Genomic DNA, 442,270 nt, shown 5'->3' with positions numbered 1-442,270 from the left:
CCCTGCCCACTACGGGTGATGGATGGGGAAGGGCTCATCGCTGCAGCCCTGCTGCCTCCTTCTCCTTGATTTCCCTGGGGGGTTCGCCCCCAACATCAATAACCCCCCGTGCACCCCCTTCCCTACCAGCTGCTCCTCCGTGTGGGACCGAGGGATCGCGATGTGGGGCTGCCCGTGGTTACCTCAGCCCCAAAATACCTCGGCGGGATGGGCAGGGGGTGCAGCAGGTGGGTGAGGGGGATTAGGGCTGGGGAGGTGGGCGCTGCCGGAAGGGGGTTAGCGGGATGCCCAGATTAGCAGCCCCGACAGGCCCGCAGCCTAAAGCGGCAGGAAAAAGAGAGTCTGCTAAATAGACTTTCCGTAATCCTGTTTGGTGCTGTCCCAATCCTCCCGGCCCCGGCTCTCCCGGGCTGTGGCACCGGGGTGCCCCCCTCCAACACCTGGGGAGCCCCAGTGCAGGGCACAAAGGGGCCAGGCCGCTGCAGGGCTCGGAGTGTCCCCCGCACGGTGGCCCCTGTCAGGATGGCTTGGGGACAGGCCAGCACCCCGGCGCTGCACAGCGGGAGCATCGGGCTGCTGCGGCCGCACCCGCAGGTGGGACAGGCTGTCCTGGGGGCCCCACTCCGAGCCCCCGGGGTGCCTTCCCTGCTGGGGTTACCCCTTCCCGGCACTGCCACGAGCCCGGGGGTCCCTGGGGCTAATTACCCAAATGGCCACAGGCTGGCGCGAGGCGGCCGCTATTCCCTAATACAATTTGCCCTCAAGTGCAATTTAATTTTCCGCGAGGTCGGTGGCCAGCCCCCCGCACACCCAGCCACCTTCCCACCCCTTCAGTGCTCTCTCCTTCCAGCCTTGCACCTCTTCCCTTTCCCTCCTCGGCACAGGGAAGAGCCTTTCTCCGCCGGCATTCCCTCTCCACCCACGGTCCGGCCATAAAATCACCGGGGGTTCTCTGAGCGCCGATTAATTTTCAATTACAATTAGCAACGCCCCTGCCCGCGAGGGGAGAGGCTTTCCCTGGCTGCTGGTGAGTACCCGGGTCTCGATGTGCTTGTGCTCGCTGCAGGCCAGTCCTGGCGATAGGGATGTGTGTGGGAGGGGGTAACTATTGGGATAATTCAGAGGTGGGGAGCAGTGGGGGCTCGGGGCGCTACAGCCGATGCTGCCCAGAGGGGAGGTGGCCTCATGCCAGAAGGTGGCTGTGGCAGCTTTGGACCTGCAAGGATGTTCCCCCCTTGGTCTGGGGGGCTGGTTTTGTCACACGAGGGGACTCCGGGAGCTGGGCTAGCACCTGGCAAACTCGCTGCGTGGGCAGCACAAAGCCTCAGTTCCCTGGCACCCCCAAACCTGCCTGGGGTTTGCTGACTGGGACAGAGCTGCACTCGCATCCCACAGGCATGAGCCAGGAGTGTTTTTTCCCTATATTTCCTCATATTCCTTTATATTTTCCCCAATTCCGCCTTGAAACCCCCTTGTTGCACCAGGGAGCTGATGTCCCCCTCGGTGACACGGTGTCCAAGCCCTAATTCCGATGTGCCCAGGGCTGGGGCACACAAGGGGAGGCTGGGTCTGTGTCCTGTTGGGATTTACCTGCATTTTATTAACGCTCAGTCCCAGCAGGGAAGGTGTGGGAACACCATCCCTGCTCGTCTGTGGGTTTTGCATCATCGCCTCGTGCTGCTCGTGTCTTCATCTGGCTGCAGGGCTTCAGGCAATGCCGAGGAGGGAGCAGGGCATCTGTGTGGGGCCAGAGCTCCCCAAAACTGCCCCAGAAACGCAACCTGATTAAAATCGTGACATTCACCCTTCTGCGGGCTGCTCTGGGAGGAGGAGAAAGCCTGGAGGGGGGCATTTCACACCCACCACATATAACCCCCCTCCCTGGGCGCCACCAGGACCCAGCAGCATTTCGGGTGGCACAGAGGGGGTTTGCTGGGCAAGCAGCTCATGCCCATCTCAGCCACCCTCTCCTTCCTGTGAGATGGGAAAAACAAACTCAGAAGAGACCAAAAAACCCGAAGTGATCTAAAAAAGCCCCTAAAGAGACCAAAAAAAACCACCCCACCAACATAAGGAACAGATGGACAGCAGGAAGGATGGAGGAGAACAAAGCAATGCTACCAGGAGAGGAAGGGATGAAGGCTCCACTGGGAAGATGTGAGAGCGAGCACGGGGAAGATGCTGGTGGGGTGTTTTTTTTGGTAGTGGCAGCCGCCCCCCGGCAGCACGATGCTTCCCCAAGGTGAAGGCTCGGTGCTGCGTGGCTCCCCTTGCCCGCTCACCACTTCCATGAGTGATCCAGAGCAGGGCAGAGGGGGCTGGATCAATCTGGCAAAGCAGAGAAATGAATGAAAATTGAATTCCCCGAGGAGAAGGGGGTGGGGGGGAGCTGTTATCCCGGCTGAGAGATAAATCAGAGCGTGCCAGAGAGCTGGGAGACCGCGATGACTCCCAGCAGCGGTGGAATAATTAGGGAAATAGGTTGGAAATGCAAAGCAGCGGGACAGGGAGGCGATGGGGCAGCGTCCGTCTGTCCGTCTGTCCGCGCGGCCGGCTAAACTTCTCCCGTAAATCTGCCTTAGGGACCTGCCTTTCTGCGTGTTGGGAGCCACACTCCGGCTGGCTGGGGACCGGGGGGGACGGTGGCCCCTGCCCCGAGGGGCTGCGGAGCGCAGGTGGCCGGGGCCGGCGGGGCTGTGGCTGTGCTTAATGCACTTAAGGGCTGGAGCGTGATTTAGGGGAGAAGGGGATGGGGTGGGATGGGATTCACCTCCCTGTGGTGGGAGGCAGATTTTGGTGTTCGCTGAACTGCAGGGTGAGCTCACTCGTGCAATGAGCACACACCGGTCCCTGCTCAAAGGTGAGAGATGAGCTGGACGGGGTTTTGCTCCTAAAAATGAAACTTTGGGGGTCAAACCCCAGCATCTCAAAGAAAAACTTCAATTTTTTCGTAAGGAACCATCAGGCTTAATACATTTATTCGCTTTTACTACTTTTATTTTTAGCTTTTTTTCCCAGCTGCTGGCTTGCCCCACCTGTACATTTCCTGGCAGGGGAGGGTTTCAGGTTTTTTCAGGTGGGAAAAGCCTCTTCCTAACTTGCATTTCAGTGTGGAAACGAAGGCTTGGCATGAGCACACGTGAGCTGAGGGTGGCTGTGCTCTTGGCTGGGTGAGCATCCTCCCGCCCCTGCCAGAAACTGCCATGTGCCGCCCCGGGGGTCTCACCCTGCTTGGTGCTCTGGGCAGAGCGGGACGGCCCAGCACATCGGGGCTGTTTGGCACCATTGTCCCCGAGCTGGTGACACGGTGAGCATCAGGAAGGGTGATGCTCGAAGCGCCCACTCTAACTGCAGCTCCATTTCAGTGAGTTTCCTTGCTCAGCCCTTGGCTGCCAGGTACCACCACACCGGTTTCCCTCTGGCGCTGTGGGCTGGGATGCTCCAGGGTTTTCCCTCAGCAGAGCGCCATGGAGATCCTCACGGAAGCCGTAGCCACGCCGAGCCCTTTGCCCTGTGTCTTTGGCATTGCCACCCTTGTGCCACCACGGCCAGCGGGCTGTCGGGCTGGGCACACTGCAGCACCGCGGAGTTGGGCTGGCTCTTTCCATGCCCAGATGTGTCCCTGGAGAGGCACCATTGGGACAGGCCCCGGAGATGTGTTACAGCGACCTGTGGAAGCAGAGCTTGCCATGGCGGGGTGCCAGCCGCTGGGCAGTAGCTCATGCTGGCGCGGGATGGTGATGCGCCGGTGTCCGCCGGAGCCAGACAAATGCCCCTTGGCTAAGCCTCCATTCCCAGCGGCAGGAGGGGCAGGGCTGGGGCTGTGCGCCCGAACCGGGGACTCGCCAACGCCTTCCATGGAGCGGGAGAAGGTCCTTGAGCACCGAGAGCGGAGCGCGACCGCGGCCTTGGGCTCTCCCCTCGCTGTCCCCGGCGGCACCGCCGGACACGGCCCGGCCCGGGCCCCGCCCCTTCCCCGCAGGCCCCGCCCCCCGCACGAGCCCCGCCCCGGGCCAGGCCCCGCCCCCGGCGGCGCGGAGCGGGCGGTGATTGGCTGCGGGGGGCCCGGCCCGCCCCCGCCCCCCTGCGGGCGGTGACGTCAGGCGCGCTCCCCGCAGGGGAATGAATGGGAGGCGGGCGGCACCGGCGGGCACCGGCACCGGCGGGCACCGGCACCGGGACACGGCACCGGGACACGGCACCGGGACACGGCACCGGCACGCGCCACCTCCCGCCGCCGGGCTCCGCCGGCGAGGCCCGCGGCTCTCCCGCCCCTCTTCTCTCCCCTCCGCCGCCCCCCGGGCCAATAAAATGATGCAAAGCTCCGCGCTCGCTGCCGAAGGGGCTGTCAAGGGGCTTCCCGAGATCCTCGGTGTGCCGGTGCAACGTAAGGACGCTTTTCTCTTCTCCCTCCTTCGCTCCCTGCCGCAAAGGCGGCCCCGGGCCGGCGGGGCAGCGCCCTGCGGGTGGGCAGGTGCCTCCGGTCCCGGTCGCTCCCGGTTCTGCACTTTCCGTTTATTTTTCCCAGCGTGTAGCACCGTTCATGGACGTGAAAATGCGGAGCGGTGCTCCGGGGCGGGCGGGCAGCGGCGCGGGCGGCGTGCGGAGCGATGCGGGCCCGGCCCCGACGGGGAGGACGGCGCGGCTCCGGCTGTGCGTGTGCAAGCGCGTGTGTGGATGTGAGCGTCTGGGTGTGTGTGTGTGAGTGTGTGTGAGTGTGTGTGAGTGTGTGTGAGTGTGTGTGAGTGTGTGTGTGAGTGTGTGAGTGTGTGTGAGTGTGTGTGAGTACGGCCACGGCCCCCGCCCGCCCCGCGCATCCTCGGCCCGCAGCGCACGACACCGCGCTTCTATCGTTTATCGCGACAGGCGGCGAGCGGCGGCGGTGGGAAGGGAGCCAGGGCCGTGCGTGTTAGCGGGATGGCGAGCCCGGCTGGGCGCCGCGCGGCCCCTGGAGCGATGCCGCCGCATCCGTGTCTATCCAAACATCACCTGTGTGTCTGTACGGCCGCGTGTCTGCCCTGCAGCTCCAGGTAGCGCGTCCGTGGGGGTGCCACAGGCGCGGCTTGGGGTGTGCGCACACGGGTGGATGGACCCCACGGGGGGTGATGGACCCGAGCTGTGTGGGAGCCATAGGGGCCGTCAGCCCCGCCGTTCCTATAGGGCCGAGCCCCACGCGGGGGCATCCCGTGGGCACGCGCACCACTCTGGATGCCCCCCGTGGATAATAGGGACGGCCGTGCCCCGGTGAGCCCCCGGCCCGGTGCGCCCTGGGGCTGCGCGGGCGGGCGGGGGGGCCTCCGCCGGCGGCCTTCTGCGAGAGCATTGCTGTTGTTGTTGTTGTTGTTATTGCTATTATTATTATTATTATTATTATTTATTTCCCCCCGTTTGCAAACGGTTCCCGAGACCCGGGGCGTCCCTACGGGCCCGGAGCGGGGGGACCCCGCCGGGGGCAACAGGGCGATGCTCGCCCCCCCCCAGCAGCACCGAGAAAGTTGAGGGGAGGGATCCCGGGCGGAGGAGGGGCGAGGCGGGCCCGAGCCGCGGGACAGCCCGGCCGGGGTCCGGCCGCACTTCGGGGGACACAGGGGGGCACGGGGGTGTCCGCTCCGGGACAGGTTTCTCCCTCACCCCTGGCCGCTGCCCCGCGGAGCCCCCGCGCCGCTCCGTGCCCCGCACGGTCCCCGCCCCCCCGAGCGGCTGGAATTCGTTTTCCGTGTGTTTTTCGGTGGTGTCTGTGCCCGCGGCTCTTTGTGGGGCCTGTCCCCGTTATCCCCCGTTTCGGTCCCGTTGCCGAGCCCCGGGAGGGGGGCAGGCGGGCCCGTTTAACCTCTTTCACCGCAGCAGAGGGAAAGAAAAATCCCAGTCAGGGGCACAGAGCCGGCGCCGGTGCAGGGACAGGGACGGCGACAGCCAGAGTCTGTCCCACGGCCGTATCCCGCGTCATGGCGCCGGTTCCGGGCCTCTGGGTCACTTCTATGGCCTCGAAATCCCTTGATTTGGGAAAAAAAATGAGGTGCCTAAACCACCCTGGAGCAGCATCGCCCCAGCATAGCTCCCTGGTCTGGCCCTTCTCCCTTGCCCATGACATTGTCATTCCTCTACTGACTGATGGATGTCAGGAATTAGCAGGAGAGAATCCAAAGAGATATTGTTGTTGTTGTTGTTATTATTATTATTATCATCACTACTACTGTTATTATTACTACTATTGCTATTTGTATCTCTAATATTGCTATTATTGTTGTTATTATTATTAATAATAATTTATGCGCAAAAAAATCGGCAGAAAGAAAATAGATGAGGCTGGGCTGCTGTAAACCAGTGGTTTTCCCGCTGCCCCAGCCCGAGCCTTGTGGCCGCTGCCAGCTCCCAGCCACCTGCTTTCATGTCGTGACAGATGTGGGGCCTGATCCTGCCTCACTGACACAGTACACAGCCCCCTCCGAGCCGAAGGAAATTGCCCCATGGCAGGGGACTCCTTCCCAAGAAGGAGCCAGGGTGTCCCCCCAGCCCCCAGCAGCACCTCGATATTTCATCGTGTGTGCGAAGAAAATCCGTGACGTTTTAATTTTTTATCACTATTAAATCACAGTTTTTCCTCTCTATTTAGCCACCAGCCTCCTTATTTTAGCAGAGGCTGTGTCCTACAGCATCTTCTTCTGCAGGATTCTGGGGAGCCGAGCTGCCTCCCCCGCCCCCGACAGACCTTGCTTAGCCTTGCAGACGGGATTGTTAAAAATAAAAAAACGAATATTATTTATGAATATTGTTTTGCAAATCTCACCGAAGTCAAAACTTGTGCCAAAGCCTGTGGGAACAGTGCCCGGGTGCCGGCAGGCTCTGGCCAAGGGGCTGGAGCTGGGGGAGTGATTAATTGCCGCCGAGAAAGTCGTTTGCCCGCAGCAGAGAATTGAATTGGAAGGGTTTTGCATGTGAAGGAATGAGGTTTCCTCCCCGCAGAAAGACTTTTTGAGGAATCCCCGGACTAGTGCCTTCCTTGGGGTCGGTGCCGGCTGCGGTACCGGCGGACCGGGCCGCCTTTGTGCTCCGGTTTTCCGCCCGCATTCCCCGGCACCCATTCCGCAGCCCCAGAGCGGGCGGTGTTGGGGCCCCGCGGTGCCCGGCGGGGCTGGGCTGGGGGCGCGCATCCCCCCGGCGCTGCCCCCGCGTCTCTGCCCGCTCGGTTTCAGAGGGGGTTTTGCGGTCTGAGGGATTACCGGGGCCACCGGCGAGTTTGTTTCGTTTCCATCGTTATTTCTCTAATTTTTCCCGTCGGGGGGGGGCTGCGAAGACGAACCCGCCGCTAATAAATCACGGTGGCGGCGGGGCCGTGCGGCCCTGCCCGGCCATCGCTCGGGTCCCTGTGCGGGGGAGGGTCCGTGGGGAGGCGGGGGATTGCGGATCTGCCCACGGGCATTAGTGGGGCACGGCCCAATCCCGCCCGGCGGGCGGCAGGGATGCCCAGGTGCGGTCCCCTCCCGGACACATCGCCCCGGGCCGGGGGTGACCCCCGCAGGTCCCGCGGGCAAGGTTTCCGCTGAGGCTGCTGCATCGTCCGGGTGGTCCCCGGGTGGAGAGGGGGGACCCCGCGGCTGTGCCTCCCGCGGAGCAGGGGAGCGGAGCATCCTGTGCGCACAGCCGGGGATGCCGGTGGGCAAAGCCAGCGAGGGAGCGCCTCGTTCCTGATGTACCAATTGTATCCATTAACTTTGTTCCTGCTCTATAAAATAATTCAGTTAAAACGAGTGTGATAAATGCGAGGCAGGGAGGCAGCTGCCTCTGGCAAAGCACAAAGCAGGGTGCAGGGCTTGAATTTTAGATATTTTCCCTCTGCAAACCAGAGGGACATCTCCTGGTTCCCCTGGCAGCTCACCTTTTCGTTATTGTTGTTGTTATTATTATTTTTATTGTTATTATTGTTATCATCCCTGCGTGTGCACACGGGCGTCACTGCACACACAGACACCTGTCCGTGAGGTTGATGCCGTACATCTACAGCGAAATTGGAAGGAAAATCGGTCTCCTCTTAAAAAAAACAACAGGTTTTTTTTGAAATTGGAAGGGAGATATTGTATTCCCGGCTGCAGTTGTTCTCTTGCTGAAATTGAGCAGTGTTGCTGCTTTTAGGAATGGGAAAGCTGTTCGCTGGCTCGTCAGAGTGCAGGATGGGTGCATATAAACACACACGTGTTTACATCAATAATCATGTGGAGATAAAACCTCCTTCCTGAAGGTGCCCACGCGTTCGTGAAGTAACCGAGGAGGATTTCCTGGGGCTGGTGCTGTGCTGGTGCCACCGCCGGTGCCAGCGGCGTTCGCGTTGCTCTCAAACGGGTTTAACAAATCCAGCGTGGAAAACGTAGCTGGTGCTGACCTGCAGCCGCGGTGGTGGAGGGACGGGAGAGAAGCAGCCAGGTGGTCCCAAACAAGGAGGGAAAGAGGGACCTATAGAAGCTGTAGAATTATTTTTAAAAATTTCATTTATAAAATAATAATGTCTTAATGCGACAGAGGCTTGAATGCCAGCAGTAACTGCGGTCTGAAGGGCACTGGGATTGTAGCTGTCTGACCTGGGCAATGGTGGAATAAGGTGCCTTCACGTGAGGTACGTGGCAGGACCCCAAAGGATTTTGAAATAATGTTGTTTGAGGCTGTAACAATATGAGATTTTCCTGTGGTCTTTTCCTCCTTCCCCGCCCCCCCTTTATTTCCTCCTTTGCCCGTTCGTTCCTCTTCCCCCTGCCCTTCTTTCCTGTTTCCCCTCTTTCTCTCCCTTTCCCTTTCCCCTTTTCCTCCCTTCCCCCCTTTTCTTTTTTCCTCCTCTTTTCCTCCCTTGTACCATTCCATTCTTTTCCTATCTTCTCTCACGTTTTTTGTTTCTCTTTTATTTTTTCTTTTTTGTTGTTGTTTCTGCTTTATTTTTTCCTTTTTCCTTTTTCCTTTTTGAATCTTTCCTCCTTTCCCTTTTTTTTAATATGTTTTCCTTCTTGTGAATTTTTTCTTTCTTAAATGTTTTTTCCTTTAAAAATATTTTTCCTTTTTATTGTATTCATTTTTTATCTATTTCTTACCTTTATAATTTTTGAAAACATTTTCTCTTCTATATCTGTTTTCTTTCTTAAAAATATTTTTCCTTTTTCTTAATATTTTTCCTTTTTCGTATTTTTCTTTTTTTTTATAATTTTCCTTTTTAAAAATCTTTTTCTTTTTAAAAATTTTCTTTCCCTTTTCTTTTTATTTTTCTTGATTTTTTTTTTCAATATTTTCTCTTTTTAACGCTTTTTCCTTTTTCCCCCCCCAAATCCATCTGCTTCCATGTGTGTGGGTCAGTGTTACATGCCTGGCTTTCACCGGGCAGTCTGCTCCTGCAGACTCTTACCGTGCCTCCCATATATTCCAAGCTCTGGGCAGAGAGAGAAAGGAATACCCAGCTCTCCAGATCCATGGAAGGATCTGGACATCTCCAGGCAGACGTCGTGTGGGGATCTGGATGGCCAGGGATACCCCTTGCTGCAGGAAAAGCCCTTTCCAAGTTTCCTCCCGCAGTGTGAGAGGTGGATGCAGGGCGGGCTGGATGGGGCTAGTAGCCCCGATATTCCCGGTTCCTGCTGCTCTGCTCCAGCGTGGCCTTGCTTCAGACCACGTTTTCCAGCCGTGTCCAGTGACAGGAGTCTGAAGCACCCCGGCTGGATGGGAGAGAAAGCAAGGAGCATCCTGCTGGCCCTGCCGCAGCAAAAGCGGGGTCCGAAGGGGTGTTGGACCGCGGGACCAGGCAGCCTGGCACTGCAGGGAGGGGGGCACTGGGCACCTGCTGGAGGGGCCGGTGTGGCCGGCACGCGTGGCTCGTGGCCCTGGGGATGCGGAGGGGAAGGGATGTTTGCCCGTGTTGGAAAAGCCTCTGCTGGTGCGGTGGAGGGGGGGGTGCCCTGCACCGCTGGGCCACAGCTGGGACCCCACAGACCCCCCTGGGTCACCTCGGCAGCCTGGCCCTTGGGGGACAGGGGTGCCCGTGGGGGGCGACGAGCTGTGCCCCTGGCTGGGGGCTGTGCCGTTCCAGAGGGAGCCAGAGGCAGGCAGGGAAAGCGTGGCAGCGAGCAGGACACGGCCTGAAAAACGGGGTGCAGAGAGGAAAAGCATCGCGTGTGTGTGTCTGGGGCCGGGGGAGCCGGCGGGGCCGGGGGCTCGGCTGTCCCAGCGGCCTCTGGCAAAGGCTTGCCAAGGGAGATGCGCCGGGACACCGGAGAGCTGAGGGGTGGCAGCTCCTCACCCCACACAGCCCCGGGACGGGCCCGCGCAGGGCTGGGAGCCCCGAGGGGGCTGCGGAGGCTGACGCTGCTCTTCTCTCCCCCCTGGCCAGAGATCCCCCAGTGCGCCGGCTGCAACCAGCACATCCTGGACAAGTTCATCCTCAAGGTCCTGGACCGGCACTGGCACAGCTCGTGCCTCAAGTGTGCCGACTGCCAGATGCAGCTGGCCGACCGCTGCTTCTCCCGGGCCGGCAGCGTCTACTGCAAGGAGGATTTCTTCAAGTGAGTACCCCTCGGGGCACAGCCCCCCAAAAGCAGCATCTCCCTGCCTGCGGAGCAAATTTTAAGCATAATTTCTCCAAAATCTTCCTACAGCTTGTTGTTGTTGTTGTGGAAATGAAGGGAATGTCGGTGCTTTGCAGCGGCTGCAAGCTGAATGCTGCTTGTTGGGATTTAACCATCGGAAAACCCCAAATCTCCCTGATGCTCCTGCTCCTCCCCTGTGCTGGCGTTCAGGCCCCCGGGGTGACATCCTGCGGCGGCCCCGGTGGCCGCGGCTCCGTTCGGAGCTAGAGGGCAGGAGAAACCTGCACAAGGCAGCGATAACGCTGCCTGTTCCTCCCGAGTGCCTCGCTCTCCTCCTCGGGATTTGCTGATGCTGTTTCTCTCTCCCTTCACCTTTTACCTCTTTTTTTTTTAAATCCATTTTTTTTGCTCCCATTAGTGTGAAAACCTCATTTGCCTGCGTTGGCAGCTGCCTCTGAGCTATGAGATGCCCCAGCCTTGGCATTTCCCTGCTCCCATGAGACAGGACAACCTGTTCCCCATTAAAAATGGGCTTTGCTGTGAGGATGCTCTGGTCCCTGGCTGCCGGTGGAATCTGGGAGTTTTCCCAAGGGATGGAGAAGGTTTTTGCTGGGTCTGGTGCTGGCTGTGGATCGCCATGGAGCAGAGGGGTTGGATCCTGGCCGGTGGGTGCCTTTCACTGCTTGGATGCAGGAGATGGGGCTCAGCTAAACGGCAGCCGCTGCCCCTCGGGGTCTAAATCCACCTCCCACTCCGGGCCAGCCACACCGGCTGTCCCCACCTCCCCTCAAGCCACCGCGATTAGTCCCTAGGCGGGACTTCCCCTGCCTTCCCATCCCCAGGCCCTCCTAGATCCTCATCAGGCATCAGCACCAAAGATGCAGCTTGGATTTCTCCTTCTCAGAGACGGTCGAAGCGGCCACTCCAGCCTGGGTAATAACACTTTGCTTCTGATATTTTCCAGCCTATTAATCTCCAAGTCATTTAAATAGTCGCCCAAAAGGTGCGGGTAATCAATGTTAATTGGAGTTGAAAGATCAGCGACTTTCTCAGATGAGGTCCTGCCTGGATTATTTGGTGCCAATCAATAGCAGCTGGGCGCTCGCACCTCACCTTTCCTTAACCGCTCATTGATCTCGGGGTGGGGAACCTGCAGGGAACGTGAGGATTTCAGCCCAGCTTCAGAGGCACTCGGCAATGCAGGCGCTGCTGTGGAAAGGATCAGATCATTTTTGATTTCTGTCTTTTTTTTCCTTCCCCCACATTGCAGCTCTTGATCCACGGCTGTGGGTGGCTCTGTCCTGGGTCCTCTGTCCCCGGATGGTGTGGAAACCCCCCGGGATGCTGGGACAGTTGTTAAAGTGACTTTTATAGTGTTCTGTGAGAGGGAGGGGGTGGGTGGGCAGTGGATGGGTGCTGCAGAGTGGGCACCAGCTCAGCCTTGGGAGCAGAAGAGCATCTTCTGTCCATCCTACCCCTCTCTCACGCCTGCCTTCGTCCTTCCCTCCATTCCCACCCTCCCTCCATCCCTCCCTTTATCCTCCATTCTGTCATTCCTTCATCCCTCCTTCCCTCTCTCCTGTCCATCTCCTATCCACTCCTCTCCCACTTCCTCCTTTCCTTTCCCACCTTCCCTCCCAGATGACTCCAGGAGAGCTGAGGTCTCCCCAGCAGGTATCCAGGGCCTCTCCCTTTAGGATATAAGCCCAGAAAATGAGAAAAACCAGGTTTTTCCTTCTCACCTTCTGCTTCCAACACTCCAAAATTGTGCTGGCACCACTCATACCCAGTGCCTGCCACCCATCCCTGGGTGACACCTGCATGACTCAGGGACAGTCTCAGAGACCCAGCTTTGCTGGCTGTGCCCTGGATTTCTTGAGGGGATGGGTAGCCGGGGGGCTTGAGGGTGATTTTGCACGACTGGGGGATGTTCAGGCTTCTGGGGACCGTGAGAGGTACCTGGAGTGGCTGCACTCCCCGGGCACTCCCAAATGCCGCTGCCAGCCCCTGCAGCTTTGGGGCGGGGGGCCAAAGGGGTTGGGTGTTGCTGTGCTGCCTCCTTCAAAGCAGATGGGGACAGGTTTATTCTGATAGCTTTGTCACCTGGGCTGCTGCAACACCAGGATGGCTCCGTGGTGCCCTGGGGTGTTTAGGGCTGCTATGGGGAGCAGGGGAGACCTTGCAGAGCCCCCGTGGTGCCAGTGGGAAGAGGGGATGGACCCCAGATCGATCCCACAGCATCCATTGCTGAAAACACCAGTGGAATGTCCACCCACTTTCGACTTCCTTCTCATGGCACGTGTCACCCTCGTGCCATTAATTCACCGAATTCTCTTCTTGCACTCTTTCTGCACCATTCTTGCATGTTCCTTGCATGCTTCTTCCACATTCCTTGCACGCTCCTTGCACGCTCATCGCGTGCATCCTCCACACTCCTTGCACCGTTCTTGTACCATCCTCGCACGTTCCTTTCACGCTGCTTCCACACTCCCAGCAAACTCCTTGCACCATTCTTGCATGCTCCTTCCACACTTCCCGTTCTTACCTCCCCTTGTGTGGGGCTGCCACACTTCTCTCACGTACCTTTCACACTCCCTGCAGCTGTGCTGGCGGGTTTGCTCGTGCCCCACACCAGCCCACCCCACGCCCCTGTCAGGCCGCCGTTACGGTGTAAGAGCCCCATCATTCTGCATTAATCTGGGATTCATCATGCCAGCGGGATGGCGTAATTAATTTATTTGGTATTAATGTGGATGAAATATGTACTGTCTTTGCAGGGGAAAATCAGGCAGCCTATAAGCATTAGTTAAAAGAATCATTAAAATCAAACCCTCCTCGGCTCCATTAGGCCGGTCTCTCACTCTGAGGAAGATAAACCCCTGCCGTGTGAAGTGTCATGCATAATAGGGTTGATTGCTGGTCTAAACTCTGCCCTGTCTCCTGGTCCCCGTCCTGGCAAACCCCACCTTGCCAGGGGGCTCAGGGTCGCCCGCTTCTCCTCGCAGGCGTTTCGGGACCAAATGCACGGCGTGCCAGCAGGGCATCCCCCCGACCCAGGTGGTCCGCAAAGCCCAGGACTTCGTGTACCACCTCCACTGCTTCGCCTGCATCATCTGCAGCCGGCAGCTGGCCACGGGCGACGAGTTCTACCTGATGGAGGACGGGCGGCTGGTCTGCAAGGAGGACTACGAGACTGCCAAGCAGAACGGTAGGCACCCCGAAGAGGCTGCGAGGGGCACGGCGCACAGAGGGGTGGCCGTGTCCCGTGTCCCTGGGTGCCCGTGGGAAGGTGTCGCTGCGTGCTCGGGGGCAGCTGGTTTTGGGAAGACATTCCCCAGTGGCTTGTGCTGCTGCTCGGGGCTGGTACCGCCTCCTTCGCTTCCAGATGACTCCGAGGCGGGAGCGAAGCGGCCCCGGACCACGATCACGGCCAAGCAGCTGGAAACGCTGAAGAATGCCTACAAAAACTCCCCCAAGCCCGCCCGGCACGTGCGGGAGCAGCTCTCCTCCGAGACGGGGCTTGACATGAGGGTGGTGCAGGTGAGGCCGCGGGTGCCCCTCTCCACCCTGCCCCTAGGGGAGGCGGCACAGGGGTCCCCTCTGGGGTGCCTGGGCACTGGGTTTTAGGGGATGCAGGGGTGCCAGGGGTATCGGCGTGACCTGGGTGCCTGGAAGCCGGGCTGCAGGGATGATGGGTTGTTGGATTGCATGGGGGTGTGGGAGCTGGGGGGCAGGAGTGCTGGCATGCAGGTTTGCAGGGGTTTGGGGATGCTGGGTTGTGTGGGTGTTGGCATACCAGGATGTTGGTGTGCCAGTGTTGGCATGCTGTGTTGCGGGGATGCTGGGATCTGGGATGTAAGGGTGCCGGGATGTAGGGGTGCCGGGATGCTGGAGCACTGGGTTTCATGGGTGCAGGGTTGTAGAGGCGCTGGACTGCGGCGCTGCTGCCATGCAGGACTGCCAGGGTGGCGCGGTGCCGCGGTGCTAGCGATGTCCCCACTGCCTGCTCCAGGTGTGGTTCCAGAACCGGCGGGCCAAGGAGAAGCGGCTGAAGAAGGACGCGGGGCGGCATCGCTGGGGGCAGTTCTACAAGAGCGTGAAGCGGAGCCGCGGGGGAGGGAAGCTGGAGAAGGAGAGCTCGGCCGAGGACTGCGGCGTCAGCGACAGCGAGCTCAGCTTCCGCGGTGAGCACGGCGCCGCAGCGGGGCCGGGGGGCCGCGGGGCTGCCCCCCGCGCTGACCCCCCACCTCCGCTCTCCCTCCTCTCCCCGGCAGAAGACCAGATCCTCTCCGAGCTCGGCCACAACAACAGGGTGTACGGCTCCGTGGGGGACGTGGCGGGCGGACAGTTGCTGAACGGCGGCTTCTCCATGGAGGGCACGGGACAGACGTACCAGGACTTGCGGGACGGCAGCCCCTACGGCCTCCCGCAGTCGCCGTCCTCCATCTCGTCGCTGCCGGCCCACCCGCCCTTGCTCAACGGGCTGGACTACGCCATGGACGGCAGTCTGGGGCTGGTGGCCCACGGGGCGCAGGGGGTGAGTCAGACGCTGCGGGCCATGGCCGGGGGGGGCCCCACCTCCGACATCTCCACGGGGAGCAGCGTCGGGTACCCAGACTTTCCCACCAGCCCGGGCTCCTGGCTGGACGACATGGATCACCCCCCTTTCTAAGCGCTGCTCGCCCCCCGCCCCGGCCCCCCGCGCTCCCCCCGGCCCGCAAGCGCACCACCGAGGGCACCCGCCGGCGGTTGACCTTTCCAGGATTTCCCATGGGAATTGGCCCTGGAGGGCTGGAGGGAGGGGGGACAGCATCGGCGATGGCTGAGGGCGGCTGTGCTCGGGCGGGGCGCACGGATGCCTTTGGGTGTAAGCACAAGAGAGGTGGCGGCGCACGGGACGCGCGGCGAGGACCGCGGCGCTGGGGACGGGGGGGACCCGGCCATGGCCTGGCCGGCGGGAGGGAGAGAAGGACAATCAGGGGTGGCAGAGTCCGTCCCGGCACCCGCGCCAGCCCCGCACCCCTCTGCCGAGCACCGCTGCTATTTTCAAGAGTTATTTTTCGATATGGAGTTGAAACGCAACTCGGCGCTGCCCGGAGCCTCAGCAGAAAGAGAAGTCTATATTGTAGAAGGGTTTATTTTGCCGGGGACACGTCCGAGCAAGGCCATTGCCCCGCTGCCCGGGGGCGATGCTGCCGCGGGCGATCCTGCCTGCTCCTGGCCCTTATAAGTGGCCACGATTCCTCCCCGGGCACGCAGGAGCATCACTGCTTTGTACCACGGTCACGCGAGGGGGAGGAATTTAAAGACATTGCCTCCAGCCCGAGATGCCCACTGGCCAAGCCGTGCCAGGGCGGGGCCAGCCGGGGTGCTTGGGGCTGGCACCTGCGGAGCGGCCACTGGAGGGGTCCGCGGGAGAGGTGGGCAACGTTTGCTCTGAGGGTATTGCAAAAAATTCCTCCGCAATAGGGGAAAGGGTATTTCGCCAGCTGCAGAAACACCTGCGCGGTGGGAAAGGGAGGGATTGGGGTGTGAGATGCTCCCGGTACAGGTCACCCTCCTCCTTTGGTGCTGTGGGGCTGATGGCACTAAAGCGTGGGTGCAGGCAGCCAGGAAGGATCCAGGTGGCTTTGGCACATGCCGCAAGCCCCATGGGGTCTGCTCCTGGCCAGGCCCACTCAGCACTAGCCCTTGCTCAAAACCCACATGCCCATCTCCCCCAGCACAGCCACACCCCCTACCCTCAGACATTCAGCCCCAGGGATAAGATCCAGCTCCACACTCTCTGCCCACGGTGCCCAGCTCTGCCCCAGCCGTACAGGGATGCTCTGGCCGTGGGGTCCTTGCCATCCTGTCTGTCTCTGGGATGATGCTGATGATCCCAGGCTGCCCCTCAGAGAGGGCTGGGGGTGGATCCAGTTAGTCGGCTCCTTCCAGAGGTGTGGAGGCTCTGGAAGCAAAGGGAAAAAAAAGAATAAAAATGAAAAAAAAAAAAAAAAGCCACACAAGAAAGCACATCACTGGTCTCTCCTTGTCCTTCCTTGCCCCCCCCAGCTGGGTGAGTTGGCGCTGCAGGAGCTGCCCCAGCTGCATCCATGTGCCTCTCCCCTCCCCAGCCTTGGGTGCTGCTTTGTGCCAAGCTTCCGGCCTTGCCGGCACTGGTGGGGAGGGGGACGGGGGAGAGCCGTGCCTGCTGCTCTCCATCCCCCTTCGACAAGGCCAAATGCCCCCTCCCCTCGCTGTGTAAATTTTGTACAGTTCCAGAAAGTGAGAGTCTTGTTTCCTGGGGGAATAAAAAGGAAAAAAATAAAACCCAACAAAATAAATAATAATAACAATAATAAAATTTAAAGAATAAAACCTTATTTATTGCCGTGTCTTGGGGAGAAATTATCCCCCCAAATTGCCCCCAAATTTGGGCCCAGGGCGTTGCTTTTGTACCCCGCCTCTGGTGTGTTGGCATGTGTACAGTCACCCCCTCTGCTGCGAGGGAAAGCGATGGCAAATAAACTCGGGATGCTCTTTAGCAGCTGCTGTCTTTGGGATTTTCTTCCTCAGTGGGAGGGCAGTGGTCACCACTGGCATCGCCTGCTCTGGCACTGTTTGGGGTCAGGATTCCTGGGGTCGTGTCTGGGTGCTGGAACTGACATCCCTGGATGATGGAACAAGTGACACTGGTCATCGTGCCCTGGCTTTTTGCTGCCACAGCAAGGTTTGGGGTGGGAATCTCCATCACTGCCACACGGCACCCCACGGTGGCACCACGCAGCAGGGACGGTGGGTGCCTGGCTGTGCACCTCACAGGTGAGATGGAAGGGCCATGCCAAGCAGGTGGTGCGGGGGGGTCCAAGCCCCTCCATGGGCACCGGTGTGTTGGCTTTCTATATTTTAATCATTTTAACATTTAATGCTTCTCAATTAAAGTGATTTCCTGGAGTAGATGCCAAGCTTAGGGCGAATGCACATTAACCACTTTCTGTATCGGTAGTTAAAGGCACCAAGGGATTTAACAGCAATCCGCAAGGCTGCTGGGGAAAGGTTTGGCTGAATAAAGCAGATTATAAACAATAATATATGTCTTTCTCTCCTCCCCCCCCACCCCCACTTTCTTTTTTTTGGAAAGGCTCCAACCTCACAAACAGACCTAAAGTGCTATAAACATCTCCAGGGCTGAGCGCTCGGGCCCCAAATGTGCTCTCTGAAAGCACCGGCACCATGGCTGCTGCTTTTCATCCTGGCTTTCACAGAGATTTTTTATTGCCCAGCATGTCCATCAAGCCAGGCAGTGGCTTTGCATTATGGCCCTGCACAGGGGTGGCCTTGCTTGTCCCCAACCTTGGTGCCACCACGTCTCCCTCACGAAGTCAGCGTGACCCCAGCATTGGGGTTGGCGTCTTTGCTCCATCTGCATCCAGATGCAAAAGCGCCAGGCTGTGATGAGCCCGGCCACTGCCAGCCTGCAGCTCCCCTGGGCAGGGGCAAGGGGAGCACAAGACATTGGGGGGCCCTTGCTTAATATTAAGCTAATGGAAAATAACCTGCCCAAGCCGCTGTGTCCCCATCATGGAGCCCGGCCTGGCCCGTGGGTGGAGCTGGAGCCAGCGCAGCAACTTTGTCAGCATCAGCCAACGCTGGCAGGAGCCACAGACACTGTGAGGGGCCAAAACCCACGTGAGCCTGCTGCCCAGCCAGGCCTCAGCCACGGGAACGTTCCCATTTATTTTCCTGAGGCTGGATGTGCTGCAGAACCTGATGGCAAGTGGCTTCCTGTCACAGCGCTGGAGATTCCCCCTGCTCCCCCCGGGCTGTAAATCTTGTCTGGGAAAAGCAAACTCATGGCGATATCCCGCAGGGAAGCCACAGTCTCCTGTGGCCATGCACCCACCCACTGCAGCAGCCTCCCTCCCAGCTGGGAGCTGCCCCACAGCACAAACCCATCCCTGGCAGCTCTCATGGGCCAAGTCGGGATGCTCATGAGGAAGCATTAACCCCCATGATCACCCCACATCACTCCAGCACTCAGGCATGGCCATGAGGAACATTTTTCCCACTTTCTGGGTACTTGGCCAGCTGAGAAGATCATGAAGTGTCTGAGACAGGCCCAGAGGGGTGACAGGGTGGGTGCAGGTTCATCTGTGCGCAGCTCTTGCCAAACCTCAGCCCCGAAGGAGCCATTCCAGGGATGGACGTGCAGCAGGAGGCCCTGGAGCCGTAACAGAGGTGGGGTTTAAAGGCATTCAATTCAGCAAAGTGGTAAGAGTCCTGTCAACTTGGAGAGGCTGACTAGCAACATATGTTGTGTGAGAACTAGAGGGACAGACAGACACCTGTGTGACCCTGCTGTCTTTGCTGGCCTCTCTCCCCAGGACAAGAGCTCGAGCAGGCCTTCCCAAGGGCTATGGCTGCACTGAGCTGCCTCCCATTCTTACGGCTTCCAAGTCAGCCCTGTGAAAACAAACAAACACACTGAAGCTCGATCCCAACACTGTGCTTTTATTTATATGATTTTGTTTGGACCCAGGGAAACAAACAAACAAACAAACAAACCAACCAAAATTCAACCTGAACAGGAGAGATGAGCATCTCACCTGGCCCCACATCCCCACGGAGGAGCCGGCGGTCAGCCCGCGCTGCTCTGGTGAGACAGCCAACACAGTGCTCATGTTTGATACATTAAAATAATACCTGGGGCCTCCTCCAGGCCCTCTTCCCCCTCCCTCCCCCCTCAAATACTGATAAGCGTCAGAGCATGCCAAACTCTGATCCCATCCTGCTCACGGCCTGCGCTTGGCCCTCTTGCCGGAGAGCCCAGCCAGACCCGGTGCTTTAAAAGGTCCCCTCGAACCCCCGAGGTGTTTGGGGAGGGCAGCGGGGAAGGGGGAAGGGAGGTGTTATTGCAGAGCATCTCTGTGGCCCCGGGGTCAGGGCTCGCCGGTGCCGTGCTGCTGCAGCGCCCAGGTGATGGCTTTGGAGTCCGTCACCTCCGCGGGCAGGCAGCCCTCCTGGTCCCGCAGCCCGGGGTCGGCTCCCGCCTGCAGCAGCAGCTCCACGATGTCCAAAAACTCGCAGGTGGCAGCTGGAGGGAGAAAGGGAAGGGTCAGTCCGGGCTGCTGGCCCGAGGCGGCGGTGAGGGGCGTTTTTGGAGCGGTGGCTGAAGCTGGCGTGTGCCGGAGGCAGGAAACGCCGGCTCAGCACCTGGCCCGGCAGCAGAGCATTGCCCGGGGCAGCGTTCAGCACGCAATGCATTCCTTTGGATTTAAGAGTGCAAAGGAAGGAGAAAGGACAGAGTGAGAGCAACGCAAAGCCAGAAGTCCTGAGGGGGTGCTGCTGGTGCACCCAGCACCCAGAGCCTGCGGTCCCGTCAGAGGTGCAGAGAGCCGAAGGAGCTGCAGGGCATCCCCTGGGACACAGGGGGAGCCTGGGCACACCTTGGCCACGGCTCCTTCACATCCAGGAATGGAGACCGACCCTGGCAAGGGCCCCAGAGTGCTACTGCAGCACTGCAGAGACCCCCAAAGGGAAAGCATTCCCTGCCTGCTTTTGTACCCAGAATTTATAACGCAGTCACCGTCTGTAATGGATCGGTAAGCCCCTGCCCCTCACCTGCCTCCTGAATCTCCCAGGGAGTAGGCAGCACATCCCAGGCAGGACATCATCAGTGCTGCCTCGCTCCTGGCTCTTCTCCATCCCTTCCCTTTGCACAAAATTCAGACGGTTTACAGCTGCCGGCCACCACTTCCCCAAGCACCAGCTCCGGGCGACTGTGCCCACGGCCTGGGACAGCTGTTCATGGCACACCTTTTATTCCTCACACCTCTACTCATCCCTGATTTTCTCTGCCAAGATAAAGTTTGACCTGGGCTCTTCCCTATCCTAGGATGTAACAGTGTTACCCTCAGGATGCTAAAAAAAAAGAACCAGGAAAATCAGGAAAACTCTTTTAACACTGAAGAGCTGGACTTGGCTGACATTAGCAGAAGTCCCAGACCCTGGATTTTCCCTTAAGCCTGTGCAACTCAGATCCCAGTGAAGCCAAAACCTGCCTTACAAGTCCATGAAGCTGGCAGCTTCCTCTGGCATCAGTAGCAACTGGTTTTAATCACATTTTGGGTGTTTTTATAAAGCATCCGACTGACTCCTTTAGTAATTAGAGTGTCTTTTGCATTACTCTGCAGTCTTCTGCTAATCCAAAAGGACAAGCAGTAATGTCTCATTAAAATAAATTCAGTGTGTGATTGGAGTTTATACTGAAAAGATAAAAAAGGGGCCAAAAGGAGGAAACAGGTTGGTGAGGAAGCAGGTGGGGCTGTGGGCGAGGCTGAGCTGAAGGGGAGCACATCCCTCTGCAGAAAACAGACTTCCAGAGGTGCCAAGGAAGCTGTGGGGGCAGCTTCTGGGGACGGGCAGCCAGTCCCTACAGGGAGAGGTGGCTTACTCGTCTGGTGCTGCTGCTGGTGGGCCCAGCCCGTGTCCTTGAGCAGGCTGGGGACATCTCTGGGGACGAGCACAGCTGCTGGATTTATCACAGCCTGGGACCCTCGATTTGTCAAGGGCTGGAGCGGCAGCCCTGACACTGGCACGGGTGAAGATGAATTTCCATTCAGCGCAGTTCGCCTCCCAACTCCATTAATCCTCAGGGTTCAGATGATGAATTTTTTTTTATTATTTATTTTCCCTCCAGCGTCCCCTCCCACTGCCCTGCCACAGCGCAGAGCCGAACAGATGGTGCTTTGCAGGGAAGCCGGAGCGCCCAGGAGGATACAGAGCCTGCCCACTCCGCAGCCACGTGGCCACCACTGCTCCGAGAAGCCTTGATTTCCTCTGGGAGAGGCAGCAGCAATGATTTCAGTATTCCCAGTGGGTGGGTGGGTGGATGGATGGATGGAGAGGAGCCGAGGGGAAGGGGCTGCTCAGCAGGGACACCGTGCGCACCCAGGGCAGGGGTCCGGCCGTGGGTCCGGCCGTGGGTCCGGCCGTGGGTCCCGCCGGGGCTGGTGCCGCCGGAGCGCGCTGCCGCTGGCCTCCACTTAACCCCCGATTAAAGCCGGGGTCAGCGCCGAGCGGAAGGAGGCAGGATTTATAACCCACAGCAGGACGCGGTGCGACACCGGCTGTAATCAGGAGAGCTGTCACCCCAAGGACAGCTGTCAGGCCACGCCAGCTCATAAAAAGGGATGCAGACACCCTAAAAGCAGGGGCTGCCTTGCTGATGGGATTTAACCCTTCCCTGAATTCCCTGAACAGCCTCCAGCAAAAGGGAAGGCCTTGGGAAGGCACTGCTCTGCTCAGAGCTGGTGTCCACAGGAGCTCTCCTGCCTCTCCGCTGCAATTAACGGCTCGGTTGTGAAGGCTGACCCAAATGTGACTGGGAGGTGACAGTGAGCTCCAGTTTCAGGCCAACAGCCAATTGAATCAAACACAGTCACTCATCTGAGACGCTGTTTCCAAGCTCGGGGAGATTTATGGCCAGACCAGCAGGTAAGGGAATGAGGACGTCCTGGGGGCAGTGATGGCCACCAGGAACAGCCGGGCATCCACAGGAACACCAGACCTGTGTGCCAGCGACCCAGAGAGGCTTCCCTAAGATGATGCACAGGGAGGAGAGAGGGGATAATACCCAAGGAGAAGAAAAAGCGTTAACACTTAGCAAACACTTAGCATTTGGGAAGAAAACCCTGGAAAACTGTCATTATTGAAACACCTGAGCTGGAAGGGTGGATGAGAGAAACCATTTCTGAAACAATGTTCATTATACCAGTTATGCTTGCTTGTGTTAAACAACCTGCCTCAGTCCCCAGCCAGAAGGATCCACCTGCACGGAATTTAAACTCAGGTGATGCACCCACCTTTTCCTTTCACATACTGGGCTCGCTTGAAGCAGGTGCTCTTGGATAACTTACACATGTGCTACGCTTTTGCATAACCTATTGTAATCTACGGCGCATCCCTCAGCCCTGGAGCTGGGAAAGCATCTTCCCAGGAGAGAGAAAGCCCAGAATGGGGAATGAATTAGGCAGAGAAAGAGGCAATGTGGCATTTGAAGTGCCGTCCATCTGCGGACAACGCTGCGCTAAGCAACAGATTCACCATTCCAGTCACAGTGACAGGAATTTGAAAAATAGACTATCCTACAGGCAAGATCCCACAGGGACAAATCACACATTATTGTGACTACAGCCTCAGCTCAGGGGCCCGGGAATCTGGGAGCTTAGCTCCAGATCCAAATGCTTTGCTTTGGACTGATGTCTGCAAAGCAATTTTGCCATCCTGCTAATGTCCTTGTGGAGTGATCAAGAAGAGAGAGACAGACACAAGCACTTCAGAATGACAAGTATGCTCTTAATTACAGTGACAGGCATCAAGAGAGAGTACAAAATAATAACTGGCTATGTCTTAATTTTGGGAAAAAAATTATGATCCAGATTAAATTGATACTTTTTTCCTATTCCCTGCACATCAGCACCACATGCGTCACTTCAGTCTCTACTTTTCTCATTTGGAGATAGAACAATCTTTCAATTAAATCACGTATCTAATTAGCCTGTAATTGTAGGAGGGACACCAACTGTGACTTGCCTCTGCTGATTTTGGTAGCAGAGAAGCTGCTGCTCTCTCAGCTGTGATCGAACAGGTTTGTCACCAGGACACACAAAGGTGGAGGCCACCTTGTTGTCCCCTTCCCCTGACCTGTGTAACCTGTTAAAACTGGCACAGACCCTCCCTGAAGGCCGAGGGATTTGGCATTCCCTAACCAGAGCCACTCCTGGGTCTGCAGGTGGCACAACCACATCCTGGAGACACAGAGGTGTACAGGGAAACTCTGCATCATTAACTGGGGGAAAAGGAAGGCTTTGTGACATTTGCAGAGGAGAACGAAGGAAGGGCAGCAATCTTCCCCGCTGCCTCTCCCAAGGCTCTTATTCCTACCATGCTGCGATTTACTAGTGGAGGGAGCCACTGGTTAATCAAATCCAGATTCCTTGCTCATTTTTCTCCTGAAATTTGCTTCCTGTGTATAGAGCATTTACTCCAGCTGCAAATCCATGCTGCTAAGAAGGAACAGCCAAGCTTAGAGGCAGCTTACCATAATGGAGTGCAGTCTGGCCTTCCCCATCCTGAAAGAGAGAGAGACTTGATTTTAGAGGTATAGGTAACATTGTGGTAATACAAATAAATCCCAGTTTTAAAGAAATAAGCTGAATCACAGCAATGTTTTAATTGACTAGACAAACAGCCAGGACACCCAGCTACCTGACAGCTAGGATTTGAATCATTATCCACCATCACTCCCTATTGATGGATAATCAATATCTATCCACCCGTAAGAGTGCGTGGATCACGTCATGACGTGAGTATAATTCAGTTCATACCGTTATCACTTCCAGCCCATAAAAATGAAGGATTTCAGTCCTGTGGCCTCACTCTGGGATTCTCACTACTCCTGATGCTTTAGTGCAAGATGCTTCAGTGCAAACCCAGCTTTGGCCAACTACTTGAGAGAAGGGTAAAGAAGCGGACGCTCACACAGCTCAGTGCGCTGCACTCTTCAGCACAAGGGAGCACACAGGGGAAAACATCCCCGTTCCTTCCACCTGAATAAATCTTAGGTTCCTGCTTCCAGAATTTAGGTCTACCCCAATGCCCAGGTTAAGTTCTGTTGAGTCAGGAAAGGGCACAGTGCTCAGGGATGAGAGCAAGTTGCCAAACTCATCCTTGTGAAACCCCTGCAGCGCAAGGGCAAAGCAAACGGCTTTGCCATTTTTGATCTGTAGGTGTTGGCACACAGCTCCCTGTTCCAGGTAACACTTCAGCCACTGCATCAGCTGCAACGCTCTGGGATGTGTGTCCCCTTCCCAGACTCCTGTGTCCCCTCCCCAGGGCTCTGCCGGAGTTGGTGCTTCACATCCAGCACTGCAAACCCGAGCACCTCACCCCGACACAGCCTCGTCCTGCCACCAGAACAGGTGAAAAACAGAAGGAAAGAATTACCGGTCCCTTTGCTTTCGCTACGCCAACCAGGATTAGCCTCTAATTCAGTTCTCTGCCTCCCCAATTTATTTGCATGTCTATGGAGACTTAAGTTTTTAATTACCATCATCTTTGGGATTAAGGTGCAAATTCTACAGTCTGCTGTGGATTCTGGAGCAGGGGAAAGGGAAAACAAGGGGAGAACAGGTAGAAATTCCACTCATAGCTGGAAGCCTTCTGCTTTCCCAGTCTGTTACTCTGTTTGATATTAAGCCTGTTGAGCTGAGGAATTAGGAATGGCCTGTGTTTTGGGGTGGGAGGTGCCATGCTTTGCTCTGGGGACACTGCACCAACATGTCAACCATGGCAGCAACAGGGACAAAAAGCCAGATGTAACAGGCATTTGCTGCCTGAAAATCCATTTCATGTCTTTCCAAGCAATGGGGTGGGAGGGTCAGATTCTTCCTTCCATGTGCCACTACGTGCCACTCATGTCTCTCACAGCAATGTTTGAAGACACCTCATTTCAGGAGCCTATGGCTGCCCCAGCCGTGGGAGCGCAACGCAAATGGGTGTCATTAGATGGTACCACAAACCAAAGAACTGAGGGGATCACAGACAGCATCCATTGATTATTCCACACTAATAAGGTAACCAGTGTGAGCCAGTGCCCCTGAGCGCTCCTTAAGCACACACCTGCTCAGAGGAGTGACCGGGCCAGCACGGACTTCAGCAAAATACAGAGCAGGGCTGGAGAAGGAGGGGTGGGAGTGCTCCGAATGAGTTATTGGGAAGGCAGGATGTCAAATATGTGGGCTGGGGGATGGGAATCCAGCTCCCCTCTGCATCACCACCTCCAAGACTGCAGCCAACAAAACTCACAGGTGAATGGGACTGGAGCTGTGCAGCAGAAACCCCTTCCCACAGGAACACTTCGCTGCAGAACTCCCTATAAAACACACAGGACTGCTCCAGGAATCCTACAGACATTTGCTCCTCTTCCAAAGACCTGCAGCAGCTGGCTGGGGCTAACAAGGTTTTTTATTTCTCTTAGATGTACTTCCTGGCATCTGCTGGGCTAAGGAGAGAGCGCTGGTCCCGGCACAGGAAATGCGTCTTTTTAATCCCAGTGTGGTTTTTAAAAGAGCCACTAATCCAGTGTTATGCAAACATGGTTTGCACTTCATTCACGCTGTGGATTTTCCCCCAGCTTTGAGCCTGCCCAATGGCCAAATGCTATTTGTTACACTTCTCAGATGCCATGCTGTTTGCTTCTATTTCCTCTGTGACCAATTTTAATCCAGGTAAATGGAAAAAGTTCTAGTGTGGTCACTCGCTAACGGCCTTGAAAGCCCTTGGGAAGCTGCTGATCTCAATCCCTCTTTGATTTGGCTTTTTGGAGCACCGTGGCTAATTGCAGCCTGATGCACCCAGCTGCTCCAGGTATGGCAGCGCTGAGCCTTCAGAGCAAAATGGTCACACCTGGAGACTAATCAACGATGGGCTGTGACAGTCAGGATTACAGCTCCCATTGTGGGAATTAGGTGAGACAAATATTGCCTGCCAGGCACTGGAAATGTCTGTTTTGCAATCAAACACCATGTGCAGAAGACGAGTGAAGATGACTTCCAGCTGGCCTTGATGCAAGGGATATTTCCTGATGTGCAACAGAAAGCAGCAGCCCCTTGAGCGTTTTTAGGGTCCTTCTCCCAGGATGTGCCTCTGTTGGGATGAATGATCCCAAACAGTGAGCAGGCAGGTACAAACCTCTGTCCTCACCCCACTGGCACCAATCAGGAGCAGGGCATCTGCAGCGCATCCTCTGCAGCTGGGAGGAGCACGGAGATGCTGGCGGTGATCAGATGGATCCCTTCAGCAGATGGACCAAAGAGAAGCCGCTGAGTAGGGAAGCTGATGTTGGAGAGTGCAGAAGAGGAGATGGGCAGCTCTGGGCCAACACTGAGCCAGGATGCCTCTGAGAAATGCCCTTTCATGCCTCTGTATCAGCTGGAAAAATGTCACTGTCACAGGCTGAAAAGGAGGAAACCTGCTCTGACTCAGTGAACTTCAACGCAAAAGAGGGGAAAAGCCAGGCTCAAAGCAGCAGCACACCTTCTGTAAAGGCTTGCAAGGCACTGCTTGGCCCTTGTCCCAGAGCCCTTTTAGCAATTCTCCATCTGGAACAAGGAGGAGCTTGTGGAAATGGCAGAACCCACACAGGCAGACAGATAATGACCAGAAAGAAAAGAAAGGCCATGGCACACTCAAATGTAAGAGTGCTCAGTTCCAGACACGTTACTGACCAGCAAAAGATCCGATTCCAAGCTTTCCTCTTGCCTCCTAATGCCATGTTCCATCTCTGGTGGCTTCTACAGCCTCCTGGCACATCTGGCTGTGTCAGGGCGGCAGCTGAACTGCATGGCCTTTCTGGGAGATGTAAACCCACATGCCCACATCTACCAAACCCATCAAAACAAAGACACTACAAAACCACTGGTACCTCCTACATCCATGGCCTGCGACAGATGTCACTCAATGAAAATCCAACTACCAGTGGATAACTTATTGGATAACAGGATTTTGTTCTGCTCCTGAGAAATCTAAGCAAGAGAAATGAGAGAAGATGGACCGAGCGCAGATGGACCAACTGTCTTATCTGCTAAGTGGCACTGTGGCTGCTGCACGTCAATTCCGTCTCGTAAGTGATAGGATTATATCGGTGTTGCCATCCCATGTTCATTCCCTGGGAATTTCTGTTCCTTGCTTAACCCAACACAAGTTCTGGACTGAAGGGCAGAGACAAGGAAACGGCTTGGCTAAACCTGCTGAGATGCTGTGCACTCTGTAAGACACGATTGCTGCTGCCTTGCCATTGCAAACAGACCATGACTGGCCAGTGTGTGGCTGTGGTTTCACGGGGCAGGTTTAAAAGCAGTGCTGTATAAACACTGATGGGTCAGAGCTGCTTCATTTGCCCTCCAGGCTGTGTGCAGAAACCTGTCAGCGGGAGGGTGGCCCGAAGGGACACCGCCTCCTCCTCCATCTCACGTGTTTCGTTTAGCACCAGTGGAGAAAGAGGAAGAACAAATCCATGCCGGTTACCTGGGTGAGCTTTGGTCCAGCCCGACCCTGTATCGGTGATGAAGCTGGGGCTGGGCCCTGCACACCAGCACAAGGGTCTGTAGGGGACCCCACAGCTCCTTGAGTGCTGCTCCACACCGAGACCTCACCTCGAGGCCTTCAGTCACCTCCCTAAGCACAGACACCGAGAGTGTGCAAAGCACAGCAGCAAACATCCACATGAACCCTGCCCTTTCCAGGGGCACCACATGTGCGCTTTATTTGAAGGTATTTTTCCCCCCACATCACCTCTTCTTTCTGCTCATTTGTGGCACCTTTTAAGGGGCACGATCGTTCCCACTGACAGACTCTGAATGTTGGCAGGGATCGCAGGAGATAAGAACGATGAGGTGATAAGAGGGTTTAACAGCACTGGGTCCTGGGCAGCACCATGGGCCAGAAGGAAGATAAATATTTACACTACATCTTTAAAAGGTGAGTGAATAAAAAGGGGCAGAATAATACAGCCTCTGAACAAGCACCGGTGCTTAGGAGCTGTAATATAAATCTCTGCAGCCTCACGACACACACTCACTCAAGCCAGGGAAATGAAAAATAGCAAGAAAATACTTCCCTCCACTTTTAAAAAGAGTTTTATTTCTCATTTGTTTCTACTTTAGACTTCAACTTCCCAACAATTTACTTTAACCTCATCATCATCTTATTCTCTCTCTGAAATTTTCTCTCCAAGAAGACTGAGGGTAAGGCTACAGCTCAACACACCAGAATTTACCCCACCAATACTAAAACCAGGCAATGGGGGCTGATAGAACCATTCTAAACTCCACCAGAGGATTCAGCAGGAGATATCACCATGTGCATCCTTGGTCCCAGATCCAAGGCAGCTCAGGCACTCCCCAAGGACCAACACCACGGGACAAAGGATACAGAGCAACCTCGGCTAGAAGCAAAACCAAAAACCATGCACTGGTCACGAACAGCTGTTATTTAGGGATTGCCAATAACCCAGGCTGACAAGGGCAGGGCTTGGGCATCCTCTTAAGCTTGGTTCCTCAATTAACTCTCCCACCTCCTCTGCATGCGTGCAGGTTTGGCAGGCACCCCTCTCTTATTGAGCTGTCCCTCTCCAAGAGCTCTCAGCTCTCTCCTCTGCTCACCTCCTCCCATTCTGACCCTTTCCTGCACTGTGCCAGGCAGATATCCCCGAGGATGGAAGGTGCTAGACAGATTTTTATCATCACCTCTTGGGCCCTTCTCCAGAGCCTGCTGCCAGGCTATCATTTGGCCTATCTTCTAAGTGCCTCACAGATAAATTAGATCTGCATAGAGAAGCAATTATTACATTTCTAATGGCATGAACCCTTACAGCACAATCTGCTACTGAAAGGCAAAGAAAATTGCATTAGCTTTTGTTTGATTCAAAATTATGATCAAGGGAAGAGGGATGTTGAAGCCCTTTAAAGCCAAGCCTCTGAGCTGGGGATTTTTCTGTCTGGGGACCTCCCTACTTGTATTCACTGCTGGAGCTCATACTCGTGGTTCATTTAGGAGCACTAATTTGGAGGAGCCTCTGCTCACAAAGCTGCTGATAAAAGCAGATCTAAGAAAGCTCAGAGAGAAGAGGGTGCCCAGGAACCACCACTGGCTCCCTCCCGAAGCCTGCATCTGCTAATGCTCCCAAACGCCCCCGGCCCGAGGAGTTCAGTGTGCCAGCCTTATGATAATCCCTCATCGCCCTAGTTTCTAACTGGTGCTGCACCTAAATTTCCAAGTGCAATTTCAATGGGATTTGTCACATCTACTGTGATCAGCATGTAGTGCTGCTGGCACAGATGCAGGCTCTCAATATCTCACCGCAGACATGGCTGTCATTAATTGCAGAACAAACTGATTTCTGAACCTACGCAGCAGCTCGTGCAGCAACACTGAAATTCTCAGGGCTGCTTTGCTGTTGAGCATTTTCATCCCATTTTGCAGCCAGCAGTCTGTGCCCAGCTGTGTATTTGGACATATTTATGGGTTATCCAAATAGTATTTGCTACTGCCTGTTACTTTCAGCACCAGGCATCTTGCTGGCCATCAAACAAGGGTGCTGGTGCAATAGCAAAGCTGCCAGGAAGCTGCGGGGACCAAAAGTGTGTTTGGCAAAGTCAGTGCCTAAAGCTGTAACAAGTGTCACGGGGCTGTGGCTGGGCCAGCCCCTGACAAACCATGCAAATGCCATCCCAAGCCATGGACAGGATGGTATTCCAAGGGGCAGGATGCTAAATTCTCTCTTCTCAGGGTGCTTCCCCGCCCCCTCCCTGCATAAAAGTTAGTGCTCCTGTACTGCTTTATCACTTTAGCATGGCTGAGGCAGATACCTGCTTATTTAAGGGGCAGGATAAATGGGCTGAGACAGCTTTCCCATCCCCAATTCACTAGGGAACGCTTGGAAATTCCACCTGACACCGGGACCGCTCTGTGCTCTTAAACAATCTCCCGTCTGATCCGATTGTTCCCCAGTGGGGAGGCAGGCTGCAGCTAGCTCAAGAGTCATTGATTGGATTAACAGCCTAATTCCCAACAGATGAATAGAATACTGATGTCTTGTCAGCCCACATCATAGAAGGAAAACACAATCTGCTTCTACAGCCCCGAAATTTAACCCTTTGCTTCCCTGCTCCCCCCTCCCTGGGGCAGGATGCCGGGGTCCAGTACTTTCAGCTGTAGATCCTACCTATTTGAATGAAAAAAGATGTATTAACCTCTGGGACACTTTGCCTAATCACTGACATGCCATGGGATCACACGGTGTTTTCTGTAAGAAACCCTCTTCTCACCCTTTCCACACAGAAGAGATTTATACCAGGGACTTCTGCTATTTTTTCTCCTCTCTTTTCCCACCTGCCAATACAGGGAATACTGTATGCTTCACAGTAAGCTGCTGAAAATTCATTAGCTTAGTGATACTTATCCTGAAATACACAGATATTGAACGTTTTCCGAGTCTATCATTTGATCAGGAGGATGGATCTGCCTGGAGAGGAACACCCAGCCATCCTGCAGGAGAAACATCCCTGCAATGCCCTCTCCCTCCAGCAGCTCTTGGCAAGCCTTGGGGCAGGGAAATGAAGCCGGGCACATCATTTGCTCTTGGAGAGCTTCTCTTCTCCACCTCCTAATGGAGACACTAATGTTTTCTTACCTCATAGAAAGACTGTGATAAGAAATTAATTGCTACTGGTCAAATGTTCACTACCACAGAAGCGGGACTGTGTGCATATTAAAGAGATTCTCCAAGAACAAAATTTATTTATGGACTCCTTGGCACTGTCTGCATTTATTTCCTTGTTCAGGAGACAAGAATAAATAAATATCATCTGGTTTTAAGGAATTAATTCAAAATGACCCTATTTTTTTTCTCAGATCACTGGGGTCCATAATGCCGTGGGGTGTTTTTGCTTCCAATGCTCACCTTTTATGCTCTAATTTACAAGACAGGCAGGTATGTGAGGGTGTTACTGTGAGGGTGGGCAGGCCCTGGCACAGGGTGCCCAGAGAAGCTGTGGCTGCCCCTGGATCAAGGCTGGGTTGGACGGGGCTCTGAGCAGCCTGGGGTAGTGGAAGGTGTCCCTGCCCATAGCAGGGGGTTGGATCTGTGTGGTCTTTAAGATCCCTTCCAACCCAAACCATTCTAGGGACAGGGGGTGCTCCGTGCTCACAACATGGGCAGTAGGGAGGCACTAATGACAGAGCTGCCCTAACCAAAATAATTAGCCAGAGATGCCTCATTGACTCAAACAATTCAATGAATGCCCTATTAGTATTTTAAAGTGATTCAAATTATTAGCTCTTTTTACAATTTGAAACCATAATGTTTAATTCTCGTCCCAGATGTGAATTGTTCCACAATGGCAATAAATAAATAAATCCAACGAGCCCTGTCCAGCCCAGCCCCTGTCCTGCAATATGGGTGCATTGTACATCCATGAATCCAGGTTAAAGATGGGGACTGGGGCAGTTGTGCCCTGGAACCAGCAGACTGCAGGCTTTATAAATACATACAGAAATAATTAAAATCTAAGGGGTTTAGAAGGGTTAATCTCCTTTAAATAATCTCTGCCACAAAGCCTGTAAAGTCACTGCTGGCATGGTGCCCGCGTGGGACCGGCTGTTGGGTATCAGGACAGCACGTGTGGATGGGAGCAGGGAGATGAGGAGGCAGCGGTGCCCCTGGGCGCTGCTCCCCCGCCGGCACTGCCCAGGGGCTGCGGGCGCCGAAGCAGCGCCGGGGCCAGCGCCAACCAGCAAGTCAGCATGCCACTTGCTCCACCTGATTAAAGAGAGAGAAGGAAGCTTGATTAGGCTGCTAAATTTAGCAGGCTGGACGGGAGACAGCGGACACAGCGGGAGCCGAGAGCCACTGCTCGGTTCACCTCAGCCCTTGCTGACTGCAAGGCAAATGCTGCCACTCTGCCTTTCCAGGCATCCTCTTTGTATAAACAAGTTGTTAAAGCCAACTGAGTGACCATGAGAGAGAAAGAAATCCAAAAGAAAGCAGGGAAATCACCCCTGTGTGGGCTAACTGAACTCACGAGTTTGATTCCCTCGATCTGGGCAAAGGCAGGCTCAACTGGAATGCCCGGGAATGCCACGGCAGAGCTGGAGCACTGTCAGGGAGGTTGTGGTGTCATCGTGATAACAGGCACGGCTGCAATAAAAACCAAGTCACAATGTGCTGCAGGAGGAGCAGAGGTGCTGCTAACGGACCAGGGGAGCTTTTTCTCCTTCAGGTTAGTGAGGATAAAGACTTTGGAGACTCTGTTTTGGTCCCATAAACCTTCCTTGGCTTGGTGTGCAAGATCAGCACTTTCCATGTTGAGACATTCTGAAGCATCCTCTGAACTCATTAGATGAGATCTGGATTTTATTAAGCCAAGCTTGAGAAAGCCTGGGCTAGCAGGCAAGCTGAGCTCCAGTGGCCAATAGCCCTAGCATGAAAGGCACTTTTTTTCTCTTCTCCTTTAGAAACACCCAGTGCCAGGAGCCTTGCTCAGACACTTCCAAGCACCTGAGGATAGTGCTGTGCCCTGCAGCCTCCAGACAGCCTTTCCTTCCCAAGCATGCCTGTTTCTTAAGGATGATGACTCCTCTTTGTGGCTAATCTGGAATTAGAGAGGAGGTTCACACACTCACAGCCGTCTGCCAGAGGGGGAAGGCATCAGAGCCTGGATCCTGCCCCGAAGTGGACCACTGCCAGGGAGAAGCCAACTGCATGTGTTGACTTAAGAAGCTGCCACCTCATCACCACAAAGGGTTGCTGTTTTTATGACATCCAGCAGCCTTTTAGCAGCCTCCGTGAATTCTATTAGTAGCTGATTTACCATTTGTTATTTTATAAAAGGCATGAAGCTGCTCTTTCATTTGCTCATGCACCACCAAGTACAACTACGCGTCAGACTCTGAAAACTCAGTCTGTGATCACTGGGGCTGTTTCCCGATGGAAGAAAGGAGAAATAAATAGTGAGGGAAGAGGTTTATTGGTACTGCTTATTCACAGACGGCCAGGTTTCCAAACAGCTATTAATGAAGTGCCACTACTAAAGAAAAAAAAAGGAAAAATGTCTGGAGAAAACTGCCTCAGGACATCCAACTGTATCAGTAACTGGAATTTCTCGACGGAGCCACAGTGCTATTAAAATACAGCTGAACTAAGTACTTGCAGTTTGGTCTGTCATTAGGTATTTAGTGAGATGCAAAATTGATCTTCCCTTTAAAGGGCTCTTTCAAAGCCAAGAGGCAGCACTTGCTCCCTCCTTGTGCTGTATAATAGCGGTGTCCCTAATGAAATTCAGCAGGAACTGGAGGCAACCAGGGAAAACCGCAGCCAACTTTTAACAGACAGATTTATGTTCAGCGGTGTCCTGCTCTTCGAATGAGTTATTCCGCACAGGGCAGCAATAACAGGTTCTCCATTCATGGGTTGTACAAGCGTGGCAGAAGGTCAAGTTCCCTGGTGGTGCTCGCTCTGAGCCGAGGGCTGGGCTGAGCAGGTCCATCCCATTTCCTACTAAAGCAGCCCGGGGAGCCCGCTGGGACCAGCTGGGCCTAGAACTGGGCCCAGCCCACTGGAGCAGATGGCAGGTGCTGGTGTGGCAGCCGATGTGGGGCAGCACTGAACCAGTGACCTCAAGGTGAAAGGCTCCGCATCTCCCATTATCAATCCCCAGAGCCCCCTCCGGAGTAAGTGTTGATACATTAATCTTTCTGACTGATGGAAACAAACCGTAAAGATAACATTCCACAGGGGAATCTTCATTTATATTGAGCCAAAACTCTGCTTAAAAATGTGAAGTTAAGGGCAGGTTTAGGTTTCAGCCTCCCATCAGAAACGTTCCTAGTTAGTGCCACCCTTTTTCCCTTCCAAGTAGCAAATTTAAAGAGCACGTCATCACCCATTAGTCTGAGCACAGCCCCAGCGTGGAAGGCTGCAGTAAATAATAAACTGGTGTTTGTGTTTCCTCCTGTGCATGCTGTCCTCCTAAACAGTTTAATAACAAAGGAGTAGATTTCCAGGCACTGCTGGAGTGCCTCGATGAAGCATGTGGTGTAGGATAAATACCTCCACATCAGGACACTTTTCAAAGCCATCAGGCAGAGGGGTCAGTCTGTTGCGGGTTTTTTTAAAACTGCGCAAGCTAATGCTTTAAGAGTGCCTTGATGGAATCAGGGAAATTGGATTGTCCCCCCATTTGCTGGCCTAAAACAAGCCTTTTTTTATTTATCCCATTAGAGGAACACAAGAGAAACCTTTTAAATGTCACTAAAATTTTCCCTGCATTGCAAAACCCGGTCAAAAGGGTTTTAATTTTCCCTGAGACCTCTTAAGTAATGCAGTATGTCAAGATTTAATACCTTGTGTGTAGGGGATTGTCTGTATCCTGTGCTGTTTCACCAGGGTGACTCCATAGGGTCGGTCCTGGTCACTGGATTTGGTCCCTGTCAGCACTGAGCTGCCCAAACAGCCCACACCAGATCAGGTCTGCTGAACAAACAGGCAAGTGAAAACAAGGTGAGATGCAGCTTCCCCTGGCCCAATCCAGGACTACCAACAGTTCAGCAGTGCTGCTCACTCTCCAGTGGTTTCATTTTGTGAGCTGGGGCTCTCTGGTTTTGGGAAAGCTTGTAATTTTTAGGCTTTATTTACTTATTCATAGGAGAACTAGGGAGAATTGGCAAGAGGAGCTTTTGTACGTAAGGCTCCACATTCCCCTGGGATATTTAACACGACAAACAGAGCAATATCACAAGCAGAGCCCAGGACTGCAAACTGGCAGCACACAACACGCTAAAGCACACTGGCTAAAGATGGCAACAGGGCCACGGAGCCTTTGAAGGCTGGGCTGGTGCCCACTCCAACCTTGCTGTCCCAAGGGCTGGGGGCTTTAATGCCCAAACAGCCTCCCATGGCCTCCTGGAGCTCACCCCACTTGTCAGCCAGCCTGGGAGCTATGGGTGACCTGACCTCCCAAAGCAATCCCAACCAGTAACGTTTGCTGCTAAAAGACACCATTACTCTGCTCCAATGGGATATGGGAGTTCTCTATCCATGCTGTCCATGTTTCTTTTTGCAGACAGAGAATGTGGCATACCCCAGTGGAAGAGGACTTGGGATGCCAAATCATTTTGGGCTGAGATTGTAATTCTCCCCAGGCCTGGTTTTGCAGAGAAAAGAGGAATTGGAGGGCAACGAGCATCCGAGCTGGGGTATGTGAGCCTCCAGTCTCTTGTCCCTGAACTCACACAGGTGCACGGAGAGCTGGGAAAGGTGCAGAGCCCAGCAGATTGAGCAAGACGAGGCACATCCCAGCCTCTCAACCAGTCACAATAAAACACAGTCCTGAGACCAAGACATTGCCTCCTGATCTTCCCTGTAGGACTGCATAATTTATTTTACAAAATGTCAAAATCCTGCATGAAAATTGAAAAAAGGGGGTAGGGAAAAAAGGAAAAAACCTCAGACTGGCTGGTTATTGGACCAAGGGCTGTGTTAAAAGGATCAGGAGGTGGTGGGCCAAGCGGTGGGGGAGGGAATGGGATAAAGCAGTGGGTCTAATCAAATCAGTTGCAAAAGCTGCAGCCTCTCGGAGTTAACCTTGCCAATCAGGGAGCGAGCGGGAGCATGCCTGCGCACATTAAAGCGGGAGCGCGTCCTTGAACCCGCCCGTCCTCCCCGCAGCCCTCGGCACACAGCAGAAGCAAAGCCCAGCATTGGGCTCCCTCCTCAGCCTCGCTCAGGTGGAAGTCAGCACGGCAAAGGCAGCTCGGAGGCTTCCCTGTGATTAGAGGTGAGCCCATGGGATTAGGCCGGCAAGAGTTGGAGAAATGTTAAAAAACAAACAAACCAAAACGAGGGAACAAAGGGAGAAGCCCTCCCATTGACAAATGCTGCTGCATGGAGGCTGGCAGCTGTGAGAGGCATTACTAACCTTCGCTAATGACTAAGGGCACTGAAGTCACTTTAAAATAAATATTCACTAGGAATTACACGGGTAATCTAAAGGGATTATCCTGCTGCCTTAACAGGTCCATAAACTAAACATTAAATGGTCTACACAAGTGTTTGCATCAATTTTGACCCAAATCAACCCTTCTGCTAAAAGCCTTGGAAAGCCAGATTCAATTTTGGAAACCACGTGTCTGCTCAGAGTTAGCATTCTTATAGGTTCCCCCAGATCCTCTGTTTTCTGAAGGAAAAGCAGGGCTGAGCTCTCGGAAGCCAGGAGCCTGCCAGCAGCCAGGGAAAGGCTTTAGCAGAAACAAACAGAAACTCGGAACACAAAGCAGGCAAGCACAAATCCAGTCTGCCACATAACCCAGACCCTGTGGCAAAAGTATCCGTGTTCAGAGTCTTGGCTCCAGCCTGTCTTCCCTAGGGAGACAGGGAATGCCCAGCATGGGGAGAAGGAGCTCTGCCACAGAGAACGGGACAAACCCTGTGCCTCAGCTTCCTCCGCTACAAAATGGGGAACATGTCATGTGCTTTCCAGCTGAGGCACTTGTCCCTGTGCCTCAAACTCCTGGAGGGGAATTCCAGCTGGCTCAGGGCTGTGCGTTTGAGTGAGGCTCAGCAGCTCATTCTCAGGCGGGTCAGGAGAGCAGGAGCTGAGGCCAGAGGGGCTGGATGATGAGCTGAGAGCAGCTCCTGTGCACCAGGTGCAGCTCCTGAGAATAACTTCATCATCTGTACCTGAAAAAGTACAGTGTAAAAACAGAGATGCCTCAAAGCGTTTGAATACTTGAACTTGAAATTTGAATTGCATTTGAATCTGAAGAGCCTATCAGACAGAGAGAATAAATAAAAGTACAGCAATGCTTCCTTCCAGCAGGCATTTCAGACCCAGACCTGGATAAAGGACTCAGGGTCTTCCTCATTTCCCAGCCTGCAGTCTTGTAGAAAATTAGGAAAGTGACAGACATGGTCAGGATGCTTGAAGCACAAAAATATGCTACACCAATGGACCTGAAGTCCCTGGAGTCCTTCTGTGTCCTCTGTACAGCTCAGGGAAAAGAAGAGTCAAACACAATGGGAAGGCGTCAGGGAAAGCAGTCCAGAAAAAGCTCAGTATTTAAAAAGCTCATTATTACTGACGGAGGGAAGAAAAACATGTGCAACCGTTATATTTTCTGAAGACTTTTTCAGAAGTTCCTGCCTTTCTTTTTTTAGGTTAGAAGAAGCTGTGGAAGTCTAACCTGGTAAAACCTAATTTCACAGAAAATCTTCTTTGAAAGCCTTGGCAATAGGAGTGGAAGTGCTGTCTGAAGGCAGCGTGGAGGAGTGCTCCAACAGCAGCATTTTAAACTCAAATGCCAGGAAAACAGTAAGAGCAGGTGAAGCCAGTTTTACACACCCTCAAATGAAAAATCATCCCACTAAATGAGATTTCTTCCCTCTGAAATACATATTTTTATGAACTTCTGGATATATGCTAGAAAAAAATTAACAGATAGAAGCAACTTCTGTCTTCAAAGAAGATGAATTCTCCCCCTCACTTTTTAAATAAACAAATAGCCTCAAAGTTTTCTTTATGTACCACCAGGAAGTGATAAAGGGGAATAGATCAACATCCTCCTCACAGAGGAGACCTGAAGCCTTAAACAGGGATCCAGAGTACCTGCAGAGCACTGCAGGCTTGAAGTGGGCAGGAATTGCTCTGAGGTGGCTGTGAGCAGGGAACACCTGTGGGACTGACTAATATTTGCTGCTTTGTGCTGCAGCCACCAAGGATGGGAGTGGAAGAGGAGATGTTTCAGCAGCCAGTCACTTCTGCTGCAGCCTTGCTCCAAGCACCAGGAAGGCTCCTGGCCACGTTAAATACGGATATTCAGCTGTCAGCTGATTCCGGAAAAGCTCCACCAGAAAGCCATCAATCAGCCCAGGAAAACTCACCCTACTGCACATCCTGGTCACACCATAAAGCCTCCCAGCACCTAAGGCAGACTGGAAATGATGGCTCAAGAGCTACAGTTTGTACTGAACACAGCAGCCCTGAACACCTAATTCCATCTACCAAGAGTTTATGCCAGTAAAGCCCTTCTGTGGGCTGCATCAATGTCTGGTGCCTCATGAATACTGAACTTGGATCTACCAATGCCCTGATCACTGTATTTCTCTGGGCTGATACAGGCAGCAAGGTCAGGAAAAGTTGGGCACTATCTGGAAACAAAGTTTTGTTTGATTGTCTTCCCAAGGTTTCCTACGGAGAATGGGTGATTATTGACTTTGACTATGCTCCCTCAGGAAACCTTTTCTACAGAACTTCAAGTCCTGTAACCAGGACTTCTAGCTCCCACACTCCTTTTGCTATTCTATTAATTGTTCTGCTAGACTTCCCCCATGTCTCATGACCATGTGAAGGAAGAAGTCCCCAAGTCCCTGTGATTTTTATGCAGTTGTAGCTCTCATCAGAGCAACTGTGCAGCAGCATAAAATTCAAAGATAGACAGCTTCCCTGGGTGGCTTTTCACACCTTGAGTGCTCAGGAGACAATACCCTTCTCCGAGAGGAGGCACAGTACTGGGGAGAGATGGTACATATTAATTTCTAAAAGAGGATTTTAATCATGCAACGTCCTCTGCAGTCGCACAGAATTTAATCTCATTGCTGACAGTGGGTGATGGGGGAGCATGTTAAGTGGAAAAGTTGTATTCAAGACCTTCTTGCAGATATGTGCTACAGGCAGTCCCTTGGGAGGAAGAAAATGACCCAAACCTGTCTCTGTGGCTGCTGACCACCCTGGCCCAGGGCCCCCACAGGCCCCATCCCCTCACAGAGCAGAAATGCAGGCGCATTCCCAAAGTTCTGCACAAGGTTCAAGTACACGTGGTAATACAGTTAGCATTTATCAAGCCTTCCTTTACAAATATTGATTTATTAATCTAGGCAAGACCCAGGGATATAGACACATAGTATTCCCATGCTGGTTACAGAGACTGAGACACACGAAAAACCCCACTGTCTGACTTACTCAAGGTCAAACGAGGAAAACAGCCCACAGCCAGGATTAGTTTCGGGATGCCGAGCTCCAAGTGCTCTGCTGTGACTGCCAGGACACACTGTCCTTCTCCACACTAAGTCTTCCCTTTCTAAGATGTCTTCACCCAAGTCTGCGTTTAAGGCCACTCTTACCTTCACTTTGTGACAGGGGAAGGAAACACTGAAGTTGGAAACCATAAGCTGAGAACTCAGACTCTCCCAGCTGCTACGGAGCCCCGCCATGACTGGGCTGGCACCTGCTTTTGCACAGTTATCCTCAGTCTTCTTCCACTTCTACTTGCAAGCAGCTTAACCACTCTTGGTCAACGAAACAATTAAGTGTTAAAAACAAAAATCCAAAAGGAATTAATACAATTTGTTTCACCAGTTTTTAAATGGGACCTTAAAGTTTATATAATAAGTTGTACTTGGACTCATGAAACAATTCTTTTTTAGAAGCTTCCATGAGAGCAAAGAATGTTGGTGACAATCAATGCCCAGGATGGGTGAAATCCAGTGCTTTTTTGCCCCTCTAAAATAAAGAATACTTCCCTAATATATTCAAAGTTACGACACCCCAAGTGATGACCTGACAGAATACAATTCCATAAAAACCCCACAGTTCAGTGAAAAAGGATTTGTCTGGCATGTCTGACAGCTGCTTTCTAAAGCAAGCCAAACTACTGAACAGGTAACTCACCCTGAGCATCCTTCTGAGGTATTAGACCAGCTTTGGATTCCTAATGGGTAAAAATTAAGTATGAGACAACAGCTCTACCAGCTTTAAACTCCTGAGGAACTGGAAAGAATGACCATAAGCTTTTGTACACAACAGCCTCGCCTGCAGCACGGGAGAAGTGTAAAAAGTTAAAGCATCTGAGCAATGAATACAGACTAAATCTGAAGGAACAGCTTTTAGAAGACAAGAAATTAGGAGAACCCTGCAGAACTCTACAGGAAAATCATGGCAAGGCTCTGGGCACACTTCTCTGTGATTTATGCTGCTGAATGCACAGGATGTTCTGTCCACTCTCCGCTGGCCTGGAACATGGGAAGTGTTGCTGCTCAGGCAGCCAGAGCTGAGCCCAGAGTCTCAGGGCAGACAACAGACAGCATGAAAAAAGAGGATAAATCGTTATCCAACACTGAATGCCTAATGACAGAATGAAGGCCTGTGTCTGGTCCTCATCTTTCTCCAGTTGCTCCTTACTTTTCTTCCCGAAATCCTTGATTTTTGTTAACAAAACCTGAGGAGGAAAGTTGACTACGTGAATGTGCCAGACATACTCTCCTTTACGTAGTATGTAATTAATAAATACAAAGAAAATTCTATTTCGTTTTTCCTTTCAGTCATATTTATGATGTGATTTTAATTTATTTTTAAGAAGCATTTGAAAATTTCCTCGTAAAGGCTTTTTAAAAATTAAATTCTAATTCCATTCAGATGTACTTGGGCACAAGACAAAACAAAAAACTGAACAGTCTAACAGAGACGTTTCATTTGCTGTTTTCTATCCTGATTCAAATGTAAAAATTAAGAATGTTAACAGACTAGGTTAAACTACATAATTAAGCAAACACAGGCAGACACTGTGTAGCTGATCAGCAAATGAAGAACTAAATTTACTATAAAGGCTGTATCTAGCTGCAAACGAATGTATTTTAATGACTACTAACCAATGAAAATCAACCTTTCCTTAGAAAAACAAGCAAGAACTAGATTTAAATTGATTATTAAATCAATTATATCAATCTAACCTGTCAGAACCCCCCTCATCAGAGTCACTGCTGGATGCAGAGCTGCTGCTCTACGGTATGGCCACCCAGGCAAAACACAAAATGATACAGTGCCAAAGGTACAGTGACACACAGCACCTTCCCAGAACATCCACCCAAAGTTACACCACAGGCTCCCAAACAAAGCATATCCACTAATGCATGGGGCCCATCAATATGTCCTATTTTCCTCTATTAAACAAACATTAAAAAAAGTGGGTCCCTGTAAGAGCCTGAACCATTTTGAGAGTCTGGTGAAGCCTGACTGACTTTCATTTCTCACAAAAAAAAAAAAAAAAAATTGTGTTTAAATGTAAAGCAACTGGTTGCAGCATTGTGGGATTAGTTGGATGGATCCTTCTGTGGATATAATCAGCTTAATGGCAACAAAGGTCACAGTGCAGTTAGTGCAGCTGTGACACTCACAGCATTTCACCGAAGGGGAAGGTTTGCACCACGCTGGAACAGTCCCTTTTTATTTCCAGCCTCTTTTATTTCCAGCCTCTTTCCATCTCTCTCTCTCTCTCTCTCCCTGCAGTCAACATCCCCATCAGCTCCATTAGCATGAAAGAATTAAGGAGGGAAATGGGTAGGGTGGAGCAATTTACGTCTGCGGGTCAGGATACTTACACAGCGTCATATAATTCAATTAAATGGACAAATAAAGTGGTGCTAGTTGTTTTCCAAACTCACGTTAATTTTAACTTAATTCCCACATTGCTGTGGGCCAAAGGGCTGTCTGAGGCTGCCTTACACGTGGCTAAATGGCCAGCTGTCTGTCATGGAACAGAATGCTGTAGGAGTCCTCCTGCTCTTCTCTTAGGATGCTCTTAAGAGCATCCTTACTCTGAGGATATTCTTAGCATCCTCATCTTCACACAACAAAACTGAACTGCAGACTAAAACTGAAGACTTGATTCCCCTAATTACAGCTCTATTTGCACAGGCAAATTAATTGCTTCATATTATACCATTTCTCACTGTTGTATTGCAAAAACACCCCAAACAGTAGAACATAATAGATGGGAGATTTCAGCTTGTCCTGTAAGAAATTAAGAAATGCTATTTTCTAGACTTCTTAAATTAAGACTTCCATCATTAAATCCACTGGTCTTCCTAGCACAGACAGTATTAACATTTACAGAAAATAAGCAACTAAATCCTAATTTATTTACCACTAATTATTCTCTTCCTGGGTTTTGCTTCCTCCAGGAAAGTCCCCTGAGATGCAGGTGAGTGCACTAATGACTGAAAACAGCTGAGGATAAAGACCAAAGACGCACAAATCTATTATGTGGAGGGAACTGATGGATATGGCAAAAGTAGGAACACCTTAGGAACAAGCTGATCACTGTAGAGCTTGCTCAGGTCTTCCCTCTCAGCTGGTACCACTCAGGCCCGTGCAGCTGCTCTGTGGAACAAGACCTGTGAAGGAGAACTAATTTCCATTTGCAGAACAAAGATCTTTTTTCAGTACCACAATGTTTTGTAGCCCTTAAAATAAATCAGTGTTTGAAGATCCACTGCACTCTCCATAAATAATGCGAGCGTTCCTCCTCTGCCTCAGCCAAAATTTCCTGCCTCCAAACGTCAGCGCAACGCCCTGCTGTCAACCTCCCCACCAGGAATACTTGCACTTCAGCACTTCTGCATGGATATAATTTGTAAAGTGCTAGGCAAATAAGCACACTCTGGACTGGGAAATGTTATTGACAGACTACCTGGCACGAAGCTTTCAAGCCCACCAGGAACGTCGGGAGGCCAGATCCGCACGTGTCAAGTCCATCACCTCAGGAGGCTTTCAAAGTTTTGCTTTTTGTGACGCTACAAAATGCATCTCCAGAGCCATTATATGAATTAGTTGGAAAGGGGTAGGGGGGAAGGAGGAGTAGCTAAGAACAGCAATACACCCTATGAGGACATTTAGAAGCATCTGGCTCTGAGATATTAAGAAAGGAAGGAAAAATTAATCATGCTGGCTGGGAAAAAAAGCCTGGCATCAGCACAGCCACCTTGTCATAAGGCAGATATGAATAATGTGAACCCCCAGGGAACACTCAGACATCTGAGAGATCCACTTGTTGGCTCTTACTGAGTAGGCAGGTTTAACTGATGCCTCTTTGAAACCTTCTGAATCTTATGCTAAAACACTGCTTAGGATTTTTAATTTTTTTTTTTTTAGCAGAACAGAACCCTCGGTGCTGAAGATCAGCTATTTCCTGCATTTCTCTCTTTTTCCTAAATGGTAGCAAAGAGAGGACACCTAACATTCTGCAGACCTGTAGGTCAGCTGCCCAGTAGCTACATGGGAGAGAAACGGAGGTGAAAATGGGTTGACTGTTTTGAAAAGAGAAGAAGCAAAAAGGCTCTTGCTGGAATGGGGAAAACCTCACCTGGCCAGGACACCACAACTTAAATATTAGCTTAGATTAGGATGTAAATCTGTGGCAGCAACAGTAACTAGAACTCACATTTTCAAGAGAATTTATTAAGCCAACAAAAGTTGGTGAAGCCCTCTTTTTTTTGTGCCTGGTTACTTCTCCAGAGCTGCCGCAGTCTTTCCTGCCTGACACACTGAAAGCCAACACCATAAAGGAACCACGACCTGCCTGGATTTGGGAAATGAGGAACATTGCTAAAAGCACACCAGGCACACCCAATATTCTATTTCTGATCTCTCGGACCATCTGTGACTTGCTACCACTCCAGATTCCCAGGACACACAGCTGACCCACTGGAGTGCAGCACCAGCTACAAACCAAGTGTCTCAAAGACCAAATGGTGATGGAAAAGAAGTTTCTGTGCTATTTGATGATGCAGGAGATGCTACCATTGAAGCCAACAAGCAGCCACGTCACACAAGATGGGTTGTGGCTGGCAACTCGAGATGGACAATTCCCCAGTTTGGGAATTCTGCTCAGAAGTTCTTTGTTCAGAAACAGTAAACTCCTATGTTTAATTGGCAGATGATGTCCTGGAGGCCAGAACTCTACCAGGTGTTTCCAGTAGCTGGGCACAAGATCAAAAGCATCACCCATCCAGAAATGAGTGCCATTGTCTGCTTGAATCAGAACCAATTTTGCAGCTGGGTGACCATGTTTTTAAACCACCCTATCCCAGAAGGAAACATTTTCTGCATGGGGTACAGCTGTGATACATTCCTATGCAAATAAAGCAATTTTCTCTTTTTTCTCTATGAAAAGTCTCCCATTTCTTCTCCATCGCTGATTCTTCCCAAAGGACTTGGTAAAATGCAGCACTTGCAGGGGTTTTTAAACTGATCCCAGCAAGGGACACATTCAGCCGTGGGATACATGCCAGTAAAAGTCCCATTGACTTAAGTGAGGAATTCACGTGTTTATCCTTTGCCAGAAGTCCTCAGTACTGACACCTCACCATCCTTTAAATCCTCAGTAAAACTCCTCCTGCCATGACCCTCCGTGTCACCCCTGTCTGGCATCGCCTGGGGAAGCCGTGAGCCAAGAACACCATTTTTCTGCTGATCTCTGTTTTGTTCTCTGACTTCCATTCAGTCAGCCTTCCCATTTGCACTACCTGTGGCACTGCATCTGATGCCAAGATGCCTCTTTGGGATAGGGATGGTCTTTGCTCTTGCTTAATGCTTTGACTTAAAATTTAAATGGGCACAAGAGGAACACTTGAACTGATAGACAAAAAAAAGCTGATGTAAACTATGCCTAAATGACTAGTTTATACAATCTTCTCTTTTTGACTCAATACACATTTATAACCTTTACACTGTGGTTTAGCCCAGCTGACTGGGCTTAGCAAGTTGTTTCTTTCCAGCTGATGACAGTGAACTGACTACATCCACGCTCAACTTTTCCATCTGAGAAGTAAAATGAATGATTTAAGGTCACCACAGCTCTGAGTTTTCCTGCTGCTGTGAAAGACCCAGATCAAAACTGCCTCCACAGTTTAAATTAACCTCTTTTACTCTGCAATTAGCACTGGAGGTAAGGGTGCATGTGATCACTTCCCATCACTCCAAAAACAAGCCCTTGGTCATTAAGCTGTGAAAAATGGATCACTTGCAATTGCTGAGCTGTAACTTTACAAATCTCTTCTGAGTCTGACCACTGGAATTCAAAGTGTAATGCTCAATTTCATACCACTTCAGAGCCAAATTACCATGTAATCTGTGAGCATCGCTTGAAAATATCCCCACAACAGCAGCAGGAATAGGACGCCACAGAAGGGAACCAGGCAGCTTTGGCAGACCTGGCTTCTCACTCAGATTTCATCTGCACAGTCCAAACATGATTAAAACTTGAGTTTAAAAAAAAAAGAAAAAAAAAGAGTAAATTGGGATTTCCTGAAAACAGGTAACCTGGCCTCTGGCTGAGTCCCAGCACATGTCAAAGTTTCTTTGTAGCAGGTTCCATCCAGCCTATTGCTTTCTGAAACACTTCGCTTGTCTTCCTTCTGTGTTAGATAAAGTCAACCAGTCCAAACTCCTTCCTTCCTGTTTTGTTCATTAATCCCTACCTGGATTTGAGAGCTGTGCTGAAAGAGAGACTTTCTCATCCAGTCACCAAGCCTGGGAAGGAAAATGCCCACAGACTGAGCTGAGGCTCAATCTTTCCTCCTCTTCCAGCACCTTGCACACACACAAAGCTCATCACTAACCGTGCTCAGCAGCAGGGACTTGTGGGGTTTGCTCCACCAGACCTCCAAACCAGTCCTGGATAAGAATAATCTTCGACTTTATTCCCATGCCTTTCCCCTGCCTCACAAAAATACTGCTGGATATACAGTAAAGGCAGGAAATATCACAGGGAGGGGGGGAAAAAAATCAATTAAAAGAAATTTGCAAACGATTGTGTTAGAGCATCTCATTTAAAGCAGCCACTTTTTATCTGCAGGGCAAGTTAATTGCAGTACTATCGTGGCAGTAACATCGTGCATCACAGAAGGCGACAACATCTTTAAGGGTATTTATTGTGGGCATACTAAATTCAGGACTGTACCCCACAAATTAATTTACAAGGGCGGCAGAAGTCAGCTGGCTAGAGCTGCTATTGCTAATAGCTAGAAAAGACCCACTTAATCACTTTGCATTTTTATTTGCAGAAGATAAAGAAACATTTCTTTCACTAATAGTTTCATGCTTGTTTCATCTCATTTTATCTGGACTGCAGGATCTGTTTAATTTCATTTCATCAGTTTTCTAAGGTTCTTAAAAGTACCATATTTTTATAATCTTGTTATATCCATGAGATAAAAAACGATTATTTGCCCCACCATTTCCCAGATGGGAAACCACGGCAGAAAGAAATCAAGTGACTTGTTCAAGGTCACGCAGGGATTCTGTAGCAAAACTGGAGAATTAGAAACCTGAACCTGACTCCGAAAAGAGCCATAAAGAGAATTTCTTTACTGAATCCACAGATATTCTACTGCTATGTTTTTTAATAACATATATACCTGTGGAAACCCAGCTCTGAATGGACAGATCCTGTTATTTCTCTCAGATGAAAAAAAACCCAAATTCTCTCACCTGCATCACAGGTGTGGCTCTATGAAGAGGAAAAAATGGTAATGTTCATACTTTAATTTATTTTTCTCCTAAACCTTAGCAGAGCCATAACTAGAGTGCAATATCAAAGTTCTGTACATTCAAGATGTGTTGCTCACGGGATCTTGCTGTTAAGTCATGAATTGTTCAGTACTTGGATTTTTCTGTTGGTTTTTAATTACAGCAAAATAAATCACTCAAGCCCCTCTCCCCTCGATGACGGCTGCCAATGCAGTTTTGTTTGCAGTGTTTAACAGCCTTGGGAACTTTTTGCTCTTGTACAGGCTGGGCAGGAATGAAGCAGGAGCACGCAAAGAATCTAAAAGGAATCTGGAAAGCACCAGCTTAGAAGGAGGAGGTTGTGCCATGGATGGGACATGAATGAGGAAAGTAGTACATAGCAGAATAGCAACCAGTAGACAATAACAGCAGTATATAGTAAAAGCAAGTGTATGTGCACATATATATCTCATATACATACATATATACATATGTATATGTGTGTACTGAACAGCTGCCTTGTTCACTGCCTTCTGTCCACACAAAGCAAATGTCCTGCAGGGGAAAACAAGAGGTGTTTTCCAGAGACAGTTTCCAAAGGTTGTGAGGGTACAGAAGTACCATTTATACACCCAGAAACACCAACAGTTGCTCATCATAATAAAACCTGACACCTGGCCAGCCAAGGCTTTTGCCCTGCACCTCAAAACCTGACCTGTGGAGCCAAAGAGATCTTCTGAACATTTCTGGCAAGGTGGACACGAACAGATGCTTTAGACTCAGGCAATGTTAAGGGGAGGAGCAGGTGTGTCAAACCAAGTCCCTGGCTGCGTCCAAGCTGCGGTTTCCATCTCTCTTCCAAGCTGTGTTGAAGCGCATTGGCAGAACAACATCCATCTGGGATGTACCGAGTGCTGAGCACAGCAGTATTTGTCCTCTGCAAAGAGGATACGAGCAGAGCAGTCCAATCTGCATAAACATCGCATTAATAACAGCCTAGGTGAAGATTGCATTTTAATTCTGAACTCCAGCTGAAGGACCTGCTTCTTTCGAAGTTCAGAGAAGCTTCTTCAGTTGCTGGTATTGACGAATATTTCAGTGTCCACTTCCAGGGAAGGCTGTGTGCATGGTGCAAAGCCACAGATCCCAGGCTGGGACCTCAGGCTTCCTCTCTGGTTTAGGAGTTCAGGCAACACCCAAACACTGTGCTTGGGCAAGGGCTTGGGCAACCAGCCATCCTTAGCACATGCAAACCCCTGGAACAGAACATTTTGTAGGTCACAGCAGACACTGGATTTCTGAGGAACAGGCAACACCACATCTGCCTCTGCTGGTTTCTCTCACACAACAAACCCACCTTAATGATTATTTACACTTCCCTCTTCCAACCTTCCTCTCTCCTCCTATGCAAACGTGCTATAAATACAGACTTGGCATAAGGCCCACCTATCCATGGCTCAGCTTCTCCTGATCCTAAAGGTCTTTTTCTGGACAAGCTGTGATTTAGCTCCAAGTTCCTGTAAGCCTGAGCAACTTCTTCCAGCCCCCATCAGCACTAATGTGACACTTGCCTTTGTGTCACCGAGCTGACACCTGTACCTTGAGAAACCAAATTTCAGCAGGACTCATGTGGACTTCTATATGGACATCCTCCTCCTGAGGGTCCCAAGAGTCCTCTAAGAGTTGTTTGGGGTTTCGGAGGGAACCCTAGCAAAAGTCACCCTCCACTGTACATGCCATAGGACTTTGCCCTGAACAAGACCAAGACCTCTGGCCAGTGTCAGATAATCCGTCACTATAAGCTACTTGCATCCAAGCCAGATATTTATTGCTATTGATCTGCCTGGTCCCAGCGAAAGACTTTTGTTCTCCCAACCCAGGACTTTGACCTCAATTAAGTTATGAATTTCAATCCGATAGACTGCTCCACTTACCCTGCTGCTCTCCCTGACTGGATTAATTAGAATTAGCTAGGCTGGGAGTCACCCCGAGCGCCTCATGGATCATGTTATTTTAATAATAAATAAAGAGACAGCAGCGGCATACAAGGAAGGATTTTGAAAGATTGTTCATCCCAGAGCATCATTCAAGAACTGCCAATACTAATTTCTCTGAGTTTGATTACCTCATTTACTTCTTTTTATTTCTATTCATTAATTGAGTTTTATCCCCCATTACTTCAGCTCCCCAAATGTGCCCTTCCTATAAAGGAACCAGACACACGCTTCGCTGTTACAAAGTTTTATTACTGCAGCTCATCAAAAGTATAGTTAGCAGGAATGGAATAGTCATTAAGCATTTAATAATCTAATAGTGCTGGAAAAAAAAAAAATATATATATATATATAATAGGGGAGGGGGAAGGGAGGCAGAGGGATAAGACAGGCCTGTCTGTTGCCATAAAGTGTGCACTGAGGGCTGGCTATACAGAGGGTTTATTAGCTCTATTTAAGCCAAGCATCGTCCAGAAGGTAACATCCAACACTGGAGACAATGCACATATCCATCAGGATATTTTCTGACAGTACAATAATGCCTTTGGAACATGCCTAAAACGGGCTGAATACCAAAGGAATTTGATTGGCAAGGGGAAGTTTCCGAACTAGCGAGTCGGGGCCTGATAGCTGCATTATCCTTATTACTTGCCCTTGCCTGTAAAAGCAATTACACACCCGAGGATGTCGGGCTGCCCAGGCCTGCACTGAAATGGATTGTCTCGGTCAGCCACGGCACAGCCACGCTGTGGAGTTATTGACCCATAAACGAACACTTATTTGTCATGCTCATTTGAATGTTTAATTGGCTGGAACAGCAGAAACGGATTTGGGTGATGGAAGTCCACCAATTCTTCCAGTGCTGGTACCCAGCCTGCAGACAGGCACCTCCCAACCCGGGAACGAACGCCACAGCCAGCCTCAACTCACCTTCAACACATGGAAGTTCAGGCCTGCCTTTTATAACAAACTTTTATTCCAGCCAAGCCTAGCACTGTTAAAAGAGGAGGGAAGACTCATTCCAACATGGAATGTCCAAGGTGGGACAATCCATTGGTGTGCTAGATAAACTAGAAGATTACTCCAAGATAGGATTTACTTGTTATGTTACAAAAGGGAGCAGCTGAGTGGTTTTTCTGTGACAGGCGGAGGGAGGATGGCACCAGCCTTCGCTTCCCTGTGCAGGCCAGCACCACCAAGACTTCTGCTATCCCACACGAGTGGGGATGCCTGTTCACATGGGTTTCCAAAACACACCCTCTCACCAAAGACTATTAAATGATGTCACAGAGCAAGAGGGAAGGTCTTTGCTTGAGAACTGATAACAAAATCAGAGACTGAATAGGAGTAAACAACCAGCTTGCACAATTGCTGGTGAGAGCTGGAGCCTCTGAGGGGTCTGTGCAAGGGCCTGGCTTGTTCAGCCCACACAAGTGAACAGGGGAAGTAGGCTGGGAGTGAAGCATCCAAGTCCTTTAAACCAAAAGCTGCCTGTAAAATGCTACAAAAGCATCTCAAGGTAATGGGGTGAAAAGCCTGCAGATGAAATTCAGCTCTAATAAACACCAAGTAATGCACACGTGGAAAAACGATCTTCAGTCTAAATCCAGTGCAACGGGCTCTGAACTAGCTATTACCTCTGTGGAGACAGATCATGAGTTATTACAGACAGCTCTGTAACACCAGCTCTGTATTCAATGGTAGTTTATAAAAGACAAACAACAAGGAGGTATTATGAGGGGCGGGGGGTGGGGGGAAAGGAAGTAAGAAAACATCACTATATTGCTTCATTATATCTCATATGGCACTTACAGCTTGGGCACTGGGACAAGTGCTGCTCCCTTCATCTGAAAGGAGTAAGGAAGAACTAGAAATGAACCAAAGGATGACAAGTGGCAAAGTTACTGAGCAGCTTCCAAATGGGGTGGGATTAAATAGATAAAACTCCTCAGTCTGAGAAAGAAGTGATCAAAGGAAAGCAAGGAGGCTAATAAAATCAAAATCAGGACAGAGAAGGTAACTGGGGGAACAATTCCTGTTTCTCATTACACAAGAACGATGGGCTCTCACATGAAATGGTCATGTCAAGTGCATAGCAAATGCACAGTTTAATTACAGGACTCCCACTAGCATAAAGTTTGGGAATCCAAAGAGGGATGAAAGTGCAAAGATAGTAACAGTGGTTCAGGATGCCTCCAAGCCACAGATTCTGGGAAAATATATGAAATGATCACTGTACACTTACCCTACTCTGTCCCCCAAGCATTCACTCTTCCCTGCCACCAGAGACATGACTCTGAGCTAGAAAGTCTCCTGCACTGACACTGTTCTCATGGATGCAAAAGTAACATGTACAAGTTGAGAAACAGGAACCTACTAAATTAGCTTTGCCATTTTCAGTGCTGTTTCGCCACTTACAATCCGTGGAGCTATAATCAGGAAACATCTTACTTAAAATATAACCAAAATAAGCTTAAAGAGTTACTGCCCCAACAACGTCTAAAGCAATCTTACTTGGCAAAACTTAACTAAAGCACTCTGTACTGAAGACTGCAAATTTGAGATGCTCCAATTATTTACCTAGAACTGGGGTGGGTTTTAGTTGTTGTTGTTGTTTTTCGTTGTGTGTGGGTTTGTTTGGTTTTGGTTTTTAGAGCGAACTGGAAGAAACAACTGCTGACAACGGATGAATACAAAATTCCATGTGGAAAGTAAAGCCAGGCTTTCTCAAATGGAGAAGTCTGCAAGAAGAAGGTGAGCGGTAGAACTTCTCCAAAACAGGGAAAGCTTTTCCAAGGGGCTGATGGTAAAAGAAGATGTTCTGGGAACCATCTCTGAGCAAAGAGTAGCTGATGGCCTGGTGGTTCCTCTGGCAGGGATGGGTGATGCCAAAGCCTTAGGGAATGAAGCATGGCTGGAGACCATTCCCAGGGTGATTAGAGACCATTCCCAGGGTGATTAGAGACCACTCCCAGGGTGATTAGAGACCATTCCTAGGGTGATGCGTTCACCTGAAGAACCAGCTTGGCTGCCAGTGGTATCCTGTTTGCGCAATTAACCAAACACCTTAATGAGGGGCTAAAGGAGTTCCAACAATGACCTCAGAATTACAGATGTTCTAACACATGCTTATTTCAGAGATGACCCTGAGACCAAGGGCCATGGGGCCATCCCACCTCCTCGCAGGGAGGCATTCAAGGTAAGGCTCTTTCCTGTCTCTGCAGGGACACATGAAGGCAGTGGGGAGTAAGATACCTGCTCCTCCTCCATGGTGCCACCTGCACTGACCTCAAAGCTCACTGCTACTGCTGCTGCTGGCTCCTGTCTGCTGTGAGCACTGACACAGAACGTACCACAAAAGAGTTGTGCTGTCAGGCACGGCATCAGGCACAAGGCTCCCTGAGCTAAAACTATGTGCCTTCTGCCAGACTGCATTCCTGCCCCAGCACTGGCCATGGAAAGTGCCTCCCTCTGCACAGCACAGCCCTCAGTACGAGGTGATGCCCACAAGCCAATAAAATGTGCCGCTGTCCTCGGTCCCGGCTTTTTAAACCCTGTGCTTTGATTACCCTGAAAGCATCTCTAGGCCTTGAGTGTAAAGCAGCAGAGACCACTGCGAGTTTCTTCAGGACCAGCTCTTGGATTTCACTTTTCAAACGCTGGTTTTGCAAGACACGGGAGCCTGCAGCAGTTCCTGGCTGGTGAGCTGCTTTGCAGGCACATGGGCTGCCTGAGCAAGGGTGCCAACTGCTCTGCTGCACCAGCCCTGAAGCAATGATCCATCTGTCTACAGGGAGCAGAAGAAACAGACTGGACACGTCAGGCTGGAAGATGGGAAGAAACAATGCTAAAAAGCCCAGCCTGGACAAGCAGAAGGAAACATCTCATCATCTGTACAACCTATGGTTACTGTTGATGAAGCCTGAGGTGTCTTCAGAAGCCAAGGCGCAAAACAGGGATCAATCTCTGCATTTCCCAGCATATACTGAGAGTGCCAATATTTTACAAATGTTTCTGCTGAAAGGGACTTTTCTCCCAGTAGGTAAAAACAGCATCTGCTGAGTGGTGACCATTTAACATTCAACCTGCTGCCAATCTACATTCCACAGAGAGACCCGCAGGAGAGACATGGAGCTGTGCCACTTGTAATAACTGTGTGACTGGCACCATGTCAATGCTTTAATGTAGAATGCTACCCTCTGTCACTAAGCAGAGTTCTCCTTTCTTTTGGCTAATGGCTTTCACACCCACTGGCAACGGTGTCAAGGCTGAAGGGGTACGAGGCTGCAGAGTCTTTGGAGATCTGCTTGACAAAACTGACCATGGAAATACTGACACAGGGATCGGGGTGGGGGGTGGTTAAGGGAAGAAGGACACTACTGTGGTTAATGAATCTGCTCTCATTGCTTTGCTTTTCAGCTCTGTTTAGTGCCCCCATGCACTTCCCACTGTAGCTCCCTCCCACAGCAATGGCCAATTCAGCAGTACCTGTGACACCCTTTGCTTGCTGTGAGCAATGCCAAAGCCTCTGCTGCAGTATCAGGTCCAGGACAGGGCCCCTTGTGGCTTTATGAGCCAGGCTTTTAGTGTATGTAGGGAGAAATTGATCCTAGGGACATTAACTGCAAGGGCACGAGGCTGTCGTGTTCCTATTTAATCTCAGCCAGGTTTAGAGAATGGTCATAACAGCAGAGGACTTTGGCAGCTGGCACCCTACCCACAAGTGTGTTTGCATCCCCATCTCACTGGGGAGGGGGAAAGACGTGTGGTCCTTGGTCACAACAGTCAAAACATCCACATCAATTTCTCCATCTCCCTACAGGCACAGAATCATGAGGGCATGACAGATGTTCGGTGCAGGAGGCAGGGACAGGATGCACGTTTGCTGAGACCAGCTTAATTTTTAAATATCTGCACGCCTCCAACACAAGACCCTTGCTGTGAAATCCAAACGAACAAGGCTGAAAAGAAAAAAAAAACGAGCATGCAAGCAGGCCTGACTATTCCTTGCTGCTTTTTGTCCTATACAGACACAATCCTTTTAAGAGTCAGGCAGGAAAACAGAAAACCTATACAAACACACAAAACCAACAGACCACCAATCTTAGCCATCTTCGACATATCCATAATTTCTGCTTCATTTTTAGCTAATGGTGGAAATTAGTCTTTGGATAGTTGATAAAAATCAACCTGTCTCTGCTGGGTTAGTACTGTGATCTGTGGCCCAGCAACTACTTCTAGTACAATTGATTTTCCTTTTTGGCAACCAATAGGCCAGTCAATAATAATGTTGTTTGAGAAGGATTGAGTCATGAGGGAGATGAACCCTCCCTGCCATTTATTATGTTTGTATTGTCTCAATTTGAAAAGGTTTTTTCTTTTTTTTATCCCCAGTCAGTGAAGGCATTACAAGGGGATGGCTGCTCCATGTTCCACATCTCCAGGAGCCCTCTAACTCACCAGTGCTAGGATGCAAACAGAGGAGGGAAGTCAGGAACTGGGAGAAAGACAACCTGGAGAAGCAACCATGCTCCTCCTGTAACTCTAAATACCTTTTAAAAAAATAAAAAAGAAAAAAAACCCGATTCAACTCAAAATATGCTGACAAGCATCACCTCAGTGCATAAATATGACTGAGCAGCCTTGCATGAATTGGTACAAGATACAAATCCAGCACTGGTACCAAAAATCAACCAATGCTCTCTGCAGACAGCACTGACACCAGAAATTACAACTATATAGGAATGAATAAAAGAAACCCCACATATACTAACAACAGATTTCTTAACCTGATGATTTTCAGCTTTCGTCTCAAGTTTCCTTCTCAAACACCTGAAGGGTCCATGAGTGACCACTGAGAACTTGCTGACCAGTGTGTTTAGTGCCTCAGTGCACTGATCTGCACTTTATTGGGAAAGTGAAAAGTCAGCAAATAAAAACTGAAGATCAGTTACAGCTTTTTTCATCCTTTTAGTTATAATTACAGAAAAATTTCAGCACAGAAAATTATTACCATAACATTGATAATTGCACAATGATGCAGTTTAAAAATCATAAAATACTTAAGATACAGTTTAAACTCAGCAGCTCTACCACATGGATATGTATGTACACAGCCCTTAATGATCCTGTGTGTCAAGTGATACCATTCCCTTTACAGCTCACAGTATTTATGTTAAAAGTTGCTCACGTGGCCAGATAGGCTTGAAAAGCTCTACCACAGTAAGCTGAGTTGCTTAGCACCACTCCAGGATAGTTCCCCATACACTCCCAAGGGCATGCATGAACACGTGGATTATTATTTTGGAGAAAGGAGCACCCACAAATGGAACAAAATGCAGCCACAAAGTCCAGGAGCAAAGCCTGTGGTCTACATCCCCCAAAAACACTGAAGGAGCTCCTCTGAAAGCTGCTTGAGCAGCACCTCACATTCAGGAGGTGCTCTCCCCATAGAGGAAAGCGGTTTTCCTTTGTTGCTCATCCTCTGCAAGGAAAACTTGTGTCTTCATATGTTTTAAAGCTAGAAATGGGTATTATAGTCGTGTTGCTGCACTCCTTTGTAACTGTTATGTTACCACTGTGTTATGCTTTTACCATAACATGATTATCTTTTACCATAACTTTATGTTACCAACTGTTACCTTGCTGTTTTAGGCAAACAGTTCCAGTGAAAGAGGCTGTTCTCAGACTGAGCCCCAAGCTCTGGGTATTCCCAGCAGAGCTCCAAAACACCATCCCACCACCCACTGCGACATGGCCTCTGGCACTGAAGACTTAGGTAATTCAATTACACAAATGCCCCTTCTCAACAAAGCAAAGCAGCCTGTTGCCTTTCTGTATCCCCTCGCCCATGGCAATTGCTTTACCACCTCTTTTCAAATGTGCTATTAGAGCTAATTATGAACAACCAGAGCATTCAGTGGCTGCAGCTGTTCAGTGACATTAGTGAAGCACCCTTTGGAAACTGCAGCATCACTGTTAAAAAACAGAGCACAGGCACTGGATCACTGCAGTCCACAGGCATGGGTTATTCCCAGAATTAAAGTGGTTTTGAGCATGCTACAAGAATGAGCAGAGCCAGGAGACCACTCTTCCTACTCCTAAAGCTGCCTGTTTATCAACAAAGAGCAGTAAGTTGACTCTTACAGACCCTCTTGATCCAGAGACTTTGACAATCGATAGTACAAAGGTAACTAAAATAAGGCAGCAAAAAGGGATTAAGGCACATCTGCAGGCACAGTGAACAGGTAAGACTTGCTCCAGGTCACCCAGCAAAGCATCACTGTCACTGCCTGCTTAGGGCAGCTAAATCCTTTAGTGCACTGCAGAAGAGCCAAGATGGAAGAACATTTATTAAGAAGGTAATGGAAGAGAGTGTAAATCTGTCATGCTGTTTGACTAACTTTTTAGAAGCATGCTAAAACATAGGCATTAAAGAAAAATTGGTCTGTAACATTCCTCTCCTTCACTACCTGCTCATAACCCTCCTAATCCCTAATTTATTCTTTATGTCTCACGCTGCCTGCACGAAGGTGCTGCTGCAAAACTGAACAAGACAGAAGAACCCCTGAAGACCTGGAGAGGCAGGTGGGAATCGTGGAGGCTGCTTGGACACAGGTGTGAAGGGAACCTCTGCTGGGAGCACATCACTCTGGAAAAACAGCATCACCCACTCAGCAGGTATTCCCTCACACCAAACCCACTGCTCTTTGCAGCCCATGCATTCACTGACAGTGCCTTCGGTAATGTCTTATAGCAGGTGCTGCGGTGTTATGGCCTGTTAGGAAGGCAGTTTCTTCCTCTCACTTTTTCTTCTGGTTGCTCTTTAAATTTCTCCTGCTTTTGCTTTGGATGTGAATTCTTCCAGGGCAAAGGTCAAAAAAAAAAAAAATTTAAAAAAGGAGAAATAAACATTGTCACAAAGTCTTGAAATGTTATTGCAATTTATATATGGTTGAGAATAAAAATGTGTCTGCCTTCTCTGGGAACACACCTACGTGCAAACAGAGACCTTTATAAAAAATTCTCCTTTATTACCTTGGTGGGGAAAAACATATCAAAGATTGATTTTTCTTTTTATGGCTATTATTAACCTTTTGTTACTGGCCAAAAATAATCTGGTTAGAAAATGTGCAATGCATCAAAAAGTAAAGAGAAGAATTTAACAGAAAATTAATGCTCAAAGGAAAAAAAAATACGATGATTCTCCCTTTGCTTTTTCTTCTAAGAGTCAGACTTTACCTCCAAAGGAATGAGACAAGTGTCAAAGAGAAGAGATGTTTCTGAGAGAACCCAGAACCATCTCCCAGGCTGCCAGGGCGAAGGGAGTGGGCAGCTGCCTGATTCCACTCCTTCCCAATTTCAATGCAAAGCTGTTCCTGCCTGTGTCCAACACACCACTCACTAGCTCTGTCTGAAAGGAGATGGACAGGGCGTGCAAAGCCCCTCATTTGCACTGGCTTCACTCTATCCCTCTTCTCTGTAGGGAAAAACCCCGATAAAATCCATTACTACAACTGAAACCCTGGAGACCTAAGCATGAACATACACATCAGCCACAGCAGAGGTGTGCTTTCTCATTCCCGTCCCACCAGCAATGCTGCCCAGGAAAGGGCAAGACAGACTTTTTTACAACAATTTTATGTGTGTGTAAATACCAACACAACTGTCTGTAGCCTGTGAATGCTACAGCTCTGCTGACAAGCCTTCAGACTGCAACTCTGCTTCAGATCCACCTCATACAAATTCCCAAAGCATCTACTGAAGGCTGCTCAGATCTCACCAGTGAGAGCTCCAAGGTTCATCAGCAGAGGTGTATCTATGTCCAAGCTGGGAAGGGGAGCAGAGCCAGTAAGCGCCATGATGGTAAAGTGCAGTCAGTCGTGATCTGACAGAAGTATGTTGGACAATTATTTCTGAACACAATCACATTTACACAGGCCAGCCCTTAACTACAACAAGCTGACAGAACGGAGGGGGTTGACTCAGGAGCACTGGCAGACCCAGGATGACTGGCTGAAGAAACCATTTGCAAAGTGGTTGCTGAACCAGTTTAGGTCAAAACCCGCTCAATTCAGATACCCTGAAACTGGTGTCAGCTAAGCTCAGACACGTGGGCTGCAAACCTCAGTGGCTCAAAATTCTGTTATTTTTCTCAGGTTACCTTTTTTGGATGTTCTTACAAGAGAATCCCAGAATGGTTTGGGTTGGAAAGGACATTAGAGATCATCTAGTTTCCAAACCCCTGCTATGGGCAGCAACACCTTCCACTAGACCAGGCTGCTCCAAGCTCCATCCAGCCTGGCCTTTGAACACTTCCAGGCATGGGGCAGCTACAGCTTCTCTGGGCATCCTGTGCCAGTGCCTCGCCACTGTCACAGGGAAGAATTTTTTTTTCCGAATATCTAATCTAAACCTACTCTCTTTCAGTTTAAGTCATTCCCCCTTGTCCTGTCACTACATGATCTTGTAAACAGTCTCTCTCCATCTTTCTTGTAGGTATTGGAAGGCTGCAATTAGGTCACCCTGAAGCCTTCTCTTTTCCAAGATGAACAACCCCAATTCTCTCAGCCTCAGAGGAAACGTGCTCCATCCCTCTAATCAACTTTGTGGCCTCCTCTGGACTCGCTCCAACAGATCCATGTCCTTCCTGTGCTGGGGCCCCAGAGCTGGATGCAGCTCTGCAGGTGGGGTCTCACCAGAATGGAGCAGCTTTTCTGTGATAAATACCCTGAGAGAACTTGCTGTGGAGTTGGGGAAGACTTCAGTTTCATGGAAACATTTGGTCAGGAGGCTGCATAAAACATCAACCCAGTTTACCTCTGTGTTCCTTCTTACCTGGATGTTCACGTCAGCAGCGTTCTGTAGCAGTACTGAAACCAGCTCCTTGTGTCCTCTGTCACATGCCCAGTGGAGCAGAGCCCGGCCCTGAAACAGCCAGGAAAAAATTAACAAACCCAAGCAAAAAATCCCCATGGAAAATCAGTCTTGCTATTAAGTAATAAGCACCAATACCAAAATTAACACAGACTTAAAAAAAATACAAAATAATATTAGTATGCTACTTACTACTGCTGGTGATTTGGGCTTGCACAATAATGCTGGGAGCGTCAAAGTGACACACGGTTTAATTTTTCATTAATTTAGCACCAAACCCACAAGCCAGCAAAAAATTCAGAGGGGAAAAGCAGCAAAGTATGAAACGCAGGAGCCAGGATATTATTTGTTTTCCCATATAGATTTAGGATTTTGGCACCTCTGACTTTTCTGAGAGCAGTGGCTTACACAGCAAGGGTCGGATATTCAACGCTGCCTAAGTCACCCGGATGCCAAGTCCCCAAACAGCTCATTCCTCTGGCAGGTCTGAAACACTCAACCCACGGGTCCTGCCTCTGCTGCAAGAGAAGACTGAAACTGGGTGTCTGGGCAGGCACTCCCGACGGTCCTCTCTTGGGCAGGCTGCTGCATCCACGCCTCCAGCCCCTCCCAAAACTCCAGTTTTCTTCCCATCCCCTTTCTATAGGTGTCTGCCACCATGAGATGGGATGCAATGGAAGTTCAGATCTTCCTGCATGCCCAAGGACGTGGGAGGTAGCTTAGGATCCCTGAGAAATGTAACTCAAAGTAGTTTGAGATAGCAAACAAAGAAGAAAAGCTTCTATGTACACTTAGTAAATTAGCCTTAATGTTCTATCAGTCTGTCCTGATTTAGGACAGCACACGTGCAGGGGATTCCTTGGAAATCACAGATGACCAGATATCACCCCCCTCAAGCTGTGATACCATCAGACTGACCTGTGTTTTCCAATATGCCATGGAAAACAGTCACAGACCCTCACAGAAGAAATCGTTTAAATTAGCCCATGCCTGGTCATAAATCTCTTGACAAAGCAGTGGGGAGCAAGGTGAGCAACTCATTTATCTGCTAATGGGAACTGTGAGCCAAATTTCCTGGCCATGGTGCCAGAAAGCAGGAGGAGCAGAAGACACCTGTGACCAAAGCTCACACTGCTTCTGCTGGATATTCCTGGGCAGGGCAGCAGAGGTAGAGCATGATTTTAAGTCAGGAAATGCACACTTTTTGACCCAGCAACTAATTAATTTTTGTAACATGTAATTTTAATGTTACACTAATTAACCTTGCATTAGAATGAATTTTCTGACAGTGACTTTCCATGGAAGCACTGATGACATCCACAGGCCATTTAATGATTCATGTTCTTGCCCTCAACACCACTATCAAAGTCTACAAGGGGGAAAGAGTACAACTTAAAATAATTGGTAAATATGGAGAGATCTTTAATTCACATTTAGCAGCCTTAACTCATCTCTGGACGGGTAATTACTTAAGACTTAGCATTTTGGTCGGACAAATACCAACTTTTTTCATAGCACAGATGTTTATGTCAAAAGAAAGAGGCACATGTGCAATATGCACAATAGCAATAAATACTTCAACAGATGATTTCGATGTTTTGATGTATGTGTAGAGGAATAATATTGCAATTATTCAAATGCATTGACTGTACAATTACATGATAAAGGCACTTCTACCCTTTGTATCAAAATTCATGCTACAGATTAGTGGCTAAAATATGTTGGTTTGCAATTGTCTCTGGACAAGGAGAATCTCATTTTATTGGTGCTGAACTTGGCTGAGAGCAATAAGGGAAAGCCAACAGTTAATTGTGACAGCTCAGGGTACCAGAGCACTGTGCAACTTGTCCTGCCCATGATACTGGAAGGCTGGTTCTGCTACACATGGTGCCTTTTGAACAGGACAAAACCCTGAAGCCTCATCATCTATAGCCATTAAAAATCTCCTTGTGCTATTCGCAGGAGTATGGATTTCAAGTCTTGGGCCAATTCCACTCTGGGTAATTCCACTCTGCTTACCTATATATTTTCTCTGCAACTCTAAATGGATACAATATTTTCTAATTAGTGCCTTAAATGGCTCTGCATTGTAATTGTGCACTATTAAACAGCTGACACGTTCCACCCAAGAAATGTCTGCAGCATGCTACGCCCTCGACACGGGGTGCAAGGGGCTTTGGAGACCTTCTGTGCAAGAGCACACTATGGATGTGGAAGGAAAAACACCTGCAGAAGAATCTCAACCCACTTACAGCATAACAAAAAGCACTACTAAAAAATTGGTATTTAAAATGGTTGGACTCGATGATCTTAGAGGTCTTTTTCAACCTTAACGGCTCTATGGAAACTAGATAATATTCACTACTATTTGCAGGGCATCAGAAAAGTCAACAACAGTCAACAGCTCTAGCTAACATACTTAGGCAGATACACAGCTACAAAACCCACTTGTTTCCCACGTCTTTCTTAAAATAAACCTTAGCGATAAGACAAGCTTAAACTGAACATACAGTCCCAGTCTTTGTAGAGCATGGATATCACCTCTGCACAGCTGCTGCTTTATATCAGCACATAGCATGTGTTTGTGTGCTTAAATAACGTGGCAGAAATCTTAAGGGCCACAGATTGAGCTTTCCCAAAACAATTCTCACATGACTATGTCATTAAGCAGTGAGAGACTCAAAGCAACATGAATAATTTCACGTAGGAAAGCGCTGCAGCAGTGAGGTCTTGACTAGACACCATCAAACATCAAGGTACTCCCTCCCTGCAATTCAAACACAGCAGTTGGTGCAGAAGTTACTTGAGAGGATGCATTTCCCCCTGCCTTTGAAGTATTTAATAAAAAAAAAGCATAAAAATAGCCCCAGTGCACTAACCCTGCCTCTTAAATCTTCTGTGCTTTGCTTGGCTAACCGCTGCCAGCTTGGCCAGCTCCTGCAGCAGTTTCTCAAGCCAACAGCACATCAATTCTGCTCAGCTCCAAGTCACAGGGTGTTCACAAACAAAGCACAGGACAGGGATTTGTCTCCCATACACCGAGTCGGCAGACAAATGGATGGGAATGATTTTCACATCAATTAGCCCGAGCAGAGAAAGGGGAGAACAAAGCCAAACTGAATGGATGTGCTACAGCCTACAGCCACACCTCTGGGCACGATGTTTGCAGCTGTAATGGCTGGATAGCAATGAGCCACTCTAACTTGTGGCAAGTGTTCTATTAGCAGTAATTAAGAAAAGACAGATACCCACAGAATGGCTGCATCCCCCTGTGACAGCAGGAACAGCGAATGGAAGGGTTGTTGCAATTATACAGGTAAACTCAACTTGGAAGTCAATCACTTTCAGAGCTCTGAAACGTTTGCTGAAGTTTTTCTAACGGGAGAAAGCCTATAAATCCAGAAGTATGTGACCCTTCTTCAAATCCATTTTCCCCTCTGTCCTTTCCTTGGCAAGCTGGCACCAGTTTGGCACTTGCTGTCTCAAAAGCATGAGGATCGGGGACTAAGCCTTTCATTAAAGCTTTGGCAAGGGCTTAAACACTGCACACAGGTAACATACTTGTTTACTGGGATTTATCCAACAATTAAATAAAAATTATCTAGCTACAACTCCCACAGCTCTTGGCACAAATTACAAAAGCAACTCATCTCTGCCTTTGAGCAACTCCTGGTTTGTTAGAAGTTGAAGAAGTACCATTTTCAAATAGGCAGCAAGTGAGCCACACTCTCAGGATGTGCCTGGGGTGACTTCACAGCCACAGTTCATTTCTTATTCCATTAGTCCTGCTGACATACAGAAGGAAAACAGGTTGCTTTAGCCTGTGCTACTTCTTATAAGTGAATGCAAGTGATTCTGTTGAACTCTGGGCAATTTAGACACGGTAAATGGAAGCTTGTACATGATTACTGTCATTAGATTCTTTGTTTAATTCTAAATTGAAGTTTATCATATCCAAACTGTTAGCAGGTATGCTGGCTTTAATGCTGCACATGAAGAGCTTTACTCTCGTGGGGAGAAGGCCACTTATGCTTTGGAAGTTTCCCAGTGCACCTATGTAAACCCCAGAATCTTCTGCTGCCCTTGCTGAAATCTTTTTGCTTTGCCTAAGTTGGCTCATCCCCACTTTACATTTTTATTCTTGATTTCTCTTCTCCTTTCTCTGACCTATTCCAGGTTTGCACAAAATGGGAGGATACAATTAGATCTAACAACTAGTACTAACATATCACATAAAAGTAAAATCTAAACACCCTACAACCCCAGCCAAGTCTTTATTGTCCAAGGAAAGGCTGAGCCGAGCGTCTCTGCAGCTTAGCACGAGACTATTTGGTGCTTCAGTAGATTTTGTTTCATAAAAAGTTAACTCTTTGCATGTACCCTGCTGGTATTTTAAATTTATAGGCATTTAAATCAAAGGATTGGCAGCGTGAATTATGTCCAGAGGCCAGGTGAGGCAGCTTTCGGATTTGGCAGGAGGTATTTACACAGTAACACCAAAATCCTTAATAAAAATGACAAGATTATGCTTAAGAACACTTCACGAAAGGCTCAGTCTGGGTTACCTCTAGTCTAAAATGGGTCCTAAAACTTCAATCAAGCTGCATGATATTGGAAAATAAGCTACCTCCCAGACTGGGAAGAACATGTTTGGATACCAAACAACACTGGTGATGGTTTCAGATCCTTAACATATAATGAAATAACTATTTCTTTCTGATTTTTCCTTTTGGTACGCTAGTTTTTTGCTTTTTGGACCAGTCAGACTCAGCATAAGGAAGCAAGCAAGCAGTTTCTAAAAAAAATAAAACTTACTTCCCCTATTTGCCCATTTGTTGGGGTAAACCAAAATTGTTGAAGCTGTGAGAATTTAATCTCTGGGAGAGTTTTGCCCCAGTGGGAATCCTCCCACAAGTCCTTCACAGGTAGGAAGATGTTTTTGGCTCCTGCCTGTGCTGAAGCAATCCCATACTCTGCAACAGCCATGCGCTAATACCCATTAGTTAGAAATAGGACTTCTTTTACATCTGGGACTCATGGATAATTCCCAAAGAGGAAGTCATCTGGTAGTTTTTACATAGTTTAGATATTTCAGCTTCCACAAAATTTTTTTTTTTTTTTTTTTTAAACAGTATTTCTTTGGCTGAAAACAAGCTCAGCTGTTACTTGAACGGAAAGGAAGATACAAGCTTCTGAATGCTGCTACCTACAAAAAGCACCTTGCCAGTGGAAACAAAGCAATGCTAACATGCACTTATTGCAAGCATGTGATCCTAAAAATGAGCTTCTATTAATTAACAGACTCACGCTGTATTTTCTGTGGGACTGCCCTGGACATCTCCTTCTGTAAGCTGTGCTCAGCAGGAGGATGGAGCTCAGGAACAGCACTGTTGCAGTGACTGTGTGGCACATGACAGTTTCAGTTCATTGAATTTATGATGTGAAATTCCAGCTCTGATTGTGAACACCCTCCCTCCTCTCTTCTGAAAATTAATTCACATGAATTCCTGATTAATAATAAAAGGCCCTGCCATCAGCATTCAGAGCCCCAGCCGGGGCTGTCATGGCTCAGAGGGCAGAAATCTGCTTAGAGCTACAGCAGAACCCAACTGAATTTGTGGCGTCTCAGTCTATGAATGTCTAAGCACTTCATCTGTTCACCAAAACACAGCGTGCTGGAAGGAGCTGTGCTCAGGCTGGACCAGGGGCAGGGCTAGGTGGCAGAGTGCAAGCAGGGAAACCACGGTGACAAACCTGGTAAGGCCACAACTCCTGAAGGATGAACAGGAAACTGCCCCCACCAGCTGTTTACTGTTACCAAGAAAAGGATGAAGCCAATTCACAGTTTTAGACACAGTTTTTACTTGCCTGTATTACCTCCCTGTGGGGAAATGGCGTTTTGAGTTTGGTGAGCAGAGAAAGACTGGACATTGTCAGTGTTTTTGTGAAGCTGGAAAGCCAGTGTCACTCACTTGCCCTCCATCTGAGAAGGATGAAAAGCTGGCGGCATGTCAGAAATCCTCCTTCAACCTGAACAGACTTCATGGGCCAAAAGAGCTGCTTTCCTCACTTTCTACTTCTGTTTGACCACATTTAGTGTACAAAGCGAGGAAAGGGAGGTACCCAGAAGATCTTACCCTGCAAGTGGCAGATGGTATTGCTGAAAATAACATAGAAACTAAGTTTCTGATCTGACATGCTACAGCCCCACAGTCAGACACACACACTACCAGAAATCCAGGGGAAAGCTGTTTTCAAACAGATTACCCTGTCTCAATGACCAAGTGTTTGTCCAACTGCTGTAATAACAATCCTAACCCGGGAATTTTAAAAAGGAGTAGCACTGAATTAATACACAAAACAGATAAAAGATTGATAGTCCTTATCTCTTCTCCATACCTCCTCATCTGTGACGTTCACATCCACTTTTTTTGATTGAATGGCTTTGGTTACATAGTCAATGTTGTTCTCTCTGCAGTAATCAAAAATGTTCTTGTCCTCTTCCCTATTCAGGAAACAAAAGCAAAACAAGCACGATGTTACTGTGCAACACAAAGGCCACATGCACACTATATGCTCTAACTTTGTTACAGATATACAGTGCTGTCACTGGACTGAAACAGGTATCTAGTACTGCACATGCAGAATAATGTGCTTTCCCCCCACCCCCAGGTTAAGAAACAGAAGATCCTGCTTCCCAGAAAAACCAAGGTTGTTTTTAACAGTATTATGTCCAGACAAATGTCAGTTTATTCCCGTGAAATGACACAAGAAATGTATGAAGTTAGCCAGAAAAACCCACGTTCAAGTTCTGGTATAAATCACTGCAATCCCACAGAAGAGCAAAGGCTAAAGCCGCTCTTCTTGTAAGAGCCGCTCTGGGTCACACCAAAGCCCCTTCCAATGCCATCCATCCAGGACAGAGGCCACTAACGTGGCTTGGAGAAAACAGCAGGACCAACAGGACACCTGCAAGGCAGTCTGTCCCTGGCTGAACACACATTGGATCCTGGATATTACACCAGCACGTGCTCACTCAGGACAGCTTGCAGGCAGAAAGATCAAATGATGGCGTCACATGCGCTTGAGTCACACCTACAGCTTCTCTTACAGCAAAAAGCAATACTCTGGCTTCAGACACAGTAAAACTTCCATCCTTACCTGCCAAACAAACAGAACCTCTAATGAAGTTAAGATCTTTCACAGATTATTGTAAGAATAACATCTCTAGGCATAAATACAGTGATACCACTGTGTTGCTAGCAGGGAATAAAGAAAATAGGTCATAGGTTTCCCAGAAGTAAGCCAAAAGTCCACATAATCCTCTCTCTTTCTAGTTTCCAGATGAAAACCATGGTTCAAATGAGCCCATCAGCATTGCTATGGGACTTGGCAGCTTCACAGGAGTTAAACACAGAGTCGTTGCCTCACACAGACACCCCCAGTTTTCAATCACCTTAACTAGAGACCTTCTGGATGTTCAGCAGAACTCAGACTGACAGCCCCAGTTACTCAGAAAGGAGCTTGCTGGAGCTGGCCAGACCCACTAAGGAGGTCAGTGTGCTGTGGGCCTTCTGAGCAGGATAAACAGGGCAATTTGAGAACTGAACCCTGGTGCTAAAAGGCAACAATACTTCTGTTCATCTGCGTTGCTTTGAATTCGAAGGCTGAGGAATGCCAGGAAGGAAAAGTAAAATCTAGACAACACTTGCATTTCTGAGCAATGGGTTACAAACAAAAAGTGATGCTCTTTGAGCTGCAGTCCCCCAAAAATGAAATGCCAGCAAGGCCATGTCCTCTGCTCCCATCAGGGCAGGCAGAGCGCCATGACCCAACTTTGGCTTTGCCTTTTATTGTTCTTTATCTAGCTTACTGACTTACACTCTGATTCTTCAGACCTCAAGCATCTGTGTCTTGCCTTGGTGCCATAAAAGGGTGGGAAAAAGCATGAATACTTGCTCCAGTGGCAGATCACTGCTTTCTCCAAAGAAGTCACTTCCTCTGGCCTCCCTCTCACCTTGCTCCCTCAGCAGCACCGTTCCCCAGCACACCACTCCCACTCTTTGTACGCCAGCAGTCCCTGCAGAGACACCTGAGCTGCACCTTTCTAGTGAAGAGCTGGGAGCCACACAGGATTTCGCATCTGTGTTTAGGCCTAAGGACACTACAGGAGCCCCTCAGTTTCTTAACCAGTCTGTCATGAACTCATTCGTTGGAGGTCTCACCCGCTCGTTACACACAAGCTCCTGGGAATCAGATCACTGCATGCTTTAAATGCAATTACCTCGAATTCCAGGAAAAAAAGAATCTCACAGTGGGATTAGAAAAGGCAAAAGCTTATACTGCTCGAGATGGAGCTTGACAGACTCATGATGGAGGTCACAAGACATGCCTGCCCCTGCTAACAAGGGCTGATGTGATATGCTGGGAAGTCCCTCCAGTCCCACCTTGTTAGTCCAACCTCTCCAACACAACCCTGGCTGCCGACAGCAGCCTTTTGGGAGAAGCTGCTTTTCAGACAATGCAGCACAGGAACTCGGTTCCCCACAGCCAGCCACACCCCCCTCATTTACTACAGATCGCTCTTTTTTCCGTAACACCGAAGCAAACCCCAGTCCCTTCTCGCTGGAGAAGCCCACAACCATCCTCAGCTGCTCCCGGGTGATTTTCCATGTCACATCCAGGAGCTCAAGCTGTGCCCTTCCCTCCCTGGCAGCGATGCCACCTGGTCATTCCACATGCTGCAGAGCCCCAACAGACCTCACAGGGCAGCACCAGAGGTACCAGGAGGGACATGGCAGCCATAAAGCACCTGACTGTGCTCCACAGGGAGCATCTGCAGGGTCTGTGCCAGCAGGGAGGGCACAGCAACCCTGACCTACCACGACCAGCCCATCTTCCCACCACAGCCTCCAGACAGGACTTTTAAAGTCATTTCCCAAGGACATTACTGTCTGTAAGGGGAAAATGACCTGACACAGCTATTTGGACATGATTTAGTCTTCTGGAATAACCAACTCTGCAAATGCTCTATATATCCCCATTCCAAAAAACCACTTTTCTTTCAGAAGTCTCCACAGTGGAATTAATCCAGAATACCAATTTCCCCACCTGAAGATAAGGTTTCGGGAAATTTCATTCTTCTACTCTGCATTTATTTCTCAATCTTTACACCACTCCTCTGCTCCTGATGCCCTCCTTAAAAAAATTAAGCATATATTATATCCAACTTTCCTATAAATATTAACAAAGAGAAACAAGCCCTTTCCAGTCACAATGAGAACATTTTGCCTACAAATAAAATAGTCACAGGAAGCTGCACTCCAGACATTTAAAACAATCTGATCCAGCTAAAACCAGGAAGGGAAACCGAAGAAAGACCTCAGAGGAGTTAAATCCAGATTTTTGGAGGGACCAATACTAGGGAAGACATTCTTCTTTAACGGTGTGAATGGAATAAAGACAAATTACTGTTATTTGCTGACTCTGCATTGAAAACCACACAGGACAAATGAGAAATGGAGCTTGAAAACTAGGCAACTCGTTTTTTTCCCCTTCCTTTATTTTGCATGTGTGTATGTGTACATAATAATACCTCCACTGGAGTAGCTACAGGAAAAGAAAAAGGATGCAATGATTTTATCAGACCTGTTCCTAGCAGGAACTTGCACTCCTCATAAAAATGGTAAGAGCCAGCAGCAAGGCCCAGAAACTGGTAGAAAGAGGCAAAAACCAGACAGAAACACGTGAGAAATACAGAAGTGACAGTGCAAAGACATGCTCAGATAATGTCATGGTGGAGAGAACCCATAGCATTTCCATCAGTATTTTCTGGAAACACCTCAATTTACATAAAAAATACAGTATTCAGGACATCTTCAGATGGGAAACACCATGAAACTCAACCTAATGGAAATGTGCACCATAATGTAAAACCTGTAGCTAAAAGGAAGACTTGGATGCAATTTTCTTTCCATGTCAGATTATTGAGGCAAAAAGGAGTCTTCAAGTCAGCAAGCACTTGACTGTCAGTAAAGGCAGGTAGAGTTTTTACATCTATTTCCTGAGGACAGCCAGAAGGTTTCTCTTCTCCCTTGCTGATGGCCCCCAAAGCTATTTCCTTGTGCTCTCCCCCATCTCCAGTAAGAGATGGTAATTCTGATTAAAGGATGAGTTGAAGCATACCTGTTGCCTGCAAGTAACACATGGGCAGCTTTTTCCATCCTTGAATAAAAGGATTTGGAAGAACCTAAACCAAGACATCTCACCCCAAGCTTGGAAGGCTTTGCAAACCTTCTCCAAAAGCTGTCCAAAACACACGCGCTGAGCCAACAGGTTTTAAACAGCTCATGGAAGAGATCTGCTGCCAGTTGATAATTTCCTTCTTATCTGGAGTGCTGTAAAGCTCCTTGCTTTCTAAACAGCACCAAGGCTGCCACTGAAAAGGGCAAAGAAGAGATTTGAAATTCACATTATTTTACCCTTGCGCACAGAATACCCCCCCAGGTTTGTCCCGTCCCCATCCTCCCCCTCCGCAGGTTACCTCAGCGCAAAGCTCAGGGCAGAGGGCTGAGACCAGGTTCTACTTTGGGCATCGTCTCCCCTTTTCCTGGGGCTGGTCCAAGGCACGTCCCAGTGGGTTTGCTGTGGAGTGGCCCCGGGTGCCGCTAACAGGTGGCTTCGCCCATGAGCTTGGCACGGCGCTGCCGAGCGAGCGGCACCGCGGCGGAACGGGACGTGTGCGGGGAGCCGAGAGGCACTCGCAACACTCACTGTTTATGTCGAGGCCCCCGGCCCCCAAGGGACCCATTTTCACATAATCTATAATTATCTCTTCGCTTTAATCGCCTCGTCACTTCGGAGGCTCTCCTGGGCACAGGAAGAGGAAAAGCTCATTAACTGAACCTTTTCTCCTCTCTCCAGCCACCCATAGCTTTTAATTGCTTGGTGTTGTTATTATCTATCAGTGCAACTGGGATCATTTTCATAAGAAAGGGTGGTGGGAGGGAGGGAGGCAGGAGCGGCTCCCTGAGGTATGCTTCACAGACAAACCTTTGCTTTCTCAATTATTTATGCCAGCTGAGGTTTTACAAGCTGAATAAATCCATAACTCAAGTTTATTTTGAGCCGGCAGGCCGTCCCGAGGGAAGTGTTGCCCACTTGCCGGCACACTCGTGCGCTGTCCTCCGAGAGCCGCCGGGACAGAGCGGGACATGTGTCATCCAATTCCCCTCGCACCGCACGCGCCTCGCTGCACCCGCGGCAGCGCCGGAGAGGAGGCGGCCGGGAAGCGCCGAGTGGGAGCCGCCACCCAAGGATGTGCTCTCCCAAAGGGAAGGCAGGCCCGAGCCAAGCCGCCCCTTTGCACAACAAAGCAAAGCCCCAAGGGTCACTGCTCCGGGGACGGTAAAAAGGGGGGAAGCAATAAACTTGGCAATCATCTTGAAGTCAAAAGATTGGCCTGCTGAACATCACCATGAGAGCAGCCCTTTCTAAGCAACACTGACCTGAAAAGCCCCCAGCCCCAGCTGTCAGGGCCTGCAGGTGTTGTGCTTGAGAGGCACCACGGCTGAGCACACTGTGGGCTGCCTGGGCTCCACAGAAGCAGGAGAGCTCTTCCACAGGGACTGCACAGCCCAGCATCTACGCGAGTGACAGGCATCTGTGGCACAGCCTCCCACACGCACAACACAGGCATCTGTGGCACAGCCTCCCACATGCACACCAGCCCATAATTTCCAGCACGGATGCTGGCTCCCACATCTCTGCAGCCTTACACTCATTTCCAGTGCTGGTGTTCCCAAAAGTAGAGCTGGAAGGAGACAACAAAACCCCAACCGTGCTCTGGAGCACTGGGCTTGTCTCAAAAGCCGTCGCTGCTCTGAAGCAGCATCCTTGCAATGGATGCTGGAAGCAGCTCTTTAAAATTCAGCAGCCTTTGTGCCTGACCACATGCAGCGACCTCTGGTATTTTCTGCCAAAACAGTTCATTTGTCTCGCACAACAACTAATCAATTCCCAGGGCCATCCATCACGGGGGCTCGCGTGAGCCGGCCCGGCAGCGGGACCAGATGGCGGCTGTGTTAGTGGGATTAATACAATTCTGATGGATTGCACAGCATCAGGCAGGTCCCGCACACCGGGGGGCCCGCGCCGCACCCACATCCCAAATGCTGCCCCGCTCATGACTGGGGTTGCTCCCAAATGTCCTGGGGAAGGGTGGCTGTTTCTACCAGAACAGGGCTTCTCCAGCGTCCCTCTGGACGGCAGAAGTGTAAAACACAGCTCAGGAAGGCCTCTGTGCTGACTGGTGGATGTCATTCCCAAACTGGTATGCCAAGGCCCTGAGGAAGCAGCTCATGGCAGAGTGCAGGAGGGCTCCTCCAGCGGAAGTGGAAAGGGACATGGATATTTGGCAATGTTATTTCTCACTCTCCACCCGCCAAATCAATGTATTTGTTTCCTGAAAACACTTACAAATTGCCTACCCCTTGCCTTGGCTTTAAAAAATACTGAAGAATAAAGCTGAATTTCCGAGGCTACGGTATTTTTGGCATATATCTCAGATTGTGTCCTGAATGAGATTTATACTGGTAACACATGAGTCAACCTCAGATCACCGCTCATTTCCCAGGTTTGTGAAACTCTAATTATAGTGCTTTGATCATGAAAGAGCTCTACTACTACTTCTTTGTTCTGGTAATAAGACCAGAAAAGGGACATAAAGCTTTATGAAGCAGCAAAAAAACCCACCAAATCATCCCACCACTATACCCAGCTGAAATCACAGATAATTTCTAAATTCTTCCTTCCAAGGGAACCTCCGAGTCCCACCATCAGTCAGCAGCACGCAGGAGTTCTATGCAGTGCCCAACGGGAGATAAGTGATTTGCAGAGAAACCCAGAGGCAGAGCACTATGCTAATACATCCTGCAACTGCTCCCCATTACTCACTGGGGGTGCTCGAGCTCTTTATTGCCAGGCTTTATTAATGACTCCTAATTGATGACCGGTGCCCAGTACCCCAAAGTAAATAACTGCTATGCCTCATTAGCTCGAGAGACCTTCTCCTGATTTGAGGGCTGATCTACGAACACACAAATTGCACTGATTTAACCGAATCTCTTTCTAAATTGATTTAATTAGATCGGTATAACCTGTTTCTATGGATGCTCTTGAATTTATTTGGAATCAGTGCAATGTACTGTGAGCCAGACTGACCATTTTTCTATCTTGTTCTCAATTAGAAACATTTGAGATAATTAGTGATAAGGGAAAAAATCGGCCCTGGCACCATCTGAGTTCCTCCTGCTGCTGATCCATGCTAGGGCAGGGTATGGTAACTTCACTTTGTCCATCATTTCCAGATCTGCACCCTAAACCCCGAGCATTTCATTCCACAAAAGGAATGTAAGCATTATTTAGGCATAATTTTAGACACTCAGTTTGAAATCAATGACACTGCTGCTTTGTTGCTAACTACTGCTGATGGCAAACTAGGGGTATACTCTATTTAAAACAAAACCTCTCTTCTTCATACAACACAGCAACAGCTTGGAGGGCTTTAATCATTTGATAAACTGTTCAAAAGGTTCTGACAAGAATAAAACAAGTGAACCTGCTCAGGTGACCCTTCAAAACCCTGCACCTGCATTCTTGTCTATCTCCTGGTGCAAGGTGAGTTTGTGACGATGCTGGGCTCCAGATAAATTAGCAGCCTTTTCCTGCCTTTGGATCAGCAGAATCCTAAAGGGCACGTGGTGGGCTGTGTTTGGCAGAGTAATACCTGCTGAGAAATTGCTTTCAGCAATCTGTCAGGATGCAGGGCTGATGAGGACTCGAGTTTTAGTTTTTAGTACACAAAATAAGGGGCTTTTCTTACTTATTCTGGGCTTCTTTAGTGATCCTGTAACAAGAAAATACTTATCCTTTCAACAGGCCTGGGAAACAAACTAAAGTGGTTTGATTTCTATTCAAATTTTTGCAAGCTTGCTGTAAAGCTTCAGACGACCCACCATGGACAACTGAGGCAATAAAAGAGCCTGTGTCCAAGTTTCTTTTCTCAGATAGCAGGTTTTGAGGCAGCACACACGTACACACCGAACGGACAGCACAGGACTTACCCAGAACTACCAATGTGTTATCAACCTTGCCTCAAGCTAATCAGTTTTCTTTCCCCTTAAAACTTTTCAGGTTCTCCCTCTACAGAAAATGCCTTATTTTTTAATGATAACATTCTCTTTTATGAAGTATTACTCAATGCTAAGCTTACGTTTTTTTAAGTAACCACTCGCAGCCTCACAAAAGTCACCCTTCTCAGGTACGACTATGGAACCAATTCTTGCTCTAGACGAACTTGGACACCAAACCCAATGTTTAGAGCCACTCCTCTTTGGTTTGTCTGCTTGCAGGTTTGGTACCAGAGCAATTTTGCTGTTTAAGGCTATGCTTTTATTAGCGGAATTATCATACTGGAGATGTGCCTATACTTGCATGTTTATTCCTGTTCCAGGAAGAGAATGAACGGCAGACAAAAGAACCAGGAAATCTGAAGCTGTACAACTCTGTGTGGGTAGATGATGGTGACACTTGCTCGCTCCTGTCTTGCAAGAAAGACACTGATACCTGTGAGTCAAATGGTGCTAAGGGACTACGTGAGTTTCCACTCTGCCAGCAGAGTCAGGACACTTCATTCAACGACCTTCAGCAGAATCACCCTATTCCAGCTGTGCAGGAGACTGCACCTGCCCACAGCCTCATTTGTAAGGACAGCTGGGCTGTGCTAAACCAACAGCACCTATGTTCCTCAAGGTATGTTTGGAAGAAAAGTATTTGCAGCTGTACTCTTGGAAATAAAAACAAACACATGAAAAGATTTAGGCTGGTCAAGCCAACCAGAGCAAACTCTGTTTTTCTGTACATTATGCTGCATTTCAAACCCAAGAAAGGGCACAGGCAGTACTTGGGATAACCAAGACTCTGACAGCACTGTAGGGATATGCTCCACCCCCAAAAGGAGAGCTTGAGCAGGATTTAAACCACAAGGTCACACCGTGAGATCACGGATGTTGGCTGAGACCTGCACTGACGGAGCAGGGACAAAAAAGGAGCTGGTGGCCAGCAGAAGTGCCATTCCTCAAACAGTGTGTTAAACCAAGGTCACACCTGACCACCTCTGCTCAAGGTCCAGGGCAAGTCAAAGATGTGCTGGCTCTCCAGGCGAGGGAAGGAAGCTATTCCTGGCCAAGTACTCCACTGCATGCTAAAGTGGATTGCAATCCCGAGGGAAGTGCCTGCACTACTGCCAAGCACACAAGTGCCACCCTGGCTGCTCACAGCTGCTGCCTCCGCTCCTACCTGAGCTCCTTGCAAAGGGTTTGGAGCCACCTGGACAAGATTTCTTTTCCTTAGTTTGTGGCAACACGTCAAAGAAACACTGTGCTAGAGTTTTAACCCTTTAGCTAAGTGCTCAGCTGGAGACTGCATGTCCAGAAATCAGTGTTTAAATTTCCTGGATCTAAAAAGATGCAAGACATTCATTAAAAAATGGGATCATACACACATAAATGGGTGACTGCAACATGACAGCAAACACTGTCAAAAATTTAGTCTTCTCTGACTGCTCATTTTAACTAAAAATACAATGCAGTATTCTGAAAGTTCCTCCAGAAAATGATTTAGTTATTGGAGTTAATACTATACCCATGACTAGTTGTCTGGAACAGTAAAAGAATAAACCAAACAAAACCCATCCAGGTGTCCTTATTCAGTAGCTAATGTCACTTTCTACTTGCACCTTGACAGTTTTAAGTAGCAGCCACTCTAGTTCAGTAAATGCAGAGCTAGCTTTTCTTGCTGCAGAGCCTGGAAAGAAAATTAATTTGATATAAGGCACAAACTCTCCCTGAAGGCAAACATTGTCCAACACTAAAACCTTCACTGAACAGTCCCTAATGAATGTATTGGTAAAGAAATTACTGTTTGAAAAAGGCAGTGCCTGAATAGCTTCCTATTAAAAATATCCAATATTACCTTTTTTTAGCCATATAACTGAAAAATGGGAAGCCTTGCCCTTCCCCCACATCTCGCGCTAGGGAAAGGTTACTACCTGGCAATGATACAGGCAGATATTGATTTAAATGATTATGGACCTGAAAAGTTCTTTCCTGTCATTTATTATCCTGTTGTAGTTGCCACCACACTTGTGCAATATTAAAAAAAGAAGCTTAACAAAATGACATTAGAAAAACACTTTTTTAAACCGAATTCCAGCACAGATAATCACCTGATTGTTTCTTCTTGATATAATGAGCTGATGACTGGGCCTCCAAATACAGTTTTGCTTTCCTTTCCCCTCTTCTCTGTTGTCTGAAAGAAAAAGAAAAATTGGTCCAGCATCCTGACTCCCACTGTGTTCCCAACTCTCATTCCCAGCCCTGGCCTCTCAGGACCCAAAAGCTGAGCCTCTGTGAGGCAGCATAATATTCTGTTACTAGATTGCAAAGCTTGCCTTTATAAATCTATTTAATATAGATTTAAAATTAAATTTTATAATGGGCAGCATTTCCAAATGATTTACTCCCAGGAACTCTAGGATTCTGAGTGATTCCCACCATAATAGAAATGAACAATTAGAATAATGATTGATCGATGCGGAGCCCCAGGCCTACCTTTTCAAAAAGCCATCCTGCAGCTTGGGATCTTCAATTGCCTGTTTTTACACTGATGCCAGACCTTCAGCAGGGGTAAGTGCCTGCTGTCTGAAAGCCTGGCCCAATTAGGGGGTGCAGGGAACCAGAAACCCCAACTCTTCCACGGCATTAAGTATTCTGGTGTTCAGGTAAGCAGTCAAAATTAGTTTGCAATTTGCAGCAGCAATTCCTTGCAAAACCTGCCCATTAATTGCAGCTTGCCATTGCCAGTGGACAGGTCTGGGGCTTTCTGTGATGGCAGAGTGTCACACCCAGGGTGAAAAACATCAGGAGCAAAGTCCCAGCCTCTCTGTAGCTGCCATACATAGAATCACAGAATCCTGGAATTATTCGGGCTGGAAGGAACCTTAAAAATCATCTAGTTCCACTCCCCTGCCATGAGCAGAGACACTTTCTACTAGACAGGGTGCTCCAAGCCCTGTCCAACCCGGCCTGGAACACTCCCAGGGATGGGGCAGCCGGAGCTGCTCCAGGCAACCTGTGCTGGGCCCTGCCCACCCTCACAGGGGAGAATGTTCTTCTGATATCTAATCTAAGCCTGCTCTTTCAATCTGAAGCCCTTCTCCTTTGTCCTGTTACTCCAGCTCTTGTAAACAGTCTTGTCCCATCTTCCTTGTAGATTCCCTGCAGGTACTGGAAGGCCACAATCAGATCAGCCCGAAGCCTTCTTTTGTCCAGGCTGAACAATCCCAGTTGTCTCAGCCTTCCCGCTCAGGAAAGATGTTCCAACCCTCTGATCAACTTCGTTACACCAACAAGCATTGCTGTCCCATCAGGATTCTACCTAGCAAGATGTTGATTTTTTTCTTTTTTTAAATAAAACATACTTACATTCGTCTTTCTTCCTGCTCCTTAGGTTGCTTTCGTTTTAAATCCAAGTACTGGTTCCCTCTAATGCATTTACTCTCACATTCTGCCCAGTTTCAGCCAACCAGTTCCACCTTTCAGCTCTTCTGTACCAGCCCAAAGCCATAACATTAGGTTTGCAGATATCACAGACATACTTCTGTGTAAGAGCACATGGAAAGGAAATTGGCTTTGAAGACTATTCTGTGGCAAGTCGGCTCTCTCTAATTTAGAGTAGAAGGTGACATGAAGTTCTCCTTTCTTGAAGGCAAAGGGCTTAAGAGTCTTTACAGTGCAGTGCCCCTCTTAAAAAATTATTTAGCAGGGAACCTTACTGTCCATCAATTATTTTGTTTGCACTAATGAAATAAAATAAAATTAATTTGAGATCACCTGGAAGTGCACAGAAGAGTTATTCCTATACAGTGAAGCTATACTCACTACAAGTCTACCCTGTTTGATACTGAGGGATGATGGGCATTCAATCAGTGTCAGAAACGGCAAAAAAATCTTAATCTATATTTTTTTATCTCTTCCCACTCTAGTTTTTGGTTGTTGCTTTTTTTCCGAGTCTGAAAAAACATTTGAAAAAATACTTTTAATCTTTCTAGAGGCAGAAATTGTTAAAAAAGAAGGTTTCTAGGATTAAGTCCACCTTCTTTGCACAACAAATGCATTTCTACCAAAGATTAATCATGTTGATTGAGTACACATAAGGTCATCAGGAAACTTGGTGATAAAGGCTTTCCCAAAAACACTCAGGCAAAAACTTCTCTGGCTTTTAATCCATATACGAGTTACTTTGTCCAAGCAGCTTTTATCTCATCTCTTTCACGCAGAAATAGGTAATTCAATATTCAATTTATGAATGTTGAAGCAAGCTTATTCCATCACAGTCCTTGATATGTAGAAGTTTATGAAGAAGGTCCAGGAAAAGATTCAGCTGTTTTCTCAGTATTTAACGTGTGCCCCTACTCTGCAAAGCCATGAAAACAGAGATGTGGCTCCACCATTCGCGGCTTCCCATGGAGAACCTGTCCAGGCTACAAGGAATGCTCCTTCCCAAAAAGGTTAACTCTGCTGCAGCACAGATACAAACTGGTTCCTTTCCAGCTGCTCTTGACAGCCTGCCTGTCCATGAGCTCATCTGCCCACTTCCAAAATCCATGCTGCCCAGCCTGCCAGAACTTCCACGCAATATCCGAGCACAATGTACTGAACTCAGTGACACAAAAAGTGTGGCAGAAGCAGCAGCGCCTTCCAAACCACGTCACAGCTACTGTCAGCACTGACAGCAACCAGTGTTTTTACTTGTTGTTCATCCTGGCTGAAGGGATCAGTAACACACAGGTGCCCCTTTCCTTCTTAAATCTCTTGACATTTTTACAGCAGAAGAGGGCTTTTAGGGCTACCTATATGCAGATAATGACTCATGAGTTTAAAGTCACATTACCCCGCAAACCACAATGAAATTAAAAACTGACACTGCAAATTTCCTGTCTCCTCTGTTAGAAAGGCACTAATAATTAACTATGTGGCTCTCAATTAAGCCAGCTCCATCTCTTTCACTGCTGGCAGTGCTGTCCAGAAGCACTGCAGATGCACATGTAGCTAATGATAGTTAAGGAATAGCATGATCCAGGGCTTCCATAATTTGGAACCTGAATCCAAGGGAGATGACAGCAGTAGCACCCGCAGTTGGACCATGCAAGAGAGGTGCTGTAGGAAAGGCAAAATTGCGGTGGGCTCCATAAGCACAAGACATTTCTCTTAAAATACCAGTATAAAACTGTGGGAATAAAGAGGAATTTGTGACAGTACGTGAAGACACCTTGGAGGATTGCACTTGCGTGCCAAAGCACAGGCAGTGGCATGTAAGAAATAGGGGAAAAGACAAGAGAGAAGTGTAAGACATGCCTTAAACAGCAAAATTTCCCATGTTTTCCCTTTGCCCACTGATTCTTGGTGGCTGGTGTACAATTAAGGCTGATGTCGAAGTCACTGTTCCTGTGACAGTTAACTTTGGTGGGCGGATCTGGCTGACCAAAGCCAGCATCAATCACGGGCAAGTCTGGGCTTCAGTATGCAGCAAACGTACTCCTGAAGAGACATCTTCAACTCCCCTGACTCCAGAAGGGCTCAGGGACTGGCGCAGGGAACTCCACTAAGCCCAGAACCATCCCTCTCAAATGTCACCAGGAATGCCAGGAGAAAAGCCGCACTCCTCCCGGAACAGACAGTAGAGCATCCTCGTCTCTGCCTCGGTGTGCTGGATTTGTCAATAAAAGCCCAGCTCGATCCGAGGGACAATTGCATCCCGGCTGGCTGTCACTGGCAATGCTGCTCCAGGCAGCCTCAAAGCCTGACAACCACTTTTGGAACAAAATGGAAATACAGGGACTAATATTTGCTAACATCATTAATTCTTTTTTCCTTCCCCACTCCCCCTTCTTCCTTTATCCACCATGTCAAGATGTATACTTTTAAATTGTTGTCAGCCATAAAACAGACGTCGTGTCACAGTTCAGAGGTTAACATATAATGACAGACACATTAAAAACCCTGTCCAATGCCTCACTGAAAATTTCAGCTCCATCTTCTCTTCAACAAGACAGTGGCTCAAACTCACTTATAAGCTTTAACAACATTAAAGCCTAATCATGATTGAAAAATAAAGGAGAAAGAGAAGATGGTTTTATCATACTAAGCATTATGGAAATGCAAAACAATTAGAAACAAACATTTTCTTTGTGAGGGTTTTGTCATAAAACTCTCCCATAATCACAACATGATCCATTTCTCCTTTGGCATTTTTGGGGAGCAGGATGAAAATTATCATCTAAGAGGAGGAGCAGTAGCTTCCTAAAGGGGGTTGGTTTGGTGAATCACTCTCTTGCTATATCCCTGAAGACAGGACAGGGATGGTTTATTTTTCATTTCCACACCCAAGCTTTGTTCTGATCTACACAAAACAGGCTACAACAGATTTAACAAGATGGCAAATTCATGGGTCCTTCCAATGACCCACTTCAAGCTCAAGAGCCAGAAGTAGCTACAGAGATGCAAATGAACTCACTCTCAGTAATTAGCTGGGATGGAATGGGACACAGCTATTTACATGCAGGGCAAGGGACACCCAAGTCTGATGGAAGGAAGAGAAGTCCTACAGAAATACTACAAAACAGGAGGAACAGCACAAGTTTCAGAAAAACTTTTAAAAAAATGGAATACCATAACTTCGAGTTAACAGAAGAATGCGATCCCAGGCATGGGTTGAATGTAGGGCATCCCAGTTTTATCCAGAGCAATATGGGAACTCTGCCTGGCTGGTTTTGCATGCCTAGACACCCAGCAAATGCAACAACAGCTGGTGGCAAGGCACGTGGCTGCGTTGCACTGCACATCTATCATCCCCCCAATTCCCTCACATCTCACTCTGGCTTTTCTCCACGCCCAAAACCTTAAATAACTTCTCATAAATGCATATTAAGAGAAAGCCATCAGCAAAAAAAGGGCCATCTCATCAAAATACTTATCTTCAAAGTTACCCGGGCTAATGCCTTAAAATGGTCAAGACTGAGGTTTTTCATCATCATGCACCTTGGAAACAGAAAAGTGAGACAACTTAAATGAGAGCAATGCATCAGGATCTCACACCTGAGCCACCACACCACATGGAAGAAGTTTGCACTGCTGATTGTATTATTTTCCTCTTCCTCCGAGCCTGATGCAGCTCAAGTCAGAGTAGCAGCTGTATCCAGCTTCGTGGGATAGACAAGGAACATTCCTAACAAAATGACTCCAGTCAAAGCTTCTCAAGCGTTTCCGCAGCAGCAAACACACAGTGCAGGTTCCAGTCTGCATTTGTGCCGCACCATTCACCTTCCTCCAGCTCACCTGTTCCTCCAGTGCAGGTGTCAGCCTGGCACATTCCCCGGCTTTCCTGCACGGCCAGGCACAGAACCCAGCCCTGGGCACAGGGACAGCAAGGGGCACACACAGCAGCACACCAGTGGAACACCCTCCTTGGCAGGAACATGGCAGCCTTCAGCAGCCACCCAAATCTGTCATGGCCTTTCAAGGTGCTGCAGGGCTTTGAAGTGCAACCAAGGGTCCTGAGCCACCAGGCCTGGAGGAGCTGCAGTTGCTGGATGCTCACAGAAATCTGCTTGGCAGGGGTAGGAGAAACCCTGGCCCATGTCCCAGCTCCCCGAACCACACCTGGGAGGTGTAGCAACTCCAGTCTGTTGTTATGGCAGGACAGGTGATGTGCTGGAACCCTGGCAGGCTCACAGGAAGGTACCAGCAAATCCCTGACATGTGCTGATTGAATTGTAATTAAGCTGGTACAGTCTCAGGTGAGAAATTTTACAGAAGACACTTCAGGCACAAGAGCAGACCTGCTCTGCTGGCCACCATGTTCCCCTAATGCTCTGGATTAACATTTCTCTATTTGAGGAGTGAGGATTATTAGGGAGACAACAAGAAAATGTAAACTCTCCTAAAGTTTCCGACACTCACCCCCCTCCTCTCCCTGTGTGCCACGGCCTGGCCATCCCCCTGGGAGGGGAACTTGGGCAGACACTAATTGTATTTGACAGCAGCAATTACACACAAGGCTGGAGATTAGAAGCTCGTTAATTGTGTGTGCCATAATTGCTGTCGTCTTTTCCTTTGCTAGTTAAGGCCCGTGCCAGGAGAGCCAAGGGGAGGAGGGTGCTCTCCGCCCCAAACGCAGGTGGTCCAAAGACGAGAGCCCTCGGACAGGGAGGAGATGTCCCCTGTCCCCCCACGCCGCGGGAGGCTCTGACCCCGCAACAATGCGGGAGGGTCCTCCGGCAGTGCGGCTAATGAAGCGTGAAATGAGGACAAACAATGCTCTCTTCCAAAGGTATTTTCCACCTGTATCCTTCTGACTTTACAGCTCGGCTGAACTTCACACTACCTGCAGTGGGAGGGAAGGCAAATATTAACCCTTTGGAGGTGATGCTACTACAGGAAATACATCTTTACCCACTTATAAAATTAGGCATTGTTTTACACTGTTTAAATTCATCAAATCCTTCCTTCCCGACTAAGATACGAGCTCGGCATTTCTCAGCACTCTTTCCTGACCGCTGTAAGGCAGTAACACCCAAAGAAGATACAAATCCCTCCTGGCTGAGGGCAGCCTCCCCTTACACTGCTGCAAAGCCACCTTTCACAGAAGGCTGCCGTACCCTCCACACCAGCCCTATTAACGACTGCCATAAACAGACTATTTTAATATTCCTCTCCCAACGATCCTTCTTGGCTGCCAGCACATGACTCAGCACCCGGAGCCTTTTCAAGAGCCCACTGAAGCTCTGTACAATCCGAGCAAACTGCCCATGAGAAATGGCAGCACACTGCAGGATAACCCGGGGTTGAGGTGGGTGTTTTGTTTTGCACATTGAAGGGTCAGTTTAGTTAATATTCCAATAATGGCTATGCTAAAAAAAAAAAAAAAAAAAAATCTGGTTCTTTTAAGTCTCCTCACAGAATTTCCTTTTTAAAAACACAGTCTAAGACAGGGAAAACATTTTCCAGATTACAGTCAAAAAATAAAAACAAACATACTATAAGTAATGACATAGTTAAACAGTGCTGTGATCTAAAGCAAAGCCTTGCAGATGACTCATTTAACTATAATGACTTAATTAATAACTGCACCATAATCACAGTTGGAAATTAGTAGTAAAGACAGTCAGGGGAAGGGAAATAAATGTAAAATGCAAAACATAATTTTGAGCAAGTTTTATGCTTACTAGGAGCTGTGATTCCACAACTCACTGTACACATTCTAGCATATGCATGGAAGGAAATACTGTGCTCAATAAAAAACCCTAATGCAGTGGCTTCCCACAGTTTTTGGTTTGTGGAGCACCTTTTTAAAAGGAAAAGCAGGCATGGAGGTGGCAAACGTAAGACCACTGGCAGGCTCCTTTCCTCACACTCTTTTCATGGACTCTGCCAAAACTTGCAGAATCCCAGTGTCTGCAGACCAAAGGGTGAAGTGGGTGGCATTGTTTGGACCCTTCCAGTGTGATGGAAACCAGGCTTCCTGGTTAGTCCTGGAGCAATCAATCCCTTCAGTCACATCTCCTGTATGAAACTCCATCAGTGCCCAAGCAGAGGGAACCAAGCTACGGACACAAACACAGCCTGTACTGTTGTGGGGGTTTTGTCAACCGAATACAAGATATTTATTTAGATTTACACAGACATTCGTAGGAGGAAGAAATATATTCTGAGCCAGGCTGGAAATACCGAACAACTCCGTGGCTTGGGATGAAACAGGTGCTCTGAAGCCTGAAAGCTGAAGGCAACCCTCACTTTTGGTAAATAAAGGATGTCAGCAGCCATCCTCTGCTTTCTGGAGTGACACTGGGCCAGACCGTGCTGCAGTGGCCAATGTCCCCACTGGCAAAAGGAACAGCTCCGAGGCTGCTTGAGCAGTGCCATGGACATTTGTTTCCCCCAGCAGATCTCAGCTGCGAAGGCAGAGGGTGGATTTATGAGGTCTGCGGGCACAGAAATGGCAGAATGAAGAGATCTTTGCTGGTCCCCATCCCCACAGACTCGGGCATGGGAAGGATCAGAGCATCCAAGCAGGAACAAGAAGGTTTCCAATAATCCTTGGCAGGCTCAGCCAGAGGGATGCAGGATCTGGATGCGGCTGCCTGGAGCAGCCTTTAGTGCTGAGCACTGACGCTGTGCCTGAGCCTTTCCCTGCCTTTGTGCTGGTTAGTTCAGCTCAAAGTACCTACAGGATGCTCCGGAGACATTTGAGGAGTGCCACCTTTCCTTACAATAGGAGTGATTTGGTACAACAGTGTCCAAGGATCCAAGTAGGAAACAATCCCTGCTCTTTTAAAGGAAAGCTTTTTCCAATCTAAGAGACAAACAGCATTGACACGACTTTAACCAATGTGTTAGTTAACATCCAAACAAAATCTTAATCTCCAGTAATTACACTCAATACTTCCTTGACACTTCCTGTAAAGAGCAAGCTAAACATAACCACTTAACCTTTTTCTAACTCAAAAAGCAGTATTTTCACTAAAGAACCAGCTTAATTATGCTATAGCTTATGTTATACACAAAACACTTACAGCTATTTTCTGCTAACCAAAAGCATACTCTATTTTTAATTAACACACTCTCTCTTTTACGCCAGCCTTTGCACTGCCATGTGAAGCAGCAGGGTACACAGCCCCTTCCTGCATCTGAATACTTTAAGTAAATGTCTACAGCTACACACCTAAACATTAATGTATTACATATTATTCCACAGTAAGATAAACCTGCAATTTCCACCCAAGTTCCTGATTTTTTAAGAGCCTCTGACACAGCAAGTTGAGAGTCCTGCAACAGCTTCAATTACCTGGAAAAATCTGTTTGGTTTTTTTTTTTAATTAGAGGTTGAGCCCTTCCCCACTTAAAGCAGTCAAGCTGCCAGCCCAGCCTGGTGGGTTGCTGGCCAAAACAGGGGAGAGGCTGACACAGCTCCCGAGTGAGCAGCAGAGCAAGGCAAAGCCCCCCTCCTGGAATGTGCACCAAGTGCCACAAGCAGAGGAGTCAGTCCCTGCTCCTCCCACCCTCACCCACCACCTCACTCGACTGTCCTGGGAGACCTGACTTGGGTGCACTCAAGGCTTTTCCATGTTTCTGGGCACTCTGGGAAAATATTGGGATCCATGGATGTCAGGAAGGCTCTCTCCTGCCCGGGAAGTGACCTGGGCAGCAGGAATCATCATAGGATGGTTTGAGTTGGAAAGGATCTTAAAGGTTACCTAGTTCCAACCTCAGCTAAAACTGAGCAGAGAAAGCAGCTCTTGCCCTCCTGGTCCTCCCCACCTCACCTTGCAATTTCCTATTTATTTTTCCTCTCCTTCCAAACCTCCTGTTACACCAGAGGCCCTACTCTCTGCCTCAGGCTCCTGAGGACTCACCTGCCCTGTCCCTACAGCCCACGGCAGCATCCTGCTTGGCTCAACACCTCTCTCCTCTGCCAGCCCATCCTGCAGCTTTCTCAGCCCCCAGTTTGGTCATGTCAGCGCTACCAATTTGTACCAATTTTGGACCAATCTGTTTTAGCCAGAGGAGTTTCAGGACAGGAATGAACCTCACAGGAAAGTTTTGATTGCTGGTGGAGTCACTTCTCATGTAACAACACTGCTCTTTCCCGCTTCCAGCCTCACAAAGCTACTTCACAAAAACAAGCTTTTCAACGCTTTTGTCATTCACATTTTTGTTGCTGAGGAGCAGCAGCATTGCTGCTAAAATCTGCAACAAATGGAAACTGCACTTGGCATTTAAACCCCTTCCTTGCCTTGCCAGAAACTACCACCTCAAGGCAGAAATGACAGAGAGCACCTCTGGTTGCATCTCAGTCATTTCAGCCTGTGGTCTGAAGTTTTAACAAATTCAGTTAAGTTATCTCAGTTTAAGCCAAGATCTCGGGCCCTCCCTGGAAATATCAGCATTTAACCATTTTCTGTCAACTCAGCCACAGAAGCAACAACCTTTTGCAGAGGATCTGCAGCAACTTACACCTGATCTGGTGATCAGGTCCTTCCCTGATCCTGAGATCCTTTCTCAGCTAGGAGAGCAATCGCCCAAGTGAAGTTTTAAGATCCCAGAGCTCAGCTGCATCCCGTGCTTCCAATCCCACAGCCGTGGGATCACAGAAGAACCAGGTGCTGTGGGACTGCAGCCAGACAGCAGAACCTGTTACTTCTAGACAAGGATTACAGGGAAAAGAAAAAAGCAACAAATTCCCTGCTGCACAGAAAGTTACACAGTAAAGTGCTTTGTCTCACTCTGTTACATCTTGTCATCACTGTATGCCAGTAGTTTGAGATTATATATATATATATATAAATTTACTTGCTCTTTTTCCAATTGCCTCTGGTGTATCTGGCTAGCATGCAGCGTCTCCATCCACCTGCAGGCCAGGAATCATGATGCTGGGATGCCACACACATCACTTTGCTGCAGCAGCACGCTCAGCAAGGCAGAGCAATGCCTCTAATTATTCCTTTTTTCTGAATACATTCCAAACAGTATCTATTTCTGTAATCAGCGTAAGATGATGAAAATTAATTCAGTGGTGTATTCAAAAGGAAAAATATTTAAATATTAAATATTTAACCCAAATCACTGCATTGGTAACCAAAAAATGGTGATGCCCCCAATTCCTTGGTTGGAATTCTCAAAACCCACTACTGTTACATTCATGTAGCTGCACACTAACAGCACACTTACAGCAGCGCATTGAAACTGCTGGATCTGAGCTGGAAAAATAAGGACTAGCATCTCTACAAGCCAAAGTCAGCCCATTGGAGGGCTAGTGAGATTGCCTATTTAACATACAGTATGTTTTCAGCAAGAACAGGCAGCTTAAAAGGAGGGAGAGAGAAGGCATAACCCTTGTCATAATAATTCTCTACTTTGATAAAGCTTAGGGGCATAGAAATGTGGGCAACCTCTGCACAGGATTCCAGTGCAGCCTTCAATCCATGACTGCATTGCTGGTTTGCTTCCTAGACTTCAGTCTCTCTGAAATACAGACTTGCAGCTTGGCACTGTTGTATTTCAATCAATCGCTTGGTCGAGGATCAGAATGTCATAAATAAAAGAAGCTGAGACCATAAATTTCTGCAGAGATGTAAAATCAAAGAGAACAATCCAACAGACTCCCAGGGGGTGGGAGGCTGACACATATTCCAGCTGTTTATATTTCTACTGTGAGTTGCTTGTTCATTTTAACTTCTTCACTTCTGCACAGCTTGCCAGAGCCACAATTCCAAACGACTGAAAATCTCACTGGGGGTCTGGCATTTTGTTTTGTGCTCTACAATAAAAGACTGCAGGAAAGAAAAAGCCCTGTGATTTATCAAACTTGTCCACAGACAAAATGCCAGCCCCACCAGCACAGCAGCCCAGTGGCTGGCAGGTGAGTTACTTGCTAGAACATGTTACTTGCTAGATTACACGTGCAAAGGCAGGGACAGAAAGGCAGCAAATCACCTCTGGACAGCTTTGTTTGTGAGTAGGATCTATATCAAGGACTTAAAGCATCAGCACATACTCCTCACGAGAAGATACAGCAAAGCAACACTACCCACCTTTACTGCAGAAGAATGGGGAAATTTAGTTCATGTTTGTAGTGCGGCATTTTAGTTTCTGACACAACAGGAGCTCCAAAACATCCCCTTGCTAATAAGAAAAATTGGTTCTGAAAGCATGCTCCAGAAGCAAAGCACTTAAGGTCTAACTTGTGCAGACAATAAAGTGCCATTTTTCCACCTTGGATAAAACAAGGTGGGCCGCTCCACCTGTAGTTTCACAAGTAGGAGTGAAGAGTCCACCAACTGCAAGGTTTTGTGAGCCATGCACAGTAAAGAACTGCCTCCCATGGGAAGGCTGCATCCCCCACTAACTCCACTTGCATGCCAGAGATTGTCCATCATACGGCTGGCAAAAGGCAGCAGGGCAGGGCAGAAGAATCCCTCTGTGTGCTAAGATCTAACCCATCTCAGGATATAAAACCCCTCAAAACTATTACATACCCCAGTGTGGTTCACAAAAAACCAACTCAGCAGTTTGTCTAAAACAGGAGGACATTGTAGTCTTACACGCCCCAAAGCCAGAAGCCTGGAGTGTAGCAATTTTCTGGTTTTAATCTTAATTTCTAGTGCTTCATTTTCTGCTAGAAGAATAATAATTAAAAAAAAAAATAATACAGGCTTGATAGTTTGGCTTTGTTCCATTTTGTTTTCAAAGGGGAAGAGTTTGATTAGAGTTTACACATTGTTTCAGTGATAGGCTTCTTCCAACGTGGTCACCACTGAAATAAGAGCTTCCAAAAACGTAGAGCAAACAGTGATGTTTGTTTCCTACATTTTGTAAGAATTATTATTATTATTATTGTAAAAAAAAACCAAGCAAAAAGTCAGATATGAAATTGCCTAAGGATGAAGTGCCACAGCAGGATCTACACAAAGAAATGTGCAGAGCAAAGCCCCTGCAGCACTGTTGCACAGCTCCTCTTCGCAGTGTGCTGCACTAGCACAGCCCAGGACAGCAAGCTTTAGGGAGCACAGCCATAATTTGATTAGTGCCCATTTTACACGATGCAATTAAATTGCTTTTATACTACAAAAGAAATAAAGTCGTTATTTTCAAAGTTTTTGACCTCTCAGCACAGCAAGCCATAAATTGAGGTATTTCCCCAAACGAAGCAGGTATGTGAGCTCACTGCTGCTGGTGATGGGCAGAGAGAGACCCAAACAGGTCTCTTCCCATCCCCCTTGTAATCCTGCCCACACCACTCTGCTGCTCTTTCCCAACCACAAACAGTGGCTGCTGGGCCAGATTATCGAGGGAGACATCTGTTTGACTGATAGACAAAACAAGAAAACACCATGGGTGCACTCATTTTATTTACAGACAACAGTTTTTCTAATGCATTTCTTAATTTCCAGAAGAAGTTCCACTGGCCTGCAGAACTAACCAAGAAATCCACAGATTTCAGCCTGAAACTGCATCTACCAGCCACTAACCTAATTCTTAGAAGTTGACCAGACATAAAACCTGTAAGCTGCAAAAGATCAAAGCTTCTTTTTCCAGATATCAACAGGACAGACTTGAGCAATGAGTCCAAATTTAAGAAAAATTCCGAGTTTTGATTTCCAAATTTTTTTTTTAATGCCATTGGAAACACAGTTTGTATTTGAGTCATTACAGAAATGTTGGAGTTCCCTTGAAGGTCCTACGTTACAGAGGTTCTAAGTTGCCTGGGAGATCTTACTTAAATACAAGAGGCTCATCAATTTAAATGAATTCTTAAAACAATTCAGTTAACACCTACTGCAACCTGCCAAAAGCACACACACAAACTCAGCACCGCTGCAAATCTGGGAATTGTTTCTTCCTGCTTTTCACTGTATCCCTGAATTGAAAATTCTCTTTTCCACATTTTAGTTTCAACTTGCTGATTGCATATGAATGTGACAGAGAAAGGTTATTTCACCAGAAGGCACAAGGGATGGAGCCCAGCCCTGGGCACAGGGTACCTGACCACCCACCTTATCAAATATTGCCCCCTGCAGTACTTCCTGCAAAAACACCCAATGGACAAATCCATTTGTTTTATTCCCGCAGGTTTTCCAGCCTACTGGACTGCTCCAAGCCTGCAGCAATTGTGCATTTGCTATTTTATTCACTCTGACGTTTTTCTCTGTTTCATGAGACTTTCTGTTCCCCAAGGGTCCTCTGCTGGCATGACCTGGTGCTCCCACACCAACCCAACAAAGGAGGGATTTTAGTCCCATTCACACTTGGGCCAGAACACAGAGAAATAAATCCTCCCCTACTCAAACAAGGCACAGAATAGTATTAAAAAAAAACCACAGGCAGCTTTCTCCCTTGTAAACATCAGAACTGGGACTTCACACCTTTAAGAGCCTAAGAAGATGTTTGGTGAATGCCTATTTTCTTTGAGGTGGAGCTCTCTTTCCCACTTTGCGTTAGAGAGAAGCCTCTGCTCTTTAGATTCCTGATCTCCAACTTTGCTCACTGCACAGCAGGAACCTTACTAACTGCATTAGTGGTGAAGTTGAGTCAAACAAGTTAAAACGCCAACTTTTTAAACTTTGATATATAAATAGAAAATAATTAAGTCCTCCTGTGTGTTTCAGCACTCAAAGCAAATAGGAAGAGGCCTCTAAGTGTTTGGGAAAGGATGCCACTGAAGTTAGTAGTGACAAGCTGTTCAGACTGGAACTGGTAAATGCGCAATATAAGAAATAGGAAAAGGAAATATTTAGAACCGAGTGATGCCAAAATTGCAATCAGCAAATGGAAGGCTAAATGTGCTGAGCAAATCTGGATGCTTTTTTTATTATTTATTTTTATTGTTTGAGCTGTGCCATATAACCATCTCGTTACAAGAAGGGATCAATAACAGCTCCCGGCCACCCCGCTGCGGCGTCGTGTCACACCTCCACCCACGGCCCCTGCGACACAATTTCGCTGGAAGGGACATGTTTGACGCTGCTGAGAAGAGAAGTGCTGGCCTGCTTCTGCCTCTTTGGGTTTGAAAAATCTGGGTGCCTGAAGCCAGTGGGGATTTGTGCCATCCAATTCACAGGAGAGATGAGAATTTCGGTGTGTGGGGAAATGGAATGGAAACACAGCCACTATGACTCTCAAAACCCGCAAGCACTGAAGTGCCCAATTACGCAGCTATGTACCTGAGAACAAAGTTACTGCATGAAGATGCCAGACACCCAGCTCGTGAAGGTGATACTCCCCAGCCCCCTGGGCCCACCACTGAAGCTGCAGGACAGCACCACGGCAGGTGGCTGGCAGGGAGGGCAGGTGAGTGTCAGCACCACGCTCACACCAGCCAAAGCCACCAAAAGCATCTGTCATTTGCTGCCAGTAAAGCAGGAAGAGCACAGGTGAACATGGGAGAAGAGAAGCAGCCGGGACATATCTTCCTTTGTAAAGGACCTGAAGCAGTGGGAGGTGTTGACAGCATGAAATGTTTCTGTTTAAGGCTGGAGAATGCAAAAGAATGGCTTCATAAATTATTCTCTGTTCTGGAGGAAGAGTGAATAGACTTGAAGGACAGGTGATGTCTCTGAAATATGCAAATAGAGCTGAGCTGGTCCAAGCAATTACCTTTCCACTGCCTGGAACTTCAGACTGAAAGGAATGACTCACAAGAAACAAAAGATGTGCTAAAAAGTAGAAGATGACAAAGGAAGACTGCATCAAGAGGAGAATGGAGAGAGCATGGAAAAGAATATTCCTGACCTCCTACTAACAGCTGTTCTTGGGAAAAGGAACAAAACAACCCACAACACACAGTAAGATCAGGCCAACACAGGGGCTGAATTGCAAAACATCCTGAAAGGCAACTGTGATTATTGGTTCTAGACAAACACAGCCATGAGATTCCCGTGGCTTCATGGATGTAAAGACAACGGACCTCACCTCAAATATCCTCCAGGTTACCTGTTATTTTTAAAGATTTTCCAGCAAATAAAATGGCTGAAAATAAGTGCAGTGTGATCATTTCTTTCCAGATTTTAGACAAAGCTCTGAGAGAGAAGATTAGGCAGGACTGTGAGACAACCTGCGAGCAGCAAGGGTGAAAAAGAAATTAAACTACACTGGAAACAGCCAAGCAGATACTGTCAAAAACGTCACACAAACTTCAGAGGGCACAGAACAGCTGCTGCCTCTCCACATTCAGCTGTCTCCTAATGAAGTGTGGGTAGTCCAAACTCAGTGCAGAACAGGAAGCAGCAGGTGAGATTTTGGCTGCTATTAGAGTCCTCATTGCTTCTGGACACAAAGTCAGGGCAGTCCTACTGCATCAGAACTCTCTTACGTTGGTCTTTTTTTTCTCCATCCAGAACAAAGATACTAAATTAAAGCAAGTACAGTCTAATGCTGAAAATGTACTAATAAAGAAACTGCAATACGAAAGAATGAACCAATGGAGAAACAAGAAAAAGGAATGAAGAAGTGGATCTATTTGGACTGCACAAGAAATACTGCATTTAGTTCCATTCTATTTACTAACAAAAGTACTGATAGCCTGAAGACTGCAGAACAGCAGCAAATCTGCTAAGGGAAAAATGAACCTATGAAAAAAATAAGCAGTTTTTAAACTTAAAATTTTGCATATTTAATACTAAAGGATCAGGACATTAGAGCCCTTTTGGAAATATATGAAACAGGAGACTGAGGAGGATGTTAAATAACACAAAAGAACAACTTTAATGGATGAGATGAACTGTTGAAGAAAAAGAAATTTGGGAACACTGAGAAAACTTTAAAATAGCAAAATTCATGAGGACGCACTATAAGAAATTGTACACCTTTGTACTGTAATTACTGTTTATGATTCATAATGATGTGAAAGCCAAACTTTTTGAATTTGTAACATGCACTTTATACTGCTTTTAACCAGACACTTGGAGTACTTCATTCACGATCTACGGAACATAAGAAAAATCTGAAGGAGCCCAGCAGATGAGCATGTAAAGGAGACACAATGACAGTGATGAAGCACCTTGTAATGTAGCCACAGCTCTTTTCTATAAATCCAATTTGAAACCTGAAGACTAAAGTAGCTATTTTATCTCCATCCCCTGACACATGCATCTCCATCATTTTAAAGAACAGAGCTCCCTCTCGTGGCTCCAGAACGTGGATTTGGTGGGGAGAAGGAAAAACTGGAGAGCAGCATGAGATGCAAAACAGAGAGGACTCCTGACAGCATTTTGGTCCTATAAAAGTGGAATTACAAGGATGCCATAGTAAGAAGGACAGGTGAATTCTTGTGAAGAAAGCAATGCCACCTTCAATGCTAACTTTTAAATCACATTTTCTGCTAAGGTGACCTCCTCGATTTAGGGGAAGAGGGGAGGAACAGTGCTGCCAACCTTTCTTTGTTTGCTATTTGGGTTCTTTGAAATATTTGTTTTGTAAAAACGGACAGATTACTCCTCTTTCCTGAGTGTCAGCTGTGTAACCTGAAGCTCCCTACTGTGACAGTAAGTATTTCTCTGAGGCAAGAAATGGAAGAGAATACCCAAAAAGCTAAGCCTGTCACCATGCTGAGAAGTTTCTTCAGGAAAGCACTGGGTATTTTTTTTGAATATTTTTTTCCATTTTTAAATTACTATTCATGTGTTTCACTTGACACTTTCTTCATTCAGGGTTATACATGGATTTTTACAAATTACTTTATTTCTGTATGAGAATTTTAGATTTGACCAGAATTTACCCAGCAAGCAGCCAGCTTTGGCTAAATGCACAGCACATTAAAATATATTCTCCAAGGGCATTAAAAAGGGCTTTTTCTAAGTGACAATGTTTCTTTGCTGCAAGAACACTATCAGTGGCATGAAATATGTAAAAAAAATTAACCTTAAGTCTCAAGAACAGCATCAGAAGACAACTCAGAATCAAATTCTTGATTCATAAGATTGTGCCCACACAATTTTCCTTCCAAAGCACAGGAGCATAGAAGAACAAATTTCCTACCTTGAGAAGAAATTACCATGCCTTCAGCATTTTACTATTAGTGAAATAACTCTACTCTATTTCCAAAGGCTATACTTTTTCTAAAGACCAATCCTTTTTAAAAATTGTATAAAAATCAGTCTACAAACAGGAGATATCCTTAAGGATTCAATCAAGTAATAAACCTGGTAGATGAAAGACAGATTAATTGACAGTACAGTCTCCCTATAACACACAGATACAGACTTGTTATGTTGGAGTACCTAATCATAATCAGATTTGGTAATTTCCTGCATCGAAACAAAAAGGAAACATTTTTAGAATTGATCATTCAGTTCATGTCACTTTCATGGAGATTGCTTTCTATTGATCAACACTTAAATAGTAGTTGAAAAGAGAAGGACGAGAAAAGGATAAAAAGTATCTTTACATGCTAAATACAGCATGAACCAATAAGAGCAAAATAAATTAGATCACTACAGCCAAACCAACCCTGTGCATGCGCTCACTGTAATGAAGATCATTATGAATGAAAGAGATGGTTCTTCATGCTTCAGTCACAACAAAAGGAGAGTTTTAAAAATTAATTTAGACTTTAATCTGCTCAAAATGAAGTTCATCATGCAGCAATTAAAGCCTGTGAGAAGCTGAACCATTGTCAGCTTTACAAAGACAACCTCTGGTTTGTTTTCCGAACAATATTTCCACGTTTCCTACCTGCGGATTCCAGCTGGGGTCGAGTTTTTTCACTGCAGCAACGTACTCCTGCATAGCCTGGTGAGGGCTGGTATCTCCCAGGGCTTTCCAAGCCTCCCTAGGAGCAACAGCAAAACATCAGTGAGCCCCTTGGAGACAGCTCAAGGTGTTTTTATAGAGACATCAGTGGAACACACTGAACAGATTCATCAAAAGCCTTTCAGGGCATGCAAAGCCATCTCTCATTCGGCTTGAAACAGTCAGCTTTTCTCTGAGGCCATGAATGGCCACTGTCAGTGCAGCTCTGTTGTAAAAGGATCTTTCAGGGGATCCTGATCCAGGCTGGGACACAGTTTGTGTTCACAGAGCTCCACCTTTTTTGTTGTGTGCAGGCCAGTTCTGGATGAAGACAGTAAATACAGGAGTCTGGTATTTCGCATCTGTATCAGGCACAGCAGCAAACGTTTCCCTGTTAAACAAAGGATTTTAAAGCCACTTCAGTGGCAGACTCTCCAAGCTGACATCCCCTAGGTCCATAATCTGTCAACAGATAAAACAAGATGCAACAAAAAGTAGAGCCAGAAATTGCTAGAAATGACAAGGATTTCCACTCACCATTTCTGCTTTCCCTCAAAATCAAAGAAGCTTGGCTTGGGGGTATTACAGGTTCCAAGTTTCACCTAAAGGAAAGAAATTTCCTTCTGTCAGAACAAAACAAAGGGGACTTGCACAAGGAAAATTCTGTGTTCTGATGGTTTCAGGGTAACCATGTCATGAGGCCAGAAGAAAGGTTTTTTTGGGAAACAACTTCGTCAACCCCATCCTACCCCTACTTTAGCACCTCTGCATCCCTGGGTGCTCTTTGCATGATGCAAGGGAAGCAATTTTGTTATGCAGCTCATTTCTTTTGCATGCATTACCCACAGGGACAACCAGCAAGTGATTTCTCACTGATGTTATGTTTATTACCCAGCCAAATGCCTCATCTCCCACCAGTATAAAGAAAAATTCTGTTGATTAGGGTTTCTACAGAGATGATTATTCATTAAGGCTGAAATTCACCTGCTTCCACACAAAGCTCGAGCAAACAGACTTTGCTTAATTATTTTCAAGGTCCTCTGGAAGGCAAGGGGACAAACCCAGAGCAAAGGAATGCCAGGCAGCTCCTGGATCTGCTCCGAGGCACCCGGCTGCACGGGAGCCCTGCGTGAGAGACAAGTCAAGGCCCGAGGGCCAGAGATGAACCAATCTGTCAGAAACAAGGCAGAAATTAAAATGTGGGGGGTGAAAATAAAAAACACAAGGAAGAAAGGGAACGAGCCAGAACCCAGGGATAGATATATGGAAAAAGTGTCATAGCCAGTGAAAAATGGACTTGGTGCCAGTGGGATCCAGGCAGTTTCCCACGTATAAAATTTTTTTAACACAAGGATGATGGGGGGAAGACTAGAAGCCAGAGCTGAACCACGGCTCCAAATGCAGCAGCCGCTGGGAAGCAGTTACCACACCCAGTCCCCACAGGAGAGGGCACAGCACAGAGGGGACCCCAGGGAGGGAACACAGGCACATCCTGGAGGTGGGCAAAGGCTGCTGGATGTTTTGTTAGTCAAGCAAAACCAAACTGCATTCAGCAATGTTTTATGAAATATGCTCAAGTGTTCAGGCAGGTGAAGTGCTTAAATCAACTAACAATTCTTCACCTTAACAGGGTGGGGATTTTATGCTGAGGATGGAATCATTAATCAGGCTTTAAGGAGAGCATGCCCATGCTGAGAGATATTTATTAGTTACACTATGTTTTCATTTAAAGTGTTAGAGGATATGAGTGACTGTAACTGAAATTAATTTTCTCTATATCTGACTGTCTCCCAGTGAGCAATTCATCCAAATTAGAACATCTTAGCTGGCCTTTAAAACAACATATTGCATTTCATGGAGAAATAGAATAGGCTAGCAACAGTTAAGTTCTATAAATCAATCACAACCCATGTAGTCTAAATGTTCTACTATGCTCTGAGGTGGATCGGACCACTTGTTTCAAAAAGCAAAACAAACAGGGGAATAAAATGCAAATTCATTATCTCTATGGAAAACGCCTGCTTGGCAATTCTTTAGTTCAACAGCCAAGCTGCAAAAATTGGCCAAGATAGATAAAAAAAAAAAAATCTGCTTTAATATTAATTTTCCACTACCATCATCAAAACACGACAGCAGTTTCCTCTCTGGAGATTTGGCACTCAAAGGCTGTTCTAGCATTGGGGAAGACTGTTAGTAACATCGATAGTAATACAAATCAAGGAACAGTAGTTAAATTTCATCCATCAAGAGGGGGAAAAAGTGCACTTGTGCCCTGCTTGCTATTTTAAGATATATTAAAAAGGCTTGCAGAGGTTTTGTTGGAAAGAATAAAAGACAGGATTTTGGCTCCTCTCTTTTTGCCGCAAGACTCCATAATGCAGGAGAAACCAACCAGGAATTTAACATAAGAGGGGACCTGAGCCCGACAGCTGAGGCAGGGCAGTTAAACATGCCAATACTGACAAAAAAAGGCAAAATTTTGTGCAGGACTCTGTCCTCCTGCTACTTCCCTAGAGGACCTCAAAAGCTGCTTTACTCCATAGCCAGCACAAAGACAAGGGCCTGTATTAGTATTTTAAATTAAGACTTTCTCATTCCGTGTCCAGAAAATAATTATTGAAGGTCTCTAGGGTGCTGACTGGTCACTTGATGCTCAGCTCTCCTCATTTACAGTTCACCAGCTGCATTAAAAGAACATGACAGCCAGAATGCATTAAAAACTTCCTGGTATTGCTTCTGCATGCAGAACTACCTGCAGGCGCTATCCTCATGAGTTGCACAAACACGACCCAGGCAGCCCCAACCAGGCAGTGTCTGCAGCCATCTCCATTTGTGACCAAAATAAATCTGGAAACCTTGGATGAGGCCTTCACCTGAGAGCTGAAGGTCAATGACATTCAGAAGAGGGAGAGATACTCAGAAATGTGTTCATGCTGTACACCGTCCCCATACAACTTTAGCTGCTGCTCCACACCGTGAGAAACCTTGAGATTCTCCTCACACATTACTCCATGACTGGTTTCCCCTCCCTGGTGGTGGTTAAATGGCTCTTTGCTAATTTTTCTGCCAATATATTTATACAGCAGGATGTTCCAGCCAAACATTCCTACCTGACTGTAAATCTGGTAAGGTGAATTGTATTTGCAGCCTCCCTGTGGAGCAGTAACAGGAACAGAACCTCCCTGGACAGCAGGACTAAGCTCTCACTGTACACAAGCCAAGTAAGCTAAATTTCTTTTTCAAGATGGCAATTCCCGCCTGCTCCTGCCCACAGCTCTGCCCCAACCCATGGGAAAGCCCTGACTGAAAATGGGGTGTAAGGAAGAACAAGCAAACACCAGCCACAGAAGGGGTCATGATGACCAATGGACTGCATGTCCCGGAGACAGAGAGTGACACTGGTAACAACCAAGTCAGTGCCATCACACGGTTCCACACTGCAGGAAGCTGCAGGCAGAAATTCCTGTGTTCAGGGCAGGCTTGTGGCATCACAGTCCACAATATTTGAAAGACATCATGCAAAACTGAAACTGGTATTATATTCTTGAGCCCACACTCGGGGACAGTACAAGGCCCATTTTGCCGTCAGCACTGGATTTCCAGCTTGCCAGCACCCCCCAGCATTTACACAGACACATCCTCCTCCTGGCAGGGCAGTTTTCCCAGTCCAATAACTTCCAGCAAGTTCTGGATTCCCACCCCTATCTAAATCACCACTACTACACTGGTCTCCACTACTGCACCTTCTGAACCTCAGATTTCTACATCCTCAACACGATGGGCAAGCGCTCCCTTCACTTGACCACTACAGACACAAGGCCCAGACCAGTGATTTGCCCAAAACCACACAGAAAGTAGTGGAAGGAAAGAAAAATCGGTCGCAGTCCAGAGCCTTATGGACTGGTCTGTTCTTCCTCCTGTTGTGGGGCAGAGTCATAAACTCAGCAACATCTTCTAAAAACCTCACTGGAGATGACAACTAAGCAATTCCCTTATTTTCAAGTCTCTGACACATAAACAAAATCAGAGAGAAAAGTAATAAAATCCTGAAATGGCCTCCAATAAAAGGTAATAAAATTCCAGGAAAATGTCTATATACCCAAACAGTTTGAAATAAATAATGTACAGTATTTTAACAGAGAGCTCAGCTGTTACTGTCACCTCTTTTATGACGGTGCTGTATCTTAAATCAAAGCCTTTAGTGACACAAAACACTAAACTGGGAAAAGACAAGGATGCCAAATCAAGGACAGTGGACAGATCTGAGTCAGCACCTTTTGTGTGCCAGCAATTCCACCGTCCACCGGGGTGATATATTAGCAGCTCATTATGCATCCTGATACCGCTGCTGTAATTAAATACAGAAAACTTGCATTAAGCGCCCTCGGTTTGATTTAAAGCACAAAATGCTGCAAAACTTAAAGTTAGCAGGGCATAATCCCAGCAGTAGCTGTGCTAACAAACCTCTCCCCTCTCCAGTGCCAGCACTACACTCCCAGGCACTCTGTAAGAGGGATGGCACCTTTCCGAACTGGGAAGGCACAGAAATCCAGGAGCCAAGCACAGCCTGAAACCGAGGAGCACAAAGGCACTTGCTGTCACATCCTGCTTGGTCAGGGACACAGGAGAAGGACACAGAAGTGCCCTGTTCTCCTTAGTGGAAGGCAGCTGGAAATCTGTGCTGACAAAGTGTTAATTGTCAGCTTTTCCTGACTTGTATCAAAACTCTAGTGAAACAGCTTCTGATTTTAGCAATTTTTACCATTAAACTCCTTATTGGTTTTACAGAGCTAACACCAGGAAACCCTCTGGAGTCTGTGGACAATCATGAGCTGAAAAGCAAGCAATCCCTTCCCATTTCCACCCAGGACAGTCACAAAGCATTTGAAACAGAGCAAAAACCACAGATAATACATGCAACAAGCATCCTGAGAATACAGGCAAAAAATGATAGAAAAGACGCCTTTTTCATCTCATCCTGGGCACTGTAAAATTCTCCTAGTACTTTTTTTCCCCATGCTCCTTTTTCTTACAAGGGAAGGAGAAACCTGGAGACCTGTTTAAGCGCTAAGCACAATCTGAAAACAAAACCTCACGTGACTGGCCTGCTTTTAACATAATTACTGGTCCACAAACCACAGCCTGGGAGCTGCCAGCTTAGAGGATAATTAAATATTGCACTAAAAAATTGAGAGCACTTACACACAGCAGTAGCAGGACACAGGTAATCCATGTGGGAGGAACATACATGGAAGATGTGCACACCCAGCTTTGTCTATTTGCCCAAATGAGTGGGATTCAGTTCTCAAGCTGAGGCAGCATCTCTTGCCACACACTTGAGCCACAGAACCACAGAATGGTTTGGCTTGGAAGGGACCCTAAAGATCAACTAGTTCCAAGCCCCTGGCATGGACAGGGACACCTTCCACTACCCCAGGTTGCTCAGAGCTCCATCCAGCCTTTATTTGTACTTTCACTCTTTCACCTTCCGGGTCTAACAATACTTACAGTTTTCTCTTTCTCCAGTTTAAGTGATTGTTACAGCCCTTTGCAACTGGTGCTGTTTTTGGTTTGTTTTATGTAACTTCTCCCCTGGCAGCGGAAGAAGTTACACTGTCTATTTCGGCAGGATGCATCCTACAGCTTGCTCAGGTCACAGGGCCTGAACGGGAAAAGGGGGCTGTGTTCAAGGTTACAACCAGCCCCAACCAGCTCCGTTTCCCAGCCCACTCGCGAGTCCTCCACGGACAGGTCTGCACAGGCGCGTCCTTTGTGACGCCCCCAAAGAGGCAGTGCCCACCCCTGGGACACTGGTGCACATCCCGCTGTCTCCAACAGGGAGATGGGCACTGCGCACCACCTCTCCATCCCGTCCCACAGCCTCATCCCCCAGCAGGCACACGGAGCTGGGAAAACACAGCCATGGCAGTGGGATTTACCAGTCAAGTTACTCTGCAAAGCCTCAGGGACGCTGACAGGCGACCAGCCTGCCTGAGAGCTGCGCTGCCAGTGGCAAGGGACAGATCCTCCACACCAATTTCAGCCACCGTGGACTCTGCCAAAGCCAAACCAATGCCATAGAATCGTTAAGGTTGGAAAAGACCCCCACGATCATTCAGTCCAACCTTTGGCCAAACGCCACCATTCCCACTAAACCATATGGCAAAGTGCCACAGCTACGCGGTTTTTGAACACTTCCAGCGATGGTGATCCCACCACTTCCCTGGGTGGCCCATTCCAGTGTTTTCCCACTCCTTCAGGCAAGAAAATTTTCCCACTATCCAACCTGGACTTCCCCTGGCACAACTTGAGTCTGTTTCCTGTCATTCCATGGATGCAGGGTCAAGGCCACCCACACTGAGCAAGGGTGAGAGGTGAGGAACAACAACCAGGGTGCTGGATTTACAAAATCATCTGGTTTGGAAAAAACCTCTGAGATCACCAAGTCCAGCCTCAGACCAATCACCACTGTAACAACCAGACCATGGCACTAAGGGCCACATCCAGCTGTTTCTTACACACTTCCAAGAACAGTGCCTCCACCGGCTCCCTGAGCAGCCCCTTCCAATGCCTGACCACCTTTTCAGTGAGGAATTCTTCCTGATGTCCAACCTGAACTGCACCCGGCTCAGCCTAAGGCCATTTCCTTTTGTCCTGTCACTTGTTACTCGGGAGCAGAGCCCGACCCCCACCTGGCCACAGCGTCCTCTCAGGTGGTTGTAGAAAGCAACAAGGTTCCCCTGAGCCTGCTTTACTCAACGCAGAGCCCCCCCAGCTGCTCTTCACCAGACTTGTGCTCCAGACCCTTCCCCAGCTCCGTTACCTTCTCCAGACACACTCCACCACCTCAATGTCCTTCTGGAACTGAGAAGCCCAAAACAGAACCCAGAATTTGAGATGCGGCCTCACCCATGCCCAGCACAGGGGGTCGCTCAGTGCCCTGGTCCTGCTGGAACTGAACATTTCTATTCTCTATGTTATTTATCAGCGGTCACACTACGGCTGATACAGGCTAGGATGCCCTGGGCCTTCCTGGGCTCACGTTCAGCTGCTGTCGAGCAGCATCCTCAGGTCCTTCCCCGCTGGGGCACTTCCCAACCACTCTTCCCCCGAGTTTCGCGGGGCTCTGTCCCACCAGGCTCCCTCCACCTGCCCCGCAGGAGCGGCCGGCGCTGTCCCGGAGGGAGATACCCCCGCTCCACCCCCGCCCGGGACGCAACTTTCCTCCTCGGCACCGGCGCCACATTCTGGGCCGCAGTCCCGCAGGCACGTGGCGCGGAGGAGCCCCGGGCCCGGCCCCTCGGGGCACCGCAGCGGCCTCGCCCTCCAGCGCGGCCCGCCCGCCCCGGGGCCCCGCTCAGCCCGCGGGCCGGTCCCGCCTCACCTGCTTGTAGCGGGCGTACAGGTACAGCAGCTGCTCCTTGCTGGCGGCGGGCAGCAGCGAGGGGAGCCGCTCGGCCGCCTGCTCGAAGAGCGCGGGCAGGTCCCGGCCCGGCGACGCCGCGCCCGTGGCCGCCGCCTCGGAGCCCGAGCTGAGCTCGCCGCCGCTCCCGCCCGCCGCCGACAGCGGGGGCGACGCCATGGCGGCCCGCGCCCGCCCCGGTCCGCCCGACAACACGCTCCCCCGACGCGCCTCGGTACGCGCGCCCGCGCCGCCCGCGGGAAACGCGCGCGGCGCACGAGGGTTCCGGGCGGCCGCGGATCCGCATGTCGGCGAGCGGCGACATGACGTAGAATCACAGATTGGTTCGGGTTGGGAAAGACCTCCGAGATCACCGAGTGCAAACGTTCCCCCAGCGGCACCAACATGTTCACCACTAAACCATGTCCCCAGGTGCCACATCCACGCGTTTTGTGAGCGCTTACAGGGATGTGCCTGCCCTGGGCAGCCTGTCCCAAAGACTGACAACCCTCTCCGTACAAAAACTTTCCTCATATCAAATCTAAACCTCCCCTGCCGCACGTTGAGGCCGTTTACTCTCATCCTGTCGCTTGTTGCCTGGGAGAAGGGGCTGACACTGAGCTCATTCCACCCTCCTGTCAGGGGGTTGTGGAGAGCGAGATCTCCCCTGAGCCTCCTCAGCTCCCTCAGCCGCTCCTCACCAGACTCCTGTGCTCCAGACCCTTCTCCAGCTCTGCTGCCCTTCTCTGGACTTGCTCCAGCATCTCAATGTCCTTCCTGTATTGAGCGGCCCAGAACTGGACACAGGATTCAAGGTGTGACCTCACCAGTGTCCAGCACAGGGGGACAGGTTAAGGGGGTGGATCTTAAAGCTCATCCAGTCCCACCCCCGCCATGGGCTGGGACACCTCCCACTGTCCCAGGGTGCTCCAAGCTCCATCCAACCTGGCCTCGGACACTTCCAGGGATGGGGCAGCAACAGCTTCTCTGGGCAACCCCTTCCGCGCCCCCAAACCCCCTTTGGGCCCGGCTGCCACCCGCGTCCCCCGCGGTCCCGGCCCGGGGCTGCCGCTGCCGTCTCCTCGTCATCCTCCTCCTCCTCTTTCTCCTTCTCCTCCTCCTCCTTCTCTTCTCCCTCCCGGGACCACTGGAGGGCACTCGCGGCCCGCTCCGGGCCGGTCCCGGCGGGATCGGTGTCAGCCGGGATCCTCCCCTGCACCCCTGTCCCGGGAGCAGAGCCCTCCTCCTCTCCGCGGGGCCCGGTATCAGCAGGGATCCTCCCGGGACACGATGTGCGGTGTGAGCCAGGATGAACCCCGGGACACGATGTGCGGTGTCAGCGGGCGCCTCCCGGGTTCCCAGGGGTGACCCTGCCCTACCCTCCCCTGGCCGGGGATCCCGGCCAAGAGCCATCCCAGAGGTGGTTTATATTTATCCCGGTATCTGCTTCGGGTGGAAAATTTCCCTGTCCCGCGCACAGCTGTCGAGTTCCATCTCCTTCCTTCCTCCACCCGCGGCCGCGGCGAACGGCAGCCCCGAGCCCGCCGGGGAGCCCTCGGCCACCTCCGTGCTGGGGGGGCTGCGAGCTGGGGGTCTCGGTTTAGGGGTCGCCGTGTCACCCCGAGGCACTGGGTGATGGACGAGGATGAAGGTGCTTCCCGCACATGCCCTGGTCCCTCCCAGCTGCATCCCACATCCCTGACAGAATATAAATTTTATTCCCTGAGTTGGAAGGGACCCACAAGGATCATCAAGCCCAACTCCTTGCCCCGAACAGGACACCCCCAAAAGTCCCACCATGTGCCTGAGAGTCTTGTCCAAATGTTTCTTGAGCTCTGCCAGCCTTGATGATGCGACCACCTTCCTGGGGAGCCTGTTGAGTGCCCAGCCACCCTCTAGGTAAGGAACCTTGCTCTGGCATCCAGCCTAACCCTCCCCTGACACAGCTCCATGCCATTCCCTCAGGGCCTGTCACTGGGATGCTCCAGCTTGCTGCCTTGGCTGTGTTGGGGCTTTTTCTGCCGCTAAGAAAAGCCTCTGGCACCCAGTGAGGCTGTGAAGAGATTAAGAGGATAAAAGCCAACTTTTTCTGCTCAGCAGCCTGTGAGCAATGCGTGCACCCACTTTTCCATCCAGGGGCTTGCAGAGGAAAATGCAGGAGCTGTGGAAGAAAAAAGAGCTTCCATGAGGGGCGGGAACAAGCTGGATTTTATTCCTCTTAATTTCTTCACAGCCTCACTGGGTGCCAGAGGCTTTACTTAGGGGTGAAAAAGCCCCAAAATAGCCCAGGCAGCAAGCTGGAGCACCTCAGTGACAGGCCCTGAGGGAATGGCATGGAGCTGTGTCAGGGGAGGGTTAGGCTGGATGTCAGAGCAAGGTTCCTCACCCAGAGGGTGTTTGGGCACTGGAACAGGCTCCCCAGGGAAGTGGTCACAGCACCAAGCCTCACAGAATTCAAGAAACATTTGGACAACACTCTCAGGCACATGGTGGGATTGTTGGGGCTGTCCTGTGCAAGGCCATGAGTTGGACTCAATCCTTATGTGTCCCTTCCACCTCAGAATATTCTATGTTTGTATGGTCACTGAGGCACCTGGACATAGCCATGCAGGGCCACCTACACGGTCCCACTGGGCCACCAAGCCATGGCACTATCCCTGTCCCTGAAGTGGGATGAGTGTAGTTACACCACAGCCCTGCAGGAAAAGGGAGGGTGATGGATGAGGGCTTCCCACACATGCCCTGGTCCCTCCCAGCCACATCCCACATCCCTGACAGAATATAAAATACCCTGAGCTGGAAGGGATCCCTGCACCCCAGCTTGGCCGAGTGGGGTGGTGGGGCCCCAGTCTCGGCTCAGTATCAGACTGGGGACAGATTCAGCTGTGCCAGAGCCAGGAATGTGCTTGCAAGCACCCACTCTTCCCCCAGTCGCTTTCTGTGGGGACAAAGGGCACCCTGCTGGTCTATGGCCCCACAGCTGCCTTGCCTGTGTGGGGTGGAGGAAGCCCTGGTTTGAAATGGGAAAGGGGAAAAAGGCTGAACCAACGCGGCTCTGCCACTTGCAAATTAAGGAATACACCTCTCTATATATACATGGCTGACTAACACGCAGCCTCGTAGACAAACGGCGGTATTTACAGCGACTCGTCCCCCCACGGCCCCGCAGCAGCCCTGTCCGCCTCCATCCATCCATCCATCCATCCATCCGTCCGTCCGTCCATCCAGCCGGCCATGCCCGCCCGGCCAGCCCCGCCCGGCCCGGGCCGAGCCTGCCGGCGCTCCGCAGGCAGCCAGGCGGGCTGGCAGCGGGAATCCGCTTGGAATAGCTTGGGAGAAGTACTCGCAGCGAATGAACTGGAGCGCACAGCCTCCGCACGCTCCCGGCGCGTCTCCATGGTGAGAGAGGCCTCCCTGCCTCGCCGGGTCCCTTCTCCAGAGCGCTCGCAGCTCCTACCAGCTCTCCTTCACTTTTTCCTTGCCTTTTTTTTTAAAAGGGGGCCTGATCCTTCCTCCCACCCCCTCGCTCTGGCAGGCGTGGGAGCAGGTTTGATGCAAGGCGCCCGCGGAGGTCTCAGGATGGAAACACTGAGGATGGGGCTGCTGGGCTCAGACTCGCTGCACCTGCTCCACAGGATGATGTGGATGTAGTTGCTGGCTCCCCGCAGCCTGGGAGAGAGCAGAATGGGAGCTCAGGGGATGCCAGTGCCAGCGCCCTTGTGCCGGGTGCACCAACCACCCCCTGCAAACATGAGGTGGTGCAGGGCTGGGAGAGCCCCCAGTCACCCCAGTACGAGCCAGGTCAAATTCGGCCCATTCCCCCAGCCCTGGGCCACAGAGCACACAAAATCAGAAGCATTTCAAGCACCAAGTGGTAAAAAAAATCATGCAGGGCCCTTGCATGTGCTGCATGTGTGGGTCTGCCCCAGGTCCCACGCTGGGACAGCAAAGACACAATAACAGGCTGTGACCAGCAGTGCCAAGCAGGGAAAAAATATCCCAGCATAATTATCATATCCATCCTGCTGGTCAGCCTGCAGACCTGTCATTGTCCCTGGGCACAGGGCAGAGGCCACTGCACACACCAAGTCCCGGCCAGCCTGAAAGCGACGTCTGAAGGGATCCCTGCAAGCTAAGCTGTGATTACATTTCTTTTTTCCACGACAAAAGGAGAAAGAGGCAGCTAAGAGCTGGTTCCCTTTTGCCGTGGGAGACACCTGCCTCTGGAGGAGGAGCAGGCTGGGGATGTGTGTGGCTCCCGAGTGGCACAGGGAGCCAGGGGAAGCCCAGGCACGCTCCCTGCCTGTGGCACAGCCCCCAGCACACCTCAGCCTGGCACGTGTCACCCCACTGTGGGCAGAGCTGCTCCTCTGGTTAATCAATGTCCCCTCCTGCTCCCCGAGCTCCTCCAGGCTACCAGTTGCAAATGTCCTCATCCTGCTACTCCTTTTCTTCGTCTCCCTCATCACTTTTTGGGAGATTTGCTCCCTGCACCCGTGTGTCAGGGGGAGAACCCTCCTCCCCATCGTGCCTCCCACCATCCCCATGCCAGGGCACAGGAGACACCAGGAGAGATTCACTTCTGACTGAGCCTTTGCCTTTGCCAAACATCCCTGTAGGGCACCACCAAGCCCAGTCAAAGCCGAGGAACCCCCTGCCTTGCCTGCATGTGGAGCCTGCAGCTGCGTGGGTGGCAGCTGCCTGCCAAAGCCATTTCTTGGCAGAACACGAGGGGAACGGCTGAGAACTTTTTCTCTGGCCCCCAAGATCACAAAGTCCTCACTGTGAAAACCCAGGCTGTGCTGCCAGTTTTGGGCAGGCAGCACTCTGGCGCCATGCTTCGGGCTCCATGCTTTACCCCACCTTCTCTTCCGTGCTGCTCCCACCTCCTGTACCCACTCTGTGTCCTGCACCCAGAAGGTCCTTGCCCTGCTCTGGTGGCTCCCAAATCCCACACACCCCATGCAGAAAGCAGAACCCAGAGCACAGACCCTCCCTGCACTGAGCAGAGCCACCCTCCCTCCCTGCCTGGAGCACAGGAGGAGCGCTTGCACGGGGCTCAGGCTCATCAGGCAGGGATGGGGCAGCGTGTGCCTGTCTCAGCTTCTGATTTCCATCTGCAATATCGATTTTTCACATGTGTTGCTACACAAATCACAGCACCTGCCTGGCCTTCACCCCTGCAGTGGGAGAGGGAGGAGTGGACACAACGACTGACCTCTGCCCTGTCCTCTGCACAGTTATTGCTTTAGCAGAGAGACAAAAAAACCCTGCTTGTTGTTCGCCCTGTGTGTTCCCTCTGAGCAAGGCACACCAAATGCACACTCTGCGCAGTGTTTTTGGGAACCAACACCTGCTGTAGCAGCCAGGACCCCGCAGTGTGGCTGCAAGAGCTGTGCCCCCCCGTCCCTGACAAGGGATATGATTTCCAAGAAATAGAAATGGAGTCACAGGCAACAGGAAACCAAAATTCAATACTGGCTAGGGAAGAAGTTAAACAAAGGACTGAGGTCTCTGCCCTGGCATTAGCAAGGCCTCCCTCACATGCATCACCTCCAAGGAGTTTGGCTCCGTTGCACATTTTCCCTACATTTGTTACAGCAGCAGGGCCATTTGTTTGTGTATAATAAAGGGAGTCTGGGAGAAAAATGTGTAATTAGCACATCCATCATACAGGTTTTTTTAGGTATCAATAAAACATCGATCCCCTCCTTCCATAAATTCCTGCACTGTGCTGAATACAAATCAGTAGGAATGCATAACCCCCTCAGAAGTGCATAAATCTCCTTTCTCCTGGCATATCATTAAACCTCTTAAACACTGATGGAAAAACTCCTCTGGCAGGTGCTGAGCACGGATCCCCAAGCGCGCCCGAAGCCCTGCTGGGCTGACATCAGCATCAGTGTGGTTGCAGCACAGACTGGCCAGAGGTTCAAAGGTGGCAGCTGGAGCTGTGCAAATAGTGGACCTTTCTGTGGAGAGAGACATCTCAGCACTAAGTCTTTTGGGTTTGGGGCAGCCGGAACAAACGTCGTGTGTATTCTGTTTTCTAAACGGAAATGAAAAACATGAGGAGAAATTTCAGTTTGGTTGACCTAGAGTGTTTGGCTTTGTGTCAAGCAAACACAAAAACCTTCATTTTTGTTTCGCTTTATTCAGCCTCCTGTTTCTTCTATCCTATTTCTCATCTTTTTTTTTTCAGCAGGAAGGTCTGGCTGTTTGACCCGGAGAAAACGAGGCTCAGGGGAGACCTTACTGGTCCTCTACAACCCCCTGAGAGGAGGCTGTGGCCGGGTGGGGGTCAGTCTCTTCCAGGCTGCAAGTGACAGGATGAGAGGAAACAGCCTCGAGCTGCACTAGGAGAGGTTTGGGTTAGATATTGGGAAAAAATGTCGTCAGGAAAAGGGTTGTCAAGCACTGGAACAGGCTGCCCAGGCAAGTGGTGGAGTCACCACGCAACAACCACAGCGGAGCCCTTAGCTCTGAAACAAACCCCATGGTGCTGTTCACTGAAAAGAGCAAAAGAAAAAGTCACTTCTTACGAGTGGGGTTTTTCACCAGGACGATGATGGAATTTAGCTCACTTTGGGTGTTTCAGTTCCCCTGAAACTGCCTGGAGAAGACAGAGCTGAGGTGCTCAGCAGGAAAGCCCAGCTGAGTCTAGGCTGCCTCAGGGCTGCCTCCTCCACACTCCCCTGCCTCTTGTCAGCTCCCCCTCAGCTCACATCGAGTGAGTAGTGGCTTTGTCTGTCACTGCCCTGTCACTGCGAGACCATGGATGTCCCTCATGCTCCTCTCCATCTCCCCCAGGCAGGGTTCTCTGCATCCCTCCAGTACCCAGCTCCCAGATTCCCTGGCAGCTCCCCGGCCCTGTGGCTGCTGGCACCGCAGCGCTGACCCGCCTGGAACACACCAAACACCTCACAGGCAGGAGGTCCGGCCCGTGGCACTGGAAACAAGTGCCCAGCAGTGATCCTCCTGGGGTGCTGCCCTCACCTGCACCCCACTTTGGGCTTCTCTGGGGCCACCAGGAGGGTTTCTCCGCAGTGCTGTTTGTCCCTGTGGAGTCCCTGGCCTGCCCACGGAGATGAGGAGCAGCTGGTGAGCTTTCCTTACACCCTGCATCCCTCCCCAGACCCTCCTGACTGGGGCGTCACGCCCCATCCTACATTCTTCCCTGAGCACTGCCTGTGGGTGACGAGGTGCGCTGGAGTAGGGATGCAGCTCTGGAAAAGCTGCTTCTGGTGCCGGCTCCGCTCTCCCCCAGCGCGGAGCGATGGAAGGGAGTGCCCGTAATTGCAGCTGTCAGGAGCAACAATCGCAGTGCTGCTGTTATAAATGGCTCCAGCCCGACTTTTACTTACAGATTTCCCTCACGTGATGCCACGAGTCGCACGAGATAAAACCTGCACCACAGATAAGCAATCGCACCTTCCCGCTCTGCGGAGGTGGATTTACGGCTTGTTTTGGCTGTACAATGGAGCAGGCAGGCTCGGGCTGCAGGTCAGCGTGGCCTGGTGGGGCAGGCTGGGCTGGTTCAGAGGAAGGGGACACCCAGGGTCCCCTCCACATGGTCCCGCAGGGTCTGAGCTCCTGCCCGTTCAGTGGCTCCTGTTAGCAAGGGAAGGGGTTTGGGCTAATTCCTGCCGGTCCTTTAAACTCGTGATGATGTCTGGAGCCAGAGAGGGTCTGCAGGGCACGGGGGTCTCAGGCTGTGAGGATGACCCCCGCCAAAGCTGCTGGTATTGCTCAGAGGCACTGAGGGGGGTTCCACACACGTGTGGTTTGCACCAGGGCTGATTTCCACGGTGGGGACAAAGCCAAGCTGTGTCCTGTCCACGGCTGCCATCGGAGATCAGAGGTGTTGTGCTCCCAGCAGAGCACAGAGTTCCCAGCATGGACTCAGTCCATACCTGGGATGGGAATCCACCTGACCTGCTGCCCCTCGCTCTCTGCCCTGGGGGCACAAGGACCTCTGGGAAATGTCCCCACTTGCTTCAGATGATTCTTTCTGAACTGACGTCTGTTCTGAGGCTGCAGGACCTGGAGCTGTGTGGATGGCACCTGTGGATGGTTCACACCCAGCCCTGGTGCATGAGGGAATGACCCGGAGATATGTGATTCCTTCTCCAGGCCAAATTAGACCCTCCACGGAGGAACAGCCAACCTCGTGCTGTCCCAGGAGATGTCCCAGCAGACTGGAGCACAACGCCTGGCACCTGCGACCCACTGAGGCCATCAGCAGCAGCTGACACCCTAAGGGTGCTCATGACACAGGGCTCAAGCCAGGCAGGGTCAAGCCAGGTTTGGCAGGAGCAGCTGTTCTTTTCCTAAAACCACGGGATCATAAAGGTTGGAAAAACCTCTGAGATCACTGAGTCCGACCATTAACTCTGGACTGCCTTGTTCACCACTAAACATGTCCCTGAGCATCACATCCACCCGTTTTTTGAACACTTCTAGGGACCTTGATTCCACCACTGCCCTGGGAGGCCTGTTCCAGTGCTTGACCACCGTTTTGGTGAAGAACTTTTTCGTAATATCCAGCCCAAACCTCCTCTGGAGCAACTTGAGGCCATTTCCTCTCGTCCTGTCACATGGGAGAAGAGGTTTACTCGTACCTGGCTATAACCTCTGACCACAGCCCAGGCAAATAGGAGGCCTGTGGCCTTTTGTGCACTTTGATAAGGTGCAGAGGTTTTGGAAAACCCACAGAGGTATGTCAGGATTTCCAAAAATTCCTAGGAAGTCCAGCCAGCTTTAGAAGTCTTTGCCATAGCTGTTACCACACACCTTGAGCTCACTGGTGCTCAACTTTTTACTGCCATTGCTGACGTGCTGGATAATTGACACAGGTTTAGTGTAGAGAATGGCAGTGACACAGCCTCCAGCACGGAGTTACACCAGCTCACGGTGTCACACGTGGGCATGAGCTGCTCCTCCCAGCAGGACCCCAGCCATCATCTGTCTGCGCCACGGGGGTGGCACAGGAAAGAGGGGTTCCCCCAGCCCTTTAATGGTGCTTGTGGCAGCTTGGTGCCTGCAACATCGATGCACCAAGAGGTGCCAAAATCTTGTGTTTGCAACACAGCCTGCTGTGGCTCTGGTGTGATGGTGGCATTGGCCATGTGGCCCAGCAGCAGCAGCTCCATGGATGCTGTTTCTTGTCCCAGGTCGCCTCCCTTCCTGCTGTTTGGTGGGTGCTGCCCTGTTTCCTTCACTCCCCTCATGTGGTGTATTCCCCTGGCAGGGGGCCGGCGGTCAGGATGGCGATGGGGAGGCAGGAGTGTGTTTAACAGGGCAAGTGAGGTTGGGGTAAACAGGACAGGAACGGTCGCAAGGCCACCTGGCACTTTACCAGCCCCTTTGTCCTGGAAAACATCCCAAAGGGATAAGGGTCCACGCTGCCCCAGAGCTCGGTGGGGCAATCCTACGGACATGGTGAGGTGCAGCGGGGACAGGCTCCCTTCAGCTTCAGGAGGGGGATTTAGCAGTGGGGCAGGCCCAGAGCTGGATCAGGGAGGTTGGAGGCACTTCCCAGGCTCTCCTGGAAGCAGCCCAGGCAGCTCGGGGGCTTGGAGGAAGCAGCTCTTATTTCTTCTCTAATTTTAGACCTTTTCGGGGTGTTCAGTTTTCTCAACCACTGGTCAGCTGCTGTCTTCTCACACAAAGCGAGCGTGCATAAATTAAGCCAGGCACACATATATGGATTGGAAACCATCCAGGAGCAATCACTTACACACCAGGGAAGGGCGTGAAACCCCCCATCTGCTCCCGGATTGAGGCAGCACAGCGAGTCCCCAGCCAGCCAGCACTGGCACAGCTCCCAGGGGCTCATCCCTCCGTGTCACTGGGGCACGCTGCACTCCTGGAAGCCACATGGCAGGGGCACTGAACCGCCTGGGCAGATGGGCGATTTCGGATTCCCTGGCTGGACTTCCAGGCAGGATGCTGCTGTGACCTCCGCAGAGCGGAGGGGACACGTGTGAGCCGCGAGGAGCTGCCGCCTGCTCACCGCCATGAGTCAGCCCGGGAAAGGTCACCCAGCGCAGAGGCAGCTCTGCTCCCACCACAGGGCACAGTTCTGGAGAAAGGGAGCTGCTTCCTTCTCTGTGTGTCTGCATCCCTAAGTGTTTTAGTAGCAACCAAACCTACAGAGGGGCTTCCAGTCAGGGCAGTGTTGTTGCCTGATGTTGGGACTTCTAACATCAGGCGTCCATGTGGACGTGGGATGAGTGATGTGTGGGGAAAATCCTGCCCCAGGGAGTGCAGGGCAGGTGACACACAAGCCCAGCATGGCAGAGGTACTGCCCACAGACCCTCAACTGCATGAGCTGCTCCATCCCTGGGGCTGGCTGTTGGGAATTTCGAGTCCTAAATCCACCTCTGTGATGGACTCAAGTCCCAATGGAGCAAATTCAGCCAGTGGGTAAATTGACCCTGCTGCATCCCAGGCGGGGGGAGGCATGGCCCCGCCTGGCAGGTCTCATCCTGAGACAAAAGCACCATCTTACCCTTCTTGGAAAGTCTGCAGGAGATGCCAGGGCAGTGCTTGGGAGAGGATGGATGGATACCAGCATCCCTGCCACTGGAATCAGATCAGTCCATGGCATTACTATTTCCTGGAAACCACTGCTCCTCCTGGCTTAAAAGACCTTTCTGCAGGCAGCTCCCTGGGTGTATAGACACCCTGACACCTCCCCGTGGACTGGGCTGCTCCCAGTCTGACCTTGTGCACTGCCTCTTCCCACTGGGACCCGGGACCCCCCAGCTCCTCATCATCACACCCTCATCCTCTGCCAGTAGGGAGGGGAAATACAAGAAAAATCAATAGCTCCAGCCCTGGCTGCCGGAGGATTTGCGCATTTTTGCACTGAGAAATCTGATATATTGACCCCTTTCCTCAAGACCGCCATGGATGGAGCTGGTAATGGGAGCGCTTGGGGCTGGCCGGGGGTGCTGGGGGTGTTCAAGCCCAGGGGCTGGAGCTCTATTGATCCTGGCAGCATCTCTTTGTGTGATTTACTCAATTCTCTCCTTGTTCCACATCAAGCTCACTCCCGACTTGCTTTTATTTCTGCATTTATTTATTCCCTGTCCTCCTTTCCAAGCAGCAGCAGTGAAGCCCCTGGTGGTCCCTCTGGAGAAGGAATCACTGCATGGGCATGGGCAGCGCAGGGCAGGGCAGGACCGTGGAGGATGCAAAGAGCAGCCTTTGCCCCTCCTGATGCCTCCGCTGCCTCTGCACCAAGGTTGGGACGTGCTGCTGCTCCCCGGACCCTGGGATTGGGCATTATTTCTTCTGTTTTTAATGAGAGATGACTTCATCTTCCCAGATCCCCCTGATGCTGAACGACAAGGGAATTTAGTAAATCACACCGGTCCCCCTGACCCCATGGTCCAGGCTCAGCTCTGCTCATGGGGCCGGGGCAGTCCATGCTCCTAAAGCGTTTCCTCCCATGCCAAACCGAGCCCCTAAATATCCAGGTGTCTTAAAATCCTTTTGCCTGAGGAGGAGGTGGGAGGAGGTCTGTAGCTCTCCTATATTGTCTCCTGCGATGGAAAACCCTCCTCTTTGTGATTTTATGAGCGCCAGTAAAGCAAATTTTCCCTCTGCAAGACTCTTTTTTCTAAAGCCTTTTTTGAAGACTCCTTTTCCCCAGCCATGCAGGAGCTTTAAAAGTATAATTATATATTTTTAAAAAAATCCCACCATGCTATTTATAAATTATTCTATACACTCCCAACAAAGCAAGTGCCAGACTGCACTGGCGGAAAGCCCATTCCGGCTTCTCCTTGCTGGGTTTAAAAATGCAAATAACATTGCTTCTATGATTTTTTCCTAACTACAACAGCACGGGGGAAAACACAATGCAAACTCTTTCCTGGAAAAGAGAGAGAGAGATGAGGAAAACGTGGCAGCCTGATGCCAGTGAGGTACGGGGAGTGAGATCCAGACCTAAGCCACAGCGACGGGGATCCAAACCTGAGCTCTGGGGACTGAGATCCAGACCCAAGACCAGGATCGTTTGGGACCAGCATCCCACTTCAGTGTCACCTGGATTGCCCGTGCCTGCCCTCCACCCAGCCGTGGGCAGAAGGCAGCAGAGGCAGGCGGTGCTGGCCTTTTCTCCTGTGCTTAAGGCTTCTCCTTGCCCTTTCTCCTTTCCTGCATCCCTCCCCCAAGCCTGGATATGCAGAGCTGGGAGTTTTGAATCCTTTAGAGGAGTTGGGAAGCCCCGAGCAGCGAAACACCAGGATGCGTGGTCCCAAAGGGTGTCCGATAACGGGAAGCAGGGATTTGCCAATCAGATACTTGAATGGAGCTGTTTCTGCAGGGCAACGGTGAGCAAAGAACCCAGCCTCTGCTCTGTCTCCCCTGCTATCATCTGTCTCGGTTTAACGCCAAAAAAGAGCATTTATTGATACAAAATAAATCAATGAAAGGAGGGATCACTGGTTACTTTCCATCACGAAATTTGCCCGCCGTCGCATCCGGAGACGTTAATTTATTGTACACCCCAGCATGTATTCCAGGCAATGCCTCCAGCAAACAACAAAGACAATATTTATTTCCTAATCCCCTTTCCTGCTCCCCGCTGCAAGCTATCTCCGGGAGCCCGACAGCACTCAAAGGGTCGGGGGCTGTACAACCCCAGCTCCCGTCGGATCGCGGCGGGAGCGGGCTCAGCCCCGGGCGGTGTTACCGGGCACACCAGCGCCTGCCAAGGTGAGGCACTGAGAAGCCGGCAACCTGCGAAATGTTAAGCCAAGCCGCGACACGGTGGCGGGCTGGTGCCGGGGTCAGCGCCGGGCAGGCTGCTGAGTGCGGAGCTGCGCAGGAAGGGCACTAAAGCTCCGCTCATCGAAGGGTTTGCTGCAAACATAATTAAGAGATGGTATCAGCGAGCGCCGCTGTCGCTGCCAGGCGAATCTCAGCCCTCGCAAATCACAGATCCCCGGGCCTGCGACAGGACCCCCATAAATCTCCGCAGCAAACGAGCTCTGCGGGTGTCGGGGGAGCAATGCTCGGGCAGCTGCCGCCGGGGAGGGAGGTTGTGCTGCCGAGGGCCGGCAGCGGCAATGGGATCGGCCCTGCGAGGGTGGGAAAAAGCTGAAAGCTGTCACCTGAAGTTATGCCAAAGGTTGGGAGGCTTGAAGGAAACCAAAATTAATCCCAAACGCGTCAAATCCCCAAAATCTAGGAACGGGGGAGGGGCAGGGTTAGGGCCACTGAGAATCCTTGCGATAACCAAGGGTTGCAGCCCCACTCCAACCGGCTCCAGTTTGGTCTCTCAGGCAGTGACCCAGCGGGTACCGACCCCGGCAGCCCCGGGGGTGTCTGTGTTCCAGGGCAGCCTGGCCCCGTGCGGGTGGGTTTGCTCCAAGAGCTGCCCTGGAGCCCCTGCTCCCCCTGTGCCAGCCCGGATGTGCACGGCATTGATGGGCAGCGCGCGGGCAAAGGCTGTGGAGATCACGCAACTTTTGGAGACTTTTCCCTTTCCCCTCCCCCTTTCTTTTCCCCTGTTCTCATTTTTTTCCCCTTTTCTCCCGGTCTTTTGTGGCCTGTTAGCCCAGCTTCCCTCCTCCCTCAATTCTTACTCTTGTTCTTTCCTGTATTTTCTCCTACTCTTTCCCCATCTCTGTCCCTGTCCTCTGTCTTTCCCCTCCCTGATCCCTCCCCATCCTGTCACTTATTTCCCCCCATACACACACATCTCCCTGCCACAATTCTCCCCTTCCCACCCCATTCCCGCTTCACCTCATCCTCATCCCAGTCCCTTCCCATCACATCTCCATATACATCCCATCATACACTGATCTCATCCCATCCTACTGCTTTCCCGATCCCATCCCCTTCCCCATCCATCCCCATTCCATGCCCATCCCACTCCCATCCCATCCCCGTCTCATCACCTTCCCCGCTCTCATCCTATCGCACCCCATCCCCTCCCACCCCTATTCCGACCCCATCCCCCTCCCATCTCATTCCCATCCCCACTCTCATCCTATCCCATCCTGTTCTCACCCCCTTCCCATCTCATCCTCCTCCCGTTCCCGTCCCGTCCCTCCCCGCAGAGCCCCGCACTGCCCCAGGGCTGTCCCGGCCGTCCCGGGGGCCGCGGGTGCCGCGCCCGCGCCCCGAGCCCGACCCCAAACCCGGCCCGAGCCCGCGCGGGCCGCGGCGCCCCCCGGCGGCGAGCGCGGGAACGGCGCCTCCTGCCGGGGCGGGCCCGGGGCGGTGCCGGGGCGGTGCCGGGGCGGGCCCGGGGCGGTGCCGGGGCGGTGCCGGGGCGGTGCCGGGGCGGGCCCGGGGCGGTGCCGGGGCGGTGCCGGGCGCAGGCCCCGCCCGGGGCGGCGGAGCGGCGGTGCCGGCGGGCGGGCGGGCCCGGGGCGGTGCCGGGCGCAGGCCCCGCCCCGCGGCGGTGGGCGGGCGGCGGTGCCGGGGACGCGCGGTGCCGGTGCCGGTTGGCTGCGGGCGGTGACGGCGGGAGGCGGTGGCGAATATGGCGGCGGCGGCGGCCGAGGAGGCGGTGGCAGCGGCGGGGCGGCGCTGAGGAGGCCCGAGGCGGGCTGAAGAGTGGCGGGGCGGGCGGGCGGGGGCCCATGTGCGGTGGCGGCGGACCCCCCCCGCCCCCCACTACCGACGCCCGTTCGCAGCCAGGCGCCGCCGAGGCGGCTCTGCGGACGCGGAGCGAGCGCGGCCCCGGCCCGCCGGCGGCGGCAGGATGAAGTTCGCCGAGCACCTCGCGGCGCACATCACCCCCGAGTGGCGGAAGCAGTACATCCAGTATGAGGTACGGCCCCGGGCAGAGTGCGGGCACCGGCCCCGGCCCCCCGCGCCTCCCGGTGCCCGCCGTGCCGCGGGGCGGTGCTGATGGAGCGGCAGCGCGTGTGTGTCCGCCGCGGCGGGGAGGCTGCGGCTGCGGCGCTGGGCACCCGCTCCTCGGGTGTCCGGTTCGTTAATTAATGAATTAATTGCCGCCTGTAACCTCTTGCCGGGGGACGGAGGTCGGGGCACACGCAGCCCCGGCGGGGGTTCAGCAGCAGCGCCGGTTCCCGGCCCCGGCGGCGGAGGAGCGGTGACTTTGAGAGGCTCCCGGCCTCCCAAGGGCGATCCCGCCGGGCTGGGCAGCTCCCGGCGCCCTCCCTGCCCTGCCGGGGGCCACCGGTACCGCTGTCGGCTCCGCTGAGCCCCCCAAAACAGGGCACCAGACCCCCAACAACTGCCCTGAGCCCCCCAAAACAAGGCACCAAAGCCCCATCAACTCCCATTTTACGAGCATTTTTAAGTAAGGCTCTGCATCTCTCTGTTTCACACCCGAGTCGGGGCGTTTATGAGCACTGTTTACACCAAGTTCTGCTGCATTAATCGTGAATTATCTGCAGAATACAGCTTTCCAGGCTTTATCGCGCCAGCCTGCTAAAGGTCACGCTGATTGCTTCGTTTCAGATTTATCACACCGGTGCTGGGCTTGGGTTTAACTGGACGGAGCTGGGGGTGGTTATTTGTAGTAAAAACATTTCCTATTTCAGCGTCAGCAGTAAAAAGTGGCAGGTGCCAGCGATGTCTTTTCCACAAGTAATAATTAAATCTAGACAACGGAAAGCTTGATTGTAGGGCAGCCGTGATCAGCAAAACTTCTTGACTGATTGACTCAGTTAAAGCCATGCAACCTTTGCTGTTGTTCGAAGGCCTGTATTTTCTCCCTGGGACTATAATCGCGATTCATTTATACTGTCCCTATTAATCTGTCTCCATTTGCACGGAAAACCACATTAATCTTAGCCTGCTTTGTTGTGATGTCGAGCTCGAAAAGTTTATATTTGCCCTTTTCACTCTTCCTTTGTTTTCCTTTACCTGACTGCAGAGGAATGGACGTTTAAATAGAAAACTGCAGTTGGATTTGGCTTTACAACAATATTGTGATCTCCTTGAATTATGTGGCGAGCTAGATGGCCGAATAATGCCATCGGTCTTTGAGGAGGAGGAAAACCATTGTCTTGATAAAATAAAGGACCGGTTTTGCTCTGCATCATGTCTCTGATGGGTTATCCCTGTGAGAGTTGTCTTCTGTTCCTGGAAACAGAAAACTTGGACACCTTCCTAAGAGCAGGGTTGGAGGGGACGGCAAGGGGGAAATAACAAGGGTGAAAGATCTGGCTGCATGCTGAGCAAACAGCTGTGCAGAGAGGGTAGGGAGACCCAGTGAACCACGACACCTTGATTTACGTGTGAAGAGCTCTGCTGCTCATCGGCCACTGTTGTCATTCTTGGAGGTTAATTTTCAGCTGTTTTAACTAAGGCAGTGTTATTGTGTCATTCTCCATTCCCCCATCCCAGTCTAAAATGTAGATTTCAGTAAAAACTTCCTTCAAGTTCTTACTCCTTCTAATCACAAGTAATCTCCTCCTTGGGTAGACAGCTTAATGTAGAGTGAAGGAAAACACAAACCTCACCCTCTCTTTCAGTAATAACTTTCCAACTCTTTGTTTGCCTTGTTGCAGCTGGCTGGATGTGAGTCAGCCGCCTGCTCATGCATATTGCAGCGATGGAATAGCCCGGCATTTATTATTCAGTAACTGGTGGTCGTGTGGGTGCAGTGCATAAAAGCCCAGCACTACCTCAGTTTACTTGTTGATTATACCTGAGGCAAAAAGCACCCAGCCCTCCTTTATCCAGAGAAATTCCCAGGCGTTGATTAGCGAATGTGAGGTTAAACGCTGCCTGTGTTACTTGTGTGCAATAGTGCCTGCCGAAGGTGTCACAGTAACATTTTAAGACGTTGTTGGTGTATTTAATAGCGTTACAATGTTTCTTCACCTCGCAGTTTACATCGTTTCCTTCTTAATTACAGCAGTAACCACCCTTTCAGAGTGAGAGATGATCTTGGGTAGAGAGCTCTGAAAAGATTCTTCCTGTTTCCAGGACGTCACATTCCAGATCACAGAATCCTGGAATGGGCTGGGTGGGAAGAGATCTTAAAGCTCATCCAGTGCCACCCCTGCCATGGGCAGGGACACCTTCCACTGTCCCAGGCTGCTCCAAGCCCCAGTGTCCAGCCTGGCCTTGGGCACTGCCAGGGATCCAGGGGCAGCCACAGCTGCTCTGGGCACCCTGTGCCAGGGCCTGCCCACCCTCAGGGAAGATTTTTTGCCTAATATCTGATTGAACCCTGCTCTCTTTCAGTTTGAAGCCATTCTCCATGAAAGGATTAAAAGATGGTGTGGAAATTTCTTTAAGTCATTCTGTATCATAAAGCTTCCATGCTCTCATCTCAGTTTTCTGCTCTGGCATTTGTAGTTATTTCCACTGGAGAGCAGGTGCAGTCATTCAGCCCTGGAGAGTGGCAGGACCCAGGTAACCTGTGAGATCCTTGGGTGAGATTTGGAGCGAGCGTGCCTGGGGGAGCTTTGCCAGCCAGACCAGGTGTAATCTGTTGGAGATAATGCCAGAAAAAACAATGAGATTGTTGTGTTTTCAATACCTAAAAATGTAATTTCACTTTCAGGTGGTCTTTAACAATTGACAGTCCTCAAAACTTCTTACCGTTGATGTGATCTTTTACTCCAAAAATAATCAGTTCAAGTATTTTAAGTGTGCTTATAGGAAGTATGGAAGTTACCCAGGCTTAGGGCTGGCAGTCAGTGTGAGAGCTTTAGGGAGAGAAAAATCCATTAATTTCCTTTAAACAGGCAAAAGTAAGATACATTTTGGTAGGTGTGACTTGGATTCTTGTTCTCTTTCAGCAGAAGCGCTGCAGTGACCATTGCTGTGCATCTGCTTTTTGAGAAGGACCACTTGGCTTACAGAAAAGAGGAAAAATGGCAATGAATGCTATTCTGTTTCGTTCAGCTTTTCCCAAAGACATTTACCGTGACTGAGTCAACGTTAGTGTGGAGCTTTACACAAACCTTGATTGGCTTGGTTTGGCTTTCCATGCCAAATTTCCATTCTGAAGATTGCATTAAATAATGCGGATTGGATGTGTCACATTTACTAAGGAAAATCCATCCCCAACTGATGGTTCTGGAAATCTAAGCTAGTGCAAATGACCAGGAAGGCTTTATGAGAGGACTGGTGGCAGCAGCAGAATACCCAGTCCCAACATAAAGGGATGACTTTTCCTGTTGGAATACTGAGTGTCATTATCAGGCTGCTCCCCGGACGCAGTTGAGTTTAGAACGATGTGTTGACAAATGCTTAAATTGTGGAAATGCTTCTTGATGACGTTAAATATGACAAAGTTTTAAACAACTTTGGTTACAATTTCAGGAGCTGGCATCCCAAAACTTCCTGGTTGTTAAAAGTAATGCTTCAATCTTCTGTACTTGCTGCTTTCTCTGTGCGAAGCCCACAGCAGAGGAGAGGCATCTGGCAGTGTGGAGCAGGCGGGGCAGTGACCTGTGGACGTGCCTCACCCTGGCAGCAGCAGTGAAAGGGTTTGCTCACCTTGTTTTAGGGGATCTGGTAGTGTATTTTCTTCTGTAAAGTGGGTCACATTTTCCTAGCCTGTTAAACTGTTGCTGTGATGTGCACTGCTTCAGTGCACTTTTTGCCTTAAAAGTTTTGGACCATCCATTTACCCTTCACTTCCTTTGGAAAAATATGAAAACAAACAGAATCCCAATGTTTTGTGCCAGACAACTGAATCCTCATTTCCACATAGTCAGTACTGAACAAATTCAGGTAACGCTTGCATGAATTTCAGCCGATGCTTCTTTTTTTTTGCTGAGAGTTTGCTCTGCTGCATATAATGTTCATTTTTGATGCAGTGAAATTGTGGGGTTGTTAGTCCTCTGTTGATCCACAAACTCTCCTGGTTTCCTTTGCTCTCGTGTCCCTCTCTGGATTGCTTTCAGGAGGAGAGCGTTGCTCTGCTTGCTCAGACTTCTAAATGCAAGTGTGTGTCTGTGTGTCCAGCTGATGGAACTGTACAACTCAGTTGCCCAGTTGCCAGAGGGCTGTTTGGTTGCAGTTAATCTGGCCTGAATTTGTTTATCTGCAGAAGTCTGATGGTATTTTTATAGGAAATGTGCATAATACCTTTGAAATCACAGCAGCTGGGGCAGGAGGAGGAGCAGAACAGTTATTACAGGTGCAAAGTTCATGGGAGAGATGGGTAAAGGTGTGAGCAGGTGACCTCCCTTCCCTCCGAGGGAGACCCCAGGTTTTAAGTCCATTTTTGAGAAGAGAAACAGGTTGCTAAGTTTTAAGCATCATTTCTCCCAGACACCACCTGCAGCAGGAAGTAGGTGTGGGGAGAGGAAACTGATAGCTGAGGTTGCCTGCTTGCCTTCAGAGTCTCTCTTGCAGAAACCGTCTTTCAGTTTTTGGGAGGTGGCCAATTCTGCTCGTCAAACCCAGCTTCATGATAGGCAGTTCACACCCAGGCTTGCCACCTCCTGACACAAATCTGTTGTGCTATTTCGCTGTTTGTCCTTCGGGCTGTTAGCGGACGAGCTTAGAGGAGCATAAGTGGTTTGAAAGACTCCTTTAAGACAGCAGGTTTTTTTGAGTTTTAAGGTTTTTGTCCTTGATTTTGTTCACTGTTAAGGTTTGATGGTTGTATTTTCAAGTGTTTTCTTTTTGCCTTTTTTTTCTTCTCTCGTATGTATTTACACAAGTTTGCTGTGGGTGCAAGGTGTAGCGCTGGCACAGTCTAAAGCAAGGCAATAACCCGTTTTGTCTAGTTTGAGGGCAGAACGAGTAATTCTTGAGTGTTTCACATTGACAGTGACGGATAACTTTTGTAAACGATCAGTTCTACAATTCTGTAATCTAGAGGACTAAATAGTTTAGCTGTGAAGGAGCACTGAGTCTTTCAGGTTATTGGTTTACTTATATGGGTCAGGAAAGCAGTAACAAAATCTGCTGCCCTGCAGCTGCCAGATTGTACTATGTCAGCCTGCGCGGGGAGAGGTCTGTGGGACGACTGACACCTTCAGCTTTCAAGATTGTTTAGTGCAGGACTGTCAATGTTGTCCTTTTAAATTTGTTTCTGAAAAAATGACTGATAAAACCAGAGGTAGGACTTACACCCGGTTTACCTCTGGGTGGGTTGAGAGATGAGTTGTTACTACAGTGACTTGCGATGTCCTGTCTCTTCTGGTTTGTGTATCCTGTGTCATGTGGTTGTGGTTCATGGAAAAAGTTACAGGTAGGTGAGGATGACGAGTGGGATGGAAAAGGAGGGAGACTTTGTGACCACTTGGTGTGCAGAGGCAGATCATGTGCTGCTGACCAGTGAGTCACGGGGGGAAGGAGTGAAGTGGCCAGTGTTCCTGAGGAATTTTAGGAAAGCACCAAGGGTAGGGGAGAGCTGTGCCGCTGGAATGAGGATCATTCAGCAGTGGCTCAGCTGGGAAAACAATTATGCAAGTGACCTTTGTTGAGACCTCTGTGGACTCAGGAGCCAGACCTTTGAGAGATGCCAGAGCTGCCGGTGTAAGCAGCCACCTTGGCTATTGTGTGATAAACAGACTTGTCCTTTAGACCTCGTATTTACCTAACAGGACTGTAACCACCGGGTTACAACAGCGCTCAGGTCCCAGCTGCTGAGCTGGTGGTTTTTACCTCGAGGGTGTTGGGGGATTTGCCATTTAGGCTGGGAGGTTTTGTCCTGGACACTATGACACACACCTCTGCTGCTGCTATTTTTCAAGATGGTAGAAGTATGGGATATGTTGGGAATCAGGCAGAATAGATAGGAACTAAGAAGACCTGAATGACTTTTTTGTGTTAGATTTCTGTGGGCTCAAAAGTGAGGGAATGGTTTTTTTTTTCAGTGGTAGAGGGTGCTCATGTTCAGTATGGACATTAAGATGTGAGGTGTGTGTAAGCAAATCACTTTGCAGTAGGAATGGGTCCTTCCTGGTGGCTTCTAGTTCCAAACTTATGGTTCAGGTTATTCATAGAATCCTGGAATGTTTTGGGTTGGAAGGGACCTTAAAAGACCATCTTGTTCCAACTCCCAGCCATGGGCAGGGACACCTTCCACTATCCCAGGTTGCTCCAAGCCCCATCCGACCTGGCCTTGGACACTTCCAGGGATGGGGCAACCACAGCTTCACTGGACAACCTGTGCCAGGGCCTCACCACCCTCCCAGTAAAGATTTTTTTCCTAATATCTACTCTAAAACTGCCCTCTGTCAGTCTGAATCCATTCTCCTTGTCCTGCCACTCCATCCCTTGTCCCAAGTCCCTCTCCAGCTCTCCTGGAGCCCCTTTAGGCCCTGGAAGAGGCTCTGAGGTCTCTCTGGAACCTTCTCTCCTCCAGGCTGAACACCCCCAGCTCTCTCAGGCTGTCTCTAAGCAGAAGTGCTCCGAGCCTCTGATCATCATTGTGACTCTCCCCTGACCTCACCTCATTCCTTCGGTCACTGATCTGAATTCAGTTTATGTGATGTGAGCGAGCAAATCTTTAATCTATGCCTGGAGTAACACCAGCACCTTAACAACTGCCTGGAAAGAGGCCTTCCAGAGAGGAACTGCGAGTGATGAGGCTCGTGATGTGGTGCCTCCCTCGTGGCTCTGGTGAAGGAGGGGTGACTGCCAGGGGTGCTCTGTGTGTATCTGTAGGAGCCCCTCGCCTCCTGGACCTGCTGCTGCTGTGCTCCTCTCTTGTGGGTGAGTGGCTGCTCTGTGCTCTCCGGGAGAGAGAGGCTCATGGTGCCTCCAGGACCTGAAACCTGGTTAATGACTCTGGCTGGTGTTAATGTTGCTCTTCAGTTCCCATCTCTAGAGCAGGTTGTCACCCTTGGTTCCCTAATCTCCTTCATCGTGTTGTCTTCATCTTTTAGGATGTATGTGTATTTTTGTACTCCTATATAACAGTGATGAGAAATCCCTGAGGCTGCTTTTCCTCTGTTTGCCTTGACAAACTCCTTTGTGTCACGCAACACTTCAGGTTTTGTTGTTATTTCTTTATTTTTTTTAATGTAAAGCCTTTAGCATCCTACCAACTGGGAAACATTTTTCCAAAGGAAGATGTTGAAATGTACAGTTGGAATAAATTTTATAGATTAGTAAGATAACAGGCTTTAGACAAAGCAGTCAGTAAACATGAACCTGTTTTACTTGTGAGCAGAAATACGTGTGATAGTCTTGACATCACGTACCATAGCTTTCTGTGCCCGTCTGCAGGATAAAAGGGCTTTAATTGCTTTTGTTTTCAAACAGGCATATCAAAACAGTGTAATTTTTTTTCCTCTCTTTTAATACTAACGGTGTTCCTTGTTCTCTGCCTCTCCCTTGCAGGCTTTGAAAGAGATGCTATATGCGGCTGTGGACCAGGCCCCTTCTATAGAAGGTAAGCAAATTGTAACCCACACTTGTGTTTTTCTTGGCTCTGGGCGCTGGACACGTAGTCCCGCTACTTTTCTGTCCTCAGTCCTCCTAAACTGGTAAACTTAATATCCTGATGGGCAAATGCCTGTCCTTTCACAGCCTGCATGCTATTTTTGATTGTTAGGACTCTTTGTCCTCTTTCATTGGGACAATAAATGTCTTTGTATAGTTTGAGACAGCAACAGCTGGATTCCTCTTGCTTATAAGGTCATTCAGTGGTGGAAGTGCTTTCTTCATTGTTTGAGAATAGACCTTTGTTTTCCTGTGAGAGCCAGCCACTCTGGGAGACAGCTGTGCTGGAGAGACACTGGTTCCCGGTTTGTTACTGGTGATGTGAGCTGGAAGAGTCTCATCCTTTTGTTCTGTGTCCTCCTTGAATGCTGTGCTGCCTCTTCTATGCAGACATGAGTATATCTTCTTGTTTGCACGTGTATATCTTCTTGTTTGCACTGTTTATTGCCTCTGACTGCTCTAGAGTATTCTAGTAAGGTGTTTGGTTTTAAGCTCACTGCGTTTTGAATAGTTTGTTTAATTAAGTGATGATCTGTGCAACATTTCATAAAGGAGCATTTTACTTTCTGTATCTTTCTTCCTTTTGCTGTCTTTGAAGTACTGAAGAGTTTTTGCCTCTGTGTTGCTTCACTCCTTACTTTCTTGTCCTTCATGTGGATTTCCAACTGATTTATAACCTCCTTACCTTTATTATTTTCACTTTGATTGCAGAGCTAATTTTACTAATTTCTGGACATGGCTCCAGGCTTCTTTCATATTTATAGAGCAGGAGAACAAGTGCTGCTCCTGGTGCAGTCAGTTGTCTAACATCAGTAAGGCTGGTCACTCTTTGTGTTAGGTCATTGATTACTTTCCTTTTGTTGATTAGAAATGGGAAACGAGGTGTGATGTAGTTAATATAATGTGGTCTTTTTTTAAAATTTAACTCCACCTGCTCTTTGATTGAGGTTTTAAAACCAGAGCTGCAATAATTAATAGGTTAAGAGAGTGTGTGTGGGATGGGGCAGTCTGTCCTTAAACTCTTCAGAGGTGCATTCCAAGCTGAAAACTTTGTGGAAGCAATGCTCAGGTAGGTGTAATTTTTAGGTTTAACCTGACACTTCATAGCTCATTCTACTCATCCTGCTAATTTTGTTAAATGAATCACACTTTTCTCTGAAGTGCAGGTCCTAGAACTAGGTTTCTAAAGGTTATGGTCCCAGAATCCAAAATCTGTGGGTTATCTTTGGAAAACTCAACGTGCACTGGCAAAGAGGAAAGTCTTGCTTTTATTATTTTGAGTAGCAAAATTGCGTGAAACCCACCCACAAACCTTTCTCCCCAACAGCATAAGACTAAGAGCAACTGAAGTTTTCTGTGCAGGCCAAACTGATTATATTAACTTTTGAAGACAACCTACCAATTTTATTGAAAACCCAGCCTCATTTTTATGGGAGACTGGAGCAATTATAAGACTTTCCCCCCCCCCCCCCCCTTCTGTCCATTGGTTTATTATTGACAATGTGAGCAAATGGTGTCTGTGCTAATGAAACTTTGTAGGCTGATGTCGGAATGTGAGTTACTGGGCTTGGCCAGGGATATCTAGGATTTCAAGGTGTGCTTGAGTTCCTAGTTGTAAAGTGTTATAGTTCAGCATTTTGATTTCTTTATTTTCAATGCCTGTGTTACAGTGGTGTTCTGTAATGTGCTGTAGTGTTTGTGTGTAAACGTATTTGGCAAAGCAAGAAGAGGTGAAGAATAAAATAGTATTATATTTATGTTCTTTTAAGCACTGTAAGGATTTTAACTTGTGCTTCTGCCTCCTTTGATGCTTTAAAAACCTCAACAAAAGGAAAGCAATGACTTAAGACAGTTTCCATCAGTAGAACAATGTTCCGTTCATTTTTGGAGAGGTTGGGTCTTTGTACTGTAGAGAATATAATCCAAACTGTTTTGAACCACTCCTATTTAAGTCTGTCTGCCTGACCCGCCCTTAAGTGGAGAGCAGTTACACTAATTCCTTCACCTTTTGTGCTGGAAATGGATCAAGACCATTTCTCTGTCCCTGTTGCTTACATCCTCCTCTTTTTTGAGCCCTTCTGCCTTTGTTCATAGAAGCTTTAGGCCAGGTTTAGTGCATGACTGCACACAAACTGTGCCCAAAACACTGCTCTAGTCCCTATCAGAGGAGATGGAGTAAGCTCCTTGCATTTTGGGAGGGAATGTAGCCGCTGTTGTCAGGGGCTGGCTGTTGGCCTGCATGTTTCCAGTTTAATATGGATTTTGCAATGGATACTTCTGTGTTATTTTGAGTTTAGCACAGAAACTCCAGGGCTGTGCTACTGAAACCCAGCCTCCCAGTACGAGCCTAATGTAATCTCATTTTAGACTGGTCTAACTAAAATCCATTTGCTAATTGATCTAGTTGATCACAGACATGCTGCAAAGCTGCAGAGTTGGCTTTGATTTACCTTGCATGAATTGTAAGCTAATCTTTGGATAATATATTGGATTGTGAAGACAAGGGAGTTTTGTACAGCAAAGCTGCGACTGTTCTGGTTCTTATTCTGCTCAGCTGGATGTGTAATCTGGCATTTGTGAATGAATTTCTTAGATTTCTGCTGCAGGCTGCTTACCATGTCAGTCAATAAAATTTATGTATCGATAGAAATGCTTCCTACTGCTTAGTAGAATGCTGAAAGCACTTTGGAAAGTCTTTAAAACAATGAAAAAAACCTGCTACCCAACCAAGGCTTGCTGTAAATAGTAGGCAAGGCAGGTAATAGGTGAACCATCCATCATGAGTAACTTCCTTTGGGTTTGTATTTAGGCATTTTCTGTTTGTGGATGGGTAAACAAACCTAACTTCAGAATGACTCTTAGGTTCTGCAAGAGATAGTTCCTTGTGCTACTTGAGTGGACAAAGTGCTGCTCGGAAGAGGATCTTGGCTCTAAATTGTGCAATATATTCTGTGGTTATGTGGTGACCCTTCTCACTGTGCTGCATTGAATCACACCTGTGTCTATCTGCTTTTTCCTATTTTCGGGTAATAAACAGACTGTGATTTTAACAAAAACCTTGTCGATGTGGATAAGCAAAACCTATCAAGGCTGTATGGTAGGAGGAGGTTGTTTATAGCTGTCCCCTCACGCAGTTGCAGGGTGCTGTGGCTCCCTGTGTTTCATGAGAGTTATTCCAGACCATAGCATGTCTTTTTTGGCAGTTCCTAGCTGTACACATGGATTTCTTTAATCTGTTCAAAGACACTTTTTTTTTTTTTTTCATCCATCTGTCTCCTTTGTAATGATAGTTTTTATATGCCAGTGTTATTCCTCCAGATACTTCTCATCTTTTTACAAGGCACTCCCCTGATGACACCTGCACCATCCTTCCGCCTGAGCAACATCTGGACTAAATTAGTGTTCAGTCTGTTAATTCAATCCCGTGCACATCACTGGAAAAGGTATCAAGTGGTGCTGGATTCCCAGCTGTACGATGAGACTTGCTTGGCTTTCTGGAGAGTTCCTTGGAGCACGTTTGCTTTGTTAGCTGTTTGTTGCGTTCTGCTCACTGTTACCGGAGCAGTCGGGGTGAGTGGATGCTGCTCCCATGATATCACTCACAGCTCCTGGGTCCCCGTGGCACAGCAGGAAGGCCTGAATGCAGTGTGCCAGGTCAGGCACCCTTTCCTGACCCTAAAATACCTTTGGCAAGAATCTGTGATGATTTAGAGGTGAAACCCGAGTGTAGCTCTGTTTTCCTCTGAGGCAGAATGTGCAGTCCTGCAAAAGCATGAAATTCTGACCTCACTCGCTGGGTCCGTGCTGGTTTTGGGTTGTTGTTGTGTTTTTGGTTTTTTTGGGGTTTTTTTGATTCCTTGTCCTCCCACTCCTTTCTGTCCTATTTGTCACCTAAGTGAAACAGGTTACTGGACCACTCTTGCTCGGAGTGCTCCCGATTATTCCGCTTGGTGAGCAGCTGTGTCGGCATCTCCCCGAGCTCCTCATGGTGCCTCTCTTCTCGGCTGCAGCGGGCACGGAAGTGCAGCTGTAAATTATTCATCCTGATTATCTGCTCGAATGGACAGGGGCCACTCTAAATATTATTTCCTAGAATACCTGCCTTCCAGATATTTAAATTTAACCTCCCTTTAATACTCGTGTAAGCAGATATCGTTGTTGTAATATCAGATGGTACAAGAGCGTCCCGTTGTATCCTCTTATTATGGAGATTACTTAACCCCAATCCTGAATTCCAGTAGCACCTTTCAAACAAGGATCACACTGGTTCTGTGGGGTGGAATGGTGTAACGGGGTAGGAGTGGGGAATATGGGTGCTCTAGGGTAGAATTCAAACCCAAAAGTAAGAGGTGGCGTTAAAGTAACATTGATTGGTAGGGGAAAAGCTTTAGTGGTGATGGAGATCCTCTGCTGGTGCCTGTAATCCTTGTGGCCACCTGTTTACTCATGATGGATTAGGAAAGCAAGAGGTGCAAGTTTGGGACATTCTGAGAGTGCCAGCACTGGCAATGTGTCCCATGTTATTCCACCCTTGTTTCTGCTTTCATTAGTAAAGCACTTGCCCTGTTAACTGACAGCTACAAATCTTTAGTTTGCATTTATTTGTGTTACTGAATAAACAAAACAATATTCTTTAGGGGGATAAATAATCTTGGTGAATAAGTAGGATGTGGGACATCACATTCTGTTTCTTTCCAAAGGAAGTTACGAGCCTGACAGTTTTTGTTAAATGCAGACATGCTTTGAAGGGTTGATCAAAGGCTTTTGATTTGTCTGTGTATATGCAGATGTCTTCTTTTTATTTCAAAATAAACATTTATTTCCAATTGCACAAGATTACTTTGTAGCAGGTTGAGGTTTTGTTTACATGGGAATGCTTAAGGCTTAAAAGAGCCTTCAACAGAAGTGCTGCACATCAGAAGCAGCCACGAAGAGATTAATGCTTTGTCTTTATTTCACTGTGTTGTCACACACCCATGAGGACACCCCAGATGCAGGTCCTTGATTCTGTGTAGGCTGTAATTCAGTCTGGAGGCCTCTGTATTTATAATTAGTATGTAAACTAACAAAAAAATGAATATAATCCCGTGACAGTCCTCTTCTCAGTTGGAGACCTGATGCCAGGTATTGGATTAGCTGTAGAAAAATAGGTTATTGGGCTTGTGGAAAACGTTAGCTCCCAGAGTGTGCAAACGGTGGACAGGAGGAGAACTTGGCTGCGTACCAGCATTTAGAGGAGGAGATGATGTCTGGTTCCTCTTCCCTGGAGCAATAAAATTTGAAAGGTAAACAGTGCATATGGTTGGAGTAGGGTCCAGAGAGAACAGCTGGATGCTCACTAAAATATTTGGAGCACAGATGCCTGTGTGAAAATGTGGAGTACCGTGTGTTCATGTAAAAGTCACTTTGCTGTCAGAAGCGGTTCAGTGCTCACAGCAAGTCCACACAGAGACTGCTTTGTACCAAGCCCTGCCGCTGTCTGTGCCTTCAGAGCACACCCACCCACACTGCTGGTGCAGTGGCTTCCTCTGAGGTGTTGAGCACAAACAGACTGGATTGTGCTTAACCAGTAATGAGTGTAACATGGATGTGGAATAAAGGTCAGGTTTTGCACAGAGCTGGAGTCATAGAATGGAATCAGGGAGCGGTTTGGGTTGGAAGGCACCTGTAAAGGTCATCTAGTCCAGCCCTCCTGCCATGGGCAGGGACACCTCCCGCTAGACCAGGGTGTTCCAAGCCCCTTCCAGCCTGGCCTTGGACACTTCCAGGGATGGGGCAGCCACAGCTTCTCTGGGCACCCTGTGCCAGGGCCTGCCCACCCTCACTGTGAAAAAACCGTATTCCTTGTATCTAATCTCGACTGACCCTCTTTCAGATTAAAACCGTTGTCCCCTGTCCTGACACAACAGCCCTGCTAGAAAGTCTGTCCCCAGGCTGATGAGTAGTGACCGAGTGATTGTTGATTGTGGAGACAAGCAGCCAGTACAAGGTTTGATGTCCCTACTGTCCCGTAGACCACAGGCTCTCACGTTGTGGTCTGAGAGTAGGTTCAGGGCCTGCTGGTGTGCTCGGGGTCCTGGCCTGCCTGCAGCTGCTGTGAACTCTTCCAGTTCTTAGAAACCACTTGTTTCAGAAAGTCTCCTGGAGCCAGTGGGAGCCTCCCTGGGGCTCTCAGGGTGGTGTGGGACCACACAGGGTAACCAAGAAGGTCGTGGGGGGTAGGTGGTTTAGCAGGCTCATCACCATTCCTTTATGAAGGAAGTTCGTGATTGTGGTCAGTGGAAATGCTGGACTTCCTCACCCTTTTCGTTTGCCCCATGGCCAGCTCGTGGCTGATACTCTGCTTCATCTGTGTGCACAAGCCTGGAAACTTGTGTTGCTGCTGAGGAAGCCTTCTGCCTTTTCCTCTGCTTTGTGGTGTGCTCTGTGTAACTTCAGCAGCAGCTCAGACTGCTCTGACGCATTCGTGTTGTGCGAAGAACTCGAGTCCTAAGTGTACCAAAGAACAGGCTCAAGGCTTAGGAACAGGCAGTTAGTTGAATCATAGGATATTCTGAGTTGGAAGGGATCCACAAGGATCATAGAGTCCCAGCTCTTATCACTGCACAGCAGCATCCCCAAGAGTCACACCATGTGCCTGAGAGCACTGTCCAAAAGCTCCTTGAGCTCTGACAGGCTTAGTGCTGTGACCACTTCTCTGGGGAGCCTTTTCCAGTGCCCAGCCACCCTCTGGGTGAGGAACCTTTTCCTAATACCCAACCTAAACCTGCCCGAGCACCGCTTCAGGCCATTCCCTCCCTGTCACTGGGCACCAGAGGGCAGAGATCAGTGCCTGCCCCTCTCCTTCCCCTCACGGGGAAGTTGCAGACTGTGATGAGTTTCCTTTTCTCCAGGCTGAACAAACCCAGTGATCTCAGCCTCTCCTCATATGGTTCCCCTCTAGACCCTTCACCATTGCTCTGTAATTTTGTCCATGCCCTTTTCTTCTTTACTTCAGCCTCCATGGTATTGACTGCTGAGAGGTGTTAAACCCAGCATGATCCAAGAGCTGGGTGTAGCACAGGAGGTAACGGTGGAAGCTGGACCTGGCAGTCCAGGCTGGCCCACAGGAAAGGGCTGGACCTAGAGGCAGGTTTCTCTGGCAGGTCTGCAAACCTTCTGCTGCAGAACGGGTGTAGATGGTTCCTTAATGACGTGTGTAGGGTAAGAGCAGCACTGGAAATGCTCAGCTGTGCCTTGATGTTTTTCTTCTTCCTTCCTGCATTTGCTTTCCCATATATTAAGATGCCAGTCTGTGGTTAGAGGAATTAACAGTGCTCATAATTTAGCTGGAATGTGCCAGGTTTCATGCTAATGGTCAGAACTCAAGGGCTGAAAAGCAGATTTGCAAAGCTGGAAGATTGACAGCCTGCACTCCTGGGACAGCAGTGAGACATCAGACAGCACAGTGGCTGTACACATGAAGAGCACTGCACATGTTTATGCAAGAGGCCAGTATTTATTGCTTTGTTTCAAAAAAAGGCTTCACTAGACGTCTTAACAGCAAGATTTAGTGTGTACGTGTCTGAGGCAGCCTCTGGCTTTCTGGTCATTCCTTTGGCGCTGCGTTTGAAATAGGTGACTTGAGTTATTAGACAATTAAGATTTTTGGATGAGACTGTAGCTACTTAGTGAATAATGCAACATGAATTAAGTTTGATCGGTTTCTCTCTCTTTAAAAATGCATGCTGTGGGCAAGGGAGTGAGCAGAGTGTCCTGGAAGGACATCTCATTCTTCTACATCATAGCTGCTTGTAAAATGCCTTAGAAAAATGGCCAGCCTGCCAATGCCTATGGAGTGGTGACATCTCTGTGTGACGTGGTGGAGGACCAAAGGCTGTCCCTCCTCCTAAAGCGGTCCTTTGGGTTCTCCTAATCTGCTGTAAGGCCACACCACGCAGAGCCTATTGCATAATTGGCCCCTCAGCGTGAGGAGGTCTGTGTCTTTGATTAAGTAATGTTACAATTAGCAACAGTGTGGTGAAAAGTCAGCCCAGTCGTGGTGACGTGTCTTTCCTGATTTTGAAGTAAAAATGAAAGCTAGATGCATATTTCATCTGTGTTGGGTTTTTTTTAACGTGGTATCTGTAGCCTTACAGGCTGACATCCTTTTTGTAAAAGATAATGAATTAGTTTTAAAATGTAATTGTGCTTTTTGTAAATACATAATCTTTAACTTTAGTTACAGCTTAAAACGACAAAACTACAGCATCTTGGTTTTACAAAGCCACTGTTTAAAAAATCACTTCAAAAATTTCTATATTATTCTATTTATTACATGGCCATGGAGTTAAGATATTTTAGATTGTTTTATGCTGCCTTTGTTGAGTGTGGTAACCTTTTTTCCCTGAATTAGTACAGCCTAAGTGTGAAAGTCTGATCCTAGAATTCAGTTCTCTTGGAAACTGAGAAAGGGAAACTGTGGAGAGGTATAATGCATCTTTTACTAATGTGTGGTACGACAAGAGTATGTAAAACCCCTTAGTTGTAAGGCAGCAGCACCATGAGTCAGAGTTGTCTAACTAAAAATCACAAAGAAAACTGCATGAAAATACATAAATTTACTTTTCAAAGTGTTTTTTCTCTGTCCGGGGTGGCGACTGGGACCACAGAGGGCACAGACGTCACTGGCATGGTGCAAAGCCTTTTTGGGCACTGCCTCTCCTCAAATTGTGCACTCAGCAGCTCGACTTCCCCTCTGCAAGGGGGAAGCCTTGTTTATCTCCTAGGAGATGGAAAACCAATTTCTGCTTCTTGATGAGAAGCTGGCAGGCTATTTGACTAAACAAGAGAGGCAAGGCAGTGTGTTCGAGGAGAGGGGAATTGCATCCCATAACATACCAATATAAATGCAATTTATTTTGCATGTGCTATAAAGCCCCAGGCACACGTTTTAGAGGGGGAGTGAGAATTTTTTGCATGCTGAAATGCCAGCTCTAAATAGAAAAAGAGGCAAATTTGGCGTCCAGACTGTGTTTATAACCTTGGTTTTATTTTTACCATAATTGCTTTGCATGCTTTTATAAATGCTCCCAATGTCTTTGTGGGGCAAAGTGTAGAGGAGCTGCAAAGATCAGCGCGGGTGAGCTGATAACTTGGGATCTGTCTTGTCCCACAGTTGCAGACTTGTTCTGACACGTGGCCAAGGCTGCTATTCTGGAGCCTCCTTGCTGGGATCCCATCCCTGCACGGCTCTGCCGAGGCAGAGGGTTCAGTGCCAACCTCTCTGCTTGTCACTCCTGTCATGGGTCAGCTGTAGGGGAAAAATGGGCACTGCTGCTCTAAACCCCCATTTTTTGTTGTCATTCTCTCCTGCTCCAGCTGATTGATCGTTTATATGAGTTTGTTATGAATTTCTTTGTTTCTGGTGCTGTGTGTCAGAGCATCAGCAGCATGTATGGCGTGGTTGCTAACAGTGAACTCAGGCCCTTTATGGGCTCAGCTGTAGGAGTGAGTCACAGGCGAGGCAGTAAAATGGGGTAATAATGAGCAGAATTGGCTGATGGACCTATAAAGTGAATTCTATAAATAGCTTAATGGAATTTGGCTTGTACTTCAGTGTTTTGGTGTGACTTTGTCTTCCTTAATCAGAAGTAGCAATTAGAAAGCAAGGAGAGAAATAATCTGAGAGCCTGATATGGCACTGCACATTGTTTTGTGGTCCTTGAGCTCTGCAGCAGTCCAAGGCAAAGGTTCACTTTCTCCCCTGCCCAGCCACAGGAGAACACACTTCTCCATTAGAAGCCTGGGTCAAGGCTTGGTTCTGCCTGCACCTTGGTGAACACAGGTGCAGGAGAACGACTTTCGGAAGTTTCATGTGCTGTTGAAGCCTTTAGGAGATTGCAGTTCACTGTCATCTAGAGACAAGAAAGCTTCCCAGGAAGGACGAAGGAAAGGGAAAAATCAAAATACCTTTTGCTTGTCTGTGATCAAACTGGATTAAATGGTGCTCACAGGTGATAATTGTGTATATAGCGATTACATTTTGGATGCTGTAGGTGATCTTGACACGACAGTCATTTATGGTGTGGATTTAATTACTACAACATCAATAAGACTTGTTTATTAAAGCTTCACATTTCAAAGGATAAGCCAATAAAATATAGATTGTGAATGAAATTTTGAGCAGTTGGAGGCAGAGAAGATAGAGACAGGATGCTGAGCCTAAAGGGCTCGCCACACCTGATCAGCCCCATCTGCTGTCCTGATCCTGCTGAAAAGTGACTGCTGGTTCTGGTCAGCACTTCAGATCCTGCAAAAATACCCCATGCATCAGGCGTGAGGTTTGGCAATATATCAGCAACAGGGAGCCTGCCACAGCTTTATTGCTGTTCTCTTCAGCAGATGTCCTTTTTGTGGTCAGACCTCAGGAGGGGAAGGACCGAGGAGGGCAGTGAGGGGAGAAGAGGAGTGTTCATCTGTGTGCAGCAGCCTCCCAGGAGGAGCTGGTCAGGGCTTGAATCCTGCTGCCTGGCTCACACTTCCATGGGCATGAGGGCGCTGTTCTCCCCCAGCTCTGCCTTTGGCTCTGCTGTTGTCTGCACCCGTGTCTTCTTGGAGGGGAAGATTTGTTTGCTACCAGTGGTGTTAAATAGAACTTTGAACTCAAGCCTCAAAGGCTCCAAAAGTCCTGACGAAAGAGCTTTCAAATCTTCCGCTCCCGTTTTAGAGTTCCAAATGCAGCTCAGCTAGAACTGATCTGTTCCAGTTTCCCGTTCAGTTTCTTCTGCTTTCAGGCAGCTCCTCCAGGTTCAGTTACAGGTGTTGTTCTCAGCGGGCTGAGCAGGGTTGATGTGGTGGTAGCAGTCGAGATGGAGCAGATCCAGCTCAGGAGGAATCCAGTGTTGCAAGGTGCCTGATCTGGGCTTGGACTTGCCTAAGCACAAATCCGAGTAATGAGTTAGTCATCAGACAGAGAATTCATTTCCCTGGGGACATGGAGAGGGAGGCTGCTACAGCCCAGCTGTCAGTCAGGGGTTGCTGATGCAGGAACTCTTCACCAGCTGAGAAGGTTCCCCCTGCTCTTGGTAATATAATATGTTAAGGCTCAGTTGCCAAATCCTTTAGTTTGGTATTTCAGTAGTAACACGAGACCTTCATAGCAAGTGCTTAAAGGCTTTGGTCTCTTTACCTAACCTACAGGGATCTGTTAACTGGCTGGTTTGAAACCAAAGGCAGCAAACCTTAATTGTAGCAACTCTGCTGTCTTCTACATGTGAGGCAATCTTATTGAATCCTTTTTGTGTGGTCAGCAGGGCATGCCAGAGGGTTTTGCCATCTCCATCTGTTTTGGGAGTGATTTCATGGTTACTGAGGTATATGGGTCACAATGGGGTGAGTTTGGGAAGAGATCTTTCTGCTCTGTCACCCTCTTTCAACCTTGGCTGCAATTCTCATTCTGTTTTGTTTTGGTTTATTTTCCCTCTCTTGTTTTGCATTCAGCAGTGGCATGTGGCTCATGGTGGCTGGTCTCGTGTATGATAATTATTTTCGGAGATGTTTGGAAGCTTTATCAAGTTAGGAAGAGGAATTACAGCGCTGTCTGCTGTTCTGTACATGATTAGTTCAACGTCTATTTGAGAGTTTCACTTACATGCACCGTTTCAGTCCTCAGAGTGGTTAAAAAAGCTTGTGTCATTATTCTTTTCCTGCCTTTCCCCAGCATAACTCCCAGCTATGCTGATCCTCTGGGGAGTTGCTGTTATGGCTCTTGGCCAAACTCTCAATTTTTCTGTTACCTTTGCTGGACAAGCACCATGTGCAGTAGCAGATAAATGAATGATTCTCTGCTGTAGCAAGGGGAAGTGGCACAAGAACTTCAAGATAATTGTTGTTACTGTGGGCTTTCAATTTTTTATTTATTTTTTTAATACTGGATAGTACCTTCCAACCTTTATCTTCAAGTTTGCATTAACTTTCTGGTACCCAGAGGGCTTTATTTTTGTTAACTCCTATACTGAATTGTGTTGGAAGTGCAAAATTAAAATATTGCACGGGGATTTATTCTGTGCATTGCAAGAAGGTGGGATTTCTGTGCAACTTTTTGCTTGCACTCTTTTCTCTGAGTATTTTGCAGTTACTTCAGCCAAGATCATGTTGGAGTTTGAAAATGGTCTTCTTGTGAGAACATAAGTCTGGAGAATGAAGTGTTCAGTTTCTGGTGCTGTAATGTTGCTGTATCATCACTTTATGCTAATTGCAGGAGATCCACTTGAAACAATCTAAATTAAAAAAAAAAAAGAAGGGGAAGAAGTTTGGATGTAGTGCTACCTTCACAACTTCCTTAAGTTCTTTTGCAAATGTCTTCCAGACCATGTGATTCTGCTGATTTTTTAAATAGAGGAAGTAAACCCAAATATCTCAGCATAATATATGAGGTTTTCATCTTTTAGGAGTTCCTTGTAACTGTAACCCAAAGAGGTGGTATTATTTTAATTAATTGTATTTTGTCAGATGAAAATAGTTAGCTGTAACAGAATGGAGAAAACTGCCACTGTGAGTTCTCTTCCCGTTCTCGTCTTCACTTTTTCCAGTCCATTGGCTAGGCTAAGGCAATACATCTTGGACTGCTTGGGAGCTGGTGTTTTGTCAGTCTCTGTTTTTCGATTTTAAGTCTATTTACGGAAATTAGCAAAAATAAGGAAGTGCTTCATGTGCAATACCTAGTTGCTTAAGCGTTATGTATGGTCTGTTTAAGGCAGAGATACAGATTTGGGTTGGGTCCTCATTCAGTTTTTAATCTTTCAAGACTGACATTGTTGATATTTTTTAATACTGAGTCCTGCTTCTGGATTTTAGTTCGACTCAGCTCTGCTGTGTTGGAAGCGAGTGCAGCTGCTTTGCGCTTGGATTTCGCTGCACTAATTCTCTCTGTTTTGCATAACGTTGCCGTGAGCTTCCTTGGAAAGTTGATTTATCTTGATCTTCGGTTTCCCGTGTTGGAGGGTGACAAGAGGTTATTTGAACTGAAAACAAAGGCTCGAATAGCTATTTGAAATCTAAACAAAGCAGGGAGTGTGCCATCTGAGAGCCAGTTCGCTCTGTTTTATCCGGTGCTGCTCTTGCACACCACGCTTGGGGGAATTTTTTGTTGGTGGGGAGGAAAGTTCCCGGTTGGGTTGCAAAGCCTGTGGCTGTTTCTGAAGAGAGGCAGAGAGGAGGCAGAATCCACCCACCTCTGCCCAACGACCTTAAATTCATTTCCTGGGCTTTCCTTCAGTGCGTGGGAGAAAAGCTATCTGCTGAGATCCTAATAAGAAATGGGAAATTTAATAAGCATGCTGTACATCTATTTATTTACAAATATTCTTGGTCTGTAATTAAGGAAGGCAGCTCTGTTCCGTGCTGCCTGGTGCTCACTTCCAGGCTGGGAGCTGCACGGGATGAGTGACTGCAGGCGCTGACGGCTCCGCGCATCCGTCTGTTCCAAACAAGCAGTTTTGCAGTTGATCAAAGCGGGAGGATTAGGCTGCTCCTGTGGAATTAAACTGGTGAGGAGGCGATAAATAACAGCTCTCAAGCAGGCCTACCTGGACTGACAGGCTTTGTTGTCAACAGGATAATGGGAATAATTTGGTTTGGGGTTTTGTTTTGTTGTTTGGGTTTTTTTGACAGAGGTGTTGTTCTTTCTAGTGGAGTATTTGCTCTTCAAAGCCCAAACAACTGGGTCACTTCAGATGGAAAGCTGCATTGCACATAGTTCCACACACAGTGCAAAGTCTATCTTTGCCAAGCTGCAAGAATTGCAGGGCATCCTGTGTGGGTGTGGGTTTTCCAAACACTTTTCTTATAAAGAGGGTTTTTTGGTTCTCACACACATGTTAGTAGTCTGAATTAAGAACTGCATGGATGCTCTTACAACTGTCTTATAAAGGAGGATATTTATCCCAGACATGGGGAAGAATAGGAAACTAGCAGTATGTCATGGATTACACTTGCCCTTTGGGCTCTAGGTGAGAAGTCAGGTTGTCTTTTCCCCCCATACATTTCTGCATTTTAAATTCACCAGATATTCTCACCTAAATGGCATTTATTTAGGTAACTCTATTCAAAAGCAGCTTTTTTTGTTTTCTCTTTAATACTGCATTTTATTCATCCAAAGTGCACCTCTATGCATAGTAAGTACTCGATATGAACCCATATAATCATCTGTATGTAAAAAGAAATGGCTTTTAGAACAAATAAATTTTTTCATGTTCTGCACTTAAGCATTTAAAATTATTTTCAAAAACCTAATTTTCTTAGGCTGAATTGAAGTTTATGCAAGTCTTAAAGTTTTGGTGACCCATTAAGTAATAATATAAATAAATGAACAGCACAGACTTTGATCTAGTGGTCTCAGAATTCTGTCTGTGGAAATGCCACTCTCCCTGTCCAGGAAGAGCCAGTGGAAGAACTAAACCAGCTGCTATGAGCTGTGGCCTCCTCTTTGTGCACAGTGAGGTTCTCTTCTCTTTCATTGTTGTTTTATTTCAGGTTAGAAACCAGTAAGAAGTCAGAGTTCCCTGTTAAATCAAGAGTAGAAATATGTCAACGTGTCTATTGCTGTCTGTTTCCAGTTACTGCTCCTGTCAAATTGGTTACATTCACAAAGAACGAGTAGCATTTGTGATATAGGGTCATTTTAAAAGGCAGATTTTGTGTAATAGCTTTTTCTTGTCATTTTATTTTTATTACAGCTTTCTTCTTAGTGCATAGCGAGGAATTTTACGTCTGGAATAGGATTTGGTGTCTGATTCCTTGACAAGCTGATTTTGAGTCTGGCTGCATCCTATTTTTATCGATTACAATATTTCTTTTCTATTGTTCGGGTACCTAATTTAGTATCTGGTGGCTGAAGACACTTGTGTGTTCTGTAAAATTTCAGTGCGAGCGTTTGAACTTGGATTGTGTGCTACTGTTGGGGAGTGGAGGAGGAAGAAGAAGCAGCAGAAAACTGTGGTTTGCTTTCTGGGCAAGGAGTGAATTCCTGCAGAAGGCATGGTGCTGGGCAAGGGGGAAACCCAAGATTGATGGTCCTGAGCTGTTTCACTCCTAGTGTGTGCTAAGTCTTGTAAAACTGTTGGAACTGTGACTCACTTTCTTACAGAGGAGAGTAAGATAACGTGAGTAAGCTCAGAGCCTTTACTGCTCTCCACTACGTTGTTGATATATGACATTTTTTCCTTGGTATTATTAAAACAGGCCTGCCAGGCTATCGTAAAGGTAGGTATCTTGACTTGCTTATCTCCTATGGAAGTCTCTCAGTTCTGGGGATAAGGTCTGTCCTGCCTTGCCTCTGAAGTTAAATTAGCTGGTTTGGTGTATGGGCTGTTTCTTGTATCATTTTTTGTGGAATTTTATGGAAGTGTTGTTGCAAGTGTGGGTATGACTCTGTAGGGTTATCAAGGCAGGCTTTGATGTGTGCCTCGTTAGACACCATCATCCTTATCCCATTGCCTGTAAATGAAGGCCACTGAAAGAGTACATGAGCATTCTCCTAGAAACCATGAGCAGTGCAGACCAAGGCTGCAGAAAATGGCTTGTGACGTTTGTCACGACTGAGAAGCACAAAGAGATTTGGTGGTGGGTCCTGAGCAACTTGGAGCTTGTTCTCGAATTTTTTTTTGCTTCAAAATCACCTTCTGTGGCACTTGTTCAGTTAAGCCACTGGGTGTTTTCTGTTTTCCACAAGCTGCACTCTCCTGAGCGTTCCCCTTTGTGTTTTTTCCCTTGAAATTACCCTTTCAGTGTAGTGATTGGACTAATTTGGTTTTGTGAGCACCTTATGCCAGTCATTCCTGTTCCAGCTGTGAACAGAACCTCCTCAGTAACAGCCAGATTGCACCTCATCCCATGATCCACGGCTGTGGCTGGTTCTGGTGTCAAAATTTACTTACAATGAACTTCATTTTAATTTTCCCTAGCAGTTGGTGCTGGCAGAGAGCGAGGATCTGGTGTTCTGATTAGAGAGAGCAGGAGGGAGTTTGTCCTCTGCTGCTTCATGCTCTGCATCTTCCACTGTCACCAGTGGTGTGAGACCTGCAGGTTTTGCATCTCCTGCTCTCCCTTGGGTCTGATGGAATTTCAGACCTTCCATTGTGCATTAGCATTTTAATTTTTTACATTTAACCTGTTTAACGTTCCACTTTACATCTTTCAAGCGTTTCCTGTTGGGGGAGAGGTGGTGTTCATCTGATTTGGACTCGGTGCTTAGCTTTAATCAGCAGTGTGGCATTAGGACCTTTATCAGAGTAGAAGCTGGAGGATTTAAAAAAAAAAAATCTGTGACTTCTGTCTGTTCTTGCTGTTTGTGTATGAAAGTGTGTTGGAGCGTTCCCTGGCGATGCTGGTACTTCATTTGAATAACTTGGAAGTGTGGTTTCTTATAATGAGTATATTTATCCTGTGGAAGAAACGTTAATCATCTAGATTTTTTTTTTTCATTACTTCCTCATACCTAGTTGGAAATTCATGAAACTTGGTTGAGTTTCCAGGACCCTTAAGGACTTGCAATGTTGAAATAATTCATTAACTTCTAATTATGTGGCTTCTAAGGCATGCCTGTGTGCTTCAGGGCAAGTAGATATAATGACAAATACATGATACCTGGCCTAAATTGCAGAAACACGGAATCATTAAGGTTGGAAAAGACCTCTGAGATCACTGAATCCAACTGTGAATCATGTTCACCACTAAGCCATGTCCCCAGGTGCCACATCCACGCCTTTTTTTAACACTTCCAGTGATGGTGATTCCAGCACTTCCCTGGGCAGTCTGTTCCAAAGCCTGACCACCCTTTCAGTGAAGAAGTTTTTTGTGATATCCGATCTAAACCTCCTCTGGTTCAGCCTTTTCCTCCTGTGCTGTCACTTGTTAGCTGGGAGAAGAGACTAAGAAGAGAGATGAAGGCTTCTCCTTAAATGCATCTGGGCCGATGATGTGGCTGTTAAAAACGTTAGGACAAAAAAAAAAAGAACAAAATATACTGATAGGTCAGATGGTGATACGTGGGCAGTGTGCATGGATATTTTTATTTGCCACATACTTATTCAAAGGGCTAAAAGAGAATCCTTGGCACAGGATTTTCTCCCAAGTGTTAATGGGGGATTTGGTCTGTTGGTGTTCTGTTGTTAAAATCAATAGAGACAGTTTTTAAGAAATTTTTTTTACACCTACAAAGGCAAAAGTCTTTTCCCAGTCAAGCAAACAGATCTATATTTTCCTGTGATTGATGTAGGCTAATATGGCATTTGAAATCCAAACTGCAGGCAGCTTCTGACATCTCTGTTGCAGGTGGCTTCTCTGAGGTGGATGTGGAGATAAGGCTGACACATAGGCCTCTTCCAACATTTCATGTCAGAAAGGTGAGCTAAAATGAGTTAATTTTATTAATTAATGTAGGTAAGTTGGAGGAATGATAATAGGAGGCGGTAATTTGTTGAAGTGTATTTTAAAGAGCAGTCAACCTGAGTCTTTGCATTCAGGAGGGGTAAAACATCAGAACCTGGAAACAAGAATAACGAAAGCTTAAGTTTTTGAAGGTAGAAGAGAAGCAGTTCATCTAACAAAAGCCATAATGTCAGGAGCAGAGAAACTTCTGGGGAGAAGTTGCATCTGCTGGTTTGTCTTGGTAATCCAGCCAGAGTGTGGCTGCTCCTGGATTTCCACAGAGCAGTGGAGTAAATTCTTTTAGACTGGGCTGGTAAGTGGCTTCACCTGTGCTTTGCCACCGAGTGCTGAAAGAAAGGCACGCTGGCACCACAGAGTTTGTTTAGATTTGCCCAAGTGGAGTTTTAGTGTCTGATATAAATTAATTGTAGTATCAAGCATGTCTCTTGAAAGTGCTTGTTGGAAGGTTGCCTTTAGTGTCTGGGTGAGGAGGGAGAAATTATCTCATTGATACAGCTGTAAACGGAAAATAAACCTAAAATTGAACCTAAAAGTAATTTTCTGTTACTGCGTCTGGAAGTGATCATTTGGAGCCTGGAATGCTCCACAGGGAGTAACAGAACTGGTCCCATTGGAATTAGTAGGAAGTTGGAGCTTTACAAGCAGATCAGATCCGAGAACTCAACACTGCACCACCACCACTCGTGGCTTGTATTTCTCCTGCTTTCTTTCCCCTTGCCACCCTGGGGTAGGGAAGTCCCCAGTGACATTTCTCACAAAGACAGAGTGTTCCTAGGAAAAATGCCGCTGTTGGGGGCTGTAGGATTCTGGAGCCATGTGTTGTGGTGGCTCAGTAACCACGGGATACGGGAACAATACAGAGGGGTATGTGGAAGACAGCACACATTCTCCGGCTGTAGGCATGAACTGGTTTTCTTGCATTTCCTTTAGAGAAACAATCAGGCTTGTTAAGATGATTAATTAATGCAGTTTTCAGCCATTAATCTTTCCAAAGACCAATATATGTAGCCTGCAGTAAAATCCATTAACATGCCGTGACCCCGTGCTAATTGTTAAACTCTTGCTCTGTGAACAGCTCAGTACTGAGGTAGATGCACGTGGATGGCGTGGGGTGAGAATGGCTCTCTCACGGATGAAAATATTTAATTATTGATAAAACTCATAATAATGCTGGCTCTCTTGCTCTTTGGTTGTTGACTGACTTAAGTAGAGCATGTCATTAACGCTATTGAAGTTATTAAGTAGGAGGGAGGAAGACATGATATGGAAAGGGGAAAATCAGTGCTGCATCATCATCAGGTATAACCTTGGCCTCGTGTGAGGTTGATCCATATGACAACTCATTTAAAACTTGTTTATTTAAGCTCTTTGTTATACAGTTCGCTGGGTTTGGAAAATAAAGATGAGGGAAAAACGAGCACAGTCAATGTTTCAGATGAACCACAGGCTTCATGTGACTGTGATTTGAGTGACTCCAGTACAGTGGAAATAAGTGCCCAGCTGGACTTGCTAACTGAAGGCAGACTTTCAAAACCTAGGCAAAATATTAGTGAGAGCTACAGACACAGAAGTTTTGCAAAACCTCTTTTCCACCACTCTGTTACAGGCGTAATGTGAATACTTACTTAAAGTAAAAATATAATGTGCCTAAAAGGATAGACAGTGCTTGAAGTTCATGAAGAATAATACTGAAGGTTAAGATACTGAAGGTTTGGTCACTGCAGTGACCAAAATACTGATGGAAGGCAGTGCTGATCTCCAGAACAATGAATAAGAACCCATGCAGTTATGGTTAGAGAAGTATGTGATTATCTTCATGTTCCTAATTGTATCAAAAGTGGTTGTTTACATCTTGTAAATTGATGTTTCTTGTTTAAATCTGCAGGGTATTTTGATGCTGTTCAGTTGATTGTAAAAACTAATCAGGGGAAAAAGACTTCTAGCAACATTTACTCACAGTCTCAGTATATTTTCATTTGAGTCAATTGAGAGCAAGACATTGACCTTCTCTTATAAAAAATCCATGTGAGCTCAAGATTTAGCTAAAAAATAAAACAACCAACAAACCAAACACAAACCCTTGCTGTTATAATGCGTCAGGTTTAGACAAAAGAATATGATTTGTAGATTAACTTTTTAAAATCCTTTACTGTGGGAAGACTTTGTTTTACAGCAGATGCTATTTAGGGTGTGTAGTAGTGGTGAATTCCTGTTAGAGTAATGGCAAAGCTCTGAGTTATTTCAAGACAATAAATCTCTCCTCGAAGTGCTGCTGGTGCCGTCGGTACTGCAAGTGCTTGGACATCCATGAGGACAGAGATCTGCTCTTGCCATGGCAGCAGGCACCATGATGCTGCTTTACAATACTCTGTTTGAAACTCTCTGATGTTTCTGGGATGCTTTTGGTCTCTGCAACTTCCAGGAAACTTTTTAAAACTTCCTTATACAGCTCCAGCTTCAATGGATGTTAAATATCATTTGTCCAATGCAAGCCATCCGTTATCTGTTTTGGCAGCCTTCAGATAGCAGCATTCAAAGAAAGAAAAATGCTTCCCTCAGTCCTGTGCTTTTTTTGCTTTTCTGTCTTCAAACAAGTTAATTTTATGATGTTCATCCATTTGCCCAAGTTTCTTATCTCTGCAATCCAGGCTTGAGCATTCACTCGCAGACCTGGTGTTTTGGGATGTGGAGGGGATAGGTTTGAGGGTTAGAAGTAGTGTTATCTCAATTATTGGCTACTTTTGCATTTCTGCCATTAATCTTTGTTACTATTATAAAACTGCTTAAAACTATGCATTTTAACAGACTGAATTGTAGAAATTGAGTTTTGTGCTGTCACAAATGCTGGCATTCCTATGCCACTTGAATCTAGCTGAAGAGTGGGGTTTTGGTGCTGTGACATAGGCTATAAGCAAATCTAATGGTTCAGTTCTTTGGACCTCTGCAACTGTGGCTTGGCTTATTCAGTCCCAGTTTCCCCCTGTGCTGCTATTTCTCCACCCCTAGTATGTGTGCACACAGAGGAGGGTACTCCTAGGAGAATAAATTCCTGGTGAGACCCCCCAGAACACGCTACTCAGTTGTAGGAGGGAACTGCATGTTCATTGTATATATTTAATAATATAAATACTGCTAATTCCAGGGTTCCCTTTCCTCAAATCACTGGTTTCCCATGGGTTTTAGGCAAGCTGAATATAAATTGGGTCTGGTGGAAAGGAAGCTGATCTGTCCAGGGTTCCACCAGCTTCGCTCTGGCCTCAGAGTGTGGGGCAGCAAATGGTGAGGTTTTTGTCTTACAATCACTCTTGCATCCAAAGTGAGTTTTTCAGAACTCATGTTACTGCTGAGAAGAGGATGTCAGGTCTTTTAAGGTGCTTTCAGATTGACATGAAACAATTGAGGTTTCTATTAGTGTTGTGGGCGGTTTTTTGCCAAAAGCTCTCCAAGGTACTTGGCTGGTGCTAAGCTTCTGTTGTACATTTGCAAACAACTTGAACTCCTTGCTTGTCACGTAATTTGAGAGGAAGGAGAAAAGCAAGTGGAGTGGATGGCAGCCTGAAAGGTTTTGTGTGGCATTAAAAAAAGTTGTTTGGCTTCCATGAAAATGTTATTTGAGGAATGAATAGACTCTTTCCCAGCCCAGAAAAATGTGGGATTTTTTTTGTACTCTGCACAATTACAACTGAAGGGACTTTGTTCATGCTTCAAAAACATGACTTGTATTGGCAACAGAGCCCAGGAATCTCTAACTACAAGAAAGTTTGGACCATGTGAGAATTCTCTGTGATAAAACAGTAAAACTGTTAATTTTCTACTAGCAATTGGGTCATCTTTCACTGAAAGATGGGTTTAAAATAACCAAAAACCTTGCTCAAAGAGGAATATTTGGTCATAGGCCCGGTGCAGGCAGATCCACAGGCTTTTCATCACATGGGAGTTTGGGACTTATTATTTAGAGCTGTTTCAAGCACAAGGAACTTTAAATTTGATTCCTACATAGAAATTAGACATCTTTAGAAGCTGGAATGTATTCTCACAACAACTTTCATCTTATTTTAGATGAACATCTCCTGAGGTCACTCCTCTTTCTGTTTTGAAGCTCACACTGCCACAACATCTAATTAAATGGGATGCCTTTTCTAACTTTAACATGTATTGTTTGATGGGTTTTTTTGAGACATCAGAAGCTGGAATAGCTTAAATTAGAATGGTGAGAGAAAACCAGATTGCTATTCATTGAAAAATAGGAGGAATCAAAGCAGTATTTATTTCACTTTTATAGCTGGTGATTTGTTTCAGGACTGTGTCTGTGAGCAATCAGCTGTTGTATCTATCTGTAGTCAAGGAAGGCTGCTGACATGATCTCCAGTTAATCTTTGTGCTCATTTGAGACTTAAGAGCTGCTGAAATAATGAGAACATATCCTCTCTTATAACATTTGCAGTGATGGGTTTTCAGCACACATCCAATATTGCACAAGGTACTGAAATCTTGTAACTCTTTCTAAACAAAACCTCTACTTGGTTGATCGTTTGGCTTGGGGGAGTAATGCAAGATAGCTTGAAATGTATTTCACATAGATGTCAAAAAGGATTATTTGAAATTTGTTCTTTTCTAGCCTACAGTGTCCGAATAATTCTGGTGCTTGAGGTGTCTTCTCTGGTGATCAGCAAAGCACCTTCTTCAGTAACTCCTAGAAAACCAATGAACAATTGTGCCAAATACTGTTGAAGTACAAGAAGCGTCTTTGCCTTAGCTCTCCTGCCTGGGGAGAAAATGGCTACTCTAGCTAGGAAACACTGGTGTTAGCTGGAGTGAAAGAAGAGGGGAAAACCTGTGCTGTAGTGAGAAGATCGCCCCTACACTTCAATTCTCTTGCCATTTTTGAGATTATTTGATAGCAGTAAGACCCCATGTGTCTGAAAAGAAATAGACAAGAATTTCTCTCAACTCTTGGCAGTCCTTTGTTCAGACATTGTAAAAAGCTTTGGGTTGTCCTGCTGGAGGTTCAGCACTTCATATTTCTCAGGTGCGAAGAGGTAAGGAGCTGAAATCTGTTTTGGAGCCTTGGTGTCTTATTTTAGTGTACTGGCTTGGTCAGCACCCCTGCTATCTGATAGCCTCAATCCATCATGGAAACCTACCTGACTCACGGCTTTCAGCTATGCTGTCTTGTCATGAAGGATTATTTCCACTTGCCTGTGCCTTTGGATGTGGTGCCTTATGCTGCCTTTCCTGAACTCGAGTCACCCTGGATGTCTTATTAGCAAGACCTAGGAACTGGCTAGGCTGATGATACTGAATTCTTGATGCACTTGAGCTTCAGCTCTTGCTGTCTCAGTGGGTTGTGGGTGGCCTTTCCTGTGCTGTCACACGATGGATTGTGTGTGTTTGAATCTGGCCATAAACCCATTATTCTCCAGCTTCCAAATATTGATGGCTTACTACACAACTCCTAAAAAACCCCAAAATCCCTGTTTTGGGAGTGAGCTCTTTCCTGAGCTGTGGAACTGAGATTATTTTTTTTTTTCCCCTCTCCCATGTTTCTCAAGTGGTGATTTTGGAGTCAGAGACCAGTACAAGCTCAGACCCAAGTTTTTTCTTTACGAGTGCCTTTAAGGCAGAAACTTGCCTAAACGGGCTTCCAGGGAGTTTCATTCTACCTACTTCCTTGTCTTATTTGAGGAAGGTGCTGATAAAACTTTGGGGCAAGAGAGGTATCACTGGAAGGCAGATGTGCAGAAACTGGGCTGAAATGGTCACACATCCTGGGCTGTAAACCCTGTCTCATTTAGACCCTTGAACAGCTGATGTGTTCAGTATCCACACACTGTCTTGTCTTCAGATGTGTCTGCCTTTGTGTTACCTACACCTGACTTGCTAATTGCTGCAGTGATTGATTTCCAGCAGCACAGATAGCTGAAGCAGCTTCATTAGCAAGGAAATGGGTTGTTGAAATTGAGACTTGCTGGAGGGTTAAGCATTGGTACATGGTCACCACCCGTAGATTCCTGTTTCCCTAAGGAGATGTCGCAGGTGATACCAAGTGCGTTGTGCCTTAGTGACAATAGCTCAATTCGGTTTGGCTTTGTCAAAAGGAGACCTTGTTTGGAGAAATCTGCCCAATGAGGATTTTTTTCCAAAAGATCCTGGTTTTATATTTTTATGTAGCAGATGATTCTGTAATGTATTTTTGCAAACATTTCTTTTTCAGGTCTAACACAAATAACATAGTAAACAACCTTAAATTTCATGAAGTGGAACTTGGATTATTCTGCAAAGTTGATTTTCTTGTAGCAGTTAAGAGGAGGTCTCTGAAACAGAGAATCAAGACGTTTTGTGGGAGGCCTATTAGAGTCAGCTGAAGCTTTCCATCTCCCCCATTTATTTCCTCTTCAGGATTTTCTTTATCCTTTGCTTTCCTTGTTCCAACCTTACAAATGCTTTCACAGAATAAGAGTACCTGTGTTTTACAAGGGGAATTCTTTCTTTAAAGAGCTGACACAGATGAGTGAGCATCACCCAGATTTGTCTCCTGCTTTCATGTACTTTCCTGATGGGTCACTGGAGCCTGACCTCACTTATGCTGGCCACTCGTGCTTTTAAAAACACTAAACAGAGGGATCTGAGGCACCAGTGCATTCTCCAGGGAGCTGGTGTGACTTGGAGGATGAAATAGGATTTGGGTACGAGGCTGTGGCTTTCTTTAAACACAACATCTAGGCATAAAATAGTGCTAGCAGTCAGGATTTAGAAACAATTCCCTCAGGAGAAGAGTAAAGAGCAAATAACTTGTAGAGACTTTGCTTAAGCAGATTAGTCAAACATTTTGTAGACATTTTCCTCCTTTTCAAGCACTGGCTGTTAATTCTGGCATGACTCCTTTATGCAGTAACCCCCCAAGCCAGACCTGTATCTGATGGAAGTTGTGAATCTGCCTCAGATGGTGGTGAGAAAACACTCCAACTTACTCAGATGTGGATTTTCAAGGTAATGGCCCTGACCCACACGAACAAAGATCAGTGAATGCAACGTGCACTAAAGCAACAAAAAGTGATGTTCATATGATGGGCATCTGTGATGGAAACTCAGAACTGTTTTACTAAATTGGGGTTTTGTGTATAGTACAGCACAACGTAGGATTAGTAGTGTGGCAGTGCAGCATATTAAGAGAACTTACAGCTTTTTCCCCCAATTTTGCCGAGGTTTCTGACACAGCATTTCTGAACTGATGCCGTGAGACCAGATGCTGTCAGAAAGCTGCTGATGTGGAGCAGCCTCTCCTGGCTTAGTGAAGTTTTTGTTCTTACTGCCTGAGGACATCTGGCTGGTGCTGCAAAACTCTATATGGTGTTTTGTAATTGCTACCCCTTAGAAGCTGCTGACCGTCTGTCAAGATACACAGACTTCTGGTTTTTTCTTAAGATCCTCTAGGAACCGGGTTACCATGAGTGATAATGAACACAGTATTCCAACCAAGAGCTGTTTGTTGGTCAGTATTTAACTCTCTTGTCTTGATATTCTCCGTATAATGTTGGAGGATTTTTCTTGAATACTTGTGAAATAAAAGTGGAAAATAAGGTAATTTTCCTTTTGCTTACGATGATGTTGCTTGAGCTGAGCTACTTTAGAAAGTTTGTGTGCATCTTTCTGAGAAGCAGCTAGTAAAATTCCAGGCTGAGTGAGTGAATGGAGAGCAGAGATCACTGCTGGTGTATTTATTGTGAAGTCGTTTCCCTGCACTGATGTGGTCTTTAACTTCTGAACATCTCTGGCCCTGTAATGTTGTCGTCTTGTCTCTGGTGCCAGCTTCAAAGCTGTAACTGCCCAGTTTGTCCACCTAAGCCTCCCACCTAGTAATTTGGCTTCTCTTAATTGATAGAACAGAGTAAAAGTTCTCTATATTTGACTCCTATTTACTTTAATTATAGTAAATTTTGTCAGAAATAAAATCCTGCTGTGCTTTGCATGTTACGAATCTCATCACAGGGAGCTTTGTGTTCTCCACTGGATGGAAGTTGTTGTTCTCCCCATCAGCTGTGAAGCTGAATGGAGACTGCACCTGTGTTAGTGCTGGAACCAGGGTGTTGCCTTGAGAGTTGGCAGCACAATGTTGTTTCCAGCCACAAAACCCTGCATACAGCAAGTGTGGAAGCTGTTGGTGAGAGTTGGTTATGAACCATGCTCACCTGGAGCCCAGATCTATGTACTTTAACCAAGCAGTGCTGTTCTTCGAGTTTACCTGCTCTATGTTTATCTTCCTTGTGTCTTGAGCCCTTGGTGTTTATGACACAGGAATTTCCTTAGGGCATCCTTAACCAACCATCAAGTGTTGTAGAGGCACTGTGGGCGTGGGTAGAAACATTTGTAGGAATGTAAAAAATACATTGGTAGAGGATGGGAGTTGCTGCCTTAATTTCTGTTGTTTAAGGCTTCTTTGCTCACAGCTACAGTGAGTTAGTTGCTCTGCTTGTACTTTTCATGGTAGAGTCAGTAATGAATGCCATTTGCAGCCTTGTTTTGGGGTGGTTTTTATCGTCTTTGTGCCTTTGGTCTCCAGAAGTGCTGGCACAGCCAGCCAGGGAGGCACTGCTGCTCCAGGATACCATTACCTTGAGTTACTCTTCCATGTAGTAACTGGAGGGATAATATTCCCAAGTTCCACCTGCAAAAACAGGAACGTGTAGCAGGTATGAGCATGCCTTTTATGATCCACTAGATGTGAAGAGCTCCAGGCAGGCTCTTTGTCTTGTAGCCCTCAGCTTTGACACAGCTATTACTGAGACTGGCTTTGGCTGGTTTTGTAATTTTGTAATGCTGTTGTGGCTGCCTGGCTCACCTCCATAACCAAAATGAAGGTAAATTACAGCATTCAGCACAGAAATGGATCAGAAGTTAACAATGCTTGTGTTTATAATGCAGTTGGAAATTGATATTTGAGATGTCCTGGTAATGATGTGTCTTATTGTTCTAGCTTGTTGGTGCCTATCCTGTGATCCAGGGATTCAGGAATACCTGAGTTAGTCTTTGGTACTGTGCTAGAAGAAAAGTGAGGCAGGAGGCTTTGAAAATGGAAAATATTTAGTCATTGGGTCTTAGGAAGAAATTCTTCCCTGTGAGGGTGGGGAGGCCCTGGCACAGGGTGCCCAGAGCAGCTGTGGCTGCCCCATCTCTCAAAGTGTCCAAGGCCAGGTTGGACGGGGCTTGGAGCAACCTGGGATAGAGGAAGGTGTCCCTGCCTGTGGAACAAGATGATCTTTAAGGTGCCTTCCAATCCAAACCATTCTTGGATTCTGTGATTAACTACTGGAGTGGAGATGGGTTGTGGCTGTAGTGGGAATGCTGTTGGTTCTTTTGCACATCGTTACAGTGGCCATGGGTGCAGCTCCTTGGGGAGACAGCAGTGTTTCCAAATTTTTGTAATTTTTGTCCTCTGTGGTAAGCTAGGAATAGCTGTGTCCTTGAAGCACATCTTGACTCTTTCTGGCTGAGGAAAAGATTTCCCTAAGAGTTTTTAGATCTTTAGTTTAGCAAACAAGAGCATATAGCTGCTAAAATGAACTCCCTAAGTTTGAGTTTATTAAATCTGTGAGACTGGAGGGATGGAGATGGAATGTCCAAGGGAGATGGAATGTCCAAGGCATGTGGCTGTAATGAGGCCCTGGCAGCAGATTTTGCTGTCCTTCAGCTGTCCTTTGCAGACAGATGAGGGACATGGCTTTTAGGTATGGATGGAAAAGCGATGTCTCACTTCTTGTTCTGTTTCCCCATGACTATTGAATCAAGTGCTGCTCAGCCTCGAGTCTCTGAGCCTTATTCATGGTGGAACTGAGTGGGGCCAGCAGCGCTGTTATTTGCATCATCTTGGTGTCTGGGGGCTGCCTGAAGCCGTGTGGCGCTGTGAGGACTGGAAGGATGTAGGTGTAGGGAGACCCTGCAGAATTTCAAAACTTTGTGTTTATTGTTCCAGCGTAACAGCAGGCACAGTTCCCTCTGCAGATTGTGCCTGATGCCCAGGTTTGATGGGCAGGCAGTGAGGAGGTGACTTTGAGGATCTTTAAGTAATTTTGTCAAGGTTGATGCACCAATATCTTGATGTAAAAAGACTTTTTACTCTCAAAACTGGGGAAGAAAGGCTAAGGGGATATCCAGAAACAGCATTAGACTGTGACCTTTGGAAGCAGACCTTCACCAGGCATTTCTTCACAAATATCTTTTAGTAAAGTGTAAGGTGAAGGGGCTCAGATCCAGCTCACAGTACCAAGGGCTTCCACAGGGCATGGAAGAGGGTCCTCAAAATTTCCTAGTCTTTTTTCCTTTGAAATCACCTTTGGGAGTATCATGATGGACTTCCATTGTTAAATATGTCCCCAGAAACCCAGGATGGAATGATGTTGGAGATGGGATCTAACACAGGTACTGTCTGATTTATCCTGAGAAAAACTGTGTGGAGTTTTCCCACTTGCTTTAGGACTTCCTTAATTTAGATAAGAGCTTCGTTCTGGCTTCTCCTACCTCTGCTCTGGCTGACGTAATTCAAGCCAGAAATGAGTATCCACACTTCTGTCCAGAACTTCAGGCTTTGTTTGTTCAAGATGCATCAGATCTTCTGTGTATCATCAGTGCACGTGGGCAGTAAAACACGTGGTGAGTTCAGTGTTTGTGGGAAGCATCCTACACGTTGGCTGCAGCTCCTGGACAAATGAATCTTCATTCTACTTGGACAGGTTTTCTGGGGTGGAGGGGAGAACGCTCTGGGAAACATGGCATGTTTCTGTGTCTGTTGTGGAGAGAGTTCCTGAAACTTCCCACTGGTGATTGCCTTTGGAACTGCTTCTTTTTGGCCAACCTGAGCTTTACACGAGGGGTCTTTAGTTAAAACTGTCAGCTCTCCTCTTGACCTGGAAAAGTGAAGTTCTCAGAAAAATGTGTTACATGTAATTGTGAATGTGTGCATGGCCAGGGTATCCCATCACTGTTGATACAGCTGTCACCCAAACCTCATGGAAAAGCAGATGTGAAATCGATCCCTACGTGATGCCTCCGAGTCATGTGCAAACAGAGCTTATTTCTGGATTGCAGTCTTCTGGCTCCAGAGTACCGGAAGGGGCTGGGAATGGGGAATTCCCCACGGAGTGAGTAACTTCCACTGGGAAAAGAAACAGAGGAAATACCTTAAGAAACCAGTCTGGCCAATGCTAGCAAGCTTCACGATTAATTGTTATTTCAGGGTGATTGTGTTTTCCAAATATTCATCAAAAAACCCCCAGTCAGAATGGGAGAGATTTTGTGGAAGCCACCTTCAGGAACGGGGAAATGCCTTTCAAAGAACTATTGGAAAGCAGTGAAAGAACATATCCTTCTGTTTGGCTGTGTTCCTAGAAAATGCAGGCTTTGTTGGTGAAGACATAGCAGGGATGACCTTAGCAGTGGGTTTAAATATGTTTAAAGATTTAACCCATTGCATTCTTTGGAAGAACTGTGTGTGTGTTCATGTCTGTACTGATGTGATCTATGTCCTTGGTGTATAAACCCTCTGGTAATGTCAGAGGGCAGAAGGGTAGTTGAGGATAAACTCAAATAACAGGAAAACTTGGATTTGTCAGAAAACAGTCCTCTTTCTTTCAGTAAAACTGTAAGATACCTGGCATGGGAATTCAAGACCCTTAGACTGTGCTTTGTGGGTGTGCTTGCTGGGAGCTGGCTGAAAGGTTCAGAATAGCTGGAGTAGGAGGTGTTTAAAAGAAATAAAATGGATCTAATATTATTGTTGCTTTCCTGTCACTTCATAATTTTAATGTTTTTCAGTTTGCAAGATAGGAACTCTGAATGCCTTTTTCTGAATCTTTCTCCCAGCTGGGAGGTAGGAAGCCAGATCACGTTCAATGACTGCTCAGGGCCACAGAGATTCCTATTTATTTTATTAGTGGTTGTAGAAGAGGGTGACTACATCTGACTGCTCCAGCAACCAAGAGCAATTAATGCTGTAAAGTGAAGAGACTTCAACTCTGACTTCAGACGTTGTAAAATTTTGCAGCTGATAACCCAAGAGAGGGAATGAGGGAAATAGGTTCTGCTGTGTTACAGACTGGCCTGCGAACCCCATGTCACTGAGAGGGAAAGGACGTCTCAGGCCAGGAGCACCTCTGCTCTGGGGACAGGCTGGGAGAGCTGGGGGTGTTCAGCCTGGAGAAAAGAAGGCCCTGGGGAGAGCTCAGAGCCCCTTCCAGTGCCTGAAGGGGCTCAAAGAGAGCTGGAGAGGGACTTGGGACAAGGGCCTGCAGTGACAGTACAGGGGGAATGGCTTCCCACAGATAGTGGACAGGGTTAGATGGGGTATTGGGAAGAAATTGTTCCGTGTGAGGGTGGGGAGGCCCTGGTAGAGGTGTCCCTGCCCATGGCAGGAGGTTGAAACCTGATGGTCTTTAAGGTCCCTTCCAACCCAAACCATTCTAGGATTCTTTGGTTCTGTGATTCTAATAATTCCAAGAACTGGTCATGATACTGGAGACAGTTTTACGAAAGGAACTTGGCAGAGGTGTGAGTAGTCTTGTCCTTTGCAGCCACAAATGTCTTTCAGAGAGTCTTTCCACACGAATGCTTGCAGGAAAACGATCTGCTAGGACAGCGGTCTTGTAAGAATTGACATAGGAGCAAAAAATCTCTGTACCATTAAGAAGTGTGCCAAGTGTTTAGATTTCCCGTTTTGCAGCAAAGAATTGAGTGTCTTGGCTTTCTCCCCTCAGTTTTGTTTTTGCAAGCAAAATGTGAGAGCATTCACTGCACTCTTCTTGTTATCAATCCTTAAGAAAGAGGAGGTAGGGAATCTTTTAATGGCAGCTGGATTCCAGGCACAGGTAGATTGTGAGGATGACGTTTGTGTGGGCTGAAATTGGAGTTTATTTTTCTTTTTGATCTGTCTTTTGTTATAAATCTGCTCTCATCTCCCTGGAAACTGAGGAATTGGAACAGCAGTCACAGAAGTAACAGAGGAGCAGGTTTTAAGAAAAGGCAAAGCTTATTAGGGACTGGGAGAGTTAACTGACTGTGTAGCTAGTAAACACCTGAAAAGGAATATATTTTCTTTCTACTAACCATGCATTAAATGTAGTACTTGCTGCTGCTGTGTTTTTTCATCTTTGAGATTATTGTGGTTATATATATATATATATATATATTCTATTCCTTGAGCTTTACAGTGAGCTGACTGCAGACTTCTGCATTGCCTCCCACCCCTGAGCCTGCCTCTGTCTGCCATCTCCTTGAATTCTCCTTGCTTTCTGAGTGCACCAGCAAGAGCTTATGGAAAGATCCAGGCTTATTGCACCTGAGACATGGAGATGTGTTTGGTGGAGTCGCTTAATGTTGTACTGTGCCGGTTACTTGAATACATATTTTCTTTAATACTTCCGAATGTTGTTCATTTTATATGCCAGACTAAACTCTTTCAGGAAAGACAAGAACTCCTCTTGGAAGTGTAATGGTAGACTTGGGAGGGTGCTACATCTTTGTAAGGCCTAAGTGCTTTGTATTGATGCCTAAGTGCTTTGTGCTGAATGTTCAAGGTGTGTGTATGGGGAGTCTGTGAATAATTAACAAAATCTGTGTGCTTCATTTTCTTTTGATTGACTGAACAGGAGGACTCAAAGTGGGTTCAGCATTCTGTCTTCTTGCTCTGTGTTGATTTATCACTTTGATTATAAATCTTACTGAGCTGAATTTTATGCAAGTCGTCTCTCGCTTCCCCGTGAAGGAACAAAATGTTGCTATAATAGTTACCCAACTGTGGAAATTAAGATCAGGAAACTATAGCAACTTTCTTGCATATTATTTTCACAGTTTTGGCTGATGTTTTATCAAGGACAGCACACTCAAATGAGTGATTGAGACCCCTAGAAACTCATCACAGGACAAGAATGGGTACCAAATAAGTCCTTCCTGGTTTTGTCTACAGCTGGTCTTATTTTTTTCTTTGTCTGTCAGCATTTTGTATTGAACATCTGTGTGTTTCTTCTTGGGCATCGTGTTGCATGTAGGGTTGTAGTGAGGTGCGTAAATGCACCGTGGTGGGTGAACGTGTGTGTAAATGCGCCTGAGCTCTGAGTAGGAGCTGGTCTTGATGCACGATCCTTTACTTTGTACCTGAGAGGGACACAGCTGGCTGAGGGGTTGGCAAAGGGAAAATGTGAAAGCAAGGCTGCTGGAAAAAAATGGTATTTTTTTTATCAGACCAGTTGTGTGTAGTTCTGGTGTTGCTCTTTTTCCCCACCTGCATACCCTGCTTCGAGAGGCTTGGACTCAGCTGGGGAAGGTGCAAAGGAGGACAGTAAGGATGAATGAAGGTGCAGAATGGCTTTGGTGTGATTGTGTTCATTAGCACTATTCAGCCTTGAATAAGAGAACTGAGAGAAGTCTGTGATTAAAAAGATGAGAGGTTTACTCTTTCTTCTGAAACAAGAACTAGGGGACATCAAATGGAAGCAGCTGATGCCTGATGCAGAGCAAAAGGAGTAACGAATTCTGTTACAGGTGTAGAGCATGTTAGGAAGAGTCTGTGAAATCAAAAAGGGATTCAGCAAATTCCATTGCACACAAATATATTTAAGCTCTGAAAGCAAACTCTGGAAGGCCTTTGACCATAAATAGCTCCTTCTGGAGAGGTTATTTGCAGGAAGCTTCATTTACACAGTTTCTTTGTCATCGCATCTTTCTCAAGTCAAAGCATAATGGTTGTGAGAAGTCTTTATTAATTATTGTGAGATGGCTTGCAGCAGTCTTTGAGCATTTAGTCTGATGTTTTGGTTACTTCATTAGTGCTCCTGTTGCTGTATGAGAGCATGTAGGAACTGTAAAATTTGCTTGTTACTGCAGTGTCCTGGCAATGCGAACCTCTGAAGGCGTTCCTTTTTCACATTTTAATTTATGTGCAGTGTTCCTTTCACATCTCAAAAAGGGGTTTAACTGCATCTGTTTGTATAAAACAGGAAAAATAACAGTGTAGACAGATGTCTGTTAGAGCTGCTGGAAGTCATTAATGAAAAGGGTGGGACTGTCACACCCCCTCTGCTTGCTTTAAATTAAAGAGGGATATGGTGGGGCAGATGTCAGTCCCTGTGTCTGGGAATGGTGAATTAATTTTACTCTGTCTCTTGGCAAAGCAGCCAAGTGCTATAAAGGCATGGGATCTATCTGCAGGCATGGTGAGGTTTCCTCTGAGGTGGTTTGTGGCTTGCATTTATTTGGTCCTCTGCAATCAGAAACAAGAAATGACATCTTTAAAAAGGTGTGTTAAATACTGTAAAAATTCTCTGTCTTTTGACATGGCAAGCTTTCCTGCCTGTGGACATAGGAAATTTGGCAGGCATTGTGAGCTGTTTCCTCAAATAAATCCCAGTATTTTAGGAGTTGTTTAATAAGTGCTGTTGGAAGGTCTTTCCCTCTGGAGAATGGTGAATTATTGTATTATTAGATGACATCTGGTAATGAAACACTGTCCATCACTTGATGTAGCACTGTTATCCCCATGGTCTCTGGTTCCTTTCTATCCCCAAAGCAGGTCTCAGTAGCCAGTTGTTCCTCTTGACGAGATGATGAACATCCAAGGGCTGCTGATACTCTTTGCTCTGATTACGGACATCTGATGATACAAAAGCTCTCTCTTAACGTGTTGGGCATAATGTAGGTGAGATTGGATGCCTGGCTTTAAATATTCAAGTTTGTCCTGAACAGCCTGATGACTGTTTTAATGCTGCAAGCCTGGATGCTGCTGGCTTGTCTAATCAGCCACTTGTTCAGAGGCTGACTGCAATCAGGGGAGTGGTGCTGGCTTTGGGGAGAGCCTGTTTTGATGCTGACTGATAGAAACGAGGTAGCTCTAATTCAGCAGTGCTGGCACAGGGAGATTAATGCGTGCTCACGTCCCGGGCCCTTGGCAGCTGTTTGTCAGGTGGGGAGCTGAGCTCCGTGGGGACGGTGCCCAGGGCTGCAGCGCACCTGCGCGTCCCTGGCGATCGGGATGTTGCCTTACTGCTTAAAAGCTCATTAAAGTTGCATCTCCCATTCCTAGTCGCCTGCTTGCCCCCTCTGGCTAGCTGTCCAGGCTTTTGTGAGCAAACCAGAATTGATCATAGCAATTAGCTAAGCCCAGGGGACATTTTGAAATGCTAATGCATATATTTTTTTCCTTGCTATCAGATAGCTCTTTACTACTGCCAATGATTTGTGCTTTCTCCCTTTGATGCATTTGCTCCTCTTCCTTTTAAGAGTTCTCAGTAGACTGGTGTGTAGGTAATATGGTACTCTCAAGATGTTTGTTTAGCCTTAAATTTCCAACTCAGTATTAAACTGGTGATATTTCCAGCAGCTGTTAAAATTCTGCTTGTGTTTTTCCCCCTGAATTGGATGCTCTTACACAAAAGATGCAGAGTAAGTGATATTTACTTCATCTAAAGGTGAATGGCACAAGTAAAGACTTTGTATACTCAGAAATAACCCAAGCTCCAAGCTGCTATAGGCTTTTAGAGGAGTTGGGTTTTTGGAGCTGTTTCTTGGTTGTAACTTCCTTACCTTGAAAGAAATCCAGTAAAAAGGAAAAAAATGTGTAAATATTTGGTTAAGAGGTGATGCGAAACCCCTGTCTGAACCTTAAAGCTATGACTGTTATGTATGTCCTAACAGGCATGTAGCTTACCTCTTCTTGGAAAATATTTGTCTTTTTCCTACAGAAGCAGCATTCAGTGTCCTTTTCTGACTGATTTCCTCCTTTTTTGGCCCAAGTTCAGCATTAGCTTTGGTTCTGAAGAAGTGGAAACTCAACAGAAAGTTGTGGCTTGCCAACTGAGAATCTCAACTGATGTGGTGGTTTTGTAGTATTGACTCCATGTGGCAGTTCTAATCAAAATAAACACAGCTCACCCTGGGAACTGGATGCTTGCCTTGGAAAATAGGATTGAAGAAATCAAAGCTTTAGTATTTTACTCTTTAGGATGTAACTGTAAACACTTAAACAGCAATGTTGTTATGTATTCAAACAGTTTCCTCTCCTTCTTATCACAAGTAAGCCCATCTTCTTTTAGGCTAATCTGAATTTTTCCTATAAGATTATTAGTTATTAAAGCTCTTATCCATTTCTGGGGCTGCTGGAAGTCCCCACATGCTGCATATTTAAGGATGTGGGAGCAACTTGTACCAATACCTTCCTTAAACTATTTTCACTTGTTTTAGAAAAATGCCAGACTAGCTTGGTATATTTCCAGTTCACACCATTGTGGTGCTCTGTGAGTTTGCTGAATTATTATATGGGTTTGTAATGTGAGGTTGTGGACATTCAGGGTTTAATTGTTTCTACCTCGATAACTAGACCTGGTTTTATATTCTATACTTTTATAACTAAATGTGAAGTAAGGTGTTTCTGCTCATTCTCAGTATAGAACTAATTCTGGAACATCCTCTGTGCCTAGTCATTTGATGCCCTTTTTTTGGGTTGCATCTTTTTGATGTGAGAGCATGTATTTTAACTGGTGAACTTGTCCCATCACTTAGGTGATGGCTTAGGTAGGTGGCTTGTATAAATTAAATTTTCAAAGCCTTCCCAGTCTTGTACTCTCTTCTCAGTATTATTAGGGAGAATTCTTGGGTGCCAGCACTAATTTGGAGATTAGCCAAACACACCCTGGGCTGCATCAAAAGGAGTGTGGCCAGCAGGTCAAGAAGGGGATTCTTCCCCTCTGCTCTGCCCTGGTGAGATCCCACCTGCAGAGCTGCATCCATATGTGGGGCCACAGCACAAGAAGGACATGGAGCTGCTGGAGCGAGTCCAGGGGGGGCCACGAAGATGCTCAGAGCACCTCTGCTATGGGGAGAGGCTGAGAGAGCTGGGGGTGTTCAGCCTGGAGAAGAAGGGAGACCTAGGAGCGCCTTCCAGTGCCTAAAGGGGCTCCAGGAGAGCTGGAGAGGGATGGAGTGATAGAACAAGAGGGAATGACTTCAGACTGACAGCAGGTAGATTTCGATATTAGGAAGAAATTCCTCTCTGTGAGGGTGGGCAGGCCCTGGCACAGGGTGCCCAGAGAAGCTGTGGCTGCCCCTGGATCCCTGGAAGTGTCCAAGACCAGGTTGGATGGGGCTTGGAGCACCCTGGACTAGTGGCAGGTGTCCCTGCCCATGGCAGGGGGGTGGAATGAGATGATCTTTCAGGTCCCTCCCAACCCAAACAGTTTCATGACTCTGTGATTAGAAGAGCAGCAATGTTTAGTAAAACGATTGCAGGTTTGAGTCAAAGGCCAAACCAATGGCAGGTGAGGAGGTGGTGGTGACCTTTACATTCCTAGGAGGACCTAGCCCTTATCTTGCTTCTTGTATCTCAGTGGGGATTTTTTTTTTCTCTTTTTGCCCTTCCTCTTCACTTCATATGAATTCCAATTCTTTCTTCTATTTTGACTCCTAACCAGAGTCATCCTGTGGTTCAAATATACACACTGAGCCTGGTGTTTGTATTTAGGGTGCAGTCGTTGATGTGAATATCACTTCCTGTCTTGTCAACAGCATTAGGACTATAAAAAGTACTCTGGAAACCTCAGAAGCATCCTTCATAAATATATTTAATTAAACCCATAGTTTCCAGTATGCCTCAAACACATATATTGTTCCAGCTCATGACATAGTGATAATAAGATGACAGCTTTAAAATGTACTGCTTTGGCTAAGCCCTCTCCTTCCCATCTTCCTTTGTGGTTTTTAGGGGCTATTGATGTTACAGCCTTCATATGGCACATGAATTCTTTGGCAGAGTTTCCTCTGCTTGCAGTCCAGACCTTTACTGCTGCTCTTCTCACACATTAAAATGTTGGGGGGTTTATATTCCATCTTTGTAGCCTTGTTGTGCCTTGTTAACCACAAGGGATAAAAAGTTCTTGCTTTAGGAATCCGCAATAAATGCATTTCTTGCATTTCTACTTGCCTGATCATGGGGTTTTTTCTCCTTCATCTCCTCTGGAGATGTCTTTACCATGAGGGAGGCCCTCAACTCAACTCTGCTTCTTTCTTTCTAGCTCACCTTTCTGTAAAGGGGGGCAATTTTTTTTCCCTAAAAAGTAAAGACCTCATGGGTTGAAGGTGCAAAAATTAACTCCAGAAATACCTTGGTTTTCCCGAGTAGAAATGTGGAGCGTTTTTTCTGTGCTAGGGTGCAGATGGAGGTCACATGGTGGCCAGGAGTTGAAAGTGCCTGTCTTGTGGTACAAATTTAATTGTCAGCCTGCTCTTTGGCTGTGATTTTGTAGGCACTGGATGATTTGGGTGGACTTCCTTCTGCTCCCAGAAGCCTCCAGCCCTCAGGATTGGTGCCTTCTTGGTGTCCTCAGTCTGGAAATGCCACCAGCAGAGCAGCTCGTCATGAGGGGGTAACAAATCCCAACATAGGCATTGCTTTGGGAATGGGAGATGTCGAGGAGCTTGCAGAAGACTAATCAGGTTTGGGACCAACAAGCGTGAAGTTGATTTATAGGTTTTTAATCAAACATGTTGCTACTCAGAGTTGCTTTTTCCACAAGTAAAAGCGAGATCAGAGACTAGATTCCCTGCTTTTCCTGGCTTTCGCCAGTGACTCTGTAGCTTGGAAAAAACAGTCTTCATTGCCCTCAGTGGTAGTGGGTGGCCCCAGGGCTATTGCTTGTGCCACTCATACTGCTGGAACAGTGCTGACAGCCAGCTTCAAAGCACAGCTTTGGAATCCTGTCAGGAAGGTGGCTCTGCCCACTTCAAAAATGTGGATTCATCTGCTGCTCTCAACTGCAGATGGAAGTTGAGCAGTTTTTTGGAGACACCCCTCACCTTTGGGTAGCCCCAAGCTAAAGGGACAGAGATACTCCTTGTACTCTCCTCTCTCCATGGGACTTGATCCAGGATTTCAATTAATAAAACAGGTTATTCCTAGTCACCCTCATTTTCTGATGGAGAAATAACTCAGAAGGAGGTTTTGGATAGAGATGGGTGCAATGTGCTGAGCTGGATCACAGCTCTCTGCAGCAGTGGGTTCATATTTATCCAAGCATTCACTCTGAAGTGTGTGCTGCAGCCCAGGGCAGAGACAGGGCTCTAATTTTAGGGTTTGAGAGATGGACTTAGCCAGGACTGCCACACGTGCTGTCTTAAGAAGTACTATAAATGCTGGCCTAAGGATAAGAATGTATTTCATAATCATTTCTCTAGGTAATTATTTCAAAATATGTGGAGGCAGTTTATTTCTGTGAATTAAAGCAATTAGATGGTGAGACTCTGCACAGCCTTGCAAGGAGCCTGGTGAAGCCTGTCCAGTTCCACACACACTCATCTCTGCACCTCGTGTGTTATTTCAGTGTCATGGCAAAGCTCTTCTGTCCTGGAGATCCAAGGGCAGTGGGAATTCAGCCTCGCCAGGAGCAGGGTCAAGTTCTCTGCCTTCAGTTCTGGCTAGCTCTGGCTGACTCTGGCTTTTTTCTTTATGAAGTTGATAAAAGTTCCTCATCATTAGACGGATTGTCACTTAAAACCTTCAGCTTGTATTTCTGAGCTACAAATTTTGATCGTAAATGAACCAGTTTTTCATGCCCTGCAGTATTCCTGTATTTGGGTAAAGCACTTTTGAAGTCAAGGAAAGGCAATTTAACTTTGAAAAGAACAACAGATTGTTCATGGCTACAGCAGTGCTCCAGATCCTTTTCTCAATAAGCAGAATGGCATTTGGAAGGTGGTTTCCTGCTTTTCTTCCTGCAGGTTCTACAGGATGTAGAGAATCTACCGTGGAGGGGAGTTTGGGGAAAAAGAAAAGTATAAGGTTTTCCTTTTTGCTTTAAGTATCTTTGAGACCTCTCCAATGATACCTTTTCTTCTTACTCTAGAGGTCTTTGGTCCAAGATCATGCTCAAAGCAGGTCAAGCTAGATCAGGTAGGTGAGGGCCTCATCTAACAGAGCCTTGATTATCTCCAAGGATGGAGATGCCACCTCTTTGGGCTCTCACTCAGTGCTGGACTGTCATCATGGCGAAAACGTCTTCTCTGGCTGGGTTTCCTGAGTCGCACTGTCCATTGCCTCATGTCCTTTGGCTGTGCACCTCCAGGAAGAGCCTGGTTCCATCTTCTCTGTACCCTCTGATGACAAAGCTGCAGACAGGTGTAAGGCTTTGTCATTCATCATCCCAATACTGAATAAGCCTGGTCTTCTTAGCTTGTCTCAGCTTGGCTATATTGGATGTTTTCATAAGAAATGCAGGTGATCTAGAGGTCTCCTGGCCTTTCAGCTGCTTCCTTGCTTTTTGAGGTGAAAGGAAACATTCACTGGAAAAGTATCAATTTGTGAAAGACTGCTGGGACTTCCCTTGCTTGTTCCGCCTTACAAATCTCAACAGCTTTCCTTTGCAGACATTAGTTACCTTGTCTTGTTTCATTTGTAAATAAGTCCAACTCAAGAGGAACTCACTGACCTCCCAGACAGCTGGTTTGTATCCAAAATAGTTGAGTATTGCCACTGGATTCAGTCTGTACAGTTAGAAATAAAGCTCTGCTCTAAGAGGAGGATCTTCTTTGTACATTCAGACAGATTTTTAAAGACTTATTCATTTTCTTCTAGACTTGTGTGGTTTTGGCTGTATATTAATGTGTCTTTCAGAAGTAGAGTCACAGTAAGTAAAGGTGCTGGGCACCCAAAATATCTTCTCTCTTTTCTCCTGGCAGACGCAGCAAGCTTATTTATTTACTATGGAAGTGGGTAGCAGAATTCTCAGTCAGAGCTCAGCCCTGCAAATTGTGGGGCTGAGGTAACATGGGCAGATGCTGGACTGGAAGGGGTAGAGCTGGGGCATAGAGGCAGGAAGGTCAAAAAGGTGTTTTGAACATCTTCTTTGTAGTGGTTGTGTTCTCAGAACTAACCCAGAGCTCCTTGCTAGTTCTGTTAATTATATTTGCCTTGACTTTTCGTAACACAAGTTTATTTGCAAACAAAGTGTGAAATTCTAGTATTTGCTCATGGCATATTTAAGAGCTGAGAGCATTTATTTATTTTTTTCTTTTTAATTTTTGATCTAGATCTTAATTTCTTTGAGCACCTCACCTTAAATAATATTGTTTTAAGAAAACAAAAACAACCCACCAGGGCAAATCTCATTAAACTTCATAACTGAATCAATTGGATGCCAGTTCTTAATAATTTTTCCATTTGTAGCACTGCCGTGCAAAAGAGCTGCTCTAGCATATATTCCTTCCTAAACAAGCTTTTCTGTCCCTGTGTCCATTTTTCTCCATTGCTTAATATTCAAGAAACTGCTGTTGCTTCCTAGGGGGTCCTGGTTTTACTTCAGACTGCCTTGCAGCATGCTTTGTTCTTGTTGCAAAAGCATCATAATTGGTTAATCCTGCCCTTATACTCCTGTAGTCTAATGTCTTGGTTTTTTACTGTTTAATGTGCTTAGTAATGTCAACTTAGCCTTGAACCTATTAAAAGCTTGTGTTGCTTTGTTTTTATCCTTTTCTCCCCTCGCTGTGATGTCGGTATATGCTCAGTATCCACGGGGCTGTTTCGCAGCCCTGTTACCTCTCATCTCTTCTCTTCCTTTGAGGATTGGTCTAAAGCATTTTCAGAGTTTTTAATTTTAAAAAAATGTTTCATGTCTGTATGTGTATCTGTCTGTCTTTAGGGATTTATTCTAAGTGGTCTCTTACTCCTCGTAAGTTTTCTTGGTAGGGATACCAAATGGATATTGAAGGGTATTGTGAAGATTATTTGGCTTATTTTGAAATAAAACCTGAAGAAATGCCTATTTCCTGTGAGACCCTTGCTCTTGCATCTGTAATTTAGGAGTACAGGTGTCAAAGATGGCTGGCTTAAGTACTTATCTAGGAACATGGATAACAAGACTGTTGTAGGGTTTGTCCCTATGTTTTCAGGCTGGAAAAATTCTGCATGTCCTTGCTGTAGATAAACCAGGCTTTTTAGTCATATCTGTAGACTTGGTTTGTCAATTTGGATGGCTGAACTAAATTACAGTATCATCAGTCTGCTTTCTTCCCAGGTTTGAGAAGGCAAGGGATAAATGCTCCTGATAGCAGAGGAGGCTGTCACTTCCATTTTCGAGGTGGTCTGGTATCCTGTGATATGCAGCAAAACATGATCAGGATGTCACAGGGGATTTTCACCTTTCCAGCCCTTTTCCAATCCCCATTTTTTCTCCTGTTGCTGCTTTGTTTCCAGCTCGTGGTGGAAGCGAACAGCTTCTCTTCCAGCTTTCTGCAGGCAGCTTGAAATCTGAAATTCAAAGTGAAAAGGGGTCTCTAGAGTTAGTACAGAATGTTGCTTCTTTTCTCATCCCGGTAGGTTTAAATTTCTGCCATGAAGTGTTTTGCAGAGTAAACAAGTAGTACTGGTCTCATCTGCTGTCGTTGGTTTTGTAAAGCTTTATTGGAATGACTCTTTGAAGAAAGAACAATTCTGCAATTAGTAGGATTTTGCTCGGTGTTAAAGGTTGAAAATCTTGCTGGCAAGGAAACTGGGCCTGTGCCAGAACATGCTTTTAAATATCTGTGTTCTGATCCCGTTTCCAAAGGCAATACTAAGAAAGCCCAACCCCTTTACTTGGCTGCTGGGGAGAAAGCGCCGTGCTGGAAGGAATCCATCTTATCAGCTTGTGCCCTTTTCCTTTGAAGAGGAGCTCTTTGTCCTTTGCCTTTCTGAGAGCCTCCTACGAGCAGATCAGGGTTTCTTGGCTATTGTGCTCCTCCCTGAGCTGCCTCGTTAGTGCCGGGCTGAGGAGGCCTTCCCGCAGGGGTGAGACACCACCAATAGCTCCCTCCTGGCACAAAGGGAGCATTCCCTGCTCCTGCCTGCTCTCCATCCCCCACTGGTCAGTCTCCAGGGCCTCCTCATCTGCAGGGATGGGTCATCTTTGCCAGCATCACCAGCATCCTGAATTTCATCCCTGAATTTCTTTTGTCAGCCCTGACTGTCACCAGTGATCTTACGTGTGATCACCAGGTCGGGATCCTTGTGACAAGAAGGACATGGAGGGGCTGGAGTGTGTCCAGAAAAGGGAATGGAGCTGGGGAAGGGTCTGGAGCACAAGACTGATGAGAAGCAGCTGGAGGGGCTCAGCCTGGAGAAAATGAGGCTCAGGGGAGATCTTTTTGCCCTCTACAACCACCTGAAGGTTGTAGACAGGTGGGAGAAGGCCTCTTCTCTCAGGTGGCAAGTGACAGGATGAGAGGAAACTACTTCAAGTTGATGTTTTGTTTGGATATTGGGAAAAAACCCACTGAATGAGTTGTCAAGTATTGGGAGAGGCTGCCCACAGAAGTGATAGAACCACCAGCCCTGGAGGTATTTAAAAGATACTTAGATGTGGCATTTGGGACATGGTTTAGTGGTGGGCTTGGCACTGCTGGGTTAAAGACTGGACTCGGTGATCTTGCAGGGCTTGTCCAACCTAAACAATTCTATGATGCCACAGTAAAGAGCTGTGTGAATTCACAGCTTCCCCCAGTAGATGCTGATGGTGCATGTGAGCGTGTCCAGCCATCTCTAGTTCCTCAGGAACAGATGGGCATAAAACGGCATCATGGGACTGGAATTTTATTAGTTATCATTGTTCTTGTGCTTTGGAAAATTAATTTAATTTGCGATAACTAATGAGGAAGGGGAGCCTTTCCTGTGGCAGCTTTGCTGCAACTGTGCCTCTGCCATTTGCTGGGCAGGTTGGTCTTAATACATCCATTAATGTGACTCCTCGTGGATGGAGTGAGCTGCTGGCTGCCTGTCTGCTCTCTCTGCTGCTGTCACTTCCCGATGTAGAGCATCAACCTGTGAGCCATTATGCCACTAATAACCCAAGGCCTCTTTGAGTGCTTCTCCTGGTGTGCAGCCACTGTTTCTTCCACCCTCTGCTCGGAGGGTGGAAGGGAGGGATGAGCCAAGTGGATCGTGCTTGCAGGAGGTATTTTTCCCTGCTCTGTAGGACAGATGTGGGCATGTGTAGTCTGTACATGTTTATTTTCAGGCACCAGCAGCAATCCTTGCCATGTTTTAAAAACTGACTCCTGAGTTACCATGTATTACAGTATTTATGTCTTTCAAAGAAAGCTGCCAGAGAAAACTGATCAAAGCAGAGCAAAGACAAAACACAAGCTCAGAGCATTTGAGTTTACTGACCTCATTACCTTGTCTCCAGCACTTTAAATTAAGCTGTTTAGATGACAAAATTCCATCTTCCTGAAACTGAGAATCGGCTTTGACAGCACACTGAAATTGTAGTGTCTGCTACCTCTGGCCCTTACTGCATAATTCATAACATCTTCTTTACCTAAGCCTTAATTAAACCTCCAGATAAGTTGGGGTTTAGTGCTATTTACACATTCTGACCAGAAGAGCCTTACTTTTGTGCCAATGTCACTGTTTCCCACAGATTTTTGAGCAGGGAGCAAACGGATCAGCTTGTGTCCTTTCACGTCTCTATTTGCCATATGATTTGTTCATTGTTACCAAGGCAACCCTTCTACCCACCCCCCCAACAGGCGAGCTCCCAATACAATGTAAGTTATTGTCTGGAGCTATTATTAGGCTATTATTAAAGCCCTACTGAGATATGTCAGTATCCCGTAGGAATTTTAAACAAGTGGGAGCAGAGACAATAGCGAGCGCTGGAGGATTGCGAATGCGTCGTGCTGCTGGTAGCGTGGGGAGGATGCCTGTAGCCCTCCTCACAATGTCTCATAAAAACTATGAGCAGTCTTCCCAAACTGACAGAAGTCAGGATGTGCCAGTGTGGATTAAGATGGAAAGGGGAAAGAGGGGAAGTGCTCCACCAGGGCTCTTGGGCTGTGTGCTGCTCCTCACGTGGCTGCCGTGCACGCCAAACATCTTCGCATGAGTTCAGCACAGCCCTCCGGGATGTACTGTAGCACTGACTGCATTGTTTTGATGGAGATGATAGTAAAACATCCCCATCCCACATGGATGGGAGAGTGTTCTTCGTTAGAAAGTCTTCTGCATTCATGATCCCTGTTTGTGTGCCCTGATTTTAAAAGGGAATTATTCATCGTCAGTGGCAGGATGTGTGGGAGCTGGGCAGAGAGTGGGTAAAATAAGAGAGGAAAGTGACTCTTGACATGATATGTTTATTTATTTATAGATTACTGCATGGTGTTTCTTTTCCAAAGGAAGGCTTTTCCAGCTTCCCAGCAGTGGGAATTCAGGAGATCCAGGAGCAGAACTTGCCTTGCAGTCTCCTCTTGCCGTGCATTCCCTGCTGGTGCCACTGGGGTTGTATTCATGAAGCCACCACTGCTCACGCAGCCATGGCAGCCCAGCCTTTTCCATCCTACCCCGTATCCTGGGACTGCATTTTCTGTCGCCTTTGTCTTGCTGATGCAGTCCTTCTGTTGAGCAGTAGCAGAACTGATAGGGTTTTATAGCACTGTATCGATTTCTTCCAGGAATTTCCTTCCAAGAAGCTGCAGTGTTGTCATGGGTCAGAGATGTCACCAGACTGATTTGGCGTTTCGTTTGTGACAGTTGTCAGAAGAGGCTGTGGCTTGCCCAGAACATCTTTGTCTTGGGCTGTGCAAATGTTAAGAGCAATTGTGAGTGCAGATGGAGAAACCATTAATGAGCTGCATATGCAAAGGAAGGAAAAAAAAAAAAAAGCAAGAGGGTTTGCAAGAACCTTTTTTCTGGCTGTTGGAAAGTGAGACTCTTTCTGGTTATTTAAAAGCTCGTTTCTCTGGGTAGATTATTTTTAACTCCTGTAAATAAAAGATCCACCTCCACAATTTCTTTCCCACTGCTTGGGAAAGATCTCCCAAGGTCTCTCCATCTTCCACTTAGCACAGAAGTGGAGGGGGTTCGCCTTATCCCTCTGCACAGTGTGTGTCGTGATAAATATTTGGGGATGCGTTTGTATGTCTCTTGTTTGGTGTTTCTCTCAGACCAGGACACAGTATTGTAAGGCTGTAGTGCTCAGTCTGGTGTATAACACGTTTCTTGGTTCTTATTTATGGCTTTTCTGCTGTTTAGCTCTCACACAGATTTTGTGTCCACGGATAGCAGCAGTGAGGGGTTCCCAGCTAGCAGAGAGATCCAAGTGCGTCTGAATCCATCTGCTGCCGGCATCTGGCAGCTGTCTGTCAGGTAAAGCCTGCAGTGGGTTCAGTTCTCCAGTTCCTCCATCATTTCTGTGCCTGCTCTGCTCCGCTGGCTGTTCTCCTGACCGCTGGTGAAATGAGGGCTGGGGGTTGTGTGAGCTCTGTGGTCACCCATAGGTTTGTGGGCAGCAGCGCAAATGGACGCAAACACTCCCACCACAGCTGCTCAGAGCTTTCTGTGTTTCGGCAGCGTTGGGGGCGGCTCACCCCGGCCCATTAATGAACACTGCAGTGAGGCACAACTTGGTTCATTGAGACTTTGTTAAAGACTTGTTAAAGGAAGTCAGGTTTCATAGCTAATGGCACTGGAATATCTATCAGCATATGTCTTTTGACAGCATTACCGTTTCAGGCTCTGAAAATGATGTAACTATTTTAGTATAATAAAATAATTACAATTTTCAGAGAGGAATCTAGGGCAGTAGGCTACGGTTCATAAAAACACTTGCTTTGGCAAACACTTTACCACTCAAAATAAAAAGCAATTATTTAAAATTATAAAATCTCTTTTGCACAAAGTTGCAAACCTTATTTTAAGTACTGGCAGCGTTCCTGAATGTGTCTGAGTACACCATCACCTCTATGCAACATAGTTTAACTCTTGTCAGATTTGCCTACTCGAAACTTGGTTGTGAATATTTTAAACATGGGCTGTTGCTGTTAAGTCTTTACTGCTAGTTGTAGAGGTGGCATGTATTTATACTACATTTGCGGGGAAAGAGTTTATTTTTCATCTTTCAATGCTAATGGAGCTGCTAATGAGGAGAGATACAAAGTTTGTGGGTATCCAAAGAACAATTCACAGGTCACTCCTTAAGTAGTATTACACAACATGCTAATAAGGCATGCTAGGTGGATGTGCTGGTGGCTCTTTAATTGCAAATAGCAGAAACAAACCCAAAATGATAAAATCTTTGCTGTTAGCTGCAAAAATGCTTTCGCATAAAATGTCACTTGCTATAAATTCCTGAAATTTGCTCTTTTACAATAAGCACGAATGATGCCCATCAGTTCAGCAGCAGCCGCTCACTCAGCTTGGTCTTTTCAAGCTTGCTCTTAAGGAGCGAGTCTGACTGAACGTTCAGTGCCTTTGGTGCGGAGGCTGCCCGTGTGCCGCTGGGTTCCGTGCCTTGTGGGTGTCCCCGTGTCCTGCAAAGAGCCCCCTGACGCCCACAGCGCCGGCTGAGCCCGCTGCTCCGTGTGCCGGGGCTGCTCCCGTGGCACAGGTATCCGTACATCCCTGAGAAAGGGAAACCTGCAGCTTTTCCAATCAATCATTGCAGTTCCCTTTAAATGTGGTTGCGTTTTATTCTGCACCGCTGTTCCTCGCGGCCTTTGGCGCCTTGCGCTGATGTCTTCTCTCGTGCTCGTGCTATACAAACCTCGTAGGCTGGGTATATCAACACCATACTGACCTTTTGGATGTCAGGGTGATTACAGCGAATGCTCAGCTCGGTCCTGGTTACAAATTTCAGATGTTGTTTAGAGTCCCTGTCTGTATGAAGAATGTATTTCATCCCAGAGAGAGGTTCTTCTCAGACTTGCTTCTGTCCCGTGTTTCATGTGTGTGACAGCCTGCAAGTGCTTGTCAGGTGAGCTCCAAAATTGAAAACTCTTTCCCCAGAATGAACTGTGTTCATTCTGCCCGAGTCTGTCCCTTACGGAAAACACTCTGTCTTGGCCTGTGGTGCAGGCTGTTTCCTTTGTGCCAGCTGTTCCTCTTGGAGTAGTCTCTAAATTCAGGATGACTTCTTTCTGTGTCTCGGAGGTTAAGGCAGACACATCAACAGATGCTTGGTTAAGTTTACATCCCATTCCCAGGACGCTCCTTTGGTGTGAAATGCAGTTATCCTTCATCCAGCTGAATTTGAGATGACAACAATAGTGGAAGTTCTCACCTCTGGAGAGCAAAGATCCGACAAAGCTTTTGGTGGAGCACCTATCAGTACCGTTTGGGGCTGGTTTTTTTTTTCCACAAAGAGTTGTTGGAATCCTTCTGGCAACCCCATGTTGTATTTCTGCTGAATCCTGACTGTTTTGTCATCTGCATGCTACCTGCCATGTGGCACATTTCATATACTTGTTTGGCAAAGGAGAGGAAAATACATCCATGTTCTGCTTTAAAAATAGTGCCGCCGTCTGTAAGACCACTTGTGTTGTGTGGGGGGATTGCCGTGCTAACACTGTCTCTGGAGGCAGATTGATAGCTACAGAATTGCAGTTTCGGGCTGTGTGTGTGTGAATCAAGTGATAAAACAGCCAAGAAACCTGAAAATTAATTCATATGTTCTGTGTAAGTTTGCAGGGTGGGGGAGCTTTAATCTTTTGGACTACTTTTTGGTTAAAAATTACCATTATTTCAGAGGAAGGGCAAGAAGCTTCATGAGAAGCTAAGGTGACTCCAGTGGGCCAAAAGAGGTGGCTGAGAGCTCGTTTAGCAGGAATAGAGGCTGTGTTTCTAATGTAGGGTAACGGAGACCGAACCAGAAACGAGTAACTCTTGTTGGCAGCAGGACCAAGCGCAGCATCAGCAGCTTCCCTCCCCAGAGCCACAGAGGGCAGGCACACGAGTAGTATTGCTGTCACATGTACATTTGTCTGTATATTGGAAACCAGGCTGGTTCAGTGTTGGCAAACATGAAGGGTTTTCAGTTTGAGACTTATCTTTGAGGTTAGTTGTGAGCTTTGTCCTCCAGGAAGCTCTGTGTGCATGGATATGGACATTTTCTTGTCTCTGGCTTATATTTCCACTTCATTCATTCCATCCTGTCCCTCCTAAACCACCCCTGTGTTCTTTAATGACTGTAATGAATTAATGATTTTATGTAAATGTGGTGTTTGATGGACTGAGGAGGTGTGCCTTGGGACTTGTTTAAGCTGTCACTTAGGAAATGCATCATCTGCTTCATGTTTTCTGCAATTGCACTCGGTTTGATTTTTCCTTTATTCCTTTCCCTCTTCTCTAATTCTTTTCCCCCTCAAAACAGTTCTTTAAGCATGTTTAGACCTTTTGCCTGGATTTAGAGGATTTAATTCTATTTTTCCGCCTCTGTGTCCTACCCCCCTTATTTTCCACCCTAAATGTAGAGGGAAAAAAGCAACCATCCCTACATTACATACCTGATTGCTATTCAGTTCCCAGGGGAGAGGCACTGAGAGCTAAATGCAAGGGCTGGAGGTCTGGGCTCTCTGGTTAGATTCACTGAATGTCACTAATTAGAGCAGAGTAGCCACTTACATATTTATTCATGTTTCAGAACAGTTGGTGAATCAATTGAGTGAATGAACTGGGGCAGCTTCTGTTCTTCTTGTGTTGAGTTTGCTGAAGGACCGACCCCCAAACCGTATATGCTTAACCCCCAACTCTGCTGAGGTTGGTTCTTTGTGCCTTGCTGGTATAGACCGGCATGGATGTAACAAAACTTCATTTCTGTGTGACTTTTAGATGATGCTTTCTCCACTCCCCCATCTTCTGCTGCTGAAAAGGAGCTGATTCCAGCCTCTGAAATACTTGCCAAAAATAAAAAAAATTATTCTGGTGAGACGAAAGTGATGCTACCTTTAAGGCCATCCTCACCGTTCTTGATGGATTAATTTGCCTAAAGCTTAAATTAAAATCCTTGCAGGACTTGAAATGAGGACAGCAGCCACTTGTGCTGCTGCACGAACAAACCGGCACAGAAGAACCTTGCAGTGCACGGTGGATTTTTTTAGACGGTGCAGATGGATTTCCCCCGTAAACACCTTGAAGTGTTGCCTTTCACCAAAATCCTGTCTGAATTTAGCTCCTAATTGATAATAGCTCATTTACGTGGTGGGAGCAGGCTGGTGACAGCCTCCTGGTCCCCCCTCGCTGGGAGATTTGCATTCCATCTGCTCTGGCTGTTGATTAGCAGCATGCCGGCTACATGAGCAGTGCTTCTGGATGCTGCGGTCATCTGTTGCGATAAAATTCTTCTGTGAGGGCACAGCCACAGAGCTCGGAGCATGGTTAGGACAGCGAGGAGAACCATTCTGGGGGTTGCTGCTCCGGGTGGCTTGGCTGGAACGTGCATGGCTGGCTCCAGGTTTCCTGGAGCACGGCAAAAGCTTTCCAAGCCCTGGTGGACAGGACTCCGAGCTCCTCCCTGCCTCCTGCAGCTGCAGTTTGGAGTGCCCGTCTCTCCCATTCCAGCTGTACCACCCACACTTCAAATAAGGATCAGCCTTTAATTTTACAGGTTTGCAAAGAAAAAGGTTTCAAGTCAACCACAGCTTCAAAGTGGGCAGTGTCTTGTCAGCTGGTGCCTGGCAAAGTTGCTGCGTACACAGCACGCAGGTTTCTGTGGGAAGATATCCATAGATGATTTATTCAAGTTTATTGAAAGTACTGTTGCTCTGTCCGTTTGCACAACTGATACTGCAACTGGGACTTAAATTAAGGCTTTTTGCCACTGTCACGAATAGGGGCAAAATAGAATTAAATGTGGTGGCTCTGTGACACGTCCTTTGAAATGTAAATAAGAAGTGACTTAGGAAGTTGGGCTATTGGGTTTTTTACCCTCAGCATACTTCGGGTTTGTGTTTGGATGCAAAACCTTTCCGTTGGCAGTTACTTCTGCAGTTTGTGTATTCCCTTCCCACCAGGTTTTGTTCGGGAAGTGATAGAAATTACTGAATGGTTCCTTTTGCCTTTTTATTTACCAAGTGCCAGCAGTGCTGTGCATTGAGCCTGGGGGAAATGCGGGGGGGAAGTCACATGCCTCTCAATCTTTCTGCTCATTTGGGGTGTAAAAATCCTTTTCAGTTCCAGTCTGGCAGGGATAGTCCAAGTGGAGATACCCAGCCCATGTGGTTTCTGGCTAGGGACTTGTGCTGTGCAAAATGAAAGAGATTTACTTGGAAAACAGACAAACAAACAAGTGCAGTCGTGGTCTCTGCTGCATTTCAGTCTTTAACTAAAATTACCCCTGGAACACAGTACCTCTGTTGAGGAGTTGAAGTGGGCATAGACTTCCAAATCAATCCCTTTGAAAGACTATCTTCTCTCCCCTTGAAGGAAGGACATTTGAACTGGAGCTTATTCCTTCCATGTACTTAAATCATAGCAAAGTGGCATCTGAGGAATGCTGCCTTTGCTTGAATTGGATTTAAACAAGCCCTTCAAGTGCAGGGTTGAGAAGAAGGGAAGGCAAGGGGTGCTACCTGAGCGTGTGTTTAGAAGAAAACAGCTCCAAACTTGTGGAGACCTGCAATGGAGAGCTTCTGCTTATCTAGAATTTACCACAGTGTCTCCGGGCGTGCTTCAATCCATGTGTTTTAATTAATCCAGCAGGGTAGGGCTCAGCTGGGTGGCTGTGCACTGTGTGAGCAAGGAGGAATATAACCTTGGGTAGGCTTTGTAGTGTTGTGGAGAGGATCCTACAACATCTGTTGCTGTAATAGTGTAAGAACTAAAGCAGAAGAATTACTGCCCTGAGTGGAGAAGCACCTACCTTAATGTTAGTTTGCTGGAATTATATCATTGAAAAAGAAAAATATTGTTTTAAATTGTGCTAAATGTTTAGGAAGATGCTGTTGTAAACATTTATGAGAACTAACAATCTGTTCTGTTCCTGAACATGGTCTGACTGTAAGGCCCTCTGGTAAAATCTTGCACAGAGCCACTCTCGAGCCCTGTGTCATTTTTCTGAGTTACCTCTGAAATGTATTTTTCTTCATCTGATAACTGCTTGCTTATTATCTTCTTGCTAACTGTTTGCCTTTACTAGCTAGTAAAATAAAAAAGGAAAAATGAATTTGAGTAATGTTGGCTCCCTGGGGGGAAATTAAGCCATTGAGAGCATGTTTGAAGTAGGTTTGTCTTCGTACCATGTGCTCGCTGTACTCCATATAGGGAGCCTGTTGTTGGTTCTGCATCATTTGTTTTGTCTTTCTAGTTGCTCTTGATATTAATTGAAGTCTTTCCCAAGACACAGTTCTGTTAATCTTCCTTTTGTCATTTCCCTCCTCCTCCTGCCCCCAAGATCTCCAGTGAACATGCTCTCCTGTGTCTGAAAAGAGCTCTAAAAGTACCATTGTTGTTCCTTTTTTAATGATGATGGTCCATTTATTCACCTGTTTAGGTTTTTTTCCACCAGTGCTAGTGTTTCTAATTGTTTGCTTAGCATCTGAATTTTATATGTGCTGTAATTGTTTTAAGGATGCAAATAGTTTCCTGGAGTGATGGGTATATGTCTCTTCACAGCTCCAATTATGCAAAATGTTTTCAATTAGCTGTAATTCCCTTCCCTGCCTCCCCCCAGACACACGGAGCTGAGCAGGGTCTCTCCAGGGACGCCGGTGTGCTTTGCTGGAGCAGCCTTTCCCCTTCCACATTGCATCCTGTCCCGGCAGCCTGAGGATCAGGAAGCACACTCTGCTACTCCTTTTGTTTTTCAGAAGTTAAAATGCTATTAACCACACCACTTCCCTGAAAGTTTTCAGTGTCTCGAAGGAGGAGATATTCACTCCATCTTTTGAATCCCACAATTTTGCCATCAGCGATGGAAACAAACGACCATCCTGAACTGCAGAGCTTTTCCTTGAGCTTCTCCCTTGCTGTGCAGAGCCACAGCAAGTAGTAAAGTGCTTTCTACAGTTCTGGTGCCACCCAAAGGGGGATGCTTTAGATGGTCTGATGGCTAAACGTGAAAGGGCAGTTTCTGGCGTGTCTTTGCACAGAACAGTTGCCAAGAGTTGACCAAAATGTTCCTGTAAGCTTTGAGGTGGTTCTGGCTGAGGTCACCACCTCCATGTCTGGTGGAAGGTGCCCATGACAGAGGGGTTGGAACGAGATGGTCTTTCAGGTCCTTTCCAACCCAAACCATTCCATGATGATGATGTACAGTGACAGAGGACAAGGAGAAAGCAGAGGAGTTTCCTGACAGAAAGAGTTGTTGGATGGAGGCTTTATTGAAAAACGATTGTGGGTGTGGGTTGTGTTTGCTTAGGTAATGCAGAGGAGAGGTCCATGCCTTCTGCCTCATACGAAAAAGATTCCTGCCTTCAAAACAAAGCTAACTCTGGCTTGCTGATGAATCACAGAATTATCTGCAGCAGGATGAAGTAACTGAGTTTAAATGCCTTCATCCCTCAAAAGAAATACTTTGAAGCCCTCTAAACACTTTGTCTGTAGTTGGAGTATACTTTTCTTCCTATTCTGCCTCAAAGTGACCTCACTGCTTGTTGTAGGCCTTATCTTGGCCCCTAATTCTTACTCCCTGCCTGACAGAATCCATCAGGGAACTGAGGAGGTCGAGACTCACCTTTTCCAGCCAATCCTCATGTGTTTGCTGGGTGCAAGGACTCAGAGAAGTGCTTGAGTCCAAAGCAAGATTTTGTAAAAACTGATTTGATGCCTTCTGTGTTACTCATCAATCAGGAAGGGTGGGTCCAGTGTACAGGTCCAGTTCGTGCAGCTATTGAAGCCCTCCCCAAGAAAAGCGAGCTGGGCTTGGTCCTACAGCATGCATGCAGAGCTTGGACAGGGCATGGCTTTAATGCTGAAATACAGCATTTCTTAAAGCTCTCAGAGTGTATATCCTGCTGCTGGCCACCTGCAAGTCTTGATGAAGAGCAGAGCTGCTTAGATTTCCCAGTCTCAGTTGGACGAGTGTGGCCAGGGCGCAGTGGCTGGTGGTGCAGGTGATCAGGCTGGTGGTGATCTGCTTGTCAGGCTGCCCTTGCAGGGATGGCTTTATCACTGGGAGAATGCTGATAGGATCTGAGCCTCTTGTTACAGCATAAATTAGCACTTCTCTTGCTGCATTTGCTCATGCACAACCTGATATTGCCAGCAATTTAAAAAGAAAAATCAAATGTACGTATACTCTGTAGAGTATATTGGGTGGAGGGAGAGAGGGAAAGAAAGTGGGGGAGAAAGCACTGAAAGAACAAGACTTAAACTCTATTTCAAGATGGTTCTGCCCTGCATTTGTCTTGTTCATCAGATGTGTGGGTGACAGTTCAAGTCTGTCATCAGACCCAGCAGAAGATGCCCCTGAAGGATGTCTGTGGAGGGGACAGTGGCCATTCTGTCCAAGAGTACCTTGATCAAGGCATTGCCCATTTCAAAGGTCCAGCTTGCATAACAAAATGTTGCTGCAATCACTTGTGTAACTCCACGTCACAGTGAATTCTCAGTTTACTTTGTTTTCCAACTTTTGTTTTCTTCTTTTAAGCATTTTACATTTTTACACCAAAACAAAGTATTTGAGGGGACTCTGAGCAACCTGGTCTAGTTGAAGGTGTCCCTGTTCTTTGCAGGGGAGTTGGCCTAGGTGGCCTTTAAAGGTCCCTTCCAACCCAAACCATTCTGCAATTCTGTGATTTTTATTTCTATGCAAAATTGCTTAAAGCAGACTGAAATATCCCAAAAACGTTTGAACATCAGCTGTGCTGGAGTACACGGAATTAGCCAGTTTGCATCCAAGCTAGGGATGGCTTTTCCCCACGAGGGTGTGGTGAGAGAGTTGGAGAAGGCAGGACTGGAGGCACACGTGGTGCTGGAGCCTTGGCAGGAGGGGAGGTGCTGCTGAGAGACCAAAGCCTGGATGCGTTCAATCTGCTTTAATTTAATAATCCAGACTTTTCCTGTCTTCATATCAAGGGTATGGGCACGTGAATCCAACTCCAGTGAGCTTCTCCAATGTCACCTTGTCAGCTGAGCTGTGGGGTAATGCCTTGAGTCATCTCCTGCCACAGGAGAGATGCAGGGCCAAGCAGGTGATGTGATATTCCAGTTAAATCAGTCTAACAGGCCGCTGCTGCCAGAGGGGGAATCTCCCTCTCACTGCCTCCTCCCTGCATGCAAGGAGCTCTTTCAGAGGGCTAAACCACAGGAAACGACTTTATTGATCAGCTAGGTTTGTAATGCCTTTTAGTTTCAATGCTGGGTAGTTCTTTAAGTACCAGATTAACTTCCCAAACTGGTTCACTGTGGTCTTGGATGGGCAGCAGCACCAGAGCAAGGAAAAGGGCATCGTGTGTGTGTCTAGCAGAGGGCATAAAGGACAGCCATAACTACTGCTAAAATTCCCCAGAACTCCTTCTCCATGTGGTGTTCCTAGGGAAAACTTAGTACACACAAGGCTTAAAAGTGCAGTGTATCAAATTCCTTGAACTGGCTGTAATCTCAGTTTTGTTTTAATTCTTCTCCTCTTGGTGGTTATGTCAGATGTTCTGACAGTTTCTGTGCACTTTTAATGAGAAGGTAATTGTTGCTGCTCAGTGAAATTTTGGAAGTAAAACTATGCAAGCTGGAGGCTCAATAAAAGGAGCATAAACAGTCATTTTATTATGAAGCTTTATTTCCTGACAGAAACCTTTTTTGCTTGATTAAAATATTCACGATATCGAATTTACATCTTTCTTGATAAATAAGAATGCACATTAAAGAAGATTATAAATTTTCCTCCTATTTCTCTTTCTATGCCACCTTCCACCTTCATTCAGGAGATGGGGCAGAGAAAGAATATTTGTGGGTCTGAGGGTGAGGGATCTCTGCTGTATTCAGCACTATTTGAGTTTCCTTTGAGTGCCTCTTGCTGCTGCATTTCCGGTCCCCATTGTCTCCATGGGCTTCCAAGGTCTTCTCCCTGTGGATGTCCCCAGTGTTTTAGCACTGCTTTGGGAGCTGGCCTGGACCTCTACAGCTTGGGGTGATCTTGCCCTGCCTTTCCTGGAGCAATATTTGTTCAAGTGTTGCTTGGCTAAGAGGTCAGGAGCACTTGTCCAGTTAATCAGCAGAGGGTTTGCTAAATCCACGGAGCTCTGCCAGGCTGAAGGGAGAGGTGGGGAAGGTGACTGTATAGAAAAACTGAAGTTTGAACTCTGAGCACCTGAATTTATATCAATAATTCTGTTATTGGTTTTCCATGCTGCTGTGTGCTCTTCTTTTATATTTTTCTTCTTGGTTTAAGGACCAAATTGGGCGTCCTTATTTCCATCCATGTGTTTTAGCAGAAGGAAGATATTTTTCAGGCAGGTTTGTAGCTGCATAAAACACAGCCATGCTTATTTACTTGAGGTCCATTCAGGTACTGCTAAGCTTTTTATTTGGTGGCCCTGTCGCTGATGAAAAGGGAAGAAAGATCATCTTGGCTGCAGCATTGCTCAGACCGAAGGCTGATGAAGAGGGAATGGATGGCAGCACTGAACTGCTGTCTCACGTAGCATCAGCCAGAGGTGCAGGGGCCAGTTTGGATCTTGCCTGTGAGAGGCTGGAATATCTCTGCTTTCCTTAACCTCTGGTGCATTATCTGCGGTATGGCTGTTTGTGCAACCGTAATTGCTGCTGTCTTGTCTTGTTTTGGTGAAAAGCAGCACTGGAGGCAGCAGGTGAGCAGCTGGAGGAGGGTGCAGGTGCGTTGTGTAAGCCAGGAATGTCCCGCTGTGGTCCTGGCAATCCCACAAAGCTGTTGGATCTCCGTTTGCATCGCTGGCTCTTCGTCACAACCCAGCATACATGGCCTGGACAGGTTCTGGTATGTACCAGCTGAGTAACTCAACCCTGGTGTTCTCCATTCTTTGTCTGGGAGTAAAGGTCAACATGAAATTTGACCCTCAGTTCCTGCTGACTGTCTTTCCTTCGCCCCGGGGTGTGTGGCAGTATTTCTGGTCTGGCTTATTGGGAGACTTCTGCAAAAACACACATAGATCTTTACTTTCTTTCTTGAAAAGAGAGGAATTTCAAGACGGTTGTTAACCAGGGAAAGCAGGTATTGAGTGCAGGTATTGATGTCTCCTGGCATCCAGGTCTGTCATCCTGTACTATCATCAATATTTTTATGGTAGGTTTTGAAATATTACTGGGCATTTGTACTGCTTTTCTTTAAATTTTTGATTTTTGTTTTTTCTGTGGCAAGTTTCTGCCTAGCTGTCCTTCAAATCTGAGGTACCACATAAGCCTCAGTTTTATAATTCTGCTGGGAGTAGTGAATCTCCTAATGGTACAGACATGAAGCATTAGTGACTCCCCTGGAACAGCTGACAAAGACTAGCACTGCCTTCCTTGCTTGCAGAAGGACGGATTATGAGTGCTGGATGCTTGTTTAAGGAAGAGCACCTGTAGGGCAGCTGTGCAGCCGCCCTGCAGACTGCAAAACCTGACACTTGAGCTGTCTTCTCACATCTGGCTACTGCACTGCCTGGTTTTTCTGCACCTGAAGACACAGTTCATACCAGGACGCTGTCATTGCTTTAGAATCTGTGTTTACAGAGTCACAAATATAAATAATTTATAATAGACGCTTGGTTGGATGTCTAGCTTGTAGGCATGTTGTGGAGGCTGCTTTTCCTTTCCAGCTAAACAAACCATCTGTAAGAATCTGGCTGGTTTCCTTGTAAGATTTCAGTGATGCAGTCTAAAAAATAAGGATTTTTACCAATCTGAAAATCGTCATTTCTAAAGGTATTTTGAAATAGATTTTGTTCTTTCTGGGTTAATCGGTAAAAACAATGAAATGGTGAACCAAAACCTGAGAGAACTTGTGCTGGTGACCTGCAGCAGTTCTTGCCCCCTCCTTCCCCAGCCCACACATAAAATCTGCATGTGCAGGCAATGCCGGCCTCATTTGCTACCTGAGTGGTCATTTTTCATTGCTAGGTTTAAGGCAATAATTTAATAACCAGATCTAATTTGGGCTGAAGGATTCATTAAATGGAGAGCTGACCAGCTCATCTGTGATGGTTCAGAAAACCAGGTATATCCTGCTTTGAATTTTCTTGACCTTTTTTTTTTTTTCTTAATATCAACTACCTCATGAAGCTTCTTCCCTGATGGTTTTACAATGTTTTAATTCGAGGTCCACTTTCAGTCGATGGAATAAATTCCATAAGAGATGCACACCATTACATGGGCAGTTTGCAGCTCAGGTGTTAGGGTGGAATAACATGAATGCAAATGTTCCTTTATTTGCAAGCAGGGTTGGCTTCCTCCCTCTTCCTACAGCAAGAATAAGTCCTAGGAAGAAATTTCTATAGCTGTACTTACAGCACCTAAATTTGGTACAAGCAAACTTTTATTTGCTACAAGATGGGACATAAAAGTGCATGGTGAATAATTAATTTACTGAAAGTTTCAGTGAATGATCCAATTTCCAGCTGACCCAAGTGTGGCTTTCTGTTGTGAGAAAGGGAGTTGCCTCGTGGAAAAAGCTTTCCTTTGGAAAAATACCCCAATAAACAGGAGTTTAGAAGTACAAAGGTAATCTTTGTCCTTGCATTTATGGGCTCCACAGTTTGATTTTTTTACCTGCAGATTTCACTGTACTGTGTAAAAAGGTTGGGGAAACTAGGATCTTGGTGCTGCAGATCTGTCAAGGGTGTGAGAGAATTGTGATGGTTGAGCAGACAGACAAAGCTGATGGGATTTTGGAGACAGATAGATGTTTTCATTGTAGTGACCCACTTCCTAGCGTTTTGAGTAGCAATAGAAGTGGCTTTTTCTTCTTTTTTTCCCTAGTGTGCCACTGGGCCTAGAAGCATAAGCAGTTACTGTCTTTATAGAAACAAGAAAGCTATCATTTAAATCTTGTTAATTTTTCATACCACAGTTCTGCTGTAGTCCTAGTTGAGCACTGGGTACAGGGTGTGGGAAAATGTAAAAATGTAGTGTATTCAAAGTGGTGCTGATGTTACACTTGTGATCTCCTGTTCAGTATTATTTGATGTGTTTAATGCCAATGTTGAGCATGATTTTTATTTCACTGACTAGATTTCAGATCCCTCCTCATAAATCAAATTGCCTCCTCTCTAGCTGGAGTGTTGAAATAACATTACTCAGATAAAGCTGTTTTGTGGCAAACAGAAGGTGATTCAGAGAACTACACCTGTGTTGATCACATAACAAAGCTAATCAATCTTCTTTAATTAAATGTCCTTTAAAATTCAGCATGATGAAGAGTAGAGGAGTTATTAAAAATGATTACTTTTAGAAGGCACTGCTCTAACAAAGAAAACTTTTACTGGTGTGTTCTTGCAAGGGAGGGAGTGAGCAGAGGTGCCTGGGATGCTGATCATTTGTTTATATGCTACAGCTGCAGAAAATGAGAAATTAAATCAACAGTTGAGAGGAGAAGTGAGAAATGAGTGCTTGGGGCAACTTAGGAATGCAGTTTGGATATTAATTTTTCAACTTCCAAGTTCTACTGTAGGTGTGCCAACATCTGAGCTCTCTGTAAACCTGAAGATGTGGCATGGGGGGGGAGTACCTCCAGATTGCTGCTGGGTTGGGCTTTGCAAGTACAAGCAAGAGACTTGCAGGCTTCCTGTGGGTTTTTTTGTTCAGGCCAGGGAATCTGGAGGAAGATGAGGTCGGGAAGCTGCAGTATTGATCAGACTGTCTTCTTGGCAGCCTCGTTCATGGCAGCTCCGCAGAGCTGAGGGTGAATGGAGTGTTAAGGCTATAGGAGAAGAACAAAAGGAAGGTTAGGCCGGCCCTCGTTGGCAGCAGGAGCTGGATGCCTTTTAGAAGCAGCCCCTGTTGTCATGGAGCTCCCGAACCCAAGGCCGGGTTCTGGCGCCGTGATTTTCCCACGGCAAAGCGCGTGGTCCTGTCCCAGCCTTGGGGGGAATAAATAAAGGCAGCAGCCTTGGCAGCACTTCTCTGTTATTGCAGCTCAGGGGCTGGAGTGCAGCGGGACCGGGACCAAAGGGAAACCTTTTCTTCACAGACATTCCTGATTTTTATTTTTATTTTTAAGGCTGGCATCTACCCTGGTCTGCAAAATACCTTATATAAGGTGGTGTTTGACATTTGGAGAAGGATTTTGAATAGTTTATATAGAACTTGCTCTCCTCTGAGTCAGCAACGTTTTGAGGTTGAGCTAGAGACCTGAATTCCTAATCTCAAGGATTTTGGAAGGGCTTCCAGTAGTAGTTGGTTTGTGTTCAAAGCCCATTTTCCTCTTCTAAACTTTAGATTATGGTCAAACTGTTCAACACACTTATTTGTAATTTCTTGAACTAGTCAGTAATTTACAAAACAAGATCTTTACTGCGATATTTGGCATAGATTGTTAGTGTAATGCTATGTTGCTTTACTGAGCTTTTTGCTATCTTAGAAGGTGCTATTTTGCTTGTATAGAAATATTCATACTTGACTTTATGGACAAAAAGTATTTTCCATGCTTGAAGAGATTTTTTTTTTTTTCCTTCATCCTTTGTTAGTTCCAGTGTCTGTAGTATAAAAGCTTGTTTGGTCTTACTGTTATTCTGTGAATGTACTGAAACATAGCAACAGGCAATGGCAAAAAGCTTTGGTGTTTCCAAAGCAGGGAAGCAGTGACCCTCTGTGCTTTTATTTCTTTATGACTTATTTTTAAGTGCAGGAAATGATGGTTTTCCCATGTCAGAAAGCATCTCTAGGTAAACTTTTCTCCTAGACATGGGTAAACTCTTTGGGCTGGGCAATTCTCCTTTCAGGCCCATCCTTAGGAGTCAGCTCTGGTTTGGTACCTCCTGATTACTATTATTTGAAAAGTTTCAGGCAGCTAGTGAGTAATAAAATCTCTGCATTTTAAGTATTGCATAGTAATTTCTGCCGCTTCACCCCCTGTTTGTGCTTTGCTGTTGGGTGAAGGATTTAGAAGTCTTGGAGGCAAGTTCAGATCAGCCTTACTGGGAGGGCCCCGGGGTGGGATGTTGTGACTGCAGTTGGGAGTCAGCAGCCCTGGAGCAGAGTTATTTTCTGTCCCTGTGGCGTTCCAGCTGCCCGCAAGGAGGGATCCGTGTGGGAGCTCTCTGTGGAGTGGGAATGCTCATTCTTGGTCCAGAGCCCTCGAGCAGGGTTGGAGTGACACCTCGGGGCTGCTGCGGTTCTCCGTCAGCAAAGAGGAGCCCAAGCCCTGTCATTCCAGGGTTTGTTTGCTCCAGGGAGGGAGCCTCATCCTCGGGAGTAGCTGCAGAGCTGCAAGTATAATGATTGGCTAAGAAAGGAACCCTGGGAGCCAAAACTTGGGAGTTTGGAACAAGCTTTGGAGCCCTTGAGAATTCTTCTCTACAAGCCCTTGGGTGGTGGAGTTGTAAACACCAGGCATCTGTGCAGAACTGGTTATTTTCTCTCTGTTTACTCCTTAAAGTATCATCAAACTCCAAAAGAAGACAGACTTCTTCTAGGGTTGCCCCTGCACTGCAGTTTTCGGTTGTGTTCTTTACTCTTTCCGTAGCATCTCTTAAAAATGGTGCTGAAGGTGTGCGTAGGTTTGTGGTGCTTAATATCAGAGCACAAACAAAAAACATCAGAAAAACCTATATGTTGAAATTTTTTATTTAAATATTCTCTTGAGGTTGGTTTTACCTAGAAATTAATCCCAAAAGAAAAAGATTCCTTGGTTGTGACAGTCCAATATGTGAACAAAACTTCTGTGCAGTCATTTGTCTTCTCAATTTGACAGCGTGTATTTCAACGTCTGTTTGAATCTGGTAGAATCAGCACCCCTGGAAGTGTTCAAAAAACATGTGGATGTGTCACCTGGGGACATGGTTTAGTGGTGGGCTTGGCAGTGCTGGGTTAGTGATTGGCTTCAGTCATCTTAATCCAACAGTAAGCAACTCCGTGGTTCTGTGGTCTATTTCTGAACGTTATTGAGACCATAATAAAGTCTTAATTTTCCTGTTTGTTTTAACACTAACCCTTGCAATCCGTGAGAGTGTGTGAAGATTCAGGGGCTGTAACTATGGGAGGGTATGAAGAGTCTGCTTTGCTTCAGCATTAGGAACATTTGGTTTTTGACAGGACTGAAATTGGTAATTATAGCCTGTCTTGATTTTTTTTTTTTTTTTTTACTCATTAAACGAATTTCTTAATTACTAGAAAATGCATTCTGTCTTTGAGATTCTGCACAGTATTTTTTATAACAACAAGGTGACCAAATTGCTGCTTTAATTTCAGGTTTTGACTTTAATTATGGAATTGTATGTAGTTCTTGCAAAAGAATTAAAACTGTCCCAGAGCAGTGGGGTGAAGGAGAGTTGTGGATCTGATCACAATCAATATAATTAGGCCTTTTCCTTTCAGCTTTGCTTATGAGAGAAAGTTTTTCTTTTCCAGCAGGGAAGCTCCCACACAGTTTTCTGTATGGATTTCTGTATGGATTTTAGTTTGCTGTAATGCTGGGTTTGTTTTTGAAGGATTACCCTGACGAGAAGGTGGGAATGGTGCCTGAAGTCAGTGAGTCCCCTGGAAGATAAAAATCTGGTGCTTTCCTTCTGAATACAAATGTTTGCTAAGCTGGAGTGAGCGCTTCTGGTCAGCTTTGGTCTTCAAACACAAGCTGGGTTAGGAAGCGAAAATGAAGCTCGTGAGACCTGGAATGGCACTTGAAGGATCAAAAAAGGTGATGGGAACTTTGGTCAGGGTGCTGTTACTGCTGATACGAGTGTGTCCCTCTCTGTCTTGGTGCAATGCCTTGTACAAGCAAAGATGTGCCCCTCGAGCCCTTTGGGCTTGGTTGTTCTCCTTTCTGTGCATGACAAAGATGGTGGATTTATGCTGAAGAACTATTTCCATGGCAGCCACTTGTAAAGGTGTTCCTGTGTCCTTCTGTTACAACTTCTTTGGTTTTCTATTTTGTTTCATAGACACAGATGAGGACACGGTGAAAAGATGTTTTGCCACGTTTGAAGAGAAATTCTTCCAAACCTGTGAGAAAGAACTTGCCAAAATCAACATTTTCTATTCAGGTAAGGTGCTTATTTGTGTGTATTTGTGGAAAATTCAACAACAGAAAAAGGGCCTGAAGGTCCCAAACTTTCAGGATAATCACAGTGGTGGTGCAGGTCTACCATCAGGTAATTAGAGGGCGGGTTTGTTTGGAAAACTGCTCTGGTTTAGTCACAGATGTGGAGCTAAACCCTGGTATTTGGGTGGAGGGAGAATGAGTGGCAGGTGATTTCATTTCTTTGAACTTTCAAAGTATCCTGCTGAACTTTATGGAGATGCTCTTAAAACTAAAGGGCACAAGTCTTTCAGCTTATCCGTGCTGACAACCTCCTGGGCACGTTTTAGGTGTGCTGAGCTTCCCAGCTGGTGTTTCCTGAGCTTCTGCAGGAATAGCTCTCATGGCTGTGTATGGTAGCTTGGTCATCTTGAGGGGTCCAACAAGTTTTTAAACACTGAACTCTTCCGGAAACTCCTGTATCTTTCTGGAGTACACCCGCCAGCAGCAACTGCTGTGGGCTCTGTATTTCGAGTAAAAACGTGGTGATGGTAGGAGTGGGGATTTCTTGGTGTCATATATCAAGTGCTGTTGTTTGTTGTTTTCTCTGAGGAAGTTGCCTTCCCATCCTGTGTTTTGAAAACAACTTTAGAACAGGTTAGTTGGAAATTGACCCTGTAAAATTGCTACAAAAGGCTCGGTGTGCTCTGGCTCCTCCTGCCATTACTCTTCAGATGATTTTCAGCCTCTTTTGGTGAGGTTTGAAGTGGGGTTTCACCTAGAAAAGCATTTAAATGTAGATACAGCAATGCATTGGCTTCTATACTTCCTCTTAACATGTTGATTTATTAACTTAGGGCTATAAACAGGATTTGCAGCACAATATGGGAGCCTTTTCTAGTTCTGATTTTAATCTGGTAACAAAGACATGGCTGAATTGTGCAAAATATTTTCATAACCATTGGGTGATGACTTTATTGCTGGCTGTTTTACTGCCAGCCAGGATCTGGGTTGTGAACTTGAGGATAGCTGAAAGCATGATTGATGCAGTGGCTGAGCATGGCAGCTTCCCTCAGTTCAGCTTCCATCTAGGGAAGTAAATCTCCTTTGGGCTGGCTGTGCCTGCACTCCCAGCTCCCTGGAGCAGTGTGAGTGTCAGGACAAGAGGCAGTTTTTAGGTAGAATTGATACTTTTTTATTAGATCAGCTGGGTTTTACACTTCCTTGGCATTTTTCTGCACGCAGTCCATATGTACCTAACTCAGAGCAGTGCTCTGTGTTGTTTCCCAGGGTGATCTTGTGTTTCTACCCCAGACCTGAGGTTTTTATGCTCAGAAACTTCCTTTCTGAGCCGCACCAGATCCTGTGCACTGCAAGCTAGACTCTGTGCAGGAAGTCCTGTCAATTTAGATGCACAATACAGATTATAATTTTGCCTAATGAGGACCTGCTGCCACACGTGCACCCGCATATACACACCCATTCCAGCATTGTTTAAATGGCATTAATAATGTAGGGTAGGGTTGTTTTTTTTCCCAGCTAGCTGTCATTTCAAAAAGTTCCAGGAGAGAACACATGCAATTTGAAAATCTCCTGCGATAAGATTAAAATAAGTCTTTTATTTGTGGAGGAGTGACGTGACTTCCATAGAATGGAAACCTGTTATTAGGGTTATTAGCATTGAGCTACAGCTAGAAATGTTCCATCAGCGGTTCCTATCCGTGCTCGTGTCAGAAATTTGTGGTGTCGGACCCTATTGTAACTCCAGGCATGTGTTGGCTTGGATTATGACCTGGCACATCCTATTTATTATAGGCTTATTATACAGCTTATTACACCCCTGTCTTTACTACAGTGAATACTGCTCATTTTCAAGAAAGTCAAGTTTTCTGTTGATCTCTGCTTCGTTTCCTCGATGTCTTTCCCTGGGCTGAGGGATCCTCAGTGAGCATCACCCAGGATTGCCACAGCACAAGCACCCTCATCCGCTTGGGATGGGCTGCTCCCGCACCCCAGTTCCTCCACAGAGCACTCGGAGCTGGAGTGACTGCTGCAAAATGCCTTTCTTTGCCCTTCCCTGTGTGCTGCCAGCAAACACTGCCTTAATTCCCCAGACCATTATCCCAGCTCAGTGGAAAGGAAAACTGCCATTAACTAAATCAGATTTGATAAACAATTCGCAATTTTTTTGACTATGCTCAAGAAGATCTGTCCTCAAGTGAAAGAAAAAAGAATTGCAGTAAAATTTTCAGATGGCTCCAGCAGGGGAACGGCTGTTGAAGTGCTGGAGTTTTATCTGTGGTCAATTTTGGTTTGTGTTTCTAGATGGCAGGTTTGTTATATTTTAAATTACCGTCATCAGGATTTGGCTAAACAGTAGCCAGCAAGACTTTCGTGGTTAATTTAGGAATGGTTTTGTTATTTGTAGGAAACCCTGGCTTTAAACTGGGAAGCAAAATATTGAACATAATGTGTACAAGTAGGGAAGGGAAGGAATGCTGAAAGGGCCTACCTAAAATGCCCTGAGCTGGGTAGCTGGCAGGAGGTGCAGGCTGTTGGATTACCTCCTGTCTGGTGAAACAGGCTCTGACCACGGCCATGCCCATCTAAGCTGGAACCTGGAGGGAAGTTTTACTGGCTCCTCAGTGTAAGTCATTTTTCCATCATCCTTATGTGTGAACTTCTGTATAAACTTAGAAAACCAAGTAAAAAACCAACTTGGAATTGCACAGTTGAGGTGATGACTCTTTAGATGCTTTTAGCCAGGATCTAGCAGCATTTTTTGGGCAAAGCTGCTGCTTTATGGCGAGCACTTTTGTTGAAGTCTGCCTCTATTGGATTTCTTGTTAGTCTTTGCCATGAAACTACGCTTGAGCTGAGGGCTCAGCGGGCGTCAGATCATGCAAAGTGCTGCAACACAACAAGAGAGGTTCCAGTTTCTAAGGTTTTTTCCTAACTCTCTTGAGTGACATATTTTTAAAGTCACTTTTCAGAGTGTTAAATTAGTGTGGATAGTGCTAAATTAGTGATAGTCGTATATGAATTTTCAATTATTTTGGAGTATGCTGCAAACTGAGAAATTAATTTCTATTCTGCTTTCCTGTTTCCCTGGGCAATTCCCTAGAGGGGTTTTAGAACAGCAGCACACGTTTTGTTTTGTTTTGTTTTGCTTCTGCGTTGAGTCTGGATGGTAAAAAAATCATACTTTATTAAGATGAAATGATTTGTGGACAGAATAACTGGAGTCAGAGCAGGAGGGAGAAGGTGGTGACAGGATGGCTGTTTCTCAGGAGTGGCATTTGTTATGGATAGCTGCAGTCATAAATATTTTAAGACATTGTATTTTCTTTAAATATTGTATTAGGCTGATGGATTTTAAGATTTTTCTGGACACAGGGACAATGGAACAGTGCTTTCAATTGAAAATAAAAGTTTAAACTCTTCCATATCTACTGATTTGATCTAAAAGAAATCTCAGTGTATCACGGATGGTTCAATAGATGTTTTCAGCATAGAGAGTGTGAGCTTTATTTATATGAAGGCTTTTGATTCGAACAGATATCTGTTACTTCTTCCCGAGGGAGTTCCCGTAGTGGGGAGGGATTATTGTTTTTGCAGCCTGATCTTGTTGTGATAAATATCATGTGGTTGTAGGCTGGGGGCAGACAATTCTCACTGTGGGCTGCATTGCCTCTGCTTGGTGGAGTCCTTGCAGCTCTGGAAGCTGTCAGAGAGGAGTTGTCCTTTCCTGCATTTTAAATCTTCATCCTTTATTAAAGTTTATAAGCAAGAAAGTCAGAGTTTCAGGCTCCTCTGTACTCTATTTCCTATATTGATCCCCATTTTCTGTTTGGAAAGGCATTCTGCTTCTGGCAAATACGATATGCAGAGCACTATAAAATTATTTATGGAGTAGTTTTGCTCTTAAAATTAAGCAGAATTGAGTAAGACAAAGGAAGAGTAAATCTTACATCTGAGCGGGGAGCAGTTGAGAATTATCAGTGAGTCGTTATGTAAGATACTAATGAAGATAATTAAATTGGTATCCAGGAGGCTGCTGGGCAGAGCTTTGTGTAGCAGAGGGACCTTGTGGCTCTGTGGTTTCTGGTGCAGTGCTGGGTGGCCTGCTGGGTGGAGGTGGCTCCAGCTCCAACGCTGTGAGCCTGGTCAGCATCTTCCTGGCCAACACCAACACCCGTGGTCTGTGACCCTGCTTATCACCAGAGATGCCAAAGCTGTGACTGAAGCTTAGCAGGGAAAAAAAAGCCTGGAAGGAACCAGTTGTACAGAACAAAGAGAATGATAACATTCTTAACTATGCTGATTTTAGCTTTAAAAGATTGTTATTTAGCCAAAAATATTATTTTCTGAGAGTACATAAAGCAGCGTGTTTAAAGGAACACCTTCTTCATACTTGAGGTGTGAGGAGGAGAGACAGACTTGTTCTAAAAACACATCAAAATGACATTTAAGTGCAGGCTGACGGCCTCTTTAACCAGTAAATAACGAGGCAATGCTGCTAAAGTGAGGAAAAGAGGGATAAATTATTACAGTGGATCATGTACAGCAGCCAGCAGTGTTGTAACTCCTGATCAAAGCAGAGCTGTGTTTGTCTGTCACCAGGAGCTTGGCAGAGGGGCCATGCTGCTCTCCAAGCAACAAAATTCAGTGTTGCGTTTGAAGTGTGGGGTTTGTCTTCTTTGATTTCTCTAGTGTCACATGAAAAGGCAGTAAACATGTAGTCACTAGCGGGTGCACAGATCTGAAAAACGCTTTGCTTACTCACTGTCATGTCTCATAATATTGTCTAACAGGGTTTTCCCCTAATGCCTCTTGTGCACTTGATTTATTTGGGAAGGAGGAGCAGCCCTTCGTTGGCACTCCGAGTAGCCGTGTGGTCAGTGCTTTGGCATTTGGATGAGCCCCTGTCTGCCTGCTGCCTGCAGCCAGTGTGGGGACGCCTGCCCCGCTGTCCTTGTGCTGGTTTGCAGTCCCCAGGCGCAGGCTGGGCCTCTTCCATCCCTAACAGGTGTTTGCGTGGTGCTGGACTGAGCATCCTCTAGGAATCAAAGCTGGGATGGAAGCTGAGAGGTCTCAGTTCCCAGCTAATGCTGATTTAGGCTCTGCTGAAGGGACAGCCCCTTGATTTTGACCATATTCGTTTATTTTTTTTACTTGAGAACTTGTGTGTTTTACGTAGGTTTAATGAGAAGAGCTTCCTCCTCTACTCTGCCCTTGTGAGACCACATCTGGAGTTCTGCATCCAGGTCCAGGGCTCACAGCACGAGAAGGACATGGGCCCATTAGAGTGGGTCCAGAGGGCTGGAGCACCTCTGCTTAGAGACAGGCTGAGAGAGCTGGGGGTGTTCTCCTGGAGAAGAGAAGGCTCCAGGGAGAGCTCAGACCCCCTTCAGGTGCCTGAAGGGGCTCCAAGAGAGCTGGAGAGGGACTTGGGACAAGGGATGGAGGGACAAGACCAAGGGAGAATGGATTCAAACTGACAGAGGGCAGGTTTGAATTAAATATTAGTGAAAAAAATCTTTATTTTGAGGGTGGGGAGGCCCTGGCACAGGGTGCCCAGAGAAGCTGTGGCTGCCCCATCCCTGGAAGTGCCCAAGGCTAGGTTGGACAGGGAGGTGTCCCTGCCCATGTCAGGGGCTGGAACTCGATGATCATTAAGGTCCCTTCCGACCCAAACCAGTCTGAGATTCTATTCTGTGAAAAGAAAAATGCGCAGAGCTGTTGAGTGTAACGCGGGATGGGGGAAGGCCATTCGCTGGCACGTTATTTGAGGAATAGGTGCAGTGCTTTTAGGGCTTGGTGGGCCGTCTGCGACCCTCCCCCGTGACTGTCCCCTCTCCCTGCCCACAGAGAAGCTGGCGGAGGCGCAGCGCAGGTTCACGACGCTCCGGACCGAGCTGCAGTCCACCTTGGACGCGCAGAAGGAGGCCAGCGGGGCCTCCACGCTGCAGCGGCGCAGAAAGCCCGTCTTCCACCTGTCCCACGAGGAGCGAGTCCAGCACAGGAACATCAGAGACCTGAAACTGGCCTTCAGCGAGCTCTACCTCAGCCTCATCCTGCTGCAGAACTATCAGGTACCTGCGAGGAGCGGTGCTTTCGCACAGCCCTGTCCTTGTGTGCCCTTGAGTTGCCTCACTCCGCTTTTCATTTATTTCTTCCTTTTTTGGGGGGGCCCCTAAACACTTCTAAAGAAAAGGCAGGCACCAGGCAGCTAGCAGTGTACATCTGGTTGCTTTTTATTGAGCTAGAAGTGCTAAGCTGCCCTGCAGAAGGACTTTCCTTCTTCCTTTCCTGGGCTGGCTGACCCCAGCACCTTTGTCCAGGCAGGACCTCTTCCTTCTGTAGAGTGTTGTTCTATGCAGGGCTGGAGTGGGCAGGCTGGGGAAGAAGCTCTTTTATCTAATAGTTGTCATGAAACTTGAAATCCTAAAGTACTGTTTCCTCTTGGCGTTACCATGGTAGTGGCTGTGACCTTGCTGTATCAGAATTTCTTGCTAAAACATCAATTTAAAAAAAATATTTTGATTTCTGCAGGATACAGGCTCATTTGCCTTGAGGTATGAAAACAAATGAATCTTTAGTTGTACTTGGATTTTTGGCCTGGTAAATATTGCGGATGCTGATCTTGTTCCAAAAATTTTGAAATAAAAATCTGGAACTGGTAATATCATTTTGGCTGGGCTACCTCTTCTGGAGTTAAATGCTCTGAAATGCTTTTGAATGTTTTACTCTGAGGGTTTTTAGCTTGTTAAATAAGAATGTTGGAGCTTATATTGACTACGTCTGTATTCAGATCTTTGCCAAATCTTTACTGGTGAATTTTACTAAACAAAATCCACAGTAAGAATAAATTAAATACCACTCTGCTGTATGGACAAAACTTATTCTCCCAAATCTCTGAGTATTTGTACCTCTCCTCAGTGATGTTATCTTTGAGCATATGTCTGGAAACGAGGGGTTTCTTAATAAACCTCTTTAACCATTAGTGATAGTTCCTAGTTCAAATTCTTGGGAAAGGTGGAGTATCTGTATCTTTTTAGGAATGGAGTGAAGCAGCATCACCTGCTGTGATTTCTTCACTTGCATTTGTTTTCTTTTTAAAAAGAAGACAGCTATACTTTTAGTTACAAAAAATCAATTCTGAGGCTTGATGAAGAATTTAAATAGGGGATGACGTTGGCCATTCCTTTGGGAAATCTTTTCCTGCTGTTCCTCAGTGAAAAAAGGCGTGTTGCACACTGATATTTTTGCTTTTTGCTACCATGAGTCCAGACCCCCACTGTAAGTCTACTAAATATTGATCTAAACCCCATCTGGTTTTGATGGCTTTCACAGTTCATAGAGGCAGCAGAGCTGCTTTCTGCAACATAACTCCAGGGAGAGAATGGGAAAAATTCCTTCAAATTGGTCCCGAAGTTGAGGACAAGGAACACAAGCGTGAAAACAGATGTAAAACTAAATCCCAGAGTGCTACTGTTGTTAATCACTCTTGAGCTTGAAATATAACAACAAGGAATAGTCAAGCTCTTGTAGTTTTGGAGAGAAGAAAAAACAATAACCTGGTGGGAGGATGATGCAGCCGAGCCCTTCATGTAGGAGATAAAGTGAAGTCAATAGCAGCAATATAAATATCAAACTGGCTTTGATGAAATGCTGACGCCTTGAGTTGGGTTACTGAGGGAGGAAAATCCACCTGAAGCAGATTCCTCAGCCTCTTAGGGCTGAACAAGAGCACAGGTTTCATGCATTCACTCCTGAGGTGCACAAACCAAACGTCAAGTGAAACTATAAGCAGCCTCCAGGGCAGCTCTTACACGTTTAACTTATCAATGATCAAACTTCTGATAGAATTAATTTGTTGATAACAGCAATGTATTATTCTAGAGTGTGTACATACATAAAAAATCAATTTATCTGAAATACTGTGTTTTAGGACAAACAAATGCTGAGAAATTAAGCATGTAATATTTAGTTACTTATTCTGTATATATAAATGCAGTGCATTTATTGGGTGAATAATAGAGGCTGAACCAGTTTTATTAAATTGCCTTGCTGGTGCATTTCCCGATATATATGAGCAAAGATTTTTGAGTCCACTGTTTGATTCTGCTTGATGTTGCATTATATTATTGCCTAAGTTGCACTGTTTGTTGTTTGTGAGGGGGGTTTTTTCCACAAAATGCAGCAGAAATGGAGGTCAGGCTTGGAGAAGGCCCCTTGCCAAACAAAAGCAGCAAGGATAGCAAAATATCAGACTGCATAAATGCTGTTTGTTGTGTTCCCCAGTCCCATCACTGCCTGTTCCTTGTGAGAAGCACCACAGTGACCAACAGTGCTTTTATCGTGCACTTTGGGGCTGCAGAATTTTTGCAGCCAGAGGGTGAAATGCCGCTGGAGAGGTTTTAGGGTGCCTGGTACAAACGTATCCCATCCAGCCAAGGCACCCCAGAGCTAGGCTGGGATTGCACCCATGGCAGATGAAGGGATGTTAGTTCAAGCCACAGAATGATCTCTGACCAAAATCATCCTTTTGTTGCAGTTTCTCATGTGAAATCGCTGCTCTCTGGGGTGGAATGCTGTCTTTTCCAACAGAAAGTAATTAAAGTCTCTTGTCTCCAATAAGGCAGGTCATTAATGCTTTGGCTTCCTGCTCCTGTCTCCCCAGCCTCATTTCCCACCTATATGGGAGAGGTTTGGCATTAAATCACTCTAAGCATAATTACATTGAAAATAATTTTGGTGAGTAGTTGGTGCCTCTCCCCAGGGCATTGGATTTTGCTGTTTTCTCTGGATTTCTTTCCAAGTTGCTCTCTAAGCTTTTTTCAGAAGTGAGTCTTGCCATGGTCACTCTGTGTTTCTGCTGTTGCTTGAATGAGTTATTGAGTTTTTTAAGTGGCACTCCCTGCACAGTGAAATGCAGGATTGCAAATACATCGCGCCACAGCAGTTGCTGCCCTGTGACGAGCTTCGCCTGTCTCAGGTGCTGTGCATGGGTGTTGAATCAGGGGTCATTACAGCTTGGAAATCAGCAGCTGATTCTTGTTTTAAGCACTGTGTGCTAGTCTCTGCAGACTGGAGAGTTACATCTCCCACATCTGCAGGCCTAAGCTGGTTTGGCAGTCATTGTGCAACCTACTTCGTGAAAAAAAAATGCTGCTGTGGGGATGCACTTGTCTGGACTTAATCTGCAGCACTGACAACTTTCATACAAAGATTTCCTTTCTATAATGAGTGTAACTGGAGAACTTATTTTGAAACCAGTGTTAAGTTTAAAGAAGTCAGGAGCTCTGATTTTTCAGAAGGGAAACCCCCTTAAGGGTTACTTGTCTTCAAGGTAGTGTCAGGTCACTTCTTGCATAGAGGAGGAAGGTGGAAGAGGTCTGGCTCCTCAGGGAATAAAAAGGTTTAGGTAGCTTCCTTTTTATGCCCTTGAGTCCCATGTTTTTCATTTTATTTGCAAGGATTATGTATTACTTAGGATAAAGTAATAACTCAGAAACTTCCTGACAATAGGTGCAATCATTTTGGTCCTTGTGAATGATTCCTTTCCCGCTAGCACTGGCAAGAGGACCATTTCTCTTTCCTGGGAAATGGCTGGGGTTAAATACCTTTTCCCTTGCATGTCTTTTCCCTTGTCTGCAGAACCTGAACTTCACCGGCTTCCGCAAGATCCTGAAGAAGCATGACAAGAACCTGGAGACAGCGCGGGGGGCGGAGTGGAGGGTGGCCGAGGTGGAGGTGGCTCCCTTCTACACCTGCAAGAAGATCAACCAGCTTATCTCCGAAACAGAGGTGAAGAGGCTGGCCTGGGCACTGCTCCTCTTCTAGCTAGCAAAAAGTGGGATTTCGGTCACTGCTGGTTTCTGGAAGTGTTCAAGCCCAGGCTGGGTGGAGTTCTCAGCAAATCTGTTCTAGTGGAAGGTGCCCTTACCCGTGGCGGGGGGTTGGAACAAGATCTTTAGGTCCCTTCCAGCCCAAACTATTCTATGACACTGTAATCTCTATAGTGTTTTGCCCTCTCTTTATCTTGTATTTACCACCAAGATGGCTACTAATTGACTGTGAAGTGCCACTGATTTCTGGCACTGCTTACATAATTTGGGTATGTTCTCTTCAGCTGGTAACTGTTCCCTTGGAAAAGCCTCATGCAGCCTTAACCTCTGCTGTGTAGGAACTTGGTGCAGAATGGTGAGCTTTTCATGTCTTTGTATTAAAAGAATACTGGGCCAGGGCTCACCTGTAACATGGAAACCAACCTTTATTTTTGGTTTTAGTGCATTACCACATGCTTATCATTCAGATGGACTTCAGAGGTGTGTGTCTTTGTCTCCTTAGGAAGTGGTGACCAACGAGTTGGAAGATGGAGACAGACAGAAGGCAATGAAACGTTTGCGTGTTCCACCCTTAGGAGCAGCTCAGGTAAGAGACAAGGGTTGTGGAGTGTAGCTGCTTCTCCAACTTGTCAAGCTGCCAAATCAGATTCAACATCTGAACAAAACAGTGGAAATAATTGGTGTGAGCGTGCGTGGGGCATGGCCACATAATCTGCTTTAGTTCTGGAAGGTTTGGAAATAGGTTACTACTCCTAATGCATGCAGACAAGGTAATGAAGGGAGGAGATAAATGGTGAAAGGAAATTTATGCTAAGAAAAGCATATGCTTAGTGTTTGTGTGGTCTGGAATATTTTTCAGGGGGCACTGAGATGCCCAAGCTCTGTTTCAACGTGGCAATTTTCAGTTTAAAAAACCACACTTCAAGAGCACGAATACAATCAGGGATCAAGACCTTGTATTTCTGATTTTAAATTTGCTCTGCAAACTAATCTGACTTTGCTGATAACCTGTTTACCTCACCTTAGTTCTGCCATGACTCTGTTCACAGCCTGTACCAGCCTGGACTACGTTCAGGGTTGGATTGTTCTGCGGGTTGTTCATTGCACTGAACGTCACTGTCATACTTTCAGGTGGGTATCCTGCCATGCCTCGCTTTGGGTGTATTCTCATCTCTTAGGGAGGGCCTGGACCTGGATGGTCTGGCTTAAATCAGTCGTATCACATTGGTGTGAATTACTCGTTCTGCTCAGCTGTAGGTTGTGGCTTTTCTCGTGTTATATATATATATATATGTGAATTTTGAACACAAAAATCCTTTTCTCCTGGTTTCCTCCTTATTTTTGGAGGGATATTCTGAGGGTGCAATATCTATGTGTAAAAAGAGATTTTTGTTATCATTCTGTGAACACACAGCCCATGCCCACCTTGAGACAGGTGCTTATAGGACTTGAGCTTTGCATGGCATTGACTCCCCAAAGAGAAGACTACCAGATGCAGAGCCATGTGACCACATGCCACTCGGGGTGGAAATCGGGAATTCATGTGGAAATTCCTAGGATTTCAATGCCTGGAGTCTGTTACTTGAATTAATTGAATTAATTGACTTTTTCTTATTGGCAGAGGTTGGCAAGATTGTTTAAAAGCTACAATAAACGATTGCATCTCTCAGGCCCTGGCTTTATTCTGCTTTGTGCCCTCTGAGTTTGGCCCCTGATTAGAGCTGGAGCCACGTTAGTGCTGCAGATCCAGACACAGAGCTTAATCACAAGCAGCTTTACTAATTGTGTGTGTGATTTCTGCAGTGTTGTAACTTGCTTAAGCAGTACAAAGGAAAAGGCTTAACAAATCAACTTAGGAGCTCTTGCATTAGGGAAAGCCCATGCCTGTGTTTTTATGACTTAAAAGAATTTTTAATCGGATGTTTCTGTAATTGGATCCAGCCATCTCTTGGGATAAAATGCCTCTGTTTGAGGAGCTCTTTGCAGAGCTTCCCATTTGGTCTTCCCATGGTAGAGGCATGAAGTTGACCCATCTGCATGAAGGGGCTGTTTAATGTGTAGAAACTGCTCTTTATTCATCGTTTCTGCTACTTAAATGTTTGATCTCTGTGTGAGATGCAAATATGATTGAAGTTGTGTTTGCTTTCCCTCTCGGTGCTAAGAATGAAAAAGTGACGCAGTTGTGAGAAGGAATTCATAAAAATGATTATATCTCCAAAGCAGGAGTGGTAATAACGCAGTGTGGGTAATAGGTGTGTTGTATCAGCAGGCATGATCTGATGGCTGAACACTACTGCAGATATTGGGCAAAAAACCTGGATTCCAGGTGCAAAGTGTTTGTTTTTAATTGGGTCATACTCTGCTACCCTCTCGGCTGCTTTTCCCAAATTGTTTCTGTGATTTGATCAGCTGAGAGAGGATTTTAGTGTTTAGTGTGGAGAATTTGTGGAACAGCATCAGAGCATGGCTTCTGTCAGTAACACAGTTCTCTACTGCCTGATTTGAAAACTAGAGCAGCAGCATTTTACAGAGGTGAGTTCATCATCACTTGGGGTCTGTTCAAGGCTGCAAAGCTGCAGGTGGGTCCCAGGAGGGTGTCACCCTCAAGAGGGCAAATTTTGAGGCTTCACTGTTTCTGCATGGTCCTCCCTAGGTGCCAAGCTAGTGTGTGAGGTTGGAATTTCACAGAAATGTGCATTTGCTTTATTAACCAGGAACCTGCAAGGCCCTTGCTGCGGACCTGCTCTTGTTTGAGAGTTAGGCTACTACTGAACTTGTCACCAGGGATATTTTCACTTCTCAGTCAGTGTTTTTGGGGCTACTCTGCCCTGTTTGGAGTTTTGACCAGATGGCCCACTGTGGTTCCTTCCAGCTGTACCCATTTTGTGATTTCCCTTAGTTTTCAGGTAAAAATTTGAAAATCTGCTTTTACAATTCCACACTTGAGACTCATTTCTTTCAGCTTCTTTGGGGGTGTGTCATTTCTGTCCAAAAGCTGACTCTGTTTTGCCTAAATCCAAGAGTCTAAGCTTTAAATTCAAAGCAACAGTTCTGGAGCCATTGTTCCTTGCACAGCTTTTTCTCCATACGTTATGTGGTATAAAGTATAGATGCTGAATCCATGAAATTCCCTATGGATTTGCTTTCTCTGAAAAAAAAAGTTTGAAAAACTGGAGTCTGTAATTTAGGCAGGTCTGTGGGAATAAATTCTCAGCTTCAGTTCTGTAAAGTGCACGTTCTTTCTTTTATCCCTCTTAAAAAGCATGCGGGTGAGAAACTCTCAATGAACCTAAAATTGAGGGTTGAATAACTGTATTTTCTCATAAAGCCTGTGTCTAGTGACCAGGAGAGACAGCCCTTTGCAAAGAGGTTTATGCTGGAGAAAGCTGGTGCTGTACGAGGCTGTTCATCATTTGAAATGAAGCACTTTTGTTTCCAAAGCCCCGAAGCCTGAACAAAGGAAGCAACAGGCTTTCCAGCGCTGCTGCCCTGTGCTGGAGTTTCTCCTTGGGTGGGGCTGGGTGTTGTATGGCTGGCTATGAATATGTATTGCATTGCAATTGTACTGAGTTGGGTGATTAGGTGGGTTTAGCGTTGTTTTAAACGCTGTAAATGGTTCCTTTTGGTTTTGTGGGGAAGCTGAAGTGTTTGTGTATCTGTCTGTTGGGATTTCATCTCTATTAAACCAGAATATTTAAGTGTCTCTAGTCAGATTTATGCTGGCGCTGTCCCTTGTGCCTGTAGTGTGAGGCAGGGACGCTGCTAATGACTCGATTACAGCAGCTGGAAAGGGAATTTTCCCCAGAATACTCCTAAATCCTCTGACAGGCTAGGCAAAAAGTCCTCCACTCGCTGGAATAGGCAGTTGTGTACATGTGTACCCCATTTTCTCAGGGTACATCCAACCATCCGAGAACCAGGATAAAGCCTAGCTCTGTGACACGGCCTCTGCTATCCCTAAAGTCCTTCCTGTTTCTGTCCTTGCCAGGTGTGGCTTTTATAGATGGACCAAATGTGTGGCCACTGGTGAGAATCTATCGAGGTGGCTTTCTCCTGATAGAATTCCTCTTTCTCCTGGGTATCAACACGTACGGCTGGAGACAGGCTGGAGTCAACCACGTCCTCATCTTCGAACTCAATCCCCGCAGCAACTTGTCCCATCAACATCTCTTTGAGGTGAGCAGGAGGGATCGGAGGAGTGGCTGAGCCGTGCTGCAGATCAGCAGGAGAAATCCTGCGCTGTTTCCTGGCGAGGACTCCTAATACAATTAGAAGAGGAAGTTGCTGAAGTCTGATTAGATTACAGGATTGAGCACTGCTCTCCCTTTTCTTCTAATGAGAATACATTGTAGGTTTTGGGGCTGTGTTTTCATTAGGTGTCTGTGTGGTTTTTTTCCTGCAGATTGCTGGTTTCCTGGGCGTTTTGTGGTGCCTGAGCCTGCTGGCATGTATATATGGTAAATTCACCTACATCCCTATGCAGGTGAACCCACTCATCTTGTACGGCTTCATGTTGCTTTTTCTCATCAACCCTACCAAAACCTTATATTACAAGTCCCGTTTCTGGCTGCTCAAACTATTGGTAAGCGTCAAACCTGCTTTAAATAAATAACTTTTTTTTAATGCTGTGGCTGAGCAGTAGCTGTGAAGTGTATACAAGTGTCACTAACCCACAGGAAGGGGATGCTGGGGGATGCTTATACCACTGTGATTTTTAGAGCAGACCTGATCAGGTGTTGACTGGAGATAGTTTTTGAGGATGGGTTTGCAGAAGCATATTCTGCTTCCTGTACCAGTTGACTTGTTAACCTTCCTACAGACAGCTGCTTACAAACTTTTGCATGTCGGGAAACCCTTGAGTATCCTTGCTTGTTTATTCCTTAACCCAATGGAACAGTTTGATTAGAGGTGCAGTGCTCTAAGGTGAGGCTGCATGGGTGCTCCGCAGCCCAGACTGGGGTAGTGTCAACGCTGAGAGGGTTCACTGACAGAGGGAGAACCTTTGAAAAAGTTACTGCTTATAAAATTATGTTCATGGGTGGGGCTTTTTTCCCAACAAATCTGTTTGTGCTCTTAAACAAACTCATTATTTGAGACCGAGCTCTTTATTTTCCTGTAAGATAAGTCTGGTAAATTCAATGTAAATATGTGTGCTGCTCCAGTGTCCCAGTTATAGGTGGGAGCTCTGAAAGAACACTTTTCAGACTTGCTGGGTGACTCATGAGTTTCTTCCCAAATGGCTGTTTCACATGTTCATCCCCACCCTGTGCACCCTTTTAAATTGGCTTTAATCAAGTCGGTTCCCCTGGTACCTTATCCTTGCTGGCACTGCTCTGAGAGCTTTGGGCAAAAGAGGGTTTGGCTGGCTGGTTTCCTTCATAGAATCATTTTAATGCCAATTTAAAGAACTAACTTCATCTGGAACACGGCAAAGATGAGACACAGCATCATGCTTTGAGGAGGTGAGTGCAGGTATACACACAGTGCATTAACCTCTGTGTGCTCACCTCAGTTATTTGATTTGCTGGCTTGCTGCTATTCCAGCTTCTTCCTTTGTGCCTTCCAGCACTCAGCCATCCCTCACAGAGGTACCTTTAGTCCCAAGCCTCATTAGCCTGACTGCTGTCCCCTGGTGTGAGGGGAAGCACTGGATGTGCTTTAACCACATAAGCAATATCTGCGCTAATTTACCTTAATATCTTGCCTGGGTGAGATTCTCCATCTCCATAGAGCTGTTAGGCTGTTTGCAGTTCCTGCCCTGTCCCAGTGATCTCCAGACTACCCTGCAGTCTGAGACAGAGTTGTAGGATCACGGAATGGCCTGAGTTGGAAGGGATCTTAAAGATCATTGAGTTCCAACCCCGCTGCCACAGGCAGGGGCACCTTCCACAATCCCAGGTTGCTTTGAGCCCCATCCAGCCTGGCCTTGGACACTGCCAGGGATGGGGCAGCCACAGCTTCTCTGGGCACCCTGTGCCAGGACCTCACCACCCTCACAGGGAAGAATTTCTTCCCAGTATCTAATCTACACCTACTCTCCATCAGTTTTAAGCTGTTCCCCCTTGTCACTAAGTGCCCTTGTAAACAGTCTCTCTCCATCAAACCAGAATCATGGAATACCTGGAGGTGGAAGGGACCCGTAAGGTTCACTGAGTACCTTGAGTGTGAAGAGGCCAATTTGTGCCAAGGTCTCCTAGGGGAAAAAAGCTTCATCAAAATGCAAGATCTCCTTAATGGTGGGAAATGACATGGTACTCGTGTGCATTATGTGGAAGGAGGAAGGGGAAAGAAGAGGCCAGACCACATAAAAGAGCACCTTTTACTGTGTGTACTTGACCAGCTGGGTGTATTTTATTCCTCCATGCAGCAGCCAGCAGCTCTCTGGGTGAAAGGAGGTTTAAATAGTACAAGTCTTAGAACTGTGCTGCTCACACAAAATTATGTTTGGTGAGCATTTTTCTTCACATGCTTCGTATGTTTCATTTCCAGCCAAAACAAAATCTGACATATCAGGTGTAGCAGAGCATTACTGGTACCTCCAGGTTTTCTGGAACCAAATCAGTGGCCTACTTGAGTGTGCTGCAGCATTTCCTCATGGGTCTGGGAGGCTTCCTGCCTGCACCTGTGATCAAGATCAACTGCTTGTTGAGGGTGGGATCTCTTGTGCTAATCCCTGAGGGATGGCGATTTACATCAGAATTGATCTTCCTCTGAGTGAAAAAAGTTATTTAGCCTGTAGTAAAGTCTAATTCCCCTGAGAGGCTCTTCTTTCTTGCCTGTGTGCTTAGGTGAGCATTCTTTGTGCCTTTGCTGCCAGATGAGAAGCCCCTGAGTGCCCTTGTGAGGGCTGGGGAGAGCAGCTCGCCAGGAGGAATCAGATCTGAGCACAGGGAATGGCCCAGTGTCGCCGTGCCCATGCTCTCTGCAGGAGCTGGGTGGCCACAAGTGCAGGGAGCCTGTCTGTGAGAGGTGAAAAGCTAGCGAGTGTTCAGCTCAGCTCAGATATCTGGCATCTCAGCACCTATTAAAAGTGCAGGGATCAGCACCAGGAAGTCTGTGCTCAGGTTGTGGAATTGTTGAGAGAGAATTGCAACTGGTTGTCGAAACTGAGGTGCAACTCCAGCTTTGGTATTCTCTGCCTTTGTCCTTGCCTGGGGGATGTTGCAGATGCTTCTCGGCCGGGAAGTGAGGAGGTGGCTGTGGTACCTCCACCACCAGCACATCCTGGGATCTGGGCTGCAGCCCCAGCTGTGCCTGAGCAGCAGCCAGAAGCCACAGTGCCTGGCGCATGGCACTGGGAGGGGTCAGATGGCAGCTCGGGTTCTGGAGGACAGGTGACTCGGATGCCAGTGCCAGATACGTCCTGGATCTATCTGTTCACTCCTCCTCAGCTGTAACCTTTAGGTGGAAAACTTTTACTCTCTTATTAGTTTTATGCTGTCACCTGGCAGTGCTGAAGTACCTCTCCCTAAACTAAGTAACAACAAGAATATTATTATTTCTTCTTTTCTTTTTTTTTTTTTTTTGGGGGGGAGATCTGTCTGTAAAGCTATTTTCACATTGCAGTTGCTTAGCTGGTTTTGTTCGGGGACAAAACAATGGTCTGTGATGAACCAGATAAAGATAGTATCAGGGAGTGTTGGGAAAAGGGAGGAAAGATAAGGGAAGGCTGGCATGGTCTTTGACCTCTGCAGAAGCTGTTGTGCAGCTGGGCACCCTTGAAGACAGTCCTCCCTAAAGGCTGGCCCTGTTTGACCCTTGGGAATAGGTGCCATCCAGCATGAGCACGGAGCCTTCTGGGTCAAGATCCATATCTGCTTTATCCCACTAGCTCTCAGTCCCCTATTTGAAAGTTTAGGAGCAGAGCCTTAAGTCTGCATTACAGGCTGATGGGAACGTGTCAGTCCTTTCCTGGGTGTCTGGAGCTGTGCACCCTTCAGGGTAGTAAGGAGAGCAGTATAAAAGATCAGTGTTAGCCTGTGCTTTCATTAATTTAAAGGCTCATAAATTCCAGAATGACCGGATGGCGCTGGTGCCGTCTCTGTGAGAAATTGGCCATTAGTAACTATAACTAACCGGGTAGGGAGAGGGGTAATCAAAGGTAATGGAGCAGAAAACTGTCTGCTTTGGAAGCAGCAAAACTGCTGTTCAGGCTTAGAGGGAAAGTGGACTGGGATTGAGGTGGAGTCCAATTGACAGGCAATAGGATTTTCTCTGCCCTTTCTTTAACCCTTTTCCTGCTTGGAGGCATTGGCAGACCCAGTAACAATCCTCGCTTTCTCAACTTCTAACACCAAAAAACAACTCGTGAGTTAAGGAAACCAAAGCATGACCAGACTAATGGCTGTGCTGAAGGTCTAAATCCAGCTGACATTAAGTGTGAGGGGGAAGGTAAGTGTGGAAGATGTCAATAGACACGATGTAAGTGCCTGAAGGAAAGTGCTGATCAAAGTGAGGGCAAGGAGAGAAATGGAGCTGTGTAGACCTCTTAAATGGAGCCTGGGAGTTTCTGGGAAAAGAGCTTGGTTTGAGGAAACTGGGCTGTTCTGCCAATAAAAAACAAAAGGCTGGGGGGGCCCAGGAATAGATGCATGCAGGAGGAGGAAAGCAGGCGTGTCCTTTGTACTAATAGTGAGGAGACAGTTATCCTTTTTTGTCAGCAGGAGCAAAGGGTCAGCAATAAGTCTTCAAGCGTTTCTGTTATTTCCATATTTGTTCAGTTCTGTGATGTCCGTCCACTGCATTTGGATGCCTTTTACACAGCCATGAATTATTCCTGCTCTGTTTTTCCTGACAGTTTCGAGTGTTCACTGCTCCCTTCCACAAGGTAGGCTTCGCAGATTTCTGGCTGGCTGATCAGCTCAACAGCCTGGTCGTGATACTTATGGATTTGGAATACATGATCTGCTTCTACAGCTTTGAGGTCCAGTGGGAGGACAATGCTGGACTTCTGGCAGATACAGGTAGAGTAACGCCAGTGACCCCTGTGATGTGGTCAAAATGACCTGAAAAGCACTGAGCCAGGCTACTTCCTATTTGTCTGTTTTAAGAGGGTTATTAATGGTACAGGAAACTAAAATAATTGGCGTTTCTTGTAAACATGGCATTAGGGAGATTCTCCCCTTTCTTCCTTCCATCCAGAGAAATGGAATTTCACATCAGTGTTCATTTCCTAATCCAGTCATTCGGCCCGACGTGTATATCCATCAAAGAATTTAGACACAGCGCTCCTGATTGGAAAGAGAAATCCATTTTCCTGGCATTGTTGCTTTATTTCACAGTAGCTTAACCATGTATTTGCCTTTAGCCTCTTCCTGTTGCTCATCATGAGAGTCCTGAGCTTGTTAAGCACAGTTTTCTGTGCGGTAGCCTGGTTCTTACGGGCTCCATCGCAGTACCCTGAAGCAAGAGAGGATGGAGAAGCTCCTTAGTGCCACCTCTTATTCACTTTGAGTTGATGCTGTGCTGCCAGGGTTGTCCATGCTCTGTCTTCTCCTCTTTTCTAGCCAGAAGGGGCACAGGGCTGGAATGTGAATTTTGACTTTGGCCTTCCTGGTGGCAAAACATTACCTGTCTCCTCACGGGTGGGGCTGTTGACTTTCTGTTTTAAGCAGTGACTGCTGGCAAATCGTATTGTCTGATGGCTTTGACACTTGCTGAGAGAATTTGCTGTATGCTTCAATAAGCATCAGTGTTCACTTTGTTCTTCCAATCTGTCTGATATTTCCCTTCATTTTAAAAGACAGTGTTGCGAGTAGCTAAATATTTACTTATTAAAAATAAAATTAAAATACATAAAGCAACTGTGTGCATAACAGTTTGTCCTCTTCCAATCTGAGCAGTGGAATGATCACACAGTGTTTTGGGATAAATATCAGCTAATAACGTGTCTCCCTTAGCGTGAATAAGAAACAAATGAATGTTAGGCAGGGGGGTGTTTGGTTTAGATGTGCTGAGTCAGACAGCAGAAGAATATGGAGATCTTGGGGGGTTCTAGGAAAAGCTGAGGGATTCCTGGCTATTACCTCAATGAAAAGAAGGCTTTCAAACATGGAGGGGGGGGACACAATGGCATGGTGGTGCAGTTGCTTCTCATCCCAGTTTTTGACACCAGACTGTGCCTTGGCTTCGTTTTTTAAAAAACAAAGCGAGAAATGCCAAGCCCAGTCCCATACTGAAATACGTTTTTTCCTATTACAATGCACAAGAAAACCAGGTCAAGGACATCTTGGGCAAAGTAGCCTTTTAGAGCTGTCCTGCAGAGTTTCTAAGTGCTCTCCCATTTATGCACAAAAATCCAATGTTGAAGGCCTTTTGTGATTCCATCCTTAATTTGATTATTCACAGTACTGCCAGCAGCACTGAGCACGTTTAAAAATAGATGATTTCTAATCCTGCGTGTTAGTTATACTGGCAGGACTGAGGGAGTTAGAGGGTGATCTGTCTGGATGTTTTATTGATGTGGTGTCACCTGAATACCTCCAAGACGGAATATTGTGCTTCAGGGTACTTTGAGTTTCTTGCTGTTTGTGTGCCTCCGTACCCGGTGTTGATGGGGAATTGCTGCCATAAAGCGATATTGCAGACAAGAAGACACTAGAAGTTCTTAAACTTACTAACTCTCTGTCTGAACAGCTTTAACTCCTGTTTTTCTTGCAGATAATCAGATTTGTAACAGCTACTCCTACGGAGTGAGAGCGGTTGTCCAGTGCATCCCTGCTTGGTTGCGATTCATCCAGTGCCTGCGCCGTTACCGTGATAACAAACGGGCCTTTCATCTGGTTAACGCTGGAAAATATTCCACCACCTTCTTCGTGGTGACATTTGCAGCCCTCTACAGCACTCACAAAGGTATTGGCGATTTTGGAGAATCCTTTGCAGCTCCTGGGATTTGCTTTTTGCGTGAGAGAAAGCTCAGAATCTGGCATCCCACTGAAGCGTGAGCTGCTCGTGTTTTGGCACCTGTGAAACATCTCTGGGGAAGGGCAGGGGCCTTCCCAGCTTGTAAAGAGTGCCTTAAGATCTTATTTTAGGTGTTTTTCACATCCCTGGTCTGCTTAGAATTGCACTTAGGGAGCGTGGGAGGGAATTTTTAGGTTTCTCTTTTGAAAGGAGCAAACTGAAATACCTGTCAGGTTTTGCTGTGAAGGGAGGTGAATAGGAGGGAGATGTATGAGGAAAGGGATAGCACAGGAAATACTTCGTTAGCATTCATGAATATTTAACCTGGATCATCTAAATAATCAGTCCATCATTCCTAAATGTGGAGGCATGTGCACAGTGCCAGGAAAAAAATACTCTCTTTGATTTTCCTGTGTGATTCTATCCATGTTTTTTCTGCAGCTGGTAAGGAGTTGTTTCCAATCCATTTAACTGCAGATTGAGCTCTGATCCCTGAAGTTCCTCATCTCCCTGGAAACGACAATTACTCGATTCTACTCTTGTTCTGAAGGAAAAAGCTTTTAGTTTCTGCACTTCAGGCAGTCACCCTGCCTTTCATTGTTCTGAAGCCCTAAAAGCTGTATTCTTTCATTTGAGAATATCTCCCTTCTATATATCCAGAAATTAGCAACCGCACACAGTCGTGAGCAATTACTTACCCTGGAATATTCCTGTGGTGAGGCAGGAGAAGTGTTGAAGGCATGATTCTAGTTAACATGCTGGGTTTTTCGGAGGGGTGGCAGGGTTGTTAGAAGCCTTCCCGTGACCAAGAAATGTCTGTGTTGACGTAGCTGGGCCTGGAGTCACACTGATGATGTTCATCAGGCCTCGCGTTTTAATGTTAGGGAGGGGCAGTGGCCCGAGCTGGCTGAAGGCTGGGAACTGGGCTCTGTCTCCAGGGGTACACAGAGAGCTGGTGTGGGAGCATCCTCCAGGAGCATCCCCTCGCATCTCCCCCTCGCTGCCGTGTCCCCAGAGCCCGTTCCCTTTTAACTGCCTCACTCAGTGGCATTCTGCAGCCCTGCAGTCCAGTTAGTCACCCCTGCCAGAGCTGGGATGAGACACGGATGGATTGCCTGGCTTCCTAGTCACTGCTTGTATCTTCTGTAGCCAGAGCTGCTCTGGGGAGGCTGACTAATGCTTCTGCCTCCCTCGGGGGACACACTGCCAGAGCCTTCAGTTGGGGTAGGGCTGGAACCAAGAGGAAAACCAGCCTCTGTCAAAATGCCCTGTTGAAGAGTTTGACTTCTTTCCACTGCCCTTGAAGTTTCTCATCTGTGCCAGCGTTGCTACTACCCCTGTTCTGGTCGCTGCCACACATAACTGGTGTCCCCTTTCCCAGCCTGGCAGGGAGTGGGCTGTAATGAGGTGTTTATGAGCCTTGTCCCAAGTGCTGTGAGATGTTCCTGACTCCCAGCTTTTGTCTGTCCGGTTTTGTCAGTGGGAGTCAATGGCATGTAGCTGTCGGTGTCGTACAAAAAAAATTTGGAAGCTTTGTGGCCTTTGGAAATTACATGTTAGCACAGATTTGTAAATGTCACTGTGCTGGGCTTTTCAGAGGGCTGCCTAAAGCCCTTGGCATGTCCCCTCAGCCCTGTAAGCCTGTTCTCATCCTGCCATAAATGCACTTTCTAGTGTGCTGTACCTGTTAAGGAGCCAATTTTATTGAAGTGCTTTACATAGATCCCCAGTTTGTCTGGAACTTGGAATCAGATGGTTTATCATGCAAGTTGTTATAATGCTACTGTTGAAAATGGATGTGCTGCTTGCCCACACCTCTGTGTCTGCCCAAGGATAGCAAACACCCATCTCTTACCTACTGAACATCTGTTGGGGGAGCTGTGGGCTCTTCAGAAAGCGCTGCCCAAAACAGGTGTCAAATTGGTGAGGATCCTTGCTCCTCAGACCTGCTCTAAATTTCAGTAACAGACCTATTAATTGCTGTGGTATCAGGAGTTTTATTTAAACAGTCCCCCATGCCTGTGCTTGCAAGCCTATGACTTACACCTCTGGAATGACAGCTTTTGGCTGCCAGGAGAAGAGGGTAATCCATGGCCTTTCCTTGGGAGGTCAGGTAATGGACACCAGTGCCTGTTCTCCACTTGGGAGACCTGGGGACGTCACAGCCCTCTGAGGAGTCTCATCTTCCTCCCTTCATTTGAACACTGGACAATTTGTAGCTGCTCTGCAGGTTTTAGCTTGTGCCTGCCAGCAGTGTGAAGACTGACTGTGTGGCTGGGAGGGTTTGCTGGTGTGGAAAGCAGCTAATTCATACACAGTGCACTGACAGCTCCCTGTGTTTTCCTGTGCTTGCTGCTGGAAAACAACTTGAACTAAACAAATATACAAATGCCACCTTATTATGTTTAAGTGATGTTTCTGTTCTAGTCTTGCATGGTATTCCCTACTCCAAACCTCCAGCAGTGAAGGTTCCCCCCAGGCAGCACCATGTATACTGTGGGGTCTTGACAAATGTCTGTTTCCCCAAAATATCCCTGTCTAATAATTCATACTGCTCAGGCAGTGCGTAATTCCGATTCTTTCTTCCCTCAAAGCAGCCATTTCTTTACTTTCCTTCCCTTGGATTTAGATGCAGGGTGCAATTTTCTCTGCTAATTGCAGTTTGAATGTCAGACTGCTAAGATAGCAAAGTGAATTCTGTTCGATTTTTGCTCTGAAACTTGCAATCCTGTTGCTCTGGGACCAGACCAGTTTTACAGGGGTGGCTCCAAGGTGTCATCTTGATATTCAGGTATCACTGGGATTAGTGAAGCAGAAGGGAGAGGAGCTATCCCAGAACATAAGACTGGAGCAAGCAGTGGTGGTGTAGACAAGTGCTGACTCCAGCACGGCTCACAAACACAGCCACGTTTCAGGGGCGACAGCAACAACACGAGGACAACTGTTGCTGAGCTCCCCGAGGAGGAATTCTCAGTATTTTGATATCTCCCAAAGGAATGGGAAGCAAAGGCTGTGTTCTGTAAATATGGTGCTGCGGGGTGTGTTTGCTCAGGCAAATAAGGCATGGCTGTAACTCGAAGCTACCTGGCAACCGGGGTGCCACCGGTCCCTGCCTGCTCTGTCCCCTCTTTCCCACCCTTGCTTTGCACTAAGGAGCTTGGTGCTGGCATTAAGCTCCCTGCCAGTGCTGAGTAGCTTCCCCCAGAGCCAGCCAACAGAGTAATACATTGCCTTATTTAATCCCTACGGAAACCTGCGTGCTGCTGGGGAAGCAGATGATTAAGCCCGAGCCTGCGGCGGAATATTCACCCCGAGAGCGGCGTTGTTTCGACACGCAGCTGCTTTCTGCTGTGCTTTCACTCTGCCAAAAGCAGATGTGCTTTGCTTGACAAATGCACCAGTAAAGCAGCTCCCACTTCAGCCCAGCTTATCACAGCATTTGTACAATCACAGAGTGGTTTGGGTTGGAAGGGACCTTAAAGATCATGGAGTTCCAACCCCCTGCCATGGCCAGAGATACTTTACACTGTCCCAGGTCGCTCCAAGCCCCATCCAGCCTGGCACTGGACACTTCCAGGGATGTGTTCCACAACTTCTCTGGGCCTCACCAACCTCACAGGGAAGAATTTCTTCATAACATCTAATCTAACCCTGTCCTCTGTCAGTTTGTAGCCATTCCCCCTTGTCCTGTCACTGCAGGCCCTTGTCCAAAGTCCCTCTCCAGCTCTCTTGGAGCCCCTTTAGGCACTGGGAGGGGCTCTAAGGCTTCACGAGAGCCATCTGGTCACCTCTCCAGGCTGAGCACTGCCAGCTCTCTCAGTCTGTCTCCATAGCAGAGGTGCTTCATCCCTCTGAGCATCTTCATGTCCTCCTCTGGATCCACTCCCAGCAGGTCCATGTCCTACTTTCACTGAGGGGATCCCAGAGAGGGAAATCCACGGGCATCCTCCCTGTGTAAATTGTACTTGCATTAAGGAGAGCACACTGACATATCTGGAATAGCCAGCTTTGGTTTCACTCCTCACTCAGGCTGTGTAAGATAGGGTTGTTATATTCAGGTGTTCAGTTCTTCTAAGAAACAGTTGTGTTGTGCCACTCAAGGAGTGCTGGTCACTCACTAAGCTTTAGTCATGATTTATGCTCCAGCTTTATTCCTTGTAAAATGAGACATCATGGTTTTGCTGCTGACGGTTTTTCCTCACCTTGGTGCCTCTTGCTCACATGGTGTCATTGGAAATACCTGGCTCACACAAAATACAGATTTGGCTTCTGTGCCTGAAGAACTGAGCTTCTTGAGTTCCTCTCTTTCATAATTCTCTTGTTTTGTGGGATTTGCTGGTTCAGCGTGACCATTTTTTGTTTGCCTTGCTATTGGGTTAAAATCAGCTGTGTGGGATTGTATCCTTTAACTGAAAGGCTGGATGGTTTATGGACATGGTCAGTTTGGTTCCCACACCTTGTTCAATGAAATCCTTGTGGTCTGAGTAGTATCCTGCTATTCATTAACCTCTGAAGTATTCCAAAGTTAATCCGTGTGGCCCGGAAACTGGAGTAAGCATCTCCTCTTCCATCCTGCTCCCACAGTTTTTCCAGGTGCTCCAAATGAGCCTGCTGAACACCAATTGTCATTGGCTTGGGGTGCCCTGGAGGGCCCTAGCTCGGTCTAAGATAGTGGAACTGCCATGCACTTTCTCATTAAACAGCCCAGGAAATTGGCAGTAATTAAAAATACAGAAGTTAACTAAACAGGACTGTCTCTGAAGAGCAGCGCTTCTGTCCGTGCTCTCACCATCACCTCAGAAACAGCCTTCTCTGCAGTGATGTCTAGTTTATGATTTTTAAAGGCAGCCCTAAGAGAAAAGGGCCAAGGAATAGAGATGTGGAGTGCCGAGGCGGGAGCCATCCTGCGATTAGTGGCTTTTGCAGGAAGGTGTTGGACCGTCCCTCATTAATAGAGAGGTTCAGCCAGGTCTGACCAAGGAAGATGAATGGGAAATGTGTGCTGCTTTTGGGAAATGCCACGGAAGATTCCCAGCTCTCGTACCTGCTGCCCACTCCTCATTAATCTCGACGTCTTGAGCCGCTCCCAGCGGTGACCGCGCGTCACGCTGGAACAGATCACTGCTGCTGCCACGCTCCGTCCCCATGCAGGGCCCTGAGGAGGGCTCTGACTTCCAGGGGAAGGATGGTGATGCACAGCAGGATGGGGGACAGGCTGGGTGACATCCAGCTGTGCCACTGGGGGCCACAGGAGGCACCTGACTGCACCTGAGCTCTGCGGGTGGTGGGTTGTGTCACTTAGCCCTTGTCATTCCTGTGTTAGAAGCTGCAGGTTGCAGCCCCCGTGGTGTGAGACTGCTGGTAGGTGGGACAATAAAGCACTGTGATCCTACATGCCTACAGCAGGAGACAGTGAGGTGATGTGAGAACTGGGACTAAAATGACATCAGCACAACGGTGTGTAGTCCCCCAGCTGAGGTAGATAATTTCATTTTTAGGGGGTGGGACAGGGCAAAGTAAGTGAACATGTAGAATTTTTGTAAGCGTGAAACTTTAAAAAAAAAAATCACAGAAGAATGAAGCAAGTAGCATTTGTGAGATCCTGTTCCCTCACTTCTGTGTTGGTACGAGACCTCCCCTGTCTCACCCTCTTCCTCAGCACTGAAAGAGCTGTCAGCATTTGATTTAGGTGTCACAAGAGCCTTACAGAGTGCTTGGATTGACCTCTTGAAGTAAAACAAACTTTGTAATGGGATTAACTGGCTTCTTTCTTAATACTTGCCGTTTTCACACGGCTTCCCCTAGCACAGCACGCTGGCAACTCCACCAGGATGATTATTCGGAGCCAAAACATGCACCGTCTGTCACATTGCTGTGAGCTAGGATGAATTTTTGTCTGAAACCCTGTCATCCCATGCCCAGGAGGCCTCCAGTAATGAGTTGTGTTCATTAGGCAGTCTTTCTGATCCTTTCCATCAGAGCAGCGGCAGTGTCATTAGTGAGCAACTGGGAGGCATTGCCGTGGGCAAACATTTCCATCCTGGCCTCTGACCTCCTCCCGGCTTTGACGTGGGGCTCTGTGGCACCCTGGTTTCTCCTGGTTTCCTGTTAGCTCATCTGGTTGCTCAGACACCCATCCTGGGGATGGTGCTTCGGGGTGGAGCCGGGCAGAGTGAGGAGTATCCCGGGAATGCTGCGGCAGGACCGGCCTGGCCGGGGTGGAGGTGCCGGTGAGCCTGCGGTAAGTGAGCGGAGAAGGAGTGCGGGGACAGCAACCCCTGCTCCGTGGGGAGCCTGGGAATGGAAATTCAGAGCGACTTGGACAACTGCCACCTCCCCCCGCGCACAAACGAGGCATAAAATCCCACTGGGAAGCCTTGCCGAGCTTTGTAGGTCCGCAAATGTCGAGCGGGACATCGGTGGTGACCTCAGCACCCCACGGCTCCGTGATCCCGGCGTTTGCTTCCTCAGCTCAGAGGAGATGGGCATTAATAGTTGGGATTTGGGAAGTGGACCAAGAGTACCGTTGTGTCACTTATTATGCCTTTGTGTTAAAGGTGGCTGGGGAAATGGGAATGCTAATGAATGAGGTGTAAGTGAAAAGGGTGACCTACGATCCTTCATTTCACAGGCACTGAAGGGGGAAAGCCTGACCTGTTTTTTGATGGAACATTTTAAGAAAAGCAAGTGACTGCATTACAAGCAATCTTCCTGTCAGATACACACAAGTCTGGACTCTGGTGGTGCAGAAATATAGGAGATGTAATCATCTTTTTTTTTTTTTTTTTGGTTGCTTTTAAAAGAAGTAAATTTTGAAAGAATCTGCTGTTGGATGTCAAAGCACTATAGAGGTAGCAGATGACATTATATCCCCATCCCTAAATTGTCCATCAAAGGCCCTGATTACCATGCTATTCATTTCTAATTGTGAATCCAGATACTCTTATTAGTGAGACTCCTGGCAAATACTTGGATTGGAAATCCCATCCGTCTCAAGGTAGCAATTAAACTGTCCCTAAGAACACTTCTCAAAAGCTACAGAAGGCACCAGAAGAACCAGCTCAAATCTCAGCCATGACTGATGCGCTCCCTCCTGTTGGCAGCTAAATCACACTTGTCTGTTTGTGAGGTACAAGCCATGGGTTTGCTGCCCTGTCTTGAAATCAGACACAGCCATTTTGTCCTACAAACCCAATGCAAACCTGCAGAGGGTTTTTAATCCAAACATGATTTTGGGATTTCCCTGCTCTACTAACATAGACTCTTAGCTAGAAGAAGATATGAGATGTTGCCTCTTGACAGTTCTTTGCTGCTGCTTTGCTTAAATTGTGCCCGGAGGTGATGGCAGGGGTTTGCATCGTGCAAGGAAAGGTTCTTACGGAAGAGTCGGTGTTTGGCAGAGCCCATCAGCGCACGGCGGTGAGTCCTGCGTGTGCTCCTGTGGGTTATTTTTGCCTTTTAACTGCGTTAAGTCCCCTGTCATGTCCTGGCTCTGCCATTGATCAGTGCTAAACAGCGGGACATGCTGGCTGGGCAGAAAGGCAGCACTACCCGCTCATTAAGATATCTAATTACCAAGGGGAGAGGTAATGCTGCACTTCGAGCACTGAGGTGTCGGGCAAATGCTTGGGGATGTCACTCTGATGGCAGTTCTTATGTAGATAAGTCACTTCTGGCTGTCACCCTGCTCTGTGGTGTGCGGGGATGGAGTTAATGGGCACGCACCATCGCTAGGCCAGCTCAGAGCTGCACTTGCCTTGCGCACTAAATATATTTGTGCTCTGCTGCTGCTTAAATCTGTGACTGAGGCTGGGTTTGGCGAGCCTGGACCGAGAGCTGTTCAGCTGGAAGAGTCGCTGTGGCTGGGTCGGTGTTGCCTGATGTAGCAGGCTTACCTGACTGTGTTCCCTGATAACCTCCTGCTTCCTCCAGCTTTTATCAGAGCACTCCCCAGCAGCACAACCCGTGGCCAGCTGCGCTGGGTGACACGCCAGGAATGCTTATCGAGGCCCATTGTGTTCTTATCCAGCCCTTCAATAATACATGGCATTGATTTTTGCTGTGTTGAATACTATATGGTGTTTACATTCCCCGGAATAATTCAGTAGGGTAAACAGATAGAATTCTTTGGAGGTAAAGTCAATATTAACAGCACTGGGAGAGCACTCGCTGTCTCTCTTTGATGGAAAGCAACCTTTCCTCTTGCCTGTGTTTTGAAGGGGCTGGAATTTCTGCAGAGCAGTGTTCCCTCAGAATGCCAGTCAGATACTGTGGCCTCTGGGGCTGGTTTGGGGATCCACGATATTGTCTATCAGCAGTTTTTGCAGGCAGTAAATTCTGCTGCTGCAAGTGCCTTTGGCTGTTTCTGGGACTGCGGCCATTCACAGCTTCAGTTCAAAGGTGGAAGCCATCCATTATTTATCTAGTTGACCTTCTGGAGCAATTTGAGGTGTATTTGTGTAGACTGTCTGCTGGAATTGCATGTTACAGGGTAAACTGAGGATGCTAATGGAAATTCTGTGGTGAAGGCTGCAAACAGCTCCCGTGGCACGCTGCTTCCCACAGGCTTCGTGGCCAGCAGAGGCAGCCGGGCATTGTGGACTCAGATAGCCTCTGACATAACTGCACACCTCCAAGCTGCAGACACGGCAGTGTGAACCCTGAAATCAGCCCATCCTCAGGGTTAGAGCTGCAGCTTCAGAGGTTTTGTGCTGGTGCTGTTCTGTCCTGCTCGTGCTGCTTTGAATACCAGAGTAGCTCAGGAAGTTGCTCCGTGGTGCCCTTTGGAGCATGGAGTAGGAAGGTGCTTTGTGCCTCTCTTGGGTGGATGTCACTGGTGCCAGGGCTATTGGAAACTTCCTCTTCTTTCCTTCCTGGAGAGGTTGAGATCTGCCAGGTGTCCAGAGTGCTTCTCTCATCCAGAGACTCTCTCCCTCTCTCATGGTTTTTTGAGCACATCATTAAACAAAGGAAAAACACACAGGATGAAACAGTTCCTGCTTAAATAGACCCTGACATCATCATAAATATGCAGAGCTCTGTGTTGCTCCTGGAAAACCGGCAGGCCAGGAGTTGATGGAGCCTCTGGGCAGAATATGAATGCCTTGATTTTCTCTCCCCCTGAGCAGCAGTGAAGAGGGCTGCTAGGACCAGCCAGCAGAGACCCAGCTATAATTGCTTGCCTGGAGCAGTAACATATTTCTGTACACCAGCTGAATACCAATGAGGACAGAAGGAAGGAAGGTATCAAGCAGAACTGCAGGCAGGAGGAAAAGGAGGAGAAGTGATTAAAGGAAGGACTTGGAGGCCAAGACTAAAGAAAATAGGCTAGTTCTGATTAGGGCATTTTACCAGGGAGTGATTTGGGTTTTTAATGAGTTTTTTCAGGAGCTGAATGCATTGCAGAGCTGGTTGGTGAGAAAGGGAGCAGGAGCAAGGAGCCAGCAGCGTGACCCCAGGTGCCACTGAAAAGGCTGCTGCAAAGATAGAGGCAGGGAGAGGGAACTGAGCCCAGGATAACTTAACCAAAAGCAAGCACATCCTTTTGAGATTGGTGAGATTAGATTTCTCACTTGGGCCTTTTTCTTCCCAGTTCTTCTTTCTGTAATTGCACATGAGAGCCTGTGCCACGCACTCTGGGATGACCCTGCTCGGGCAGAGAGGTTGGACCAGGTGACCCACTCTCCCTTCCAACCTGAGCCATTCTGCAATTTAGGTTTAAGCAGCGAGAACCTTTAAAATCCCCTTGCTATGTATTTGCCAGCTTAGGGCAGAGTTTTGTTCGCCCCTTATGTGTTTGGAGATGATAATCAGGGGGCACACCATCCCCTCCATAGGCATAGAACTCTAAAGGAGCTGGCCAGCAATGCTTCCCTGCTCTTCTGCCTGCACCTGCAGGGCACAGCGGCTCAGGCCAGGGATGGTGCTGGCTGCCCTGCCTTCTCCATGGCTGCTCCATGAAGGTGTGGAGTAAGACTCAGTTTATTGGAATTCTGTCCTTAAGGGAAGAAAAAAACCAACCAAACCCAAAGCAGCGTGATGTAACTTTCAAGCCTAAGATGAGAGGAAGCACCGCAGCCTCACAGGGTGTTTTGGAGCATTTTAGGTGTTTTGAAAGCACATACAACCCATGAACTGCCTCTGAATTATCCTTTAGGATCTGGTAGTGGGAACTAAACATGGAGATCTAATGAGCTAAAAATAATGCTGGAAAGAACAGGCTTAGTGTCTCATGAGTCACCGAATGTCAGCATCTGCCTTTTCTTCCTGAAATGATGTCGTGGAGGCTTTGGAGGAGCTGAGGGGGGGAATGAAACCTGGCAGTGCCACCCTCATTGCTAAGCTCCAAAATCCTCACCTGTGTCCCCTTCTGTGGGCAGCTGCACTGTTATAAATAGCCTGGCAGAGGCTGTTTGCAGCAGCAGCAGCAGCAGTGTGTGAGGTACCTGGGCACCCGAGCCCGCGTTCCGCAGGACATGTGCGCTGCTCCCAGGTGACGTCACGGCTCTGCAGGGACCAGGAACGTGATGCTGGACCCGTGTCTTGGCCAAGATGACGATGGGGGTGTGCTCAAAGGCTTCCAGCCTTGCCCCAAAGCAGACCTGGGAGCTGCAGCGGCGCCGTGCCCTTCTCCTCCACCACCGGTGCAAAGCAGGCTTTGCTGCATCAGCGGCGTTCAGAGGTTTGCCTTGAGGGGGGTGTTCAGAGAGGGGAAGGAGCATGTGGATTTGACCTATATCCTGCACATCATGCCCAGGAAGCCTGAAAGGCATAATGGGAGGAATGTACTCTCATTTTCACCTCCATTAATTTTATCGAATTGCTGCATTACGTTTAGACCATAATTGCTGGAAATAGAGAGGGAAGGAGAGGGCAAATTGCCCTGTTGCTCCCTGGCTGATCAGCTGCAGGGATTCTGTTGTTTTAAACCACTAATATGGGAAAGGTGCTGTCACGTAGTGTGGCGTTGGGTTTGGGCTGAAAACACTTTTTTGTACTGGAAATGTTATTTGCTTTGTTAGAGAGAATCGGTGAATGAGCAGTTGCTGAGGCTGCACAGAAAGGAGAGATTCTTGCCAGCAGCAGCCAGGTGCAAAATGTCTCAGCCTTCCAAAGCATCATAATGTGTTTTATTTGTATGAATTTTTTGAGCCAGCTTTTCAAAAGCAAACAGAATTACCAGATCTGTTTGGTTTTCCCCAGCCAGCTGATGTAGGGAATTGTAGCCGAATTGAGAGCAGTATAACCTTTTCAGGGGGGAGTGGGAAACAACTTAGTTGGAAAAACATATCCCCGGGTGGGCAGATGGTGGGCCCACAGTCTTCTGTTTCCGAAGAGGAGCTCTGTGTGGGTGTTTAAAACTCCCTACAGAGCCTGCTTTAGGATCTGTACATATTAATGTACATATTAATGTACAAATGGCTGCCTTTTCCCTTGCCACCATGACCTCTGAAATGGCTGGTGGTGATTCCTGTACTGCCCATGCTCTTCAGGCTTTTAGCGCACTCATTCACAGTTGTTTATGTTAAGACAAACGAAAATATTTTCTTACCAAACCCTCCTGACTGAGCACTGCCTCACGGCTCTATCCTTTGTACGAGCCCGTGTCCTTTGCGAAAAGTGGCCCTCAGCTTCCACCTGCTGTTGGGAGCCAGAACGGCAGCTCTGCCATGAGCCCAGGAAAATAAAAATCACGGAATATCCTGAGTGAAAACCCACAAGGATCATCAAGTCCAGCTCCTGGCCCTGCACAGAACCATCCCCAAGAATCCCACCATGTGCCTCAGGGTGGTCCCCAAATGCTTCCTGAACTCTGTCAGGCTTGGGACTGTGACCACTGCCCCAGGAGCCTGTTCCAAATACTAGTGTAAATTTCAACCCCAAGTGCTAAAAGCTGAATGAGGTAAAAGTGGAGTTTAAATAACGATATAAAGCAGGTTCTGCTAAGGCTTTTGGTTTGTTTCATATTGGTATTAGTTGTATTTTCCCAGAACCTGGGTTATAGAAGTGATTTCTACTGCTCAAATCAGGCAGTTTGTAGCTGTTCTAAGAAGGGATGTGCTCTCGGTTCTACAGAAGTGTGTTCTTCTCTTTTCCAGCTAAAAACCACAGTGACACCCAAGTGTTCTTCTACCTGTGGATTATCTTCTGTTTCATCAGCTCTTGCTATACCCTCATTTGGGACCTGAAGATGGACTGGGGTCTCTTTGACAAAAATGCTGGTGAAAATACCTTTCTCCGAGAAGGAATTGTCTACCCACAGAAAGTGCGTATGCAGCCTGCTCTTACCTTAGGAGAGGCTTGTAACGTTTGAACTAAACTTGCTGAGTTTAGAGCATGTTGCAGTTGACCACTGGAGCACTTGAATGTTACAGGCTGGGATTGTCCAGCAGTAGAGCTGATTTGTTTCCAAGAGATCATTTCTGTTCATTTTGCTTGAGATGGCGCAGCAGATTCTGTAGCTTCCTGAAGACCCGATGAGGTCTTTTCGGTGCAGAAGGTGTTTGTTGAGCTGTTTTGTCCTTGTTGTTCCTCAGGCATACTACTACTGTGCCATTGTAGAAGATGTCATCCTGCGTTTCGCGTGGACCATCCAGATCTCCCTCACTTCCATGCAGATCTTCCCCTACGCTGCGGACATCATTTCCACTGTGTTTGCCCCTCTCGAGGTGTTCCGGTAAGGCTGCTGGGCTGAGCAGCTCTCTTCTCTTCGGTTTATTTTCACATTTGCACTCTGTAACATCAGCACCAGGGGAAGCGCCGCGATCCCTGGACATGGAATATACTGGTTTTTATTCCAAGGAGACTAGGATTAACGGGAATATTTAATCCAAACAGGGTGCTGAGTGAAGAAAGGGGTAGGGGGCTCTGCCACAGTGTGGAGCTGAGTCCTTCACACAGCTTGCAGTTCCTTCTGAACTGTGATAATCTCGAAGGGTTAGTTTTTACCAAATTTCTCCTTGAAATTTCCCATTGAAACTTCACTTGATTCTCAAATTTCCAATTTTCAGACCTCCGCTTCTTTTCCAAATGCTAATTTGTATTCTGCGTCATTGATTTGGATCCTGCAAGGTTCCAGGGCTCTTTAAACACCTGTACTGCAGCTGGAAACCTGCCCCCACAGCTTCCTGGGAAGAACTTGAAGCTGACCCTCACTTGTGTAGGTGCTGGAGGTGGCCTTTGGCTTGTAATGCCTGGTGCCTCCATGCTGTCCCTATTAGGGCTGTCATCAGTAGGATAAGGAATAAGCCCGACAGCTTCTGTTGCTCTCCAGAGGAAATATGTTGCAGCAGGTGCTGCTGTTAGTCACTGGATGTTTCTCTGTGCTCCCAGCCCACTCCCAGAGGCACTCTGATCTGTGAGAATTCACCGGTACCCAGGTGCACGTCCCAGTGCTTTGCCAAACACGGGTCGTGCCTGTAAAAGGGGAAGTCAGCCAGTAATTCTCCCTTTTCCCCTCCGTCCATCCATCCATCCAGGCGGTTTGTGTGGAACTTCTTCCGTCTGGAGAACGAGCACCTGAACAACTGCGGCGAGTTCCGCGCCGTGAGGGACATCTCGGTGGCGCCGCTCAACGCCGACGACCTGACGCTCCTGGACCAGATGATGGACCAGGAGGACGGCGTCCGGAACCGCCGCAAGAACAAGCAGTGGAAGCGCAGCCTGAGCGTGTCCCTGCGCAGGCCCCGCCTCGCCTCTCAGTACGTTCTGCTGCAGCACAGTCCTGCCCTGGGGCTGGTGTCAGTGCCTGGGGGGCACTCACGGGCTGGGAATCATGGGCTGGGAATCACGCACAGATCCCAGCCCAAACGGTCTGCAAAGGGAGGACAGGTCCAGTGAGCAAACAAGCGTGCCTCTCTCTGCCAGGGAATTTACCTGTCCTTTACACACACTGGGGTCCTGGTAAACCGTCAGAAAACGGAGCTGCCTTTTTACAAGGCTCCCCTCCCGCAGAAATAGTCTGCCAGGGGTTATAAATGCACACTGGAGGAGAGGTTCTCCTTGGCCAGACATTTTGGGGGCTTATGAAAAAGAGGGAGAGGGACTCTTTATACCTCATAGTGGCAGAAGGGGCAATGGTTTTAAACTGACAGAGGGCAGGGTTAGATTAGATATGAAGAAGAAATTGTTTCCTGTGTGGGTGGAGAGGCCCTGGCACAGGGTGCCCAGAGAAGCTGTGGCTGCCCCATCCCAGGAAGTTTCCAAGGCCAGGCTGGATGTGGCCCTGAGCAACCTGGGATAGTGAGTGGCATCCCTGCCTCTGGCAGGAGGGTTGGAACCAGACGGTCTTTAAAGTCCCTTAAAACCCAAACCTTTCTATGATTCCGCATGATTCCAGTTATTCCTTGGTTAAGGTTCATATGTAAGATCTCAGACTCCTTCCCCTCTCAAATCTAAACCCATACATTTTTTGATTCCCACCCATCATTCGTGCACCCCATACGTTTCCCCAGCCTGCACCCCCGCCCCTGCACCTGTCTGCTGCGTGTTTCCCTGCAGTGCCTGTGTTGCTCCGAGCCTGACAGGGCGCTGCAGTGTCCTGGTGTCCCTCCTGCCCTGGCAGCGCAGCTGTGGAGCCCTGCCCTTTGGCCAGGGAACAAGCCCAGGCTCCTTGGGGATGCTGAGGCACTGCGGGTCAGGAGTGTTGTGGAATCCCTGTAGCACTGCACGGGAGGGGTGGAAGGAGGAGGAGGAGGAGGAGGAGGGTGTGCTCTGGCCTCAGGGCTGTGCTTGGCTCTTGTCCCTGCTGGCTCAGAGTGCACAGATGGAACCAATACCAACAGCCTTTGTGTGGCCGCTGGAGACTGAAAATGTTCTGCAAAGGGAATGTGGGCCAAAGCCTGGCGGAATTCCCTCCAACCATGCCCGTTTACCCCTCGGACATGTAATGAGGGGAGATGTGCCAGGCATATCCCTGAAGAACTTCCTGTTCCTTCCTGCAGCCCAGGGCGAGATGGAGCAGGAGCTCTCCTGGATCCTGTGAGGGTTTGGTGGAGTTCTGTGGGGAGGGCTGGGCGAGTGCCCCACGCCCAGCGGTGCTGTGTCCTCAGCCGTGTCACAGCCTGGCAGGTGACACTGGCCATGGCCACAGGGTGCCCAGCGTGGTGTGGAGTGGGCAGTGCCGTAGGAGGAGGATGCTGAGGGACGGCTGGGGCATCTTTACAAGGCTCTGCTATTCCCAGGGAGAGTGGGAGGATGTGAAACAGTTCCAGGCGATTGTTTATTCCCCCTCTGCGTAAGAGACATTTTTTTCCCTTTTTTATTCCCCCAAGTGCACCGTGGGTTTGCTGTCTGCGTGTCATTCCAGGAATTCCTTCTCCCCAGTGAGTGTTTTGTGTTTTGTTTTTTCCAGGTCCAAGGCTTCTGACACCAAGGTATTGATAGAGGACCTAGCGAACGAAGCAAACACATGAGATGGCCGCGTTCTCTGATCCCACATCCTTTGTTTTCTCGTTCTGTCTCCCTCTTCCCCAAGTAACCTGATCTCTGGTGCAGATCCAGCTGAAAACAGGAGAAAACACTGAACACGTTTTCCGAGCTCTTCTAGACCAGTTCCTATGGACTCCAACAAGCTCACTGTGTTTTGTTTCTTTTCTTCTGGGTTAATTTTAATGTTCTATTTTAAACAAACAAACAAACAAAATAAAATATTTTACTTTGTTTTGCCAATAAAGAGGACAGTTCAGGAAAGAAGGATTGTTTACAGTCTCAACAAGGACATACAAACCTTATCTGGATAACGAAGCATCATAGGGACTCCCTCATGGGACAGTGCCGAGAGCACACTCGGTTTCTGCTTGGCCCGGTTTTGACTGGTTGAAACCGGACTTTTTAAATCTAATTTTTGTTTGGTTTGTTTTTTTTTGGTTGGTTTTTGTTTTTTTCCTTCATATCCAGCGCTGAGGCACTGGCTGCACTTGCAGGGAAAGTGCACTTAGAGCAGTATCTTCATTCATGAAGCTACTTTTTAATTTGATGTAACTTTTCTTATAATTTTTTGGAAATATGATGTATCTGTTGCATATAGTTTTCACTTTATTTATGAAACTTAACAACCATATGAGAGTGATTTTGAGTCCTGTGCAATGAAGGTTGTAATGGTAAAACAAAGTGGGGAATGTAGGTCTCCCATCTCCAGGGTTGTGGCGTGATGCCCTGCAAATACCCCTCTCGTGAGACAACTTGCACCTGTGTGTACCTTCTCTCTCTTTTATTTCTTTTCAATTTTATTTTAAACCAAAGTTTCTCTTTCTGATATTTTTTTAGTTGCTGCTACTGCTTCCGGGCATGTCTCTTGTGCTGGTTCAAAGCCAACTTCTCCATGTGTGAAAGTAGTGCAGATGATCCTAAGGAAAGGAGAGTTGGTTCCCACCAACAGCACAAAACGCTGGGCGCACAAAGGCTTTGGAACATCATTCTCCAGATCAAAAAGTATTTTTCCAAGCCTTAGGTGTGTCATGGGGGCATCTCAGTCCGAGCAGGGAGCTTTTCAGGAGTTCTCCAGCAGCCCAGCAAAGTGGGACAAGGTGAGGAGGTGACAGTTCTCATGGGAGAGGGCTTCCTCAGGCTGGGCTTTGGGAGTGGTGGTGTGTTTCAGCGAGCATGGAAAGAACTGTGGTGTGCCCACCTGATGGGGAAGGTGAGATTAAAAACAGCTCTTCCTGTGGTGTCTGGTTCAGCAAAAAGCCTCTGTTGGGCACTATCCCAGTGATCTGTCCCTTGACTCATCTCATTGTCCCAGTTTGGGAAGTGGGATACTGGAGCAGGCTCGGGTAATGGGCAGCCCATTATGTGGGAAGTGAGATGTAAATTCCACAGGCTGGGCTCTCCTCCTCCTGGGGGGGAGCCATGGAGGCCTCAGAGTCCTGTTGTCCTTCCCTTGGAATGCCTTGTTCTCTGTGGGTCTGCAAGGGAAGGGTGAAACTCCTGAAGGAGGATCCTGGTCTGTCTGGTGGCTCACCTCTAGTTGGGGCGATGGAATTGCAGGAATCTCTGCTCAGTTGCTGTTTGGTGGTTGTTTTCCTTAATTAGCACAGTGTCTCCCACGGCCGGTGTGTTGCATTTCCTCAGTTTGCCTGCTGTGCCTCTTGCCCAGAGGAACTGAAGAAGGAAACTTGGTTCTCTTCATTTAACTGGAAATAGATTAAAACTCCGTTGTGGTGCTGCTCCTCTCATCTGCGTCCGCGCCGGGCTGCTCGGGCGGGAGCAGAGCCGGGGTCGTGCTGTCCATCTTCCCTGTGCTCCCATCTTTACCTCCCTTAGGGCAGCTGTTCATGCTCAAAGCGGAGCATTCCTGCTCGCGTGGAGGTGGAGTCTGAGATGTAAAGCCCCTTAAAACACTTCAGGTTCCTAATTTGCATTGGTGCTGTGTCCAAACCCTGTGTAGGGATTTCCAGCGGTGGGGAATGAAGCCATCCCTTCCTGGGGAGGTGAGGGGAGGGCAGCTGCACTGGGATGGAGGCAATCCAAAATTGTTTGGGTTCATTAAAATCAAGTCATGCCACTGGGTGTTACTTAAGCAAGTGGGTTTTTTACACAAAGAATCTGAGCTTTACTGGTAATTCTTTCTTTCAGAGGGAAATTAAAAATACAGAGAGACATTGTGAGCAGTTTGGTCTAGTGGAGGGTGTCCCTGCCCTTGGCAGGGGCTTGGAACTATATGGTCCTTAAGGTCCCTTCCAACCCAAACCATTCCCTGTTCTGTGATTAGGAAGTGATGTCAGTCCCCTGGGAGCACTCTGCCTTCCTCAGCTGGGCTGGGGAGGGCAGGGCATGGCTGGGTGGCCTGCATCCATCTGTCCATCCTGCTGCTGCACCATCCAACCCTCTGCTTCCCAACCTGGCGGGGAAGGTCAGGTTGCAAGTGATTAAATTCTTACTCTGCAGTTTATCCAAATCCTTAAGAGAAGCAAGAATTCAGTGTGTCCATCTGCTCTGCTCCCTGCTCTGCTCTTTTTCTTCCCTTTTTCTGCCTTTACTGGCAGAAGTAAGGAAAAAAAGGCAGGTGGAGTGCTACAAGGAGCAAGCATTATCTCCTAAAAAAAACATTGTCCCTTTTGGCAGTGAAGATGCTGTCTCGGGGGAAAGCAGCCTGAATTCCCAGAAGTGTGGCTTTTAAAGGCTCCTAGCTCCCAGCCCTGCATCTGCCTGTTCCCTCCCTCCCAGAGATTTCTGAGAAATCAGGCACTGCAGATTCCTCCTGAGAGCGAGCACTAAAGCTGGGATGGCTCCACGTCTACGAGAACATCTGGCCAATAAAGGGAGACCTAATGAAGCAGAACAGATGGTGAGAGAAAATAGCCCTGTCGCTCCTTGGGAACAGCAGGAGCGAGGGGAGCGGGGACATTCCCAGGGTGGCTTCATTTCCTGAGCTGGGCTTTGCTCATGGGTGCTTGAAAACACTCCTGCAGTGAGAGCAGCAGGGTGGCAGTCCAGAAGGACAGAGAGCAGAGTTAAAAGGAGCTGAGGGTCGGGTTTATCCATTGCTTCAGTTGTTGGGAGGCAGCTGGATGGGAAGTGGAAGCTGAGGAAGGTCTTTGAGCTCTGGCTTTCAGGTGCTGGGCTGTGCCTTGTGATTCAGTGGCAGTCAGAGGCTGAGTTGTGCAGCTCTGAGGATGGTGTGGAGCTGCTTTGGTCTGGTGAAACCCGTTAGGATGGTCCAGTCTGAGGAGAGGAGATGCTACACTGTGGCATTTGTGACTACTGGAGATTCCCTTTGAACTTGCTTCTCCGTGCTGATTCCCCACTGCTTTCCATCCTGCCACTCTGGGGATTTTCAGGTTGCAGGGGGTGAGCTGTTGCAGCATCCAGAGTTTCTTTGCGGGCTGGGGTTTCCCGTGTGGCTCTGGGGTGGTGTCACCAGAAACACCAGGTCCCTGTGCTCGGGCAGGGCGCTGCCACGTGCCGGGGGTGTGTTCCTGAAGGGACAGCAGGGCAGGTTTGGGATCTTTGGACTCGGCAAGCAGGAGTGGGAGCTTCTCCAGTGAGAACTGATGCCATTCCACCACATTTTAAAAGAAATGCATTTGCAGCACTTCTGGCTGCAGCCTGTATGTATCCAAAAAGCTCCTACCTTTCTCATCCAGGTGCAGTCCCAAAGTCAGCTGGTGCTCATCCTACACCTTTCCCACCCCTGCTCCTGGCCCGCCTCATTCTCTCTGTGTCTTTGCTGTTTGATTCCAATGAAAGGGGTTGACTGGCAACCGCCTTCAGCATGAACATCTTGGAATGGGGGAGATCTCTGGTGGAAATCTCAGCAGAGTTGGATCCTGCTGCTCCTATTTCCCTAAAAACATTGGTGTTGCTTGTTCTTCCTCTGTGCCAGCACTCAGCCACTGCCCCAGCGTGGCAGACAGGGGAGGGAAAGCATGTTCCTGGTTCAGGAGATAACAATCCCTGGGGATTTCGCTTCCAATGAGCAGTGGAGACAGTGTGAAGCCTTTGAAGTTTGCCTGTGTTTTGAAGGGCCGAGTGGGTTTGGCTTTGTCCTGCATGCCTGCTGCCTGCTCTGCTCGCTGGGCTGCGGGGGCTGTGTCCCCAGCGCCAGGCCGTGCCCGGGGATGTGTCCTGGGGCTGGGGTGTGGCTTGGCGAGTTGGGGACACAAAAGCCACTTCGCTCACATGCTGCGTCCTGGCTCCATCCCGGCTCCATGTCCTCCCTCCTCTCCTCTGCCCTTCTGCTTTGCACTCGCAGGGGGAAGGTGATCTTCTGCCTTAAACGTTGTTCTTTTTTTAATTTACATTTTTATTCCAGAAGGCAATTGGATTGTTTTGTCTCCTTGGAAAAGAGGGGCTGGGGCTCCGGGGGGAGGAGTGGGAAATCCCTATGGTACCTCTGTTGCAGTCACGGCTGGGCTCAGTGGCTGTCACCTCATCAACCCTTGCCTCCTTTACATGACACCATCCCAAATTCCACGCCTTGGGGCGAGTGTCACCTGCCACCACCGTGGGGCTGAACTGGTGTGTCACCATCCCTGGGGGCTTCGGTCCCTGCTGCAACACCGCGGGCAAGGAGAGGACAGGGACACACCGCGGGGAGCACCCCGACGCTGACACCCCAGCCCTGCTCCCGGTGGGAGCCGAGGGCTGCTCGGGCCCCGGCACAGCCGCGGCAAAGCGGGCAAGAGGCACCGACCCTGCCGGGGAGGGGGCCCTGCAGCCTGACAGTCCCTCAAACTCTGTAAACCAAATTGCAAACTCTTCTCTCCAGAGGAGAAATTGGGCATCCCGGTAGAACTTGCGATGACCCCTCCATGCCGTAGGTCCTCCTGGCGAAGGATCGGCGCTTGGAAGGGGCCAGGGGTGGAAATGCCAAAGTTCTCCCCGGGTCCCGCTGCCGCCTTCCTCTCCCCCTCCCTGCTGTGTTGGTCTAAATGATCTTTCTATGAAGCCCTGTAGATGTCAAAAGTAATTATGGAGTGTGATTAGTCCTCTGTGGGTGCTTTCTTTCTTCCCCCCTCCTTTCTCTTTTGCTATCCCCTTCTCCACTCTTCTGTTTTGGCTCAGTGGAAAAGGTGAGGACAAAGAATTGCCGCTTGCTTGGACTCATGATGTATCTGTGACTGCGCTATTAGCTGTCTCCTCCTTCCTCCCCAAATGGATATAATTTTGAAGTGTGGAATTCCCTTCTTGATAAGTAGGTTTAAAAAAAAAAAATACTGCACAATGTGATACTGTTTCATAGTTTCTAGGTGGTTGTATAAAGCAAAGTTACTGTGATTGTGTTTTTTCAAAGGAAAAAGTGATTGGTTACGAAATCTGTCCTTTTTTCATTATTACAAGCTCTTTGTTTTCCAATTATCTGATGGCTCTTTTGTCCCTGGTCTGTGTGTGTGTCTTCCCAAGTCCCACCCCTGTGCTGCAGCCACCCAGGGAGCATTGGCCTCTGCTGCTCTTGCTCTCTTGGGAGCTGTGGGATGTCGCTGGTGGCTGGAGGTGGAGGACATCCATGTCCTGGGAGGAGGTGGAGGTGCTTGGAGGAGGGAGATGTCTGAGGAGGGGTTGGAGGTGGGCAGGAGGGGCTCACACCCAAAATGCCAGGGGCTGATGCTGGAGGAAACCTCCTGCCCAGCCTGTGCTGTACTGGCCAAAGGCTCGTGGTCCTTCTGGGAGCCTTTGGTGGCCTTTCTCCAGCTGATCTCCAGTCCGAGGTGTTGTCCTGCCAGCACAGTGGCTGACCAGCCCAGCCCCGGGTTGTTTGGGGTCTGTGCTTTCATTTTGCTCTTTAAATCTCTTCATCGTCTCTTGCAATCAATCTCCCTCCAGAAGAGAGCCCAGCGCCCTGAAATCACTCTAAGCCTGTTGCTGCTCACAGCAGCCGCTTCCCGGAGGTTTAATCCCAGCCACGGCTCCCTGCTGGCATTCCCTGGCTGCTGGCATTCCCTGGCTGGTGGCAGGAGCCCTCCTGCTGCCCTTGCTTTGGCACCTCACCCCAGCTCGATGGGGACATCTCCCAGGCACGTGTCACCTCCACAGCCCAGGCAAAGGAGCCAGGATCCCTTTGTGGAATGGGATGCAGGTAAGGACGGTTCTGGTGCTGCAGGGGAGGTTGGACCCCAGTGCTGGGGGGAAGGAAGCCCTTGGGCTCGCGTTTGGCTGTGTTGGGTGCCCGGGGTGGCCAGGGACATTTTAAGAAGATAAAAGTGATTTCTTACTGCTCGTGCTGGCAGGGGCCGGTGCGGCCAGAGCCAGGAGGATTAAAACAATTTCATAATCCTGGTGATTTCCTTTTGATCGGGATTATGAAACCAATCACGAATATCAAAAGGCACAGCTTAAAGCGGCAGCCGGAGCAGGGCCGGGACGCCCCGGGCCCCCTCAGACCCCTCGTGCCCCCGGGGACCGCAGCCCTGGCACCGCCAGGTAAGCGCTGCCCACTCGGGCCCCTCGTCCTGCGTGGTGGGGCCTGGCGGGGCAGGATGGGGGGTTGTGGTGCGTGGGGAGCAGGCACGTGTCGCCGGCCGGGTTTAGGGGAGGGATGGGTATGGATGCACCGAGCTCGGCTCCCTCCGTCCTCCTGCCACGGCCCTGGCCTGCCGTGGGTCCAGGCAGGATTTGGCCTCCGGGAAAGCAGGAGAATTTAGCACAGCTGCAAACGTGTGATGCTCACAGGAGCGTGCTGAGAGCCGGCAGGTTTTGCTGTTGGAGAAATCCTCCCGGCCCCGAAGCACCGTCCCCATCCCGCCGGTGCGGAACGGCCCCCGCGGCAGCCGGGGAGGGGGCCCGGCTCCGCTCCGCCGCCGTCCCAGCCCGCAGCCCAGACAAAGGACATTCCTGAGAGCGGGCCAAGGCCCCCGGGATCCCTCCGTCCTGGGGTTCCCCTCCCGCGGAGTTCCCTGGGTGGCAGCGCGGGGTCTCCCCCGTGTCCCCATGTGGCGGTGGCCGCGGTGCCGTGGCCGTGCGGGGACCGGGCGGTCCGGGGCCGGCTTTGGCCGGGTGCCCCGGCGCGGGGTGCGCGAGGAGGAGGAGGAGGCGGAGGAGGCCGGGGCGGGAGGCAGGGCCAGCCACGGCCGCACAGCCCAGCCAAGCGGCTGAGCTCGGGCTCGGCTGGAGGGGCCGGGATTTGCTGGTTTGGCCGTTTTTTTTTTTTTTAATTTCTCTTTTTCCCTCCCCTGCTTCCTTCCCCTCTTCCGCTTTCTTCTCCTCCTTCCCAGCCCTCTCCCGATGCTGCTCCGGGGGTAAGGACAGCCCTCGCATCCCGCCCGTGGCCCCGTCCCACTCAGCCCCGGGCAGTGAGGGGAGCCGTGGGGCGACGGGGCCCGGGGGGGTCACGGGGATGCTCCTGCAGCTCCGGCCACGGGGGAGGCTCCTCCAGGGGTACCGGCGGGGACAGGATGCTCCCGGCGGGGTGCAGGAGGGCAGCGGCACTCGGGTGCCTCCGGGACCACGAGGCTGGCGCAGGACGAGTGCCACGTGTGACCCCGGGGGCCGGGGCGGAGCAGGGGCTGGCGTCTGTCTGGTGGCACCCTCGGCGAGTTGTCGCCGGGAGGGATTTCTGTTCTGCGGAGGTTTGGGGCCCTGGTTTAGCTCAGAAAGTGCCAGCTCCCTGAGGGCCTTCTTTCTGAGTGCCCCAGGGCACCTGGAACGGGGTGGGCGGGCACCCGCGCTCTTGCCCAGCCCCTGGCCACCCGCTTTGGGGAACCACCGACCCCCCATTGCTGCCCCATTCCCCCCGCTCCCGCACGGCTGCCCCACTCCTCCTGCTGGCACAGTGTCGGTGCTCTGGGTGGCCTCGTGCTGTGTCACCTCCCTGTCCCCTTCCTCCCCAGGCACACGCCGGTGGCACTGCGAGCATTTGTCCCCCAGGGCAGGCGGGGTGATGCCCTTTGGGGAGGCACCAGGGTGGGTGCTGGGCAGGCCGCGGGCAGTGCAGGGGTCATGCCCTGGGTTTTGTCCCTGCAGGACTCATGGAGGGGAGCCCTCCCGCTGAGGCGCGGCGCCTGCCGCGGCCCCCCAAGCAGCACATCCAGAGCGGCGGCCGGAGCCCTGCCCCGCTGGAGCGCCCTGAGGCCGCCCGCGGCCCCCACGCCGTCCTGGAGGGCAAGGTGAAGGCGCTGAAGGAGAAGCGGGGCGGGCGGCCGGGGACCCCCGCAGCTGCCCCCGAGCGCCCCTCGCCCAAGAAGCCGCGGCCCCGGCGGGGGAAGCCGGGGGCGGAGGCGGCGGCGGTGGAGCCGCGGGCTCAGCTCCGGACCTACCTGACGGACGGGCTGCTGGATGGAGGGGAGCCCGGCAGCCCCCCGGCGCCCCGCACCGGCACCCCGGGGCTCTGGCGGGTGCCGGCACCCAGGGGAGATGCGCCGGGAGGCCCCGAGCTCCCCCCGGACAAGGGCAGCAGGTCCTGGCGCTCTGCCTCCCTCCATGAGAGACCCTCCCCGGGTGAAGAGGCACGAGCTCCGCTGCGGGACCGGGGGCGTCCCTCGGCGTCCCCTCCCTCGGCGGAGAGCTGGGAGAGGCTCTCGCTGGCCGAACGGGTGGAGAGGAACCGGCGGCTGCTGCAGGAGGTGCTGGGCCTTGCCGCACCCGGTGTGTATTTTGGGAAGGTGGTGGCTCTTTCAGGACAGCTGGGGGAACTGGGAGGGAAAACCTTTGGGATGACGGGAGTCCTCAGGGCCATCCTCCAGCCTCTGACGCTGCTGGTGCAGCTCTCTGCTGCCTCACACCCCAAGGCTTCATGCCCTATCCCCTTAACCGGGATGTAGGAGATGCCCACGAGATGCTCTGGATGATAGCAGGCAGTCCCTTCTGGTGTCCTGGTGAGGAATTTCACTGCTAAAAGCAAGAGCAGGAGACTCAGTTTCTGGGACACACCAGGTCTGTGGGTGTCCCTGTCCCTTTGCAAGCTCCTGCCAGAGAAGAGAATTAATTTCTCCTTTGATAGCATCTGCCCCAAGGACCCTGTGGCCCCATCCCCACAGTCCCACACCTACAGCCAGGTGTTGCCCCACGTTCCACTCCTTTGGGATCTCCCAGAGCCAAACATGTGGGAGAGCCCTGCAGAGGGTGTTGGGATGGGATATATGGGGGGTGCTGCCAAGAGGGGAGGCCAGGACGGGGCCTGCCATCCAACCAGGCTAATGCTTTCCCTGTCCTGCATTTCAGAGATGCCAGTGAGCGATGGGGACTGGGACTCGGGGGTTTCACTGCAGGACACGGAGAGCTGCAGGTAAGTCAGCCTCAGTGTGGCAGAAATGGACATTTCCCTCTTTCCTGCTCCCCAGTCTTGTATTTTAAATGCACTCTGTGAAGCAGCTCTAGGGAAGGGCTGTGGGGCGGCTGGTGAGGGAGCGTGGCTGGGCTCCGGCGATGCTTTGCTGTGAGAAGGGACAGGAGCTGGCTGTCCACGTGGTGTCTAGGCACAGGGGGTCCCTGCAAGGATGCCAGGGTAGGAAGGGAGCTGGGGAAGAGGATGGGACAGAAATTTGCTCCAGGTGCTTAAGAGGATCAAGGCGGCAGGTGTGTGTAATCTCGTTGGACTAATGAAAAACCTTAGAGGTATGGACTAAAACTAAGGAGGTGGGATGGGCCGGTGAGAGGCTGGGGCCTGCATGGGGTAAAACAGCGAGTGGGGAAAGGTCCCCCTCCAGTATTGTGGTCACTGGCTCTGCTCTGCTCTGCTCTGGCAGCTGGATCAGTGATGGGGGGTGCAAGGCAGAGAGAGCTGGGGATGCTGCACCTCCTCTGACCCAGGCAGCCAAAGCCTGGGGGAAGTCTGGGCACCCCATGGTGCTGCTGGGAGGGCAGTATGTGCCCACCATCCTGCACTGAAGAGGTTAAGGCCAGGCTTCCCGAAGAGACTGCCTGAGCTGATTATTTTAATCAGGAGGATTAGGGCCATGGCCAAGCGGGAAGGCAGTGCTGCAGCAGGGAGAGCTGACAGGTCCCCCGCCCTGCAGTCAGAGTGGGCTGGGGGTGCGGGGGAAGACCCCCTGCAAGGAAGGGAAGGCAAGACAATCAGGGCAGGGGGTCATCCCAAACCTACCTGCCTCCCCACCGCTGCAGGATTCACACCGCTGAGGATGGGAAGTAGTGCCTCGGCTGAGCCTGCGCCCGAGCTGTGTGGGTGCTGAGCCTGCCCCTAAAGTCTCACCTGGCGCCGGGGGTGAGGGGTGCCCGCCCGGCCGTCCCCCGGCGCGGCCGCCAGCCCGCCCATGAATGGCGGCTGAGCCCCGTTTTCCCTGGGCAGAGCAGCCTCGTCGTCACTGTTAAACCACGTCTAATCCCTGTTATTTTTTCCTAATCCCCCTCCCCGCTGCGGGGCTGCAGGGCCTTTGTCGCCGGGCAGGAGCTCGAGCTGAGCCCGCGGCACGAGCAGGCCAAGCAGCTGCTGCAGCGCGCCCGCATGAAGGCTCGGACGAACCCCCTGCGCGCCAGCCACGACATCCTCCTCCTCCCCGCCGCCGCCCCGCGCCCCAGGTCAGTGCCGCCTTCCTGCCCCCGCGGTGTTCCCAGGGCTGCAGCCGGGTTTGGGACGCATCCGGAGCGCGCACATGTGTGCAGGCACGCGTGTGGAGCCGGGACCGACCCTCTGCGTGTGCGGTGCAGCCGCGGACCCTGGGTGCAGGGGCATCCCCCGCCCGACCTCTTTGCGGCACAATGTCTGGGAGGTGTTTAGTTAATTGTGTTTTATGGAAGTATTAAGGGTGGGAGGATGGCGTTTCGCAGCTGATGGGGAATGTTTTCCTGGGGGAACTCGCTGCTGGCGGCTGCACCACAGCGGCATCTCGCCATGTGTGCCGGGTCATGTGCGATGTGGTGTTCCTGGAATGATTAACCACACACCTCGGGGCAGGGAAGGGGCGATGGAGGTCGAGCCGTGGTAGCAGGGAGGTGCCGCAGCCTCTCCGGATTCCAGCGTCGGGCTGGAGGGAAGCAGGGGTGTACGCAGACAGGGAGCACCGGGCGGACTTTCCTCCTTGCCCCATCTTTTGCATTGGGTTTTCCCTCTCCCGCCCTGCTTTCCCAGGGTTGCCGGGCAGTCCCTGCAGCTCGCCTGCGTCCGTCTGTCTGTCCCCATGGCAGGGAGCCCAGCGGGAGGCCGAGCGTCGCCCCGCGGGACGGCGGGAGCCTGAGCGACTCGTCCAGCGGGGAGTCGAGCTGCGGGCGGCCGCAGCGGCAGCGGGGACCGTCCCCGTCCCGCGTCCGCTTCGAGGACGAGTCGGCCCGGGACGCCGAGGTGCGGTACCTGGAGCGGCTGCAGCTGCGGCACCGGCGGGCGCTGGGCTCGGCGCTCCCCTCGCCGGAGCCGGCCGGCAACAGGCAGCCGGGGGACGGGGCTGGCCAGCCCAAAGCCCGCAGTGGCGACCTCGTGGTCGGGGGCAAGTGCAGCACCTGCGGCTCCTTCCTCGGTGCTGCCGCCGGCCGGGGCACGGACACGCAAGCTGCCCCCGACGTGGCCAAAAGTAGCCCTGCGGCACAAAGAAGCGTCCCAGGAGATGGCAGGGGGCCGAGCGCTGCCCAGACAGAGCCTAAAATCAGGCCTCTGGGTCCCGGAGGGTCCCCGCTGTGGATCCTGCCCTCCCGGCAGCGCATCCACACCGAGAAGATCAAGGAGACCTACATCGGGGACATCACCTACATTGACGAAGTGGACTCGGCCCTGGAGAGCACCGACACCTCCGACGGCTGCCGGACGGACAGCGAGGAGGCCAGACCCCGCAGCCCCCACCTGCAGGGGCACCGGGACCCCAGGACTCGCGGCCACAGAACTCCCCGTGCTGCCCCGCAGCCAGAGGCAAGGGCTAGGAAGGGGATGTGTGTGGCCAGCAGTGGCCCCAATAACGAGGACTCGGGTGGTGCCACGAAGCAAACGGGGGCCATTTGCCCCCCACCACCGGGAAGAACCAGCAGCCGGGAAGATGGGGAACCCCATCGGCATCTCGGGGGCAGCAAGGGAGTGGGAGACACTGCTCGTCCCCCGCAGCAGCCCAGTGAGCCCCCGGAGCCTTCCCCGCAGCTGAGGACCAGCACCCCCATTCCAGGCACCCACGTCCCTGCTCCCCCTCCTACCAAGAAGGCCTGCTCCCAGGTGCCTTGCAGGAAAGCGCTGCTCTCCAGCAGCAGCCGCCAGGCGTCGAGCCAAGGCGCCCGGGGCCCGGAGCCGGAGGCAGGCAGCGCCGCCCCACCCCAGCCCGGGGGCACGGCGGGGCCGGGCGAGCGGCGGGGTCCCTGCAGCCCCAGGTGGCTCCCGGGGAGCCCCCTCCGTGCCTTGTCCACCAACAACTGCAACAACACCCACGGGCAGGACGCCCCGGGGATGGCCAGAGGTGAGGCCCACGCGTGGCGTGCTGGGGGGGTCCCAGTGAAGCAGGCGCGTGACTGTCCCGCTGTGGTTCCAGGAGCGCTGCCACACCCCGCTGCCAGCCCCGTCACCCCCGTGCCCCCGGAGGCTGCTCGTCCCGCCGGGGAAGCTGCCGGGACGCCGGGAGCGCAGCAGCAGCCGCACCCGGCCGGGAGCGCGGCGCACGGGTGAGTGAGCACGAGGGGCCGCGGCATCCCAAACCGTGGAGCCCTGAGCATCCCTCCTGGGCACTGCAGGATGCTCCTGGGTTGAGCTCCCTGGCTCCAAAAACCTCCCAGAAACCACAAAATGGGTTACAATGCGCCCGTATGTTGCTGTGGGTTTGGGGGAGCTGCGTTTCCCCGCATCTGGTTCTGCCAGGGGTGTTGCAGCAAATGTGACAGAGGTGTTCTGCTGGTGTCGGGTTCTCCCCTTTGGGGGAAAATCAGCTGTCCTGGGGCTTTCCAAGTGCGATCCTGCCGGCCCTGTGCCTGGCACTGCGTGTCTCAGCCCGGCAGGAGAGTTGTGAGGTAGTGCTGGGTCCTTTGAGCCCATTCCCAGGATGTGATCCCTTGGGGCAAAGCAGGGGAGTTTTGAGAGGCGTTACACCCCTGAAATAATGGGGCAAACGGGGAGGGAGCCCTTCGGGTCGCTTTGGGTAGTGACAAACTTGTGTGTGCTGGGTCCCTGCTGCGGGGAGGCGGCTGCCCTTGATCTCACCGTGCTGCAGCTCTCAGGGCTGCCAAGGTGAGGGCAGGATGCACCCGCAGCTCAGCGGCAGCTGCCGGTCCCGCTGCTGCCCCAGACGCGGGGTGAGTGACCACCATCCCTCTCCACCCAGGGAGCCGGGGCGGCCAGTGAGCCGTAAGGGCAGCAGCGCTTCAGCGTCAGGGCTGAAAAAGCTCCTGTGCAGCCTGAGCCAGAGCACCAAGCAGCGCCTGGGCCGCTTCCGCTGCTACAGCATGGAGCAGCTCCCGGCCCCCGGCGGCTCCCCGCTGGGCGGTCCTGGTGTCAAGAAGTCCCCGTCCCTGCAGTCCCTGCAGCTGGTGAGCTCAGACATTGCCCCATGCGGGGGGTGCCCACAGGGAGATGGGGGTGGCACTAGAGAAGGGATGCTGGGCTGGGATGAAGTATTCCTGAATATGGATTTATGGCTCGGGCGGTCCTGGAGGGGCATGGGGGCATGTGCCACCCCAAACCTGCTGGGTTTGAAAAGCCCAGAGCCAAGTGGGAAGTGGAAGGGGGAAGGAGGGAGAGAGGGGGGTAGTGGAAGAGCAGACATGCTTGTTCCTCCTCAGCAGTGAGTTGGGGAGTTCTTCAGAGGGGTGGGATGCCCAAATTTCCTCCTCTCCCTTGGCACATCAGTGGGTGAAGCACTGCGGTGCTGCAGTTTGTCCCCATCTCAGCCATGTGCTTTTCCCCAGGTGTCACCCTTCTGCCAGCCCCAAAAAGCCGCCTCTATCCAGAGCCTGCACTCCCAACTGGGCAAGGCACCCCGTGCCAGCGCCTACCTCCTGCCCCAGACCACGGCTGACAGGTAGGATGGGGCCCGGCACGTTCCTGCTGTGCCCGGGAAGGCCGTTTTGGGGTGTTGTGGTTGCTTGGTGTAGCCAGGGGCTGCATCACCTGGTCTCCAGCAGCTTCCCATCCTCACTCACCCATGTTCCCTCTCCCTACAGGAAGGGGGGCTCAGGGCCGCAGCGCTCGGTGAGTGTGGAGGACATCGGGGCGCCCGTCCAGCTGCGCGCAGTGGGGCGCGTGGTCGAGGTCTTCCCTGATGGCACCAGCCAGCTGGAGCTGCAGCGACCCCCCCATGGCGCCTTTGGGTTCTCCGTCACCTCCGGGCATGGCCGGCCCGACACAGGTACTGTGGGATCATCCCAAAGCTTTGGTGCAGCACAGTCCCTCCACAGTGGCTCTTGTCCCACCCCAGGAGCGAGCTTGGGCATGGGCGGGTGGGGTTGCTCCATGGCTGCTGAGCCCTGGAGGTGATGGCAGGTGGGGGGATGCTGTCACACGTGGCTTTGGCCACAGTCCTGCGTGTCCATCAGCACCTGGCTTGAGACACGCAGCCCATGCTCAAGGCTATTTCTCACAGGTTTCTGTGCAGTCCCTGGGCACCCCAGGGGCAGGAAGGGCCCTCAGCCATCCCTGTTCCCTCCGCAGGTGTCTATGTGCAGGAGATGGCGGATGCCGGCACAGCCAAGCTCTACGCGGGGCTCCTGGGCGTGGGGGACGAGATCCTGCAGGTCAACGGCGCGGCCGTCTCAGGGCTGGGGCTGGCCCGCATCCGCGAGCTGCTGCTCCAGGCCGACACCCTGTCCCTCCGTGTGCTCCGGCACCGCCCGGCGCCACGGTAGCCCTGGCACGGCTCCTGCAGAGCCTGGCGGGAGGAGGATGTCCCAGGATGCTGCAGAATAGCACGGCATGGACCAACCAAGCTGCCTCGCAGTGCCAGGACCTGCCCGGATCCACTGCAGTGGGGACAGGTGGCTTTCCTTGGCCCCCTGGGAGAGAGTGTGGGACCAAGGACCCTCCAGAGTCTCCAGGAGCTGCCCAAGTGTGGGGGACAGGGGACAGCCTGGCCCCGACAGAGCTGGGTGGGTCTGTCCCGCTGGGCACTGGGGTGACCAGCACGGGGACACCCCATCTCCCTGACTCCAGGAGACAGAAGGCTCCCTGCCAGCACTGCCACCCTGTGCTGGAGGGCTGCTGGGGTTATTTTAAATTATTTCAAACTAAAACCCAAAAATACATCTCTGCAATAACAAAACAGTGCCCTTGGCTTGTGGCATGGAGGGGCTGGGGTGGTGCTTGCTGGCGTGGGGCCTTTGCTACGTGTTTTCCCATGCCCCTGCTGCTCCACCAGCCACCTCCTGACCGTGTTGTGGTGCTGGCGGGGCCCTGGGCAGGCAGATGGGGGGGCTCAGCCACCTGCAGGCCTCCTTGGGGAATTTGAGGGGTTCTTTTTTCCAGCCATGGAAGGCAAAACACATGCGTGGAATGGGTCTCTCCAGCAGCGATGGCATGGCAGCAATGGCTGCCCTCTGCACGGTGGTGCCCCACATCTGGGTACAGCTGCTGCAGCAACCCCACGTCTGGGCACAGCAGCCCACAATGCTGAGGTGACCCCAGAAACTGCAGATGCTGCTTATGCCTCAAAAGCCAGGAGGGTAATGCCTGGCAAATGCTGGTGGGAGAGCTTTTCCCACTCTGTGGTGCCAGGAAACCCCGAGCTTGCCCCAGGAGCAAGAGTCGGGCAAGAAGGACCAGAGATCTGCGCTGCTGCACCTTTATTTAGTGTTAAAGGGAGGGGCACCACCAGCGACAGAAAAGCAAATGTACACAGGGGAAGGGACCAGAGACACTTGGGTGGCTTGTGGTGATGCCAGCAGCTGGGCCGCCTCCTGGACTACCAAAGGAGCGGTGCTGCATGGGCGTCGTTCCCAAAGGATGCACAACCACGCTGTAAGTAACGCGGGGATCAGAGGTGTGCAAACACCGGCTGGCAGCGAGCCCTGCTCCCTGCCCAGACCCACGCTCCTGGGGAGACGCTCCTGCACGGAGCGGTGCAGGCACTGCCACAGCCGGCCTTGGAAAGCAGACACCACCTACTCCCTGCAGCGTAACCAAAAACGGGATGCTCTGCAAGGGTAAGGAGCCACTGTGGAATCATGAGTGCAGGTGGGCGCCGAGGCACCAGGTGTGCGTTACTGAGGAGCACCCAGGCGGGCAGGGAGGCTCCGTCCAGCCCTGCCCGGCTGCGGAAGGCACAGAGCCGCCGGCTGCGCGTCCAGCGCCTGCGGGAGGGACGGGGGGAGGGCCACGCAGACCTTGGACAGAGCCACGAAGCCAGGGGGGAGGAGTGTTCAGTCCCGGAGGTAAAGCCGTCCGGTGGTGAGATTCTAAGGCGGGGGGGATGATTTTGGGGGTGATTTGCAATTTCAGCAGAAGTCTTTGCGTCAGTGCCAATTAACTTCCTCCCCCAGCCCCATCTGGGAGCCATAAGCCAGCCTGTGCTGAGTCTTTTCATGTTTGCAACTTAAAATATGGGAGCCGACTGGAGTAAGAAACCGTTTTTGCTTTCCTGAAGAGTCACCCCATATTCCACAATCGGTGTGTGCAGCACGACCCCTCCACCTGTTCCTCCCCGGTCACGCTGCCCAAGTGAGCTTTCTTTTTTCACCACATTTTTGGTATTGCCCGCCTGGCTACTCTACATTCCCTGTAAGGAATCCAACTCTGCTGAGACAACTCGAGTGACAAACAACTGGGAGGTAACAAAAGGACTGGGAAGGAATATGGAAACATGATCTAGCTTTGAATCTCCTGCCTTTTGGTTGCTGACAACAGAGGTGTCCAAAAAATAGTGGTTGGGGAAAAATTAGGACATCCTATTTACAAGTTCATATACACTTAAAATACATCACTGAGCACCGCTCCTCTGATTATGCGTGTCGTGCACCCGCAGAGAACGTAGCTCGAATGGTCATCAAAAAAATCTTTAAAGTCTTTTTTTTCCTTAAAAAAAATAAGTTATTTTAGACCTGACAAATCACTTGCCAAAGGGAAGCAGCTGTTAAACAGAAGCAGTGACTCAGTTATGCAAGGGCAAATAAAGCATCAGTCAATGAGCTTTAGAGGCCTATATAACGAGAGAGGCAATTTTAAAAGCTTTTAAGACTCTCCCTCTCTGGCTCATGGCTGATTGCCAGTGCTCGGCGTGCAGCACCCCAGGTTTAAAGCTCTGGAGTGTCTGACAGGGCCTCGGTGGCCGATGGCAGGACACGAGACCCTACAGCTCTGCCTCTGCCCAGGTGTAGAGGGTAAGAAAGCTCTGCTGGGACTCACTGTGCTCTCTCGGCAGTGAACTGGTGGCACAGAGCCAGCCCACAGGAGGCAGGGAGGGGCAGGGGGAGCAGGGTCAGGGCTCCCCTCCCTTGCCGTGGCTTGGGGGGGTTTCACCCTTCCCGGTAATGCTTGGGGCTGGCACTGGCAACGCAGTTTGTAATGCTCAGTGAATTCAGTAATTCCTCCCCCCTGTCCCGTCCTCCCCAGGGCTCGCTGCTCTGTGTCCGCATCCCACCGGCTCCTACCTGCACCGGGTGGAAGCACGGGGGCCAGGTCCCCCTCCAGTTCCCTGGATCCAGGCCCGGAGCCCAGGTCCAGATTGCATCGCACGGAGGAGGAGGCAGCTCCAGTCCTCCCCCCCTCTCCCCGGGGCCAGGGGAGATGCTGGCAAAGCCGAGCTGCAGTCCTCGGAGGAGGATGGCGAGAGCTGGGTGCGGGTGTTCCTGCCGGGGATCTCGGTGGGCGGACGGAAACGGGGAGAGTTTCACTTCCCCGCACTGCCGGGGTGAGGGGACGGGGAGGGGGCGTCCCAGGAAGTTCAGTTTTTGTCATCACAGAACAAAAATTAGGATGAGCACCACTAGCAAGATGATGAAGAGGACAACAATTGCACACCACTGCCGTCGATCTGGAAAGAAAAGGAAACGTCAGTCTTCCTGCTTTAGTGGAGAAGGAAGATTGGGGGAGCATTTTTCTGCATGTACTGCTAGGAACCAAATTCAAGCTTAAGCTGTAAAAAGCCTAAACAAGTTCCTGTGGGAGAAAGGCTGTGGCGCTGTATATTGCAGTGAGGAATTCTCCTCCAGGATACATTGGGGTTTGGGAACAGCTGTGGGAATTCTGAGGCTTCTTCCCAACCAAGTTCAAACAGCTTTGAAAAGCTGGCTCAAAAGCAATTGGGAGGAACAAGCAGAGAGCTGCTGTGTTCGCTGTTCATTCATGGAGTAATCTGTTTGCCAGAGGAACAAGAAGGGATCCGGTGAAAGCTGCCGTGAGGAGCTCTGCCAGGAAGAGATTGTGGCAGCTTCCCTGAGGACAGGGCCAGGAATCAGGTTTCCCTGGACATCTTTACACATCATTGGCTCAATGCTACATCACCTCTGAGAGCCGCTGTCTGCCCCTGTGAGATGATGGTGCAGCAGTGGGGACAGGGCTGCTGGCACCCCCTCAACTCCTAGGCCCAGCAGCTACCTCAGAGCCCTCCACCCTCCCTGGCACATGTGATGCCAGCAGAAATGCTCTTTCACAACACTCAGAAACACTCTGTGAAGGCCCATGGTTTTTCCCAGAGGAAAGGACAGAGACACAGGGTTCACCCATGGCTCTGCTGCTGCTGAGCTACTGGTGACCTAAAGTGCACTGTCAGTACTCCAAGTGGTCTCTCTAGAGCTGTGCTCCCACCACCTCATAAATCCCTCGGACAGCCTAATCCTGCAGAGCAGGAATGCTTTTACCCCTGACTGGCTGCTGCCTTCCCAAGGTACTGAGCACCTAAGGGAGAGGGGTGCTGGAGGAGGCGCTGGCCGGGCGCAGTGCCAGGCTCGAAGGCAGCCGGCAGCGTGGGACTTCCCAGCAGGCAGGCCGGGCTTCCTGTTTGCTCTGCCCGCGGCGCCCCGCCAGCCCCCGGCTTCATGCACAGCCTTATAAGGACTTTTCTGTGGGTTCAGCACAGAATTCAGCTCTTTCCTCTACCAGCTGAGAGATGTGACCGACAACAGGCCTGCAGGCGCCAGCAGCCTGAGGGCAGGTGGGATTTGGGAAGGGGATTGCTGCAGGCATTCTGGTTCGGGGGAAGCCACACATGGTGGCCGGTGTTTATGGCACCTTGGCAGCTTTTGTTCCACAGGCAGCCCGGGAAACTGCAGCAGAGCAGGAGGCTGCAAAGCTTCCCCTCCCACCAGCTAGAGGGGGATTTTCCCAGCAGCAGCAGCATAAATAGAAAGGCATCTGTAAATAAAACAAAGGCAAGGGACAGGCAGCAGAGCAGTGCCTGGGCAGGAGCAGCTGCCGGGCTTGGAAGCTTTCCCCCTCTTTCAAGAGCTGAGAGCTGCTCCCTCCCCTCCGCTGGGTGGGAGCACAGTGTTCCGGCCTGAAGATCCAACGGCTTGTCTCTCCCTTTCCAGGACTGGATCCCACTTCCCAGGACCTACCACTCGTCATGTGAGACACTTTGGCGAGCTTCTTCATGACATTATCAAGGCGCGACTGAGTGCTGTCTAACTCATGGGAGAAGTCGTCCAGCATCCTGAGGACACAGAAGCAGGGCACTGGTCAGCACATCCCTTTGGGACTTTGCAGCACGCTCACACACATGGATCAAAACACTGATGTGAGTGATCAGAGTATCACACCTCGGCAGACAAAATGAATGTGGCCTCCTCTCCTGGAAGCACCCAAGGGAAGGGAAAAAACCTGCTGAAACAGCAGCTCTGCTTTGGTGGGAATAACTCAGGATTCCTGCTAGACTGATCCTCCCTGTGTGTTTGTGGCTGAACTCTACACACATCTGCAAGGTGAGGAGTGGGGGGGCTTCCTCCTTACAAAAGGAAAGTCTCACTTATAAGCTGTGATTAGCAGAGACTGGTTAGATCTAGGTGTCAGCTTGGACTTTAAATCTCTTTTCTTGTTCACGGCTTGCAGTTGAAACAAAAATCTTGTTTCAGTCATGCATCAAGTGGGAATGAGATCTGCAGTTGCTTTTAAGGTGCTTTTCAAGCTCTGCATGGAAGTTACTCTTTTACTTCCTCCATACAGTGACTGTAATGAATCTGAAAGCCTTCCTGAATCCGTGCTTTGTGAATGCCATTGCACATCCAGAGTGAAGGTACCAATCCAATTGTCTCCAGCCAGTGGGACTTTTAAGCTTAATGCATTTAAAAGGACAGACTCCTTCATTTGGAGTGCCAGGGCACTTGTTAAACCTTCATTCAGTGGGGAAAAAGGAGTTGTAAAAACCTCACTGTGGTAGTTATGAGCTAATCTAGCAAGCACTGATGTCTTGTGTGATAATCTGGAAACAGACACGCCACACCAATCTCCTCTGTGAGAGCAGAGGATTCTCATGCTGCACTTCACACGGGGCGGGGGGGGTTTAAAGTTCCTCCTCTCCATGAAAGATGAAATCACAAGGGGCATGGCCCTCCAGACTCCTACCAGCCAAACAAGGAAGGGTTTTAGGCATGAACCCTTCAAGCCTTTCTGGAAGCATGGCTGTTAGCCTGCACAACTGGGAACTTGTTTGCAAAGGACAAGAACTGGGAAAGAAATCTAATTTATATGTAAATGGATGGATGCAAAATGACTTTGCAAGCTGCCCTTTAACCTTTTTTGTGGGTGAGGGTTATTTTTAACTTTAGTGATCAAGAGCAGCTCTGTGTGTTCCAGGGCAGCAAGGCAGAGCTGAGAGCTCCTGGCCCCAGCAGTTGTCCAGGGGCAGCACAAAACCCTGCAGAGCGGGGAAGTGGCCAGTATCTGCACTGCACAGCACCTCCTTCCCTTACCTGCTGGCTGCCTGAGGGGGAGCATGTGAAAAGGAGAAGAGGAAAGGTAAGGTGGCAGATAAGCCTGCCCTAGATGCAGGCTTCTAAATGAAGGAGGTTGCAGTTGAATCCTTGAAGACTGCAGAACAAAATGCTTTCCACAGGCTGGCAGGGAGAGGCTGCCTGAGGGACCAGTGAATTCCAGGCTCTACCAGAGGCAGAGATAGGTGTGTGAGGACACTCAGTCATGTTGCAGCCAGGTTTTTGCCGCCATGTCTCACACTTACACTGCTTGCTCCTCCAGCTCCCCGCCAATGCGCTGGGACATGTTCTTCAGCACCCCGATGCTGCCAGAGACCAGCTCCAACTGCTCATCCTGCTGCTCCACAATCAGCTGGGGCCAAAGAGAAGGGAAGTGGGCAATTACAGATCTACTGCCTGCAGCTGGGTTGGAGCCAGCCCATCCAGTGGACAGGCATGCACTGCTCGGCTAATATCAGCTGCGAGGCCTAGGCTCAGACCTAAGCCACCAGGAATGAGGACCGCGTTCCTAAGAAATGCCAGAGAGGTGACAACCAGAGGAAAGCCTCCATGACATGGCACAGCAGGCTGCAGCCTCCAGACATCCCTGCAAATCCAGCTCATCCGTGCTGCATGCACAGCTAACGTGACTTTGGAAAGCTCCAAGGGCTGGTCATCGAAACCTTGGGAAGGTAAGCAGGTATGGCCAGGGAGGCACAATGATGCTGTGCCTAGGAAATGACACCTGGAATGTGCTGCAGCTAACATGGGGTTAAACGCAAGCTGTTGCAGCTTCTACAGGTAAAAATAGCCAGCCTGGCTCCAAATGGGCCAAAGGAATAAGTCTGCTGCTGTTTTAAGTCATTTTCAGGGCACAGTCACGCTAAGAATTAGCTTTACCCTAGTTACCTATTTCTGAAGCTATTTATCTCCCTGGAGTCAGTAGGTAAAACGTGTCTGGAAGCCGAGGTGACATCACGGCTCGGGAGCTTTAGCAGAGTTTGCCACCTCCGAGTCACTGCCTGTAGTTCTCCAGTCTGTGCCTGGCCTGGGCACTTCTCCAGGCAAACTCCCCTGTCAGCTGGGAAGTGCAGCTGGGAAGTGCCTCACCAGGAGTTCTCCCAAGCCCTCACACAGGCTTTCTCACTAATCTCATGGTGACAAAGGCAGGAAAAGGAAGCAGGCGCGTGCTCCTGCTCCCAGCCTGTTCTGGTGGGAGATGCACACAAACAGCAAACATTTTTTAACCAGGGGAAGTTACATAAGAGAAACGGGCCCTTTTCTTTTTGCAGTGTTTCTACTCCTCCAAGGATTTCAGCAATCCTTGTACTATTAGAGCTTAGTGTGCTACATCTTCCAGATTGTGCCGACTGCCTCCTGAACACAGCAGAAGCCCCACGCCTCCAGGGTTGAAAACTTTGTGCCAAGATCATCCAAAGCTGTGCTGCCCAGGAAATGCATGCACAGATACATGCCACAAGCAAAGAGGAGGACTGTCAGGCTCCTGGAGCCAGACTCCAGTCCCCCTGGCACCCATTTGGCAAGCAAGCTATTTAGTCTGCGTGGTGCCAGCTGCCTTACCTGTTGTTGAGCTTGCTGCTCCTCGATGAAGTGTGAATTTGCTAATTGCAGATCCCGGTCCAGACGGCTGTATTTGTCAGGTCCAGAGCTCCAACTCTGACTCCCACTCTCTCCCAGGAGAGCCTGAACAGATGCAGAGAGCTCTTAGCAACACCCTTGTGTCTGCTCACAGCCCGTCTACAGGGTGAGGTGGGAAGGCAGACAAGGCAATACTCGTGTACACATGCACACAGCATCCCTTTCCTCCTGCTCTGTCGCTACTCAGCCAAAGTGCTGTCAGGAACTAAACCAACACAGAGCCAAAATGCCAGCCTGGGAAGTCTCTGCAGCCTGGGATTGCAGATATGCCTCTCCAGCAGCAGGAGAGCTGGAGTGCAGCCGACAGTGCGTGCAGGAGGCCTGCGCAGCACAAAGGACTGGCAGAGGCCTGCTCAAGAGGCAGCACTGTGTGCTAGGACGTGTGAGCTGGGAAGTGTCCGGATATATCGTGTTAACAGATGTACAGCTCGAACTGAGCACTCTGCTGCTAATGACAGGGGCTTAAGAGGGTCTGGATAAAGTACTTAACCAGTTGAGCTGACAGTAAAATAATGCAATATATAACCAGAGCAGTGCTGTATGCTTATGTTCTATGATCCAGGCTGCCTATCCCTCCAGCAGGCTCTTCAGCTGCCAGCACACAAAGTTACTCTTGCTACCTGCCCCATGACCTGAACAAAGAAGCTTGTGCAAAGCCTGCAGAGGTGTGGCTTTCCAGCCAGATATGTCTGGTCCCTCAAAAGGGGAATAATCCAAGCTACAGACGCTGGAGAATGAACACGACCTGCAGGTGAGGAACTGCACCCTGCAGCACTAGGGACAGGTTAGGGACCCTGCCCTCCAGTGTGGAAGCCAGGCTGACTTGTAACAAGACCATTCCGCAGCTCCTGGTTGTGGGCAGGAGGGAACAACTGAGTATTTGTGAAGAACAGCAAGACAATGACCAGGCTGCTCTATCAGGCTGAAAACAAGACGGTCTCCACGGTTCATCTGACTTATAAGGTTCAAGGAGGGGTGAGGAAAGCTGACAGACTGACCATGCAGGAAGCCAGCAGGACATCTGGCTTTGCCCCCAAGACACTGAGCAAGCTCCTGGTCCCTCCGGTTTGTGGCAAGGGCAGCTCCTTTTTATTTAATGCAGCGCACTAGCTTTGCCTGCAGCTTCAATAGAAAGGGCCTGTTTGCCAGCCTGGGCTGTGAGGGTCAGGTCACCACTAGCCAGCCCCTCAAACACAAAACCCAGCACAAGCCTTGCAGTCTGGAAGGAAGGTGAGGGGCTGGGAAGGGAGAGGAAGGCAGCAAGGGGAAGTCAGTTTTCCTGACCAGATGTCGCTGCCTGAGCTGGGCCATATGGTCTCCTGCAGCTATCAGGAACCTCATGCAAAGGAAAGCACCAAACTGCATGGAAAGCTATGGACTTGTTTGAGCAAGGGTGTCAGGGACTTCGCTGCTATGAGTATTTGCCAAGCACGTCAATTAACCCTGTGACAAGCTCAGGAATGAGCTCTGTGCTTCTCAGTTTGTTGTTTTTGCCACATGTGGTAAGGCTGATGCAGTACAGACAATTAACTGTATGAAGCACACACCAACTTTTACTGGAGTGGCTCTGGAAGTCAGCTCCAGTATCTCCTTTTAGCGTCCCCATCAGCTGGGAAGGAGCACAAGCTGCATCTATTTCTATTCCTTAGATTACAAGTGCAGATAACACGAGACTCCTTGAGCTTCTTCCATCTTCTTACATGGCTATTACGAGAAGCAGCTGCGTGAAAGGATATTGCACCATCTTGGCTCCCAAATCCAGCAGAGCGCAGGATTACATTCACTGACACGGATTCTGAGCCGGTTCCCCCCGAGGAGGAGGGAGATTTCCCTTTCCATGGGATGATGCAATGCTGACAGTTGTACACAACCAGCTCTGAAGACAGAGACAGATGGTGAGTGCTGACTTACTGCTCTGAGAGACAGGCTTGGGAGAGGCTGGCAGCAACGTGTCTGTGAGAACCAGCTCTCCCAGGGCAGCCAAATGGACACGGCTCAAACACAGCTTGGCTGCAGCGTGCAAGCCCCTTCCCACACCAGAGGTTTGTAAGGGAATGAACTCGAGACAGGATATACATTGTAGCAGATATACATTGCCCGTTTCTGGTTCTCACCTGCCTGTTTTTTCTTTCAGCCAGTGCTTGCATGGAGGAGTTTGACATCTGATCCTTCATGTCCTGTTTGTTCAACGAAAGAAGCAGCATGTGAGCATTGGATTTGAGGTGACAGGGAGATTCAGGATGCTACAGGGCTGTCTATACCCAACAAGGCTTCTACAAGGGGGAGTGAAGGAAGGGAGATGTTCTTTGAAAACCCACACTGAAAGAGTCTGGAAAGTTACTGTAGAAAGTTTCAATGCAGTTAACTGTTATACTAATACTGGAATCAACAGCAATGGGACATTTTGAAAACATTCTTCATTTACTACTCATTTTGCTCCACTACAACCAGAAACACTTCGATTTGTATAATAAACCGATGTTCCTGTTGACAGAATGTAAGGAAGTGTTTGTCAAAGCCCTGAAGCCTGTAACCCCCTGAGCTTTATTCCCAACTGCATCTGTTTTTATATTCTATAGTATGAGGTAGATTTCCTGTCCTGTGGCCATCCTCTCTGACTGTGCCTATGCTTTCTCCTACCAATTAATTTTTGCTGTGGAGTTCCTGCAGAAGGTCAGTAACCACAGAAGGCTCCCCATCACAATGTAACGTAGCCTAGTTTTCATAGACTAGCAAGTAGTCAACGTGATCTGGCAGAGGCTGATCCACCAGCACAGTTCTGATGCCAGCAGAGCATTCAGGTGTGTTTTACTGTTCAGAGATGTGCAACACATCACCAAAGAGCACCGCAACCCACTCGGTTCATTGTCACTGGGTAATGCACATGCTGCAGCGCATCATAAAATCAGCTGCATAGGGCCACTAACAAATTTCATTTACCAGTGGGAGACTGCTCCAAAACCCATTAGCCAGCATTTTTGAGCCAGGGAAAGAGGACCAGAGAGCAGGCTTGCCTGATCCTGCCTGTTAGGGAGTGGACTACACCGAGGGCAATGCAGCAAGCACATGCCTGCTACCTGGGGCCAGCGTGGTTTTGGGATCAGTTCCCAGGCAGCAAGCCTTAGGAACTGCATCCAGACCGCAGGACTGCAGGTAGGGTAGCAGGCTTGCTGCCAGCCACTCCAGTGCATTCTGTGGAGCAGGAACATCAGAGTCATGAGGGGCAGCAGAAACTCAATGTAGCTATTAATAGACAGAAAACTCCCTAACTAGCAGCTTGTTACCAGGCAGTGAAGCTTTTGGAAAGATGTTTCTTCTGTATTTATTGCCACCAAGTTGCTAAAATCCCCTTTTTGCTTCTCAAGTGTAAGCTTAAACTAAAAAAAAACCTTCCTCAAGTTAAAAATAAATCTAGTGGTTGTTTGGACTATTTTGCAGGGGTAGGAAGTTGAAGTCACTGTGTCAATAACACCAGGCTTTAACCACCTGTCAGTGCTCAGAGTGATGTCCCCACTGTTGAAAACCAGTGCTCCAAATGGTCGGGATGGTCGTGATTTCCCTCAACTCTGAAGGGAGACTCCAGCCTCTCCTGTGTTGCAGCTGGGTTTTCACTCTTCCTCCCCAGTTACCACAGGCTCCCAGCTCACTGTTGCCAGAGAAGTGTGAAGACTTCAAGGGTCAGCAGCATAAAAGGAGGGAATTCCACGGGGCACCTGCACCTCCAAACCCTTCTGGGCAGCTCCAGGAGGGAGTGCACGGGGAAGAGGAGCAAGCCTGAGACTCAGCAGGTAGCAGGTTTATTCTCTGCTCTCCAGTCCACCACAGAATGGCCACAAGCTTTCCTTTTTTAACCACCTAATGCCTCCCCTGCCTTCCCCAGGCCCTGACCCCAAGGCCAGGTTCCTTACCCTGACCACCTGCCGTGTGCTGGTGATGAAGGCTTTCCGGATTCCCAGCTCTGTGGCATCCAGGTTGAATTTCCGTGGGTTTGCCTCGACAATGCCTGGGCACCGAGTCAAGGAGTCTCCGGAAGCGGTGTTGGGTACACACATGGATACACAAACCCCGAGCGTGCCAAGGGGCCACGGTGCTGTGCCTGCTCCCTAAATTTGATTAGCAAAGCACAGCACACTGGACAGAAAAGCAGGCACGGCAGGAATGTACCGCGCAGCGCAGGCACACGCGCAAGGTTTCTCTTCCCCATGTTTTTTTTGGTTCTGTGATGCCGCGCGGCGTTTTCAGGAGCACTCAGACGAACACAAGGGAAAAGGAGTATTTCTGGAAGCCAGCCTGGAGAATGAACTGACTCCGCAGAAATCCAGTTTCACACAACACAATAGGCTTTCTAGAACAAAGCATCTTAGAATATACCTTGCAAAAAGGGAAACAAAAAGGCAAAAGGAAAATCCTTGACTTAACTTCTCATTTTCAATTTGAGAAAAGCCCATGTGAATGCAAAATTCAATCCCAAATAGTCCTGATTTTTGCAAAGAGTGACGAGCACTGGGACTTAGCTATTTAGTACAACTTAGGAACTGCAACTACCTCCAAAGGACCACAGAAAGGATATTAATGGTTTCATCCAAGTCCTCCAGGTCCCACTCGATGCTCCGCAGGTTGTTCCTGAGCTCATTCGTGGTCCAGTCGATTTCTTCTCTTGTGGCAATGGAGGGATCTTGCAAGAGCTCTGTCCACCTCTGGAAGAGCCCCTGGGCAGTGTTCACAGCTTTCTGCACCTCCCTGCAGCCAGGGAGAGTGAAGAGAAGCCAAGGATTATCATCAGCTGCTCTGCAGCAGTGACACTGGGACAGTCCCATGTCCAGCTGAGCAGGGATGCCACAGCTTCCTCCCAAACTTCTTTCCTTCCAACAACTTTGTGTTTATTTTGTAAAATAAGGATTTGCCCTGCTGGACTATCCTGTATCTTGCTGCAGCACGAAGTTGCTCATGAAGAGACCTATTTCTTCAGGGGAAGCTGCTGCCGAGTGTCACACAGGCAAGCCAGGGCAGAGGGTCTGAACAAGGCAGCTCTTTGGCAATCCATGCTTTGCATTCCTCTCAAGGCCCTTAACTACACATGTAAGATACCCCAAGGGCACACAGAGTTACAGGAACTGTCCCCACACCACAGCCAGGCAGATTGTTGAGTGCAGCACTGTTTATTTTAATTCAGCATTTAAAAAAATACACAGCCCTGCTACATTGGCTTAGGAAACACAAATTTTTTCTGCCACTCTAAGCTCTTTTGGAGATGAGTGCATTCACAGCAGGGGAAGGCATTGCTGACAGCTCTGGTTTGGGGCAAGCAGGTTTGTAAATTTGGGTCACAGACTCTCAGTGTGGTTATCTGCATTTACAAACTCTATGGTGCCGAGCTGTGAACTGCTCCCCCAGGCTCACGGGGAGCTGGGATGAGGAACGGAGACGAGACCAGACAGTGCTGGTGTCAAAGGAGGCCACCATGAGCTTGCACACAGCAGTCAGATGTTTGTTTCACCCCAGGGAAGGAAAGCAGGGGAGGCCCAGGACAGATGAACTGAGCCCACACCCTGCGGAGGTGCCAGGACTGCAGCTCTCTAAGTTACACCGGGGCCTGAAGTCCTCCAGCTGCTGTCGTCTAAGGTACAGGTTCTCAGCACTCTGATGCGTGTCCCTTCTCTTCTCGCACGCCTACGGCTCCGAGTCTGCCACACTGAGTGCCCTGAAGTCAGCAGCCTGCACTGAGGATCTGGAAAACTTCATTCCTCTACTTGCCAGCACAAGTTTCGGTTTTGTTTGGGTTTTTTTTTCATCTGAACACACTTGTGGAAGTCCCCAGCAGCAGGAATATAAAGCAGAGCTGGATATCCTCTGATGGGAGGCGTTACAGACACCAGGAAAGCAAACTAATAGCAACTCTGGTGGCTCCACCACCACCAGCCCCTCTGAGCTGCCAGGTAATAATTAACTCTGGGAGCGGCACCACATCCCCTTTCCCCTCCCTGCCCTTCCCTGCACGCTGTGGGAACATCTCTGGAAAGTTTGACAGGACGTTTGCTTCCCACCCATGGCGACTCCTACACCTTCCTCTGAGCATGAGTTCAACCTGGTAGAGGGATTCGCTTTCCCTGGCTGCACCAGTATCCCCTCCCACAGTTTTTGTTCTCACATGGCTTTCCCAAACGCCCCAGTAGGAGCCCCTCTCCTGCTCCTCAGGGCTGTTTCACTGTGACATGGGGCAGAAGACAGCCCCTAGCACAAGCTGAAGGTGGCCCCAGGGTAGTGTTTAGTGATCAAGCTGCTTTCACAGAATCACAGAATTGCTGGGGTTGGAAGGGACCTCTGTGGATCATCCAGTCCACTCCCCCTGTCAAGGCATGGTCACCTAGAGCAGGGAACACAGGGATATGTCCAGATGGGTTTGGAATGTCTCCAGCAAACTCCATGACCTTCCTGGGCAGCTGTTCCAGTGCTCTGTCACCCTCATTGTAAAGAAGTTCTTCCTCATCACGCTGAGGTAAAACTTCTTGTACTTTAGTTTATGGCCACTGCTCCTCATCCTGTCACTGAAAAGAGTCTGGACCCTTGACACCCCTTCAAGACATTTGTATGCTCTGATGAGATCCCCTCTCAGTCTTCTCTGGACTAAACAGGCCCAGCTCCCACAGCCCCTCCTCACTAGAGAGATGCTGCAGACCCCAAATCATCTTTGTGGCCGCCACTGGACCCTCTCCAGTAGCTCCACCAGAGCTTCTTTCACCCTGTTAATGACCATTTTCCTCTGACCACCTTTAGCTGGTATTTCCCTGCGCCCAGGCTCTTGCCTGCAGGCTTCCTCTCATGGCCATTGTTCGTCCCACAGCTTGGTCCCTACTCCTCTCCACCTTTCCCCACGGTCACCCCGGCCTCCAGCCACGAGCCTCCAGCCCCACTCTGCCCACAGTCCCCAAGCCGCACCTGCAGCCAAGGCCCGGGGGCCCTCAGAGCCCGGGAGGCCCGGCAGCGGCCCGGCACCTGCCCGCCTCACCCCAGCGCCTCCCGCGCCGGGCCGGGCCGCCGGACAGGCCCCGGCGCCCGCGCTCAGCCCCTCAGCAGCACGGGGCGGCCCGGCCGCCATTTTCCCCCCACACAGACCCCCGCCCGCCGCTCGCCCCCCGCTCCGCGGGCCTCCCGCGCTGCCGGGCGGCCGTGCCCGCCCCCTCCGCGCCCCAACACGGCCCCGGCCCATTCGCCGTTCCTCTCCCCGTTCCCCGGAGCCCCCCGAGAGCAGCGCTCACCCCTTCACCACGAAGAAGGGGTCCTCCATCGACATGGCGCTGCCGCCGCCTCACGCCACGGCCACCGCCAGGCCACGCCCTCGCCGCCAGACCACGCCCCGGCCACGCCCCCGCTGAGCCCGCCCCCGCCGCGCGCCGGGGGCGTGGCTGGTGACGTCACCCCCCATGGCGGCGGCCGGGAGCCGGGGCCGGGCTGGGCTGCGGGGTCCCGGCGCTGTCCCGGCTCCTCCGGGGAAGCCCCGGCAGCTCTTTCCGCAGCGCTCGGAGGCGCGGTGTCCCTCTCACCCACAGAATCAAGCACAGGATGGGTCAGGTTGGACGGGAGCACGGCGGGTCATTGGTCCCACCTCCCTTCTCGAGCAGGGTCATCGCAGAGCACATGGCGCAGGATGGTGCCCAGACGGGTCTGGGATCTCTGCAGTGAGGGAGACTCCGCAAGCTGTCTCGGCAGCCTGTTCCAGTGCGTGGCCACTCGTACAGCAACGACGTTCTTCCTTGTATTCAGGTGGAACTTCCTGGGCATCAGCTTCTGCCCCTTGCCTCCCATGTCCCCGTGGTTGGCACCACCTAGCAGAGTCTGGCTCCGTGTTCTTGGCACCCCTTCTTCAGAGCCCAGAGCTGCACACAGTCCTTCAAATGTGCTCTCACCGGGGCTGAATAGAGGGGCAGGGTCACTGACCCCAACAGCCTGCTCTCTATAATGACAGAAGCTGTTACATCTTCCTATGTAATGCCTTCCCACAGTGGCCCACAGACCGAGTCCTTAGCCCCACTGTGCCACCAGCAAGACCATGCAGAAGGTGGTGTATGTCCCATTCCTTGTGCTACGTGGATTAAAGATACTATTTTTTTTTTTAGAGAACTAAAAGCAGCCTTCTCAGCGAAGAGAGGAAGTGAGGTAAGGAGTTCAGGCACCATCTCCTCACACACCTGGAGTTAGCAGCAGTATTGTTCAGGTCAGACTCTTCTGTATGGAGGAAGTTTTGTGCTGTATGCCAAACCCAGGGCAGTAAACTCTTTCCCTCTCACAGGATTTGCAGTCTTAAAAACCTCATATAAACCAGCCAGCCAGCCTCCTTCACCCAGATTCATGGACCAAGACAAAAGCCTGTGTCCTAGTGTGAAGATGATCCAAAGAGGCAAGGGTTCCCTACCATTTGCCTGCTCTGCAGAGGCACAGGGGTCTCCTGGGGAAAGGGTTTCCTGCACCTATGGCTCACTTCAATCTTGCACTCCACATGGGAGGCACATTCCTTGTTCCCTGCTCTTCCTCTCTCCTAGCTGGAAAATGAGTAATGTGCACTTGCCGAGAGGCAGGGAAAGCTTCCAGCTGTCGGGAAGCTCTGGCAGCTCACCCTGCAGGGCTCGGGGGCCCGGTGCCCCTCTCATCCTACGTGCTGGTGCCTCGGCACTGTGGGGTTCTGTCTGTGCCACGGTCCCCAGCAGGAGTGGCTCAGCCGGGCTGTGTTCCCAGCTGGTGTGGGAGGAAGAAGGAGGGAGCGACAGGCAGTCTGCTTGGCTCCTGCTGCCCTTCCTGCCCCGGGAAGGCACAGGCACCGCTTCCTTCCTCCTGCCTTGTGTGGGGTGAGAACAGCCCTGCGTTTCTTGGGTTTTGTCCATCCCAGGGTAAGGATCCCTTCTTCTCTCCTTCCCACCTCTCTTAAATCTCTGGGCTCTTCAGTAGCTGAGCACAGGTAGCCCTGGGCTTGGAGCAGCTGGCAGGAGGGGGACGATGCCTGCAGAGTGCTGGGAGATGTCCCTATCCATGTATGCACAGCAGAGGGGTGTCCCTGCCTTACTCCCAAGGGACACGATGGTTGATTTTGCAGAGGCTTGGCCAGAAGGAATCCCCCAGCCAAAAGAGCACATCCCGGCTGCGCTTCCCGAAGGTGGCAGTGGTCAGCATCCCGAGCAAAGGCAGTGCTGGTTCACGGAGGGAACGGGCACGAGCCCCGTGTGCAGAGGTGCCTCCTCAGCATGGGAACTGGATACCCGGCTTTTGCAATCCCAGCAGCTTTCCTCACGCGCGCTCTGGGGTGGGAAGGCTGTGGCACATGTTGAACCGGTTTCTGCAGTTCTTGGGGTGAGAAATCCACCTCCTGCTCCAGCCAGCCCTACACCAGGAGTGGTGCAACAGGTGGCAGCTTTAGGGCTGGCTTTTGCTGGCCCTTCCTTGCTGAATTTTGGATGACTTTCCCACGCCGGCAGGATTTGGGGCGTCCCTGCCAAACGTGTGCTGAGCATGGGAGGTTCCCTCCAGGAACAAACGGAGTGCCAAGGAGTCGCTGGTCCAGTTTGCGTGTCCCTGTCCCACAAAGACCTTCTGCTCCCCAAAACCTCATGATCCTCCCGTGACTTCCACCTGTGCGTTCCCTGAAACCTGCACTGGGAATGGAAAAGGGAAAATGTCCTGTAGCCTCTTAGAGTTACTAGCCAGGAATTTCAGAAATCCTTCAATAAATTATGTGAACACTTTATTCCCTCCTTTGAAAATGGTTGTTTTTTACAGAATCACAGTATCACTTAGGTTGGAACATACCTCTAAGATCGTCGAGTTCATTTGCAAAAAAGTGTAAAGCTTCACAGAGCTGTTGAGGGCTGAAAATAAGGAGTTTTACCGAAATCTAGGGAAGTTGTAAACTTTCAAGGGATAAAAGAGACAGCCTGGTCTTTGATGCTAGAAATTAATTTAGGTGATGTAGTAAGTAATTTAGATTTTCACCTGAAAGCCACTCCAACCACGCTGCGGTTTGTATTTTTTAGAATGAGGCCATTTTTGCTATTCCAGATGGGAAGCTCTGATTTGGGGCTTGGAGGCAGCGAGAGGATTTTTGGGAGCTCTTCAGCATGCTCAGCTAAGCGATTCCTGCTGGGAGAGGAGCGCTGGGTGCAGAGCACACAGCTGCAGAACTGGTCAGGAAAGATCTGATGAAACATTTCTGCACTGTGAAAAGTGCCAGCTCATCAGAATCCCAGCTGTCTGCAGGAAAGAGCTGGGCTCCCTGGAACTTTTATCAGGAAAATCTTTGTGGCGTGTGTGTACATGCACAGGGTGGGGGGGGTGTGATCCCATACTAGCCTGCTGCAAAGAAGGTGCATTTGGTGTGGAAGAGGTGGCTTTTCCTCTGGGGCAAAAGCTGGATTGGTTTGACTTTGGGTTTGTAGAAGCAGAGGGGACTTGCCCCCTCCCCACCCCTGAAAAGGTTTTACAGCTAAAGGAAGAAGCCATAAAGGGTTTCGGATGCTTTGGTGGTTTTCCTCCTCATTTTCGTTTTTAGTGATAGTTGAAAATTTTCAGTCGTGGTTTTAAGAGGATTAGGAGAGGGATGACGATACAAAACACTGGTCTGTAGTTAAATATTCAGTGTTCTGGTGGGCAGCAAGGATTTACATCAAATCCTGAAGTTTTCATCAAATCCTACCTACTCGTGGCCTCTCTGTGTTTCCTGAACCTCATTTTTACAAATCCGTGGGGACTTCCCTGAGAGGCACAGAGGGGACAGACCTGAGGCTCAGCCTGTGACACGGTGACCTACAGCCACCAAAGCTCCAGAGCGTTAAAAGAACAAAAGATGCTGGGAGGTGACTGCTCCTTGCTGAGAAGGCAGCTTGGGTCCTGGGTGCTGAAGCTGATGGAGCGGGTCCTGGATCAGCTGGAGCTGATGGAGTGGGTTTCCTTGGCCTTGCAGTTTTCTGGGGAGGGGTGAAGCCTGACCCAAGTTTTTCCTGTGGTGGAGGCTGTCCCTTGTGGGCTCTCATTGTCTAACAAGAGCTGGTTCCATGGCACTGCCCTACTCTCAGGTACAGACTCGTGGCACAGACTGCGATCCCTGACTGGGCATGCGGACAAACATGGAAAAAATGCCATCAAATGTGGCATAAACGAGCAAATGCAAGGTGGTAATTCATAGGAAGATGCAGGGTGATTATTGAGAATGAGGGTTGTTCTGAAGAGAATTAGTTTTCCTCTTTGCAGTGCATGGGCAGTCATTTAATGAAGATGAAAACGGGAAATGAAATTGAGGAAAGGCAGCATTGCTTTCTGCAGGATGAATCCTTGGGATTGCCTGCCATGGGATGCCAGGGATGCTGAGAACTTACATGGATTCAAAAATAGGTTGTTAAATTGCAGAAGCAGTGAGGTGCTGGACTGCTGGAGTCCTTGTTATGGGTGAAATTAGAAGGAACTTTCCCCAGGCAGCCTTTCCCTATAAACTTCCTCGTTATCCCTGTGTTCATGGATGATCCCTCCAGGCTCCAGGCTGTCCACAAACCATGAGAAGGACAAGGTGGTCAAAGGAAGGCCCTTTCAAGAGGGAAGGGGCACAGATCAGCAGGAGCAGAGACAGTCAACACCTGCTGGCGTGTTTTATTTCGCAGTTTTCCTTGGTGGGAGGAGGGATTTGACACGGAGAGGATCTGCTCTGCCCTTGCAGAGGATCTGCTCTGCCCTTGCTGCTCTCAGCGGTGGCTGCTGCTCGGTGCTGTGATTTTCTGGCAAGTCCCAAGGTCGCCGGTCCCCCCGGGGGACCTCGAAGGAAGCAGGGAGCGGAGCAGGCAGCTCCATGGCTCTGGAGCATCACTGTGCCACCTCCCCATCCCGCCCAAGCGGGCAGCAGCCGCTCTGAGGACACATCTGCACGCTGGGACGTGTACGGGGCTGCCGCTGTCATTTGCCCGATGGCTGCAAGGAAGGTGACATTGAGATACAGGGAGAGGGGGAAAAAATAATTAGGCTGAGACTCCTTTGGGCAGATGAAGTACCCTGCGGATTGCCGAGCTGTGGCTGCGGCTGGCTCCGTGCGGAATTGCTGTGCTTAATTGGAGGTGTTTAGCCCCAGTCGCCGAGGCTGCCGCCTTCTTCAGCTCAGAGTTCGCTGGGGAACAAATCTCTCCAGCGCAAAACATGGGCTTTGCTAGGCTGCATCCCAGGGCTGTCCTGCTTCTTTATCCCCTGGACACAAGGCAGGCTTTGGAAGTGGCACAGGACCCATTGCAGGCATATCAGAGAGGGAAAAAACCATACAGGAAGGTGGACTACAATAGAAGGGTTGTCTGATAGGAAACCCCAGACAAATAAATGCATTTTTTTCCCCAGGAAACCCAAACCAGGACCATAAACCTCTGAAAGATGTGAGGTCACGTTTTTCCAAGGGAAACAGCTGCCTGAAGAAGCTGATAGCTGGGAGTGGGATTTTTTTCCCCCCTCTTTGTGTTTGGAGAGGCTGCTGGAGGAGTAGCAGGATATCTGATGGGCAGAGGGACAGGTCACAGTTCTCCAGGGAAAGAGAGGGAAGTCCCAAGCCAGAGTGAGGGAAGGGAATTTTTAAATCATTTGTGTAGGGGCAGAAGGGGGAATCCCAGACCACTGGTGAAAAAAAAAAAAGAAAAAAAGATGTGTAGGAGAGAGTCCTGCCTGCTTGGGACATCAGCACTATAATCTCTGCTGTGGGAAGGGGGTTTTAACCCTGGAAACCCCCTTTGCTTTCTAGTACATGGCAGTGCTGCAGGCTCACACCTCACTGTGGTTTTGGGGCGGGTGTCGCAGCGCTCTCAGAAGCCGAGGGAGCTGCTTCCTCCCCTTCGGGTTTAGGTCTGTATTGATTTGTTTGTATTTGTTTCGCTTGTGTTTGGCTTTCATTCATCAGCGATTAGTGTTTAGCTCTCTTGGCTGTGTTTTGGGATGTTTCCCAGCTCTTCTGACCTTATCTCCATCAAGGATAAACCAGAGCAGTTGGGAACCCTGGGGGATTAGTTACCAATATCCGATTGTGGCAGGTCCAGACTGCGTCCATGTGAACAGTTGATTTTTCTGGAAAAAAAACCCAACCCCAGACAACCTCCCTGCTCTTCCTCCTGAGCTCTGCCTGGGTGCCTCACAATTTAGATGTTTATTCCCATCCAGAAATGAACTCAAGCTGTGGACAGATTCCCATTTGGAAATGTTCCTCCCTGTCCTGTTTCGTTTGCGTCAGCAATCACTGGGGACGCGCCTGAATCTCCCTGGGGCTTTGGCTGTCCTGAAGCTCTGTTTTTGCTCCAGGCAGCTGTTGGTGCGAAGGCTTTTGCCTCAGCACCACTGGTGGTGAGGGACTTTGGATTGATTTGTTCCCATCCTCCTCCAAGGAAGGGTCTAACTCATGGGCCCTGGTCCGAACTGAAGAGCGAGGGGTCCGTGCGCTGCAGTGGCACTAGGACAGCCAGCATGTGCTTTGAGGAGACCCTAATTTCACCGTCCATCCTAGCCGGAGGGTTTTCCACTCCTTACTGCATCTGGCTTCCTTCTCCCTGGGGCCTGGGCCGCACATTTGGTGACAGCGAGGGGCTGGCGGGTGGCTGGCGAGGGGGACAGGCGCCGCTGTCGGAACAGGATCTCGCTAACCACATCCTCATCCCGCGGCCGCAGGTCGGGGTGGCCGTGCTGGGCGCCAGATGGCCGTGCCGGGACGGGGCGCAGCCGGGCCCGGGGGCTGCAGGCAGCCGGCGCACAGCCCCAGCATCCCCCGGCCAAGATGCAACCGCACGAATCCCCAGCAAGCTTCCCGGCGCCGACCTCCTCTGCTCGGCGGCGAGGGCGAATTTAAACGCCTCCCAAAAAGCCGGTGGTGTGCGCAGCCCTCTCCAATTATTAGTTTGTACCACAAGCTGCTTCCTCCCTCGAGCTGCTTTCATGTCGCATTGTTTTCCTTTCCAGGTGGGGCCGTGGGCTCCCCGCTGCCCAGCCCCGGGGCTGCCTCCTCGCCGCCGTGCCGGCCGCGCCGCCGGCTGCAGCTCTGCTGGCGGAGAGGCCACCTTTGTCTGCCTGCCTGCCTGCCTGCCTGCCTGCCAGCCTGACCGCCCTCCTCCTCCTCCTCCTGCCGGAGCTATTTCGGGAAACGGCAGCTGAGCCGGAGGATTGTTAATTGTTCGCCAAACCCCTTCCAACCCGGCTGGATCACATGAGGAGATTAGAGAGCCCGGTCACACCCTTTCCCTCCGCCTCCTTCTCCCGTATCCCCCGCTGACCCGCAGGGGTGCGGGGCAGTGTCCCCGCCGCGGGCAGATGGAAGGACGGGGGGTGCGTCCGCCTCTCCGGGATGCAGCTCCCAGCGAGGCTCCCACGCAGCGCCCGGCTGTGGGAACCACGGGGATGCCGAGCCGCGGAGGGCGGGAGATGGCCCCGCTCCGAGGGCGGCCCCAGCGGGGTCACCGCCAGCGGGGCCGCTCCGGGGCAGGCAGGAGGAGCCCGGGGCAGGCAGGAGCCCGGCGCAGGCACAAGGCAGGCAGACAAAGCCACCCCAGGCGCTGACCTCAGAAGCTGCCATGTGACTCGGCCTCAAAGTTACTAAAGCATGACATCAGCCTGGGAGGGAACGGCGGGGCTGCCACCAAAATACTGCCTGGCTTCAACCGGCTGCTGCCTCTGCCTGCGCTGCTGCCCGTCCTCTCCGGCCGGCCTCTTCCGTGGGTCCCTCCGAGGGAAAGCGAACCATCACCCCATCTCCTTGCGAAGGGCACGCGGAGCAGGCAGGGGCAGGGCAGATGTCGAGGCAGGGCTTTGGTGCCCCGGGAATGACGCGCTGATGGTTGTGCCTGACACCAGGCATGGCGTTGGTGGGTGAAACCCGCGGCACTGGGTACAAGCCTGACGTTCTGTACCTCTGCTCCTCCCTGCCGGTGCTCTGTCTGAGCACTCAGAGGGATGCGGGACTGCTCAGTACCCATCCCCGTCCTGGCCAGGGCAGGGGGAGGCTGCTGGCCCACCTGCTCCTAGGCAGGGTAGCAGCCAAAACGCAGTGACTGGAGAGAAATGGTGCCTCATGCCATCAGGGTGAGGTGGTGAGCGGCAGAACAGGTCAGTCCGCTCGGATCCAGGCATCTTCACCCAGCAGGGCTCCCACACCGTGCCTCCTCCACCTGTGCTGGGCTTTTTCCAGCCGGTCTGATGACTTTGCACTGCTGCTTTTCGTCCCTGAGCTGGGATATGCCCAGCTGAGATGTATCCAATCTTTCTGTCCCAGGTTACCTCTGCTGAAGACACAGGTGCCCCGATCCTGCAAACAGCAGTCTCGGCGCTGGTGATGCATTTCCCAGGGCACGGCCGATGCTGTGCCGCCGAGGGGACGGACACTGGTGGTGGGCAGATGTGCTGGCTGCGGGTGAGGAGCCGTGACTGCAGTCCCAGGCACGAGAGCCCAGACCTGCCCTGGCTGGTTAGACTGACCCGAGGGCTTAGGACAGGGTGTTGCTGGCCCTCCGAGGTGCGGGGAGCAGGTTTGGCGGGTCTGGAAACCCTCGGTTCCCACCGCTGGAGCTCGCGTCCCTCCGGCCTCCCACGCCGGGTGTGGAGGGGACAGCCCCGCTCCCTGCGGCCAGGAGAGGCTCTCCCTGGTCTGGGCTAAGCTGGGCTTTTGCCTGTGGGACTCCTTGCCTGTGGGGAAAGCTGGGCCGGGCTGTTTTGGCTGGTGTTTGGGCTGTGTGGCTGAGCGGGCTCCGGTCTGGTCACTTCAGATGGAGCATGGCAGGTTTGGCGGAGGACGGGTGGGCATTCTGAGATGTCAACACCCAGGCTGACATGCCATTGTGTCCAACACCCAGAGAGTGGCATTTGGGGTTTTCCATCTGTGTTTAACCAGGAGGAAAACATATATTTGTCCTGAGTGTGGTTGTTTTTTGTTTTGTTTGTTTTTTGAAGAAAGGCTCTTGCTATGTCAACTATGTGTTGGTGTGGCTTCATCTTCACCTGTTTTTTGTTACCTCTGTGACCAGCCACCCCTTTGTCCTTCCAGAAAGCCAGGACATGGTGACAGGTCCTGCCAATAAAACATCATGACAGGCTGTGGCTTTCCTTTGGGGGAGTCTGTGGATTAATCCCTTGGGAAAAAAGGGATGGAAGCAAGTTATGTGTCAGCTGGGGGGTGGAAACTGATACTCTGGGGCAGCACGTTGAACTTCCTTAATTTTAGGCCCTTTCACTTCTTTTCTGCTTGCAGATGGTGGCTAGTCCTCAGTGGAAGGAGGAAGGATCGCACTCCAATCTCTGAAATGCCCTCCAAGCTCTCCTGGAGGCTTCCCCAGTGCCTGGAGCTGTGTCTGGGGGTAACTGCGCTGTCCCCTGTGGCCCCCAGCCACCTGACTGCTCCTGCCACCAGCCTTCACAGCTACAGCCAAGTGAGGTTTCGGTCCCCAAACAAAGTGCTCCAGTTTGCCATGGTCCCTGTCACCCTTGGAGATGCTGGTGGCCTGTCGCCCTCCCCTGTAGCCCTTCCCACCCCTATTTATCCTCCCTTGTATCCCTTCCCAACCCTGTTGTGGATTTTCCTCTCTGCCCCGGGCTTTCTGTGAGCTTCACTGCCGGACCCGTGGAGCAGAATTCCGCCTGGCAGCTGGGTAGGCATGGCTTTCTGCTCCACGTCAGGGCAGATTTTCCTTGAAAGACTCAAAGGCACACTTCCCCCTCCAGCCAACACCAGCACCAGCTCCTTCTCCAGCACGATAAGATACCAGAGACGGGCTGAAACTGCAGGAAACATTCCTAGCCTGACAAAACGGGGGCTGCGCTTGGTTTGATTTGTTTCGTTCGGGGATTTTTTCCCCCCCCCAGGAACGTTTCCATGGCTTTGGCCAAACCTCCCGGCGCTGTCCGCCGCTCCGCTCGGGCCCGCGGGGGGAGCAGCGAGCCGGTGGTGCCTCCGCCCCCGCGGTGGGCCCCACCCCGCGCGGCGCGCTGGCGTTGCCGCTTTAAGAGCCCTCTCCGCGGGGCGAGCTTTCGAACGCGCTGCCCTGCGCCGCCATTGGCCGGCGCGCGCGCGCGGGGGCCAGCCGGCGGTTGGAGCGGCCGGCGGCGCGCCCTGATTGGCCGAGGCGGGGGCGGTATAAAAGGCGGGCGGGCGCGTGGGCTCGCTCAGTCTGCGGCGCGAAGGGGCGGCGTGCGGAGCGGGGCTGTGGTGCGGGTGCCCTCGGCCAGTGCGGATTTTTTTTTTTTTTTTTAAATTTTTTTTTTTTTCCTTTCTTCCCCCCTTCGCCCACCGGTTTTCCCCATGGAGTTCAAGCTGGAAGCGCATCGCATCGTCAGCATCTCACTGGGCAAGATCTACAGCGCGCGGGGCCAGCGCGGCGGCCTGAAGCTGCACAAGAACCTCCTGGTGTCGCTGGTGCTGCGCAGCGCCCGGCAGGTCTACCTGAGCGAGCCGGGCTGCCCGCCCGAGCCGCCCCCCGCGGCCGCCGGCCACCCCGAGGAGGAGCCGCCGCCCCGCACCGCCGCCTGGGCGGCCGAGGAGCCGCCGCCGCCGCCCCCGCAGGACGAGGCGGGCACGGACTGCCAGGGCCCCCGGCCGCGGCGCTGTTGCTGCGGCGAGGAGAACCGCGGGGGCTGCGCCGGGGCCCCCCCGCCGCCGCACTGCCCCCGCAAGCGGAGCGCCGGAGAGCGCGGCCAGGCGGGCTCCCCGGTGAAGAAGCCCCGCCGCGAGGAAGAGGAGCCGCCGCCGCCACCACCGCCGCCACCGTCGCCGCCGGGCGAGCAGGAGGACATGGAGACGGGCAACGTGGCCAGCCTCATCAGCATCTTCGGCTCCAGCTTCTCGGGACTGCTCAGCAAGGAGCCCAAGAGCCGGCGGCGGCCGCCCATGGACGGCGGCGAGGCGGCGTCGGGCACAGCGCCCGCCGAGGCGGCGGCCGAGCCGGGACAGATCTGCTGCGACGAGCCGGTGCTGCGGACCCTCAACCCCTGGAGCACGGCCATCGTGGCCTTCTGATGGCCCGGCCGCAGAGACTGGCTCCCCGCCGCGGGCCGGGGGGCCCGGAGGTGACACCCGCCCCGCGCCGCGGCACGGGAGGGACCGCGGGGCAGCAGCGGCAGCACTTCCCCGTTCCCCGCCGGGTCCCGGCTGCCGGCACCCGCCCTGGGAGCGCCCCCGGCCCTGCCCTCCCGGAATTCCCCTTCCCGGCAGAGCCGCCGCCCTCCCCGGCGCCCGGGGGAGGCTCCTCGGCTGCCGCCGACCCGAGGGGCGCTCCCGGCGGGTGATATTTTAAGCTTGGAAAGTATTAAGTTTATTAAATAAAGTCTCTATTTTGGAAAGGTTTAGGTCAGAACTATTACATGGTGCTTTTTAAAAGTGTTTATTGAGAGGAACGAAGTTTACAGACGCTCTGACGGAAAGTCCTTGAGCCTGTTTGTTAGGCTTGGTAACTCCCGGTCTTTGTTGTATAAAGGCTTGGGGCTCCCGTAGGGAATTTTGTACAGTGTTCTCCTTCAGTGATGTATCATGTTTTGTATAAAATGTAATTCTACGTGTACAACACGTATTAAATATTTTCAACTGTTTGAGCCTAGTTCCTGTTTGTGCCCCGCTGGCTCGAGGGGGAGGAGGGCAGGCAGCAGCCGGGGTGTGGTTCTGCATGTCTGTGGCTGGATCCACCCAGCCTCGCCAGAGGCTTGGGGAGGTTGGAGTCCAGCTCTTCTGGGAGCTGGGGAAGAAAGGGAACTTATGTCAGGGTGCCTGGAGTCCTTCCCAGGATCTTCCAGGTGCTCCCACTGCTCTTCTGGCTACAGCCTGCCTCTTCCCGGGGCTGGAGCTGCCGTGGCATTTTGAGGTCTTGCTCTGAAAGTACCTAATGTGCAAAGTCGCTGTCTGTGGGTGGAAAGCGGTTGCTAAATCCCCGAGGAGCAGCTGGGTGCAGTCTGACCGGGCCTGTGGCACAGCCGGCCCGAGCACTGGCCTCCAGTGTTGCCTGCTTGGAGCTCTGGGCTGGGGCTGTGTGAGTGGATTCTACCCAGTAGAACACAGCTACTGCTCTGCAAGAAGTGCTTTTCAGTGCCTCCTCTTTGCTGTTACTTGCAGAATAGTTCAAATGATAAATATCAGGAGGGTTTTTTTTTTTTTCTCTTCCATTATCAGTAAAACTATAACTGGGTTAAAGTTCCTGCTCTTAGGGGTGGGGAGGAAAGTTTGGCCTCGGCTTCACAGTGACTGGAGTGCCCCAAGGCGTTGTAATTAGACTGAATTGTGGGGGATTTTTTTTTTTTTTTCCCTTGCTTCTTGCTAGAAGATTCACTAGAGGCTTCTCTGCTCCTAATTAATGAACTTTTCAACTGAGAATTGCATCTCTGGCAAGTCGAAGGTGTTTGTGTGCTGTGAAATGCAGCCTGGAATATCTGGCTGAACCTTGGGAGCCTGTTTAGGGTGGGAGATGAGAAGTGACCAGCACTAGGGTCTCTGCTCCCTGCTTTCTCTATGCTGGAATAGGTGTGTGGGGAGCGGTGCTGCCCCAAACAGAGGGCAAATGGGGTTTTTACACCTTGTTTCTGTGAGAACTGGAGGTGTTGGGCTGGGTCATCCCAAAGGGATGGGGAGAAGGGGAGAGATTAGGAGAAGCTGCCTGGCCTGGGGTGGCTGTGAGGCAGCTCTACTACTTTGTGTACAATTTAACAGCTCCCTATGCTTAGGTAAAAGCAAAAGTCCTACCTTCTTAGTTTTCTAGGTAATTGCACCTAATGGTGACACACAGTTTCAGTCTGGTAGATGACACAAGGAAAAGGGGTGTGATGAGACGTTTCCTTTCACTTGCTGTCCTTTGGGAGGTGATGGGAAGGCACTGTCCCTGCTTCACTTGTACAGGTGCTCTCCAGGAGAACCCCCCACTCTCACTCCCCTCACAAGGGAGACGAGGTCACCTCGGGATCTCTCCAGTAAGAGGAGAACAGGAGAAGGAGGATGGCTACGGAGGACTATGCCCCCAGCTCTCCTGCTCCCTCAAGAAGCACTTTGCTCTGAGGGTCAGAAGCCAGGCTGGAGGATGGAAACAGCCTCCTCCTCCCGCACCAGCACAGCTTCCCTCCCAGGGCCGGGGGGAGCAAGTGTGTCCTGCTCCTTGTCCACCAACAGTCTCCGTGGAAGTGGATGGTTTTGCCCAGCTTCCAAATCCTGAAATGGGATGGGGGCACTCCTGATCTTGGCATTCCCAAAGGTTTTCTGGGCATCCAACCCCTGGAAGATCACCTGGTCCTACTGGTTCGTGTGGCCCTGGTGTCCCTACACAGACAAGACCCAACCTCCCTCTGGCACAGAACACCCAGCAGCGCTCGTATCTTCTGTCTTCCAGAGGAGAGTTGTGCAACAGCTTAATTGCTGCTGGCCTCTGCAAACAGGACAGAGGCTGCCCACAGATGCCCGCACAGCTCCCTCGGGCTCGTGTGACCTCTCGTGGAGCTACCTGAGGTGAGCCAGTTCTCCCTTCCCGGCTCACGGCCACGGAGCCGTGTCCCCGAAAGACCCGGCCCAGCTCCATCTGCTGTGCCGACGCACACCTCGCCTGCTCCCGTGGCTGTGTTTTCGTGACGTGTGGGGTTTGCTCCCTGGGACGTGCGTGTCCCCGGGGAGCCTCTGGCTGCTGTGGCTGAGGGGGACGGAAAAAAATGACGGAGATGGGATGGCTGCTGGTGAGCTCTGGTTAAAGTTTCCTGCTCTGGTGAGGGGTCTGGACCAGACCAGCCTCAAATCTAAAAAGATCCTTAATAATGACACTGTGTTACTTTTGGAACCAATTTTTCTGCTCTGATTTAATTTTTACTCACCCAGTACCTTTTTTTTTTTTTTTTTTCTCCATTCCTATAATCAATTTTACCTGAGCTGGGTCTATTTTCCTTAACTCATCTGTTCTGTTGTGTTGCTTCAACCCTTGGACTTTTTCTTCTACTTGCAGTGCTACAGAGATGAGGGTGAGAGATGGGACAGCTGAGCAAGGACAGGGAAAGAGCTCGAGCTGAGGCTAATGACCCAAACTCACTGCCCAGGCAAACGCCGAAGGAGGGAAGAGAAGTGCATAAATAAGCCAGATAAAAATAAAAACTTCCATCACTTGGGAGAGAGGGTGACTCCTATGGAAAGTGCCTCACCGGGTCGAGGAGGATATGACTTAATGGGAAGATGGCAGGATCCTACCCTTCCTAGAATAGTAACGAGCTGCTGGAAGCACTGTCCTCGGCTGCTGCCCTTCCCCCAGTTCGGGTCAGGTCCCGTGGGAGAGGAGAAGTGCTGGGAAAATCCTTTAGCACAGCCGGAGGGTGGGATAGATGCTGGCAGAGGGAGCGTGGCAGCTGGGCTGCCAGGGTGATGCTTGGAAAGGAGGGCAGGCAGCAGGCTTTCACTTTTCTCCTGCTGTAATCATCCAGGAGCAATCCCTGGTTGCAGCTCCGGGCGGGTGAGCTGCGGCTCTCCTCAGGGACACCTTCTGGGGAGAGGAAATGGCTTAAAACCGGCTCTCGCCAATGAGGGAGTGTCAACGGTGTGAATCGTCCCGGCCTTCAAAGGTGTCTGGCCCGGGCCAGGTGCCAGCAGGAGCTGGGGGAAGCCCTCGGGGCTGGGAGCCGACGGGCAGCCACGGGTTCGCAGGAGGCTCCGCGTTTCACTCCGGCCGCTCTCGTTCCCTCCTGGCCTGATGCAACCCAGCATCACCCGCCCATCCCTCCTCTCCTGGGGCAGGGGAAGGGGAGGAAAGTTCTGCACACTCACTGCGGCAGCATCCTGTGTCAGCGCTCAGGAATCCGGCAAGCTGCTGGGAGGAAGGCGGGAGGCAGGCCAGCAGCGGGGCTGTGCCTGCCGGGGCCTCTCCCTGCCTGGGGAGCCCAGGCATACGGGAGCATCCCTGGGGGCTGCTCCTCCTGGGGCCTCTCTCTGCCCAGGGAACTCGGGGGCACCAGAGCAGCCCTGGCGGGAAGCTTCGCCAAAGGCTGAACCCCAGGACCCCCTTTTTTTGGGAAGGAGGGATGCGGGGGTACTTTGGCACAGCACTGTGCGCTTAAATGACAGTTCCAAAGGCTGACGAGAGGCACGCCTGGATCCCCCGTGCCGCTGCGGGGCTTGCATCTGTCTCCAATGTACTGTGCTTGCCGGCGATGCTCTGCCAATATATATTTAGGGTGGGCGTGGGGACCCCCCCTCCACGATCCCCGGCGGGCTGGGGGGTTCTGGCAGGGGAGCAGGGAGAGGCTCCGTGTTTTCCTGGGCAGGGTGGTTCAGCCCAGGGGGAGGGGGAAGACGGTGGAGCTTGCTGGCAGGGCTAAGGCTCATGGAAATCTCCAGGGCTTCTTCCAAGGAGGATCCTTTGAGATGTTGGAGTGGGGCAGAGAGAGGAGTTGGCACCACACGGGGATGGCTGGAGTGGGGAGAAGCTGGCTGGAAGTGCCCAGGGCTGCCTTGGCAAGGAGGGGTCCCCAGTGGAAGGGAGCTATTCCAGGCCAGCGCGGTTCCCGGAGGCAGGGTCAGGGCCAGGCGAGCACCGGGATGAGCGACAAACACAAACAACTCCCTTCTCCCGGTCTTCTGGTTGTGATTTCTGCTCCTGACATGCAAAGCCTGAGGGGCCCCCCTCCCCTCCCTCCTTCTCCCCAGCTGGGCGAGGGCTGGCCTGGCCGCCTAATGAAATGCAGAGCTGCTTGGGAGAGCGGGGGGGCGGGGGGGGGGGGAAAGGCTCTGTTTGAGGTTTTGTGCCTCTGGTTTCCTCTGGCCCTCTCTCCCAGCGGGGTGATTTATTGGTGATGGAGCCTGGGGAGAGGGGGAGGGAAGGGCTTAGAGCTGCAGGCAAATAGTCATCGTTTATTTCCCAAGCACTCACGCGAGGCAAAGGGGGAAAGGGGGGGAGAGGGAGGTGAACTGCCTGGGAAGGGGCTGAGGAGCATCGTTTACTGGAGCTGAGCTCTCCCGACTTTCTCCCAGTTGCTCTGAGGTGGTGCTTGAGCGCTTTGCACACCGAAGGACTGGCTTTGAGGTGGATGCCCTCCCCCTCTATCCCAATTTTCCCACTTTCCCTCCCTCCTGGCTTCTGTGCCGGCCGGGCAGTGGGGTGCTGAGAGCTGCCTGCGGGCATCTGGGCTGGCTCTTGTGGCCCAGCGCTCACTCCTCCGGTGCAACCGAGGGGGACAGCTCATGCTTTTTCTCTTTGCTGCAGCCGCAGCCAAGGAGGCCAGCCAGACCTTTCTCCACCAGCAGCGGTACTGATTGTCACTGACCTGGTTCTGGGCACCTGTGTGCCCACAAAGGCACTGACGTGCTGTGACCTACCTGGCTGCCGATGGATTTGCTGCCTGCAGCTACCCCGGCTCAGACCAGCCTTACGCTTAAGCCAGACTTTAGGCTCTGCCGCGTTGCTGCAGCACTGCCAGCAGCGGGTGTCCCTGTGCTGCGGGATGCTCCGGTATGCTGCTGTGCTGCAGGGTGACCTCCTGCACGGGAGAAGCAGCCAGGGCTGTCTGTTTTCATGCTCGCTGCTCTGGTTGGGAACGAATGTGGTTTCCTAGGGGGAAGGTTTCCTCCTCCTCCTCCTCCTTCTCCTCTTCGCCTCTGCTGACAGCGTCTGACCTCAGCTGTCGTCCCTGGTGGTGCAGGGGATTAATCTGAGCCTCGGGACAGGTTGAGGCATGTCCAAGGCGGAGGAGAGCTTCATGCGTACAGACACAGAGGAAGGAACAAAAACAATTCCCAGGGAAATATTTTCCTGCTGCTTTTCCTGGCAGTGAGCAGAGCGGGAGGAAAAGACCTTGCTTTAAATTGCTTGCAGGAGAACTCCAGCCCGGGATCCGCTTTCCCTTGGCCTCCCGCACCCCGTGAAGTTCAGCCCCCACCCCAGACACGCAGGAGGGATGGCACAAGGGGTGCTCAGCCCCCCGAGGAGCCGCTCAGCATCCCGGGCTCTGCTCAGACAAGGATTCCCCCGATTCCCGCTGCCTGCCAAGCTCCGGCTGCACGGAGCCAACCCGGAGCATTTGGAAAGCGAGGGGAAGGAACCTCCCCACCCCGGAGTTGCGGCAGGGTCCGCTGGTGGACTCTGCCCTTTGCCTGCTCCGGTCTCGGCCGCCCTCCTCCTCCTCCTCCTCGTGCGCTGTTTGCTTTGGCAAGCCCCGGCCTCCACCCTGCCAGCGGAGCCCTGCGGTCCCGGCTCAGGCGGAGCGGGGGAAGCCAGAGGCGCGAGGAATGGAGAACGGGGAGGGAAATGGAGAAGCAGACGGCTGGCTGGGCGGATGGGACACGCCGGCCCTGCTGGGAAGGGCAGGAAGGACACGGCTCGCTCGGAAATCTGGAGGGTGGGCTGGGAGAGGCAGGAAAGGGCAGAGAGAGCAGGAAGCAGGGAGCATGGCCAGAGTGGGATGCAGAGGTGGGAGCCCCAGTGCTGCCCCAAGCTCGGTCTGTGGGAGTCCTGTGGGTGTCTGCTCCCCTCAGCCCCGGGCTGGGGTATCTGGAGGACGTGGTGCCCTGCTCCCTTCCTGGAGCAAGCAGGGGATGCTGGCAGTGTGGCACAGCAGCAGCCGATCCCCCCAGACGCTGTCCCAAGTGGAGCCGGGGTCCCAGCTGGAGCGTGGCTGGAGCGCCGCTAGGAAAAACAGAGAGGAAGTGACTGTTGCAGCCGTGTCCCCCTCAGTTCCTCGGATTTCTTCCCGCTGACCTGGGCATCGAGCAGTGCAGGCAGGTGGGCTTTGCCAGCACACATGGCCCTCCATCCCCACTGCTTCCATCCACCACGGGTGGTGGCAGGGTGTGCTGGTGGAAGTGCCAAGCTGGGAGCCAGGGCAGGATGCGGGTTTGCCCCAAGGCACGGTGCTGAGGGTGCCGAGTATCCCTGCCTTGCCTCGACTGGGTGAAAGGAGGCTGTGGGAGCAGTGCAGTGCTCCATCTCCATGGCAAACAAATCAGGCAGGAGAAACTGATGTGATTTTTTGCCCAAAGTGGGCCAGGGCAGCGTTTTACAGGAGTCAGAGTGCAACAGTGACAAGCAGCTACAGTCCTGTGGGCACCTTGTGAGGGGCAGTGGGATACCCTCACCTCTCTGGGGTGAGAGAGGAACCCCTGCAGCCTAAACTTGCCCCCAACCCAGGGCTGAGTGGATGGAAAGCCCCCAGGGCAGGGGTGTGGGGAGAGCAGAGCTGGCCACTGCCCGTTTGCAGCCCTGTGTGCTCTGGTGGGAATATTTGACCCCGTGAGCCCTTGACACGGCGGGGAGGCTGGGAGGAGTCACATCCGGAGGAAGGCACAACTCCCATGGGAAGGCAGGAGGGACAGAAGGACAGACAGGGGACAGAACCGGGACTTTTCTTCCTGTTCTTTGGAACAGGTTGCCCAGAGAAGCTGTGACTGCCCCATCCCTGGAAGTGTCCAAGGCCAGGTTGGATGGGGCTTGGAGCAACCTGAGGTAGAGGAGGGTGTCCCTTCCCATGGCAGGAGGATTGGATCTTTTAAGGTCTCTTCCAGCCCAAACCATTCTATGATTCCCTCCTCTGTGATGTGGCATGGCTGGCCAGGGAGAGTTGCAAAACCCCCTCTGGTGTTTTCCAGCAGGGATTTACCCTGTGCCATGCTTGCCTTCCCAGCTCTGGCACCCAGCAAGGGCCGTGGCAGCACCCATCACCCCTCAGCCTGTGCCACTTCCTTCATTGCTGTGTCTCTGCCCTGTGGCCTTGCTGTTAATGGAAAGCAAATGTCAGCAGGGTGTAAACGCTGGATGGAGGGAGCTGGGTATAAACCCCACTGGATATTCATGACATTGTTCTCCCATCCCTCCTCGGAGCGTGGCTCTGTCCTTAGAGGATAGCACTGGTGTGACCATTGCAGTTTGTGTTTCTCCCAGCCTTGTCCTTGTTGTGCTTTTCCAGGGCGAATCGGTGCATTTTGTGATAAAGGGCCAATTTGCAGGGAGGTGGCTGGGGTGACACATGCCTCCCACATGACCTTGTCTCCCTTTGGCCCTGGCAGTGCTCCCTGCGCTGGGCTCACTGAAATTCCCTTCCTGGAAACAGCAAAGGAGCGAGCGTTTGCCTTCAGCTCAGGAGAGTGTGACGTGATGTCCCTGGTCAGTGGCCAGGTGGGGAGGGACCAGCCACGCTGGGCTCCGACCAGTGCCACAGGGCTGGCTGTTGCTGGGAGAGCACCAGGAGACACTTCCCGGGGTGGGTCATATCCAGGCAGGAGGGAGGGCTGTTAAAAATAAACCGGCTGACAAGTGGCAGGAGGAAGAAGCCGCCTCTCGTGTCCCCACAGGCCTCCCTGGGGAAGGGAGAGCGGCTGTAGGGCAGCGTGTGCTGCGCGGTGAGCCGAGCGCGGCGCCGGCCTCTGAGCCCAACCCTGCCATGCTGGCAAGGTCAGTCCCCTCCCAGGCCACCCCGGCGCCTCGCTGCCCGGCCACAGCCTGCTCCTTCCCTCTCGGCTCTCAGCGGAAGCCCGGCAATCCCGGTTTTGTGGCCGTGGCAGTCTCTGGAGCCGCAGAGCTCTCGGGGCAGAGCTGGCAGTCTCCTCCGGGTGTGGAGAAGCTCCGGAGCGCCGGGGGCAGTGGGGGCTCGGCCGAGTGCTCAGCCGTGGCTCGCTCCGGCGCTCTTTGCCGAGCACAGCCCGGAGGGAAGCAGCCGCTTGGCAGAAGCAGCCGGCGCATCCCCCCGTGGCTCCTGCCCGCCCGGCCACGCGTCACTTCGCGTTAGATCAGCAGTGGAGGGGGCTGGAGTGACCTTGAGAGATGCCGTGTGGCTCCGGCCCTCCGGCCAGCCTGCAGATCGCCTGGCAAGGGAGGAGCCAGGCTTTGCCCTCATGGAACTCCACCGCCATGAGATTAAGTGGCTGCCCTGCCCCAGACCTCACTGTTTCGGGGATTCGTTTGAGGTTCAGGTATCTGGGAGCTCTTCATCCGAGGCAGCGCTGCCCAAACCCAGCTGCATGTGTTCAGATGAGGGGTTGGTGTCTGTAAGGGCTGGCCGGGCCAGGTGCAACGTGCCGCTGTCGTTTCCCGGAGCCGGTGGCCTGCGACTTGTCCCTACAAGTACCTGCACCGTGATTCACGCCTCCTGCTCGGGACCAGCATGAGCGAGCACGGAAATCAGGGTGAATTCCTTTGGCCGTGCCAGGGGCAGAAGACTCATCATCCTCTCTCTTGCTCCTCCTCTGCCCTGTGCGTTCCCACGGTGGCAGCCAGTGGTGCTTATCTCCGTGGGAACCAGGGCATTGCCCATCCATCATCAGATGTGCTTCAAAACGCCCGGCTCTGGTGGGAGGGATTGCGGGTGACAGCCTGGTGCCTCTCCAAATCCAGCGGGCAGCTTGCTGTGCAAGTGAGTGCCGAAGGCTGTGTCCGTGCTTCGGGGCTGGGTTTAGTGCCAGTGTCCGCTGGGAAAGCTAGGCTCAGCTGTGGCCACGCTGGGATGCAGCTCACCCAGGAAAGAGAGGCTTCAGTAATGAAACAGTGTCAATGCCGTCGCTATCATATGAATGTCACCTTTGGGTGTAATCCTTGGTGGCTGTGTCCTGCTGGTGCCTGCTAAGCCCTGGCTGAGATGTGGGGAAAGCTCAGGACCCGATTGGAAGCAGGTTGTAAAAGGAGCTCCTCTCATTTCCTTTCCTTGTGCAGCAAAGCCCTCTCGTGGAAGTCGACAGTAGCTTGCCAGGGAAAATCTGGCTGCTGCAATGTGCTGCCTCCTCCCGGGAGACGCAGTCTGCTCCCTGGGACTCTGTGCCCTGGGGTCCCTGGGCCCCAGCCTCAGAGGAGGTGGGACAGACCCAAACGTACCATCACAGCCCTGAAGTGCCCGTCTGCACGTCAGCGTTGTGTGACTGCTTCTCATCCCATGGGGATGCCCAGGTTTTCCTGGGCTGAACCTGCTCTCCTGGCTGTGTTTGGACATGCTTGGCACCTTGCACTTGTAAGGACACCACAAGACACCCCCGGCCTGCAGCACCTGGCACAGGACTCTGTGGCGCTGGGATGGTACAGTGTGTGGTTGTTCCAGAGCTGGTGCTGCCTGGATCTGCTCCAGACCCCGCGCACATCCCCAGAGCCTTGGCAGGGAGAATTCTCTGGGTCCAACAGTGGAGGGCGTCAGCTTCTTGTGGGGTGGCCTGACGTGAGAGAGGCTCAGAGATGAAGCCAAGCCAAAGTACAGCATGAACACCAGCACCCCCCAGCCCTGCTGGGGCAGATGTGCTGGCTGGGAGAGGGGAACACACCAGGGTTGGTCCCTGCTCCGCAGCAGCTTCCCTGCCTTCCTACAAGAGGCAATGGTGGTTCCTTCTGGAGGTGCAAGGCTCCTGAAGAGGGTAGACATGGACAGGGTGGTGGGTGGCTTTGTGTTACCCCTCAGGCCCTGGCAGGGTCCTTGTCCTGCCCCCTGAGTCTCCAAGGTGACACGTTATTTACTGCGGTGCATCTTGGCTCACCCGGGAGCATCGCAGGCATCAGCGGCTCCTGTCCCCTGGGCAGCCACAGCAGGTGGGAGCAGTGGCTCATCTCTGTTGGACTGAAGAGCCAAACAGGCTGCCTGCATTGGGGAACAAGGTTTCCTTGCTGTTGTAAAGTATTTGAACCTTGATAGTGTGCCCCAGCCAAACCATTTTTAGTTATTTTTACCAGAGCCCTCAGAGTGGGACCAGGCTGGAATTACCCTCACCGGCTTCACCTGGCCTTTCCACCTTCAGCTGCAGCACATCAGCCCCAAGAGGGTTCTTAAGCTCCAGTCTGAAGGCTCGAGGGGAGAGGTGGGACAGGTTTATGCTTGCTCTTTGTCCTCTGCTGGCCTGTTGTTTGGATTTTCTGGACTAACTTGGCTGCTGATTGCTGGATGGGTTTTGTTGCTGTCGTCATCTTTACACTGCTTGCCTGGATCAGGAGCCCCACCTGTTAGAGCCCTCAGGAATTCATCAAGGACTGAAAGGTAAACTGTGCTAAATTAGAAAAGAATTGGGAAAGAAGAAGCTGAAAAACTAAATACCAAGATAACAAGGAATAGATAAAAAAGGACTGTGCTGCACTAGATTAAAATCAATCATATTATCAGACAAGTGTGTGTGGAGCTCATGGATGAAATAGAGAAACCAATCAAGCAATGTGAGTTCTCATGCACAGTAGTTGCAAAATGTATATGTACTGTATTATGTGAAAGTTGTAAAATGTGTGAGTAGAATGTATAAGTGGGTAGAATGTATAAGTTACTAAAGTGTATAAGTACTGTGTTATGTAGCAGTTGTAAAAAGTATAAGTAAGCAAGTGAAATGTGTAAGTAAGCAAAGTGTATAAGTAAGGTGTTATGTCAAAGTTGTGAGATGTGTGAACACAGGGGTGTTTTAAACAATAAGATGCTTCTGTGTGATCAGATTGATTCGTTGATCAGAAGGCACGAGTTCCCACACCTTGCAAGCAGGGCACTGGAGCTTGTGAAGGATCAGCGATGCCGAGTGATGGGTCATTGCTCTGCTCACCTGCAGAGCCGGGTCCCAGCTGGCCTCACCTGGGCATCCCACCCATGCCTTGTACCAAAGGCTGTGTTTAAGCTCAGCCAAGGGCTCTCAGCTCCCAGTTTGGGTCTTTGGGGGAGGTTGGACTGTTCTGTCCTGCTTTTCTGAGGCTCCCCTTTGGCCCTGCCTGGTGCTTGAAGGCAGGGGGTGTGGATCAGACTGGAGCAGTATCTCCCCTCCTTGCTCTCCTGCAGCACCCAGGCAAGGGGGTATTTCCCCCCGGGAACCCTTTTGGTGCTGCTGACAGTAGCTGGGTATTTTCCCACCCCAGTCCTGGCTCTGCTGTGGTGGTGGGTGAGCGGTGACCTTGAGTTTTGGGGGCACTGATACCTCATGACCACTAAACCAAATCAAGCCCCCAGGAGCTGCTCAAGCACTTGGTTCCCTTTGTCCTGGCTGAGTTTAATTCCCTCTGTTGGATATGTTTAAGTAATTTTCTTGCGCTTTTAGTGGTACAAAAATTGTTATGCTGGCTGCACTTTTTAATTCTCAATTTAAATTGTAGAATTGCCACCTCCTTGCCTGGGGGCTGATGGCAGGCTGTGTAAATATTTAGTGTTTCTGCTCCCCTGACATCAGCCTCTTGGTTTTCCCAGCCCACCTTCTCTGCTGTTGCCAGCAGGGGCTTGTTCCTCGGGCTCTGGGGGCTGACTTACACCCTGCTGGAGGCGATGGGGACAGCATTGCTGCTGCATCCGGGCGGGTATTTCTGCGCTCGTGTGTGTGAGGTGCAAGGCAATCCACAGCCTTGCTGTCACTGAGTGAGAACAGGTGATTTTTGCAGACGGGTTGCTTGGTAAAGATCTCAGTGGCCTGGTGAAGCTGCTTTCCTGGCGGAACGTGGAGAGGGAAGCAGGGCTGGGTGTGGACCCGTTTCCCTCGGAGCATCCGGGGTGCCCGGCACAGGCGGCACGCCCAGAGCCGGGGGTGCCGTGTGCCTCGGAGCTTCCCCCTCGCCCTGCGGAGCTGGGATGTGTATCCTCCGTGGCCAAGCCGGCAGATGGGGCTCCTGCCCGCGGCGCGCTGCTCCGGAGGAGGCTGGAGAGCCGGGCATCCCCGGGCAGGCAGGGCTGGCGGTGACCCAGGGATGCTTGTTGACCCCAGTCCTTCCTGAAGGGTTTTTGCTCCATTGCGCAGGCTTTTTTTTTTTTTTCTTTTGCCTCCTCGTTGTCTCGCAAGAGCTGAACTCAGCATTTCCTCGAAGCTTTCCTTGCTGTGCTGGCCCTGGTCACATGCATGGTCACTTGGGGTGAAGGGATCCTCGACCTCGGCTCAACTTCACCCCCCATCACCTGGCCCAAACCCACCTCAGCTGATCCTGACCCTGCACTGGGGGGACCTGGGGGACCCTTTGCCCCTGGAGGGGTCCTTGTGGTGGAGTTGTACCAGAAGTGTAGGATTTTTGCTGCGAGCTGTCAGGTCTCGGTGTTGTTGGCCCTTTTTCCTGGGCTGGGGGCTGAGCTCAGGTCAGGACTGTGTTGGAGTAGAGGGTCTGCTCTGCTGGCACCAGAGCGTGGATTTGCTGTCCCTTTGGCACCTTCTTCTCCTTTTTGAAAATAAAAGTGGTCTGCAGCCATGCCCTTGTGATGGGCCAGAGCAAGGTTTAGGTCAGGAGGACCCTGTGGATGAGTGCTCGTGTCCCATGGTGTCCCCTCTGCTCCTGCTGTGCCCGAGCACCCCACAGCCCTGTGGGATGTCCCACCTGCAGCAGCTGCCTGGCTTCTTCCCTGCTCTGAATGTCCCCAAAACCATCTCCTGGTGCTGTGCTCCCTTTGCCATCCAGGAGCTTGGGTGGTCCAGGGCCCCCCTGTTCCTCTCCCCCTTGGAACTCTGGCACTCTCCCACCCCTGGCCAAGTGTCCTGTGAGCATCTGGATGCAGCGTTCACTTTAATTGTTCATCAGCATCTTTGATCAATAAATCACCCTCTGCCACCTCCGAAGTAATAAAATAAAAACCTCCTGGGTGCAGAATGAGTTGGTGGAAATGAATGATTTTCTCATTGCCTGGCTGGAGCTGTAAACCAGCCTCTCCCAGGCGCTGTCACTGCTGGCTGCTCGCTCTCACCCTGCTTTACATGTCCTTGGGGAGAGCTCTGCTCCAAGGGACTTGAGGAATGGCCCGGAGCGTTTGGCCCAGGAGGCAGCTGGGAGATGCCTGTCAGCATTGGTGGCCGCTGTGCTGCCTGGAAACTGCTGCTGCACTCCTGGCAGGGGATCAGAAGTGCTCCGGGCCCCATCCTGCCTCTTTCTGGCAGGCAGAGGAGGTTGGGGTCAGGTCTCCTTGACAGATCCTCTCCTCCCTGGGCCATGATGCTGGAGATTCCTGCTGCCCTGTCCCTGCTGGGTGCTTTCTGAGGTGAGGGAGGAGGAGGTCTGAGGCTGCTCTCTGTAAAATCACCAGTGACTCAGAGAGGGGGGTGGGAGCGATGTGATTTTGGATTTTATGTGAAGTCTGAGGGGCTTCATCTGGAAGCAGCAGGATCTAGATTCATGGAGCTGTGTGGAGCAGTGGTGATGCTTGCTGTGGGGAGCTGTGGATGCTTAAAAACCAAACTAATTCTGAGCTCAGGTGGTGAAAAAGTCTGGAAAGAGAAGACTACAGAGGGCTGTGAAATAAAAGTGAGCTTGTCTGTGCTCTGCCACCACGTTTGCAGGCTCTGAGAGCTGGGAGGGTCACGAGAGGTGATGGCATTGGCCTATGTGGGGCTGAGGAAGCTGGGGCCTGGCGGATTCTGTAAGGAGAAGCAACTCATTGTTCTCACTAGGTGGGTTAAAGGCCTCTGGTGATGGCATAGGATGTAATTAGGCAAACTGGGGAAGTTTGTGCCTTTGTGGAGCACAGGGGAGGGGATGCAGAGGGCGATGGGCTTGGGAGGCAGTGGGTCACTGCCCCATCCCTTTTTCCCCTGAACAATTCTCCTCACTGGCAGCAATTGCAGTGGACTTGAGCAGTCACTTTTCTCGGCTGCTGGGTGGAGTGAACTTCCCTCCAGAAATATCTGTGAAGATCTGCTTTCCTCACCCCTGGCAGTGCTCAGGGTCTGAGCTGGGGAGGGCAGCTTGTGGAGCTGCTCAGGGATGCTGAGAGGGGGCAGGTTTGGGGTTTGGCCAATGATCCCCTTGCATATAAAGGGGGCTGAGAAGGGCTGAATGGATTCACTGACCCCCAGATGTGGGCCTTGAGGGAAGGGGACCTGTGCAATCCATCTCCCTGCCCTCATGCTCCTGTTTGCCCCTGGAGATGGCCAGTGCACTGCTGCATGGCTGGCTACGTGGCTTTATCCAGGAAAGGCAAACCCCTTCCTTACCCCAGCCCTCTCCGAAGTCAGCATAACCTTCCCTGGCTGGGAGGGACTCGCATCTCCTTCATTTCTCTCTGATCTGACTAAAGAGCCAAGTCCTGGGCAAGGACACCCGAGTCCCCAGGCAGCAGCTGGCTGGTGGGACACCCCTGTGGGAAGCCAGCAGGGAACACCAGCCTGGGGGACATTTTATTCCATCCCCAGCCAGCACAGATGCTCTTTGCTGTGCGTGTTGCTTGCTCTGCGTGCAGCTCCCTCGAGTCCTGCTCTCAATTAGCCGTGTGGTGATGAATCCCACAGGTTAATTGCATTTGTACCTGAAGGAAAAACCCAAACACCAAAGAGATGATCTGTCTGTTGCTCTAAACTCCTTGTGCTTTGGGATGAACTCAGGGCTGTTTCTGCTGGCGTTTGCTGCAACGGAGACAGCAGAACCACTCTGAGCTCCCACCTCTTGTCCCAGCGCTGCTCTCTCCCAAATCCCTGCCCTTTTCAGTCTTGCCATGGCTGGGATCTCCGCAGACACCCCTTGGCCTCATGTCCTGGTCTGTTCCTCCCTGTCTCCCATGGAGCTGGAATTCTTGTTGTAAACTCCCTGCAGCTTGGGGAAGTGTTTCCAACACAGAAGCCTTGGTGTACGTCTTGTGGGGTCTCCCAGGGACTTGTTAAATCCTCCTTTTATGATGAAATCTGCTTTTGTTGCTGTGATGGAACTATTCTGCTGTTACTTGGACCTTTCTTAGAGGTGCAGGTGATGCCTGCTCTGACAGGATCCCCTGGAGCCATGGTGGGGCTCCCCTCTTTGTAGCTGAGAAGTTGGGAATTTTTTCCATAGCTGTTTATGGATCAGGGCAGGAACTGTTGTGCTTGGCAGCTGAGGTGCTGGAAGCCTTCAGACTGCCTTGTGGTGGGGACAGGAGGATCTGGGGAAGCACACGTTGAGGGGAGGTGGATGAAAATTCCGACCGCACCAATTTAGTCTTCCTTCAGCTGACAAAACAGTTTCCCCCACTAGAAAATTGCAGCACTTCAGCTGTCTCAGATGGCAAATGGAAGGTGATTATTCAGCATAGAAATTCAGAGCGGCGCTCTAGAGCGCTCCCAGGGGTGAATCCCTTGCGCTCCCAGGTGCACTGAGGTGACCTGAGAGAGCACTGCCCGGAGCTGCGTTTCTCCCGGCAGGACCATCGGTGTGAGCGAGGTTGGGCTGGAGCCTCGTGCCCGTTCTCTGCCTGAGTGTTGCTGAGACAGGGACTTGCAGCTCCATTTGCCATCACAGACCCTTCGTGCCCTCCTAGGCTTGCACCGAAGCCCCCCAGACATGTCACAAATGTGTCCCCAAGGCAGCCCCTGACGCTGACATGAGGAGGGGTCTGTCTCTCCTGGGCTCCTGCAGCTCCAGAGTGGCTTTGGTTCCCTGATAGCCCAACATGCCTCTGCAACCCTGGTGCTCCACGGTCCCACCAGAGCCTGGCTTAGGGCTTTTGGAAGCTCTGCTTTGCTCTGCATCCTTTCCCTTGGCAGCAGAGCGAGCAGGGACAGCCCAGGAGTCCCAAAGTGGGAGGAAAAGCTGGTGCCAAAGCCTTCCCCTGCTGTGCTGCTTCCCCAGTCTGTGGGCAGAGGCTGTTAATGGGGACTCTGGGTGGTGACGGCTGCCTCCACCTGCCTGTCGGCTGCAGCAAGATGTCCTGTCGCTGTCTGTGCCTGCCAGGCATTCGGCTGTTTCGGGGTGTCCCTCTTGGCTCGTTTCTCAGGCAGCCTCTCCTTGCAGGGAGTAATTAGCTCGGAGCTGGAGCAGCCGATGCTGCAGCTGAGATAAAGGGGAGGGGACCGTGGTGCTGCCGTGCCCCATCGGGGTGGGGGGGAGCAGGCCCCCCAGGGCTGCCTGAGCTCATCCTCTCTGCTGGTCCTAATTACAGGCTGGGCTGGCAGGAGACCCTTCCTGGCAGGATTGCTGCCAGGGTGGGGGAGATGGCAGGAGAGCCACAGCGTTCTCTGCAAACGAGCCTCCTCAGGGCTCTGGAGCTGTGCTTTGCTGTGCCAGCGACGCCCTGGTGCCAGGCTGGGGCTGAGCTGCTGAGGAGAAATGGCCTTTTCTTGGGGGAAATGGCCTTTTTTGGGGGCTTTTTCCCAAAGGAGTGGGCTGTCTGGTACCCTTGAAGGCTCGTGGCAGCTGTGCTCAGCCTCATCCAGGGAGAGCCGTAAGGTGCTGCGAGGTCTCGGGGTGCTTGTGCGCCCATCTTTGAGGAAGGTGGGGCTGAAGGCTGCACAGAGAGCATGGGCTGTGTATGGGAGCTGGAGAGAGCCCCAGGCTGCACCAGGAGAGGCAGGGGAGGTTTGTGTGGGAGCTCTGGCTCCTGCTAAAGCCACCCAAGGGCTCTGCTTTGCCCTGTGATGGAGAAACGGCCTTGGGAGCACTGGCACAGCTCTGTGGTTGTCAGCTGAAAATGATGAGGCTCAAAGCACCCCCCTCAGTGTTCACTGCAGAGAGGGGGGGCAGGAAATGGATGTTCTCACTGGGCCTCAGCTGAGGGGACAACAGAAACAACAGGAGCAGGAAGAGCCATGAGAGGAAGTGATTCATATGTTTAATTCACCCTCCAGTTCCTATTATCCCATTTTATTAGTGCTCTATGCAGCATTTGGAGGCCCCAGCTGAGATCAGTGTCCCACATGTGCTTAGCCTGGAGTGGGAGGTGCAGTGAGGAGGGCCAGGAGCATCCTTCCCCTGCAGGAAAACCAAATTATGGGGTGGGGGAATAGCTCTGCTGCCTGAGCAGGGCTGCACTGAGCTCTCCTCCTGATTCCTCCCAAGAAATGGGCAGTGAGGAGGGGAGATGATTCCTTGGGGGACACACAAGCTGCTTTGCACAAATCACTCTCCATCCCTGGATATTTCTACTGCGTATGGGGCCATCCTTGGCTCTTTCCATCATATCTGTTGGGCCTGTGACAAACCCCTGGGTCATCTGCAGCCTGAAACCTCCTGGGTCTGTGTTTCAGAGCTCCAGCAGTTGTAGCCAAGGTCCCCCTGGGCTGGCAGCAGGAGGGCAGCTGCACCCCAGCTGTGCAGTGGGAGGCTTCAGAGCAAGAGGAATGAGGGATCTGCTCTCCATGATCCCCGTGCTGGGCACTGGGGAAGGGGCTGGGACTCAAAAGAGCACCTGGAGGCAGTGCCTTGAGCAGCAAACACTTCTTTAGCCATCTGCTGCCTGTGCTGAACACGTTTGGCACTGAGCAGAGCTGGCCAGAGGTGAAAGAAATTTGTCTCCTGCAGGCAGCAAGGGATGTGCTTCTGGGGCAGCAGGCTGGAGGTGGGTTGTGCCAGGCTTAGGGCAGGCAGAAACCCCCCTCAGTGCAGCTGGAGCCCTCGGGTGGCCTCCATGGGGCAGCTCTAATGCTTTTGGGGGTCAGCAGGCAGCTTTACTGTAGGGGGGTGTGCTTATAATGAAATGGAAGAGATCCTTCTTGTGCAAAACTTGTATTGCATAGTCATAACATAGCCTGGCTTGGAAGGGACCCACAAGGATCATTGAGCCCAACTCCTGGCCCTGCACAGGACACTCCCCAGATTCACACCCTGTGCCTGAGAGTGTGACACAGTATAGTCTACTCAGCAAGACACCGCAAAAAGAGGCTTTTTTTAATGTAGGAAATAGCATTCTTGTCATGTAGGGAACTGCCTCCTAGATCCCCTGGGTTGCTGTGTCCCTCTGTGAGGCTGCAACTGGCCAGCAGCATTCCCAAAGGCTGCACTGTCAGAAGAGCAGAGCTCATTACAGGCTCTGACATGCTCCTGGGGGCAGGTAGGAGAAAGCTGGACATGACAGGGTGGTGGCTTTGTCTCTAGTCTGTGGAGTGACAAAGGATGATGTCCCTGGTGGCAGCGAGCCCTGCTGTCCCTGGGCAGAGGGATTTAGTGCTCATGGATCCACCCTGGCAAAGAGCCAGAGAGGAGAAGCTGGTCCAGGCTCCTGGAGACCAAGGGGGAGCAAGTTCACGCTGGCCCTGGAGTGGTTTGAGGGGGAACCACCCCCACCAAACCTTAATGGGATCCAGCAGGCCATGACATCCTGTCCTGCTTGCTTAGCAGATGTGCTTGTCTGATTAGCACCAGCATCCTAAAGAAGGGCCTAATTTGCAGCTTTCTGGGCTGGGACTGAGTGGATGATGTGCCCGAATGCCTCGTGCCAGCCTGTGCTGCTGGTGCCCTGTGCTGTGGGTGCTCCTCTAGCCAGGGCTCCTGAGCAGTTTCCCAGCAACAATTCCCTCAGCTCCTGGCTGCCTTCAGCTGGAACTGCCCAAATGTGAGCTCCCAGGGAAGGCAAGGGGGGAGAGACAGGCAGTGGAGCCAGACAAGTGGAGCTGGACCTGCCAAAATCCTGGGCTGAAAAGCTGCATCTTCTCCCTGCTTTCCTCAGAGTGAAGCACCAGCTCTTCCTTTGGAGCACCGTCTCCACAGGAGGAGGTGCAGGCAGCCCCGGGCGTCCCCCAGGTGCCATCCCGAGGGGAGCAGGGAGAAGCTCTCTGAAGCCCTGCCCGAATGAGGTGGGTTGGGGTGAGCCCAACAGGTGCTGCAGCTCAGGAGGCTGCAGAAGGAAGGGAGGTGAGAGCAGAGAGACTCAGCTGCAGCTCATGAGAGCAATTTCTCTTATTCCATTGCTCAATCCAGGTCTGCATTTCCAGATTTTAAAAATAGTGCAGCAGCTTCTGTTCCCCATCAGCTGGGTAACAGGCTGTGCTCAAAGCTGGTACACGTAGGCCTTGTTTCTGTGTTTCCCCTGCCTTCCCCTGCCTTCTTCTCATCTCCATTTTTCTTTTTTTTGGGACCACAGGTTCTCCTTGGCGCAGTCAGCTTCATCACTCCAGGTTTGTCCTATAGGAATTCACAGCTGGGCTGCCTCAACAAGACAGCCCAGGATCCTGCTGGCCTCTGGGAAGAGCTTGGAGCCTGGACTGGTACGTGGCCTTAAGCCGAGGAAAGCTGTGGTGCCTTTCTGTGTGCTGCAGACTCATGTTTTCCCTCTGTGGTTAGCAGCCTCCTCTGGGTTTTCCTGGATTACCTGGATCCAAATTTCCTCAAAGACCCCTTGAAACCTTGTTTCTCCTGGCAGACACACTGGGAGAGCTGGCTCAGAGCTCCCAGCTTTCATAAATACCGCTGCTGATAGCTGCTTCTGCCAGGCTTTTTAACACCCATTGTCAGTGGCTCCAGCAAGCAGAGGGATCAGAGCGGGGCAGGATGGCTTAGGGTGGGAGCTGGGTTAAGGTGAGCAGCTTGGGGGCTGCACGGAAGCTCTGGGAGCACAGCTCTGGCTGCAGGCAGCCCTGGGAGTGGCTGCTGCAGATCCTCATCCTGCTCCAGCCCTTCTCCCTGAGCAGTGCTGCATGCCCAGGGGAGGGGAGGCATTCGGGATTTGTCTTTCTGGGGCCTGTGTCTGGCTGCCTAAAGCTGGGGTCTGTGGGGCTCAAATAGGAATTTCTCTCTGGGCCAGAGTGGGAATCACAGAACAGTTTGGGTTGGGAGGGAACTCAAAGACCATCTGGTTCCACCCCACTGTCGTGGGCAGGGACACCTTCCACTAGACCAGGTTGCTCCAAAGCCTCTCCAACGTGGCCTGGAACCCTTCCAGGGATGGGATAAAGCATTCCATATAGTGGAGACTTTGCAGGACACCTGTCTGAAGAGGGAGTGCCTCACTCCAAGGATGTGACAAATGCTGACTGCCCTGCCAGGAGTGCCATGGGGAGAGGAAAAGGCCTGTTTGGTGTGGAGGAGAGACTGCAGTTGAGGGAAAAGCTGCACCAGGAGGAGAGAGGTGCCAGAAAGAAGCTCTTCAGCATTGGAAGTTTCCCTCGTACACACATCTGAGTGCCTCCTGCAGTGAGACTCCCTCCCTGCCTGCTGGCAAGAGGCTCCTGTTTGGCTCTGTTTAGAAATTATTTCACTAATATTGTTGTTTATCATGAGTTGGAACTGTGCCTCGGAGCCTGAGCAGCCCTGGGGATGCTGGCTGCCTTGCTGGTATGTGGCTCCCTGTTCCCTGGGCAGGACCGTCCCCCATGGGAACAGTGCTGGGGCTCCCTGGGGACACTCATCACCGTCTCACAGCTCTGCTCAGGGGGTCTTTAGCTCTTTGCTGTGTCCATATAAAGCTGGGGTGGGCTGGCAGATGATGGCTGGACCTGCTGGTGGCCGTGCAGTGAGCCCCTCTGTGGTGTTAAGGTCATTTTGCAGCCCTCTGGCTTCAATTCCATGGGTCAGATCCCACCGGGGGAGCCACTGCCTCTTTGTAAATCCATCGGTTAAAGGCTTGGGGAATAAAATCCAGCTTGTTTCTGGAGAGCAAAGTGGATGGAAAGGATGGATTCCTTTGGACTCGATGATCTTGTGGGTATTTTCCAACCTAGATGATTCTATTTGGTGATGTTTTGTGCTAAATCCCTCTTGATCAAAGCAAGTGAATTAGGCTTGAGCTGCCAAGCCCCAGGATATCCCAAATGGGTGGGTTGGACACAGCCCATGAAAATTCCTGGGGCTGCTGATCTTCAGGTGGGTGGATGTGTTTGGAGCAGGGATATCAGGTGGCTTTGAGCTTTGTGGGGTTCCCAGCTCTGGGAGCTGGGGTGAGGATAAGGCAGTGCCTGACTCCTGCTTCTGCCCAGGCCAGGGCTGGAAAAGACTGGGAGATGAAGGCGGATTGGGCACCTGCAGCTCTTGCTGCCCTGCTCTTGGCAGGGGCCTCAGCAGGCCCTGTTCGTCCTTGGGCACCCTACAAACTTAGTGTGGAAAAGGCAAAACTGTTCAAAGTTGACTTTTTCTGAGTCTATAAGAGATCACGACAAACTGGCTGCCTGCTGCAGATGCTGAGCCCCCCTTCATCTGGTGAAGGTAAATGTTTTATGAGGGCAGGGCATACAACTGGTAACACCATAAATATAACGCATAAAAGCGATGATTCAGGAGCTGTGCTTGACTCGAGTAGGAATGAAATCAGGAGAACTTGTACTGAAAAATAAATGTTTTCTGGTCCATTTCAGGGTTACTGTAAGTGGAGGAACATTACAAGATGTTTGTTTCTGGAAGCATTTGGGACTCAGCCCTAAGCTGTGCTCGTTAAAAATATTTTTAATAATTCACTAATATTTTAATAATGTGATAAACAACAAAGCTGCTGCTGAGGTCTGCAGCTGGTGGAGGAGCTGAACAGGACAGGAGACCAAAATGCTGCTGTTGAGTGTGTGAGAACCTGGACCACTCTGTTGCTGTACTTGGGTGGGAAAGAGTGGCTGGAGAGGAGTAGGGGCTTTGGAAAATCCATCTAATCCTGGCTTAAACCCACCTGGATGAGCCCTGGGGTTGGGGAGGAGCTGCCAGCAGGTGCCAAGGGACTTTCCAATGTACTTGTTAAGAATACACACATTTTAAAGCTCCTGTTTTTATTTGTTCTCTTGGGATGACACCGTGTTCTGCCCTGCAGTCAGGGGGATGCTGAGAAGTTGTCTTGGAGCAGATTCAAGGAATATGATTGAAGGTTTGGTGGGAGAAGTGCCACGCAGCCGATGCACCTGGGATATTTGGGCTGTCACGGGGAGGAGCTGACTGGATCTGTGTCTCGGGTTGCCACCAGAGTTTTAAGGTGAGGTTTTGCCCATCCTGCCCAAGCATGAGGAGCTTTTTGGGGGAGCTGGAAAGATGACATCAGGATGATGGAGCTGGAGGGCAGTGCTGCCCTCTCGGGGACTCTGCCCTGCTGTGCCTCTCTCCAAGCCCTCCGGACCAGACCTGGATGAGGAGCAGGGTGGCCCTGGGGAGGCGCCTCGGCTGGGGCGTTGCTGTGGGAGCAGGGGAGGAGGAAACTGGGCAGCACAGCGGGAGCAGCTTTGCCCTGGCCCAGCGATGACACCCCGGGGCACTTGTTTGGGTTGGCTTTTCTGTGTGTGTGGATACCAGAGAGCTCTGCCAAAGAGGTTATTGCAGGGAGCTAATTGACTTTCCATCATCTCCTCGGGTCCTCTGGCGAGCAAAATGACTAAAACGCAGCCGCAGGCTTCCCAGTAAACAATGAGCAGTTGGTTTCACATGGCTCCCTGTCAAAAATCCCAAACTGGAAAGGCAGGAAAACAAACAATCAGATCAGAAAGAAATGGGTTTTTGGCACCGGTTCCCTCTGTGTTGACTGGGCTGTGAGACAGACCCTGAGAAATGGCTCAGATTTGAGTCAAACAGCTCAGGCACGGATGGGGAGGGTGGGGAAGGGGATAAAAATGTCTCTGCTGAAATCCAGGCACCTGCAGTCGCAGAGGAGCAGGGGAAGAGCGCAGGTCCCTGTGTGCTTTCCACATGGCAGAGACATTTTAAACACAGGAGGCTGGGTAGTGAAGCAGAACGAGTGCCAGGAAAATACATGCTCCAGCTGAAAGATGGGATCTGGGAAGTGGAGAGCAGTGCTTGTTTCATAACTGGAATGTAAACAAAAGGTCTGGGGTGGAGCAGCAGGCAGGGCAAAGGCATCTCCTCCCTGCTCACGTTCCAGTGACAGGCTGGAGCTGCCTCCTGCTTGGTCATAACCCAGCTGACAACATTTGGCCAGAGCATCCAGAGGGAAATTTGCTGATATTTTTTCCTGCAGTCTGCAATAGGTGACAGGTAGATGAGATTTTTAAGAGTTTTTTCAGACAAATTTAGTGCTTCTTGATCATCCCATTCAGGATTGAGCTGGCCAAAAGTGTGGTCCCGAAAGAGAAAGATCCATGTTTTTGCCTGCTTCCCACAGCACTCTGGGATTTTTCTTTTGCAACCTCATCTCATAAATTTATTACTGAAAATTTTGGTTGGGGTTTTTTTTGTGTTTTTTTTTTTTTCTTTTTTTTTTTGTTGTTGTTGTTGTTTTTTTTCCAGGGAGGATTATCTGGTTTTGGCAAAGTTCCTACTTCAGGAAAGTTTAGTCTCACTTTACATAAACATCCTGGGATTTAGGACGATTTTTTTCTCCTCTGGCCTCGTTGGTGTTGATATTATTGCGAGACAGTAAATATTATTAAAGACGTTTTGAGTTCCATGGGTTCTCCTGCTGTTAAACAGAAGTGCATCGTTTGGCACGGGCAGGTGCTTGGGAACAAACCCCAGTGAGAGCACTTGGCATTTACTGGAAGGTGCTTTTTTCCACCCCAAGGCAGAATTCTGAGTATTTGCCAGCTGTGGAAGGCACACAGCACCGCTTGCCCAATTTCTCTCCCCTATGGCAATTGCAGCTTCCTCTCTCCAGGACAGCAGGATATGTTCCCCATGGAAGTCCATGGCTTTCTGGTGGGTATCTCCAGCTCTCACCACCTGATGGGACCAGCAGACAATCTGGCAGTTGGGTTGAAGGTTTTGCTGAATACATGGGGCTTCTTTGTTTCTAAAGATGCTTTCAGCTGGCCCTGGGCTTCATCTCTCATCTCTTTAGCTCTGTTTAAAATACCCACAGGCTTATTTGGTAGAAAAACACACAGATCAGCTCAAAAGAGACACAAGGAGCTGAACTTTCTGACCCAGACTGGTCAATTTTACAGGTACTGATGGCCCCAGAGGGGGTGAGGAGCTGGACCCCACCTCTAGTTCCTCCTGGGAAGTGGAGGGTGGGTGATGCCATCCTGCTGCAGCTTCCCTGGGAGAGGAGGTGGTCCCTGAACACTGTTCCCTGATGTGCTGTGGGTCCTAAGCACAGGACAGAGAGATTTGGGTGCTCCCCTCCCCCAGGAGGGCAGGTTGAGATGCTGTGGTACCTGCAACATCATGGCATTGCAGAATGGGGAGGCATCACCCCCAAAAAAGCTGTTGGTCCACTCGCGCTTAGCAGAAAGCAGTGCAAGGTTAGCTTGAAGCAGGCGCTAAGTGCTGAAATGCCCGGGAAAGAGCATGCCTTGCACGGGGGGCCCTTCCCAGTCTCAAGCAGGGAGCTGCTTCCTCCAGCCCACCTCACTGGTGTTTGTCTCGCCTGCTCTCAAGCCCCAGCCGCTTCCCTGCTGTCTGTCCCACAGCTTAAATAATCTTTGCCACTGAGGTGTTTTTTCTCGAGTCTAATCTAAGATTTACAGCCTTGTCCTGTTCCCTGTGGGGATGCAGAACAATTTATTCCCACACCCTTTGCAGCAACTCTTTTTGTAATTGGAGACTGCTACCAAGTCTCTTCTGCCTTCTGATTTCCAGGCTAGACAAATCCAGCTCTTCCAGGCAATTTTTTTCCTCAACAAGTTGTGTTTTGCTGGCCTCTGACTGCTCTCCTTGCTGCCCTCTAAACTGCTGCCCTTAATCTGCACCTGAAGTGTTTGTGGCTGTACGTGTAGGAAGGAGGAGGAGGAATACTAGTTAGGGCTTTGTGCTGCGTGGAAGGAAAGCGGGATTAAAAGCTTGGAGGTCCTTGAGGTCACTCTCAGCAGTGCTGCTGTATGAGGATGAGAGGTCAGCCAGCAGGCAGTGTAGGTTCTGGGGTTCAGTCGGGAGCGATGGAGACGGACGGAGACGAGAGATCTCTATAGGCAGATCTTTGAACATGCGGTTTATTGCAAAGGGCGTGGGTATAGGGGCACTGCTCAGAGCTGCCAGACTCAGCTCGGAGCAGGCCCAAGAGAGCAAGAGAGTAAGAGAGAGAGAGAGAGAGCGAGTGTAAGAGTATGCGAAGAGTAAGAGAGGAGAGGAATAGAATAGAATAGAATGCTGAAGTCCTGGTTACAATACAATAAATCATCTTCTGTACTGAATATTCTAATTGTCACTAACCAATCTAATACAAGATACAAATCCTATAGCATTTACATACAGCCTATAAGAGTTCTTATATTACCATAGAGTGTTACATCTTAACTTCTAAAAACTACTCTTTGGACTCCTTCTGCTGAGCTAGTAGGGTCTGCTCTGACCCTTGGACCTGCCTGCAAGCAGAGGGTATTGTTCCATCAAGAGGGGATTACCTTCAGTCGGCCATACCATTGTTTTCTAGTTGTTCAGTAACTAAGACTTGGTATTTCAAAAGTGGCTTTCATTTCGATGTTACCTGTAGTTTTCATATTCCCAAAATCTTTTGTCAAGCAATCATATTTATAAGGCTTTCCTGTTTCATCTTCCCCAACAAGGCAGAGAATACGGATCGGGTCCAAGGGCTTTGGACAGCAGGCTCAGGTGTCTGCAGGTGCTCCCGCACAGCTCGGGGCTGCGCAAAGCTGGATGCCCCTGGATGTAAAAACGCCCATGTCTGCCTGCCTAGGCTTTGCAGCTCTGCATTATTTGCCTCTTTTCTGACCTGCACCTTGGGCTCTCACCCTGCAGGGCTGAGGGAAGCTCCTGCAGCTCACCGGGAATGCCGGCAGCGGGTGGGCGCCGCCGCCGCTCCCCCGAGACGACAGCGGCTCAGCACTGGGATGTCGGTGCTGCTCCTGATGCTGTCGCTCCGTATTTCATTCCTGTCTAGATCTGGGTGGTGGGAGGAGATGCTCAGCTTTGTCTCGGTGCCGATCAGGAATGTCTTTTCTTTCGGGATGAGGAAGCTGATCTGCATTCGTGCCCAAACATCCAAGGAGCCGGCAAAATTATTAATGTAACAAGTTCTTGGGGAGAACCTCGCTTCTCCTCCCCCTCGTGCTGCACGGAGCTGGAAGCAGCCTTGCTGGGAAGGCAGAGGGGGCCGAGTGGGGTTCTAGGGATGGGGGACAGGGAGATGGATGCTGAACTCCCCAGAGTTCAGTTACCCCCAGCTCCCACTGTGAGCAGGTAACCATGGAGACGTCTGAATCCAAGGCATCCCTGGTCCCCAAGGAGCAGCACATGTGTATTTAAATCGACCTACCCTGGGCTCGTCACGGGGGAAGTGGTCTTGGAGTGTTCCATCTGGCTCCCACCTGGATAAGTCCCAGTTGCAGAGAGGCCATGGAAAGCAGGACTTGGGAGCACCACACATGCAGGGCTGTGCGGGAGACGGTGTCAAAGCCGCTGCTCTGGGGAGCTGGAGGGATGCCCTCTGACAGGGAACGTTCTCATCCCTATCAGTGCCAGCTTGTGGGAAGGCGGGAGAGTGAGTGGGAGAATTACGGACAGGAGTGGACCCTGTGGCAGCATTTGTACCCTTCTGTACATGCCCGAATGGCCTTGCCTGGGCTGGATTTTGGTGTCTGCAGTGTCCTGGGAGTTGTTTGAGGGATTTCTATCCATCCCAAAGAGAATGGGAATACGCAGGTTTTCTTCTGTGCTTCCTCCCCGAGGTGCTGGCAGGAGCACGAATGAATGAAGGGAGCGTTGGATGAGATATTTAAATGAAGTGCTCGTCTCCGGGACTTTCTTCATTCAGATTTAGGGATGAAGGTTTTAGAGAGACAGCACCCGGGCGGGCGTCCCTGTAACAGGGTGGCTGGGGGAGTAGCTCTGCTGCTTGCCCAGCCCCAGAGATGCCAGCAAGGCACGGCAGAGCCACACAGGATCCTGGCAAAGCACAAGGGACAGAAGCGGTGCCCCAGCCCTGGGGGATGTGCCAGGGTAGCGGCTGTGTGCCACGGAGCAGCACATTGTAAGGGTCAGGGGCAGCTTCGGCACAGCCTTTGTGTCCAGCCCCGGAAGCTTAAAAGTCCAGGGTGCTGCTGGATGCTGCCCAGCCTCACAGGTTTCCCGGGATACTCTGCAGGGCGGTGAAAGGAGAAAGCCCAGGGAAAGGGACATTGTGGCGTGGGCCACCCAAAGGAGCCCCCGGCCGAGGCTGCAGTGGGTGCTCCCCCAGAGAAGCCAGCAGTGACAAGATTTTGGGGGCTTCTGTGCCAACCAGCCGGGCTCGTGCTGAGCTGTGCCGTGCCAGGGCTCGTCCCTGCCCGTGCTGAGGGGGAATATAAGAAGTGTCTGTGCGCTGCCTTGGAGCAGCAGCCCTAGGCAGCATCAGCGGCGGTGCTGCGGGGCTCCTTGAGCGACATGCAGAGCGCCTGTGTCACCTGCAGCCCTTCCACCCTGCACCTCCGGGTCCAGCTGTCCGGGGCTGCTGCCTGGGAAAGCAAAACGGAGCCCTAGCAGGAGCAGTGGAGCTGCACCGCTGCAAACTGGGCTGCAAACGGGGTTGAAGAGGGAGACTGGAATGCACCCCCTTCCCACCGGCAGCTCTCACATGCCGTGGGAGCACTGTCTGGCTGGTCAGGAGCCGGGGGCTGTGCATCCGTGTCCCTTGTCGCCACAGATGCCCTTGCTCTGGCTGGTTGTTGCGGTCACCGTGCCCTGGTGTGCGCAGAGAGGAGGAGACCCGGGTCGGGAACGAGGGACTGGGGAGCACCGGCACGGGCTGGGGGGCACTGGGGCGGTCCTTGCCAGGTTTGTGGGGACTGCTGCTGGGCAGTGGCTGACCCCGGGGTGGCCTGGGTGGGCGGAGAGGAGGCCGCGCGCCCCGTCCTTGCCCCGGGGCTCAGCCAGGGGCTGTGTGCCCGGACAGTTGCCGCCGTGTTTTGTCTCCGTTCCTTCCCTCCTTTGTTATCGCCCGTCTGCCCCCTCTGGTTTATATGCGAGTTCCCTTCCTCCGATTGTCAGAAATTTCTTTTTCACTGTGTGGGCAGGAGACAGATTTTAACTGTCTCTATTTTCTCCCCCCTCTCCCTCTTTTTTTAAAATTTCATTTTATCCCCCCTCCCCCTTTCCTTCCCTCCCTGCTCCTCTCGTCTCTCCCTCCCCTCTTCCTCTCCCCTCCCTCCTTTTTTTCCCTCCCTTCCCCACGGCTCTTTTCCTCCCTTTTCCATTACAAATCATGTCTCTGGAATAACCGTCGGCCGGATCCATGCTTCTGTCTCCAGGTAAGCGATGCCCAGCGGGCTGGTGGCCCTGGCCCAGCTCCCGCTCGCTCTCCCAAAGTCCGCGGGGACATCGTGTGTCCCTTCCCCCCCCCGCTCGCTGCTACCTGTTGGGGACGGCCGGGAGACGCCAGTTGGGGCTGTCTCCATCCTCCTCCTCCTCCTCTCTCTGAGCGATTCCCGGTGGACACCTCCTCCCCTCCCTTCTGTCTCTGCCGCTCTCCGGGATGCGCGGGGCTCCGAGGATGGAGCGCGAGGGAAGGAGCCGGCGGCAGCCAGCGGCCACAGGTGGGTTGTGCCTGGGGAGCTCGGGGGGCTGCAGCAGCGCTTTGGGACGGCACCCCAAGTTTGAAGCCCCGCTCCCGGTTTTTCCGATTCCCGAGGTTTCTGGGGTGTGGGGATCGGCTCTCGCAAAGTTTGTATTAAGGGAGCCTCGGCTCTCTGCTGAAGGTGGTTTGGGGGGCTGGGGGTCCCGGGGGACCCGCCACCCTCGGAAGGATCGTGTGTAAGTGGGGCCATTCCGGGGGCTGCCCACCCTCACACCCCAGTGCGTGAGTGGGTGAAGCCGGATTGAGGTGTCACCCCCCTCTCTTTCCCTGCCTTGGGAGCCCTGGCTGGATGCAGGGCGGCACTGGGCTCGTTCAGCCCCAGTCCACCTGCCCTGCCAGCCCAAGGCTTCCCAAATGTGCGGGATCTCTTTCCTCCTCTCCTCTTCCTGCCTTCGGCAGCCAGTGCTCTGTCTCGTGCTGTCTCCCTGCACCCCGTCCCCGCTTTCCGTGAGTCCAGGTCCTGCTCCCGAGTGCCTGGGTGTTGCTGGTGACAGTGATGAATGAGTGGGGTCCTAAATCAGGGTTTGCTTGCCTCGTTGTTCCAGCTCTCCCAGCTGCTCTTGCGTTGCACAGCGTGTGTTTTGGTGCTCGTGGCTCCTGCTGGCTCCTCGCGCGGCTGGAGCGGGGCCAGGGATAACTCTTCCCCCACGATCCTGGACTGACAAGCGCTACCTGGACCCTGCACCACGCTGTGTCCGCCACGGGCCGCATCCCCCCGCACCCCCGGGGTGGTCTCACCCTGCTCTCTGGGCTTGGTCCGCGCTGCAGATGGGGCGGTCTGGGCTCGGGATGCCGTGGGATGCGGTGACACTCTCGGCTGGTCCCGATCCACGGCTGGGCTGATTTGGCAGAGGAGGCAGAGCATCACGGAAGGCACTGTCAGCGGGATGAGCCATGCACTCGCAGCCTCGGCTGCTGCTGCCGGCAGCTTTGGCAAGGCTGGGGCATATCCAGCACCCGCTGAGTGACTGGAGAGACCGAGTGCCATCAAAACGAGAGGGGTTTGGAGGGCTTTCCTTCAGCTCTGCCTCCCCAAAGCATTTATGCAGCACCGCAGGTCTCTGTGCCGGTGGGCTGAGCTCCCCTGGATGTGGGGACTGCAGACAGGGACTACAGGACTGGGAGGTGGAGGAGGTGGTGGTGGCATCAGGCCCTGGCATTGCGCTCCCCTCTGGTCTCTGCTGCTGCCTGGCTCAGTTTCTTTGCTCCTCAGCGGTCCTGGAGTACCTGGAAAGTTTGTTCGCTGTAGTTTGGGATGCATTTGCATCCCTTGAGCACCTGGGGGTTTCCTCCTCCTCTGCTGCCACACAGGGCAGTGCAAACCTTTTGCCGGTGGGAGGCTGAGTGAGAGCACGGCCCAGCCCCGGTGCACCTTGGCACCTCTTTTGGGCAGGTGACAGGTTGGTGGCGAGGCAGAGTCTCCCTCTGGCTCACCCACGCTGCTGAAGGCACTAGTGGGGACCTGAGCATGTGTGTGAGATCTCTGGCAGGCAGTTGTGCCTCTGACCCCATGCAAATAGCACTGTCCCGTTGGCCGTGTGAGGCTGCAGCCCCCCGTGCCCCATCTCCTGCGTGGCTGAGTCAATGCACCCACCCACTGCATCCAGTGTGTGACTCACAGGCTTTTCATGTACTGGTGTGAATCACTCACAGCCACATCGATGACTTTAGTGACAGCTGAAAAGAGAAATCAGTCCCCCCAGCACTCCTCCAGCACCTCTGTTGCTGCCAGATGGGTTCCTTGCTCCCAGTGACCCAAGAAAACTTCTGCGAGTGGCGCTCTGGTGATGGCAGCCAGAGTTTCTACTCCTTCCTGCATCCCGTGGTTGAATGGATCCATGGGTGCCGCCGAGGATGCTCGTGGCTGGAATGGATGGGTGGACACTAGGGTGATGCAGGCAGGGGGGTGGATCTTCTGCCTCGGTGCTGAGGAGGCTCTGCTTGCTCTGTTGGGGTGAGTCTGGTGCTGTTCTGGGCCACTTCCCTCGGGGCAGGGTGTGTTCTGGGCCGGTTCTCCCAAGGCTGTTCCACTTCCCACCTCTGTCTCTCCGGGCACCACATGTGGCGATGAGGAGCCCAGTGCAGGGACCCCGCTCCTGCCTCTCCGCAGCCCCTGGGGTGCAGCAGGGCTGCCTGAGCCCCAGCGGGAGCAGCTGGTGATGAGCAAGAGCTGTCAGGAAAAGAGCCAGATCCCCCCCATGGCTTCGGCTGCTCCTCTCCGCGGTGCTGCTGGCTGGCAGATGGTGGCGGCCAGCAGCTCGGCTGGTGGCTGGGATGCTCTTTGCTGCCCTGCCAGAGCCCGGGGCTGTGTCTCCGCTGGCTCCCCTGGGGCCGGAGGTGCCGGTTTGCGCACAGGGAAGAGGGGCTCGGTAATTAACCTCCCCGGGGATCGCTGTCTGTCACCTTCCTGCCTCTGCCGGAGGCAGCCCAGAGAGGAGCCTGGGGACACTGCCTTCTCCTGCCTCCCCAGGCAGGGGTCCCAGGCCATCCTGCATCCCTCCCCAGCCTTGCTGGAGGTTAGCGGAGCATCCCTGTGTCCGCACTCAGGCAGTGTGTTCGGGAGGAGATGATAAATAAATCCTGTGCCTTGCAGCTCCACGGAGCTCCAGGGAAGGCACAGCCAAGGAGCAGAGGGGATCAGACAGGCTTCCCAGGTGCCTTCCAGGTCCCAACCTGCCCCTCGTCCATCTCCCGCGTCTTTTCCATGCTGCTTTGCTTTATCCCTGCCTGTTGCTCTTGCAAAAGCTCTTCCTGCCCTTCCCTCCCCGGTGCCGGCTCCCCACCAGCATGTCCCCTCCTTCCTTCCTGCTCCCTGCGGCTGAAATGAAGTGCTGGAGTATTTCAGGGATGTCAAAACATACCATTAGTCACGGGCATGAGGCCTCGTGCCCAGGGAGAGGCTGCTGAGCTCTCTGTCAGGCTGAGAAATGATCAGGGCAGGCGGGAGCCCAAGGGCTTGGGGGGCAAAGGCTTTGGGCTTTCTCCCTTTCTGATACCTCTGGCATCATCCTGACTTTGCTCTGAGCAGCAGGCTGGGTCAGATGTTCCCTGGCATCAGTTGCTCCACAATTCCCCTGTGGTGCTGGGATATGGCACCTGCAGAATGAGGGGCTAGGTCCCCCCCTGCTTTTCTGGGGAAGGGATTCTCCCCAAAAAATCCCATGTCAAGGCGACCCTCCAGTTGTGCCCAGCTGTGTTATTTATTGGCTCAGAAGGGTTGTTTTTCCTCTCTTCGGCAGAGATGTGTTGTCTTTAGGGTTTTTCATGCTGGGATACGTGCTCCCTGCTTCAGAGGCCGCCTTTTGTGGATTTAGATCCAATATTGGCTTTTCCAGGCACTTGTTTAAACAAAGCAGCACGGGCACCGAAACATCTGCTCCCTGTGGAGGCACCGAGCCCTGCTGCTGCCCAGTTTGCCGTCCACAGGCATCTGTGCTTCCCAGCCTGGTTCAGGATTATTGTTCTATTTCTTTAGTGCCAAAACACTCGATTTCCTTTCATTTCACATGCAGATAATGGGCGATCCTGCTAAAAACACCCCGAGCTCCTGGTGCGCAGCGCCTGCCCCCCGGCATCGGCGAGATGCTGGAGACGTCTGAGCCTGATCTCTGCCGGAAAGGCAGCAGAAAGCTCAAAGCTGTCAGGGGGAAGGGGCTGAGCTGCATCTGCTCCCGTGATTCTCCAAGGACTGCTGCCTATAAATAAGCACAAACCAGCTGGAAAGGTGCCTCAAAGCACAGAGGTGTGGGCAGAGCTGAGCCTCACCCCTGCCAGCACATCCCTGGAGAGAGCCCATTAAGCTGTGGCTAATATTTTTGTGAAGTTTTCTGCTTCAGCAAAGAGCATTTGCATTCTCCTTGCCTTGTTTTTCCAAGCTGCAGGCGGAAGGTGGGCTTTAACCCCTTGTTACCCTGGCTCCGTCTGCTTCGTGCCCTCCCACAGGAACCAGCGCAAGCACTTTCAGCAAATGGGTCTATGCTGGGTGCCCTGCTTGGCGTTGAGGCACCGTGTGTGGTTTTTAGAGGTGAGTGCTGGAGGGTGGAGGGCTCTGTGTGAGCTGGCACTGCCAGCAAAGAGCCCCGGAGAGTGTAGGCAGCGATCCTGCTCCCAAAAATCCAGGCAGGGTGCCTGTGCTTCCCTGCCTGCTCTGGGTTTCCATGGGGCTCATGAGGCGATGGGAGCACATGGTCAGTGCTCCAGAGACAAATTCCATCTCTGGTCTGCACTCGGGGCATGGATCAAATCCTGGAACTGGGTGGGAAAGATGCAAACCTCCCCACTCCTGCCCTCCAGCATCTGTTCTCCAACGCCGTGGTGTGCTCACTGAGGCTTCCCAAGCAGGGCTGGGAAATCATACCCAGTTTAAAATTAATTAAACCAGGTCCTTCAAGGAAAAGAGCACCTCCTGTGCATGTTCCCATGTTCTGGATGAGCCCCACCACGGGTCAGGGTGGTACCTCCATGTTGGTTTCGAGATGAGTTTTAACTGAAACCTCGTGTGCTGACTGTGCCTGAGAAAATCAGGCTGTAGCTAATGGGAGTCACTCAAGATGGTGGCTAATTACTGCGATTAACTGAGCAGCACTTTGGGCCACTCTTCCTCCTGCTCTGCCTCTCATCCTGGCCCCTGGGGAGTGGCTGCAGCAGCCAGGGAAGGATCACACTGCTTATCTGGGGGATTGGGAGGTGATGCACAGCCCCCAGCTGTGGGGTCATCTGGCTATCTCTGAGCCTCTGCTTTCCCTAAAAATAGGAGTTTTTCTCTCTGGAAGCAGCTGCTGAAGGGAGTATTGTTGCTGTGGGCATGGCTGGAGCTGGGACCCTTCTTGCGGTGTGATACAGGGTGAGAAACTCCATCTTAAATCTTACAAATGTGAGCTGCGGCATATGGGACACGTTGGGAAACAGGGGCCAGCCCTTGGGTTTTCCCCACCCTGTTTTCCTCTGAGGGATTTTTCCCTGCGATGGGGTCCCTCCTTCAGTTCTGCCCCATTCAACGATGGCTTTGGATGCTTGATCATGGCTTACTAAGCAACCTTTAAAAAGCCTTGTTTACAAAACCTGTCCCTGATGCGAAGTGAGTCTGGTTCCGTGGGCTGCGCTCGCCGGCTCCACGCGAAATGTGTCACTTGCACCGAGCGTTATTTTTAGAGCTGAGGTTTGCAGAATGTAAAGGCTGGGCAGGTTTTTCCAGGGTGCCAGATTCCTGGGAGGAGGAAGAAGGGACTGGGTTGATCTCTTGCTCTGTGGCAGTGCGTGGTGGCGGCCGCTTCACCAGTGTCCTCTGGTGCGATGGTGCTCACGTGGCTTTTCCACATCTACGTGGGCATTTGTGGATCCTTTATGTGCCTCTCTACTTTTCCTCTCCTTTGGTCCTCCTTGCTCAGTGTTCAGTGGTATTCCTGCCTCCCCATCCCATCTTTGGTGGCTGGTGCTGCCCTGGAGGCTGCTCTAGGTCTGGGGTCTCTCCACCAGGGCTGGCTGCAGTGCAGCCCTGCCTGTCCTTCCAGCCCTTTTCCTTGCCTGGGAGCAGCTGGACTGTGTCCAGGGTGGGTTGGGATGGACGGGCAGCAGGAATGGGCTGGATGCCAGTTGGTTTGGAGCTGGATGGGCACAGTAACCCTGTGGGAAGCTGGTCCAGGCAGGAGAGCTTTGCTTTGTCAATGTCCACCTTCACACCTGCCTGTGCAGCTCCTCCCTCTCCTTCCAGCCTGCTTCTGGTCCAGGCTGGAAAGCCACCACTCTTGCACTCCGTGCACCAGGAGAGCTGTTGCCTGCTCTCCTGTAAATGCTCTCCTGCTCCCTCTCTCTGGGCGCTGAGCTCTGGGAGAGGCTGCTTCCCCTTCCAGCCTGACTTGTCCATCGCCTCTGTAGATCCTGGGGCACCAAAAGCGCTGCGGGGTCTTGGAGCACTTTGCAGTGTCACAGGGGGTGAGGAATGCCCTCAAATGCCTTTGGGTAATGCTGAGCAAGGAGAGGAAGAAATCAGCTCCTCAGGGTACAGTGTGGTGATCCAGGGAATCCACAGACATCCCACGTGTTGGACCAGGGTGTGGTCTGGTGACCACAGACAGGGATGTCCCCAGCCTTGGAAGCAGCAGCTTGGTTGAAGTTGAAATGTTTCTGTAGGGTGACGCTGGTTTGCACCAGGCAAAATCATGAGAACCAGTAAAAAGGCTGAGAAGAGGGTAGAAGCTTTTAAAATGTCCAGATTTGATGGTGTGTGCCAGAACAGGAAGTTGAAGGTTTGGAGGCTTTAGGTTTGAAAGCCATCTTTTAAATCTGGTCCTGTTTTTCTTGTGGTGGATGTGATATAAAAAGCAAAATTGAAATGAAGTGTGTCTGCTGTGTTGGACTAGACGGTTTCCACCAGACAAAATGACTTTTTTTCTTTCTTCTCCTCCCTTCTTGGCACTTTTTACCCCCAGCAACTCCTGGAGCTGACATTCTTTGCTCAGCAGATCTCTCCTGCCCTGTGGCCGGCTACCACCTGCACCCTGGGCAGACAGCACCTGTGTGTGTTATTAAGATCATGCAGGGAGAATTTCTCACTCTGTTGCAGGATTTTACCCTTCTGCCACTGAGCTATGGGCCAGGCTCTTGAGCTGGATCTTTGGAGTGGCATTTCGCTTCTCCCAGCATTGTGTGGCCAGCTTACAGCTGGCCAGGCATGCTGCAGTGTGCCCTGCCTGCTTCCTGTGCCAGTGCCTGCTTCCAGCCAGCTGCCAAAACTCACTCGGTCGCTGCCATGTCTCACTCGACTCACTTGTGACTGTCGTGACTTTGTTTTAGTCACTTTATCTGTTGTGCTCATGCAGGGAGCTGTTAGTGTTGCTCAGAGGGTTTATTAGCCTTGAAGCCGTCGCCTATTTCCTACTTGTTATTCCAGGTATTTAATTGTCTCTTTGCTCCCTGAGAGCTGGAGCTTGTTTTCCCTGAGTCCCTCAGAAGGAAGGTGGTTTTTCAGCTTCTGCCTCGGAGATGGAGAGGGCTTTGGTGTGCCTGGGGCTGTGGCTGTGGCTGCGGTGTGGAGCCAGGCTCTGACCTGGCGCTATCCCTTGCTGAGATTTTTGGATGACTGGAGCTCGCCCAGAGCAGAAGGTGTAATCTGAATTAATGTTTTAATTACGCTGGTCTCTTCCCCAAAGCCTGTTCTCTTTGTCTTGAATTCGTGAAGCTCTTGCATGCGCTCTCGCGCTTTCCCTGCTCCCCTCACCGTGCAGCTCGTCCTGAGATGCTCTCCCCGGCAGGACCAGGAATTGCTGCTGGGGCTGAGGAGCTGCTCGTGAAGAGCAGGAGGGGGGAACTCGGGCTCCATCCCACTGGCTCTCCTCCCGCAACCTCTCTGCCCCAAACAGGCAAGTTTCCAGGCCCAGACTTCCCGAAGAGGTGTTGGGTAACAAGGTGGGAGCTCCCATGCGTGGATCTCCAAGGCAGTTTCTCCCAGGGGTGCAGGGGATGGGGTCCAGGGGAGGTCGTGATGCTTTCCCCTCAGCATCCTGAAGGCTCCTCCTACCATGGGGGGACAGGGACAGGAAGGGGGCTCTGGGATTCTGGTGTTTCTCCGTGCCTGGGAGAGGGGAAAGGAGGGGCGTGCACCTGTATGTGTGACACTCCAGCCCTGTCACCCTCAGGGGAGCGTCCCACCCGCAGTGCCAGCGGAGGAGAGCTGCTGCGAGGTGATGAGAAGAGAAGCTGGAGCTGCTCTGATGGCTTAAATATGTATTTTACTAATAGAGGCTTACGCTGTGAATGGAGTGCCAGCAGCAGGGGCAGAGTCAAAGTGAGGATTTAAAATCAGGTTGGGTAGATAGGAGAGACAGCTTACGGTGTTTTCATCTCCCTCTCTTGTTCATCAGTTCCCTTAATAATTCAGGTGGGGGGGGGTTTAATATTAAACAGACCAGACTTGGCAAATAAGGGGAATGTGGCTCCCGGAGCTACAGAGTACGTACTGAGGCTTGACAGTTCTTCTTTCCAGGTGATATTGGATTCTTGCTATTAAACACAAGTACCCTACACCAGGAATTGATCACCCTGTCTTGCAGCACATTATTATTATCATCGCTTTATGGGATTGCACTGAGAAATGTCTCCATCTGCCCAGGTGATGCTGCTTTGCTGTGATGGGCTAACTCACACTGGCACGTTGGGGTGGGAATAACCTCCCCATCCCCTGCCTTGACTTTAGGGGCTTCTCTGGAGCTGGACTGGGTGGCTGTGGCTGCAGAAAGAGGTGCTGCCTGTGTGATTCTGGTGCCTTGGTGCACGTCCTCAAATCGCCCGGGCTGCCGGTGGCTGTTGCTGTCCCTCACTGTAAGGAGAAGACAAATCACCTCCCTCGGGCCACGTGTGGTTCCCAGCAGAATATATAAAAGCTGTCTTGGAGTGTTGAATGTGTTTCCAAAGGACTGGAGGGTGTGGGTGACTTGAAAAGGTCTCCTCGTGTCTTGGTTGCATTAAATGTCTTTGGGTTTTTATCCCTTTTCTCCCCTTGTTTTGGGGCGGATCTGTAGTTTGGTAGATTCAAAGGTTGAACGCTGAAGGCTTTGGGCTGCTCCTGCTGTTTCCTTCAGCAAAGGAATGTAAACATTGCACTGGGATATAGAAATGTGTGAGGTTTTTAGTCTGTCGTCTAAAGAAATGAGCTGAAAAACACTCGCTCTTGTATTAGCTCTTAGCTTCTTGTATTAACTTTTTCAGATCTGTTTTCTGAAACTGGGGACAAGGAGGGAGGACTGGGAGTGACTTCTGGTCCAGCCTTATTTTGGCTGTGCGATGTTTTACTCTGGTGGCTTCTCGTGCTTGGTGGAGCTGAGGATGCTGTTGCCTCTATCTCATCTTCTGTTGCCTCTATCTCATCTTCTGTTGCCTCTATCTCATCTTCTGAATGCCAAATAACTGCATTTTTCATCTCTTCTCCAAACTCACGTTTTTCCACACCATGCTTCTTTTCTGGACCCTTCAGTAAATCAGCAGCTTGCTTGGTGTGTGTTTTCCTGAAGCTTCAGTGGCTGGGGCTGCTTTGGGAATTGTCAGGCACTGCTGCTCCTCTGGTTCTGAGACAGGATTGCATCTCCATGGCACGGTGCCTTGGGTTGGGCCAGCCCTTCCCTGGAGCGAGCTGAATTTTCCCTGATTTTCTGCCTGCAGACCCCAGGGTTTTCATAAATAACCAAAGCATCATTAGGTTTGCAGGGTCCCTCGGGCACGCTGCGGTGGGTTGGGATGGCACCGTGGCTTTAGCTCCGTGCTGGGACCTGGGGGCTGAGCTGGGGCCGGAGTATCCCCGCCCTGGGGCCGGGCTTGTTTGGGTGCTGCAGACGGGAAGGAGCAGGGGCGGCACCACCGCAGCCCTCCCCGGCCTGGGATGGAGTATGCTGGCAAAACGCAGGGAGAAATCCCGCAGGGAAGGGGAAGAAGAGCTTTGTCCAGCCAGAACTCCGCGGCTCTGCTGCCCCCCCGCGCCTGCCTGTGCTGCGGGGGGCTGTGGCCCTCCCCGGTGCGGGATGGGCTGTTGGTCACATGCCAGCGACATTGGTCACCCTGGGGCCAGGGGGACGGTGCCGGGGGAGCCGTAGGTTAGAGCCCGTTTTTAACAAGCCAGAGGGGATCCATCCATCCATCCTGGCGTGCTGGGTGGCACAGGGTCCCAGGAAACCACGAGGGGCGGGTGGGGCACACCAGCAGCTCCCCCTCCTGCTCCCTGGGAGTGTGGTGGGAGAGAAGGGCTCGCTGCCCGAGGCTTTCCTGGATGGGCCAGAGCTGGCCCTGGGGATGCTGAGCAGCTCCGTGCAGGTTTGCTGGGGGGCCGAGCCTCTTGTTCCCTGCTGTGCCCCGTGTGAGCAGGCACTCGGCACAGGAGATGTCCGAGAGCTGTGCGTCAGCCTGGTGGGATTCAGTGGTCCCTGGAGGAAGCCCAGCAACGAGGGTGAAATCAGGCCACTTCTGCTGGGTTTAAGGTGAACCCTCATCCCTGCCACTCCTCATTAAGTCCCATCAGGTGACAGCCTGGTGGCTGCACACTTCCTGCTCTCCCGAGGCAGTGTGGGGCCAGCCTGTGTTTCCATGCCCTGCTTTGGACCTGGGGGTGAAAGAGCAGGTTTTACTTCTCAAATAATGAGCTGCTGCAGTGGATGCTGAATTGGATGGCAGCAGTGACAGACCGTGGTTACTGTTGTCCTTTTGTCCACAATATGTTGTTATGGAAGTGGGTTTTCCCCCTCCTCTTCCTTTCGACTTAATTTGGCATTTGCAGCACAGGGGAGTTTCTGGGAGGCTGCTTCTACTACAGGTTTTTTTTTTTCCCCTTGCTACAGTGGCTTTAGAAATTTATCACTGCTCTGATTTAGGGCTTTTTTTTCTTCTATTATTATTTTTTTTCCTCCTGGCATATGGAAGTAGCAAGCTTGGAAAAAATGCAATCCGTTAGCCATTTCAAGCAGGCTCTACGTACACGGGGCTCCATGTCTCGCAGCAGGCTGAGATTTTTAGAAACACTCAGTACTGGCCTCGTGTTACAGCTCCTGTGGGATGTGGAAAGCACCCAAACCTCTTTTAGAGATGCATTGCTTGGTGTGTAGCATCCTCAGTCAAGGCTGTGTGGTGGGGTCTGTGCTGTGGTGCTTTGGTTTGCAGGTGGGGTGGGAAAGCCTGGAGGCAAAGGGATCTTGACCCAGAGGTGTTGGCTCAGCTCCTGGCAGTTTGCTGGGACTCTGTGGGACACCCTTGACTCTTGGAAGTGAGGTCAATACCTGGGCTTGCTCTTGGATCCCCACCAGGCTATGGGGTGGTTCAGCACCCTGGTTGGAGATCCAACGTGGCTGGAAAGAGCCTTAAATCACCGTGGATTATTCTTGCTTCCAAACAGCTTCTCCAGAAGGGTACCTTGGGTGCCAAGGCTTTGTTGAGTCTTGTGCCTCCCGGCACTGCAGGGCTGCTGACAGCTTGGGAAGCTCTTTGCAGGCGGCTCGACACTTTCCTTCGGCACTCGCTGGTGCTAACAAGCTTTGCTGCTGAGCTTCTGGGGCCAGGTTTCCTCTGCAAAATAAACCTGAGCGTGGTAGAAATGAGCCAAGATGCAGCCTGTGTGTGCAAGGCTGGGGATCCATCCCGAGGGGCTGCGGGGCGTGCCTGGGAGTGGGCGATACGTGAGGGATCTGCTCTGGTCTGTATTGGGCTGGCCCATGCGTAGCAGCGGCTTTAGCTGGAAGGCGTCAGTGCTCTGGCTCAGGGGTGTTTTTGGAGGACATGGGGCAGATTTATGTCTTAGGGTCCAACTGGTGCTTCCCCAACAAAGCATGGGAAGAGCAAAGTTCTGGACACAAGGCCTGCTTCCTCCCTGTTGGCATGTTAGAGCTGTTTACTCACAGGAAAAAGGAGCAGGACAGACCTGCTTTCCTGAACCCATGGCTGCCCCATCCCTGGAAGTGTTCAAGGCCAGGCTGGACAGGGCTTAGAGCAACCTGGTGTCCCTGCCCATGGCACAGGGGCTGGAACAAGATCATCTTTAAGGTTCCTCCCTTCGTTGAGGCTGATGATTCCATGGGCCCCGGTGCAGTGATGAGCCGAGCATTGCCTGGGGAAGGTGACAGGGCTGTGTGGCTCTGGGGCAGAGCCTGTGAGCAGCTCTTGCAGCTGGGGAGGCAAAAAACTCGACCCTGGCAGCCACTGCTTTAGGGGAAGCTTTGGTTTCACTGGAGGAGCCTGGTCCTGGCTGCAGGGCTGACCCTGTGGACCCTGTGCCCAGTGCTGAGATGTGGGATCCCATCTGGGGCATGCACAGGCTTTGAGCACCCCAGGTTTTCAGCATGGGACTGTTAACAAATTGCTGGCCCTGTTTTTAGGGACTGTCCAGCCCATTTCAGGCAGAGGGGAGGGTGTAGAACCCAGAACACAAGAGTGTAGTATTCCCAAACAGTGATTCTGTGCTGGAGTTTTAACACACCCCAGGCAGACCGACAGGCCCTGGAGGGAGACTGGAGCCCTCCCAGGGGGTTCAGCTGGCAGCCGACACACAAACAAGGTTTGAAGCAAGAAAATGACCTGGTTTAAACCCGAGATGTTGTATGGGAGTCATGTATCCGTGCCAGTCTGGGAAGGGTGGATGTGTCAGCGTGGTACCCTTCTGGGAGGGATGGGTTTTGGTTGCTGCCACTCTGAGCTGTGCAGGTGGGGGCTGGGGGCCGTGAAGGATGATTGCTTGGTTCTCCCCGTGCTGCTGGTGCTCCGAATCCTGCCGGCAGACGGTGGATGGCTGGCATGGGGAAATCAGTGGCGTGAAGCTATTTAGGAAGGAGTGAGTGGGCAAGAGGAGAGCGAGGGGGAGTGATGCTGCCAGAAATAGCACTGCCTGCTGCTGAGGGGCTGGGAGCCAATGGGCTCTGCTGGTGTCCAGTGTGGGGGTGGTGGTGAGCACAGGACTGTGCTGGTCAAGTGGGCAGTGTGGGATGGCTGTGCCAGACAACTGGGCAGTGCCAGCTGGCCGAGCCCTGCCGGAGGAGAACCCTCCTGGTGTGTGCAGGCTGGGTGACATACGCCATCAGTCTCACACTGCCAGGCCTCTGCCATCCCGGAGATGTCTCAAACTTCCAGATGGCAGTTCCCAGGTGTAAAAAGAGCTGAGTGTGTGTAGCCTGTGGAGGAGCCTCGGCTGGAGGAGCCTCTCCTTCCTGGAGACAGAGAGGGATGGTTGGGGGGGGGCCACCAGCAAGCAGTCATCACAGTGTGAGGGCTGATGTTTGCAAATACGGTGAAGTCCAAGCTCCCAGGGCACGTGCTGCTGCAAAAGGACCAATTCTGTGATGGAGTTAGGAACTAATTGAGCTGTGGGGCATCATTTCAGCAGGGAGATGGAGCTGATGCGTGGAGCAGTCAGCTTGGGTCAGAGCAAAGCTCCTTCTAGCTCCCTGCCCGGGCTGGCTGCTCAGCCAGGACTGTGGAGAATGCTGCGCTGGGCTGATGCACGTCTTACATAAGGAGTGGTGTAAGAAAAGGGATGTACATTGCTTTTTTCCTGCAGGATCTTTCCAGGCTCCAGCCATCAGCAGCATGAGCTTGGAGGTTGGGGCTAGGCTGTTATTCTTGGCTGTGCCTGCCCTCCTCTGCTCCGTGAATTAGTCTCATCCTTAATTTGAGCTCATTTGCACCCCGCTTAAGGGTCTCACAAAGCAGCTCTCTGTCAGGAAGGTTGCTGTGGCACAAATTATTCTGAGAAACGTGCTCCAGAGGGATGGAACAGCAGAGATGAAATAATGCCACGAAGAGGAGAAGGAGGGAAGGCAAGCGCGGCTCAATGCCAGCGGTTGTAGTGAGCGAATAAAAGAAGGGAAAGCGGAGCTGGATGAGCTCCTGTTGAAAGAAGAAACACTGAGAGGAGGAGAGGGAGCCCGATGATAAGACAGTGGCTCTGGTCCAAAGGGAGGTGCTGGAACTGCTGGCTGGAAGGAAGCAAGGCAGATGGTGGGCGATCGGCACTGCTGTGCCTGTGGCACGGAGCGGGAATTGGCATCAGAGCTGGGGGCAAAGCTGTGTCACTGGAGGGAGAAGAGGCCACTGATGGTGGCTGGGGTCCAGCTGGGTGTATCCAAAAGAGCAGTGCCTGCAATGCCAGGTGGCTTCCAGAAGCACAACCCCTTCACTTGGCACCTTGGCAAAGCATTGAGGCTCATGTCCAGGCTGCCTTAGCCCACGGCCCTCTGCAGGGTCCAGCCTTTGGCAGCCAGCCTTTCCTGAGGGATTTGGTGGTCTCCCTTGAGCAGGAGAGGGGCCCCTGGCACTTCCTGGGAGTGTGTGCATTGAATAGGAGGTGAGAACTGGGTGCTTGCTGGGTCAGGTTATTAGTCCTCGTGGAAGAAGCAGGACTGCTGAAATGTTCTTTTTAGCTCCACAATAACATTTATTTGTTTTTCTCCCATCTCCCAAAGTGTGGGAGAAACTGGGCTCAGAGGATGAGCTCTGGGGGTGTGCAGCAGCTTGGAGCGGCTGAGGATGGCAGGAGCAGGGAAGGATGGGGAATGGGAGGAAAGGAAGGGGCTGGTCCAGGCTGTTGTCCCTAAGCAGCAGTGTGTCCTGGGACATGCTTTCCTGAGCAGCAGGGAAGCTGGTTGCTTGCTGAAGGGTCCTCAGGGTCTCATTTGTGTATGTGTGATGTTGCCAGGCAAGAAAATTGCTTTTTATTGTCCATTTGTCCCATCGCTAGAGCCAGGATAAGGCAAATCCACTCGGTTTTCTGTGGTGTGTGAGGTGAACAGGGCCTGGGTGAAGGAACAAATGAAAACCTGGTTTTCCTCCTCAAAGGTGGAATCAGGAGGGTTTTGCTCTGTTTACCAGGGATTTAGGGCTCTGCTCTGTCCTTATGCTTGTGGCTGTAGCTGCTGGTGAGGACCCTGCAGTGGAGGATGCATACATAGCACATGCTCTGCATGGAATTCTGGAATGGTTTGGGTTGGAAGGGACCTTAAAGATCATCTTGGTCCAGTCTCCCCTGCCAAAGGGAGACCGATTCCATGAGGCCAGGCTGCTCAGAGTGGCTTCAAACACTTCCAGGAATGGGGCATTCACAACTTCTCTGGGCAACCTGCGCCTCACCACCGTCACAGGGAGGAATTTCTTCCCCCCCAGGATGGCAGGACAGACTTTTATCCCCTTCCCTTCTTCGCCGTGCAATTTGTGCGAGGGATTGTCTTCGTTTTTGCACAAACAATGAGACCTTTTCAGCGATTCTTTGTGCATAGTGGGAGCAGAAGTCAAAGACAAATAAAGCCTGCTGTTGCTCACCTTTGCAGCATCCCTTTGTTTTCCCCTCTCAGGGCTGCTGTGAGTCCTTTTGCCGGGAATCTGCTGTTTCCAGGATGGCATAATTACCTGTGCGGGTCTATTAGGCACTGACACACATTGAGGTGTGTGAGTCACCTCAGTCAAGGCACCGCTGGAAGTGAGAGCTTGCTCTCCCTGGCTTTGCCAGGTTAAACATCGGTTTCGTGGCCACAGGATGCTGCCCCCTGTGATGCTGCAATCCGAGCTGGGTGTCCTTCCTGCCCCATCCCAGCTCCTGGCTAAGGCAGGTGTTTTTGGAGAAGCCATAAGCTGGAGCATGAACCCAGAGCTGGGATGAGTGCTGGCGATGCCCGGGATGCGGCGAGTGCCACTCAGGGTGGGGACAGCCCTCTGGGGAGCCCAGAGTGAGCAGCTCCCAGGTCTCACAGTCACCTCTCCTGTGAGAAGTGCCTGAGAGCGCTGGGGTTGTTCAGCCTGGAGAAGGGAAGGCTCTGGGGAGACCTTAGAGCCCCTTCCAGTGCTAAAAGAGGCTTCAAGAGGTTTGGAGAGGGTCTTTTAAGAAGAGCACAGAGTGGCAGGACAAGTGGGAATGGCTTCACATTGACAGAGGGCAGGGTTAGATGGGATATTTGGAAAAAATTCTTCCCATGGCAGGGTAGTTCGAACTAGAGGGGCTTTAAGGTCCGTTCCAAACCAAATCATTCTGCGATCCTGGGACCACGTGTGTTCAGCCTTGGCACGAGCGAACAAACGATTCCCAGGGCAGGGTACAGGAGAAGTGAGGGCTTCATGCATGGTTCCCTATTTTTCCTTCTGTATCTACATCAAATCCTCTTTACGTCTGTGGTTTCAAGCTGACCTGGGTTCCTGATGTCCCTCAGCAGCAGCAGTGCCCTGCTCTCAGCCCCTTCCTCCATGCTGCCTCCTTCCAGGTGCTCCGGAACAAGGAGCCAGGGTTCGCTGCCTTCTGCCAGCAGATCTTCCCAGAGGCTGCTCTATTTATTTTTAAAGCATTTTCTTTCTCTGTTGCACAGCAACTTCCAACACACCCTGGCTCATGCGGGCAGCTCCTGCTCCTCTTCATACTTTGGCACTTCTTCAGCTGCTTTAGGGCTCAGGGAGATGGGGACTGATGCTGAACTCGGATGTCACGTGGGTTCACTTGTCCCCTTTGAAATGTGCCAGCTCAGGCTGAGTTACCAGGCTTGGCAGCGCTGCTTCCCATATTCCCATTCCTTGGGTGTGGGAGCAGCCGAGGTGTGATGTGCAGAGTCAGTGCTGCTGCTGTGCACTAAAAAAAAATATAGATTCAGGCTGTCCTCAGGGTGGTGGGGCTCTGTCCATGGCTACCTGCATACACTGGCTCTCAGATGCAGGGAATGGTGGGCTGGGATGTGGAGAGACTGCTCTCCCTGTGCCTGTGGCTGCTCAAGGGGACAGTTTGAGGCCCATGAGCTCAGGGCTGTTTCCATGCCTCTGCTTTGCCTTGTCTGTGTGCCCTGTGCTGGGGGATGACCGGAAGCCCTGGAGGGCCTTTCCAAGGAGAATCCCCCCATGATGGGAGTACAGGGAGAAGGGCAGTGTAGTTCTGGAGGGATGACAGCCTGTACTCTTAAGCAGGAGCGGAGATAATTCCTGGAGGGTAGCCTGGAAATTATCTTAAGGAGTCCTGGCTGTGCCCTTCTTTGGAAGGCAAACTCCTGAGGGCGCGCTCTCTGGCTGCGCTCAGCGCTGCCGGGCTCCAGGCGCTGCCGGCGCGCGGATCACGCTGGCTTTCCCATCCTAGGCTATTCCTATTGCCAAGCCTGGTCCCTGCTGTTTGCAGAGCTGCTCCCACCGGAGCAATACCTCTCCCCTGCTGGGTGGAAGAGCTCATATGAGGAAGGGGAACGCTGAGCTGTGCTAGGCATCGTCCCTTGTTCCCAGTTCCTGCCCGCGGTGGATGGTACACACCCCTTCAGGTCTGTGTCTGCCTCTGCTCTGCTCTCCTGGGGATTTGGGATGCTGATGTGGAGCTGGAATTGGGGTGGCAGGTCGTAGATGAGATGGATGTGTGATGAGGGCTGTCTTGCCTGGAGCTGCAGAGACCTGCCTGCCCTGCAGGCAGGGCTGCAGGGAGAGGGGGTGAGATGAGACTGTCTCAAAGGCGGTGCTGGAAGAATTTTGGGCATTGGGTTGTTTGTCAGGATGGGTGTTCCCAGCGACTGTGCCTGGTTCTGCCCCTGTGTCAGGCCTGACAGCCCTGTCTCTCACTGCCACCCCAGCAGGGATGTGCCTGCCCATGCTCTGAAGGCATCCTTGGCGCTGGGGTTCGCTGCCTGCAGCAGCCCTGAGGTCCTGCTCCCCGGCAGTCTCCGGCTCTGTGTGCTGGAGAAGTGCTGAGCTCTTTGACGTACATTTATATAAATAGCAGTGGTGTTGTTTAACAGTTGTTCTTAAAGGAGAGATGAGATAATTCCATGTTTTGATATTCCTAAAGCTGATGCCCCTGGGAGTGGTGCTCTGTAGGAGGGCTCCCGTATCTGGGGCTGTGCTACCCGAGGTGAGCCCTTGTACCCTCAGGGGGCTCGCTGGCCTCGGAGACACCTCCTGCCTGGGATGGGGCCTGAGCAGCAGCCTGGCTCCATCCAGGCTCCACTCAGCTTTTCCTGGGAAGCAGAAGCGGTGCTGAGCCCTGAGGAGGGGCCTCTGCTGCCGGAGCGTCACTCCAGCTGTGACAACCCTGGCGTGGCAGAACAAAAGCTGTTTCCCAGACAAGAGGTTGTCTGATGTCTGCTGCTGAAGCTTCTCCCAGCCTGAAGCAGCTCCTGGGTGCTCCAAGCTTGGCTCTTTCCTCTGTCCGATCTTTGCAGGTGTTCCAGTGGTCTTTGTTGTGTTGTTTTGCTGCCGCAATGGCCCAGAAAACACCGTGTAATATACGAGTGGGTGATGAGAGAGGAATGTTTTCTGAGCCAAGTGGCCGGTCTTTGATTGCACCGTGTCTCTCTGTCCTCAGCACACTGGCACATGGGATGCTGCCTTCCCGACCCTCCCATTTTGGTACATTTGGCCTGACTCTTTCCCCCACACCTTTTGCTGTGTGTGGGACTGTCTGTGCAAGGAGCCTTTGCCTGTAAACATCTTCCCTCCTTCCTTCCCTCCTTCCTTCCTTCCCTCCCTCCCTCCCTCCCACCTTGTTTAAGTCCCTCTGTTACCCGTGTACAAAGCTCCCAAGCCTGGAATGCAGCCCTGGCTCTCGCTGGGTCCCAGGGATGCTGGGAGTGGCTCTTCCCAGCAGAGCCACTGCAAATCTGCCAGTGCTGGGGGCTATTGGAGGGGGGTTTAATCCAACAAACTTTTCCCCAGTATCAAATGACTCGACTAAAAATAACCCCCTGGCCAGCTGGCTCTCACAGCCACCACGCTGCACAGCCCCAGCACCCGGTGCAAGACGGGCTGGAGCACCCAGGGGGGCCCAGTGCTGACCCAGGCAGGGCTCACCCACCACAGCATCCATGTCACTGCGAGGGGAGGTGCACGTGGCAGGAGAGGAAAAGGCCACGAGGATGAATCAGTCGCTCTCGCAGCCCATCTGTCTCTGTTTGGAAGGGCCCCACGCTGAAATCCTTGTGAGCGCTCGGAGGTTCAGTGCTCTGCTTTTCCACGCAGCGTGAGCTCCCGGCTTGTCCTTGGAGCAGGGACTGGTAATTAGCAGCTCAGGGCAAGCGTGGCTCGGTGGAGAGAGGCTCTTGATTGTCCTGGAAACCAAGTGGCCCCCGTGGCCTGGGGAGAAGCAGGTCAGTGAGTCAGAGAGAAAGGGAGGCAGGGGCCAGATTCGGAGCATCCCTGTGCTTCGGGAGGGATGGAACTGGGCCAAGATACCTCAGCCTGTGAGCTCGCAGGGAGAGCAGCCAAGCCGGGGGGAGACATCTCCTGTGGGCTGGTGAAGTGGAGAATCCTTGCCTGACTTGGGGTGTCCCCAAGGTGCTTGGGAGCAGCATCCTAGATGCTCTCATATAGATTTATATTATATATATATATATATATATAGTATCATACATGTTTTTCATATGTATGTATTTAACAGCTTCTTGGTCTGATGCTGCTGTCAAAATCGCCCCCCCAGTCCCCAGGGAAGGCTGCTGGGGTGCTGAACCACGCTTGGAGGGCTCCAGCTGCTTTGTTGGCCATGGACTACACCACAGCCAGAGTTTGTCCATCCTGCCCTGTCCGGGAAGGGATCTCTGCCGCCCTGCTCTCCTGGGGCTTGCGGCAGTGCTGGAGCTCAGCATTGTGGTGCTGAGCCCTCGGGCTGCCTGGGGCTCAGCCCTGTGGAAGCACAGTATTAAACCTCTTGCTTTAACTCCAGGGGTTTTGGTAAAGGTTGTTCAGATAATGGAAGCAAAGAGCTCACCCAGCGCCTCAGGTGCTGAGCGTAGTTATTATGGTAATACATCGTGAGTTGGCTAAAGGCTTGATTGCTGCCATTGTAACACAAACACACTCACAGAAAACCCCTAAAAGGAATTTCCTCTTCGAAGGGCAGCGCTGCTGCTGGGAACCTGCTCCTCCCTGCAGCTCCTTATTAGTTAATCAGCTGCCAGAGGTGAAAAAATGAAGCATGGTGTGGGATCTCAGGGTCTCCTGCCTGCTGGGGCTGCGCTCCTCGGCTGTGGCACGTGGCTGGGGTTGAGACAACGGGGTTGGTTCCCTTGAGGATGCTGTAGAGAGGATCTGTGTGTATTTCTTCTTCCCTCACTTGTGCTCCGGTGCTTGAAAAGCCACTTCTCGGTGGTTTGTGGGGTGGGTGTGCTGCCCGGGCTGTGTTCTCGGTGGTTTGTGGGGTGGGATGCTGCCTTTGGATGCTTGTGTCCCATTTCAGCCCACACTGATGCACAGACCAAGGGGCCAGAGCTGCTCGCTGTTCTGCTCCTGTCTGGCTGTGGCAATTCCATGTGGGAGGGGATGGATGGATGGAAGGAAGGAAGGAAGGATGCAGTCTCTCTGAGATCCCCATTAGATGATGTGTCCTCCAGCTGTGCCAACACAGCTGGGTGATCCGTGTCCTCAGCTGTGCCCTGGGCTGAGCAGGGACCATCGTGCTGCTCCCAGCCACTGTGCAGGTGAAAGCACAAGTGCCAGTGTTTTTGCAGCTGAATATCCCCTCCCTAATTCAGTTTGGCCACTCTCAGCGCCCAGTGGCCATGGTTTTATCCCAATGGTTTCTCCACAGCAGGAGCAAACAGTGAATTTCCTGACTTTTATTGCTTTTAGAATGGAGTTTGGCAGGTGAGAGCTGCTAGAGGCTTCATTTTAATGCATTGAAAGCCTGCTTTGTGTCACAGTGCAGCGGTTCCTTGGGTCTCCTGTATGAAATACGGACCAGTGTGCCATTGCTGGGTAGTGACATCCCTGTTCCCGTGGCAGGGACGGCAGGGGCTGTCCCACGTCCCTGCTGCATCCCAGTCGCACCACCAGCGATATGGACAGTGAGTATCAGCCAGGATCACCTGTGGGAAGCCGTGTGTGGGTCATACAGGTGGGCGTGCTGCTTTCCTTTGCTGTTTTTAACTCCCAATTGTCATTAGTGGAGGTGTGAAGTCACCTTCTGCCCAGCTGCTAACAGGGAGCTGTGTGGCAACCTGGGTTTATTCCCAAGAAAAGGCTGATTTGCAGCTGGAAGGGCTCAGAGGCACTGAAACCTGAAGGGAGCCTGCAAGAAAGATCTAGAGAAACTATTGATGAGTGCCTGGAGTGACAGGACAAAGGGGAGCGGCTTCACGCTGACAGAGTAGGCTTTGGTTAGATATTAGGAAAGAATTCTGCCCTGTGAGGGTGGGGAGGTCCTGGCACAGCTTGCCCAGAGAAGCTGCCCTACCCCTGGAAGTGTCCAAGACCAGGTTGAACAGGGCTTGGAGCAACCTGGGACAGGGGAAGGTGTCCTTGCCATGGCAGGGGAGTTGGAACGAGATGAACTTCAAGGTTTTTCCAGCCCAGGCCATTTTGTGACACACACACACACACAAGTTCTGTGTTATTGGGAAAATCCAGGCTGGAGGTAGGGCTGCTGGCTGGCTCCACGGTCCCGGCCCTGGCCATACCTCTTCCCAGCAGAGCCCAAGCTCTTGGTTCCCACCAACAGAGGCAGGGCTGGCATTTAAACAGCAGAAGCCAAATTACATGAGCCAATGTGGTGTTTTTCCCATTAATTCAGATTTTGGGTAAAAATAAAGCATTTGTTTTCAGTGTGAGGAGGGGTCCAAAGGCCAGAGGAGGGGCAGGTGCCCTGGCGCCAGATGCTTGGTACCTGGCATGTGGCATCCCTCAAGCACCCCCGTTAGTGTGAAACCTCGCCAGCTTTCCTTAACAAAATGTTCTGGCATCCTCCCTTCTCTCCTTGTCACTTCTCCAGAGGGAACGTGGCTTGTTCTGCTGGCAGCGTGAGCCCTGTTTGCTTGGGCGGAGGCAGAGCTAATTATTTCTATTTATTTCCTCAAACTTTCTCAGTGTTTTGTTTGAGGGCTCCGGCTGAGCTTTTCCACTTGCCTCCGAGCCTGGGGGCCACCAGCGTCCCTGGAGTGGGAGATGCTCTGGGAGGCACCAGCAGAGCCAGTGTCTGTGTGGATGCTGGACCTGCCCTTGGGGTTTATCCTCATTTGCTCTTGGCTAATTGTCCTCAGGCATGGCTGAAACCTGGAGTGTTCACGCTTGGTGTGCCTGAAATCCTCCTGTCCTTGCCAAGGAAATGACTAGGAAAGGGGCTAATGGGTGTTTAAAAAACATAAAGACCAAAACAAACGGAAGCCAAACAAGACCTAACCAAACGAAAAACCAAACCAAAACAAAAAGCTCACCAACCACAGGAAGGAAAAACCAAAACAAAAAAAGCCCCCCAAACCCAAGGAAACCTGGAGTTAAACTTGAAGAGGGGAGGGCTGAAAACCAGTAGAGCAATATGAAAAGGAAAAGCAGAAGTTGGGGAAAATGAGGTATGATGAAGGTCTTCAGAACTGACTTGAAAAAGTAATTAATGCTCCTAAAAAAAGTCGCATGGGTAAGCAAAGTAGTGGAGTGAAGGATCTGTTTATAGCTTTCAGTGGGAGCAGCCACGCTCGTCTGATCAATGTGCTAATTAATTTGCTGAGGCTCTTGCTGTCAGTTGCCTTTTTCTTTCCGGAGATCTTGCCAAGGGCTGAGTATCCCTTGGGCTGGGCTGGTTTCAGTCTGAGGGTGACTTTGGGTGCCTTCTATTTACTGGGCAGCACCACGGGCCTGAAGGGGATGGGATGCTCCCCTGGGCCCTCCATCCGTTCCCCTTGTGAGGAATGTCAGGTTTATTTTGACTGGCATAGAGGCCATGCTCCATGTCATCCCCTCAGTTACTGTTAATTTTTTCCCCTATATTTAATTTATTTTTGCTCCTGGTGGGGTGTTCCCCAGCCTATATCCCAACCTCCCTTGCCACCTCCCTGTGTGTTCAGGAGGTGTCTCCAAATGATGCCTTGGGAAGGGGTTAAGATGATGATGTGCTCAGTTTGCTGCATGACTGGGGCATTTAAACCTTCCTTTTCCTTGCTGGGTTGCTTTCTGCTGCATCAGGGAGGTAGTTAGGAAGGGGGTGGTTGCCTTAAGCTTTCTCTCACCCCCTTTTTCACCTTCATCATGGGCAAACACTGGAAGGGGAATTTCTGGGGCTGATAAAGCAAAGCCTTTCCTGCAGCAATAACAGGCTGAACAGAGCTTTTCCAACATGAAAACAAAGCACTTCACCATGGCAAGGCTTTGTAGCCTCGGACACGAGTTTCTCCTGTCTGTGGGGCATCACTGACTTGGCTTGGCTGAGGAGCAGTGCTTGGTGTGGTGTTCCTGGCAGTGTTCCCATGCCTTTGGCTCCTGTGGGTAGCTCCCGGCTCAGACCCACGCTGGTATTTCCCCATCCAGCCTCCTGAAGTGCTGCCTGTCTCTGGGGCTGCCTGGCTGTCGCCCCATGAGTATGGGGCTGGAGGGGGATCTGGATGCTCCAGCCAGGGCTGCCTCACAGAGAAAAACCAACCAAATGGAAAGAGCCTGGGGTGGTTTGGTCCAGGTGTCCCAAATCCCCTCTTTTCCGATCTCCTTGTGCTGTGCTGCTCCAGGGAGGGCTGGCTACGGGGTCAGGGAGCTGCAGGTTCAGCTTCCCAAACTGGGAAGGAGGAGGAAGGCAGGAGGTGCTACCCCTTGCCCTAATCTTGGGGATCCAGTGATGTGTGTCCCAGTGTGAGAGGGTCCAGCCCAACAAACTGAGGAGAAACAGGACTTTTGGTTGATGTGGGAGGAAGGGAGGGGATCACGGGGCAAACAGAGCAAACCCCTGAGCCTCCCTCTGTCTTGTTCCCCTCCAGAGTGATGAGCCACCCCAGCAGCAGCGATGCTGGGATTCGGGACGTGCTCCATGGGCGCGCCGGCGCCAGGCAGGGGGGCTGAGCTGGACGCTGCCTCGTCCCGCTGCGTCCTGGCCCTGCCCGAGGAGGAGACGTGGCACCAGCACCGGCTGGCCCTGATGCAGAACACCCAGTCCTGCAACCTGCTGGAGCCCGAGAGCCTGGCCCAGGCCCTGGTGTCCCGCGCCGCCTCCTTCGACGCCCTCTACGATTCCCGCTCCCGGGATGCCGACGCGGACACCGGCAGCGCCGTGGACCTGGGGCTGGGCCAGCTGGTGCCCGTGAGCCCGGACGTGATCAAGCGCCGGCGGGGAGGGCTCATCGAGCAGAGGGACATTATCAAGGCACACGAGGCACACAAGATGCAGAGCACGCCCCAGGCGCGGAGGAAGGAGTGGGAGTAAGTACCGGAGAGCCCCCAGCCCAGGTGGGCAGCTGGGGGGAGCGGGAGCCTTCCCTGTCCTCTGCGGGGCTGGGGGGGGCACTGGGGGTGTCACAGTGGTGACATGACCCCTGTGGAGCAGCCAGCACCAGCTGTGCTCCGTCTCCTGGCACTGTGGGGTTGGGCTGCTTGGCTCTGAGCTGGAGCGGGGCATCCCACGGGAATGGTGCGTCCCCAGACTGTGGGTGGTAGAGGGAAGCGTCGTGGAGAGGAAAGTTGGAAGCTGTCTGTTTTGAAAGCCCTCAAGGCAGTTTCCTTTGGCTGTATCTTGGTATTTAGATGCATCTGGGGCTGTTGCCTTTCTGCTTTTGCTGTGGCTTGACCACACTGAGAGGGGATTATCTGTCAATGCAGTGGTTGAGGCCATTTTTTGTGGGACTTGGCAGTGCTAAGTTAACAGTTGGACTTGATGATTTTAGAGGTCTTTTCCAACCTCTAAATTCTATGATTTTTATTTAATTCTAAAAAGTGTCCTCCTGAATCAGAGCAGGCTGGGACATTAACAAACCTGAGAAAACAGAAGTGCTTGGCAGAGCTAGAACCCACCAGTTTTATTTTTCGTTTCCCTTTAATTAACTTTTTCTAATCGTTTGCCTCGGTGCTGTGAGAAGAGCCCAGCTCCAGGTCCTGGGTTATTCTCTCATCCCACACTCACTGCGTGACAGGGCTGCAGCCGCGTGCTTCAGTCCCACATTTAAATGACAAGCTTCCCCTCCCCATGTCTGCTCAGCAGGATTGCCTGGGATAAGCTGCTGCGGCACATCCTACTCCAGTGTCACTGGTCTGGAGCAGTTCCCTGCCTCCAGAACTGGATTTGGGGAATAATGTTTAATAAAACACCCAAAGGAGATGGGAGGCCCCGTATTAATTAGATCTGGCACGTTGCTTTGGCAAGATCTAGGTCAGTGCTCCACTCACGTGAGGCTGGTAGGGTTTCTTTGGGATGGCTTCCATGATAAAACTGCTTGTGATAATGCTGAGGCTGCTCCCACTTTTTTTGGAGAGCAGCCTGACACTGAGGGGGGCTCTTCCTGGCCCTCTTGGCTCTGTGCTCATCTCCTTGTGCCTGGGGAACCTCCTGGCCGGTGACCTAGGCAGCTTTGCAGGGAAAATAAATTGCCATATGGGCTCGGCAGGCGCTCGGTGCCTTGTTATCTTTTGCAGCCCGCTGGGGACGCCAGATGAATAAGTCATGGCAGGGCAGGAAGCAGAGGGGTGGCCTCGTTAATTGTCGGCTGGCAGAGCGCAGCCCTCGAAGGCTGCCCGCTAATTAAGGGCCTGCACCTCCACGGCTCTGCTTGGTGGCAGGGACACGGAGCTGGAGCCCTTCCTGCTCCTGGGGGCAGGTTGTGCCCCTCTGGCTGCCCTCAGTTGCTCCATCCAGCAGTGACTCAAACACAAAACCCAATATTTCTGTCTTTAACACAGTGGGAATGCTCAGGCAGCAATGTCGGGTGCTGCCATCCCGATGTGGTTTAATAGGATGTTTCCCCAGGCTGGTAGGGTCCTGTCTTTGCACTTCCCATCTCCTGGGTGCTTGGGTTTGTCATTTCATCCTGCTTTATGATGGTTTTCTGGGAAGCCTCTGATGTTGGGGGAACAATGGGCTCTGGCCCTTGGGCTTTGCGGACCTCATGTCTCACTGAGGACCAGAGAGCCCCACTCCCTGTCCCTGCCAGGCCCCTTCCTGGGAGGTTGGTGAGCACCCAGGGGTTTGATCTGTTCCTTTCCCAGACTTATGTGCCCTGATACCCCATCAGCCTGCAAAAACCACACACCAGAGGTTCCTGCTTTAACATCAGACTCAAACGTCAGGAGGAGAGGGACTTTTGACAAGGGCATGCAGTACCAGGCTGAGGGAGGCAGAATGGCTTTAAACTGAAAGTGAGTGGGGTTAAAGTTAAACATTCTTCCCTGTGAGGGTGGGCAGGCCCTGGCACAGGGTGCCCAGAGAAGCTGTTGCTGCCCCATCCCTGGAAGTGTTCAAGGCCAGGCTGGATGGGGCTTGGAACAACTTGGGGTAGTGGAAGGTGTCCCTGCCCATGGCAGGGAAGCTGGAACAAGATGAGCTTTAATGTCCCTTCCAATCCAAACCATTCTATCCTTCTGGGACAAACCATCAATGTTCTCCCCAAAAGCTTTGCTGAAGCCCAGGTAGATGTGCAGAGCCAGTAACCCCAGTACCATGGATATTCTCTGGGAATAGACAGATACCCTGCCGGGGAGAAAAAGCAAATTAATTTCCTTACATGTAATTTTGTTAGCAATAATGCAATTTTCCTGTGATTTAATTTTCAGAAGGGCCCATCTCACGTGCCTTGAATCACCCTGGGGGCTTTCACCTGGGCAGTCTAGCTCTGGTTAGCAGTGAGAGAGGGTATTTTCCCATAGCTCCAGCATGGTGGTGGGCATTAATGGGATGTGGGAAATATGGAAAATGTCTGAGTAGCTGCAGGAGCTCCCCTCGTGCTCCTGTCTGCCAGCTGTGGCCGGGTGGTGGGCACAGGGAGAGATGCTGCTTGTGCCTCTCATCTGCTGCATGAGACCTCTGCTCCCCCGGAGCAGCTCTGGCTTTGCAGATGTGGCATTCCTGGTGTGTAGCCTGACGTTGTTTGGCTGCTCTCGATCTGGATTGCTCTGGGGGTAGTGAAGAAAGGCTTTTTGTTTGTGCTCACCAGTCTTGGCAGGTCTGACCCTCACTAAACCTCCCCCTCTGCTGCCTTTTGCCAGTGAAACAATCCCATAAGTAGAACGAGAATAGGAAGGGTAAAATGCTCTTTTCCGTGGTTTTTTGGTAGTTTTTTTTTTTCCTAAGACGAAACTGAGGCAGAGAACAGAAAACATGAAGTGCCTGTGGGGCAGTGGCTCTATTGTAGGATTATCTTTATGGTGAGAAATGAATGTACCAGCCCACCTTGTTCTTGACTGAGGGGCTTCGGCCCAGGGCAGACACCAAACCCTGCTTTCCAGAGTCCCAGCCAGATTCCCTGCCCTCCATCCCCGTGTTCACACTCTGGGCTCAGGGATGGAGGGATATGGAGAGATCTGCTGTGCTTCAAGGCTGAATCACTGCTGTCTTTGCTCTGGATGCCTGGCAGCATCCTTTGGATAATGTCAAGCTTAGAGACAGCTCAAAAGAAAAGCTCCTCGTCAAAATAAGCAAACGGGGAACCTCCTGTGGCTTCTCCAGGATGAGCAGCTGCTTCCTTAGCTGATGGTAAGGACAGGCAGAGCCACACAGGGAGCACATCCCAGAAAAGCTTCAGGCTGAATTTGTAGCACACAGGACCCAACCCTGCTTTGCATGGCTGAAATCCATGTGTGCACGGGAATTTGTTAAGCTTAGCTTGTGCAATTTGGGGAATGCAAGCTGTACCCTCGTTCTGGAGTGATACTTACAGCCAGGATGCATGGAAAAGCCTGATTCCAGGCGGGTGTTGGGCAGGGAATGGAGGAGACAGGAGGGAAAGCAGCAGTCGTGGCACAGTGTGAAGGTGGGATGCTGCAATTCAGCCTCTGAGCACCTGAGTGACGGGCGGAGGGTCTCAGTGTCCCGTGGGAAGCGATGCACTCTGCCCACAGCACAGCGACCCCGAAGGATAAGGCAATTAAAAGTGACGTCCTGTCTTGGAGCATCCTGATTCCCGTCTCTGGTGCTGTGAATCTGAGAGGTGGCCCTTTGCTGGGAACCCGCGGCCCTGGGGAGCTCTGGGGCCGGCTCGGGCCCTGCAGCGCAGCCCGCGGGAGCCTCTGGGGCTGGAGCGTTCCCGTAGCTCTGCCTCCGCAGTTCCATGGGAAGCAGGGAGAGAACAGAACAGGCTGCAAACGTGCGGGGTGCTGCTCACAGATCTCGGTGGCTTTTTACGACTTGGCAGCCTCTGGCTGGTTATGTGCACGCTCTGCATCCCAGATTACAAATGAAGCTGAATTTTTTTCCTTAAATCCCTTTTTTTTTTTGCCTTTGCCAGTGCTGAATGAGACAAAGGGCCCCTTTGGTGTGTGCTGGGCTGCCAGCTCTGCCGCTGCCTCCAGCATAATCCCCAGCACCATCTGGGTCTGACTGGCTGCAGTGATGGAGAGGCCAGGAGCACACGTGGGGTGTGGCACTGCCTCTTGCCTGGGCTGAAGCTGCTCGGACAGCTGGACCAGCGCCCACCACCCTGCCCCTCTTTGGCTCTGCGGGGAAGGGACCAGCCCCAGGGTGGCTCTGAATCACCGTCACTGGTGCTGGCAGCTCTGTGGCACGGTCTTGGGAGAGGTGCTGGATGCAGTGGGTGCAGCTGCTGTGCTCTGAGCAGCAGCCCTGCTCCCCCTGAGGGTGCTCCGTGGGGGCTGCTTGGTGCTGTCTGGCTGTGCTGAGAGGCTGGAGAACGGCTCTTGGCACCTCTGCAGTGCCACTTGCTGTCAGAGGCAGCTTAGCCCTCTCCTTCTCCACCGTGGGCTCCTCTTCAGACATCTGTTGCCATGAGTCCAAATGTCCCAGGGTTTTGGGAGGGCTGGGAAATAGGGTTGGGGCATCTCAGGCAGCTGGCAGGAGCCCTGAGGGCTCTGCAGGTGAAAGCCCTGAGATCTCGGTGGCAGGTGATGCTGGGAATTATGTACCTGGGAGGATCCTTCCTGTAGATCCACCCATGTTTCCAAGTCTTCTATAATGTCCTGCAAAGCAATTAACTTCTCTGAGCCTAATGAGTGTCTCTTTGTTAACGTGGCTCTCCCTGCTTATGTTTTACTCTGCATGAGGAGCAATGCAGCTGGTGAAAAGGACTGTGGATGTGCTAAATGTGGCCATGGGGACACTGAAATATGGCTTTTGCCCAGAGCAGCAGAGAAACACCTCTCCCTGAGGTATCTGCCCTGCACCTCCCTGTGCTCTCCCTGCTTCCCTTTAGTGCAGATCAAGGTTTGCATCCTGGGGAGGAGTTTGTTTTTTGACCTGGGATGAACTTGAGTGCCCCTGGATACTCTGGCAATGGTGTGGAAATAGCAGCATCCTTCACTGAATTTCCTCAGAGTCTGGGTTTCTGGCACACCTTGCAGGAATTCCCTATCTGAGTTAATTGCGGTGAGTGTTAATTCCCGAGGGCTGCCAGAGGGGTGGGCACTCGGGGACAGTCGGAGCCTTCCTGCGTGGCTGAGCCGGTGCAGGCTCAGAGGTGCTTCCAGTGCTCCCTGGGAGCTGAGCATGGGAGGACAAGGTGGGTGCCAGCAGATGCCTCCGCTTGGGAGCTGCTGCCTTGTGTTTTGCCACTGCATCCTTGCAGCTCCTGCTTCCCTCACCGCAATCTCAGGTGCTGGGAAGCTTTGTTAGCATGTCTTGGAGCAAGGTTCAAACCATGGTCCACACTTTCCAGAAGCCAGCCTTTGGAAGGAGCTTCCCCCTTAGCCTGAGGCTGGCCATGGCTCAGAAACACAGAATTACTGGGAGGGAGTGAAGTGGTCAAGAACCTCAAGCAGGGTCACCTAGAGCAGGCTCCAGAGTCCTCTGAGTTTCTCCCAGTAGCTTGTTCAGGTGGGTTTTGAGTGTCTCCAGATATGGAGAGCCCACAACCTTTCTGGGCACCTTGTCCCAAATGTTTAGCTCCCCTCACAGTGAAAAAGTTAATTCCTATGTACAGGCAGAGTTTGTTCTATTGCAGTTTGTGCCTGTTGCCTCTAGTCCAGCCTCTGGGTGCTACAGAGAGGAGCCTGGCTCTGCCTCTTCCCCCACTGTCAGGTACTCTGTGCATTGATCAGATCCTCACTGAGCCTCTTCCAGCCAGGGCGAGCAGCCCCAGCTCTTCCAGCTCCTGTCCTTTAGTCACCTTGGCTGGAGTTGCTCCAGCAAGCCCTTGTCTCCTGTCCTGTGGGGCACAGCACTCTGGATATGTCACCAGGGCTACATGAAGGGGACAGGCCACCTCCTGGACCCACTGGCTTTGCCTAACACACCCCAGGGGGCTGCTGACCCACTGTTTTTCAGAGCACAGTGCTGTCTCAGGGCCAGCTTGGTGGCCACCAGGTCCCTCGGGGCTCTCCCTGCCCAGCCCCTTCCCAGCCAGCATGGACAGGGTCATTCTTCCCCAGGTGCCGGGCTTGGTGTTTCCCGTGAAGCTGAGCTCCATGCTGCTCCTCTGCTGCTCCTTCAGGCTGCTGAAGTCCCTCTGGATGGCAGCACAGCCCTCTGCTTCAGCAGTCTCTGGTTTTTAGCATCTCCCTGCGCTGGCGAGCACGCGGTGCAGCCTGCAGGCACTGAAACTTCTGATACTCCCTGCTCATTTGCACCCCCGTCCCTTCCCTCCCCTGGAATAATTCAACCTCTTCCCCTCTCCCAGGCAGCCCCCAGCTGTCCCTGTGTGATTCAGATGGGGGGCTGCGTGCTGGCTGGGAGGTGTTTGTGGCAGAGGTGCTTTCCAGCCTCTCCAGTTTGCAGGGTTAATGTGATTTACCACAGTCAGTTTCTAAGGTGCAGTACCTGCCTTGCCCCTCGCACACTGTATTTCAGGGATGACAGCGTAGTAAGTCAATTCAGGGACCTCAGGAGGTATCTAGTTTGATCAGACAATCACTTATTTTTAATTTAACTCAACGTTTTGCATTTTAAAATATAGAAGACGTCTCCCTGCGCACTCCCAAAAGGGCATTTTCTCTGAGGGTGGTGAGGCCCTGGCACAGAGAAGCTGTGGATGTCCCATCCCTGAAGGTGTCCAAAGCCAGGCTGGATGGGGCATGGAGCAGCCTGGTCTGGTGGAAGGTATCCCTGCCCACGGCCGGGGGTTGGAACGAGATGATTTTTAAGGTTCCTTGCAACACAAACCATTCCATGATTCTGTAAAACTTCAGGGAAGTCCCTGAAGTTGTACTAAAGCAGCTTTCAAAATGGGACTCATGGTTTCCCAGAGAAGCCTTTGGAATATTGAGATCTTTCCTAGAAAAGCAGAGGGCAGAGGTGCTCTGCTTGTCTCCGCTTACCTTTCGTGTGCTCGGTGGGAAAGGTGGCTCCCATCCTTCAGCCCAGGGTTGTGGGTGCGTGGGTCACCCCAAACATATCTCTGTTCCTGTTGCTTGGCTGGTTTTGGGCTGGTGCTGCACACTCCAGCATGGCTCTTGCTTTTAACTGGGGAAAACGTTGTGGTGCTTATCCCAGCCGTCGGGAGGGAGATCAGCGGGACATTGTCCTTCTCAAAACACACCTGAAAAAGCTGGTGTTGTCTCACCTTTCCTGGATGATGCCAACCAGCTTGTTTGATGGGAAGCAGCTTTCCTGCAAGCTTGGAACATGCCACTGTGGTGGATGATGCTGTGATGAAACCTGCGTCATCTCCATGAGCTCTGCTGCAAATCCCAACTCCTTTATTTGTCATCAGAGGAGCTTCACAGGAGTCACTTCCCCCCAGCTTGTGAGGCAGCACCTGATATGCTGTAACTGCCTTTCCCGTGCATTTTCTCAGGCAGAATTAAGCCTAAAAATTCTTCAATGAACCTTTTCCCATTGAGGAATCTCGGAAGCCGTGCTCAGCCTTGGCTGCTGAGGGTGTTTGCCTTCACGGAGGCTGCTGAGCTGATGCCTGCCTGTCGCTGCAGCAAGGAGGACGTTTTTTCACACCTCCCAGCACTGAGTAGCTCTCGGAGAGAGGTTTTGCTCTTTGGCCTTTTCTCTTTCACAGGTTTGGAAGAGGGAAGCAGCATCTCCTTCCTGGCTGCCTGCCAGGGATGGGGCTTCTCTGGCTGTCTTGAGCATCAGCTGCTCAGTGCAAGTTCAGACCTGCTGGAAAAATTTTTCAACAGCTCCGTCTTCTCCTGGCGCTTGTCCTGACAATGTCACTTTGTCAAAGCCACCCTGTTTGTTAGCAGGGTGGCTTTGGAGAAAGCTGAGCCTTTGAGTTTGGCTTCATTAGGTTGGAGATGGAGTTGGTGGATTTCTGGTCCAGGTTTCTTTTTGTTGGGGAGGGTATTTGCAGCCGGAAGGAAGGAAGGAAGGAGGTTCCTCTGTCATCCCACCCCCTGAGAGTGGGTGTTTTGCTGTGTTTATCCAACTTGAGCCTTGCTGGGTGGGCAGAGGATCAGAGAAAGCACTGGATAGTCCTCAGGCATGGACCTGCCTCTTGGAGGCGTGAAGAGGAGATCTAAAGGAGGAGAAAATCTCCTGCTGGCTTTGGCAGGAGCTAACACTGCTGAGCCAGATGGGTCATGAGGATGCTGGGGGATTTCTTTTGCTTTGAGTAGTGCAGCGGTTGCAAAAATGCTTTTAGAAATTCCTCTCCAACCCTTTGACAGCCTAGAAATAAGTTTTTTCCTGTTGGCTGTCTATGGATGGCTCTGGGGATGTCTTTTCTGGGCGTGTTCCCACACACATGTGAAGTTTGGCAGCTTGGTGCCTGGCTCTTGCAGGGCTCTGGTGACAAGAAGGGGAATATCCCCCTGGGTCTCTGCTCCATCCCTTCCTCCTCTCCTTGGTCTCCCTTCATCCATGCTGCTCAGTCCCAATGTTTTGGGCAGGGTCATTCTCATATGTTTTTCCCCCATTGGATCTTCTCAAGCGGACCTCTCTGGAAGTGCCTTGCCCAAAGCTGTACCGGTCTGAGACGGAGGAGGATGGAGAGGTGTGATCTCGCCTCCTGCCAGCTCGCTTAGTGCGAGGCTGGGATGCTCCACAGCTTTTGGTTGATGGGAGAGGTTGTGTAGAGGGATTTGGGGGTTGGAAGTGGGGATGGAAACTCACTTTAATGTGATGGCAGAGTCGAGGAGGGTGGATAGCTGTTCCCTGAGAGGTGGGATTGCTGCACGCCTGCCCAGAGCAGCCAGGATGTGACTGCAAATGCTAATTGGAGACTGGCTCGAAAAGCTAAATAAGGCAGCAGAGCACTCCAGGCAATTTATTAATGGGTGATTATTCCAGGGCCCTTCAGTTGAGCCACAAAGCCTCCTGGCCTGAGGCAGAGTCAGCCCGAGGAGCGCTGTGTTGCCAGGAACACTTGGAGTGGGTGTTTAGGTAGGAGAGGGGAGAGCAGGAAGTGTCAGGCTGGGGGAAGCATCCCTGCAGCCAGCACTGGGGCAAAGCAATACTGTCCCTTTTCTCAGTGGTTTGGGGGTGATGGGGTCTCACCTGCCTCTGCTTGAGGTGTCAGCAACCCCCCTGTGCTGGTTTGGGAGCTGTAATGCACCCACAAAGGTGGCTCCTGGTTTTGGTGGAGTGTTTTTGGGTAGTACAAAGTCCTGAGCAGCCGGTGCAGGTGGGTCAGCGCCAGCTCTGAGCTTCACAGTGACAGAGTGGGACTGAGCACCGAAATCAACTCCTGTGAGTTTTGTGGGGCTGGATGCACATCCCTACTGTGTCCCCAGAAGTGCCCAGGACTGGAGGTTCCTTTGCTGTCCTTTAAGCTTCTCCCAGCCTGCCTTCATTCCAAGGCCAGGTTGGACTGGGCTCTGAGCGACCCGGTCTAGTTGAAGGTGCCCCTGCTCATGGCAGGGGAATTGGACTAGATGGCCTTAAAGTCCCTCCCAACCCAATCCATTCTGTGATTCCACAATTTGGTTGCTAAATCCACCTTTAATTCAAGATTCAACAACGTTCTGCTTCATCAGTAGCTCTGATGCATGAGCTATTCCAGTCCCACAGCAATGCAGTGTGGTCCCACACCCAGCTTGAAGGGTCTGTGGTGTCTTTGGGTACTTTTGGTATTTTCAAGAGCCATGTGAGGAGTTTAGTCTCGGCCACCTGAGCAGGACCTGGTGCTAGGCTGCGCTCTGTGCTGACAGAACACTTGGGCAATCACAAGAAGCAGATCGTACACAGCTCCTGATCCCTGTTCTCACATCCCACCCGACTTGTGGAGACACCATTAATGTGTCTTCCCTTTGCTTGCACAAAAGATGTCACTGCAGATCACTGTGGAGCATCTGCATGTTGGGGAGGAGGGAAAGGGATGGATGCTCCCTAAACAGCCGTGGCTAATCAGCCCTGGCTTTCCACCCCTCGGGCAGCTGGAGGCTGGTGGGCCCTGATGGGTTGTGATGGGATGACATTGTGGGTTTGGGAGCGTTGACTGGGACCTGCTACACTCATGTTTGTGTGGCATTTTGCTTCAGGTTTTTGTCGTGTTGTGTTTTGCTTGGCAGCTGAGAACTGCCAGGCATTTTAAGAAGTGGGACCAGAGATGCTCTGGGCTGGATTGTTTTAAGCAGACACTTGTAGAGAGGTTAGGAAAAAGAATCCCTAGGGTGGGAATGCACAGTGTGCTGCAGCTGGGGTCTTGGAAGGGGCTGCAGAGGGAAGGCTGGGGAAGAGCTGTTCTGGCACTGCTTCTTCTCTATCTCCATCACCTGCAAAAGCTTGTCTGGGTGGAGATGCAACCACCAAAGTCTCCTTTCCCAGAGGATTATTCCCTTATCCCAGCAAAAGAGAGCTTTACAATATTGTTTCCTATTGATTTTGAAGATGCCAAGGCTGGCTATTGGACTCATGGGCCTTGGCAATTAAAGCAGCAGTGGCTGTGAATGCGGGAATGTTTCATGGCACTGTGCAGCTAATTCCACTGCCAGCCTCACACATCCAAGTCCTCCTGCCCCAGCTGCTGTGTGGCACCTGGAGTGGCTGCTGCAGCCCGAGGGCCAGAGGAGGGTGGGGCAGTGACTTAAATCTGGAGGCAGAATTTACAGCCTGGTGTGAGATTTTCTGTCTCTCACTTCTCTTCCAGCCCTCTGATCCTTCAGTGGATAATCCCAGTGCTGACCTTGTGAATTCCGCCTCTGGGTTGGTGTTTGGGAACATGTCCTGGCGGTTGTGAGGATGATGGTGCCCATCTCTGTCAGTGCTGGGGAAGGCACGTCCTGGAGAGGTTGTTGGGAAAAAGTGGGAGCAGACGGCACAGAGGAAACGCTTGCCCTGCTCCGGGTGAGAGCTGCCTTGCTGTGAGGTGGTGCCGAGCCTCTGCAGGGCTTTGCTGGCACAAGAAATGCCATCAGGGCTGTCCTGGCCGCTGTCACAGCTGCCAACATCTGCACAGATGAGCATCAGGCAGAGGCTGGTGTGGTGCCCCTCTCCAGAGATGCCATCCTGGAGCTGCTCAGGCCTTGTCCACCCGCGTCCCCAGGTGAGCAGTTCCAGCCCAGGGATTCTGTCTCGCTGCTGCTGCAGACGTGCTCGGCTCAGCAGGACTTTTCTTTTGCAAGTGGGGAGAACATCCTCCTTCTAATCCAGCAGGTAATGAAACTGTTCCTGGAAGAAACCTTGCATTCCTGCATGGTTATAAACACACTTCTGACTCACAGCTACTCAGTCCCAATTTGAAATTTGGCCAGAGCACCACCGCAGATGATTTTCATTTGATGCTTTTATTTTATTATTTTTTTCATCTCAGCATAGCTTATTTAAGAAATAAATCGGGATGCCAAAAGCCACTTTCTAAGATGAGTGCAGTCCATCACAGCTCCTGGGAATATCAGTCATGGAGGGAGAGCCTGTCCTCCCACTCCAAACCCTGGCTGTGCTGCATTAGAGTCATAGAATGGTTTGAGTTTGAAGGCACCTCAAAGATCTTCTGCTCCAAGCCCCCTTCCACAGGCAGGGACACCTTCCACTACACCACGTTGCTCCAAACCCCGTCCAACCCGGCCTTGAACATTTCCAGGGATGGGGCAGCCACAGCTTCTCTGGGCACCCTGTGCCGGTGTCTCCCACCCTCACAGTCAAGATTTTCTTCCTAGTATCCCATTTCATCCTGCCCTCTGTCAGCTTGAAACCATTTCCCCTTGTCCTGTCACTCCATGCCCTCGCCCAAAGTCCCTCTCCAGCTCTTTTGAGCCCCTTTAGGCACTGGAAGGGGCTCTAAATTCTCCCTGCAACCTTCTCCTCTCCAGGCTGAACACCCCCAGCTCTCAGCCTCTCCTCAGGGACTTGTTCCCTGCCTGGCGCTCTCTCCAAGCTGAGGAGCAGCCTCTGGCTTTCTGAGCAGCCCGGGGCTTGGCAGAGGATGCTTTTAGCACTGTTTCCTGGGTGGTTTTGGTGCCCGTAGCCAGCAATGCACAGATAGGAGATTTCGGGGTGCCCGGGCTGAGCCGGAGGCTGCGCGCAGGGATGCGGGAACTGCGCGGGGGGGTTGCGCCTGATCCAAGCATCCCGCTGGAAGGGGCCAGCCGGGGGGAGCCCAGCCGAGGCCCGGGCTGCTGCCTGAGGCTGGGGGGCTCAGGGAGGGGACAGCTGCCGCTAGATGGCAATGCCGGAGCGGCGGCAGCGGCCCCGCGGCGGGGGGGAGGCTGGGGGCATGTGACACAGGGGCTCGGCATCACCCGGGAGGGGACAGCCCCGTGTCTCCCGTGATGTCCTGCCGTGCAGGGCTGGTGGCGTGGCGGGGAGACGTGGGGGAAAAGCAAGGAGGGGACTTGAATGGCAATACTGGTGTGAGAATCATGGAACTGTGGAATCGTTTAGGTTGGAAAAGGTCTCTAAACTCGTCGAGTCCATTAACTCAGCACTGCCAAGGCCACCACCCAGCCACGTCCCCACGTGCCACATCTACACATCTTTCTAATCCCTCCAGGGATGGTGACTCCACCACTTCCCTGGGCTGCCTGTGCCAGGGCTTGACAACCCTTTTGGAGAAGGCACCTTTCCCAATATTCAGCCTGAACATCCCCTGGTGTGACTTGAAGCTGTTTCCTCTTGTCCTGTCACTTGATGCCTAACAGAAGAGACCAATCCTCACCTTGCTACAGCCTCCTTTCAGGAGCAATAATGTCTCCCCTGGGCCTCCTTTTCTCCAGGCTGAGCCCCCCGCCCAGCTCCCTCAGCTGCTCCTCTTCAGAGTTGTGCTCGAGACCGGAGGAGTGTTAGCCTATCTCCGCAAAACCAAGTGCATCCTGAGCGCCTTCCTGTCCTGGCACCCACTGTTCCCTGTCTTCTCGCGTTTCCTCCATTCACAAAAACCCAAACAGCCCCACAGAGCTGGCTCTGAATCCCTGTGCCATGTTGAATCATGTAGGCATCAGCCACACTTCTCCCTGACTCACAGATCCCAGAGTGCTGGGTGAGGGTCAAGATGAGAACGGCAATAAACATCCTGGGAAACAGAGCCTGCATCTCTTGGCATAGCCAGAGACTTTTTTTTTTTTTTTGGCTCTCAATCTTCTCTTAAGGAGCTGCTTTCTCATAAATATCCCATCCTTTAGCACCGTCTGAGCCAGAGCAAGGCTCCCAGCGGGGTCATCCTGCACTCTGCTCTGCATCAATGAACACAGAGTACAGGCGAGAGCAAACTCCGGGTTCAGGGGACAGCCCAGTGCCCCAGCAGAAGTGTCCAGGTAAGGGGTGCATCCCTGCTTTGAGCGAACGGAGGAGGAAGGCTGCCTTCCTCCCCCTCAGCCGCTTGCTCTGAGCCAGGCAGGGGATGCAGGGGCAGTGCAGGGTCCATCCTTCCCCATCCTCCTTAGGCTCTGGGTACCACACCGAGCCTGAACATTTCGGCTGGGTGGGGCCTTGCTGTGCAGGCAAGGATGGGAGAGGGCTGGGGGGAGCAGAAGCAGGAGCTCTGCAAGGCTGAGGATCTGCTCCTGGCAATCGGCCCAGCCTCGGGCTTAATTAACAGTGGCTTAAAGGGCTGAAAGGTGGGAAGAGAGGCATCGTTGCTGCTGCTTCGTTGGCGGTGGGGAGGAGGAGGAGGTGGGGTGAGCCACAAATAATAATTGATTTGTTTAGGGCAGTGTCTTGCCTGGGCTGAATCGAAGGGACTGTAATTAGTCGGTAGCTGCTGTGGCCACCTCCTTGCCTGTTGTTAGTGGAATGAAAACCCGGGGTCACTCTGGCTGGCTGGCAGCCTGTCTTGGGAGGGATCTGTGCACCCCTGCTTGACTCTGTGCTGCAGGGTGGTAGCAAGGCAGCCCGGGACTTGTTGAAAACTCCCCAGGTAACCCACTCTGGTTATAAAGATAATTGGAAGGAGGGAGTTGAGAAGGGATGCAGCAGCTGGATGTCGTGGAGAGCTGGTGGGTTCTCAGTGCCTGGCTGAGGTTGGGGCAATGATCCTACAACCCTTTTTGCAAGCACTCCTCTGTTATCTTGCTGAGGAGGACCTGGTCCTTCCTCTTCATCACCTAGCCAGCCCAAGGGCTCCTGGCAATGCACCCATGAGAGCCTGGGCCAAAAAATGAGCCCTGTGGCCCTTCAGCCACTGTAGTGCCTGTGGAGTGGGGAAGTCCCTGGTCAGGTGTTGCCAGGCTGGACCGAGGGGGAAGCCCTGGCCCAAGTGAGTTAATGATTTATGTTATTAAGAGCTTGTGGTTTTTTTTTTTTTTTTTTTTTTTTTTTAAGCGCCTCAAGCATTCCTGGCTGCCCCACAGCCAGGTGTGAGGGACAGGGCAGCGGCCACTGTGTTTGCAGAGCAGGTTGTGGGTGGGGTGGACAAGGGAAGAGCACGACAGGGATACAGGGTGACTTGTGCTGCTGGCTGGAGCTGTGGGTGGTCTGCTTGTGGGAAAGGCAGGTAGCAAATGCCACAGGCCCTGGGGAGCTCCGTGGCCTCGGGGTCCAGTGGGAGGGTTAGGGGACCCTGGGTGTGAACAGCTCACAGGGTGTGCTGTGTCCTGCCCTGCCGGGTGGCTACAGAGGGCTTGGGGACACCTTTGGGGGTCTGGGGGTACCCTGTGTGTGCCAGGAGGGCAGGGCGGGTTCCCCAAAGGTGGGTGGGTGGGCAGGAAGCCCCCTCACTGGGTGACCTTGGCACACGCATGGCTGTAGCATCAGCAGTGTCCCCAGTCCCCTGCCCTTAGTGGGGTGTCTGGGGGGGAGCAGGGTCAGAGACACCCCCACATGGAAGCTGCTGCAGAGGCACATCCAGCCCGGTTGTTTACACCTCTTGGATGAGCTGCTGTTTCTGCCGGACAACGCTGTGTGTCAAAAGGAAGATACTGAGGTGTGGAGGCTCATCTGTATGCGAGGGAGCAGGAGGGCTCTCCCGGGCACCCGCTGGCATCGGGCGGCTCCGGGGGGGAGCCGGGAGCCTCGAAGTGTCCCAGGGACGGGGGGAGGATGATGCACGTGTCCAGAGAGAGGTGCTCGGTGCGGACTGAGGTGGGGTGGGGGGGATGCAGGGAGGGGAGCCCCCCCCCTTGCTCCCCAATTTAGCCACTCACCTAGGAGCACTCGTGTGCTGGAAAGCCCTCTGCAGCCAGGGCGGGGGGGTGTGTGTGCTTCTGGCAGGGTGGGGGCTCCCCCATTGCCTTTGTTCCCTTCAGACCCACCCCTCGCCTCTGATTTTCCTTTGCGGCAGCTCCCGTGCTTGCCAAAAGAACGCACTGGATGGAGAGAGGGAGCGAGCCGGGCGTGTTGTGCGTGTGTGCGCGCTTGTGTGCGCCTGTGTTGCCACTGACTTCATTAAAGCGAGCTGTCCCCGAGCTGCAGAGGCGCGGCAGCCTTTAATTTTGTGGCCCGGCTCCTGCGGGAAGCCGACGTCGCCTTGCGTGCTCCTGCCCTGGCAGCGAAGGGCTGGGCATCCCTGCCGCCGCAGGTGCCTGCCCGGGGGCTCAGCCCTCCGCCCCCGCCCGCTGCCCCAGCGAGCCGGCAGATGGGCGGCCAGGCTCCCGCAGGATGCTGAAGATGGAGTCGGGAGGAAGGAGTTGGACACTTGGCTCCAACTAGGCTGGACCGCGCTGCAACCTGTTCCCCCGGCCGCGGCGGCTGCGCTGGGTGCTGTTCCGAATCGTGTCTTCGTTTGCGAGGGGGTAGCTGGAAGGAGCTGGATCCCTGCCCTTCCCGTGCCCGTTCCCTGCTCGCCCTGCGGCGGGGGGGGTTAAAAGGGACTGGTTTGGGCTTGCAGGCAGAGCGGTGGGGAGGATGTGGCTGGGTTTAACCCCTTGCTTCGTGCGGGAAGGTGCTTAGGGACCGAGCGGCTGCGGCCTCCGCGGAGCACGGAGGAGAGCTCGCTGCCCGCCCGGGTGGCCGTTCTGGGGGCTGGAGGCTCGGCTGCCCCCCATGCCGTGCCCGAGGCGCTGAGCCGGTGCCGCAGGTTGCCTCCTCTCCTCCACGCGGGTCCCTGCTCCCCCGGAGGGATGGAGGAGAGACGGAGCTGAGCATCACCCGGAGAGGAGGAGGGGGCTGTGGTTGGGACTGCGCCCCGCAACCCCCTCCCTCTTCTCTCCCACCCCCCGCCCCCCCCGCCGCCTCGGTGCTGCTGCTTTGGCTCACCTGTGTGTTTTCTTCCAGGATGGCTCGCTTTGGGGAGGCAGTGGCCGGCAGGCTGGGCTCCGGAGATGGGGGCTCCGACCAGAACCGGAGCCGGCAAGGAGCTCCTGCCCCTGCGGGAGGGAGCCCTGGAGCCTTCAAGCAAACCAAAGCGCAGAGAGCCCGGACTATGGCTCTGTACAACCCCATCCCTGTCCGGCAGAACTGCTTCACCGTCAACAGATCGCTCTTCCTCTTTGGGGAAGAGAACATAGTCAGGAAATATGCCAAGAAGCTCATCGACTGGCCATATCCTTTCTGCACCCCCTGCGAGCCCCCCCTTTTGCTGCCCGGATTTGCCTCGGTGGCCGCCCAGGACACGTGCGTGCGGCACTATCGGGCAGGTAAGGCGTGCGGAGAGGGGTGCCCCGGCCCCTGGGGATGCTCTCCTCGCCCTATTGCTGCCTCTCCTTCTGTCCTCGGCTCCCTGCCTGCTCCTGACAGGAACCGAGCTCTTTCTCCCCCCGGGGATCCCCCTAGCCCCTCCTGAGGCTTGGATTTATTAGCCTCCCATGGTGGCAAGGAGGAAGCTCTGATCCCAGATGAACCCTGCATGCTTTGGGATGCTCTGTGTGTGTGCCTGGGGAGGTGGGGGGGTAGTGGCCTTTTCTCCATGCCTCGATGTCTTGTGGAGTTTTGTCACCCCACCCCACCCGGAGCCACCTGGGAGCCCATGAATCTCCAGTCCCTGCTGGGTGGTGCCTCTGTCCCTCCTGTGTGTACCCTCTTTGCTGCAGATTGCGCCTGGCAGGGGCACAGCCATCCTCGCCCTGCAGCCCCCGGCCCCCCATGGTGGCTCTGGGAACTGGCTGCCCCCTCCCTGCGGCAGAGGGAAGGATGTTGGAAACCTCCGGTTGTGCCCCGTGGCCCTCTTTGGGGAGCTGTGATTTTATCCCAGGGACCCCTCTCCTAGGGCGGGGTGGAGGGTGTAGATCTCCCCTGCTCCTTCCCCTGTTCCTCCATCCTTTCATGCCTCCCCACACACCTCTCTCTGCTCCCACCCTCCCTGTGGGTGCCCCTGGGCGCCTTGGCTGCTGCCCAGCGCCACAGCTCTCAGCCCCACACCAACCTGGGCTCGATGCCTGCTGCCCCCTGAGACATCCCCTGGGCTTTGCCCCCATGGAGGATCTGAGCCTGAGAACTTCAGTGTGGCCACGCTTTGGCTGTAGGAGCCTCCCTGTGCCGTGTTCTGCAGCAGTGATTCCATGCAGCTCCCGCTGCTGCCGCTTTCTCTCCCTGCAACTTGTTGGTTGAGTTCCCGGCCCCTCTGGCGGACACGGGAGAGCTTTCCCTGGTGCCAGGCAGCAATGCCGTGGTTTGGTGCAACAGGTACCTCGGGGAAAGCCTCTGGTGAGGCCCGGGGATGCAGGACAGGTCACCCACCCTGCAGAGCATCGCAGGGGAATTGTCCCTTTGCGGCTCCAACACGTCAGGTGAAGCCTCTGCCAAGCAGGAACTGGTCCTGCCTGGGGAGCTGCGACATCTCCAGGCTCGAGGGGGTGACCTGGGCACGAAGGGCCAGCTTAGAGGGGCTGAATTCCCCATGGCATCCCTGAATCTGCCGCTCCTGGCAGCACCCACCGGGCGGGTGGCTGCAGGAGCGCTGGTGCGGTGGCGAGCTCGGGGACGTGGCGGCTCAGCACGGAGCCCTGCAGGGCAGCAGCCAGGCCAGCCGCCTGCTTTTCCAGAATATGCCAAATTATTCATGTGCTTTTCCAGCGCGGTGTGGGAGGGCCCTTGTCCCTTCGGCTTTTGTTGGGAGCCAGAAGGATCTGGGGTGCTGCCGCTGGCCCGGCACTCCCGGCGTGGGCTGGGGTCCCGTGCCGGTGTGATGTCTCATCTCCAGGCAGCCGCCGTCTCCTAGAGACTGGAGCTCCACCACCACACGAGCAAAACTCCCCAGCATTATTCTCCCCTGGAATTTGCAATGCATGAGGGAGATGGGCTCATTTTGTATTTTTTTTCCAGAAGTAAGTGACATATTCCCATGTGAGTGCTGGGAACAGGCGTGCTCCAGGCGCGGGAGCTGAGTGTTCCTGCCTATCCCCCGCCTGGCTGCCATCTCTTTCCAAGAAAAACTCATCCACCCTGGATGTTCCTCTGCACCACTGGAGTTTTGAGGGCTTGGGAACGGGCAAGGCCTTTTGGGGATGTGTTTGGTTAGGTTGGCCGGGCGAGTTGTTTCCATCCTTGTAGCTGTAGCCTGGCACAGGCAGCCTTTTGGTAGGGCCAGGAAGAACATGTGAGTACCTCAGCTGCCTGGCCTGGAGCCCATGGCATTGTTCCTGGGCGAGGGTACTTTGGGGAGGAGAGCATTGGATCTTGGCCATGGTCAGTAGGAGCTGCTGGCCTTGGGAGGGCAATGGGCCAGTCCTGGTGCTGTGGGTCAGGGTGGGCACAGCTCCAAGGAAAGCTAAGGGGTTTGGAGAGGAGCACAGGGAGGAGTGAAGGCTCTTCTTCATCCAGCTCTAGTTGACTAGGTAATAGGGCTAAAAATATCTGGTGATTCAGGCCTGGATATCTGCTGGGTAACTGTGTAATTATAACCAGCAGCCTCTGCAGTTTGGCTTCCCAGTGTAAATAGGGATGATGCATGGAGGAGAAGGAGGAGAAATACGAGCAACTGGGACTGGGATGCAGCTCCCTGGGAGGCAAGTCTTTGCCGAGTTCCTCACTGGAAAGCCCAGTGCGTTGCCTTCACTGGAGCTGCTCTTTTAAAGCTGGTCCTGCCTAAACTCTGGGGCAGCTGTTTTGGCTGTAGGAACATCTCCTTCTCTTCTCCTTGAGAAACGCAGCCTTGTCCTCCTGCCTGCTCTCCTTCTGCTGATGGCCAGGCCTTTCACCCTGATTTCATTTGTTTGGCTGCCTGGAAGGCTCCAATTCAGTTAGTACATGAGATGGGCTGCAGCTCATCTATATCTGCTCCGTTCCTCATTCGCTTAATCACATTTGACCTGGATAAGATCCCTCTCCCGCCCCAGGAAGGCCAGATGACATTGTGTGGCTCTGGCTGTGTCCCCAAGGACAGCATCTGGCTGCAGGCTGTCCATTGCACCTACCCCTAGTGCGGCAGGGAAAGGAGATGTCCATCAGGACCTTGCTGCTCCCTGCAGTGAGGGATTTCATCTATCTCGGCCCCTTTGAGGACCAAGTTTTGTGTTGGGCTGGACTAGAGCAGCTGGAGTGCCCTCAGAGCCCCAGGGCACATCCCCATCCCAACAGTCAGGGGGATTTTGCTCCATGGGAAGCACACCTGTGAGTGCCTGAATTGTTTGTTTGATGACTCTCCCTGTGACCTGATGCTGCCCCTCAGGGACCCTGCTGATGTCACAGCCCACCTGGCCAAGCATCTCCTGCACCTTGGCTTTTCCCCAGCCACAATTCCGGCAGGTCTTGCCTTCCCAAGGGAAGAGCCTAAGCCATGTCATGCCATCCTTGGGCAGCTCCATCCTTGCACTCCCCAAGAAGATTTTTTCCCCCCCACCCCTCCCAGGCTGTTTTCTGTGCCCTCCATTCATCAGATTTTAGAAGGTTTTTTTTTTTGGGAGGGGCGAGTAGGTGTAATGGCAGGTCCATCTTTTTGACAGCCGGGGAGAGCGAGGCTGCCTGTCAGATGGTGAATTTAAACAGAGGCAGCTGTTGTCATGGTGATGCCAAGTTGCATCCTGTTGCTGTGGCAACCAAAGTTAAAAAACTGATGTTAAGGCAGGAAAATCACATGATGTGGTCCTTTTTTGTTTAAAAAAAAGAAAAAAAAAAAGGAGGAGGAGAGGAGAGAGATTTGATTTCCAGGGTGAGGTGGGGGAGAAGGAGACGCTTCTCCATGGAGCTGTTTGCACGTGGCAGGCAGGCATCCCACATCCTGCATCCCGCATCCCTACGGGAGCGGCAGCAGTGTGGGCAGCTCTGCCCCGTTGGACTCCTGGCTGTCACTGCCTTTGGTTTAACCCCTGATGGAAACCCAACCACTGCATTGTGGAGCGGAAGCAGCAACAGCTGTGACTGCAGAGAGTGAGCGTGGTCTCCTGTGTCCGTGCAGTGGGATTTGAGGCAGGCTGGGTGCTCCTTGACAGCTGTGCAGGGACACAAGCACAACCCAAGCCCGTGCTCACACTCCTGAGCCTCTCTGTGGCAGACACACGGCAGCTGGCTCGTGTTCAAAGCCTAGTGGGAGGATCTGGGGTCTGGTCATCACTTTCTGTCCACCCCCTCCCAGCATGGATGGGCTGGGAGTGCTGGGTGGCAGGACACAGGGACAGAGACAGCCAAGAGGGGCCACAGCTCTATGGATAGTCTTATCAGCGGGGGAAAATCCCTTGTGTCCTCAGGGACAAGCCAGGGAGGTACTGTGGGGATGGGGAATCCCAGAGTTGAATTAGGGCCATCACAGGCTTTGCTCTACTTGGCACTTTCATTTTTTCTTGGAAACCAAAAACCTCACTTGCCCAGAGAGGTTGTGGACTCCCTGGAATTGTTCAAGGTCTGGTGGGATGGGGCTCTGAGCAACCTGGTCTAGTGGAAGGTGTCCTTGCCCGTGGCGGGGGTATGGAACCGGATGACCTTTAATGTCCCTTCCAACCCAAACCATTCCATGATTCTGTGAAAACAGCCTTGGAGAGAAGGTGCTCTCTTTCCTGCTGCAGTGTGGAGCTGAGAGGAGGAAGATTGCAGCATTCTAAGTGGGGATGTTGAAGATGTGGATGTTTCTTCCTGTCACGCCATGTCTGTGCAGGACAGGCAGCAGTGCTGCGATGGGATCAGAAAGATGAAGTCCACAGGTGTAGGAACTGAGGCATTTTCTCATTGACACCTGAGGAGAGCAGGGAAAGCCCCTCAGAGTAGCAGGTCCCCAGGGAAGTGTGGGGAGAGGTGGGAAATGGAGACATGACTTTCTAGGAGGTGTTGGAATTGGGCTGGATGATGCAGGCATGGACAGGGGTTAAGTTGTCCCTGCTCTTTTGGTGGCACTGGAAGGTAGGATTCCCCAAGGCCCACGTGGCCTCACTCCTGTGGCTCCTCTGCTCTTTCCCCCTCTGCCTGCCCAGGAGTGGGGAGAAGGTACTGGGAAGTGGTGGAATGGAGGGGAGCTCTCCATAGCTCCCGTCCTTGCCTGCATCCAGGGAGGGATTTATCTCGTGTCCAGCCTCCTGGGGAGATTGTGTCAATGTCCCATCAGCACCATAAATCCATCTGCAGGGACTGGAGCTGGGCACACTCTCTGCCTTAGCAAGATGGGTGTTCTGGGTGGGCTGGTTTGGGCTTCTGGCTGGGGAGGAAGGTGAAGAGGAAGGTCACAGCTGGAAGCAGGGATCTGCCGGTGGCCAAACCCCTCCCTGACAGACCTGCCAAGGAGCTCCAGCTCCAGGCATGGGGTTAGCCCACAGTGCCTGCTCCAGGTGGTCTTGGGGGATGCCCCCATGGTCTGGGGTCGCTGTCCCCACCTCAAAGGCACCGTGAGGCAAGCGTGGAGCTGCAGGTGTGGCGTGCACGGGGATCGGCTGAGTTGCTAAGGAAACAAGTCAACAGTGCAGGGGAGAGAGCATTGGGTAAAGGAGATAAATCAATAAGAAAACCTATTTTTATCGGCTCCCTAATGATCCTCCAGGAGAAGCCAGACGGAGGAGGAGGAGAAGGCTGGAGGGAGATGGGCTCTTATTACTGGGCTTGGAGGGGGGCGAGGGCTACTCTGCGTTTTGGGTGGCTGAAAGGTTGTGTAATTATTCATCTGATGTGGGAGAAAACAAAGCACTGATAGAGGATTGTCCAGTGGACTCCAGTCCTGACTGGGAGGATGCTTGCTTGGCAGGAGAGTGGGGATAAAATTATCCCTGAGTTTAGCCAGTTGTTTCTGCTGTCCCTTGGGAGGTTCTTTTCCTCTTGGTCCCTCAAAACCTGGCACAGCTGGAGCTATGGGGGCTGGTTTCCACAGGATCGCTGTCTCACGCAGCTCTGGATGTGATAACCCAGGCTCAGCTCTGCGGGAAACCGGGCCAGTGGGGTTTGGAGAGTCACTTTTGGCAGTGACCTCATGCTTAGGTCAGCGCTTTGGGGAGCGATTGCCCTTTTAGACTCGGCCAGGCTGGACGGGGCTCTGAGCACCCCAGTCTAGTGGGAGGCATCCCTGTCCATGACAGGTTGGAATGAGATGGTCTTTAAGGTCCCTTCTAACTCAAACCACGCCTTGATTCCATGATATCTGTTCACCCCCACGCCTTGCACTTGCTGGAGGTGGAGCGGGAGTATGTCCTGTGCAGGGGTGTGGCAGATGTGCATTGTCCTTGTGCTTTGAACCAGAGGCTGGAGCCAGCAAGGAAAGAGAGAGGCAAGGTGTTCTGAGCTCCCCAGGCACTTCTGAGCAGGGCTCCCACGCTGCTGTGCTTGGAGCAGTTGGGTTTTCCCCACCTGGGTGTCTCTCCCACGGGAACAGTGGCTGTGGCAGGGAGCAGTGCGGGATGCTGGGCAGACAGACGGACTCTCCGCGCCGTTCCCACACTTCTCATCTAGGCAAATGTGCCTGGTGCCTGGGGAGCTGCTGCCCCGCCCCACTAACACGCTGTTTGTCTCCTAAGCCGGTGCTAATTGCTCGCAGACTTTCAGGAAAATGGTACCAAAAGGTCCCAAATAGGCTGGTGGCGCAGGGCCAAGCGCCGCGGTCGGCTGGAGCGTGCGGCCGCAGGTGGGTAGCAGGGAGGGGACGTGGCCTTTGCCGAAGCCATGCAGTGAAATACTCACTTGTGCTAAGCCTCAGAGGAAAACTTTTGGAGTCTGGCCCCCCTCCCCAAGCGCAGGGAGCTGCTCCTGCTCCGTGCCTGGCTGGCAGCGAGGTCCGAGCCGGCAGCAGGGAGCTCTGCAGCCTTTCCCTTTGGGTTTGCCTCTAATTTAGCGACCATTAATTTCACTGAGTGGCCTTTTAAATGCCTTGGCCGAATCTTTCCTGGCTCTTCTTTCCACCAGGCTAAATACATCCCAGCTCCCTCAGGCTCTCCTTGGCTGCCTCTCCTGGCCATCTCTCTGGGCACCTGCTTCCATGCCCATCCCTGCTCCTACCTTGCCAGTCTGCCACAGCATCACTGCTGCCGGGGTCACTTCATGCTTTCCCATTTCCCATGCTCACAGCTGGCACTGGGGTGTCTTCTCTTGCCTATGGGCTCAGGGCCACTGGTTGAAAGCATTTCACTGCAGTTGGTGGCCAAAAGACAAAATCACCCCTGATGGGACGGGCGTTGGACACCTCCTTGCCTGAAACGTCAGCCTGAGGGTGTTGGGTCTGGAGAAGCCTGGTGTGGTGGGGAAAGGGCTTAGCCGACTTGGAATGGTGGGAGTGGGGATGATTCCTTTATGGGCAAATCCATCCCAGGTGGGATCACATCCCCCTTCCACAGACACTAGCTTTGGGAAAGTGGCAGTCCTCTCCCAGGGTGGCTGCTGGTGCCAGTGGTGGCACTAATAGAGCTGTTTTGGCACGGAGCAAGCGGAAGCAGGGGTGTGCTGCCTGCTGCTGTATCGCTCCACATTTTGTTATTGAGGACAACAGGGCTTTTATTGTGAAGAATTGGGAAAGATGGATGGGAAGTTGGAAAGATATGGCCATCCTGTCATTTGGAAGTGCTTTGTTTTCAGAGCTCGGCAGTGGGCCAGGCAGGAGAGAGCTCCGTGTCCCTGCCTCAATCCCATGAATCAAAAGGCAGGAGGGAGCTGAGTTTGGGGTGCTTTCCTGGGCGTCAACCTGCCCTTCCCTTTCTCAGGTCCTCAGACACCAGTATCTGCTGCCACTTGTCCTGGCTCAGGGTTGCTTCCAGGGAAGGGTGTGTAAGACCTAGACGTGGCTGTAGGATTTAGGATGCTCATAAGGGTGCAGCCAGATCCTGTTGATGAGGTGCTGCTGCCCCTTGGGGTCTTGCTGAGGTGTGGCTGAGCTGGGATATCTCCACGGGGAGCTTCCACCCTGCCTGAACTGAAGCTCAGACCCAGGTGCCATCAGTGTCTTGAGCTGCGAGTGCTCAGTCACGTGCTCTGCAGCTCCCAGTGCCACCTGGGCTCATCCTGCTGCCCATGGGGTGCTTGGCAAGGCCACAGGGCAGACTGACCCAGGTCAGACCCCCAGGACCTGCGAGGGATGCCCCATCCTCCTCAGGCTGTGCAGATGCTCCCTCCCCTGGGGATGTTTTAGGACAGGGGCTGCTGACACCTTGTGACGTCTCCCCTTTGTGAGCCCCATCTCTTGCTGCTTTGTGATGGAAAGGAGAAGGAAAGCAGGAGCATGTAAGCCCTGCCCAGAAGTGTACCATGCCAGGGAGAAGCCTCCCTGGTAGTGCCAAGGACCATGCCAAACCTTCTTCCAGGCAAAGCCCAGCCTGGTTGTCCCACCTTGGGCCTTGTGTCCACCTTCTGGGCTCCCTGCACAAGTAGCATCTCTCTCCCATGGGAGTTCTCATCCCAACAAAGACTGCAGGCTGATGTCCCGTGAAGTCGGGAAGGAGGTGATGAGGCCCAGATGGTCTCCAGAGAGGAAGGTCCTGGGGGCTGTCACCCCTCTCATTTCCAAACACCAGCAAGGTGGGAGCAGCGGGAGGTGGAAGGCAGGCTGTGTGGGCAGGTTCCCGTGTGGGCAGCAGGGGCTGAGCAGGTGAAATGAAGGGTGGGATGGAGGGCTGGGGGTGCCACCCACCTCTTCTCTGCTCCTTAACTCGCCTCCACTCCCTTCGAGTACATGATCCTGGCGACCATCATTGCCAACTGCATCGTGCTGGCCCTGGAGCAGCACCTGCCCGAGGATGACAAGACGCCCATGTCACGGAGATTAGTGAGTACCCCATGTCCATCCCTCTCTGCCCTGCACTGGTGGGCTGGGGGGTGAGCAGCCACCCAATCCTACCAGGCAATTTCTCCTGATTTTGGGGTGGCCAGACAGGAGGTTTCCTCTGGGACTTGCTTCTCCAGCCTTCCTGGGGCTGCTGTAACATATTTCTTCTCTATGGAAAGGGTTCAGGAAGGTTTAGGCCCCTTAAAAAGGGGTAGGGAAGGACTGGGCAAACCTTCTTTTTATTCCCAAGGTTGCTGCTGGCTGAGAAAGGGCTGGAAAAGTCCCAAAGGAGATGATGGTTCTGGGGAAGGTGGGATGGGACGTGAGTTGGGTCGATGTGAAATGTTTGGTGCTGTGTTTGCTCAGTCTCCCCCTCTCACTGGGTCACTGATTTCACTCCGGCAGGAGAAGACGGAGCCCTACTTCATTGGGATTTTCTGCTTCGAGGCTGGGATTAAGATCGTGGCCCTAGGGTTCGTTTTCCACAAGGGCTCGTACCTGCGCAATGGCTGGAACGTCATGGACTTCATTGTGGTCCTCAGCGGGTGAGTCGGGTGCTGTGGGGCCGGTGGTGGAGTTGGTTGGGCTTGAGGACCTGTCCTGGCAAGGACACGAGCTCCAGGACACGGGAAAAGACCCTGGTTTGCTGTTGTCAGTGGTGTTTCTTCATCCTGATGAGGGAGGGGAGGATGGTTCCCTGTGCTGGAGATGCTGTGTTGGCTTTGCTGTGGTCACTGATGGTGGGACAAGGCTCCCTACAGGAGCAGTCGGGCTGGCTCTGAGGCCACCATGTCTAGCTTTTCTCACTTGGTGGCCTGTCAGCCACCTGAATACAAGGCAAAGTGAGGACAAGGTGGTGGCATGACCTGATAAGTGACTGGATGTGATCTGGGAGAGATTCTGGTCAAACCCTACATGGGGAGGGGGAAAATCTCTTCTCTTGCCTTCCCAAGCACTTTGCAGGCTTGCCTTGCTGCTGGGGGTTGGGAAATGAAGTCTGGCTCGGGTCACATTCCCAGGCGATGCTGCTCATCATCCCAGCATGCAGCAGTGATGCTGGGGGTGGTAGCACACAGAGCTTCACGGGTGCTGCTTGTGTCACTGGTGGTGTCACCTGCCAGGGACGTGGCCCAGATTTGAGTCCTGCTTGCTGCGCTGTCCTGGTGACACAGAAACAAGCAGGGACACTTAGGCTTGTGTTAGCCAACACTGGCAGTCAGCTCGAGCAGAAGCCCCCCGGGGCGACTCTCTGGGCCCCTCTGTGTGGAGGGCAGATGGGGCCTGCATTGTGGCTATTTCTTTTTGCCTGGTGATGGAAATGGGATGTTCAGAGGAGCTGGTTTGATGCGTACAAACAGGAGGTGCCTGTGGGTCTGAGTGCTCCATGAGAGCTTTGCTGGGTGCAGAGCAGCAGCAGGGCTGGCTGGGAAACTGAGGCAGGATGCCTGCGGTCTCTACAGAGCTTCCTGCTGCACAGGCCTGACTCTTGGCTTGCAGGGTGGTGGCACCACGTGGGATGTGACACCTGTTTGGGTATTTGGAGGAGGAAGGGGAACGTTGAGCCTGCTTCTGATGGGGTGTGGTGATGGGTGCTGCTTGGCCGTGGTGGAGAGGTGCAGGCTGAGACTGTGCCCGAGAGGAGGCTTGAGGAGAACGTGGTCTGGTACATTTTGACTCCCTTGGTCCAATGGGGACCCGGATGGCCTCACTGGGGAGTGGGACCATGTCAGCTGGGAATGGAGGGTGTGCTGGCGGTGGGTGATGCTTCTGGTGGGCAGCAAACAGGCGGCCTGTGGGAGGTGCAGCCCTCGCACGGCAGGCTGCTGCTCTCCCACATCTGCAAAGTGACTCATGGGGAGGTTTCTGTGGCTCCTGGGCGGGGCAAAGGTGCTCACATCCCTGGGGACAGGTGCTCACATTCCTGGGGACAGCATGGGACACACATTGGTAGCAACAAGAGGGGCTCTCGGCCTCACGGGGCAGCTGCAGTGCTGGGCCCAGTGTGCGGGAAGGGCTGGGAAATGCCCATCACCTGCATCCCAACCCAGGCATCCTCTGGGGCGTGGGTCAGGGGGAAGCACTGGGCTGTGAGGAGGGGCTTCACCAGGGACCTCTCCGGGCGAGCGGCTGTACCCGAGCCGGTGCTGAGTCAGCGCTCGGCAATTACTCACTCGCAGAAGCCTCGCCAGCTCCTCTCGGTGCCGGGCTGAGCCGGGCCCCGTGCCAAGGAATCAATTGTCCATGAAGGGCTGCGAGCACCGCGCTGGCCTCCCTGGCAGGAGGTACCCATGCTCCCCCAGGACTGCCGGTCATGGGGCACAGCCCTCCAGTGTCTGCTTGCCCACCGTCGTCCCCCTGGTGTCCTGATGTTTGCTCCAGCAGAGTGGAACCCTCCCCAGGGAATGCCCCTTCACTGGCTGGCTTTGCCCCAGCAGTGCCTGCTGGCAAGGCCTCACCGACCTGTTGGGGCAAATTCTATTGTGTGGTGGGTGGAGGAGGCAACCCACGGATTTTCACCCTGGCCTGGTTTTGGGGTCAATGGACCAGGTCATGGGCTTCTCTGTGCTGTTCAGCTCTTGCTTTTGCCCTGGGGTGCTGCCAAATCTGCTGCTCCCTGGTGCCACGGTTGCGCTTCCCATGCAAGAAACTCTTGCCTGTTTAATCTGCTGAATTATTGGCAAATTCCTGCAGCAAATAATCCTTGGCTGGCAAATGACTTGCAAACAGCTTGTGGGAGAAGGTTTGCACTTGGCGGCTCGCTCTGTGTCGGTTGCATAAGGCGGGCGGTGGAGCCCGCACGGGGGATGTGTGCGGGCGACCGGCGGCTTTGGGATCGCCTCTGCGGACTCAAACTTTCTGCTTGATGAATATAGAAGTGTCTGGATGGAGATCTGTGAGATTTGGTGGTCGTGGGGATCTCGTTGTGGCTTATAAAGAGGCTGTGGCTGTGTTGGAGGGGATGTTGTGGGCATCAGAAGAGTAGGGTAACACTTGCCTCAGGGTGTGCTCAGTGGGTTTGGGATGCTGATGCATCCCATGATGGGCCAGAGAAAACATCCATGTGAGCAGGACCCACCCCAGGATCCATCCCTGAGGGACTCAGCATCATATTTGCTGGCCCTTGTCCCTCCAGTTGTGACACAGGGTATTACTATTCCTTTCTGGACTTACTTTTGCTGTGTATCTGATGGGAGAGGTCCTTAGTCTGGGTGGCATCATGGTCACAGACACCACACTGGGATTTCCATGAGCAGTGGGATTTTCTGCACCCTCTCCCTGCAGTAAATAACCCTAATGAGGGGCTTCTCCCATGAGCAGCCTCCTGGGACCCTGTGCAGGAGTGGATGGCACTGACTAGGGTCCAACTGGTGTTTGCTTCTTGTGTCAATAAATCAATTTTTTTTTTCATCTCAGTGGAAATCAACGCCCACCTAAAACTCCCTGATGCTAAAGCTTCCACTGGGGAACTAATAGTCACATTTGTAAACCTGCTCTTTTTGTAACCTGTGGTTTCCAAATCATCATTGCTGCCTGAAAAAACAGCCTGTTCTCCCCCAGCTAAAAATAATTTTATCTGAAAGTGTGCATAAAATACCTTTACTCGTTGTGAGGCAGAACCAGCGAGGAGAACATCTGCATTTCCCCTGGGGTTTGGGGACACTCCCCTTGTCTCAGAGCTAGCTGGGTGCTGAAGCTGGACTTGTGACCTGCTTAATGCAGTGTGACCTGGACCAAAAAAGGGGACAATGGGTCAGAAATGGTCAGAAATGACAGTGGAAGGTTGGAGACCTTTTAATTGGTGGTCCTGAGAAAGTGAGGCTGAAAGAGTTTCAGCCACCAGCAACTGGAGCATGAGCTCCCTGCTCCCTGGGTGCCATTAGGAATAGAGAACAAGGACCCTACAGCTGCCTGCTTTGTCCTACACCATATTTGATGGAAGAAGAAGGGTTAAACTCCCTCTGCAAATATCCAGGTGGGTGTGTGCTTTACACACTCCGGTGCCTGAGCATCATCAAAGCACCGTTGGCTTTTTTTACAGCAGTAATACAATAACACGTGAGAGGTGAAGGGGTGGGGGAATACTGCTAACAATGGGGAAGAAATCCAAACGGGAATCAAAAGGCCCTTGTGAAGCTGTGCTGCTCAGAAGCTGGGGAAGCAGCCGCTGTAAAAGCTGGATAAATACGCCGGGGTCACTAAAAGGAAGCGCTGCCGTCAGGGTTTTTGGGAGGGTTTAATAAGAGCTGCTACACCTGGGTGTCTTTTGTGAAGCCCTTGGGCACGGTGGTTTTCATTAAAGGGTTTTGTGGGGTGGAGCGTGGCCAAGGGAAAGCAGGAATGAGGGATTGCTGGCGCTGCCTGCCATGCCCTTAGCAAACCCACAGCCAGTGCCGGAGCAGGACAGCCTGGCTCTCCAAGTCCTGCCCCAAAATCCAGCGTCCTCTCCCTACAAAGCCGAGCAGCAGCTGTGAGCCTGGTCTCTGTCTGACCTCCCAGGGAAATCCTGTGCACACTTGTGCCCTGGTTTCCTGCTGTGGCTGGTGGGAAGCAGGATGGAATAGTTCCGAGGAAGATGTTTCCTGCTGTGCTGTGGGGTTGCAGGATGAGCCCAGGGATGAGGAGGGCAGGCTGGCTTTTTTGCGTGTCTTGGTGCTGCCTGGATTTTGGGATGACTGTCCAGGAAAGCTGCCTTTTCACGGTTCCCCCTGAGCTCCCCCATGGGAGAGGCAGGGATGTTTTGCCCTCAGGTATTTACTGCACCTTGTACAACCCCAGTTCTGTGTGTTCAGGTGCTCTTTTTAGTCTTGGAGTTCCAGAGATGGGAGGGGGATCCTTGAACAGGCACTGGCAGCAGCTCCATCTGGGAATATTGACATGCTGCATGCCCTGGTGGTTTGGGGTGCTGGCCCCACAGGTGCCTGGCACACCACACCAGTATGAGAGCACACCTGGGCTGGGAAAAGGCTCTTCCCACAGCACCCACACCTTCATTTCCCTGACCCAGGAAGTACAGCGCACCTCCAAGCAGGGAAACTTGGGGGAATGGGTAAGAGGCTTGGAGAACAAGTGCTAAATCAGAGCACAAGTGAAGCACCCTGACATGGTTATCCTGCTGGAGCCAGAGCCACTGCAAGGAGTGCTGTCCTGCAGGGATAAACCAGCAAAGAGACAACCCCAGGTCCAAAAGCCCAGCAGTACTTTGATCACACCAGACAAGACGTTTTCCCCGCTCTTTCCTTCTTTTCCTTTCATGAATCTTGGCAGTCTCCAACCTGATGCCTGCCCCCTCTCCCACCCCTTTCCCAGCTCTTTCCTTTCAGGACAATTAGTAAAATGTTTGGTCTTTCTTTTGGATGAATAATTAATTTCCCAGCTCGGTGAATGATTCATGTGCCATATGCCACAGCCCTGGGATGTGCCCGATACCGGCACCTCGTACAAAGGGCAGCACCGCTTGCCTGGCTCGGCGAGGGGACGGGGTGGTGATGAGGGAAAAGGCTTCCTGCTGCTGGAGATGGGAGTGGGGATCCTGGGCATGCAGAATTCTGGCTGTGGCTTTGGGGGAGACAGGCATCCCGCCTCCTCCCAGCGCAGGATCCGGCCCGCGTGTCGCTCACGCGATTCCTGCTCCATCCTTCCCAGCTCCTCTTCCCTGCCGGTTGGTTTCCTGAAGCCGCAGAGTGAGTCAGTCCCTCCCACGTGGCTGCTGGTCCCGGGGGCACTGCCTCCCCTGCCAGGCACCCCTCGATCCCCTGTGGTCCCCAGGGGCTCCTGCTGCACCCCAACACTCTTGCAGAGCTCCTGCTCTGGGGTGAGGCACTCGCTGTCCTGTGGGGGTGAAGCCTTGGGCTTCTTTGCACTGTCACGTACCTTGCTCTGGGAGAGGGGTTGGGGGGTATAAGCCTGGCCTGAGGGAAGAGACAGTGGGTTATTTCCTCCTGATCCTCGTGTGAGAAGGTGGGATCACACAGGTGGGTGCTCTGGGATCTCACACCCCTCCTTTGGCATGAGTTCAGGCCGGCCCTGCTGTGGCGCGCCCTTGCCTGCGCTCCATGTCTCTTGTGGGGCCAGCTCTCCTGTCAGTGACTTTAGGTTCCCACCAGGTCCTGTGTGGGCAAATGCAGTTTTACCAGCATCATCTCCCCCTGCCAAACCCTGTATCTGCTGAGAGGCAGCGTGGGGACTGGGCAGGAGGGAGACGTGGAGTTTGGCCAACCCACAGGGTCTGGAAGAGGGGATACTCCCTCATGCACCAAACCCCAGGGTCTCCTCTGGGAAGAGGTGGCCTTGGGGGATTATGTCACCCCCCAGATCAAAGGCTGGTAAAGGCAGATGTTGTCCTTCAGCCTCATCACACCACGCGGGGAGTCACTTGTGCCCATCCAGGGCTCTCCAAGCTGCTGGGAAGGGTGGGAGCAGGAGCTTTGCAGCAGCTCAATCCACCTGGGTCACAGCCCCGAAACCTAGAAAGAGCAGGCGAAGGTGATGGAGGCTTTGACATTACTCTGAACTGTGCCAAGGGCAGGACTTGGCCCTGGTGTCCCTGTCCCCTGGGGTCCCTAAGGCTGTGCTCTGCTGTGGCATCAGAGTGGGTGACCTGATCCCGCTGGCCCTGCCTTGAGCCAGGTTTGGACCTAAGAGCCTTTAGTACATCCTGCTACACATGATGCTGTCTGCAGAGAGGGCAAGGATGGATTCACCCCACTGATTCACCCCCAGAACAGGGCAGGAACGAGGTGAGTTCATCAGGTACCTCACTTTCTGTGAGCCATTTGACCAGTGTATTAATTATGAAGTAGTCTCCCTCGTAGAGTCAGGTGGCAGTGCAAGCCTCCAGGGGCCTTTCCACTTAATTATAAATATTAATTTGTGTGCCAGCCAGCACCCTGCCTGCCCCAGATTTTGGGCTGAGATTAGTCTGTCTCAGCCTATGCCTCTCTCCACCCAGCACACCCTTTGCTGGGACAGTTTGTCTGCGTGAGCTTCAGCAGTGCTCCCCGAGGGGAATGCTTGAGGGGGGCTCAGTTTGGGGTTGGGGGGTGAATCGAGGGTCGGTCTGATCCCTTGGGGTTCAGCCTTTTCTTGGGGTCTCTGGTGTGAAGCTGTTGGCCGTGTGGCCTGAGCTGTGTGTGCTGTCCCTTACGGCTGAGGGCTGCTGGCGGGATGTGACGCGATGGGATGATGAGGATGGGATGGGATGATGGGGATGGGAGCCCAGCAAAGCACAGCCCCTGGCACAGGCAGAGGAGGCACGATGGGTGCTGTAGAGTGGGATAGTGCCCGAATTCAGGGCTGACTTTGTGTGGGCAGGGTCATTGAGCATCACTCGTGCTTTGTTCTGCACGGTCCTAAAGAGCAGGGAATTCTTTAAAATGCGATTATTCTTGGGGCTTTTTTCCTTCTTTTGACCCCTGGGTGAAGAGATCTAAAGGTGCAGGTCTTCAGCTGGAGGCAAGGGCATGTGCTCTGCTCAGCTGCTGTGAGCCGGAGCGGTGCCGGGGGCTGAGCCTGGCTCTGCCGAGCCCCAAAGCCCACAGGTGTGGTGGCCCCAGCAGGAGCTCGCCCTCCTCCCCAGAGCCTCCAAATAAATAAAACAAAATAATCATCGTGGTTGCAAACACAAAACATTGGATCATTATTTTTTCCTGTCCTGAAAGAGTGTTTTTGTCTGCTGGTGATTGCTCACTATTCAATTATACTTCAGTGGATTAGCATATATTTCCCATCCTGCCTCCTCTCTCATTTGCATCCTTCCAAAAGCTCCTCTCTGCTCTTTTCTCCACCTGAAGTCTCTCTTCCCCCTTTCCTCTGAAGTAAAACTAACCCCTTTGCCTGGGTGACCTATAAAAACGCCTTCACTTTTTTTTTCCCTTCTTTTTTTCCTTTAGTACATATGATGAAAAGCATGAGATCATTGGGATTTTTATAGCCTAAATCTGGCAGCTTTTTTCAAATAACTTGGATGGTGAGATGTAATTTTAGTTTGGGTCCTTGCCTAAAAATAAAGAATAATTATTAGCACATCAGACGTGGATATTGTAAGTGATCGAAAAGGGTTTAAATTGTTCTACAGATACTGGAGCTGCTGCCCTGTGGCAGCACAAAGGTCTGCCACAGCCTGAGCCCCATCTCAGGAGCTGTGAGAAACCTTAATTCAGAAACTGGGAGTTATGGGTGATGTGATTTAAAAAAAAAAAAATAAATAAAAGGCATAATTAGAGGGTTAATAAGCAATTTACAGGTGAGCTATGCTGAAGTCCGAAGCAGCAAGGTTTGCTTGGAGCATTGGATTTATAATTAGCAGTGATGTGACCGTGTTGTCTGTGCCTTCCAGCAAGCCTGGATATCCAGGAGAGGGGATGTCTATAACTTCCAGCCACAGAAGGGCTTGGGAGAAGCAGCCAGCAGCCGGGCTCGTGTGCCTGGAAGCTTGGTTAGCTTTTCCCAGCCACTTTATTAGGTCTAAGGGTGGTCCGGGGCTGCTCAGACCCTGCCCCAAGGCTCTGGGCTGGATGGGTTTGCCGGGAGCAGCTCCCGCAGTGTGTGGTCCCAGCGCCTCTGCCCTCGCCGGGAGCCACGGCTGCGCCTGCGGAAGGATGTGCAGGCACCCACAGCAGTGGGTCAGCTTTTGTCATCGCTCGGGTGACAGGTCTGAGTGCAACCGCCTCGGTCTGGTGATCTGTCCTCCTCCCCAAAGAGCTCGTGATGTCCCCTGTCCCCCAGCGAGGACAAGGAGCATGTCACCTTGCCACAGAGGACTCCCATTCTTAGCAGCTAATTTGGAGCGCGGGGACGGAGTGCCCTGAAATCGCCCGAGCCTTGCCTGGAGGCTCAGCGCGGCGGCTCCGGAGCCCTTCAAACAAATCTGGGTTAGCCGAGGACTTTGCAGCCGGGGCGCTCCCGGGCGCTGCTCCTGGCCCGGGGACGGGCGCTGTGGTGAGGCTGCGGGAGGCGGCGGCTCCGCCTCCGTCGCTCCATCCGTGCGGGACCGCGGCTCGCACTGGTCCGTGGTGACAGGAGAGAGCTGCCCATCCCAGTCCTGCTCGGCTGCCAGGAGCCTTCCAGCTGGGCTGGCTTTGGCAAGCCCTCGGGAGAAGGGCCGGAGCCTGCATCCTGCCCGGGAGCATCCCCGACCTCCCGGAGGTGCTCGGTCCTGGCTGGAGTGGCCCTCCAGGGGCGGGGACATGAGGAGCAAAAGCTAAAGGAGGGTCTCGGGGTCTCCAGCATGACGCTGGCACAGTGTGTCCCCATGGTGGCATTTTGTGGAGCGCTGGGGTACCCTGCTCTCGCTGGCAGGGTGCGTGAAAGGGCTGGAAGTGACGAGGCTCTTCTCCCTCCCTCGTGCCGCCGAGTGGATGTGCTTTATCACACTTATTGATTTTGATCTTACAACCAATTTAACAGCACAGCTCTCCCCAGCCTCTGGGTGCTCCTGACTTAATTAAGACCCTTTTCCACTCTCCTGTCTGCCCAGTGGGCAGCAGGGGCTGGGCACAGGCTGGGGCATGGAGACTGTGTGGAAAGGGCTCAGGGGAAAGGGAAAGTGCCAGCAAGGGTGAAAGATCCCTGTAAATATCAGGGATAAGCTGTGTGATACATAGGGAGCGGTGGGCGATGCATCCCCACTGCTGCTGGGGCCAGGCTCTGGGGCATCAGGCTCATCCCTTGCTCTGGGGCAGGGAGGAAGAGGAGACTGGGAAAAGGAGTTGAAACAACCCGGTTTGCAGATGTGAGAGCGTTTCTGCTGCCAGGGTATCCTAGGAAACCCAGCCGCCTTTCTGGAGGGACAGGTTGGTACCTGCTGTACCTCAGGGAGAGGGTGAGAGAAAGAGTGCTAATTGCTCAGCGCACCAGAGAGCTGCTCTGGCCTGTAATTAGATGAATTAGTGGAACAATGACCCAATTTCCCTCGGTTTTTGGATTGCTGCAAACAACCCTGAGGTTGCTGCCTCCCTCTGTCCCGTTCTCCTCCCCATCCCCTCCTCTCCCACCCCCTGCTGCTCTACTGCAACGTCCCTGCTTCTCACCCAGCACCTGGGGACCAAGCCTGGATGGGAGAGGGTTCTGCCATCCTTGAGGTGCAGCATCCCTGTTCCCAGAGCAGGTGCAGGGGCCCCGAGTGTTTGCACTGCTGGACTCGGTGTGCACCAGCTCCCTTCTGCCCCAATTTGTTTTCCAGAGACGGGCTTGAAAAAAATCTTTGTGTTTTAAAAGAAAACCTCTGGAGTCCTTCCTGTGCCTGCCGGTTGTCTTCCAAGGTCATCAAACTTTCATTACTATAGATTTTGGAATGTGTGTGAGGTTCTCGGCTCCTTCTCAGCAATCCCAGAGGTGGGACTCTGAGGAAGTTCCATGTATGGAAAAAACCAGGGCAGCTGATGTCTGGAGGTGCTGCCACAGGAGCATGGAGGGGAGTGACTCCCATCTCTGAGGCGCTGCTTCTGGTCCATGTGCCACCTTCCTGGAAGGGAAGTGGATCCTGTGCAGCCGGAGGTGTTGAGACCCCAGGTGGAATCCATGGGTGATGTGGGGCTGTCCCCAGCCATCCTGGTGTGTGGCGGGTACTGATGGGGGGCTGCTGAGGCTGGGGGCCCCTGGGTGGCTTTGTCTGATCATGGTGGCCCATGAACTTGGGTGCCAGCATCAAACGAGGCTCACTGACCTTTAGGAGGAGCTGAATCTCTGTACCTGCCCAGGGACACGGTTTTCCTCGTGGCTTCCCCCAGCCTGGCGTGAGAACATGGCACTGAGGAGGCCAAGGGCTTTCCCTGGATAACTCTGCTCTGTCCCTGTGTGCCCGCAGCATCCTCGCCACGGCCGGGACACACTTCAACACCCACGTGGACCTGCGGACACTGCGGGCCGTGCGCGTGCTCAGGCCTCTGAAGCTCGTCTCGGGCATTCCCAGTAAGTTGGATGCCCCTGATTTTCCTCCCAGGGTGTCCACATTCATCCTTGATGTCCTTGGAATGACAGGGGTCCTTGTGTCACCTTATCCCACCTCTCTGTGTAGTGGGAACTCCAGGGTGGCAGCACTTGGTGTCCCCGGGTGGCACTGCCCCCTGCCCAGCCTGCTCTGTGCTTGGCAGAGCCCGCTGGCAGCTCCCCTTCCCTGGCCAGAAGGAGGTGGGTGGATCCTTTCAGGACTGGGGTTTATTCAGGGGAGATTTCTTGCTTTTTTTTTTCTCTTTTTGTTGCAAGATTTCATCTGTTGGCACGGGGATAAATAAGGAAACTAAGCTGTGGTGGCACTGGTCCTCCTGTCCCTCCTGCCCTGGGCACCGGCAGTGCTGGATCCATGCCCTGGGGGCAACGAGGGGGATAGAGCTGCACAAGCCATGCCCCACCGAGTCCAGGTGGGGCAAGCATAGGCAGGACATTAGAGTGGGCACCAGAAACAACCTCTTCTGGAGCCTTGCTCTGTAGCTTGGCTTTCCCTCCCCTGGGATGGTGCTTTTCTCCAGGATCCTCCTGCCCAAAGAGACCCTCCCAGCTGTGCTGGCCTCTTTTATCTCTCTGATGACTGTCCATCCCCTCTGCTCCCTGTCTTCCTCTTGCCAGAGGTGGGATGGGTGTGTCCCTGGTGGGGGGGTTTGCATTGCTGTTCTGAGCTGTGCCCTTTCTTTCCCCTCCCAGGCTTGCAGATTGTCCTGAAATCCATCATGAAGGCCATGGTGCCTCTCCTCCAGATCGGTCTGCTGCTCTTTTTTGCCATCCTCATGTTTGCTATCATCGGCCTGGAGTTCTACAGCGGGAAGCTGCACCGAGCCTGCTACACAAACAATTCAGGTGGGGATAAGGGCTCGGCACCCTCTTCACATCCCAAGAGTGGAAAAAAGCTGGGATGAGCTGTGCCTTACCTCTGCCTCCTTTGGCTCTCTGCTGTGTGCTCGCAGGTGAACTAGAGGAGCTGGACCCTCCCCATCCCTGCGGGGTGCAGGGTTGCCCCCCAGGCTATGAGTGCCGGGAGTGGATCGGTCCCAACGACGGGATCACGCAGTTCGACAACATCCTCTTTGCTGTGCTGACCGTCTTCCAGTGCATCACCATGGAAGGGTGGACCACAGTCCTGTACAATGTGAGTGGTGCTGCTCTGGGGGCTCTCTGGGCAGCGGGGGGTGGGCAGCTGGAGACTGTTTCTGTGTGCTGGAAGCTCAGAAGATCCGGAGTTTCCTTCATGATGGGAATGGGGTTAGTCTTTCCCATTTGAGCAGAAGATGGGGGACAGAGGGGTGTGTTCTGTGCCTCCAGGCAAAGGGAGCTCTGAAGGCCCGGTCCCCATCTCTGACTGGGTTGTGCAGCTTGTTGCAGAGAGCAAAACCTCGTGGGCCTGTCCTGCAGTGATCCTCCTGTTTCAAGGCTGTCCCTGGGGAGGCATCCTTCCTTGCCTGCTGCTCCTGCGCTCCCCAGGGCAGCTCTGTGAGAGTGGACATGTTTTTTGGGCTTTGCAGACCAGGCAGAGGATGTCTGGTGGCCTGGGAAAGCCTCAGAGCTGGGCTCAGACCCCTTCTCTGGGGCAGGGACAGCATCTTGGTGTCTGACGCAGAGCTGGGACCTTTGTGCTGAGGAAGCAGGGAGTGGCTGGGCTGAGTTCCTGTGGTTGGCAGCTGCTGATGGCCAAGCCCTTGGTGTGCCCAGAGAGCAACTTGGGGGAAACGTGGAAGCATGGAAAAAAGCTCCAGGCAGTCCCAGAGTGCAATCTCGCCGTGGGCGACTGGCCGTATAAGCATGTTTGAGTTTGTGGGCTAGAAGCAACCGTGCCTGTTCTGTTCCCAGCCTAATTTCAGCACCAATTTTGGCGTCATTGCACCGGGAATGTTTTTATACCCTGGTTCCCATAACGCCCGGAGATTTGCAGAGTGGCACTGCTCTGCGGGAGGCAAACTGGGGGCATATGGTGGGGAAACTGCTTCGGGAGGGACTCTGCCATCGGGGGAAAGGCTGCTTTTAAACCCCAGGCCAGCGTCAGGCTGTCAGCATTGGGGCCCCCTTTCTTGCTCAGTCTGTCACACGGTCCCTCCGGGGCTGCAGGGTGGCGTGCGGGGCACAGAGGGAAACCTAGTCTGGAGTGGAAAGTGGACAGTTCATTGCAAAGGCTTGACCTTTCCATGAGGATTTGGTTTTCCTCTTCCTGAAGGAGATGGCAGTGTCAGGATCCTGCTGCATCAGTGGGGGAATTAGGCAGGATTGAACCACCTGAGTGTTCAGATCGAAAAGCTTCAATGTTGTGTCTGTTCTGGTGTGTCAATGTGATTAGGGACTTGACCACAGCACCTATTGCCCAGGTGCAATTGAGTATATCAGGAAGGCAATTTTCCAGTGCCCTGGGCAGCTGCTCCCACTGTCGTATGCAGCCTGTGCATGCCTGTGGCTGGTGCCAGCCCCCTGCCCTGAGCCTTGTTCTTGTGTTAATGACTGTCCCCTGCAAAACCTGCTTCCATCGGCACTCCCCGTGTCTGCCCCTTCCCAGCCTTTGGTGCCTGCAGCAATTAGCAGCAGCACGCCCTGTGCTGGAGCCCCGCTGGTGGGGTGTGAGGGGATGGGGAACAGACAGACAATTTATGGTCTGATGGACCTCAGGGGTTTGTTTGAGTAGGTCTGGTCTCCTGCTGCTTGGGGTGTCCTTGCTGGGAAGGCTGGAGATGATCCCTTCTGGGTCTGGGATTTGCTGATTCATCACCTGGGTCCTACTGGATGGGAGGTGCTGCTGGGAGCTCTGAAAACTGTGCCTACTCTACAGGAACCCTTATTTACTACCCTAGCTGCTAAACTGGGGCCTCTCTGGGACCCCTGTGGGGGTTTGGGATCCAAATCATCTTCTCAGCACCATTAGCAAAGCTGGGCAGATGTGCTCTGTCGCCAATGTCACTGTCATGCTCTGTCACCATGTTCCCCAATGGCCAGGACCACAAATAAGATGCCTCCCTTCCCCGCTCCTCTGCAAAGAACCAGCTGTTACTGACCAGTTATGGAAAGGAGCAGGGGCCTTCCTTGGCTTTTAATTGAATTAGGATCTGGGGCCTTGGTATCATGAAGCGCTGCTGATTCACCTCAGGGGGTGGCAAGAGCTGGTGATCCTGGCACTGCTGGGCTGCACGTCCCGTCCTCCCCAGGGACACAGGCTGCCTCTCAGGGGGCCTCATGGTGCAAAGGTTGTGGGTGCTCGGTCCTTTTGCTACTTGGAGAAAGAAAAACTGATTTCTGCCCTTTTTTTAATAAAAATGTGAAGGATGCAGTCCCTGGGGGATGCAGGAGGAGGGCTGGAAAACCACAGGGATGCTCTGCCATCACCTTCATCACTTGGAGCAGCAAGCCAGAGCAGGCTCCTGCTGCTAACCAGCGTGGACCTTGCCCAGCCCATGCTCCAGGTTTGGGGGGCTCAGCAGGGGACTCTGCTTTCCTACTGGGATAAAGCGATGGGAGGCTGCGTCCTTGCGGATTAACGCTGCAGGGGAGAGGGAGATGGCAGGAAAACCACTTTAGCAATCTCTCAAAGAAATTGCTTACTACAGAATTCCCCTGTGTGACTGTATCATGATTTTAAGATCTGTTTTTCCACCGTTCTACCAGGTCTAGGAGTGTGGCTCCTGGAATTTGCAGGCAGTACTGCAACAAGCTAATTTCCACATGGATTATTTCATCTATGTGCTTGCTTTTTGCTTTCTTTGTATCAGCTTTGCCTTCATGAAGTAGAAATCACAGTATGGGCTGAAAAAAAAGAATTGTGGGGTGTTATGGGTTTTCCAGCTCCTGTCCCTGGGAGCCTGGGGGACTTTGATTTCTTTTGAAGGGGAGTTTGACTTTGAGACTGCCTCTGTGGTCCGAAACAGGGGCTAACAAGTATTTTGGTTTTCTTCTTATCCTGGAGCAGGCACCCCTTCCCTGGGCTGGCTCCAGACCAAGCCTGATTTCTGTAGGAACCAGAGGGAAGTACAGTGCAGGCAAAGAGACTCACTGTCCTACTTCTCCGCCTCTGCAGCCCCTGCTGGCATGGGGCAGGGGCTGGGATGCAGTTTGTCATTAAACAGCGATGCTGGGGCTTGGGGGGATGGCAGGGCTGGGGAGGGGCTGCCCGGGAACAGCACAGGCACTCGGTGATGCTGGCGGCTTCAGATGCTCAGCCCGGCTCCCAAGATGCCAGGAAGCAAACAGGCAAGGAGTTTGAAATCGATATTTCCTCCAGAACGCCAGCTCGGGAGGCTCTATTTATTCACCACAGTTGTTTATTTGTGCTCCCGTTTGGAACTGCTCAGCTGCTGTGCTTGCAGGTAGCGAGGAGGAGGCTGGCTTGCCAGGATCTGGCACTCCCCTCTTCCCCCCATGCCGCCGGGAGCTGAGGTGGGAAGAAAAACACCCGTGGCAAGGATGTGCTGGGGGCAAGTGGGCTCTGTAAGGAGGTGCAGGCAGGGCATCCAGGGCTGTCTGCTCCTCCTAGAGCAGGTCTGGAGCACAGCTCGGAGGAGGAGCAGCTGAGGGAGCTGGGAGGGCTCAGCCTGGAGTAAAGGAAGCGCAGGGGGGACCTTCTCACTCTCTACAACTCCCTGACAGGAGGGGACAGCCAGGTGGGGATTGGTCTCTTCTCCCAGGCAACAGGGTGAGAAGAATCGTCCTCAAGTTGCACCAGGGGAGGTTCAGATTGGATATTAGGAAAAACTTCTTCTCCAGAAGGGTTGTCAAGCCCTGGCACAGGCTGCCCAGGGAGGTGGTGGAGTCACCATTGCTGGAGGGGTTTAAAAGGTGTGCAGATGTAGCACGTGGGGACATGGCTGGGTGGTGGCCTTGGCAGTGCTGGGTTAATGGATGGGTTCAATGACTTTAGAGGGCTTTCCCAACCTGGACAATGTTCTGATTCCTGCCGGCGTTGCTCACAGGGTCTGAGCCTGCTGCCTGTTCCCCTGCATGGGTCTGGCTGTCAGGTTGGACTCCTCATCCTCTCCTGGCACAAGGCATTGTGACCATTGGGAAGCAGGAAGGCAAAACAGTACAGGGAGCCTTAGGAGATGCCAGGGCTGAGTGCTGAGAGCCCTCAGCAGCAGGAGGGGAGCATCTGCTGGGGGGAAGAACATCAAGCTCTTGGCGGCTTCCAAAATCCCCTCCCAAAATGCGGTGGTTGTGGGCAGAGCTGTGTCCATGGCCTCGAGGGAGGTGGGTCTGGGTCTTTCAGCCCCAGGCAAAGCTGAGCAGCTGCAGCAGAGAGCCAGGAGGCTGCAGGGGCGCGGGTTGGGTGCCAAGTGTGAGCTGTGTGTGCGGGGACGCTGCAGGAGTGGCTGGAAAACAGGAGCTGCTGCAAGGACGGGGGTTTGCAGCATGTGTGACTCAACCCCCACGTGCTTCCAGCATGCTGGGGGTGCTGGGACCAGGAGGGGAGGACGTCTCCTCAGTGTTTAGGATCTCCTCTACACATGGGGTGCAAAAGTGTTCTGATGAATCTCACTACGTGCAGAAGTCATTTCATGCTGCTGGGTGCAGGGCTAGGTTTGCACAAGTTGGCTTGGACTGGTTCTGTCTGTGAAGCACCAAACTTGAGATCACAGGATCACAGAATGGTTGGACTGGAAGGGGCCTTTTAAAGACCATCCAGTCCAACCCCTCTGCCATGGGTGGGGACACTTTCCACTAGTCCAGGTTTCTCAGAACCCCATCCAACCTGGCCTGGAACACTTTCAGAGATGGGGCATCCAGCACCTCTCTGGGAAACCTGTGCCTGTGTGTGACCACCCTCCTTGTAAAAAAATTCTTCCTTATATCTAATTTAAATCAACCCTCTTTCAGATTAAAACCAATACCCTTTGTCCTGTGACAACAGGCCCTGCTAAAATGTTTGTCCTCATCTTCGTTATGAGCCCTGTTAAAGTACTGAAGATGTTCTGCTGGAGCCTGGCTTTGAAATGCGGTGACATATCCATCCTTTTTGGAACAGGGACTGCTCAGGCAGGCCTGATTTGGGGTGCTGGGAAAGGCAGGTGTGTTATATCACTGGTCATGCTGGAGGACATGGATCAGAGATGTGAGCAGGGCTGGGCTGTTCTGCTTCCTGCCCCATCCCCATTTGCCCCAGTCGACCTTGGAGGGGGTCAGAGGAGGAATCTGTTGCAAAACAGTTGTTTTTCCATGTGTGTGTATGCAAAATTGCTCATTGCATGTTGGCATCAGTTCCTGGGGTTTCACAGCCATCTCCTGGGATGCTCAGCACTCAGCTGCCCTCCCCAAAGCACCTCTGTGTGAACAGTGTGAGTGAGACCTGAGCATCGTGCAGCTCTGCGTGGATTCCTCCTCAACCTTTTGGAGAGTGAGGACAGTGCCTGGCTTTCCGTAGAGCAGCCAGGAGGCAGCAAAATTAATGACTTGAGCAGAGAGGGTTTTCCTCTTTTTGGGGGTTTGCTCAGACCTGAGATGAGCTGGGAAACCTCCCTGAGCCCCAGTACCTCCAGGAGCTGCTGCAGCTCCTCTGGACACTGGTGTCTGTCTCCTGGGGTCCCAGGGCAAGAGCTGCAGCAGTGCCAGCCAGGCACCAAGGGTGGTGGGACCTCTGCAGTGAGGCTCGTGGTGCAAAGATCCCCAAAACAGCCCTGACGCCGCAGTGATGGGCAGAGCACTGGAGGAGCTCAGTACAGCAGGAAGCTGGGAGTGTGATGGACAACGGTGGCTCCCAGCAAGGAGCTGGGAAGAGGAGAAAGAGGAGGAGGAGGGAGAGAGGCTGGAGAGTGGGGGAGGTGGGAGGGATGGCAAAAGAGAGAAACCACCTGGCTTTTTAGCCCTCTGTGCTCTGGGATGGCGCCAGGCTCTCCAGCCGGAACGCTTGCAAAGGGAACAGGAGTCCCTTCTTATGTGTTTTAAATTAAAACACAGCACACACAAAATATCCTGGCGGGGAGGTATGAAAATTTAATCAGCACCCAGAGCTCTGAGCAGCTCGGCAGCGAGCACAGACCGTAATGCCTCTGCAGCTATTCCTGGCGGCTCCCGGCCGTGCGGGCACAGCGGGATGGGCTCAGGCTGGGGAATGGGGGCTGCCAAAGAGTCCCCAGCACTTGTCACACCGCAGGACAGGGCCCTTTCCTACTGCTTCCTCCAAAACGCTGCATGTTTTAAACATGGTTAAGAGCATGTTAGAGCATGTTCAGAGAGACTTCAGATTCCACCTCGAAGGTTCAAACCTTTCCGAACTCAAAAAATGAGCTGTTTTTCCCCAAATGGCTCCAGTTGGTGCCTGTGCTGCCAGGCATGGGTGCTGGAGCCTGGCCCCACCAGGCACGTGTGTGGCAGCCAGCCTGCTCTCCCCTCTCCTCCCTTTGGAAAAACGGCTCTTTCTCCGCACTCAGCAAAGCCAGACCCTCACCAGCTTGCCAAATGTTCCTGCCTTTTTTTTTTCTTTCCCCTTTTTCCCTCTGTGTGTGTGTGTGTGTATGTGATGAAATGACACAGCAGGAAACAAATTGTGTCTGCTGGATCCCAGCTTTCAGGCATGTTCTATCAAAAGCTCCCTGCCCACACCCTCCTCCCTGCCCGCGCGGGAAAGTCTCACTCCAAGACGGTCTGCTGGAAGCACTGGAGGAGCTGAGGGGCTGCTGGAGGTACCAGTGCTCCAGCATTGATGCTCTGGCATTGCCCAACAGCTCCAGGCTCAAGGGTGGGAGGTGGCAGGGGGTCTCAGTGCTGCCTTGCTCATCTTTGTTAAGCCCAGGACCCATTAGTGGATTTGGTGCTGGAAATCGCGTTGATGAGGTGTTGGAAAGCTGTTTCCATGCCTCTTGGTGAATGTGCTCCTGTGCTCCAGGGTTGGGCTGGGGAGCTGTTGGGGTCCATGAGTGAGCTTGTGCAGGGGTCTGTTGCCCCAGAGCAGCACAGCTGAAGCCAGGGATGTTCCTTCCTCTAAGAACGTCATACAACGATGAAAATCATATTTAGGAACAACATATCATGGGGTCGGAGCTGCCTCTCTGAGCTTGCAGCATGCCCAAAACAAGGCTGGAAATAACCAAGCCCCACGAGAAAACAGCCCCAAGGCTGATCCTGTGGAAGCCATGCTCTGCTGCTGCACCCAGGGTCTGGGTCCTGCTGGAGAGGCAGCGGCGCTGGCACGTGGGTCTGCACTGGAAAGAGCTGTGAAACTTTGCAAATGCTCCATCAAGAAAAGTTCATCTTGCTGCAGAGTGGTTAGGGGGGTGCTGGGGAAGGCGTAGGAGGGGTCGGGCAGGGGGAAGGTGAAGGTTTGGGAGCAAAATGGAGGGATCACAGTGAGGGATGACTGTGGGGAGAGGTAGAGCAGAAGGCACGCATGGGGACTGGGTTTGTTCATCAATGCTGGGGCATCTGGGTGCAATTTCTTGGTGGGTTGGAGGAGAAGAGAACCAAATTTGGTCTCAGTGCCTATTTCAAATATTTTGAAAACGCTTGATTTTTAGTAATGCTTCTAGCAACACATTTTTTGCATTCCATTCAGGAAACAGGAAAATGAAATGCTTTGTGTCCTTTTCCTGTTTCGTCACTCCCTCCCTGCACACACTCAGATGGAAGCATGTGCTGAGCTTTGTGTCCCCCTCTGGCATTATTCCTGCCTGTCCCTGGCACCCCAGAGCATGCCAGGGCCAGTGAAGGGCAGTGCTGAAGGAAGGGAATGGGGCAGGAGGTGCCCACCCTGCCTGGAGACCCTGACACTTGGCCATGGCAGGATATGTCCCACCCCGGGCCAGTCCTGGCCTTGCAGAGGAAATGTACCGATTTCCTCATTAACCTGATTTGGGAAAGCAAAGCATTTCCATTCAGATCTTGTCCAGTGCCGAGGTCTCTGATGGATCCCAGGCAGGGAGTGAAGCATGGCCCTGCATGCAGGAGATTCAATTACTGCCATTAAAGGGAACAAGGAGATCTGTTACTGCACTGGGGAGAGCAGCAGCGGGTGTCAGGGTCTGGAGGGAACTGCTTAGGCCAGGGAATCTGCTGTAAGGCATTTTTAAAATTAATTTTCTCCCCCTTTTTTGGGGGGTGTGAAACTGTGACTGCTGACCTGTGCGTGATTCTCAGCTGGTTGCAGCTGTGGTTTGCAGGGAGGAGCAGGTCAGGGGCTGTGGAGGTCTTGCTGGGGGGACACCATCAGCCATGGCAGAGGCACAGTGGGTGTCACCACCAGGCAAAGACCATCGGAACTTGCTGAGCCAAGGATTTGGAGCACAAATCATGGATGCTGAGGTGGTTTTGCACCCACTGTCCTGCTCTGCAAGCACCTGAGAAGTGCTGGGGAAGGCAAGCACCGCTCCCAGGGCAAAGGCCCTTGAGATCCTGGCTTTTCCCATCATCTGCAAACCTTGTCAGTAGGATTGCAGCCAGTGGGGGCTGACAGATCCCTCCTGGCCAGCCACAGGGTTTGGGACAGCTGGGTCATCCCATCCCTGCCCTGCAATGCAGGCAGAACTGTGGATTCCCACGGAAGCTCCCTGTGGGGCAGGAGATCCTGGCAGAGGACAGTGATGAGAACAGGATGGTGCCATCCATGCTGCTGGAAGTCCCATGGATTTTCCCCACCCTCCCCACAGCAGCTGTATCCCCTGAGCACCCCACCAGTCCATGCAGGAATGAACGTGTGTTAGCCCAGTGTAATTATGAGCCGTTTCAGTCCATATTCAAACAGAAACCACAGAAGCTCTTTCCTGGTGCAGGTGGAATTTGAGAGGGGACCTGACTGTGTGCAGGGCATCAGTGTGTGCTGCTGATGTTGGCCAAGCTGGATGTGGAGGTATCCAGGACACATCTGCTGGGAAGGGGCAGAAAGCTCCCCTGCTTTACAGGGAAAACCCCAAGTGGGAGCCCAGCCCTGTTATGAGACCCTGGAGAATCAGTGAGGGTGGGTCTTGATAGGACAAGGGAGAATGGCTTTAAACTGAAAGAGAGTAGGTTTAGACCAGATATTAGGAAAAAATTCTTCCCTGTGAGGGTGGGGAGGCCCTGGCACAGGCTCACCAGAGAAGCTGTGGCTGCCCCATCCCTGGAAGTGTTCAAGGCCAGGCTGGATGGGGCTTGGAACAACTTGGGGTAGCGGAAGGTGTCCCTGAACATGGCAGGGGGCTGGAACCAGATGACCTTTAATGTCCCTTCCAATCCAAACCATTCTAGGAATCTCTGTGTGAATGAAATCCAGTGGCCCCCACATCCTGCTGCTCCATGAAGTCCCCAGTTCTCCACCCCAAGCTGGTGAGCAACGAGTGGCCATTAAGGCTCCCTGCACAGACTGAACCTGCTTTCTGTTTATTTTTAGCTAGGAGAGACTGAGTTTAAGGGGTTTATTGAGGTTTTCCCCCCTCCCTTCCCCTCTAGCAAAGAAATCCTGAAGGTTCCCATGCGCCGCAGCCTGAGGGAGGGGACGTGTGGGCTGCACACTTGTGCTGTGCATTCAACTTGAGGATATATTTAGATTTCTTTAGATTTCTGGCCCCCCAAATGAGACCTCCTTTTGCAGCTTCCTGCGCCTTTTCCTGCCCTTTGGGGGGAAAAATAAACCAAGAAAAAACCAAACAAACACCACAAGAGCTGCCTAAAGAATAACCTTGTGCTTGGGGGTTGAGAAGCAGGAGCTGGTGGGGGCTCTTTCTCTGGGTGAGGGCCTGTCATGCCGGCCCCATTCCCTCAGGAGGGCCCTGCTCCCACGCCCTGGTGGTGTCATTTATAGGCTCAGAGGGCTTTCCTGGCAGCAGGATGGGTTGTGCCAAGATGTCGGTCTGGTGGTTCTTGGTCTGGTGGCCACGGAAGAGTCTGGGGAGTTGTGATGGAGGCTGGTGGGGTGCATAATGAGAAGGAAGTCTCTCAAAGGGAAGGGAAGGGAAGAAGCAGCAAAGATTGGGCATCAAGAAGCTCCTCCATTTCCCAAAGGAATATAAAAAGCCCTTCCTAGAGGGCTGGGGTGAGTGATGGGGCCTGGTCAGCTGTGCAGGGAGCAAGGCAGGAACCAGGAATGTCTTCATTAAAGGAGTTAGTGTTGGTGTAATTCAGGGATTAAAATTCTTGTGTCCACTCTGAATTCTGCAAACAACAATCTCCTGGTACCTTCCACAAAGGGGGAAAAACCTGTGCGAAGGCACAGTGGACCAAGATGATGAACTATTGCCTGCAGAGGGATATCAAGAACAAATGATGCCCCAAAGGAATGGGAAAAGAGGCTGCTCAGTTAAGACAACTACATCTTGGTGCCAAAAGAGTTGGAAAGTGCTATGAGGGCCATAGCAAAGTTCTGTTGACTCAGCCCTCCCGGAGGAGCAGTGAGCAGTTCCTCATCTCTGCAGATGGAAGCAAGGCCCAGTGAGATGACATCTGGAGAGATTTGGGCATGGATGGATATTTCAGCCCTGCTTTTGGCCGACACAAAGCAACAAAAGCCTTGATACCAGGAACGAGGACATGGCCAACGTGGAAGCCCAATGCTGAGACCACGGCACCCACCAGCCCGGGTGCTTGGGATGGCTTCCCCCCGTGCTCGGAGGGAGCTGGCACATGAAATGGCAGGTCTGGTAACAAGTATTTTTAACAGCTCCATCGAGTTGGGGGAGGCACCATCTGACTGGAGAATAGCGAATGCGATGCCTATATTTAAAAGTGGGGGGAGGAGGGGAGGAAAAGTAAGGCAGGCAGGAATAGGACTGTGAGGCTGACCTCGATCGCCTGCCATTTCGGAACAGATTTGGGAGGCAAGAGAGGAAAATGAATCATGGGTTTGCCAAAGGTAGGTCACGCCGGGCTAACCTGGCATCGCAGGCCTGGAAACGTAGAGCTGCTCCTTGTAGTAAAGGCTTTGCTGTGGGAAAGTGGCAATGGAGAGGGGAAGAGGGGAAGGCGATGAGGAGTTCTGTGAGGCTGGCAGGGAAGCGAGCAGTTCTGGGATGGTGCTGGGGGGACACAGGGGATGTCATCGACTCGTGGAGTCCTTTAGGGATGAGTCAGGGGCTTTCCTGCTTCCAGCATCCACTGGCTTCCTGGAGCTGGAGGGACAGAGGCTGCCATCCCGGGCTGGGAGGCATTTGAGGGACGGAGGAAGAGATGTGGGATGCAGTGAGAAATGGAAAGCCAAGCGCTCCTGAGGAGCAGCAAAGATCTCTCCTTGGAGCTCAGGTCTTGTTGACTGGGAAGCAGTGGTGTGGAAGAGGAGACGGTGAACGAGGTGACTGCAGGGCAGGGGTGTCACGAAGGAGGAGGGAGGATGCTGGGATGCCGGTGATGTGGTAAAGTCTCTGTGGCATCATGCAGGGATGGAATGTGACCCATCAAATTGCTCATTCAGGTCTCCTGTGTCCAGGGAGACTGAACTGAGCCTGGATGGGAGCAGGGAAGGGGCTACTGGATAAAATAGGGCAGGAGAGCCAGTCAGGCAAGAGAGAATTGGAAGAACTCTGTTTTGGCCAGCAAAGCAGAGGCTGGGGATGGCTGTGATTGCTGTCTAGAAATACATCAGGATGGGAAACAGGAAGGAAAAGAGCTATTTCAGCCAGAGGCCAACGCTGGCAAAAGAATGGAGTGGTATAGAAAATGACCGCAAATAAATTTAGGCTGGAAGTTACAGTAGCCATTGGAGCACCTGCTTGAGGAGGCTTCCAGTGGGGATAGTGAGTTTTTGGCAGTCTGAGTAGCTGAGGAGGTACCAGATGATGGTCTGGAGCCACTACATCCTGACTGGGCATCACCAGTTCCTGGGTTTGTAGGGAGCATTGGGATGTCCCCTGAGAAATTTCATGTTGGGGCTGGGGGCTGCCAGCAAAGCTGGCACCAGCCAGGAGGACCCGTGTGGCTGCTGGTGGCCATGCTGTTCCTGGGGCTGCTGCTGTCAGCCTGGGTGCTTGGGACCCTCCCTGAGTCCTTGAGTATGTGGGTCCATGGCCACAGCTCCCCATCTCCTCCTCTCCCCCAGAAGTGCCCCTCCTGCAGCTGCTGGGTGCTAGTGGTGCTGGATATGTGACCTCCCAAACCCCCTTAAAGATCTCTCTAATGCCCTTTGCCTCCACCTCCAGGGGAGCCGGGCACTCAAATGCACGTAGAGGTCGGGATCAGTCAGCCCATGCCATCGGAGCCCTGCCGAGCCCCTGCGTCATCTTTCCCTGCTGCAGGTCCCCAGTGACACCAATTTCACCGTGCCTGCAAAATGGAGAGGGAAGAGGTGGTCTGGGCACAGATAACCCTGGGGAAACTGCCCTCTGCTCCATCATCTCGTGCCCATTTCCCCTCCCTCTCCTGCTGAGGTGGCTAAAGAAGGGGTGGTGATGGACCAGTTCTGGGGGAAGATGTCCTGTTCTCCTGTAGGAAAGCAGCTCGTCTGTTTGGCATTCCCTGTGACAGGGACCTCGGGGAAAGCCTGTGTTTTTTTGGGCAGGAGCCAGTTCCAAAGGCAAACAATCCTGACATGGGTGGCAGGTACCCAGTGGCATCTTGGCAGGGAGCTGAAGCCCAGCCAAGTTCGGGCTGAGGGTTGCACGATGCTTTGAAGACTGATGCCATGGGAAATGGTGCTGGCAGAGCAGAGCAGTGGCCTGGGTGTCTCTGGAGGGTTGTGGTGAACATTGGCTGTCTGGGATTCCCACGCATCCTCCCTTCCTCCCTGCACTTCCTTCTCCCGTGGCCCTAAAAAAGGAGGCTGGAGGTGAATTGGGGCTCTTGAAAGAGCAGGATCTTGAGAAGAGGTGTGTGGTTTCCCTAGTGCCAAAGGAGGAGGGCAGTGAGTCCTTCCAGATGCTTTCCCAACCTCAGCGCCCTTATGGCTGCTGCGCGCCAGCTGCTCCTTGTTGCTGAGATCTCTGCCCACATCCCCTGTCCCAGTGCTGTGGTCAATGCCTGTGCTGGGGTGTGCTGATGTCACCCTTCCTGCCTCGGGCTCCGTGTCAGGGTGATGGGGACACCCAGCTGAAGTTCCCACAGGAGGAGGACTCCAGCAGGGGACTTTCTTTCCTCCTCGGAATTGCACTTCTCCCGTTGCAGAGTCTCGTCTCAGCTCCTGCACTGGCCGACCAGGAGACGTGGTGCCAATGACTCAGATGAAGATGAGGGCTTAATTAGCACAGAGAGAGGGGGGAAGAGAGAGAAAAGAGAAAGAGTCTTTCATTGCAAGAAGATTGATACCACCTCCCCCAGACAGTCACGTTCTGCCGCATCACCCTCAGCCCGGCGTCATGCGCACTGTGCCTGACACCAGAGGACAAATGGGGCCTGGGAGGCGGCTGAAAGGGACAGAGGGGCACTGCTTTATTAAAACCCCTAGTGAATTGATGTCTGGAGGTATTAAGCAGGGCTCATCATGAGCCTTTGCAGCTGTCGGGCTGTGCCCTGCACTCAGAGCTCCCGTCTGATCTCAGCTCCTTGGCTTTGAGGGATGTACCTGGGGTGGGAGGGTGTCTGCAAGGTATTAGTGATGGTGCCAGCAGCAAAATGCCTGCTCGGAGGTTTCGCAGCATGCATGGAGGGAAAAACATTGGCTGCCTCTTCTTCAGATGCCTCTTTCCCTGGTCTTAAGGCACCTTGTAAATCTGTGCTCAGTGGGCCCTGCTGCCGTGGGGCTGCTTTGCCCCATCCCAGTGGATGTGCAGGGAAGCACTGAATCAAACGGCTGGGGAAAACATGCTCAGGGTGGCCCCTCGCCCTCAGCACCTCCGTTTCGGGCTGCAGGACCCTGCACCTCCAGCTATACCCATGCTTTACAGTCTCTGCGGGGGTGGTTGGAGGAGATGGAGGCGAGCAGTCCTGCCTGAGGAGAGCTGCAGACTGGTGCAGGGTGCCGAGGGGTGCCAGGGCTCTTCTGGTGGGGAGCTCCCCTGCAGGGTGCCCACTATGACTTGGCAGGCATGGCCACGTCACCCTGAGGAGCCTGGTGTGGTCAGCCTGGAGCACTGAAGTTAACACACCCTTCCTCTGCCCCATTGCTGGTGTTGAAGGTAATGTCACACGTGGTTTTTTCTTTCCCCTGCAGACCAATGATGCCTTAGGAGCCACCTGGAACTGGCTGTACTTCATCCCCCTCATCATCATTGGATCCTTCTTTGTCCTCAACCTCGTCCTGGGAGTGCTGTCAGGGTAAGCAATGTGGTTGCTCCCTCCGAGCCGTGCCGGTCACACATTTCTGAGACCCAAGGCTGGCCCCAGCATTGCTGTGTCCCTCCATCTCCTCCATGCCTGCCCCACAGCAAGGGATTGCTCCCTGGCTATGCTTGGCTCTTTCTCTCCCTGGGGAGCTGGGAAAGGGACAGCCTTGAAGATATTTATTATTCCTGTTATTTCACCTAGCTGAAGATCTTGTGGTTTTGGTCACCTGGGAGAAATGGTCACTGGGGATCTTCTGGCTGCTTGGGGAAGAGGGGAGAGACATGGGGGAATCTATGAAAATGTGATTGAGTGCAGGCTGGTTTTGGTGGGTTGTGCGTGGTTTGGGATGGGTTTGTGGAGTGATACAGAGCACCTCTGTGCTGTGACCAGGAGGATGTGCCCAGCCCTGGGGGGGTGCAAACTGGTGAGGATAGGGATGCTTGGGGTGCACGTGGGTAAGCTCAGAACATAAGGAAGTAGGGACAATGCAACTGTCCCTGTTCTGCAGTTCCCAAGGGAAAGGCAGTTTTAATCCAAGCCATTGAGCTGGGTTTGGAGACAAAAAGTCTTCTTGTCTCCATGACAATGAACTGTGGTTGCATAGCACATCCTCAACTGCTGGCAGGGGCTGAAGAATGGGGAGTGCATGCCCTCTCCTGCACTGGGGGAAGATGTGGGCTCCTCTGCTCTGCCTGGAGCAGGTTATTTTTTAGCTAATTACCCATCATGACTGAACGCAAAAGTCATTGTAACACCAGTTTGGCCAGATGGAAAGCCCTTAGATGCAAGGGTTAGGGTGGAGAATGGCCCTGGTCATCTCTGTCCCTGTCCTGGGTGTCCCTGGGAATTCAAGTGTGATGGTGGTGGTTTCAGGCGTTTCTAGAGTGGCAGGTTGGGCTTCTTCAGGGTCTGTTGTTGGGCTGAATTTTCCCAGCTCTCATTCTGGGGTCTGACTGAGTCCAGGGGCTCTGGGGACAGGCTGCAGGAAGGGCCTCACATTGCCCTGCAGAGAGGGAATTCTTATGGGGGATGAAGATGTCCAAGCAGTGTTGGGTGGAATCTGTATTTCTTATGCCACATCCAGCTTGGGTATTTGGGCAAAGTCCAGCTGGGTCTTGGTGCCAAGCAGGAGCTTTCCTACAAAAGCCTAAGGAAGGAAAGTTAGGAGACTAAAGCTTGGGACTCAGCAGCTGGGAAAGCCCCTTATTGCAACGTTAAATCGTGCCAGTGTGGTGTGCTGTGTGGATACCAAGGCTTTTGGTGCCGGGGCGATGCTGAAAGCAGCTCGGAGACACAAGCCAGACACTGGCCAGAGGACCACAGCGGGGCTGGTGGAATACCTGGCCATGCCCCAGTCCAGCTTGGTGCTTCTCTGCACCAGGACTGCCCGAGACAGCTGTTTCCATGCCCGCTGAATTGGATGCAGTTGTCTAGGACTCTTCCCAGGCACCGGCTGGCATTTCAACTGTTTGTTTATTGCTAATGGGGTTTGTATTGGGGAAGGATGCAAGTGGGTGGGTGGCCTAATTGGCAATGGAGATGATCTCGTGGTGTGCCAGATATCCAGGGTAAAGCAGGACTGCTCAGCTCCCCAGAGGGCTGGGCGAGGTGAGCGCAGGTGGTGAGCTGGGCTCTGCCACTCTGTGGCAAGGCCACTGTGCATGTCCTCCTGCCTGGACACAGCCACATCCTCTGTGGCTCAGCACCTTGGTGGGATGAATCATCCAAAGCTGCTGCTGGAGCCGTGGAGGGGTAGGACCTAAGGCAGGAGAAGGTTCTTCTGCACACAAATGATGTGTGGCCTTGAGTGCAGCAAGAAGGGTCTCGTTCCTTGCTCTGTTTGCTGAGCTCTTCTTGTTTTTAGCTCTTGCTGCTATCCTCTTGTGCTGGAAGAGAATACTTGGCTCTGCTGGGGGACGGGAGGTGTGACCTTTCCATTGTCCAGCTCTGAGCTGGATGAACAGGCAGGGCCCAGCTGGATACCCCAACATGTCCCACGGCTGTGCTGAACTGAGAAGAGATGGTCACTTTGGGAATGAGCTCCATGGAAACGCCTCCACTGGAATGAATTCTTTCCCTGGCAGTTACACCACTGCTTTGGGGGAAGACAGGCCATGCTCAGCTGAAATCACAGCCACTGCGTTAACATGGGGTGCAGCAGGGAGCCCTGGGAGCCTCCTTGCAGAAACCTGGCCCCACGTTGCTTGCAAACTGCACCATCTGCACTGGCAGATAACAAGGTCCACTTGGGATTTCCAGCATTCTCCTCAAGGTTCACTCTCAGGAGCTGCTGCTGAGCTGCCTCTGCCCTCGCCTCCCTTTGGGGAAGCAGCCGAACACCCGGGGTGGGTCCCGAATGTGAAGAGGCTGCAGGAGGACATTTGTGTGTTTCATTTGCCACCAGCAGAAGTTTGCTGGAGCCCAGATTTAGCAATCTTCTGGTTGCGATGAGCATCTCTCCCAACAGTCAGTTCCCCAACAGTTAAGCTGAGGCATGACCTCTGTGATGTAAACAGCCTGGATCCATCTGCTCCTTGAGCACAAAGTATGTGGGAGAGGAAAAGAAATTGTTTTCATCATAACGAGGCTCCTCAGTTTTTCTCCCTAAATACGAACAGGCACACATGCACTGGAATCGCATGCGACTCTATTAAGAGGAGATGGAGCTGCTCCAGGCAGGGGCTTGGAGAGCCAGTTCTGCTGTGGCTTTGGCATTTATTACTGTGTCTATTAACTTTCCCTCTCTATGGGTGCAATTATGGATCAATTAATTCTGACTGAAAGCAGGAAAAGATAAAAAAAATTGGCCCTGTTCCTCTTTGGGAGCAGGTACAGAGCCCAAGGAGATGTGACTGCTCAGCTTGTAAAGCTACACGAGCTGCTGAGATAATCCTGGCAGAAGAGAGTCAGTGGGAGCGAGTGAGGATGGAGCATCCACTGAAACACTGTTTTCTACCTAAGGCTGCCTCGTGGCCTGAGAAATTGCATGTGCTGGAGATTTGCAAAGATCTGCTCTCCCTTTTTCTGTGAAACTGTTGAGTTTTGGGGATTTTTCCTCAGCTGTTTCTCACACAAAACAATTTGAATATGTGTGTTTGGGGCTTGTCTCCAGAGCAGCAGAGGCCCAACAAGATCTGCGCTGCCCCATCCCTGCTGCCAGCGTCATGTGCCAGTGGCAGTAGTGCCACCCCAGGAGTGACCACAGCCACTAGGACTGGTCCTGTCCCAGTGACTGCAGAGGCCCTGCCTGCTTTGCCCCTCCTGCTGAGAAGATGGCTTGTGTCTTGTTTGTCACTGGGAGCAAGAAGATGAAAGAGTGAAGATTAAAAAATAAGCTGTGCTTGGAGGTGTAGCACTAAGGACTCATGCAGAGCTTCCTGAGGACTCATACAGAGCTTCCAGTACCAAACAGGCTGCATTTTGACTCTTTCCCACCTCCCTTTCCACAGCCTCTGCAGAAAAAAATTTGGTTTGCAATCACCCTCCTCCATTCATTGCAGCATCATCCTCCTGTTGAGGGCTGGGAGACTCCATTCCCATATTCAGCCTTGTGCATCCAGCCCCTTTCCAGGCTGGCAGAGCTGTTATAATCACTGGTATTTCTGGTCTGCAGCAATAGCTGAGTGGGTGCAGAGTGGCAGGGGATGCTGCCTGACCTGGGAAGACTGGGCCCTCGGGCCAGCCAAGGAGAAGACCTCTAGAAGCCAATGGCAGAGCAAGAAGTCAAACACAATGGCAAGAAAAATGAAATCCATCTGCCTTGTACCAAACAAGAGAGTCATTTAAATCCTCCTAATTGCTTCCACTCATCCTGGTGATGTTAAGTCTCTTCTCCCTTTAAGTCTTTTCTGCCCCCCACCCCCAGCTCTTACACTAAGCCTTTGAAAGAAACGACTAATGTTATAATTAAAGGATCAATTTGGCAAGATCTCTTTGTCTTAAGATCTTTCTTTCAGGTTGGGTTAGCACTGCGTTCCCAGTCTCCGGAGTGTTTTCTTCAGTTCCTTCAGGAGCCTTCTGTACCATCTTCTGAAATCTTTTCACTTCAGTTAATTTGAATTTTTTTCTCCATCCAATTTGGATGCATAACAAACGAGGAATAAAATTAAGTTTTATAGCAATTAATAATAAGGGTGTTAAGGGAACAAGTGTACATTTTCAATGGAGAGAGGGTTTTTTTTGCTAGCGCCACACAAAAACCTGGACCCCACGTGGCTGAGTGGGATCTGGTGCTTTGAAGCCAAAAACACTGGGAAGAGGATTAATGTCTCAAAGATTCATGGGAGGGGAAGTGGGGGACACATCGCAATGCAGGAGGGCTTGTGGGGAGACCATGAGTTCACAGCAAGATATCAACAAACAAAATTCTTTGCGGTAAGAATGGTCAGTCGTTGGACCAGGCTGCCCTGGGAAGTAGTGGAATCACCATCCCTGGAAGTGTTCAAAAAACATGTGGATATGGTTTTTAGGGACACTGTTTAGTGGTGAACATGGTGCTGTTGTGTTAATAGTTGGATTTGAGGATCTTAGAGGGCTTTTCCAACCTGAATGAGCCTGTGATTCTACGCCCAAAAAATACGGAGTTGGAAGCATGAAAGCTTGGAAGCATCACGTTGGCTTTTTCCTGGAATGGTTGTAGGATCTCAAGGCGTGGCTCGGATGAGATGTGAAATGTCTGCACTTGTGTTGTGCTTGGGAACTCAGTAGTTGAAATCGCTCTTGAATGGAGGTGTGGGTGTCACAAGGAGGGGGCCGTGACGCCCCTCCCTCCCAGGTCCCCCAGCACCACCACGGGACGCATGAGAAACGTCCACGCTCTCTGTCACTGCCGTGGTGTTTGAACACAGGCCAGGCAAAGGAGCCTTGGGGACCTTCATCTCTATTCAGCAGGCAGGTGGGCATCCATATTCAACGAGTGCCTCTCTGCCATGCTCTGCTGGGCCACCTTTCTGCCGAAGGCTCCAAGCCCTGTGCAAGCAGGCTGCCTGACAAGAGGCGTGCGTGGCTGCTGTGCTGGATCCTCTGCTGTTACAGGGAATAATGACTCCTCTTACAGATAGCTGGGTGAGAAGACAAAAAAAACCACAACAAAAAGATGACTCGCTGACTTTCCCCTTTGATTTCTCCTGGAAAATTATTTGCCAGCGTGTCTCCGCTGCTTCAAAATTGCTCTTATTCCTGCCTCTTTGCAAACCTGCTCCATGGACTGCCTGTGGTCTGCGGGTTGTGGGTGAAATCCTCTCGACAAAGCACTCAGCAGATAGCGCTTGCTTACAGATTGCTTTTGGAGTTGTTTGTTCCAGATTGTTGTAATTTCTGTCCTCCTGGCTGATGGCAGCAGTCGTGTGGCCGTGGCTGCAGTGATTTGAGCCGGTGGATGGCTTTGGAGATGCCCAGTTCCTCCTGGTGCAGGGCACTGCTGTTGGGTGATGCTGCAGGACTCCTGTGGTGTTACCAGCTCTCTGAGCACCATAGGCTGCTGTTTGTTTGTGTGGCAGTGGCACATCGAGCAGTTGCATTGCGGGTTTCACATTTGATGGCTGGTTCTGAGTTCGTTGTATCCATGTGTAGAAGGCGTCAGTTGGAGTGCTGGAAGCTCCTGGGAAGTTAATGTGATGAAAGGTTGAAAATTGGTGTGGGGTTTTTTTTCCATACTACATCTCACCTGCAGTACTGACCACACACCTTTCATCTGCAGATTGCTGTCATCACATGCAAAAGGAGACTATAAAGATGTTCTCTGCTTACAGAGGGTAGAAACTGGAGCATAGGAGGGAAGGGGAGGAGTGACATTTTCCCAGCACTGCATGAGCCAGTGGGAGTGATTGTGAACAAAGCCCGGGGCTCTTGAAGCAGTGAAGCTGCGCTGCTCATGCCAGCCCTGCCTGATAAGATTGAAACACAGTCTCGAGCTCCCATCTCTGCTCCTCGCTGGGGCTGCCAGACCCTCTGCCACCCTTCTGCAGCTTCCTTGCAGCGTGGGCTGAGTGTGCTGTTGCTGCCTTTGGTGCAGCATTGCAGACAAACAGAGTTCTCTGGGCAGTGGGAACAGCGATGCAAACCTTGGTGGTGTCATCCTTGGGAAAATGATGAATTTGAGAGTCTACAGCTGGAATGTTTGTGGCTCCCTTCTCTGCTGGTGATGCCCTCGTTGATGCAGCCCAGCACCCTGTTGGCTTTCTTTGCTGCAGCAGCACACTGCTCACTCATACTGAACTTGTCCCTGGGACCTGCAGGTTCCTTTCCACACAGCTGCTCTCCAGCTGGGTAGATCCCAGCCTGTGCTGCTCTCCTGGATTTTGTTTTCCCATGTCCAAGACCTTGCAGCTGAATCAGAGAATGGCCTGGGTTGGAAGGGACCTTGTAAAGATCATCTCATTCCAACCCTCCTGCTGTGGACAGGGACACTTTCCACTAGACCAGGTTGTTCCAAGCCCCATCCAGCCTGGAACACTTCCAGGGATGGGGCAGCCACAGCTTCTCTTCATAAGGTTCTTGTTAGTCCACTCTTCCAGACTGTCCAGGTCTTCCTGCAGGATTGTTCTCCCTTCTGAAGTGTCCACTTCCTCACCCAGTTTGGTATCATCAGCACACTTGGCCTTGGAGAAATCCAGGTGGACAACCACAGGTTTTCTGCAAGGTAGAAGGTACCTGTCAGCATCTGCGCCTCCTTAACTGGGACAGTGATGTAATGGGTAATCTCAGGGCTGGTATCTCCCAGCTCCTTCCCGTTTTACCGTTCCATGTCACCAACAGCTTGTCAGCTTTTCCTTCCCCAGCTCGTGTGACTGCCAGCACTCTATAAATGTGCTCTCTTTAGCAGCGTCAGCTGTGCGCTCCCACTGCAGGTTTGTCACACCGCGGTGACACAGAACTCCCGCCCAAGTACACAGGGATGATCAAAGATAATGGAGAGGGAATACAAGAAACAGGGTGTTTCTGTCTGCCTTTCTTTTTGTATCCTTTCTTTTCACCACTTAGTGCTTCAGAGAAGACTTTCTTGAGACAAAACAGCTTTGTTAAGGAATCATAGAATGGTTTGGGTTGGAAGGAATATCAAAAGGCCATCTGCTATAACCTCCTGCAATGAGCAGGGACATCTTCAACTAGACCAGGTTGCTCAGAGCCCCATCCAGCCTGGCCTTGAATCTTCTCTGACTTTGGCAGTTCAAGTGAACTCAAATCAAGCAATTAGCCTTGCTGAAAAACTTGTTGTCTCTTTCAAAGCAGGCCTGTGAAGGACACCTTCTCCCTGCAGAGGTTTTTGTACCTTTTGGACACTCTCGTCCTGCCTCTGCCATGAGTTCAGTGCAATAATCCCAGTCTGCAGTGCCAGTTCTGCCTGTCACCGTCTGTTTAAGTTGAAGCTCCAGGTTACAGACTGCGCAGTCAGTTCAACACTCTCACTTCAGTTCCTTTACACCTCTTGGGTAAATACCATCTGATCCCCCTGGTTTGCAACTGTCTCAGCTGTGTTTGCCACACCGTCTGTTGTCAGTTCTGCCCCATAACCTTCTCTGACACCATCCTGGAGTCTCTGAGGCAGTTTTTCCTCAGATTGTGGTGCTCAAACCTGAAGTGGAGCCATGAGCCAAGACCTGAGGAGAGCAGTAGTGTTACCTGATGCCTTACAGATGGTCTCTCTTGTTATGCATCCCATTATATTTGGGTTTTTTCCTAGCAGAGTGGTGCTGCTGCCTCATCCTCAGTGTGTAATCCAGTATTTCTCTGATTTCCATCCTATCCTTTCTGCTCCCTCAAGTTGTTTTAAGACCAATTTGATAACTGATTTGCTGGAAGCATCTTTAATAGGGGCAAAAGGTGATGAATTGATGGGTTTGAGGACAGATGGTTTGTTGTTTCACAGCATGGAGGCCACAACATTGATGTGACCAGCAGTATATACCTGCTTTGAACTCAAAAAGTAGAAAAATGGATTGCAGTATCTGTGATACTCTTTTTTCTTAACTTGTTTTTGGTTCTTGGTTTTCTTGTAGTTGGTTGGTTAGGGATTTTTCCTGTTTTCTTGTGTCTTGGTTGTTTTTTTTAAAGGGGACCCATTTTCAAGCTGGGTGCTTGCACAAGTGGTTCTCCCATTGAAACCAGACCTGGGCTTTCCAGTCCTTAGGGCCGATAACATTGGAACAAAACCATTGCTTCCCTGGTGTGAGGGTGGCTGTGGGAGCCTGGAGAGGAATGTGGCTGAGCATTGTGGTATCCCCAAGGGTCTCCTGCCAGGAGCAGAGATGCTCTCAGGCCACATGAGGGAAATGCCAAGGCTCCAAGGAGGAGAATTTGCAGGCAGAGGAGGAGTGAAGCATCTGTGCTCCCATTGCCCCAGCAGGCAGGGCAGGGGGTGTGGAGGAATGGTGCCCTTGGGAGCAGGAGGACAGATTGGTCCCCAAACCCCACCAGGGCCTTCAGCAATTGCCTCTAGAGCTCTCTGGGTGTCTTTGGCTTCATGAGGCTGGGCAGAGAGGGGCTGCAATGACACAAGGAGCATCGTGGAGCTCAGCTGTGGGGGACGGATATTTTTGAGCTGGAGCCATCAGGATTTGGGGCCAGAAGACCCAGGTGGACAAGCAGAGGTGTTGCTGGTGGAGACTGTGCAATCTGTTGGGGTTCTCTGAGCCCCCTCACAGGGACCCCATGGGACAGCACTGCCCCAGGCTCTTTGCAGGGCAGAATTGGGCCATCCCTGGCGATGTGACCCCGAGAGAGCAGGAGCAGAGCCCTTCAGTGGCAGGCAGGCACCCTCTCTCTGGGCGATGCGGGGCTGCCCTGCCTGTGACTTGGAGCCTTCCCAAGTGCCTGTCAGTCACCATGGCTGGCCCTGTTCTCACTCACACACAGTATTATCTCTACCCGCTGCTGCAAATTGGCTCTGAGCAATCCTTGATCTGTCAGCATCGCCTACCCACTCTCAGATGTCACCAGCCCCCGCTGCTGCCCTGCTCGGGAACGTGTCTCTCTGAAATGTAATAATTCATTAAGTTGAAATTAACTTTTTTTTTCCCCTCCCCTTTCTGCCACCCCTTCCTCCTTCTAATGGACAAAAGCAATTAAGCTCCATTAGGGATCAAGTGAGTGGGAAGTGACTCCGTCGGAGATGCTGCCGCAGCTGCACAGACCCTGTCCCTGAGTGCGTGTGGCACCAGCCTCCTGTAAATTAGTGCTCCATGAGCAAAAGGGCTAGTTAGGGGAAAAGTGTTTCTTGACAAGCTCCTTTTCCAATGCCCCCATTCCCTTCTGCAGGAAAAGGAGGCTTGGGGCTCAGCTGGTCCTTCTAGATGGCTTCCACTGTGGGCACATGATGATGGTTTCTCTTGCCATGCAGCAAAAGGAGACACCAGCACAGGAGCTGCAGGACAGAGGAATGGGCAAGCAGGAAGCAGCAGAGAGTGGCCAGGTTCCCAGCTGATATAAATCAGGGGGAGCTTCCCAAGTGCTCCCAGTTGCACTCAAGCTGAGAGAGTTGGGGTTGTTCTGCCTGGAGTGGAGAATGCTCTGGAGAGACCTTAAAGCCCCTTCCAGGGCCTAAAGGGGCTTCAAGAAAGCTGGTAGAGGGGCTTTGGACATGGCCATGTAGTGATAAGACAAGGAGGAGTGGCTTCCCACTGACAGAGAGCAGCGTTAGATTGGATACTAGGGAGAAATTCTTCCCTGTGAGGGTGGGGAGGCCCTGGCAGAGGTTGCCCAGAGCAGCTGTGGCTGCCCCATGTCTGGAAGTGTCCAAGGCCAGGTTGGACGGGACTCTCGGCAGCCTCGTCTTGTGGAAGGTTTCCCTGCCCATGGCAAGGTACGAGGTGGTCTTTAAAGTTCCTTCCAACTCAAATTGTTCTAGGATTTGGTATCTGTGGGGTCTGGGAAAAGTGCTGCCGAGGCTGCCATGGAGTTATGGCCCGTGGGGCAGAACTGGGAGGACCAGAGGGCCAAACCAGAAGAGGACAGGCAACTTCCCTTCCAACTCTAACTCCAAACAGCATCTCCTCATTCCTTGACATCCCAAATTTGCAAATGAAGTGCAGTGAGGGTACAGCCAAAATGCTCCTGCCTTTCCTCCAGCTAGAGCAAGGAGGGTATATCGGCGTAGCATGCCCAAAACTGAGAGTGCATTTCACTGTTGGCTGGGGAGGTCCCTCCTTCTCCCCCACCTCCTCCCACCCTCCTTCCCTTCACTTAGGCTGCTTTTCTCTTCCTTGCCTTTTGTTTTCCCCCCCTTCCCTGCCCCGGGAAGAAAGTCTCATTTCAGTCTGAAAGCCACTGCTGGAGGGGGAGTCATTTGATGCTTAATGCCAGAGCGACAGGAAACTTCACCTTCCTGGGGTGGAATTAAAAACGCTTGAATTGTCTGGGGATCTTAAACAAGAGATGCAGGGAACATTCCGGGCTTTCCACACAAACACACGCACACGCACACACACACACACACACACATGCAAAAGCCCACACAGCATCAGGGTGTAATAGCTCAGCTGGGGTAATGCACTTGAATGCTCTCTGCAGCAGACAGACCAGCTTTTTCAGGTCTTTGGAATAGTTTTTATTTTTTGAGGCCTGAGATTGCTGCTGGTCTCTGGGGAGAGAGATGCTCCTCTCACAGAGAGAACAGTGCCATTTGCTATTTGTAATCACACTTCCCTTGGAGCATCCTGGGACCGGGATGGGGCTGAGGGCATGGGCTGAGACTCGGGGGTGGGACAGGGAGTGGTCATCAAGCCTGGACAGCTCTTGTGAGACACTGAGATCCAGAGGAGGACAGGGATGTCTCAAGTCCTGGGAAAATACTCCAAGGAGAGGCTGGAAAGGAGAAGGATCAACAGGAGAAAGGGAAGGCAAGGGACAGGACCTTCTGTCCTCCATCCCCTCACTGCCTCTTCACAGTGCCTGGTTCTTATTCCCTGAAGGGACACACGGAAGCTAAGCTGGCTCTGGATTTGGGAATCACTGAGAGCATCCTCCCTGAGTGGTAGCAGCTCCCAGCTGGAACATGCAGGACTGAGCAATCAAGCAGGGGGTTTGCTTACATCCATCCATTCCTCCTTTTCTCCTCCCTGATCATTCACCCATCCCCAGGCCATGCTTTGGCTGGGGATGGCCGTGCATGTCCCCAACAACCACTTTGGTCCCTGCTGTCTGTGCCATGGTTCCCCAGCCCCCTGGGCACCCTGCTGCCCCTCAGCCCTGCTCTCACCTCTCCCCTTCCCCAGGGAGTTTGCCAAAGAGCGAGAGCGCGTGGAGAACCGCCGAGCCTTCATGAAGCTGCGGCGCCAGCAGCAGATCGAGCGGGAGCTCAACGGCTACCGGGCATGGATAGACAAAGCGGGTAAAGGATGGTGGCCAGGGGGACATCCGGGGGGACAGTGGGCACCACAGACTGCTGGTCGTGTGGGGTGGTGGGGATAGAAAGGAATCCCTGAGCCCCAAAGTGTCCCCAGGGTGCTCACGTGGTGATGTTGAGCGCACGGGTGAGCTTGGTGTGATGGTCCCACCAGGCTGCCAGCAGGACATCACCAACCTCTGGTGAATCCTCATGTTCTGTGGCATGAAATTGTCACATTCTGTGCACGAGACACATTACATCTCCCGGGAGGCTGTGAGCAACATGGCTGGCAGCTGTGCTCTGCCATGCTTTCCTTTCTCCTGGTGTTTGCTGGAGTCCCCTGCAGTGGTGGGCAGTGGGAAAGAAGAGCAGTGAACAGGGGTTTTCCAGTCAAATCTCCTCCTGGAGCCATCTGGAGGGGATGCACTTACTGGTTCCTACGTCGAGACTCCTGGACCAGGGCTGGGGGTGGTGGAGGTTCCTCCTGACACGAGGCATGACAGCCCGTGGGTGTTGGTTCCCAAACTGCCACAGCCCATGTCCTTGCTTGCTCCTCATAGGAATCAGGTCAGTGCAGTCAGCTCTGGGAAGGGAAGATTTACACTTTCATCCAGCGCTCAGACTTGTAAAAGATGGATGTCTTGAAATGAGTCCTGAGCACCAGACCTCAGCTTCAGCCCTGGGCTGCGTTGTTTGAGCCCCAGACCTGCCTGCAATTTTCAACTTCTTTAATGAGCTTAGTGATGGCAGGGGGAGAAGGGCTGATTACAAGTAGTTTTTCTTTCTGATGCAATGTTTGGTAGCTGCCACTTGTCACCCTCCAGAATTTGCTTTTGAGCCCTTAACCAGTACCTGGTAAGAGTTTGCAATCTAGAGCCAGCCTCTGGGCTGGGGAAGGTTCTTAGGTACAAGGCAGTGACATCTCCTGATGCTGAACTGTGTGTTTTGCGTAGAGGAAGTCATGCTGGCTGAAGAGAACAAAAACTCGGGGACCTCAGCCTTAGACGGTAAGACCAGCAATGCCCTTAAAATCTACCTGCCCTTCCTTCTGCCTGCCTGGAGCTGGAGGCTCACACCCTCCAGCTGTGATGGGAGGTTTGGGGAGGCCCCAGTGGGGTCTGCAGCCCAAGAGAGGGGTGAGGGGAGGTGGATTGGCACCATAGCCCCTGAGAGAGCATAGAGGCTGGGAGGTGTCAGATCCCATGAGAGGGATAGTTCTGGACTAGGATCACCGAGGTCTCTCTGTCCTGCTAATAGACATGAGTACTGATCATCAGGTCCTGACCAACGAGCTGGCTACTGGCAAAGTTGGGCCACTGACACTCCAACGCCTGTTCCTCTTGCTTTCCCAGTCCTCAGGCGAGCCACCATCAAGCGGAACCGGACGGATGCCATGTCGAGTGACGAGCACTGCGTCGACATCTCCTCCGTGGGCGAGCGGAGGCTGGCGCAGAGAAGACGTCTTAATCCAACCTTGGGTCAGTGCAGTCTGCAGCTTGCTTCCCCCAAACCTCTGCCAGCTGATTGGGTTCCCAGAGTCACACCCACCACATGGAGAGTGTCACAGACCAGCCATCTCTGCTAGTTAACAGCAAACCTCCTGCTGCCCCCTGTGCCACATAAAAACTCTCTGGACAAGTTGTGCCCCATAAGAGCAATGTCCATGAGCCATCTGTCCTGTCTCATGTTGCAGGAGAGGCTGGAGCATCCAACTCCTTGTTCCCCTTCTTCTCCTTCAGGTAACCCCTCGAGTCACTCTGGCCTCAAAGGCGCCAGGGTGGACGGTGCCTCCTACTTACGGCACAAGGAGCGGCTCCTGCGCATCTCCGTTCGCCACATGGTGAAATCCCAGGTCTTCTACTGGATCGTACTGAGCCTGGTGGCTCTCAACACTGCCTGTGTGGCCATCGTCCATCACAACCAGCCAGCCTGGCTCACCCACTTCCTCTGTGAGTCCCTGGGCTTGGTGTAGGTGGGAGAGCTCTGCCTGGGCAGGAAAATCTTTTTATCTCCAGTGGCTGGAGGTTGCAGCACACCCTCACTTCCTGCCTCAAGGCACATAGGGATGAGACCTACCACAGTCATGCTGGTGTGGAGCTGCATGGGGAATAACCTCAGCTCCATTCACTGTTGATAACAAACGACCATGCACAGATATTTAATTCAGCTTTGCCCTTGGCCCCATGGCCACTGAGGGCTGTCTCAGCCTTGTGAGCAAACATGGAGGAGTTGTGCTGGCTTCATGTCCTTCAGGTCTGATGTGTTTGACATGAGAGAGAAACAAACTGCCAGTCTCAGCAGAGTTTATCCCAAAATTGTGAACAGTGGTGATGGAAAGCTTGCTGGAGAACCACTTTTGAATGCGCACAAGCCATTGCTGGAAAGGTGTGAATCTGCAGAGATGGGACTGGTCATGGCCGAACACCCTGGTTAATATCTTTGTGCAGAGCATGGTGAGGGAATCCCAGGTTTGAAACCAGTTACTGGAGCCTCCCTGAGCCCACCATGGGCCAGGGCACAAGGTCAGGTCTCAGAAGCACTGCAGCCATGTCCTCTGCAGCGTGGGCTACTGCAGAGTAGCGTGGTCAGCCCCATGTGTCACTCCTGAGCTGCCGCAGTGGGGGCAGTGCTGCTTTCTCAGACTTGTTATTCTTCCTCACCTTGAAAATGTCCCTGTCAAGCCCTGGCTCTACCCAAATCTGCAATAGTAGGCTCAGGCCTGCCAGGCTCCCAGCACGCTGCAGTGTGGCACAGCAGCTGGTTGTGGTGAGAAGCGTCTTCTGGGAAAGGTGAAGAGCCAGGCTCTTGCCTGCTAAATGTTCATGACATAGCTGGAAAAGCTTTTCACTGGCTCTTGGCTGTTCAGCTCTGTTTCCCTGGCTGGGTTCCAGCCATGCAATGATTTTAATCCAGGTTGATAATATTCCTCTACAGTGTCATGTGGTTGATGCCTTTGCAGGCTCCTCAGCCACTGTGGTTTAATGCCGAAGAGCTGTTCTGCTCCGTGCTGGCCGTGCCTGGACCTCTCAATCCCTTGGGACTCTGGTGCATCTACCCTGAATGATTGACTCATGGGCTTGATGCTCTGTTACATACAGTTTAGCTCCTCACAGATGAAATTGCCTCATCCCAAACCCTGAGAGCTTGGGGATGCAGCACGGTCCTTGACTTGTCCCATCTCTGTGGTGTTCTGTATGGTCAAGTGGTGGATGCATGCAGGATGCTCCACACAGCTCGGTGTCCCAAGCCTGCTTGGGTTTTGTCTTTCAGACTATGCAGAGTTCCTGTTTCTTGGGCTCTTCCTTCTGGAGATGTCCTTAAAGATGTACGGGATGGGGCCACGCCTTTACTTCCATTCTTCCTTCAACTGCTTCGACTGTGGGGTGAGCGGCCCCAGGGATGCTCTGGGTGTGGAGGGAGGTGTTTGGCAGGGGTCTGTAATGCAAGGCACTGAGGGGGAGAAGAAGATGGCCCTCACAGTGGGCAGGGAGCACTTTCTGCCGGGACAGCCTGAGACACCAGGTCCTGGACTGGGTGGTGGGTGCCTAATCCTCAGGGAGGTTAAGATTTCCTGCAACAGTCCATCCTGAGCCTGTCTTTGACTTGTGGCTGTGTCTGCTTCTCAGGTCACAGTGGGAAGCATCTTCGAAGTGGTTTGGGCTATATTCAGACCAGGAACCTCTTTTGGAATCAGTGTCCTACGAGCTCTTCGTCTCCTGCGCATATTTAAAATAACCAAGTGCGTACCCACTGTCAGTGCCTGTCATCCTCTGTCTCGGGCTGTGGCTGCAGCCCAGATCCAGTTGCTCCTGCTCTCCTGATGATGGCGTCAGCATCACTGCCAGTACTCAAGCAATATCTCTGTTTTCTAGGTACTGGGCATCCCTGAGGAACTTGGTGGTCTCGCTGATGAGCTCCATGAAATCTATTATCAGTCTGCTCTTCCTCCTTTTCCTCTTCATTGTAGTCTTTGCCCTGCTGGGAATGCAACTGTTTGGAGGCAGGTAGGTCATTTCAAGGCTGAGGAACAGGAATTTCTTGGTGTTAAAGCCAAGTGATGACACTCTCTTTAGGGGCCCAGCAAGACTGTAGCCTTCCCCCTCAGTCTCCTCCCAGTGGTACTTCTCCCAGACAAAAATCCTGGCTTGAAGGCTGCCTTTGGGCTGTGTGGGTCCTTCTAGCCAGGAGACCTTCTTGTTTCTGGCACCAAGTGCTCGGGAGACCTTTTTTGGAGTGGGGAAAGGTCCTCCTAAACACAAGAGAACCGATAGCACAGCAGTCAGGGGTTTGGTGACCTTGGTATTTCATCCCATTTATGTTCACCCGGTTCCCCTTCCAGGTTTAACTTCATGGATGGGACTCCATCGGCCAACTTTGACACCTTCCCTGCAGCCATCATGACAGTGTTTCAGGTAGGATCTGGGCTGCCAGGAGACACAAACAAAGGGACTTGAGACCCCCTGCTTACTCCCCCATGGCTGGGAGGGGTTCTTTGCACCAAACAATTTCCTCTCTGTCAGCTGTAAGGTATAACTTGCTTCCTCCCTCTCTTGCACAACAAAGTGGATGGAAAGAGATGGAAACTCTTCCACCTCTGTTACAGAAGATGAAGAGTTTCAAAACTCTTCTGAGGAGGCTTTAAACCCTCATCAGTGTCGAGTGGGATCTCCCTCAGGTGCTGCAGCTGCAGAGTTGGGTTATCCACTGCACAGGGTCTCCATACTTGGTTCCTGTGTGTTGGTGGTGCAGATGTCCAGGGGATGGGAAGGTGCAGGTGACAGAGCTGCTGCCTTGTCTTCCTGCAGATCCTGACAGGCGAGGACTGGAACGAGGTGATGTACAACGGCATCCGCTCCCAGGGAGGCGTGCGCTCAGGGATGTGGTCCTCCATCTACTTCATCGTCCTCACCTTGTTTGGAAACTGTATCCACTGGGCTGCTGTGCTTTTAGTGGTGACAACCCCGTCTCCTCACCTTGTCTAGGGGCGTCCCCCTCCCCATTTGCTGCTCCTTCTTCCCCTCCCAACTGAGGGAGACCCACCACACACGTGTGGCAGCGCTGGGTATCCCAAAGGCAGAGAAGGAGCTGAGGGCTGTTTCTGTGGGATGGGAGAGGAGTTTGTGCCTTTGCCTGAGCTGGCGAGGAGCTGTCAAGGCCACCCTCCCCTGGGAGCTGCAGATACACATGTCCTTAACACACGGCTTGTGCATCCTTAGCTGCTCTCAGATACTCTGCTGAACGTCTTCTTGGCCATTGCTGTGGACAACCTGGCCAATGCTCAAGAGCTCACCAAGGTATGTTCCTGCTGCTCCTTTTCCTTCTCTCATGGAGAGAGTGGGGGAAAAGCCATTTAGGCTTTGATTTAGGAAAATACTTAAACCTGCTGGTCTTTCCAGGAACGCCCATGCTTCAAGCATGGCTTTAACTATTTCTCCATTTAAACTCCCCGGTCCTGTTTGCCACCAGTCAGATCGAGATAACCCTCATCTGTTGGATGGGATCTCATGTGGGGACTGTTATCTGCCCGAGCACTCTGGAGATGTGGAGTGGGAAGCATTTCCCAGTGGTGTCAATATTTATTCCCCATCTGCCTACAGGGCAGAGGATGTGATTTAGGATGCAATCTAGGCTGGTGCTTAGCTGCTTTTAAGACCACGCTGGGAAATATTCGGGGAATGCTAAATTGTTGGGGCACCATCTGGATAATGGTGAGTAGGAGAGAGCTGCAAGGGTTGTTGCCACTCTTTGGAGCAGAGCAGTGATCCTGTGGCGCCCAGATTTTTGTAGAGCCCATGCTATTACTCGTGTCACTGGGGCTCATTGGGAGGCTTCCACGCTGGTGTAAATCGGACCCAAAATGGGGCATGGTGCTGGTTTGCCTGAGGGGTGTGTGCAGGGGTCCCTGTCCTCCCTCGGTGGGTGCAGATGGCCCTTCCAGGGGCTGCCGGCTGCCGCTGGGTGCGAGGGATGGGAGAGCCCCACGGGTACCAGCAGCATCAATTAAGAGAGCGCTGAGTTTTTGAAAAGGCTGAATGCTCACTAATGACTCCTAATGACATTCTTTGCTCTGGAGACACAACTGTACTCATTAAAGCAATCCGGTCTCCGCCGGGGTCATTCATGGATGCCTTACCTCCCACTCTGTTGGGGGGATGCCTGTCTAGCCCCTGTGGTTGTGAGGAAGGGAGGGCTGAGCTGGTCTGCACTGTCTGGGGTTGTTCCACCATGCTCAGCCCAGCTCTCACCTGGAGTGGGCTGGGTTCACTTATTTAAGCAGCACTGACGCCTTTGGGAAGATCTGGTGTAGTGGGGAACTTGCATCCCCATGGCACAAGGGAAACAAAGTGTCTCTGGAAGTATGGGTCCTCCTCTATCCCTCAAGCCTCGGCATCAAGGGTGGCCCTGTACATCCCTCACTGCTCCCGACGGCTGCGCTTTCCCTTGGAACCCCGGCATCCCACTGAGCAATGCCCATCTTTTCTCCGCAGGATGAGCAGGAGGAAGAGGAGGCCTTTAACCAGAAGCACGCCCTTCAGAAAGCCAAAGAAGTCAGCCCCATGTCTGCCCCAAACATGCCTGCTATCGAGTGAGTGACTCCCCAACACCACCCCAGTGACCCCCCGAGCCCAGCCAGGCTTAGAAGGGCACAGAGCTGCAGCAGAGCCTGGCATGGCTGGCTGGGAGGGCTGCCACAAGAAAAAGGGGTCCCCACATGGGATGACTCCCTCTCTGGGCATCTTCCTGAAGGTGCATGGAGGTCTAGGAGTGTGCTTCCCACGAGCAGCAGTGCTTTTAGGGAGGTGACAGCTTGGGGAACAGGTCACCAGGGAAGTCCTGAAATTCCCAACCTTTAGACCAAGCTGCAGTCTCAGTGCTTGGGCATGGCAAAAATATGATAAAAGAGGCTTTCTGCCCCAAATATAGAGCTCAAGCACTCAGGGCTGATGGTAGGAGGCTGGGGGGAGGAAGGTATTTCAAGTTATTCTTGAGGAGGGGTGATATTTGTTCCTGGGGAGTGTTTCTTCATGGCAGAGCTGCAGGAGAGCAGCCAGGGCTGGGTGAGAAGGGAGCAGCGGTGTCACAAATCCCCCTCAGGCTCCTTCCTTGGGAGTGAAAGCAGTTAGGAAAGATGGAGCAGTTTTGTGAAACCATGTTTGCTTGTACAAAAATTTGATTTGGGCGAGAAAAAAAAGCCCCAAACCACATAAAGCTCCAGCGTGGTGTTAAGAAGCCTCATCTCTGCATTTCAGCAGGAGAAAATTCTGTTTTTCCCTTCCTATATGCCTTTTTTCTCTTTATTTTGAGGTGTCATATGGTCTAAATCACATAAAACTTTCAAAGTCAACATTGGAACGAGGCGTTTTGATTTGTTTCCCAAAACAGTACATTTCAGTACAGCTGAAGGGATTTTTTTTTCCCTCTTCTTTTTTTTTTTTTTTTTTTTTTAATAGAATCCCTTCCCAGGGAATTTTAGGTTTTGTTATGCTTTGAAACCCAGCCAAGCTCATATACGGCAGAATCTCTTGCAGATTTGCTGAGAGAAACTGCTGTCTTCAGGCGAGTGCTTATCTGGGGGGGTCAGAGGCAGCGTTGGGAACAGCCCCCTCCCTGGTTTGGCAGTGGTGGGATGCTGTGGTCCCGCATCCTGCATGGTTTTAGGGGCAGCAGGAATGGGGGGGGTGCTTGTAAGCCCTGCCTGATGCCCCAGCAGCCGCAGATTTCGCCCTGGTTTGGGGGTGATGGGATGTTCATAATAAATCCGTGTGTGGCCAAGTATTAGGGGAGTTTAGGGGAGAGGTGGTGGAGTCTGTATGTTGGCTCTGTTTCTGGATACCAGTGGGAATGTGTTGGATAAAGCGAGGGAATAGAGAGCTTTAGGCTGCAGAAGAGGCTGAGGAATGGGCAGATAGGAGAGAGGAAGGGGGGAGATGGAATATATTAGGGCAGTAAAGGATTTGCCCACACTGCACATCCCTGATAGAGCTTTGCAGTCATTGTCAGACAGAGCTGGGTGGGAAAACAGATCTTTTTAACCTCTCCTTGTTGTTCTGGTGGCATTGAAAGGGGAGGTATTGATATTCACAGGGCTTTTTTCCAGCTCCTCCCACTCACCAGGATGGATTGGGGTCAGGGCCAGGCAGTGCGATGCCATGGGTTAGGCTTGATGGTTTTGTCAGCCTCAGGTGTGCTTTTGGTGGTGCTGTGCTTGTGCCAGCAGCTGGGGAGGGACAGTGGGGACAACACAGTGGTGGACAAGGCAGAGCAGAGCTGGCACAGAAGGGCTGCTGGGAGCTCAGAGCCGGGCTCTGCCTTTGGGTGTGCACGGACGCAGATGGCTCCATTTCCGTGCGGGTACCTGGTGCAGGCATCTTCGTGCAGGCGTTCCTGCCTGCGGAGAGGCCCGGCGGCGTGGGGATGGATGGGTGCTCCCACGTGGCCAGGCTGGCAGGGGTGGCCACGGTGCCCGTCGGAGCACTGTGTTCGGAGCTGGGCGCAGATGGTCGGGGCTGCTCGGCGTGGGGGCGGCCGGATGGGCGCGTGCGGGCGCTGTCGCGCGTCGGTGCTGAATGCGCTGCGTGGATGCATCTGGAGGCTCCGCCACTTGTTGTGGGAATGTTGTGGGTGCCTGCAGCTCCATCCCTGCCTCGAGCATGGCACTGGGCCCACCCCATGCATGGGGCTCCATGGAGACCATAATCACCGGCGTGACTGGAGCACCTCTCCTGTGAGCTCAGGCTGGGAGGATTGAGGTTGTTCAGCCTGGAGACCTTAGAGCACCTTCCAGTACCTCAAGGGCTACGAGAGAGCTGAAGAGAGACTTCTAAAAAGGTGGTTTTCTGACAAGCGATAGGACAAGGGGGAATGTCTTCAAACTGTTAGGAAGTGGTCACAACGCCAAGCCTGTGAGAGCTCGAGAAGCATTTGGACAATGCTCTCAGGCACATGGTGGGATTCTTGGGGTAGTCCTGTGCAGGGCCAGGAGCTGGATTCAATGATCCTTGTGGGTCCCTTCAAACTCAGAATGTTCTTTGTTTCTGTGATTGCATAGTCTCAGGGCAGCTTTCTTGCAGCTGTGTGTATCTGAATCTTTTCTATGCGGATACAGAGGATAAAGCCTGGAATCTCCCCCACTGCTAATATGTGTGAAGGAGTGTGCCAGCCCTGTTAACTTGCCCTGTGTGGGGGCTGCTCAGGTGACAGGAGCTCTGTGGCATCGCAACCTGGGCTTGTGCCTCATGTTTGCTGGGGAACTTCACGTTCCCCTCTGTGCTCCCAGGGCAGCATCAATCCACGGTGATGGCTCTGAGCAGCTCGAGGCTGGCCTGATGCATGGCTTCCTCTTTCCAATTGCTGCGTTTTTCTTGGGAGAAGTGAATTTGGAGCAGTTTGAGACAGCTGTTAAATATCCAAGGATGTCTCGGAGCTTCTGAAGGACTGGAGCCTGCACTGCTCTCCTGGTGCACAGTGTGGGGAAGGCTCCCAGGGAACGGAGTGTCAGCGTGAGTGTGGGCAGCCTGTGACCAGTGTGCCGGGGGGGGGCTCACTGGGAATGTGCAGGGCCAGGATGAGGCTGCTGCCCTGACCGGCTGCCCAGGGAGGGGGAACAGCTCTCTGCGCTGCCCACAGGAGTGGAAGGAGGGGATTGAACCCGTTTGTTTTTCCTTCCCAGAAGAGACAGGCGGAGGAGACACCACATGTCGATGTGGGAGCCACGCAGCAGCCACCTGTATGTGGGCGGCGGGGGCGCGTGTCCGTCTGTGGCTCCTGTGCTGTCTGTGCGTCCGCGGGGCCGGGGCACACCCCGCTCCCCTCCGGCCTCCCCGGCAGGGATGGGAGTGGGAACTGTGTGTGTGTGTGTGTGTGCTGTATCCGTGTGCCCCCGTGCTCCCCGTCCGTGTGTGCGCGGCTCGGTGTGTGCCGATCCCCCGCGCGTGGTGCCGTGCTGCCGGCGCCTGTCGCTCCCCATGGGTGTGCGGTGGGGTGTGAGCAGTGCCCGTGCCCGTGTGTGCTCCTGGGTGTTTCCCTGTGCCGCGGGGGTGTCGGGAAGGGCACGTCTGTCTTCTCCTGGGTGTTGTTTTACGACACTGCAAAGGTTTCGTGGCATAGCCCAGCTCTCCACATAGAGAAGCCCAGTGCAGCTCCTTCCCCCCAGACAGTCAAAACTGCTGCTCCTAAAGCCTCAGGGCAGGCTTTCTACCCGGGATGTGCTGGGAGAGAGGCAAGGAGAGGTCTCTGGATGCAGCAAGAGGGCTTGGCCCATATTTAAGGTGTCCCCAGGCAATCACACAAAAGGAAGGTGGTCCCTGCCTGTCTGGGATAGGGCAAGCCAGGATGCTTGGCTTGTCTTCTTCTCCCAGAAGCTGGACATGCTGCCTGAAAGCTTCAGGGCAGCAGTGAGGCTACTGGGGCTGGTCATCCATCAGCCTGATGACTTCTGAAAGGGCACAAGCACAGCCTCAGCCCTGTTTCCAGCCCCTGCCAGCACCAGAGAGAGACTGATGGAGTCTCAGCACAGCCTGTAACCCTGGTGGTGGCACTTCCTTCTCCCTGGGATTCCCAAATTAAATCCAGGGTGGGTGCTCCACCGGGGGATGGTGTGGACAGCCAGGATGGTGACCCCTCGCTGTCCCCCGTTGCAGGCGGGAGCGGCGCCGGCGGCACCACATGTCAGTGTGGGAGCAGCGCACAAGCCAGCTGCGCCGGCACATGCAGATGTCCAGCCAGGAGGGCATCAACAAGGATGAGCCGCCCCTCATCAATCCCCACGCCAGCATCTTCCGCAGGAAGAAACCTGGGGATGGCGTCACCCTGGAGAAATGCACCGAGGAGCAGGGGAAGGGTGAGCGGCCGCTGGCCGAGGGACCTGAGCAGCCAGTCCCAGGGGCCAACCCCAGCGGTGGTGAGGACAGGACATCGCCCCGGGCCAAGCGGGACAAGGACATGTGGCAGCAGAAATCTTGCCATGGGAACTGTGAGCCAGGAGAACAGGATGGGGCAGGAGGCAGCATCGAGGACAGGGCCAGGATGAGGCAGAGCCAGCGGCGCAGCCGGCACCGCAGAGCCCGCATGGAGGGCAAGGACACGGCTGGCATCTTGGGGAGCCGCTCGGCCAGCCAGGAGATGGGGCTGGAGGAGGCCAGCACCGTGGAGGGGGCACAGGACGGGGACCGGCGTGGGGACGTGGCTGCAGCAGAGGCGCTGATTCCGGGGGAGCCAGAGGCGAGCGGGGAGTCCATCAGGTTGGTACCTGCAGAGAGCATCTTGCCCTTCCCACAGCTCCTCATATTCTCTTCTCCTCATATCCCCGTATCTTCTCACACCTCTTTTTCTCCCCCGTCTCTCCTGCAGGACAAACGGGGTCCCTGCTGGCGATGCCGATCTGATTGGGAGCGCCAAGAAGGGGAGCCCCCCACACGCCGGAACTGAGCTCTCCCAGGGGAAGACGGGCAACCTGATGGAGCAGGACTGCAGCAGCCCAGACACCAGTGAGCAGGCGCTGCTGGAGCCCAGCCGCACCGTGAGCCTCAGCGAGCCCGACCTCTCCTCCATCACCCCCAACACCGAGAAGGCCACTGAGAGCACGGCCATCATGATCGATGTCCACGACTCCGCTGTGGTACAGAGTGAGGACCTGTCTCTCTTTCCTGAGCCCCTCTCCCAGCCCTTGGGGACTCTGCAGGGATGGAAAGCTGCTTGCACGGCTTTTCCTATCCACATCCATCAGCTGGGGGGGATCTCCTTGCTGCTCCTTGCAGCACCTCCCTCCAGCAACCCAGTTTTGCAGGGGAGCCCAAATGCTGATGTGCCAGCATCCCCTGGGGCCCATGTCCCTTTCTCACCTCTTTCCATCCACCCCTTCATCTGATGCCTCATTTCCCCTTCCTCTCTGCCTGGGCAAAACTCTTGTATTCCCTGTTCTTCCTGGCACATCTGTAGCCTCCGGCAGCTTGCTGTCACTCAAACCCCTTAGCAGCATCCTCGCTGTCAAGGTGAGCTGCTTTAAACAGTGTTAGTAGTTAACCAGCAAGGTGAAAACTGGCCTTGTTAAACCCTTTTCACCTGCTCCATCCCAGCAGCTCGTGTGTTTTCTTCCTGCCTAGTCCCTCTCCCTGTAACAGCACAGGGATTCAGAGCAGGAAGGAGAGGGTTGCCCGGGTGGCAGGGACACCCCAGGGTGTTGTCTGGGTGCAAGGCCAGGCAAAGGCTCTCGCTTTCCTGCAGTTAGCAACAAGACAGATGGTGAAGCCAGCCCCTTAAAGGAGGCTGAGACCAAAGAGGATGAGGAAGAAATGGAGAAGAAGAAGCAGAAGAAGGAAAAGAGCAAAACGGGCAAAGCGATGGTGCCGCACAGCTCCATGTTCATCTTCAGCACCACCAACCCGTGAGATGTTTTTTCAGACTGGGGCTGGGGAGGGCTGCAAGGGGAAGGACCCCAGATGTCACCAAAGACAGGGAATTCCTGTGGGAAGGGAGCTGAATACCTCCCAAACAGTCTTGATAAGCAGCCACAGTGTTCCCCAAGCCCCACATTGCTCTCTCTCTGTGGCAGCCATGCTCATGGCTCTCTCTCCCAGCTGCTGATTGCTAAGCTGGGATTTTTATTCATTGATTGTTATATTTACCTGCAGTTTTCTGCACCACTGTAGCTCTTCCCCAGCTCCAGCAGCCTGGAAGAGTAAGCACCCCAGTTTCTCAAGGACTCTCTCCCTGCCTGGCTGTGGGGCTGAGATGGCTGAGAAGAGGGATCAACAAGTCCAAATACCCCTTGGGCTCCCTTCTTTTGCTCCTCAGACTTTGCTGCCCATCTTCCCACCCTGGAAGGCAGCAATATGGGGTGGGCTTTGCATGTGGGCTGTGGCTGGGGCCTGCCAAGGGCTCACAGGTGGGATGTGGGCTTTGTCCCTGCAGGGTGAGGAGGGCCTGCCACTACATCGTGAACCTGCGCTACTTCGAGATGTGCATCCTCCTGGTGATCGCCGCCAGCAGCATCGCCCTCGCCGCCGAGGATCCCGTCCTCACCAACTCCGACCGCAACAAAGTGATTGCAACCCCCTCCTGCTCCCCCCACCAGTGCAGGCAGAGCTCCTGTAGGATTTTAGCTCCCCGTGCTGGGGTGCTGGTCAGGGCAGCCAGCGGCGGCACTTGCACCACACCATGGAATCTGACTTTTTCCCCATCACTTTCCTTTATAAACGATGGGAATCACTCTCAGCTTCCCACATGTGAGGTTTAGAGCCTGGGGAGGGACCAGGATGCCTGGTCAGCTGTAAAGCGGCTTGAACTTTATGCTGGTATGGACATTGGTATGGGGCACATGCTCCTGGCTAGCATCATCATTTCCAAGCCATTTGCATGGGGAATGATTCCCTCCTGCCTGCACAGGCTGGGTTTAGGGCTGTCATGAACTCTTAGGGACCAGGCTGAGTTTGGGACAAGCAAACCAACCCCGTGTCTGCCCCTGAGCCAGGCAAGCTGCAGCATCTGGGTGTCTGGGTGGGCAGGGTTTGCTCAGCAGCAGCTGCAGAGCACCTGTGCCCTTTCTTTGCAGGTCCTGAGGTATTTTGATTACGTCTTCACTGGCGTCTTCACCTTTGAGATGGTGATCAAGGTAAGAGCCCTGACAGGCTGCAGCATCCCTGCAGCCAGTGGGAAATAGCTCGGTTTTGCAGTTCTGGTCCTAAATTTAGGTGGTGGAGACCTTAAAGTCTGGTTCTCAGCAGTGGTGGTCTGGAGTGCTCAGCGCCTCCTTTATCAGCCTCAAGGCTTCCACAAAATATGAAGTCCTACACCCAGGACACCGGGAAGAGTCTGCAGTGTCCCTGTCCCCCAGCTTGTCCCTTCCACTTGATGTCTGAGCTACTCATTCCCTGCCTGTTTTTCTCTCTGTCACTCCCCTCCAGATGATTGATCAGGGCTTGATCCTGCAGGATGGCTCCTACTTCCGGGACCTCTGGAACATCCTGGATTTCATCGTGGTGGTGGGAGCACTGGTGGCTTTTGCCTTGGCGTAAGTGGCCATTGTCCTTGTCAGCTCCCTGCCTTCCCTTGGCTGGGGTGGGAGAAGGATGCAGCCATGTGTCATGGCTACTAGACTCTGATTTCATTTTGTATTTTATTTCTCTGCACCCTTCTGCTCTGCTTCTGGGATGGCTCCTGGCAGTGGTGTGTGGCTGCTCTACAGATTATTTCTCCTTGTTTGTCAGAAGCTGGTGAGCAAGCAGGCAGGGAGCAAGGCAAGGCAAGCTGGAGATGCTAGGAGGAAGTTGGTGGTGAAAGTGGATTTGAAACAGCAGAAGGGGCTGTTAGAGAGAGGGAAAATGGCCTAAGGGTGTCAGAGCTGGAGTTATACACCTGCTATGAATCTTGGGGTGCACAGAGACAGCAAAAGCAGCAGCCTGCCAGGTGGAGCTGCTCTCTGAACATGTTTGTGCTGGAAATGGTACCCCTGGCTGGTAACTTTTCCTCTGGTCTGAGGGGGACATTGCTCTGGAGCCCTGCAGGAATGGCGGTGAGGCCAGTGGGGTTTGTGCCAGCGTCTTCTGTGGCATCATGGAGAGGGCTGTGTGCTTGCCCTGTAGTGTCCCCACCGAGCATTGCTTTGAGATTGGGCTCTGGTACAGAGCTTGTGGCACCTGTGGGTACTGGGATGTCCATGGTGCCCATGCCACGGAGGGCAGGAGCACCCAGGAATGAGTTTCCTGCTGCTCTGTTGTCCCCTGTGCTGCTGGCTGGGGCAGGTGGTGCAGTGAGCACAGGGAGGGATGTGTGGTGCCAAGGTGATGCTTGCAGGAAAGGGGCATCCCCTGGTCCCCAGGTCCCTGTACCTCATTGGTGCCCAAGGAAGGAGATGAGGAGAGAGGAGAGGCTCAGGCTTCTTTGTCATGCTGTTGTTCTCTCTTTGTGCCTCTGACACTGGCAGCAGTGGCTGGTGAAAGGGGAGGGCCTGGCAGCCACGCAGACAGGAGCCTTGGCCTTGTCCACAGCTCAGGTACCATGCGGGGCTCTCGGGGTGGCTGGGTCCGAGCCCCGAGGTCGCTCAATGGATTACAGCCTGTAATCCATCCCTCCCATCTCACCCTGGACTGGGCAGCAGCTCCTTCTCCTGGTTCTCACCCACTTGTACGCCCCCTGGCTCGTTGCTTGTTCCTTCCTCACCCTCCTACCCCATTCCTCACCCGGTGCTTTCAGCCCCTGCTCGCTCCTCAGGAAGAGCATGGGAGAATTCAGTTCACTCAGCACAGGGATGAAGCAGCCCCTGGGCAGGGCAGGGGGCTGACCGCAGACCCTGGCATGGGGAAGGGGCATGGGGCAGGTTTGCTGGCTGGGGACAATGCTCTGAGCCTCTGGAAGGCCACACAGGCCACCATGAGGGTGGATCGAGCATCTCCAGGGCCTGGCTGATCCCTCCTCTGCCAGGGCAGCCCCTCAGAGTGTGCCTGCAGGGCGCAAGGGCATCAGCAGCCTGAAGATGCACTGAGTGGTTTGACGAGGAGGACAAGGGAGCCTTTTCCTTCCAAGGCAACTTCCATCAAGAATTTTGATGGCTGAAGGAGCACAGGTTGTTGGCTCAGCCTGCTCCTGGGTGAACGGATGTCCTCACCAATGTACAGTAATCGTTTACTGTCCCCTTGCCCTCACCCCATGAGGGTGGCAAAATTCCTGTGGTGGCCCCTGGAGATGGCAGGGCCCAGCATCGAGCATGTGGGGAAGCTGCCTGGCACCTTCCAGCCCTGCTTGCCACCTGCCTGCCTTCACCCATCCTCCCGAGGGACGGACGTTCCCTCTGGGCATGGGACAGCTGAATTCTCGAAAGTGAGCACCCCCATCAGCCGTGGCACCAAAGCCCTTCCCGTGGAGAAGGCCTTGGTGTCTCCACACACGTTTACAGCAAGCATTGGTGTCTCCTCCTCTGTCTTGTAGCCATAGCTGGGTAGATACTGAGCTGCTTGTGCCATGGACGGGGAGCTCTTTATAATGTAAACCTGCAGGATTGTCCGTCTGCCCCACCTCCAGCGTGGCTCCTGCTGGAGGAGATGATCTCATGCCTTCAGGAGTGAAAGGAACAAAGGCACCACGGCGATTTCCGATGGGTTCATACATTATAAAGCATTTATCAGAACACCTGCCTCTCCCCTCAGCAGCGCAGCACCGCCACAGCCGCGGGAGCTGCAGGATGTTCGCCAGCTCTCCATGTCCCAGCCCGCCACTCTCCCTCCCACCCTCCCTCCTGGTCTCCAGGGGAAAACTCTGGTGGTGATGTTTCAATCCGTCTCCTTTTCTTCTTCCTCTGTGAGCTCTTTGACGTGGGGCAAGGGCAGGGGGAGTGTCCTCCTTCTCCTTCTCCTCTCCTCCATGGTGCTGGGTGGGAAGAGCAACGCCCATGGAGCAGTGGCAGTGATTACCTGGATGAGAGCAGCTGGTGATTGAGTCCAGAACATCCCAGCAGGAGTGTTGGGATGTGCCATGCAGGTTTCCCGTCCCTTTTGCCTCCCCTCTGCGCGCTGGTTTTCCCACAGGGGTCCTGGGTGGCTCTGGGCACAGCAGGAGGTCTTCGAGCTGGTTCAGTAGTGCCACCATCACCCCCTGGCTGTCTGTGCCATGTCCAAATCACTGATAATGAAGTGTCCACCCACAAAGGCATCTCTCTGTGTGCCATTGTGGCTTGTCCACTGCTCCCTCAGAGCCCACACATCCTGAGAGAGAGGCTATCTCCATTAACCATAGCTCTCCACATGGAAAGCTAATACATCAATCTGTGCACGGCCTAAATAAAAAGCTGTAAATCTCCAAAGAGTTCAAATTAAATTAGCTGAAACAACCAGAACCACAACTAAAGACCCTGCTCGCCTTTGCATCCCTCCAAGGAGGCATTTCACAGCAGTTTTGCAGCGCTGCCCAGAGGCGGTGAAAAGGTTGCTGGAGAGGTTGAGGGGTCAGTGTGGAGCCCTTGCCCTTGATGTGCAAGGGCAGATTACCCAGAAGAGGTGTCTCTTTCCTTGCAGCATCTCCTTGTGCCCATCGGCACCAGGATCTGGAAGCAAGAAGGACACATATGTACTGCAAAATAACCTGGTGTGAGGCAGGTCAGGACAGAGGTCCCACCACAGAAGTGCTGCAAAGTTAGATTGTCACCTTTTCAGCACACCTCCCACATGTTGGACCTACACACAGCCAGGGGCTGGGATTAGTTTCATGTGTTCTAGGAAATGTTTTACTTGTAGGCTTTGCCCCCAGTGCTGAGCACTCTGTGTGCGCGTGGCAGGGGCTTGGCTGAAACAGGGACAGGGGCTTGGTTACAACCAGGGACCTTGGAGCCCACCTTGGCTTGTCCAAGTGAGTGTCCTGCTGGCTTGCAGGAGATCCTGCACTGCAGCTCAGGCTGTTAATCAGCAGAGTTCTCAATAGAGGTGATTTAGCAGAATTTGGATGGGAACTATTGTGGCTTTGCAGGTAGATTCCCCTGGAGGCTCCTGCCTTTGGCTCATGGTCCCCCCACCACTTCTGGCTGAGGAGGACCATGTGCCTTCCTGCTGCTGCCCACTGTCCTACCCCATGCAGGTTCCTCTTGCAGCAGAGCTTTCACTGTGTGCCCTCCCCCACCCAAAACCTCCAGCAGGGAGGGCAGGAGGGGCTTCTGGATGAGTACCTCCCTGGAGATGTGCCCCCATCCTGAAGGGCACAACGTGGTCTACTCATCGTGCCTTTCACCCAAGGTCTGGGGTGGTGGACAGCTGCTGCAGGGTCCCCATGCAGCTCCCATGACGCCTTTCTTACCTTCCTCCTCTCTTTCTTTTTCTGCTGGTGCTGCTTGGTGGCTGCTGGGCTGGATCACCGACAGGAATGCTTTGGGGTAACTATGGCACTCGAGATATTGCGGAATGCTGTTCCTTGGGAATGCAGGGGGATGGGTGCAGGTGGATGTCAGTCTGTCCGACACCTGAGCTGACCCTTAGCTGCATTTTCAGGGACTGCAGCACGCTGCTCTGCAGGCACTCCTGAGTGAGATCCTGAAGAGATCCCCCCTCAGCAGATGTCAGCCACTGCAGTTGGGGTGTGCTTGGTAACAACTTGCACCAGCTGAGTGCTGCCCTCAAACCCTCACTCCCATCCCTCAGTCAGATGTCCCAGCCCCTTATCCAGGCCCTGATCCTCAGCAAAGGAGGAGCAAAGTGAGTCCTAGGTCTGTTTGAACAGTTGCTTCCCATGCGTGTGAGGGCTGTGCTCCCAGGGAGGACTATTAATGAGTGGTTTTGTTTACATCTCATAATGATTAAGCCCATTATTGTACTCCCTGTTGCATTAACCCTCGCCAAGGAGCTGTGTAATTGGGAGCATCTTTTGTTGCAAGTAATTTCCTTGACATTTTTCAAGGGTGCCTGGTGGATCCAAGCTGTGCCACCTTCACCAGGACCTCGCTGCTCCACCCTGAGATCCAGTCTTTAGTTAAAAGACAAGAAAAATCGCCCCTGGTATTGTGGTTGGGGAATAATCATCATTTTTGAGAAATGAGGGTCACGAGGGGGCTTTTCTAAAGAATTCTACTGGTAAGCTCTGCCTCCCTCAGCTGACTTGGGGTGAAGGCAAGAGTAGCCCTTGAGACTGTAGCGACTCTTCCAAGGGTCCAATCCGTCTGCCTTGGGCAGGGACCAAGACTCCCACTAGACCCAATTGTTCAGGGCCCCACCCAACTTTCCCTGGAGCACTTCCAGGGGTGGGACACACATAATTTCCCTGGCAAGGTAGACCCCATTGAGTGCACCTCCCTCATTTTATTATGAACTTCTTGCAACTGATAGGAAAAAATTTGCAGTGGTGGCGACCCTGTACAAGCCCCATTTGCAAAGAGCATGTGCCTGAAGGAGGGAAGCAAACCTCCTTGTGCTGCCTTTGCCCTGCAAACCTCCTGGCACTGCCTGCCCCAGCCCTGGCATTGCTTCCCACAGCCAGGGGTTTGTTAAGGTCACTGGAAGGTTGCTGATCCCGGGAAAGAGAGGATTGCCTTGTTTTCCATGGCTGCTGGCTGTCAGCGCACGTGTTGGAGGAGCCGCGTTTAGGTGGGCTGAGCGCTCAGCGATCGCACGTTTGTGCCCCTCCTGTTCCCATCTTCACACGTGCTGGAGGGGTGTTGTCAGCAGTTTAATGCCTCAGGGCACCCCCAGGTCTACAGGGTTATTGTCTCTCTGTTTCATTTTTGGGTGCGTGTGCCTCCCTCCAACGTGGCAGGACCAACAAGGGCCGGGATATCAAGACCATCAAGTCTCTCCGTGTGCTGCGGGTATTGAGGCCCCTGAAAACCATCAAGAGACTGCCCAAGCTGAAGGTAATGAGCTCCATCTCCTGCCTTACATCCTCTTCTCCTGCATGGACTGCTGGGAGCAGGGGTCACACACAGTGATTTGTTTGTGAGCGATCAACAAGTTGTTTTCAAAGCTTTTTGTATGTTTTAGGAGCCCAGTCTGCAACCACAACACCCTTCAGGCTGCTTCGTGTCTGGAGGTGCGATGAGTTATTAAAAGCAAGCCTGGACCACTGCAAGGTGTCCAGAAGTAGTTCCTCTGCAGGGAAAGTGGGGCTTGAGTGGACAAAATGGAGCAAAGCCCAGATGTGCTCCTGAAAAATAGGGCTGCCCTAGTTTTGGATAGCTCAAGTCTCTTTCCAAAGTCTGCAATCTTTCCCACTAGAGCAGCTTGCCAACAACTCGGGGTGTCGTGTGCTGTGCTGTCATGGTGTTGCACTGGAGAGGGATTTCCCATCTCAATAATGGGATTATTTCTGCATCACAGGTAGGATTATCAATTTCCCTACCTTAGCTGATAGGGTACAGAGCCAAAAAAAGAGTATGAGACACATTAAGTCCTTTTTTCTTACTTGTAAGTGGTTTGGCTGATTGATGAGAGCCAGGGTGGCAGCCCAGAAATGGGGTTTGACCCCAGCTTTTCTTCCTGATCAGTGGATGGAGTCAGCCCATGTCAGTTCATTTCTGGAAGTGCCTGTCTTCACCATGAAACAGGGATAAGGACAATCCCCACTCAAAGTGCTGTGAGAACCAGGTCTGAGAGCACTAAGGGACGTGCTGCTGTGGCAGGCAGAGGTATTTGCTCTGCCTTGTTATTTGGGGTGATGCAAAATGATGAAGTGTTTAGTAATTAGTCTTGAGTGTTGCTAATTGCATCATTAGGATGGTCCCCTGTCTGCTTCCCTGGTTGCAGAGAACACTGAGGCTACAAATATCCATCCCTGGTGCTGTCTCCGGGGCTGCATGGTGCCTACATGTGTGCTGTGGGTACTCTGGGCATTAACCTCATTCACAAAACAGCTTTTGGCGTGGGAGAAGGCCCAGCTCTTTCCCTCTTTTCCCACCAAGTATCCTGGTCTTGGTCCTGCCCTTTGCCAGGGCTGTGGGTTCCCCAGGGTGAGCTCTGCCATCAATTTCAGGCCGTTTTTGACTGCGTTGTGACATCTCTCAAGAACGTCTTCAACATCCTCATTGTCTACAAGCTCTTCATGTTCATCTTTGCTGTCATCGCCGTGCAGCTCTTCAAGGGGAAGTTCTTCTACTGCACTGACAGCTCGAAGGACACGCAGAAGGACTGCATGTAGGTGCCCCATGCAGTGGGTCTGGTGCTGCTGACCCCTCTGGCAGGGGCAGGGTGCTGGGTCATGTCTGCTGTGGCTCCCCATTAAGTCCTTGGCCATGACTTGCTCATGGGGTGGATGGCATGGGCTGAGCCCAGTCCCCAGTGCTGTGTCCCATCCTTCTATGGGGTGCAGAGGCCCTCAATTCGCTCCTGTTCTTTCCTCTTTCTCTCTTCTGTTTTACTTTCCCCTTCTCTCTCCCCTTCCTCATGGCTGTTACCCAATTTCTCCCCACTTCTCCCTGCGGGAGGAAGGGTGACCCCTGCACAAATCCACACTACCCCCAGGGTTCAAACCCACCATCCCATACTCTGGCAACCCAAAACCCAAGGTCGCTCTCCCTCCCAACCTTGCAGAGGGAACTACGTGGACCACGAGAAGAACAAGATGGAGGTGAAATGCCGGGAGTGGAAGCGGCACGAGTTTCACTATGACAATATCATCTGGGCTCTGCTCACCCTGTTCACAGTGTCCACTGGCGAGGGGTGGCCCCAGTGAGTATTCTGCTCAGTCTGTCCCCTTGAATAGGGATGGTCACATTCCTGTTGGGGTGGTCAGGTTACACCCAGTGGGATTGAGGGAGGAGCTGCTGAGCAGGGGGTGGAGAAGAATAACAAATTATACCAGCACAGCAGAGCCTTTAGCCCCGCTATGAGGCTGGGGCCGTGGCTGGGGTTAGCTTCTTCCTTAAGGAGCGAATGATGGATAATCCCTTTTCTGCATGGCCCAGCGATATATTTTAGGTCAATATTAGGGATAACAGTAGGACTAGACCTCTAAATTGGGCAATATTTTTCTCTGTGTGCAGAGCACAGGAAAATCCATTTTTCATCAGGGACACAGCAAAGCACCGTAAAACAAGCTGTAGCCATTTAAAAGGGTCATCCTTGAAAACAGATTAGGACAGAGCTTTACCTTGTCATTACACAAGCATGGACAGACAGAGCTGGGTCCCATTGGAAGTGATGGACATATCCCTGGTTGCTTTTCTTCACCTCTCTGCCCACAGGGTGCTGCAGCACTCGGTGGATGTGACAGAGGAGGACCGTGGGCCCAGCCGCAGCAACCGCATGGAGATGTCCATTTTCTATGTCGTCTACTTTGTGGTCTTCCCTTTCTTCTTCGTCAACATTTTTGTGGCTCTCATCATCATCACATTCCAAGAGCAAGGAGACAAAATGATGGAGGAGTGCAGTCTGGAGAAAAACGAGGTATGGTCTGGGGAGGGGGAATGAGGACATTTCCATGGGGTTTTTAGCAGTTTGGGAGCTTGGAACTCCCTTGATATTGAAAAGGTGAGAAACCCATGAGCCAGCTCCCTTCCCAGATCATGGAGGAAAGAAGCACAGCAGCCAGCACCTCCCAGGTGTCCATGGGCCGGGGTCTGATGGGCGTTGTTTCGTTGCAGAGGGCCTGTATTGACTTTGCCATCAGCGCCAAGCCCCTGACGCGGTACATGCCCCAGAACAGACACACCTTCCAGTACCGCGTGTGGCACTTCGTGGTGTCCCCTTCCTTCGAGTACACCATCATGGCCATGATAGCGCTCAACACCGTGGTGCTCATGATGAAGGTGAGCTGGTGGTCAGAGTGAGTCTGTCCCCTTTGTTTAGAGCAGTGGGATCAATCAGGATGGGAGCAGAGGGTATTTTGGTTGTGGAGATGCTTTGAGACAGCGTCTGTGTGTGTATTCCCTTGGCACAGCCACTTGAAACAACACAGGACCCTGGAACTGGAGGTAGCATCTTTTCTAAAAGAAATGACCCAAATTATTTAGACCTCTTAACTACTGCAGGCAGATCTGGATTTGCTCTGTGCTCCCTTCTTAGATGAAATGGTATCTGTCCTGGGAGAGGGGTGGAGAGAGTAAGGAGGAGATGTTCTTGATGCCCCCAGGGCAAGGAACATGGACCGCCACAGGTCTGTCCTGAGGGAGGGGTGAAGAAAGGAAGGAATTCTTGAGGCAGCCAGGGCAGCAAACAGGGCGCTGTCGGGTCTGTGCTGGGACAGTCATCAGCCAAGAGGCTGGCAGGCCCCCTCCTGGCTAGCGCTGTCTCTGTTTCCATCAGTACTATTCTGCTCCATACACCTACGAGCTGGCCCTGAAGTACCTGAACATTGCCTTCACCATGGTGTTCTCCTTGGAGTGCGTCCTCAAGATCATCGCTTTCGGCTTCCTGGTGAGTGCCTGCTCCTGTTCTTTATGAGGGTGTTGATTTGCACTTTGGTAGTGCACAGATCACAGAGAGAAGGTGTTAATAATGTGAGGTTGCTGCTATGTATTTTGGATCCTGGCCTGAGAGCTCCTTTTAGGCTGGAATCCTTTGGTTCTCATTGCACTTCCCACTGCTGGATGCTGCTGGGGAAGCCACACTGGTGCTTTACTTCTTGCCTTGTGCTCTGTGCCTGGACCCTGCATGATCTGTGCTGCTGCTCTGTTAGAGCCTACTGCTGCTGCACTGCTGGTGGCTGTGCTCCCTTGTCCCCACAAGTCAGGAGGTGCTGGTGCACTTCTGTCCTTGGCCTGTACCAGTTGGACTACACCTGAGCAGCAGTGAGACCTCCCTGACTGATTCACAGTCCTCAAGTTCCCAGCTGCTCATTTGGGATTTGAAACCACAAATTGCTTTTTCTTCAGCTATTCTTTGCTGCTTATGGAAGATAAAGCCCACTCGCAGGAGGGTTTCTAGCCACCCTCCTTGCTCCCAGTAGCACCAGGCATGGTCACGTTCAGTCTTGCACCAGCTGCTGCACCAGTAGCAGGGGCTGAGAGGTGTTCAGGTGTCTGTGAAGAGGAGGGCAAAGCAGCCTGCTGGCTGCGAAGGTCAACATGACGAGGTGTTGCAGCCTGACCTGGGCTGTGGCTACTTTTCCTGCTCCCATTTGCCAGGGTGGTCTGTTGGATGCATGAATCATCTCCCAGGAGAAGCTGCTTGCTGCAGACATGCTCGGGTCTGCCACTGTCTCGGATACAGGACGATGTTCCGGACCACGGCTGCATACAAATGGACTGCGAGGTCTCCACTGTTGCCCATGAGCAGCTTTGGCCCATGGCTCAGCACCCTTCAGACCTGCCATCCCTGAGCTCAAATCCACATTCCCTCTCTCCTTTCTTTCACAGAATTATTTCCGGGACACCTGGAACATATTTGACTTCATCACGGTCATCGGCAGCATTACGGAGATCATCCTGACGGACACCAAGGTGAAGCAGGGGCTGGGAGCAGCAGGGTGTAGGGTGGTGGGGCAGGCTCCCATCTCCGTCTGACCCTCTAATCTCCTCCCAGCTGGTGAACACCAGCAGCTTCAACATGAGCTTCCTGAAGCTTTTCCGGGCTGCTCGGCTCATCAAGCTGCTCCGCCAGGGTTACACCATCCGCATCCTGCTCTGGACGTTTGTGCAGTCCTTCAAGGTCAGTCTCATTGGCAGCTGCTCCCAAAAAAAGGCTGTTCTCAAGGTCTTGTAGGAGACATGGATCAGCACAACTTACCTGTGTGTTTTGTACTCCTCTGGGGCTGGACCTGTGATTGATGAGATGACTCATCTGTTTCTCTTGCAGGCACTCCCCTATGTCTGCCTCCTGATTGCCATGCTTTTCTTCATCTATGCCATCATTGGGATGCAGGTGAGACAGACATGTCCGTGTGTATCCCTCTGGCACAGACAGTGACACCAACATGTCCCCAGCATTACACACAGGAGCAACCCTTGTGCCTGCCTGTCATTGCTGTGCCCACAGTGCCCAGGGAGGTGCCGAGGATGGAACAGCTTCTTTGGGAGCTGCAGGGCCACATGCCCTGGCGAAACTGCCATGGTCTTATTCAATCAAGTTCCACAACTGCCTTCCCAACTGGCACGTTTGGAGATATGGCCTTGGGGACTCAGCTGGGCATCTGCCATCCATCTTGTCCCTGTAGCTGCACCACTGATGGCATGTTTGGGTGCTCACATTTAGGGCCCTGCCACGACCTCCCAGCTGGTCAGGGGTCTGCAGAGCACAGGGAGACATCAGCTTCGCAGCTTCCAGATAGTGAATAAGAGGCACGCGAGCTGAAGCCCTCAGCTCCACACGTGCTGCGGGGCTGGCTCGCCTCTGCTCTGACTAAATCCCATGCTGGAGATGTGATAAAGCATCCTCAACGACGAGCACTGGGGATGTGGAGCTGCTCGATGAGCTGCTGCAGTATCAAAATCAGGAGCTGATTTTGAGGTGACAGTGGCCTCTGGCTTGTGCTGCTTGGCAGCGCTGCTGTTTAGGATCTTCCAGTGCCGTGACTGGTTTTTGCCACCCTGTCCTACACACCTCAGCACCAGCTCCAGGTGTTCCCCTAAACAGCCACCATCTGACTCAGCCCCCCTCCCTGCCGGGTGGTAGTATTAGATTTATTTTTTAATTTTTTTTTTAACACCATTGTGAACAAATCCCCAAGCAGTAAAGTCTGTGGGTGTTATTTGAGCAAAATAGCTGGAGGCAGAAAATATTCTACAATTACACATTCCAAAAAACCTGTACAGGGAAAAAATACTCTGCAGTTGGTGTATTTTTAGGTTCAGGGAAAGGGGAATAAATATTTAACTGTAATAACAGCACATTTTTCCAATTGCAGGCACTTTACGAATGTTCGTTATGTCTTACCACGGCCTTGGCTGAGGCTTGTTGTTAGAATATTGTCCATATTTTGATCTTTTTTGCATCTCTTGGCCCTGGGGATGATAGGGTCTGTCCCTCCCTCCCTGAGCCCTTCCCCACCCTGTTTGCACTGCTGTGCCCGACCCCAGCATCACGGACCAAGGGAAAAGCTCCTGTGAGTGTCCAGGGCTGTGACCCAGCACCCACCCAGGGTGGTGGGACTTTGTCCCTGCACCTCCAATATACTTGGGGCCACTGGGTGCCACATGGTGCTCAGATGGCACGGAGGGATGGATGTGGAATGGTTGGACTCAGCTGATCCAAGGCCCTCCCATGCTCCTGTTTCCATGTTAGCTCAGCCTCTCGCAGCCTTTGCCACCCACAGCAAATCCCTGCCAAGGAGAGGAGAGTCTCCTTCCCCGATGGCTGCCTGGCACCAGCTCCTTGGCACGCTGGCTGTGCACCAGCCTGTGTTTGCTGGGGTACTTTTCATGGAATCACAGTCAGAGAATGGTTTGGGTTAGAAGGGACTTTAAAGGCCATCTTTTCCAAACCCATGGCAGGGACATCTTCAACTAGATTGGGTTGCTCAGAGCCCTGTCCAGCCTGAGCTGGAATGTTTTCAAGGATCCAATGTGAACATGCAGCTGCTTCCCTGGCCGACAAGCTCTTGGCTGAAGAGCTGAGCCCTTTTTCTCCCTTCTGTAGGTTTTTGGCAATATCAAACTAGATGAGGAAAGCCACATTAACCGGCACAACAACTTCCGCAGCTTCTTGGGCTCCCTCATGCTCCTCTTCAGGTGAGCAGCCATGGAAAATGTTCCTCCGCATGCCAGAGAGGTGTTTAATTCGGGCATGGGGTGGTGAGGTTTCTCCTGGGAGCATCATGACTCCATCCTGTGCCACCATGAGCTGCTGACAGGGTTGTGTTGGGAACAGGAGTGCCACCGGAGAGGCGTGGCAGGAGATCATGCTGTCCTGCCTGGAGGGCAAAGGCTGCGAGCCGGACACGACGGCGACATCCGGGCAGAATGAGAACGAGCGCTGCGGCACCGACCTGGCCTACGTTTACTTTGTGTCCTTCATCTTCTTCTGCTCCTTCCTGGTGAGTTACTTCGTCTGAGAGCTCTGGGGATCCCCCTCGTCAGCACCCCAGTCATCAGGTCACCTTCCATCACCTTCCCACAATCACTCTTTCTTCTCTGCTCCCTCTCCCCCCACTTTCCTTTCTCTCTGCCTTTTTCCCTTTCATTTAGATGCTCAACCTGTTTGTGGCAGTCATCATGGACAACTTTGAATACCTGACACGGGATTCCTCCATCCTGGGCCCTCACCATCTGGATGAGTTTGTCCGGATCTGGGCAGAGTATGACCGAGCAGCGTGGTATGTAGCCAGCTCCTTCTCTCCCGAGCAACCTCTCAGAGCTGGTTTTAAACGAGGGTCTCTGCATTCTCCTACTGGACCCATAGTTCTCAGTGATGTCTGGCATAGTCAGGGATGTGCTGCTGTCACCTGTGGTCATTACAAGGGCAGCAGCTGGTTCCTATAGTGGTTGGTGGCACAGGCATCTTGGGTGATGTTCAGTTTGCCATGGTGCTCATCCTGAGTGCTGGATGTTCCTGCTCTTCCTCTCCTCCCTGCCCAGCAGGCCAGATCCCTCTCAGCCTCCTTTCCTGTTCCCATGCACCAGCTAAGAGTTTTTGCCCTGAGGCGGGCTCCACCCCTTGGTCCCCAGAACCCCCAGCTCCTGATAAGAGCAGGGCTGAGCGGGGCTTGTTCCCACCGATGGGGATGGGCTGGGCTCCTGCCAAGCTGCCTGCAGAGGGCATCGTGTGGGGTGTGTTTGGGGAGCTGTGTTCCTGTGCTGGCCAGCCCACTCACCCCTCTGGAGATGAGAGGGCTTTGGCTCCTGCACTCCTGCCCTTGCTGATGAGGACCTTGAAGAACCGGGCTCCCATTTGGAGGCAGCAGCCTGTTGCCAGCAGCAGGTTGGGCTCACAAGGGCCATATGTACCCTGCGTGGCCAGACCTTGGCTCTGCTCCTGCTGCTGCAGAGGCCTTGTTCTCCACTGCTCCTCCTCCTTGGATGGTCCCAAGCATCCCTACAGCAATGGGGGACCCTTGGCAGCTCTGGGAGTATGTTTGCCCTTCACTCAGCCCCAGCACCACCAGGGTGCCTTGTGCGGCCCCTTCCAGAGCCCAGGGCCTCTTTGGAGCCATGATCCACCACTGCCAGGGAGCCTGTGCCATCTTATCTCCAGAGCCCTTGGCAACCACACATGCTCCTTTTGGAGACTCTTTGCCTCCACTCTTCATGTCCTGCTGCAGGAGACCAGCACCAGACAAGGTATTTTTTTATGCTCAGTATCAGCTCCAACCAGAGAAAGGAGAGGAGGTGGAGCAGTGAAACACCCAGCTGTTTGCTGTGGGGTGGTTCTTGGGAAGGATTTCTTCACACCAGGCACTTGATTCACTCTCATCCCCCATATTGGTGGCCTCGGTGTTCAGGAGTCACTGTAAAACAAGCCTGAGCTGTCCTATCCATGCCCTGTGCCCCTCTGATTCCTGAGCAAGCCATGCTTGTAGCCAGTGGTTAGGGGACACAGGAGACAGTGGTGGCAGCCCCGGCCCCGGTACTGGGCGAGGAACGGGTGAGTACATCCCAACAGCTCCCACCGCCTGCGTGGGGCAGAGTGCTGCATCCTGACAGCGTCACCATCACACGGGGCTCTCACGGGAAGAACGTCCAGCACCAGGGGGGAGCCGGGATGGGTTTTGTCCAGATGGTTGGGTTCTTGTTGGTTCTTCATCTCTGGCCAGCGATGGAGAGGGGATGGGAGAAGAGCAAGGAGAAACCAGAGGCAAAGGCACTGGGTAGGACGATGATGCTGCTCTTTGCCTCCCTGTGTGGTTTCCCTCCAAGCTTGTCCAAGGATGCCCGGGAGGCTGCAGCAGCTGCACCTCAGCACTTCCACCCCACGCGGTCCCACTTCCCAAAGGGCTCTGGGCTGGAGCAGAGTGGGGAGCTCAGCATCCTGCACCCCCTCCTGCCAGCTCTCTGCCTCGGCTGCTTCCTTGTTTCCGTGGTGCGGGAGGATACGGCCATATCCTGGGATGGCTGCACCGGCTCTGGGCAGATGTGCTTCCTCGGGAGAAAAGGGGTGTGTGTTTGGGAAGGTTTGCTTCTAATAATGTGCACCCTCGGCAGAGCGTGGGCTGGTGGTTGGAGCACAGGACTGGACTTGAGAGCCCCAGGTGCCACAGCCACCAGCTGGTCACATTATCCCTCCCTGTCTCAGGTTCCCCAGATCTTGGAGACACAAGTGGCTCAGCTGCCAGCTTCACTGGGACCTTGTGGGTCTCGATGAGCTGGCTGTGTGAGGACAGGGGCTCTGGTGATGTGATGGGGCACAACTCCATGGGTCAGAAGCCAACCAAGCTGCAGGCTCACCCTGTCTAAAATCCCAGCCCTCTCCACCAGGCGCAGGGGTCAGGGGCACAATGAGGAAGGGTGATGGGATGGCATCCACCACCAAAACTGTCCTTCTCCAGGGTGAAGATGGGACAGTGTGAGGAGATATGAGCCAGCTCTCATGGTGGAAAAGGCAGTAGCTGATGCTCACAGCTTTCTCCTCTCTGGGTCTGATATAGCCAGAAGGAGAAGAGCTGTGCTCTGCTGGGGCTCTTGCCCCACAGATGGCCCCAGCATCCCCCCGTTAAGCTCTCCATCCCCCCCTCCACCCTCTCAGTGTCCTATTAACCCACCTGTGCTTCCTTTGCAGCGGCAGGATCTCGTATAAGGATATGTACAAATTAGTACGGGTGATCTCGCCTCCTCTGGGCCTAGGAGAGAACTGCCCCTACAGGGTGGCGTGCAAGGTTTGCCTCCCAGTCCTCCGCCACAACCTGGCCACGGGACACACCATCCACCCCTCCTTCCCCCCGCTCCACTGCCACCGCGCCTCCCCAGGGAACCCTGACGTTGCTTTCCTTCGAGTTTAAAGAGGTCCACTGCCTCCCAGAGCCAGCAGCTGTTCCCCTCCAGGGGAGGCATCAGTGGGGCCAGGGGGGGCTCAGAGCCTTCTGGGGTGGGTTTTGACAAATTGTGCCCCCAACCAGTCTCCCGCCCCAGTTCCACCGTGCAGAGAGCCCCGAGGGGCACCAGGCCAAATGCCACTGTCCCTACTCAGCTTCTCAAAGCACCTCACATGGGACAACAAGGCTTTTGGGAGGGCCTAGATGGGGTTTGCTTCTCAGGAGGGAAGGGGGGAGCAAAGGCTGGAGGATGTCGGGGAGTTTGCTGTTGTTTTGGACAGTGAGGGCTGGGAGAGGATGAGGAGGCCAGGGTGACCCCTGTCCCTGGGGGATGCTGTGCTGTACCCAACAACCCTCTCCTCAAGTGTGGCACTTTGGAGGACAAACAACCATGTCTCTGGGGAGCAGGACTCTTGCAAGTCTTGCACATAGCTTGCTGCATCTGCCTGGGAGATGGTGACACCAGGGCACACTTCTGGAGCTTGACAACTCCTCTCCCTTGAGCTCAGTTCCTGGCTGCTGACCATGAGTCCAGGGCAGCAATTTGGTCTCCTTGTGTCTCTCTGACTTGCAGGTTTTTTTTTTAAATTTTATTTTGGGGTGACAGTTGAGCAAAATCCTGCACCTGCCACGTTCCCTGAGGTGCCATGACACCTCTGTCTGTGCCTATGGCATGAAAGGATGAATCACAGAGCTTGCTCTTCCTTCTGCATCCCTCACGGCATCTGAGGTGTACCAGGGAAGCTCAGACAACCCCAGCCCTTGCTCTTGCCTCTGCAGAGGAGGAGGGTTCCTTGGTGCAGTGTGGTGTAGTCACTACTTCCTTCTGGGAACATCAGAAAGGCTTTTCTTCCAGCTGACATCCCTGGCACAGCTCGGTCACCCTCCACAGCTGGACATGGGGATGGTTTTGCCAGAGGCAAAGCAGCACAAAGAAGACAAGGCCTGGATGATGGGTCATCTCATTTAGAAAGATGTATTTAGGAACAGGAGACTTCTTGCAAGAATCTCAGATGGCTCATCTGTTCCAGGAAGGGCTCCTTGGAGTCTTTCCACTCTTCGCTGCGGCTGCATCCCTGGCAAAAGATGGCAGCTTGGCTGAGGACACTTGCCAGGCCCCTGCAGGCAGAAGACACCTTTGGGAGGAGTGGTGGGTCCTTCTCAACAGGGCTCTACTGGCAGATGCTGCTCTCCCAAGCTGGATCACCTGGGGCTCAAATGAGTACCTGTAATGCTTCCGAGGAAGAGGGAGCTCTGGAGCGATCTGGGCTTTCTGCTGACTGTGGATGGGCAGAGCAGTGAAGGTGGATAAACTCAAGGGGAGGCAGAGGCAAGAAGTACTGAGAACAGCTTCTGTTGTCCCGTAGGGAAGACCATCCCCATCTCTACCTTGTGTTACCTTGGTCCCCTCCTCCCTGTGCAGAAGATATTTCAAGACCGTGAGATTTTTAGGGGTTCCTATTCCCCCAGAACAGTTCCCAGAAGATGAAAAAAAATCCATATGGTTGTTGCATCTTGCCAGATCCCAAGGTGCCAAGCCATCTTGCCCACCTTTCAGTTCAGTGAGCCTGCCCTGCCTGTCAGGTGAATGCTCCACAGATGATATCCCTGTGGACATCACCTCTTCCTGAAGCTACTCTCACAGCACTCACTGTTCTGGTGCTCCCTTCCTAACAGCCTGTGTGGCACAGTACTTACTTCCTAACCACAGGAGGGCAGATGTCCTGTCTCCCACATTTCCTCCTCTGCCACTCCCAGGGTTCTCTCAGGGCCAAGCCATTAATCCCTGGTGGTTTTACGGGCCACCTTGTGCTGTAGCTATGGGTCGCATCTCTGTCCAGACATGGAGAGATGTGTCAGATCCCCCATCCCGGATGTGCCTGTGCTTGGACCAGCTCTTGGGAGCCATCCTGCTCAGATGGATGTCATTCCACATGCCTGCCTGTGCTTCACTCCCTGGGGAAGTGGTGTCTGGGCACAGCTGTGCTGCTCAGAAAGCTCCAAGATCTCTGCTCTGAGGAGCAGCAAAGTGTGCAGTTCTCACATGATCCATCTTGGTCACTGACGCAAACTCTTCCTTTCATGGAATCCATTCCTCCCTCAGTATGAAAGGTAGTGGCTGTTGTGTGCTGGGTTCCCCAAAATTACCCCTGCCAGGAAGGATGGGTGGAAGATCACTGTCTTGCTTCCTTTTGTGCATTGAATTCATACATGAAAATTTTAGTCATCTCACCCTGAGTTGTTGCACATCCAGCTCTGACAAGGTGCTGCTTATGGACTCCTGGATATTTCCTCGTGATCATCCTGCTTATCATTCTCCAGTGTTCTTATCAATCATCTTTTGGGTGTGACTGGCCCAGCGTGTTCTGTGCCTGCACCCCAAACAACGCCTGTCACCAGGTCTGTTCACATCTGAAGTGTCAGGACTTATCTCGGTAGGGGCCTTTTTGACCAGGGGGCTGCTTCCAAACCCTGAGAAGAGGAGATCTCATCTCCCCTTTCCATGCTGCTCTGAGCACATTCTAGGGGAGAAGCCAAGATCCTGTGGGCATGCTTAAGTTTTCAGCAGTGCCCTCTCTCCCAGGGCACCCCAGCTGAGATGGGCTCCTCTCCAGCTGTGAGGATCGATGTCTTTTGTCACGAGGTTGCCCTGTCCCTGACCATCCTGAACCTTGCAGTGCAGACTGGGAGCCTGGAAGGAGCGGAAGAAGAGGTGGCCAAGCCCAGCATCCCTGGGAGATGTGGATGTGCAGAGAGAGGCAGACACAGCCCAGCTATCCCAGCCTGGTAGAGGACAGCACCGGGTGGCCCGTTTTTGGTAGCATTCTTTGCTCAGCAAACCTAGGCAGGTCCTTACGGAGCAGAGGAGTGCGAGGGGGGGGGTGGGTCCCACCCTGCCTGCTCCCGTGGGAAACCCAAACGAACCCCAATGTTGGAAGGCCCAAACAGCTGCCTCTGCTGAGACTCTTTAAACTCCAACCTGGTGGAACTTGCAGCCGCATGTGGGAGAGAGCCAGGGCGGGAGCATGGCATGCCCAACTTTTCCTCCCGGTTTTTTTTTTCCAGCCGATTCAGCATGCCTTTTGCACTGGTGCATGGTGGGAAAGTGGTCCATCCGCAGAGCCAGACGGAAGCAACTGGGCATCTTCCTTTGACAAGTGACCCTGGCCCACTGCCTTCTATGCAAGATGCTGCCTCCCAATTGCATAGACCCCACGAGCTGGGGATACACAGCCTTTGGCTATGGGTTAGGTGGCCATGCCAAGCGATACCAGGCACCCCCGGGAGGGAAGACACTCCGGAGGCCACAGAGCACCGTGGTGCGAACCACCCTTATCTCAAATAACCCATGGCTCGAGTGCCGTGTATCTGATTTATACCACTCGCACACAGCCCTGGAACCTGTGGGACAAGGTGGGGGCTGCTGGAGGGCTTTAGGAGAGGGGTTGAGACCAGAGGTGTTGTCCCAGGCTGGTAGCGAGACAGGCACTTGAGGCCAGCAGCAGAGAGGAGAGGGGTGAGTTGCTTTCTGCCAGCATTCCTGGGTCTGTGTGAGCAGTGCTATAAATCCACATCAGGACAGTCTCTCATGTATGATTTGCCTTGATTAACGGGTTTCCTGTTCTTTTCCTGTTTGTCCGTTTGTTTTTTTTCTCTCCTGTTTTTCCTGTACTATTTTTCGTTTGTACGTTTTTCTGCTCTCTGGGAATGCCTCCTCTCTCTGCATCTCCCTCCCTCCCCTTCCCCCTCCATGAGCAGTGGCCGAATCCATTACACTGAGATGTATGAAATGCTGACTCTTATGTCACCACCGCTAGGCCTCGGCAAGAGATGTCCTTCCAAAGTGGCCTATAAGGTAGATCAACCCTTCCTTCTCTGGGGGTTAGAGCCTAGCAGGAGCCGGGGCACCTGCGGGAGGTGGGACCGGGGAGCCGGGGAGTTGTTGGGGTGTCCAACATGTGTTTGGCTCACTCCTGGGGAGCCCGGTGTGCCCACAAGAGCCCTGACCACGCTGGCTAGTCTCCACTGCCCACACACGTGATGCTGCCGTGGTCACTTGCAGCACCCAGGGGAAAAGGAGGGTCAGGATCAGCAATAGTGTGGAAGTGGGAGGGCTGGAGGAGGTAAGGTGAGGGGCAACCCTGTAGCACAGTTAGGAGAGTGAGGTGTCCTTAGGAGTTCATCCCCAGCGGCTTGGAACCACCCTCATCGCAGATGGTGCAGAAGCCCATGGAGATAGGAAACAGCTGGGCAGTGAGGACAAATCCCAAATCCCATAGGAGCAGGCCTGCTGTGTGTGAGGAGCCAGGAACATCAGCACGGGCTATCCCAGGGATGGCTTGTGCAAGGCAAAGCCAGGTGCCTTCCAAAGGCATCTCTGAGTTGTCCCACCTGGAGTGGTGGCTGTCAGTCAGCTCCCCGCTCCTGGCTGTGTTGGCATGGATCAGGAGCATGGGAAGCCATGGAGGACATGCTATGGGAGCTGCAGGACTTTCTGGGGGCCAGCAGCTGCCAGGATAAGACCCAGAGCTACAGGAGGGTCTGTTGTCCAGGAGGAAATCAGAGTTTTTCTTGGCCATGGGCTGCTGCAGCCCTTTTAGCAGGGTTAGCACAAGGGGATTCCTGCACACTTCTGAACATGCTTCCACCCTCTCCGGCTCTCACGTGTTTGTTCACACAAGCATACATCCACCATCACTCTTTTCCAGGGGAAAAAGGGAGGCTTGAAAGCAGGAAAGGGACATGAGGAGCTGGGTGAAAAGGAATGGGCAGGGAAGGGCTGACCCAAGGTATTCACAAAGCAAAATATACTCTCTGGAAAGTGGATCTGGTCACTTCAGTTTGCACCCCGCCTGCCCAGGGTGGGGAAGGAGCATGGCGTATCTAACCTGCCTTGGTTGCCCTTTTCTCTTTCCTCCTGCACTTTTTCCACCCTCCCCTTCCCTTCCTTTCCCTTCCCCACCCATGGATAATTTGGACCCCCTGCATGTGCTGGCAAACTTCATCTCTGAAAGACGCAAAAAGGGAGCGCCAGGATGTAGCATGCTAGAGGAATCCAGCCAATCTGAAGTCCCTGAAGGTTAGGGACCCTCCTCTCCCCTGCCCCACGTGGGAAGGGTTGAGAGCTGGAAAGCCAAACCACCCGGGAATGGAAACCTGAGCCCCTTCCCACACATCCCACATGCCCGCATCCCTGATGGATCAGGTGTGTCTTCCCAAAAGTGCCAGGGGGTGCTGTGGCAGCCCCGGTGCTGTGGGGAGCGGGGCTCAGGGGCCGTTCCTGGGGTGCGGGAGGAGTCCTGGAAGGCAGTGAGCCGGTGTCCTGGGGTGGAAGGAGCCGGGGAGGTGGGGGGGCGGTGGGGTGATCCTTGCCCTTCTTTTTTGGCTGTGCTGTTTTGACACTCTTTGTTGCTTTTTATTTTTTTTTTTTAATTTTTATTATTTTTTTTCCCTTTTGTTTAATGTTTAATTTCTTTTCCTCCAGCCTGGTCGATGTGTTTTTCGATATTGTTTTCCGTCCGCTGTTTTCTTCTCTCTCTTGCACAGAGACTGGTGCTGATGAACATGCCCGTGGCCGAGGACATGACAGTCCACTTCACCTCTACCCTCATGGCGCTGATCCGCACGGCCTTGGACATCAAAATTGCCAAAGGTAAGGGCTGCCACAGAGAGGGGACAGAGCCAGCAGGGTTGCAAGAGTGACCATCGTCCTTTCGTAGAATCCCAGAATGGTTTGTGTTGGAAAAAGCCTTAAAGATCATCTTGTTCCCCCCCCCCCCGCCATGGGCAGGAACACCTTCCACCACCCATCCAAGCTGGCCTTGAACACTTCCAGGGATGGGGCATCCACAGCTTCTCTGGGCAGCCTGTGCCAGGGCCTCACCACCTTCTGAATTTCCTCCTAACATCCAATCTCAATCTACCCTCACTCAGCTTAAAATCCTTCTTCCTTGCCCTATCACCTTGCAAAAAGCCTCTTTCTCTTTGGCTAGGCTGAGGACCTCACAGCCAATTTGGGATTGGCTGCCCAGAGCCTGGATGCACGTGGAGGGGAGGAATTACCTTGAACAGGCAAATTTCTGCCACTTTCTGTTAAAAAAAAATCTATTTCTTTAGGGAAGAGGTAGAAACAGCTTCTTCACTAGAAGCTGTTTCTAGAGAAAAGAAACAGCTTGATGTCCACTGTGTAAAGGAGGAGAGAGAGAATTCCCCTTCCTCCCCATGTACAAAGCCAAACCAAGGATGGAAAATGTGTGCTTGGCTTCCTTAGGCTGTGGGGAAAAGAAACCTCTCTCTCAGGGAAGATAAAATGTTCAGATCAGGAAAACCTGCTTTGCTGTTGTTGCTGGAAGGGCTGTGATTCATCAGACCAAAAACTTCCTGCAGAAACATGGCATTTTCAATAAAACATCCCCTGGGAACAGCTCCGCTATTGGAAGAAAACCCAGCCCAGGGCAAGACATCAGCCAAAGGCCAGTGCTCAGACAATGATGGGTTCAGGCCCCTCTAGACAAAGCAGAGATTTGAACCTGGGTCTCCCACAGCTCACCCAAATTTCCCTGGGCTTGGGGTGACTCTGTTGGGGCATGTTGACAGCTTCTGACGAACCTGGGGCTTCCTAAGCTCAGCAAACCCCTGGCCAGAGAGCTCTGCTCTCCATGCACAGCCTCTCCAAGTGTCTCAGGATTTACCAAGTGGAGCTGCTCTTCCACCAGCACATGATCTGCTCACCAGAAAAAAGAAAGTGGGGCAGCAGCAGGTGTGTGTGGGCTGGAGTAGGATTGGAGCTGCAGAGACGGACCCAAGGCAAGCTTGAAGGTGGCAGCTTTGAGTGGGAGGGCAGGGGATGGGGAGATGGAGGCACATATGGAAGGGATGGTAGGAAAGTTTCCCTGTGGGAGCAGAAGACCAGGCTCGCTGATGCAAGATGGCCCTCCCAGCCCAGAGAGATGGATACTGCTTGTGAACCTCACTTCAGGATGGGAAAGAGGGATTGGTTGGGTCCTGGTGCCAGGGCTTGATATGTGTGGGCCATTTTTGCCCCCTGCTGTTGAAGGTGGTGCAGATTGGCAGCAGTTGGACTCCGAGCTTCAAAAGGAGATCCTGACCATTTGGCCTCACCTGTCCCAGAAGATGCTTGACCTGTTGGTACCCATGCCAAAAAGTGAGTCTCTGGGGGGGCTGTCATTGCTTTCAAATTCCCCTCATCCCCACAGCAACTTCTTCCGAAAGGGAGGTGGGGACTGGCCAGACCCATCCCCAGCTCAGGGAGAAGTGGGGAAAGGGTTTGTTCTGCCTTGTTCTGCTTGGCTGCTTGGGAACTCGCTGGAAAATCACCCAGTTTTCAGGAATCTACTCCTGCCAAAGCCACAGTCTCCTGTAAATCCTCTCTGGAGCATAGCGGGGAGGGAGGCTGAGCACAGCTGATAATGTGATGAGGACATGTGCCTTGGTGGCTTAGGATGATGATTTCAAGCCATCTTCACCTATTTTATCTCCATGGGGAGTGTCTGGGTGCTCAGCACTCTCTCTTTTGGAATGGTGGGAAGAGTCTGAGGGTCACCAGGGTATCCCACAGCAGGGCTCTTCCCAAGCTTCATGTTGGTGTCTTCTCTTATAACACAAGTGACCCCACTTTGTTCCCTCTCACGCTCCCAGACTCTGACCTGACTGTTGGGAAAATATATGCAGCCATGATGATCATGGATTACTACAAGCAGAGCAAGGCAAAGAAGCAGCGGCAGCAGCTGGAGGAGCAGGTGAGGCTCAGCAAAGGCAGGACAGGGATGTTCAGATCATCCTCACTGCTTCCTATCACCTCCCAACCCAAATGCGCAGCCACCTGGGATGAAAATGATGGTGCAGGCTGGCCTTTGGGGGCTACAAGGCATGTCTGTGTTCGTCCTCAGTCCCTGACAGGGAACATGAGCACGGTGTCCTCTTTCTGAGTGGTGGGAGCTTGGTTGGTGAAGCACTGGATGTTCATCCACATTTCCTGCAGGCTCAGTTTCTTCCTTTCTCCAATGCAGAAAAACGCCCCCATGTTCCAGCGCATGGAGCCGTCCTCTCTGCCACAGGAAATCATCTCCAACGCCAAGGCTCTGCCGTACCTCCAGCAGGACACCCTCTCGGGCCTGTGAGTACTGCCTGGAGAAGAGGGGCGGTCCTGTCACTTTTGTTGTGATAGCCCTTGTTTCTTTCTTGGAGCTGGCACTGGGCTGCAGCGAGGGTTAAATTGCTGCTGGGAGCGGGGAAAATTCTCCCGGAACAAAGTTTTTGCAGGATTCCAGGTACCTGGTGTGTGTCAGCATCACCAGCAGGAGCAGAGGTGGCAAAGGGGGATGACTGGGGGTCTGTGGATACTCCTCCCGCAGGATCATCCTGGCACTCTTACCTAGGAGGGTCTGGGGTGAAGCTGAAGCCCAGGAGCTGTTGGGCAGTGGGTGGTGCAGGGTCAGTGGGGGATTCCAGCACCCTGGCTGGTGGGATTGAGGTGATAGGGGTTTCTGTCACTACTCTTGGGATGTCCCAATGCTGCTGCGAGACTCGGGGCACTGGTGTCCTCTCGTGCCTGGGCACCACTTCAGCTCTGCAGGGACCATGATGTTTGTCTCAAACGTGGGGTCTCAACAACCTGGGGGGCAGGCATGGGGCTCCCCAGCTCTGAGCTGCTGGAGGGGTGATCCCAGCGATGGCAGCACCCAACCTGTGGCCTCCCTAAAGCTGGGCTGTGTTTGCAGGAGCAGCCGAGGTGGGTTCCCCTCGCTGAGCCCACTCTCACCACAGGAGATCTTCCAGCTGGCGTGCATGGATCCGGCTCACGAGCAGTTCCAGGAGCACCAGTCTCTGGTAAAGTCATGCACTGCTCCTCTGCAGTCCCAGCACTGGTGGGCACGGGGAGGTGTGAGAAGTGAGCACAGCACAGGGATGGCAGCTGCTGGGTCATGCACACATCCAAAACAGGGGACAGGTGTCCCTGATGTCCTCCAGCTGGGGCTCTGCCCCTCGCCTCTGGCACTGGGGACAAAGCCCTCCCTGGACCTGCCCTGGTCCGTGGGGCCAGGCAGCACAAGTGCTTTTGGGGCGAGAACCATGACCAATGTCCTGCAGTAAAATATCCTTCTCTCCACAGGCTTTTTTTTCCACTGAGCACTCATTTCAGTGGGTTACCCCGTGCTGAGTGATGGTATCTGATGTTTTTGGATTCGTGTCCATTTTGTTGTCAGTAGTGGTGTCCCCAGTCCCCGGCCAAGCTGTTAAACTGTCTCCAGCAGGAGCAGCCCTCTCTGGCCTTACACACATGCTGGCGTGTCTGTCTGTGTGTGTATATATATATATATTACATATTTATATATATCACATATCTATATATATCACACATCTCTCTATATATCTCCATGTCTGTGTGTGCGTTCCTGCACCACCCGACGCAGTGTTGTGCCACTGTGCGTCTCCAGCCCAGTCCGTGTCCCCAGGGTCTGTAGCTCTGTGTCACCTGTGTATGACACAGGCACGCATCTCCTGCCTCGGCCACCCCAGCCACATGGGCAGGTGGCAGATCAGACTCCTCCCTCCCCCATAAAGTCACCTTCTAGTGATCTCCAGGGTCACTCCGTGCCCATCTCCTCAACACCATGAGTGAACATGAACATCCACGGAGTCCCCGAAACTGGGAATTAACCAAAGCACATAAGCCATGTTGGCAGCATGTGCTCTTTTAACAGGGATGTGGCCAGGAAGCTTTTGAAGCAGGGTCAGAGACAAAATCCCATCCGTTTGTCCCCTCCTGGCAAAAGAAGGAGCTAAACCCTGGGCAAGCAGGGTGTCCCCCAGACCCAGGCAGGGTTTCCACTGTCGCTGTTAGAGGTGCAAGGGCAGCTGCCCATCAGGCAAGCCTGAAGCACCACATCAGGGCTCCCCTGGGGACTGTGAACTGAAGAGTATTTTTCAATGGCAATGTGATGAATTCTAATGGCTTAGACTCTGTTTTTTACAGAATCATTGAATAGTTTGGGTTGGATGGGACCTTTTAAAGCTCATCTAGTTCCAACCCTCCTGCCATGAGCAGGAACATCTTCAATTAGCTCAGGTTGCTCAGAGCCCCATCCCACCTGGCCTTGAACACTTCCAGGGAGGGAGCATCCACCACCTCTCTGGGCAACCTGTGCCAGTGTTTTACCACCTGTTTTTGGCCAACTTAAACTCTGCCCCTGGCTGAGCAAGCAGGGCTGTCCCCTGCCAAGAGGGCCGAAGCAGCATGCTGCCCTGTTCCAAGCCCATCCCAAGAGCTTGGCTGTGTGTTTATTTCCAGGAGCCAGAGGTTAGGGAGTTTCAAAGAGTGCAGCCCTCTAACCGTGGCAGCTACCTTCCCGTGGACACTCAGGACCATGCTGTCTCTGGGAGGGCCTCCTCCATGCCTCGTCTCACTGTGGATCCCCAGGTAAAACCAAGCAAAGCCCCCGCAGGTGCTGGGTCTGATCAAAGCCTGCCAGGTAACAATGGGGATTCTCCCTTTGCTGAGCCCTGTGGCATCCCCAGCATCCCGATATTGGAGCTTCTCCCCTTCTTTGGGGTGCTGCACAAGTAGGAGAGCTGCTGTTCCCCTAAAAGGGGAACACTGGCAACAGGGAGCAGCCTGGGGGATCCATCTCCTGGCTCACAGGGGAGGTCCATGGTGTGGAGCAGGACCATGGAGGCAGCAGGTTCCCCCCATGGTGGGATGCCCCCTCCTTTCCTCCAGCCCTGGGCACTGGCTGAGGTTTGAGGAGCCCCAGCTCAGCTGTCAGATGACCACAGGTGATTGAACGCCTCTGTCCTTTCCCATTGTCCCAACACATGCACTTCTCTGTCTGTCCAGGGGAACCCAGGCCGCATCTCACCTCCTCATCTGTCTACCTAGTTTTTCTGTTGTTCTGTCCCATGCTCAGCCTCCACCAAGACACAGATGTTTTTTGGGGTTTGGTGTTGCTGTGAAGTCTCTGGGTCTGCTTTCTCACAGAGGTGCTGGTGCAGGCACCAAGTCTTAGTGTGGCACTTTGCAGGGGTGTGAAGAAAAAGGGAGCCTTTGTCTCATGGGCTTTCTTGGCCATTCAGCAGCAAAGGAGATGACCAGAAGGAAGGGATGGGAGCAGGAAAGGTCAGAGGAGATGGAGAACAGCCTGAGGCTGCAGCAGCAAAGAGCTGCTAGAATAAAGCAAAGGAAGTATGGGAGGAGGTGATGTTTTCCCCGTAATATGTGAAAACACAGGCTGGAATGAGGGGAGAGAGTAGGAAGGAGAAGCATGTGAGGGAGAAGGAAAAGGAAAGGGAAGATAAAGCAACGGCGTGAGCGGGGAGATAGGGAATGAGTGCAAGGGAAAGGGATGGGGATGTGGGAATAAAGGAAGAGTAGGGAGGCGTGTGGAAAAGTGGTGGCAGCTGGAAAAACGAACACAGAGTGAGGGGCACTGGAGGATCCCTCTCTGTCAGTAGTCTTTACAATGATTGCTCCTCTTGACCCTGTTTTCCAGGCGGGGAGGGATGCTGGGGAAGCAACCTTGGGGGCAATGGTCTGGTACCCTCCATGGCCCCACACACAGGGGGAGGTGCTGCTGCTCTCCCCCCAGCGCCTGGGCTTGGATCTGGGCCCTGGCTTTGCTTGCGCAGCACAGCTCCAGCCGGCCGGGGAAGGGGAGCCCACGAGCACCAAGGCTAAACCCCGCTTTCCTCCCACCCCTGATTTGTGCAGAGATTATCTGGGGGGGCTGTTCTTGGGCTGGCTGCCCCCCACCCCATATCTCCCCATCCCACAGGGTGGTGATCCCCGTGGTGGGGGTGAACTGGTCATTCTTGACTGCTGAGGCCTCCAGCCCTGCCTGGTGCTAATGCTGTCCCCGGCTGGCCGGGGTTGCTTGCAGGTGGTGACAGACACCAGCTCCATGCGGAGATCGTTCTCCACCATCCGGGACAAGCGGCCCAACAGCTCCTGGCTGGATGAGTTCTCCATGGAGCGCAGCAGCGAGAACACCTACAAGTCCCGCCGGCGCAGCTACCACTCCTCGCTCCAGCTGTCCGCCCGGCGCCTCAATGCTGACTCGGGTGAGCCCAAAAATCCCCAAAAAACCCTCCAGCTGAGCATTCCCTGATGCTGCAGAGGGTTTGGTGGGGACTGACGTGGGCGTCTTTCAGGCCACCGGTCCGAGGGGCACCGCTCGGGCAGGGAGCGGGGCCGATCCAAAGAGCGCAAGCACCTGCTGTCCCCTGACATCTCCCGCTGCAACTCTGAGGAGAGGAGTCCCCAGGCACACGAGGAGTCACCGGAGCGGCGGCGCGAGTCCCGGTCACCCAGCGAGGGCAGGTCACAGACACCCAGCAGGCAGGTAGGTGACAGAGACCCCTTCCTAAGCACAAAGGGAAACACAGAAAAAGCTCCTTGCCAAAACCAGGAAGATAAGCCCCAATTCTGGGAGCTCTGAACCGTCTCATCTCTTGCTTGTGGCATGTCTGTGTCCCTCTGTGAGCTGCCCACGTTGGGGCTGCTCGGGCACCCTGCAGAGCATTTGGGGACAGGGGTGGATCTAATGCTGATCCTCTTGCCACTACGGCATCCACTCCCTGCCAAGGTCAAGGTGTCCCAGCAACACCTGGAAGTGCCACTCAAACCTTGAGTGGGCTTGAAGCCACCCATGGAGATGTCACCCACGGAGAGCAGCAGCTGGCGAGCTATCAGCTCTTCCTTCAGCAGGTTTGGGGGTGCTTTTTGCTTTTGACCACCAAAAGCATGGAATCATAGAATATCCTGAGTTGGAACAGAGCACAGGGATCATCGAAGTCCAACTCTTGGCCCTGAACAGGACAGCCCCAAGAATCCCACCGTATGCCTGAGAGCATTGTCTGAATGCTTCTTGAGCTCTGTCAGGCTGGTGCTGTGACCACTTCCCTGGGGAGCCTTTTCCAATGCCTGACCACCATCTGAGTGAAGAGCCTTTTCCTAATATCCAACCTAAAGCTCCCCTGACACAGCTTCATGCTGTTCCCTTGGGTCCTGTTACTGGTCACCGCAGAGATCAGTGCCTGCCCTTCAGCTTCGCTTTGTGAGGAAGCTGCAGACCACGATGAGCTCTGCCCTCAGCAGGCATCGTCCTGTTCCCTGGGGCAGACCCCGAGGCAGGGACGGGGCAGAATCCTCCATTCAGGAGGGAGGATTCTACGGGGAGCCCAGGGTGGGGAGGGCGGGTGTGTGGTGTGGTGCTGCCTGTTGCCCCTGCACAGCGTGTCCCGATGCGTTGCAGGGCATGGGCTCCCTGAGCGAAAGCTCCATCCCCTCCATCTCGGACACCAGCACGCCCCGGCGAGGCCGCCGCCAGCTGCCGCCGGTGCCCCCCAAGCCGCGCCCCCTCCTGTCCTACGCCTCCATGCTGCGGCACGCCGGGGACACCTCTCCGCCCGCCGACGAGAGCGAGGGGGGCTCGCCGCTCCTCTCCTCCACCCTGGATCCCAACACGGCCGGCCCGGCCGAGTCTTCCAGCTCCCCGGCGGGGAAGCAGAGCCGGCAGTCCACCCCGCAGCGCTACATCTCGGAGCCCTACCTGGCGCTGCACGACGACTCGCACGCCTCAGACTGCGGTGAGGAGGAGACGCTCACCTTCGAGGCGGCCGTGGCCACCAGCCTCGGCCGCTCCAACACCATCGGCTCGGCGCCGCCGCTGCGGCACAGCTGGCAGATGCCCAATGGGCACTACCGGCGGCGGCGGCGAGGGGCAGCGCAGGGCGTCATGTGCGGGGCCAGCATCGACGTGCTCAGCGACACCGAGGAAGACGACAAGTGCTAGAAGCTGCCCCCCCGACCCGACCCCACCTCGGCTGCCCCCCGCCCTGCCCCTCTCCAATGCATGCTCTTCGCCACGCCTGGGAATGAAACTCAACCAAAAGCAAACGCAGGGGAAAAGGAGAAAAAAGAAAAAAATCCAAACCGACCGGAATGGAGGGGAAAGGAAAAGAAAAAAAAAAAAACAGAAAAAAGAAAAGAAACGAAAAAAAGGTCTTTGTGCAAAAAAAAAATTAAAATCTGTCGACTTTCATTTATTACTATCACTTTTTTTTTCTGCACAGAGAAGCATTTGATGGGCGGCAGAGCAGCCCGGCCGAGCTTGTGTGCTGGGGGACAAGGGAGAGCACCCCCCCCCCGGCCGCAGCACCTCTCCCTGCCCCAAGACGGACCCCCGGGAAAGCTCATCCCGATGGTTTTTTGCTTCCTATGGCCGGAGAGTCCCAGCAAAGGGATGCAAGGGGCCCCCTTTGCTCTGTTGCTTGGACTTGTTGCTGCTGTGGCTTTGAATTACCCTCCCTCAGGGTCTCATCCTGCCTGGAAAAGGGGCAAGATGTGACGGCGGGGTGCAGGGGATGAGGGGTTGGGATGCACCCAGACAGACCAGAGCAGCTCTGCCTGCCAGAGGAGGGAAAACTGGTTTGTACTGGGGTTGGGGGGCTCAGTGCTGCCGAATGTATCCTGTCTCCCACCGACATATATTTATTTATATACGGAGAACTTTAGGTGTGCCTGTGTGTGTATATACGGGGTGTGTGTGTATATATATTTATATGCTGTATATATAAAGATATACACATACATAGATTTGTTCTAATCATCTGACAATGCTGGGGAGCCCCCTGGGACTCCTGCTGCCTGCACCCACTTTGGTGGGGGCAGGATCAAGCCTCCCCGGGGGGCTGCTGTGCACCCGTTGCTGTAGCAGAGCATTAGGAATGTCACCTTGCTCCCTCTCCCAGGTGTTTCCAGCAGTGGGAATTGCATTTTCTCTGTTAGAGATGGCTGTGGCGAGGACTGCCTTGGGAGCTCAGCTGCTGGCACTGCCTGTGGGAGTGGGATGCCCAAGGGATGAGGACAGGGCTGTCCCCGGGAGTACGGCTCACTTGGCACTAGCAGTGCCAAGGGGGTGATGGCAAACCTCTCAGAGGCCTCTTTGCTGTGTGTTCCCAGGAAAAGAAGATATCCATGTCCGCAAGGGAGCGAAGATGTTGTGCGTGCATGAGGTACCTTAAGATCTGTCCTCCTGGCAGAGGAGTCTGGCTTTGGCACCACCCCTGCCTCAGTTTTCCCTGCAGCCATGGCCTGTGCCCTCTCCCAGGGCCTGGGACCCCTTTGGAGAAGGACTGCCATGGGGGACTGGGTGTGCAAACCCCATGGCACCGGTGTGGGAGCAGGTGGGTGTCTGAGAGCTGGGGGGACCTTGGGGAAGGAGCATTGTCCGGGGGATGAGCAGGGAGGCTCAGCCCTCCTGCAAACACTGAAAATGCAGAACAGGGCCCCCTTCCAGCACTGGTCATTAATTAATCTGGTAATTATGTGCTGTCAGCTCTTAATGATACATGCTGTGGGTGCAGTTCTGTGCCTGCCAGCCTGGGAAATGCTGCTGGTGGCCTGTGGTGCCAGGTGGCTCACCCTCGTGATTAGTGGTGTGTTTCTGCTATGAGTTGTGTCTGTCGTCAGCCTGAGCATGGTCCTGGGGAGCTGGAGGGTGCAGTGCTGTTGGAGCCTCAGGGAACGGCTTGCTCTGTGGGCTGGGGTATGGTCGGTGCGTTTGGATCAGCCGTGGTCATGTGTGGAGATGGGACATTGGGATGGGCAGGGAAAGGCAGCACAGCCCTCATCCTGCCCTTCCTCCTGCCCATGGCTTTGCTTTGCTCCAGGTTGTTGTGGTCTGGGTCCTTGGGGCTGTTGTCCAGCTGAGCAGCAGCTCTGGCCAGGCTTTGCTTTGGTCCTGGATAGCTCATGTCTTCTTTGACCGAAAGATGCTATGGGCACAAACTGCCCGGCTCCTGCATGTGCAGATCAGCCCCTGCCCTGATCGCTTTGTGAGCTCCTCTGAAGGAGCTCTGCTTTGTGAGAAGCAAATCCCACTGGCTCCGAAGGCTTCCTGCTCCAGGGCTCGTGCATGGACCAAACCCCCTCATTCTGATGGGCAAAGTGCCCTCCGTGTACCCACTTACAGGGCCCAAAGCTCCTCCTGCTTCCAATGGTCCCTGCTGGTGGGTGGCACCTCTTCTGTCCCTGCTAACCCTGTGCTTCCCAAACAGACACTTCCACCTGCCCAGGGATCCAAAAATTCCACAGGCAGCCCTCTCCATGGCTTTGGCTCAGATCCTCCATCCGCCCTCTCAGCTCTTGGGGACAAACTATGTCCCGTGCAGCTGTGGGGAAGGTCTCTGGTGCTGGCTGGGGACACGGGCATCACCTGTTCCCTTCCAGCTATCTGTGAGCAGTTTGTGGCTTCACCCTGTAGCTGCTGGATCGTTGCTCCCTGTGGCGGAATTTGGGAGAGCCGGGTCTGACGGGCAGCGTGGGATCACATGGGATCGGGGACCAGGGACGTGGTGGTGCTGGGGGCCGGGGAAGGTGATGCCGTACCTGCTCTAAATATAGGTGTCGGTATCGTCTCCTTCTAAATGCGGAAGGGTGTCTGACAATGCGCCGGGCTCTGAGTAAGAGCCCGCAGGGAGGGGCGGAGGCGGCTTTTTGTGTCTGTGCCTGGCGTGTGGGAGGGAGGCAGCGATGCTCTCGAAGCGGGGGCATGTTTCATGCGGATTTCGAGCTTTTTGGGCGCTTTTCTTCCCTCAGCCCCGGCATGGGGCCGGCGAGCGGTGTTGGCGATGCTTCACAGCGGTGGCACAGGCTGGGGCACAGCCCCCGGGGCGTACCCGCGCTGGCACGGGGCTGCAGTGTCCGAACCTGAGCTTTTTGGCATGTCAGCCCTGTGCTTAACTAACGTACAGAAACTGTGTGAAACAAAACAGACCCCCTTTTTACCCGGGAAGGGTCCAAAAATGCCCCGCTTCTGTCTCCCCTGAAGCAGCCACAGTGCTGCTCCCGCGGTGGGGGGACAGGCAGGGACCTGCGGGGAGGAGGCGGCACCTCCACAGCGCGCATCTGAAACCAAAAACAACCCCCAGGAGTACCACGGGAAGGACTGTGCCCAGGGGGGAAGCAAACCAGCCCCAAGGCCCCATTGCAGCCTGTGCCTTGCTTTTCAAGGCGCTGGACTCGGCTTTGCTGCTGCACAATCTCTCCTCTGTGGATTTTTGGACATTTCCTCAACCTCCCGTACACCAAGACTGCCACTGCGCTCGCCGTCGGCGGTTGCTGGCCACGGGGGGCAGGATGGGAAGGGGGGGGATGTATTTCAACCTCTGCCTGCTTAGGACATGCCCTGCTCAGGCAGGAGTTCACCAGTAGCATGCAACTGGTTCCCAGTTCGGTGCTGGGACTGGACTCAAAGCCCTGCAAAGCTCCTGGGGGGGGCCGTAGTGGGTGTGCGAGGAGGTGTGGCAGCCCTGGCACACAGACCCCCACTGTCCCCTCCAGGCTGGCTGTTCCAGCACCATCCTCCTGTCCCCCCAGGAGGCCTTGGATGGCAGAACCCCCCAGGTGCGGGGCTGGTGTCTCCTGGGACTGTGGGAGGGTGGGTGGGAGATGCTCTGTCTTCATCCCCCAGGCTCTGGGTGGGATGTTGTAACATAACCTGCTCGTTTGGACCCAAACGGGGAACCGAGCTGACCACCAACAATGTACAACTCCTCAATGTTTTTTGTCAAAAAGGAAAGAAAAATAAAACCTTGTTGTAAAGAACCGCTGCAGACCTGGTCTCATTGGCACCCCTCCGTGCTGGTGGGGCTGCGAGGACTCTGGGCATAGTGATGGACCCCTGCAAAAGGTCCCCATGGCAGGGAGGGGGAGGCACACAGCCTGTGCTGGCAGTGCCATCACGTGGGATGGGGTGTTCCACACCCCCAGGCAGGGTGGGGCGCTGTGGAGGAGAGGGGCAGGGAGGGTATTTCAGATATCCTGGGGTTGTTGTGGCTCACACCTGGCTGCTTCGAGATACAGGGGCTGAGGGGTACTGGGGTCTGGGGGAGCTGGGGGAGCCAGGGCCAGAAGCCTGAGGAGCTGTTAATGGTGGCATTGCAGCAAACTGGCCAGGGGAAGCCAAGAGCATCACGGTTCACTGAAGGAATGCAAGGGAGCACCAGCCTGCACACTGAGCTTGGAAACCCTGCTGGCATCCGTGGCTGTGGGGGATCCAAACAGCTTGGCCACCCCTTCACACCTGCACCCAAGAGATGTCAAGTGGATGCAGATGCTGTTGCCTGGCCCAAAGCTTGTGGGTGAGTTGTCAAGCAAAGATGCTGAAGTCACATCTTACATTCCTTTTTCGGTGGAAGTGTTTAAAGCATGACAAGTTCTCCAGCAGCCAGAGGTGAGGCAGCAGCGTGTGGTAGCCTCCAGGCTGAGCACGGGTGACAGGAATGGTTTATGGCTTTTCAAGAGCACTCTCCCTTCTCCCAGTGCTGTACCAAGAAAGGCTCAGGGAAGGATGAAGGCAGTCACCCTGTCTGGACCACCTTGAGCTGAGCTTTACTCTGTGTGTCCCACGTGCTGCTGCTCCTCTCTGTGTGGTGCCACCAAGGACTAAGCCCAAATGTTATGACCTGTAGGAACTGGTTTTATCCTGCCCTTCACTTTGTGCAAATTTCCTTTTATTTCCCAAATGCTGACAGATTTGGTTTTCACTTCTTTGGCTCATGAAGTGATAAAAAGTTTTCAGTGGGAAGTGTAGAGTTCCAGGAGATGGCCCAGCTTTGAGAGCACTTCCTGAAGTGATGAATGCAGTGACAGCCCAGCATTTTTTCAGGCTGGGAAGTAAGTTCCCATTTTATAGCCAAAAAAGTGATCTGCAGCCCTGACTGTGGGGAAGGCTCTGCAGGGTGGTGATGCCACCTTCATTGCTGAGGGCTTTGCAGTAGTGTTGGAAGCTGTTTGAGGAGAGGATGTCCTCCTGTGTGGGCCAGAAGTGCTGCATCAACATTCTTTGAAGTGACTTAAGTATGAGCTGCTCCAAGGCTCTGAAAGCCTTTGGAGCATACAGGTCTCTGATGGACATCCCATGGAACCCCACCTGGGATGCTCGTACCAGGATGAGTGGTGAATGTAGCCACTTGAGTGCTTGACCACCTCTACCACATTTCCCCAAATCCCCTAAAATATCTGGGACCATGAAGAAGACACCCAGAGAAATGCAGAGGCAGAGCTTCACCCTTGCAAGGGAAACTGGTGCTGCAAAATGGGGAGCCTTCACTGTTGGAGAGCCAGAGCTCTGCCTGGCAGGCACAGAGGCTAAAAAAAGCCCCTTGACAAATGGAACAGAAAGGTTAAAATTATCTGTACATCATCTGAATAACAATGGCAATGCAGATTGTACCTGCTTATAATAGCTCCAGGAGACAGGGGATAAATTGGGAACAAAAGTACCCCAGAAACAGATGCTGCTGGCGCGCGGCTGCCAGAAGTGCCAGGGCTGCTCCTCCTTGAGGAGCCGCTGGGGACAGGACCACCAGAGCCCAAAAACCTGGTCTGTGTGTGCTCCCTTCACCTTGCCCTGTGTGCTCCAGAACCCTTCCAGCCCCCAGTCCCAGCAGAGCTGCCCAGAGCCGTCTCAGCCTCCAGTACCAGCATTGCAGCAAGCGCTGTGCATGGCCTGTCTTACATCCAGGTACCTTGGGGACACGAACAGTCCTTTTCTCGGACAGCTGCAGATCATCACCCCGTAACCTGGCTTTTCCTCCTGGGAAACGACCCTTCCTGGGAAGAAGCCTCATCATACTGGATTTCTTTGTCTCTGCCCCGCTTTCCTCCTGCAAAGCCAAATGAAGGCCTATGGCACCGGTGCATCGGTAGCTCTGCAGGCACTGGCTCTTTCCTAAAGGCTTCCTGGGTTATTTTATAGGCAGGATGTCAGCAATTTTGCATTCCTGCTAGGGAAGCCTGGCTCTGGTCCTTTGGTCAAACACCTGGTGGTGACCATGCTCAGTCCTCCAGCAAAACATGGGAAACTTGGCTGTAAGGCTGCTGGAGCCAAACCCAAGTCCCTTGGAGGTGGAAAGGACAGAGGAGGGGACAGGAACTTGAAAGAATGAAACCTTTTCTCTTCCTTTTTGCAGTCCTAGCAAGGTGTTTAAAATCCATCCGTTCAAGGATGAGGGGGCAGGGTTTGCTCCCACTGGGGGCACAGCTGATGGCTCAGATTGGAGACGCCGGGGTGGCTCTCGTCCGCCTCCTTCCCTTTCCTTCCTCTGGTGGCACTTACGAGCACACCAAGGATGTGTGTGGGCTCTGAAGTGGGGCTGGTGCTTACTCACACCAGGAGCCACGTGGAGCTGCCGGCTGGTGGGCTGGCAGCACCGACAGTTCCTTGGGATAGCATTCCCCCATGGATGAGCATCCCCCTGACAAACAGCCCCTGCTCCTTTCCGGAACCACCGTGTTCCCCAGGGAAGTGGTAAGTGCTCACAAGGATTGTCCTGAAGGGCTGGAACAGCCTGGCCTGGCTCAGCACCTCTATTTTTTGTTCTTCTCATTTATTTCTGTCTCTTGACGCTGATCTGCCTGGCTCAGTGATGTAGTGCGGCACATCTGCACTGGCTGTACTTGCCAGGCCCCACAGGGAGCAGGGGGTCTGGCAAGTAGGTGAAATCCCATGGAATTCCCTGGAAATTGGCCCCTACCAGTGCACAGAAGAGCCAGATGGTACATGCTGTCTCCCAGAAGGTTTTTGGAAGCTCTTTTGTGTCACCTTTGGCTTTACAGGCAGCAGGGAGCAAGGAGATGGGCAGGGCTGGTCTCCCCCCTGCCTCTTCCATGGCTCGTCTTGTCTCAGTACCCACAACCTCATCTCCTGCTGAAACTCCACTGAGCTGCAAAGAGCCCACTGTTCATTTGACTTTGCTATTTCTGTGTAGATAATTAAAAATAACCCCAAACCAACACAAGTCTGGCTTCTAAATGAATGCCAAAAGCATGAATTGCTCTCCTTTCCCAGCCTTTTCTCATTTCCTTTCCCTCTCCCCAAAACAGGGCTCTCCAGGTGTCCCTGGCATTGGGCAGTTGGGTCCTGGGAGAGCTGGGCAAGTGGGTGGAAACCAAGCAGCGGTGATTTGCAGCCAAAATCACCCCAAATCTCCCTCTGTGCTCAGCTTGAAGACATTGCAGGGCTGAGCTGGGTGTCCCTGCAGTGTCCTGGTGCATTTATGAGCTGCCCTAGGGACGCTGGCACGGGTGTGACACAGCCGGTGGGCAGCTCCAGACTTCAGCAGAGGTACCAGCAATGCTTGGGGTGCAAGGGGAGGGATCAGGGATAAGGATGGGTTATTTTTCAAAGCCAGGCCTAAGCCAGACTCTCTCTCCCTCCCACACACACTCCCCTGGGACTCAGTCAATTTATGGAGCACTCTGCCATAGATGATGTGATCTTCAGATTGGTTTTCACAGATCTACATCATGGCCATCATGAATGATGAGAGGAGCTTTGGGTTTTTTTCTTTCCAAAAGGGAAAGAGCAGAGAAGAAAATAAATCCCAGGTTATCTTTCCCAGCATTTTTTATTTCCCTATGGTATCTGGGCAAATAAGGGGGCTCTGTGCATCTCTGGGTCCTTTGGGTGAGGGATGCAATGTGCACGACCTTCAGCCAGAGCCACAAGTCCCAGCTGCCCCTTCCCTTGGCCTCTGAAGTGTTGACAGGGGCCTGCAAATATCCTTATTTCATTGATAATTTACTTCGGGGGGAAAAAAGTGCAATTAAGCTTCGTTTTTGTAGGTTTTCCTCACTGATCCAAGGGTGGCCCCCATTTACACAGACATAATTTTTTCAGGACTTGTCCCAGCTTGAGCCCCTCTTCCTCCAGCATGTGATATGTGCTGGATCAGCAAGTCTCACCTCCTTAACAGCCAGGAGCGCATTAGGAAACCAGCGTGAGCTGTGCGAAGGAGCTGTGAATTAGCAGAGCCTCCCCTGCCCCTTGGCAAAGGCTCGTCTTACACCTCCCAGCAGGAATAGCTGCAGCTGCCTACTGCAGCAGGAGCGAGAGCGCAGCGGGTGCGATGGGGGGAGGCGACGGGACAAGCAGGGATCCTGCACCTCCTCAAGGACGCGGCCCCGGGGCACGGCCACTCTGCCACCCCCAGCCGGGCTGTCCCACCGGCCCCGGGAACGGCGGCTCTGCTGTGGCCCCGTGTCCCTGCGGTGGACGGATCATCCCCCTGCGAGGACAAACATCCTCGTCCCCAGAATCACTCAGAGGTGGAAGACGCTCCACTAGATCAGAGAGCAGGGAAGGAGAGCAAGGAAAGGGGCAAAATAAAAAAGGCAGAAAAAGCCCACACGCTCCTCTTTGCTGCTTGGGGACATTTTTGTGATGAATGTTGGCAAATCCCTGCTTTGTCCGGTGCTGGTTTGGGAAGAGGGACATCTTCCCACTTCCAACTCAGCAGCGCCGGAGGGCAGGAAGACCTACGGCAGATGGGATTAGCAGTCACACGTGCCGCCGCTCTCTCCTTGCCTTAGCCTCTTTTTTCCCTGCCCTGACTCCTCGAGCAGGTCTTCAGCCTGTGCTAACGACAGTGATTTGGTGCTTGACACAATTGGCTCCTTCTCGCGTCTGTGGGAGGCTGGTGGGTGTTCAAACACACCCGCCCAGAGGGTTCTGAGCAAGGCTGGCTTTCCTCTGCATTGTGCCCAGGAGTATGCCACCAGGAAAGCCTCTCTGGGTGCTGGAGAGCCCAGCAGCTCTCAGGGGAAAGGCCTTTTGCATTGTCACCTCTGGCCGTGAAGCTGCTGCTGCCGCCCTCAGAACCTCTGCCTCTATCACCCCCTTCGGAATGTTGTCAAAGCAAGCAGGCTGCAGGAAATGGTTGAAGAAGGAGATTTTGTGGATAAAATCTGAAGCCTCTGCTGGAATTAGCTGTTCCCAGACCCTGATGCTTTGGAGGCAGAGCTGCTAGCACCGAGTGTAACTCTCAGCTGAGGGCTTGGTGCCAGCTCCAAGCTGTGATGCCCATTCCTATGTCAGCAGGGTGGGGATGCTGCAGTGCCCAGGTGTAGCCTGTAAATCACCTCTGAAATAGCAATGGTGGGGCTGCGCAGCTCTTCCTGCCCCTCTCCTGAGGGATTTGCAGCCCCTCCCTGCAGAGATGGGTCTGTCCTTTGGCCAGGACAGGCTTCCACCATCCCCCAGGTCCAGCTCACAGGTGGGAAACGAAGGCATGAGATTAAAGGGCTGAGAAAAACAGTTCTCAGGGGGCCGGGCATTACTCCTCTGGTCTTGACAGGAGCTGGTTTTGCTGCCTGAATGTTTTAATTTTGTTTTATAGAGTTCCCCCCTGTAGAAACCCTTTTTTGCCCTGCTTGTAGGAGTTTAGGAGGCTTTCAGTCAGGGCTGTTCTTGGTGGGGTTGAGATGCTGCCCCATTTTCCCCGGGGCTCTCCCTGTCCCCCGGACCAGGCTCTGCACCAAGGGAAAGAGTTTCAGCCCTGTTTTGGCACACAAGTGACTACAGCTCCAGTGAATTAACTCAGAGATGTTATTACAGACTATGAGGACAGGTCAGGTTTCAGTCTGGGAAGGAAAAGCGGGTAAGTGATGCCCTACAATCATCTCTTGGATGCAAATGGGCCAAGGAATGGGCTTTTTTTTCAATATTCTGCCCCTTTTCTGGGCTCACAGTGAAGGGGGATGGTTCTGCCACTCCTGTGCAGCACTGCAGGCACGAGGGAGATGGGAGGATGCTGTCCCACAGGCTGGGGAACGGGAGAGGCTCCAGCAGCACCAGGAAGGAGTCTGGCTCTTCTCCCAACAACAAAAACTTATTTTAGCTGGGAAATTGGAGGTCAGGAGGGCTAGACAGACCTCCCAGGCTGAATTTCACAGCCCTGAGTAGAAGTGGTTGATTTTGCCAGTGCTGCCATACGGAGACGCGCTGTAGACGGAGAACACTGTATCCTCTGTTCCTGACAAACGCCTGTCAGGACAGCTTGAATATAAAGCAGGGGCTTAGGCAGCAGGGAGCTTATTTACTGTTTGCAATTCCTGGTTCTTTGTAGGCCATCAGGACCTCCAGAAGGCCAAAGCAAAGCTCTTGTGTGCACAGCAGGAATGCAGAGCCCCAGGCTGGGTCCTGCAGGGGAGGAAGCCGAGCCATAGTGTGTTGGCATCCATGTCATGAGGAGGCAGGCAGGCACAGAGGATGGCAGAGGTATTCCTGTGAGGGACCTGGACTGGACAGACCTGGTGTTGCCTGGTCCTGATGCCAAGAAGTCATGTAATAATGCTGGTGGCCAAGCCACCAACCTCCCCACCCTGGTGTCAATGCCAAGATATGCTGCAGAGAGGAGAGAGAGCTTCTTTTTGCCAGTGTCATCAAGGGGGGAACCTCCTGGGCATCCTCCTCCTGTTCAGCTCCCCCTGGTCCCCACTATTTTCTCCTGTGCCCTCAGAGAAAGGTTTTCCTCTGAGCAGGGTCACACCCTGGCAGTGTCCATCAGCCCCCTTTGGCCTTGGCAGAGGGAGAAGTGAGACAGGCAGGACCGAGGGGACAGCTGAGAGGCGAGCAGTAAAACTGCACTCAGATTTATTTCGAGATGCAGCTGGAATTTTATCTCATGTCTATTCCTGTGCTCTGTGCCTGATGCTGCGGCGTGTGAGGACAGATGTGAAATGTGGCTCCAGAAAATACATCTCTGCTTAGGGCATGGGAGTAGCAAAACCTCCCTTGAACAGCCATGTTTTAATTTGCACTTCCAGGGCTCTGGCGGAATGCTGAGTCCTATGGCGTACTCAGCAGTGGAGGCACTACATGGCCATGAGTTGCTATACCTCTGTTTTATGGGGGCAATTTGGGCAGCTGCCAGACTCAATAACTCTCCCAGTGTTATCCCAGCAGTGATGGTGGCTTGGGAACTGGGGAGTGAACCAGCTGGGGGGATTTCTTTAGTGGGTTTTTGGCTATGAATCCAAACCTCAACTTGGCTTGGCTGGTGGAATTGGCTACGACACAGGATTAAATGTCACTGTGCCACCAAACGAGTGATGGGTGTAAGAAGGGAGGGAGGGCATAATCAAAAGGGAGGGGAGAAAGAAGCAGGGCTGGTGGTGACCCATGAGAACCCATCCTAAGAAAAAAAGTCCCTGGGAGCATGAGGATGAAAGGAGGGAGCTGCAACCTAACAGCTTTTCATTAATAGAGCTGTGGTGCTCATGTGGTCACGGTGACAGATCACAGAACCACAGAATGCTCTGGGTTGGAAGGGACCTTCCAAGCCCCCTGCCAGGGGAAGGAACACCTTCCACTAGACCAGGTTGCTCAGAGCCCTGTCCGGCCTGGCTGGAACACTTGCAGGAATGGGATGCAAGATGCCTGCAAGGTGCTGTCACTTTTGCACCAAAAGCTCTCTCGGTGCTGCTCTGAGGCTGTCAGGAAGGCCCGGGCTGCCTGGTGCTGTGTGCTGCAGTGACAGCCTGCCTCTCAGTGGGGACAGGGATCCTGGGGGCGAGGCCATCTGGATGCACAGGAGGAGACAGCCTTTGCTCCCTGAAACGTGTCAGCTCAGGGTAGAAGAAGCAAATCCTGTTTTATGGAGGCACAAACAGCTCCATCAATGGAAGAAGGAGACTGTCCTAGAGGTGATACCGAGCCCTGAGCATCCTGGCCCTGGCTCTGAGCACAAGTTCCCTAATGATGTGAGGTCTCAGCGGTGCAGGGAGCAGAACGTGCCTTTGGTGGGAGCAGACGTTTGCAGGCAGCTCTCTCGCCGTGCAGGCAGTGGTTCCTGCCTTGCCTGCCCAGCGCAGATTGAGCTCTCCTGGCACAGGGCTCCTTCCCTGCAGACAGGCTCTTTGCATGCCTGCCTGGCTGCTGGGGCCTCGTGTTGGCTGGGGAGACGCTTCCTATCCCAGACGCTTCCTATCCCAGACGCTTCCTATCCCAGACGCTTCTGGCTGCAGAGATTGTCATGGAATCTAAAAATCTCTCCACAGATGATCGAGGTGCAGCCAGCAATCAGCCTGTGCTCTGTGACCTGGTCAAATCTGGGGTGTCACAGTGGTCTGGGCGTTGGAAGATGAATGGAAGTGTGGGCACTTGTGTGGCAGTTTGTCAGCAAAAGAGGCTGCTTGGCAATGGCTCTGAGGCTGAAAAAGGTGGCTTGGTGTGCTCCACACGGCTCCAGCAGCTTCATGAGCTTCCCAGAGCAAGAATCCTCTGTACAAAGGTATTTTGGCATTTTGGAATGCAGCCACAAACACAAGTGTCTCCTAAGAGCCTCTCACACGGGGCCCCTGATGGATCTTTCAGCGCTGAGTCAGTAAGAGGAGCTCCATGGGGTGAGTCACAGTGGTTGCTGACAGCCTGCTCGTCCAGCTGTGGGTCCTGCTGGGCTTTGGTCACTTCAGCTGAAGTGTTCAAGTGAACACAATGTCCATGTTTTTTAAATGAAACCTGCTCCTTCTTCCCTTCGCTCTGCTGCGCTTCCAGCTGTCCCTGTGTGTCTGCTGCGTGCCAGGACTGTCACGGAGAGATGACCCAGACTCCCAGCTCTCATTCCCTGGGAGCACCAGCTGCTCTCTGGAGGATCAAGTGCCCGAGTTGCCTGAGTTGCTGGTCTCTTCTTGTGATGCCACCGCTGACTTGTGTGTGCATTGTCACCCTGTGGGGAAGTGTGGCATGGCTTGTCCTTGTTCCGCAGTGATGCTCCAGCACTTTGCAGGTATCTGGTCCTTTGTGCCTGCTTGAGCACTGATCCCGCAGACACAGCCAAGGGTGGAGGGATTTTTCCTTTTCTAAGCAGAGGCAGTGGGGAGACCCTGCCAGTGGAGAGCATCTCTTGTTCTGCAGGAATGTAAAAGCCGGATGATTTCCCCATGTGCCCAGCTAAGAAAGTACCAAATGAGCTTGTTTGCATTTTAACTTCCCAGCCCTGTTGGTAATGGCCGACACACCACTGTCCTCCCTTTCTGTGGGCAGTGCGTGCCTGTGAACACGGAGGGTAGCACCAGCAGCTGGGCTTACCCTGGCTGCCACTCTGTCTGCCAGCAGAGGTGGCATCAAAGTGACACCAAGGGCTCTGGGGTGGCCAGGAGAGCACAGCAGGACACTTGGCTTCTCTTCCTCACGTGCCTCACAGCGGGTGGATATGAGCAGGGGGTGTCTCCTGCCCTCTCCCCAGAGAGGTTTTCCTGTGCTAAGAAAATGCCCAGCTCTGTCTGGTTGTTTTTCCCAGCTGGTGGGGCTGACACATTGCTGTTCTTCAAGGAGAGAGTTTGTTTGCCCCTGTGCAGCAAAGCCTGTGTCCCTCATGAGTCTGTCGTAATATTCTTCTTGTGAATCCATGGGTTTCTTTAACTGAGAGAAGTGTTTGCCATTCATATATATCTCTGTTCTGTAAAAATGGCCACTTGTCTCTAATGGGAAGCAGTTGCACCTCTGTTCTTGTATCAGCTCTGTGCATGTGTGAGAGATTCCATGCAGCCAAGTGTGCCAATAAAATCCACCTTTGGAGATCCACAAAGGTGCTCAGAGGGCTGGATCACCTCTCCTATGAAGCCAGGCTGAGAAAGTTGGGGTTGTTCAGGCTGGAGAAGAGAAGGCTCCCAGGAGCGCTTAGAGCCCCTTCCAGTGCCTAAAGGGGCTCCAAGAGAGCTGGAGAGGGAATTTTGATGAGGGCATGGAGTGACAGGACAAGAGGAAAGGGCTTTGCATTGAGAGAGGGCAGGGTTAAATTGGATATTAGGAAGAAATTCTTCCATGTGAGGGTGGGCAGGCCCTGGCACAGATTGCCCAGAGGAACTGTGGCTGCCTCACCCCTGGAAGTATTCAAGGCCAGGTCAGACAGAGCTTGGAGCAACCTGGGATAGTGGAAAGTGTCCTTGCCACAGTGATCTTTGATTTGAGGAGCAGAAGTGCAGGTTCCTACCCATCCTGGTAGGAACACACCTCTCCCATGGCACAGGAATGTGCTTTGGCTCTCCAACCTCACCAGCCGAGTGCCAGCATGCCCAGCCCCACTGCCTGGTATTGCTCTTGGAGTTTGCTTGCCTTTCCTGAAGAAAACATCATGGTCTAAAAGTGTCTTATCCACTTAATTCCTTGCTTGCATTCCCTGGTGTGCTTTACCAAATGCGTGGGACCAGTACGTCTCAACCCTTCTACCCAGGGAAGGGAAGAGCTACTGCTCACTATCTTGAGCCACTATCACCTACTGGTGTAGGGTCCTGCAAGCCTGTCCCTTCCCACTTCTTTTTTTCTCCACCCTGCCTGTGTGTCTTGCAACTCTTTCCTTTTTCTGGAAAGCTGAGGAAAGAATCAAGCGTTTGCAACAATTTCTTACGGAGTCCATTTCCTCAGAGAGCTGATTAGAGGCGAATAGGAGAGAATCTAACTGCATCCGTGTTTTTATCTCCTCCTGAGGTAACACAGTTTGCTTGATGCCACAGAATCCAGGCTTTTCTCACTCTCCTGGCAAACTTCTGTTGCCTCCCTTGTTAAACAGAAGCATCAGCTCTTGGGGTGTTGGTGTTACCAGAGTTGTACCAGAGGTGATTTTGGCCTCGCTTGTGTCAAGAATGCAAGAAGAGATGAGCAAGACTCTCATCAGATAAGACTCTCATCAGGCACCCTGCAAAGGGACAGCTGGGCAGAGGCAGCCACCAAACTGGGCTGCGCTGGCCTGTCCCACACGGATCAGCAAATGTGGCTGGTGCATCATTCAGCACTGAGAAGGATGCAGGAGTGTTTCTTCCAGCAGCTGCAGTGGTGGGGTGGGATGCCGAGCCTGCCAGACAGGCAGGCCCCGCACTGCCTGCACCCCTCACAATTTTCCAGCTCGTCCTTCCATCCTCTCCCTTAAGGAGATGTTGTTCCTGCCTTTTTCATTGCCATTTTACAGTCAGGCTCTTGTTTACCACTGAGCTCTGGAGGGGGCTGGCTGGGAACGTCTCCATAGGGGTGCCAGGAGCTGCCAAGAGGTCTGCTGTGGTAGGGGACACCAGCTCCTGTGTCCAGTGGGGATGGGCTGGGGGTCTTGTCACACTCACCCACACTCATCCCCCTCCAGGAGAGTGAGGGCTGCCGAGCTCTGCCGGTGGGTGAGACATCGCTTTGATGCACAAGGACGAGCCCTTGTGTTTTCCTCGCTAACTTCCATCTTTGTCTGGTGTAATTTTCTAAGCAAATCTCTATGGAAACAGGTACTGTTTGTAATAAAGCCTCTGTTTTTCACTTTGCTTTGTTGCTGTCGAGGAAGGAGGGGGCAGAGACCTATAAAGGGCAGATGAGGTTTAGGTAGGGAGAGATGATTCAGCTGCCTCAGCCCTTGGCACAGATGAGAGCAGCCTTAGCATCTCTTCATCCTGCCCTCACTGATGGGAGATGGAGGCTGAGATCATCCAGACCCCTTCCTGGCTCCCTTGATTTTGTGGGGACTCTCTGATCTTTAAAGTCCCTTCCAACCCAAACCATCTCAGGATTCCTGTCCCAGTTGGATGTAGGGGAGCACTGTGGTGTGGAATGGGGGTAAATGGTTCTTGTCCAGAGCTGATAGCACAGATCTGATGTGTCCCCAGCGAACCACCAGCCCTACAGCCTTACCCTGGCCCTCTTGAAGGTCACCCAGTGCCAGCCATGTCTCGGTGTCCTGACAGGACCCGCTGTGACATTGCCCTGGGATCCACATGAGCCACCCCCACGGAGCTGAGGTGTGGGGGGAGCCAGGAGCTGTGGGGGTGACACAGAGGGGCCGGAAACCACCAGGAGCCAGAAGGATGCACAAGCCCCCGCCATCGTGGGACGCTGGAGCTCCGTCATCTCACAGCGCTTCCTGCCCGCAGCCTGTTCCCAGGCTCGTGAGCTTTCTAACTTGTTTGTTTATTTTGGGGAGGGAGGGGGATGTTTCAAGAGCTGAGAGAGGAATATTTTAAAGGAGGAATTCAATGCCAGATTGGCATCCTCATCAGAGTTGTGCACCAAAGTGTGCTCAGAGCTGCAGGAGGGAGCTGTGCGTGTCAGCTCCTTCTGCTGAGAGTCACCCTTGGTATTCAGCCATCCTGGGCCTTTCCAGGGGCTGCGGGGGCTACTGAGTACAGAGAAACCTCCAGCACACTCATACTCAGGTCCCAGCATATGTTTTAGGGTGTTCTAGGTTTTTTCTGCTTTCCACTAAGTCAGAGTGAGCCAGGCCTCGAGGCAGAGGTAATTGGCCTCTGACACAAAGAAGAATCCATGGTGGCACCTGGGCCTCGGTGTTCAGAGTGAAGATCTTCCACCCTGACTGGGAACTGGTGTCCTCTTCCCACTGAGAGCTGGTCCTTTTAGGTTGGAAAAGACCGCTAAGGTCACTGAGTCCAGCCTCTAATCCAGCACTGCCAAATCCACCATCACACAGGCCAGGGGCTTCCCCAGCCCACAGAAGATGGAAGGATGTGCTTTAAGATGTCCCTCTACCACCCACGCTTTTCTGTAAGTGATTCTTTGTGTTCAGCCCAAACCAGCCACACGTGGCCACCCTGCAGCTGAGGCTTGCTCCAGGTGAAATCCATCTCACCCATTCCCAGATCTGCTCTGCCCAAGGGAGCTGCTCAGCTGGAGCTGTCAGGAATGATGCTTGAGGATTGTCAGCTCTGGGTGCTCCAAGGGCACTGAGCTGGAAAATACCCCCTTCCCACTGCTGTTTCTGTGAGAATTACATTTGCTTTAAGAACAGGGATCCAGACCATAATGTTAATTTTGCTTCCTTCCAAGAGGAGTCAATATTACAGAGTCTTTGTGATTCTGCTGGAATTACAATACGTGATTACTGGGGTTGAGACCCTGGTTAATTACCTGCTCATTTGCTGTAATGCTCCTGAATAGCTTGTGAAATCGTGGCAAATGCATGGCTTCTGCTTTTAACGGCTTCGACAGGGTTATTCACAGATAGTAAAAGATAAACAGTGTTCCCTGTCACATTAGGGTGGTACAGCACTTTCCTGCTTCCCTGGGGGTCCTTCCTTTGCCTGGGGAGGACAGGAATTCATAGTTGAGATTAGGTAAGCACCTTGATGTCATTGATTTCACATCCAAGCTGATCACATCACCTTGGATGTGGAGCCTGTCAAGCCCCATGGCCATGCCAGCAAGGTGGGGTGGTCCAGCCTGCTGGGGAAACTGGTTGGAAGGAGCTCCTGCAGGACTGCCAACTTTCCTGAGCCTTTTTGAGCCTGGTTGTCATGGCCTGTTGGTGTCAGGGAGTAGGGGAAGGGCTTTTGTGGCCCAGGAGGGGGGTCAGCCTCCCCCCAGCCCCACTCCTGCTCCCTCCCAAGCGCAGTGCCTGATTCCGTGCCCACGAGAGCGCACACGTCAAGGCAATGTTTGCTCATACGAGTGCCTGTTTGCCCACACAGCTCATTTGGACATCTGGCTTGGCAGATTGGTGCACATGATAAAATGGGCAAGGAAACACTGAGCCCTGGATGGCAAATTTGGTCTGGTTTTCCCCTTCTTTTTTTTTTTTTTTTTGGGGGGGGGGTGGGGTTTGTGAAGGTGCTGCTTGCAGTTTCCTGGTTAGAGCTGCATTGAAATGTGCTCTTCACAAGAGCTTTGCCTTCCAGATATTGCACTCCAACCATCTAAATTTTATCTCTGTCTGGTGCAGCAGGACACCTAAAATATTTGCCAGCTTTTTAACCATGATGCTTTCTCATGAGCCTGTCATGGACTTTGCCTCTCAAGACATGTCCTTCCTGCAAGGCCTTTGGTGCCTTCCCCACACCACCCCAAAACCAAAGTGGTCTGTCAGCACCAGCCTGGGGAAGGACACAAACTCAGGTCCTAGACCACGCCTGGCATCTTCATGGGATGATGCCTTAAGGGATAGAGATTTAAACAAGCTGCTCTGCTCAGGGACACCAGGAGGTTGCTTTAAGATGCCGGTTGCTTACTTGGCTGTGTGTCTGGACTCAAGGAGAGGAAACAAGGAACCGGAGCATCTTCTCCAGCCTCACCGAGTGCCAGCATCAGAGACCTGGCAGGGCCAGCACTGCCTTGAAGGTGAGTGTTTCTGGACGTGGCTTACTCCATCCTACTCCATTAAGGTTGAGGGAATTGGGATTGTTCAGCCTGGAAAAGAGAAGGCCTTGGGGTGACCTAATTGCAGCCTTGCAGTACCTGAGGAGAACTTACAGGAAAGACGGGGCAGCACTTTTTACAAGAGCATTTAGTGACAGGACAAGGGGGAGTGGGTTCAAATTGAAAAGGAGTAGGTTTAGACTGGATTTTAGGAAAAATTCATTACTGTGAGGGTGGTGAGGCCCTGGCACCAGAGAAGCTGTGGCTGCCCCATCCCTGGAGGTGCTCGAGGCCAGGTTGGATGGAGCTTGGAGCAACCTGGCCTAGTGGAAGGTGTCCCTGCCCACGACGGGGGGTTAGAATGAGATGATCTTCATGGTCCCCTTCCAACCCAAAATGTTTTATGATCTTACATTTCATCCTCTTTTAAGCAGAGATCTGAGGGTGCACAGATCTGTGGGTGGCAATGCCTGAGACAACACATGGATATCTAGGTGCAGCTCCCCATCCAATTTCCCTGCTCAGCAAAGACAGACTTGAGGGATTATCCCAGCCTGGGTGAAGGTTTTTAACCACAACGGCCGTGAAAGTCTCCATTATTTATCTCCAAGCTGCTTAGTGATATAGTGGGTGGATAAGGAAGCCACATTTCCTGCTCGAAGAGTGTGTGGGATTACCTTTTCAAATGTTAATGCCTCATGTTTTTCAAAAAGCTACCCAAAGGCACCGGTCAGAGCAAACGCTAGGAAAGCCTGTGCATATTGAAACCAACCCGGTTTTAAAAAGTCTGTGAAGATATTTGGGACGAGGAGGGAGCAGGGAGAATAAGAAGAAGCTCCAGGAAAAATCCCGCCACCATTTCCCCCACTTCAAAGTTAAAATTAGATATGTGCATTTCCCTCTCCTCTGATGTGCCTCCCTCCAGGGAAATAGGTGACGAATGCAAAAGGCCAGAGGGAGCAGGATCAGCCGAGGGATTCCCCTCCAGCAATGCTAATGAAAGTCCAAACCCCAAATCCTTCCTGCCCATCATCAAACCGCAAACAGTGGCAACCAGGAAAAGCACCAGGCTGATCTGGGCTGGCTTGGGACAAGTGCCAAAGGGATACAGCAAGCCACACATCCTCACTTCTGTTTTGCATCCAAGGCAATCTGGTTCCTCACTATTAAATCATCCCACTGTAAAATTCATCAGCTTCCATGGCTTTATGATTGATAAAAACCGTTTCTGCAAGAGCCACCTGGGCAGTGTGTGGCTAATGGGCTGTTGTTAACACACAGCCCCGGGTTTTCTGTTGTAGCTTTTGCTTTAAAAAAAAAAACAACAAAAAAAATCATACATTATTTTAATGCAGATTTGAAAGAAAAGGGGAAAAAAAAATCTCCTGGGTCTGTACCCACCACAAGTTTTAAAGTGCAGAATCTGTGTCTGCTGTTGAATAAGAAATGTGTGCCGACTGCCAAATTTCAGCTTGAAAGCAGCCAGAAGCTATTTGGGAAAAAACAAATGTTTTGCAAATACCTTTTGTAATTGTAAAAATAACTTAATAATTAAAATTAAAAAACCAAACAAACCAGCAAGAATTCACCAGTTATTAAACCCTGAAAAATGTGGGATTTTGTATGACTTGGAGCCCACAAATGACATCTAAGCTTGAAAAAAACCACTGAAAACAGGGATTTATAGTTTGTCTCTTATTCCTCATAGCCAAGCGGTTTTATAACCAATGTCTCTTTATTCCAAGTGTTCCAGAAAGAACAGAAAATGCCTCAAGCCTGGCAGTAAATGTGGGGAAAGGATAAAGATCCTGCTGTCCCTGAGTCCGGATTCCCTCATTTCTAAGGGTTCGCTTAGCTCTCATTTCAGCCAGCCCTGGAACAGTATCTTTTCTTTGGTCAGGAATTTGTCACCATTGGCCGTGAGGATTTCAAGAGGATCAGCTGATGGTCTTTGCTTTTCCTTTGGCCACATTGTCCTGGGAAGAGATGGGGATGTTCCACAAAACACCTCCCTGCTTGCTGCTCCTTTCAGAGTGGATAAAAGAAAGGGGTTTGGGGTCCAGCAGACACCTTTTCCCCACTGCAGTACCCTGGGTGCACAGCTGGTGGTGACTTTCGGGTTGGATTTCCATCCCCAGCCTACTATCGAGCCACTTAGTGCATTTAAAAAAAAAAAAAACAAAGAACAAAGGCCTTCGCGATGCACAAAGCAAAGGAAATCATGGGGAAAAGCACTTCAAAACTGACTTTTTTTTACAGATCAAGAATTTCACGGCTTGGTGGAAAGCACAAACAATACTCGGACAGAAATTCATAATATTTGGTGGCTGGTTTGTATAGCTACTGCAGCTAATATCTCAAATAAATACTTCCGTGACTAATCCCTTGGAAAGAAAAAAACACAAAGAAAGAGGCTGTCACATGAAACAGGACGATTTTGATGTTTGTTTTGTATTTCTAAACACAAATTCTGCCTCTTGAGCTGTGTAACATCCTTCATCTAAAACCCTGTTATTCTCTGGCTGGGTAAATATGTGTTTGTTTTCTTTCCTCATCCCATCACTCTCTCCTTCCCCAAAATCTAAGCAAGGAGTCCTCATCCTCCTCTCTAAACTCCAGCAAAACTCTGCATATTTTGATGAGGATCTAGAAACACCAAGTCTTAAATTCTAGAAATAATTGCGATTTTATTTTGTGTGATTAAACTATGGAAATTTTCTCCTTGCGATTTTTTTGCATAACAGCAAAAATAAAACCCCATAAAGACAAAAAAAAAACCAACAAAAAAACCAAAAAAAAACCCCAACAAAACCTGTTGGCGTCATCACAACCTAAAAATAACAGGAAGATGACTGCTGGTGCCAGAGTGATACCAAACAAAATCTATTATTGAATTAGATTCTTTCCAATTGGTGTTCTTAGGAATATATTTCCCTTTGCCCCTTAGGGTTCATTTGGAGCCAAGGTATTCTGCCTGCCAGTGCCATTCCAGCACTCAAATTAACAAGAAGTGATGTCTTTTACAGTAAAAAAACAGTACCTATTAAAATATTGATGAAGACGAATAAGCCGAGGAGTTTGTGGTGTCTGGTTTCTTGCTGGCAGTCAGGGATAACTGTGAAGGGAGGGGAGAGCTGGACATCATCACCCTGCTGCCACGGCTAGGATGATCCTCCTGTTCCAGAGGATAGAGCTGGTATCCCAGGAGTGAGCAGCCTGCTCCAGGGACTGATAGAGTGCTTGGAACACCCATCCCTCTTTCCTCCCTGCTTTTTTCCCACCACCAGCTCAGCAATGCCTGTTTTCTCTCTGAAGTGCAGTTTTACAGGCTTTGCTTGCTGGACTTTGCTGTCCATTCATTTAAAGGGTTTCAGCTTTTATTTATTTCCCTGATCTTTTATTCTAATTAAGCACCTCTCAGTCTTGTTGTGTTGTAGCTGCACATCTTGGCAGCTGCAGGGTTTCGTGCTGTGCTGGAGAAGAGGCTCGGGCCACCAGGTCAGCTTTTACAGCTTCATCCACCCCTGTCCCCTGCTCTAGTACCTCAGTGTTATTTTAAGGGCTCCTGGAGTCATCTGTCACCATTCCCCAGAGCATTTCTTGCTTGCTGGCACTGCTGGCCCAGCATTCCCGTTCTCCTGGGCAGCAGGAATGAGCTGGTTGCTGACGCTGCAGTGTGCCCTCCTGACACGCAGGCTGTGCTTTCATCAGCTTAGAGGCATGCACTTCATCTGCAGTCCCAACCCAAATCCATCTGACCGTGTCATCTCCATCTGTGACGATTCCCTGGATGTTACTTTAATTCTGCTGGCACCCTGCTCTGGCTCCCAGTTTTCTTATGGCGCTCAAGAGACCCGGAGCATCTCCTTGACCACGAGCAAGCGCAGTCCTGCAGATATGGTGATGCTGAACAGGCCCGTAGCAAAGGCTGGAGGAAGCCTGGCTTCCACCCAGGACCACAAAAAGGCATCCACATTAAGCAGCATCCTCCCTGGAGCTTTCTGCACTGATGGGAGGAGTATGAGATGACCCAAAGCTGGTGCAGCCCCCAGTGCAGCCAGGGTAATCCCCCTGCAGCATTCACACCACCGACCGGCTTCACCCTTAGTGGGTTTTTTTTCTAATAACCAGCGAGCACGTTGGATGTGATGCCTTCATCACCATGATCCAGGCAAGCACTAAATCACACAATCCAGGCTGGAAGGAGCCATGTGTTTTCCCCTGCATGCAGTTCCCACTGTGCTTCCAAACACGTCTCCCTTCTCTCCTTTTTCTGTACAGTAACTTTGCACACACAAACGTCAAACAGCAGCTGTTTGGCCAGCATTTTAAAAAAGCAACTAGTGATTGTAGCTGCCTTCACTCTGAAGCTAGGATTTCCACTCTACATGGCAAAAAGGGCTTCTTTTTCCTTCTCAAGTAGATATTTTTGCCTGTTTCTTTTGTAAATGTGGAAATGTGGAAACAGTCAGACCTTATCAGGCAGAAGCATCTTTGAGGTTTCCCCTTTCAGAAAGAAAATGTCATGGTGCCTGTCAGAGCCAGGTTACCCAGGGCTTCTCCTGCTTCAATTAAGCAGGAGTAAACCTGTGATGTGTCAGAGCCTGCACTAGGTAAGCAATATGCTGGATAATTTTGGAGGTCACTTCAATGCAGGGGTGGAAAACTTGAGCAGGAAGCTGTCCTGAGAAGGGCTTCTTCAAAAATCTTTCTCTTCTGGCTGAGCCATCCCATGTCCAGAACCTTTGCTGGTGTTTTGGCCCTTCTTGTCTCAGGGTGGAGCTGGAATTAAAAAGGGCTCAAGCCATGAGTCAGATCAAAGCTTTGAATCCTTCAAAATGTCCCAGGGAAGCCTGAAAATTGCACTGAAGGAATTGATTTTTAGGGTACTGATTTCATCTGCTGCAGTTGAAAGGTCACTTGTTAATAGTTTGGATTTTTACCAAAAAATTGTTCTGGGCCCAGAACAGACCTCTGAGCTTGGAGTGCAGGGCTGCAGCTTTTCCAGTGAGTGGTTAAGGGAAGGAGGGAATCAAATTCAACAGGTGTCCCCTAGGATGAACTGCTGTTTACTGTGGAAAACAATACAGGATACTGTTGTAAAGTATTTGAACCTTGATAGTGTGCCCCAGCCAAACCATTTTTAGTTATTTTTACCAGAGCCCTCAGAGTGGGACCAGGCTGGAATTACCCTCACTGGCTTCACCTGGCCTTTCCACCTTCAGCTGCAGCACATCAGCCCCAAGAGGGTTCTTAAGCTCCAGTCTGAAGGCTCGAGGGGAGAGGTGGGACAGGTTTATGCTTGCTCTCTGTCCTTTGCTGGTCCGTTGTTTGGATTTTCTGGACTAACTTGGCTGTTGATTGCTGGATGGGTTTTGTTGCTGTCGTCATCTTTACACTGCTTGCCTGGATCAGGAGCCCCACCTGTTAGAGCCCTCAGGAATTCATCAAGGACTGAAAGGTAAACTGTGCTAAATTAGAAAAGAATTGGGAAAGAAGAAGCTGAAAAACTAAATACCAAGATAGCAAGGAATAGATAAAAAAGGACTGTGCTACACTAGATTAAAATCAATCATATTATCAGAAAAGTGTGTGTGGAGCTCATGGATGAAATAGAGAAACCAATCAAGCAATGTGAGTTCTCATGCACAGCAGTTGCAAAATGTATATGTACTGTATTATGTATAAGTAGGTAGAATGTATAAGTAAGTAAAATGCATAAGTACTGTGTTATGTAGCAGTTGTAAAAAGTATAAGTAGGTAAGAAAATGTACAAGTAGAGTGATGTGTATATGTATAAGTAGTGTAAGATAAGCAAGTGAAATGTGTAAGTAGGTAGAATGTATAAGT

General features: G+C 51.5%; 7 protein-coding genes and 1 long non-coding RNA gene across 26 annotated transcripts; 6 read left to right on the top strand and 2 right to left on the bottom strand.

Moving 5' to 3' along the window:
* The first annotated feature begins 4,098 nt into the window (after nt 1–4,098).
* Nucleotides 4,099–17,082, top strand: LHX4 (LIM homeobox 4). 3 transcript variants are annotated; one of them, XM_032118087.1, is made up of 6 exons: nt 4,105–4,387; nt 10,361–10,532; nt 13,562–13,764; nt 13,942–14,096; nt 14,569–14,740; nt 14,834–17,082. In XM_032118087.1, exons 1-6 carry the CDS (start codon nt 4,123–4,125, stop codon nt 15,226–15,228), a joined length of 1,362 nt encoding a protein of 453 aa, XP_031973978.1. In that variant the 5' UTR covers nt 4,105–4,122; the 3' UTR covers nt 15,229–17,082. The 3 variants fall into 3 exon arrangements, with proteins under 3 accessions (XP_031973976.1, XP_031973978.1, XP_031973977.1); XM_032118086.1 differs by having other exon boundaries at nt 4,112–4,387; nt 14,831–17,082; XM_032118085.1 differs by having other exon boundaries at nt 4,099–4,387; nt 13,562–14,096; nt 14,831–17,082.
* A 1,946-nt stretch (nt 17,083–19,028) lies between these two features.
* Nucleotides 19,029–100,293, bottom strand: ACBD6 (acyl-CoA binding domain containing 6). The gene is made up of 8 exons (XM_032118088.1): nt 100,096–100,293; nt 93,249–93,313; nt 92,655–92,751; nt 74,594–74,676; nt 64,708–64,813; nt 58,270–58,359; nt 23,641–23,671; nt 19,029–19,632 (listed from the first exon to the last, which is right to left on the bottom strand). The coding sequence occupies exons 1-8, from the start codon at nt 100,291–100,293 to the stop codon at nt 19,478–19,480; spliced, it is 825 nt and encodes a 274-aa protein (XP_031973979.1). The 3' UTR covers nt 19,029–19,477.
* Nucleotides 100,294–114,739: 14,446 nt separating this feature from the next.
* XPR1 (xenotropic and polytropic retrovirus receptor 1) lies at nt 114,740–225,302 on the top strand. Its single transcript, XM_032118530.1, has 15 exons — nt 114,740–114,911; nt 122,375–122,426; nt 183,671–183,772; nt 189,619–189,842; nt 193,411–193,560; nt 194,104–194,187; nt 194,651–194,732; nt 197,590–197,777; nt 198,004–198,183; nt 202,399–202,564; nt 204,261–204,452; nt 216,602–216,768; nt 217,040–217,179; nt 217,982–218,203; nt 219,856–225,302. Exons 1-15 carry the CDS (start codon nt 114,843–114,845, stop codon nt 219,914–219,916), a joined length of 2,079 nt encoding a protein of 692 aa, XP_031974421.1. The 5' UTR covers nt 114,740–114,842; the 3' UTR covers nt 219,917–225,302.
* Nucleotides 225,303–225,465: 163 nt separating this feature from the next.
* Nucleotides 225,466–235,054, top strand: KIAA1614 (KIAA1614 ortholog). Of its 4 annotated transcripts, XM_032118527.1 has the most exons (10): nt 225,467–226,020; nt 227,904–228,524; nt 229,101–229,164; nt 230,265–230,414; nt 231,021–232,264; nt 232,337–232,466; nt 233,120–233,324; nt 233,703–233,815; nt 233,958–234,142; nt 234,445–235,054. In XM_032118527.1, the coding sequence occupies exons 1-10, from the start codon at nt 225,489–225,491 to the stop codon at nt 234,636–234,638; spliced, it is 3,438 nt and encodes a 1,145-aa protein (XP_031974418.1). In that variant the 5' UTR covers nt 225,467–225,488; the 3' UTR covers nt 234,639–235,054. The 4 variants fall into 4 exon arrangements, with proteins under 4 accessions (XP_031974416.1, XP_031974418.1, XP_031974419.1 ...); XM_032118525.1 differs by having other exon boundaries at nt 225,466–226,020; nt 231,021–232,466; XM_032118528.1 differs by having other exon boundaries at nt 225,739–226,364; nt 231,021–232,466.
* Nucleotides 235,055–235,554: 500 nt separating this feature from the next.
* STX6 (syntaxin 6) lies at nt 235,555–249,639 on the bottom strand. The gene is made up of 8 exons (XM_032118531.1): nt 249,545–249,639; nt 246,859–247,028; nt 246,197–246,291; nt 244,403–244,465; nt 242,211–242,333; nt 240,896–241,002; nt 239,280–239,374; nt 235,555–237,757 (listed from the first exon to the last, which is right to left on the bottom strand). Exons 1-8 carry the CDS (start codon nt 249,577–249,579, stop codon nt 237,681–237,683), a joined length of 765 nt encoding a protein of 254 aa, XP_031974422.1. The 5' UTR covers nt 249,580–249,639; the 3' UTR covers nt 235,555–237,680.
* LOC116448298 lies at nt 237,751–244,784 on the top strand. Of its 5 annotated transcripts, none has more exons than XR_004241880.1 (3): nt 237,751–238,876; nt 239,253–239,642; nt 240,514–244,784. It is a non-coding gene; the product is annotated as an uncharacterized LOC116448298 (long non-coding RNA). The 5 variants fall into 5 exon arrangements; XR_004241883.1 differs by having other exon boundaries at nt 239,253–240,675; nt 240,773–244,784; XR_004241881.1 differs by having other exon boundaries at nt 239,253–241,321; nt 241,922–244,784.
* Nucleotides 249,640–259,421: 9,782 nt separating the features above from the next.
* Nucleotides 259,422–260,845, top strand: IER5 (immediate early response 5). Its single transcript, XM_032118538.1, has one exon. It carries the CDS (start codon nt 259,564–259,566, stop codon nt 260,275–260,277), a length of 714 nt encoding a protein of 237 aa, XP_031974429.1. The 5' UTR covers nt 259,422–259,563; the 3' UTR covers nt 260,278–260,845.
* A 27,958-nt stretch (nt 260,846–288,803) lies between these two features.
* CACNA1E (calcium voltage-gated channel subunit alpha1 E) lies at nt 288,804–418,461 on the top strand. Of its 10 annotated transcripts, XM_032117413.1 has the most exons (50): nt 288,805–288,882; nt 312,347–312,785; nt 328,999–329,265; nt 337,714–337,819; nt 338,225–338,364; nt 348,624–348,727; nt 349,457–349,609; nt 349,717–349,898; nt 363,756–363,859; nt 375,079–375,194; nt 376,145–376,198; nt 376,544–376,669; nt 376,931–377,140; nt 378,462–378,574; nt 378,818–378,930; nt 379,064–379,195; nt 379,531–379,603; nt 379,997–380,114; nt 380,418–380,485; nt 381,680–381,777; nt 384,862–384,918; nt 385,832–386,431; nt 386,541–386,815; nt 387,414–387,573; nt 388,101–388,230; nt 388,741–388,800; nt 389,093–389,199; nt 393,031–393,042; nt 394,416–394,512; nt 395,628–395,788; nt 396,185–396,322; nt 396,838–397,039; nt 397,237–397,401; nt 397,898–398,008; nt 398,950–399,033; nt 399,116–399,241; nt 399,389–399,454; nt 401,168–401,259; nt 401,399–401,564; nt 401,716–401,843; nt 404,243–404,339; nt 410,043–410,148; nt 411,553–411,660; nt 412,155–412,255; nt 412,526–412,632; nt 413,237–413,345; nt 414,808–414,936; nt 416,393–416,573; nt 416,664–416,854; nt 417,767–418,461. In XM_032117413.1, exons 2-50 carry the CDS (start codon nt 312,373–312,375, stop codon nt 418,304–418,306), a joined length of 7,296 nt encoding a protein of 2,431 aa, XP_031973304.1. In that variant the 5' UTR covers nt 288,805–288,882; nt 312,347–312,372; the 3' UTR covers nt 418,307–418,461. The 10 variants fall into 10 exon arrangements, with proteins under 10 accessions (XP_031973309.1, XP_031973310.1, XP_031973304.1 ...); XM_032117415.1 differs by lacking the exon at nt 393,031–393,042; XM_032117414.1 differs by lacking the exons at nt 393,031–393,042; nt 404,243–404,339 and adding an exon at nt 408,255–408,351 and having other exon boundaries at nt 288,806–288,882.
* Nucleotides 418,462–442,270: the final 23,809 nt, after the last annotated feature.

The sequence above is a fragment of the Corvus moneduloides genome, chromosome 9 (genome assembly GCF_009650955.1).
Source record: "Corvus moneduloides isolate bCorMon1 chromosome 9, bCorMon1.pri, whole genome shotgun sequence".
Classification (NCBI taxonomy): domain Eukaryota; kingdom Metazoa; phylum Chordata; class Aves; order Passeriformes; family Corvidae; genus Corvus; species Corvus moneduloides.
The sequence above is the reverse complement of the archived record's forward strand: the minus strand, read 5'-3'. Positions and strand labels throughout refer to the sequence as shown.

What these genes read in the sequence shown, in the direction of transcription:
- ACBD6 (XM_032118088.1), bottom strand. Translation starts at nt 100,293, where the DNA reads ATGGCGTCGCCCCCGCTGTCGGCGGCGGGCGGGAGCGGCGGCGAGCTC. An exon ending in ACCCCAGCTGGAATCCGCAG is followed by an intron (nt 74,677 to 92,654) that starts GTAGGAAACGTG and finishes TTTTTCTTTCAG; the next exon opens with ACAACAGAGAAGAGGGGAAA. An exon ending in TATCAAGAAGAAACAATCAG is followed by an intron (nt 64,814 to 74,593) that starts GTGATTATCTGT and finishes TTTCCTGAATAG; the next exon opens with GGAAGAGGACAAGAACATTT.
- STX6 (XM_032118531.1), bottom strand. Translation starts at nt 249,579, where the DNA reads ATGTCGATGGAGGACCCCTTCTTCGTGGTGAAGGG. An exon ending in CCCTTCTTCGTGGTGAAGGG is followed by an intron (nt 247,029 to 249,544) that starts GTGAGCGCTGCT and finishes CCCTGGCTGCAG; the next exon opens with GGAGGTGCAGAAAGCTGTGA. An exon ending in GAGCTGGAGGAGCAAGCAGT is followed by an intron (nt 239,375 to 240,895) that starts GTAAGTGTGAGA and finishes CTGTGTCCTCAG; the next exon opens with GATGCTGGACGACTTCTCCC.
- KIAA1614 (XM_032118525.1), top strand. Translation starts at nt 225,489, where the DNA reads ATGTCTGAGGAGGGGTTGGAGGTGGGCAGGAGGGGCTCACACCCAAAA. An exon ending in GCTGGGCCTTGCCGCACCCG is followed by an intron (nt 228,525 to 229,100) that starts GTGTGTATTTTG and finishes CCTGCATTTCAG; the next exon opens with AGATGCCAGTGAGCGATGGG. An exon ending in CCCCAGACCACGGCTGACAG is followed by an intron (nt 233,816 to 233,957) that starts GTAGGATGGGGC and finishes CTCTCCCTACAG; the next exon opens with GAAGGGGGGCTCAGGGCCGC.
- LHX4 (XM_032118085.1), top strand. Translation starts at nt 4,123, where the DNA reads ATGAATGGGAGGCGGGCGGCACCGGCGGGCACCGGCACCGGCGGGCAC. An exon ending in CCTCGGTGTGCCGGTGCAAC is followed by an intron (nt 4,388 to 10,360) that starts GTAAGGACGCTT and finishes CCCCCTGGCCAG; the next exon opens with AGATCCCCCAGTGCGCCGGC. An exon ending in TGCAAGGAGGATTTCTTCAA is followed by an intron (nt 10,533 to 13,561) that starts GTGAGTACCCCT and finishes TTCTCCTCGCAG; the next exon opens with GCGTTTCGGGACCAAATGCA.
- CACNA1E (XM_032117413.1), top strand. Translation starts at nt 312,373, where the DNA reads ATGCTGGGATTCGGGACGTGCTCCATGGGCGCGCCGGCGCCAGGCAGG. An exon ending in CCTCACCTTGTTTGGAAACT is followed by an intron (nt 380,115 to 380,417) that starts GTATCCACTGGG and finishes AGCTGCTCTCAG; the next exon opens with ATACTCTGCTGAACGTCTTC. An exon ending in ACTGGCGAGGGGTGGCCCCA is followed by an intron (nt 396,323 to 396,837) that starts GTGAGTATTCTG and finishes CTCTGCCCACAG; the next exon opens with GGTGCTGCAGCACTCGGTGG.
- XPR1 (XM_032118530.1), top strand. Translation starts at nt 114,843, where the DNA reads ATGAAGTTCGCCGAGCACCTCGCGGCGCACATCACCCCCGAGTGGCGG. An exon ending in CCAGGCCCCTTCTATAGAAG is followed by an intron (nt 122,427 to 183,670) that starts GTAAGCAAATTG and finishes TTTGTTTCATAG; the next exon opens with ACACAGATGAGGACACGGTG. An exon ending in CGTCACTGTCATACTTTCAG is followed by an intron (nt 194,733 to 197,589) that starts GTGGGTATCCTG and finishes TGTCCTTGCCAG; the next exon opens with GTGTGGCTTTTATAGATGGA.
- IER5 (XM_032118538.1), top strand. Translation starts at nt 259,564, where the DNA reads ATGGAGTTCAAGCTGGAAGCGCATCGCATCGTCAGCATCTCACTGGGC.